The 563,466-nt window shown below is 36.9% G+C and overlaps 3 long non-coding RNA genes across 10 annotated transcripts; 2 read left to right on the top strand and 1 right to left on the bottom strand.

The window, feature by feature from the left end:
* The first annotated feature begins 8,929 nt into the window (after window positions 1–8,929).
* Window positions 8,930–387,599, top strand: LOC147572493 (uncharacterized). 8 transcript variants are annotated; one of them, XR_015246110.1, is made up of 11 exons: window positions 8,930–14,458; window positions 15,309–15,346; window positions 20,895–20,936; window positions 47,053–47,248; window positions 113,027–113,114; window positions 162,881–163,008; window positions 181,207–181,363; window positions 212,876–212,974; window positions 274,885–275,130; window positions 374,694–374,845; window positions 385,164–387,599. It is a non-coding gene; the product is annotated as an uncharacterized LOC147572493 (long non-coding RNA). The 8 variants fall into 8 exon arrangements; XR_015246107.1 differs by lacking the exon at window positions 20,895–20,936 and having other exon boundaries at window positions 385,164–385,226; window positions 385,865–387,599; XR_015246105.1 differs by lacking the exon at window positions 20,895–20,936.
* LOC147572494 (uncharacterized) lies at window positions 125,911–129,980 on the top strand. Its single transcript, XR_015246113.1, has 2 exons — window positions 125,911–127,243; window positions 129,876–129,980. It is a non-coding gene; the product is annotated as an uncharacterized LOC147572494 (long non-coding RNA).
* A 50,782-nt stretch (window positions 387,600–438,381) lies between the features above and the next one.
* Window positions 438,382–495,324, bottom strand: LOC112864833 (uncharacterized). Its single transcript, XR_015245844.1, has 5 exons — window positions 495,270–495,324; window positions 442,770–442,882; window positions 440,021–440,078; window positions 439,241–439,409; window positions 438,382–438,773 (listed from the first exon to the last, which is right to left on the bottom strand). It is a non-coding gene; the product is annotated as an uncharacterized LOC112864833 (long non-coding RNA).
* Between the last annotated feature and the right edge of the window lie 68,142 nt (window positions 495,325–563,466).

Raw genomic sequence — 563,466 nt, forward strand, 5'->3', positions numbered from 1 at the left:
TGAGCCGAAGTCAGACGCTTAACTGACTTAGCCACCCAGGAGCCCCAACCTTTGATGTTTTCTTGCTCAAAGGACTTTGAGAGAACTTTTCCATAACACTTAGTCATTGACCTTTTTACAATCCCTCCTCCCCTGGCTTCTAATCAGGCTTCTTGGGTAATTGGAATTATCCTTTTCTTGGAGTGAGGGCACACAGTATCAACTTATTTGTTGCTTAATATGGAGACTCAAATATGAACTTGCTTCTTTTGGTCCATATTTCTAGTGTGCCTTTGGCAGATTGGGTTGACTCAGGTTTGTCTTCTTCCTTTTGTCCTTCTTATCTGTTTCTTTCGTCTTAATTTCCTATTTTTCTCTCTCTATTCCCTGCTGTTTCCTTAATCTAATACCTTTTATCAGGTCTTCCATTATTTCCTTTCCCATTCCCTTAAATATTCCTAGACTTTCACCTGAATTTATGTGCTTGCCTTTATTCCCATTTTACTTACAAGCTCACACCTTCATAATCACGGCAGGTTTCGTAGGCATGAGACCTGTGCGGTTATATGGGTCCCACACTGAGAGGGCCTCATGCTTGGTGTAATGCTCTGCTGTTACCATCTTGAAATTTTTAATAAGCTTTGAACAAGGACCTCTGCCTGTTCTTTTTGTAATGGGCCCTACAAATTATATAGCTGTTGCTTATTATAGCAATTTTTTTTCCCTTTCTGGTTGGGTAAGTGGTTTTGTTTTAGTTCATCATATTTTTTTATTTATTGTCTTCCTGTGGTACATCATTTTGACTGCTATTTTAATATAGCCATATTTAGCTCTGTTTATTTCTCACATCCGTCAGGAACATTTAGCATTATATAAAAATAGTATATGGTCAACTTTTGATTGGCCACCCTGACTAAAGGAGAAGGGAATGAGAGAATCAATGAAGATTACAATTCATATAGGGAGTAATCATTTTGGAGAACATTGTGTGGTTTTTCACCTTTCAGGGCCGTACCTTTTAATTCATGTTTGCTCAGGTTAATTGTTTTGAACTCCCTGAATACATGGTAATTGGTGGTTGGGGAGCCTGCTGAGTGGCATAGGCTAGCTAACCTGAGGTTAAATATCTCCTAATAAAGGAAATTGATTGCTCTTGTATTTTTTTGTTTTTAGACAGGAAAAATGAATTGGTTTTTTTTTTTTACAAGTTTACTTGAAGGGGTTAGTAGGAAGTAAAGGATTTTTTAATAATATTCCAACACCTTTTTTGGTTTTGACAAACCAAAAGGCCAAGTCTTATCTTTTTACCTGGTGGCAGAATGACTCACTTTACTCTGTGATACTGTCTGCCCAGAAGCATTGAAATAGTAATGAAGTCTGACGTACCCCCAGGTTAGCCTAGCTGTTTAGATGTTACTTATCTTGGTTTGCTTGCCTTTTTTTTTTTAACTTTATTTATTTATTTTGAGAGAGAGAGAGAGCATGAGCAGGGGTGAGCAGAGAGAGAGAAAGAGAGAGAGAGAGAGAGAGAGAGAGAGAGAGAGAGAGAGAGAGAGAATTGGCACAGAGCCCAACATGGGGCTCAATCTCACAAACCATGAGATCTTGACCTGAGCCGAAATCAAGAGTCCGACACTTAACCAACTGAGCCACTCAGGCTTCATGTTTGTCTCTTTCTTTCTTTCTTTCTTTCTTTCTTTCTTTCTTCTTTCTTTCTTCTCAACACCCCTTCTCAAAATCCTTATTAGGTGCCAATCACTGTTTTTACCACTTTAAAAATGCAAACTCATTTAATCCTAGAAATTAGGTACTATTAACTATCCCCTTCCTATAGTTGGAGAAGCAGATGCACAAATTAAGTTATATAACTTTCCCAAAGACACAGTTATTATGCACTAATGTGAGAATTTGAACCCAGGCAATCCATCTAGGTCTCAGTGCCATGCTGCTGCATGACCTGTTTAATTTTATCCATTCAGACCCTGAGAGTTGGGAACCTGGGTGATTGATGAAATAAAATCTTATCGTAGTAAAGGACTTCCTAAAAGTCTCTTATTTCTTTAACTTTTCTTCAGATGGCAATATCTACTAACAAGTAAGTGAATGTGTAAAAAAACCCAGGCAGACCTAAATATTAAAAGTGCTTATGACTCTAAAGTAGATATGTCTGAGATGCCATTCTGGATCCTACTGAGATGAATACTTGACAGTATATTCCTGGGAACTAACATTACAGAGATGCTTCACTAACTGTCACAATCCCTTTTGGAAACTTGTGATCACAGCTGGTGACATTGCTGACATCTTTTATCTGTTGCCATACTTTTTCTTTTGGCTAGACATTACAGAGTGCAGAGTTAGATGGCCAATCAATGTGCTGCATCAGAATCGATAGATCTCAGTAAGCATTCCATTAGGCCCAGGAGCCTTTCCATTTCTCAGTCCTGTCTAGGTTTTGCACACTCTTTCGTGAAAAAAGAGAGTTTGGGGATTATTTTCTCTACCTGTAGCTTCTCATGGACAAATGCATCCCCTATTATTGTAGAAATCTAGTCAATAAAGCTGTCAGAATTTTAAAAATATTGACAGTAGAGCCAAGTTCAGTGTACTTAACCTCTGTAGTAAGTTCTGGGAGTGAAATATAAGAGAGGGAAATGATATTTATAGGAAAGTGCCTGAAGTTTAAAAATAAGTTAAAAATGTTAGATGATAGAAAAGAATCCCTGGCTTGAAGTTGGAGAGTTTGCATTTTGGCTTGGTTCTGTCACTAAGAATCCTGGGCAGTTAATGAAATCCCTGAAAAGTGAGAGGACTTAATCTGATATTTTTTTACTGTCCATAACAGCTCCAAATACTAAATTTTTGTGACTTCAAAGAATTTTATTCCCACAAATCCATTTCAATCCTAGGTGGATAGGCACCTATGGAATTTGTGTGAGAAATGGCATATGGCTATTGTTATTATGATCTCTATTCTTTCTTTTGTATGCACCTAAATATCTCTTCCTTCTACTTGCCTTCTCACAGTCGGCCCACCTCCCTGCTGATAGCAAGTCAGAACCCATATGATAGCTTTGCCTCTATTTCAGAACTTAAGAAAATTTTCTCTGACCTTTTTCTTTGGGCAGATGGGGCTAGAGTGGTTAGCTTTACCTTCTACACATCTTAATTTCTCTCTTAGAATCCTGGAAATCATGCCCACCTTCAATAACACTTTCAGGGGCGCCGGGGTGGTTCAGTCAGTTGAGTCTCCAACTCTTGGAGTTGGAGTTTTGTCTCAGGTCATGATCTCACAGTTTGTGGGTTCGAGCCCCGCATTTGGGATTCTATCTCCCTCTCTTTCTGCCCCACCCCTGCTCACTTTCTTTCTCTCTCAAGATAAATAAATAAACATTAAAAAAATTAACACTTTCATATGAGTTAGGTTAATGCTAGCAGCTGTAACAGATAAATGTCAAGCCTCAGGTGGCTTTACACAATTTGGGTATTCTTGACCAACTGGTGGCTTTCTTTCAAGTAGCTTCCTCTTATCCTGTGGCTCCACCATATTCCATACAGATCTTTCGGGATCAACATTACGCTGCAACAGGACAAAGGAAGGGGAAACATGGATTGTAATTAATGGGAAGTTTTTATTAATGTAACCAGGAAATAATGTCCATTGATTTTGTTCATATTCCATTGGCTATGTCCAATGTGTCTGGGAAATGTGGTCTATCTAGTTCTCTGCCCAGGAAGAAGAGGGAACTGGTTTGATATGCATCTGGTCCAGTGGTTCTCAAATTTTAGTATACATCACCTGGAAGGAGTGTAAAAACCAAGTCTGTTGGGCCCCGGTCCCCGAGTTTCTCATTCAGGTCTGGAATGGGCCTACGAATGTGCATTTCTAATAAGTTCCCAGGAGATGCTGATGCTGCTGATTCAGAGGCAATGCTTTGGAATCCACTGAAGTGATGTATGTTTGCTACACTTATTAACACATAAAATAAGGACTATATTTCTTGAGAACTTCCAATCTTTCTTGGAGGGAGAGGAGAGAAAGGTTAGTTGACCGAGAGCCAGAAACTTGGATTGTAACGAAGTGGGGCTCCGGAGTACAGGTGACCTGAATTCTGGTTTTGACTCTACTTAGCTGTGTGACCCTTGCAAGTAACTTCATCTTTCTTAACCTTAGTTTCCTGTGTATGAAATGGGAATATAATAATATCAATTCTGCTTAAAACAAGGCACTGTTGAAATCAACTGAGAGAAATAATGGGGTAAAACAATGATCTTAAAAGCGGACTTCTGAAATCGCCTTTGGGTAAGAATCGTCTCTTGTAAGGAAGATATCTTGACAATTTCCTCGGGGGTGGAAGTGCAAGGTCTGAAAGGAGAAAAAAAGAAGTAAAACTGCTCTGAAAGACAAATGGCTGGGAGTTTGGAACAAGTGAGCACCACAGAGAAGGGAGGGAACGAAGCAGAAGGGGCAGTGGTTTTCCCAAGCACCTTTTCGAACAGGGATAGCTACTGTTCAATTTTCAGTTGTTTGTGTTTCTGGCCGTAAAGCTTCTCTGTCTCCCTGAACTTTCAGGAAAATTGTAGCTGTTTTGTGGGTGGAAATCAGTGAAGAGAAGATGAGTTCTGTGTCTGGCTCGGTTCAGAGCAGAGACAAGAGGATGCCTAAGGTATAGGGGCAAGGCATGAAAGCCAAGAATGTGGAGGCAGGAGCTCCACGCTGGAGTCTGTGACGGACACCTAAGCCCCTGAAAACGTGGAAATGGCTCTACCTACAAAGTTTCATGAAGTTAGCATCTCAGACATTTGTGTAGGAAGCGCCTGGCACGAATGCTACAAATATATGATTAATTATTCTTGGACATGCCAAAGGACATCTCTGATGATGACATTTAGAGTGGTATTGCTTACATTTTCAAGTATCTTCTTATTCATTCATATATTATTTACATTATTATGCTCTTCATTATACTTTCATCGGGCTTTTAAATTTTAAGTTTAGGTATGGATGAATTTTCTAAAAACTACAAAATTACCCAAATAGAAAAGATCAAATTTCAAGGTTAGGAAGTTCTTCTAATAATAATTTATGGCCCAAGTACAATGTGATGAAGTAAGGTATCGTGCATGTAGGTATCAACCTTGAGACTACTTTTGCCGAGTGTTGGATCAAAAATGGGGAAAAGCATTTCTAGCTTTAGTTAGAATTGCTCTTAGAATGTATTAATTATTATTTCTAAAAAATGGTATATTGTACGGGCACCTGGGTGACTCAGTTGGTTCAGAGTAGGACTTCTGCTCGGGTCACGGTCTCACAGCTCATGAGTTCCAGCCCCGCGTCGGGCTCTGTGCTGACAGCTCGGAGCCTGGAGCCTGCTTCGGATTCTGTGTCTCCCTCACTCTTTCTGCCTCTCCCCCGCTCACACTCTGTCTTATCTGTCTGTCTCTCTCAAAAATAAATAAACATTAAAAAATTTTAAAATAAAAGAATGGTGCATTGTATATATTTCTCAGTGTAATGGCTTAATTTGGAGAGCTTCCATCTCATGTAAGATTTTTCATTTCCTTCTGAAATTATAAGAGCCTCTCCCTTAGTTTCTAAGACCATTATAACACCCATAATGGTATATTTTATGAAAGGGTGTATATTTTGCATTTTCACCTTTGAGAGTTATTTTTCCCCAAGCTTCTCCTTTTTGGAGTGTTTGCAAAGCTCTGCAAATGACAAGCGCATCCACAATGCAAAGAATAATCTTTCTGTTGGGCTGTTCCTGGGGTAGTGATTAGCAGTATCTTCACTGAATATTTAGCTTCTTCAAAATTGCTTATCTGTGCTGGGGATCAGTGAAGGATCTGGGTGAGCTGTCACTACTTTACATAATTAAGTTTTTCTCACTGAAAAAAGAAAGTAACAAAATATGGAGTGAAAGAAGCCTAAGGTTGGGCTTTTAAAACATTTTCCCTTTATGTTTGTTCCCCATTTAAAATAACCTGAAACAAAAGCAAAATAGTTGAGACTGAGGAGGAATTTTATGCAGATCAGTGAGGCTGACAGCTCACATTTTCTTGCAAAACCCTCAAGAATTTTCCTACGCAGACCCCTCTGCAGTCAGTGATAAACAGTAAATGCCATAAAGAAGACTATTTCCCATTGTTCAGTACTGACTGGTTTGGTGTGTGGGTGAGGGGAAGGACCGGGTAGAGGGACTTCCCTTGCAGGGAAGCTGAAGTCAGACAGAGACAGCAACTCAAATGTACTGAAATGATAGATAATTCAAGCTTCTCATATCACTTTAAATTAATACAAAATCATAGCACAGGACTTCTGCTTAATCTCATTTTTACTATGCAGAAAATAAGTGCCAGAATTAGAATGAAATATACTCTTAATGCTTAGATGGGATGTCCAGTCACTGAGAATGTGTGGATAAACACTGATTTTGCTTGCTTAGCTGTGCATAATCCCTATTTGCCTCTCATTGGAGTGGGCTAGTGGGCCCAATGGGATCCCCTCCCCGGTATTTATTGAGCTCACTAATGTCTGGGGGGTGTCTTTCTCTGGTTACTGTAATAGGGAAAATTGCATTTGCTTATCTATCACAAATGAAAATCATCTGGGGAATAGAAAGAGTATTTTCAATTCTGCTGCCATTATTTCAGAAGCAATCAAATGCAGAGGGATGAAAGTCAAACACAGAGAAAAACACTGATAGATTGGGCAATCTGCATGGCTCTCTGGGATCATCATTATTTCAGTGTTCAAGAGGAAAATGCACATTTGAAAGATGGTAAATTCCATCATATGCAATCAATCATTCATCTCCTATAGCAAAAATAATTGTGGAGGAGATAATAGTTCAGAATTTAACTATGGAGCCACCCCTGCTTCTTTGTTTGTTTGCTTGTTTGTTTCAAAAGATACCAAATGTTCTCTAACATTATGTGGACATCCCTGTCCCATTAGAATACGGCTCCTAGATGATTTTCAAATATTGGTATTCAGTCCCAATCACCTGCGAATGATGAGGTCAAAGTAAATCCCGCAGCCACAAAGAGCAAGATGCTTGACATTGCCTTTCTTCTAGGACATTTTGCCCTCTTATTCCAGACTTTAAAAATAGGTTATCTGTCTGCATTTTGTGCATTTTTTCTACCTTTATAATCTGAAGGTGATTTTATTAATACAGTAAATCTTGGTTGACTGATACTTTAGGAAGATGCTTTTTCTGGGTAAACTAAAAGCCTGACATGGCTCTTCCTGATGTTCTTAAATATTTTATTAGCAATGTCTCTCCACCCCCTTCCTATTCATAGTCTCCTTCAGTTTAATGATATAAAGCAGGTGGTAGGGTTGTCAAAACTAGGTTTCCATTAGAAACAATCTCTGAGAATGTGGTGTGTTTTCTTCCTTATTTTTCTCATTATCAGGTGTCTCAGACTCAAAAGGCTTATATGGCAGTTTAGTGAAATATACATCCTGCTTGAAACCAATGTTCTGAGAGTTTTCAAGGCATGAAAATCAGATATCATAGATTTTACATTTTTTTTTTAACCATTCAGAATGTGGATTCTGGGTTTCTTTTTCTTCCCAATACTAACAAAAAGCCCAATTTGCAACACCACCTCCCTCTCTTCCCCTTCTGGTACTGGATGGAACAGCATAAGTAAGGAAAGAACTTTGTTGTGATGTTGAGGCAAATTTACCCATCAGTCTTGATGTTTGGAGAAAAGCTATTTAGTTACTGACAACTTTTTAAATTATTGGTGAGTCAGAAATGTTATCATTCTTAACTTTCGTTGTAACCCTTTATCCCAAATAAATTGAGGTGGGATATTCAAATTATTATTTAGTAGAGGAAACTAGAAATAGCTTTTCCTGCTTTTAGCTTTTTTTGCAGGAGAGAATTAAAGAAAAGAAGGAGAAAGAAAGGTAGGAAGGTATAATGGGGATATGATACTTCAGGATCCCCTGCCTTGGAATGGGACAGAGAGTTAATAGGAGTGAGGAGAGGGCTACTCACTGCTTTATCTAAGGTGACCTGAAAGTTCGCATTCCCCCTCTTTCAAACCTTTTATTGACTGTAATTATGTACAGAAAAGGGCACATGTTGTTTAAGTATGTAGCCGGATGCATTTTCACAAATGATCACACCACGTAATCAACACCCAGAAAAAAAAAAACAGACTTAACAGCTCCAGAACCACTCCTCATATATTCTTCCGGTTACCACCCCTCACTCCCAAGGGTAACTACCACTCTAACTTCTAACAGCACAGGTTTGCTTTGCTTGATTTTGGTTATTTAATATAAACGGAATAATACCCCATGTACTCTTTAGTCTGGCTTCTTTTACTCAGTATTGTGTCTGTGAGATTCATCCACGTTGTTGCACGGAGCTTTAGCTCACTCATTCACCTGCTACCTTTTAACTATCTTAATTTGATACTATACTTGTGAATAGCCATTTTCTCAGAGAGAGGAGTGTGGTTAAGAGCACGGAATCTGAAACAAGGATGTTTGTGATAAAAACCCAGTTCTTCTATTTATTAGACATATCATCTCAGGTAAGTTACTCAAGCATTTATTACCTTAATACCTTTACTTGTAAAATGGGGATAATAATACTATCTTCCTTATGGGGTGAGTCCTTAATGAGGTAGATATTAACTTGCAGTAAAATATTTACAGTATTTATGAGAGTGCCTAGCAAAAGGAGACAGCATTTGTAGGTCTAGGCTATGGCTAGTTCTCCAAGTCACACTTCATTTTCCTCCTTCTTTGTTGCTTCAATTCTCCACGCACAGAGTGGGGGAATAACATACGCTAACTGACCAAAAGTAGAAAAGAAGTGACTTTGATAGAAATAAAAGACGTTCTTGATATCATTTACCCTTTGATCCCACTCCATAATTTTTAAATTTGTTTTTTTTTAAGTTTATTTATATTGAGAGAGAGAGACAAAGAGAAAGGGAGAAAGAAAATCCCAAGCAGGCTCTGCACTCTCAGTGTGGAGCCCAACACAGGGCTTGAACTCACGAACTGTGAGATCATGACCTGAGCTGAAATCAAGAGTCAGATACTTAACCGACTGAGCCACCCAGGTGCCTCTCCATTAATTTTAGACCTAAGTACCTACATTTAGTTTTCAAAGGTTTATTGTTTAATTAAAAACTCTAATTACTCACTGGAAATCTAATAAATAATAACATTGAGTGTACAGTGATGAAAATTTAATTTGCTACAAAAACTTTTCTAATAAAATGATAGAGAGGTATTAGCTATAAGAAACTTCATAATGTTATGCTTTAATTTACTTCTCTGGCCCATTACTTACAGTTAGCATGAATAACCTAATACTGCCTTTGCAGTATTTGTGATTTGGAGTCTTTTATGGGAGGGTGGTGGTGGGGAAAAGGTGGTACCACAATCTGAATGATTGGAAGTAACAAAAAAATTTTCCATCTTCATTTCTCTACCCTACTTACCTTCCTCTCCTTCTGTTTCCACTTCCTTATGCCCACATCCAGGAAGAGCTGGGAACAATGGTGCAGTATCATTTAGTGTAAAAAAATACATTAATAAATGCTAAATTATTTATTTCTTCTTCTTTTCTCTCTCTCCGTATTTCCTCTACTAGTATCAGACTCAGGAGAGAGAGTCTCATGGACTTGAAAAAGTGTGAAGGCAACTGTAATGCTTTTTCTAAGAAAGACTTTAGAATGTGTATAGATATTTTATTATTTAAATTGGACATCAAATTTCCTCAGTATATTGCTTGTGTTTTGTTATTCCTAGCAACTTGGGTCTATAAAAAAACGATGTTCTAAATGCCATCAGGTATTCCATTTTCCTAAGAAAGTAGTTCAAGAAAGTTCAGACAAAAATTACATTGTTCTGTTTATTGCCTGAATCTAAAAATTCTTTGTATTTCCCACTTTGTTGATATATAGTGTGTGAACCCAGAATTTCTAGAAGATATAGGACACAGATATTATAAAGTTTTAAGGGTAACTATCTTACAGAAAAAATCTTGACCTGGTTCTAAAATCTGAAATTACAGTGTTTCAATATTATAGTTTACCTTGAAATACAAATCACTGAGCATTTTGGTCACAGTAAATAAGTAACTACGTTGGTCTCATGAACTCCTCCTCATGTCATGAGGTAGTAAGTGTGTCTATAGACACATGTGATGCTAGTAAGCTTCGTTTTGAGTAAGTTTATCTATATTGAACAAATTTTCAATATTTCAATAAGTTTCCTGGAAATCAACCCAAGGGTGGGGGGGGGGGAATAAAAATACAAATTAACTGTGTCATGTAATTGTATAGAATTCCCATGATCCTAGGGTCCCCTTTAGTATTTAAAAATGAAATTTGATCAGTGATATTAGAAGCATGCTTTGGGGTCATATATTTTTGTTTTTGCTTCACACACTTATACCATTATCCATTCCTTTCAAAGTTTCTCCTCAGCTAATGTTTATGTGTATCTGTTTGGGTGGACAAAACAATGTACGGCCTTTCCCACACTAGTGGATTAGCCCTAAGGGAATATCACTGGAGCTATTCCAGAGAAGTTAGGGTGGGGTGACCCTGATGTTCCTGGGATGGTCCAATTTGGGCACTGAAAGTCCCATGTCCTGGGAAACCTCTTGGTCTGGGAAAACTGGGATGGTTGGTTACTCTGAGATCTTCTTACCCTCCAACATCTCTACCACTAGCCTGTCACAGAGTCTGAAATGGATCCTTTAGACTGAGTGCTGTGTTTTCAGCAATCTCATGTTAAAATGCAAATATACCAAGATAACTGATTAATATTGGTTTTCATCATTTATTTTTTACCGAGTATATGTTTATCAGCCACATGGCTTCCACTTCAGAGAGTAGAGAGCTGAACCAGGCAGAAGAGTAATTATTCATAGTGGGGAGAAAAGGAAAAGAACAACCATTTGTTAAGGACCTACTGCATGTTGAGGAGTTTGGTGGGCTCTCAATGGAAACAGAAACAAGGCAATAGCCTCTAAAGTGGATGCGATATTGGGTTGGAGAATGGGAAAGATGAAGAGCGAATCCTCCAAAAGAAGAAAGTCATTACTTGCCTGAGTGAAGATACACCTGTGGTTGAACATAGATCTGCTCATGGGCTCTGCATCTTTCTGACAATATAACTGGCACACAAAGTTTTAACCTCCAACACTGAAATCCTCATCACTAAAAGTGGGATATGATACTTTCCTAATAAGATTCTGTGTTTTGTGAAAATTAAATGATACAAGGCGTGTAAAATACTTAGGGTAATGCCTACTACCTAAAAAAGCAGTATATAAATAGAAAGTGTTACTTCTGTTGCTCAGGGACACCCTGCTCAAAAAGCTGTGGCTTCTGAGTTGGTGACATTCATGGCCACTTTCAAGAGCGTATCATTCCTTTGTCTCTTTGACATCTAGGCTATTTGATGCCTTTGCTGGAAACTGCTGGATTTATTGTTCCATATGTGTGGTATGGGTATACAAACAGGAAAAAAAAAAAAAAACCCGCACAGCAAAAAGCAATTGGATTTGTTTATAAAGTCATAATCACAGGAGCATTGTTTCTCTTCTGTGCCTCATTCTGGGTCCTATTATATTAAATTTCTCTCAGGCATCAATTCATTGCCTTCAATTTTTATGGGTTTTAAGTCATATAGAAGGTGCTATATAAATGCAAAATAATAAACAAGGAGAACAATTTTGGGCATTTCCATGTGTACACTATCAAAAGTACTGCAAAAAAATTCTTCATTTTCCTCCACAAAGCTCTGCCTGAACATTATTTATGGTAGTAGCAAAATAGTCAACATGGAATGAGAATTCGTCCAGCTAAAACATCTGAGTTATTCTAGGTGAACCAATGGCCTAAACTGTCATTACATTTCATGAGAAGCATTCCAGTGATAGAGTCATACAAAATTGAAATTGTAATGAAATGTAACTTTCCATGTATTCATGGATTTAAAAGGAAAAAAAAGAATACCATTTCCTCCAATGGGTGTCAATTTAAAGTACAGTTTCCTATTTTTTTTATTTAGGTACCTACTAAAGAGAGTACAATATCTGTGACAATATGAGAACTTTCTTAATCTACTTTTATTCCCTAAATAAGTATAGATGTGAACACTTGAAATTCATCTTTAAAGTCTTGATATAAATGTAAAGAGCAGAAAATCACACATTGTCAAATATGTGAGGTATAGCAAAGCATAGTCAGTATGATCCCCTCATGTTACAAGTGAGAAATTTGCTTTGAGTCTGCATACACAGATGACACATCTAATTTTTTAATTTCAATTCTTTTTCCATTACATTTTTTTAAAGGAAAAATCTCAGCAAACTGTATTGTAATAGGTTCTAAGGAGAGAGGGGGGAATGGAGAAGTGCCTTCCAAAATGCTAAAAAGGTCCAATAGTTCTGATAATTTTAAAATGCTGGTAAAATATAGATATAATCAATATTATCAGGATGACCATAAAGAGGTTGAGCAAAGTAACTTTTGGAATAGATTCCAAACTGCCTAACAATGACCTTCTATTCAACCCTGGCAAAAATTCTAAGGAAATGATGTATTACATTATTTACCTGGTAAACTATGGGGATACTGATTTTTTTTTCCCCTAGAAAACAAAGCAGTAAAAGCAATGATTAATTAAGCCTCATTTATTTCTGTTTACTCACCTTAGTTAGTTTAGAGTTTCTCAAAATGAGGTCTCTAGACCACCAGCATCAAAATCAGTGTAGTGCTTGTTAAAAATGCAGGTTCCTGGGCCATTCTTCAAACCTAGTGGATTGTAGTATCTGAGGGATGGGGCTTGAGAATCAGCCTGTTAGTAACTTCCCTGGATGATTTTGAAGTGCAATAATACTTTAGAGCTATATCTAAGTATTACTCTTTTATGCTTGATTAATGGTTTGATAAAGTAAAAGACGATCTAATGCATTACTTAGGGTTAGTGCTATTTGAAAAGGTGGCTGTACTAAGTGTTCTTTGCAGGGGATTTTTGGTTCTATTGTTATATGGAATAAATATTTCATTTTATGTGGCAGCATCTGAAAAGCCTACCAAAGAAATTTCTTGGAACACAAAGGTTGAGTCTATAAAGTGTGGCACTGTTGAGGTAGTTCTTTTGCATAAATCACCGGGATTTGAATAATGGACATCATGTCTGCTAGAATTTTGTAGAATCAATAGGCTTACTCAGAGATGGAAAAATGATGCCATCAAGCAGGAATTGGCAAATTTATTCTGTAAAAGGCCAGATAAATATTTTAGACTTTATGGGTCATACTATCTCTGTTGCAACTACACAACTCCTTTGCTGTAGTATGAACACAGTTATAGATTTACATAAATGAATGAACATGACTATGTTCCAATAAAACTTTATTTACAAAAGTTTTATTCACTGTCTGCATTTGGCCTGTGGACCATACTGTGCTGATCCCTATCAGAGAACATTTAATGTGTAATTCAATCAATACTTATTTATTAAAATTTTTAAAAAATGTTTATATATTTTACAGAGAGAGAGACTGAGCATGAGCAGGGGAGGGGCAGAGAGAGAAGGAGATACAGAATCCAAAGCAGGCTCCAGGCTCTAGGCTCTGAGCTGTCAGCACAGAGCCTGATGTGGGGCTCAAACTCACGAACTGTGAGATCATGACCTGAGCCAAAGTTGGACACTCAACCGACTGAGCCACCCAGACACCCCTAATTCAATCAATATTTAAATTAAGAAAGCACAAAGCACAAATATTGAATAAATTTTGATAATCTGTATTTATATGAGAATGTTGATAAAATAGGTAAAATGAAAAATATGGATATGGCATTTCTTTTGCTTTCTGTCCTTATTTGTGATCCATTGTCCTTTTAATGGGTAATAAAACAATTTGATAGGTTCTAGATATAGCCACAGATTGACCTATCATCAAGAGGTGAAGTCTGTTTCCACAATTCTTTAAATTTGACCTGTGATTTGCTCTGTCCCATAGAATGCAGCAGAAGTGATATTTTTCCAGTTCTAACCCTAGGCCTTGAGAAGTCGTGAAGCTTCCATTCTCATTCTAGAAATGATGACGGAGAGTGAAAATCCATGTGGATGGGGCGCCCAGCTGCCTCTGCCTTCCCAGCCATCTCAGTTGAGGCCCACACCTGCGAGTGAACCCAGCTGAGAACACAGTAAACACAGCCCAAATTACCAAGTCACAGAACAGTGAGTTGAATCATTGTTCCTGTTTTAAGCTGCTACCTTTCAGTATGTTTTATTAAGCAGCAGTAGATAACAGATACAAATAGGAGCAAGATCATGAGCTGAGCGTGAAAGATGGAGGTTGTGTTTGAAGGTTAAAGAGAAGCCCGAAATGGAGAGGGTTTGAGATGGTGTATCTATGTATCCTGGGGAAATATAGTAGGGCTGCTGGAGAGCATGAGGACTTCATCTGAGGTGAGTGAACTCAAAGTAAGGTCTATTAGAATGGTTATGTGGTTTTTTTTTGTTTGTTTTTTGTTTTTGTTTTTGTTTTTTTTTGCAGTAATAGTCCAGCTGTGCTGGTTCAGGCAGCAAGTGGAGAGTTGGATTTAATTGTGTGTGTATGTGCGGTGTGTGTGATGTTTGAACAGGTGAGCATGATGAAAAGAGAGAGGAAGGTGAGATATGGGTTTATGCAAGGGGGTGATACCAATAATAAACTGGGTACAGAGGAAAATAGGATATAGTGACTGTGAGGCACCTTAAAAGAATCGCTGGATTATTGGACACTTTGGAGTGGTAGCAAAGAACTGTTGGAAGAGTTCTAGAGGTAATGAGCTGGAAGGATAGCAGCTGGTTTCCAGGGAGTATCTAGTTTAAATTAAAACTATGGGAGGTGGGGATGGTGGTTTTTCAATGAGCCAATTTGGTCCAGCTGAACCACCTTACCTTCTGGCGTGTTTGTATTTAGGGGGAGGGTGGGATCAAGGTAACAGTCATCTTGTTTTTATGCTCAAAAACAAGGTGCGTGCTTTGTAGCTCATGTACATTGTTGCCTGTTTGCTGGGTTATCTCATTGCTTTGGGCAGCAGCTAGACTGCCACCACAATACCCCCTGGATTCTCCTTCAGCTTCTCCATCCCTTGGGTCAGGTATGTGTCTCACTCCTTCATGGAGGGCCTCAGTATCTCCAGCAGCAAGGTGCCCAGCTTAAGGTTGGAAGTGGTGAGAGACTGAAATGGCTTCCCATCTGTCCTTGTGGGTTCTAATTTGTTTTCTCTCCATTTTTATATTCTTCCTTTTTAACTGCCTGCCCTGTGGACAGTTCTAGCATTGGACATGAAGATAACAGCCTTACTGAAGGTGAGTAACCAGCTCCCATTTCTGTTCTATTTGTTAAATTTTTAGTGGTTCTGTTTCTCTGGTTGATATAGACAGCTTACGGTTTCAGTTTTTGGTATTGCTAAGTTCTCAGGTATGAACACCTGAGTGGATGGGTAAGACAAAGTAGACAACAGGATCCTTGAAAGAGAGGTCCCGCAACTGAAATGAGCTTTGTGGATATTGAACTCTCTACGAATTAGGACCAAAATAGTATTGGAAAGAATGGTATGGAGCCCAGAAGCCAAAATCCTCGAGGACTGAGCAAGCCTCCCTGAGACTGTTTATAGCTGCTGTAAGGAGGTAAAATAGTTGGTGCCATCTGATGGCATAAATGCTCAAGGTGAGAGGGCAAGCACTATGTCACTGATGTAGACTACACACAACCCAGTGTTGGAGGAAACTTACAGTGAAAAAGGAAGAGTAAACATGTTGCCAAGTCCTGCCCCTCTTTTCTGTGAAGTCCCTTTCTCAGCAGATTTAGCCCTTCTCTGTTCAGGTTGTACTGAGACTTTAATTATTCGCCTGGAGGGGAATTTGGGATTTACTCCCAGGGTAAGGTGAATCTAGATAATAGAAAGTGAAGCAGGAGAAGTATTAGGTAATCTTGAGACCAGCTGAATCCAATGAGAGGTGTATGCGGGCATCTTGCTTCAAGAGGGTAGGGGACTATCTATCTTAACTTTCCAGTTCCCTGTTCGTTAGTCAAGCCCTCTGCACTGTCCTGTGTTTCCCAGTTCCTTACAGGTGCTAATCCTGAGAGCAGTCCCTAGGAAACCTGCATGCACATGTGTTTCTTAGAGAAACTGACTAATTATCCCCTTTTTGAGATACTCCCTTCTCTTTGCTGCTGGGATACCATTCTCTTAAGTCTTGGCCTGCCACACTAGCTGCTCTTAAAATTATTTTCAATTTTTTTTTTCCTGGTCTCTCTGGCTTTTAAACATTAGATCTTTTTTTTCCCCCTGCACTTACGTGAAGTGATCTCATCCTGACTCACAGTTTTAAATACTTTTATTTATATATATATATATATATACACACACACACACACACACACACACACACATACATACATACATACACACGGGACTGAAAGAACTTGGATTGCTATGTCAAGGCTAGGAGTCCACTTTGGAGGTTAACCATCATGAATTTAAAATGAGACCAGTTGGCAAGATTATGTATTTTTTTCCCCTAGCCATATGATCAGTTGTCTGATCATACATAGGCATTCATTCACTTATGTATTCATTCAATAAGTACTTGTCTAGTTTCTTCTTTGTGTCAGGCATTTATCTAGGAAGAAACAACCGAGACCAAAATAGGTTAAAACCCCTGGCTTTGTGTAATTTATTTCTGGCACACAAGTTCCAGTCCTCAAAAGTCCTTATTGACTAGTGGGTGATACACTAAAATTCCTTGAGTCTTAGTTTTTGAAACTGTTGATTGGAGAGAATAATCATCATCTTCCAGGTGTGCTGGGAAGATTAAATAAGATAAGAAAGTGCTTAGAATCTTGTTCTACACATAGTAGTTCAACAAGTGTTGATCCCTTTTAAGCAATACCTTGGCTCATACCTTGTTACAGTTTTAGAAAGATTTAGTTGCCTCTTACAACTCTGAATTGGGATTTCAAATGTCCTTAACCCATGATATTTATTTCACCGTAATAATAAAAAAGATGAGTTCATTCTATCAGTAAATATTTAATGAGCCCTTACTTTGTGCTGGGCACACAGTAACAGTGCAATTTTTTATTCTCCATTTCTTGCTGCAGGTGGATTGACTAGTAAAGATGCGTTCTACCCTAGAGCATGTTAAAAGAACACCATTCTCGACATTTGATGATTCTTTTTCCTGTAACTGCCCTTGAATAGCCAGTTATGTTGAAAGAGGTTTCTTTTCCTGAACTCTCTGGAATTTACACAATCTGTACTTCAAATCTTAGCGTATCCTAATCTTCTCCCATCCAGAGCCTAAGATCTTAAAATTAGTATCACTCTCTTTTGAGGTAAAATTTAAAATAACATACAGGTTCACTGTGGTTTCAAATTTCTGGGGTTATTTTCAACTAGTTTTTTGTAATACTAGTTGGTAAACAAACCTAAACTGCTTTTGGGTTAATCCCTTCTCTCCTTTTATTTTTGCTTTTACTTCCTCCTCCTCCTTGCTGCTTTTTGGGGATTTTCCATAGGTCCTTCTCTGTTGTTTTGCATTCCATCCGTTCCTGCCTCCCCAGTGCTGTTTTTCCCTCTTTCCACAAATCTGCTTTTCTACTAAATTTGTTTCCCAATCCCATCTGTTTTCCAGTCAGCTTTCTGTCTTCGACTCTGGGTATCCAGCTCATTCTTGCTCATGTTCTTTACCTGCCCCATGGCCTACTCTCCTTTTCTTTTCTCTGGTCACCCTTCCTCTCTGTCCCTCTTTCAATTACTGCTTTTAATTAGGGCTACTGTATTGCAGAGGGATAGGAAAGTATGAAACATGGACACGAAGGAGCCTTGGCTTTTTAAGCTTTAAAGCTTTACTCTTTTATTTATCTTTGTCCTTTGGATCTGAAGAGTCTGCTTCTACTTCTAGTTTCCATGGGTGTGAATATCCACCTTCTGCTCCCGTTGCTCTGTGGAAAGGATCTGAGCTAAAGTCTCCAAAGACTTCTTTATTGCCAGAGGTAAAGGTCATTCCTCCTGAAGATCATGCCACATTTTCAATAGTTCTTCTAGCATCCTCTTAATCTCTGTGCTGTCCTCTTTTTTACCTTGTTTCTTCCTACCTTGACTCAAACTGTAATTTGAATACTGACAACACCCTTGAGCTATAGGTCAGGATTTCCATATTTATTAACATTTCTGTTTGAAACAGTATGATTTCCTTTTGGTTTAGACCTAATTGCTTCTATAGGTTACTCTTTAGGCTTTGTGTTAATTAGTGAGTACATAATGCATGTGGCTGAAATCTCTAGGACATTTTGCTGGTTTTTGTTTTTGTTTTTTTGGTGACTTTTATGTTGAGTTTGTAACTTATCTCACAGCAAAATGCATGGCAGTGTTAGCTTTAAGGACAGGGCTGGGGCCAGTGTGTAAGCAGAGAAGGAACTGAACTAATGATTCTCTATTGCTTTTTCTTTTCTAATAATCTGGATCCACTCTTTTTTTTTTCTCCAGGAGATGAGAAAAGAAGGAAAAGGAAAAAAGAAATAGAAAGATGGATAGGCAGGCGGCTGTAGGAGTTTTTCAATTGTTCAGATGAAGGGGGTAAATAGATTATAAATAGCTAGTCCACATTTTCCTTCCCAATGTGCTACCTCAGTCCCTTAAAAGGATTCTTTTAGTGCTGACCCCTTCTAAGGGCATGTTGGCCCAGAAACCACCACCTTTCATGGAAAAAACATGGTCTCTACAAGTGAGATTAGGGACCAAAATTTAGAGTTTACTAGCTACATAGATAAAAAATAGACTTTAAAATGTCTAATTGCCTAATCATTTGCTGTTAGATAATTGGAAACAGATACTATAGCTCCAAGGTGGTCCTGTATCTTCCTTATAAAAGTCAGATGAGACCTGCATCATAGGAGTACCTAGAAAGCAGGTGTATGATCCAGATGAGAAGGGGCTGTGTAGAGATTTTTGTCAGCAAAGTATAAATTTATGACAGCTGATGGGAGATTGTTGATTCTTAAGTAGATTCGAACTGCAGAATTTAAATACTGATAGTTTTGACTACTCAACAATAGAAACCAACATTTAACCAAAGCAATGAAGCAGGGAAGAGGTTAAAAAAAATCATTAGCTTTCGTTTGGTCCTGGGTTGGCAAACTTCTTTCCAGTGGGGTAAGCCAGATAGTAAATATTTAAGGCTTTGCAGATCATGTGGTTTCTGTCACAACTACTTAAACAATATGCACATTTGTAGAGTTCTTAGAACATTGTAAATTTCAGATTTTATTATGAGTATTCTGGTGGCAGCTAATACAGGCAAGTTACTCGGTTTAAAAATGAAAAGCCTTCCTAGGGCATTTCTTTTTTTTTTTTATTTATTTTTTTATTTATTTATTTTTGGGACAGAGAGAGACAGAGCATGAACGGGGGAGGGGCAGAGAGAGAGGGAGACACAGAATCGGAAACAGGCTCCAGGCTCTGAGCCATCTGCCCAGAGCCCGACGCGGGGCTCGAACTCAGGGACCGCGAGATCGTGACCTGGCTGAAGTCGGACGCTTAACCGACTGCGCCACCCAGGCGCCCCCCCTAGGGCATTTCTTTACACATACATTTTTAAAATATGTTGGAAGCTACCTAAATGAATGGGCTGCTTTCTTCAAATTTGGGATTTCCTTGGTAGAGCCATATGGAATAGAATGTGCTCCAAAGAACTTTCTGAATAAATGATTCCTTTTCCTATACCTATCAGAATGTTCCTCTGTAATTGGCTATGTTACTTCAGTATTGAAGGCCAAATAAGGAGATTGTACTGTTTCATTTTCATACGAACAATATGGATCATGGTTTTTCATGGTGTCCAGCTGTTCCGGGGGGCATTTTCTGGTGACTTTTAAAAAGTATACTTGAGTGTTTAACTCCCATGCTTAAAAAATTTTAGGAATAACCTAAAAATGTGATTCACAGATCATGACCCTTAGAATTCTAATCAGGGGCGCCTCGGTGGCTCAGTTGGTTAAATGTCTGATTTCAGCTCAGGTCATGATCTCATGGTTCCACTGCTTGAGCCCCATGTCAGGCTCTATGCTGACAGCTCAGAGCCTGTAACCTACTTCAGATTCTGTGTCTCCCTCTCTCCCTCTCTCCCTCTCCTCTCCCTCTCCTCTCCCTCTCCTCTCCCTCTCCTCTCCCTCTCCTCTCCCTCTCCTCTCCCTCTCCTCTCCCTCTCCTCTCCCTCTCCTCTCCCTCTCCTCTCCCTCTCCTCTCCCTCTCTCCCTCTCTCCCTCTCTCCCTCTCTCCCTCTCTCCCTCTCTCCCTCTCTCCCTCTCTCCCTCTCTCCCTCTCTCCCTCTCTCCCTCTCTCCCTCTCTCCCTCTCTCCCTCTCTCCCTCTCTCCCTCTCTCCCTCCCTGCTCCACCCTCATTTCTGTCTCTCACTGTCTAAAAAAAATAAACAGTAAAAAATTAAAGAATTGTAATCAAATTTATTTACCATATGTAGAGTCATTGGTTAAATAGGGAAAATAAGATTTTTAATCTAAATGAATTTGTCACGGACTCTGCTTTCTAGTGCAGAACGATGCGCAGGACTATAAGGGCTACTGTTCTATATGCTAACTAAGATGCAAATTAAAAAAAAAAAAACCATGATTTCTCTTAAAATAAGTGCTACTGTTGGCTAAGGGGAAGGAAACAAATTCAAAATTTTCTAGGACCTACTCAAAAGGTATTATTTTAAAGATTCTATCTGTGTCTACCTATCTAAATTCTTACTACTGTGTCATATTATACTGGAAAGAAAGTTAAAATGTGTAGTAAAGTTTAACATGGTGCTAATTCCATTTTTCATGTGCTGTTTTCCCCCCAGGGAAAGTCTACCATTTTATGATGAGTCTTCAAAGACATCCAAACACAGGTACAGTAAAATCACTTCTTACCCCTCCAGCCCCCAGCTAGCCACTACTCCCTCTTCCAACCTGGACTGAGGTCTGGGAATTGGGGCTGATCAGTGTTACAGTGATATCTATTTTACTGAATACTTTCAGTTCTTGAGCGTTGGCTATTTGTGTTTGCTTTTGTGCATGGGTATAAATGAAGGGGCAGTGAGGGTTGACCTAAGGGAAGGTATGAAGTACTTGGTGTGGCCTCAACTCTCTTTTTAGTTGCTTCCTTCAACTGTTCCTGGAGTGTTCGTCTACCCTCTCCCCTCCCCCACAAAGTCTTGAATTGAAGGACTAATTCTCCTTACCATTGGAGAATGGTAAGGTTTCAAGCTGCTGTTGGAGCAAATTCTGGAAGGGTGTCCTTTCTTAGGCTCTAAATAAATGTGGTCACTTGAGTTGATGTTAATATTGTTTATCAACATGACAGGCAGGAACGTGGTCTTGTCTTCAGAGTGGCGTGAAAAGCCCAACCTGTTTTAAGAGTATAGATTTATTAGCTCTTTGACTTTTTTGAGTTGTAATATAGTTTTTTGATCATTAGAATTTGTGATATATTCTCATTCAACATACCTCAATGATCACAGGTGAATTATAATAATTACACACAACCTCCTTGATTTAGACTTAGTCTCCTAAATAGAAAAAGTTAGGTCTCAATTGATTCAAATGAGGAAATGGTAATAATGAGTTTTAGAAAACCATAATGAAGCATCTGCAAAACACTTAGTACAAATAATGGGCTAAATAATAATGTATCTTAACAGTGCTAGGTATAAATTATAAAAAGATTTGGCCAAAAAAAAAAAACCCCACAATGTTTTATAGTTTTGTTATCTTAATGGAAACCACTTATAGCAAATGACTACAATTTGCATTTTGGTCCCAATGCTATAAAGTGACTTATCAAGAAGTAAGAATGCATTATTTCTCTTAAATTCAGTTTCTGTATTTGTGTTGTAAGCAGCCCACAAACTTTCAAGCAACAAACGTGCAAGTTGAAGAGAAATCATTTTTTTTTTTCCTGTAGAAAATCTAAATAATGAACTCTCAAAAATGCAGATATGCCTGCACTCACAAACTTTGCTCCTTTCCCTATGCAGTTTCTCTTCTTCATGGGGCCTAATGATGAAAACTGAAAGAGAACCAGATCTTTTTTAGAATATTAAATGCCAAGGCACATCAACAAATATTAAATAATAAATGCCTAAATGATATTGTACTAGACAGCATTCCATGAGGGAAAAATGATAGGTCAAGCATAGTGCTTGTCCTAAAATAGGTACAGAAGTAAATAACAATACAAGTTAATATAACTTCTAGCTAAAGGCAACAGAGAAGAAATGTCCTTGGGCAATTATAATTTATAATTAATACCCAGTTGAAATCTACAGATAATTTCTTACCAGAATTAAGTCTTGTGGATGGGTTATTCAGATTTGAATTTCTAGATGTGAGAACCTTATATCCTTGCATTATGTGGAGATACCAGAAGACGAGGTTCGTATTTTTCTGTAAAACAGGCTTCTCTGTTCTGCTGTGTGGCTGAATGACGCTTCTTTTGTCTTGGTAGATGCAGGACATTGGCTTTATTCCTTTAAGACTTCTCATGTTATTTATTTGATGTCAAGGTATTGCAGGAATGCCCACCCTACCCCCAGCATTTTATTGCCACTGTGAGCCCCTTGGGCAGGATCAGCACTATTTCCCCAGGGTGCTGTTGTCTTCTGCGGATGCTGGCCTGTGCCCCGCCTGCCATCCCTGGAGGGGCAGCAGGGACCCTCATAGAGGCAGACAGGCCTCCCAGGGGTCAGAGATGGGCAGTTGGCAGCCCGTCCCATCCCCAGAGGGCCCGCAATGAAGTGGGACCAGGTAGCAGAGGGAGGGCAGGGCTGCATCGTAGTGAGCCCGCAGTGGTCTTGGACGTGCGCGAGCACGTCAATGCTGCGGCTGCGCAGGGTGAGCGTCAGCCACGTGACCGGAATGCAGTCATAGCCCTAGCTCAGCATCCCCGACCAGGAAGGCCCAGAGGTGGAACATGCGCAGAGGGATGCTCACCAGGTACTGGTAGAAGACCTCAGAGGCCATGAGCACCCCAGTCATGCCACGCATTCGCTGCCGCCTTGGAGCCTGGGCTTGGGAGGTGTCTGATGTGCTTAGTAGCGCTAGTGTGCACGGGGACAGTGCATTTCTGCCAGATGCAGGTGATAGGCTGGGAGTCCCACCGTTCCTGCGGCTGGAACTCCTTGTTGATAGTCTGAGCTCAGCCTTGGCCTTCTGGAAGGCGTAGAGAAGAGTCACGGTGAGCCAGATGAGGCGGTCGGGGATTGCCAGCTTCAGGAGACGCTCTGTGATGGGTGAGTAGTCCATATTCTTGAAGGGCTTCATGGAGGGGGAAATGGGCTTTTGTGTCTATTGGGTGGAAGCAGGGCCTGATTTGTCTTCGGAAGAGGATACCTGGCTTGCCCCTGGTCCACGTGGCCTGGGTGGGACAGATCTGCCTGCAACTCCAGGCCTAAGTCCATTCAACCTCGATCTTTTGGCAGTATCGGGAAAAAGTGTGCTCTTTCTGCTGGGCTTGCTGAACTGGTGATCTGTGAGCTTGCAGTTGTCATTAATCTCATTCTCACCTTGTTGGGAAGGTCCACTTAATTGTAGTGGACACCAGCGGAGAGGTGGGAGACGTGTTTCCCAGCATATGGACCTCTAGACTGACCCGCTCTTGTACTTGTTAAGTAAATAGTGAACAAATTTCTTTTAAAATAATCTGGTGTTTAGGGATAGGGTTTCTGTCACTTGCAATTTATCCATTTTAGAGCTCTTTCTTTAAAGGTTTAAGGTGGAAATTATGCTCTTACTCGATGAATTATTTTGATGCCCTGTGGGAGACAGACATAATCTTAAATCCTAGAATTTATGTGAGTTCAGTGTGAAATTTTAGATAAGCTGAACACCATTTTAGAAATTTTTTCAAACACTTATATATGGAGTAATTGTGAATAGATGTGTTTTGTACTTCCTACTCAGAAGTGGAAATTTTGTTCAAAACTCCTCACACACTGTAATTCAATCTACTTCTATTGGTGAGAAGTATACAAAACTTATTCTAATAAGCTTATAATTTCTAGTTACACATTTCAAATCCTCTTTCTCACCCACCTCATTATATATAAACTATTGTGAGAAAATAATTTTCTCAAGCTTAGCATAGATACTTTAGTATTTCTCTCTCTATATTATGCTGATGTGAATATAAGCACATTAATCCTTTCAAAAGATATTTAAATTATCTAAACTTGCCTGAAAAGGAACATTTTTCAGGATATGTTTCAATGTCAAAAATAAGTTCGGTATCTTATTTAACAATAGGCATCAACAATGTAACATATTTTTTAGTAAAGAAAGGGAAATACAGTGACTTTAAAATACCTTCATCTGTCGAGCATTTAACGGAGGTTTGATGACTGAATGTTTTATATAGGATTCTACTGTTGATTTATCTTTGAATTTTCTCAAATGAAAAATCTAACTTCAGAAATGTGACTCTGGTCATCCTGGTTAAGTGGCAAAATGGTTCTGGTAAGCCATTCTGGTAAGGGAGGTAGGGGACAGAGGTTTTTAGGGTCAGGCATTGGATTTTTCTAATTACCGTAATACAGCCTGTGGTGGTGAATTGGAGGCGGGGTGAGAGGAGACAAAGGGTGAATGAAGTGGAGGCAGCAAAGCTGACTGAGCATTTGAGTACACCGTGTGAGTGCTTATGAACCCATATTGGATTTGGAAACTTTGTTCAAGTGTGCAAGCTTTTACTTGGAAGCCCTGTTTTTATAGAGATGGGAGGGTCACCTGGGTGTCCCAGTCGGTTGAGTGCCTGACTCTTGCTTTCTGCTCAGGTGATGATCCCAGGGTTGTGGGATTGGCCTGTGTGCTAAGGGTGGAGCCTGATTTTCTCTCTCTCCTCTGCCTCTCTCCTGTCCCTCTCTAAAGTGAAGTTTAAAAATGGAAGAATCAGGAGCCTCTAGATTGTTTCCACAGGTGACTTCTAAGAGAAGCTAGGAGCTGGAGCAGCTTGGTTTAATCTTCTGGTGGGAGGCCTTCTAGGGAGACATGCTGTTGAAACCATCTTGCCTTGGAAGCTGACCTGCTTAGTGTGGTCTAAAGGCTTGCAACCTATTTAGATGGTTAAATTACAAATTAGCAAAGAACGAATTAAGTAGATAAGGATACATAATTGTAACCTGGAAGAGATCCCCAGAATGTATTTAAGGTTTTTTTTTTTTTTTAAGGCATAGGTCTGTTCACTTTTTCTAAACAGACAATTTTAATGGTCAGTTACTCCATTGTTGACTTGGTAATGTTAAAGAACTGTAGTGACTATCAAATAAGTTCATCTTCCTTATATATAGTGCATATTTACTGCACATAGGTAAAATAACTTTGTAAATAATCATAAACAAGAATTTTGGCTCACATTTTTTTTTTTCAACTTTTTTTTTTTTTTTTTAATTTATTTTTGGGACAGAGAGAGACAGAGCATGAACAGGGGAGGGGCAGAGAGAGAGGGAGACACAGAATCGGAAACAGGCTCCAGGCTCCGAGCCATCAGCCCAGAGCCCGACGCGGGGCTCGAACTCACGGACCGCGAGATCGTGACCTGGCTGAAGTCGGACGCTTAACCGACTGCGCCACCCAGGCGCCCCTGGCTCACATTTTTTTAAGCTGCGTCTGTAAATGAAATATTCTTCTCAACTGGCATAAATGGTCCTTTTCAGAAAACAGCAGTCTTCAGGAATGTTACAGGGTGTGGATCCAAGTTTGTGAAAATGACTTCCAATCTAAAAGTGTTATAAGCCCTTCCTTTATATGGACATTTGGATTATTTTCATGCCTTTCAGATCATTGGCTGAGTTGTGTCATAATGGCAAGAATCTTATCAGAGCAGTGGCTTAGATAGCTCAGGATAGAAGGAACAATGCATTGCGTGGCTTAAAAAAATCACATGGAGACATTCAGTGTATTCAATATTTCTTAAGGTTTTAGCATTTCAGCACCTGTTGTGCACTGATTCATATTCTGACAGTCATATTAGGACCTACATCTTTTTTTTTTCCTGCTTAAAGCCTAAGAAATGGTAGTTACATAGCAAAATTGGAAAGCTAAAATTTTCCGCTAAATTGGCAACACTATTGGTTAGATGTGGGATGTAGTGCTCAATATTTACTCTCTGAGGTAGAATTAAGATGATATTGCCAATTTATTTTAATGTCTGTCCTATTTGTGATGAAGCATATATAACTTAGTATTTGGAAAGTGAAATACCATGTGCCTGATGCATAACAAATTCTAAGTTCTTGGCTCTAGCTGATAGCTCCATAATGATGTTAAAATGTGCTTATCTGAAGGTATTGTTAACAAGTCTAGGGATAGCTATCAGGTACTGGCATTCTCCTTGGAAAACAAATTTGTGGAGCATTTTAGTCCGTGCTGAATGCTGACTCATTTCTGTCTTCTCCCTGACCGGTTGTGGAGGAGCTCAGTAGGGCAGCCAAGTGATCTGCTTTCTAATGGACAGAGCTGAATCGACACTGCAGGAAAACATTTTTAGCGTTGCATGAATGAAAATCTGCCATGAGGTCAGTACACGTCCTTACAGGAAAGATTTCCTGATGCGATCATGCAAATTCAAACTCCTCAGGCATGTCCTCGGTTAGGAACCATATACAGATTTCAGGCCTGAGCTGTCACAAGGGTTACTGTAGGGAAGAAGTACGGGTAGTGAGCATCTCAGAAAAATGGTTTTGAAACAAAAGCCGATTTCTGTAGTACCTCAAGGGGACTATCTAAGAAGATATGACAAGCTTTTCTGTCTTAGGTAGTGGTAAATGAGCTGTACTCCCTATAATGTCTTCCCAGAATGTGTATATATTTTAACTTCCCCTGTGTGTGTGCACACATGTGTGTGCATGTCTGAGGATTTGGGGAGATTTTTTTTTTTTTCTTTGTGTAAATACAACCTGACTTCTGAGGAGCTGGGTCTTTTATGTATTACAGATGTGCTGCAGGGCATACCCATTATTCAGGAGAAATTTGCTTCCGATACAGCCATAAAAGTTAAATGAATTGCAGTATCTGCCTGAGATGAGGGGTCTTTTGGGGGCCCTTACTTCTCATGAATCCTGAGTTACAGAGCTAGGATCTAGGTTGAGCCTTTTTTTCTGTCCTCCAAATTTGCCCTAATTTCTAGGTCTATGTTGTTTTTGTAGTATACAGTGATGCATAGTAAACTTGGAATTCTTAGGGTTGAAAAAGAGGAAAATAGAGATTTAGAGTAAATACGAATAAGAGCTTTGGGTGATAGGGTAGAGCAGTTCGAAGGGAGGAGAGGTCTGGAGATTAGACACAGTGTGGAGACAGTGGGGCTCCAGAGAAACATGACCGACAATCGGGTGGCATCCAAGTGGTGGGATTTAAGAGGCCTCGCTGGGATAGGAGTGTCAGCAAGAAGTGACCTGGGGCCCAGCAATAGTTGGCATGACAAGAACAGGGTAAGGACTAGTAAAACCCATTTTACCAATTTTCTGTCTGGCCTGAGAAGTGACTTCATCTCTGGAGTCTCTGTTTAGTATGAAATGGTTTTATTTTTCATCCACAGCCCCTGTTTCTATTCAACTGTGTTCCCTTATAAGGGCATCTTGGGATGGTCTGCTTCCCAGTTGTTTTTAGTCTAGTTCTGCCGTTTAGAGCTGGACTTTTTCTTGAGTAGAGAGTACTGCTTAAGAATATAGACTTCTGAGAGCTAGACACTTTTTTTTTTTTTTTTTTTTTTTTTTTTTTTGGCTCATAGCTGTGTGTAAACTAAATCTCTACCCTATTGCATAAGGACACTAATTTCCACCTCCTAAAACTTGAGGATGAAATTAGAACCTGTAAGGCACTTAAGAGTTCCTGGCATATAAATGCTACATGTGCTTGAGACCATTAGTATTGCTATTATAGGATTCAAATCTCCCCGACCCCGTTGCCCCCACTGGCTGGGGGATCTAGGGTGGGGAGGCAATTTGATCTGCTTTTTCTCCAACTTTAGCAGCTAGGAGTTGAGAACAGGTAGTGCCTGGTTAAGAACATAGTAAGAACGTAGGTTACCACTCTCACTTGTAGTTGTCATAGTGTGTGTGTCTGGTGAGGGAGGTATGTAGCATTGTCCTGCTACTGGTGACCGGTGGGCATCCTCCTTTATTAAACTTTTAAGTACAGTTGACAAATAATAGTTTCAGATGTACAATATAGTGATTTGACAACTGCACATGTTACCAAGTGCTCATGTTAAGTGTAAAAGTTAAGTTGCCACAGTTAGTACAGTATTGACTATATTCCCTATGGTGTGCTTGTCATCGTTGTGACTTGTAACTAGAAGTTTGTTACTCCTAATCTCTTGCACCTATTTTTGTTATCTCCCTTATCCCCCTTCCCTGTGGCAACCACCAATTTGTTTGCAGTGTTTGTCTTTTTTTAAATTTTACATTCCATATATAAGTGAAGTTATGTGGTATTTGTCTTGGTCTTACTGATTTCACTTAGTGTAATATCCTCAGGGTCCATCCATGTTGTGAATAATGGCAGGATTTTATTTATTTTTTTTAATGGCTGAGTAATAGCCACTTGTGTATATATGCCACATCTTTGTCCATTTGTCTATCGATGGACACTGAGGGTGCTTCCATATCTTGGCTATTGCAAATAATGCTACAGTAAATGTAGGGATGCGTGTATCTTTTCAGATTAGTGTCTTTGGTGTTTGGATAAATATACAGAAGTAGAATTGCTGGATTGTATGGTATTTCTGGTTTGAACTTTTTGAGGAAACTATGCTTTTTTTTCCATAATGGATATGCCAGTTCACAGTCCCCCAACAGTGCACAGGGGTTCAGTGGGCATCCTTCTCAAGCATCTTGCCTAACTCCTTCCCACCAACTGTAAGTCTTAGTGTTTGGAATCTTAAAAATACAACCTTTAGAAAATCTGTCTCAAAAGTTCGAGTCTTCTGTTTTAGACTATGAAGACCACTTCAACTGGAAATAGTCAGAGCAGCTCCCATACAGTGCCACTCATGCATGCTGAAGATGTTGGCCTAGGTTTGTTTTTAAAAGGATGATGTCTTTCTTTTAAGCAGAGGACTGCTTCTGAGGGATGGTTAGAAGGTGGGGCAAGGTAACCTCATAATCTCTGGCCAGACAGGACATTACTTAAATTAGCAGGAAAGCAGGTGAGAGAATTCTTGTGAGAAGATCTCCAAAGAACTCTGTGTTCCATGAGAGAATATCTACTTGAAATACCATCTGAGCCCCAAAGCTGCTTCCAGATCATGGTGGTACCAGACGAGAGCCATCATGGACCCTCAAGTTTCCTATCTCCTCCTCCCTTCATGCTAATGTTAGAGAGGCAGAAACATACAGTTGGTTCTGAATTGTGGAGAAGCAGCCCAAGCCTTGGGAATGGAGGCCCTAATTCATCCGTGCCTTTGCCGTTGTTGGCTTCTGGCTCAAAGTGGGCAGAGCCAGGCACGTTTGGGAAGAAGCTGATCTTTAAATGAAGTTGGCGGTTTTGATGATTACATGAGACTGGAAAATGCAAATACTGACCTGCGAATATCCCCTGGGTCAGGTGGAACTTCTCTGTTGCTCAGGAGTAATCCAGATAGTTTTGGGTTTTACCTGAGATTTCATTCAGCGTTAGGGGGAAGTGAGCAGTTGTAGGAAAGGCTATGCTGGTTTCTATATGGTGGCCCCCTTCCGTGTTCTGTGTGTTCACCATGATGGTTACATGCCCCTAATTTTTAAGAATGGTGAAGATGTCGCTGATGTTTTTATTGCTGATAGTTGCAGTGAATCTTAAACATGAGTTTATGAGTGGGATGATTGGCATGTAATTAAAAAGATGCAACTAAACTAATTCATTGATAACTCTTTGGTTGATAAGAGGCAGTAAGAGCAAGAATACCTTTTTAGACTTTTGAGGTTTTTCTGAGCAGCTGACATAGTTCTTGGTTTTCGTTAAGCATTTCTTTACCATTTTTGGTCCTTTCTGTGCTAGCCCTGGTATTTGAGGGAAACTCTTAGGTTCCCTGGCCAGCAGGGTTCTGTTTTCTGCCAATGAGAAGCATTCTCAAGAGATTTGTAAGACAGAAGACAAACCCATTGTGCTGGCAGTTGCAGCTGATGTGTGCTTCGGCAGATGTTTACATTTAAAATTTCTTCTTCTAATAGGCTGTCTTGCTGGTGTTAGATCCAGGTTTTGTGGAGCTTATACAATTTTAGCAATCTTTAAGAAGACCACAAAAGTATTGGTTAAAAATTACTTAGAAAATAGAATGTTGTAACTAACTTGGAGTCAAAATAAAAAACAAGACACAACAGTGCTTATTTGAAATAGGTAAAAGGAATCCCAACAAATGTCTATGGCTAGGTATGAAATTCTTGATTCATACTTTAATGCTTCAGGAATCTGTGTGACTTATCCCACTGTCTTCTAAAGTTGAATATTTCTGTGGAAAAGGCTGGCTAGGCTGATTTGGTTGTCCTTCTAGGTCACTTGGGCAATGTTTGCTTGGCTGCTCAAATGAGTCTTTGAAGTACACAAACTTCACTAGACTATTCCTGGGATTTGCTGTTCTGGGTTAATTTTCTTTGGAACATGAAGTACTCTTTCAGTATAGCTTCGTTTTTTTTTCACTTGAAGACTTTATTTTTTGCTAGGTCTCTAGGTGTTCTTTATTGTTCATTTCCCCCACTTGGGTAGCAAGTTATACATACACTGTTCCTCAATAACTGGAATTTTATTTCTAAATTACTTTAAAATCTTGGATTTTATTCTCTCTCACTTTGTATGTCTTTCTGGATTTTCAACTGTTTGTTCTCTGTGATTCTTCTAATTTTGGTTTTCAATCATGGTCTCACTCCCCTGCCCCCTCAATGTTTTTTAAACTCTGCTAGTCCTGTTTTATCTCTTCATATTTTTCCTCCATTTCTACTCTGAGATCTTTCATCTCTGCATTGTGCTCTTGTTTCATAGAAGTAATTACTTTTCTGAGTTTTAAAAACTCACGGTAGAAGGTTTGGTGACAATTTATTTGCTTCATGGTGAAAGGTTTCCAGTGAGGGTTATTTCTTGTTTTTCTTCCTTCCAGTACCTTCCAATAGATCCTGTCCTTCCTTCCTTCCTTCCTTCCTTCCTTCCTTCCTTCCTTCCTTCCTTCCTTCCTTCCTTCCTTCCCTCCCTCCCTCCCTCCCTCCCTCCCTCACTTTTGAGAGACTGTGAGACAGAGTGTGAGTGGCGGTGGGGTAGAAAGAGAAGGAAACAGAATCTGAAGCAGGCTCCAGGCTCTGAGCAAGTGGTCAGCACAGGGCTCAACGTGGGGCTCTAACCCATGAGTTGTGAGATAATGACCTGAGCTGAAGTTGGATGCGCAACCAACTGAGCCACCCAGGTGCCCCCTGTTTTGCTTTCTTTGATTGCTCATCTTTTGAAACAGGCATTTCCTGGATCAGATGTCGAAGGATGATTAAGTTGGGGATGGGTAAAGATGAAATTTCTTACCTAGCATTTGTGAGTTTGCTCTAAGATGAAATATCTTCCCTAGCACTTACTGAGTTTGCTTTGACTTAACTTGTCCTAATCAAAGTAAATAGGCAGTTACCGAACTTTCTCACTTTCCAAAGTTTCTTTTTTCTCCTCTGGTGGCCACTGAGTTTTGCAGATAAAGCCCATCTAAGGGGCTTCGTTGTCTGCTGACAGCCATATCCAGTCCAGTGAACCTGCTGGTACTTACTCATACACCCTCCTCTTCCTTTGCAAAACAAACAAAAAACCAACAAAAACAAAAACAGATTTTGCACCTCAATGTATATACCTTAGCTTCAGGAGGCAGATGGTGATGGCTAGCTTGAGCTCTTTCTCTGCTCTCCATTTCACTTTCTTAAACACTGCTTTACTTGATCACCACTGCTGATGGCAGTCCTTCTGTACAGATTTAAAATTTTGGGTTTTTCTGTGCTCTAGTTACACTGAGCATCAAGTTCATGGTTTTTCTTTTCTCCTTTATTGAAGTGTTACTCAAAGTACAGTTCTCAGACCGTGTGCATTTTAATTACTTGGAATGCTTATTAAAAATTCAGATTCCTAGTGTCCTTTCCAAGTCCTGCTAAATCAGAGCCTCTGAGGCTGGCTTCCTAGATTCAAAATCTTTACCCGTTATAACTTTTATATACATAGAAATTGACAACCACTCTTGTGGTGAGTGAATCAATACTTAGTTTTAAGGAGTTACTTTTATCCATCTGATAGGATATAAAGTTTTGTGAACTATAATACATTTCATAGTATAATTTCTACACTGTTGTCTTGATATTGCTCTCTACTATATATAACAGAGGTTCATGTGATTGTTTATTTTACAAGTCTGTAAAACTCTGCAGGATTCCAATGGGGGTGTCAGCTATATACCATGTAAACTTTTATCTTGCTTATTATCTGCAATTAAAGTTTTCTTATGGTCTTAATCCCTGGTGGGTGATGACTTCAAATATAAATATTGGCAGCTGTTAGAGCTATATAACATATTCAGGTCTCTTGAGCACCCATTAAAGAACTTGTAGGACTTACTTGATGCCTATAGAAGTCTTAATTCTCCTTAATTCTCCTTGGATGGCCAGCTTACTGGAGCTATGAAGATGGAGAATCCTTTATTGAGAGTGAAGGGGAGTCTGTAAGTTGCCTTTTACCTCCTTCTGTCCACCATTTCAAACATGACTGTAAGAACTGGGAATTTCAGAAGTAGAGAAGGTGACATTTTGGGTTTCAGATGCCTTGATTTTTGTCAGTTTTTTGTGATTTGATGAAATGAAAAGAAATTTGCCATCTTGGAACATAGGTACTTCTTCAGAGATGCGGTAGATGCCCTACATATATTTTAAAGTAATTTTTAGCTCTTGGGCCAAATTGAACCTCATTAGTGGGGTTACTAGTAAATAATGTGCAGACATTTTTCTTTAAAGATATTTTAATTTTCTTTCTGGATCTGATGGGTAGAGGGTTTTCTCCTCAGGGTGTTATTCCTGTGGATGAATATTGATCGGAATATTAACTCAAAAACCATATAGGGGTCTTTGGAAGGGTGTGGATTAGGTTAAAATCTTAGATACCGGACTCAGTGTTACCCAGGCTGTAGCATAATAAAAAGCTCTTAATTAAAAAAAGGTCTTCCTCCAAATGGTTGTCAGTTTATTTCCTTTTCCTATTGGGACTCACTGTCTCGACTCTTGGTGAATGTAGTCTGTGTGCTGCAGAGTTTCTGGCTTAGCCAAAGTTTTTGGTAACTGGGGAAGGGAACAGGGCAGGACCAAACCTTGCAGATGGAGCAATTTCCCCTAAAGCATATTTTTAAGTGACACTGTGTTGAAGGTAAATGCTGCTGCCCATTGCCAGCCACTCTTGAGTAGAGCAGTGCAACCCTGACTTACAGATAATGTTTAAGTTAAAACAGAATTTTAGATGGAAAGATTCGGGACAACCATGCCTTGGGCCAAGAAAAGCAATAACTTGAGCAACAGATGGTTCTTTTGCTGATGGCAGTCAGGGTTAGCATTCAAAGAGTAGTTGTTATTGGATTTGTTCTCTTATGCACAAATCACAAAAGGTGAGTAAAATAATGGTGCTCATATTTACAACCCAGCAATGTCCCAGGCACTAAATCAGCTTTTTGTGTTTCACCATTTACCATCATAGTTGCAACAACCATTTGATATTACCATTCAGATTTCAGTCATGTCAAAACAGACTCAGAGGAGTTAAGTTGCCAAAGGCCACTTAGGTTGTGAGTGGCAGAGCTGTAACTGGAATTCAGGCAGGACAGGAGACGAGGACGCTTTGCACAAACTACATTGTGCATTTGGACAAATTTGAATGGATCAAAATACACTGAACTCTTTGCAGCTTTCTGCATATTGGTCATCTTTGTTTTTCTTTGACAAGAATCCTAATAGAAGCTATGTAATCCATACATGTACGTTTGTAGGAAATCATGTTTAGTAGAGTTCTTACTGTGTGGATAGTAGAAGGATTCTGTCTTAGGATTCAGAAAGACTTGGGAACTGTGCCCTTGGGCAAGTTACCTAACAAACTTCAGTTTTCTGTTCTGTAAAATGGAGGCAATAATAGCAACCTCTTAATACTTTTGGGATGGATTAGAAATAGTATATGTGAAGTGACTAGTATGGTGACTAGAGTTAAGATGCAGTAAGAGTTAAAGTGGAGTGAGGTATTGATATATGTTGAGGATACATTTGTTGAACACTTGGCTGCCGTGCTCATTATGGACAATGATGGTTGAGCTTAATAATCTGTATTGATCCCTGTGATCACACTGTAAATATTCCCAAGCAAATCAGTTGGGTATGGTAACAGTTCAAGTATTCTTGTAAGTCAGTCATGATTTTAATAGAACAATTTAGATGGCTGAAGATACTTAGATTTTATAAGAATTCAGGTAACTTTATAATAATTAAACTTGGTCAGTTTCATGAAGAAATTAGTTTCATTAAATTTTTTTGAACATTTCAAGTAGGCATAAAAGTCACTTTAATATAAAGAACAACACCTACTCATCAACCAGATCTATCTGGTCAAGATTTTACATTTTATGTACTTTTTTTTTTTTTAATATTTGAAGTATGTTAAGGAAAATTCCAGACATGTTATTCACTCCTAGGTCTTTAAAAATGAATCTAAGGACATTTAATTACATACCATGAGGATATTCTAACAAATTGTATACCTAACAAAGCTAGCAATAACTCCTTGGTAATGCTGAATACCCAGTCCATAACCAAATTGTTACAGTGGTCCCAAAGGTGAGGGAAATAATGGCTTCACTTAAATTCCATGAGTTTCATTTAGTTAAATCCCAGAAGTCTTCTTATTGATCTAGAGTAGACCCTTTTAGACCCTCCTTTCATGACATTGATTTGTATAGAAAGTGGGTCCATTGTCTTGCAGAATGTTCCACAGTCTGGATTTGTCTCTACTTCCTTGTTTAACTTTTTCCTGTTTGTTACAAGTGTAAGTTAGCTGTAGACTAGGGACTTGATTATACCTATGTTCATTTTGTGGCCAAGAATATTCAAACATGTTACGGAGTGTTTCACAAAGAGGCTACGATGTCTTGGTTGGTCTGTTTTTAGTGGTGCCGAAATGGAGTAATTCCAGGTGCTGACAGCCTTCTGTTGATGGGGACTGTCTGATAATTTATTAGGGGTTACAAGGTGGTATATTCCTATCATTCCTTTTTAAAAAAAATTATTGAGATATAATTGACATATAAACTGCACACATCTAAAGTGTACAATTTGAAAAGTTTGACCTAGGTATATCCATGAAGCCATCACAAGCGAGAAAATGAACCTAATCCTCACCCTTTGGTTTCCTTGTGCCTTTCTATACTCCTTCCTTTGGTCCCTCTCTGTTCTGCCCTCATTCCCAGATAAGCACTGATCTACTTGCTTTCACTATAGATTAATTTTTACCTTCCCTGGTTTTTTCTAATGCCCGTCCTCATGAAGTGAAAGAATACTTGTTTGCAAATAATAATCTTAAAAGTTTTTTGTAAATCAACATAATTCTAAAAGTTAATAAAATTTTCCACTTTGTTACATGTGAAAAACACATTGAGCTTCCTGTTAACTGGGTAATGTGTGACTGACGTAGCCATCAGTGGAAGAATTAAATGGTTCCAGAGCTTCCCAGAACTTCTTCATTAACATTTCCTCAAGTTATTTGACTAACATTTCTTTTCTCCCATACAACATTTACAGATCCACAGGATCTGAAAGATAATAACAGGACAGGGATTTATTCATTTCCCTTTATTGCGTTAACTACCCAGGCTTGGCTGCTTACATTACAATAAAATATACAGGATAATTGCTGGCATCCACACAAAGCATTTTTCCTCTTTATTGAACCTGTAAGCAGAGTAAATTGTTCTTTCCATTCCAGTTCTCAGATTTCAATTCATTCTTAACTACCTAATGAAGAGCAGAGTATAATGTGTCTTCTTTCTTCTTTATTTGGCAAGCAGTTGAACTGTGGAGAGTAAAGCTACCTGATTCAGTAGGACCAGTGACTTTCAGGCAGCTCATGTAGATTGGTGTCTGTCTTTCCAGGGTGGCGCACTTGGTGAAAGGCAAATAAAATGCTACGAATACTGGAAAAGATGTGACAGTGAAGTAGGAAACAACTTCAAAATGAGTGCAACATGAATATGACCCCTTAGTTGTATAACTTTCCCCAAACTCTGCTTCTAGACCAAAGCAATTAGAATAGCCAATGAAAAACCTGTGGGTACATCAGTGAATTCTTTCCAACCCTCAGCATGTGTGGCTCAACTACCAACAGCTGTGAGACCTGCACAGGCTAAATCGCCGCAGTGAACAGCAAGAAGTGAAAAGGCAACAGTGCTAACATACTTGTGTGCTTTGTGTGATTAGATAGATCATACAGGGACTATCTAGCTCTGGTAATGCTTTGTTTTGTTTTTGTCTTGGTCTATTTTGTTAATATCATTTATCAACTTCCTTTTGGTGTTTATCTAGTACATCCTTCATTCTTAGATTTTTAACATTTTACGTGTCTGTTTTAGAGATGATATATGAATAAAGCATATGACTAGACTCAGGGCCGCTACTTGGTGTGATCCCATGTGGGCACACTGGACATGACCAAAGTTCTGATTTGTTGGCAAATGCATTTCGACTAGTCAGTGCCTATACCACACCAATTATTATTAAATAGTTGCATTATCATTTATAGCTGGATTCCATTTTTAATGCAATGATAATCTTTGTCCTTCAACTAGAGTGCTAAATCCATTTATATTCATTGTGGTTAAATAGGATTTCATTTTATACCACCTTATGTGGTTTCTGTATCTTTCTCCTCTCTGCTTTTTCTTTATTTTTGCCCAATTGAATTAGTCTCCTTAATCTCATTCCATGTTCTTGCTGTGAACTTTAAGGAACTTCGATTTTGTGTCTATCTTAAAGGGGCTTTCTTAATTATCTTAGCATGCATATTTAGTCTAAGTTACCATTTTTGAATCCAGGACTCTCAGATCACCCTCTACCAACATGACACTTATTTCCCACAATATTGTACTTGTATCTTGACCCACTGCCCCCAGATTAAAACACTAGCGATAGTACTATCTATATAGCCAGTAGTAGTTTCTCTAGCCTCCCATATTTCCGACTTCATCGGCTTACTTTTTCTTACACTTTAAATGTTCGGTCTGGAATCCTATTCCTTCTTTACTTGGAAGATTTTTTTTTTTTTCTTGCCAACCACTTTCAAGATCTTTTTTCTGTAGTGCTCTTCAGTTTTACTGTTGTGTATCTAGAAACTGATCTTTTTAACTCTTCCGGCACTTATTGTTAATATGAGCATTTGTATTAAGAGTCTTAGAAAACTGAGGCAACATCTTCATATATTGACTCTTTTCCATTGTATTTACTTTCTTAAACTCCGGTTAAGTGAAATTATTCATCTGCCTCTTAATCACTTTTGTATTATCTTTGAGTTACTTTTTGTATAATCTCTTCAGATTTTGTTTTTCTAGTTTACTGTTTTCTCTTCATCGTGTTTAATCTTTTTGATACATCCACTGAGTTCTAAATTACATCTAGAGTTCCTATTTTTGTTCTTTAAAAATATGCTTGGATATACTTTATGGCCTCTTAATCCTTTTTCATATCTACAGGATTCTTTTGTACATAACATATTACGTATGATCTTATAATCAGATTTTTTTTCTGAACTGATGTTGCTGAAAATTGTGTCTTGTAGACTTTGATTTCTGGTGTTTCATTTCTTTTAATGTTTGCTTTTGAAAGAGAGCGATGGAGTGTGAGCAGGGGAGGGGCAGAGAGCGAGAGGGAGACCCAGAATGTGAAGCAGGCTGTCAGCACAGAGCTGGTTGCGGGGCTTGAGCTCACAAACCGTGAGATCATGACCTGAGCCAGAGTTGGACGTTTAACTGAGCCACCCAGGTACCCCACTTCATTTTTTGACTTTGGTCTGTAAGCTGCTTGTTTTTCTCAGATGTTTGCTAGAGTAATGGTTAGAGCCATGAGGTGATGTCCAGTGCTCCAGAGAGGATGTGCATTTGCTACCGCCAGTCAGCTGTAGCTGCTACATACTTAGGACCACTTTCAACTAAGCTCCCGTATTTTTGGGCTACACAGTTACAGTGAATTCAAGTTGCACGCCATTGTGAACACCAATAAAACTCAAAGGAGGCTTTTCCTCGATGAAACTGCAGATTTTATTTTGAATGCCTTGCAGTAGACTGGATAATAACGTATACTCCAAAATGTCCTTGTCCTCATCCCTGGGACCTATGAATGATACCTTATGTGGCAGAAGGGGATTAGCAGATGTAAACCTGTTAAGGATATTGAGATGAGGGGCGCCTGAGTAGCCCAGTCGGTTAAGTGTCTTACTTTGGCTCAGCTCATCATCTCCCAGTTTATGGGTTCGAGCCCCGCGTTGGGCTCTGTGCTGACAGTTCAGAGCCTGGAGCCTGTTTTGGATTCTGTGTCTCCCTCTCTCTCTGCCCCTCCCCTGCTTGTGCTCTGTCTCAAAAATGAATAACCATTAACAAAAAATTTAAAAAGGATATTGAGATGAAAAGATTATCCTAGATTATTAAGATGGGTCCAATGTAAACACAAAGCTATCTATACGAGAGACACAGGAGGAATCAGAGCTAGAAAGCTAGAATGGTGCTAGAAATAAGAGATTGGGGTGATGTGAGAAAGGGACCAGAAGCCAGGAAATATGGTAAGTGTCTAGAAGTTGGAAAAGATAAGGAAGCTTGTTCTTCTCCCTTGAAACCTTCAGAAGGAACTCAGCCGTGGCAACACCTTGACTTTACATTTGAGACCTCCACACTTTTAAAATAATCAACTTGTCTCATAAGCAACTAAGTGTGTTGGTATCTTGTTACAGCAGTAATAGAAAACAAGTTATACCTCTTGTCATTAATTTTTGTGACCTTGCAATGAGGGATGAGTGACCTTTTGGTATTCAACTTTTCCAGATAGTCTTTAAAGTTCCTCACTCTGGGTGAGCCCCAGGCTTGGATTTCCCTTGTGGTGTCCTGTGCAGCCATCAGCAGGAAGTTGTAGGGTCCAGAGCTTAGCAGAACCTTTATGGTAGAAAGTGGCTTTGATACTCACTTCCTAGTTACATTTTATTTTTGGTAACTGAGGATTTGTACCCCTTTCTGCCCACTCAGCAATGCTTTTTGCAAAATGTGTTTTAAATATTTTATCCAGCCTTTTAGCTGTTGCAATTAGGTGGGTTTTTCAGGGTATGTAGTCTGTCAGAATGCCAGAAATAGAAATTTAGGGAGACTTTTATAATTACTTTAAAAAATCATTCCCACCCCCACCCCCCACTTGCCCTTAAGGCAGGATACCCACGATTCATTTGAGATCTTCCTCCCTGGCCCTCTGGAGCCTGGAATTTATAAAGTCAGAATTTCTCAGTGAGCCTCTATCTAGGAAGAGTGAGAACCTAAAAACTAATGACTTATATCATGGGCTCGTTAGAGACTGTTTTTCTCAACAATTCATTATCTGCTACTCGCAAAATATTTCCTGGGATGGAAGAATTTGGCAGCCACATTGCACTTGAGTAAATGATTATTGAGACTGACCCTGTTTATTCACATGTATCATGGTTATTTGGAGGGTAGTTTTGAAAAGCTTCTGGTTTCTTTTTTATCTTTTAAATGCAAAAGAGTCTGCAGTAGGGACCTGAATTGCACCTGCTGTTTTACCTCGCAGCTTTTCTTTTTCATTGTGTGTGTTCTCTGCTAATTTATATAGGACTCTTCTATGTCTAAATCTGTGGGGGGGGGGGGGGTGGGGGGTGGGAAAGAAACCTTGGAAATCCTCTAAGGAGATGTGAGGCAGGGATGGGGATGAGGGGCAGCAAATAAATCAGGTAGATTGTTTTTCTAATCTCACCTTGAATCATCTCCATTAGTAAGGAGAACTTGGTTTCTTTTCATATTTAACTTCTCTTAAAGCCAAGCATAACACTACTGAGAGTTAGGTTTCAAACGTTTGTTTTTCTTTTTTTCCCATAATAGTATCAGTTTGGTAATGGTTTTTAATAAGGTCACTGTGGTTGAGTCACAGATAATGTTTTTTTTTTTTAAATGCATTATAAGAACGTCAAGACAGGCCACTAAAATACTTGAGAAATGGAAGATGAAACCTATTAATACTTAGAGTGCAAATGTTCCCATTTTTAAAATTTTTTTTTTTTTCCAACGTTTATTTATTTTTGGGACAGAGAGAGACAGAGCATGAACGGGGGAGGGGCAGAGAGAGAGGGAGACACAGAATCGGAAACAGGCTCCAGGCTCTGAGCCATCAGCCCAGAGCCTGACGCGGGGCTCGAACTCACGGACCGCGAGATCGTGACCTGGCTGAAGTCGGACGCTTAACTGACTGCGCCACCCAGGCGCCCCCCCATTTTTTAATACAAATGGCAAAAGCCAGATGTGCGGTGGTATTAGATTGCACAGAGTTTAGTGACCTAAATTAGGAACATGGAGACCATAGAAATGAATATACTCAGATGATCTTGGTGAACTCTAAGGGAATTTCTCTGGGAATTTAGGTGATTAGAAGACCTGTTAAAATGTGTATATATCAGTGAAATTTGGAGTAAATTCGAGGTTCTAGCTTATGCTTCATAATCGTGGGGGATAGTCACTACATTTTCAACTTACTGTATATTGAAGTATTTTGAAGAAAAAATCATTGCTGTAGCACCTATGTATACCTCTTTAAAACACTGTGATTAATGACTTTTAATCTTGTTCCGCGTTGAATATAAACAATTACATAAAAATTTTGGTTTTCAAAGGCATAAGTTAGGATTTAAGCTCACTGAGTGAGAACCCTTAATGGAAGAAATTAGTTGTCTGTATTTTCTATTCATACTTTGTTTTTAGGTTTATTTCTCAAGTAGCTCTATTCCTAGTATTTCACAATGCTGAACACAATACTCCTAGTTTTTTATTGCTGGTTAAAAAAAAGTCTCAGTTGTCATGTTGTTCAGGTTTTGAGGCAATCACAACTGAAGGCAATAGTCAGGAAAAGGCTTCAGATAATTTGTGTAATGATTTTACTATTTTTTGTATTCCCTCCTTACTACCGTTTAAATTTTATTTATTTCTGAGCTGGTTTTGTGCACTGAACCAAATATATTTTTCTGGAGCTGGTGCAGCTAATTCTGAACTACAGTTCAGATGTAAGATGAATTACAGTTGAATTGTTCCTTCTGACCTGCATTACTACTTGGTGAATTTCAGCTAATGGTAACTTTCTGAAGATAGTGCTGATTCCCACCCTCACTATCTCAGTGAATCCGAGTAACTGAGAAAGAGAGCACCTTAACCAAACTTGCCTTACCTAGTCTTTTGGCTTACCCAGGGTTTGTTTTTCCATAGGGCACTGTTTGATGCCCTTAGATGCTGACCCCTTAAAATTAGTGCAGTGTAACAGTATATTTACTTTTCATAACCATGCTTTCATATTTAACAAGAGTCAGTTTTAAGTGAAATTCCTGAATTTCTAGGCTAAAGAGAGACAGGTTATTTTTTTAAAGAGAAAAACCTATGACTTACAGAGGAAATACAATTGTTCTAGCATTGGGCTTTGCTTTCTTATCTACAACGTGGGGAAAAAAAACACCTACAGACTGTTGAAAGGAGAGGCCTGGAATTCAAGAATCTTACATACTCCTAAGGTAGCACGGATCTAAAGGGTAAATGAATGTGACCTTTTTGCACATACAGGGATTTAGAAGTACCACGAATCCTAAAGAAAATACATGGGGTTGTAATTTAATCAAATGATGATTCAGAAGAACTTTCAAGATAGAGGAAGAGAGGAAAGCATTGTGAATGAGGACTCTGGCTAAACATATGATTGAATCTAAATTGGGCATTTGAAATAGAGGTGTTAACATGAGAATTCTTGAAATATCTAAGCTTATACTCTAAGGGAAAGAGTATAAGATTCTAGTTAAAAAAAAAAAACCCAAAACTCTGCTGAACTATCAGCACAGAGCCTGTTGCAGGACTCTAACTCCCAAACTGTGAGATCATTACCTGAGCTGAAGTCGGACTCTTAACCAACTGAGCCACCCAGGCACCCCATCACTAAATATTTTTAAAGCACTATATAGTTTGAGACATTGAGGCAGACAAGTTCACTGTTTCATGGTATATAAATCCTAGTAGGAAACAGGCCTATTGACAGGGAAATTAGAAAAATTGAGTATTAAGTACTCTGAAGGAGATAAATCAGGGTAATCATAAAGTTTTTGAGAATTGTGGGTAGCTGCTTTTAGAAAGGAATAGTTAGGGAGCGCTTCTTTAAAGGCAGTGACTTCTGATCTGAGACTTGAATGACCAGGAGGAAAGAGAACATGCTGGGAAAAGGACCATTTGGTTCTGATGCCCTTATCTTCCAACTATAAACTTCATACCTGTCTTGATCTTGATGGTTGCTGTAACCTGTGGGTAGCTAGGTTTAGTTATGACTTGGACTCTCAGAGTACTTGTGCAGAATTCTTTCCAATGGACCAAACTTATTCTTGGAGTTGTAAAGCTATTGCATATGGGGAGCTTGGAATTTCATGGTTTCCCTGATCTTAAGAGGTCAGGAAGGATTATGGGGTGGGCTGTCTTTCTTGCCTCTTGAGACTGGAGTGTAGGAGACCAAAGAGCATGAAAGACTCTTCGCAGAGGACTGAGCCTGCTTTTATACCTCAGGTCCAACGGGGGATTCTTTCACCCCCTTCTGCTTGCAGGTTTTCTGTTTTCTAGGATACTTAAAAAAACAAAACAAAACAAACTTGTCAGCGAGCCGCTGGAGAAAAAATTATCTAAGGGAGACTCAGAAGCCAGAGACATAAGTGGAACAGTCACATGGTTGGTGTTCATAGTTGTTGAAGGACATGATTAAAACTTGAATTAAACACTTCAGATTCAAATACAGTGGGGACAAACACTTTTTGGATCTAAAGCCATAATTTTTCCATCTATATCATTTAGTTACACCTCTAATAAACTGGAAGGTAAATTTCAGGAAACACATCAAAGCCCAGAGGAAAAATAAAGTGAGCTTTTCCATGAGGAGTTGTAACCTGGATTAGCAGTTCTAGGGGATAAAAATAAAAGAGGCAATAATTAAATAAGGGACTAAAACTTTCACAGACAGAACAGATATCTTAGAACCAGACTGAGATATAACTTCTCATACCTAATACCGGAAGTCAGAAAAGCATAGAATAAGGTTTACAAATGACAAAGTAGGGGGCTTTATCAACAAGTTTAGACTCAGCCAAGGAATCCTTCACCTGTTAAGGAAAAAGAAAGCTACGGGGAACTGTGGAAGGTGTTAGAGTGTTTGTGTCAATCAGGACTGTCTTGTCTAAACTGTGCTACCAATCTCCAGATCTCCCAGGCTTAAGACAAAAGCTTATTTCATATTCTTGCTATACATCTTGCATGGGTTAGTATTAGTCTCTGCCTAGGGACTCAGGCTAATGGAGGATCTGTTTTAATGCATGCTTTCATGATCACTGTAGTAATAGGAAAGGAGTGATCCTGAAAGAAACCTATTACTTCCTGTTACATCTCAGTGGTCAAAGCCAGTCATGTGGCCATGAGTCACTTCTGAGGGAACATAATTCTATGATGTGTCTGGGAGGAAGAAAATCTGAATATTTTTGAAAAAGCATTAATGGCTACCACCATAATCACCCATGTATTGTCTGAGGCAAATAAGAGTTGAATCAAATGTATCCATAGACCTCAAGTTGAAGAAAAAGATGATGAAAGTCAGCAGTGCATGTTAGGTGTCTGCTTACGTGTGTGCACATGCATGTAGTTTTGTTTGTAAGTTAAATGTAAATGGATGATGAAAACCATAATTGCTTAAAAAATTACTGAGATTAAAGAGGCATTCTAGTGGAAATTTTAATAAGCACAAACTACCTCTGCAAAAACCTAGTGTGTGGCAGTGAGGGCAGGAAATAAAGAATTTCAAAGCACGTAGGAGAAAATGAGGGAAAGAAAGGAGTCATTTTATTAAAGTAGGGAAGGGAGGATGGGAAAAATGGACCTTGTGTGGGCACAGTGTATACACTGCATAATGGAGGAAAGAGTTGATGTTTTGTTTCAAGTAATTATGGACTTCTATGTATTTGATGGATGCAGAGTAAATAGTCACCAAAATAAAGTCAAGATTTCTACTGAAAAGGAAAAGGCTAGAATTATCAGCAGTCTGATCAAACCAGAAAAAAAAAAAAAAATGAAGGGAAGGAAAAAATGAAATTATACTAAAAATAAACCTAAAATGGAAGCATAAAACATTTCACATGTGACAATACATGTGAATGGATCAAATTTTCCTGTGAGCTATGGTTGTAAGAGCTCAAAACTGTGCTATTTACAATCCACTCCCCCACCCCCATTCGTAGTTTAATACTAAATAGGGAAAGCGTGCCAGGCGTTTTCAAACCAAAAGACACTGATAATGCTAATAATAAGTGTAAAACCTACGATTAAAAGCATTAAAAACTGACATTATAAAATGACAAAAGGCAAAATGTAGAATGAAGTTTTTATTTATACGACATTGGTAGAAATATAAGGCAAATTCTTAAAGTCCATAAATTGTGAGGAGGAAAAAGCCAGAGGGGAGAGGAAGCTGGCGATAATGCAGATACTGCTCCAGGGGTAGCTGCTGATTCTGGATTGTTCATAAATTACATGTATGACAAGAAGAAAATTGGAGGTTCATACAAGATAGGAGTACATCAAGATACAGGTGGAATCCACAAAAGGTGACATCAGTTAACTAGGAATGAAAAATATCTGACCCACAGAGGGAAATAGTAAAGGGATTACTTTTTTTCTTCTCTCAGCTTTGGTTCTGAATGAAAAAAAGTCACTTCTGCAGATTCCTAACTAAAAGCCAGCCCTTGCAAGAGTATGGGGTCAAAGTTTACTCTGTTGCTTAAAAAAGTCTGAACCTGGAAGCTTAGCTTAAAGTGGGGCTGGGTTGTAATAAGTTAGAAATGAAGCATCTTAGTTTCTATACTACCTGGAGGTTGATAGATTATTCTGCCACAGATTTTTTTTTTTTATATAGATACTCTGAAAGGAAACATAAAGACCCTGGATCAGAAAAAAGATCACTCACAAAGCATCTTAGCACTGGTTTCCTAAGCCATGATTTCCACAGGGGGACATGATAATAGCCTGATACTGCCCTGCAACACTGGAGAACCTCAATCAGGAGACTAGAAGCTTATGTAGGATGGCTGGCACATCGGCCCATTCTTTTCTAGGTAGGGAGAGAGGGAGGGGTTAGAGGGATAGGGGGACCTTTACTCTTAAATGTAAGCAAATGGCTCTGGAGGAGATAAATCTCTAGATGTTTCTGGAACAATACAGTATCTGTAGGTTGCAAGACATGTTTGCTATTCTGTTATCCTTCAATAAAGTGTACCAGTGTTGCATCAGAAAGCCCAGACCCTGCAGAAATGTGGGAATACTCATGGAAAATTTTCTTGAAATGAACTGGTTATGCTCTGATGTGTATAGGAAAAACAAAACATTTCTTGAAGAATGCACTTCAAACCCAAACCTCAGGAATATTCAGTGATGATTTTCCAAATAAGATGAACTTGTAGTCAATTATGGAAGTATAAAGGAGATACAAACTGTCACCAATTAGCCCCAACAACAAACTATGAATGACAACCACAAAGTTTGCAGATAATAGAATTCATATACATGCAGTATAAACTGTGAATGTCTAACGTTTAAAGAAACAAAATAGATTTAAGATCAAAGAATAAGAAGCTATCAAAAAATGACCAGATGGAAAGATAGCCATGTAGAGTTTATAGAGAAACTTCAATAATGGAAATGAAAATTTTACTGGATAGTTTAAACAGAAGTTTAGACATAATTGAAAGATTTAATCACAAATAGAATTGCCAGCAGAGAGACAAAGCGATGGGAAACCTAACTTCTACAAAAGAGGAGTTAGTGTGTTAACAAATGCAGAAGGAACAAATGAGAACAGGAGCAACTAAATATTAGACAAACTAATGACATTTTTCTAGAATTGCTGAAAGATACCTTTTCTGAGACTCACAAGTGGGTAAGGAAGTAGATATGTAAAACTAGACATTGTGCAGAAAAACTACAGAGCAGCCACAGGGAGAAATAAGGGGCTTGGCTTGGCTTGGCTTTGCTGTTGCAGAGTACAAAAATAGCTTCAAAGGGAAGAGGAAAAAAAGATAAATCGGTAAGCAAACCACTTTCCAGGAGCAAGGGCAAAATATTTTAAATAAAATTGGATGTCTGTACCAATTTTTGGCATATCTAACACTTGTACTTCAGAAAGAAACATAATTACTGCAGAAGGAAGCATCAGGAACACAAAAAGGAATGCCTAGGAAAGAAATCTGTAACTAAATGGTAAATATAAACAAACACTGTATAAGGTAAACATGCTTGATTTTGTGAGTATTAACAACTAGAATTAGAATATGGACAGAAATAACCTATTGGGTAAAGAGGTAGACCAGAGCTAAAAGTTAAAACATTTAAAGGTTGGCATACCATGTAAGAAAATGGATAAAAAATGAGTCTAAATTCGTAAAAAGTTACCTGTGGTTACTGAATTATTTTAGGGCAACTCTGAGAGAACAGAAACGTAATAAAAATTAATAGAAAAATGAATTGAAAGGCAGAACTCAAGCTAAAAGATGACAGGAAATGCAAAAAAAAAAAAAAACCACAGCAAAAGAACATCGAATAAAAAGCATGATGTTAGAAATCCATTTTTAGTAATAACCATATGTATAATTCCTTATTTGAAGGAGAAAAGTTGGACTAGATTTAACATTTTTTTTAATGTTTGTTTATTTTTGAAGGAAAGAGCATGAGTAGGGGAAGAGCAGAGAGAGGGAGACACAGAATCCGAAGCAGGCTCCGGGCTCTGATCTGTCAGCACAGAATCCAATGCGGGGCTCGAACTTACAAACTTGTGAGATCATGACCTGAGCTGAAGTCAAGACACTTAGCCGACTGAACCACTCAGGCGGGCCTGATGTTGGGCTAGATTTGAAAGTAACTCCAGTAGAGCTCTTGTTGACAAAGCTGAAACGTTGGGGTACACAAAGGTTTGAAGTAAAAGGAATGGAGAAAGATAGTAATTAAAGCTGCTGTAGTTACTCAAATATAACAATACAGCCTTTAAAATATCATTAGAGATACAGGAACATATTTCATATTGATGAAGGATTAAAATTCATAGAAGATCTAACTCTAAATGTGTCTACAGTTAATAGCTTTAAGATATGAAAAGCAAAAATTGACAGCACAAAGAAAATGATTTTGACCATGATAGTGGGAGACTCTAATAAAACCATTTCAGTAATTGTTAAGCAGATGGTCTATCAGGATATAAAATGTTGGAACAATGCAATTAACAATATTGATCTGGTAGATGTATATGGAGCACTGCACAAAACAATTGAATACATATACTCAAACACACAGGAAACACATAAAATGACCTTTTAGGAGGCCTTGTGCCATCAATATATTTCAAATGATTGAGACTACAGAGACCGCAGTCTCTGACCACGATGTAATTAATTTAAAATGGCTAACATAAAGATAACTAAAAACTTCCATGGCAGAGAATGCTTAGTATTTCCCCTGTATCCAGTCCCCCTTCTTAGTCTGTGAATGGAACTCACTGAGCCAGGAACATGGTGGTTCTGCCTGCCTTGCAACTGGGTCTGGAGATTGCTTTCAGGTTGAGGTGCTTGGTGCAACTTTGTGGGGACCTGATTTAGAAAGGAAATGGGTTTAAGAAAATTCTTCTCTGTCCATGCTGGAATGTAGATGGAGGTTAGTGAGCAATTTTCCTTTGCAAAAATGGCAGCACCCTAGGGGCTGGGATAGCACAATGGACAGACTCCTCCAGCAGAGCAGTCCCTACAGGCTGGCTTACCCACCTACCTCTGAAAGGAGAATCAACTTTTTTTTTTTTTTTTTTTTTTTTTATATTTAGGTTATGGTATAGCAGCTTAGTTTATGTCATAATTCAAGTTGGCACATATATGGAAACTAAACCACATTTCTAAACAATTCATAAACTGGAGAAATTCTAATGGAAACTAGACTATACATAGAAGTAAAAAGTCAGGAAGAAAATAGGTATACTTTCCTGTGTGTGTGGGATGCCACTAAACCAGTCTTTAAAGTCTTTATAGTCTTCAGTGCCTGTCCAATAGAAAAGAGAGGCTGAAACGGAATAAATCCTCCTCCTCAGATCACCTCAGTTGTCTCAGTCTGACACATTGTGCTGCACATGGCACTATGTGGATACCCTTTTCATGTTGCTGGGACTGGCTTTTTTTTTTTTTTTTTTTTGAGCTGCCTTGGATGTTTTCCTTGCTCAGCTTCACCTTATGACTTTGGCACTTGATTGTTTACAATGGGAAGGGAAGGGGAAGGAAGGAACAGGAGAAGGAAGAGCAGTGAACCCAACTCTGTCTTCCTTCATCTCCCCCCCCCCACCCCCCCGGGCCAAATAAACTCTTAGCAAAATCTGACAAAGAATCTAGAAAATAGAAAAAACTGCAGGCTAGCCCCTCAAACACAGATGCAAGATACCTAAATGAAATATTAGAACTTGAACCAAAATGCTATTTTAACAGGATAGATAAATAGATCATGACCAAGTTGTGTTTATTTTAGGAATTCAATATTCACTTAGTATTAGAAAATGAAGTCTGTGTAATGCATCATGTTTATAGAATAAATGACAAAAATCATATAATCCCAATGGATACAGGAATAGCATTTGTCATAGTTAAAAGTTGTCAGAGTAAAAAGTTAAACTAAGAAGTGAGCTAACTTACCCTATGACCCAGGAATTACCAATTGCACTACTAGGTATTTATCCAAAGGATACAAGAATGCTGATTCTAAGGGGCACACGCACCCCAGTGTTGATAGCAGCACTATTGACAATAGCCGAAGTATGGAAAGAGCCCCAAATGTCCATCGACGGATGATTGGATAAAGAAGGTGTGGTGTATATACACACAATGGAATATTACTTGGTGATCAAAAGAATGAAATCTAGCCATTTGCAACAATGTGGATGGAACTGGAGGATATTATCCTAAGCAAAATAAGTCAGAGGAAGACCAATATCATGATTTCACTCCTACATGGAATTAAAAAAAACAAACAAATGAACATAGGGAAAGGGAAGCAAAAATAAGATAAATACAGAGAGGGAGACAAACCATAAGAGACTCTTAAATACAGATAACAAATTAAGGGTTGCTGGTAGGGTGTTAGGTGTGGGGCTAAATGGGTGATAGCCATTAAGGAGGGCACTTGTGATGAACACTGGGTGTTATGTATAAGTGATTAATCACTAAATTCTATTCCTGAAATCATTATTACACTGTATGTTAACAACTTGGATTTAATTACAAAAAAATGAACTACCTTAATCTAATAAGACTACAAAAATTCTATAGTGGACCAAACACACGAAAAGATGTTCAACATTACTAATCATCAGGAAGATGCAAACAAAAATCAGAATGAGATCACCTCACATCTGTCATAATGGCTAAAATCAAAACCACAGGAAGTAATAGGTATTGGCAAGGATGTGGAGAAAAAGGAATTCTTATACATTGCTGGTGGGAAGGCAAGCTGGGGCAGCTACTGTGTAAAACAGTATGGAAGTTGCTCAAGTTAGAATTCCTATATTATCCAGTAACTTCACTATGATCTGGTAATTTCACTATAGGGTATTTACCTAAAGAAACACTTATTGAAAAATATACATGCGTTCCTATGTTTATTGCCAAGATTTTTTATTTACAATGGCCAATATAGGGAAGAAATGCCAGTGTCCATCAGATGAGTAGATGAAGGTGTGGTATATATACAACGGAATATTACTCAGCCATTAAAAGGATGAAATCTTGCCATTTGCTACAACATGGATGTATCTAGAGGGTATAAATGCTAAGTGAAATAAGTCAGAGAAAGACAAATATACGATTTCACTTCCATGGAATAGAAGAACCAAAGAACAAATGAACAAAGAACAAAAACTACTCTGAAATAGAACAAACTGGTGGTTGGCAGAGATGAGGTGGATGGGGGAAAGGGTGAAACAGGTGAAGGGGATTAAGAGTACACTTCTTGTGAGAAACAGGGAGTAATGTATAGAACTGTGGAATCATCTTAGTTTCAGGTATGCAGTGTAATACTGTATGTTAATTATAACTGAATGAAGAAATTTAATAGACATGATTAGCTGGAAGAGCAATGTCAAATACGTTTTCTCTGAAACCAAGCATGAGACGAGAATGTCTCTTGTCACCATTTGTGTGCATCATCATATGGGAAGTCCTAATCAGTGACCTAAATAAGAGAAGTCAGAAAAGTAGGCAGGAGCCAGGATATATTTTCTAAGTATCTGATTTTTAATGTCTTTAAACATATTTATACCACTTAATTTTTGTGTGTGTAAGATCTCACAAATCCTTTAGAGGAATAAGGTAGATGGAGGAAATTAAAGATGGCTATAAGTTCTTTGTTTTTACTCTGAAGAGTCCACTTCTTCTACCCTGGAATCTGGGCTGGCCTTAGTGACTTCCTTGACCAGAATATGATAGAAGTGACAGACCGGGACTTTTGAGCCTGGGTCATAAGAAACATTGCCAGTTTGGCTTGTGCCTCCTGGACCGCTGTCTCTGGAAGCCCCAGCCACAGCATAAAAGTCCTTCTGTTGAAGGCCCCTGAGACCTTCAGTACTGGAGAGGACACGGAAGTACTCAGGTTAATGGTCCAAACTGAGCCAAGTCTAATTATCTGTGTCAAGGTGTCAGACATGAGAGTGAAGCCATCTTAGACTGTCTTGATCAGCCCCATCACCCTGCTGAATTCTGTTGAATAACTTTTGTTGGTTTCCCATGGAACCAACTGCTGATCTGAGCTTTACCTGAATTCTGCACCCGCAGGACAATGAGATAAAAGATTAAGTCACTAATTTCTGTAATAATTCATTTCACAACAAAAGATAACCAGAATGTAGGTGTAACAAATAGTGCAAAAAAATATAGCTTCTAAATAGATACATGGACACTTTCTCTTTAAATTTTATTGTGCCTTTTCTCTTAGTTCTTTGTGAATTCCTATATATTTTTTTAAATTCACGTTTACTCAGCTGTACTGAATTTTATTGTATCAGTGTGGCAGACTTAAAATAATTCTTCCAGAATGATGGTGTGTTTCTATTTAAATATTTCCCAGGAAAAGGTTTCAACCTAGAGTTTAATAAGTGTTCCTTGATTAAACTCATTCATTGTTCATTTCTTGAGATGCTAGGTTAGACTGAACAGAAAGACGACATAAGCATGATAATGATTTCTTACGTTAGAAATGATTTAAATTAGTTCATCTGTAGGATCCACTAAGGCTGTGCTTGTTAAGATAAATGGGTCTCTAATTATGTGTTTAGTATCCTAGACAGTGTGCATTGACCTCTCTGTCAGATAATTTAGCTGAGTATGTTGTTCAGACATTTCCCTTAAAATACGGAGTATCCAAGAAGTAAAGCATGATAGATTTTGAAGCTTGGTAAGATAAACAATGTTTATTTAATTTATTCTTTAAAATATTCAGATTAGCTGAAACATGAAAAATGACTTTCTATGACAGTGCTGGGACTTATCAGATGGAAATACTCAAAGTTCTTGGAATCAAGTCCAGTTTGATTATAATTATAGATCTCTTTGGACGGAAGGCTCCTTTAGAGGTTTTGTATATACAGCCTGGTATAGCAAAAATAGTCCAAGTCTGGGGGTCCAGCTGCCTTGGGCTTTAGTCTTTCTCTTCTCCATGTTATTTGGCTTTCCCCACCTTCCCTGGTTTTAGTTTTGTCATCTATCAAATGAAGAGGGTTAGGTTAGCATCAAAAAAAAAAAAAAAAAAAAAAAAGTTGGGAGACCTGGAAGGAAGCTGAGGAGCCATCTAGTTTAACTTCATTTTACAGGTAAGGAAATAGAGTGCACTGTCTCTTGTAATAGAAACATCTTAACTTTTTTATTAAAAATTGTAAAAATGGTGGACCTATAATATCACTCTACCAAAAAACTTATCAAAAATAAGATTATGCCTACAAATGTATGTGTACATTAAAACAGTAAAGAGCCTTCATGTTTATAATCTAAATATTAGAACTAATGAGGGTGCTTGGGTGGCTCAGTTGGTTAACCATCCGAGTTTGGCTCAGGTCATGATCTCAGAGTGTCGGGGTCTGTGCTGACAGCTTAGAGCCTGGAGCCTGCTTTGGATTCTGTGTCTCCCCCTCTATTTTTTTCCCTTTCTCCCACTTGTACTCTGTCTCTCAAAAATATTTAAAAAAATACTAGAACTAATCAGGATAGTCTTGGTATATATTTAATCAGTTTCTTAGCTGAATCTCTTTTAGAAATTATACCATTTGTCTATTTAAACAATTTCCCCTAAATTGTCGTATTTTTAGTTTTGTCATAAAATTGAGTTGCATTTTAAAGATAATAGATTTTATAGATCGTCGATACCTTCAGTTGTCCCTTCTATAGATCTTACTTTGAGTTGGGTGGCTTCTCTCCATAGGTGTTGGGTAACCTGGGAATAAATACTGCTAACTGAAGATATTCTCAATTAGATTTTTATAGTAATATGTGATTACTTTAGCCCAAATATTTTTACTAGTAAGGTCTTTTTGCCTTCAAAATATTTACATATTTATATATATTTTTTCCTTATAGATATTTTCACAAGGTATATAGTTCTTTTAAAAATTTAGCTCTATATGATTAAAAAGTTGTTCCAAATTTAAATACTGTAGAATTTAAAATATAATAGCTTTCTGTAGGTGCAGATATCAAAATTTGAAAATTAAAATTAGTATGTTCATTGAAAGATTCCTCCTATAGTGTGAGATAATTTGAAGCACAATTTCTAAATTTCTAAGTTAAACCTTGCTCTCTATTTGAGCTCTTATTTTTTTTCAGCCCTTCATTAATTTCATAGGGCCAATCTAAATTCTTACTGTAAGATTTGTTTTTGATAATGAAAATTAACTAAAAGCTTCAAAAGCTGAAATTTCTTGATGCTCCATTTACTAGTACTTTGATTAAATATTTGCAACTGATTTAAAGAAAATCTAACTGAAAATTTAGATGACTGGGAAAAAAGTCACTGTTGGATATATCATTTAATGTACAAATTAGTTCTCTAGTGGTATAATCATTACTAAAATCTGGTTGATGATGGTCAGCAAAAGAGAGAAAGCATGTACTGCCCTGAACTATATTTTTGTATTTAACATAGGTGATACTAAAAACATTTTGAGTTTCAGTATGTCTACCTTCAGAGTCAGCCAACTTTTTCTGTAAAGAGCCAGATACAGTGTCTTAGACCCAGTGGGCCATATGGTTTCTGTTGCAATTATTCAGCTTTGTCACCGTAGCAGGACAGCAGCCATAGACCACAGTAACCAAACAGGTGTGGTTGCATGTATTAGTTTCCTAGGACTGCTCTAACAAGGTACCACAGACTGACTAGCTTAAACCAACAAATTTGTTCCCTCACATTCTTGGAGGCTGTATGTCCTAAATCAAGATGCTGGCAATGTTGGTTCCTTCTGTAGTTTCTGAGGGAGAATCTGTTCTGTCTCCTAGCTTCTGGTGGTTGGCAATATTTGGCATTCCTTGACTTGTGGTAGCATAACTACTCCAATCTCTCTCTATCATATGGTGTTGTCCCTGTGTGTCTACCTTGGTATCTCTGGGACTGTGTTCAAATTTCCTTCTTAGAAAGAGACCAGTTATTTGTTTAGGGCTCACTCTAGTCCATTGTGACCTTATTTTTGACTTGATCTGCAAAGATCTCTTTTCTAAATAAGTCCACATTCATAGGTGCTTTTGGATTAAGATTTGAACATCTGTTATTTTGGGGAGGGGGCACACAATTCAATCAACTACACTCCGGTAAACTTTTATTTACAAAATTAGATGAAAGTACAGTTTTGGCTTGTAGCCCGTAGTTAGCCTTGCTCTAACTGAACTTTAAATATAGTAAAGTAGTTTAAATTTTCACATCTATGGATTTTATCCTGGTTGGTAGACTAGTTATAAATGATCTATACATTATAGCTAGTTTCAGGTATATTTCTGTTCATAAGTTTCTCAATTTAGTAATGTTTATTATAACGTGTTTCCACTAAAATTTGTTTTCACATTATCATGGCAAAAAATACTTGCGCATGTATTCACCAACTTTTAAGTGAATTTCAATAGCATTCATAATTTCAAATGTTTTATCTTTTATGGAATGAATCACTAAAAGATTTTCTTACATTGTTTGAATTGGATAAAGAACTTGAACCATGAGTAGAGTCAATTTTTTAATTTGTAAATTTTTTTTTAAGGTTTGTTTTTCAGAGATAGAGTGTGAGCGGGGTGGTGGCAGGGGGGGGGGGGGTGGGGGTGGAGAGGGAGACACAGAATCCAAAACAGGCTCCAGGCTCTGAGCTGTCAGCACAGAGCCCGACATGGGGCTGAACTCATGGACGGTGAGATCATGACCTGAGCTGAAGTTGGACACTTAACCGACTGAGCCACCCAGGTGCCCCATGATTTTTAATATTTTGTATTAGGGTGGTATATTTGTACCAACTGATATAACAGTATTGATAACTGTCATGAACTGTAGCATATGGTTTACATTAAGGTTCACTTTTTGGGTTGTATGATTCTTTGGGTTTTGACCTCTACATAGCGACATGTATTCACCATTGCTGTCTCTTCCAGGATAGTTTCATCATCCTAAAAATCTCTGGTTCTTAGTCTTTTCCTTCCTTCCCGCTGTTTACTGATTTTAAAAAACCATCTAATGATCTTGATGTAAGACTGGCATCATTCAGTGGTTCACATTATTCTTCTAGTGGAACTAAAACATGAGTAGCTACTGTTTCAGTGTTATTTTTGCACAAGAAAACTTGGAATTGAAAATAAGGAAAATTTATATTAAAAGAATAGCATTTGACCTAAATGAAAAATCATGCTTCTCAGAATGATATCTAAACTCCTCTTGTGTAGCTGAATGTGTCAAGTTATAACCTCTGGTCACAGCTTTATTGAAATAGTTATTAACTTTTGAAGTTGACACTGGTTCTTCACATTTGTCTTCTGAGTTTTCTAAGGTTGGTATTATTATAGCCCTTGTGGGGGACAGTAAATGCTGATATTTCATGTATATTACTCCTGATAACTAGTCTTAACAAATGGAAATTTAATAGTAAACTGGTATTAACCATGTAGTTTTTAAAAAATAATTGAGGCTGAAAAGATTAACTGAAGAAAAGCTACCAAACAAAAGAAGTAGTCCTACATTTATACCACACAGTAAATAATAAAACCACATAGCAAGAGCATATTCAGGTTGCATTTTTTGTTTATATTTCATTTCAATTCTAGTATAGTTAACACACAGTGTTATATTAGTTCAAGGTATACATTATATTGATTGAACAATTCCCTATATTACCCAGTGCTCATCACAAGTGCCCTCCTTAGTCCCCATCACCTTTTCCCACCATCCCTCCACCTGTCTCCCCTCTGGTAACCATCACATTCTCTATAGTTGATAGTATGTTTTTTTAGCTTTTTTTCCCTTGTTTGCCTGTTAAATTCCAAATATGAGTGAAATCATACAGTATTTTTCTTTCTCTGACTTATTTTGCTTAGATCTAGATCCATCCGTGTTGCAAGTGGCAGGATTTCATTCTTATGGCTGAATAATACTCCATTGGGTATATATACCACATTTCTTTATCCGTTCATCAATCAAAGGACACTGGGGCTGCTTCCATAATTTGGTTATTGTAAGTAAAGCTGCTATAAATATGGAGGTGCTTGAGCTAGTGTATTTGTGTTTTTTTGGGTAAAAAACCAGTAGTGTGACTGCTGAATTGTTGGGATAATTTTTAGCTTTTTGAGGAGACTCCCCACTGTTTTCTACAGTGGCTGTACCAATTTGCATTCTCATCAACAGGGCATGAGGGTTCCTATTTTTCCATATCCTCACCAACACTTGTTTCTTGGTTTTGATTTTAGCTATTCTGACAGGCGTAGGGTGATAGCTCCTTATAGTTTTGATTTGTATTTCTCTGATGATTGATGTTGAGCATCCTTTCATTGTCTGTTGGCCATCTGCGTGTAGTGTTTGGAGAACTGTCTTTCTTCCCACTTTTAGCTTATTTGGTTTTTGGGTTTTGTTTGGGTGTTCAGTTTTAGGAGTTCTTTATATATTTTTATCCTAACCTTTTATTGGCCAGGTCATTTGAATATACCTTCTTCCATTCAGTAGGTTGCCTTTTAGTTTTGTTTCCTTTGTTGTGCAGATGCTGCTTATTTTAATGTAGTCCTAATAGTTTATTTTTGCTTTTATTTCCCTTGGCACAGGAGACCTATTTTAGAAGTATGTTGCTATGATCAATGTCAAAAATTACTGCCTGTGCTCTCCTCTAGTATTTTTATAGCTTTAAGGTCTCAAATTTAGGTCTTTTATCTATTTTGAATTTATTTTTGTGCATGGTGTAAGAAAGTGGTCCAATTTCATTCTTTTGCTTGTTGCTGTCTAGTTTTCCCAACACCATTTATTGAAGAGACGGTCTTTTTCTCATTGCATGTTCTTTATTTGTCAAAGATTAATTGACCTTAAAGTTAATAGGTTTATATCTGGGTTTTCTAGTCTGTTCGATTGATGTATGTGTTGGTTTTTGTGCCAGTACCATACTGTCTTGATGATTACAACTTCAAGCCTGGATTGTGATCCCTCCAGCTTTGCTTTCCTTTAAGATTGCTTTGGCAATTGGTATCTTTTGTGGTTCATACACATCTTAGGATTGTTCTAGTTTTGTGAAAAATGGTATTGGTATTTTGGTAGGGATTGCACTGAAGCTGTAGACTGCTTTGGGCAATATAGATATTTTCACAACATTCTTCCAAGGCATGAGCCTGAAATGTTTTTCCATTGGTGTCATCTTCAATTTTGTTCATCAGTATTCCATAGTTTTTAGAGTGTGGGTCTTTAACCTCTTCAGTTAGGTTTATTTCTAGGTATCTTATTATTTTTGGTGCAATTGTAGTTGGATTATTTTCTTAATTTCTCTTCTGCTTCAGGATGCATTTTTTTACACTCTGTACTGGATTGCTTAGTCTCTATTTCTCATATGCTTGTTAATGCATTTCTGGCCTGTTGGTAGCTGCCTGATTTCCTGCAAAATAAACATGGTCTGTGGTGTGGGCCACATCTCACCTGGGTAGTACAAGTGGCTAGCAGGAGCAGCAGCATCAAATACTTCTCCCTCCTACCACTAGAGGAAGGTGGCTGTTCCTGGCTTCTCTTGGCTGTTCACATATTTTTTTTTTATATTATTAATATTGGCAAGGGCCTTGCTTGCAGACCTTGAAATGGAAAAGTTAGTTATGATGCATCTAAAAGGAGTCAAGAGAGGCAGCTGGGTGTCTCAGTCGGTTAAGTGTCCAACTCTTGATCTTAGCTCAGGTCTTGATCTCAGAGTTGTGAGTTCAAGCCCTGCATTGGGCCTCTGTGCTGGGTGTAGAGCTTAAAAAAGAAAAGCCAAGAAAAGGGTTGGGTTACCTCTGTTTATCTTTCAGATTTTATGAAACTGCATGTTACTGTGTGAACACTGTTGTGCATCTCACACACTGTCAGACAAGACCACGGTAGGAATGGCATGTACAAAGTACAGTTTGCCAAACCCTTTGAGAAAAGCTTATTTTAATGCAACTATTAATATTTCACTTAAAAATCCTAAATAAAGTCTAAGCTTCCAGTATGGAGAACAGCAGGCATAAACTGGGGGTACCTGGGATGTATGACCATCCTTAGTATAATTTCATGCAGTAAAGATAGACTTTGAGAATCTTAAGTCTAGCAGAGGTCATTTATTTCTGTAAAAGTGTACTTTTGGGCTTCATTTATATATGTTATCTCCTTTGATATTTAATTTTCCCTGAATTAATTTGCTTAAAAAATTTCCCTACTTTGTCCCTCCTTTGGAACATGTTTAGCTTGAAGCAGGTTAAAGAAAACTGCTTTCTTCTGAAGAATACTGCATACTTCATTCCCTGGAGGAATTTATTTTATTTTTATTTTTTATGCTTATTTTATTTTGAAAGAGCATGAGAAGGGGAGGGGCAGAGAGAGAGGGAGACAGAGAATCTGAAGCAGGCTCCAGGCTCTGAGCTGCCAGCACAAAGTCCAACACGGGGCTTGAACCCAAGAACTGTGAGATGATGACCTAACCCAAAGTTGGCGCTCAACCAACTGAGCCACCCAGGTGCCCCTTTCTATTTATTTATTTATTTTTAATTTTTTTATGCATTCCCTGGAGGGATTTAAAAGATGTCTTCCTGAGCTAGTGGCTCTCAAACCCTGGTTTGTATAAGAATCACCTACTGTGCTTATTAAAACTGTAAATTCCTGGACTTTACTGGTGGTAGAAATTAAAAGTTGAATTACATTTGGGGCATTTTAAAGCTATTGACTTCTTGGTTACCTACTCCTTTTTTTTGTTTTTTATTTTTATGATTTTCAAATGCATTTCTTCCATGCAACAAATAGTATTTGTATCAAGTAGTATTTAGGCATACCTGATAAATAGGTAATGTCCCTCAAAAAGGCAGGGGTCTCAGAATAAAAATAAGTAGTAAGTGGTTAGTGTGTTACCAAGAAGAAATCTAGTAAGGGGGAAGTGGTACATATTTTGAGTTTATTTTAAAATTTGTTTCAGGCACCTGAATGTGATTAAGAGAAGGATATATAGACACCATAAAAAATAGTAATAGGCAGAGAGAATATATTAAATGTGTACAATGCTAACCTTTCTGATCTTTTAAATGCATATTTCAGATAATCAGAAATTTTCTTTTTTCGGAGCTCACTAAACTTTGCCTGAGTACAATGATTTTTCAGTTTCTTAGGAGTTTGTTCTTCAGAAAAGATTTCACTAAACTTTTTTATAGCAATCACATAATGATAGCAAACCTAGCTGGCTAACATATCAGTGATTCAGTAAAATTGAAAAACTTAAGTAACTGAGGATACTCCATTGATTAAAAAATCACTTATTTTCATCAGTCTTTACTTTTTTTTTTTTTACCATTTCTATTTTTAATTTTTATTCATTTTTGTTCCTTTTTTAAATATAAATTTTAGTTACCATACAGTGTAATACTGCTTTCAGGAGCAGAATTCAGTGATTCATCACTTATATATGGCACTCAGTGCTCATCACCAGTGCCCTCCTTAGTACCTGTCACCTATCTAGCTCATCCCCCACCTACCTCTCCAGCAACCCATAGTTCTGTATAGTTAAGCCTCTTGTGGTTTGTTTCCCTCTCTTCTCCCCCTCCCCACCTTCCCATATGTTCATCTGTTTTGTTTCTTAAATTCTATATGTGAGTGAAATCATATGGTATTTGTCTTGCTCTGATTTATTTCACTTAGCATGAAACATTCTAGTTCTATCCATGTCATTGCAAATGGCAATATTTTATTCTTTTGATGGGTGAGTAATATTCCATTGTATACATATATCACATCTTCTTTATCCATTCATCACTTGATGGACGTTTGGGCTCTCTCCATAGTTTGGCTATTGTTGTTAATGCTGCTATAAACATTGGGGTGCATGTATCCCTTCAATCTGTATTTTTGTATTCTTTGGGTAAAAACCTAATAATGCAATTGCTGGATCGTGAGGTAGTTCTATTTTTAGTTTCTTGAGGAACCTCCATACTGTTCTCCAGAATGGTTGCACTAGTTTGCATTCTTACCAACAGTGAAAGAGGGTTCCCCTTTCTCTGCATCCTCACCAACACCTGTTGTTTCTTGTGCTGTTAATTTTAGATATTCTGACAGGTGTGAGGTGGCATCTCATCATGGCTTTGATTTGTATTTCTCTGACAGTGAGGTTGGGCATCTTTTTATGTGTGAGTTAGCCATCTGGATGTCTTCTTTGGAAAACTGTGTGCATGTCTTCTGCCCATTTCTTAACTGGATTATTATTATTTGCTGTTGAGTTTGATAAGTTCTTCATAGGTTTTGGATACTAACCCTTTATCTGATAGGTCATTTGCAAATATTTTCTCCAATTCTGTAGGCTGCCTTTTAGTTTTGTTGATTGTTTCCTTCACTGTGCAGAAGCTTTTTATCTTTATGAAGTCCTAGTGTTTGGAGACCTATCTAGTTAGAAGTTGATATGGCCAAGATCAGAGAGGTTGCTGCCTGTGGGATCTCCTCTAGGATTTTGATGGTTTCCTATCTCACATTCAGGTTATTCATCCATTTTGAATTTATTTTTGTGTATGGTATAAGAAAGTGGTCCAGTTTCATTCTTCTGCATATCACAATCCAGTTTCCCCAACACCACTGGTTGAAGAGACTTTTTTCCATTGGATATTCTTTCCTGCTTTGTCAAAGACAGGTTGACCATATAGTTGTGGATCCATTTCTGGGCTTTTTATTCTGTTCCATTGATCTATGTGTTAGTTTTTGTCCCAGTTTAATACTGTCTTGATGACTATAGCTTTGTAATATAGCTGGAAATGCAGAATCATGATGCCTCCAGTTTTGATTTCTTTTTTTGTTTTTCAGGATTGCTTTGGGTATTCAAGATCTTTTGTGATTCCATACAAATTTTAGGATTGTTTGTTCAAGCTCTGTGAAAAATGCTGGTGGTAAATTAATAGGGATTGCATAATGAGTAGATTGCTTTGGGTAGTATGGGTATTTTAATGTTTATTTTTCTTTATAATGAGCCTGGAATGCTTTTCCATTTCTTTGTGTCCTCTTTAATTTCTTTTATAATTGTTTTATACTTTTCAGAGTATAGATCTTTTACCTCTTCAGTTAGGTTTATTCCTAGGTATGTTATGATTTTTGGTGCAATTGCAAATGGGACTGATTCCTTGATTTCTTTTTCTGCTGCTTTGTTACTGATGTATAGAAATGGAACAGATTTCTGCACATTGATTTTGTATCCTGTGACTTTGTCGGATTCATATGTTCTATCAATTTTTTGGTGGTCTTTTGGGTTTTCTACATAGAGTATCATGTCTGCTAATAGTGAAAGTTGTATTTCTTCCTTGCTGATTTGGATGCCTTTCATTTCTTTTTGTTGTCTTATTGCTAAGGCTAAGACTTCCAGTACTGTGTTAAATACTAATGGTGAAAGTGGATGTCCTTCTTGTTCCTGACAGTAGGGGAAAGGCTGTTTTTCCCTGTTGAGGATATTAGCTGTGGGTCTTTCATATATGGCTTTTATGATGTTGAGGTATGTTCCATCTATCCCTACTTTTTATCAAGAATGGATGCTATATTTTGCCAAGTGCTTTTTCTGCATCTGTTGACAGGATCCTGTAGTTCATACCCTGTCTTTTATTAATGTGGTATATTATGGTGATTGATTTATGAGTATTGAACCAGCCCTGCAGCACAGGAATAAATCCCATTTGATCATGGTGAATAATTCGTTTAATGTACTGTTGAATTCGATTTGCTAATACCTTGTTGAGAATTTTTGCAGCCATATTCATTAGGGATATTGGCCTGTAATTCCCCTTTTTAATGGGGGCTTTGTCTGTTTTGAGTATCGAGGTAATGCTGGCTTCATAGAGTGAGTTTGGAAGTTTTCCTTCTACTTCTTTCTTTCTTCTTCTTCTCCTTTTTTTTTTTTTTTTTTTTTTTTTTTTTTTTTTTTTTTGGAACAGTTTGAGAAAAAATAGGTATTAACTCTTTTTTAAATGTCTGGTAGAATTCCCCTGGGAAGCCATCTAGCCCAGGACTCTTGTTGATTTTTGAGATTTTTGATGATTGATTCAATTTCTTTTCTGCTTATGGGTCTGTTCAAATACTCTATTTCTTCCTGTTTCAATTTTGGTAGTTCATCAGTTTCTAGAAATTTATCCATTTCTTCCACATTGCCCTGTTTGGCATATAATTTTTCATAGTATTCTCTTGCAGTTGTTCATACTTACATGGTGGTGTTTATGGTATCTCATCTTTCATTTGTGATTTTTGTCTATTTGGGTCCTTTTTCTTTTTGATAAGTCTGGCTAGGTGTTCATCAGTTTTGTTAATTCCTTCAAAGAACCAGCTCCTGGTTTTGTTGATGTGTTCTATTTTTTGTTTGTTTCTATATCATTTATTCTTCTCTAATCTTTATTTCCCTTCTTCTGCTGGATTTAGGCTTTATTTGCTGTTATCTTTAGCTCCTCTAGGTGTAAGGTTAGGTTGTGTATTCAGGACCTTTCTTGTTTCTTGAGATAGGCCTGAATTGCAACGTACTTCCCTCTTAGGACTGTCTTTGTTATATACCAAAGGTTATGGACCGTTGTGTATTCATTATCATTTGCTTGCATGCTTTTTTTCTTTAACTGTTTAGATTTCCTGGTGAATCCATTTATTCTTTAGTAGGATGTTCTTTAACCTCCATGTATTTTAGGGCTTTCCAAATTTTTTCTTATTTATTTAGTTTTTCAAATTTTTTCTTATGGTTGACTTCAAATTTCATTGCATTGTGATTTGAAAATATGCATGGTATGATCTTGATCTTTGTGTTCTTGTTGAGAACTGATTTGTGAGCCAATATGTGATCTGTTCTGGAGAATGTTCCATATGCACTCAAAATGTTAGGATGAAATGTTCTTTAGGATGAAATGTTTTGAATGTATCTATTAAGTCCATTCGGGTCCAGTGTGTCATTCAAAGCCATTGTTTCCTTGTTGATTTTCTGCTTAGATGCACTATCCATTGTTGTAAATGGAGTGTTATTTATTATTTTCTGAGAGTTTGTTATTAATTTATATATTTGGATTCTTCCAAATATATAATTACAGTTGTTGGGTGCTTGTAAATACTTAGAATTGTTAGATCTTGTTGGATAGACCGCTTGATGATATAATGCCCTTCTTCATTTCTTGTTACAGCCTTTGTTTCAAAATCTCTGATTCTCAGATGGATTTGCTATAGTGGTGATGTGCCTGGAGGGCACAGTGGGGCAGGGCTTGGTGTAATGGCTCCATTGTCCAGTTGTTGGCACTATTTAGCTCACAGGGGCAATCGGTATTGGTGGGTTAATGGTGAAAATGACTTCACTTCGCTCTCTAGTCTCCAGAGTGGGAAGTTCATGTCCTCAAAGATGTGCAATCAGTCACCTCTCCTGTGTGCCCTGCGTCTGTCAGCTCCCCTCTTTCCCCTGTCTGTGTTTTAGCTGTCCACCTACCAGGTGGCGCCTCTCTTCAGTTTTCTCAGGCGTGGCTGTGTTTCAAAACCTCACACTTCTGAGACCCCTGCAGTTAGGACCGCAGTGATCTTCTGGGGAAGGATCTCCCCATACTGTGGCCAGGGCCAGCTTGTCCCAGGAAATGGTTGTGCCACTGTGCAGTGGCAGTGGCTCAGAGTTTGTGGTAAATTGCAATACACAGCGGGTACCAGGGTTTGCTGCCCTCAGCAGACGTCTTTGTACCTGTATGGGTGAACATTGTGGCTTGATGGTGTCCACTGGGGTCTTTTGTCCCCAGAGAGGCTGTATCACCCCTGCCAAATGTCCTCCAAGCAGGGGAACCACTTCTCCCCATTTGACCCAGGAGAGCCTCATGAAGTCCTCCCTACTCCTGGGGCTCTTCCCTGCTTCCTTGTCGGAGCACCACCAGGGGCTGACCTCTGAAAACTTCAGGCCCTGTGCTCTTCTGTTCATTTAAAAAAAAAAATGGTGCTATTGAAACCCTCACTTTCCCCCACTGTCAGTGTTTTGAGGGAGCAGTTTCCTTGTGCAGTCCCTTGTGTGTATTTTCACTTTGTCTCTACCTGCTTTCAAAGAGCTGTGCTTTCTTGTGCAAACCCAATGCACTGCTCTCCTCTCTTGCTCTGTCTCCTGTCCATGAAAATGGCTTCCTCTCCACTGTGGCTCTTCTCTCCCCTGATTCACCTATCCGCACCACATACCTGTTGCGTTCTCTCCCTCAAATTTGGTAGATTGTTCTCTTAATCCTCTGATCAATTTCTTAGGTATTCAAAATGGTTTGCTTTCTAGCTGTGTTTGAGGGACAGCATAAGCCCACAGTCCTCTTACTACTCTGGCATTTTAACTCCTCTAAAATAGATACCATTTTACTTCTAGTAAAGTGTAAATTGGAAATGGTCTGTGCCATTATTTAACATGCAATATAATACTGTAAAATTATCCACTTTAGGAACCACTTCTCATTGCAGTTTCTCTTTTGGAAAATCAAAGTCCTATTTTTTTGTTTTTCCATGTCACTTTTCCCTCGAACATAGTCTGATGGCACAGCTCATGAAAACACCATGAATTAGTTAACTGTACCATGGTAATGAAGCAAAGACTTGTTGTGTAGTTTACTTGTGACTGCCAGCCTAGACAATGCATGCCACTTTACCATATAAGCAACCTCCGTTGAAAGCATGGAGGGAGTAGGACAAATTCATGGTCACTCCTGAAATAGCTTCAATTTTATCTTTCTGTTGAATCAGCAGCTTTGATCACTTTTGATAAAGGTAAAATAACTTTCATCCTACAGATTTAGTTTTTACTTGGTATTTTTAAGCTCCTAAAACATATTAGTGGGACTTGAGAACGAGATGCCAGAATAAAAACTGCAAGTAATAGGGTTGAGAGCAGTACATGCCAACAGTTCCTTGAAAGATCCTAATTAAGTGGTATCTATTGGATGCAGCAGGGACTTGGGGATGTATTGACCAGATACATCAGTGGCCTAGTTGAGACTAATTTGGAGATCACTTTTGGAAAAGCGCTAAGGCAGCCAGCCTCTTTCTAAGTGAGATTCTTTCTACCACTTGGTGTACTCAGTACAGGCAGATCTGCATAGGAAGTGGAAAAGTGTTTCTAGCAGTGAAGGTTTTCAGAGTAGAGAACTGAATGGACCCAAAGAGTAAATAGGAATTGTATTTTCCCAGTCAGAGCATTGACTCAAGACCTGTGGGTGCCATTTGGTCCTGTCCTTAGGTCAACCAGTGTAGACTGTCACAAAGGAAGCACAGTTATCTGTGCACATCTTTTCTCTTGCACTAGAGGTGTGGTAGGATATTACTTTCCCTGTGGTTACTTCTAGTCATCCCATGGCACTTCTTCCATTAGCACGTCTTGATTATAATTTCTGCATGGCTTCAGAGGAAGACCTCTACTTTGGAAAGCAGGGAAAAGGCTCCATAGCCCCAAATCTGGACTCTAGAGGGACCTACAGGATAGAAAAACTAAATTAGTACCAGAGCTTCATGCTGCTGGGACAAAGTAAATATTTTTCTGTTTGGGGTATGGAGACGAGAACAGGACATGAAGCGAGGAGCCCTTAAACTTTAGTGGCTCTTAAAAAAATGACCTTATGCTCTGTAACTTAATAAGAGGAAGTGACGGAACCCTAGAAGGTTTGCAGAGTTCCCAAAGCAATGGGGACTTAAGCTCCTGTGCCCCAAGAGAGCTCAGGGAGGTATAAAGAACCAGTTCCATAGTGCCCAGCATCAGTTGGGGGCAGAAGAGGGATCACCCATGACTGAGACTTACATGGAAGAAGCAAAGAGAGTCCCCAGACCTGGAGAAGTCTTGGGGACCAAGACCAAAACAAGAATGTCTCAGACTCTCCAGAACAAAACTTTGATGTCCCTCAACAAAGACTTGGAATTAAATAGAAGCTAGGTGAAAATGTTATAGTTGCGGGAAAACAATGAATTGAGGTTAAGTGAGGGGGGCTCAGTGTAGAAATGAGTGAGTCATTGGTCACCTGAGATTGTGGATTGAGATTTGTTTCCGCTATAGCTGTTTAATTTCCTCATGGCAAAAAAGTCTTTCCCATATCCATCTTCATACCATCTAGGATATTTTCACCTACTTAATAGGTTTTTATTTAGCACTTGCTAAGCGCTAAGGAAATTGGAATTCGTTCTTGCCCTCAAGGAACTCCCTGTTAGACTGCAGGCTCTGTAAGGCATACACATGGGCAAATAACTGCAATACAGTGTGATAGGCACCATAATATCTGCTCAAGGAGTAAAGGTGGCAATAAAAGGTGGTGATTTACTCTGTGGGTGGAAGAGAAGTCAGGGAATACTTCAGAGAAGGTAGCTTTAGGAATCCTTTAAGGATGGGGGTGCCTGGGTGTCTCAGTCAGTTGAGTGTCCAACTTCAGCTTGGGTCATGATCTCACCGTTCATGAGTTCGAGCCCCACGTCAGGCTCTGTGCTGACAGCTCAGAGCCTGGAGCCTGCTTCAGATTCTGCGTCCCCCTCTCTCTCCACCCCACCCCTGCTTGTGCTGTCTCTCTGTCTTTCAAAAATGAATAAACATAAAAAAAAAATTAAAAAAAAAAAAAAAAGAATCCTTTAAGGATGAATAGGAACTTGCCAAATAGTTGAATAGAGAAAAGGTTTTTCAGGAATAAGAAACCTTGAAAAAGGTGCAGAGTAATGAATTCTTTTTTTTTAAATCTTTTTTCCTGAACAGAACGGAAGCAAAAATTACTGTTCTAAGCATAATGAGTTTACTTCCTATTTGACCTTATGCTGTGGGATGGTGGTGAGACCCCAAGGAAATAATGTTTGTAAAACTCATCAGAAATGCCACAAAGTACAAAGCTGTGGTATTATTTATTTAACAAAACCTTAATAAATTTCAGTAGTGTCATTTGTCCTCTAGATTTTTTTGTCCTTTAGATTTTTGTGCTTTGTCACCTTCTTATCCCTCTGTTTTTTTAAATGCCACCTTTGCAATCTAAAATTTTCCTAGTTATTCTGCCACTGAAATGAAATTGTCCTGTCATTTACAAAATGTTTAATAGTGTTCAAGATTGATGGAGAAAAAGTTTTTGATTTCTATGCTAATAGTTGGTAAACAGATACACATTCTCTTAGTTTTTAAATAGGTTTTGGAGAATTTCAAATGGCAGATAATTACATTGTGTGCCCATTTTAATGCTGGAACATTGGACCAGTCAACATTTACTTTGAACATTAGAATAAATCTGTAATGGCAAAGTCAATAGCAGTTCTTCCCAAAACAAAAGACCTAAGTGTGTGCCTAGTAATAGCACTTGTAGAAAAATGAGTATTAATGCATTATTTAAATAAGAATTTAGGGGCCCCGGGTGGCTCAGTTGGTTAAACGTCAGACTCTTGATCTTGGCTTGGGTCGTGAGTTCGAGCCCCACATAGGGCTCTGTGCTGCCAGCACAGAGCTTACTTGGGATTCTGTCTGTCTTGCTTGAGTGCTTTCTCCCTCTCTGCCCTTCCTGCGTATTCTCTCTCAAAATAAACTTAAAAAAAAAAAAAAAAGAGGAATTTAGTCTGTGTTTTAAAACTAAAACCGTTGAAAGACTCCTTTCTTTGGCACATCATCTTATTTGTTTCCTAGAAGACTTAAAAATGCCTGTTTCCTATTATACCCTGTTTTTGCTTCTCTTTCATCAAATTTGTCTGAGTTGCTAAAACTAAAATTAACATGGAAGAGGGCATAAAAGACAAATACTCAAGGTAGACATGGGCAATAAACCAATAGCTCACTTTGAGGAAGGATTTGACTTTCTCTTGCTTTTTATTAGATTTTCACAAATAGAACTCAAGCTTAGCACTTAGAACTTGGAAAGCCAGGAATTTGAAGATCTCCATGAATAAGGATAAAAACATAAGGAACTGCCCATGAGAATTTAGGAACACCTAGAATGACTTACACAATCCCAAGTTTGGTAGCAAATATATTTTTATACAGTCCCCCCCAAAAGTCAAATATTTGTAGATGTACTAGAAATACTGAATCAAAACCGTTTGGCTGAATACAGACTTTAACATATAACATTTCTAATTTTATGAGAAACCTTTAAAATATGCTAGATTCTTACTGGTAGATGTATAGCTCTTTGGATACTTTGAGTATTGGGCTTTTTAAAGTCGTGAATCGAAGCTTTTCTTACTACTGGGAAACAGTTTAGCATATCATTAGGAAGGAAGGTAGACTTTGCTTATTTACCCACTCATGCTTTCAACCTGTCAACATTCAGTGCTGAACATACAGGTTTCATGCAAGGTTTTATTGTAAGTCCTTACCAGTGGCAGTAATGAGAAGCATGGGGTCTGGAGACAGATTGATAGATGTTGTAGTTCCAGCTCTACTATTTAGCATCTGTGTGACCTTGTATGTGGTATTAATGTTTACCTTTTTCTTTGTAAAATGGAGAGAGTAATACTACCTACCTACTTTATATGGTTGTAAACATGGAATGATACCACTTGTATTCAAGAAGCCAGAGTTTGAATTTCACTTAATCTTTGTCAATTTTTTCATTAGTAACATGGGCTAATACACTTGTGTTATGAATTTCACTGTATTATAAAGATAAAAGGTACAATATATTAATTCACTTTGTAAACCCTGCTGCCCTGGAATGAGAGGCTCTACTGCCTCATATTCATGGTCTAGATAACTATACTATCATATAGACCTGAGATGTGGAAGATGATCCATAGATTTTTTGTGTGTGTGACTCATCAATGAATAGGGTTTTTCCCAGAAGCTTATTGCCAGATGAAATAAGCATTTAAAGGGTTAGCCCAGTGTTGGATTCTTGGTAAAACATTCAGTATATGGGAGTTGTTGCTGTATTATGGCTATTGTGTGATGTAAATGTAAAATAACAGTAATGTAGTCAAGAATTTTTTTCATCTTAAAAAGGCTCCAAATATGCAACAACATATGGAAGCATTTTAGTTTTAGAATTGGAGAGCACATTGTGCCCCTTTAGCATTATCACATCCTGCCTTATATTTTTCTTGGGTGCCTGTGACATTCTCCTCCCCTTCCCCAGCCTCAGGTTTTAGGCTTCTATATTCTGAATGTTTGGGGGGCTTAATATGTCTGTCTGAAGTCCCTACATTTTTCCCCAGGAAGCTTGGTTAAGATTTAGTACTTCCCTCTAAATAAGGCTTGGCCTTCAGTAAGAGCCAAAGCACTCAATTTTTCTAGAGAAGTTTACAGTCAGTGCTATGTGGAAAAAGACATAGGGCCTAGGACTGAGTTTTAGAAAATTTCCTCAGTAAATCTGAGGTGTGAAGCAGAGTCATCAGCAAATATTCAGAGAAATAATAGATTAGAGAAACAACGTAGTTTATCTAAATTAAAGATCAATGTTTGAGAAAGGGGAAGTAAAAAATAGTATATGAAACAGCTGGCATTTGGGTTTAGTTTGGGAAAAGTGGCTAACATTAGAAAGCCTCCTTGTGAAGGGGATAGTGGAAGCTTCAGGTGCAGGGGTTAAAAGTGTGACGAGGTGGATGCTGCATGGTTAGATCCAAGGCGGAAAGTAGTTTCACTGAGAAAAAGAATGAAACAGACCAATAGCTGAAAAAAATAGAAGGCCCGAATGAAGATGATCTTTCAGTGTGTCGTCCATTTGTATTTAATGATCGTTTAAATTTTCAAGAGTGAAACCAGACATTTTAATTCTGCAATTACTTAACTATGTTTGCTGGCAGTTTGTTTGCCAGCACACTGTTAATTATAGTTTTCATTGGTGAAAGTGGTTGTTAATATAGTTAATGAGTAACCTGTTAGAGGTAAATGGAGCTTATTGGCCTTTGCCTTTGGATGCGACCATCAAACAAGTCATTAACTATTGCCAGTGACTAATTTCTTAGAAATCACTACTTGTTTCACAGCATCAGAAGGGATGCTCCCTGGATCTTCAGTGAGTAAACAGTACACAAAACAGGTTACTAAATAGAATGGGATTATACCTGTGAGTCTACAATGCAGAATGAGATTTTGGAGGAGCACTTCGATCCATTGACAGGTTGATGCGAACCCATCAGTAGGTCACAGATTTTTGTAGTAGTTAGTGCTGTCATTCATAAAGCAAAGACTGCCTTAGAGCCAGTATGGACAGAAAGCAACTTGAGACTGCTGAGTGGTGGCGTTATCTACTGTTTACCCGAGAAGAGGTGAAAGAATCTTCTCAAACACAGTGTTGTGCTATGCTGAATTTTTATAACTCAAAAATACAGCTGTGGCTGTCCCAAGAGCACCTCTTATTTTTGAGGCAATGGCAATAAAAGAGAAGCACCATATGATGCGTCAGGTTAAGGGTTGTTTTGATAGTTTCTGGGGATGATTTGAGTGTTTTCTTCCTTAATTTTTTTGCCTTAAAAGAACCCAATAGTTCCAACAGTCTAGGTTTTTCAGGTATTTAGGGAACTCTAAGGCATAACAGGGGGTCCTCAAAGTCTTTTCCATCAGGCTGATGGAAATTGACATCAGGCACTTCCTCCTGATCATACTGCACATCTCAGTAAAACACTGTTGTGTTTTGCTTTTGTCTGGGATTTTGTTAATCTGTGTTAATCAGGGCTCTACTGGTTAAACTTGCTATTAAGTGAAGATCCATTTATTTATATTTTAACATATTCACAATGAAGTGTTTTACAGCATGGGGTAAGAAGTTAACAAAAATACACTGAATGAAAAAGTTGGGGGCTATTGCCAGAATTTCTCTACTAATGTCATGGCTTCTTACTTATGCTGGAAATTGGGGATTTTTCTTCACCCAAACAGCTTGATGCATGGAACTGTTTAAATTGCCTGGTCATCTCTATTGACACAGGATGGGGCTTGAGGAACCAGTCTTTTCCAGGCCAGCTGCCCCTCCCAGTTTTACCTGCAGCCTTGCCGCGTGAGTTTGTGCTGAAGCTGCTAGGGGAGAAAAGGTTTCCTTAGGGAGACGCACTTTAGACAGTGTGAATAATTGGGGTTTTATTTACTGCGGAGGAATAAACACATGCTGGCATTTTTATTACTGTTCTGGGACTTGTATGCATCATTTTCCATGATTGCTGTTGCCCAGCCGGGTTGCTACTTGGGCAATCTGGCAGAGAGAAAATGTTATCTCGTTGCAGATTCTCTTTTTAATTATCAGGGATTTGGAATTCCAATCCAAGAGATTAAAGTTGAGCAAATAAATTTTAAAAATGCATCACACAAATAAAACCTCCAAAAGTCGGTTCCTAGTTTTATTTTTAAGAGTTTTCAAAATCCAGATCACTTCAAGGTCATTTCTATAAGGCAACAATGATAATCTTTGATCATGGGAAAAATCTGTGGGCTTGATCTGATTTTTCCTCTTTTTTCCTAAGGTTATTAAGATGAAAATGTTAATGTGTTTTTGGATTCTAATTATCATTGAAACCAGAGAAATTTGGGGACATGAATGCCCACTAGCACTTTTATCCATGGGCCATGGGTATTAAATTTTTTCATATCTTGCTAATTATCAGAGGTAAAAATGCATACTACATTTGTTGAAAAGACCATGTACTGCATGTCTTTAAAAAGTACAGCACTTTATTAACCCTTACAGATTTTTCACGATTTTTGCCATATGAAATGGCAGAAAATTGAAGTGGAAATGATATAATTATGAGTTATGTGCTGCTTATAATAGCTCTAGGTCACATTTTCTTCATGCAGATTAAAATACAGAAGTTCACTGGTAAACACTGAGTTTTAAAATTAGAACCTTTCATGTTTCTGTGGACAGTTCCTCTTCTATTAATTAAAAATAGACATTTCCTAGAATCTTGCTTCTTTCTGAAGCTTAATACCTCTCCAGGTGTATACGTATCAGTAGTAATCAAATATTTTTGGGTAAATGGAAAGATTAAAAGCATCATGAGATCCTACAGTTGGGGTTAAAATACTTGTATTCTATCCCTTGATTTTATTTATCAATTGTGTGAGTTTAGTGATGTCTTAGAACTGCTCAGAGCTTCAGTTTCCCCATATATAAAATGAATGGATTGGACTAAATAGTATCCAGGATTGTTTCCAGAGCTACCTCTCTGTGATTGTATTTTTTGGTTGTTAACAGTCGTTCACTGGAAGCCTGGGCTGTTGTTTTGTGAGGAATGGTTAAGCGTGTGCCACCAGAACCAGACTGCCTGGGTTTGAATCCTGCCCCTGCCACATAGTAGCTACTTATACGGGAGCAAGTTAATCTATTTGTCAGTTTCTTTACTTGAGCAAAACCGAGACAGTGATAGGATGTACCTCACAGATTTGTCAAAGGATTAAGTGAGTCAGTTTATGCAAAGACTTAAAACAATGCCTGGTACGTAGTCACACTTCATATCACTGTCGCGATGATAAAGTGTAAATCAACTTTTAAGTACTTGATCCAGAAACCATACTAGGTGTTTCAGATAAAAAGGCATTTAATGAAGAAGTGTTTGAATAAGGTTCAGGACGGGAGCACCGGCTCAAGCCTTCCTGACTAGCTGCAATCCAGAGATCAGGAGACTGCTGCCATGCTGTTGTCACCACTGAGGCCACGTCTGCACGTGAGATGTTGAGTTTGGATGACTCTGTGGCCTTGCTTTTAGCAGAAGCAGTAGCAGGAGAAGGATCTCTGACTCACTTAGGCGTTCAAAATTTCATATGAGCATGTCACATTGGTGGAGTTTAATCTGTATCCAGAACTCTGGCTACAGAAGTGTCTGGGGAATGTAGCCTTTCTTTTCGGCCCCTGCTGTATACGAATACTGTAGTAGGCAGCGATGAGCGCTGGGTGTCTGTCAGCTCTATCTTGCTCCAGCGCTAACGACCTCAGTTTCTTATCAGAGGCCCCCGATTGCTATTTTTAAGAATGAATTCTCTCCAAGATCTATTATATCCTTAATCCTGAGTCTAACTGTATGAGCTGTGTTAGTATTCTTATCCTCCATTTAGAGAAGAAAACAGGCCTAAAGCTGTTCAGTAACTTGCCCGAGCTAAAATGGTAGAACCTAGGCGATCTGACTCTAGATCCTGGGCCTGTCTACTGCGTTGTATGTTTTATGGTTGTACCTTCACATTCTCCAAGGACTGAAGGAATGAGCCCCATTCAGTTCAGCTTTACATATCACACCAGATAACTTGAAAACTAGAAATGCTTTTAGTGAAAATGTTTGACATTCTTGAGGGTTTTAAACAAGATGTCCGCAAACCTTACTGCTGAATAAGATGGTTCTGGGCAGGCACAGGGGGAACGAACACTGCATTAAAAAGGATCTAAATAATATACATGTCTAGTACTGTAGGTCAATTAAACCCTTTTGATCATGTCCCAAATAAGCAAAGGCTGGTTGTGGAAGATGTGCTGCTAACAACTGACAAATGACATCTCACTGTGGGGCATTCTAGTACATTTCTTCCTATGAAACAGATGCATCTTTTGGGTTTTCCCAATGTTCTAACATAATTCTGTTTCCTAGAATTCCAGAAGAGATTATAATTTAATATTCTACTTATGAAAAAAATTGAACATGGCTTCTTAGATACATTGTCAGATGTTTCTTCGTTAGAGTGCATACTATGTTTTAGGTACTGTTCTATGAGTTGGCAATGCATTTAATGAAAAAATGCCAGGTTCTAATGATAGCCTGTTCTATGAGGAAGACAAGAGATCTGTAAATAAGTGAACAAACAGCATGCTTTAAAGATTTTAAAACTAAGAGGAAAAAAAAATTGGGATTGACAACCTCAAACATCATTTGAGGTTGGTGCTGGAAGGCTTCTCTGGGAATTGATGTTTGAATGGAGAGCAGAGTGACAAGACGAGTGGGAAAGAGTGATAAAATCAGGGGAAGAAAAGAAAATACAGAGGCCAGATATGGGGATGACCTTGGTGTGTTTGAAGGCAAAGTAGTTGACTGTGGACAGAGGGTAGTGAGTAAGCAGGGGGAATGGTATGGATTAAAGTTAGTGAGTTAGGCTCTGATCATATAGGACCTTGTGAGTGAAGTAACACATTTTGATTTGACTCTACTTGAATCGGAAACTGTATTAGATTGTAATGGGGGGAATGGTATAACCCAATTTTTGCTTTATAAAGATCATTTGGCTATAGTGTGGAGAATGGCCCTTTGGAAGGCAAGCGTGAAAACCAAACTCACCAGGAGGCTGTTAGTTTAACTGAGGAATGATGTCTTGAATTAAAATTGAAGCAGTGGAGATGGCAAGAATTGGCCCCACTGTGGGGTTAGTTTTAGTGGAACTGACATGATGTTCTGGTAGATGGGTTTGGGGTATGAGGGGGGAAAAAGGAATTAAGGATGACTGCTGGGTTTTAGCTTGAGCCACAGGGTGGATAATGGTGTCATTTACTTAGATGGGAAAGACCATGGAAAGAGACTTTTGGGGAGAAAATCAAGAATTTTCTTTTAGATACAATAGTGGGGAGTGTTGTTACATGTTCAAGTGGAGATAGGGAGTAGTTGCATATTGGAGTCTGGATCTTCGGGGAACGATTGAGGCTAAATATTTGGACCTGGAGATCATAAAAATATGGGTGCTTTTTGAAGCTACGAGATGGCATAAGATGGTCTAGGAAGACTAATAAGAGAAAGATAAGAGGGCCAAGAAGAAAATGTTATATAATTTGGCAGGGGAGGAGTTAGCAAAGAAAACTGGGAAGTAGAAACCAGTTGACTAGGAGGAAATGTGGAAATATTTAGTGACACAAATGCATAGAGAATACAGGGATAACAGAATCAACCAGTTGTGTCCAATGCTGCAGAACACCTAATAAGAGGACAATTGACCTACAGAATTAACAAAAGGAAAACAGATCATTATTTACCTTCCTTAAAAAGAATGGTTTTCAAATAATGGTGAGGGCAGAAGCTCAGTTGGAGTAAGTTGTATAGACAGTGGGAAATTATTTTTTCCTTCTGTGACATGGTGATATTCTACCCCCACATGTGTGGAGAAATACAAGTAGGAGTTCCTTAAGGAGGCCAGAAAACGTGTGGCTCCAGCTTTTGACTCCCAGGCATGGTTTGAGGCTACTCCTGCATGATCTTCTTGTGTTTTGAAATAAGACTGGGCATTAGAATTTCTACCAGCAAACCTATTGTTAAATACAGAAGAGTGGTGAAACAACCTCATTCTACTATCTTATACTATGTTTAAGCTGATTTGGTTAATAGAAAACCATACTATTTTTAGCATAATTGAGCATTATATCATGGGCAAGTTCAGGAGAGAGTAAGTAGACAGTGAATGCCCTGGTTTATAGGTAGCTGATGGAAAATTTGACTAATTTACAAAAATGAAGTTCTTTCTTCAAATATCAAGCAGTTCATTGAATTGTGTTGGCATTCCTGGACACTAATGCACATAATGAGAGAATATACTCCATTATACATGACATCTGGACTGGGAACAAAGACAGAATGTCAGCAGATATAGTAAAGGTTATGATAATGGTTACAGCCAATCTGGCTGACAATGCTGTGTGTTCTTTTGACTGCCTGTGGGTGAGCAAGACAATCCTTTGAAACCAAATAAACACATTAACACAAGACTAGCGATCTTTTGAGACAATGCCAACTTATAAATGTCCTGTGTGGACTCCTCTCCAGGGTTGTGAATTTAGGGAAGGTATATTTTGGGATGTGTCACTAAATTCACTGAAATGTAGGACTTTCTTCTTCCCTATGGAGAGAAGTTGGAAATGTTGTTTAAGGGTTAGTAGCTTATGCCAAGATGTGGATGTTGACGTCCTAGTTGTTTCCTGACTCCCCTTCTGTGAGCATATGTTCAGCTTGGCTTCTCTGCGTTGTCTGGAGGAGGCTTCCAGACTGATTCTGGGCAGAGCTAGGCACTTGCTGAAGAGCACCTGATCCCACTTCATTTCTCTGTATCCTGGCTTACTGCCCCAGTCACCAGTGGGAAGCTGGCAACTTGAGTTTGGCCCTTTCTGTAAAGAGAGGTACCACAGTTACTGACCGTATGAGATTGTGTTTGTGGATTACAAAAGAAGGCATTTTGACTTGGTTTGCTAATATTTGGGAAATAGATGCCCTAAATGTTCCGTCATCAAAATGATCACTGGATGACAATTAAAGATGACATAATGCATGGAAAAACATTGTGTCAGCTCTAAGGCACATGCTACACAATTAGTTGTTATAAATATTAGTGTCTTGAAGGATAAGGATATTTACTGTATTCATAATACAGTTACTAACAGATACAAAGGAGCTAACTGATAGTAATCCAATAATAGTAGGGGACTTAAACAGCTCACAGCAATGGACAAATCATCCAGTCCCACAAAATCAACAAGGAAACAGTGGCTTTAAATGACACACTGAACCAGATGGATTTAATAGATATACTCAGAACATTCCATCCTAAAACAGAATACACGTTCTTTTCAAGTGTACATGCAACATTCTCCACAACAGAGGAGCTATTTGGCCACAAGACAAGTCCCAACAAATTCATAAAGATCAAGGTCATACCATGCATCTTTTCTGATGACCATGCTATGAAACTAGAAATCAACCACAAGAAAATACCTGGAAAGAGCACAAATACATGGATGTTAAATAACATGCCAATGAACAATAAATGGGCCAACCAAGAAATCAAAGAAATTGAAAATTGCATGGAGAAAAAGTGAAAAAGCTAACACAACGGTTCCATGTCTTTGGGATGCAGCAAAAGTGGTTTTAAGAGGTAAGTTTATAGCAATACAGGTTTAGTTCAAGAACCAAGAAAAATCTCAACCTAACCTTAAACCTAGAGGGGCTGGAAAAAGAACAAATAAAACACTAAATCAACAGAAGGAAGGCAATAATAAAGAATTAGAGCAGAAATAAATGGTCCAGAAACTAAAAAAAAAAACCCCAAAAAACAATATAACAGATCAAAGAAGGCAGTTGGTTCTTTGAAAATATCAACAAAATAGATAACCCTCTAGCCAGACTCACCTCCCTCCCTAAAAAAAAGAAAATCATGAATAAGAGGAGAGATAACACCGACACCACAGAAATACAAAGGATAATGTGAAAAATTATCTGTCAAATTCAGCAACCTAGAAAAAAGGGACAAATTCTTAGAAACAACCTACCAAAGTGGAAGCAGGAAGAAATAGAAAACTCGAACAGGCTGATTACCCGCAGTGAAATTGAATCAGTAATCAAAACTCCCATCAAACAAAAGCCCAGGACTAGACAGCTTCACAAGTGAATTCTACCAAACACTTAAAGAAGAGTCAATATCTATTCCTCTTAAACTATTCCAAAAAAAGACACCTTTGAGGTCTCTACGAGGCCAGAATGATTCTGATTTCAAAACTAAATAAGGACACTACAAAAAAAGAGAACTACAGGCCAATATCCCTGAACACAGATGTGAAAATCCTTAACAAAATATTAGCAAACCCAACAATTATATTAAAAAAAATCATCCACCATGATCAAGTAAGACTTATTGCCAGTACGCAAGGGTGGTTCAATACTCACAAATCAATCAACATGATATGTCAAATTAACAAGAAAGGATAAAAATGATATCTTTTCAATAGATGCAGAAAAAGCCTTTGACAAAGTACAACATCGATCATGATTAAAAACTCTTAACGGCGGTGCCTGGGTGGTTCAGTTAAGCATTCTACTCCTGATTTTGCCCTTTCATGAAATCTTTCATGATTTCATGGTTGTGAGATGAGCCCTGAGTTGGGCTCTGCCCTGTGTGTGTAGCCTGCTTAAGATTCTCTCTCCCTCTCGCCCTCACCTGCTACCCTCCTCCCTCCCTCTCTCCCTCTCTCTCTCTCTCTCTCTGTCTCTCAAAAAACAAAAACCCTCAACAGAGTAGGTTCAGAGGGAACATACCTCAACATAAAGTCCTTATATGAAAATGCACAGATAACATGATACTCAGTGGAGAAAAACTGAGAGCTTTTTCCCTTAGGTCAGGGCCAAGACCAAGATGTCCACTCTTACACTTTTATTCAACATAGTGCTGGAAGTCCTAGCCACAGCAATCAGATAAGAGAAAAGAATAAAATATTGGTAAGGAAGAAATAAAACTTTGACTATTTGCAGATGATCTGATATTACATATAGAAAACCTTAAAAATTCTGTCAAAAAACTACTAGAACTGCTAAATGAATATAGTAAGTTTGCAGGATACGAAATCAATGTACAGAAATCTATTGCATTTCTATGTGCTCATGAAACAGCAGAAAGAGCAATTAAGTAAACCGTTCCATTTACAATTGCACCAAAAATAAAATGCTAGGAATAAGTGTAACCAAAGAGGTGAAAGATATGTGCTCTGAAAACTATAAAACACAGATGAAAGAAATTGAGGATGACACAAACAAATGGAAAGACATTCCATGCTCATGGATTGGAAGAACAAATATCGTTCAACTGTCTGTCTTACCCAAAGCAATCTACACATTTAACCTACACAGACAGATTGTAGCATTCTACAATCCCTATTAAAATACAACCAGGATTTTTCACAGAGTTACAACAATCCTAAAGTTTATATGGAATCACAGAAATCACCAGTAGCCAAAGCAATCTTGAAAAAGAAGAGCAAAACTGGAGGTTTCAGAATTTCATACTTCAATTTCTATTACAAAGCTGCAGTAATCAAAGTACTATGGTACTGGCACAAAAACAGACACCTAGATCAATGGAACAGAATAGAAAGCACAGAAATAAAGATTAATTGACCATGTAATTGTGTTTAACAAAGGAAGCAAGATAAGCAATGGGAAAAATCTTTCCAACAAATGGTGTTTGGAAAACTGGAACATTTTCTTAAACTATACACAAGTACAATCAAAATGGATTGAGGACTTAAATGTGAGGCCTGAAACTATAAAGATCCTAGGAAACAGCACAGGCAGTAATTTCTCTGACATCTGTCATAGCAACATCCTTTTAGATGAGTCTCCTGAGACCAGGTAAACAAAAGTAAAAATAAACGATTAGGACTGCATCAAAATAAAGTTTCTGCATAGCAAAGGAAGAAACCAACAAAACTAAGAGACAACCTACAGAATGGGAGAAGAATGAGATACTGATAAAGGGTTAGTATCCAAAATAGATAAAGAACTTACACAATTCAACACCAAAAACCCATTCCAAATAATCCAGTTAAATGGGCAGAAGACATGAACAGACATTTTTTTCAAAGAAGACATACACATGGCCAACAGACACATGAAATGATGCTCAACATCACTCATTAGGGAAGTGTAAATCAAAACCACAATGCAATATCACTGTATAATTGTCAGAATGGCTAAAATAAAAAAAAAACACAAGTATTGGTGAAGATGTGGAAAAAAAATCCCTCTTGCACTGTTGGTGGGAATGCAAACTGGTACAGCCAATGTGGAAGACAATATAGAGGCTTCTCAAAATGTTCATAGAGCTGTGTTATTAGCCAGTGATTGTACTAATGACTATTTATCCAAAGAATATGAAATCAGTAATTTGAAGGGATACATGCACCCCTACGTTTACTGCAGCATTATTTACAATAACCAAACTGTGGTAGCACCCTAAGTGTACACTGAAAAATGTATGAAGATGTGGCATATACATATATATGTATATATATATGAATATTATTTGACCATAAAAAAGAAATTTGCAACAACATGGATGGATACAGAGAATATAATGCTAAGTGAAATAATCCAGTTGGAGAAAGACAAATATGACTTCACTTGTGGGAAATTTAAGAAACAAATGAGAAAAGGAAAAAGACAAACCAAAAAAGACTCTTAACTATAGAGAACAGAAGATCACCATTGTGGAGGTGGGTTGAGAAGGATGGGTGAACCAAGTGAAGGGGGTTAAGAGTACACTTACCTTGATGAGTACTGAGTAATCTATGGACTTGTTGAATCACTATATTGTATCCCTAAAATTAATACAACACTATATATTAACTATACAGGAATTAAGAATATATATATGTAATTTTTTCAGTGTAGAAAAAGGATTAAAATTACTCAAATGTTTCAAGTCTAGGAAGGCAATGTGAATGTTGGATCAGTTATAGCACTTAGGAGTAGTTGGCCCTGTAGAAAACTAGGGATTGCACACTTACTGATGGATGGTCAGTTAGGGTAGAGGAACAACATTAATAAAGACTCTTGCCCTGTGAAGAGACCGAGATAGAGCCTGCTAACTGCCAGCCAGTGACATAATATCCTAGAGCAATGGAATTTTCCAGGTGGAAGGAACCTTTGAAATTATGTTACTCATTTCACCAATAAAAAAAAATGGAAGTCAGGTGTCTCTTGACCTTTCCTAAAATCACACAGGTACTAAGAGGTAGAGTTGGGACTAGAACTCAAATGCCAGGTGTCTTTGGTGATAAGTAGTCAGGCATGTAGGCTGAGGAAGCCAAAGACCTGGGGGAGGGGGGGTTGCTAAGCAGGCACCATTACTTAAACTGCGGTTAAAAAAAAAAGTGTGGTATAATACATGTTTTTTTTTTCTTTCTTGGAAGGTTATGATCATTCATTAAGACACATTCATTTTTTTAAGACGTGACCATAAAGTTTTTTGAACCAACAATTTCTGGTATTAAATAATGTCACAGGAGGTTGTATTCATGGTATTTATAACTTGTAAAAATCAGTAGAATGTGTAGAGAATAGGGAGAATTTACACATGAAGGAGACTGAGTATATAGACAGTACAGCTATTTACTAACACTGAATTTTCATTTACAAAGAAATATACCAAATGAATTATTTGTAGCCATACAGCATAGACATTCCAAGTTACAGGGAAAATATGAGCAATTTTTAGACAATATAGTTTAAGCAGGAATGTTACTTTAAAAATTTTTTTTTTTTCAACGTTTATTTATTTTTTTTGGGACAGAGCGAGACAGAGCATGAACGGGGGAGGGGCAGAGAGAGAGGGAGACACAGAATCGGAAACAGGCTCCAGGCTCTGAGCCATCAGCCCAGAGCCTGACGCGGGGCTCGAACTCACGGACCGCGAGATCGTGACCTGGCTGAAGTCGGACGCTTAACCGACTGCGCCACCCAGGCGCCCCAATTAAAAAACTAGAACATTCAGGGGCACCTGGGTGGCTCAGTCGATTAAATGTCCAACTCTTGGTTTCAGCTTCGGTCATGATCTCACGGTTTGTGGGATTGAGCCCTGTGTCAGGCTCTGTGATGACAATGTGGAACCTGCTTGGGATTCTCTCTCTCTCCCTCTTCTCCTCCCCAGCTCATGCATATGTGTGCTGGCTTGCTCTCTCAAAATAAATAAACCTAAAAAAATATGTCTTTAGAAATAAATTTTTAAAGAAAGAGAACATTCAGATTGCTGTTCAGTGTCAATTGGTAAAAATCACTTTGGAAAATAGTTTTGCATTTCTTAAAAATATTGAGTACCCAGCCTAAGATGCAGCACTACAGCTTGGTGAAATTTACACATATTTATCTGGAGACCCTTCTATCAATGTTTAATAGCAACGTTATCCTTAGGAACAAAAGTGCAGACAAGCCAAATGTGCATCGAACTTTATAGTAAGTAAATTGTGTGATATTTATACAGTAGAGTAATACATAGTGTGAGAGCAGATGAACTTACTGCTCTGTATGTCAGTGAGGATGAAGCAAGTAAGCTGCAGAAAAAATATATATAAAATCATCTTTATAAAATTGAAAAACAGTCAAAACTTGTCGATAAAGTCATGGGAATTTAAACTATTAAGGAAAAATATGGCAGTGATTAACATACAAAGGAAAATGACTATGGGGAAAGGAAGGAGGTAGAGGCAATTGGGTAAATGAACACAAAGGGTTTAAAATTATTGATGCTATTCTATTTTAAGATAGTGGTGGGTTCAGTGTTCTTGATGTTGTGTATAAGTGATGAACCACTAAATTCTACACCTGAAACTAATATTACTGTAAACTAATTTAAAGAACAACTTGAAAGTCTTAAAAATTAAAGTGTTTGTCTCTCATGTAAATTTTACATGTAAAGTTAAGTGTAAAAACTAATACAATTGAGGGGCATCTGACTTTTGATTTTGGTTGGGGTCATGATCTCACAGTTCATGGGTTTGAGCCCTGCATTGGGCTCCATGCTGACGTTGTGGAGCCTGTTGGGCTTCTCTGTCTCCCACTCTCTAACTCTGCCCTACTCCCACACTCTGTTTCTCTCTCAAAATAAAGCAACAAACTTAAAAAAAAAATAGAGGATTAAACATTAAAACAAAGAAACATTTGATAATATTTGAGTAATTATTGGATGATTTTTTTGCTTTCCTTTTTGAAAGATAGCTGTGTATTCTATAACAAGAATTATGTATGTATATATTTATTAAAAATTTTCATTGTGATAAAAAATGCGAAGTTTAGTTTCTAAGTATATAATTCAGTAGTGTTAAGCATGTTTAAATTGTTGTGCAACCAGTTTCCAGCATGTTTTCATAGTATAAAACTACCTGTTAAACAGCATATACCCATTCCCCCCCGCCCCAACCCCCCAGCCTCCTGGAGCCACCATTCTACATTCTGCTTCTCTGAATTCGACTACCCTAGGTACCTCATACAAATGGAATCCTATGTTCTTGGTTGTTTTGTGATGGGCTTATTTCACTTAGCAAGACAGCCTCAAGGTTTATCCATGTTGTATCATTTGTCAGAATTTCCTTCATTTTTAAGGCTAAATAATATTCCCTTGTATGTGCATACCATATTTTTGTTCATTTTTGGACACTTGGGTTGCTTCCACCTTTTGGCTACTATGAACTTGTCTCTTTGAGATTTTGCTTTCAGTTTTTTTTTTTTTTGTTGGATATATATACCCAGAAGTAGAATTGCTACATTGTAGGGTAATTCCACTTTTAATTTTTGTGGGGCTGCCATATTGTTTTTCACAGCAGCTGTGATATTGTACATTCCTGCCAACTGTGCTCAGAGGTTCCAATCACTCTACATCCTTGCCAACTTATTTTTTTTTCGTAGTCATTCTAATGGGTATGAGGTGGTAGGTATCTTGTTGTGGTTTGATTTACATTTCCCTAATGATTACTGATGTTATATTTCTTTTCATGTCCTTATTGGCTGTTTGTATATCATCTTTGGAGAAATGTCCATTCAACTCCTTGGCTGTTTGTTTTAGTTATTTGTGATGTTAAGTTATAGGCGTATCTTAAATTCTGTATATTAACTGCTTATCAGATACAAAATTTGCAAATATTTTCTACCATTCTATACGTTGTCTATTTACTCTGTTGCTTTTGTCATGTGATGGAGAGTTGTTACTTTTGATGTAGTCCCACCTGATTCTTCTTTATTTTGTTGCCTGTGCTTTTGATATCACATCCAGGAAGTTCTTGTTCAATTCCATGTCATAAAACTTTTCCCCTGAGGGTTTTTTTTTTTTGTTGTTAAGGAGGTTTATAGTTTGAGGTCTTATGTTTAAGTATTTGATCCATTTGAGTTTGTGTGTATAGTGCAACATAAGGGTCCAACTTCATTCTTTTGCCTGGAAATACCCAGTTTTCTCAAGATCGTTTGTTGAAGAGACTGCCCTTTCCCTACTGACTGGTCATAGTACTTGTTTCAAAACTCATTTGGAGGTTAAAATTTATCTTTTGTCAATTACTTTGAAGATTTTATTGAGCTATTTTTGAGTTTCCACTTTAGTTTTTAAGGAGTTGGCTTTCAATATCATTTTTTTATTATTTGTTTTTGGTTGCTTTGAAGACCTTTTTATTCTCTCAAGTTCACCATAACAAGTCCAGGTGTGATTTCTTTGTTGACCTGGCTTGAGATTTTGCGGGATACCTAAACCTAAGGATGGGTGTCTTTCATTAGTTCCCCATCAGTATTTCTTCAGTTAGGCTTCATTTCTTTTTAGAATCTTCTTCTGGAAATCTGAATAGATCTGTATTATATCTTGAGACTGAACTTCATGTTGCCTAGCTCCTTAGACCTCTGTATTTTTCCTCCTTTTGTCTCTTGGTGTTACCTTCTGCATTTAGTTTTGAGCTCTTCCAGTTCATTAACTGTCTTCTATTCTGTGTCACGTAAGTTATTTTAACCCATCTACTGAATTTCTAATATTAGATTTTTCATTTCTGCTTAGAGCTTTTCTACTCTACCAAATCATGTTTTTGATGGTTTTATCATATTTTTAATGCCTTTGTAAAATTGATTATTTATATTTTATATTGTCTGATAATTTAAACACCTGCAGTGTTTTTGGGCCTGATTAGTTGTTTGTTGTAGGAGTTGCACTCATATAAGACTGTTTCCTGTTGTGAGTTTCCACTTTGATTGTGAGTTTGTGATGGCTGAGTCTTTTATCTCTGGGAATTGTCTGAGGCCTGGGTTAGAGGTAATTTCTCCAGAGAGGATTTGTGTGTGCCTCTTTGAAGTATCTAGAGGCACCACAATTTGGGCTAGTTTAACCTAATTTTCTATTTGAGGTTTTTCAGACCATAAAAATGATGTAAATTCTAATCCTGCATCCGTTATGAAGTTAGCCTTATTAGTTTTCAGGTGAGACCTCTTCTCTCTGTCCATGGCGTATGCTTGGTCAGGCAATTTTCTAAGTCGTCTTTCTTTGTGGGTACTTTTATTTGTATAGTTCACCCCATTTTGGGGGGGGTACAAGCCTTTTGAACAATTGTGATCTGACTTGTCATCTTTTGGGTACTTTTAGTTTTCTCTTTTTCTTTTCTTTTTTTCCAGTTTCATGTTGAGTAAATTAAAAGCAAGTGATCTACAGATGGTTTTGGAGAGCCATTGGCTTCAGCACTTGGTTTTCCTTTTGCATTTATTCTCATTTTTGGCCTCTGAAGACTTTCCCATTTTTCTTTCCAGATCAGATGAATATAAAAAGATACTTTAAAATATATCCTATTAAAGGTGTTCAGTTGAAGGAGATCTAGTCCGTTATAATGCTGGATATAGAATTCTTACTTGGCTTAATATTTAAAATTCATACAAGTGTATGTTTCTATTATAATTAGAATCATAGATAATTTAACATGACAAATTTATTCAGGTAGAATAGATTGCATCCCCGTGTTCATTTTTGATTAAATGGGTAATTTAAAAAAAAGTTTGATGCAATTTAAAAAAACATTTTTTTAAGTTTATTTATTTTGAGAGAGTGCTTGCAAGCAGGAGAGGGGCAGAGAGAAGGAGAGAGAGCAAGCGGCTCTGTACTGTCAGCACAGAGCCAGATATAGGGCTTGATCTCACAAACTCTGAGATCATGACCTGAGCCAAAATCAAGATCCTCAACCAACTGAGCCACCCAGGTGCCCCTGGAATGTTTTCTTTGTCTTTTGTTTTTGTTTTTGTTTTTGTTTGTTTTTGTTTGTTTTGCATTCATATTAGTTGCTGTAATAGATGAACACTGAAAGCTCAGTGTGTTAAAAATAGCTGAAATTTATTTAAGTAAATTTCCTTGTTGGTAGTGGAAAGAGGGTGGTAATTTGATGGAGAATTCAGAGACCTAGGCTGACAGAATCATTGACAGTTTTAGTTCATAATTTTCAGGTGGCAGAGTGGGAGAATTACCCTGGAAGTTTTTTTTGTTTTTTTTTTTTTTTTCCTCCTGGCCAGGAGTGGAAGCTGTGTACATCATCCCTGCGGATAGCCTGTTGCCTGCAGCTCAGTTACAAGGCTCATCCTAGGGGAGCTGGAAATGTAGCTCTTGAGTACATGTGAACCTTGAATAGGAGCCTGAATCTTTGGTAGACAGTCTGTCTCTGCTACAGTCCTCTTCTCTGGCTACCAAGTACCTGTATGCACACTTCTCCTCACACACTTCTTCCCCTTGTCCAAAAGAGAAAACCCAAAATCTGTTTGTCATGCATCCAGCTCAAACTTTGGGACCCGTTTGGGACATGTAGTCTTCTCTGTCAGGTCCACTTGACTTCCTGTGGTCTGGGAGCCTATGCAGCAAAAGATAAGTTGGTGTTTCTGGGAGTTCTTTAGATGTGCAAGGCCTTACACGAATCTCCTGAATTGGTCTGTCTGTCGTACTGTGCCTAGTCTGACCTCTCCTATTTCCCCATAGTTGTCTGTAACCTCTTCTTTCACGTTAAAAAAAAAAAAAAAAAAAAAGGACTTTTACCCTACTCACTTTTGCTGTCCACCCTTTTGGTGCTAGGAATATTCAGCACTTTCTTTGAAGTAAGTTAAACATTGATTTCTTCCATATCGTGGGGTCCCTCAGCAGGGTGGCTTGCATCCCTGAAGTGTTTGTATTTGGTGGGACAACTTTTTTCTGCTTCAATCTCTTTTATTTACCTGAATGCACACCTCCTGTGAGTATGGTTGAGTCAGGATGGGTTCCAGTTCCAGCCACTACTCTGTGCTTGAAGTTGCATTTCCCTCTGCCTCTGGCCATGTTGCCGTCTTTGGCTTATGATTCCAGAGTTGTTACTTACCGAGATCCTTTCCCATGTGGCTCATCTCTTTTAAAGCTCCCAGCCCTTGCCACATACGTCAAATGGATCAGAAACTTACTTGTGGACATGCTTAAAATCTTGCCTCTCCATGGTCCCTCACGTGCTACCCCATGCAAAGCAGGGTGACAAAAACAGAACCAAACACCCAGTTCCTTTTGGGAAGAGAGATTACCTAGTCTCCTATGCAGAATATCTCAGTCTTGGCTTTTACCCAGATAGGATTAACTGAATATTTATTCATTGCTTCACTATATTTTATGTTGGTGATAGGGGATATTTATTAGAATTATGCCTATTAAGCTAAAATGTCCCAAGTGAATATCTGGAGTGCTGAGAAAGAAGGAAAATGAGAATGGTGTTTGGGGGGAAAAAAACTATCAAATCAGTTAATTTTTCCCTGTACATAGAATATTGTCTTTCTGTGTTGTAACCAAAAACAGGCATATAGCATGTGGCGCAGATAGACCAGCAGCTGTGATATTTGCCTGGGAGCATAACTTTGAAGTGAAAGTAGCACTGTTGTAGAGAAGATGAAAAATTTGGCCCCACATGGAAACAGACCTTAACTTAGGAAAATAAAAACCAGATCATTTAGGATTTAAAGATTGCATTGTGTTCTGTTTGCTGCCCCTTGTGCTGAAGAGTCTCCTGGATAAGTTTATAAACTTCAGCCCCTCTTGGGCCTTTGTAAGGTCAGAAGCATGTTGAGCATTTTAGGAATGCCACCTGGAGCTTTTGTATTCCAGGACATGTCTGCAGGAAAAGAGCCTGTCTCAGTGATTACTTGCTTTTATTTTTGGAACCACCTCTTTTCCTGTCGTCTCTCTCCTCTTCCATAATACTATAAAGATGGCAGATAGGCAAGACGCAGAACTGAGTTTGCGGGAGAAAAAAGGCTAATCTTTACTCCGCCTAAGGGAATTGCTAAGCAATCAGAAGTTAGCTAATGAGCACAAATAGACCATCTATTCTTGAAGATGCGATGAAGAAAAACACCTAAAATAAACTCTGGAGGAGGAGGAGAGAAATATAAGATTCACACGTCCCCATGCTCTTCATTTCCAAAATGTTGAGGGAAAAGTGAGGGATTACTTGAAAAATTAGAGTTTGAATAAATTATTTTGATGAAAGGAGGCAGTTGATTAAATGAAATAGGTCAAAATACTGAATAGTTCAGAAAGACAAGAGGATGTGCTTTGTATGAATGTCCCAATATCTGGAACTTAAAAAACTGTTGGAGATGCCATTTTAAAACTTCTAAAGAAAATGGTTACGAGAGAAAAATCTTAAATGCTAAGCCAAAAAACTAAAATTCAGACACCTGATGACAATCGGTGTTAAGTGGTTTGGAAGAAGATAAATCAAGGTTAACAATTGATAAATTTGAAGTGAAACCTTTAAACCTTTGAAAATCTATCAGTATTTGGGGTATTATTGCATTGATAGCAGCCATTTATCTAAATCTTGAAAGAAATGTTGTTACAGACTCTTTCTCACCTTTCCAGATCACTTAAGGGGAAGAACTCCTGCTGGCTGCCTAGCTCCTAGGGTCTCCTCCATTCTGAAAAATTGGGAAAGATGATCAGTGACATAGGAAAGTACAGGGAGCAGAGGAGGCCGGATGCATTGACACCCATGATGTGGGAGCAGGGAACCAGAACCCTGTAGGGCAGGAGAGTAGCAGTCCTGTAGAAAGGAGAGGAAAAGAGCATTTTACAAGTGTGACTATGAGTTTAAAATTGGAATCTCTTTCAGGTACTTTGAGGTGCTTAAGTAAGTATTGGGATCCATTTTTGCATTTACTTCTGGCTGTTTCTTTAAGCAGAGTGGCTCTTGAGCTCCATGGAATTCTCCCCGTGTTTAGGTTAGAATTAAGTACTAATCCCTATGATGGACTTCAGTAATGAGGATCTTTGACAGCAGTGCCATGACTTTTGTAAGAATTCATCATTAAAACACAAGTACTCGGAATGTCTAATGATAACTTCAAAATGTCTTTTTTTCTGATTCTCCTGGCCATAAACGTGGTTAAGTGAGGTTAAGCGAATTGGCTTTTGTAATGATTTGTTGGACAGTGAATAGAGTGTAGGAGATGATTGTTTTTGCATATTTTTCAGTACCTTAGTACACTTGTGTGATGAATTCTGTAGCCTGTTGGGGTATTGAAGACACATGGATTGAGTGAAGTTGGGAATATGACTATTAAAATTCTGTTAAAGTATTTTCTGGTTTCTGAAGGCCTCTACGATCTGTATTTCTTAGGCACTGAAAATTATGCTACTTGAGCAATTCTTTGGGAATGTCTGGGCATCAGTCCAGGCACCTGCAGGGCTGGCTTATGCAAAACAGAGAAACGCAGGCAGTTTCTCTTTGGCGCTTTTCAGTTTGGTGTCCCTGGTTTCATGCTGTGCCTCAACCATCAAGGAGTATCCTGCCATTTTTATGTTGTCTTTCGTGCCCATTAGGGGTGAGTGAATGTGACCCTGTAGGTAGAAGTTTTTTGGATAGGACAACTTGAAAGATTAGGAAGTTTTTCATAAGAAACGTCGTTCATTCTTTCACCTGTCTATTCGTTTCTTCATTCAATTCCTGTATAATGACCAGGCAGTAATGAGTGCCCACTTCGCACATCCCAGGAACTTTGCTAGGCACTTCACGTGTATCGTAAGCTCATGTAACTTTGACAACAACTGAGACAGGAACTGTATTTCTCATCTCCCGGGTGAGTTAACAGGTGGGCATAGTACACAGCTTTCCCAAGGCTCCTCGGTTAAGCGGTTGACCCAGGGCTGGACAGACCATCTGACTCCAGGGCTGCCTGTTTCTCTGTACTTGGTATTTCTCAGTGTGATGCCAGGAGAAGCAAAATTTCCTCCAAAGGTGTAACTGAACTCACTTCTATTATGAGTGCCTGTCTTATATTTGACACACTATTCCAAAGTCACTTTTTGGGGTGGGGGACCAGGAGTCAGGAAAAGATTAACTATGTCACCAGTGACCCCTTAATGGTAAAGGTAGAGAAGTTTGCTTTGGAGGGTGCTTTATGCAGGACTGAAAGACTTGACATAATCCTTGCTTTTTTATCTGCTTCTCAGTTTTTCTAAAATAATTATTAGTGACACCGGATGAAAGTTCAATGTTCAGAGTTGTCTTATACAAATATGTTAAAATACCTAGTTTTAAATTCTCGTAAATATTCTGAAATCAATATTTCTCAGATGTTTATGAAACAAATTATTTAAAAAGGTGCAGTTAGATCAAAGTCTGAGTGAAGGTTCAAATGCACTAGGGTATATTTCAGTGTTGAACCTTCTGCCTCATTTTCCAGAAAAAAAAACATACAGAAGTGTTTAGAAGACTTTTTATGAAACTCTTTGACTTGACAATCTTACCCAAGAAAGACATTGGCATGATGCACTTGGCAGACAGCAGTGTCTCTCAGCCCTGGCTATGTATTTTAGTCATTTGAAGAATTAAAAAAAAAAAACCCAAAAAACTATTAACCCATCCACTAAGTTTCTGATTTAGTTGGTCTTGGGTAGAGCCCTCACATGACAAATTTTTACAAACACTGCATGGGATACTAATATGTTGAATACTACTGGATTAGGGTTAAAATGATTTCATTTCTCTGTCACCTTTCACGTCTTTCTGCCCTTAGAACTATACATTAGTTAATGAAAACTTATTTTAAAAAAGAATTCAGGAAATAAACACCCAATAGAGATGACTTACAAATGATCAATAATCCTATGCTTTGTTCATTTCTAATGTTCAAGGAATAGCTAAACGGCGTTAGAATAAAAATCAAATTACAGCACAGCTGTGTTAATTATGAAAACAGATTTAAGCTTTAGTCTTTCTCATTTGAGTACCTTATTTTGAGTAGGCTTTTGTGTTTTCTCCATTACCCTCCCTATTTCTCTCTCCCATTCATTTCCCCTCCATTTAACATGTTACTGGTATACAGAAGCTAGACGTGGCTGTGGCTTCCTCAAGGTCTTTCACAGGTGCCAAGAGACATACTTTGCATTTCTTATCTGCAGTAAGGCACAGTGTGAGGAATAAGGAAGATTTAAAACAAACTTTCCTGATACGTACCTTCACTTTTGGATTTAATCTGTGCCTGAAGATATTTTGACCTAAATTACTAAATATATTAGAGTTTCAGAAAAGGCAGCTACTCAGGTTCATTCTTAGCAAGTACAAATTGAACTCCATGGAATATGGAACAGGAGAAATTATTTACAATCTACTCAGTTGCCAACCCTTCCTTTGGGCTGAAAAATACATACATTTGTATTCCTGTTATATTCTATTGTGCTCTTGTATCTTTCACCATCCCTTAGGACAAGGAGAGAGTTGGAAGGAAAGAAAGAGATGCTTGGTAAGCTCCTCCGTTCCAGGCAGAATGAATAATGGGGATAGAATGCATGTTTAGCTCAACCGCCCTCCTTAAGTGGCACATAAATAAATCGTATACAATAATGGATTTTTATGGTGCAATTATTTTTATTTGGAAGTGTAGTTACATGGATATACAGTATCTAAAAACACAGCGTATTTCCCTTTTTTCCAGTAAACAATATTATCACTTACAGAAAAGCAACTAGACTCAGAATGATTATTGTGTAGAGGCTGAGAATATGATTTGAAACAACAGTTTTTGTCAGTAAGAACTGTCAAAAAAAAATTTTAGTGATTAGTTATATCATGAACTTTTCCATCTGAACGACCAAGAAAATTAGTAATTTGTCCTGAAAAATATCAGAATCCTTGAAAAAATTTCAGCCTTGTTTTTAATAGCGTCTTCAAAATGAAACTGATATGCATGGAGGTATTACTTGTCCTTTTTAATGTTTAATAATGAACAATAATGTTCAATAATTGATCTATTTCATAATAGCCTTTGGTATTGAAGGATTTCATAATTGGTGTCGCATAACACTGGACTATCATGTTTCTATAAGTGGTTATGATACTCTACAGCTAATGTTTACTGTTAAAATGACAGTTGGAAGTCTCAAAGATCATGAACCAGTGCATTGGATTTTTAATTTTGAGTGGAATCGATAATAAACTGGTTACTGTTTTGGTAGAAGAGTTTGCTTTTGGAAGTGATATTTTCAACCTGGTTTGAAAATTGCTGTCAAAGCCATTATTCTTCACCTAATGAGAGGCTTTCCTGGAGTCTTAATGAACCTAGCCATTTTCCAGTGCAGTGTTCAATACTGACTTGTGGACCGTGCTGTTCCAGACCTGAGTTGAAATTCATCAATGTCTGTCTTGTTGGTAAAATCATTAGGAAGCAATGCATTATTGAAGAGTTTTTCCCACACACAGGGCTTGGAATTACTATTGATAACAAGTGTTGCTAATGTTTTCCTGCAAAATAGCCGTAGTGAAAAGTCATGGATCTAAAGCTTGAAGCAGTTTTGAGAGTGTGGGGTGGAATGTGTAACTACTTGTGGTGGGAGTGAAGTCTGAGCGATAGCTCCTTTGCCCGTTTCCGGGCATCACATAGGAGTTGGACCAGGAAACATACCATTTCCAGATAAGATATTATAATATTGAATTTCTTTTTCACAAAAGAACTTGGTAGTGTTAAAGGCTTTTCATTTAGATGCACTATTCTCCTGTCTTTACTGAAGACAACCAGGTCCAGAGGTCAGTGGATAAATAGAGCCCTTCAGTTGTTGAGCTTGATGTCTGTTGATTTTATGAGCACCTGGTAAAGAAAAGCAACATAGCTATAAAAAAGTACAGCTTCAGATATTATGTTGTGTTTTCCTAAGATACAAAATTACTCTTTGTGCTGTCTCTGGCTTTTATACATTTGCCCTGATCTTTTCAAAGCTGCTGTTTTGGCAATCAACATTTTCATGGTTGTAGATTTAAGATTTTTATATTTTCATGTGGGATTCTACTGTGATGGTGAAGGATTTTATTCAGTTGATTGGCTGTATTCAGCACTGATATATTTACTATTTAATTGGCTTTAACCATACCCCAAACACACGTACCCTGAAAATGATGGAGTTAGCTGACCCAGGAGCAGTGCACACAAAACAGACATTTAAATAAAGCCTTTGCTTATTAATTACTAAATTCCCTCTGAGTAAATTGGGACCTCATTTATAATTAGCAGGCGTTGTAACAACCTAAATGTTTGCTTGGAGGAGTCTAATGGAAGAACGTATTGAGTTCCTATAGCACATCAGGAGTTGCAATTAGAAAGCTAGAGGTATGGTGAAATAAGCAACTGGCCCAGTGGCAGTTTGCAGAAGGCTCGACTTTTTTATGGCTTAGATGTTTTCACACTCCTTTTTCAAAAGTAGAATTTTAAGTAACTGATGTTATTTATTTATTATTATCATTATTATTTAGCATTTCTATATGTCAGATTCTATCTAGCACTTTACATATATAAACTAATTTGATTTGGACAATAACCTTAGGAGGGTAGGTAACTAGGATTTACCCTCTTTTTTTTTTTTTTTTTTTTAAGAGACAGTGAGTGCAAGTTGGGGGAGTGGGGAGGAGAGAGAGATAATATGATTCTCAAGCAGGCCCCACACTCATTGCGGAGCCCAACTTGGGAGCCCAACTCGATGACCTGAACCAAAATCAAGGGTTGGAGGCTAAACTGACTGAGCCACCCACGTGCCCCTAACATTACTCTCTTTTAAAGAAAGAGGATTGTTGTGTTTTGTTTTTATATAAATTGCTTTTATGCAGAGTGGGAAGTGGGGCACCATGGGGCAAGATTTTATCCATGTCTACGATTAGGTTCCAGATATATTTGAGGGGGAGTAAGGAACTGGGCAGGATTTGAAACCTGGCAATTGGGCCACAGAGTCCTCACCCTTAACTTTATACATTATAGTGTTACTCTAGGGTTCTAGGTTTGGGAGAGGCCTGAGAAATTCAATGTAAATACAGAAACTGGTATGTGAACCTGCAATTGAAACAAAAAACGAAATAACTATAGTTTCTGGCAAAACAGACTAGAATTCAGGTCTCCTGATGCTTAATGTATGGGTGGGACAGGCTGGGGACGCAGCTCTCCACTGTGCCTCGTGTGTGGCTGCATCTAAGTGAAGCCTGTTGATGTGGAAGGTAAGACCTTGGTACCATGCCTGCCTCTGCCACTGCCCGGTTTGGTGAGCTAGGTCGGTGTAGCCTCTCTGGGACTTGATTCCCTCTTCCTTGAACAAAAAGTTAACCAAAATGATCTCTTAGCTCCCTTTATATTTTATTTTTAGGACTTTAATTTTTTACAGCATTTTTAGGTTCACAGCAAAATTGAAAGGAAGGTAAAGAAATTTACCATATGCCCCAGTGCCATACATGTATCTCTAAGCTTTTACACTTCTAAAACTCCATGATACAAATGAATTTTTCTAAAATTTTTTGGACCTTTTTCCTTAAGTTCTAATCTGTAATGAGATGACCATTTATGTAGAAGAGGACATTAAAGTTTTCTACTGGTGGGTAATTTTGATAAATGGAGTCCATGTAGGGTAGAAATGAAGACTGTAAAAATCTTTTCCTCAGCTGATGTACAGTATCAAAGTCTAGTGTAACAAAGGAAAACTACAAATCCTAAATAGAAAATGCATTGATTTTAAACCTACCCTTTTAGAATGAGATTTCAACATAAATTACCTTAAAATATTAGTACAACATAGCAGATGCCTTATGTTAACATACAGAAACCCTTTCCCCTTATCCTGCTTTAATTTTTTTCTTCATAGCCCCTCTCAGTACCTGAGAATATATTACATTCTTGTGTATATACTTGTTCCTAGTCTGTACCCCGCTGGAGTGAGTTCTGTGATGACGACTTGCTTTGCTCATGTGGTAGGCATGTCATGAAGACCATAAGCCCACATGCTTTTTTGGTAAAGGGCCAGATGATAGTTTCGTCTCCATAGGTCATACGGTCTCTGCTGCAACTACGTGGCTCTGATGTAGTGTGAGAGCAGATTCAGAGAATGCTTAAGTATGTGTTCCAACAAAGGTTTGTTTACACAGGCAGGTGGTGGGCTGGATTTGGCCATCAGGTCCTAGATAGCTAACCCCTGATCCTAAAGCAGGTCTGCCCTATGATAGAAGTTCAGTAGCTATTCATTGATTAAATTAATAAAACAGTAGCCATGTTATAAACATTTCAAGAATTTTAATGCTTCTCCGTGGATCTTTATACCCTTCTGAGCTACAGCTCCCGCCCTGGAAGGCCTATTCCTCCTTGACACATTATTTTCTACAAGACTTCGTTTATGTAACATTTGGCTTTGTGGACACCTGCTAAGGTTGGATCAGCTTCCTATTTGCCTTCAATAAGTGTCCTTTCTCTTGTTTTCCTGTCCTATCTTAAAGCCTGTCTTTTTATGAACAGTCTCTTATTGATTTCTTTTCTCTGACATTTCCACCTTCTCAGCTTGTACTGTTGCCCCAAGAATCATGTTCCTGGCTTACGTGATTTCTTGAGCGTAGAATTTTGAACTTGGAAACTATCGTATATACCTCCGTGATTCAAATAAATTTAGAGAAAGAATTCTTCATGGTTCTGATTTAGGCTTTATTTTGCTCTTAAAAGGGTTGTTAAAGTTGCACTTTCTTGTTGGGGAAGTGGGAAGGAAAAAGAAAGATAGTTTACAATTGATAGGTACTTTAGGAAACTTTAAATTTTTTTAAGTTAAAAAATTAGGCAAAGAATGAAAGAGATAGAAATGCAAGAATTTTCCATACTGCTTTTTATTCTAGATTTTTGGGTTCTTTATAGACTTTAGTTGACCAGAAACTTAAAATTGAGTTGTTATAGATACTGGATCTGTGAGGTTTTTTTTTCCACCTACTTAGAAGTTAATGTTAGTCTGTTACTATTTCCTTGATGCTGGCAGGAAATAGAATACTACCAGGTCAGAGGGCTTGATTGCTTGTGATACAGCAAGCAACAGGATCAACAGCATATTTTTTGTTTTAATTTATTTTTATTTTGAGACAGACAGAGACAGCATGAGCGGGGGAGGGAGAGAGGGAGAGGGAAAGAGAGAATCCCAAGCAGGCCCTGCACCGCCAGCACAGAGCTTGATGCGGGGCTGGAACCCACAAACCCGTGAGATCATGACCTGAGCCAAAACCGAGAGTCAGATGCTTAACCAGCTGAGCCACCCAGGTGCACCAATCCGCAGCATATTTGTAGCAGATCACCTTGACCCTAGGTCCTATGGAAGTGACATAATATCGATCAGCCATATGCTAAGCACACAGTGGGTTTGCATTGTGGCTGAGGAACACTGGGGAATCCACTACTTCTAATATCAAACAGTAAACAAAACCTTTGTTCGATGGAGGTAATTTCATTTGTTAAGGTTATTCATGGTGGACACAATGCTGAAAATTGGACTGGAAAAGAGGGATCAGTGCCTTGGATTCTTGGTACATCCAGCATGACATGTAGGAGAACCACAGGCTTATTTTACATAACAGTAGGGGAATTATTCAAAGCCAGAAGTTCCAGGAGTCCGATTTGGAGCAGCACAAGCTACTGGTCAATTCCTAGACAAGAAATAAAGATAAGTAAAGACAGGTCTGTCAGATGATGGAGCATCTTAGGGGGTCCTGTGGGCTTCACCGAACCCCAGATGGTTATTCTTAGAGATGATCTCCACCAGAGAGTGAATATTGGCATATTCCATCTGATTATCTCTTTTCTCTTAGACCCCAAAGTTTAAAACCTACATACCCAGTTAAAAATAGATCATGTCTGACTACATAGGGATTTACATAGAAAGTGAATATTGGAAATTTCATAGTGTAGGTGCTCTACTATTCTTAATTCCATGGCTATTTAGTCTTGCAATCCTGAAACTTGTACCAAAGTTTCCTATTAAAACACTTGGTTCTTTCATTTTTTTGGAATGTTGTCAATTTGAAACTCTCCTAAAACTCTGGCTCTGAGGTGAAAGGAGTCTGAAACACTGGTAAATTATTACAGAGTTTGGATGTAATGCCTTTAAACCTAACGACTGCAGAAATTGGTGTGGAGCTTGTAAACCGGATTTTCTTAGTATTGTTAATACTATCGTATATCATTTGCCATTGCTCAGTCTGAATTCAACCTGGTTTACTAGACGAAAAATGAAGGAAAGCTGTTTGTATTTTTGATTCTTCCTCTGATATTATAATATGGGCATAAAGACATAAGAAAGGTAATGAAAATCTCACATTTCTTTTTTTAATAAAGAGGACCAAAGCAACTGACATAAGAGTTAAGGTAAAAATATTTGGAAATGTACACATGAAAGAATGGCTGGGCAACAGTTCTTTTGGACAGGAGCATTTTAATGGAATCATTTTTCATGTTGGTTGAATAGAAATGGTAAAAAGTATGGATTTTGAAATGCTAAGTATACATCAAAAGGAAAACTGTATTTGGTTATTTAAATTTAAAATTTTGATGATTACTAGGCACGAGTCTTCTCTCACACTACTAAGCAGTGTTCAGATATCCTTTTCTGTGTTCTCCGCATACTCACAATAGATTTATAGAGTTGGTCTGATAGAATACACTGGGTTCCATTTCATACTGGCCACACCAGTCTTTTGTAATTTTAACAGACGTTATTGGACCCCCTGCAACATGGAATGCATTTTTTTCTGTTAAGAGTTTATGAACAAGAGTGAGAATATACATGCATGTAATAGAAGATGAATACAAAGCATATTCAGATAATAGAGAGCTATAGGAATACTTAAGTCCAGGAAGTTGATTGATGTGATCCATTGCATTAAGGATGCATATAAGGAGAAATATTGTCTTGGTCAAAACACTTGATAAAGACTAATACTGTGCAGCGAAGGACTTTTTAAACCTCCAAGTCACCACCTGTAAGGCACACGGTGATTAATTTGATACCCACATTAAGATTTTTTTTTTTCTTTCACAAAGGTTACCGCATACCTTATTTCTGTTACTTGCCTATTAATTGTGCAACTGCAAAGCCTAATATTAAGAAGCAGTTACCATCTGGAGTATAACCCCTGCATGTTGACAAGAGAAGGAAGTCCAAAAGGTATAGACAGAAGTTACAAAAGAGGGGAAACCAAAGGGCTAGTTGGCATGTAAGGATGCTCAATTTCAAGTAATCGAAGAAATGAGTATTTAAGCAACAAATATCCCTTTTTTAGGGGTCATCAAACTTTTTCTTATAGATTCAGGTAATATTTTAAGCTTGGCAGGCCTTCCTAGATTTGTCAAAATTACTTAGCTCTGTCATCATAGTATGGAAGAACTGTAAATAATACGTAAATGAACAGGCATGACTGTGTTCCAATAAAACTTTACAAAAACAGGTGGCTTACCCACAGGCCATAGTTGGCAACCCTTTTCACTGCCAACCATTAGAAGGATAGACCCTGTCACGTTTTTCAGGGATGCGGAGATAATGAAATAATCACACAGTATTGGTAGGAATACAGATTGATGTGGCAACCAGGTATTACCTGTCTTAATATTACCTTCTATTAACTACTGTGTCTCACTAAATACCCTACAACTGAGTCTTTTGCTTTTGGGTAAATATTCCAGACATTTTTTCAAAAGTCCATAGGCGGCATCTTTGAGACTGGTGAGGACCAACAACAGTCAATTTTATGGGGGGGGGGCGGTGGATGGCTAAAATGTGGTAGATACACTTTATGGAGAACCAGGTGGATGCTCTATAGTGGACTAGATGAACAGATAGCTACATGCATAGAGTTAAAAACAGTAGTGCATGGGGGCGCCTGGGTGGCGCGGTCGGCTAAGCGTCCGACTTCAGCCAGGTCACGATCTCGCGGTCCGTGAGTTCGAGCCCTGCGTCAGGCTCTGGGCTGATGGCTCAGAGCCTGGAGCCTGTTTCCGATTCTGTGTCTCCCTCTCTCTCTGCCCCTCCCCCGTTCATGCTCTGTCTCTCTCTGTCCCAAAAAAATAAATAAACGTTGAAAAAAGAATTATAAAAAACAAAACAAAACAAAACAGTAGTGCATGAAAGGTAAAAACAGAAGGGAATACAAAGCAGAACTGCATTTATGTAAATTAAAATCTCTGTACACTGCGTGAAAACTTGGAATTTCCAGATCGTGAACAAACAAAAGTGCAGGTCTTTACACACTGGAATGCTTCCTATGTAGCAGGAGAGTGGGGAAAAGGGAATCAAAGGGAACTAACAAAACAAAGGTCTTGTTTTGGACCCATGGTGATAGGGTGCCATGAACTCAGGAAAGCAATAAATTCAGCTCTGCAGTGGAGAGAAATGGGATTGGAAAACGGTTGAAGGAGGCAATCTAAGCAGGATGAGCCGATTTGAACCTACGATAGTTTACCATCAGAAAGGCTGGCTTAACCCTAATATGAACAGTTTAGCTCCCTCAGCAGCTCCTCCTGCTGAAGGGCAAGGCCAGCGTTTCTTCTCCAGGATCTTCCCTATCTGAATTGATGCTACTGGAAACCTTCCCTGGCTCTGGTTCTGTTTCATGCCCCCAAACCCTGCCCTTAGCAACTGGCTCCTTCTGGTTAGTTCAAGGGCCTTTGTTTTAGGACCTGCCTTTGGTGCTTTGCTTGTGGCACCTTTGCGGTTGACATTTGTCATTACCTACAATACTGTTTAGTTCCTGCTCATTCTGTTCCAGAGCTGCAGGTCAGCGATAGTCACTCCCATCCCAGCTGGTGCCTCTAACTAGAGGCACCCGTGAGAGGAGATGTAGGAGATTCCAGGTTTAAGTAGCAAAAAGCACATCTCCTTGTATTAATTAATGGAGGCTGCAGATAAATGTCCTTTGGCTTCTCCAGGCCAATCCATAAGAGGTGACTTTTCTAAAATAAATGGATGAAATAAATGCAGGCCATAAGATCAGAGATCCTTAGAAATTTTACTTGAAAGTTTGAACTTTTAATATAGATACACTATACTTCCAATTTTTCACTTAGAGAAGTTTATGTATATAAAATTCAGTGTTTCAGAGTATGAAAGGCCTCATCCTTGCCAATCCACATACTTTCTATTTCAGAGTCCCTAAATAACATTTCTTTATATATAGAACAGGGGAAAATGACTGCTTCCTAATCTTTTTGGAGTTATTAAGAGTAGAACAGAAAATAGTATTTCTGAAATGCTTTAAGTATTACCCTATTTGAAGCAGATGAGATTTGGGACTTTCTTCACATACCTGCTTGGATAATTGTATATCCTATCGCAAGACAGCCTATATTTGATGGTAAAAATTTACAAAGATAAAATGGATGCTACTTTATTAAATGTAGGATCTTCATTTTTATAAAAGGGCTTAGCATAATATATTTTTAAAATATTTTGTCTTAAGAGAATCTGATTTTAAGAGTGAATCTGTTGAGTTTCCCACATATATGTATTTTAAAAATGAAGTAGCTAGTTTTTCAAATGCAACTTAAACATAGTACACTTTGTACGTACCTACAAATCCTTCCTCATCTTTTTTTTTAACATTTATTTATTTTTGAGACAGAGAGAGACAGAGCATGAATGGGGGAGGGGCAGAGAGAGAGGGAGACACAGAATCGGAAGCAGGCTCCAGGCTCTGAGCCCTCAGCCCAGAGCCTGACGCGGGGCTCAAACTCGCGGACCGCGAGATCGTGACCTGAGCCGAAGTCAGACGCTCAACCGACTGAGCCACCCAGGCGCCCCTCATCTTTTAAGAGTATTTTTCTCAAGTTTGCTCCCTGTGGGAATGACTCACCACTGAGTAACTTCAGCTTACATTCCGATTTCCTGTTGGTTATAATAATACAAAGGGCCTGTTCAGTAACAAAACCAAAAAACCAAACAAACAAAAAAAAAAACCCATAAAAAGATGACTTTTTCATAATCTTCAATGGTTTAGCCCTAGCTTTTCTAATTTTGTTCAGCCACTGGAGTCATAACCATATTTCATTCTCCCAGGTTCCAACCATAAATGCCTTCATTGCACTAATGTCCATTAGTGTCACCACTCATCTGGACCACCTGGTGGTAGGTGGTTGCACAATGGAATTTATGTACATCTGTCTTGGTCGCACAAACCTCTGTTGAACAATCTTGTTCTGGCCTTGGTACTGTGATCAGCAAGTTTCCTCTCTTAATGATAATCCATTTTCAATGTCCGCGCTTTGAGTGCTTCACTTTTTGTGGATCTGCTTTGCAGGTATCCCTCCTTCATTACTACTAGATTTTTCTCAGCCTCCTGATTGTGTCGGCATTGGCTTTTTGGCGAGTGTGAGGAAAAGTTTGATTTGTCCTGATGGAATGGCTGGGTATGGATTGCTTTTTATTTTTTTCTTTTTCTTAGAAAAGTAATCATCTTTCTTCCTTGTGACAAAAGCGATCTGACCGTCTACAATTGTCAACTTATTCAAACTGTGTAAAATGTATGAAAGGATGAAAAATCATGGGTTGTGTTGGGGGAACTGTTCTGGCTTTGAATCCAGTGTATTTCCATGAGGTTAAAGAAAAAACACTTTGCAATTTTGATTGGAAGGGACTGCACTTGTCACCTGGGTCTTTAGAAGAATATGTTTTATGAAAATGAGTAAACATATCTTGAGTAGTATAAACTGGCTTGACTCTAGTAAATCAAGCAAAAATACTGACTCTTGGATTTTTTTTTTTATTTCATTCTTTCAGAAACCTAGTCTCTAGATTTAAAGGGATTCATGATTGTTTCAAAGGGGGGTCTGGGCTAGTAAAGGTCTCTTGGGCAGCTGGAATGTGAAGCCTCTGAGTAGGTAATGTGAATCAGCGAGAGGTTTTTCCTTTCAGTTTCAGTGCTGTGGGTCGAAAAAAGCCTTGCTTACATGAATGCAAGGGGAGTAAGAAATTGGTTCTGAACCCTATTTTAGTCAAAAACTTCAGGACAAGAGCTGTTAACTTGTTTCGTTGCCGTGTTAAATAAGAATGAAGCACAATACGAGGTAAGGACCTTGAAGGCACTTCAATGTTTGTTGACAGGATACCAGAGAACTTTGCTACTGCTAGGAAGTAGAGCCAGACCACAGCTGCTTACTTTGGGTGGCTGGCATCTCTTGATGGGGCTGCAGTATCAGCTGTTACAATAGCAGCTGTCGGGCCTCACGTAGCTTCTAAGTTTAGCAGGATCGCACGTGAAACTTCTGCTATAACTCGGATATGCAGAAAAATGTAGTCCTTGGTTTTATGTATAAACAATCTGATTTAAACCTTAGTGTGATCTGGTAGGAATTCCTTTTGGGTATTACCCACTCTTTCTTGGATATGAATGCTCATTCTGGGGGCTGCTGGGCAGCTCAGTCAGTTGTCATGATCTCACAGTTTGTGTGTTAGAGCCCCGCATCGGGCTTTGTGCTGACAGCTCAGAGCCTGGAGCGTACTTCAGATTCTGTGTGTGTCTCTGTCTCTGCCCATCCCCCACTGGTGCTCTGTCTCTGTCTGCCTCTCAAAAATAAAGAAATGTAATAAGAAAAAATAACAAAAAATGCTCATTCTGTGAGTTTCAGTAGAGATATATGAGGGAAGGGGATATGGCTATGCAGTATCACACTGGGGCAGAAGAATTGGAGCCCATGGGGAAAATGTCTTTGCTTTCTTCTGGTATCTGGGGCAATATTACTTACCTCCTTGGGCTCTTTTCCTTGCAGCCACTTGTAGATGAAATCTGACCCTGATGTAACCATCAGTGTGGTCTCTTTCAGATTAATTTGTTAGGTACAGGTCTCTGACTGTTTGCATGTCCTGCAGCCCACTGGTCTTGCCTTTTTCTAATCCAGTCCAGACTGTGCAGGGGGCTGTTTTGCTTGGCTACTCTTCCTCAATTCAGAATCCAGTACATAGAGAGAAGGCATTGGAGGAAGTGGTCCTCAGTGCTTCTGCTTGTATGACCACATAGGCCCCCACTGTGCTTGCTGCCATGTACCCTACTCGAGGTTAGGGAGGGGCTGCTCTGCCTGCCATGTTCCCCACCTTCCATTGTTGCGAGTTCTGACTGCTTATTTTACTTGCCTCCCTTCTGTTTCTGTATTCTCTGCCTCCTAACTCTCAGGGACAGAATTAGCGACCGACTATCCTGATTGAGCTTGGAACTGAGGGGTTTCCCTGGACATAGGATTTTCAGTATTAAAACCTGGAAAGTCCCAGACCAATTGGGATGAATTGGTCACTCTTCTTCTCAACTCCAATCTATTGAATGATTCTTAGTAGTAAACAGAGATGTTTTCTGTGCAGGTAGAACTCTATGCTCTAAATTCTTTCTACCTTGTTAATGATATTCTGATGAGGGAGCTAAAGGAATATAGCAAATCTTCAAGATTCGCTTCAAAATCCTATTTATAAAAGTTCAAAGCCATATACATAGTCTCACTCTTGTAGAACTCTGTTGCCATCCCAGAAGGATATCTGGAGCCAACTACAGCAAAGATGACACATTTGGAAAAATTAAGGAAAGAAGCATGAAAACTAACATTATATGAAAAATCTCCTTTCAGGATTACAATAAGCCTGTCCACAAACTAACTGAAGCACTGGATTTCAAAGTGAATTCTTCTGATAGCAAAGTTTCAGCAGAGCCCTTTCATAATTTGTTTTTTTTCTTTTTTTAAGTTTGTTTATTTTGAGAGTACATGCAGGTGAGTGGGGGAGGGGCAGAGAGAGCATCCCAAGCAGGATCTGAGTTGTCAGCACATGGGGCTCAATCTCACAAACTGTGCAGTCATGACCTGAGTGAAATCAAGAACTGGGTGCTTGACTGAACCACCCAGGAGCCCCTGATTTGGCTTTGACTAAGCAATATGTGCATATATATGTAGGTATTTTACATGTATATGTACATGTATGTATTTATATATAAATAGAAGGCTTTATTAAAATTCAACATGACTACAGAAAGAGGCTAGAGAGGAAGGGGAGAATTGAAATTCAGACAGTTCCAGAGGACAGTCTGCATTCTCATGATTTGGTATTGCAAAGATAAATTATCTCTGAGTTAAGTGGGCAATATGAATGCTGCAAATATTACCCATAAGGCCATCTGCTGGATGAGGGCACTCCAGCGGCAAGAAGCTTACATGGTAGACCACTTCTGGTGAAGATTGAGGAGGGAGATATAGGACCATCCTTGGGTGATCTGTGGAATTATACAGAAAAGCTATGTCTGTGGAATTACACACAAAAAGACCCTCTAGTGTTCCTAAATAAATAAGTTCCTAAAAAACAATTTTAACATACACCCTCCGAATAGTGTGTTTCTTAAAATAATACCAACTGGCACAAAGGAGGTTTTCCAGTGTAATACATTTCTTGATTGGTATTTTATATAAATTCTCTTGCCAGAGGTTGTAAACAAATCTGTCATCTCATTTATAACTCTTTACATTTTAAATTACTGCATGTGAACAGAGACCATCTCTCTCCTTATTTTTTAATCTCCAGTGCCTGGCGTGTTTATTGGTGCATGGGTCATAGTCAGTAAATACTTTTTGAATGACTATTGACGTCATTTGTAACCTGTAAGAATATTTTTCTATCATGCATACAAAGCAAAAATCTGAAACAAATGGAGAATGAAGTGTGTAATTGTTCCTTGAAGAAATATTTCCATTTCATTGTCTTTGTTATCCCCGGTCTGTAGAAGAGTTTACATCATGAGCAAGGTTTCAATATATACTTGCTGTATTAGTGAAACAAATATATCCATGGATTACAAATATTTGTAGTTATCTGTGGTAGATAGAATAATTGTCCCCTAAAGATGCCTACCTCCTAAAACCTGGAACCTGAGGACATGTTACCTTTACCTGGCAAGAGGAAATTGAAGTAGCAAATGGAATTAAGGTTGTATGCTAATCAGCTGACCTTAAAATAGGAAGATGTGCCTGGATTATCCAGATGGCTCCAGTATAATCAGAAGTGTCCTTAAATGTGAAAGAGGGAAACAGAAGAGTCCATCTCAGAGCGATGTGATGTGAGAAAGTAAGAAGAAAGCTGTTGCTAATTTGAAGTTGGAAAGGGGCCACAAGCAATGGAATGTGGGTAGCCTGTAGAATCTGGAAAAGACCAGGATATTGACTCTTCCCTGAAGCCTCCAGAAGGACTGCAGACCTGTGGACACCTTGATTTTAACTAAGACCCATTTTGGACTTCTGACATTCAGAATTATAACATAATGAACATGTGTTTTCAGCCACAAAGTTTGTAGTAATTTGTTACAGCAGCAATGGGAAAGTAATATATGATCAAGCAGTAAATTTATCATTGTTTTCATTGTTGTTGTAATATTTTAAGGTAGAACTAAAACACTCCTATTAGTAAAATGCCATTTTTATATTGTATTTCACATTAGATTTCATATAAGAAAGGGGTCCTTTTTTAAGGTTAAAAGTACAATTTTTATATAAACAAGGCTCAATAGAACTAGCTGATGAAGATTTTAAGACTGTTTTCTCTTTACTAGTCAACTTGGGTATTCTTAAAATAACTTTATAAAATGTTTCTCTTGTTAAGAGATTAACTACCAGAATAATGTTCATTGTTAAATATATTGTCAAACAAAAAGATGCTCTCAAACTATAAAACCTTTCTTGTCCACATATACCATTAATATATTTGTGTATACCCATCTAGTTTTGTGAAATGTTTATTGTAACTGTTTCTTCCAAATTGTAATTATAGTATGATTTTTACCTGATACCAAACACTTCATAAATATTTTTCATATTATTAAACATATTCTCTCTAACACACTTTTTTAAATGTTTATTTTGAGAGAGAACGAACAAGAGGGGGAGGGGATGACGGAGGGAGAGAGAGAATCCCAATCTCATGAACTGTGAGATCATGGCCTGAGCCGAAACCGGGAGTTGAACACTTAATCAACTGAGCCACCCAGGCAACCCTCTATAATATACTTTTTTCTGACATTTAAAAAATTATTTGCGCCTGGGTGGCTAAGTCGGTTAAGTGTCAGACTTTGGCTTATGTCATGATCTTGTGGCTCTTGAGTTCAAGCCCCGTTATGGGCTCTGTGCTGACACCTCAGAGCCTTGGATGTAGCTGCTTCAGATTCTGTCTGTCTGTCTGTCTCTCTCTCTGCTTTTTCCCTGCTTTCCCTCCCTCCCTCCCTCCCTCCCTCCCTCCCTCCCTCCCTCCCTCTCTCTCAAATATTAAAAAAAAAAAGTTATTCCTAGTATAGGTGTACAGTATAGTGACTCAAGAATGTGGTATAGAACTAAAAAATTCTATACATTATTCATTGCTCATGATGATCAATGTACTCTTAATTCCCCCACATATTTCACCCGTTCTCTGCCTACCTTCCCTCTGGTAACCACCAGTTCTCTATATTTTAAGAGTCTGTCTTTTTTACTTCCTTTGTTACTTAAATTCCATGTGTGAGTGAAATTATATGGTATTTGTCTTTCTCTGACTGGATTATTTTGCTTAGCATTAACACTCTAGATCCATCCATGTTGTTGTAAATGGCAAGATTTCATTCTTTTTTATGGCTGAAGAATAATCCATTATATGTATACATGCCACTTCTTTATGTCCTTCATTTATCCATGGACACTTGGCTGCTTTCATAGTTTGCCTATTGTAAATAATGCTGTAGTAAACATAGGGGTGCATGTATCCTTTTGAATTAGTGATTTTGTGTTCTTTGGATAAATACTGTAGTGCAATTACTGGATCATAGGGTACTTGTATTTTCAGTTTTTTGAGGAACCTCCATACTGTCTTCTGCAGTGGTTGCACCAGTTTGCATTCCCACCAGAAATGCACGAGGGTTCCTTTTTCTCCATATTTTCACCAATACTTGTTTCCTGAGTTTTTGATTTTAGCCATTTGATATGAGGTGATAACTAATTGTGGTTTTCATTTTCATTTCCTTTATAAATGATTTTGAGCACCATTTCATGTATCTGTTGGCCATCTGTATGTCTTTGGAGAAATGTCTGTTCTTTCTTTAGCCCATTTTTAAATTAGATTATTTGTTTTTTGGATGTTGAGTTGTAACTGTTCTTTATGTATTTTGGATACTAACCCTTCATTGGATATGTCATTTGCAAACATCTTCTCCCGTTCAGTAAGTTGCCTTTTAGTTTTGTTGATTGTTTCCTTTGCTGAGCAGAATATTTTTTGGGTGTAGTCCTAATAGTTCATTTTTGCTTTTCTTTCCCTTGCCTCGGGAGACATACTAGAAAGATGTTGCTACAAGCAGTGTCAGAGAAATTACTTCCTATGCTCTCTTATAGGTTTTTATGGTTTTGGGTCTCATTTTTGGGTCTTTATTCTACTTTGAGTTTATTTTTGTGTATTGTGTAAGTGTATTGTGTATTGGTCTGGTTTCATTCTTTCACATGTTGCTGTCTAGTTTTCCCAATACCATTTGTTGAAGAGCCTGTCTTTTTTTCCATTGCCTGTTCTTTTCTCTTGTCAAAGATTGACCATATAATTTTTGGTTTCTTTCTGGCTTTCCATTCTATTCTCTTGATCTGTGTGTCTGCTTTTGTGTCAATACCATATTTTTTTGATGACTGCAGCTTTGTAATATAACTTGAAGTCCGGAATGGTGGTGCCTCCAGTTTTGTTTTTGTTTTTCAAGATTTCTTTGGCTATTGGTGTCTTTTGTGGTTGCATACAATTTTTAGGATTGTTCTAATTCTGTAAAAAATTATTTTGGTATTTTGATAGGGATTGCATGCAGTGCATAGATTGCTTTGGGAAGTGTAGGCAAAGACATTTTGACAATATTTGTTCTTCCAACCCATGAGTGTGGAGTGTCTTTCCATTTCTTTGTGTCCTTTTCAATTTCTTTCATCAGTGTTTTGTAGTTTTGAGAGTATATGTCTTTCACCTCTTTGGTTAAGTTTATTCCTAGGTATTTTATTATTTTTAGTGCAGTGATAAATGGGATTGTTTACTTAATTTGTCTTTATGCTTCATTATTAGTGAATAGAAATACAATGGATTTCTGCACATGGATTTTGTATCCTACAACTGTACTGAATCCATTTATAAGCTCTAGTAGTTTTTTGGTGACGTATTCTGAGTTTTCTGTATATACTGTCATGTCATCTGCAAGTAGTGAAGATTTTACTCTCTTCTGATTGCTTTTGTTAAGATTTCCAGTTCTGTGTTGAATAAAAGTGCTGAGAGTGGACATCCTTGTCTTGGTCCTGATCTTAGGTGGAAAGCGCTGGTTTCCCCACTGAGTATGTTAGCTGGGGTTTTCATGTAAAGCCTTCACTATGTTGAGGTATGTTCCCTCTGTACCTACAGTGTTGAGGGTTTTTATCGTGAATGGATGTTGTATTTTGTCAAATGCTTTTGTTGCATCTATTGAAATGATCATGCAGTTTTTATCCTTTCTCATGTTGATGTGATGTATCACATTGATCAATTTGCAAATATTGAACTACCTTTGCATCCCAGAAATAAATCCCACTTGATGGTTTTGGATGGTTTAAAAATTTTTTTTGTTAATGTTTATTTTTGAAGGAAAGAGAGACAGAACGTGAGTGGGGGAGGGGCAGAGAGGGAGGGAGACACAGAATCTGAAGCAGACTCCAGGCTCTAAGCTGCCAGCACAGAGCCCGACGTGGGGCCCAAACTCACAAACTGCGAAATCATGACCTGAGCCGGCGTTGTGATCCCTGTGGTATTAGCGAACCAGTATAGGGCTTCCTTAGCCTTGAGTGTAGTCATTATAGGCATTTGACAGAGATGCGGGAGCCCTAAACTGTAGGGTGCTTTTCCTTTGTTGTCCCTGAGAAGCTTTGTCGGTGGGAGGAGCCTGAAGTGAGACTAGCCATCTGCCCCCAGTCTACTGCTGGGGCTGCAGTCTGAATCCTGCCTGTGTTTAATCTCCTCTTACCAGCACAGGAGTCATTTGGAGTTAGGCTAGCCCCTGTGGGTGCTGCTTGCACACTGCCAGACTTGCGGCCCTGGTTTGAATGGGCTCTGGCCAAGAGTGTATTAGAAAGCAGGACACGTGGTACTTATGAGGTTTGCACACCAGCAGAGAGGTTGTGCTTCTGAATCAGCCCAGGTGTGCAATTTTAACAAGGCAGGTCTTTCACAGGTGGGGGCCTGCTACCCCTAGGACTGAGGCCTCACAAAGTGTACCTGTTGGGAGTTGGAGCGTTGGGAAGGTTTGTTTTGGTCTTAGTAGGAGGGTACCTTCGGTACCAGGACTGAAGAAAGCCTGACTTAGAAAGGGCAGATCTGCCGAAGCCTAGCACTAGGGAGGGGTTTGGTGTAAGACAGGGAGGGTCAGCCCTGTGCTGGTTTCCATAGGTGGCCTTGTGTTTATGTGGTGGGCTGGGGGAAGGAGATGGCACCTGCCAGCCTCTTTGTTCTTGGGGAGTCTCCCAGCAATCTCTGTCCCTCTGAAATGAGTAAACTATTCTTCCTCCTTATGCCAGGTGTTTCTCAAACTGGGGCTTCTGTGTTGTATCTTTGAGAGCTGTTTCTTGTGCTATCTGTTTGAGGGCCTGGACTGAGCTGCTTCTTGACTACCTGGCTCTTCCAGAGCTGAGCCTGCTGTTACTTAAAGTTCCAGTTTTTAAGTCCCACTGGTTGTAAGAACTCAAGAAATTCAGCCCCTTTGGTTTTCAAAGCAAATGATACGGGGAGTCGTCTTTCCTGTGTGGGCTCACTGGCGTGAGACTGTTTCTCTTTCTTCCTCGGGTTCCTGTGGATAGACCCGTGGGGTCCATTTAGCTCCTCACCATGTCTCTGCCTGTCTTACCCTCTTCATGTGGCCTCTTCTCTACATTTAATTGTAGAGTTTGTTCTGACAGTCTTCCAGTAATTTTCTTGGTTATTTATACTGATGTGAGCATTAGCTAGTTGTACCCATGGGCACAAGGTAAGATTAGGGTCCTCCTACTTGGCCATCTTCCCAGCCTTCTGTAAATATTAATAAGGTTTTATCTTTGCTTTTTTTTCTTTTGTGAATTGTCCATTTTGTGTTCGGATAGTTGGCAACTTATTAATTTATTTTAGCTCTTTACATACCAAGTGTGTTAACATTATTTCATATTTTGTCAGTATGTTTTGCCTCTCAACTTTGATTTTTTTTTTTTATTTTTTATTTTTTGGGAAATGAAGCTTTGTACTCTTATATAGCCAAATCTATCAATCTTGTTTTTAAAGATTCTTCCTTGGTAATCTTAAGTAGAAAGAAACTGCTTATCCAATATATGGTAAATGTTTGCCAAATTTTATTTAGTATTTTGTTTTTATTTTTATTTTAGTTTATTTTTTAAAATATTATTTTGAGAGAGAGTGTGTTTGTGAGTGGAAGAGGGGCAGAGGGAGAGGGAGAGGGAGGGAGGGGAGGGGAGAGAGAGAATCCCAAGCAGGCTCTGTATTGTCAGCACAGAGCCCGACTTGGGGCTCAATCCCATGAACTGTGAGATCCTGACCTGAGCCAAGATCAAGAGTCGGATGCTTAACCATCCAGGCACCCCAATTTTTATTTTGTTGGTAAATCAAATGTTTGTATACATTCTTAACTGAAGATGTAGATGTAGTTTTTTTCCCCATCTAATTAAATAAGTGTGAATTTATTAATTTATATATTCAGATTTACAATGCTAGTTTCATATCACAATGTCCTATGATTTCTTTTATATACCAGGATCTTATTCTTATTAGGCTCTTTATTTCATTTGTTTGTCCCTTAGGCTAGTATTTTTATCCTACTCCTAAACAGTATTTTGAAAAGTTTTATAGACCCTTGAAAAGAAGTATACTCAGTGCTTATAGGGCTCAAAATTAGACCTCTTAAAGATAAGTGTCTATTAAGTCATCCTTATTAGTTATCGTTTTCTAATTCTCTGCATCCTTATTTTTTCTGACCCCGTGGTCTTTGCCTGAGGATGGCTTGTCCATGCTTCTGTCCGCTTTTTAAAAGCATTTGCTTTATGTAGTTCACTGTTAGGGTGTCTGATAAGTAGCCATTCAGGCCAAATCATTTTTATAGATTGCATTTGTATTAATATAAAACAACCCTCTTTATGACAGAAGATAGCTTTGCCTTGAATTTGACTCTTTCTGATATAGGTATGGTCATACATTTTATTGTTCCACCTAATATATCTTTGACTTTCCTCTTGCTTTTCATTTTCTGTGTATTTTTGTCTTCAGTTGCTGCTTGTGAGTGATATTGTTGTTTACACATTTTTTTTAAATGGCCTAATTTTTGTGTGTGTATGTTGTCTTCTCTATTTTATGTTCTTAAAATAATAATATGGCACCTTTTCTGGCCTTTTGTTAGACTGTACTTGCTTACCAGCCAGTGAGACTATAAGTCAGTAGCATAATCTACAGTCCTAGCAAATAAGAACTCTCCCATATACGTTAGGTCACAGTATTTCCTGGGCAGAAACGTTATTTCTGAGCCTTTTAGTTAAAAAGCTAGACCTATGACAACCCGTATCTCTACCTCGAGAGCAGTTTTATGTTTACGGTCCTTAGTCCTATGCCACTGTCAGAGGCATCCAACGAGTGCGTCTCTACTGGATTGGGGTGCAGTCTTCACTTTCCTCCTTACTGTCTTTTTCTGATACTTAACAATTTAGTACAGAGGAAGCTACAGTTTGCAGTGTGCATTTCGACCCCTTTCCTCCTGTGTGGGGTCTTGGTACATTACAAACACTTCATCTCAGGATGCATCAACCATGGTTAGCACCTAATACTTCCTGACTTACTGATTTCTCAAGGGTAAAGTTATGAATTTTAAGTGAAGTGAAAAATAATGCCTTAGAGCCCCTTTCTCTGGTTGTCTGAAAAATCTGTATACATGGGTACAAAGATGCAGTACCAAGCCTAGGTGTTGGCTTTGAGTGTGTACTTGGAATAACGTCTTTATGCTGTAGAGCATGCATTGGAGTTAGCTACTGACAATTTCCTTTATAGCTTTCCAGATTTCATAATTAGATAATCTTGGGGGGTATTTCAACAACAGGTGTGCTTTCACTCATTCCTAAAACAATTATTTAGTGTATTAAACCACACTTTTTCTGAATCTTTAAATGTATTTTACTAAATAATTCCTCACCAAGCCTCATTGAAAACTGGCACTTGGCCCTTCTCACGTTACCACTATACCTAATGATTAGAAGAGTGGTCTCCCCATATTTTCTTCTCTCCCTAGTGAAGCTTGCCTTGTTTACAGCTGCCAAGTTAATGTTCTTCTAAAATTCTTGTGGCTTTTACTCCGTGCATCCACCCCAGTTTGGCATGGAAGGCTGCCATCATTTGATTTCAGCCTTTTCCTATGATGCTTTTCTGTTGTACCAGATTGTACTACTATCTGTGCTGTGACATTCCTGTTTTCTACTCCCATGTCTTCACGCCTTGTTCTCTAGCTGGAATGTAGTTCTTTTTCTGTTGCTGCCAGCTGTAAAAATGCCTTTCTGGTCTTCTCTGCTGATCTTAGCAGAACCTACAGAACCTGATTTCTCGGTTGCACACAGACCATTTTCAACTTTGCTGTTCTATAGCACTCTGTTCTTGTGTGATTCTTGCCTTTGTGTATCTTGTGTTATTACTTGTTTACTCCGCTGTTTTCATCCAACATCTCTATTCCCTCTCTATTCCCTAACTGCCTGGTACCATTTTATAAGTAATTTGTTAGGTTGAAATTGGGACATTTGAAAAGTTTGACCAACTGTGACCATTAATTGCTGTGTGGTTTCAATAGTTACTTAGCCCCTGTGTGCTTCTGTGTGATGCCATAAAACATGGAAGTGAAAATGGAGCTCACCTGTCTACTCTTCAAGGGTATGATTTTTGCTCTTTGACAGTTTTTCATCAAAATGTTAACATGAATTCTCCCCCTTCTACTCCATTAGCTACTGTCTGGTAACCTTTCTACATCCTAGGGTGGATTTTCTTTTTGTTCCATTTTCCTTTTGTGCCCTGAATGAGCATCATTGCAGCATAAGAGCTTGTAAATCTCTTTTGGGATTTTGATCCAGTAAAGCTTATGGACCTTCTAAGATCTTATTTTAGACGTGGAAGAAATGAATGGTCTAGTCACTAAATTTGAACTTTTTATGTGAAAAGTCAAAGAATTTGTATAAGTACTAACATTAGAAATCCTTTTTCCCCGATTCCAGGTATGTGGAAACACTGTAGTGGAGATTTTACAAAAAGTCCTCTCCAGGGCCTGGGGGATGAGCTGATACTCTGGGGTTGCCTGTTTCCATCCCCATAGCACACGACAAACTGTTCTCCACGTTTTAGTGCTTGAATCACTTCACGTTTTTCTCCTTCACATTCCCTTCACTCATCCTCTGAGGAGACCCTTTATTCAGATTTTTTCTTCCTTTTTTCGAAACTTCTGCATGCTATTTATATTTTCCCCTAGTGCCCACGTTATTTTTCGTTTTTCTTTTTAGGTGCAGCCGAAGACTGTTCGCAGAATTTCAGAAGTTCTCAGTTCCAATGTTCTCATTAAAGAAAAAATGATAGAGCAAGTGCTTTGATGTATAAATCTTGCTGTTTTCTCTTTGGTACCCTCCCATCCTTTCTATGGGTTTTAGAGCCTACTTTCGCGTTAAGATTTGAGTGTTGGCTATGTGTGTATTATTTTATCAAAATTCAAACTGATACCTATTTAATCCCTAAATGGTGGATCTATAGTAATAAACAATACATGTTAATAATTATTTTCATTGTTTTGTTAGTGATGGCTGCTCAACATCAATGTGCATCACTTTAGAAGATTTGATAAATTAGATGGTTTCTAATTAGGTAGCCTCTCCTCAGTGGATTGATTCTCTCTGATGGGAAGTGAAGATAGAGAACAGCAATGTTTGTTGTGGCAGGTATTTTAAGTGCTTCCTACATGTTATCTTAGTTCATGCCAGATGACATTTTTCAGATAAGAACATGGAAGCAAAGTGGTTGGGATATTCTTTTTATAACTGCTTGGAGAGAGTTGGATACAATATAAAAGGGGGAATCTACAGGAGACTGTATTGTATCAAATCTTTTTCTCAAGTTTATATACCTATAGTGGTAGGCCAGACATAATTATTTTAGGAAGTCCTTGACATTGCTTCCAAATTGTCTTTTTTGCTTTGTTCATCACTATTGCCTAATAAATGGAGGTCAGGAAAGTGAAACTCCATTCCCTTGACGTCTCAAATCATTCTTCTTTGGTCTAGTGGTTGCTTTTCTGTTGATGTAAACATACGAAAGTTGAGAAATCTAGACCACAGCCTGTCTTCTTTCAGACTGAGTCTTTTGGTTTAGTGTGTTCTCAGTGTGGAGACAACTCACATTAAAATCCTCCAGGGGTGGTTCTTCCTTGGGGATGGAGAGGGAAGATGGCGGCGTAGGAGGACGCTGGGCTCACCGCGCGTCCTGCTGATCACTTAGATTCCACCTACACCTGCCTAAATAACCCAGAAAACCGCCAGAGGATTAGCAGAACGGAGTCGCCGGAGCCAAGCGCAGACGAGAGGCCCACGGAAGAGGGTAGGAAGGGCGGCGAGGCGGTGCGCGCTCCACGGACTGGCGGGAGGGATCCGGGGCAGAGGGGCAGCTCGCCGGCCAAGCAGAGCCCCCGAGTCTGGCTTGCAAAAAGCGGAGGGGCCTGACGGACTGTGTTCCGACAGCAAGCGCGACTTAGCGTCTGGGAGGTCATAAGTTAACAGCTCTGCTCAGAAAGTGGGAAGGCTGGAGGACAAAGGGAAGGAGAGCTGCTGAGCCCCCTGACGACAGAGCTCAGTTTGGTGGGGAACAAAGGCGCTCGCCAGCGCCATCTCCCCCGCCCATCCCCCAGCCAAAATCCCAAAGAGAACCAGTTCCTGCCAGGGAACTTGCTCGCTCCGCGCAAACACCCAACTCTGCGCTTCTGCGGAGCCAAACCTCTGGCAGCGGATCTGACTCCCTCCTGCTGCCACAGGGCCCCTCCTGAAGTGGATCACCTAAGGAGAAGCAAGCTAAGCCTGCCCCTCCTGCCCCCGTGCACCTTGCCTACCCACCCCAGCTAAGACGCCAGATCCCCAGCATCACAAGCCTGGCAGTCTGCAAGTAGCCCAGACAGGCCACCCCACCCCACAGTGAATCCCGCCCCTAGGAGAGGGGAAGAGAAGGCACACACCAGTCTGACTGTGAACACAGCGGTGGGCTGGGGGCAGACATCAGGTCTGACTGCGGCTCCGCCCACCAACTCCAGTTATACACCACAGCATAGGGGAAGTGCCCTGCAGGTCCTCACCACGCCAGGGACTATCCAAAATGACCAAGCGGAAGAATCCCCCTCAGAAGAATCTCCAGGAAATAACAACAGCTAATGAGCTGATCAAAAAGGATTTAAATAATATAACAGAAAGTGAATTTAGAATAATAGTCATAAAATTAATCGCTGGGCTTGAAAACAGTATAGCTGACAGCAGAGAATCTCTTGCTACAGAGATCAAGGGACTAAGGAACAGTCACGAGGAGCTGAAAAACGCTTTAAATGAAATGCATAACAAAATGGAAACCACCACGGCTCGGATTGAAGAGGCAGAGGAGAGAATAGGTGAACTAGAAGATACAGTTATGGAAAAAGAGGAAGCTGAGAAAAAGAGAGATAAAAAAATCCAGGAGTATGAGGGGAAAATTAGAGAACTAAGTGATACACTAAAAAGAAATAATATACGCATAATTGGTATCTCAGAGGAGGAAGAGAGAGGGAAAGGTGCTGAAGGGGTACTTGAAGAAATAATAGCTGAGAACTTCCCTGAAGTGGGGAAGGAAAAAGGCATTGAAATCCAAGAGGCACAGAGAACTCCCTTCAGACGTAACTTGAATCGATCTTCTGCACGACATATCATAGTGAAACTGGCAAAATACAAGGATAAAGAGAAAATTCTGAAAGCAGCAAGGGGTAAACGTGCCCTCACATATAAAGGGAGACCTATAAGACTCGTGACTGATCTCTCTTTTGAAACTTGGCAGGCCAGAAAGAATTGGCACGAGATTTTCAGTGTGCTAGACAGAAAAAATATGCAGCCGAGAATCCTTTATCCAGCAAGTCTGTCATTTAGAATAGAAGGAGAGATAAAGGTCTTCCCAAACAAACAAAAACTGAAGGAATTTGTCACCACTAAACCACCCTACAAGAGATCCTAAGGGGGACCCTGTGAGACAAAGTACCAGAGACATCACTACAAGCATAAAACATATGGACATCACAATGACTCTAAACCCATATCTTTCTATAATAACACTGAATGTAAATGGATTAAATGCGCCAACCAAAAGACATAGGGTATCAGAATGGATAAAAAAACAAGACCCATCTATTTGCTGTCTACAAGAGACTCATTTTAGACCTGAGGACACCTTTAGATTGAGAGTGAGGGGATGGAGAACTATTTATCATGCTACTGGAAGCCAAAAGAAAGCTGGAGTAGCCATACTTATATCAGACAAACTAGACTTTAAATTAAAGGCTGTAACAAGAGATGAAGAAGGACATTATATAATAGTGACAGGGTCTATCCATCAGGAAGAGCTAACAATTATAAATGTCTATGCGCCGAATACCCGAGCGCCCAAATATATAAAACAATTACTCATAAACATAAGCAACCTTATTGAGAAGAATGTGGTAATTGCAGGGGACTTTAACACCCCACTTACAGAAATGGATAGATCAACTAGACACACGGTCAATAAAGAAACAAGGGCCCTGAATGAGACATTGGATCAGATGGACTTGACAGATATATTTAGAACTCTGCATCCCAAAGCAACAGAATATACTTTCTTCTCGAGTGCACATGGAACATTCTCCAAGATAGATCATATACTGGGTCACAAAACAGCCCTTCATAAGTTTACAAGAATTGAAATCATACCATGCATACTTTCAGACCACAATGCTATGAAGCTTGAAATCAACCACAGAAAAAAGTCTGGAAAACCTCCAAAAGCATGGAGGTTAAAGAACACCCTACTAACGAATGAGTGGGTCAACCAGGCAATTAGAGAAGAAATTAAAAAATATATGGAAACAAACGAAAATGAAAATACAACAATCCAAACGCTTTGGGACGCAGCGAAGGCAGTCCTGAGAGGAAAATACATTGCAATCCAGGCCTATCTCCAGAAACAAGAAAAATCCCAAATACAAAATCTAACAGCACACCTAAAGGAAATAGAAGCAGAATAGCAAAGGCAGCCTAAACCCAGCAGAAGAAGAGAAATAATAAAGATCAGAGCAGAAATAAACAATATAGAATCTAAAAAAACTGTAGAGCAGATCAACGAAACCAAGAGTTGGTTTTTTGAAAAAATAAACAAAATTGACAAACCTCTAGCCAGGCTTCTCAAAAAGAAAAGGGAGATGACCCAAATAGATAAAATCATGCATGAAAATGGAATGATTACAACCAATCCCTCAGAGATACAAACAATTATCAGGGAATACTATGAAAAATTATATGCCAACAAATTGGACAACCTGGAAGAAATGGACAAATTCCTGAACACCCACACTCTTCCAAAACTCAATCAGGAGGAAATAGAAAGCTTGAACAGACCCATAACCAGCGAAGAAATTGAATCGGTTATCAAAAATCTCCCAACAAATAAGAGTCCAGGACCAGATGGCTTCCCAGGGGAGTTCTACCAGACGTTTAAAGCAGAGATAATACCTATCCTTCTCAAGCTATTCCAAGAAATAGAAAGGGAAGGAAAACTTCCAGACTCATTCTATGAAGCCAGTATTACTTTGATTCCTAAACCAGACAGAGACCCAGTAAAAAAAGAGAACTACAGGCCAATATCCCTGATGAATATGGATGCCAAAATTCTCAGTAAGATACTAGCAAATCGAATTCAACGGCATATAAAAAGAATTATTCACCATGATCAAGTGGGATTCATTCCTGGGATGCAGGGCTGGTTCAACATTCGCAAATCAATCAACGTGATACATCACATTAACAAAAAAAAAGAGAAGAACCATATGATCCTGTCAATCGATGCAGAAAAGGCCTTTGACAAAATCCAGCACCCTTTCTTAATAAAAACCCTTGAGAAAGTCGGGATAGAAGGAACATACTTAAAGATCATAAAAGCCATTTATGAAAAGCCCACAGCTAACATCATCCTCAACGGGGAAAAACTGAGAGCTTTTTCCCTGAGATCAGGAACACGACAGGGATGCCCACTCTCACCGCTGTTGTTTAACATAGTGCTGGAAGTTCTAGCATCAGCAATCAGACAACAAAAGGAAATCAAAGGCATCAAAATTGGCAAAGATGAAGTCAAGCTTTCGCATTTGCAGATGACATGATATTATACATGGAAAATCCGATAGACTCCACCAAAAGTCTGCTAGAACTGATACATGAATTCAGCAAAGTTGCAGGATACAAAATCAATGTACAGAAATCAGTTGCATTCTTAGACACTAACAACGAAGCAACAGAAAGACAAATAAAGAAACTGATCCCATTCACAGTTGCACCAAGAAGCATAAAATACCTAGGAATCAATCTAACCAAAGATGTAAAGGATCTGTATGCTGAAAACTATAGAAAGCTTATGAAGGTAATTGAAGAAGATTTAAAGAAATGGAAAGACATTCCCTGCTCATGGATTGGAAGAATAAATATTGTCAAAATGTCAATACTACCCAAAGCTATCTACACATTCAATGCAATCCCAATCAAAATTGCACCAGCATTCTTCTTGAAACTAGAACAAGCAATCCCAAAATTCATATGGAACCACAAAAGGCCCCGAATAGCCAAAGTAATTTTGAAGAAGAAGACCAAAGCAGGAGGCATCACAATCCCAGACTTTAGCCTCTACTACAAAGCTGTCATCATCAAGACAGCATGGTATTGGCACAAAAACAGACACATAGACCAATGGAATAGAATAGAAACCCCAGAACTAGACCCACAAACGTATGGCCAACTCATCTTTGACAAAGCAGGAAAGAACATCCAATGGAAAAAAGACAGTCTCTTTAACAAATGGTGCTGGGAGAACTGGACAGCAACATGCAGAAGGTTGAAACTAGACCACTTTCTCACACCATTCACAAAAATAAACTCAAAATGGATAAAGGACCTGAATGTGAGACAGGAAACCATCAAAACCTTAGAGGAGAAAGCAGGAAAAGACCTCTCTGACCTCAGCCGTAGCAATCTCTTCCTCGACACATCCCCAAAGGCAAGGGAATTAAAAGCAAAAGTGAATTCCTGGGACCTTATGAAGATAAAAAGCTTCTGCACAGCAAAGGAAACAACCAACAAAACTAAAAGGCAACCAACGGAATGGGAAAAGATATTTGCAAATGACATATCGGACAAAGGGCTAGTATCCAAAATCTATAAAGAGCTCACCAAACTCCACACCCGAAAAGCAAATAACCCAGTGAAGAAATGGGCAGAAAACATGAATAGACACTTCTCTAAAGAAGACATCCGGATGGCCAACAGGCACATGAAAAGATGTTCAGCGTCGCTCCTTATCAGGGAAATACAAATCAAAACCACACTCAGGTATCACCTCACGCCAGTCAGAGTGGCCAAAATGAACAAATCAGGAGACTATAGATGCTGGAGAGGATGTGGAGAAACAGGAACCCTCTTGCACTGTTGGTGGGAATGCAAATTGGTGCAGCCGCTCTGGAAAGCAGTGTGGAGGTTCCTCAGAAAATTAAAAATAGACCTACCCTATGACCCAGCAATAGCACTGCTAGGAATTTATCCAAGGGACACAGGAGTACTGATGCCTAGGGGCACTTGTACCCCAATGTTCATAGGAGCACTCTCAACAATAGCCAAATTATGAAAAGAGCCTAAATGTCCATCAACTGATGAATGGATAAAGAAATTGTGGTTTATATACACAATGGAATACTACGTGGCAATGAGAAAAAATGAAATATGGCCTTTTGTAGCAACGTGGATGGAACTGGAGAGTGTGATGCTAAGTGAAATAAGCCATACAGAGAAAGACAGATACCATATGGTTTCACTCTTATGTGGATCCTGAGAAACTTAACAGGAACCCAGGGGGGAGGGGAAGGAAAAAAAAAAAAAGAGGTTAGAGTGGGAGAGAGCCAAAGCATAAGAGACTGTTGAGAACTGAGAACAAACTAAGGGTTGATGGGGGGTGGGAGGGAGGAGAGGGTGGGTGATGGGTACTGAGGAGGGCACCTTTTGGGATGAGCACTGGGTGTTGTATGGAAACCAATTTGACAATAAATTTCATATATAAATAAAAAAAAAAATAAAATCCTCCAGGGGTGTTTTATCTGTATTCCTGGATGGCCCCTGATTTGTACTGGGCTGGAGTCTTGGTGGTCATTGGTGAAGAGTCTCTTAAAATGAATAAGCAGATGTTAAAGCACAAAGAACACAGGTTTAGAAAGTTCCATCATCTCTTTTGCTCTATAATTAAGGGTGAAAGAAAAATTCAGTCTAGATATTCCTTGAAATGGTGATAGGACTGTATCAGCTTCTATAGATGGAAAATTAGCTTCTGTTCTTCACTGTTGACCTTGAAAGGGAAGGGAGATGAGAACTAGTATTAAATGAATGACTTTCTTGCCAGCCCCAGGGGCAGTGGGCTCTGTGATAATCGTCTTGAAGCAGGGATCTGAGTCAGGTAAGTCTGAGTCTGTCCTAGTCTGACCTATTCTTTGCCTGACCTTAGTTTTGGGATGCTACAAAGCATCAAGAAGCTGGGGTTGCAGATAATCCTAATTTTGGTTCATTACCTGGCAGGTAGGAGAGAGGGTGGTAGTGTGGTGGTGGGAGAAACAAATACACAGATATTTCTCCTCCCTTCTTATCTCCTGATAGTAAGTTACTGTTTCTAGGAATGTGTGTTTTTTCAGTACTTCCAAAATTTTTTGTGTAATATCATTAAAAATATTTTAGCTAATGTCCTCTTTTCATTTCTATTTTTTATTTGTACCTTTTTCTGGAAGATTCTATGGTCTTGATTTGAGTGCTTAACTCATTAATTCAGCCTTTTATGGGATATAAACAGTAAGGATTTTTAAAATTTCCTTGAGCTCTGTTTTAGCTGCATCCCCCAAATTTTGATATGTAGAATTTTGTGATTCTGTTTTAAATTGTTTTCTAAATATCTTTCTTAGTTAAGTTGGGCTTCCCTAAGAAAATACTACAGACTGGTGATTTAACTGAAATTTTGTCCTGGTTCTGGAGGCTGGAAGTCTGAGATAAGGGTGTCAGCGTGGTTGATTTCTGATGAGGGCTGCCTTCCTGCTGTATTATGTTATTTTTTTTTAGGTATATGTATGTTTAGAATTGTATCTTCCTGATTGTATGAGCAATTATAATTATACATGCATTTTGGCATTTAGTAATGCTTTTTTTAAGTATATTTGCTATTCACTTAGATACATGAGCTAATTTGGTTTACATATCTAGTCTTTTTCCATTCTAACAGTTTATTGGTCCTTCACTTTCCAATTTTTTGTCTCTTTTTTTTTACCATGTTTCAATTACTTTTTTCTTTCCATTTCTTCCCAGTGGTATTTATTTATAACTTCTATTCCTATTCTTAAAATCTGTACCCGAGAAATCAGTACACTTAATTATTTAAAGTCAGACTTAAATCAGTATGTCTTATTTCCCTATAAAGGGCCTTTAATTCAGATCTCTTTGCTCCTGATGTATATCCTGTGTTGGTCTATGTTATTTCTATTTTGTTTTCCTTTTAACCCCACTCATCAGGCATTGCTACTGTTGTTACTCAGACGATATTGTTATGTAGGTTTATCCACACATCACTTCCTTTTTCTTCATTCCTTATTATATTTCAGACCCCGTGTCTAAGGTTTATGTTCCATGCCCCCATCCTTCCTGTGATGGATGTCTTAGAGTCTCTTGGTACAGAACTTTATCAGGGTGATGTTCTGAAATACACCACCTTCATCCTCTGTGGCCTCCTTGTTTCTTGATAAGATTTTGTTTTCTTGGGTAAACTGAAAACACATGTATTTTCTTTTTGCTAGTTTCTCAAATTTTTTAAAATGTGGTTTCCTTAAATGAGTAATAGAGGAGTTGACATTGAGCTACAGAAAAACTTTGGCATTAAACAGTTCTCAATCTAAAAGTATTTCACTGTTACCTTTTTCCACCTTAATTTCCTGACAGCATTTTGCTTATGACCTAATTACAAAATCTACTCCTAGGTAATGTCTTGAAGTGGTTCGATAACCTGTCCTAGCATGTCAGAAAATATTAAGTAATTTCAAAACATGGAGGTTTAAAAAAATTGAGAAAGAAGCTATTTTGGCTTCTTAATACCTATGAGAGAAGCTTTTAAAATGCTTTGGATGTGTCTTTGTGCAAAAGTCCTGTTAAAAATGATGAAATAATGGCTAGACCAAAGTCAGTAAGAGCTAACCACAAATGATGAACAGAAATAACTGCTTTTAATTGAGGTGGCATAGCTAAATTGGCATTTTTGTACTCATTTATATTCTTCAGACGTTTGACAGAGTACTACGGCCAACTGTAGGCCTTTTGGGCAGATATGATGCTTACTTTTACCAGGGTTGTACACTGGATTACTATCTCCGCAGATATTCCAACAGGGATGATACTCACCTAGTTTGCCTTTTTCACCACCAGAATTGTGCAGTTTTGTTGTTAGTTGTGGTCTTCTGTCTAAATAGAGCAGCAGTATGAAGAACAGTAACTTTGTAACTGTAAAGATAACAAGATGTGACTTGAGAATGTTACATCCTATATCATACACTACATACTTCACTGAGTCATAGACACACCCACACGTGCATGCACACATGAAATTGGCAAACTTGAAATGATGTCCAACATGTTTCTGGTGTTAAATTTTAACATCTCTTCACCAGAGAATTGGTGTTACTTTTGGCAACTATGTCTCAGGGAGCTGTCTTCATTCTCGTCCATTTCACATTCTCTCTGCTCTTCCTTCTATATTAGCTTCTGCTGTAGTTCGCAGGGTGGCTTTTTAATACCAGATATTTCTTAATTCTCCACGTGGTTGGCTGAAACCAAATTATTAGACAATAGTGTCCTTCCTTTGTTTCTGAGGCGGTGCTCTGCTGAAGGGTGGCTCTGTTTTCCCCAGGTGGCTTCCCTCTTTCTGGGGGGTGACGGTGGTAGATTCTCCTTGAGTGCTTTTACCCCCTGGTTAGTTGCTACGACATAAACCTAAGAGTCCTCCTCTTGCCTCCTACGACCAAGTAGGTGATTATATCTTTCTAATTTTAGATTCCCAAATGCTTGTTAACTTATCCACTCTTATTTGTTCTATCATTGTTCTTAGTGCTGTGGTTCCCAGAACCCCGGATACAAGGGAATTATTTTAGAGTGAGCTATTCAAAATGCAGTTCTGACCTTCTCATTCCCTGGCTTACTGTTAGAACACCTCTTGAGAAGGACCTATTAAAAAGCAGAAACTCACCATGACTCAGCCCCTGCTTTATTTCTCTAGTGTTTTCTGTTTTTCCTGTTTTTCCTGTCTTGACCAACCTTTGCATTTTATGCTGTAGTGCTTCTAAAATGGTTTTCACCATCTATCAGGCTGCCTTTAATCATGCAATGTTTTCTGTTGGGAATGTCCTTTCTGCCCTTTTTCATCTAATTCCTATTCATCTCTGTAGTCTCAGTTTCTGTATCTTCATCCCTATGAAACCTCCACCTGGAGGCTCCAGACTTCACACTGAGTTAAGTAGCCCTGTGTGTTCCAGGAGCACGTGGGATTGTATGCATAATGTTGAAATGATAGACTTACAGGTCTTTCCCTCCCTCCACACAACATGCTTTTCTGGCATGAGGAGTCTCTCTTATTCACTTGTGTATATCCAGACTTTCGCATAGTATGTGCATTAAAAATAGCTAAATATATAATTTCTTACATAGATCTAAGTTGAATCTTATAAAAGACTCCCAATATCATCCAATAGGATCTTCAAATTTATTCACAGGATAACTTCAAAAGATGAAAATTTGCTCCCACTGAGGATATTAAATAGAATATGCTGTACGTTTTGAAGGCAATGTGAAAGGGCAATTTTCAAGAATTTTGAATATGGCTTGCGTTGTTAAAATAAACCTCGTATCTCCCCCAGATGACCAATTTCAAGAAGTAAACAGCCATTTAGATGTGTGTTTGTTAAAAAACCTAACAATTTTATGTTTTATCGTTCATCTTTTTTTATAGTTGTACCAACACTTGAGTCTAAGGAAGTGTGATTTGGCAATGTAAGGCTCCAGTGGAATGAGGCCAAACAGGGAGGAAAGGGTAACTTAAATTATTTAAAGATCTGTGAATTATGATCATAATAAAAACCATGAGTTTCCCTGAGGTTGTCATCAGAGTCCATCATCCATTCTGTGCCTTGTCTTTTGTTCTGTCTTAAATCCTTTCCTTCTGCGTTGTGTCTTTGGTTGTGTCTTAATGTCTTTTTTCCCCCTGTTGGGGTGTGTGAGTGTGTGTGTGTGTGTGTGTGTGTGTGTGTGTGTGTGTGTGTGTGACTTTATCTCCTGCATTTGAGCAGGTGTGACATCCCCTACACCATTTAGGAAGACAGGGTTGTGTTTAAGAGGACAGGCACAGCTGAAGCATGTTATTAAGTGAAGACTAAAAACTAGTAAGAATGTAAATCATCCAACAAATTGTTCATCATTAATTCTTGATGCCAGTTTGAGGTAGGAGAATAAAAATCTTTACCTCCTACCAAGTGCACTGTGAAAATTCTCAAATTTATTTTGATAGATCTATGTTGCAGTAAATCACACAGGACCACAACTCTTATAAATTAAACAAAAGCGTTACTGAGGCTGGACTTAACAATAATAGGAGATACACTTAGTTTTCTTTTATGTTTTACGGTAGTACATAAATTTGCTGGTAAGAGACCTGGTTCTCAGTTATCTAAAGAAAGGAAACAGAAGATATCTGGCCAAAGTAAAGTTCTAAAAAAAAACCTATTTTCACGGACTTCTAGATAAATCCTTGCTTGTATGAGAAGATTCTGGTTGCTTCCTGAAGATTTGTAGGTTTCCAGTGACATTCTACAGCTGAGGGTTTAGTGGGGGGACTGTTCCATTAAGGCATAACTTTCCTGAGGTAAAACGATGCACACTGAGTTGAGAAGATACGGGAGTATGTGTGGGGTGTGTGTGTATGTGATTTTCTGTCCCTTTCTAAGGGGACCGATGAACTTGCTGAGGCTATTGCAGTATGACACTAAGTGATTGGAATTGGGGGGTGGGGTGGAATCAGTTAACTGGTTATTTTCTATAGCCCAAACAGTTCTTTTTTTTTTTTGTTTGTTTTACCTGAACCTGGATCTAGTTGCACTGATTAGACTTGTTAATGGAAGTTCTTGTACAAAACACCCATTGTATATCATGGAGAGTATAGAATCACAAGAACGGTATGGAGTATAGTAGTATAGAGTATAGAGTATAGTATAGAGTAGTATAGAGTATAGTAGGGAGTATAGAAACCAAGAACTCATGGGTTTCCTTAGTGTAAAGACAGATCACTGGGTGGACTTTGGGAGGATAGAACCTCTCACTGACTTTAAGCCTGCTGGAGAAGTGCTGGTGCCTCAGTTTTCTTAAACACATCATTGATTGGATTTTCAGAGGACTTTTAATCTGTGTGGTGTTCAGTTCAGAGTCTTTAATGAGAACTCGTCTCATATGAGAAATCTAAAATGGAGACAGACTAACTGGATCACAAATTTTATCCTGCAGTGAAAGGAAAGCTCATGTACATAAAGGGAAAGCCTATCTTTTTTTGGTCTCCGTTGTTGTTGCCTGGCAGAGAGGAGTGGAAGAGGTCGTGTAGCAGTCAATGAACAAAATCATCTGTTATTTAAAAATTTTTTTCAATCTTTATTTTTGAGAGAGTGAGCGAGTGTGAGCAGAGGAGGGGTAGAGAGAGAGGTAGACACAGAATCTGAAGCAGGCTCCAGGCTCAGAGCTGTCAGCACGGAGCCTGATGTGGGGTTCGAACCCACAAACCGCAAGATCATGATCTGAGCTGAAGTTGGACGCTTAACTGACAGAGCCAAACAGGCGCCCCAATCATCTGTTATTTTAAATGTAGGAGGATTATGAGACAAATTGTGCCTTACATGAATGGCTTCCCCACGCCCCCCCACCCCCACCCCTGCACTGTAATTAGTATCTGGGTGTTTGACCCACATTTCTTGAGTTTATTTTGGGGTTTGAATACAACAGCAGTGCAAACCTGCAACCATAGTGTAGTGCCCAGAGACCAAATTTTGTGTGGAAATAATGCACAACAGGGAAATAAAGCTGAGTGAGTGGGATGAAATCCTCTTTTCAGAAAAGTAATCTTTAACTTATTAAAGTTTTTAAACTCCTAAGTTTTTGATGAGCTTGTTTTAAAATCTGTGGGGGGAAAATTAACAGCCTAAAATGCTGACAGCATTAAAAAAACAGCAAGAAACACTTGATTCCTCAAAGACTCCTTCCCTCACCCCTCAAATAGTTTGATTTTCCTATTTATCTTCTTTGTATTTTGATAAAAAAGAAGAGAACCCTTTGAGAGGACAATTTTGAGGTCTTAATCCATACTTCTTTCCAGTTTATCTTTTACATTCAAAATAAACACCTTTAAAAGAATCCTTTTTGGTACTAGAGAGCTAAATGCTAAGCTTAGGTATCAGCAGCTAATTAGCTTCACATCTAGGGGGGATTGTCAATGAACTCCATCTCCTGAATATTTATTGAAGGATTTGTGAAGAATAAGCTATTTTCAGAAAACTGGAGCCTATTGCCAGTCAGTTGAATGGGAGGAGACATGTACACGGCCCATCACAAACCTGACTTAGAGATTTAAACAATAAAATTCAATCTCTGCATCGTAGTGAGAGCACGCCATCTCTGTCTCATGTTGAATGTTGTTCATTTCAACATCTTACCTGACTTCTCTTTTTGAAGAAATTGGACAACATGCTCTGGAAATCCTGTGCCAGTTCTGGTGTTCTTGAATCACACTATGGCTTTTGTCACCTTCTTTGCTGTTGTTCTGTGCCATCTTGGGCTAGGAAAGTGTGCCATTGTGTCTTAGGGAACCCTCAAAATGGGTGAACTGCTACACATAATCTGTAATTTTGGTGTGGTGGGACTGTGTGGTCTGTTACGGACCTTGTTAATGCCTAGAGTTTCTATACTGCCCTCCACCTCTACCCCTGCCTTTGCCAAGGCCACTGCTGGTATCTTCATAGCCTCCTGCACACTTCCTGCTGCTGCTTTGCCAACAAAATTGCCACCTGTTCCAGCACAACCAGTTGCACCAAGGCTGTCATAGCGTCTGATGCCAGCTGCCTTCAGTAGTGATGTTGCCAATGCTGTTCTGTCCTCAGAGGGGCCTCTCACCTTTTTTCATTTTAGCAGAAAGACCCAAGTCAAAATCACCATGAAAACCAACCTAGAACATACTTGTTCCCTGGGGACTCACGTAGCTCTAGTAGCGGACTTTGTATTTTCCTGATCTGGGAGCTGAGAATTCAGAGGATCTTGACATCTTAGATTTTGCATAATCCTCTTAGTGGGCCATGTCCTGCTTCCTCACCAGTCTGAGGAAAATTGGTGAGTACGGAGAAGAGATACCCAGAGGCACAACCTTACCATCAATTGAATTCGATTAATCCCGAGTAAGCTCGAGATTCAAGTTTACTGGTGAGGAAAACAGAGTCCTTGATATTCCTCCTGCTGGTTAGGGTGCAGGAAGAGAAGCACAAAAATAGGTAACATCAGTGTGTCCAGCAGGGGATCAGGGACTACATGCTCGAGCAAAACCAGGAATTCCTGGGGATTGTTTTTTTGGGAGATAAGTGGGAAAATTTTAAACTCAAGCCCAAGTTTCTAACTTACAGAATTGATGGAGATCCCAACAGTAGTAGAAAACCAGAAAGAGGAGTAAGTTAAGAGAATGTGCATTTAAACCTGCTAATTTTTTGTTTTCCATGGGATATAAGGATAAATATATCTGGGAGGAATCAGGAAATTCTTGGGGAGGCTAGGTTACATATACATCTTTGGGGAAAAAATAGAAGTGATAGAATGGGCAAGACTCTCAATTTAGGAAGGATAAGGTGATAAAATATGAGGAGAGAAAGAGGGACTTAGATTTATATGGAAGAAGGATGAAACCATGGGTAGAAAAATAAGAATGACAGAGGTAAAGTTGAGATAGTAATTCCATGGAAATGATTGGGGGAAGAGTGTTTTAGGAAGAAAGGAATGATCAGATCATGTGTAGACATCAAGAATAATAGCTGGTATGAAAACTGTTATTTGATAATTAATGTCACATTTCTTAGAGTTAGTTCATTAGAGTGCTGATAACCAAACCTCTATTACAGTGAAGAGCCAAGTTGATAATAAGGCAAACAGAGTGCACCCACACGTATTATGCAAGGTTTTAAAAATGTTTTATGGGATTTTTTTTTTCTCGAGTGTGTTAAGGTTATAATCACACAATTGTGCAAAGATGCAGGGAGAAAAATGTTGACTGCAGCGTTGTTGACAATAGTGGACAATTGGACAAGTGGTTAAAAAACAATTAGTTTAACCAATACAATACCAGAGATTTGGTTAAATACTCTATACCGTCAAATAAAATAGAACCATTTTAATGGTGATGATGATTTTCTTTAATTCACATGGAAAATACTTGTCAGTGAGACCTACGTTTACAGTTTATGATCAATGTTTATTAAAGATATTATGTGTTGGTGAATACCTTTAAATGTTGGTTATTCCTGGGTGGTGAGATAATACAGTTTTCTCTTTAACTTTCTATTTTGTAATTTTTAAGTAACAATCGTTACTATTATAATAAAAACATGTGAATGGATGTGAGACAATAGCCCAAAGAGAGATCAGTGACTAAATGAATTCAAGATGGAGAGGATTTGGGGCTTGGGAAATTGGGCACAGATCTAGTCAAGAAGAAAAAGGAAATGTGAGGGAGAAACACAAAGATGAAGAGGAATAACTTGATGAAGCAAGATTCTGAAAAAATGTGCAGAGGGCAGGGCTCAGGTTGGATTTAATTCCAGAAAGGAGGAAAATTTCTTCCAAAGTTCAAGGAAAAAGAGATCAGCTGACTAAAAATGTGGAAACATTTTTATTTTGACATGGACAGATGAAAAATTGAGGTAGCACACGTGAGATGGACTGTCTAAAATTTTTAAGATGAAGTTCTGAGCTAACGGTAAGAGGATATGGAGACTTGAAAGAAATCAAGATCCTTTGGGATGCAGAATCACCATAGAGAAGCAGTGACGGAGGAAAAATATGTGTATGGCTGCCATTGGACACCTGAATTTGCAGTATAAAATTTTAATGCCTTTAGGTGTTAATAGAGTTAAAGCCAGTCTTCTCTGTGTCAGCTTTAGAGTCCAGAAAAGTGAAGGACTACTTCTGCGCTAATCACAAGTGATACTGAGCTGCTATTGATGCAAACACTGTTTGGGAATAAAAAAAAAATACGTTGACAAAGCTAGATGAAAGCATAGACACTCTTAATCAAGTACAGAAACTGTGTCATCACAGAATAAATTTTTTAAGAACATAGACATATCATTCCTGATAGTAGGTATTTTATTAGGCTACTAAGTTCTTGGGATCTTCTGCAGCTTTTACAACCAAACTTGCTTGGCTGGGTTTTCTAGTTTTGCTTCCCACATATTTGCAATGTTTCATTAGCTTGAATTGGGGGGTGGCTTTGTCTCTTGACTTTGGAAGAATTGGTAGGAAGGGGTTTCTCCTGCCTCCCTTAATGGGATTCAGGTTAGGAACGTCACTCAAGGGCATTTTCAATATTTTTGAATTCTGTGGGGAAAATTAACCTGGTTTAAATATATCGATAGGCAGTTAATCAGCTGTTGGCACACACTTTCATTTCCTGTCAGTTTATAACACACAGACTTTTCTTAGAAGAAGTGCTGCATTGTAGAAGAGCTAAGACTGATAGTCTGAAGTCCATTCTGTGTTGTAAATGGAAAGGGGGCAGAGCAGGAAGCATAAAGATTAAAGGGAAATGGAATGACTTTTTTCATCCTGTCAAATGACTGTTTATATTGGGCAATACTGCAAGCTTGTAGGTTCAGCTTGGAAGTTCTTCAAATCAGAGAAGCCATTTAATACATAATAGAGAACTGTACCGGCAAGTCATTTATAAAAATGAAAACATTTCCTATCTGCTTTTTCACAGAACACGTTTCTCACTTCTGAGACATGGCTGTTTTTTGCTCAGATCAAGGAAATACGAACTACTGGAGCTCCATGTTCAATAAATTAAAGACGTTAGAAGTGTCTATTTAGTTTGTTTTGATATATACATTTGGTTGTAAACATTCAATTAAACATGCATTTATTTGTATCTGACAATCATTGACCCCTGATTACATATTCAGTTGGTGAGATTATACACTAAATTGAAAAGTCTTATAGGTTTAAATCATAAAGACTTCTAGATCCTGCTCCTGGCAACCGTCTTGGGCTGAAAGGACAAAATAAGTTTTTACACACAGTGCTCCTTTATTTTAATCGAATCCATTACTAAAGGTGTTAGAATAACAGTTCTTGTTTTAAGTTTGATCATTTGATACCCAGGGTAAATTGACTTTCTCAAGGTCAACAATGAGTTTGAGTAACTAGAATAAGCATTTCCTTTCTGGATGGCAGCTTGGTCTGTTGTGACGTCTTCTGATACTTTGTGCTAACTCTGCATTTTTTAGGACTTGGGCTCGTCTGAGGGTAACAGTGAAAGAAAAAGGAACAGGAGGCAATCAGGTGCTGTTACATGTAAGGATGTTAAGACTGGGGTTGAGAGAGGGCATAGCTTCAGTGTCTGCTTAAGTTAGTTTCTCTGAAGTTCACTTTTTTTTCTATCTGTAAAACAGGGTACCACAATAACTTCCTGTTAAGATTTTGTCATTTCATTTACCTTTCCTTTTCCCTCACCCCTTCGTACATGCACATATACATATAAGTCTTTCTAAGAAGTTATTAGGAGAAATAGTTTGCATAACTGTAGAACAGCTGCTATTAAATGGTGAGGTCTTTGGTTGAGTGCCATATTAAAGCACTGAGTGAATTCAATTTTTTCTTAACGTCAAGACCACCAGAAGACTATTCCCCCCTCCCTTTGGTGGTGACTTACACAGTAGCATTGTAAATGCAAGCTCTGTGGTAGGCAAATTGATTCTGAAAATACAATTCTTTTACTAAATGTTCTTCCAGCTTGTTTTATAAATTTACTTAGTTGGAATAGGAAAACAACTTTTTTTGTCGTTGATTTACAATGATTTCTTCGATCTCTGCGTTTATGCTTGAGAGATACTTTTTTTTTTTCCTTAGCGAAAGGGCGTCAAATATTTTTTAATCAACAGATTCATTCATTCATTCAATATAAGTATAATACCTCTTCTTTCAGGCACGTGTTAAACATTCAGATTTAGGATTTCAACGGCAAGGCAGTTGTGTAAACATGAAATGACTGTGCCCCCGTAGTCATAGCCATAATGAACCTATGAAAGGGCTGTTTAAACTAAAGAGTATATTGAATGACTCAGTCTGAGGAGTTTGAGAAGGATTCATGGATGAGTTGACATTTGGCTGAATTAAAGAATGAGCAAAATTTAGTCAGGAGTGGTGGGAATAATTTTTGAAAGAGTATAGTTTTAAAAAGCACAATATATTCAGTAATGCCAAATAATTTTTTTGTGATGTGTAGGGTAAAATGAGATTACTGAAATGGATGAGAGTAGTAGGGCTATGGGTATAAATTACACTTAGTGAAAATTTTAAATTAAGTAGCAACTTATAAGGTACCATATAATTAGGTTTAGTTTCTTGGTTCCCCTGAAAACAGTAGACTTAAGTGTTTCTGGACTTTGATCTAGGACCTGACAAAAATAAAGATCTATTGACGATCGAATAGTATGTGTGTTTTATTTTGATTGGCCTTAGTTGGCAAATTTGGGGTGGGGGGTGTACCTGTAAAGATTTATTAATTCATTGGGTGTATTTGGTACTCTAACTTAATTATATAGATCAGGACACTAGGATGGGACTCTAGGCTCTGCCACTTACTGTGTGACCAAGACTAGTCATTCAACTTCTCTGAGGGCTTACTTCTCTGAGTAAGCAAGCAAAACCAATAACGTTTTGCTTGCTCTTGAAGTGTTCTTTACTTGAATCCATCCAGTGGATCGCATGGGCTGGTGAGAGCTAATGATGGCCATCTCTCTTCAGCTTCATGTTTAGTGATGTGCTAGTGGTAGCTTGAAATTGGACACAGTGGGAATATTTACATTACAGAAATGATTAAACGCTATACCTCAGATACACCTCATTTATAAATGGAAAGCTGGTTTATATTCATACTACTCGTCCATTTTTGCATTGTCTGGCCTACAAATCAACGTTTAACTCTTACAATACAAGAAGACAAAAGAAAATGGACTCAAATTCTTTACTCTGTTTATGGCAGTGTTGTAACCTACAAGTGCCGATTTGGATCTAACTTGAATTTTTCTTTACATGCCATTGATTTTTCAAAAAACAGTTCTAAGGTAAAGGTTTTCTTCTCTCATATGAAGGGATTTGTGTGTGCCTGTGCTGTTTAAACCAGGGATTATTCATTTGCATGCAAGAGAAATTCACTGCATCTTGCTTAAATGAAAGAGATATTTTTTTGTTTAAAAAAAGGTAAACCACGAAAATCAAGAATATATGTGTTCCAAAACAGGGATGTGGGATGTAGTGATGCAGGTACAAATGATACTTGTAGGTTTAATTTATACCACATCCTTGGAACTGGGAAGCTGTTCTTCCCACCTTGCTTCTTCCCCCCACCCCACCAAAGGATAGGTTTTCTAGTCTGCTTTTCTATTGATATCTGTACCATTCTTTTGTATTTCCTTGTTTGTTGGCTTTCTGTACTTACTCATCAGAAGAGATATGACCCAAAATACTATTTCATTCTTCAATATTCATGTCTCTACCATAAGTAACCACTCTGTGTCTTAAGTAGGTTTAAATGCTTAAAATTTTTTTTAGTGTTTATTTTTGAGAGAGAGTGTGAGCAGGGGAGGGGCAGAGAGAGAGGGAGACACAGAATCTGAAGCAGACTCCAGGCTCAGAGCTGTCAGCACAGAGCCTGATGCGGGGCTCAAACTCACAGACCATGAGATCATGACCCAGGCTGAAGTCGGACCCTTAACCAATGGAGCCACCCAGGTGCCCCATAAATTGAGAGAGAATGGACTCAGTGCAGCTTGTGGCTATGACCTCCTTGTGCCACAGTCCCACACCTGGTTCGCTGTGTCATGGCCACAAGAACGGGGGTCCTGAAATACTCCTATATCTAAGCTCTCTTGGCAAGTCCTGTAGGTGGGGGCTGATTCTGGAGTAGGGGCAATGGCTTAGGCAGATACCCCCAAACTTGTTTAGTAAAATTTTAGCTAAATGATACGTTCTCGTATCCTAATTTGATTAGGATCTGAAATCCTAATTTCTCTTCTGAGAGTACACTAATAGATGAATGTGTTACATTTATTTCTATATTTAGCAACCCATCCAAATAGGAAAAGTAACTGATAATGCTTTGCATTCTTCCCAACATATCAAATTATTATGATTTACTTGATTGTCATCACACATCGGAAATGTTTTCCTTCATTGTTTTCAAAGTGCTTTTTATATTCTAGAATTAAAAAGTGACCTAATTAACTGAAAAACTATATAATCAGCTTTTTAAAAATCCATAAAGGGAAACATAAGCATAGTAACCCAAGAAATAATGAAGTATAAATTAATAATACAGAGCAGTGGGAAACATACCTAATAAATAGTATTAGTTCAAAAATAGAAATTTCATGTTTCCTGTACTAGCACATAATTTTTCAAATAATATTTCTTTCTTGCTGATAGAGATCTAGTTTGGATTTATTTCTCTGCTGAAATAAATGTGAAAAACTGCCAAAATGCTCTGAAGTTTTTCACCTTGGTTTTCATCACTGAGACTGTAAAAATATCATTTTCTTTTCCTAAAGGAGCTTTTGAGGCAAAGCACCACAATATGGCCATTTTTAGAAGACCACATTTCAGAAGGTTGGCCAGAGAAGGTTGGTGACCTGAGGCAAATATTTCAATACATAGCTTTCTTTCAAATTATATTTATATGGATCTCATCATTGTTTTACTTCAGACTAAGTGGCTTTTTAATCATTGGGTTTTTAAAATAAAGAAAAAACACAAACACTTCAAAGTGTTGAAAATGGTGGTGTTTCTGGAGAAGGGAGGTCTTGAAGACAGCCAGCTGCTGGTGCGCCAGGGGCCAGGCTCAGTAGCAGAGAGCATGAGTGTGCGGCTTGTAGAATCTCAGAAATGTGGAGGTGGCCCAGAGGCAAAGCAAGCGTCTGGCACAGGCTTATGCTCTTCCGTGGTTTGGTTCCGTGTTGTGTTACCTCTAATCTCACGCTTCCTGTCATCTTTAAAAGTTACTCCATTCCATTAGGAGCAGATGAGTTTGCGTATGCAAGAGTGTCCTCCCTTCCCTCTGCAGGGAAACACAAAGTGATTGAGATGGCATTTGACTTGCATGCTTTCCTACTGAGAGAGAAGGTTTTTGAGCATGGCATTTAGAGAGAGAGGAGGACAAAGTAGGATAAGCTATGCCAGAAAGAGCGGTGAAGCAGATCTAATATTTCTCCAAGGGAATGTTTTCGTGTATTTTCCAGAGGTGGAGTTTAGCTTGGGTGACACAGGCGGTGGCCTCGAGTGCTTGGCTCTCTCCTCCTGCTGTCTTGCAGGGAATGCTGTGTTCCAGGTGCTGAAGGAGAGGCTCTTCCTCTGGCTGGGGGGCTGGTGGGGGGAGAGGGGAGCGTTGTGTACCCAGTGGCTGCTGATGGGAGCAGATAGGAGTTTGAGCCCAAGAGACATTTCTTTTCATATTTGTTTCTTGTTACCAGCTTTAAGGAAGTTACAGATCTATATATAAAAATCTTTGCTGAAAGCCCAGAATTGCTACCTCTGTGAGCAAACCGTGAAAGTGGGGCTTGAGTGTTAGGGGGGAGGAAAGAGAAAGATGCTCAGAATTAAAGTTTTCCTTCTCTCTCTCTCTCTCTCTCTCTCTCTCTCTCTCTCTCTCTCTCTTTTTGCTTTTTCAGGAAAGGGAATGAATTAGAAGTGGCTTTCAATTTTTCTTCCATCAGAAGTACTGAAAACATTAAAAACCCCTTAGAAACTGGACAGTAATTTTTATTTCTCCATCTCAAGTTACGTGCACAATACACAGGACATGTGGCGATTAACAAGGCACACATGGTGGAGGAACTTAGAATCTATCAGAAACATGGGCTTAAAGCCATAGTGTAAGTGAAGATTACAGGATGAGGTGTTGGGAGGAGGAGAGGATGCAGCCACAGCATTTAGTGGGTGGTCCTTTGCCTCCTGTAGAGTCCAAGAAAGCCTCTCTGAGTAAGTGGTATTGCAGCTGAGGGGGGGGGGGGCGGATGTTAGGTGAAAGGAGAGTGTTGGGTCAGAGGGAGCCATGTGTGAAATTTGGGAGCAAGGCGATGTGGTGCACTCAGAATCTTTGGCATTTAGCCCATTAAGGAAATAGCAGGAGAGGTGACAGAAGCTGACTGAGGTCCCATTAAGAGGTTTGGATTTTATCCCAGGGACAATGGGGAGCTTCTGAAGGGATTTAATCAGGGGTACATGATAACTGAATTTTTTAGAATATCATTCTGTTTACTGTATGGGGAATGCCTGGAATGAGTCGGAGAGGCTTTACAGTGGCTGAGAGTGCAAAAAACAGGGGTCTGTGGCTGTGATGGAAGTGAGGAGGCAGACAGATTATAGAGAGGTATTTATAGGCATAATTCACAAGATTCGGTGCAAAAGATGGGGAAGAGGGAGGCTTCTTCCAAATTTGCTGGCTGGCCCCAAACTTGCTGAGAGCAAATGATGTGGGTTGCCGTCTTTTTCTTGGTATTGCCTCTGTCTGGAATGCTTAGAACATTTTATACATTTCTTTATTTTTATTATAGAAATGAACGACTAATGGCCTAGGGTTCTTTGGGACTTCCCATGTCCTCATATCTCATCTGTATCATTCCCACTGGTGGGCCTGTTTAGAGATAAGACTTCTCTAGTCCTGCTTCCTTCAGTAACTCGCTCAAGTTCATTTAATGGGTCAGTGCTGGAGCTGGGACTGAAGCTCAGATCTCCTTGATTGCAAAGGTTTGCCTTTGTAAGCACAAAAAACGTACTCAGAGCCCATTACATGACACAATCCCTGACAGGTATCTGTATTCATCATCTCATCTGGCCCTCTTAGTCGCCTTATGAGGTGGATATTGCTGTGTTCCCCAATTTACAGATAAGGCAAAATTGGCTCCAAGAATGGAAAATTATTGCCCATGTTTCTATAGGATAAGGAGATGAATTGTGCTTTCCAGACTCCATAACTGAGTCTTTTAACAGTTATCTATTTAGTCAATTGTAAAGTGCCCAATGAAGAAAGTCCTGTTTTATATCCAGTTAGAGCTGTGGTTCTTCTCATTTCAACATCTATATAATCTAGCACAGTGCATCTTAAACATAGAGAAGAACATACGGGTGGGATTTTGTCCACAGGGCTCTTATGTGCATGTTCGAGTACGTAAGAGTGTTTATTCTAGGGGCAGCTGAGTGGAATTTTAAAGTTTCCTTTTAGAGGACAATCTCTCTTCATTTTGTACTTAGGGAAATCTCTTGATAACCTCTATGTACTGATGACATTGAGTAAGTATTTAGAAGGAATCTGCTGATAAAACCAAATTGAGATACTCGAAGTAAACGTGAGTATATTTAGCTCACGGGGTAATGAAACATTTCATGGGAACTGTAATTCTGTGGCTATGACTTGCTTGAGCCTAGTGAGCTCTGTTGTTTGAGAGTGAATTGCTTGCATCACAACTGTTGGCGGTACCCATGTGCTTCTCCAGGCTACGTGCCTGATGCTCCTCAGGAACTCTGACAGAGCTGGGGAGCTTGGGCTCTGATCCTGCTCATGGTCCCAGGGTCCTCCCTCAAAATCTAGCTTCTACAATGGGAGAGCGATGAGAGAGGAAACAAGTTTATGCAGAATATAGTTTCTCCTTGTGCTATAGCCTCCTTCTCTAATTTACTCACCTATTCTCTTTATCTTACCACCACCTTTTTGAATTTTTATGAGATGATCGCCTTAGCCTGTGGTTCTGGCAAAGAGACCTACAGTTGCCAGCAAATAACTTTGCAAGGTCCATTCATCCTTCCTGCTGGACAAGAGTGGTTTACTAAATGGCACCTTAGTGTCTAATTTTCCTAAATACCTAGTTTACAGCAAGAGAGATCAGGAGCAGAAATTTTCACCTGATCCTGTCCTGTACTCCACTTCAACTTCATGGTCGGTGAATATTGTCGTGTTCTGTTGTTGCCAATGAAGGAAGATGTTGATGCAGATCGCTAACATCACAAGAAAAACCGTGCAGTTGAATTAGTTTATAGATGCACACTGCCATCAGGAATCATGGCAGAGATGTGTGAAAGGATTAAAAACTGTGGCCCTGACCCAGCAGAGTGATGGGGAGGGTCTTGAAGGATCGGTGGTCAGAGTTTTATGGGGAGTGACTTTATAGGAGAATTTTTTTCTCTGCCTGCATTTTGCTCCCCACGACATCATGGGAAGATAGATGCCATCCTTATGTACTGTAGACATTAATGGGGAAATGACCTATTACTCTTTGACAAAAATGCTCTTGTGGTGATCTAATCTGATGATGGTATCATGTTAAAGTTTTGATTTTTGAGCTACTGGTAACCAAACTGCAGGGTTTCTTGCCTCTGTAACTAAAATAGTTTGCAAAAAGATAACGGGTTGCAATTGCTTGAAAAATGGGGCACGGGAAGAAGTGAAGTATATCCTAGGCAGTCAATTTTTGTATGACTTTTGGTTAGTTTCTAGAATTCCAAGAGCAATTTATATAATAGAAAGAACTCACTCATGTGTCGTTTTGGCATAGGTTTTGACCACAACATGATTTGAAAAAACAGACCATGAGCTGGGCCTAACCTAAACTACAAATTCTTTTGTAAAAACACATTCTCAATTTCTCAATGTCTCAATCTCTCTCTCTCTCTCTCTCTCTCTCCATCCCCCCCACCCCCACCCCCTTTCCACTCATAATACTCCCAGTACGTCTCTACACACTGTTAATTTGGCTACAAACTAAAAACATACACTAAAGCAGATTAAAAACTTACCTTGCTATTACATTCAGATGATTGCTTTTATTTCTGAATCTTATCACAGGTTCTATTTCTTTACAGGGTTTTTTCTTACTCCATTGGATGCTTTTTTTAAAGTCTTTCATGTCAGTCTGTAGCTCCCTCTGTCTTATCTGTAGGTCTGTCACGAGAATCTTCCCTTAAGTTTCTTTCCATTCTGTCACATACCCTGACTGTGCTATATCTGGCACATACACAGGCACCCGTGTGTGCACAATAGTAGCTGCTGCTATTAGAGGCTCTGGTGATAGAATGTGCTATGTCGACATAGGACGATCATGACTAAACCAGTATTCTTTGGCCCTTCTTCCCCTGGTCCTCATTCTATTTTCTCTTACTCTTGGGTTAGGGAAGCAGATTATCAACCCCTTAGTGAGCCCATAGGGAATGCCAGATATGAACTAGGAATGTCTCCACTGCCTCCTTCATCTTAGCACAAATGAAGGGGGATGTAGGATGAATACTTGAAAGGAAAGAACATTTAAATGTCAATATATTTTCCATCTCCTTTTAATTATCCCCCTCCTTTCTCCTTCTCCATCTGTCTTTAACACATAAACAGGCATGCTCATTTAAAGTGTTATTTCAATCTAGAGGTACTTTTTAGGAATATGGAAAATTGCTGAAGGAAGAGAAAAACATTAGCAAACCCACATTCTGATTAACGTTGCAAATGATACGAGTTGCTCTTCTTTTGAAAGTGGAAGTGACAATCTCAAGTGTGAACCAGAGTTAGTTGCTCATATGATCCTCTTACTTCCTTCTCTTTTAGGGAGAGAATATCAGAAGAAAAAAGGGGAAAATTATGAAAGTAAATATAGTAGCATGCAAAATCTACACCTGCCAGATATTCAAATCTTAACGTTTCATCAACTTAATAACTTCTGCATCTTAAAGGAAGCAGCAGAACTTAGTCTGAATGTGTGTAGAGTGTTAGCCCAACTTTATAAATCTAAGAAAATACTCTTCAGGGGCGCCTGGCTGGCTCAGTAGGTAGAGCACGCGACTCTTGATCTACGAGTTGTGAGTCTGAGTCCCATGTCAGTTGTGGAGCCTAGTTATAAACAAAAAACAACAAAACTTCTCATACATATATATAATAGTTTTTCACTCTTTGAAGTTATTAACTAATATTAAGAATTTTTAAATGCTATAAAAACAGGCTTGTTTTATTATTGGTATCTACAGCCTAACACAATATGTGTACATTTGGAAAAAAAAAAAAAAAGAAACCAGGAGGCATATTATAATACATTGATATATATTGTTTCTTGTAGAAGAGTTCCATATATAATGGGATATTTTCAAAGGTTGCTTTTAATTCTCATTGGAAACTTTTTTTCCTTGAATTATCAACACACTTTGCAAATTTTAGTTGGGACTTAAATCTGGGAAAGAAATGCTCTTTTTCAAGTATTGTGGGAATCAATTTCTGAGGCACATGATAATTATGATTTGTTACATATTAGTGCTCAACAAGAGTTTACTTTGACAGAATGAATTTAGCCAAAATCTTGAGTACCATCATCAACAGAGATACCTTCCCTCCCGCAAGTAAAATGTTGATTTGTATATTGCTATTTTGCTGAGCCTTCTGAATACGGGGATTAGATATACACTAGGAAGGGAAACCGAATTTCCTAATTGCCCTGAATGTGCAATAAGCATCAAGTACAGGGAGAAAAAACATGAATCAAGCATTAAGCCATTAAACTGTACCTAATAGGCATTTATTCAATGGGCCTTATGAATGCGAGTTGTGCCCCATTTAAAATCTAACTGAAATGATTGCACATTTCATTAGTGGAGATAATTACCAATTTGTTCCTTCCCAAAAAATCATGTATGTATGAAAAACACTGTTAGAAGGTAAACAGTATTACCTTCAGAATAGAGAGTGAAGATAGCCTATTTAAATGGGGTGAGTAGAGGAGCAGATTTTTTTTCCTTTTTCTTTTTAGAATGGAGATCAGAAAAATAATTTCCAATTTTATTTCAGAACTCAGTGTATAGTGATTCATTCTTTATCACTTTCCATTGTGTTCAATATCCATTTCTTAATATTGACAACAAAACTTATACTTAAATGTCAAAAGACTTATAAATATGAACTTACAGTATCTTCTTTTACACAGATATATTCTGTCTTCCATCCCTAAATAACTGGTTGGGTAATGAGGAGAAAGACCTGTGTTCTTATTCAAGTTCTGTAACTAACGAGCTATGTGACTTAGACAAATAACTGAACCCTTTCAGGGTCAATCGCTTTTTCTGTAAATTAAGAGTACTGAAATAGATGCTTTCTAGACTCTTGCATAGAAATATCATTCTGTTGTAAAACACTAATTCTGAGCTCCTGCATGATCAGATATATTCATTGCCTGGTACTTTCTTGTGTGAATGGCTTTATATTGATTTCCAAAATAGATGACCTGTTAATTTTTTTTTTATAATTGGGGGTTCGCCTTAATTTGCATTTGGCCTTTTTGACGGCTTAAGGTGATTATTTCCTTGCCCCCCAAATAATGAACTGATATTTATCGAATTCCTTTTACATGCCAGGCGTAGTACTGTGTTTCAAGGTACAATGCTGAGCAATACTGTGAACCTTCCCTCCTACTGCTCACACTCTAGGAAAGAGAGAGGTGTTAATGAAGTGTAACCCCATCATTAACCCCTATGGTGGCTGGAAATCCTGCCTATTTAGTCCATCAACAGAAACCAGCAAAGCCAAAAATATACAACAAATAATTTTAAAAATCCCACAAAACCTTTTTTGCAAATAATCAGAAATGCCCTCAGAGTCCAGGAAATGGTGCATATATTTCCATGTTCTTGGCTTTTTTGCCTGGTGCTTAAGCAAGAAGTGGAGTTTTTGCTTCAACTAAGTCCCAAGTCCCCTTTCCTGCCTTTCTGTCTCAAATCTGTAAGAAAAAAGTACTATTCTGTTTGGCATCCTCAATTGTGTGTGTGTGTGTGTGTGTGTGTGTGTGTGTGTGTGTGTGTGTGTGTGTATATGGTTTCCATAAAAACAACTGAGACTTGTCAGTATGAGTGACTTCTATAACACATATTTTTGTGTTTTTATTAAAGACAATATTCTCTCTGGGGGTAGCTAATAGGGACATTTCAGAGGTGCTTGAGGGTGAGGGAGGGGAGCTTTTGAGGTCATTGGAATAACCCTAATAATAAATGTATAATAACAACTTAAAATATTAAATACTCTGAAATTCTTTTTTTTTTTTTTTGAAAACTTTCAGAGAAGACTTTCTGGAAGAAGAGACCTAAATAATTGGGGAATTGGAAACTGATAAGGCATGTAAAAGAAAAGAAGTTGGGGGAGCAGGGTGGGGGGTGGAGAGACAGACGTATATTCCTGGGATTTCGAAGGAAATCTTGGTAATTTTGATGTAATAAAAATATGTACTGGAGCAGATGAATTTACTATTCTAAAAACTTCTTTGTCGGTTCCACATACATAGAGATGGGTGGGAGAATATGCACAAGGAAGGATATACATGACTCCACTACTGCCTTGTGTGTAATAATCCTAAATCTGAAGCTATTACCAGAAAGTCAAAAGGATTAACAGTAAAGGAAAAGGCCAGTGTCCTTTTTGGTTATGGAAGCTTCGGTTTTAAAACTGTGCTTTTTGCATTTAAAGTATCTTTAAGTTCTAACTGAATATTGTACGTTCACAGATATTAAAAATACTTTTAGTATTACCCAATTAAAACTAATGTGTAGGAAATTATGAATTCTAATAGCAAATTTCACCCTTTTTTCCTGGTCCTGTGTTAGCTTATTTTCTATCTCTAAATCCATTTTCACATTTTGCATCCTTGGGGCACATGGAGAATGTTTAATTTATATTTGGATTCTTATGTTCTACCCAATTCTATTTTTTATAGCTCAATTTCTATGATCCCAAATGTTTACTTTTACAATTTTACATTTGAGACTACCATATGAATTAAGACCCCTGTATGAGGTTAAAAAACCTGTTCCCCACCATGATTTTTTTTTTTTTTACTAATTGCCTTAAAATTTTTTAAGCCACATTTGATTGCATTTTTAAGTATTTTGTATCTATAATCAATAGCTGATGCAATCAATGAACAGTGCTTAATTATGCTAGTTTCTTTAGTAGTGCATTTATTCCTGTGTTTCTGTAACTTCTGGGATCAGACCTTTCACATGAAACAGTGTGATCGAGCCACTTTCTGGGCATAAGGTGGTGATATGGAAGAGGTTCTTTGAGAACATAGGAAGACCTACCTTTTAAAATATGTTGGTGAGAGTTAGATTCTGAAAACACCTGCACATTATTATTAAAAAGTCTTCTGGAAGAGATGAATTTGGAGCAGTACGTGGCCCAGCTAGAGCCTAGAAACAAGAAAGACTTGGGAAAACTTTAGTAAAAGTAATAAAATGGGAAAAAAAAATTAAAGTGGCAAATTCAATGACTTAATATAGTTCAGTTCTTGTGATGATTTTCTTCTAAAGCATTTCATCAAGATTGAAGAAGTAGAATTAAGTGTTTACATGCTTGGATAAATTATTTAATAAAAAAATAAGGCCTTAACAGTCTTTAATCTTATATATTATCTTGAGAAACTAAGTAGTGGCAAATCCTTAATTTGTATTTTCAAATTTTGTACTGAAGGAAACTGAAACCTGGAAATACTGTGCCTTCCATAAAATCAAAAAAGAATAATTTTGGAATTCAGAAAAATTACAGAATCAATATCCCAGACCAATTTCTAAAGTTGAAGTTGGTCTTTCTACGTTAAAAACCCAAGGTACGAGGTGAAATACTTTGCGAAACATGCTAATAACTGGCAAACCAGATAGAAGAATTAAATTGTTTACATGTCAAATGCTTGTGGAATCTAATGCTTCTCAAGTTGTTTCACCTCCTGGGAACGGTGCAGGCGGACCCCTCATAAATAGGGAGGCATGACCTAACTGCTAGTGTCCTTTACCTAGGATAGTATCTGGTGTATAGAAAGTATTCAGTAAATATCTGTGTTGAATAAATCAAAGTACCATCTAGGTTCTATCTCATTCCTTCTCTTGCCTGCTTTTAAAACTGTGCATGCTTTGAGTGAGAATTCCAAAGTGATTTGAGGTATTTGTCAAATGGCACCCACCTAGATTTTCTGTTTCAGAGCATTTTATGGCTTTTCTAAATGAAAATAACTAAGTGGGAGGTATAAAATACTATTAGCTGAAGTATAATGGAGTGCTTTTAATGGAGACACTGTACTAAATACTGGGACTGGTCGTATGTGGGAGGAACTCGAAGTTCTCAACCTCTTGGACCTCCAGGAATATGGACAATGAATGCACACTAATAGTGAAATGATTATTATGACAGAAGTGTTTTGCAAGCCAATGATGGGAAGGTTTGAATGTGTTACTTAGAAATCTCTTGTTCTTCCCTTTAGATATTATTACCTAATGGAAGTAGTTTTCAAACATTTTTTTAAGTCGCCCATTTTTTAAAAATTATTTTGACAACCTATATGCTCCTCCTTCCTTTATAAGTTTACATGTTAACTTTTCCATTATAAATGTAAATAGTTGCAAAGGATGAAATTTTCAGTGTACTGTCAGGAGAGACATTTAAAAATATTGCATCACTCCTTTGTATATCCAGTGTTACCTAAATGCACAGATACTTTGATTTCCATCTTGAGCCATTAAAAAAAGAAGCAAACAAGAATTTCTTTAAAAATCAGACATATTTTTCCCTTTTTCTACTTTGAGTTCATAAACTTTGTAATATTTATGTCCTGTAGTATGTCTTAAAAGTCTTTTATCACCTCAAATTTAATTAGAACATTCCTTTGACTTAATTGATAAAAATTTAAACTGAAGTTATGGTTGCAATTGTCATTAGTACACAATTGATCAAAAGAACACAAATTTAGAGGATTCATTAAATAAATAAAAAAAAAACCTTAAATGCATGGTTTACTGAAATGAACGAATGTAGTATGTTCAATTAGCTCATAAATCTTTAGTTGAACATTAGTTATTATTAGATGCGGGGGAGCTCAGAAGCAACTTTAATTCTGGTTTTCATTTTTAAGGGTATGAGTCCTAAGGAACCATGGAAACAGAAGTTTGTCTATAGCAGTGGCACTCACTGCTGTGGCACTTTTTCAAGTTAAATGACCATGTGATATTTATTTTGGACATATATCAGCAAAACATGTTTATCAGCCAACAGCACTGCTTGGGATTGGATCCTCTAATTGTATTCAAAGCAAAACAGTTGGACATACCTGACTTGTAGGAAGATATTACCTGTTATTAAAGCTATTCATTTTCTTCATAATCAACATCAAAATTTTAATATTTCCTCTTGGTGGGTGCCTCAGAAACTTGTTACACACTAGAATGATGTTATTCCTTTCTTTTGTAAAATAGAAAAAGAGACTGTGAAAAAGGAAATAAGAAGGTCCAGTGTGAATGATGCTTTTTATTTCAGGGGGTGTGTGGGCAAATCAGTTTTAGAAAAGAGTACACACAGTTTAGGCAGGCTTGAAAGTTGATTTCCTTAAAACTGACCATTTCCCCCTACTACTTGGAAAGTCCACATGTGCCCCCAGGGCATTTGTACCCCATTTTAAAGGCAACTGCATTAAGGTATCAAGAAAAAGGATAACTGAATTCTATTACAGACAACTAGTAATAAAATATCAGGTATTGGCTCAGTCTTTTATTTGTATCACCAATCCATTATATTTAATGTTAGAACTTGAAGTATCAGGCATATTTCATTTCTTTATGAATGCCCCCTTGTGCCTTTTATAAGAAGCAAAATATTTTCAATGGATCAATAGAATACATGGCAAATATAATACATATCCAAAGGCATTATAGTTATAAATTCAATAAATGTGCAGTGAACACACTGGGATCATTTTGTGGCTCTAAATTAAACAGCTCCATTTATAAGATGAAGACTGCTATAAAATTGTATTTCCTATAGGAAAAGAATTATAAGATTCTATGAGTTCAGATATGAAAGCTGGAATAAAATGGAATATGCTTTTACCTCTTGAGAGGTCTCATGGATATTGCAACGTCTTACAGAGAAAAGGAAACATCTTTAGATGCTAAAAGCATTTCATATTGAAGGAATAGTGATTAAATGCAATTAATCTATACTAGTATCTCTAATAATGGTCTAGTATTCTACCTTCCTATAAAGAAGAGGATCAGAAATGAATTTAATCCTCAGTAAATTTATATATGGGCTTAACACAGTTCTTAGTACTTATCTTTGAATATACATGTGTTCATTTATCTGAGCCTCAGTTTTCTCATCTGTCAAACGCAACAGATGATTTCTAACCTCCCTAGTAGCTTGACCTATATCAGTCTATGATATTATGGAAATTTATACTTCAAATAGTAATGAAAGAGATTTGTGGCTGATTTTTTATGTCTCTGGATTCGGAATCCAAACTCCTCACTATAGTCCACTATAGAAAAAATCCAAGTGAGACCAAAGCTTTTTCTTGGATTTACTAAATATTTGGTGACAGCTACCTTCATCTCTGTTTATAGTTTGGTGTAATTTATGAGTATGACCAAAAGCTTCATAATTACTTTGTCTTCAATGCAAATAAAAATCTATCCATAATGCTAGGATTTGATATGAAGTGGGAGTAGATAATTAAATTTAGTTCAGGGGAGTTTGTGTGTGTGTGAGTGTGTGTCTCATGAAAAATATGAGTTGTGTGTCAGTCTGGGCATGTCTCAACGTGATATTTCAAAAGGGCTCTTACATTAAGGCTTTGAGGAGCTTCCCCATTTTAAGGAACAAACAGTTATATATATGTTCTTTAAGGCACCATTTTCAAGGGAAGGGGAAGTTTTCAATGTACAGATATCTTTCTGAGATTGTCTACTATCTCAGTCCTGTGGATTCATAACAGAGGCCACTGAACAGGATCTTGAAATAAAAACATTAGTAAAACCTAAATGGACTGTTTCATTGGAAGCACTTTTCATCATTTTGGTGGAAGACATTGGAACCCTAGAAGAAGGCATCTATGGTTTTCGCCTTCCTCTTCATGGCCTTCCTCTTCATGACCTTCTTTTAAAAAACTTTTACTGTTTATTTGTTTTTGAGAGAGATGGAGAGAGATGGAGAGAGGGAGCATGAGCCAGGGATGGGCAGAGAGGGGGAGACACAGAATCTGAAGCAGGCTTCAGGTTCTAAACTGTCAGCACAGCTGACACACACAACCCAACATGGGGTTTGAACCCATAAAACCAGGAGATCATGACCTGAGCCGAGGTCAGATGCTTAACCACCTGATCCACCAAGGCATTCCTCTTCATGACCTTCTTGATGACCTGTCAACATTGTGGTGAAATCATCACGTTTAAGGTGATCTTCAAGTGAGAATGGTCACTTTTGACATGGCCTTTGCAGCAGCCCTCATGGTAGATAACTGTGCTTTCCTTTCTTATCAGAGATTAGCTAGAAACCCACTCAGACCCATGTCAGATTTGCGATAGGAACTCCCAGAGAGCTTAGAGAAGACTTTTGAGAGGACTGCATCTTTCACAGACTGTCAAACTAAAGAGATACTGTTTTCTATTGATGTTTTTCTGATTCAGGTGATTGTCCTTCTCCTGGCATGGCCCAAACTGCTATAAAATTGTTGTTTAGCAAACTGAGGGTTGATGGGGGGTGGGGGGGGTGGGTGATGGATATTGAAGAGAGCACCTTTTGGGATGACTACTGGGTGTTGTATGGAAACCAATTGGACAATAAACCTCATATATTGAAAAAAAATAAAATTGTTGTTTAGGGTACACTTGTGTAGTGATAGAAAGCTATAAAAATAGAGCCAAAGGTTACAAGTTTTCTTTATGTAGGTGAAGGATACAACTTAATGCACAGAAGTAGCACCATTCTTAGCTGATGGCAAGCTTTATTACTTTCAACCCCACCCCCCCCCAAGTAGATACTGGATCCTGTTGGGGTCTCAAGGAAGCCCTTTGTGTCCTCTCCTTAAGGATACTAAATCCTCTTTACCCCTCCCAATTTCTTGGAGATTTTGGCCATGTACCTGATTGACTTCCAGCTGCAAGGAACTTGTAAGAGTCCAGGCTTTTCCCTGAGTGCCTCTTGAGGGATTCAGATGTCATTTTCCTAATATGACTTTGCTTAGCAGGTGGTGGTGTCAAACGTACTAGAGATATATTCTCAAAAGACTGATTTTCTCATTTCTGTAGAAATCTATGTTCCTAGCATTTGATTTTCTGGGAGGTATTAATACACAGTGAACGCTTGAACAACATGGCAGCTCAGGGCACTACTACCCTGCACAGCTAAAAATCCACGTATGGGGTGCCTAGGTGGCTCAGTCAATAGAGCATGCAACTCTTGATCTTGGGGTCATGAGTTCAAGCCCCACATTGGGGTGTGGAGCTTACTGAAAAAGATCCACATATAACTTTGGATTTCCCAAGAATTGAATAGCTTGTTGATCAGAAGGCTTACCTATAATATCAACAGTCAGTTAACACGCATTTTGCGTGTTACATGGATTATATGTTGTATTCCTACAATAAAGTTAAGCTAGAAAAAAAGTATTAAGAAAATCATGAAGAGAAAATAACACTTGCAGTATTATACTGTATTTATATACTTAAAAAAAACCCTGTGTGTTCAAACCTGTGTTGTCACCTTTACAAAGTTGGGGGATTGCAGGACAGAAAATAGAATGTAACAAAAACAATCTAATTATTACAAATGTATGAAACAATTTTACTGAAGTGTGTGAGGGGAAAAAAAGCGTGGACCTAAGTAACTCTAGCCTGTAAGACAGAGGCAAAAGGAACTGTACGTAAGCACTGTATGCTGGTTGATAAAGTTGTCTCTGGTGGGTGTGTAGGTGAGCTATTCTTATACTGGTATACATGTGTAGGGGAGTTGGATAGTTGAATCAATGTATGGCAGACCATGGGATCTGGTTTTCTTGCTGTTGTAGTGGAAGGTTACAGATAAAGACAGGAGGATGAAATGGTCTATGTGTTAACGGATAGGAGTTGGAAAATTAGTATGCACCTGTGTTTTAACATATGTACATGTAGTTACATGTAGATACATTTATAGATACATGTATTTGGGATAGTGTGCATATATGTCCTTGTTTTGACAATTAAGAGAGCCTGGAAACAATGACATTTCAGTGGCAACCAGCACACTTAGTGTTCAGATCTTGGTTTTTAATACCATTTTCTAGTAAGTGGAACCAGGGTTCCTGGGAAGAATGTCTAATTCTAAGACTGGGATAAGCAGTCTAAGTAAGATGAACCTGAAGCATCTTTTAGTGCCAGGATGGTAAGGAAGTTCCCTGGAAAACCCCACAGTGATGAGAGTATGTGAAAGTACACAGGGGATAGTTGAAAGAGCTCCCAGTGGCCAAAGCTGGAACAACTTAGCCATCAAAATAAAGTATTATTGGAGAAGAATCCAAAGTACAAAATAAATACCCATGAGTCCACATTGATATATAAAAATAAATAAATGGAGGAGAAGGGACAAGGCAGAATTCCAAATAATTTATGTAGACAATCTACCTTCAAGGAGGTGGCATATAACTTCCAACTCAAACGTGGGCTGAACAAATTAACCTTTGTGAAGAATACAGTATGCAAAGGAGGGAAAAAGGAGTAACTTTGTAGTGGAGAACCCTAACATCACTACCTCATCTAGATGATCAAGATTAATGTTAAATCGCGTGATAGCATTTACCCTTGATATATAAGAATGGCACTGCTCTGTGGTCTTCTTCCCCAGAACTATAATTTTGGTCGAATTATGTGAAAGACATTCGACAAACCTCAGTAAATGAACATACTGAAAAATATCTGATCACTAGTACCCTAAACCTTTAAAGTCCTCAAAAATAAGGGAAGTCTGAGACACTGTTACAGCCATAAGAAGCCTAAGGAGACACAGTTTCTAAATGTATTATGCTATCCTAGATAGGGTCCTGGAACAGAAGAAGTTAAGGACAAAAGCAAGGAAATTTGAATAAAGTATGAACTTTAGTTAATAATGTATCACTATTGTGTGTCAATTTTGACAAATATGCTGTACTAATATGTTAATAACACAAGGTAGGTGGGGGATATAGGAGACTCCTGTATTTTTGTAATTTGGGAGGAAGTCTAAAACTATTTTAAAAAAAGTTTATTAGGCTAAAAATCACCTGCATTATTCAATGTTCTTTGGAAATACAAGCTTTATTTGTATTAAAACTTATCAGCCATATTTATCACAAGTGTTCTTTAAAATATTTTTAAAAATGTTTATTTTTGAGAGACAGAGCATGAGCAGGGGAGGGGCAGAGAGAGGGAGACAGAGAATCTGAAGCAGGTTCCAGGCTCTGAGCTGTCAGCACAGAGCCCGACATGGGGCTCAAACTCATGCGAAATCATGACCTGAGCCGAAGTCCAGTGCTTAACCCACTGAGCCACCCAGGCACCCCTATGACAAGTACTAAGTTAACCAAATATCTGCAAGTGGGTTAGAGGAAGGTTGCCACTGTATCAAAACATGGTGTTCCACCCCCTCCCCCCACCCCCCATCCAGGTAGAGGGAGCATATAAATTTAGTAGAAGCACATTTGTGTTACAAATAAGTGCTGTGCTGTTAATCTCCTTAAGGATAATAGAGTTGATAGGCATGTTCAATAGAGTGTACGGATGCCTATTGTCTGGGTGTCACCATGTTAATTTGTAGGAGGTCTAGCGTATAGCGGGTGCAAGAGAAACAGAGATTCAAGATTTCAGGAAATGACTTCGAATGCCTATTGTAACTAGCTTTGCTCTCTCACTGGTTCTGACAGAGCTTTCTGGAGGAAACTTCAAGGATTAGGTAAAGTGAGTGGCTTTGTTCTTCACCCAGAGCAGATTCCCTTTCATTTGTTTTATTATTTAAACTATTTGCTCTTCCTTTTGCTCTGGTATTCTCATTTTTCTCCTTTTACAATTGCCCCACAGTTCTTAAATATTCCCTTGTTTCTTTCTTTGTTCTCCTTGCATTTCAGTTTTGGAAACTTCTATTTATATAACTTCAGACTCACTGTTTTTTTTCCCCCCCTTGGCCATGCCCAGTCTGTTAATGAGACCAGGGAAGCCATTCTTCACTTTTGTTAGTATTTTTGAGTTCTACCATTCTATTAAAGTTTCTTCCCTCTCTGTGCTTACATTACCTGTCTGTTGTTAGATGTCTGCTTTTTCCATTAGAGCTTTTAACATCTCCATCGGTTATGATTCCAAGCTCTCAGCCATATGTGAGTCAGGTTTTGATACTTCGTTTTTCCAGAGTGTGTTTTTTGCCTTATTTCTTGTTAGAGAGCAGGCAATGAGGGTTGGGTAAAAGCAACTCATATACATACTCTTCTAGTGTGAGGTTTAGGTTTATCTGGTTAGGAATTAGGCTGTTTGCTGTGGCTACGGTGTCAAAGGCTCAAATTTGAGTTAGAGTCTTTGTTTTTGTCTTCACTGCTGTCTTTGAATTTTTCTAAAGACTTTTTATTTATTTTTTTTTATTTTATTTTTTTTTAACGTTTATTTATTTTTTTGGGGACAGAGAGAGACAGAGCATGAACAGGGGAGGGGCAGAGAGAGAGGGAGACACAGAATCGGAAACAGGCTCCAGGCTCTGAGCCATCAGCCCAGAGCCCGACGCGGGGCTCGAACTCACAGACCGCGAGATCGTGACCTGGCTGAAGTCGGACGCTTAACCGACTGCGCCACCCAGGCGCCCCTAAAGGCTTTTTAAATAGGGTCTGGGGCTGGTTCTTTTAGCTTTAATCTCTGTGATCGCATCTGAGCCCTTCGTGATGAGTAAGGGGGGAGAGGAACCATTTTATATGATTAGGTCTCAGTCTTTCAGTGACCTTGAGTTCTGTCTTTCCCTTTGCCTACATGTAAGGCTACTGTGGGCTTAAGATGAATATTGTCTTGATCCCATGTGGAAGGCTAGAGGGAGCTGGAATTGGAAATTTTCCTTCCCCAAGGTTGGTTAGACTCTGGCAAGAAGTAGGCATTGTTAAGGAGAACAGAGCTCTGGGTGTATTTCAAAATGGTAATTTTCCTTCCTCAGACCAGAGCAGGAAGGGAATTTTTCTGTAGTTTTCAGTGAGAACCTCAGGAAAGTGTGGGGACTCCCCAAACTAGGCCTCCTCAGAATGTTTAACTCTCAAACTAAGCCACACTGAGCCTCCAAGAACCAGTGCTTCAAACATAGTTCAAAGTGTCCCCATGGATATTGGCTCCAGCTCTGGGCTTCTGCCTCTGGGCTTCTGTTGCCAGTAAGCTGTGATTCTCTGTATATGCCTGTGGTTTCAGTTTTGGGGCAGCACTTTGCCCTGTGACCTTAATTCTCTGGTAGATCTAAGAAAAGCTGTTCATTTTCAAGGTGGTTTGTTTTTTTCCCCTTCCCCCCCCTTTTTTTCTTGTGAGGATGGAAGTGACATTTTCCAAGTTTCTTTGCATTTGGGCCACCAACTGGAAGAATCATTTGTATTAGATATTCAGGGATTTTTTGGGAGTTTGCTTCTGGTACAATTTTGCTTAAAATTGAAGATGTCAGTGCTAAAATTTAATGCATGAAGAATCTCTCTGAAACTTTGTGCTAGGTCTATCCTAGTCTTGATCCAGTGGGTGTGGTCTGTCTTTATGGTGGCAGCTGTAATTTTGGTGAGCAGTGAAGGAACTCTGTCTTAGGTCATTTACCAGAGATAAATCTTTGGCTTTAAATAGGTTTTAAATATTAAATGTGAATGCCTATGTATGTAGTGGCAATACCTGAACAACAGCTAAAGTAATTATCATGTTATCAAGAAAGCAAACTTGAAATTGTTTAGTATATGTAGCAGTAAAATTAATACAACAGCAGTTGTCAGATAATTTGAGCAGTGAATTTATAGGAGTAATTTTAATTTACATCCAGCATTGCAGGAAATTCTTAGCAATTTATATTTGATTAGGCTTAGGAAATAACATGGACCACATCCTCTGGAATTTTTTGTAGTAGCAAAAATGAGCAATTAAAACCCAAAAGAAAGGGCTAAGAATTTGATGCAGTATATTTGTCTTGTGAGAGTTAAACCCAGTGAATTACTTGGTAATAATTTAAAAATACAATGATAAAATTTTTACTTGTCTGTTATATAATTGTAGCAAATTAATTTGTCCTTGATGAGGGAATTATGAGGTTTTGTGCCTTAGACGTCCCTGTGTCTCCCAAGTCAGTGACGCAGATGTCTCTTTTTCAGATGTTTTTCTATTCAGGACACAATTACTTCTGTCTTGAAATAGGAATTATCTTTTAATGAACTCCATTTAAATTTCTTTTCCCTACTTTTGTGTTCATCTCCTTGAATAACAATCTCAGAAAATATTAACTTGTATTATTTCACAGTTGCATCCCCAACACTATCTTAATGTAATCTCGCCATATTTATTCTGCTATTTATTGGTTTGCACTCTTCTTCCTCAAGTCCTCATATGCAAGTGTAATGAAAAAGCTCTGTTTACTCTCTTTTTCAGATCATTAATGAATGTTAAGAACTGGCTCAACACCAATCCCTGGGCACTACAGTTGATAGGATCCTTATTGTGACAGACTGGTATTTTTCATTCATGCCTCATTGTTTGCGTTCCTCTTGACAGTTTGCAGTCTGTTCAGGAGCCGTCCTATCAAACTCAGTTTGAATGGATTTTTAAAGCTTTGGGAAGTACTGTATCAAATGTTTTATCGAAATCTAACACCAAGGGTATCTATTTTGTAGCCCGTAGTCATTAATTAAAAAAACATTAACCAATCACATCAATCTAGACTAACATCTAGAATCACATCCTTATGGACTAACGTTTCCTGTTCCTTTCTGACTGTTGGTAGGAGGGGACAGATACATCATTTTAGTGTTCTGTTTATTGCAGATAGTCCATAAAGTAAGATGGTTTGTGTGAAACCTTCCAGGTGATTAGTTACAGAAAAGTTACTGTAAATGAATGAGAGAATCCCTAAAAATCCTCTGTCCTTTGCTTAGCTGTATACCCTCATTAACTTGCCCCCTGCCCAGCAACCACACTGACCAAATTTTTAATAAACAATTTAGATCAGGGTTTATTTAGCACATTACATCCTAAATCTATCCATGCCTATTCATGTGCATGTGGTCAATGGCTGCTTTCTTCCTATGATTGCAGAATTGCATGGTTTTGTGCCAGGTACCCTATACCCCCAAAGCCTAAAATACTTATCATCTGTCTTATTACAGAAAAAAAATGTGGATTCTTGATTTAGATTATGATTAATAGTAATGATAATGCTTATTATAAATTGCCGCCAGTAAGAGAAAATTGTGGATAACAGTAGATCTGGGATGTGTAATTGGAGAACAGACTGCCTAGGCTGCTGTGAAGTGTATCCTTTCATGGGATAGTATTTCTGAGGTCATATAGCGCTACTGAACCATAGAATCTATGATAGCGAATAGATTCAGATTTACTAACATTGTCGAATTCTGGAACTAATCCAAAGTCCAACTCCTGAAACGGCACAAATAGAATGTCATGGCTATCAGATGAAGTGGTACATATAATACATGTCACAGGAAATGGAAGACGTAGGTGTAGGTGGACATCCAAGTATATACATACGCCAGATAAACTCTCATACCTTCAGTCTCCCATCCATCCATCCATCCATCCATCCATCCATCCGTATGTATGTACGTATGTAAGTACATACATAAACTCTCATACATTCAGTCATTTGAAAAACATTTAATTGTCTGTTAGATTCTAGCCACTGGAGCCTAACAGACAGGAAAAATCTTAAGCAGACTACATGCTCAGCGTGGAGTGTGATGTAGCCCCGATATCATGATTGTGAGATCATGACCTGAGCCGAAATGAAGAGTTGGACGCTGATGCTTAACTGTCTGAGCTACCCAGGCACCCCTGTACTGTTTTATACAAGATGATCATAAAGAATCTTGAAGGAGAGAGCAAGCCAAACAGGTGTATTTGTGAAGAGCATTGGAGTTAGAGGTAAAAGAAAGTGTGAATGTCCTGAGGTAGTGGTGGGTTTGACATGTTGGGTGACCAGTAGGAGGACTGTGAGATCTAAGGAATGAATAAAGGAGATGGTGGCCAGTAACAAAGTTTCATTGGCTACTGTAAAACTCTGGAATTTTCTCTGAGAAGGAAACCATGAGAAGGTTTTTTTTTTTTTTTTTTAATTTTTTTTTCAACGTTTATTTATTTTTGGGACAGAGAGAGACAGAGCATGAACAGGGGAGGGGCAGAGAGAGAGGGAGACACAGAATCGGAAACAGGCTCCAGGCTCCGAGCCATCAGCCCAGAGCCCGATGCGGGGCTCGAACTCACGGACCGCGAGATCGTGACCTGGCTGAAGTCGGACGCTTAACCGACTGCGCCACCCAGGCGCCCCGAGAAGGTTTTAAGTTGAGAGATGACCCTATCTGACTTGAGTTTTATTAGGACTGTGGCTGCTGTGTGGAGAATGACCACAGGGCCTATTGGGGAAGTGGAAAACCACTTAGGAGATAATTACAATAGTTTGGTTCCTTTTACTCCCTGCTACCAAATGGTGATTTGGTGGCAAGCTGCAAAGGTGGAGGTGGGGAGTGAGCATTCTGAAAGTATTTTCAAGATAATATCCTCTAGACTTTCTGATAGATTTGATGTAGAATATGACAGACGAGTCATGGATCTTGCCAGAGTTTTTGCTCTGAATACTGGATGAAGGAAGTGCCATTTACTGGGGGTGGAAGAGACTGTGGGAGGAGGCAGGGTGAGGGGCAGAATCAAAAACTTATTTTTTTTTTTTTACTCTGACACATAAATTTTGACCAATAAAGCTTCCCTGTTTTTGTCAGTGAGGTAGCACAGTAGACAGATTCACCTGGGATTGAACAATGTTATCAACCATTTGCAAGATCTAAATCATAGAGTCAGGATATCGTGACTCATTATGGGAATTATTAAGTATTTTTATAAGGGGCAAAGATAAGACCATCTTTAAAAAGTGAAAATACATGAACATTAGTAACCATCTGTCAAAATGTAGCTTTTTTTTGGGAGACTGTATTATTATGGAAGTCTTTGTATCCCAAAAGATTGCTTTTTTGTGTGTTAGCATTTCAGGTGAAACTTACACACTTACACAATTACACAATTCAGTGTAATAATGCTTATATTTTTGGTGAGTGCATTTGGCTATTTTTAAACATTGATAATTGGCAGAGTGGTGGATTCAAGTCTGCTTTAGACTCTTTCCTCCTAGAATCTGCAGTCAAGAAGGAAAGTGTGGAGGAGACTTGACTTCTGGTGAGTTCCTCTTCTTCCTTCAAAGTAAGACTCTCTCTTCTTGGCTCCCTTAGGTTAAAAGGGTCCAAAGAACATACATACAAGTTTTTGTTATATGTCCCTCATTCCCAGATATTACTTTTATAGATTAGAACCAAGATTGCTCATATGCACTTTATTATTATTTTTAATAGCTTATTAAGGTATAATTTATATACAAAAATTACAGTATTTAATGTATATAATTTGAGTTTGGACAAACACCCATGATGCCATCATCACAGTGAAGGTAATAGACATAAGTAACACCACCCAAAATTTCCTTGTGTTCTTTTTGTTGTTGTTGTAGAAACACTTAACATAATATCTGCCCTCTTACCAAATCTTTAAATGCACAATATTGTTAACTATAGGCTGTATGTTCAATACAGCAAATCTCTAGAACATATTTATGTAACATAACAAACTTTATTGAAGGTTAATTTTTGACCTTGAAGTCCCTGGATACACTTGAATGTAAATAAAGCATAAGAAGACTAAAGGCCTTGATTAAAAAACAAACAAACAAAAAAACCCAAAAAAAACACACCACTCAGTCTTGTTTTAATGAAACAGTAGTATATTTCCATTTTGGAAAATAAAGAACTGTTTTTAGGAAAGACACATCAACTTGTATATACTGTCTTTGAACCAGACAAAACTCAGTTGGGGGCTGCCTGAGCAGCACACAGAAACAATGACTCTGAGTCAAGGCTCTCAGGTCATTGTCAGCTCTGCTGCTAACTCGCTTTGTCATGTTTGGCAAGTCACTTCCCCTCTCTGAACTTTAGTTTGCTCATCATTGGCTCAGGGAATAATTGGGTTTTAATAAGTAGTCAAATTATATGACCCCTAATATTCTCTCCATTTCTAGAGTACTGTCATTTCATAAATAGCGCTTTGACACAGGACAAAACTGTACTGTCCCATGCATCCCTAAGTCTCAATATAAGTGGCTGTTCTGCAAGAATTCCCCAGGAGAAATGGTTTTATACAAGGAAAAACCTAATTCAAAACTGGCATAACCACCTTACACTGATGACAAATCAAAAGTGTTATATATGTATGCATAAGGCACCTGTATAGATAATGATTTCTCAGGAAGACTTTTGTTTGTTTTTTGATTATCATTTATTTATCTTTTTTGTAAATTACAGGTCATAGAAAATCCACTTCCTCTGTCTTAATATACTCTCTTAATAGGTATTTAACTTTGAAATTTGTAAACTTTCTGTGTGAAAGATAGTGAACAGAGTTTCTGGGCAATTTAATAATTGGTTTATGGAGAATAATGCTGTGTTTATTGTCTAAATTTAGAAATAAGAATACAGATTCAGTATGAAGAGGTTTGGACTGAGTCTGGCTATAAGTAAAGCCAGTGTGCATAAATAAGAGGGCATGGCATGATTACCCCCCTGCAAATACTTTGTACCCGCCTCCCCACTTGGATGATTTTTCATATATGTTGGTGACATTACAGAAATAGGGCATTGCCTTGAGAAAGACTCCGTTGAATCATACTTGGATTTCCAGAGAGTTGAAGAGCTAGGTTGTTTTGGATGTTGGCTGTGTTCTAGACTTTTATCCGCTGCATATTAACATGGATGGGTTTGGGAAGTTAGCTTTTACCTTGTATACTTTGTAGAGAGGAAAAAAAGGATGAGATTTGAGAGGAGTACTAATGGATTATATGGGGTGGTGGAAGAGGAATGTAATGGTGCGTGCACCTGAGGAGGTCAGGATCCATTGATCAGATGCTCATATAAGTTGTACTAAAAATGGAGAGGGATTGAGAAGCATGTATGTGTACATGTTGAGAACTTTGCTTACTTTACAGCTTTGACTACTACATTCCTGACATTGCAGTTCCCCTAAACTATTAATTTATTCATTCTCCTTAAGAAAATGAGAGTACTCACTTTTTTTTAAAGCAGGTTTTGTTTGACATGGGAAAATATATCAAGTGAAATTGACACTGAGAAAAACATTTTCTGATTTTTAAAGGAATTTAGAAAGAGAAATATTACTATACTTAATACTATAAAAGGGCTAATTCTGACTGAATTAGTTTATAATTTTTATACAGTAAAAATACCAAAAGAGTTTTTGAAGGGAAGTAACCAAGCTAATTAAATTGTTCATATGGAAAATGAAGTATGGGATGGGACATATTCACACAGGGATTAATGCAATATTAGAATGATGTACAGTGAGGTACTTGCAATACACTGATGAGTCTGAGCGGCCTAGTGCTTGGTTGGATGTGTGAGCCCTGGAGATAGATTGCCTCGATCTGTGTCCTGCCTTTGCCATTCATTACTGGCTGTGGGATCTTGGGGAAATTATTTAGTATTTCTGGGTTTTGTCTTACTTGTTTAATCTAACTATTAAAATAGTGTTTATCTCATAGAATTGATTTAGAAATTAAATGAGTTAACACATACAAAGTGTTTAAAGCAATGTGAATTAGCAGCAGCATTACCACCTTCATCAGCACCCCACTAATTGGAATAGAAGAGAAAGTCCAGATATAGACCTAAATATATAGGAGAACTGGCATGTAATATGGGTCTATTGAATCAATAAGGGAAGTGATATATTATAATGGTGTTAAGAAAATTGACCAGCTATCAGGGAAACAAATTGTAGAAACTCCCTCCTTAAAAGAAAAATAACTAATAGGCCAATCATTTGAATAAATAAAAAATGAAGACCTAGTTTCTTACAAAGTGAAATGTACGCTTACATATGACTAAGAAATTCAAATTCTATGTATTTTCCAAAGATACATAAAAAGACACTTCCACACAAGGACCTGTACACATATATTCATAGCTTTATCCACCATAGCCCAAGTAGGAAACAATACAAATGTCCAACAACAGGTGAATGGATGAACTAGTTATGATCTATCCACGCCATGAAATACTACTCAGCACTAAAGAGAATGAACTACGAAACGTATAATACAGACGAATCTTGAAAACACTATGCTAAATGAAATAAGCCACTGTAAAGACTATATACTGTATGAGTCCATTTATAGGAAAATCTAGAAAAGGCAAAGTAGAGTGAGTGAAAGTAGATCTGTTGTTGGGAGCCAGGAACGGAGGGGGGAGACTGAATGCAGAAAAGGCACTTCTGGGGATAATAGAAATATTTTACGTATTGGTTGTGGTGGTTATATGCTTGCAAGCATTTGTCAAAATTCATCCAAGTGGAAACTTAAAATGGGCGAATTATATGTAAATTACTCTGCCATCAAACTGATTATGTTCAAATTAAGCCCTTAAAGATAATGGCAATTTTAAAACATGTCTCCAACATTGCTATACACTCCTCCTATCAAAAGGTGGAATCTGTATTCTTCCCCTTGAATCTGGGCTCTTACTGACTGGTACAGTATGACCTAAACCCTGGAGCTTGCATTTTTTCTCTTTTGAGATGCTAATGTTTTGGAACTCAGCCTCTGACCTAAGAGGAAGTACAAGTCACATGGAAAGGTCTCAGTCAACAGGTAGAACCAACTGTATGATAACATGAGTGAAGAGACTTTTGAGAGGACTCAAGTTCAAGGCATTGTCTGATTGGAATCATAGAAGAGGTCCTAGGTGAGAACTATCCCATGAGGTAAATCTCTAGAGTCACGAGAGACAAGAATGACAGTTGTTGCAATCCCTATCAAAATAACACCAGCATTTTTGGGGGCGCCTGGGTGGCGCAGTCGGTTAAGCGTCCGACTTCAGCCAGGTCACGATCTCGCGCTCCGTGAGTTCGAGCCCCGCGTCAGGCTCTGGGCTGATGGCTCAGAGCCTGGAGCCTGTTTCCGATTCTGTGTCTCCCTCTCTCTCTGCCCCTCCCCCGTTCATGCTCTGTCTCTCTCTGTCCCAAAAATAAATAAACGTTGAAAAAAAAAAATTAAAAAAAAAAATAACACCAGCATTTTTCACAGAGCTAGGACAATCAATCCTATAATTTGTGGATCCAGAAAAGACCTCGAATAGTCAAACCAATCTTGAAAAAGAAAACCAAAGCAGGAGTCATCACAGTCCTGAACTTCAAGCTGCTTGCAAAGCTATAGCAATCAAGACAGTATGGTACTGGCACAGGAATAGACCCATAGGTCGAAGGAAGAATAGAGGACCCAGAAATGGACCCACAAATGTATGGCCAACAAATCTTTGACAAAGCAGGAAAGAATATCCAATGGAATAAAGACAGCCTCTTTAGCAAATGGTGCTGGGAAAACTGTACAGCAACATGCAGAAAAATGAACCTGGACCACTTTTTTACACCATACACAAAAATAAGCTCAAAATGGATGAAAGACCTAAATGTAAGACAGGAAACCATCAAAATCCTTGAGGAGAAAGCAGGCAAAAACCTCTCTGACCTCGGCTGCAGCAACTTCTCACTCAACATGTCTCCAAAGGCAAGGGAAACAAAAGCAAAAATGAACTATTGGGACCTCATCAAAATAGAAAGCTTCTGTACAGCAAAGGAAACAATCAGCAAAACTAAAAGGCAAAGGGAGAAGATATTTGCAAATGGCATATCAGATAAAGGGCTAGTATCCAAAATCTATAAAGAACTTATCAAACTCAACACCCAAAAAACAAATAATCCAGTGAAGAAATGGGCAAAGGCCATGAATAGATACTTTTCCAAAGAAGGGATCCAGATGGCCAACAGGCACATGAAAAAATGCTCCACATCACTCATCAGCCGGGAAATACAAATCAAAACCACCATGAGATACCACCTCACACCTGTCAGAATGGCTAACATTAACAACTCAGACAACAACAGATAATTGATGAGGATGTGGAGAAAAAGGATCTCTTTTGTACTGCTGGTGGGAATACAAACTGGTATAGCCACTCTGGAAAACAGTATGGAGATTCCTCAAAAATTAAAATTGGAACTGCCCTATGACCCAGAAATTGCATTACTAGGTATCTATCCAAGGGATACAGGTGTCCTGTTTTGAAGGGGCACATGCACCCCAATGTTTATAGCAATGCTATCAACAATAGCCAAAGTATGGAAAAGAGCCCAAATGTCCATCGATGGATGAATGGATAAAGAAGGTGTGTGTGTATGTGTGTGTGTGTGCGTGTGCGCATATATATACACACACGTGCTTGCACGCACACACACATGTTGGCCTGGTGTATACACACACACACACACACACACACACACACACACACACACACACTGGAATATTACTTGGCAATCAAAAAGAATGAAATCTTGCCATTTGCAATTATATGGATGGAACTACAGGGAATTATGCTAAGTGAAATTAGAGAAAGACAAATATATGACTCCACTCCTATGAAGACTTTAAGATATGAAACCAATGAACTTAAGGGAAACAAATAATATAAAAACAGGGAGGGGGACAAAACAAAAGAGACTCTTAAAAATATAGAGAACATACAGAGGGTTGCTGGAGGGGTAGTGGGAGGGGAAGGATGGGCTAAATGGGTAAGAGGCTTTAAGGAATCTACCCCTGAAATTGTTGCACGATATGCTAACTAACTTGCATGTAAATTAAAAAATAAACTGAAAAAAATTAAAGAATGACATTTGTTTTAAGAAGCTATGTTTTGGGGTCATATATTATGCAGCATCAAGTAACTAGAACAGAAAATCTGCAAGAAAACAGGATATTAACATTTATAAATGGGAGAAGTTTTTCTGTGCATGGTACAAAATGTATAAGCTGTCAGAAAAATAAATACATTAATAAAAACTAAATTATTCTACAGTAAAGAAAGTATCAAAATTAAAGGACAAAGTGGGAAAATGTTTGTCACACATACAGTGTAGTGGTACTTGTTTTACTGTATCGTGAATATTTACAGATCAAGAAAAACTAGCAACACTAGAAAACAGACATAGAACATAGGTGAAAAATGAAAAGATAAATCAAGCTTACAGCAAAGATGGTCATACTCACACTAGGAGAAATACAAGTCAGTGTTGCAGCACAGTACCATTTTATGTGTAAAATTGGTGGAGATAACAAAGATTATCCAAATTATTAGGGTACTTAAATAAGTTCTTCAGTGTATTTCTGATGAGTGTGTAAATCAGCTCAACCTCTTTGGAGGGCAATTTAATCCTATCATAATTTAAAATGCAGAGTCATTTTGTGTTAGGTAAATAATAGTGGTTTCACTAAATAAATCTTTATTTTTAATTGGTGTCAGGATTTGCTCGGAGATTTTGTGCCAGGTAGTGTCAGTCCTTCAGGGATCTAGGCTCCCTCCATGTAGATTCTTTGTAGTATTGTGGGACTTGAAGGCTTTCACTGGATTGTCTGAACCTGGCTGCTAGAAGATGGACTTGAGAGAGAGAGAGTGTGTGTGTGTGTGTGTGTGTGTGTGTGTGTGTGTGTGTGTGTGTGAAGGACTGTGGAGGAGAGTTTGTCTAGGCCTGGCAATGGCATATGTTTGTGTGTGTGAGTGTATGTATGTGTGCGTGCTTATATTGGTTAAATGGTCTTGGTATGATACTGGTAGTTAGGGTGGTATAGAAAGATTCACTGAAAATGATCAATTAAACTTGGGAAGTGAACTTATTTTCGTTACAACATTACACAAAGCTTTTTATTTTTTTCAGCCAACTCTGTCAGACCTTCTCTCTGGATTCCTTCTACATTATCAAGGCAATTTTTAAAAGGTGTCCTTAGTGTCAGAAATCTGCTTCAACTATTTCTGTAATTTGGAAGCTGTGCATTTTTAAATAAAAAAGGAACAGTAAGATATTACTTTCATTTGTGTTAGAAGAAATGAGAAGGAAAAAAATCACAAATAATTTAAGAATATGTATTAATATTTCAGGCCAACATCTTTTATGGAATAGAAACTACTTGTACATTTCTGGTACTTCATGTTTCTCAATATGCATGGAAAAGATACATTGAGATGTATTTGCATAATTGATTTTTTGATCATTGTTAGTAAAACATATTTTGATATCCGTCTTCTAAAAATCCTCTTTTATAATAAGAGACTCAATAGGCATACATTGAGTTTTTTGTATTTATTTGAATCAAAAGCTAAAATTGGTAGCATGACAGGTTTGAAAAAATTACATCTTCCCAATTATATTAAAAAAGGCAATCAGGAAAAGTAGATCTGAAGCATCCTTAGTCAAACATAATTAGGTGCAGTGGTGTAAAATACTTCTTGCTGTTCTCTTTCGTAATACCTGTGTTCTAGTTAAACAGACTTTCACCTAGCTCCACACTGCCACATATGCTCATCTTTGTGACTCTGAATTTGAATGTTCTTCCTCACATTTTGTACCAGAAAAATAGAACTTACAACCCAGTGGTCAACTGTTAAACTAAATAGAAGAGGATTTTACTAATAACATCTTATAAAATGTCAAAACATATACTATTATTTTTCTCTTGCTCATACAGAACTTCTGTTTGTCATTTTCCTTTAGATCTTGTGGCTCCTTCCCTCATAGTTCCACCCTGACCCCATGGAATGCTGGATTATTCTCTTCACCCTCTTGGTCTGCCATTGGCATCCCAGATTGTCTTCAGTCAGATCACATGGGTTATAATTAAGGTATGCAACTTGACAAAAAAATTTTCTTTTACCTTTGAAATATTAATGATAAACCAGCTCTACACATTACATAAAACCAGAAAATAGCGATTCCTAATTAAGATAGTTAATAATTATGCAGTCTTCTGTACCAGGATAAGAGTGTAGTGAGTTGTCACGTACCAAGGGGAGAATCAGAATTGAGGAAATCGAGAAATTAAGGTAAGAAATCATAAATAGAAAAGATTGTAAGGATGGGCAGAGCAAGGTGTAAACTTTAGTCTGTTCATAAGGTTAGCACAACTGAGAAGCCAGCAGAGTAATAGGACCATGAAGGGTGATGATATAATTTTTTGCCAAACCAGGACGTTATTGAGTGAAAGGGGATGCTGTTGATAAGCGTGCCACAATTATAGGCCTAAATTAAGACATTCTGAGGCAAACCAGCTCCCGATGAACATATGGTCACCATAAATTAGGTTGATGCTGAAAAAACTAGACAACAGCAAGAATCCATTTTACCTTAAGCCTAAGATCATGGGAAATATTTCAGAGCAAAGTGGGGAAGAGAAACAAGAAAGCAAGTGTAGCCAGTTTTAAGCATTATTAGGGCAGTGTCATGTGTACCCAGAGTTCCGTCTCTCAGAAGAACTTCGTGAAATGGAACACAACATATATCTCAGAAATAATCTACCTATTAGATGAAGGAATTGGATATTTACACACTGATTCTTGAGTCTCTGAGGACAGCTCCTGGTAGTCAATTCTTCCAGGTCATGGAGGTTCTGAGAAATAAAAAGCCTGCAGGCACAGACAAGCCAGATGTCTAGGAGAGGATTATGGGTGCAAGGGTCCCACGTCAGCTACATATTTTATGCTCTAAAATTAAGTGCCCATGGTGGCTAGTTTCAGTTTGGGAAAAATAACATACTCTAGATAAAATGGTAACTTTTTTTTTTTTTTTTGGTTTATTTTGAGAGAGAGTATGAGTGGGGGAGAGAGAGAAAAAGAGGGAGAAAGAATCTCAAGCAGGTTCCACACTGTTAGCACACAGCCCACCATGGAGCTCATACTTTAGAACCATGAAATCATGACCTGAGCCTAAACAAAGAGTCGGACACTTAACCAACTGAACCACTGGGTGCCCTTGAAATGATAGTTTCTAATCATTTCTGATTGATCTGTATCTGTGGGAGGAAATTGTGTTAAATGGTGCTTGTTCTGTAGTATTACTCCAGAAATCAGTCCCCGTTTGAGGAGAGCTTCAAGTGGACTGGTAAACATTTGAAAATATTGCAAAGGAGTTTTAAATTGACATCTCCTAATTTCATCACTAAATGTCAGGCAGTTTTCTCAGGTGATTCTTTAGAGTTTTGAAAGCAGTTGTACACTATTTTTAGTTAGAATCAATGGTTAGGGATTGTATTGGAAGAAAACATGCCAACTGTCTTAAAATTCTCAGACTTTGAAGGTACCACATGAGAGGTGGTTTGGGAAACTATTCTAGAGCATATCCAAACTGATAATTTAATTCTGAGGCTACTGTGATGATGATATGTATATGCATATATACATGTTCAAACCCATCAACTTGTATCCATTAAATACTTGCAGTTTTTTATATAGGCATACTTTGGAGATCTTGCAGGTTCAAGACTACCACAGTAAAGCGAATATTGCAGTAAAGCAAGTCAAATGAATTTTTTGGTTTCTTAGTGCATATAGGTTACATTTATACTATACTGTAATCAATATTGTGTGCAACAGCATTATGTCTAAAAAAATGTACATATCTTAATTAAAAAGTTCTTCATTGCTAAAAGATCCTAAACATATTTGAGCTTTCAGTGAGTTGTTGTCTTTTTGCTTGTGGGAGGGTCTTGCCCCAATGTTGATGACTGCTGACTTAGTGTGGTGGGTGGTTGCTAAAGGTTGGAGTAGCCATGACAATTTTTTAAAATATGAAAAAAGAAGTTTGCCATGTCAATTGACTCTTGGTTTCATGAGTAATTTCTCAGCAGTGATGATGTTTGATAACACTTTACCTCCAGTAGAACTTCTTTGGATACTGGAATCATCCTACAACCTGCTGTGCTTTAGCAACTAAATTTATATAGTCTTCTAAATCCTTTGTTGTCATTTCAAGAATCTTCGCATCATCTTCACCAGAAGTAGAGTCCGTCTTAAGAAACCACTCTCTTTGCCCATGTGTTAGAAGCAACTCCACCTCCATGAAAGTTGACTATGAGATTGCAGGAGTTCAGTGTCCTCTTCAGGCTTCACTTTGGGTTCTAGTTCTCTTGCCATTTCTACCACACCTGCACTTATTTCTCCACTGATGTCTTGAACCCCTCCAAGTCATTCATGAATGTTAGAATCCACTTTTCCCAAACTCCTGTTAATGTTATTTTGGCCTCTTCCTGTAAATCATGACTGTTCTTTTTTTTTTTTTTTTTTTAACGTTTATTTATTTTTGAGACAGAGAGAAACGGAGCGTGAACAGGGGAGGGGCAGAGAGAGAGGGAGACACAGAATCTGAAACAGGTTCCAGGCTCTGAGCTGTCAGGACAGAGCCCGACGCGGGGCTTGAACTCACAGACTGCGAGATCATGACCTGAGCTGAAGTTGGCCGCCCAACCAACTGAGCCACCCAGGCGCCCCGAATCATGACTGTTCTTAATGACATCTAGAATGGTGAATCCTTTCCAGAAGGTTTCAATTTACTTTGCTTAGATCCATCAGAGGAATCACTATATATGGCAGCTGTCACCTTACAAAGTGTATTTCTTAAATAATATTTGTAAGTTGAAATTTCTCCTTGATCCATGGGCTGCAGAATGGATGTTGTATCAGCAGGCATGAAAACAATATTAATCTTGTCCATCTCTATTAGAGAACTCTTGGGTAACCAGGTATGTTGTTAACAAGAAGTAATATTCTGATAGGAATCTTTTTTTTTCCTGAGTAGTAGGTCTCAACAATGGGCGTAAAATATTCAGTAAACTGTGTTGTAAACAGTTGTGCAATCACCTAGGTTCTGTTTTTCTATGTAAAGAGCACAGGCAGAGTAAATTCGGCATAATTCTGAAGGGTCCTAGAATGTTTAGAATGGTAAATGAGTAGTGCTTCAAGTTAAGGTCACCAGCTGCATTAGCCATTAACGAGAGAGCCAGCCTGTCTTTTGAAACTATGAGGCCAGGCATTGACTTCTCTTCTCCAGCTAGAAAAGTCCTAGATGGCATCTTCTTCTAATGGAAGACAGCTTGGTCTACATTGATAATCTGTTCTTCAGTGTAACCACCTACCTTAATTAGCTAGATCTTCTTGATAACTTGTTCTAGCTTCTATGTTAGCACTTCCTGCTCTGCCTTGCACTTTTATGTGATAGAGGTGGCTGCTTCAATCTAATGACCCAACCCCTGCTAGCTTCAAACTTTTTTTGCAGCTTCCTCATCTCAGCCTTTATAGAATTAAAGGGAGTTAGTAGTTTGCTCTGGATTAGGCTTTGGCTTAAGGGAATGTTGTGGCTGGCTTGATCTTCTTTCCAGACCTTGAAAACTTTTTGCATATCAGCAGTAGGTGTTTCACTTTCTTATTTGTGTGTTCAATGGAGTAGCACTTCTAATTTTCTTCAAGAACTTTTCCTTTGTGTTCACAACTTGGTTAACTGTTTGGCACAAGAGGCTGAGCTTTCAGCCTACCTGGGCTTTTGACATGCCTTCCTCACTAAGCTTTATCATTTCTAGCTTTTAATTTAATATGTGAGACCAGTGACTCTTCCTTCCACTTGAACACTTAGAGGTTATTATGGGTAATTAATTGGCCTTATTTCAATATTGTTGTATGTTAGGGAGTACAGACAGCTGAAGGAGAGGGAGAGACACTGTGGAAAGGCCTGTCCGTGGAGCAATTAGAACACATACAACATGCATCAGTTAAGTTAGCTGTCTCACGTGGGTGTGGTTTGTGGCTCCTCACAACGATTAAAGTAGTAACACAAAGATGACTGATCACAGATCACCATAACAAACCTAATAATAATGAAATTGTGAGGGGCGCCTGGGTGGCGCAGTCAGTTAAGCGTCCGACTTCAGCCAGGTCACGATCTCGCGGTCCGTGAGTTCGAGCCCCGCGTCGGGCTCTGGGCTGATGGCTCAGAGCCTGGAGCCTGTTTCCGATTCTGTGTCTCCCTCTCTCTCTGCCCCTCCCCCGTTCATGCTCTGTCTCTCTCTGTCCCAAAAATAAATAAAAAAACGTTTGGAAAAAAAAAAAAATTAAAAAAAAAAAAATAATGAAATTGTGAAATGCTGAGAGACTGACCAAAATGTGACAGAGAGACACCAAGCGAGCAAGTGCCTTTGCAAAATGGTGCTGATGGACTTGCTCAACACAGGGTTGCCACAAACCTTAGGTTTCCAAAAAACATGCAGATCTGTGAAGTGTGAAGCAAAGCACAATAAAATAAGGTATTCTTACCTATCAGTTACACCTCAATGACATAGTAAACAAATGGAAATAGTTTGGCAGTTGTATTTACTGTAGAAATAGATTTTGAGCAGAATTTTTTAGATGGCCATCTCTAGTATGATATTTAATGTTAAAATTTTCTAGACTATTTTTCTAGTAAAATTACTAAATTAAAATATTCCATTGAGTACAATAAGTAAGGCGAGAAATTTTGTTCTTCGGCTATTTTTTTAAGCTTTTATATTTGGAAAGAGAGAGAATCCCAAGCAGGCTCTGTGCTGTCACTGTGGAGCCTGACACGGGGCTCGAGGTCACAAACCATGAGATCATGACCAGAGCCGAAATTAAGATTCATGCCCCTGGTTTTCTTTTTTTAAAACCTATATCTTTAGTGCCAGGACAGTGGCTTGGGCCTTAGGATGAAGGACAGCTTTGGTCAGGGGGGCCTGGGGTCAGGGACCTACCCTGGTACAGTGAGAATATGAATTAGGGGAAGACCTTGTTGCTGGAACAGAGAATCCAGACTTGCAAATAGAGCCTGATATTTAAAGAATATGGAGAAGGTTATATGGAAAATGTAACTGTACAGATAAAAGTCAGTACCAGACACCTGCGGCGAAGGTAGAATATCTAACATGTGGAGAACCAGATCTGTTGTTCACAGTTGGTATGACTCTAAGCCTTAGCTAGAATTCACTTTGTCTCTTGGACAGGGCATAGAGTTGAGAATAAATGATAAGAGCAACTCAAAGTCTAGTTGTGAAGAAAGCGATTCTTTGGAGCTAGGAAGAAGATAGCATCCCAGGGAGCCATTCCTGGAAACTGATTTTGGGCTCAGTAATTTGGCAGAGACCTAATGGCCAGGATTGGGACGCTTGGAAATGTCAGGAAAGAGCAGCAAGATGAGTTGATGTCGAGTCATCTGAGACCTCTTAGTACCTGGAGCCTGAGGGTAGAGCTAAGTCTGCCTCTGTGCATTAAATGTTCCAGCTGAGTCTAGAAGAGAAATACAACAGCAGGGGACGAGACACATCAGTATAGTTTTAGAATAATGGCTTAAAACAGTGTTTCCCAAGGATGTTTCATGGATCACTATTTTTAAGACATTGTTTCTGCAGTGAGAGCTTCATTCCTGCAAGTGCTACTAGTCTTTTCCCCTTCATGAAGAAACACACTACACATTCACATGTTAAAAACTGAGAATTCCAGTAGTAAAGAAAGGTTTTTTTTCCATCCAACACCCATTGCATGGAGCCAGACTGCTGTGTAATAAGTGTTGAGAGTGGCTGGATTAGATAACTCTCAGCAGCAGTAGTCACTGAAGGCTAGAAGTAACTTTGTAAAACTTTGTGAAAGGGGTAGAAACACTCCATCAATTGCATCTTGAAGAAACTGCGATTTGGGAAGAGTCTACTGAGGAAAACAGAATTTGGTTCAAAATAGCTTTTGACTGTATTGTTAAGAAAAGACAGAGGCTGTCAAGACAAAAAGGGCCTAGGGCATCCTTGCTTTATTCTTTTGTTAAGAGAAGTCAGGAAACAGAAGATACCAGGTTGATTGCATTGGTGTGGCTGTAACTAGGAGATGAATAGGAGTGGAAGAAGGCATATGTGTGAGGTGCTTCTGTTTCAACATTTACAGTCATAAGCCTGAACACCTGAAGGAAACAGTAACCAAAACGGAGCCTGTGTTGCAGGTGACGATGGGGACAGTTGGAGGCTCAGATCGGAGGAGATGCTCTGTTAGTGGCATTTATAAGACAGTAATAATGCCTTTAAAATTGGATATCACAGGGGCACCTGGGTGGCTCAGTAGGTTAACCATTGGACTTCGGCTCAGGTCACGATCCTGCAGTCCGTGGGTTCAAGCCCTGCTTCTGAGCTGTCAGCTCAGAGCCTGGAACCTGCTTCAGGTTGTGTCTCCCTCTCTCCGTCCCTCCCCCACTTGTGCTGTTTCTCTCTCTCTCTCTTTCAAAACTAAACAAACACTAAAAAAATTGGATATTACATATTGAACTAATAGGTCTCTAGCAAGAGCCTAATGTTAAATTTATAGGCTGTTGCTATTAAAATATTGTGATCAATGTTTTCCAGAAACATACAACTGAAAGAATTGTTTCTGATTCATGGGATCATTGGTGTACCATGTGAGACATAAACTGTGTTCATTTTGACTGAAGGTTCATTCTGCTTCAATTTATCTGACTTTCATCAAAAATAAGATAGACACCTTCAAATTTTTATAGTTGATCAAGAAACCACCACAGATGTATACTTTCTATATTAGGAAGATACTTATATTTGTGACATCTCCGTCTTTGTATATTTATTTGCAAACTGAATGATGATAAAATTTAGAAGAAGACTGTTTGTACTTATATTCCATAATGATTTTGCCTTATTTATGTAAATATTGTCAGTACATTAATACAGTATTTATATCTTTGCCTGATTTTCATAAAGGCGTTTGTGAGTATACATGTGGAACATGTGTGTGTGTGGAATATGTGTGTTATATGCTGTGTGTATCAATCAGAGGTTAAGGTGTGTATGTATGTATTTTACCAGGGAATTTATAGATTTTTATAATGTTAAACTAGAAAAGAAGCATCTGATTCACCCAATTGGAGGCTCTTCTTCTTTTTTTTTCCCCCAATGAGGAGCACTACATTGGCACACATATTTAAAATTAGATTAACCATTAAATGAACTCAGAAGCTGCTCCTTTATGCAGTATTGTTTCGGAAATCTTAATGGGAGAAAATAGTTGACTTTTGTGCTAGTTTCTGAGCTGTAATTTAAGGAAACTATTCCATAACTCAGAAGTCATCTTTGCTTTAAATATACTTTCAAAATGTATTAAAATGAGTATCTCAAAATCTTAGGACTAAATGCTTCCAAGGTTTTCAGCATTCATAATGTCTTTTATATGCTTCCATTCTTTATGTCCTTCCATTTTTCATTGTAAATAGACAAACTAGACCATGCTACTACTGTAGAATAAGATGAAGGGATCTTGGAACCATAAAATATCTTTACGAATTTTAAAGCTTTCACCAAATGTTAATTAACTGAACCTCCGACCAGCCCTGTGAGTAGTCACAGTAAGTATATCATAATACCCATTTTATGGGGAGTGAAATTGAATGAACAATTGGAAGAAAACAGATCTAGTACGTGGCTTCTTTGGCTGTGTGTATTTTCACAAATACAAGGAATACAACTGTACTTATGTACTGCACTGAATTCCAAGTTTGTACCTTTTGCATAAATTAAAATGCTTTTATAACTTATGTTCAAAAATTTACATTTTATTAAATTTTGGTGGAGCTCATATTCATAAAACAATAAGCGTTATAATGTAGAAATTATAAAGCAACAGTCAGTTTCTGCTTTCAGAGAGTTTAGTCTGAGGGCACAGGATGAAGGTAGTTTTGACTAACATTGAGAAGATGCAACAAGTAAAACACAGGGCAGAAGATGGATTGCAGTGAGGTAGGAAATGTATTCACCAGGCGGTCAGAATAGCAGATAAAATAAATAGATGTCCTGTGAACGACACAGGTTTGAACTGTATGGGTTCACTTATACATAGACTTTTTTTTTCTAAATATAATACAGGACTATAAATGTATTTTCTCTTAGGATTTTCTTAACATTGCCTTTGCTCTACCTTACTTTATTCTAAGAATACCATATATAATACATACATCACACAAAGTATGTTAATACTGTTAGCAGTATGTGTTATAGTCAACGGTAGACTATTAGAAAAAGATTTTGGGGAGTCAGAAGTTGTACATGAATTTTATTTTCAACGTTTATTTATTTTTGGGACAGAGAGAGACAGAGCATGAACGGGGAAGGGGCAGAGAGAGAGGGAGACACAGAATCGGAAACAGGCTCCAGGCTCTGAGCCATCAGCCCAGAGCCTGACGCGGGGCTTGAACTCACGGACCGCGAGATTGTGACCTGGCTGAAGTCAGACGCTTAACCGACTGCGCCACCCAGGCGCCCCCAGAAGTCGTACATGAATTTTAAACTGCACATGGGGAGAGGTTGGCATCCCTAACCCCCTTGTTCAAAGGTCAAGTGTACTTCTTAGGAAATTGGGCAGACGGGAGGTTTGGATGTTAGATGTGGCAGTCTTTGAAGGTGGTTAGATGTGAGTAGCAAAGTGTTAGGAAAGAGGAAATCAGAGTCAGGGGATATAACAAGGTTGGTTTAAAGGAAAAAGAGCTAGATGGAGAGCAAAAGGTGCTCCTGATGAGGGAGGAGAAGGAGGGGGAAGAGAGTCAAAGGTTAAGGAAGAAGCAAGAGTGGGGTGGGGTAGGGAGAGAGATACCTACTATCATGTGGTTTAAATTTTTGGAGAGAGGGTTTTATTTTATTTAATTTTTTTTTTTTTTAATTTGGAGAGAGGATTTTAGAATTTTTTCATTTGTGTTGTGTTATATAATTTCCTCCTCATTCCTGCTTCAAGAAAGATCACTTCCCTCACCTTTGTTGTTGGGTTAGAGGGGGGTCTGTTGATGTTTTTGATGGCTCTGACACCGTTCCTGCTGAGACGGGCTTTTCGTGAGTTCAATTGTGAACACTTTATGAATGTGTTAACTAAGAAAGCCCAGGAAGCTTGCTTGTGAAGTTTCAGGCTGGAAATTAGATTTTTCTCAAGCCTCTAAAGTCTCCCCAAATTTTAAACAATGCAAGACTTCTGAAATGGGCGGGGAAGAGGCTGAAAGTCATACTTCAGTAGTTGAGGTTTTTTTTATTACCCTGGGAAGGGGATTACAGCTGTTCAAGTCAATTAAGCAAACATTAGAACACCTGATGGAAGTCTCCGTAGGAAATGAGACAGACTTGTGGAAAGTATAATATAGGCAGAATAGGACCGGGGAGGAGAGTTCTAGTTAGAATACCTCCCTGAAATGTAATGGAGGAAGGAAGTCTCAGAGTTGGAAAAATTCCAGAAATTTAGTGAGAGTCTCCAGTGTGTCCCATCACTGTGATTTTATGCCCACAAAGACATAGAGAGCTATCATTATGTGCCAGAATGCCTGCGTATAAAACAACATAGTTATTGAGAATTGGGTGAGGGATAAGCATGGAATTGAAAATGCAGACGTGATTACAGTGTGACGGGGTCATTAATAGAGGGCAAGATAGTCATGTTTCTTTTCCCTACTTTAGGATTCCAGGGACTCAGCTTTGAGCTTGGGTTGTGTCAGTGGCTATTGATTGGATGTAGGAAAGGAGATGGAGGAAGAGAGAGAGAACCCAAAGGTAACTCTGATATTTTTTTGAGCATTACAAATAAGGATAATAGTGTCACCATTTAGAAAACATGGAAGAGAGGTATAGGAACAGTTTTGCTGAGGAATTGTGATTTTGATATTGAACAGATTGCTTTTGAAATTCTGGTTGGCCTTCAAAGAAGAACTTTCTAGCAAGTAGAATTTGGAAATCACTAAAATGGTTCAACCTAGAAACCTTGTAAGTGAGATACTTGGAGCTAGCTATCAGATAAAATCAATAGGGAAGGGACTGAAAGATCCAAATGGAGCAGACCTATCACAAGAATCTTGGGAGGAGCTGCCTCATGGCCAGGCCGAGAAAGAGCTGCCACTGAGAAGAGTTGTTTAGAGGTAAGAGGAAAGTCAGGTGAGGTCAGTGGCCAATAAAGAAAATAAATATTGAGGAATGTGAGACAGGTAGATGTAACACCTACCCTCTCTCCAAGCGAAGTAACTCAAAGGAAGTCTATTTTGTTCCTGTACTCAGCTTGAAGTCAAGAATCTTTTGGAGATAGGGTCTGCTCCTTCAGGTCAAGATGTTACTCCTTGTAGTCTAGCCACCCGCGAACTCATAACCAAGTTGTCTCATTTCCTCACCCTCATCCAGTGGTGGAGCAGGGACAGGATAACCATATTGAAAACTCCCATTTGAGGAAAACAATGAGAGATATATAGCATTCATTTGTCCATTGCGATGATGAAATTCTGCCAGGCAGGCATCATGAAGTTCCTCTCCCTGGCTGAGGTAAAGAATCCAATTAGATCATGATTCTTCTTTTTGGAGTTGGAAAGTTTAGGGAGGAGGAAGTAAAATAGTCATTATTCACAGGAGAGACAGTTGTGTGTGTAGAAAGTTTGAAAGAATCTGCAAAGTGGTATAATTAACAGATGGATTTAGCAAAATTGTTAGAAATGAGATTATACATAAAAGTATATTTCTGTATACCAGCAAAAAACCAATTACAGCTGGAAAGATTTTTAAAAAAAAATTGCATTCAATAACATAACTCAAATACTTAGACCTAAAACTAATGAAAACACAACATTCATGAGTGAAATTAAAGACTTAAGCAAATGGAGGGAAATACTATGTTTATAGATTAGAAGACTATTGTGAATTTGTCAATCCTTCAGAAATTGATGTATAGATTTAATGCAATTATAAAAATCCCTTCAGGAGGTGTGTGTGTGTGTGTGTGTGTGTGTGTGTGTGTGTGTGTGTGTGTAAACACTGGCAAGCTTATTCTATAATTTTATGAAAATTCAAAGTACAGGAATAGACAAGTATTTAAAAGAAGAATAAAGTTAAATCAAGTCATTACAAAATCTTTTGTAATCAGGATAATACAATTTTATAAAGATATATAAACCAACGGAACAGAATAGAAAGCCTAAAAGATAACCATGTACATGGACTTGATTTAGGAAAAAAGCAGCACTGATGTGTGGTAAAAGAAAGAATGATCTTTTCAATGAATGGTGCTAGATGTAATTATCCATATGAAACAACATTGTGAGGTATATTAACATGGTCATGTCTTGTAATAGTTGTTTGTACTCTGTACTGTTGAAGATGTCACCATACGAATAGATCTGAAGTGATTTATCCATTTCACTCTTAACGGGCATTTGGGTCATTTTCAGTTTAAACAGTGCTACTATAAACACAATCCTACTTATCAGGAGTATACACTTGTGAAGAAAACTGGCTCATACAGCATGCAAATATTGGGCTGTGAGAGGATGCAAGTTTTCTAACGTGATCATGGCAATTTACAAAAGCACAGGAGTATTTGTCCACATCTTCGCTAACACTTGATGTGTTATTTTTTTTTTTGTTGAACGTGTAGTACTATAACATTGTAGTTTTAATCTGTGTTTTCCTGAAGACTAAGGAAGTAGTGTGCCTTGTCATATGTTTATTGACTGTGTGGTTATCCTCTTTTGTAAAGTGCTTAAAGATTTTTCCCCATGTTTCTCTTGAGTTTACATTTTCTTAGTGATTTCTGGGAGAATTTTATATATTCTGGATAAGAATTCTTTGTCTGTTATATGTATTACAAATATCTCCTCCTACTTTTCTCCCCACTCCCTTAAAAGTGTCCTTTGCTAACAAGAAATTTTTAAAATTTTAACATAGTCCAATTTTTTAACTTTTACTTTATAGGTTGTTGGGGTGTTTTTTGCTTTCTATTTAAGAAATCTTTTCCAATGAAAAAGTCATAAAGATAACCTGATGTCCTCCTTTTATTATACATTTCACCTATAGATCTACAGTCTGTAACTGGTTTTCATGGTTGTGTGTACCTCACAATGTAATATTGAGGGAAATAAGCCAAGTACAAAAAAGTAAATGTTACATACCTTTGAATTAAAAACAAAAATAGGCCAAGTTGATAGTGTTAGGTTTGGGATACTGGTTACTCTTGAGAGAAAGAGGGACTGAGCAGGAGGCACCTGGAAGACTCAATTGGTTAAACATCCTACTCTTTTTTTTTTTTTTTAATTTTTTTTTTTTCAACGTTTATTTATTTTTTTGGGACAGAGAGAGACAGAGCATGAACGGGGGAGGGGCAGAGAGAGAGGGAGACACAGAATCGGAAACAGGCTCCAGGCTCTGAGCCATCAGCCCAGCGCCTGACGCGGGGCTCGAACTCACGGACCACGAGATCGTGACCTGGCTGAAGTCGGACGCTTAACCGACCGTGCCACCCAGGCGCCCCTGAGCATCCTACTCTTGATTTTGGCTCAGGTCATGATCCCACGGTTTGTGGAATTGAGCCCCTGTTGGGCTTTCCGCTGACAACATGGAGCCTGCTTGGGATACATTCATCCTTCCTCCCTCCCTCTGTCTCTCTGTCTGTCTGTCTCTCTCTCTCTCTCAAAATATTAAAAGAGGGACTAAGCAGGAATACAGAAGAGAAGCTGGAGGGATTGAGGTTGCAAGGTCTGGTTCTGCTGGATTGCTTGGGATACTAGTTACTGTTGATCTGTGTTCTGATTACTTACTTGGGTTTGATTTGTGAAAATCCATTGATCTCTATACTTATAGGTAACTTTATGTTTTCTTCAAAAAAGTTATTATGTGATTTCCCACAAGTTAAATGTAGCAGATGGAGAAAAGTTCACATAGGAAAACAAAAATAGCCTGATTAGCTTTTTAAAATACTAGTAGGAAACATGAATTCATATCCATGCATTCACTGCATACTAAAATTGAACAAATGTGATTGTTTTCTCTCTGACTGTGGGGATGTTTAATAACATTTATATGTAAATAATTGGACACAAAAGTGGGAGGGGAGAGGGGAAGAAGATGTCTCTGCTATGGAAGGACACAGCACGAAGGTGGCCATCCACGAGTCAGGAAGAACACTTTTACCAGAACTGGACCATTACTGGCACCCTGATCTCAGACGTCTGGCCTCCTTCTTCTGTGAGAAATACATTTCTGTTGTTTAAACCACCCAGTCTATAGGATTGTGTTATGGCAGCCTGAACTGACTAGGACACATTTTTTTTATTTTTTTTTATTTTATTTTTGGGACAGAGAGAAACAGAGCATGAACGGGGGAAGGGCAGAGAGAGAGGGAGATACAGCATCGGAAACAGGCTCCAAGCTCCGAGCCATCAGCCCAGAGCCTGACGCGGGGCTCGAACTCACGGACCGCGAGATCGTGACCTGGCTGAAGTCGGACGCTTAACCGACTGTGCCACCCAGGCGCCCCACTAGGACACATTTTATTAAAAGATTTAATGGACACACTAGTTGGTGAATTGGTTAGATATGAGAGGTTAAAATGTGAATTAAAATTTCCTGTGGGCGGTGAGTGGAGTCAATTGAAAATTTGCCTCAAATTTAAAACCTGTAAGTGGCAGCGTTGATTCAATTCACTACCTCCTTGAGGACATAGTTGTGCCGCTCATTAGATGCTGCCAAGTTACCATAAAGCCATATTTACTGAGGTTACTTGTAATAATCCTGTGATATTATTGGTGTCTAATTTACTTATTCATCTTCAGGACCTATGGGATTCCTGGGTTTATGCCTAGGAACTCAGTCTGTGTAGGTCCTTGGCTGTCCTCAGTGTAGCAAAGGAGGTACTTGTGGCAATTCATTTGGAGGGGGTATCACTAAGTGCCCTAGGTGCTTGCATTCAGAATGCATCAGGATGGTTTGCCAACTTCCATCTATATCATTGTGTCTCCTTGAGGCCATTTGTGCTTTCCAAAGCCGTAGGAGACTTTGTGCACAAGGCTCCTTCCTCAGATCAGACAAAAATGGCTTGGCAAGTAATGAAAAGGATTAGCTTACTTCTTTAATAAAACTCTAGTGGTGGTGAACAAGTACTTTAACAGTGCTGTTCCTTAATAGTTACATTAGGTATTTCTCTCTTAAAAATGTTCAGAATCTTAACCATAAACTGTTCTCTAGAGATGCAAATTGTCTGGGGTGTTCAACTGCCAATTGGGTTTGAAGCTGTTTGCAGCTGCAAGGGAGCATTAAGACAGAATAAATCTGATCATCTCTGCTTCTACTGAGGATTGGCCAGGATGCTGTGGTACCAGCATGTCTTCTAGGGAGCAGATAACGCAGTGTAAGTCTAGAGATCTATTTTTGTCTGCTGACCTCCAGCGTTCTCAGCTCTCCTGTTACTTTACTAGAAGGGTTGGGAATCAGCCATCGTGACTTAACACCCAGGGACTGAGTCAAGCTTATTACTCTTTTATTAGGCTTTTCACTGAAGAGAGGAAGTAAAACATTTTCAGAAGAAAACATTATTTTGTTGGGATCCCATTAATATCTAATGATGATTGGACACTGTGTGCATCAGGCACTGTTTTAAATCATAGGTAAATTATCCTCTAAATCCTAAATGTTGGTTGGTATTATTTCATCTTCACAGACGAGAGGTTGAAATGGAGGGGTTAGGAGCTGGCTGTGTGGTATAGCTAGTAAGTGGCAGACGTGGGATTTCCATGTAGGAAATCTGTCTCCCCACATGATCCATGTCATGGGTGCTGCCTTTGGATGGTGCCATGGTCCTCTAATCCTCTATAACAGAGCTTTGATTTTTTTTCCCCCATGCATTTCCTCTTATACATTTTATTTTATTTTATTTTATTTTATTTTATTTTTTTATTTTATTTTTTTAATTTTTTTTTTCAACGTTTATTTATTTTTGGGACAGAGAGAGACAGAGCATGAATGGGGGAGAGGGCAGAGAGAGAGGGAGACACAGAATCGGAAACAGGCTCCAGGCTCTGACCCATCAGCCCAGCGCCTGACGCCTGACGCGGGGCTCGAACTCACGGACTGTGAGATCGTGACCTGGCTGAAGTCGGACGCTTAACCGACTGCGCCACCCAGGCGCCCCTCCTCTTATACATTTTAGAGGAAGCTTACTTTATCCCCACCCTTGAGAGTGGTGAGTACTTCTGGGCTCAAGCCAGTCATCATTGGCCCCATTTTCCTTGCTAGCAATGGTTTAAAGCACTGGTCAATAAAACAGGAGGGTTACCTTGCTCTAGAGTTCCTACAGAAGGGTTTTGCAGTGGTGAGAAGTGCCCATTCTTCTTTTGAATTTAATCGTGTCTGCATTTTTAGATTAAAATTACCATGGTATACTTGGTTTATTAGGGGAAGTTGCCTGAGGATCAAAGCTAACCCACTAAGCAAGGCAGAATGGGAATCTGAGTACCTGGTTGGATGACATCATTAAGCTACTGAATTAACCAGTCATGGAGTTACCCTGCTTCTGGTTTCTTTGTTGTTTGAAGTAATAAAATCCCTTTTTATTTAAATCACTTAGAGTTGTAGTTCATTTGTTAAGTAAAGCCTTCTGGTTCAGTATTCCAGTACTATTTTTTAAGGTGTCAGCTTGGAGCTCTGCTTCCCCATCTGTATCTCTTTACAAATTATGGATAAGATTAATAACATAGTAATAATAATGTTTATTGAACTCCTTTTAAGCACAGAACTCTGCTAACTGCTTTTCATGTTTCAATTTAATAGGCTTGCAAAAGCCTGGATATGTGTCTGGCATCTAGTTGATGGGGAATGTAGTTTTCTCTCCTTTCTTACCCACTCATTAATGCATTTGGTGCCATGGAGAGAAAAAACGTGTGAAATGCCCTTGTTTTTGAGAGTTAATGTAGGTAGAAGGGAGCTGGTTTGGGAGTCTATTTACAAGAAATCACATTATTTTTAGAAAAAATAATTAACTATAATATAACAAGCTAATTTGAGGAGGATTGGGAAATAAGGTTGGGAAATAGGGGACTCAATAATGGAAGGTCTTGAAAACTGGGCAGAGTAGGTAGGACGTGACACATTACAAACTAGGGTCTATTGGAAGTTTTTGACGCAGAATGGGAAATAATATGAAAAAGTAAGGAAGATAAGTCATTGTGAAGAGAAAGACTGAAGTTACATAAGTTGATCAGGAAGCTATTGCAATGAAATCTGGGTAGAAAGTGGTAAAGTCTGGATTATATTTCACTCAAGTCCCATTAATTCAGATCTCAGAAAGCCTCAATTTAAAAGATGAATTTTATATTTTAGTGCAAGGCCTATTGATGTTCACAATAATTAGCTGAGAGAATTCAGGATACTTGAATGATTTCTGGATCATAGGGATAGATGAATTAATGTTCAGTCCTGCTTTGAAATTATTAAAATTAAAAAAAGTCTCTCTCTCTCTCTCTCTCTCTCTCTCTCTCTCTATATATATATATATATATATATATATATATATAAATTAACCCATTTAGTCTTTATAACAGCTATTAACTAGATTATTAAAACAGGAGTGCTTTCTTCCCTATTGTGGACAAATGAGTAATTTCAGTATATTTAGAGATTAAGTGGTGTCTGTTTACTAATTTTAGAAAATCTAGTGGTAACTTAAAAGAATATTTTCAGGCTTTTGTTAAGTAAAGATTTTTTTAGTGGATCTGTATATTCTGTATCAGAGAAGAAAACAGGCCCATATATTTCAGATGACATTTTTTTCTGGTTAGTGGGAAGTAGAATTGTGAAGAGAAAGTACCCAGAAAAAAAGCTATCTGTGTCAGATAACAACCGAGTGGTTTAAAAGAACAAGCCCTAGCAAATCATAGACTGAAACAACAGAAAAGAAACAAGAAAGAGATAATGACGTGCCGCAGAACAGAAGAGGCAAAGACCAAGGCTGGGCAACTCATTACAAGTACAGACATAAAACCTCGAATGAATACAAGGTCAAAAACAGAATTGTCACTTAGGACCTCAATTTCAGGAAACAAATCATATGTGGCCTAGACGTTGTCATGAAAGGTTATTTCTTGCCCTCTAATCAGATTTTTTTATTGTATTTTTGATTGATTGTCTAGGATGTACAAAACAACAATAGGAAACCAGGCAAAATTACTGGTCACATATTTAAATGGGAGTCTGAGCATTTTGAAACATGGGTAACCAGAAGATAAAGATTTATAAAAACATCAAGTTCCCTGCCACATGCCATTGCAACCAGAGTTTTAAAAATTATGCAGTACAAAAAAATTCACATATTAATAGAAAACCAGGCATGTTTTTTTTTTTTTATTATGTCTTTTCTAAGGAAATTTTAAATTATATCCAGCTCTTTTGGTGCCCGGATTTTTAGAGTGAACCCTTCAAATTGCCAAAATGAATGTTGAGGTTAGTGACAATTTCCATAACATTTTATTTTATTTTATTTTATTTTGGAAGTGTCCCAAAGTTTAGGTGGCTTTGCATGACATTCACATGTTAAGCATTGTTTGAGTATAATATCAACCAACTAAACTCTAGTTCATTGTGTAAATATTTATTATGAGCCCTTTGCATGTGACATGCAGGATGGATATTGCCATGTCCTTTTGGAGTTTTCAGGGAGGAGACATTGTTGACAAAGCCATAGAGACATTAGCTAGGCATAGATGTTGTGGGTGGTGGGGGACATTGATGTTTAAGACAAAACCCACTGGTGAGTAGAAATTGTCAGGTGACCAGGAAGAGAGTCCCTGGGTAGATGAAACTCTCTGTGTAAGAGAGAAGAGAAAGCACAGGCTTTCCCAGAAGCATAAACCTAATTTAGGAAGAGGTTTTCAGGTGAAGAGATAAATGGGTAAAGATGGAGCTGAATAAGTAAGAATTGCTCTTCTTCCACTTGGTAAGAAGATGGTAAACGTCCTCCACCAATACGGGTACTTTAAGGATATTTGACACGATGGGCCAGCAAAAAGAGCCAGAGTGAATTTCTTTTTTGTTTTTCATTAGACTAATTACCTGATTTCCTTTAGGCAGGTCTTGATTTCTGCTAATCCGTGGGCCCAGAAGACAGAGCTTTTCTCTACTCTAGTAGCTACTTCCATAGTATATTTCCTTTTTCTAGCAAATTGAGAAGCCTCATGCCAAGACTCAATTTCTAATAAGAAATTTATTGTTCTCTAAGGAAAACACTTGGGGGAGAGAAGCATTATATTAAAAAGAATGGATATACTTTCTCATTTTGAAACATACTCATGAGCCTCAAGAGGCAAAGCAGAAATTCCCCAGAAGAGAACTGCTGAAGTGAGGAGGAATGAAGACTGGGCTCTTTCTCTGAGCAGGTAACCTCATTAATGTGCTGTCTGTGGAATGGAGTGAAGGTTGACATTTTGTTTTAAATACTTTCCTTCCAAGGGGTTTCATTTTATTATATGGTTCATTTAGGGCTTCCCAGCTTCGCCTAGAGAGATCCTGAAGGACAGTTATATCTTCTGGAGTCAGAGTGAGCCAGTCATCATAACTATACAAATACAGTTACATCTCATAGGCTCTAGTGTTGAAAACATTTTCAGTTCTAGGATAGTGACTTGAGTTTGGCATGTACCTTGTGCCAGATGGAATTTGGTAATTGGGAAGATAGTATTGGTTTTGAATCAACAGCAACAAACTTGGTCTGTAAATCTGGTTTTAGGTACTTACCTATGTGCTAAAAAAATAAAATACACAGTATAGAGTTGAAAGCTTTAAAAGACCTCAATCTGAGTTCTAGTTGTATGGGTCATGAGCTACATGATCTTGTAAAAATGTATCTGAGTTTCCAATTCCTTAATTCTAAAATGGGGATAATTTAGAAAATTGCTACTTATTATAGCACTTACTATGTGCTTACTTCTATTTTAAGTGCTTTATAAATATTAACTTGTGTGATTGTTGTAACAAAGCTGTGAGTAGAGACTATTTCAACTGCTCTGACGTTGGTAATACCACTGCAAGGATTTAGTGAGGATGGAGTAAGAAATAAGTGTTTCTACTCATCCTTCATTTATTGCTTAACCAAAAGTGTACAACCAGTTGATGTGAGAGGGCTTACCAGGAATGTGAGCTATTGTTTCCTGAGATAGCTTGCTGATTTGTATCCTGGCCTGCTGCTTCCTCCTCATGAGATGAGAAATACATTTCTGGACTAGACCCTGGCCTGAGAATCTAGCTTATTAGCTCTTGAATGAACAAGATTTTAAGGTAGGAAGGAAATGGCTTTACTTATACACAGGGTTCTGAAGAGAGAGATTAGTGTCATTCTGGATGGTATCATGATAGCATGTGGATGTATTAGATTTGAGTTGTTGCCTGAATATGTAGTCGACGTTCTCCCTTGATCTGGCAATCCCTTCTTTGGGTGGCCTACTAACTTAAGTAGAATGTGTAAAGAAGATGAAAAGTAATTTATGGTAGCTCACATACAAATAAAAGATCAGTTCCTTAAAACAGATAGGAAAATCAAAAGAAAACATGAAGAGGTCTTTAGATTTATGCATTGAGTTAGCCAGAATAGGCTCCCCCTGAGAAAAAAATTTTAAAATTTCAGTGACCCAACACAACAAAAACTTAGTTCTCACTCCCACGGTGGTTTGGCATGACCTTTTCAGGCAGCTCTTCTCCAAACAGTAACTCAGAGATTGGTTCCTTCCATCTTGTGGCCCTGTACTCGGCTAGGTCCTTGGACGAAAGAGAATGGAGGGTTTTATGTGGGGAGTGTTTTTTTTAGGCCATACCTACCAATGACTCACATTGTTCAGCTTATGTTTCATTCACCAGAACCTGGTCAACATGAGACATGTAACAGAGATTGGGAAATGTAACCAAGCTGTGTCAAGGAGGAAAAGAGAAATGGTTGGGGGGGGGGGGGGCAACTAGTTAGTCTTTCCTAGGAAACTAAGCTAAATAAGCAAGGAACAAAGGTTTGCTTTAACTTCTCTGGTAGATTGTAGTTTTGTCCCAATGGTTTATTTGATGCTTGCCTCTGAGAGATTACACATTATCCCTTATTCCATATAACTTGCAGTGTCCCCTACTGTAGAAGGCATATATTTTTTTTCTCTCCATTGAAATCAAACTTGGCTATGGTACTTGTTTGGCCAGTGAGATGCAAATTATATTACCTTCTGGCAGAAGCTTAATGAACCATTGTGTGTTTGGCTCTTTGCTGTTTCTCTGTACCATAAAAACAACAACATGTCTCACACATATTTGATAGCCTGTCCATCAGTCTGTGTTCTGGAATGAGAATACCTCTAGAGCAGAGCCAAACAGCTGAGTAGAGTTGACAGGAGTTGGAGTGGCTATGGACAGCCCACAGTTGCCATCATGTTGGGCTGTGGTAGGGTCAGTGTTCGTCATTAAAAGTCATTGACATTTAGGAGTTGTTACCTCAGCAAAGCTGACTAAAAGTCTTCATCAGGCACATGTGTAATTCCATTTTAGGGAAGATCAAAAGTTGGTGCCGAGTGTATAAGTCAGATATGTAAACAGAAGTTCTTTCTTTCTTTTTTTTTTTTTTTTTTTTTAGAGCTGACTCTAATAATTGACAGTAATTTGTACTGTATGATTTGAGGTGTATATAAGGCCTTCCACTTTCCAAATATGAAATCAAGTAGTCATGTTGTTTTCTGTCTGCTTTTTTAAATGTGTAACTGAAATAAAACTTCCAGCAATAAGATCACTAAGGAGTTAGAAAAACAACATATTGCTTTTATGTTCAAATGGTCACTCAAAATGAGTATACGTTATTGGGGAAAGTGAGAGAAGGTTTTGAAAGGGGAGTGAGTAGAGACAGTTTTCCATTAACTTACTAGCACATACTAAAAATTGATGTAAAATTTGACACCTTGTGATAGTGAAGAGAAAATTTTGAGCAAGTGGAACACAAAATAGTTATATTTCTTTTTCTTTTTTTTTTAAATTTTGGAGAGAGAAAGTGTGAGCCAGGGAGAAGAGCAGAGGGAGATAGAGAATCTCAAGGAAGCTCTGTGCTGACTATGGCTCAGTGTGGGGCTTGATTCTACAACCCTGGGATCATGACCTGGGCTGAAATCAAGAGTTCGATGCTCAACCAACTGAGCCACCAAAAAGTCCATAAAATGGTTCTATTTTAATTTCAGGTGAAGATTAGGAATTATTGAGGGACTGGTGAAGCTAGGTAGAGCTGTGAGGATCACTGAGCAGCAGGAATGATACAAGGACAGTAGGTGAAGGGCAGTGAGTAAGTCAAAAGACTGTGTGGGGTATCAGAGGAGCACTTTATCCATAGTTAATCCTATTCACTCTTGTTGAAAGATAAAACAAATAGTTTGACTTATACAGTGGTAAAACTTGTATAAAAATTCAGTAAATTCATTGGCTGTTGGTTATATAAAGGAAATCATTACTAGAGATGATTTGGTCACTGTTACTAAACTTAAAATGATAGGTTACATGCTAGAATACAAACTGATGTTTTACTAGCACATTTGCTATTAGAATGATAGTGTAGTTACAAGTTTGGGCTTGGACTTAGATGGGGCATGCGGTTTTGCTGAGCAGTAGGTTATCTTAAAGGCAACACCTTTGTTTTGAATGGGATAGGGTTTTGATGTTGGTTTGGCATTAGGTTGGACTCTTTGTGGTGAAAGAGGTAGGATTCTTGCAGTGGTTGCAAAGAACAGAAAATTCACCTTGAACTGGCTTAAACAATAAAGGAAAATTGTTGGTCCTTTCACTGTAATCCCTGGAGCCAAGTCAGGTTTCAGACATGGTTTAATATTAGGCTTTGGCTCAGGTTTTTCTGATTGTCTCAGCTCTGTCTTTTGTCATGTGTCTGCTTTAATCTCAGACTGATATCCCTCATGCTTGCATTGTGACTGCCAGCAATAATCAGGGCTACATGCTTTGCCTTGCACATTCAGGAGGAGAAAGGTGATTGCTCCCTATACTTAGTATCAAGATTCTTGGATTTGACCCTGCTTGTTTCAACCTGAACTTGCCTCTGTGTCCAGGGGAAACCCATATTTTTCCATCAGCTTTCGCTCATTTCTGAAGCAACCACTGTGATTAAATGAATGAGATTGTATTCCTTGACTTCTATCATCCAAACTACATGGTTCCCACACACTGAGGACCTCCTTTTCCTTAAAAAAATCGTAGGTAGAGGGCATGGGGAGATGGGTCTTGGGCAAACAACAGATCATTGTCCTGTGTGATGACATGGGCTCTGTCACTGACTAAAACTTTCAGGCTGATTGAGGGAAATAGAACAGCTCAAGGCTTTCATGTTAAATGGATATGCTTTTTGGCCTCATTTTTTCACATATTAGTATGTGAAGTTGGATAACTTTTATGGTTCCTATTGAACCTCAGTTTTTCTATTTATAAAAAAGAAATCTGTATTTCCTTGACTCCTGGACTTCAGTGCTTTTTGAATGCACCCTGACTAATGGATGGTGGACAAAAATAGACACTGTATTAAGTCTACTTAACAATTGTAAGATGCATCTCAATTTCAGAAAATGCAAAATATCTTGTAACAAAGATGAATCTCAGATCTGGGGGTATATTAATGATAATTCTTGACATCGAGGTTTGTTGTTAAAAAATTACAGAATATGGGGCATCTGGGTGGCTCAGTTGGTTAACCTTCAGACTCTTGATTCCAGCTCAGGTCATGATCTCATGGTTTGTGAGTTAGAGTCCCGCATCGGACTATGTGCTGACTGTGCGGAGCCTGCTTGCGATTCTCTTTCCCTTTCTCTCTGTCCTTCCTCCTCTCTCCCTCTCAAGATAAATAAACAAAAAAAAAAATACTAAAAAATTACAGAGTAACATTATGAAGGCAAAATACTAATTCATCATTATCTTGAACTTGGTTAATTGTTTTGGTGGAAGTTTATCTTGGTTTTAGTCTTAAATTTTCTCAAATTAGACTTAAATCTTTGGGTAAACACTTCTGTGTTTTTGCTAAAATGAACAACATGGATTAGACAGTCTCTTCTGTCTCTTGCCTCAATTTTTTATAGCCGTGGACGCTGGCATTGACCCACATTCCTAGAACTAATGTGAAATTTAAGCAGCCTCTGAGAATTCAGGGGCAAATGGTTGAGTGACTGGGTGAATGGCCTTTTCCTTCTAACTTATGCTTAGTGTTGGCCCACAGACCTGTGAAAGCCAAATCACCCCTGTCCGGGTTTGCAGTATTGCTGGCATCAGGCAGCTCACCTTTTAACAAACCAACGTGGAAAACTTCCGGCGCATCTGCCGCTCTAATTTATACGTTAGAGGATAGGGCTGACTGGAAAGGCCATGGAAATGACTAAATTTATTCCCATTTGTTCAATTACAGTGTCTCTTTCAGAAAAGTAGATTTGTTGTTGAAGATTTTGAGTATTCGCCCTCTTTTCTGGAAGAGGCATATGTTGGCCATAAAACTAGCAAGATGAAAGTAGTTAACACTTTGAAAACATCCATAAATTAGCATCTAAACAGTTTTTCTCAAGGAATAGAAGTTGAAAATGCTGTGTATCAGAGACTGCTCTGAGGAGTTTGTTTTTCTGTTCATCGCCATCTTTGCTCATCCCATTCTGCTTGAGATGGATGACTGTCTTCCTGCTAAAATTGAGATAGCTCTTGCTATTTCTCCATTTTCTACCTTCCTTCCTTCCTTCCATTCCCCTCTTTATAATGAGCCCTGTTCTCCAACCATGTAAACTTGCAGTAAGTTAGGTACTTTTGGAAATAGAATTAATGCTTTCAGACCCGCAGTCTCCCAGCAAGTGTAAAAAAGCAGCAGTTTGTCAAGAATGATGTCTGATACAACTTCATAAATGACCCACATAACTTCTGAAGAGTTAATTCTTCTGGGAAGAAAGAGGGGAAACCAAATCTTTGCCCAAAATGACTGTATCAGACCAGTGCTTGCCATTTTTCACAAGTTAATGCATTTCATAAGAATACTATAAGATAAGTGGAATTGTCCCTGATTCTGTGTGAAGAAATGTAGTTTCAGATGGGGTAATTAAATTCATGGTCAACAAGTCAAAAATTATAAATATGCATATTTGGCTACAAAGCTGATTATCTTTCTTTGTTAATGCACTGTGATAATCTGGATTTTTAATTTTATGAAACCTTGTTGATCATTGTAGCAACACTTATAAATATTGATTCTGTGTCAAGCATTATGCCATTATTACTTTTACAGCATTTTATTGACTTCTATAATAAACCCTTCATATTACTGTATTTATTTTGGAGGTGGAGAAGCAGGGCTGTCAAGGATTGCATTTTGTATTAACCAGTGTCTCCATATTGTAGCCAGAGGTTTGTTTTTTTTTTTTGTTTTTTTTGTTTTTTTAAACTAAATGAAAATCTGATCATGTCACTCTCCTGGATAAAACCTTTCAGTGGCTACCTCTTCCTACTGGGCATTGTGTCTTCTGATCCGGATGAGTCTCCAACCCCATCTGGCTTCTCTTTTCCCCTGTTCTCTGCACGGCAGCTATCCTTGTCTTAATGGGAGCTCCCTCTGCCAAGAAGGTTCCTGTCCTCATCACTTGGTTCACCATTTTACCAGGTTAACTCATATTCACTCTTCAGCTCTCATAACACTGTTAGAGAATCTTTTAGATCCAACATGGGATTAGGATCATCTACCTCTATAACATTATTCACATTATATAACAGTATCTTTATTTTTGTGACTTTTTTTTTTGGATTATTGTAAAATCCATGAAGACCAGGTCTTGAAATTCAATGATTGTACTCCATTTGAGCAACATGTCCCAACTGAGAGGATGGAAAGGTTCTTTGGGGAAACTGTAGAACTTGATGTTAAAACATTGGCTGTTCACATTAAAGCCTGAAACCAGGTGTAAGAAAGAAATACATTGGAAGAAGAATATATTGGTGGAATGAGACTAGAGAAGGGCCTGTAAATTAATGGTAAAGGGGGGAGAGTTTGGCTATTAAGTAAGAGAGTTAGATGTTGGTATAGGTTGCTCTACATTCACCTCCAAACCTCTGGGAGAAGATGATTGATCTCTTCAGGTCATGGGGATTGAGAAAAGAGGAGAGTATTAGAGCTTACATTATGCCATGGTTACCTAGGAAACCGTAAGTATGGTAGAAAAGACTTCTACCACTCTAGGTGGAAAGAGCAGGATAGAGATGACTATATGGAGTAGCTAGGCAGATGGGACTGAAGGCAGCTTTAGAATACCCTAGTAGGGGACAAAGAACACTTAAATATTATTTCATGTGCCTAGGGAGGCATGGATATGATGCTTAGAGCTGGTGGTCTGAGGAAGGTTCACAGGCATGACACAAGGATACAGGCATAGATGGAAGCATGGGTTGGGTAAGTGGAGCCCAGGTGGTGGACAGACCATCCTCTGTGGATTCTTGCACAGGAGAATGCAGGCACCTGAATGGTAGATGTGGATATGAGTACAACTGTGACAGTGTGATTGAACATACCATGATGGAATGATCATACATCTCAGTGATGAAAGGCCAGGATAGATCAAAACTAAGAAGTGGGTATACCACACTGACCCCATACCAGCCCTCCTCCCTCCCATCCACACCCCTTTCCCCCCAGGAAGAGCAGGAGAAGGACGACCTCAAGCTTACTGAGTTTAAACTTCAGGTAATGAAACAGCCAGATTTATCTGGATGTGACTAGAGAAAGTTTCCTTCTCTCTGGGGAAATGAAAAGTCAGGAAGAAATTAAGTTCAGTTATAGGAAAGAAAAATATAATTTTGCCCACCCGAGTTTGTAGTTTGTGAGCAATTGTACCTCCTGAAACTCTGTTGTATTTTTTCTTTTTCAAACATATTTTACAATAATCAAATGGCCACACATTTTAGGCTGTGCAAAATCAACATGGCTAAAACATGCTCTGCCCTTCTTGAAATCCCGAAGGAAATGTCCTTTGCTTCCCAGAATCAGTTAATCCTGTGGTGGTGATTGTCTTCTTCCATTATACCAATAAGACAATGGGTACTGCATAATTCATGTGAAGCAAGTTATTTAGCCCCCAAAAGTAAATTGCTCACAGTAAAGTAGAAACAGTGCTTTTTATTATTTTTCCATATAACCTGGTATTATTGCATTGAAGATAAACTGCCTCAAATTCCAATTTACCAAACCAGAATACTCTAATAAAAGCAAGATCTGTCAGTTGGCCAGATTTAGCCTTTTCATTACTTTGAATCACTGGCAAATACAAAATTTTCTAATATAGTAATATTTTCATTTCACATTCTGTTCTGAACTGTGACTGGGGAAAAGTACAAGACCTCTAGATCTAATTTTGCCATTTGGAATGTTGTCCATTTTGTTGTTTATCAGGTTTTTTTTTTTTTTTTTTTTTTGTTTCCTCAAAACATGAATGACCTTTTAAGAGCACAGTCTGTATTTTTGATATTTTGTTGAATGTTCTCTGAATATTTCTCTATTTCAAAGGATATTTTCTGATGTTGTTTGTCAAAATAGGCATGGTATTTTTCATGCCAGAAAAGAATTGATTTTATTTCATTTAATTACTTACCAATTTTAAATAATCACGTATTATTAAAAGAAAATAGTTTTCTTTATTTTCCTCTTCTTAATTTCATTTGGTATTTGAGAGTGACTTAGGATTCTCTTGCCTGTTCTACTTTGGAGGGGAGAGAGAGAGGAGTTATATAAAGTGGTTTTAATAAACATTAAAGTACGATAGGGTAAATTTCCCCCTCTAACTAGCAATGAGGAAACACTGTAATATAGCATTAATAAATAATAAAGGACCTTTAAGTTCAAAAATTAAATGTTTCTTAAGCAATGCTACCTTTGAGCCTGAGTTACTTGCCTTAAGAGTCTCAGTTGGTCAAGTTAAACGTATAATTTCCAAATACTGATTGTCCAGATGCACTGCCAGATCACACGTGTTGGCTCTTCAAGATCAATCTGGATTTTTATTTCATGCAAATGACTGAAGAGACCTAATGCAGTGAATTAAAAATTACTTACTGGGGCGCCTGGGTGGCTCAGTCGGTTGTGTCCGACTTCTGCTCAGGTCATGATCTTGTGGTTCACGAGTTTGAGTCCCGCATCGGGCTCTGTGCTGACAGCTCCGAGCCTGCAGCCTGCTTCCGATTCTGTGTCTCCCTCTATCTCTGACCCTCCCCCCATTCATGCTCTGTCTCTCTCTGTCTCAAAAATAAATAAATGTTAAAAAAAAATTAAAAAAAAAATAAAAAAACCAAAAATTACTTACTGTTAAGTTGTGCCCGGTTTTGGCCTCTGATGAAAGAGAGCCATAGGCAAGCTCAACTGAGATCAACTAGATGTTTTGCTGTTGTTGTTGTTGTTGTTGTTGTTGTTGTTGTCGTCGTGGTTTTACTTTTAATTTTTTCACTGTAGTTGATAGACCATGTTTATTTTCTGTTTAAAAGTGCTGATTCAGGGTGCCTCGGTGGCTCGGCTGGCTAAGTGATGACTGGATTTTGGCTCAGTCATGATCTCACGGTTCATGGGATCGAGCGCCATGTCGGGCCTGCGCTTACAGCGCAGAGCCTGCTTGGGATCCTCTCTGTCTCCCTCTGTCTCTGCCCCTCCCCCACCGGTACGCACATGCCTTCTCTCTCTCAAAGTAAATAAGTAAAACATTTAAAAGGGCTTGATTGAAGCAATTAGGCTAATTCTAACATTTCTCATTTAATTTAATGATGGCTACATTATTAAGATGTATCTTATAAGTAATTCAAGGTGTAAGGGAGTAGCATCTTAGGTGGGACTATATAGTATATATAGTTAGTTAATCCTTAAAAATCCTTTATATCCCAAATTTATATCAGTCCAGACATCTTTCTTGTATTCCAATGTCCTATGACCATTGCCTGCATGTCCACCTAGAAATATAATAGACATATCCATCATAATATTGTATATTTCAAACCAAATCCTTAATCTCCCTCTCCCCAAGTCTCTACCTGAGCCTTCTAAACTCAATGGTGGCAATTCCTTTTTTATTTTAAGTTGCTCATATCGGAAAGCTGGAGTCATCCTTGGGTTTTGTCTTTTTCTCATACTTCATATACTTAGTCAAAATATCTTGGTGGCTTAATCTTCAAAATAAGTTTAGAATCTAACCTGTCTTTATCACCTCTACTGTTACCACCCTGGTAGCATCCTTTCTCACCAGAGTTATTGCAACATTCTATTGTTTTCCTGGTGCCACTCCTCCATCCCTTCAGTCTGTTCTCAACATTGTAGTTGGAGTTACCTTTCTTTTAAATTTCTTTAAATGTTTGTTTAGGAGAGAGAGCATGCTCAAGTGAGCACACAAGCGGGGGAGGGGCAAAGACAGAGGGAGACACAGAGTTTGAAGCAGGCTTCAGGCTCTGAGCTGTCAGCACAGAGCCGCACATGGAGCTTGAACCCACGAAACCCGACATCATGACTTGAGCTGAGGTCAGATGCTTAACTGACTGAGCTACCCAGTTGCCCCTAGAGTTATCTTTTTAAAACAAGTTCCATCATTTCATTCCTCTATCCAAGTCTCCAGTGCCTCCTTGATTCACTTGAAACAGCTTACAGTGGATTATAAGACCCTACATGACTCAGAAGATGAGAGGGGGAAAAGGAGTATACCATCATTGACATGAGATCTTGAGGACTATGGGATGTGAGTTGGACAGGGAGGGATGCAGAGGAGAGTCAGATTTCAGCTAGGACAAGTTGAGAGAAACTGTACACCTGCCATGGAATAGCAAGTAATGTCAGTGTGAAGGAGCATGCAAATCAAGGCCTACCTCTGAAAGAAGGTGCTGTTTTACTACTCAAATTAGAAAGTTTAATTAAATTTGAGTTTAATTATGGAAGAATTCATAGTTTATGCTGGCATGTTGAGTATAGATCATATAGTAAATCAGAGGATTAAAATTCTTTGGAGGTGATAACTTTATTCTCCCTTGAGTTCAAAGAGACCATGACCTTTCACTCTATAACAGTCTTCTATTCAGGTTGCAGAAGATAACTTTAGGGGCTTTATGAAGCCTATTTAATTTCTGTCCCTTTTATTATCCACATACTAAACTGAATCACCATTCAGGACACATATCTGCATTAAACAAAATCACTATACAACCTCAGTACTTTGGAAAATGCCACCTTATTGGTTGATGTAATTAATCAAAGGGATATTTTTGTATTAAGACTCTTGAGGGAAAACATTCCAAAAATTAAAAATATATAGGGACGCCTCAGTGGCTCAGTCGGTTAAGCATCCTACTTCGGCTCAGGTCATGATCTTACGGTTCGTGAGTTCAAGCCCTGTGTTGGGCTCTGTGTTGACAGCTTGGAGCCTGGAGCCTGCTTTGGATTCTCTCTCTCTCTCCCTCCCTCCCTCCCTTCCTCCACTGTGCATGTGCACTGTCTCTCTTTCTCTTAAAAATAAACATTAAAAAATTAAAAAACCTATCTAGCTATAAGTAGGGTAAATATATTACACTTAACATTGGCAGTAGTACATTGGTATTTGGGAAGAATAGTCTTTTTCCATATTCTAATGCTTTTGTGCATTAAGGAAAAAATTATTTTTTTGTTTCCTCATCAGAAACCTGTTTTGTATGGAAACTAATCAATCCATGAATTTTCCATAAAGCATGGCACCAAGTTATTTAAAATTTGAGTCCATAAAATGTGCACTGGCCACAGAAAATTTTACATTAAAATCAGTGAAATGTTTCAATTAATAACGAGTTAATTTACTTTACACATAGTTTATATATGCCAGTAAATCAAAAATTTATTTAATATCTGTAGTCTCAATGGCTAATCTGAATAACTATGTAGGAAAAGTTGCAATATTTGTTTCATATAACTGTTGAGTACTACTGTTTGTGGTGAACAACTTAAGGTGGTTTTAGAATACTGAAATGTATTAATCTCCAAACCTTTTACTTTGAAAAGATCTGGTGTCAACTATTTAGAACTAAGTTATATATGCAGGCATTCGTTAAGCCTAGATTTCCAGTTTTATAAACATATTTCAGAAAGGAAAAGAGTATTTTTAGAGTACTTTTCCTGCTATGAAAAATAGTCCAAACAGATAAAGTAATGGGTGAATAATGAAAAGCTCTGGAATGAATTTCCTAAAAGCGGAAATTGACAACAAAATAATTGGATCAATGAGTATAAGCATCCTGGTTAAAAAAAAACATTACAATAGAGCATATACTTTAAGTGTTGGGTAACGATACTGAGATGGTTATAATGAAACCATTTTATATATATATATATAATGACTGTCAGGCTGTGTCATTATTATCAGATGCTGGGTATAAACTAGGTTAGCTGGCATTAGAGGTGCAGTATATGAAACTACTGGATCACATTGTGACTAAATTAGAATATTGGTCTTTTTTTTTTTTTTTCTTAATGTCTTACTTATTTTTGAGAGAGTGCTAGTGGGGGAGAGGCGCAGAGAGACTAGGACAGAGGATCCAAAGCAGGTCCTGAGCTGACAGCAGTGATCTTGATGCAGGGCTAGAGCTCACGAACTGGGAGATCGTGACCTGAGCCAAAGTCAGATGCTCAGCCAACTGAGACACCCAGGCGCCCTGGAACCTTGGCCCTCTTAACATAATCTAATTATAAATAATTTCATAATCAGCCAAATGTTATTGCAAGTTATCCCCCAAATAGTATGTTTCTGTGTTTGGGATTATAGCATATAGAGAGCTGGTGGTGAATTATAGTACTAATTGACCTAAGTGAAATCAATTTAGCTTTTTAATTGTGGACTGTAAAACACATGCAGAACCCCCTCCTCTAGTCTTGTAAAAGCATCACTAATTAATGTGATGCTCAATTTTTTAACATACCTCGTGTCTCACTTCCCAGCCTACTTACAATTAGGTGGGGTTATTTCACTCATTTTGGACATTAGCCTATAGATGGAAGTGGTGCCAAATCAGAGAAGATTAGTATCCAAACCATCCGGCCTCTCTTTGGCACAGGTGGGAGGAAGCTGTGTAATCCAGGTGGTGTAATTACAGCTTCCTGGAATCTGTGTCTGCCTGGGTCCCAGGTCATGCAACCTCTTCTTCTCTTTGGGTATTAGGGTCCATCCTAAGGTGAACACCATTTATAATAATAAGTGCTGGTAAATTTTAACTAGTAAAAACACACATATTCATAACTACTTTGCAAACTCCTCACCAGTCCATAGGGGATTGTTTATGCAAAGGCATGGAGTCATGAAGTGGCATGAGTCGGAGGGGAATTTCTCCTACATTTGGATTGGCCATAGCACATACACTGTGAAGAAAGGAGAAGTAGAAGTTGAGGTCATAGGGGTAACTGCAGATCCTGCCACACTTAAAGCTTTTGCTTCTGTCATGTAATGTTTGCAGTGGGGGGCTCACTGAGAGGAATTAACATGAGTTATAGGTTTCCTGGTTGGATTCTTTATGCTTATATTTGTAGTAAAGTCAAGGGAACCTACATCATCCGAGCTCTTACATAATGTTAACCAGGTGGGTAAGAACCTGAAAATATTAAGCCCTCATTTATTAGTCATGATCATGGTCCATAAGTACTATTCAGCCAACTTTCTACATGACCCCTGACTCCCAAGTACAATAGCTAATGATCTGCGTAGGCCATAAGGTTGAATTTTCACACAAGTCAAGTATTCCTTTAAGAGCAGTAATTCTCAACCTGGATTAGACAGGAGAAGTGCCCAGGGGCTGTAAAACATCCTGACTACCTAAGCCACACCCGAGGCTAATGAAATCAGAATCTCTAGGAGAGGACCCAGACATCTGTATTTTGTAAAGTTAACAGATAAAAAGTGGTCGATTTCCACTGTAGTAATAATTTCCTACTGGTTTTTGGGTATGTAACATGTTGTTATTTCTAATGACTGTTTTCTTGTATGATTTAACTGCCTTTTTATTAGTGTTACTTGAAAAGAAGAAATGTAGTACCTCTGGGGAAATCTTAGAAATTCTGGATCTCCTTAATGTTGCAAGAGCTGGATTAGAATTTTCCCAGGTTTTGATCCATTAATTTATTTCCTCAAGGCCTTAGCTAGACAAGGAAAGTGTCATGTGGGAGCTGACATTCAGATAAAATCACTACATGTGTTTGTTGAAGGTAATTATTGAAGCAAACACAGTTGACATTATTCCAGTGTACCAGGTGCGGGATATATGTGTGTACAAATGTGTGTGTCTTGGGAACAGCAATACATCTTTGGTGTATTAAAAAGTTTGTAAAGAAAAATACTTGATATTTACATACCGAAAGAAGAATTTTCTTAAAGCTTTTGCTTCTTTACGAAGTCCTTGTGGTGCCTGGATATTGTGGGCACAAATAAATTCCATCCTTTGCTCTTAAATAAATTCACATACCAGGTATACATACGAACACCTATTTATAGCTCTGTAGCATGTCGGACTGTGCATATGCTAATAATTTTCTGAAGTAATCAGCTCTGTGAGCTATTGACCTGGGATATGTTCTTATTTGTAAACATTCCCTAAACGGGGAACACTTTCAGCGATTAAGTGATAGACTTTGCAGACAGACTGGTTGGTTTTGAATCCCAGCCAATACCATCCACTAATTTTATGATTTGGGGAAATTTACTAAATATCCTCATGTCTTGATTTCTTTATCCATAAAGTTGGGGATAATTGTAGTGGCATTTATTTCTTAGTACTGTTGTGAGGCATGAATGAGAGGGCCTGGCACACAGATAATGCCAAAAAATATGTGTTGTTATTCTGAAACAATTAGAAGTACAGGATGAGATGGCATGTTCCTAATATACATAACTTCCAGTTAAAAACCATTAAGTGAGGAAACCACATATAGAAAAAGAGGATACATAGGTTATATCTGTGCTAAGAATGCATTTGTTTTATGCACACATTGATCCTGAGGCTTCATGCAGTTTTGTTTCTTCTCATGGTTTTCACACTATTAGAAATCCTACCAAATGTTCTCTGTTGGATCCCCGAAACTGCTTCTCTGCCTGCTCGATCAGTTTCTGGATTGCTGCATTGGTGTAGCTATGGTTGTTTCCAGTTGAGAATCCATGGCATAGTCCGTTGACCCGGGTCGTGTTACTTATTTTTCTGTTACTGCAGTTACATGTCTGTTCATCCCTACTAAGACTGTAGGGAGGTTAGAGGGTATATATTAATTTCACAGAGGAACCTGTTCCTTTCTCCCTGGTCTCTGTGAAATGGGGTCTTGATTGTGGATTCCTGCAGATTTATCTACATAGGTAATTGATGGAAAGGAAAGGAGTCCACCATATGTCTGCTTTCTCCTGCCTTTTACTAAAAGTTTACCACTTTTAAAATTGACATGCCTCATTCTTTTATGAACCTACTGGTGACTAAGTGTACAGAGAGAGAGGATGCCTTTAAAAGAGACCTTTAGATACACAAATATCACAATTCAGTGAAATGAACCTCCAAGGAAAGTGGGGACACCACGGCAATTGAAGAAATCTGGGGCTAAGAGATAGAAGGCACTGATATCAAGCTGGTCTAATATCCAGCTGACTAATATCCTGGTCACCTACTAAGACCCTAACACTTTAGGTAGAAAGACCATTGTGCTGCAATATTATGTTCACATTTTTAAAAGCCTCTAAGTCAATGAGCAGAACTTTAAAATTAGTGTTTTCTGGAATTATTAAAAAATATATCTGTAAGGACTTAAACTAATAATAGAAAAGCCACAGTGTGCCAGAGGGGCAGAGTCTGTAAAACAATCCAACTAGGACACTAGGTTTGAAATTTTTTTTTCTTCTAATCATAACCATTTAATGTGCCATCAGCTGTAAAAAGTCATCTACTAATCTGGTCATTTGATACTAAGAATTAGGGTAATGTTGGCAGCTTTAGCAGAATTATAAATAGGCCACATATCTGCTAATGGTTATTTTATATCAGCATTGCATTTATAATTTTAGTCAATTAGAGCTCTTTTGTTACTTGCTCACAGAAAGTAAAAGGAACATATCAAATAGATTAATTATGGCTAAGTCAAGGTTGTTTCATTTAAACTCCATGAGAATTTCTTCTGATACAGAAGTTATACAGCAAGTTGAGACAGCCTCTCAGTGTGATGCTTTAGCAACAGTCATCCTAGTAAAGAGAAATCATAGTTGATTTTAACTGGAAAATTCTGTCATTTAAAACTTGTTTTAATACTCTGGTTAAAAAAAAAGAATGTCAAATGGGGGCATGAAAAAGATGCTAATGTCATGGTATCTAAAAGCTGATATTTTAATTTAGCTTGTATCCTCTGTATCTTATAATCAATTTCCATGAACATTCTCACAAGGATAGAGTTCTCAGATTACTCTTCATCTTATCATATGATTATTAATCACGTTTTAAACACCGCATAAATCCCAGCGTGGAAAATGGTTGCGTGTTATCAGTTGCATGTGGAGGCCTGAAGAGCTGCAGAATGGTTCAAGATCTCTGCCATTTTGTTGCTGCCACCTGTGTTTGCTTTTCTTTACATTTAATTACTGTCAGCAAATAGAAAGGGACTGTGAAACAAGTAATACATCACTGGGAAACAATTCTCCGTGGGCGTCTCACATTTCTTCATGCCTCGTGAGTCACTGACATCCTTTGTTCTGGACTATCTTTTCATATTTCTGTAGTCAGCAGCCTTAGGAGATGCATATAGTGTCTCCTCCTGGTGCAAAGGATAGGCGTTCTCAGTGTCCGTTATGAATGGTTCACTAACGTCAGTGCTGTGAATACAACCCACTGGGTGAACACATGTCACCTGAGCCCCTTTGTATTTCTCTGTTGGAATTGGAACTTGGGGAAATAGCGCAAATGCTGACATTCTGGCTACTGCTATTGCAGTGATAAGCTGTCTCTTGTCTTTGACCCAGGCATCTTCTATCCTACCAGCAACCATGGAACTATGACAGGCTAACTCCGTAGCTTTAACGTAGAATAAAATCTCAGACCTTTCACAATTCCTGATGATTCCAAAACCCTCTTCTTAGATCTTCTAATATTACTCAGTTGATACTATTTTAGGTCTCTCTTTCATATTCCTTAATATAGGATTTGGGATTAGCCAGCTGTCCCCACTGAACCTAATTTACTCATCTGCAAAATGTAGATAATTATACCTATCTTTTGGCCTATTTAGAGAATTAAATAATATATGTAAGAAAAGTGTATAAATCAGTAGAGTGCTTTTAGTAATTCCCGTTATTCATTCTGTGGCTCACATTGTTTTTGTATAGTGATCACTGACGTGTTAAAATATTTTATTATAATCTGTCATCAGGAGACTCTAAAGCATCCTTGTGAAGTTAGAAATTTGGGGCAGAAATTTTTTTCTTTTGGTTTCAGTTAGAAAATGGACCCAGAGAAATGTTAAATCCTTCCATAGTTCCATAGGCTTTAGGACTCCGGTCTCTTAGGAAATGGTCACAATTAATGCTTGGAAATCCATGGATGTTTTTGTCCATGAATCATAATTTCCAAAATATTTTTATAAAGCAGATCATTGAATTGTAGTTGTTGAAAATTTTCTTTTAAAAAACCCAAAAATTCTAAACAAAAAATTAACATGCCTGGACAGCTTATAGGAATGTCTTCTTTTCAACATCTGTACAAAGTACTGTTCAAAATATCTGTAAATATTGAAAAAAGGCACACTGAGCTAATGGATGTATATTACAGTCCATATCTAGAGTCAAATGTAGACCAAAATCCAGTTAATTAATGTGCCTTGTTGAGTTTTACCTTACCTAACCTAGCTCTACCTTAATGTTGTATATTTTCAAAAGTTGAGGGATGGGTGATGGAAGATGGGACAGTGGGTCCTGTGACAAATCAAATATCTAGGACCCTAACTTAAGTGACTTACACCAAGGACTCATTTCTCATGAATCCATCAATGCTAGACTTATTTTATATAAGCAGTTCACGACCATGGATATCCTGTTAAGAACATTCAATAGATAAGATCCTTCCTCATAGCTAATATCATTCCGGTATTTGCTTCAAGGTCCAGTTATCCTCTTGACAAAGAGATTAGATGAGATCATCTGCTTTCTTTGCTCTTCCCCAGGGACTTCTGATAGTAAGCACAGTGAATTGATATTAAACCAGGTGCATTAACTCTTTTCTCCCCAACTACTAAAAGAAAAATGAGAATCACTTTTGGACAACTGAAGTGTTATTTTTAAGATTAATCCTAATGTTTTTGCTACGATAGAGCATTTTACCATAGAAATAACCCTGCAAGATTGGGGTATTGCTTAATGTTTACAAATGAGGAAATTGAAGGTCAGTGAACATCTTTATTTTACTTGTTTTACAAGGTTACACATGTATGAGTGTCACAATAAAGATTTGAATCCAGATTTCTCTTAAGTACATTCCATGTATCAAACTGATTGTTCTCAAACCTCAGACCCAACTACATGTTACCTATGTACTGCGAATTTGATTTTCTGTGGTCAGTGCCGGGGGCGGGGGGGATTTCCCCAGGGCCTTACTGAAAACCTTCAGCTAGTTTGGGGAGAGCAGGTGCTAAACCTCTAAAATTCACTACATAGACCCTTCTTTGGTTGACACTGAAATGTACTGAAAGTGAGTCTACCATTAAAGAAATATGTTAAATTCTACACACCTTATTTCAATACTTTTACTCACTTGAACTAAAATGGAAGTTATCAAAATGTAGAACTTTAAAATCCTTAGGATCAAGAGGATGGAGAAGAGAACGACTTGGGAGTACTTAGAGAATAATAGAACTCCACTAGTGTATTGTGACCGTAATCTAAATTCAGGTAGCAGACAGATTCCGAGTGATTCTCTTAGGGTCCAAGTGCCTTCGTTGGGTGGATGTTAAGGGCCCCTTTGTCCTCAAGAATGCCTCTATACTTACCATTTTCCCCTTTTCTCTCATCGAAGCACAACCCCCCCCACCCACCCACTTTTACAAGTTTTGTATTATGTGTTGAACACTTTTAGCTGTTTCCTACATTTCTCATTTTTGCAACGACACAAAAGTCATGAGCCGGCCTGTCCTCTCTTTTCTTCGTCCTTTTTTGAGGGTAGCAAAATAGTTTAGACTTTAAGAAGGAAGTTTGTAGGTATAGTTAGTATGTATATTTGTGTGCACGGGGGGGGGGGGGGGGGTGGGGTGGTGGGGTGGGGTGGTGGCAGGTGAAGGATAAATATCAGTTTACAAATTTTGAAACTCTGTGTTCTCATTGTTCAAGTATTTGAAGATACAATTTGAAGGTTCTCAGAAACGCATACTTACTTCACCAGTGAGTTGAAAGTGGTCCTACCTAGCATGCTAGGAATTCATTATTTTGGCTTTTTTTAAAACCATTTATGAAATACATTATGTTTACAAACATAACATTTATACATTTAAGTAGTTACTTCATATTACATTTCCCGTACATTAGATATAATAACGATGACTGCATTTAAGTATTTAAAATACATGTTATTTCTTGTTATACTATAGCCTATTGAACACTCATTAGTACAAAGCAAATAGAATTAATAAGATAGCAGAAATTGGACCTTCTAAAACCAAGAGTTATGTTTTTGTCATACTGTTTTTTATTGATTGTCCAATGGTAAGTCCCCACAAATCATTTATAGGATGATTCAGGCTTTGATTGTAGTTATTCAAGGGATAAAATAACCTTTTGAGTCATTCATTTTTTTTTCTTAAATCATCTGGAAAACCACACATAGAAAAGTAACATGAATTTTATTGTAGGCAGATATTTTATTATTGAGAATTTATAAGAGAGCCCTGGCCTGGTGGCCTTGAGTCCTAATTCCTACCACATCTTTCATAGGTACATTGGTGGGTACCTTTGGGTAAATCATTTAAAAAACTTAATGTTTTTGACTATGAAATGTGTCCCTTTCTCTAAAATGCTTATTTCACTGGGTCACGTGGAGGTATAAATGAGGCAATGCCTAGAATATGGTTTCCCAGCCCTTCCAATGGCTGCGTCCTTTTCACCCTTCATATCGCAATTAAAAGGGTCCCTTCTGAGTAAGGCTGACCCCATCTATGCTCTGCCACCCTACATCCTGCCTTCCCTCCTCAGTCATCGGTTCTCATTTTCTGTCACATCACACTGTTTATATCCTTCATAGCACTTATTACTACCTGCAATCAGCTTGCTTACGTATTTATTTATGAGTTTGTTTGCTGTCTGCTCCCATAGAATGTACATTTCAAAAGGTTAGGGAACTTTGTTTCCTTCGGTATTCCCTAAGATGGTACCTAATACAATGTGTGACCAACAGTAGTAATTCACCAAACATGTAGAGGCAGAAAATGGGCATAAAAAAGGAATGAAGTGTACAGAACATGCAGATTGGCTGCGTACTTTGATTTTATATTAAAAAGCAACTTTGTGTGTGTGTGTGTGTGTGTGTGTGTGTGTGTATTTTAGAACCATTATTTCTCTATAGGCTTTATGGGTGTCATTTTTTTGTTTTTGTTTGTTTTGTTTTGTTTTGTTTTGTTTTTTACTCTTCTTAACAAAGACCTGTGGAAATTACTGGCTGGTGAATGATGGTGAAGATGCAATAAGCCTAGCTGTTAGAACAAGAGCCAAGTTTGCTTTTGGACAGGAAATAATGTAGAAATGACTCTGATTTGACCAGGCCCTGAGCTTGATAAGGAAATCATCTAATTACTAATGGGATTGAATAAGAGCAGATGAGGAGATAAAGCCTTGGTCAAAAAGACTTCATCCCTCGGATTGTAATGGGACACTTTAAATATCTAGTTGTACCTGATGTGACTGAAACCACTTAAAGGTGGTTTTTTATGGAGATCAGCTATTTTTGTGAAAGCTCAAGTTTACCTGAAGAAAATTTGCTGTTAATGTTTATTCAACATAACCACATGGGGAATATCATTTTGATGGGAGAGATAATCCTCAACCACTTAACCATCTAAAAATAGGAAAACCTCAATTCCTGGATCAAATGTGCATACATTAAGGAAGGACAGAGGAGGGGTGCCTGGGTGGCCCATCCAGTTAAGCGTTTGGCCTCAGCTCAGGTCATGATCTTGCTGTTGATGGGTTCGAGCCCTGTGTCGGGCCCTGTGCTGACAGCTCAGAGTCTGGAGCCTGCTTCAGATTCTGTGTCTCCCTCTTTCTGCTCCTCCCCTGCTCATGCTCTCTTTCTATCTCTCAAAAGTAAGTAAATGTTAAAATTTTTTGAAAAAGGGACAGGGGAAAATGATCTTTTTGCTTTGGTGTAAAAGACTGGATGGTTGAATGGTTGCCCCAGTAAGGCAGTAGAGCCTTGTGTTAATAGTGTCAGGTCTGGGATCACAGTAACCATATCCCAGTCATGGCCAATTATTAACTCAACGATCTTATTCTATGTACTTCAATTTCCTTATCCATAAATTGAAGGCAATGATGACAAAAGTCTTGTAGGGTTGTTTTGAGGATTAAGTGGAACACAAACACACACACACGTGTGTGTCTGTATAAACTGTATATTATGCATTCATATAAATGTGTGTATGTATATGTGTGTGTGTATGAACTGTGTATATATAGCGAGAGTAAGAGCAGTATGTGATACATGGTAGGCACTTTAGAATGGTTAGCCGTTATTATAATCTTGCTCTCTTATCAGTCACCCTAAAAGGGAAATAAAGATCTGACTGCTTCTGTGGTGGCTCTATGGTTTTGCAGCAGGGTTCTTTGAAGTATAATGTTTCTGCTATTCTCTCAGAGCTCTGGAGGAGTAAGAATTATCATAGGCCTTTGATATGGTAGTGAATAAATCAAGTGAAGAGAGACACAATTCTGGAATCACAGGGAAAGGGAGCAGGGGTTGCTGGAGTTGCACTGTGAGGCTATAGCTTTCCATGGCAATTATTAAATATTACTAGTTTTCTGTGCTTCTTCAGAGGAAAGCTAGTGTTTTTGAAATGTATTCTTTTCACTAAAAAGACTCATGTTAAAAAAAAAACTTATCTTTTGGGAGCATTAGTGTGAACAGAATATGAGAAAACTAATTTATGTCTCTCAGTTCTTAAAGAGTTCTGTTTTTATTGGAGATAGAGCTTAATATTTTTTACTTCAAAAATTAGCAGTATAATTTTTATATAAGTAATTTGAAATAGCTTAGGTTTGTTAACCACTATAAAACCCAGAAGAGGAAGTGTGCATTGTTGGCTTAAATCACAAAACATGGTGATTTACATCAACCAGTTCTGCAAGCCATCATTCGTGTACTCTGTGGGAGGTGTGAAGCCTAAGACCAAAAAAGAAAGTGTTCGTATTGGAAAAAATTAATAACAAAATAAAGATTTGGTGGAGAATATTGTAAAAACAGAGATCTCATAAACTTAAAGGTTAATTCACATGTTTATTAAGTCTTGATTAATTTCCAATCATGCATCAGGTTCTCTCCTGTGGTGGAGAAACAAGAATGAACAGACACGATACCTGCCCCTAAGGGGACTCAGATTGTGGATAGAGGGGAGAGGGAAAAACTGGGCAATATAAAAGCACCATATAATATTTTTGAGGAATTTGCATTATTTCTCATTATTGTAGTCCTTGTGGACTACCCAAGAGTTGGCCGTATGATCCCTAGACAAATAAATATTTCCTGGGATCTTGTTTGCCAAAGTTGTTTTCAACAATACCTGCAGCTCTGTATTTTGCTTTAAAATTATTTATCTGTCCTTTTTATGTGGGGCTTTGTTTTTCTCTAGCATCTTGGGTTACTACTGGGCTTGTGCTTGCAGAGAATACATGCCCATATTCTGGTCCAGAATGCTCTAAGCTGTCTGGAGACTGCCTGTGTTGACACTGGTTGGGAGTTCTTGCTCTCCAGCCAGAACTTGTTTATTTCAGTGAAGCCTCTAATAGATTTTGCTTTAGATCAGCTGCAAACCACAAAGTGTTTTCTGAAGTTGATGCATCTGGTGGGATCCCATTGATGTAACCAAACTTATTGATAAGTACATTTTCTTCTCAAATTATTTGACTTGTTATATTCACCAAATACAGATTAGTTAGCTCTGTTGGTCTTAAATTTTTTTTTTCTGTTCTCTTCAATTAAGTATTTTTAAATGTCCCTATTATATACAGCCTTGTTATTCTTGACTCCACAAGTTTAAGTGTTAAAAATTTCTTATTTTTTTTCAAAAATTTTAAATCCTTGCCCTTTTATCTTTTCAGAATAATTTTAGAACATTTTGTCAATTTAAAAAATGTCTATTGGAGTTGTGTTAAATTTACAAACTGTTATGAAAATTAATGCATTTTAGCAGTATGTATTCAAGCTCTTGGAAGTCCTTTGGATCTCTCAACAAAGGTTTGTGGTTCTCTTTAAATAGGGCTTCCCCTAAACAGGGCTCCGAAGGTCCTGTGAACAAACTGGAAAATTATTGGAATTATCAAGTCTTTGAACTTGGTGGGTCCACCTTACCATTTCAGCTGACTAATAATAATATAATAAAATCAGATTTTGGGAAAATAGCTTCTTACTTTGGAAAGGATCTTATCTGACCCTCTCATTTATTATAAAATAGATACTCTTATAATCCCCACTTTTACATATTTTCTCTGCCCATGATGCTGTTTTACCCTCATTGATGTATTTTTAAATCCTGTATATCCTTCAGAGTCAGTTAAAAGTTATCTCTTCCCCAGAGCATTTTTTTCTCCAGTTTTATTGAGCTCTAAATGACATACAGAATTGTATTTAAGATGTACACCATCATAATTTGATGTATGTGTATAGTGCAACATGATTGCCATGGTAAGTTTAGTTAACTCAGAGCTTTTTTTGATCTTCCCAACTGAAAGAGGTACTCTTTTCTCCCAAATGCCTTTATCTGTGTGGCTCCTAGGGAATGTATAATTTGCATTTTATTATGTCCAAGTCTCTGGATCACTATAGCATCCAGCCTAGGACTTGTTACATAGAGGACACGCGAGTGGCCATTTTGTTAGTGGTCACCTAGGTGCCTGGCTGCCCAGCTGTACGGCTTTAAGGCTGGAGAAGATGTCGTGCAGGCTGGCTTTTTGTGGGGCTAACGCCCAAATATACACCCCCACACCACCGAGCTGCAGCATTCGCTCACTAACGAAACCCACGTTTTAGGCATAGGATATGCATATCTGTTACCAATTTTATGTCATGTTGTGTGTCACAACCTCATGTAAAAACAAAACAAAACAAAACTTGATAATACTGAGTCCTTTCCTGAGAGGATATTAGAATTGTCATAGATGTAAAATAATCATTACTTCTGATCTCCAGTACCTCTTACTTTTCCTTTTTTTTCTTGCTACTGTGCTAGATCTCATATTTTTATAATAGTGCTTTGTGAAATCCAGATCTGTTTATATATAGAGACATTTTCTTTTTTCACTTTAAGAGGATTAAAAGAGATCTGGGATTCCAGTGTGTTTCATTAAAAAGGTGGCAATATGGGGCACCTGGGTGGCGCAGTCGGTTAAGCGTCCGACTTCAGCCAGGTCACGATCTTGCGGTCCGTGAGTTCGAGCCCCGTGTCAGGCTCTGGGCTGATGGCTCGGAGCCTGGAGCCTGTTTCCGATTCTGTGTCTCCCTCTCTCTCTGCCCCTCCCCCGTTCATGCTCTGTCTCTCTCTGTCCCCAAAAAAATAAATAAACCTTGAAAAAAAAATTAAAAAAAAAAAGGTGGCAATAAAAAGTTTTCTGTCTAGTATATCCAAGATCTTGAACACAAAACAAAGGGCGCATACACATCTGTTCATGGACATATATACAGACTTCTAAGTCCTATGACTTACCTTTCAAATGGAGATTTGGATGGAGTGAACAGATAGGTATGATACAAAGCTGCTTGTTATAGTAAATCGTACCAATGGCTTAGGGTTTTTATTTGTCAGAATGAAATATTTTGAATACTTGAAGACAGGTACAACCATAATCAAGCATTGAAATATTTATTGTATTAGCGTTCCCAGCTTCCGTGAAACTTGCAAAGAAAGGAATATTTCCCATTTGTAAGAAAGTATAAAGGGAAATTCACTGCAGTTTGCATTTCTAAGCATAGCAAACTAACAAAAATAAACAGAGTCCTGACCTGGGGATGACGGGGTTGGGGGGGGAATCCATGTTGCTATTTCATGTCCTAATTTATTTTTTATTCTACTGTAACCCTCGATCAACACCAGTTTCTTTCCTCTCCAAACAAAAAGAGGTCAACATAAACATGCCTGTCAAGGATCTGACAGAACAGATTTATTGTGCAAGTTAGATTTGTTGGCGCGTTCTCTCCTTACATTTTGCCTCAGGTGCTGGATATATTTTTTTCTTTCTTGAAATATATATATTTTTCTCTCCTGAAAGAATGCAAACATAAAACACATAGGTTATTCCAAGAACTTCAAGATACGGTATTCTAGCTAAAAAAAATTATTAGAATATTCTTTGCTGCTAGGAGAGATACAGTGATAATGAAAAATATATGTGAAAAGTAAGACCTCTGAGAGCTTAATGGGTATCTTTAAAAACTAGAACTTTTGCATATTCCTTACATGAAAAAAGTCACCTGAAAATTGAAGCATTTTTATATACAGGTCAAGAGAAAATACCACCGATCCTCCCTTTTTTATCTTTTAAAAAATTTATCACCTAGATGATTCAGGTTAATTATTTTTTCTGACCTTAATCTTCCAGGAAACGACTTTAATTATCTAGTTAACCTTCCATGTGTAACAACGGTTAAGTAAGGCACCCGACAAGAAGAATATATATATTTTTGAAGTATAAATTCAGTTAACTTGTTTATTGACATCATGTGATTAAAAATACAAAGATGAATGATTTCTCAATTAAATTTGAATTAACTCAGACCTTTTGCTGAAATTAGATCATAGATATCCGATGATCAGGAGACTACGTGAAAAGCGATCAAGCATATCCTGGTTCAGAACCGTCCCTTTACCTCAGGGCTGCTGTAACAATGTACCAGTGCACCACGAATGTGGTGCCTTAAAACAACAAATAAATTCTCGCTTTATTCCTGAGGCTAGTTGTCTGAAATCCAGGTGTTAGCAGGGCCATGTTCCTCCTGAGGCTGGCGAGAACCCTTCCTTGGCTCTCCTCCTTAGCTTCTGGTGTCGGCTGTCAATTCTTAGTATTCCTTGGCTTTACAGCTGTGTTACTCCAGCCTCTGTCATTCTCATGGTGGTGTCCTTACACATGTCTTCACGTGGCTGTTTGCTTATAAGGACACTAACCCTAATGTAGTGATAGTGATTATATCCGCAACAATCCCATCTCCAAACAAGATCACATTCTGAGGTCCTGGACATCAGAACTGCCACATAGCCTTTTGGGAGACACAATTCAACACATAGCAAGTGTCCGTTTGTATTATCAGGATGTGTGTTCTGCCCACTACTGATGGATTCAACAAAAACCTCCACAGAGACGTACCTAATAAACATTTTCACGTCACAGTAGTTAGTACCCACCTCCTGATGGTTTTGCCACTGCCAATTACTCCTGCCAACTTGAAATTCTCCCCACCCTTGACTGCTTGGGGAGTGTTCCTGCTATGTAGAACTGGTAATTCTCGAAATGAGCAGAAATGCTAGGCTGTCAAAATGACTAATTATCTTGTACCACTATAGTTATGTCAAAGCTTATCTGATGAAACAGACCTGTATCACTTTTTACTTCCCTTTTTTTGGTATTCTGTAGCCTTATCGGTATTCCACAGGGTCCTGTTACTTTTCTCTTTGAGTATACTTTCCCCAATGGCCTCACCCATCTGTATACCTTCAACTACCACTTGTGTATGCCAATAATCGGCTCATTCATATGTCCAACAACCTATATCTCAGCTGCCTACTGGAGACTTCCATATGAAAGTACCTCAGGAACCTTAAGTTTCTCATCTCAAACTGAACATGTATTTCCCGCAGAGGTTTAGATATCGTTCCAGAATGTTCTTTTTACCTTGCCTATATTCAGTTGATCATTAAATCTCATTATTCAACTTTTTAAACAACTCTTCTCTGAACCTTCCTGACCATCCCAGTTATTGCCCAAGTTCAAATTTATGTCTTTATTGGACTGCGGCCTTTTCTGTAAGTGCTTGTATTTGCAGACGTATCCTGCTTTAATCCTCGCTGCATGGTACCTTAGGGTAATTTTAAAACGTGTTTCAGAGCACCTCTATTTCTTAAAACTCATCATCATCATACTTTAATGATGCATCTTTAGCTTTTTAATTCAGGTCTGAAACCCATGTGTACCCCTCTGGCTGGGTCTCCTGCATTGCTGCAACTGTGCTGACCTATGGGCTATTCCTTGGTCACAGTGTGCCCTTGCATGGCCTTCTACCTATGATTCTGAAATTTGCTCTGCTAGGAATAAACTCCCACTGTGTTTCATCCTGCTGCCATCAGCCCTTTAAAATTCTTTTTAAGTGGCATCTTCTTAAGGAAATCTTCATAACTGAAAGAGACCCCCAGGCTATGTTACAGTTGAACATTGTTTTGGAGATCTGGATTACGTGAATTTAACTTAATTTTTGATTTTTATTAATCAGTCTAATGATTTGAATTCTCCGTCTGGCCATTGCACAATTAATTGGAAAGATTAGTTGCACTCTTAGAGTTCTACTGTCCCACTATTACTGTTTAGTTACTTTGAAACCAAAGCACATGTGGAGGTGGATTAAAGCAGTACTAGGATTAAGCTAGATTGATGGCTCTTCAGCCAGCATTTCCACTCAGCAGCTATTAAAGCTATTTGGCCTCAAAAATTATTATTTACTTTGAGACAGTTTCATTTCAAATGGAAAAGTAATGTACTGAATGGTAAACAGTGGGGTTGATGTCGGCTGTCTCAGAACTGAACTGAAAATCACCTAATCAATCACAAATTTTGGCTGTCATAATGACTGAATTACCTGGGTGAACTATAGTATGATGAAAAAGAACCTAGTTATATGGACTGTCTGACCTCTGTGTCATCAATTGTACAACAGTCTGATTGATTACTCTGTGACTGGCCTAAACTATCTGGAAAATGATCAATTTTCTGTCATGTTTAATCCTGTCCATATTATAATGGAGGCTATAGCTGAAACTGCATTATATTCCATCCTCTATCACCGGTGAGCAAGGTCACTGTAATTGGTGACACATGAAGCCCTTTCTCATCATGTGAATAGGGAAATTCAGATTTAAACAGTGCCTTAAAAGATGAATCATTTAATTTAATCAGAGTATCTGCAGCTAAGTGGTAGTGCTTCTCTCAAGTAGTACTTGAAAAACCTGGTCCTATCATTTGTGCATCTGCATTGCTGACTTTTATCGTGATTTTGAAAATATCAGATGTTTTGCCACCTGCGTAAGTTTGACTTTTTCTTCTATTCCTGTGTTCTAGGGGATAAGTGTTAATTTTTGAAAAAATAAACTTGCTACAACTAGACAGTGATAAGAATTGTGTAGTACATGATTTGCCAGCTACACAGTCTCTAAGTAGTCATTGGTCTACTGATAATGGACAGTGACTATAACTATTTGTAATAAAGTCTTAGTCTTTTTATTTCTCTAAGTGTGTACTTGCATACTTTTTTAAACAGTGGGAGCCCACACATGGGACACACGCTAAGAAAAAGGCTAATATGTAAGTGCTATAGTTGCCAGAAACTAAAACTAATTTACTCTTATGGATTGTGGACGCAGTGTTGGGATTCACTGAAATTTAATTTGCATAATCCTTAAGTAAGGATTTCTTGCAGTGTTAAAATTAGCAATTCCTTTCAAAAACTGTGGTTGGCATGTATAATGATTAAGGCATACTACTGTTTTATCTGCCACAATATTCAGTTTGCTGTTCCAGCCATCAATTGTACTATCAGAGTACTTTAAGAGAGATCTTGTAGCAGTAGAATTAAGAATAATTATGGGACACCTGAGTGGCTCAGTCAGTTAAGTGTCTGACTTTGGCTCAGGTCATGATTTTGAGGTTTGTGGGTTTGAGCCCTGCGTCAGGCTCTGTGCTAATAGCTTGAAGCCTGGAGCCTGCTTCAGATTCTGTGTCTCCCTCTCTCTCTGCCCCTCCCCTGTTTTCTCTCCCTCTTGCTCTCTTTCTCTCTCAGAAATAAACATTAAAAAAAACTTCAAGAATAATTATAATTATCCTAGATAAAAAAATACAGCCTACAGAGTAGTTTTTCTTTAAAAATTTTTTTTTAACATTTATTTTTGAGAGGGAGAGAGAGAGAACATGAGCATGGGAGGGGCAGAGAGAGAGGGAGTCACGGAATCCAAAACAGGCTCCAGGCTCTGAGCTGTCAGCCCAGAGCCCGAGGTGGGGCTTGAATCCAAGACTGTGAGATCATGACCCGAGCCGAAGTCGGATGCTCAACTGACTGAGCCACCCAGGCACCCCTACAATTACTCATTTTAAAAATTTAGCACATATAGAAACCAAAAGTTGTAGTGTACGCCAAGTAATGGGATATTGTCAAAATAAAGCTAACTTGAATTACAAGAATTAAAGAGGCATTTCTGAAAAATTATGAAACAATTTGAAATCACTTAAATTTTAGGATTTGAGGAACTTCTTGGTTTATTTCAAAATTTTGGCCCTTGATGACTACATTTCAAGGTAATGTCAATAACACATTAGAACCCAATTGTGCGCGTGTGTGTGTGTTTATCTCAACACTGGTTACTCCTTCTTAAGGATTCTGATTGCTTGGGTTAACTATCATGTCTTTAAATTATTAATTTTGTAGTTTTAATTTTAGCTTATCTATTTGGAAACACATGAATGTGGGAATACATTTAGGATATATATTAACAAAACAAACGAAAGCCCTGACAGATAAACTTTCTTGCTTTAAATTACTTTAATGATTCAGCATGTTATCTTTGATGCATATCCAAGAACAATTCATGTACATGTGCATCAAAAAATTCGAGTAAAAATGAGCATAGCTTCATTTTTCATGTAAGCTCTAATTTGAACGTGACTCCAATGTTCTTCAAAAATAGATCAGTACATTGTGAGACGTTGATACAATGGAATACTCTACACAGTGGGGTACTCTACACAATGAAAATGGGCAAGTTAAAGCTAGAAGCAACAATGCACACATAAACTTATGAAATAAAGGAGTCTGGCGAAAATAATACTGCATACTTCAATTTATAGAAAATTCCAACTGTAGTAAGTATTAGAATTCATGATAAAGGTCCCTCTGGGAGGAGGGAAAGGGGTAATGATTGGGAGGGTACACAAAGAAGACTCATGGAGGGCATTGTTTCTTGATCTGGAGGGTTATGTGGATTTATTTATCTGGTGATATTTCCTGGGTGATTTATAAACTTTTCTGTAACTATATTCAACAAAACAGTTCTTAAAATTAGTTTTCAAGGTTAATAAAAAAAAACCCTAATCTGAAAATTAAAAACAAGTTCAGGATTTTTTGATTATTTAAAAAATTTTTGATTTCAGTATAGTTGTGTACAATGTTATATTAGTTTCAGGTGTACAACATAATGATTCAGTACTTCTGTGTGACTCAGTGCTCATCATAAGTGTACTCTTAATCCCCTTCACCTGTTTCACCCATCCCCCTGCCCACCTGCCTTCTGGTAACCATCAGCTCTCCATAGTTAAGAGTCTGTGTTTTGGTTTGTCTTTTTCTTTTTGTTCGTTTGTTTTGTTCCTTTAAAAAAAATTTTTTTTAATTGAGAGAGAGCATGTGTGTGCTTGGGTGGGGGAGCAGAGAGGAGGGAGAAAGAATTCCAAGTAGGCTCTGTGCTGTGAGCTCAGAGCCCACCATGGGGCTCTATCTCACGAAACATGAGATAATGACCTGAGCTAAAATCGAGTTGGACCCTTAACCAACTGAGCCACCCAGGCACCCCTTATTTGTTTTGTTTCTCAAGTTACACATATTAATTAAATTATATTTGTCTTCCATTGACGTATATCACTGAACATTATGCCCTCTAGATCCATCTTTGTTGCTGCAGATGGCAAGATTTCATTCTTTTTCATGGAATACACTGCTACTTTATCCATTCATCTGTTGATGGACACTTGGGTTGCTTCCACAATTTGGTTATTACACATAATGTTGCAATAAACACAGAAGTGCATATATCTTTCTGAATTAGTGTTTTTATATTCTTTGGGTAGATACTCTGTAGTGCGATTCCTGGATCACATAGTAGTTCTACTTTTAATATTTTGAGGAACCTCTAAACTGTCTTCCACAGTGGCTGCCTTAGTTTGCATTTCCAATATTGCAAGAGGGTTCCTTTTTCTCCACATCGTCACCAACACTTGTTCCTTGTGGTTTGGGTTTTAGCCACTTTGACATGTGTGAGGTTGATATCTTACTGTGCTGTTGATTTATTTGCATTTTCCTGATGATGAGTGATGTTGAGCATCTTTTCACGTGTCTGTTGGTAATCTGGATGTCGTCTTTGGAGAAACATCTGTTCATATCCTCTACCTGTTTTAATTAGATCGTGCACGTGTGTGTGTGTGTGTGTGTGTGTGTGTGTGTGTGTGTGCGTATTGTCTGTGTGTTGAGTTGTAGAAGTTCTTTATATATTTTGGATACCAACCCTTTGTCAGATACATCATTTGCAAATATTTTTTCCTATTCATCAGGTTGTCTTTTAGTTTTGCTGGTTGTTTTCCTTCATTGTGCAGAAGCTTTTTCTTTTGATACAGTCCCATAGTTGACTTTTGCTTTCGTTTTCCTTGCCTCAGGTGACCTGTCTAGAAAAATATAGCTGTGGCTGGTGACAGAGAAATTTTACTGCCTGTGCTCTCTACTAGGATTTTTATGGTTTCAGGTCTCACAAATAGGTATTTAATCCTTTTTGAATTTATTTTTGTCTATAGTGAAAAAAAATTGTCCAGTTTAATTCTTTTGCATGCAGCTTTCCAGGTTTCCCACACCACTTGTTGAAGAGACTTTTTCCTTTATATATTCTTGTCTCTTTTATAAAAGATTAACTGACCATATAATAGTGGGTTTATTTCTGGGCACTCTGTTTTGTTCCATTGATGTATATATCTATTTTTGTGTTGGTACCATACTGTTTTGATTACTGAATCTTTGTCATGTATCTTGATATCTAGGATGTGATACCTCCAGTTTTGTTCTTTTTCAAGTTTGCTTTGGCTTAGTGGGGTCTTTTGTGGTTTCATAGAAAATTTAATATTATTCTAGTTCTGTCAAAAATGTTCTTTGTTTTGAGAGTGATTGCATTAAATCTGTAGATTGTTTTCTGTAGTATGGACATTTTAATGATATTTGTTATTCCCAAATATTCCTATGAGCATGGAATATCTTTCCATTTGTGTGTGCGATCTTTTGTCAGTGTTTTATAGTTATCAGAGTATAGGACTTAGATATGCTTGGTTAAGTTTATTTCTAGATATTTGATTATTTTTGGTGTAATTGTAAATGGGATTGTTTTCTTAATTTCTCTTTCTGCTACTTCTTTATTAGTCTCTAGAAATGCAGTATATTTCTGTGCATTGATTTTGTGTCCTACAGTGTTACTGGATTGATTTATAAGCTCTAGCAGGTGGTGTTTTTTTTTTTTTTTTTTTTTTTTTTTTTTTTTTTTTTTTTTTTGATGGACTCTAAGGTTTTCTATATAGAGTATAATTTCACCTGCTAATAGTGAAAGTTGTACTTCTTCCTGATTTGGATGCCCTTTCTTTTTGTTGTCTGATGGCTGTCTAGGACTTACAATACTATGTTGAATAAAAGTGGTGAGAGTGGACATCCTGGTCTTGTTTTTGATCTTAAGAGAAAAGCTCTCTGTTTTTCCCCATTGAGTATGTTAGCTGTGAGTTTTTCATATATGACCTTTATTATGTTGAGGTATGTTCTCTCTAAACCTATCTTGTTGAGGGTCTGTATTATAAATGGGTATTGTAGTGTGTCAGATGCTTTTTCTGCATCTGCTGAAATCATCATATGGTTCTTATTTTTTCTCTTGTTGATATGATGTATCACATTGATTTGTGAATATTGAACCACTTTTGCCTCTCAGGAATAAATCTCACTTGATTGTGGTGAATGATTTTTTAAATGTTTTGTTGGATTGGTTTGCTAGTAATTTTGGTGGGGAGGATTTTTATATCTGTATTCATCAGCAACAAGGGCCTATAAGCTCTCTTTTTTCTTTTTTTGTGGTGCCTTTAACTAGTTTTGGTTTCCGGGTAATGCTGGCCTCATATAATGAAATTAGAACCTTTTGTTCTGTTACTTTTTGGAATAGTTTGAGAAGAATAGGTATTAACTCTTATTTAAATGCTTGGTAAAATTGACTTGTGAAGCTCTGTGCTCCTGGACTTTGGTTTCGAAGAAGTTTTTAGATTACTGACTCAATTTCATTGCTCGTATTCAGTTAAAATTTTCTATTTCTTCCTGATTCACTGTTGGGAGGTTATGTTTCTAGGAATTTATCCAATCTTCTAGGTTGTCCAATTTGCTGGCATATATTTTTTCATAATATTCTTTTATAATCCTTTGAATTTTTGTGGTGTCATTTATTTCTCCTCTTTTATTTGTGATTTTGTTTGAGTTCTCTTGCATGTGCATGCTTTTTTTTGTTTTTGTTTTTTGTTTTTTGTTTTGTTTTTGGTTGTCAGTGAGTCTGGCTAAAGATTTATCAATTTTGTTAATTTTTTCAAAGAACCAGCTCCTGGTTTCATTGATCTGTTCTGTTTTTTAGTTTCTATTTTGCTTATTTCTCTTATAATCTTTATTATTTCCCTTCTACTGGTTTGAGATTTTGTTTTTCCAACTCCTTTATGTGTAAGATTAGTTTGCTTATTTGAGATTTTTTTTTTTCTTCTTGAAGTAAGCCTGTATTGCTATAAATTTACCTCTTAGAATAGCTTTTGCTGCACCCCAGAGATTTTGGACCTTTGTGTTTTCATTTTCATTTGTTTCCATGTATTTTTTGATATCCTCTTTGATTTCATGGTTGACCCATTGTTTGGCAGCATGTTATTTAACGTCCATGTGTTTGTGTTCTTTCCAGAGAACACGTATTTGTGTTTTTCTTGTGGTTAATTTCTGTTTTTGTAGTGTTATGGTTGGAAAAGATGCAGTGTTATGGTTGGAAAAGGACTTCGGTCTTTTTGAATTTGTTGAGACTTGTTTAGTGGCCTAATATGTGATCTGTTTTGGAGAATGTCCTGTGTATGCCTGAAAATGTGAATTCTGCTGTTTTAGGATAGAATGTTCTGAATATATCTGTTAGGTCTATGTAGTCCCAGTGTGTCATTCAAAGCTACTGTTTGCTTACTGATTTTTTATGTCGATGATTGATCCATTGGTATAAGTGGAGTGTTAAAGTCCTGTACTATTACTGTATGCCTATTAGTTCTTTCCTTTATATTATTCGCTGCTTTATGTATGTATAAAATAATTAGAAGTTGCATGTATAAATAATTAGAATTGTTATGTCTTCTTGTTGGATTGTTCTCTTTATGATTATAAAATGTCCTCCTTGTCTCTTGTTACAGTCTTTGTTTTAATGTCTATTTTGTCCAAAATAAATATTGCTATCCCAGCTTTCATTTGACATCTGTTGACCCAATAAATGCTTTTCCATCCCTTCACTTTGAATCTGTATGTGTCTTTAAGTCTGAATTGAGTGTCTTGTTAGGTATCTTATAGATGTCACCCATCTTATATAGGGGTAATTTTTGTTATCCATTCTGTCACCCTATGTCTTTTGGAGCATTTAGTCCATTTACATTTGAAGTAATTATTGATAGGTATATACTTATTGCCATTTTGTTGTTTATGGTTGTTTTTGTAGTTGTGCTCTGTTCCTTTTTTGCTCTCTTTCACAATTTGTTTTCTTTAGTGATATACTTGAAATCCTTTTTCTTCTTTTGCTGTCTTTTAATGGTTTTTGATTTGTGGTTGCCGTTAGGCTTATATATAAAACATCTTAGGCATATAGCAATCTATATTAAGCTGATGGTTGCTTAGATGTGAACCATCTGTATTCTTTGTGAACCTTTCTGTATTCTTCTCCCCCCACCCCTCACATTTTAGGTATAAGGTGTCATACTTTTTATCCTTTTATTTTGTGAATATCTTGACTGATTTTTATGGATATATTTAATATTACTGATTTTGTGTTTTCTACTTCTCTTATTCCTACTTATGGTGTTTCCTTTTCTATTCAGAGAGTCCCCTTTAATATTTCTTGTAGGACTAGTTTAGTGGTGATGAAGTCCTTTAACTTTTGTTCAGGGAATTCTTTATCTCTCCTTCTATTCTGAATGATAGCCTTGCTGGATAGGGTATTCTTGGTTGGAGGTTTTTTTTTCCTTTCAACCTTTTGAATATATTATGTTGTTCCTTTCTGGCCTGTGGTTTCTGCTGAAGATCTGCTGATAGCCGTATGGGGTTTCCCCTGTATGTATTTGTTTTCTCTTGCTGCTTTAAAATTCTTTGTCACCACTTTTTGCCATTTAATATCTGTGTGTCTTGGTTGAACTTCCTTGGGGGTTCTCTATGCCTACTGGATCTGAATATCTGTGTCCTTCTCCAAATTTGGGAAGTTGGCAGTTATTTTTTAAAATAAACTTTCTATTACCTTTTCTCTCTCTTCTTCTAAGATAATGCATGTGTTATTATGTGTGATGGTGTTCCTGAGTTCTCTTAGTCTATTTTTACTTTTTATTCTTTTTCTCTCTGGTTTAGCTTCATTGCTTTCCATTGCTCTCTCCTCCAGGTTGCTGGTCTGTTCTGCTTCCTCTACTTTATTATCTATTCCATTTAGTGTATTTTTAATTTACTCCTTGAGTTTTTCATCTCTGATTCTTCTTGGTTATCAGTCTCTTTGTTGAGGGTCTCACTGAGGTCCTCCACTCTTGTCTCAAGTCCAGTGAGTATCTTTATGACCATTATTTTAAATTCTCTATCAGTCATATTACTTATCTTTATATACCCCACAGAAGAACATGGATGTAGGCATGCTGTTGGCAAGTTAGGTGGAGATGTTGCACTATGCTGGTTCCCACAGGTATTGGTGTATCTAGGCTGGGGGTGGGGGAGTGAAATGGTACCTGCCAGATCTTTTGTTATTGGGGAAGTCTCCCAAAGATACGTGTACCTCCAGCATGTGTTCTGAGAGTAGTGAATAAATCTTCCTGTATACCCTAGGCATTTTTCCAACTGCTGCTTTTATATCATATCTCAATGGGGCTCTTTGTTGTACTGTCTCTTGAAGGGTGGGGATTCCACCCTTTTGGCTCTCCCAGAGCTGATTTTTTAATTTCCAAGTGTTAGGCCACACTGATGGTTAGGCCCCTCTGGTTTTCAAAGCCATGTGTTAGGGGGAATTTACCTTTCCCATATCAATCTTTCATTTTTGTGGTCCCCAGCATGGGGTTCTGGTCCTCCCCTCTCTCCATGTCAACCATGCCTTTCTCCAGTGGAGAGTCTTGCAAGTCAATTTGACTTTTGACCTGTCTCCACCCTTTCTGTGTTCTTTAGGTACACTTTTCTCTACATTTAGCTACGGAACATTTGTTGTGCCAGTCTTTGGGTAGTTTTCTGGGTTATTTACACCCATGTGGGTGTTACCTTATTGTGTCTGTGGAATGAGTGAGCTTAGGATCCTCCTACTCAGCCACCTTCCCCCAACATGTCAAAAACCACAGTATTTTTAACAAGCCATTCAGTACATTAGTTTTAAATTGGTTACTATTTTGTTATTAACTGTGGTCACCATGCTGTACATACTATCCCTATGACTTATTTTATAACTGGAAGCTTCTACCTTTGGACTTCCTTCATTCATTTCCTGTTTATTATAATAAAGATGCTGAAGAGAACTATTAATGTGGCTTTTAAAAGGAATTCATCTGATATGATTTGTTTCTATTTCACAGACTATAATATTTTAGAGATGGAAGCTTATTATCATAAACTCCTTATTTTATACCTGCAAACACTGAGGGTATGGCATCATTAAGAGACTTGTTCTAGTTTCATTCACTGCTATAACTTTGGTACTTAATATGATCTCTGCTACAAAATTGATTCTCAATATTTGTTAGATGAATTATTGTAAGTAAGCTTTTCATTGACAAAAGTATGGTAGTGAAAGATATGATTCTATTTCTCATGTTTCTTCTACCCAAGCTGTTCTTTGCTTGGCCTTGACTGTAAGTCTCAAAAGTTATTTTTTAATAGCTTTGTGAAAAGAGAAATAAAAAATTGTTTCTTATCATAGAAAGGTAATAAAACACCTCTTAAATAACTATGCCCAAATATTAATAAACTCCACATTTATGGAAACATTTTTATTTTAAAGTTTTGTGAATATGTATATACTTACAGGAAATCTTAATAGAATAGGGTTGTGAAATAACTTCAACAGGCATAGATTTTGGTGGTAAAAATCTTCCTTTATTTCAGTCTAAATTACACATGTTTTGACAACAGATGGTCCTTCTTTTTGAATGTTGGAATGCTTTCCAGTTATACCAATTCAATTACTTTTAAGGGTATCTTTAAGGGCTTACGGTAGTCTACCCATGCTAAGGTCCTATAGAATTGTATGCAATACAGTCACCTTTTGCGTAAGTGTTCACAGTGTTAAGCAATCAGAGATTGGAGAACCTATTTAGAGAATTGCCAGAGATGAAGCTGGCATGGGTAAAGAAAACAATTATTAGCTGCCAATATTGTGGGTATATGAAATCAGGCAAAACTCAAAGGAGGAAGAGAGGCAAAAATCAGAAGAGAGAAAATTTGGTTTTCTGAGAAGTTTCCTGATGGAGGAGGGAGAAATTAGGGTCTCCATTAAACAAACAAACAAACAAACAAACAAACAAACAAGAATGTTGCTGTGATATTTGGAAGGCCTACGATGGGTTTTTGACCTGAGAGTAGAAGGTTCTATCTGGGAATCATACAGGGGTGAGTGTCTTTAGTAAGTCACATTAACAGGCTAAGAAAGACTGATAGTGTTTTGACTTTTCCTTTGAAAAACTTATTCCTGGGTGACAAGACTTGGTGTTCAATATCTACTAAATAAAAACATTTCCCCGACTTCCTACCACTTTCACACATTCAAGGACTAATTTATATATATTTCACAAAAATTCCAAAATGTTTTGAAAAAACACAGTGATTTAAGATTCTAATATTTTCAGTTATAGCCTAATCAAGTCTTTTGAGCATTATCTTTAGAAAAGAACTTGGTCAGCTTAAGTCTTTGTTTCTCTCTCTCTCTCTCTCTTTTTTACAAAAGTTTTAGCATTCTGGAGCTCTTATTTAATAATGCGGTGGTATTATTATAATTCTTTGTTAGCCAAATTAGGCGTTTTTCTTTCAATAGAAGTTTATTGAAGTTTAAATAAACTAGATACTTTTCTAGGTACTCTATAAATATGTAAAGCCTTTAGTATTATGCAGTGGTAGGCTTTGTTGATTTTCCTGGGTAATTCAATCTTTAAATCGAACCTTTGAAGTATATAGAATCCTTAAAAGTACTTAAAAATTCATTTGTGTCTGCAGTTGTTTGAAATCTGTACTGCTGCAGGATAAAATATTTCCACTGAAGATTTCTCAAAGAGCTAGCTGCAGTCTGTTATTGAATATTTGGTTTGTGGAAATTTGGGGGGAACAATATGGGATCTTTTTTCAGAGCAATATTAATTGATTCATTATTTATTTCACAAGTATTTATTGAGTATTTGTGATGTCTGGTGCATTATGTTATGCATTGCATTTGCAAAGGTTAAGACATTCTTATCTTGACTCACTAGAAGTTTACATGCTGATTTACAGTTTGATAAAGACCCTTCAAAACTGGAAACTAATGATGTCTTGCATTCGGCCCATAAAAACACTGAGAAATTGTCAATTCCATAGTGACAACCGTTGGGTATTATATTCCTTGTTCCAGGAGATGTTAAGTTCCATAAAACTGTGTGCATGTATGTACCTATGTGTGTCTGTGAATGACAGGGAGTAGGTGAAGCTGAGGGTGTTTGTTTAATAATGAAAAGGCTAATAATGAAGAAGGTTCTTTTTCATTAAAAAAAAAAAAGTGCGGTTATATTTTATGCAAAATACAGTCTCACAGCAGTGATGTGTTGGAGCTGGCTTGTACCCACTCCTGAAAGGAGACTTGAACCAGCTGGTAGGAGACGATTGTTAAATTTTCAAGAATTTTGTGAGGTGATTGTTAAACACAGCTGTTTATTAAAAACTAACAATAAGTCTATAATTAAGTAAATTATACGAAAATCAAATTAATGTTAGATACCCATCATGTCCTGATTTTACCACATTTCATTCTCTATGTTCTTGAGTTCGATTACATGTATTGTACCTGTATGGAGGAGAAACTGTAATACAGTGTGCTACGGGGCAGCTCTTCCCAGCTCTGCATTCGGTGACATTAGGGTGATAGCTTGAAATTGGCTGTGGGAGTATTTACCCTTCAAAAATAGGCAAACACTACAAATCAAGTCCCCCACTTCAAACTGCAAAAGGCAATTGTTAAACATTTGCTGATATACCACTGACTCACATGAGAGGCTCACCACTCTTTTTTGTTTCAAAGGGTAGAATCACAGCCTCATTAACATTTATTTTCTCTTAGTCCAAATTTGTCATTTCTCACCTTGTAGGACTTAAGTGAAACAGATGGCAAATCTTTGAACTAATTAATCACTGTTCTCAGAGTTGCATTTTGTGTTTAAGGGAGCTGATGTAGGACACAGAGGAAACGAAGGCTTCCCAAGTCAAGCTACAAACAGAATTTACTTTGTTTAAAGTCATGGCAGTGTAGAAAAGCAAATAAACAGAATTAAAATGGGCATAAAGAAACTTATTTAGTGTCCTGTCAGTAGTGAAGCTTCTTGTAAAGACATGGATTAAATGAATATTCATCCCAGATTAATAATCATTCAGTAATTATCTCTGGTGCTTTGTCATTATGAGAACAAGCTAGCATTACTTCATCAATAACTGGGCATTTGGGGGGCAATTATGTATTTCTAACAATTCATTGAATATACAGGATATTGAGTCCAAAGTATATAAAAGCGTGTGTGCACACACACTACACACACACACATACGTAGATACATTTTTTGGTATATTACAGCTAAATATCATTATTTTCATTACTTTTTATATCTTACTAAGCTTATAATTATTAGTTCACATGTAAAGTTGTGGTTTTCTTACTGAGGAAACTGAGAAGGTCAAGTGATCTTAGAATTTTAACAAACCACATATAAAAAAATATGAAAAGGAAATAAAAGGATAATAAGAAAAAGCAGTTTTATGATAATTGGTGGAGAAAAATCTTTTACAGAATTAATATTTAGCTTTGTTCTGCAGAGAAAGTCCATTTATAAAACTTCTGTGTCTATGTAGATCCAGAGGTTAACCAAGTTTTTTCTGTAAAAGGCCATATAGTAAATATTTTAGGCTTTGCAGGCCATAGAATCTGTTACAGTGATTCAGCTTTGTGGCTGTTGTGGTGCTGGAGAGACAGTGTGTAATCAGAGACAGTATGTAAATGAACAATAGCGGCTGTGTTCCTGTAAACTATTAAGGGGTCAAGATTTGGCTCCTGGGGCTGTAGTTTGCCAGGACTTGATCTACAACAGCAGAGATTTGGTAAATCACCCCAGATGAATTTCTCAGAACAAATGTTCTCTTTTAGGACCTGAATTACTTGACTAGGGATTCTATTTTGATCACAATTTTGGGGGAATTATGGAATTTACCTTCATTTTTGTTGTCAAGATTGATGTGGCAGGGAAATAGGAGTGCACTCTCACCGTTTGTGGTGGACTGAGGTAGTTATCCAGATGTTTTACGCTCTAGAGTATTTCCTCAATTATCTGCGTGCAGTTTGTGAGACTGTTGTAGGAAATCTTAATCCCAATCTTCTAATGTGATTTTCACATTTAGAGGCACATGTTAAATTTGCTGGTCATAAGATCACCATGAAATCTTATGGATGGGAAATGTAAACCAAATCCTTGGTTTAAGGATTTATCTTTTTTAAATTTTTTTTTTCAACATTTATTTATTTTTGGGACAGAGAGAGACAGAGCATGAATGGGGGAGGGGCAGAGAGAGAGGGAGACACAGAATCGGAAACAGGCTCCAGGCTCTGAGCCATCAGCCCAGAGCCTGACGCGGGGCTCGAACTCACGGACCGCGAGATCGTGACCTGGCTGAAGTCGGACGCTCAACCGACTGCGCCACCCAGGCGCCCCAGGATTTATCTTTTTAAACAGGAGATTTCAAGAGTAAGATAAAAGTTTGGGAACTGAAATGAACATATTTCAATAATATAAGGACAAGACAATACTTTTCAGTGCTCCCTTTGTGAAACTGTCCTGAGAACAAGCAAATAGAACCTACCCACTGGCTCCTGGAGGATAAAATGTGAACCAATTAGTGTACGTATTGAGGCTGATGGTTACTTTTAACGTTTTCTGAGTATTTCTCTGGTGGTGTTTTGGATAAAATTAACATTTAGATTGGCAAACTGAGTAAAGCAGGTTGCCCTCCATTATGTCTGTGGGCCTCATCTAGTCAGTTTGAAGGCCTGAATAGAACAAAAAGACTGACCTTTCCCTGAGTGAGTCAGATTTGTTCCTGACTGATGGCCTTTGCACTGGGTCGTTGGCTTTTTTTCCTGCCTTTGGACTCAAACGAAACATCAGCTCTTCCTGTGTCTTGAGCCTACTGGTCTTCAGATTGGAGCTGTACCAGTGAGTCTCCTTGCTGTCAGGCTTTTGGTCTCAGACGGAACTAAACCATCAATTTTCCTGGGTCTCTAACTTGCTGGGACTCACCCTGCAGATCTTGGGACTTGCCAGCTTCTATAATTGGGTAATTCCCTTATAATAAATCTCTTTCTGTATATATTGGTTCTATTTTTCTGGAGAACCATGACCAATACATTAAGATAAGTTTGCTTATCAAGACTTTTTCAAGGTGGTTGCCACACTCCATCCAACAATCCAAACCATTCTGTCATAAACTCTGTACAATTCTACCCAGTTTTCTGCTTTGCAAGATTTAACCACAAATCACCTAGCCTGGTCTTTTAAGACTCAGTAAATATGGTTAACTTACTTTTCCTTTTGGACGCTACCACAAATGGATCACGGAGATTCTCTCTCTTAACATAGTAGGTATAATAATCATACTTTTGCTCAAAGCTGTTTTTTTCTGAAGGTCTTAAAGAGTTCACAGTTAGAATTTACTGGACATTGATTCAAATTAGGTACCCATTCATCATTCAACAAATATTTACCATGGACCAGGCCTGGTTTTTGGTTGCTGGGAGTGTGCTGGTCAGTAAGAGGAATGCAGGCCTCTTGTCCACGTCTAACAGAACTTAGATCTTGGGAAATTCTCTCTACTATGGAGACTTTAGTTGTGTAAACCCAGACTTATTTCTCACCTGATGCTGACTTTCTTTCCACTGGTAGTTGACAGTTTCTCTTGAACACCTTCTGTAGGAACTTGTAAGTAAAAAGAGATGTGCTCACACATAATAGCACCTGCTTGTCATATGTCAAGGATGTAGTAAAACTGCTTCTGAGTTCAGTTCTGTTAGGCCATTTTTCCCAATCCACTGTTGAGCTTTCTGTCCCTCCACCTTTACCATGTGTTTATGAAAAGGCAACTGGGATCTGCTTCACACATACACGGACCTATTGACTTGTGATTCTGAACAGACCCGCTGACTCGTATGTGGGCTGCAAGTCAGATATAAACTGCAACCCTTAGGTTTAGCCGGATGCTGCAGTGAAACTCACTTCTGCCTCCAGTGTGTCACAGTTCGTTGGCATTTCGTTTCTGTGAATGTACTCAAGATAACAAAATCTCCCATTAAATTGATGGATGATTTTTTTTTCTTTTAGGGTAAAGCAAAATAAGAATCAATCCTTCACTTTATTAAAAATAATCAAATTTCATAAAAGTTATGACTTAGAGAAAGGAAGGCTGACATTTATAATGATCCGAGTAACTGTTTTCATGCAAATGTCTTTTTTACATTCTGTTCACAAAAAGATCCTCAGCAGAGTAGATCTTGTCACTTACTTAGAGAAGAGTAAAGATTATGAAAAGTAGCAGGTGTTGGGGAGGAGAAAGCACTTCATTGACATACCTGCTGCATATATTAAAGAAAGGTAAGTTATTAAAATATGTGTAGCTGTGTTTGAAGTGAACTACAAATTGCTGAGAACCAATTTTTCAAAGCACCTACTGTCTTTACACTTGTGACTCCAAATCCACAGGTATGTAACTGGTCAAATGCAGCTAATTGTGCCTATATTTGGTCCTACAGCAAGGCAAGTGGCCCGCTATATACCTAATTAATTACACAAGGGAGTAATTATTTCAGTACACAATTTTTGTTGGGAGGCTCTTCCCCCGCCCCCCTCCTTTTTGGCACGTAACTGTTGGGATACCTCTTGAGGTAAGAGGAGTTCTTTCCAGCTAATATTTGGCCTTGCTTTTCAAACAGTTGTGCACAGAAGCTTAGCACACCTGTGCCAAAAATCAATGGAAGGCATTCCTTTGTTTTTTTTTTTTTTTTGCTTTTGTTTTTTTTTTTTTAAATACAGACTTTGCAGCTCAAACATAACCAAACATATCTGGCTTCATTCTCTCATAAAATGAGTGTAACTAATTAGAAAAGCAAAAACGTTACTTTTTATTACAAGACTGTGTTAATGCAGTTGCTTTAGTTTGCCATTATTCCTTAATAAGAGACAATAAAATCACCATAATGCATGGAAAACAACTATCCTCTCTGGGATAAAACTGGATTAATGACATATTTTGTGTTTATAGAAACAAACACAATTTAGCAGCCACTCCTCTCAGGAGATTTTTCTTAACCAGCAACCAGGTACTTATTTCAGACCTAAAAAGGAAAACATAGTTAATAATATTGAAAGGTTATTAGTGCAATAGGATACTTACCATCCTTGCACAGTAGAGAAAGCAGGTTCGTTTAAAAGAATCATAAAGAAAATTTGCATATTTATATGAATCATAGGACTGTTGGCTTTTTATCTCTCAAGGTTTAGAGTTATTTTTAATTATGAATTCCCTTGCCGATTAGGATCTAACAAGGAAGAAAGTAGTCATTTCTAAATTGAAAAGCTGAAGTATTCTTTGTTAACATAGTTTGAACAGTGAGATAAACTTTCAGATGGTGAGGTGGCATTTTCAGCTTAATTAATTTTGACTTAAAAGTCATAGATGAATAGATTGTCCCTTAACATGAGCCACACCTCCCAAATGCACAGTGAATATACATTATATACCTGATTGTATTGGGTAGTATTGCACTGAAAATGGATGGAGTAGACAATTTCACATATTTCTTTGTGTTCTTCTGCTCATACTTTTCTTTAAATGAACATGACTCCTTTTAATTGAAAGCAGATTTGGAAATTGAGGAGTAATGTTTAGCCAAGTATATTAGTTTTCTGTTGTTAGTGGCTTAAAACACTACAGATGTCTCACCTTATAGTTCTGGAAGTTGGAAGTCTGAAATGGAAGTCACTGGGCCCAAATCAAGGTTTTGACAGAATTGTATTCCTTCTGGAGGCTGAAGGGGAGAATTTGTTTCCTTGCCCTTTTTAGTTTTTAAGGATGCCAGCATTCCTTCACTCATGGCCTCTTCCTTTGTCTTTAGTACCAACATTTGCATTGCTCAGACGTCTGCCTTCTCTGTTACATCTCTGATTCTGATCCTCCTGCCTAGCTCGTGTAGGGATCCTGGTAGGATGATTATATTGGGTATACCTGGATAAATCAGGACAATCTTCCCACCTCAAGATCTCTAATTTGGCAAATTATTTTTTTTTTCTACATAGAGTAACATATTCAGAGGTTTTGGGGAATAGAACGTGCACATTTTTGGGTAGCCATTATTTGACCACCACCCTCACTCATTGCTTGACTTATTTAATTCCTGATTGATCGTTTTTTTTTTTTTTTTAAATTTTTTTTTAATGTTTTTTATTTATTTTTGAGACAGAGAGAGACAGAGCATGAACGGGGGAGGGGCAGAGAGAGAGGGAGACACAGAATCAGAAGCAGGCTCCAGGCTCTGAGCCATCAGCCCAGAGCCCGACGCGGGGCTCGAACTCATGGACTGCGAGATCGTGACCTGGCTGAAGTCGGTCGCTTAACCGACTGCGCCACCCAGGTGCCCCCTGATTGATCGTTTTATGCATTCACATTATTATTATTTTTTTCCCATTTCTTAGTGCTTTCTTTTGAATGTGACATTTCTCTTACATGGATTCTTAGTGGGTTTCTGGTGAATATATCTGCTTCTAGTGATAAGTAATACTGTGGTTCAGACAATTACCTACTTCTTCATTTTTATTATTCATTCGTGAAACTAAGATTTACTGCCTCTTGGTGAAAGATGCTGGGTAAAAATAAATCAGTAATGACTCACATCAGATTTTTTAGATATAAAATGGTCCTTTTTTTTTCCTTCTTTGAAATTATTAAAAATCACTTCCAAGAGACAGACTGTAGGGTGATGAACTGTTATTACTTACCCCTACTTAGTTAGATTTGTGAAGTTACTGTGGTTAAAGTGACAAATGATAGAGATCCTAAATAGGTGTTAAAACTTTATTTTCAAGAAACAGAATTTGCCATATACCTAAAACAAAACTGAACCTCATTTAGCTTCTGCAGTGTGTTGCCATTTCAGTACCATCGTTGACTTAGAATGGATTTTTAAAAAACTGAGGGGCGTCTGGGTGGCTCAGTTGGTTAACCATCCAACTTCAGCTCAGGTTCTGATCTCATGGTCTCTGGGTTTGAGCACCGCATCAGGCTCTGTGCTGACAGCTCAGAGCCTGGAGCCTGCTTCAGATTTTGTGTCTCTCTCTGCCCCTCCCCTGCATGCTCGCTCGCGCGCTTTCTCTCTCAAAAGTAAATAAACTTTAAAACAAAACTGGATTTTCATCCAATGGGAAATAAATCTGAGACTTTCTAACACCAATCACATCCAATGAAATGAAAAAAAGTTGCTACATGGAAAGAGGAAGGGACTATATTTTGTATATAACTCAGTACAAGACAGTTACTTTAATATCTCACAAGCTCTATTTTTCTATTTCCTATATATAGAAAATTATATAGATATTTTTTAAGAAGCTTTGTTATGCTATACAATGCGTAATGTTTTCTGAAGGACTTAGTGCATTTTGCAACGTTCTATGTATGTTGAATTTCGTAGAGAAACGTGTGAGAAATTTTAAATCTTAAAGGTGTACTGGTTTTGTAGGAATTCTTTGAGTTTCAATCAAATGTAAACCCATTGAAGCACCTTCTCGGATAAAACTGCCAAGCTCTGCACTTTGTGTTCCTTTCAGGCTGTAGCTTTGTCTTCCAGTAACTCCACTAAAAGCTTCCAGTTCAATGGATGAACTTCTTCTTTTACTTCACTAAGAAAAGGTCAAATTCTATTTCCCCCTCCAATCACCTCTCACCACTTACAAGTGCTGTGATGCAGGGTGAGTTATTGAAAATCCTATTTTACCTTGAGATGTGCAGTTAGTGCTTTCAAGGCTTCTAATCAGAGTTGGCACTTTCCTGTCCCTGCTGATTCTTTCACTGCTGAAATCACTTCCCCTTTATTCTAGTTGTTTAAAACAGCCTCAGAAAGACCTTTCCTCTGACTCTTCATGTATATTTACATGTTACTATCTGGACATATACTATAATGGCCTGATTTGAGGATTGCTGCTCTTTGGGAAAATGGTAAAAATGTAAAATAACTTACTAGAAAATAGCATAAAAGAACATAGTCAAAAATACACTCAGCACATAGTGAACTTGGAGGAAAAAAAGTAATTTTATAATATTTTTAAATAGTATCTACATGCAAGATTCTGAATTTACTTTTAAATTTATAAACCACATATATGAAAAGCATTATTAGATAGTATATACATAATATGTACTATGTGTGTGTAAGTAAATGTAGTGGTTACAAAGTGTATTTCAAAATAGCTTCATTTGGAGGATAGACCAAGAAGGGTGTGAAATGATGTTGAGTGAGATGGTGTTGATGACTCCATCATTAAAAAATTTTGATTAAGTTTTTTAAAGAGGATGATTGTGACCCTGACCATGTTAATTTATGAGTTTGCTCAGTTTAGCTTATGACATATTTAAAAAAAAAACCTTACTATTCAAAATAATTGGCATGTAATTCAGTATATTGCAGCCAGTTGGTAGTGATGCGTTGGCTTTGGCCATGATCATTGAGCAATCTCACGTTTTCTATACAGAGATAATCATGTTTTCAGCATAAAAAACCCCATAAGTTCTTATAAATGGGTTAAACTTTAGCATTAAGAATTTCACAGATGACAAAGAGCAAGATTTAAAGCAATAACATTTAGCTACAATTAACCCTACACATATGAAATTGTTCTTATTCTAAACCCGTTCATTTCTTCAGAGTTTATCAGAAAGCTCTTTGTATAATGTACTCACAATGCTTATTCTGGAATTGTGACTTGTATGGGCATTGGGAATAACTTTGTCTCTGCAGTGTTAACTGGGATGTTTCCACAGTTTCTGTCAAAGTTCAGGTTGAGCCTCCATTTCTGTTGTTTCCTTCTCACTTTTTCTAGTCTTCTAATAAGCACATTGCAGAAACACAACAAATGAATATATGAAAGTAAGACATACACAAAATTTGTTATTACATGTCCTCATGTAGACACTCTTTGGATGCCTGCCGGAGAGAAGTCCTTAAATGTCAAGAGTGGTAAGTAAATTGCCCCACTATCTCAATACTGAATTTATTACGACAGACGCGTCTAGTTGTGATTTATATAAACTTCACTGTGATAAGGCTCATACAAATGTATTACTCTTATTCTAATGTAATTTAATGGCAGTGATGTGATGTTATTTTACAGAGAAATTCTGGAACATGAAAATTCAAAGAGATACTAAAATCTGTTCTCTTGAAGTGTCATGAGCCCTGACTTCTGGTTTCCAGAGATGGGTTATTCAGTTGAAAACTGAGGTTAGATAATCAATTGTCAGGATATTGCATTAACAATGTAGACTTAGCAGGTATTTCATGGTGTCAAAGAAAGAGTGGAATTAAAATGTAAAACCTTTATTTCTAGTCTACCTCTGCCCCATTTTAGCTCAGGTAGTCGTGTGATTTGAAGTTTCATCATTTCTAAATCAAGGCATTATACTTAGTGATATCAAAATACAATTTTTGGATGATTCAGGTCTATATTATCACATACTTGGTGGTAACTAATAATAGCTACCCTGCTTTCAATTTTTCTTCCAGTTCATCCTACACACTGCTTTCAGAACAGGCATCACAAAAGATGTCGTCTGATGATTGCTTCTGAAATTGTTAGCTATTCCTTGATGACAATAGTTGACCCTTGAACAAGGCAGGGGTTCAGGTGCCAGCCTGCCTGATGCAGTTGGGAATTTGCATTTAACTTTAGAATCCCCTAAAAGTGAATTACTAATAGCCTACTGCTGACCGGGCCTTGCTGATAGTAGACCTTGTCAATTAACATGCATTTTGTATGCCATATGTCTTATATACTATATTCTTATAACACAGTAAGTTGTAGAAAATGTTAAGAAAATCATAAGAGAAAATATATTTACTGTACTGTATTGACTGAAAAGCTTTTGTGTATAAGTGGACCCATGCAGTTCAAACCTGTGTTGTTCAAGGTTTAACTATGGGAGAAACTCACCATAGACTCATCTTTGTCTGCCCCCCCCCCCACTTTTTTTTAATGTTTATTTATTTTTGAGAGAGACAGAGACAGAATGCAAGTGGGTTAGGGCAGAGAGAGAGGGAGGCACAGAATCTAAAGCAAGCTCCAGGCTCCAAGCTGTCAGCACAGAGCCTGACATGGGGCTCGAATTCAGGAGCTGTGAGATCATGACCTGAGCTGAAGTTGGATGCTCAACCGACTGAGACACCCAGGCACCCCAGCCCCCACCTTTTTTAAATAACTTTTGTTACTGAGTTCTCATAAGGTTTCTGCTTCAGCCAGTTTACTAAAAGGAAACCAAAACAAATGAGGAACCAACACACACAAAAAAGCTTTTCAGCTCTATACTCTGCATCAGAATGCCTTTTTTTGCCTATAGGAAAAATTTCTACATCTTTTCAGAATATGGACATTACTTGAGTGCATTACATTTTTGATCTGTATTTTCTTCACATTTTTTATGAAGACTTCTCTATTCTTAAATTTTAATCTGACACTTACTTTTTTACTCATTCATATTCTTATTCCTTTGATTCCCAAATAGAATATAGACTTTTTGAAGGGAAAATGCATATACTCCTTTGTATAATTCTTGGTAAATGAGAGTGCATAGTATAAAAAAAAGGCATTCACTCAATACTTGTCAAAAACAATCTATACTTTAGAACTCTTGTTTTCATAGAATTAAAAGAATGCATTTTCTGATGCAAAAAATAAGGTTGAATGAAATTCAAATAAAACTTTTTTTCTAGCAAGGTAATTTTAAATAAAATTATGTGGCTAGGAAAATGCTAATACAGATATACATATCAGACCCCAAGATTAATTGTTAAGTATTATTTTATTGGGTTCTTATTATTTGAGATGCTATCCATGAGATTCTTAATTTTTTGTGTAACAAGCCCTGTGTTTAACTTGGTGAAACCCAGCCAAGTGAAGCTTAGTCCTGTGGCTCTTGCTTTAAGGCCATTCAGCCCAGTTTCATTCAATGTAAACACAACTATTTATACAGAGGACTGTAATGTCTGCATATCCCAGAGCTGTCTTGAAAATACTGAAGGTATCTTCAAGGTACATGGCAGTAAGTTACATAGCAAAACTTCTTAAAATTATACCCTAAAATATGTTTCTTAGCAAAACTTCCTAAAATTAGTCTTTACATATGTGGATATTTTTATTCTCAAGGTGTCTTTTGGTGTTTTTATTCTCTGTCTCATCTTTTTTTCACTATTCCATTTTTGTGCACTATCTTAATCAGTATCATGAATTCCCTGGAGCAAATCAACACAATCTTACTGAGCAGCCTGGGGAGGGAGAAGGCTGTGAATATTATTTACACTTTAATATTTTTACCTATATCATATATTCTACCTTAGCCCTGTGTTAGAGGTACTATTTTCCTTCTGTTACAGATTGAGGAAAATGAAGGTTAGGGAGAATATATAACTTGTCCACAGGTACTATACCATTTAATATTGCTCATAACAAATCACCCCAGAACTTAATGGTGTAAAATAACTATCAGTCTCACAAATTCTGGGGGTTAGGAATTTGGTCAGGGCAGGGTGAGAATATGATATGTGAAGCCTCAGTGGGAACACTTGAATGCTGGGGATAATGGACATCTGGGCTATAATTGTTTGGAGACATTTTCATTCACATGTACGGTAGCTGATGTTTCTGTTGATTGGGCTCTCAGATCATGTGTTGACTGGAACACCTACACATAGCCGGCCTCTCCATGTGCTGTCTACATGCACTTCAAGGCATGGGGGCTGAGATCCAAGAAGAGTTGAAAAAAGCAAAACAGAAGTGTGGGCTATTTTTATGATCAAACCATGAAAGTTTCAAATGTTTCTTTTGTAGTACTCTGTTGGTTGAGATGATCACAGAGGTCTGCCCAGATTCAAGGGGAAAGGATATCTATCTACCTTACCACTTAATGGATAAATGTCAAGGTGCATTGTATGAAGAGCATGGGTGGGGTGAAAGTGTTCTAACTATCTTTGGAAAATAAAGTTGTTCAGAGTCCCATAGGTATAGTGAGTATCAGAGTAGGGATTCACACTGAGTTTTCCCTTTTTCCTTTTTTTTTTTTAAGGGCCAACTTTAGTTTTGTCTGTTTTTGGTACATGAATGCTCACGGTAGCTTTTTAAATATTTTATTTTCATCATGTTAAGTGTACTCCTTAATCCCTATTTCCTATTTCCTCAATCCTGGCACCTACCTCCCTTCTGGTAACTGTCGGTTTGTTTTCTATACTTGAGTTTGTTTCTTGGTTTATCTGTCTCTTTTCTTCCCTTTACTCATTTGTATTGTTTCTTAAATTCCATGTATGAGCGAAATTATATGGTATTTGTCTTTCTCTGACTCACTTCACTTAGCATTACACTTTGTAGCTCTATCATTGCAAATGACAAGATTTCATTATTTTTAAGACTGAATAATACTCCACTGAATATATATCACCCTTTCTTCATTCATCTATCAGTGGACACTTAGGCTGTTTCCATAATGTGGCTATTATAAATAATGCTACAATAAACATAGGGGTGCATATGTCCCTTTAAATTGGTGTTTTCATATTGTCTTAGTAAATAGCCAGTAGTGTGATTCTTGGACCATAGCATTGTTCTATTTTTAATTTTTTGAGAAATTGCCATCTGTTTTCCAGAGTTGCTGTACCAGTTTGCACTCCTACCAATAGTGCATGAGGATTCCTTTTTCTCCACATCCTTGCCAGCACTTGTTGTTTCTTGTGTTTTTGATTTTAGCATTCTGACAGGTGTGAGGTGATATATTTTGTGGTTTTGAGTTGCATTTCCCTGATGATGAGTGATGTTGAGCATTTTTTCCTGTGTCTGTTGGCCATCTGGATGTCGTCTTTGGAGACATTCATGTCTTCTGCCCATTTTTAATTGGATTATTTGATTTTGGGATATTGATTTGTATGATTTCTTCATATATTTTAGTCTTTATTTTTGAGGGAGAGAGAGACAGGCTGTGAGCAGGGGAGGGGCAGAGAGAGGGAGACACAGAATCTGAAGCAGGCTCCATGCTCTGAACTGTCACCACAGAGCCCGATGTGGTGCTTGAACCCATGAACTGTGAGATTACAACCTGAGCTGAAGTCAGACGCTCAACCCATTGAGCCAACCAGCCACTCCTATTTCTTCATATGTTTTAGACACTCTTTATCACCTATGTCGTTTCCAAATATCTTCTCCCATTCTATTGGTTGCCTTTTAGTTTTGTGGATTGTTTCATTCACTTTGTAGAAACTTACTTTAGTATAGTCCCAATAATTTAGTTTTGCTTTTATTTCCCTTCCTCAGGAGATGTATCTAGAAAACTGTTGCTTTGGCTAATGTCAGAGACATTCATACCTCTGTTCTCTACTAAGATTTTTATGGTTTCAGGTCTCACATTTGGGTTTTTAATACATTTTGGGTTTATCTTGGTGTATGGTGTAAGAAAGCTGTCCAGTTTCCTTCATGTGCATGTTGCTGTCCAGGCGTCTCAACATCATTTGTTGTAGAGACCATCTATTTCCGATTGCATATTTGTTTCTCCTTTGTTAAAGATTAATTCGTCATAAAATGGTATATTTATTTCTGGGTTTTCTGTTCTATTGACCTATGTGTTTGTTTTTCTGCCAGTACCATACTGTTTTAATACTACCGCTTTATAATACAACTTGAAGTCTGGAATTGTGATATTTCCAGTTTTGTTTTACTTTTTCAAGTTTGCTTTTGCTATTTCTAGGTTTTTTGTTTCCATACAAATTGTCGATTGTTTGTTATAATTCTGTGAAAAATGCTTTTGATATTTTGATAGAGAATGCTTTCGGAAGTACAGAAATTGTAACAATACTTGTTCTAATCCATGAGCGTGGAATGTCTTTCCATTTCTTTGCGTCCTCTTGAATTTCTTTCATCAGTGGTTTATAGTTTTCAGAGTACAAGTCCTTTACCTCTTTGGTTGAGTTTATTCCTGGATATTTTATTGTTTGTGGTGTCCAAATACCATTGATCTGGTGTTTCTTTTTTCTTTTTTTTTATAGCTTTTTTGTCATTTATTTACACTCTAATCCTTATTATTTCCTTCCTTCTTCTGGGTTTAGGTTTTGTTTGTTCTTTTTCTAGCTCCTTTAGACATAAAGTTAGGTATTGGAAATTTTTCTTGCTTCTTTAGGTAAGCCTGTATTGCTATAAACTTCCCTCTTGGAATTAATTTTGTTGCATCCCAAAGATTTTGAACCATTGTGTTATTATTTTTGTTTTAGTGTAATTCTTGATTTTTTCTTTGTTTTCTTGGTTGACCTATTAATTGTTTAGTAGCCTGTTATTTAACTTCAATGTATTTGTGCTCTTTCCAGATTTTTTTTTTTGTGGTTGATTTCTAGGTTCGTAGCATTGTGACCAGAAAAGATACATGGTATGACTTTGATACCTTTGAATATCTTGAGACTTGTGGCTTAATATGTGATTTTTTTCTGGAGAATGTTCCATGTGCACTTGAAAAAAATGTGTGTTAGACTGTTTTAGGGTGGAATGTTCTGAGTATGTCTGTTAAATCCATCAGGTCCAGTGTGTCATTCAAAGCCACTCTTTCCTTGAGGATTTTCTATTCAGATGACCTGTCCATTGATGTAACTGTGGTGTTAAAGTCCCCTGCTGTTACTGTATTACTATCAATTATTTCCCTTATGTTTGTTATTAACTGTTATACATATGTTGATATTCATGTTGAGTACATAAATATTTACATTTGTATCTTCTTGATAGCTCTTTTATTATAATATTCTTTTATGTCTCTTGTTACAGTTTTTGATTTTAGACTTTTAAAGTCTGTTTTGTACTGTGTTAGTATCACTACCCCAGCTTTCTTTTGACATCCATTTTTTTGATCCATGTTTTTCCATCCCCTCATTTTCAATCTGCATGTGCCTTTAGGTCTAAAATAAGTTTCTTATACAGTATGTAGGGGAGTCTTGCTTTTTTGAAATTTTATCAGTTCAGTCACACTGTGTCATTTGATTGGAGTGTTTAGTTCATTTAAATGAAAAGTAATTATTGGTAGGTATGTATTACCATTCTGTTACTTGTTTCGTGGTTGTTTCTATAGATTTTCTCTGATCCTTCTCTTGCTGTTTCTCATGTTTTGTTAGCTTTCTTTAGTGACCTACTTGGATTCCTTTCTCTTTATTCTTTGCATATCAATTAGTGTTTTTTTGATTTGTGGTTACTATTAGGTTTGTATATAACATCTTCTGCATTAGGTAGACTTTCTTAGGTTGATGGTTGCTTAAATTTAAACCCATTCTTTACTCCTCCACTTCCTGCATTTTAAGTATATGGTGTCATCTTGCATTCTTTTATGAACCCCTTGACTGAATTTTACAGAAATATTTATTTTCCCCTGCTTTTTGTTTTTAACTTTTCATACTGTCACTTATGGTCTTACTTTTTTTTTCCCCACTGAGAGTCCAGTTTAATATTTCTTGTAGGGCTTATGTAGTGGTCATGAACACCTATTGTTGTTTGAGAAACTCCTTTTCTCTTCTTGCATTCTGAATGATAGCCTTGCTGGATGGAGTATTCTTGACTGTATATTTTTCCCTTTCATGACTTTGAATATATCATTCCAGTCCCTTCTGGCCAGCAAAGTTTCCTTACAAAGTTTCCCTACTATGTAACTGTATTCTTTTGCTGCTTTAAAATTTTTTTTCCTTATCACTATTTTTTGCCCTTTTAACTACTATGTGTCTTGATGTGGACCTCTTTGGAATGAATTTTTAGGGAGTTCTCTCTGTTTCCTGGATCTGGATATCTTGTTTCCCCCCCCCCCCCAGATTAAGGAGGTTTTCAACTATAATTTCTTCAAATAAATTTTCTGCCCCCTTATCTCTCTCTTTGTCTGAGATCCCTATGATATAGATATTATTCCACTTGATGGAGTCACTTAGTTCCTGAAGACTGTTCTCAATTTGCATAATTTTCTTTCCTCTCTTTTGCTCAGCTTGGTTACTTTTTATCACTCTGTCTTCTAGGTCATTAATTTGTTCCTCTGCTTCATCTAGCCCGCTATTTATTCCATCAAGTGTATTTAAAAAATATTTTTTTAATGTTTGTTTATTTTTGAGAGAGAGAGACAGAGCGCAAGTAGGGGAGGGCCAGAGAGAGAGGGAGACACAGAATCTGAAGCAGGTTCCAGGCTCTGAGCTGTCAGCACAGAGCCTGATGTGGGGCTCACACTCACAAACTGAGAGACCATGACCTGAGCCGAAGTCACTTAACCGATTGAGCCCCCCAGGCACCCCAGCCATCAAGTGTATTTTTAATTTCATTTATTGTATTCTTGACCTGATTGGTTCTTTTTGTCTCTGTTAGGGTCTCAGTGATGTCCTCCACTCTTTTCTCCAGTCTAGTGTGTATGTTTATGATCATTAAGTTTTCCATCAGGTGTATTCTGTCTGTTCACTTTGGTCTCTTGCTGTGGTTTGGTTCTGTTCTTTGATTTAGCAGGTATTTCTCTATCTCCTCATCCTGCTGGACTTTGGGTGTGTATTTCTGTGTGTTTGGAAACTCAGCTACTTCTCTTGGACTTAATAATAGCCTTATGAAGAAGAGGTTCTGTTCTGTCCTGTGGTGCAGTGTCCCCTGTTCCTAGGGCCTGGCACTTCAGGGAGTGTCTCCTATGTGTTGTGCGTGCTCTGCTGTTGAGTCTTGTTGTCTTTTTGCTTCAGTCCAGTTGTCTGCAGAAGCTCTCTTTGACTCTCGTGGGCAGCAGATTATGTGGTGGTCTGCTTGCGAGACTTGCATCCCTGCCATTGCTGAAACTGAGGTCCTGCAAAATGCATGAGTCAGGCAATGTGGTGTCGACAGGGTTTGTGCTGATTTTCTGGGGGTAAGTGACTAGGAGGGGTGGGGCTTGGTGCAAGAAAGTTAGGTAAGGAGGGTCTGCGATGGGCTGGCCCACAGGTGGCAATTGTGTATATTGGGGAGGTGGGGAAGGGAAATGGTGCCTGACAGATCCTTTGTTCCTGGACTGGTCTCCCTGTTATCCCTGTCTCTGGGCCGTCCTCTGAGATGAGCAACTCATTCTTCTTCCTGTCTACCCCTGGCATTTTTCAGACTGCTCCTTCTGTGCTGTATCTACACCAGGTTGTTGTTGTGCTGTCTCTTCAAGGGTGGGGACTCAGCTTCTTCATGCCTTCTGGGCTCTCCCAGAGCTGAGCCCACTGAGCCCACTGATTTTTAAAATTCTAGACTTTAAGTCCTGCTGATATAGATAACTCATGAAATTCAGCCCCTCTCACTTTCAAAAGCAAATATTAACAGAGATTTGCCCACCCTGTTTGTGGGCTCCCTGATGTGAATGTCTTTTTTCTGCCCTTCTCTATGCCACTGGCTCCCTCCTCACCACTGGCAGCCAAGGTCTGTTTTGCTCTCAGACTGTGCCTTTGCTCTTCTACTTTGTGTGATGTGGCTTCTTCTCTCCCTTTAGTTTTGGAGTTTGTTATGCCAGTCTTCAGTTCATTTTTCTGGGTATCTATGATGATGTTGGGTTTTATCTGGTTGTGGCCATGGGCAAGGCAAGCTTAGGGTCCTCCTACCCTACCATCTCCCCAGATAACTAGAATAAAGTTTCTTCTAACTTTGATTTTCAGCTTTTTATTTTATTTTTTTAAATGTTTGTTGACTTATTTTGAGACAGTGTGTACACATGCATACACACATGAGCAAGGGAGGGGCAGAGAGAGAGGGAGAGAGAGAATCCCAGTGCAGAGTCCAATATGGGGCTTGATCTCATGGGTCATGAGATCGTGTCCTGAGCTGAAGTCAAGAGTCAGACACCTAACCAGCTGACCCTGAGCCACCCAGGTGCTCCTTCCAGCTTTTAAAATCATTGTTCTAAAATCCATTCTCCAGTGCTAATAGAAATTCTTTCATGATGTAGAGTTGTCCTTTTTACATTTTAGATATCAATAAATAATTCAAAACTCTAAGCATTATAAAAGAAAAATTTGTCAAAGAATTGTTTTAAAGTTACCATTGTTCAAGTAATAATGGGGAGGACTTTATTTCCTTTCAAAATCACATCTTTCTAAAGTGAGTGTGGGGGTTTGGCTTCCATTAAGTTACTCTGATATTTTTAAATGAAATGTCAGATATAATTTAGTGTTTGAAACATGAGGCAAACCTTACTAGAGTTGAAGTTCGGCAGCTTTGCTGTGTTTCTATTGCACTATCTATCCATAGGGATCAAATATTTAGTGCAGAGGCCTACTAGTAGATATCTGTGGATGCATGTATAGAGATTATTGATTAATAATAATAGCTAGTGTTTGTTGCGTGCTTATTATGTGTCATGTTTCTTTTATAGTTGATCATTTTGAGTGCCCTCAGAAACTATATAGGAAAGGTGCTATCATTTCTTTTTAAGAGATGGAGAACCTTAGAAATGTTTTGATAATTTGTCTAAGATCACGCAGCTGGGAGCATATGTAAAGTATTTTATCATGCTTCAATAATGTCTGAAATAGAAAACTGTCTCCTTCAGCCTTTGATTCCCTAAACTCCAAATATTACCAAGATGGCACTTTGATACGATCCCCCCTTGCACGGTCTGCCTTAAGGACCAAGGTTCTACAACACTGATGATAATACAATGTTCATGAACATCTCTATGAAGTCAGTCTGGTATAGCAAATGCTGGGCATATGCAGTTTTTCTTGTTAGTCATAAAAATCTATGAGTTACCATTATCTGCATTTCATAGATGAGGAGTGGCTTCAGAGCTAACATGGAATACAGGTTTTCACTTTTATTTCACTATAGGGAAGTGTGCCTTTAAGTATATCACATGTTCTTGCCTCTCAGTGCCTTTTCCTACAGTATACATATGATACACACTTTGTGAGAGGTGAGAATTAGATGGAAGGAATGATGAGAGTAATTGTTCCCTTTAACGATGCTATTTTGGACTTAAATTGTGCTAATACAAGATTGAAATACATATAGTTTATGCTGTATTCTGTGGTAATCTGACAGCTAACCTCTTACCTGTTATTTATTGCAGACTTTGGTAAATCATGAGAATTAACACAGGAATGAACTGAAGACCATCTTTTTTTTTTTTTTTTTTTTAATTTCGGAGAATAAATAGACTCAGTTGTGTAAGTGCCGCTCAGTGACTGGGTATAGAAATAGCCTACAGAATATAACTCCTAAAGTGTCAAAAAGGAGGTAAATTTTCTCCTTCTCTAGTCTAATGGGAAGCTACCCCTACATTCATTTTTAATTGGCAAGAATGTTTTTCTTCTCCCATATGTACTCTTTGTTCTAACATCTGTTTATGATGGTTTAATCATGGAAATCTTTACTTTGACTGTCAATGAGTTAGCAGATGGATGATTGGGAATTGTTTTCTGAACATTTTGACTATTGACAGGCTATCATCACACTTTGGCCCGACAGCTTACCCCTTACATGTTACTTGATGATGATACTTTGGTTTTTGCAGTTCTGAGATTTCAACTCACGATATGCCCTGTGGTGCTGTCTGGAATGCTGCCAGCAGTGTTGGCTACCATATCCCAAGAAAGACGTGATAAGGGCTGAAGAAAGTCCTTGGTAAATAACCGAAAAGGGAAAGAGAGGATTCTTCACATAAGGAAATACTAAGACAATCAGAACTAAGTTGGGAAGTAAATGAGTTAAAAGCTATGATGAACAGGGGTGTATTGTTGAAGTATAGAACTGAACAGGTAATCGAATCCATAGTAAAAGATGTTGCATTAGAAGGAGGTACTTTTAGAAGTTATTATTTTTTTTTTTTTTAAAAACAGACGTTTTCAATTTGAGGTTTCTGCTTCAAGTAAACACAGATATAGACTGAAAATTTAAAAACGTGAAAAATTTTAAAGTGAAAAGAAAGAATATTCATAAGAACTGAAGTCAGTTGCATTTTGGGCATATTTCTAACTTGTAGAGGTTGACAGCATGGTGGAGAACCATTGTGTTGTGTCACAAATCGTTTCTTGGTGACAGTCAGTGATGGAAGAAATCTGGGCATGTTGGTCCAGGTTTACATTGCTTCTTTGCTCACCTGCCTTGTCTTTTCCTTTGTTCTTCTCTATGTGGGAACATTTATAGATTATCTGGAGCATTACATGTTGTCTTTTAGTAGTTGCAGTAGAGGCATGCATGAGAGCTTTTTATTGACCCAAAGACGAGTATTAAGAAAAACCTCATGGAAGTTATAGGCTAGCTCTATTGCCAAAATAACTCAATCCATATTTAATCTATGTCTGGACAGATACCTGCACCTAAATCTACTTCTTTATCTGTGCCTGTATTTTTTTAAATTTTTTTATTTTTATTTAAAAATTTTTTTCCTTAATATTTTTATTTATTTTTGAGACAGAGACAGAGCATGAGCAGGGGAGGGGCAGAGAGAGAGGGAGACACAAAATCCGAAGCAGGCTCCAGGCTCTGAGCTGTCAGCACAGAGCCCAAGGTGGGGCTCGAACTCACAGACTGTGAGAACATGACCTGAGCCAAAGTCAGACGCTTAACCGACTGAGCCACCCAGGCGCTTCATGTGCCTATAATTTTTTAACGGTATTGTTATGTCACTTAATTCTTTGGCTTATGAAATCAGTCTTGTTACTTTATGCTAAGATATTGTTATGTTCTGATTTTTTTTTTTTTTTTTGCATTCTTCTTTCTACTGACTGTGGCTCACTGAATACCTAGAGTATATGTGTGCGTCAAGGGATTGCGGTTTTGGGACGTTTGATATAAGAAGCTGCTGAATGTGCCAGCAAGGAGCTAATGATTCAGCAGAAGAGTCATGAATGATGCAGCTAAGCTTGCCAGTTACTGTGCTTTACTTTTCCTGTTGACCTTGAGTAAGTTCAGAGTCCTGAATAGGCAATTTAGCACTTACCTGCTGAGTTTCAAGTGCCCACCTTGTTATGACCTCATGCGATACGGTAAATTTGTCAGTCTCTGCACTAGTTTGGCATTTAAGGAAAATCAAACTATAATCTTGAGGAATGGAAAAGATAGTAGAACCGTGGAACATATTTCAGACTTGAATACATAGAAACGATGCTGATCTGATCTCATGGGAAGCCCAATTTCATAGACAACACAAATAATACATCTGTGGAACAAAACAAACACTGAATAAAAATAAGTTCTAGCGATTTAGTCAAAACATTCTTGGTGAGTGTCAGGGAAGACAGTCACATGTTGACAATTGAGGATGAAAGCTGGGACACAGTGGAAAATTATGCTCAAATCTTATGACAGGATATTACATTTGCTCCACTTGCTCCTTATGTCTGAGACATAATTGAATGTTCTTTAATATGTCTTTCTTCCCCCAAGCAAGTATGCCCTGACCCAGTTACAGAACATTTGTGGCAATTTTAGATGAAGGGTTGAGGGATAGGGTCATGAGTCTGAGATAGTAACAGAAAATTTAATTTGCTTTGTAGATCTCCATGCCTGTTTGAAGGCTTCTGGCATAGTATTGATACAGTTTTGCTTGGCCTGAGTCTTTATTTTAGCTTAAAAAATAATATTTATTAAGATAACAAGTTCTCTGAGTTGATCTTTGGTGAAGGATTTTATCTGAAAATAAAGGTTAATTCAGTTTTACTTAATTTGTAAAGTGCTCAGGAATAAACTATAGTTGTATGTTGCATCTGTTGTCCAATTTTGTGCAAGTAAACGGATGTTCGGTTGTGACTTTGTATGAGATCCCTTGGAGGAGGGGCTTTGGAGGATGAGGTAAGCCATTTAACCCTCTCTGAACACCGTAACATTTGTCTCTCATTTGTTTTTGTAATTAAAATTATTTGGAGACATTAGTATCCATCTTTAATCTCCAAATAGCTAGAGGTACATAAAATTGTAACATGACCTAGGATACGGCCTGCAAATTGCTTTGGCTTGGGAGAAATTAAACTACACATACATGCTTACTGAAATTCACACCCCAGCCTGAGTGAGAAGAGATCTTCTGCATTGCGCAGAACAGTGAAAACAAATACTCAAATTGGTCGGGGGAAGAAGTTTACTGAAGTTACTTGTTTTTAGGGAGGCACAGTAGTGCAGGGTAGTGTTTCTCAGACTGTAATTCTCACCTGGGAAATTTGGGGATTTTGTTAACATGCAAATTCCGATTCAGTAGGTCTGAGATGGTACCTGAGTCTCTATTCCTAACAAGTTCCCAGGTGGGGACAGTGCTCTTGGTCTGAGTATTCTATGTGAAGTAGGAAGGGATGAAAGGGGGCATAGCCTACACAGATCCTACGGTTAAATCCTAGTTCCATTTATTGACTGATTTGCCTTAGGCGCTCAGCCTCTTTGAGCTCCAAATTGCTTACCTATAAAATTGAACCCGTAGGAAAATTGTAAGTATATAACAGATAAAGTAGATAAAGGTTTTTTTCTTATTTATTTATTTATTTATTTATTTATTTATTTATTTTGTATTACCAGCATGGACCGTATCAGTGACTATTAAGTATAAAGGCTACTGAAATTAAATAAAATTTCATAGGTAATTTTTATCATTTACTGTTTTTAGTGGGATGGGATCATTTTTAGACTGGAATCTGTTAAATTATTCCAGATATAGAAAAAAATAGAAATAAGTATGAAGTAAGTTGAATGGAAACAACAGAAAGAGAATAATCAAGGATTCATCTAGAGCAGTTCTCAAAGTGTGGTTCTGCGAGCAGCCCAAGCCTTACCTGGGAACTTGTAAGAAATACAAATTCTCAGACCTGCCTCAGACTTACGGCCCTGTCACCCATGATCCAATAGTTTCTCCTGGCAATTTTGTTTTTAAAGATTTTTGTTTTGTTTTTGTTTTTTAAATTTTAAGTAAGCTCTGTGACCTAAATGGGGCTTGAACTCATGACCCTGCGAGCAAGAGTCACATGCTGTACTGACTAAGCCAGCCAGACCCTCTCCCTATATGTGAGAACCCTGATGAAGAGGAAGAAACTGTGTATCTGGGAGGGTTCTGTGATGATGGATTTAGTAAACCATGTGTGGCTCTGAGCTCCAAAGTGACCCCATTCCGTTTTCTGAGTCCAGATCCTGTGTCAGTGAATGGTTTGGCTCACAAAGTACTAAATGTGCATTACTAATGAAATAGGAAGATATTAAATAATCAGGAGCCCAGGTGAGGGGTACTAATGAGGATGGATACATGGCAGAGAATTTAAAAAAAAGAGGAAAAACGTGTGGAGTCTAGGGGTCAAGAAAAGCTGATTTAAAGAGAATCAGGTCAGTAACATGCATCAAAAATATTTAAATCCAAAATAAACAGGCACAATATACTTATTCTTTTGTATTTCTTCTAGATGGTAATGAGGTAGAAATTGTTACACTGGCAAATGAAAGGTTTAAGGAAACTATCACAATTTTCAAACTATATTAGAGTATGGAGAATGATTCAAACTAAAATATACATAAATCTGGGAGTCTTCACTGCACCCAGAGAAAAAAATAATGCTTTAAAAATTTTAGATGAATACAGTATCTGAAAGATTCAACTATTGATGCACCTGTAAATTCTAGTCTGTGATGTCTGCATTTTAACATCTTTCTTGAAATCTGAGTTTGTATCTCACTGCTTTCACTAAGGCACCTACTTGTATCTGTCTGTCTCCACCCACAAAGCCTGACAGTGTAAAGAAACATTTCTTAAAATAGAAAAAGAAAACCAGCTACATGGAAGATGATGTGTAACGTCTCTTGGTTTCCTAACAATGTTTTGCATTCCAGCAAGGTCTAAGAAGTCAGTGACTATTACTGTATACAGGCAATGCTTTGAGATAAACTATGTCACCAGACATTTTAAAGTTTCATACTTGGTTTGTTACTGGGTCAGGGGAGAAAAAAAGAGAAGGGAAAGGGAGGGAGAGAAGAAAAAAGGGAGAGCAGTGTGTACACTGTTTATCTACATTCACTGAGAGTTAGAAAATGGTACTGGGTGTATCTTAATTAAACGGGCTCTGGACCAGCATGCTGTTTGTGACCCTTTGTGAATGAGCCGAGTGGACTGTTTGTTCAATCCATAGAGATAAGGCTCAGGCCTGTCTTGTGCAGGGCCTGCTCAACCCTGCTGGCCTATTTCTAATCACTGAAAATAAGAAAACCTTGATGGGGCACTGACAGTGGTGGTGATGCCCTAGAGAATGGAGCGAGGATTAGGCGTTATGCCTTCAGCTGCATCTTCTCTGTGGTCTGTTCCGTCTTTTTCCTTGGTGATACGTTTTCATTTTTCTAAAGGAAAAGAGGGAAGGATGGAGGAACAGAGACCTCATTGTTGAATCTCTCTATCTGTAAAATCCCCACTGTGTCTTGCCCTAAGGATGAAGGGTATTTTTCTGGCCTGATGAAAGGGAGTCCTTTCTTTCTTGGCCAACATGAATGAGAATTTCCCTCTTTTTAGTGGAGTAGAGATGCTTATGATGAGCATGAGTGAGGCTTTTGTGGGGGTGGGTGTCTCCAATCTTGTTTTTTTATATGGTAGAAAAACAAGTCCAGTTTAACTCACATACTTTTGATTTGTCTCACTGCATCAGTTATGTTTATTCTATACACTTTGAGACATTGAGGTCAGGATTTGATGTCTTTATTTTTATCCTTGTATCTTTATTTCAGGTATATTGACTAGCTCTCAATATTGGTTGAATAAGTAAATCACTAAATCAGTGTTTCTTAAATTGACATTGTAGTCAGATGTCTCTATTTTTAATAGCAATTGTAATGAACTTTGAGAAACCAAAAGTCACATGATTTGGAGTAGGAATGAGTATTATGTGTACTGAACGAATGTGGATTAAACTAGATTTCATCTATTATATTACCAATGAAGAAACAAAAGGGGTTGACTGAGTTTCTCATGGTCTTGTGTTTAGTCACAGAACTAGTATTACAATACATTTTTGAAATACTGTTATTATAGAAAATTTTAAACATTTGCAAAACTAGAGGAGATAATACAATAAATCTCATGTTTCCATTAGCATCCTCAAGCATTTTCCATTCATAGCCAGTATTTTATTAGCACCTATCCCAGCCTCCACTGTGCCCAGCTTATTTTTATGCAAATCCCAGAAATCATATAATTCCATCTGTAAACATTTCAACACTTAACTGTAAATAACAGAGACAAAATGTCCATAGTAACATTATCACACCTTAGTAATTCCTTCATAATATTTAATGTCCAGTCAGTGTTCACATTTCCTTGTTTGTCTTAAACATTTTTTATACTTCATTTATTTGGCTGGGATTCAAATAAAGTCTATACGGTATGATTTGTTGTATCTCTTAAGTATTTTTAATGTATAGGTTCTTCCCTCCTCCTTTCTTCCCTTCTCTCTCTTTTATCCATTTTATGAAGCTAGGCCATTTGTCCTGTTTTCCCAAGTCCAGATTTTGCTGGTTGCTTATAATATAGTTTTCTAACATAAAAATTGTCATTTAGACCTATTTTTTTTTAAAAAAACTTTTGGATAAAAGAGACACATATATTAGATGTTTTCATATATATGCTTTTTAAAGTTTGAAAATTTGTACCATCATATTTGTGTTTGAACATAATTAGAAGAAACTTCAAAAAAATCTTAAGGAAGTTTTACCACAGGATTCCTTAAATGACCTTATTAATTTTCTAAAGTGTTTGTTTCTCTTCTGTCTCTTTGATACTTGGATTAAAACCAACTTTTAATTAATGCAGGAAAAATACAAATCAGAACTATGACAGGAACTTTCATAATGCTTAAGTGTTTCTTTACTGATTAGAGCAAATCCAAAGAAGTTATATTAATTTTTGTAATTATTCAGTTTTCCATTAACCATTCAGAATATGAACCAAATGGATGCAAAAAAGCCCAGTTACTGGAGATCTTATGTAATAAAACCCTCAATAATATTACTAGCTGATGATATTTCTGGGAATAGTAACATCATTATTTGACCTCTCCAGTTTATATAACCCACAAAGCTTCAGGTTTTATCTCTGTAGCCTTGTGAGAATGCTTCTAGAAGTTTATTATGGTAAATTGGAGTCAACTCATGAATTTTCGCTTTACTACATAAAAACAAAGGGACTTAATACATGAATTAAAGGAATGTGGAATGTAAACTACAGGTCACACATAACTAGAAATAGTTGTTCCATTTTACTGACATCTGAACAGTTGGTGCTACATTTAATACTTCTTTGAAAACAAGGTTATCTCTCTCATTAGAGATTTCTTTTATCTTTTGCACCTTTGCTGACCTGACTTTCCTTTGGGCATTTTAATTTCTGCAGCTGTGAAAACACTAGCATCTTAAACAGAGCTGCTAGAAAGCTGTGGGAGAAGCTCACATTGATTTCTTTTCCTTAGAAACACTTGAGAGGGAAGGCTGGGTGAAGGGGTGTATGAGGACTCTCTGAACTATATTTTCAATTTTTCTTTATTCCAAAAGAACAAAAACATTTGAAGGTCTTAAGATTTACTAATTTCACTATATATTGCTAAAATCTCATTAAAATAGGAAATACATAGTCACTCATATTTTCTTCAGCCTGCACTTTAACATTTTAAAAATAAAATCAGATGGGTGATGGGGTGGCTCAGCTGGTTAAGTATCTGATTCTTGATTTCAGGTCAGATCATGATCTCATAGTTCCTGGGATCAAGCACTGCGTCCTGGCTCTGTGTTGACAGGGTGGAGCCTGCTCGGTAATTCTCTCCCCGCCTCCCTCTCTCTCTCTCTCTCTCTCCCCCTCTCTCCCTCTCTCTCCCTCTCCCCTCCCCCCCCGCCCCCCACGCTTGGGCTCTCTCTCAAATAAGAAAATCAGAATAGTTTAAAGGCTTATACTTGGTGTTTTAACGGAACAAAAGTAGCTGTTTTATTTCCAGGTTTAACTGGAGTGGTTTACCATGTACTACATTTTTTTTCCCCAAAAGAATGTCTTTAATGGCCATCTTATATTTACACAAGAATTTAGATTGCAAAGATTCAGTTATAAGATATGTTACTTATAAAAAGGATGAAAAATTAAATTCTGTGATTCCAACAATTGTTACATCGTGATGAAAGAATTAGCTAGAATGCTTGGAAATGAATTCTAAGTACTGAAGGGCTCTAGATGGCCGAGCATTTATACTTTGAGTATCAAAACTTTAAACATTTTTATATAAGTTTTGAATTTGTTATATTCCTTTCTGAAATTCAGTCCTTATCTGATGATTCTGGGTCCTGAGTCTTTTCCTGTCTTCAGCATTAAACTTCCCAATTCCATCTTCTATAAGACTTCCAGAGATAGCTTACTAAATAGAAAACAGTTTGTACTTCCTTCAGTAGTTTTCTTCAGCTTTCAGGATTAAAGTCCCAACTCCATCCACCATGTAGCAGATAAGATTTTCAGGTCCTTGTAGACCTCTCTCTTTGTATTTCTTTTTCAGGCCTCATTCTGCCCTAGGTTCTAGAAATACAGATCTAGTTTTCACTTTTCTCTGCCACATAGTGTCATGCTGCTTGGAATGCCCTCCCCTACTCTTGGTTGGGTGAAATCTTAATCATATTTTATTTACATTTTATTTTTTTTTAATTTTTTTTAACGTTTATTTATTTTTGAGACAGAGAGAGACAAAGCATGAACGGGGGAGGGTCAGAGAGAGGGAGACACAGAATCTGAAACAGGCTCCAGGCTCTGAGCTGCCAGCACAGAGCCCGACGCGGGGCTTGAACTCACGGACGGCGAGATCATGACCTGAGCCGAAGTCGGCGGCTTAACCGACTGAGCCAACCAGGCGCCCCTTAATCATATTTTAAATATAAAAGGTGTAAACACTTAAAGTTCTCTTCTTCCCTGTCTCCTCTCTTGCAGGTTACCACAGGGGCTCATGATCACTGTCCTTTTGCCTGTGGTCTTGTGTAGTTTGCCATCCTTGTGAGATGGTAAATATATATATATATATATATATATATATATATATATATATATATGAAGAAAACGTTTGTTTGTTTGGGTTTTTTTGGGGGGAGGGGACAAAAAGGCAGTACAGAGAATTCTGGATTAAGATTCCTCTGTTACAAAACGCAGATGAAGGGTAGCAAGACAAAAAGGCAAGGCTAGTCCCAGGCACCCTTTGGTCTGCTCTTCACGATGCAGGACTGAGTCGAAGAGGGCCATCTTGGGACTTTATATACTGCAGAGCGCTCACTAACTGGGGACCATTTGCCATTGTTTTTCCAGCGCCTAGCATGGTATCCAACACATAAGAACCAATCAATAAATAGTGGGGGTCATTACATGAGTAATTATGACATCATAATTATTGGACTTCACTGAATATAGGATTATATTGTGCTACCTCAAATACTATGCTTTTTTACCCATTGAGTTTTTATGTTACAGTTCTGTACATTCCTTCTTAGAGTCATTTGTCACCTCTTGATCCTTCAGTGCATCTGTCTGTGGTAGCTATATATTTACTTGTTTTTTCTTAAGTAGATTGCGTGCCCAGTGTGTTGCCTGAGATCAACAGTTGGATGCTTAACTCAGATGCCCCTGCTGTATCTTTTTCTGATTTGATGATTTTCATATACTTTTTGTTTTTTTTTTAAGTCAGAATATTCTATTTGTGGTGGAAATATTTTCTTCTAACAAATTCTATTAAAAAGCTGATTAATTAAATGCTATGACTTTAATTCTATAATATGATTGGTTTGATAGGTCTTCCTTCAATTCTTATCTCCATCAAATCAGGCATTGTTTTTATATTATTCTTACAAAAGTTTCTGTTACTTTTCTGGAACAAGTGAACTATCATGTTGTATAAGCATGAGCTTATGAAATAAATTTAACTAGTCCATTTCAATATTAAAGGCAAACAAAGCCAAAAAAAACTTAAAATTCAAAAGTAAAAAAAAAAAAAATCAACACTAACCTCAAAATCTGTTTATCATAAGATTGTTATCTTATGTGATTAGAATATTTTTTACAATAAGAGTTGGAATGGTATTTATTTCTGGAGTTCATGATGACTGGTTTTCTAACAGAAGCCATGTGAATGTGAATATTTTTCTCCTGGTTTATAGGTAAGAAAACTAGTACCTGGGAACTAAGTATTTGTACTGAACTCCACTTCTGACCATTGTTAGTGGTAATGCTATTCCTTTTCACTCCCCAAGGCAACCATCTTTTCATTCCCCTCCCCTCCATAGCCTGTTTTTTTGTTTTTTGTTTTTTGGTGTTTTTTGTTTTTGTTTTTTTAATAAACATAGGTTGACAGGCTTTATCTCAAAGTAGACTTAGGTACCACTTGTCTTAGAGGCCCTTCTTGTACTCTTGTTGGAACTGTGGGCCTTCAGTTCAGCTTCTCAGACAGTTTTCTTGTTAAATGTTCTCAGCAGAGCGTCCTGGATTGATGAAGTGAAATGCATTTTGGTCAGGCAACGTGAGCAGAAGGAGTGTGGGGGGAGTGCTGTATAAATTTATTTTACTCAGCCTTGAAGAAATGTGAAGTGTTAATTCCCTGCTTCAAGTAAAGTACACCAAGTGTATATGCAGTGTTCCTGAGAGCTTCTTAATGAACTGAAAAACAAACAATTAGAGGTGGGAAGAAATATATTTCATCAACCCCCTGAGCAGCAATGATTTGCCTCAGCTTGTCATACATACTTGATTCTGATTAAAATAAGGCAAATGAACTAGTTTAACCTTTCTGGATAAAGAAATTGCATTTGTTTTTAATAAAGTCTCAAATCCCATATAATATGTATTGTGTAGGTTGATTGTCAACGTGCAGGCTAGCAGGGTACATGAGACAATTAAGCCGAGGGATGTATTTTAGTGGCCATGATTAGATTCAGAATTAATTGTTTTTAAATGACCCAGATGGCAAAGGTGACAAGATTGGATGTGATATGCTTGGCTAAGGAGGCCTTCAAAACTTGTAATTACAGTAAACTCCTCCACAAATTGCCCCACTCCTTTTCAACATTTCTTGTAGTTGGGTTAATGAAAGTCATGTTGGTTGCTGATACTTTAAAAAAGAAGAAGAAGAAGAAAAAAAACCAGGTTTTTTTTGGGGGGGGGGTGTGGAGAGGGGAAGCAGAGGCAGTACAGAGAATTCTGGATTAAGATTCCTCTGTTACAAAACACAGATGAAGGGTAGCAAGACAAAAAGGCAAGGCTAGTCCCAGGCACCCTTTGGTCTGCTCTTCACGATGCAGGACTGAGTCGAAGAGGCCCAGCTTGGGACTTTATATACTGCAGAGCGCCTATTAACAAGCTAGCTTCCCAGCTTGTGAAGTCAGCTGACATCTACTGGGAACAGCAAGATTTTTGAGAAATGATCTGCATACTTTTGACTAAAACCCTGTTCTTAACTAATGATAGAGATGATGTTATAGTTGGTATGATGATTTATATTTTACTTAAAAATTTTTTTTTGTGATACAACTGACATAATATTAGTTTCAGGTGTACAACATGATTCAATATTTGTGTATATCGCAAAATGATCACTGCAGTAAGTCTAACATCTGTCACCATACATAGGTTGCAACATTTTTTGTGTGTGATGAGAACTTTTAAGATTGAATCTTGGCAACTTTCAAATACACAGTATTAACAGTTGTCACCATACTGTACATTATGTCTTCATGATTTATAATGGGAAGTTGAAAGCTTTTATCCTCCTTCAGTCATTTTGCCCACCTCCTACCCCTGACAACCACCAGTCTGTTCTCTGTATCTGTGCGTTTGTGCTGTGTTTTTTTTAGAAATTCCACGTATGAGATCATAATTTGTCTTTTTCTGTCAGACTTAGTTGACTTAGTGGGACACCCTCGAGGCCCATCCATATTGTTGTAAATGGCAAGATTTAACTCTTTATGGCTGAATAATTCGTCGTGTATGTATGCTGCATTTTACTTATTCATCCATTGATGGACACTTGGGTTGCTTCTCTGTCTTGGCTATTGTAAACAATGCTGCTGTGAACATAGGGTGTGTGTATTTTTTGAGTTAGTGTTGTTGCTTTTGGATAAAACCCCAGAAGTGTTGATGTTTTATAGAGTAAGTTCAGTGTATAATCTCATGTGATGTTCATGAAAACTTTGAGTGAAGTGAGTATCCTGACTTTATTGGTGAGGTTTACAGAGTTACTTGCACTGTGGTTAATTGCTGAGTAACTAGAACATGAAACTAGATTTCCTAAACTAGATTTCAAATCCAGAGCTATTCTACCATTTTCCTGCCTTGATTATTACCGGAAGGTCATAGTGGAATTCTTGGTAGAGAGCATCTTGCAGTTCTCAGACATTATTTCCTGTTACAAAATCTGTTTTTGGTTCTCTCAACTTGCTACAGTGTGTGACCTTTTCTCTTTATGGGAATAGATTGACACATATCCTGCGTTTTAAACCCTTATAAAATGCAGTACAGAAATAGAATAGGACGCTTTTTATCTTACATATTTTATACATGATGTAATGGGGCCTTTTATGCCACCCTCTAATTTCATGCTAGGATTCTTTTGTGTGTGAAATCCAGTAATTCCCTATTCTTTGGGAAATTCTGGTTATAAAAATCTTGGTTTCTGGTTACAGAATTTTGGCACAGATAGTAACTCAGTGGAATGGAATAGGGTCTAGGAACAGGCTCCTGTCAGTATTCATTTATGTGAAGGGGGCATTTCAATTCAGTGGACAGAAGATCTTTCAGTAACTAGTATTGTGATACAGTGGTTTATGTGGAGAAGTAAAACTGGATCTCAGTCTTTAAAACAAGGGAGAGTTTTCCTTTTTACCTCTTCTGTCTTGACCTAGGTCATATTTATACTGCGTTTTTGTCTTTTATAGTAAAAATAATATATTTTTAACAATGGCCTCGTAATTTACTTTTTTGTTATGTTAATACCAGTTTACTTGTTCTTACCATGAAAAACGAATAATTGTTCTAATGCATCATGCTTTGCTCTACATAAACCTTGAATATGTATTTTTGAATGTGAACTTTTAAGTTGTTAACAAAATACCTTAAAAATGCAGAACTGCCAAGCAGGTAATTTTTAAATAGGAAAGACCTATATATTGACATTAAAAAGTATTATGTATTGGCAAAATAATTCCAGAGGAGCCCACATTAATTGACATATTAAAAACTATACCAAGTCCAAAAATACAAAAAAAAAAAAATAGGTGCAAGGCAACCACTCACAGGGTTCCCTGTATTTTTTCACAAAACACGACCATTCTTGCAAGTGCTTGCTCCCTGTTTGTCTTCTGGACTGAGTTATTAGCTCAATGAAAAGGGGCCTTCAGAGTGGGTTCTCCGTAAGATAACCTAATTCAAATTGTAGACAGACATAAATAAGAGACACATACACATTCCCACTCAAGCCAAACTATTACTTACACCCTCATGTGCACGTAACTGTCTCACACAGAGATAAACCATTTTGAGATGGGATCACTTGGCTGGAATCATTTTCAGAGGCTGGACACAGCCTAGTTCCACACCCCTCTCCTAGAAAGACTTTCAGGGAGTCCCTAGCTATCCACCTCCCAGTGTCCCTCTCTAGGAGCGACCTGGTGAGGTTTCATCACACCCTCTTCATCTCAGTCTAACCTGCTCACAGAATGCTCTGAGAGGCTTTTACCAGTGCCAGTGCCCAGGCCCCACCCAACACCCTTGGCCTCAGTCTCTAGTAATGGGGCCTCGAAATCAGGATGTTTGCAGCTTCTGGGAAATTGCCTGGGGAGAACAGGTGGAGGCCCACTATCCTAGGAGACTTCTCAGGGCAAGGGCTTACTGGGCCCCAACTTAGAGGTCACTCGAGAAGGGGGGCACGTGCTGGGGGAGCAGCAGACTTCTCCCAGGCATCATGACCTGGAACCACTTCCTAGTGTCATCAGTTAGGCCTTGGGATGAGAAGAGGATTGTGAATGAATGTTCATGGTAAAATTTCTACTGGACACCGCTTCCTGGTCCATAGAAAACCTTTTCATACTGCTAGTGATAGTTTGCTCGGCTGTTGTTACGAAGCACCACACACTGGGCAGCTTAAACAGGTCTAGCTTGTCTCATGGTTCTGGAAGCGAGCAGTCTAAGGTCAGTGTGTGAGCAGGGTTGGTTCCTTCTAAGGCTGCAAAGGAGAATCTGTTCCAGCCTCCTCTCCTAGCTGCTGGGGGTTTTCTGGCAAATTTGGCATTCCTCGGCATATAGAAGCATCATCCAGTTTCTGCTTTCACGTTCACGTGGTGTCCTCCCAGGTCACCAGTTTGTTGTAATAGGATGTAACTGAGAAACAGCCGATGGAAGGAGACACAGAGCGAGGTATGAGGAAACGGCGTGGAGCTTCCACGTTCCACACCCCTCCACAGGTATACTAACCCTGAAGGAAGTTCCCAAGGGGGTACTTACAAGAGGTAGTTTTAATTCCCCGATTTCCTTATGAGGCTTCTTGAGAGCTTTTGATTTTACTTTAAATCTTTTATAAAACACCGCATTCTCTAATGATGCAATTCCTGCAACTTTCACTACAGGCAAAGATGATTTCGGTTCACCAATTTGATTTATGGTTTCCTTATCTGAGCTGAGCTTCTTACAGCCATGACTCAGTTGTCAACATGGCACAGGTTCCACCTCATTAAAATCTGGATGCCACTGGCGGCACATCAGAAACACTATGTACCTTTATCAAATAATTTGAAATGAACCTCTGTAATTGAGGTTGTTATATGATCTCGGACCACAGGAATCCAAAATGGAAGGCATGAGATATTTGTCTTTTCTGGTAATACAGTTAGGTGTGGTGCTTTACAATACCTCTAATTAATCCTGTAGGTAAACAGATACAGTTTTCTCTGGTGTGAGATACATATACATTACCTAAAAGAGTGTTTTACATTCTAAAGAATGCCTAGTAAGTATTAAAAGAACATTTAGAATACAAAGTGGGCTAGTAGGTTGTTGTAGGATTCTGACAGCCACCCAGTTTTCATTAAGTGGGCGTTTATGTTGCTTCATTTAACTTCTTAACATTTACATTTACTTTTCCCTAATATTTCTTTGATCTAACCTGCCACCTCAGTATGTCTTTTCAGTTACACAGGAGAGAAAGGAATAAACATGAGGCTGTGCAATCTTAACCTGTTTTTGTAAGACCTCTGGATGGTATGGACTTTTAGTGGAGAGTACTAAGAAAAGGCAAATGGTTCAGAGATTGAGGATAAGGTCAGGTCTGCATCTACAAGTAGATGTCATCTTCATATGGACTTACCTTTCAGAAAATAGCAGATCTACCTCCAAAATTCTTTGTGTGTGTGTGTGTATACATACACACATTGAAATATATATGCAAAAATAAATATATGTATAAATGTGCGTATATATGTGTATGTATATATGTATATGTGTGTGTGCATGTGTATATGTGTGTATGTATGTATATGTATGTGTGTATATATATGTATATATGTGTATGTATGTGTGTGTGTGTGTGTGTATATATATATATATATGACTTCATTTATTTAGAACATTTTATGGTTCACAGCAAAATAGAGATTTTCCCTGCTCCCACAATGTATTTCCTCCCCCATTATTAGCATCCCTTGAAGTAAACATTTGTTACAATTAATGAACCTACATTGACACAATACAGTCACCTACACAATACAGTTCACAATATAGTTCACTCTTCCTGTTGTACATTCTGTGGATTGGAACAAATGTATAATGACATGTATCCATCATTATGGTGTCAGTATTTTCACTGCCCTAAAAATCCTCTGTGTTGCCTCTGTTTATCATAGCCACCAACCCTTGGCAACTGCTGATGTTTTTACTGTCTGTATAGTAATTGCCTTTTCCAGCATGTCATATAGTTGGAATCCTACAGTATGTAGGCTTTTCAGATTGGCTTTTTCATGTAATAATATGCGTTTAAAATTTCTCCCTGTGTGTTCATGGTTTAATGGCCTTTAAAAAATTTTTTTTAATGTTTATTTATTCTTGAGAGAGAGACATACAGACTGCAAGCGAGGGAGGGGTAGAGAGAGAGGGAGACGCAGAACCTGAAGCAGGCTCCAGGCTGTCAGCACAGAGCCCGACACTGGGCTCGAACTCAGGAGCCGCGAGATCATGACCTGAGCCACCTGGGCGCCCCTTGAAGGCCTTTTTTAAAAAGCACTGAATAGGGGCGCCTGTGTGGCTCAGTCAGTTAAGTGGCCGACTTTGGCTCAGGTCATGATCTCGCCGTCCATGGGTTCAAGCCCCGCGTTGGGCTCTGTGCTGACTGCTCAGAGCCTGGAGCCTGTTTCAGATTCTGTGTCTCCCTCTCTCTGACCCTCCCCCATTCATGCTCTGTCTCTCCCTGTCTCAAAAATAAATAAACGTCAAAAAAAAATAAAATAAACACTAAATACTCTGTCATCTGGATGTATCTCAGTTGATTTATCCATTTTATCAAGTCAGCTACATCTTGGTTGCTTCCAGCTGTTATAAATAGCTGCTCTAAACACGTGTGCATGTTTTTGCGTGGGCATAGTTTTCAGTTCTTTTGGATGAATATCAAGGATCACGATTGCTGGATCACTTGGTGAGAGTATATTTAGTTTTGTAAGAAACTGCCAAACTGTTTCCCAGAGTGGCTGTACTATTTTGGATTCTCACCAGCAAAGCATGAGCATTCCTGTTGCTCCATATCCTTGCTAGCAGTTGGTGGTGTTAGTGCTCTGGATTTTGGTCCTTCTAATAGGTGTGCAGTGATTGCTTATTGTTTTAATTTGCATCTTCCTTATGACATAGGTGGATCTTTTCAGTGCTTATTTGTCATCTGTATTTCTCTTTTAGGATCTTAAGGTCTTGGCCCATTTTTAATTAGGTTGTTTGTTTTCTTATTGTTGTAAGCATTCTTTTTATAGCTTGGATAACATTCTTTTATCAGACAGGTCTTTTGTATCTTCTCCCACTTTGTGTCTTGTCTTCTCTCTCGACATTGTTTTTCACAGGGCAGAATTTTTAAGTTTTAAGTAAGTCCACCTTGTTCAATTATTTCTTTCATGGATTATGCTTTTGGTGTTAGGACTAAAAATCATTGCTATACTCAAGGTTATTTAGGTTTTGTTGTATGTTTTAGGAGTTGTAGTTTTACATTTTACATTTACATCTGTAATCCATTTTGGTTAATTATTGTGAAGGGCATGAGGTTTGTGTCTAGATTTCTTTTTTTTCTGCGTATGGATATCCATTTCTCTAGATAGTTTTTTAATTAAAAGTTATATGTTAATTTCTGAAAAATAAAAAAAAAAGTCTTATCTAAATCTCAGTATCTGGTAAAATCATCTATTTAAACCTGCAGTATCTAGGAATAATGCAGTTGTATACAATAATGAATAGTCTGTGTCTTGTGCAATAACACACAGCACCTATGAGGGTGAATGTAAAACTAAACTTTCTAGGTTAACAGCTCTAATATTGGTGAAGACTTGTTACTCTATAAATAATCTTAAACATACAAATTTTATCCCCACAAGAATACACTATGTTTTGTGTTTTTTCTTTCTTAGAATACCCAAGTTGAAATGATTACTTTATTTCCATAAGATTCAAGATCAATTAAGTGGATAGCATTAAATTAATACAATTGTTTTGATGTTTATTTTTGAGAGGGAGGGATGGACAGCATGAGTGGGGGAGGGGTAGAGAGAGACTGAGACAGGGTCTGGACCAGGCTCCAGGCTCTGAGCTGTCAGCACGGAGCCCAGCGTAGGTCTCCCAACTCACCAGCTGTGAGATTGTGACCTGAGCCAAAGTTGGACGCTCAACTGACTGAGCCACCCAGGTGCTCCAATATATTATAAATTATGTAAACATTGTTTGTAACCAGAACGCTGCCTAACATAGATATGTAGTTACTAATTTTTGTTGAATAAATCAATACATCCTTATATTTGTGGTTGATGACCCATAAGTAAGTCAATAAATAATTAAATACTCCACATTTTTACTGCTAAGTACTAGATACAGTTAGGATACAAAAATGAAGTTTGACCTTTGTTTCAGGTTCATAGCAAAATCAAATAGACATGAAAAGTTTCAACAAGGAATAATTTTTTTATATTGGCAAGTATAAATAGATGAATTATACATTCCTTACATTTTCCTGATATCCATAATTAAATTACTTGTGATTCCTATTGATGTATATATGAATGGTTCATTCAGGTGAGCTCTTTGACCCTACTAATTATAATTCTAGACTATATATACACATGAAAGAACATTATTACATGCAAATAAGTGAGAAAATAATACTTAAATCTAGACATTCTAAAGTTTGGGTTGATCATTGAGGATTGGATGGTTGGGGAAACCATAGATCAACTAAGTCTTAGATGGAGATTATGCACCTTTTAGGAGGAGAACCGAAGCAGGCTGGGGGATTCGATCTTCTTTTCTACTCTTTTAACCTAAATCTCAAACCTGGAGGTGACTATTTCAGTGTAAGAGAAGATCAGTTACTCATATGGCAAAAAGAAGAAATTAAGAATGAAGGAACATGTGCCCAATTGTTTATGGAATCACCTGTGCCAGTTTTTGTTGTTGTTGTTGATTAGGGATTGTCTTAGTCTGTGCTGGTGGATATAACAAAGTACCATAGACCAGGTGGTTTATAAACATTAGAAACTTCTCACAGTTCTGGGGCTGTCAGCCTGGCATCAGGATGCCAAATGGATGAGTTCTGGTGAGGGCCTCCTTCCAGGTTGCAGTCCGCCAACTTCTTTTTGTATTCTCCCATGGTGGATAGAAAGTGAGCTTGCTCTCTGGCTTCTTCTATAAGGTCACTAATCCCATTCATTAGGGCTCCACTCTTACATTCTAATTATTTCCTAAAGTTCTTATCTTCTAATACCATCACACTGGGGATTATGTTTCAACATATGAATTTTAGGGGAGGAAAACATTCAACATTTAGCAGGGATGATGGGGAGGAAGTGGTTCTCAAGGCAGTTACATCTTGGATCCAGGGCTAGGACACATATCTGTAGTATCCAAAGAGAGCCAGTTCAAGCCAAATGTGATGACTAATAATTCCACATAGTGACTCATGTATTTAAAATGTTTTAAAACCTGCTCAACCCAAACAGTACTTTTTTTTTCTTTCTTCTTTTTTTTAAAGATTTTATTTATATAATCTCTACTCCCAGTGTGGGGCTCAAACTTATAGCCCCAAGATCAAGAGTCACATATTCTTCTGACTGACTCAGCCAGGCACCCTATTCTCCTTAGAGATAGAATTTTGCATGGAGGACAGAGTATCGCAGAGGAGATAAAATGGTTGGAGAGAAGAACCATGAGTTTCCCTTTGATCTGTAGTCTTCAATCAGATTTTTCTTTCCCAACACACAAGAACTGTATGATACAAGACCGTTAGTAAAAATGGATCTTGGTGGCAGTTATTTTTAATAGGGTAAAGGAAAGAAAGCATTCTCTCTCTCCCTCTGAGGGGGTGGGGGGAGTATGTAGTTTGAAGAATCCCTTCTTGCCCCAGGGATTCTGATGGACCATGCCTTTTAATTCAATAGGAATCTTGCCTTAATTTCATCCATAGTGAAACAGCGTAGGGAGAGTGGTGAACATGGTAAGAAATAAAATATAATTGTTATGGTCATCTTGGTTGTGCTGGGTACTAAAGCTGAGAGGAATGATAACTTGAGATGGAGGAAAACCAACTAAAATGGAAAGATAAATATGTCCTATTCTTTTTTTTTTTTTTTAATTTTTTTTTTTTAATTTTTAAAAAATTTTTTTTTTTCAACGTTTATTTATTTTTGGGACAGAGAGAGACAGAGCATGAACGGGGGAGGGGCAGAGAGAGAGGGAGACACAGAATCGGGAACAGGCTCCAGGCTCTGAGCCATCAGCCCAGAGCCCGACGCGGGTCTCGAACTCCCGGACCGCGAGATCGTGACCTGGCTGAAGCCGGACGCTCAACCGACTGCGCCACCCAGGCGCCCCAAATATGTCCTATTCTTAAGTACAATAATGAACTGTGCAAGGTATGTTGGCATTTGTGAGTAATCAAGGTATGGATCACTGAATAAGTCCGTGTGATTTCTATCATGTCTGACAAATCAATCAAGTGAATTCTACGAGAAACCAGACAGTTCTGTGACATCTGGATAAAGACTTCTAGATTTATTCTGTGGTACCATTGAATTCTTTAAAATATTCTCAAAAATTCTTACTTAAATTATATTTGTTTTGATCATTAAAATATTTTATAAGGACATTTTCCTCTTTTAAAATTAGGGAAGTGTCAGTTAAAATCACATAAGTATATTTAACTGGAATTCAATAGTTTCTGCAAGTTCTTGTTCTGCAATGAAGTGGTAATAGCAGATACTGCAGAACTGCCCCAGGGATAAGTTTGTAAAAATAGGAAATTTCCTGTGCTCATTTGGATTTACCCAGTGTTGTAGAATCAAATCATTGTGAAATATCAGACATTCCCTGAATGATTTCATCTTACTATATGAGAATCCTTACCAGATCATCAACCAATTCTTGGCTAATGTTATTTCTTTAGTGACTTTTGAACAGGGAAGTGGAGTGAAGTTGTGTGTGTGTGTGCATTTATGGACCTGAAAAGACTGGTCTTTGGGAAAAACAGAGTGATGTTGAAACTAGAGCTTTCCATATAGACAAATGCCAACATTTTAGAAATAACACAACTTACCATGGAGACTGTTTTTAAAGTCTGCATCATGTAAGCCTCTATTCATGTTAATTGATTAGTAATTAAAATGTAGAAAACTTTCTTTTGTAGTTTATTTTGCTTTTTAATCAATTCAGAGTATACTCTGGTAACTGGCACTTTTGTGTCCTTATAGTACAATGTTTACTTGATATTTCAAAGGTACCATAAAAATCGGGTCTTCTGTGTCATCAAAGAAGCATATAAAACTCTTAAAACTAGTTATATGAAACATGCTTTATTAACTTTTTTTTTTTATTTTGAAAATGATAAGACATTTAACTGGAATTCTTTATTTCTCAACCATCTCCTACAATTTACTGTGCTGATTTTATTTACTATACTTGTATATTATTAGTTCTATGTTAGTCCAAAATTATATTGTTCTTGTACATTACTAGCAAAATGTGCAAGGTTTTTCTTATTGAATAGAGGCTAATAAAACCAGCAGAGATCTTATAAGGAATTGAAAAAATAATTATAAAACACTAAAAACTGTTACATTGCACGATTCCAGAAGTATTTATATATGTAACTAAAAGGGATATAGATATATAATATTTCTATGGTGATTTCTGTGTCCAATTGGATATCTCTATATCCTTTTGTCATCTCAGGAACAAGGTATAATTATAATCACATACCATTGATATTGAAGATTAGTAACCCATAGAAAAAGAAATCTTGTTTAAATGCATTCTGTAAGAGAACTGTTAAGATACCCCTCACCAACTCCATAGTACTTACTAATACTTGGTTAGCAAAAATCAGATGTGGTTTATTTGGCAATATCTGGGGAATTTATATATTTATGTATAATTTTAATTTAGAAGATGGAGTGCACGAGCGGGAGAGGGGCAGAGGGGCAGATGGAAAGAGAGAGAGAATCTTAAGCAGGCTCCATGTTCAGCATGAAGCCCGACGTGGAGCTTGATCTCACAATCCTGGGATCATGACCTGAGCCAAAATCCAGAGTCAGATGCTCAACTGACTGAGCCACCCAGGCACCACTGGGGGAATTTTTTTTTTTTAATGCTTCAGGAAAGTAATTTAAGGATTAGTATAAAGTACATGGATTTACAACATAGAATGAAAACTGTAGGCATTTTCTCATAAAATTAAGCATAATTATACACAAGTATATGTAAACCATATTCAGTGAGGTTTTGTTTTTCTCTGTTACAGGTTAAGATATGTTTTGGAAATAGGTAGCCCTCAAATCACAATTGCTCGATATACCAAAGTTGTCTTTCTGTCTGACAGAGGTTGGCCTTTTCTCTGCACCTTATTATCTCCACTCCAGCACCAGACTGACTGAATGGTTCTCTCTGGGAAAATGCTGGTCTGAAGGCAGAGGGGGAAAAAACGGTAAACCATGGACTTAAGGCTTATGGTTTGGTTCAGAAGTAACACACCTCTCTTCTGCAACCATTTCCTCTCTGATGTTTGAGTTCAGCAGCATGGCAATGAATAATCTTATCCCCAGTGGGGTAAGCATACAAGAGAGCAGCAAATATTTAACAATATTCAACAATAATGTATTTTAATATAGTCTTATAAACTTCTAGTTACTCCTCATTAAGGAGCTGATAAAAATCATTAGACCAGGTGTGGTTAAATGTGATTCAGTTCAATATTAATTCATGATTTCATTCTGAGAATCCAGTGCTTTTACTGCCAAACCATTCCTTAATGGATTTCTAAAAATCATTTTTTCTTATTATAGAAAACTCTAGTATGCTGTATCTGTAGCTGCTTCAAGTTATTTTATTCATCAGTTTCTTAATACACACTCTTAAATATTCACGAGCATGGTAGAGTTCCTACCCCTCCGAAGCTCACAGTTGGGGAAATAATTACATTCCATTTTGTGATCATAAAATCAGAGTATGTGTAAGATATTCTGGTGAATATCATTTCAAAAATTGTGAAATGTGCTTTATGCAGTTTTTCTCATTTAATACAACAGTGCTGCTATGTAGATGTCATTACTTTTTTAATAATTACAGATGATGAAATCGGCTTGAGGTGGTTAAGTGACATGCCCAAGGTAAGATAGCCATGCTTAACCCAAAGCAGGTCATGTGCTCTAGAGCCTAAACTCTTTGACCACACTATACGGTCAGCCCCTATTTTTCTTTCTCTGGCAGTGTGTTTTCAGTTTGTGTGATCCTGAGGTTACTTACTTTGTGTTCTGCATCTGGGTTATTGGCCATATTGATGGCTGTTTTCTACCACTTTTGATAGGGTAAGTACCTATCCTATTGGCTTTGAGCTCAAAACTGAAATGGACATCCATTGGGCAAGATATGAGAAGTACTTGACCTTCTGCACATCTTTATTGAACTTTCCCTGTGGTAGCAGTTTAGGAGTCTTCTATCAAAATTTAGTCACTTCAAAATGGATCAATTTGTGTTTAGTGTACTTATTCTAAAATGAAAAAAATTTAGAACTTTATGATGAAAACAGATTTAAATACATATAATAGTTTTAGATACTCTCATTTGAAATTACTAAGCCTCAGCTGAGTGGAAAATAGATTTGTCCAAAATATTTCTATTGTTGAATAAAGTGCAATCTGTTGTACACTTTTCTGGTGCTCTGTGTGAAGCTTTCATGCTTTCAAAAGACTGATGAAAATTGTGAAAAACTCAAAATCTCGTTTATGAATTTTGAAGAATGAGGACCATAATAACTTCCTTAGTATATATTTTAAAAGATGAGGTAAATTGTTTCTCTGCAACTAAGGAGAATAAACTTAAGGATACTAGATGGAGTCATATAATACCTAAATATAAGAAAAATAGATATTTTTTTTACATTAGAGCTTCTTACCAAAAAGTTGAACACTTTTGGAGGTGGTGTTTTAAATCCTTGTAAAAATGTGTGTGGGAGAATCCAGATAACTATGTGCCTTTGCAAGTAGGAATTTTATTTAAATTCTAGTTAGTTAACAGATAGTGTACTATTAGTTTGAGCTGTACAATATAGTGATTCAGGACTTCTGTACATCAGCCAGTGCTCATCACAGCAAGTGTATTATTTAGTGTTCTCTGTAGTTAAGAGTCTGTTTCTTGGTTTGCCCCCTCTGTTCATATTTTTCTTAAATTCCACATATGAGTGAAATCATCTGATATTTGTCTTTCTCTGACTGACTTATTTCACTTAGCATAATACCCTAGCTACATCCATGCCATTGCAAATGGCAAGATTTCATTCTTTTTTAGGCTAATATTCCATTGTATATATATACTACCACTTTATTACCTATATATGAATGGATGCTTGGGCTTCTACTGTAATTTGGCTACTGTAAATGATGCTGCTGTCAACATAGGGGTGCATATATCCATTTGTATTAATGTTTTTCTATTCTTTGGGTAAATAGTATGACTCCTGGATGGTAGTAGGGAAGTTCTAGTTTTAACTTTTTGAGGCACCTCCATACTGTTTGCCACAGTGACTGCCCCAGTTTACATTCCCACCAATAGTGCAAGAGTTCCTTTATCTCCACACCCTACCAACACTTATTGTCTCTTGTGTTTTGGAATTTAGCCATTCTGACAGGTAGTAACTCGTAGTTTTGGTTTGCATTTCCCTGATGATGACTGATTCAGCATCTTTTCATATGTCTGTCAGCCATCTGTATGTCTTCTTTGGGAAGGGATCTATTCATGTGTTGCCATTTTTAATAGGATTTGTGTTTTTTGTGTTTTTTTTTTTTTTTGATGTTGTATCCGTTTTTTTAAGTATGTTTTTGATACTAACCCTTTATCGGCTATATCATTTGCAAATATCTTCTCTCATTCACTGGGTTGTCTTTGAGTATTGGTTGATTCCTTTGCTGTGCAGAATCTTTATTTTTATGTAGTCCCAATAGTTTACTTTAGCTTTTATTTCTGATGCTTCAGGAGACATATCTAGAAAAATGTTGCTATGGCCAATGTCAGAGAAATAACCACTTGTGCTCTCTTCTAGGATTCTGGTGGTCCTGTCTCACATTTGGGTCTTTAATCTATTTTGAGTTTATTTTTGTGTATGGTATAAGAAAGTGGTCCAGTTTCATTCTTTTGCATGTTGCTGTCCAGTTTTCCCAACATGATTTGTTGAAGAGGCTGTCTTTTTCCCATTGCATATTCTTGTTTCTTTTGTTGATTAATTGACCATATAATTATGGGTTCATTTCTGGGCTTTCTGTTCTGCTCTGTTGATCTATGTGTCTGTTTTTGTGCCAGCACCATAATGTTTTGATCAGTACAGTTTTGTAATATAACTTGAAGTCTAGAATTGTGGTGCCTCCAGCTTTGGTCTTCTTTTTCAAGGCTACTTTGGCTACTTGAGGTCTTCTGTAGTTCCATGTAAGTTTTAGGATGTTTGTTGTAATTCTGTGAAAAATGCTGCTGGTATTTTGATTAGGATTGCCTTAAGCCTGTAGATTATTTGGAGAGAGTAGACATTTTAACGATGTTTGTCCTTCCACCCTGTGTACATGGAATGTCTTTCCATTTCTTTGTGTCTTCTTGAGTTTCTTTCATCCGTGTTTATAGTTTTCAGAGTACAGGTCTTTCACCTCTTTGGTTAAGTTTATTCCTAGGTGTTATTGTTGGTGCAATTGTAAACAGGGCTGCTGTTTTTATAAAATTTCTCTTTGTACTGCTCCATTATTGTCAAGATCTAGTAGTTTTTTGGTAGTCTTTTGGGTTTTCTATATATAGTATCATGTCATCTGCAAATAGTGAGAATTTTACTTCTTCCTTGCCAATTTTGGATGCCTTTTACTTATTTTTGTCGTCTGATTGTTGTGGCTATGACTTCTAGTACTGTGTTGAATAAAAGTGGTGAGAATGAATGACATCCTTGTCTTATTCCTAGTCTTAGGGGGAAAGCTCTCAGTTTTTCCCATAGAGGATGATGTTAGCTATGGGTTTTTCATAAAAGGCCTTTGTTACTTGGAAGTATGTTCCCTCTACACCTACTTTGTTGAGGGTTTTTATCATGAATCGTTGTACTTTGTCAAGCGCTTTTCCTGCATTTGTTGAAATACAGTAAAACCTTGCTTTGTGAGTATAATTCGTTCCGGAAACATGCTTGTAATCCGAAGCACTTGCATATCAAAGTGAATTGCCCCATAAGAAATAATGGAACCTCAGATGATTTGTGCCACAACCCAAAAATATTCACACAAAAATGATTACAATACTATAGTACAAAATAATAAAGAAAATGCAAAATATAAAGAAAAAAATTAACCTGCACTTACCTTTGAAAACTTTCATGGCAGCTTTTCCACATCATCCAGAATACGTGGCTGTTGCTTTGATATTTTTGTGACTACTTGTGCTGCATTTAGCCCCCTTATTTTTTGTTTTTTCTTTATTGTGCAAGTTGTCAATGTCGACTTCTGATAAAATTTTGCAATTTTGGCCACTCATACCTCATTCATACTTCTCTATGATTTCTTTCTTAACTTCCACTGTAATCATCTCGTTTTTTTTTTTTTTTTTACTGCCTTTCTTTTCAACCTTTTTTCTGCCTGGGAGCCATTGTATATGCTCACACAGAAGTTGACTACAGTACAGTATTAATAAACTCTTGTCATATACTGTATTTAATGTAACTGGCAATAAGGCAGCAGAGGAAAGGGTCTATATCTGCAGGCAGCCTGACCTAGAATGAAGCAAAGCATTCCTAAGCTTCCTCTTGTGTGGAGAAACAAAGAACTGTCCATAGGTGCTTTGGAGTGACGGAATACATAGTGACACTTGTGGGCACCTTCCAACGTTCTGAAAAATCACTGATTTCTGCCAAACATCACAGTTTGACACTGAGCATTGGAGCATGACAGACAATCACCCACAATCCCACAGCGAGAGTGAGAGTGAGAGAGAGAGAGAAACCATTGGCTCAGTTGTGATCATGTGACATTCAGCCTCATGTACTACTCGTACTGCAAGACATTACTCATTTATCAAGTTAAAATTTATTAGAAATGTTTGCTCGTCTTGGAATACTCACAGAACAAGTTACTTGCAACCCAGGGTTTTACTGTATATCATATTTTTTTCCCTTTCTCTTATTGATAAGATGTATCACATTGACTTGCAATTATTCAGGCATCCTTGCATCCCAGCAATAAATCCAATTTGATCATGGTGAATGATTTTTTTTAATGTATTAGTGCATTTGGTTTGCTAATATTTTGTTAAGGATTTTGGCCTCTGTGTTCATCAGAGATATTGGCCTGCAGCTGTCTTTTTTTTTTATGGTGGGTTTTTTTTTTTTTTTTGTTCGTTTTTGTTTTTGTTTTGTTTTTTTGTTTGTTTTTAGTGTCGGGGTAAATGCTGGCCTCAGAGAATGCATTTGAAAGTTTTTTTTGTGTATTTTTCGAAATGTTTGAGAAGAATAGGTATTAAATTTTCTTTAAATATTTGGTAGAATTGACCTGTGAAGCTGTGTGGTCCTGGACTTGGGTTTCTAGGAAATTCCTAAATTACTGCCTCAATTTCATTGCTGGTAATTGGCCTGTTCAGATTTTCTTTCTTCTTCAGTTTTGGTAGGTTATATATTTCTAGAAGTGTATCCATGTTCCAGTTGTCCAATTTGTTAGCAGATAATTTTCCTTAATATTTTCTTAAAATTATTTGTGTTTCTGTGGTGTTGGTTGTTATTCCCTTCTTTAATTTGTGATTTTTAGTCCTTTTTTTTTTTGACTAGAGGCTTATAATTATTAAAAAAAAAACAGCTCCTGTTTCAAGAATGTTCTTTTTTATTTTTCTCCTATGTCATTTAATTTTGCTCTAAGCTTAATTATTTCCTTCCTTTTGCTGGTTTTGTGTTTTTTTTTTTCTTTTACTACCTCCTTTAGGCATAAGGTCACGGTTTTTTTTTTTTTGAATTTTTTTTCTTCAGGTGGGCCTATATTGTGTAAACTTCCCTCTTGGAATGGCTTTTGCTCCATCCCAAAGATTTTAGACTATTTTCATTTTCATTTGTCTCCACGTTATTATTATTATTTTGGATTTCTTCTTAGATTTCTTGGTTGACCAATTCGTTGTTTAGTAGCATGTTATTTAACCTCCATGTATTTCTGCTCTTTCCAGATCTTTTGTGGTTAATGTCTAGTCTCATAGTGATGTCAGAAAAGGTGCATGGTATAATAGGACTTTGATCATTTTGAATTTGTGGAGATCCTGAAATGGATCTGTTCCAGAGAATGTTCCCTGTACACTTGAAAATAATGTATATTATGTTATTTTAGGGTGGAATGCTTAGAATATGTCTGTTAAATCTAGCCCAGTGTGTCATTCAAAGCCACTGTTTCCTTGATGATTTTCTGGGTTTTTTTAACTTTAATTTTTAACATTTATTCATTTTTGAGAGAATGAGAGTGACAGAGTATGAGTGGGGGAGGGGCAAAGAGAGAGAGGGAGACACAGAATCTGAAGCAGGCTCCAGGCTCTGAGCTGTCAGCACAGAACCTGATGCAGGGCTCAAACTTACAGACCATGAGATCATGACCTGAGCTGAACTTGTATGCTTAAGCAACTGAGCCACCCAGGTGCCCTGATTTTCTCTTTTGATGATCTGTGGGTTTAAGTGAGTGTTAAGGTCCCCTACTATTACTGTATTTCTATCAGTTAGATCTTTTATGTTTGTTGTTAACTTTTGTATGTATTTGGGTGCTTCCATGCTGCATGTGTATATGTTTACAATTATTATATTTGTTGGATTTCTTCTTAATTATTGTAGAGTGTCCTTTGTGTCTTGTTAACAGTTCTTGTTTTATTTTTATTTATTTATTTTTTTTTTTTTTGAATTCTGACAGGACCGTATGACCTGCCAAGCTTTATTTTTTTTTTTCAACGTTTATTTATTTTGGGGACAGAGAGAGACAGAGCATGAACGGGGGAGGGGCAGAGAGAGAGGGAGACACAGAATCGGAAACAGGCTCCAGGCTCCGAGCCATCAGCCCAGAGCCCCAACAGTTCTTGTTTTAAAGCCTATTTTTTGATATTATTGTTGGTATCCTTTCTTTACATAACCATTTTCATGATAAATGTTTCTCCATATCCTCCCTTTCAATCTGTATGTGTCTTTCTTTAGGTCTCAAATGAATCTCTTGTGGCAGAATATAGATGGATCTTATGTTTTTGTTTTTTTTTTATCCATTTGGTCACCCTATGTCAGTTGAGCATTTAGTCCATTTATATTAAAGGTAGTGATAGATACATATTTATTGCCCTTTTGTTGTATGTTTTTTAGTTGTTTCTATAGACTTTCTCCAATTCTTTGTTTCTTTCATAGTTTGTTGGTTTTCTTTCATGATATAATTCAATTTCTTTCTCTTTACATATTTATTGGTGGGTTTTTGTTGTGATTATCATTAGGTTTGTATATACTATCTTCTGCATATACCAATCTATATGAAGTTGATGGTCACTTGACTTTAAACCCATTTTTTTTACTCTCTGCTTTCTGCCACCCTGATATTTTAGGTATATGGTGTCATATTTTACATCGTTTTATTTTGTGAATCCCTTCACTGACTTTTACAGATACATACATTTTTCTCGAAGTTTATTTTCAGAGAACGAGAGCAAGACAGTGAGCACAAGTCAGGTAGGGGAAGAGAGACAAGGAGAGAGAATCCAAAGTAGGCTCTGTGCTGTTAGCGCAGAGCCCAGTGCGGGGTTTGATTTCAGGAACAGTGAGAAACCAAGAGTTGGACGCTTACTGGACTGAGCCACCCAGGCACCCCCGGACAAGTATCTCTAAAATGTATGTGTGTGTGTATATATATATATATATATATATATATATATATATATATTATATCTCTATTATATCTCTAATAAATATATGTGTGTGTGTACACACAAACACACACACACACACACACTGCTTTTGTGTTTCCTATTTTTCTTACTCTTGATGAAGATCTTCCTTTGCACTCAGAGTCCCCTTTAATATTTATTGTAGGGCTTGTTTAGTGATCATGAATTCCTTTAGCTTTTATTTGAGAAACTCTTTCTCTCTCTTTCTATTGTGAATGATAGCCTTGCTGGATAGAGTATTTTTGGGTGCAGCTTTTTCCCTCTGCACTTTGGATATATCATGCTACTTCCTTTTGGCATGTGAAGTTTCTGCTGAAAAACCTGATAGCCTTATGAGGTTTCCCTCATATATAACTGTTTTCTTTGGTGTTTTTAAAATTGTCTCTTTATTACCACTTCTTGCCATTTTAATTATTATGTATCTTGGTGTTGATCTCTCTTGGTTGATTTTTTTGGGAGCTCTGTGTGCCTCCTGGTCTGGATATCTGTTTCCTTCTCCAGATGAGAAGAAGTTTCAGCTGTTATTTCTTCAAATATTCTGCCCCCTTTTTTCTCTCTCCTTCTTCCGAGATCCGTATATACAAATACTGTTGTGCTGGATGGAATTGCTGAGTTGCCTACGTTTATTCCTCATTTTGCATTATTTTTTTTCTCTCTTTTTCTCTGCTTGGTTACTTTCCATCACTGTTTTCCAGGTCATTAGCTAATTCCTCTGCTTATTCTATCTGCTATTTATTCCATGAAGTGTATTTTTAATTTTATTCATTGTGTTCATCTCTGATTGGCTCTTTTTCATCTCTGTGTTAAGGGTTTTCTCTGATGTCCTCTACTCTTTTCTCAAATCCAGTGATTACCTGTATTATCGTTAAGTTCTCCATCTGGCATATTAATTATTTCTGTTTGGCTTATGTCTCTTGCTGTGCTTTTGTCCTTTTCTTTCATTTGAGACCCATTCCTTTGAGGAATTTGTTTTCTTTCATTTGAGACCTATTCCTATGTTTTGAGACCTATTCCCCCAGTTTGTCTAAATCTGTGTCTGTCTCTGTATGTGGGGAAAGTCAGCTGTGTCTCCTGCCCTTGATAGCAATGGCCTTATGAAGAAGAAGTCCTGATGCGCACTGCAGTGCAGCGTCCCCCTGTTGAACAGAGCCCAGTTCTCCAGGGGTATCTCCTCTGTGTTGTGTCCTGGCTACTTTTCCCTTCAGTTTACTCATCTGTGGAGCCTCTCTTTGCCTGTTGTGGGCAATGTTTGATCTTCGGCCAGGGTTGGCAGGTAATTGTAACAAGGTCCACAAGGGTCTGCTTGTGAAATGAGACCTGCCACTGCGAACTCCCTGGGACTGGGGAGGCCTGTGTGGAACTGCAAAGTGTTCAACGTGGGTGGGGAGCACAGTTTTCCCAAGGTGCCCCTGGGGCTTTCATAGGGCTTGCTGATGCACCAGGACCAAGGCCTCACAAATTGCTTGGGTCGGGAGATGCAGAGTCGGCAGGGTTTGCACAGGTTCTGGGGGGAGATAAATCACAGCACTGGGAGTAAGGTAAAGTGACTGGAAAGGGTAGACCCACTGAAGCCTGGGGGTGTGGGGTGCGGTGTGAAGCTTGGTATAAGCAAGTTAGGGAGTGAGTGCTGTACTGGTTCCCACAGGTGTATTTATGCCTACCGTCTTCTCAGCCTCACTGCATAATTGGTTTTTAACAATCCCAGGACAGATACTTGGAACATTTAGAAATTAGGAAACAGATTTTTTTCCAATAAATGTATTTTTATAGTATAGGCTTACTGTTTGTGTTCTTTATATGAAATGCCAATATGAAGAGTCAAATGTAGATTTCGTGCTTAGTTTCCTCACTGAGACATCAGAACCTTCACACATTGAAATATTTTGAAGTAATTTTATTTTCCATGCAGTTGAGGCTTGGTGATTTAAGTGAGGGTATTTGAAACTATTGTATGTATTTAACTTTATTTTAATACACCCTAACATTTAAAATTCTTTTTTATTGTTGAGCATATTGAGCATAAATCGGTATTTTATTTGAATCTCAAAGATAGCATAAACATGCCACTTTGATTTGCTACGTTTTGAGATTGAATATTAGAATAGCCCTGTGTGGGTTGACTAGGTCTTGATACCAACTGTGGCTTTAAATCTTTCCAAGTGATTCTTTAATATAAACATTAATGAAGTATTCTTTGGTTGATTGATGCTGTCAGGTAAAAATTATCGGACATCATCAAATGGCAACCAGTTTTATCTAAATTATAAAGGTATTCCTTTGAATGGACCAAACTGCTTGGCTCATAATACATGTTCACATAAAGATTTATTGAATGAATGAGTGGATGAATGCATAAAATGACATAAACCTATTCTGTAGTAATACTTAAGCCATTTTTCTTCCTTGCCATTTTCAAGTCGTGTGTAGATAGCCATTTCCTTTAGATGATTGCTGCATTTTAAAAAAACATTTGTTTTGTTTTTTATTAAAAAAAGTATTGCTCTGTTATGTTCCTGTTTATATACCACAATACAAGGTGTGAGACTACTGTATAGTTTTCTAGTTTGTCTTTTATTTATTCACTAAGCCTGTATTTTCTATGTGTGATCCTTTTCTAGGAGGGGAAGATACATAAATAAGACATACTCTCGAGCGAGAGAAATAGAAATGTTCTCATTTAATTATGAAACGGTCTGTAACATACTCTGTAAAACATAGGCACAGTGTACTTTAGCGTACTAGAGTAAGGGTGACTTTATGGTAGAGGAAGTCAAAAGAAGGTGAGTAGTCATTCCCTGGGAACAATGGAAGACAAAGAAAAAATTCCGGGTCCAGAGGATTGAGTAAACACCAAGATTAGTAGGAAAGTGGGAGTGAAGGGAATGATAAAGAATCAACTTTAAGTTTGAAGGAAGGGATATGGACTTAAAAGACTGGAGGAGAATGAAAAAACCCAGACTCATGAGAGAATATTCCAGAAGAGAACTAAAAGACTAGTGTCTTTCTGTAACAAATGACCCAGAGTGTTGAGGAGACTTTGCCTTAGGCATAACCTAGGAGAATATGGTAAATATTCTGCAGGACACTGGATATCTTCTCTTCTTCAAGTTTTATTATTTTTCCGTTTCTGCTAACTGGTTACAAACTTCAATGGAAATTTAATCTTTTGATATAAATACATTCCAAAGAGTGCCCTCACTAGCCACTTCCTCTTTCCCATGTAGTTTGATGTTGTTTTCAGTCTTTGGATGAGTCCAAATTCTGGTATGCATCTAAGTTGACAGGAGTGTGAGAAGCCAGGGGTGGGTGTGTGGATGTGTTGGGAGAGGGGCTGTTTCTCAGGTTAATTTTGTTTCCCTTACGTTAGCTTCAGAGCCTTCCCACCATCAAAATCCCCTGGATGTCAATCTGTTCTTCTTTGAGTGTTTGTGAGCTTGGTCAAGATCAAGATCTTGTCCTTGATACATAATAAAATTTCAAGAATGCTACAAAGATTCTTGTTATATGAACAATTACATGGATGAACACATGAAAGAATAGTGTCTAATATTTTCCAGGCCCTGGAATATTATAGACTAGAATCTAGGTTTTCCCATTCCCAGCTCGCTTTTATTCTCACTCTGTTCCTCTTTCCTTTTACCTAACAATTATTTCTTGTGAAATTTTCTGCTTATTTATCTTTTAATAGGAGTGAAGCTAGGTATTCTTACATGCTTAAAAAGCATGTGTATTATCTTCTCTGTAAACTATTTATGTCCTTTATGCATTCTTCTTCTTCTTAGATTTTTTTTTTTTTAGTTTTTCTCATTTTAGGGCTCACTTTATATGTTAGGGAACTTAGCCCTTGGCCATAAATATTTTCCCAGTTTGTGGTTAGTGTTTTGATTTTTCTCTTGGTGTTTTGCTGTATGGAAGCTTTCATTCACTCTTCCGCAATGTATCAATCTCTTTTTTGTGGCTTTTTAGATTTTGAGGCATGATTATGTTGAATGTTGACTTCTCAAAAGAGTAGGAAAAAATCTGTTAATCAAGTATAGTTAAACTAATTAATTACTGCAATAAGGGGGAGAACACCAAGAGTTCTTCAAGTAAGATCTCAAAATGAGGAAATTAAGGAAGAGTATTTATAGGGTTTTAGAGTCTGGGTGAGTGAATTTAAGGCAGGTCTTAACAGGAGAGGAGTTATCTGAGATTGGGCAAAATATATGATAAAATTGGTTTGAATTGGGACTACTGAAATGAGAATGTTGACATGAGCTGTGGTAAACATCTGTTAATCTTGATAAGTAAGTTTATAATCTTAACTTTTAGCAGCTATTTCCTGGAGAAAGCAGCCAAGATATTTTTGTGTGGTCCTAATATTATTTAGTGCAGAAACCGTAAATTATATCCATTCCATATTCAAGACAAAGAAATGGAATTATGTTAGATTCGTTTCTCACTTATAAGGAAATTCACTCATTTTTAGCTTTCATTTTATAGTTTGTTTTTTGCCCTTAAGCCTTTGTTGATGTAATTTATTTTGGTATGGACTGTGTAAATTCAGACCTAGCTGGCCGCCTTTTCACAAAATGGCTACTTGGTTGTCTTAGTACTATTTACTGAATAATTTCCTGTTGCTCCAATGATTGGAGATTCCATCTTTATTATATACAAATAATCACACATATTTGCCTCCGATTCTGCACTGTTTCCTGTTTCATTGGTCTTTTTGCCTTTGTATCACTGTTAAACGATATGAATTGTGGAAACTGTGTACATTTTGAGATTTGGTAGTGGTCGTTCTTCATTGCACTTCCTTTTCAGACCTTTTCCTGGCCATTCGTATTTATTTTTCCACAGGAAATGTGGAATCAACTCTTTCTTCTAAGCTCTTTTTCTAAAATTTTCTGAGAAATTTTAGAAGAATATTTTCTAATAAAATAATTCATTTAGAAAAAAATGACTAATTTTTCATAAACTGGATTCTCTTCATCTAAGACCATGCATACCCATCAGTAGTGTTTTGATATTTTCTTTGTACAGTACTTGCATGATTCTTTAAAACTTGTAGCTGGACTGTCTTTTAACCTTGACGTTATAAGTGAGGGCTTTCTCTCTAGCTCCATCTAAGTATTCAAGTTCATGGTTGATTTCATTAATTAAAGCTATTAAGTTTTGTATGTCAATTATTTACCCTATTATTAAATTGTTTCATTGTATCATTTTTGAGCTTATTCTTTTTATTTTCAACATATATGGTTATGTCATCAGTAAATAGTGTTAGTTTTACATCTTCATTTCATATATACCTTTATTTTCTTAGCTAATTAAACTGGCTAGTTTCTTCAGTAATCTGTTAAATAACAGTGGTGGTAGTAGGCATTGGCTTGTTCTTGACTTCTGTGGAAATGCCTGTAGATTTTCCCCATTAAGCATAAACCTACCTTTTAGGCAGAACATCAGTGTTTCACAATGTTAAGGATCTTTGTATTCCTGTTTCAATGTCCAGTAACTTTACCAGGTCATGTCTTCAGGTAGAAAGTTTTACGTCCATTTCCTCTGCCATGTGTCCTTTTTAATAGTGCTGGATTCAAGCCTTCTTTCATGGGGCTATTTTTTTTCTTTTTGAGATATAATTGACACATTATATGAGTTTCAGGTGTTACAACATAATCATTTGGTGTATGTATATATTGTGAAATGATCACCTCAAAAGTCTAGTTAACATCTGTCACCACACATAGCATATTTTTTCTTTTGATGAAAACTTTTAACATCTACTCTAACAACTTCCAAAAATACAGTGCAGTATTATTGACTATAGTTAACTGGACTATTTTTTAATAGTAAATTATAATTTTTTCTGTGCCATACTTACGTGTTTTTTTGAGAATTCCCAACATGAATATGTTGAATCTGCTTTATGTATCTTTTACATATTGTCTTTATTTTCTCCTCCTTTCAATTATTTTTATTTCCTCATTTTTTTCAGTTATGATCATCTTATGCTTCCTGAAGTATTTATTATTTGTGTAAACTCTAGTTACTATTTTATTACTGTGAATTTGTTTTCTCCAAGTCTTTTCATGTCAGTTCAATTTTTTCTTCTGTTTTATTTATTGTCTTTATACTGAGTTCTAGCATGTGGGTTTTGCAGTCTCTGTTGATAGCAATTGCTTATTTTTTAATAGTAGAATTTATATTCATACATTTCATCTCTGTAGCACATTTTTTTCTCTTCGCTGTTTCTACACTGTAATAATTTTATTTTCTACATTTTTCTTAGAGTACCTTTGTGTTGAATCTGTACCATGTTATACTTCCCTTTCATAACTTTTTGAAAGAAGTTCCTTTGGTGATGGAGGCATAGTTTTCTAATCTTTACAACCCAAACCTCCCTCCTGCCCCAACCCAGATGGCAGACAAACTGATTCCCGCACACGTGGTTCTACCCTGTGTGTGTTTGTGTGTGATGCACGTCTTCTCTCGAGTGAACCAGGCACATTAAAGAGCACAGCTCCCATTCTCCAAGGTAAACCTCTCATTTTCAAAACCATGTTTTTGTTGTCACTTTTTCAAATTTTCCATCTGTGATCTAATCAACACTTTTGAGAGCCTCTTTACTCATGGATTCTGTCTTATCTGAGATGCGTTATGCTGCTCCTTCCTGGATTTTGAAGCCTGAAGCTTAAGTTTGCCCGAAGTTGATGTTTGTGGAACTCTGGAAATTTCCCTTGTAACTGTATGCAATTTCAGAAAAAAGAAAGTTTTTGAATTATGATGGCATTATGGTTAGGTCAGAAATCTGAATGACCTTTTAGTCAGGAGAGAAGGAGAGAAACAGCTAGAAAATTGAATACTTATTGGTAAAAGATGTGACCAATATAGTGTGGGTTAGGAAATATTACTCATAACTAGGTTAAAAGTTGCTCTGAAAATTTTTCATTTTTCACACTACTAGTATTTTTGCATATTGTATAAAATTGCCACTAATTCCTCCCATGTCTCTAGGTACACACCCTTAGGCCTAGTACTTTGAGGTGGAGTCTCTTTCTCCACTCCCATTAATCTTGGCTCATTTTGTAACTTGTTTTGGTCAGTAGATGAGAGCAGAAGTGATGGGAGTTTTTTGGTTTTTTTAATGTTTATTTTGAGAGAGAGAGAGAGAGCGCGTGCAAGAGCTCATGAGGAAGGAAGGGGCAGAGAGAGAATCCCAAGCAGGCTCCCTGCTGTCTTTGCAGAGCTCCATGTGGGACCGGATCTCACAACTGTGAGATCACGACCTGAGCTGATATCAAGAGTCAGATGCTCAAGAGACTGAGCCACCCAGAAGCTTCATGGAGTTCTAAGCTCAGATCTCAAAGACCTCTTGGCTTCTGCTCTTACTCTTAAGGAATCTTGTCAGCATCGTGTAGACAATAGGCTAACCTCTTTGAAGGTTTTCAAAGACTATGGGAGAGAGGCCCAACTTGACCACTAACTGCCAGACAAGTGTTTGAAGCCATTTTAGACCATTTGGTTGCAATTGCACTATCAGGTGATTACGACTATATGAATGACCCCAGGTGCAACCAGCAGGGTATTTGTGCAGTTGAGCATAACCCAAATTGCTGACCCACAGAACTGTGAACATGTAAGATGGTGGTGGTTTTTATCCTATAGATTTTGGGGTTTTCATTATAGAGTAATAGAAAACTGATGTAATAGTCTAGTATATTTACTAATTTACTATATCTATGGTATAAATTCTCATGATACAAATAGCTCATGTATTATTACTATTTTTAAATAATAGAATATACTACATTATAAAATATTGTTTAATGACATGTTGAAAACAAGCCCTTTGACAGTCCATAAAGTAAGATTTATTAATGTGTTCAGAATTGTTTTATCAAAGATTCAGCATTCCAAATTATTGTTCTCATTCTAGCCCTTGGAGCTGTGTGCCAATACATGTAAATGTGTTAAAATTTATCTAATAATTTATGTAATACATTTTATATGTGATTAAAATTACTTAAAGATTATGAAATAAATTTTATATTTATGAGTTGGGATACATTTATCGCTTTTGTCTTCAGAGGTTTTTCAGTCATTCCAGACAGCAAGGTCTTAAATAGATTTCTAGGTAGAATTTCTCTGAAGATGTGTAGTATCTGTGGTGAGTAAATAATCAAAGAATATTTTTAGTTCCAGGGAAAAGACCAGAAAGTTCTGAAAAAGAAAGCTACCCTTCTCTCTAACATATACTTTTCAAATAATAATTTGTTTTTAAATTAGGTTATTTTTTTTTGTTAAGATAAATTAGTTTTTAAAATGCCAAGTGTTTCATATATAATGTATACAAGATAAACTGCATTCATTTTTAGTATAGATTTTGATGAGTTTTGACGAGGGTATACACCATGCAATAATTATTTCAGTCAAAATCTAGAACATTTTAATCACCTTAAAAGTTCTACTTGTATAACTCCCTAGTTAGTACTCATCCCCAATCCTTAGCCTTAAGCAACCACTGTTCTATACTCTATTGCAATTGACTGATTATATTGCCTTTCTTAGTTTCATTTAAATGGAATCATATGGTCTTTACATTCTGTCTGAATTCTTCCACTTAGCATAATATATTAAGGATTCTTTCATGTTGTTTTATGTTTCAGTAGTTTGTTTCTTTTTATTACTAAGTGTATCTGTTGTATGGATATACCACAGGTTGTTTATCCATTTACCTGCTGATGGGTTTTTGAGTTGTCTCCAGTTTTTGACCATCAATAAAGCTTTTGTGAACATTTGTGTACAAGTCTGAATGGATATAGGTTTTAACTTTTATTTTTAAGGTAAATATCTAGGAATAAGAATGGATGGGTCAAAGGGTAAGTGCATATTTAACTTTATAAGACATTACCAAGTTGTTTTTCAAAGTAGTTTTACTGTTTTACATTGCTGTCAGCAATGTATGAATGCTTTGGTTGCTTTATGTCCTTCCATTTGATATTTTATGTTTATCCTTTCTAGTACATAACCATGTCTCATGGTTTAATTTGAAATTCTCTGGTTGATAGTTTAGAACACTTTTTTTTATTTTGGTCACTTAATCTTATTTTGCAAACTATCCAATGAAATATTTTGTTCTTTTTTTGCTTGGTGTTTGTATTAATGATTTGTGAGAGTTTGTTGATATTTTATGGTGCAAATTTTTTGATGTCTATAGAATATTTTTTCCCTCTCAGCGGCTTATCTTTTATTAGTATATAAAGAAGAACTGAAGTTTTAAATTTTGATAAAGTCTGGTTTATTAACATTTTTCTTTAATGGCCTATGCTTTTTGTGTCACATCTAAAATATCTTTGGTTATGCTCAAGGTTGAAAAATTTTTCTCTTATGTAATTTTCTTAATAGTTTTAACGTTTACATTTAGGCTTTTGATCCATTTTAAGATACTTTTTGTATATTACGTGTGGTAAAGGTCAAGATGCATTTATTTTTTCCATATGGTTATGCTTATGGCTCCACATAGTTATTTGTTCCATATGGCTATTAAAGCACTATTTGAAAGCTCTTTCTGCACTGAATAACTTTGTCCACTTGGTTGTAATTGAATATATATGTATGGATCTATTTGTGCAACCTTCATTAGAATAGGAATCTTTAAAAAAAGTATTTTTGGGGGGTGGGGAGAGAGCAAGTGAGCATGCATGTGAATGGGGGAAGTGGGGAGAGAGAGAGAGGAGAGAGAGAGATAATATTAATTGGGCTCTATGCGAGGCATATTAATCTAGAACATGACCTGAGCCAAAATCAAGAGTCAGATGCTAACCAACTGAGGCACCCAGGCACCCCTGAGAAAAGTGAATACCTTTAATACTGTTTTTATTTTACTTTTATCCTGATTACCTCTTAACACTTAATGATAACTTGGAGGCACTGAGGTTCCAACTAGCTAAGGGAATGGGAACTGGAAAGGAGGCATTGTAAAGACTAAAACTTCGTGGTGGGGCATCCTCAATAAGGAATGAAGATGTGAAACAACGTGAATGCATTGAAGACTGGCTGGTGGAAGGATACTCCATAACAAAGATTTGCCTAGAATTGATAGATTCTTAATAAATACGTATTTCAATTAAGCAATGAATGATAGGTGAATAAATGTGGGAAGTGGAGTGGCAAATTCTCTCTCCTTATAAATTACTGCTGCTTGTTCCTACCTTTTTTTAAGGCTTTCAACAGGTTTTATTCTAAGGCACATTTCACACAGCGTCAATAACTAGAATAAATTTAGATGCCATCTGCTAAAAGTTTCACATTTTACATATTAAAAAAACATTTCAGCCACTAGGGAGATACTGTTCAAGTGTTCAAGGCACACAGTGAATGGTAAGGTAGAATCTTGATCCAGATCTTTGAACTTATTGTGCAAGTTCTCAGTTCCTTCCACTACACTAAAAGTGTTGTTTCAAACACCACAAATGGCGCTTTAAAAAAAATAAATGACTCAACTTTGGTAGGCTAAAAGAACACCACAAATGGCGCTTTAAAAAAAATAAATGACTCAACTTTGGTAGGCTAAAAGAGGTTGGTTTTTTTTTGTTTTTGTTTTTGTTTTAAATCTCTAAAGGAAACCTCTCAGAAATGTCCAGGGAGTAAGCGTATTGCTAATTGTTAAATCTAATTCTTTGTTCCTTCCAGGATTGATTCTAAACAATGTTTAAAGACTTTATAGGACTGTACATTGATATCATGCCTAATTGTCCAGTGCCCAAATTAAGCAAGGGATACATACATAATCCCAAAGAATTAGACTCTTCTCTATATTTTAGCAGGGTTACTCCGAAGAAATCAAGTATCTATGGTAGTTATAGGAACACGAGAAATTGTGAACAGCTTCTTTCTATCTTTTGACTATATATCAACTGTTAGATTTACTGAAAAAGAGATCCCTGTCAAGAATGTGCAATTAGGGGCACCTGGGTGTCACAGTTTAGTGCCAGACTCTCGATTTCGGCTCAGTTTATGATCCCATGGTTTGTTGGATTGAGCCCCTTACCTGGCTCTGCACCAGGATTCTCTCTCCCTCTTTCTCTGCCCCATCCCTGTTCACGCTTGCTGTCTCTCTAAATAAATAAATAAATAAATAAATAAATAAACAAACAAACAAACAAACAAACATAAAAAAAGAACGTGGGACTACGGTTGCTTTCTGTAAGCTAAGTTATACAGTCAGTATATCATGTATCAAAATAGAGATACTCAACATTAGGTTAGGGAACACAATGGCTTTCACAGCCAAAGTTACTTTTGAGACTAAAATAATTTGAAGGCAGTGATCTGTTTAAAGGATGAATTTGTCATTCAGGAGAGGGGCTGGTCAGTAGTGGAAGGATGCCCAAAGACAATTGGTGACTCAGACACATGCAAAGAAGACTCAGTGGTGCTGAGAGAAGAGAATGTTCTTTTTTTTTTCCTTTCCATTTTTCTTTCTTTCTTTTTTTTTTTTTTTTTGATTAGAACATGTAAGTTAAACTCTCAGCAAGTTTCAATTATATAATACGTAATAAACTGTAGTTTCCATATTATACATTAAATCCTCAGACCCCATTCATATTATAAGAAAGTTTGTGTTCTCTTATATTAACCTTTCTTTCCCAACCCCCCAGCTTCTGGCAATCACTTTTTTACTCTGTCTAGGAGTTAGTTTTTTGTTTTGTTTTACTTTTTTTTTTTTATTCCCCATGTAAGTGATACCATGTGTTATGTGATACTGTATGGTACTTGTCTCTCTCCGACTTATTTCGCTTAGCATAATGCCTTTGAGGTTTATCTCTGTTGATGCAAATAACAGGACTTACTTCCTTTTTTAAGACTGAATAATGTTTTATTACATATATATTCCACATTTTCTTTATCCATTAGTCCTTTAATGGGCATTTACATTGTTTTTATACCTCAGCTATTGTGTATTAGGCTTCTATGAACATGAGACTACATATACCTTTTGGAGATGATGATTTCATTTCCTTTGGGTGCATACCTAGAAGTGAGATTGCTGTATCATATGGTAGTTATATTTTTAATTTCTGGAGGAACCTCCTTAACTCTCTTCCACAGTGGCTGTAACAGTTTACTTTCCTACACATGGTACATGAGGTCCCCTTTTCTACATATCCTGTCCAGCATTTGGTGTCTCTTGTCTTTGATAATAAATATTCTCACAGATATGAGGTGATATTTCATTGTGGTTTTGTTTTGCATTTCCTGATAAGTGATGTTGAATACCTTTTCGTGTACCTATTGACCATTTAGATGTTATCTTTAGAAAAATGTTTTAGATACTTTGCTCATCTTAAAATTAGTTGTTCTTTTTTAAGCATCTCTGTGTGTATATATGTGTTTTGCTACTGAGTTACATGAGTTCTTATATACTTGGGATATTAACTCCTTATTGGACATATTTTTGTAAGTATTTTCTATTTCATAGGTTGCCCTTTCATTTTGTTGATGGTTTCCTTTGCTGTGCAGAAGCTTTTCAATTTGCTACAATCCCAATTGTTTAGTTTTGCTTGCTTGCTTTATTTATTTATTGCCTTTGCTTTTGGTGTCAAAGTATTATTTAGTCAAGGAGTTTATCCCTAATATTTTCTTCTAGGAGTTATAGGATTTCAGGTCTTGTGTTCATGTCTTTAATCTATTTTGAGTTGATTTTTGTGTATGATATAAGATAGTGGTCCAGTTTTACTTTTGTGCATGTGGCTATCCATTTTTCCCAGCATCATTTATTGAAGAGACTATCCCTTCCCTACTCTTGGCTCCTTTGTTATAAATTAATTGATTATATATGTGTGAGTTTATTTCTAGGCCTTTTATTCACCTTGGTTGATGTGCATCTGTTTTATGCTCATGCCATATTGTTTTGATTACAGTAGCTTTTTAATATAGTTTGAAATCAGGAAATGTGATGCTTCCATCTTTGTCCTTTTTTTCCCCCCAAGTTTCTTTGGTTATTCAGGGTCTTTTGTTGTTTCATACACATTTTAGGATTGTTTGTTCTTTTTCTGTGAAAAAATACCCTGGGAATTTTGATGTGGATTGCATTGAGTCTCGGTATTAAAGACTTTAAACAATATTAAATCTTCCAGTCCATAAATAAGGAATATCTTTCTATTTATTTGTATCTTATTCAGTTTCATTTTCATTAATGTTTTACAATTTCTAGTGTATGAAACTTTTACCTCTGTGGTTAAACTTATTCCTCAGTATTCTTTCTTTTGATGCTCTTTTAAATGGGGTTATTTTTCTTAATTTCTCTTTCTCATATTTTGTTGTTGGTGTATGGAGATGCAACTGAGTTTTGTATGTTGATTTTGTATCCTACAGCTTTACTGAATTAATTTAACAGTTTTGTTCTTTTTTGGAAATCTTTAGGGCTTTCTATATATAATATCATAAAATCTGTGTATAGACAGTTTTACATCTTCCAAATGTGGATGCTTTTTATTTCCTGTCTGATTGCGCTAAGATTTGCAATAGTGTGTTGAATAAAAGTAGTGACAGTGGGTGTCCTTGTATTGTTCCTTGTTTTAGAGGAAAACTTTCAGCATTTCACCACTGAGTGTGAGGTTAGCTGTGGGCTTGTCATAGGTGTCCTTTATTATGTTGAAGTACATTCCTTTCATACCTAGTTTGTTAGTATTTTTGTTATAAAAGGATGTTGGATTTTCTTAAGTACTTTTTCTCCATCTTTTTAGATGATCATATGATTTTTTCTTTTTCATTTTGTTAATATGTGGTGTATCATGTCAATTCACTTGGAGATGTTGAACCACTCTTTTGTTCCTGGAATAAATCCCACTTTATCATGTTGTATGTATTGCATTGTTGAATGTGTTGTTCTAATGTATTGTTGAGTATGGTTTGCTAATATTTGGTTCATGATTTTTGCCTCTGTGTTCATCAGGGATATTCACCTCTAATTTCTTGTAGTGTCCTTGTCTGGCTTTGGTTTTAGGGTAATGCTGGCCTCATAAAGTGAGTTTGGAAGTGTTTCCTCCTCTTCTGTTGTTTTGGAACCATTTGAGAAGGAATTAACCAGTGAAGCTGTCTGGTCCTGGACTCTTTCTGTTGATAGGTTTTTGATTAGTGATTCAATCTCCTTGCTCATTATTGGCCTCTAGATTTTCTGCTTCTCCTGATTCAGCTTGGTAGGTTGTTAGGTTTCTAGGAACTTATCCATCTCTTCTAGGTTGTCCAATATGTTGTAACATAATTATTCATCATAGTCTCATGATTTTTGTATTCTGCATTATCAAGTATTATGTCCCTCTTTTTTTTTTTCTTAGTTTAGGTAAACGTTTCCCAGTTTTAATTATCTTTTCAAGAAACCAGCTGTTAGTTTCATTGATCTCTATTGTTTTTCTGATCTCTATTTCATTTATTTCCTTCAGCTAATTTTGGTCTTAGTTTGCTCTTTTTTTTCCCTAATTCTTTGATGTGTAAAGTTAGGTTTTTTCGTATGATATCTGTCTTATTTTTTAATGTAGGTGTTTTTTGCTATAAACTTCCCTCTTAGAACTGCTTTCCTGCATCCCGTAATTTTCTTTACACTTTTATCAGACAAATAGACTTTAAGCCAAAGACTATAACAAGGGACCAAGAAGGTCATTATGTAATGATAAAGGGGTCAGTTCATCAGGAAGATATAACATTTGTAAATATGCACCCAACATATATGAGCACCTAAATATATAAAGTAAATATTAACAAATCTGAAGGAAGAAATAGACAGCAATACAATAATAGCGAGAGATTTCAATACTCCACTTTCAACAATAGATAGATCATTGAGACAGAAAATCAATAAGGAAACATTGGATTTAAACTACACATTCAAGCCGAGAGACCTAACAGACCTATACAAAACATTCCATGTAACAGCAGCAGGGTACACATTTTACACACGGAATGTTCTCCAGGATAGATCATATGTTCTGCCACAAAACAAGTCTTAATAAATTTAGGAAGATTGATATCACTCCAAGCATCCTTCTGACCACATTTGTCTAAAAGTAGAGATTTATAATTAGAATAAAACTGGAAAATTCACAAATATGTGGAGATAAAATGGCATTCTCCAGAGTAACCAATGGGCCAAAGAAGAAATCAAAAGAGAAATTTAAAAAATACCATGAGATAAATGAAGATGGGGACACAACATACCAAAACTTTTGGGGAGAATGCTCTGATTTATAGGCATTGCATATATTATTTGGGTGTAGAGGGATGCTTTATGTTGCCTGATGCCATTTAAACATTTGATTTTTATGTCTCACTTACCTTCTTCTGATTTGTGGATATCAGGTAATCTTCAGTTTGTATATTGGTTTCTGAGATGTGCACTAAGGTTGAGAGTGTACTGGTCAGAGGGTATTCGTTTCTTGTTCTATGAGTCACTAATATTCTAAAAATTACTTAGTCAAGTGCCAATTTGATTTCATATCTCAACCTACAGTATATTTGGTAGAGAGTCTGCATCCATGAATCCGATAGGCAGCTGAGGAGATGAACAACTATGAGTCTGTAAGGGAGAAATAGGGGCATGCTTAACCAACTGAGCCACCCAAGTGTCGGGAGAAATAGGGACATGATAGAAAGAAACTTTACCTTGCAGGGGAATAATCATAGCATCATGTTGGATGTTATATAGTCAGCCCAGGGCGTTTGTCTGTGAAGAGACTCTGGAGACAGTAATATTTGGGATCCAGTTTTAAAATTTCCTTATCTGTGTTAAAGTTCACTTACATGATCTTCTGAATTTCAGTATAGCAACTTACATAGATAGGCATTGGAGAGAAGGGAACATCACTTGGTCCCCCTGTGTAGCAAAGCAGATTAAACTCAATTAGAGAAGAACTAGGAACTGGTAGGACTATAAGAAGAGGTTGAGAGACAAGCCTGGAGCTGCTGTGTACAGCAGCCCCAAATCATTAGGTAGAGATTTACCAAGTGACAACGCAAAAGGGCGAATGTCCTTTTATCCTCAATGAAATTGTTCAATGCAAAGAAGTATTGGATATATTGTTTTTGTTATTTTTATTTGGGCAACAATTGTCTTTTAGGAACTAAGTTGAATTGATAGTCACATAGAGTTATTTTAAAAATCTCGGCTACATTTATATTCTTTAAAAATATAGTTGCTTGCAAGAAAGACATGCTTATAAGGTTAAACTAGAAGCACAGATGACTTGTTTTTCTCAAGGGAGTCATTAGATGTGTGGGGAAAAAATATTAAATTTGTCAGCTGACATTGGTGATAGTCCTTTGTCACTACCCTGGATCAAATGGAGAGGTTTTAAACTTAGATTTTGGAACAAGAGAGACATAGCTATGAAAAATAATCTCATCATTTTCAACAGGATAATCTCTAGTGACTTTCAATAATGATGGAGTCCGACAAAGTATTTCCATTTAAACATACTTTTTGTGAGGTAATATGGTATAGAGACTCACTCTCATTCTCCTAAGCAGGATTCAAGTTTCTGGTGAGTATTTCCATGGGCTGAGTAAGGTTACATATTTTTAGTCAAATGAGGTATATTTTTGTTAGTTTTTAATTTTTTTTTAATGTTTATTTGAGAGAGAGAGAGAGAGAGAGCGCACAAGCGAGCATGAGTGAGGGAGACGCAGAGCGAGAGAGGGAGACACAGAATCCAAAGCAGGCTCCAGGCTCCAAGCTGTCAACACAGAGCTCAAGACAGGGCTTGAACACCTGAACTGCGAGATCACGGCCTGAGCCGAAGTTGGATGCTTACCTGACTGAGACACCCAGGTGTCCCATTAGTTTTTTTTTTTTTTTTTTTTTTTTTTTAATGTATGCCTCATTCTTTTTGCTCACTGTGGATGAAATCAGGCACTCTACTGTTCCCTTAATAATGTATAGACAGTACCATGTCATGGATTGTGAGAAGGTGTTTGGTAGATTAATGAAAGCATAAGCTTTAGCACTACTTTTGTGAAAATTAAATGTGGAATTCAATAGAGTGTGTCTAAACTGAACAGAGCATTAAATTAAATTTGTATTCCTTCATTTTGGTTTAAGAAAATAAAGGAATTATTGGTGGAGCATAGAATGTGGATTATTCATAGAGCTGGAGCAAATTATTAGTTTTAGATGGAAGACTTATTTCTACTTGAACGAATGCTTGGATATTTAATGTAAGCCATAATTTGTGAGCTTAAACATACAGCAAGAGAAAAAATACTTATGTTAAGGCTGAAAAGTTGGAAATTGTATTTTGTATTTGGAAGAGGGATAGATGCCCAAAGGCTGGAATTAGGAAAAACAGATTCTATATGGAAAATATAGATTAATGATTGAGGAAGAGACTTAAGGGGAAAACTATATCTCATAAAAAGAACAAAAACAAAGCCCTCCAATGCTGAGGGAGAAGCTGCTGGAGGATTTGTTGTGGACTGGCCTTTGTGCTACTAAACATTTAGAAAAGTGAACAAAATACAGGAAGCATCTGTTTGATATATAGAAAGCCAGTACATGATTTTGATCCAGAAGAGAAGGGAAACAAACATGGTGATCTCTACTCAGCATGGCTTTCTGAGCAATGGAAATGTCTGGACTGCAGTGTGGGGAGGTGTAGCCAAACAGACTCTGGCGTTCCTGCTGAATTGAGGACATAGAGACAGTAACTTTGGGAGGTCATAGCAGGTGGAATTTGTGGGGCAGAGTTTAGAATATTGTGATTTACGTAGAGTGCTCCAAAAGTCAGCCAAGTGGACCTGGCAAGTGTTTGTGTAGGAGGAGGTTCCACAATGCCAAGCAATGAACAGTTGTGAGGAAGCCATAACTTCTACATGCCTGGGATATATCTGCATTCCTACCAGAGCCAAGAGATCTCTTTAAATATCACAGACATTTGAGAAATAAACTATAAAGGTCTCACACCTTAGTAGTATGTCTCAACTTGCTAGAGAGTAAAGCTTACCCTAGAACCAACCACACTAACACAGCTTAAAAAAAACAAGCCTTGTAAAGATTAAACTATTTTTGCAAGAAACTTAGTGTCAGGAACTCTGAATTTGAGTGAAATTTTGCCCTGCTTGTGTGTTAACCTTTTAGCTTGCCATACTTTCATGGAGGCTGTCAGGAGACACAAGACTACTGGATTTGAGACAAAGAACAGTATATTATTTGAAGCAGTAATAGTAACTAGAGTATAAGTATTTTGTGTTGGTTTCCCGAGTCTCAGCTCCCACAGGCAATGCAGAGAATTATCAGTGATGGTGGTACAGGAGAGGAATCCAGATCCTAAGGAATCCGAACCATTTATAATGGGAAATAAGTGTGCCTTTCCTTTGCTTCAGAGGTAGACATTATCTCTATCATAGTGGACAGTGAGGATCCCTGCCATTTTCTCCAGAGGAGACCACTTCCCTATCTTCCAAGGTTGGTTGCTATTAAAATATCATTGAAAAGATAGTACAAAACAAGGGACAATTCATGCTTGTTCACAATATGTGCAGAAATGTGAAAGACCTATGGAATATTGTGTCCCAACAATATTCAGCATCATTGCAGTATCATTTTGTCTTGTAAATTTTCACATGAGTAAGCCACTCTGTTTGCCACTTTGATTTATGTAGCTGTCAGCATCTTGGACCAAATTCAGTCTGTTTATCTCATGGAACATTTAATTATTACCAGTAGGACTTCAAACAACAGAACGTGGCCAGCCTGCAGTTTTGACCTCAGTCATGCCTCCATCCAGCTTAAACAAGTTCTCATAAATCATTAAAATCTACTTTATTTTTTTTAAGTGTTTTTAATTTTGAGAGAGAGAGAGAGAGAGAGAGCAAACAGTGGAGGGGCAGAATGAGGCGGGCGTGTGGGGGGGGGGCAGTGGATCTGAAGCAGGCTCTGTGCTGACAGCTGAGAGCCTGATGTAAAGCTTGAACTCACAAACTGTGAGATCATAACCTGAGCTGAATTCAGATGCTTAACCAACTGAGCCACCCAGGTGCCCCTAGAATCTACTTTAGCCTGTAGCTCAAAGTAGATACCAAAAGGTATAATGGAAAATATTTGGAATTGAATGATAATGGAAACAAAATATAAAAAAGCTTAAAATATTAAAACAGTTTTTGGACAGATTTATAGCTTTAAATGCTTATATTAGAAGATAATTGAGATATAAAATCTGTGATTTAACCACGTATTTTAAAAAATTGGAAGGACAAATTAAACTCAAAATATGTAGAATAAGGGGGAAAAAGGATATCAATAAAAGAGAAAATAATAGACAAAAAGCAAAAAACTAAAAGCTGTTTCTTGAAAAGATAATTAAAATTGGTAAATCTATAGCCAAACTGATAAAGAAAAAGGGGGAAGAAACAAATGAACAGCAGGGACGAAAGAAGGGATAGTCCTATAGATGATAGAGAAATTAAGTGGATAATGAGTATTATAAGCAATTATATTGCCATTAAAATAGGTGAAATGGACAGACTCTTGAAACAGAAAAATAACCAAGCTGACACAGGAAGAAATAGAAAATCTTAACAGAAATTCATTTTCTCACAATTCTGGAGTCTAGAAGTGTGAGATCAAAGTGTAGTCAGGTTTAATTTCTTCTGAAGCCATTTTCCTTGGCTTGTAGATGGGTGTCTTCTTCCTCTCTGTCTTCAGATGGTCTTTCCTCTGTGTGTATCTGCCCTAACTTCCCCTTGATATAAGGATGCCAGTCATATTAGATGGAGTCTAATGATCTTTTTTTATGTTTATTTATTTTAATGTTTATTGTTTAAAATATAATTTATTGTCAAATTGGCTTACATAGAACACCCAGTGCTCATCCCAACAAGTGCCCTCCTCAATGCCCATCTCTCATTTTCCCTCTCTGCCACCCCCCAGTCCACCCTCAGTTTGTTCTCTGTATTTAAAAGTCACTTAATGGTTTGCCTCCCTCCCTCCCTCTCTGTTAACTATTTTTTTCCCCTTCCCTTCCCCCATGGTCTTCTGTTAAGTTTCTCAAGATCCACATATGAGTGAAAACATACAATACCTGTCCTTCTCTGACTGACTTATTTCACTCAGCATAATACCTTCCAGTTCCATCCACATTGCTGCAAATGGCATTATTTCATTCTTTCTCATTGCCAAGTAGTATTCCATTGTTTTTATATATAATGATGTCTTTTTAATTACCTTTTTAAAGGCCCTATTTGCAAACACTGTCACATTTTGAGATACTGGTAGTTAGAGCTTCAACACAAATTTTGCAGAGATACAGTCTAGCTCATAACACCTATATATTAAATTTGTAAATAAAAATGTTCCCGCAAAAAGTCTAGATCATGATGGTTTCACACATGAGATATATCACACATTAGTGAAATAATACCAAGCCTACACAAACATTTTGGGCGAAAATACAGGAAGAGAGAAAGCATCCCACCTTGTTTTATGAGGTCTTCATAATCCTAATACAAAGACTTACAAGAAAGAGTAGATACAAATATTCTTTAAATAATGACAAATTGAATCCGGCAGTATATAAACATAATACACTATGACCAAGTGGAGTTTATTTCAGTAATGAAAGGTTGGTTATACATTTTAAAATCAATGTAATTCATCTGAAAAAATGTTTTATTTATTTATTTTGAGGGAGGGATGTAGAAAGAGGGAGGGAGAGAGAAAATCCCAAGCAGGCTCCCTTCCACCATGCAGAGCCCATGCAGTGCTTGGTCTCATGAATGATGAGATCATGAAGGGAGCTGAAACCAAGAGTCTGGTGCTTAACTGTTTGAGCCACCTAGGCACCCCATGTAATTCACTTTATTAAGAACAAAAAGAAAAACAAAACAATCATAGTAATCTTTGTAGATAAACATTTAGGCACTAATTCATGATTTAAAAAAAATTTTTAAACTCAGAATAGAAGGAAACTTCTTCATACTAATAGACATAATCTACAGTCATCCTAAACCAGTATCATACTTAATGGTGAAAATTTTAATTCTTTTCCTTCAGGTACAAAAATGTTCACATTCACTCCTATGTAGTATTACACAGGAGGTTCTTGCCAGTGTAATAAGGCGAAGAATGACATAAAGGCTCATAGATCTTATTTTTAAAATTTTTTAAGTTTATTATTTTGAGAGAGTGCAAGTGGGGGAGGGGCAGAGAGAAAGAGGAGGGGACAGAGGATTTGAGGCAGCCTCCATGCTGACAGCAAAGAGCCCTATGTGGGGCTTGAACTCACCAAGAGATCATGACCTGAGCTAAAGTCAGACGTTTAACTGACTGAGCCACCCAGGTGCCCCAAGGGACATAGATTTTAAAGTTTTAATTTAGAGAGGGAGAGCGCAGTAAGAGAGGGGCAGGGAGGGAGGGAGGGACAGAATCCCAAGCAGGCTCTGCACTGTCACTATGGAGCCCAGTGCAGGACTCAAACTCATGAACCTGTGAGATCATGACCTGAGCCAAAATCAAGAGTTGAATGCTTAACTGACTGAGCTATCCAGATGACCCTGGCCAAACAGGCTTTATTTTTATTTATTTTTTTAGTGTGTGTTTATTTTGAGAGAAATTTAGCAGAGGAAGGAGAGGGAGAGGGGGGGAGAGAGAGAGAGAGAGAGAGAGAGAGAGAGAGAGAGAGAGAGAGAATCCCAAGCAGGCTCCATGCTGTCAACGTAGAGTCCTGCGAGGGGCTTGAACTCACCAACTGTGAGATCATGACCTGAGCTGAAACCAAGAGTTGGATACTTAACGGACTGAGCCACCCAGGAACCGCCATACAGATTTTAAACGAGGAGGTAAAACTGTATTTGCAGGCAATATGATCATGTACATAGAAAAATCTATGTCATCTATAAAAAGGCTATTATCACAAGTAAGTGAATTTTGTAACAAGATTGAAAGATTTTAGGTCCATAGAAAAAAAATCAGTTCTGTTTCTATATGCTAACTAAATATTGGTTTGATTTTCTAGCAATATTCTGTTGCTAGTAATCAAACATGGAAGTTTAAAAAAACAGTAATTTTATGAAATACATATGAATAAATTTAGCAACATCTATAGATGGCATTTATATTGGTAACTATAAAATATTGCCAAGAGAAATTAACATGGACCTAAATGGAAAAATAAGCAATATTCATGACTAAGAGTCAGTATTGTTTAAATATTGATTGCACTAAAATATTGATTTGAATAAAATTTTTTTAATGTTTATTTATTATTGAGAGACAGACACAGAGTGTGAGCAGAGGAGGGGTAGAGAAAGGGGGAGACACAGAATCTGAAGTAGGCTCTAGGCTCTGAGCTGTCAGCACAGAGCCTGATGTGGGGCTCGAACTCACAAACTGCGAGATCATCGCCTGAGCCGAAGTTGGTCGCTTAACCAACTGAGCCACCCAGGCGCCCCAAAATACTGATTTGTATAATCAATATAATCTTTATAGACTTTAATTTTGTTGAAATTGATAAGTCAATTCTAAAATCCAAAAAAATTAAAAGGATCTTTATGTAGTTGCTAAAATAATTTTGGAAAAAAAATTGAAGATTTATACTACATGATTTTAAGACCTATAAAGCTCCATTAATAAAATGTATTTTTGGCACAAAGGTATATATGTATCCCAATAAAACATAATAGAGTCCAGAAATACACATGTGTCATTTGAGATATTACAAAACTCTTAATACAATTAGGATTGTCTTTACTACAAATGGTACTTGAACAACTGGATATCTTAGCAATAAATAAACCTTGAATTTACCACATACTATATACAAAACTGAACTATAAATTTTAATATGAAAGCTAAACTTAAACAATTCTTGGGAAGAAAACCAAGAAGACCTTTTTCATAAACTTGGAATAGGCAACATTTTTCTAGGTAGGAGAGCAAAATCAAAACCGTAAGAAAATTGCTGAGAATGTGGAGCAAATGGAACTCTCAGACATTACAGGTGAGAATGTACAATGGCATACTTTGCAATTCTACATTCATTAAAAGGAGTTAAACCAAATGTCTACACAGATACATGTTTCTGAAAAGCAATCTAAATATTTAAAACTTCAAAAACTCGACACAGCCTAAATGCTCATAAGTAAATAGCTAAATATATTCTGGTGTGTCTGTATTAATGGAATGCTACTTAGTAGTAAAAGCAGATGAACTGTAGATCCATACAATGACTTGGATGAGCCTCAGAACCGTTGTGCTAATATAGGAAGCCAGATCAAAAGATCACATCTTGTGTGATTTACATGAAATTCTGAGAGGGAAAATCATCTATGGTGATAATATGCAGATTAGTGTTTGCTTGGAGCATTAGGGATATGATTATAATGGCAAAGGAGCCCTAGAGGACTTTTTGGGGGTAGTAGAATTGTTCTTTGTTGTGATAGTAGTTATACAGATATCTATATACACACATGTGGTCTAAAACATTCTGTACTTAAAATTGGTGCATTTTAATTGGGTATAAATTATGTCTCAAGAAAGTTGATTTTCAAAATCTAAAACTGTGATGTTAGGAAAACAATTGGTTTCCCTTGAATTATTCAAATTTTTATAGGTAGAATTGAACTTTTTCACTCATTTAATTTAGAGTTGGCCAAGATTTTCTTTGCTTAAGGAAATGTGAGCATATGTCATTTCTCCTTGGAGGATTAAAACACATTCCATGCCTCCCCATACTCTTTTCCTTCTCATATCATACCCAGTAATATTTGTAATAGTGGTTTCTTTATTAGCCTAGATTTCTGAGAGACTCAGATGAGCTGAGGCTTCTTGTTCATGCAGGATGGATATATATAGTCAAACTGTGGTTTTAAATTACCAAGATTTTGTTTTTATTTCTGTTTTGTGTTTATTTTTGTTTTAGATTAAAAATAACCTACTTGGATGGACACGACCATCTTTTTCTTTCTTAGATATGCCTGGCCTAATCATAGTCTTACTGTGTATATGAGCCCATAATTTCTTTTAGCGAGTATAAACTATTTGCATAGCTTTGGCCTTGATTTCTATTCTTCGATGTGCCTTGTTGGTGTCTTTGTTTCATGCCAATGCCCCGTAATTTTTAGATTTATTGTGGATGGTCAAGGAGATATGAGAGAAAATGTTCGAGTTAGCCAAATATATCTTCATAATCATCAGGTCCTTCTGATGGTCAGCTGAGGTAAAGTCATAAATTTATATAAACCAATTAAATTCTTAGCATCAAATATGAATTCTTATAGTGGAAAATTTCATAATATTTTATAAGTGGATATAGTCACATAATATTTTGGCTACTTAGAAATTGTTTTGGGATATTTTTTTTTTTTAAAAATTAGGTTTCCTGAGATAGAATTTTTATACAGTAAAATCCATTCTCTTTTTAAAAAGTTTTTAAATTCCAGTTAACATACAACATAATATCAGTCTCAGGTGTACAATATAGTGATTCAACAAAAATCCACTATGTTTAGGTTTATGGTTTTCACAAAAGATACAGTCCTTTAGCAACCACCACAATCAAGATACGGATTATTTCCATTTCCCCCCAAATTTTCCTTGTGTCCTTTGTCATCAGTGTCCTCTCTTCACTTCTAACCCCTGGAAACCTATGTTATGATTTCTGTCCCCATAGCCTTGCATTTTCAAGGATGTCTCATATAGAGTCTTACAACGTTATGGCTGTTTGTGTTTGACTTCTTTTACTTTGATACTTTTGATTCGTATGCTTATTATGTGAATTGTTAGTACTGTCGTTTTTTTATTCCAGAATATTGTTCTGTTGTATGAATATAGCACTGTTTATCCTTTCTGTAAGTGACGGACAGAAGTTTTAAGATTGTCTAAGATTTTAAGAAACATTTATCTTTTAATTATTCACAGATCATTGTTTGCAATGATGTCAGATCCAGAATTAGGAAAATGCAGTAGATTCAAGATGGATAGGTATTTGATGTAAGAAAATTTGAAGTATTTACAACAGAATGATAAAAATTCTAGTCTGTAATTCCAGAGACCATTACTGAGTTTTTAACTGTTAAATTGCAATAAAACACTGGTTAAGAGGATGGATTCCCAAGTCATATTTCTTCAGTTGACATTCCAGTTCTGTCACTTACTCATCACTGAGCCTTATTTTGGTTGATTAAACTTCTCTTTCCTTCATGCCTAAAATAGAATGTCTCTATTCATAGTGTGGTCTTACCAGCATCAGAGTGGTGCTATGGTATATTAAATGAATTAACACTTAGAGCAATGCTTACTATTAGCTATTATTTTTCTTCTTTTATATTCATGCAAATACACATTTCAAATCAGCACCTTTCTTCTCAAGCCTGCTTCCTCAGCACTTTGCACAGTTTCTTGAAGCCAGTTTTCGCCAGCAGTCAGCTGATCAGTAAAGAGCAGTCTCAGTCACTGCAGATATGTTTGCCTGTAGAATACTACTGATCCAGTTCTATCTGGATGGACACAGAGGTAGTTTATATGCTTTAACAATACCAATGTTTTGGGGCGTCTGGGTGGCTCAGTTGGTTGAGCGTCCGACTTCGGCTTAGGGCATGATCTCGCAGTTCCTGAGTTCGAGCCCCGCGTCGGGCTCGGTGCTGACAGCTCAGAGCCTGGAGCTTTCTTCAGATTCTGTGTCTCCTTCTCTGTCTGCCCCTTCCCTGCTCATGCTCTGTCTTTCTCTCTCTCTTAAAAATGAATAAACGTTAAAAATTTTTTAAAAAATACCAATGTTTTATATACTCTAAATTAGAGACTAAATTTTATATACTCTAAATACACTAATTTACTAGATATTCCTTATACACAGAAAATAGTTTCAAATCTAATGACATGTAAATCTGTTGTTCAGGCTATTTTAAAAGTTAGCAAGTTTTGGGTAAGGTTGTTCACCGGAGAGCACTGTTACTTTCTTTATGAGATATGGGGGCAAAAAACCAGGAATGATAGAGTTTTACTGTATTAACTTTGGCTCAGTCTTGATTCTGGGGGCGAGGAGAGTGTTCTGGGCTAAGTTCAGTTGGCTCCACGTAAACTCTTGACAATCAGTGTTTGTATAGAACTTGAACTGTAATAGCTACCGGACAGCCAGGCTGTGCCTGTGGTGTCTTAATTAGTTGGTGATTCCCTGTGACATAAAAGAGGAATATTTTCTTTCTTTACCTCAAAAACATTTTACCTTAGTAAGTCAGTACTATTTTGTTTTAAATAAATTAAACACTGTTGTAGTGAACAGAAAGGGATGGATTCTCTTTTACCTGCCAACATCAAGGAAGAGCCTTAGAATTATGACTGAGGCTCAAATAAAAGCAAATCTGGAAAAACACTCAGCTGTATTCAGTGAACTAGGCTTCTTGAAAACTAGAGAAAAAGATTTATTTCTAGCTCCAAGGGCTTCCCTAAAAACCCATTTAAAAACTGGTTAATGAATAAGGTTCTTGTGAAAGTTCACCTCTAAGACATCTGATCATTCTAATAAGATTCAATTTCTTTTTTTTTTTTTTTTTTAGTCAAAGAAACTGATAGGAAATAGAGATGCTTTGCATATCATTACAACGAAGACATCCAGGCTTTTTTAAAGATTACAAAGACATGTAATGAAACCTATAATTGCCTTATAAAATTGTCTTTGTGGCTCACTTCAGAGATTGCTTTATCATTAAAAGAGGACCACAGTTCTTTTAGTGTTACAGCAATAAAGCCATTTCTTCTAATTCCCAGCATGAAGTGGTCATTTTTTTTCTTTCAAAACTATCAACTGGGCTTAAATTTTGGTTGTTAGGGCCAGAACGAACTTATTCTTATGTTTCTGAAAAGAAATATAAAATCTTTGTCAAAGATTTCTTTGTTTCAGAAGCGAGTGAATGGTTCTTCCTTCTTTTGAGAGCCAACACATTAATGCACATTGTATCCTGTGTGTTTGATTTTCTCTGTTGTCATTTTTGTTTGAAATAAAGGATCACACAACCTGAGTCCAGAAAAGGCCTCATGATTGAGTTGGGGTACCAGTGGTTGGGTTATAAGTGGCAAGACTTTTAATCCTGGTGAAGTGAGAATTGGACTTATGTGGAAGAAAGTAGACAGTCTCAAGGGACTCAGTTATAACTTTTAAAATATTAGAATTAGGTATGTAACATTGAAAATTTTTTAAAATAAAAAATTCTACATTTCGAATGATCAAAAACTCTTGAGCATCCCAAACTGTCTTGGCATATAGTTACCTTTTGAGGATTAATTGTCCAGGTCTAAGGATTAACATGTACTGAAAATTCTTATGTTAAAAACCTAAAACTAAATTATTCTAGAACTGTTTTATATTGCACCATTATTAATACTGCTTTCTACTTTATTATTTTTGAATATAAACCTATAGAATTTGTGTTAAGTGTCTACAAAAAAATAATCACTTGTGTTTTAACTATTCACACATCCAGGCCTGTGGCACTTTTCTCTTTTGGCTGCTGTAAGGCTCCTGTATCTTTGCTAGGGCTAGACCTTGGAGAAGAGGCTCTTTGCCTTGGTCAAGTCTTGGAAAATAAGGTGATGATTCCACAACTTGATTAGCCACTTGATTATTCCAAAACTTCGCTACTTATTTTATAAGTCAAGGAAATAATATCAAACATGATCAATAAAACCTGTAAAAATCCCTTCATTATAATGTAATTAATAGAAATATCTGGTGTAATAATCATTAAGCTGTTATTGGTTTATTTCAAGTTGAGTGTCATTAATTTGTCTCAAATAATTCTAAATTTATTGCTAGTTAATGCCTTCTGTCTGCCTTCCTGAAGACAACTCTGTAAGGAGCATTGGCAGTGTATTCTGAATTCTCATTGGCACTCTTCTCCAAGCCTTTTACTAAATAAAAACAAAAATTAATGTTTGTTTATTTTTGAGAGAGACAGTGCGAGCAGGGGAGGGGCAGAGAGAAAGGGAGACACAGAATCTGAAGCAGGCCCCAGGCTTTGAGCTGTCAGCGCAGAGCCCAATGCGGGGCTGGAACTCACAAACTGTGAGATCCTGATCTGAGCCATAATCAGATGCTTGACCTACTGAGCCATCCAGGTGCCCCTTCTTTTACTAAATTCAATTCAACTTTCTAAGATTCAATTTAGAATAAAAGTAGATGCTTTCTAGAGATAGGGAAGTTACTCAAAGAAGCAAATTTTATTTTAATCACTATAACTATTCTTAATAAGCATGTTCCATAGGGTAATAATAATAATAATAATAATAATAATAATAATAATAATGCTAATACAGTAAGAACAGTAATGCCAACTGACATGAGTTCCATAAGCATCTCTCTCCAACTTCTCTGTTGTACCAAAACTACACAGAAACTGCTTTGCACGGAAAACCCTCTCTTTGCAAAACGTGAGATTAAAGGTTTTTTTGGAATAAGCATCATTTATAACTGCTTTCACTATAGATCCGGTATGTTTCTGATGACTGAGACTTTGTTTAAAAATGAGAATGTATTAGTTTCCCAGGGCTGCCTTAACAATTATCACGTGGCCCTCTTCCTTGAGTGTCTCATTTCTGTGTCTGTGCTCGAATGTCCCACTCCTTTCTCTTAGAAAGACACGAGTCATTGGATTGGAGGCCCACCATGATCCATTATGACCCTAACTTAATGTGATTATATCTACAAAGATCCAGTTTTTAAATAAGGTTACATTGACAGGATAGGGGAAAGGACTTGCATATATACAATTCAATACACTATTGAGAAGATAGACAAGAATATTGTCAAAGAGTTGAGTGGAAGTGGAAGATATATTCCTTATGATGGACTGTACTTAAACATTTTGGTTCATTTTTAGACTAAAAATCTAAATGTCATTGACAATGGGTAGTTATATTATCAGTAATATTTTTGTTGATCTTTTCTAGATACAGATGGCTCAAACTAGAAGAAAACAAAAGTCATTCTTAATAAGATTTAAACTCTAAGAATGCAGCTAATTTGGGTGTGAGGAATTATGAGTTTTATACTTACAGTTAAAAGATTTTTTTTTTGTTTTATTTTTTTCTTAGTCTCTTAAATTGCCTTCCAAAAATAAGTGTTACTCTGGTGGTAAACAGCTGAGATTCCCAATTTACTCTAAGACATTAGTTTTTTTTCTTTTAATTTTAATTCCAGTATAGCTAACATGCAGTGTTACATTAGTTTCATGTGTACAACATAGTAATTTAATATTCCCATACATAGTGCTCATCACAAGTGCATCGTTAAGTGCACTTCTTAATCCCCATCGCTTATTTAACCCATCTCACCCACTCACCTCCCTTCTGGTAACCATCACATTGTCCTCTATAGTTGAGAGTCTGTTTCTTGGTTTGCCTTTCTCTTCCACCTTGCTCATTTGTTTTGTTCCTTAAATTCCACATATGAATAAAATCATACAGTTTTTGTCTATGACTGGCTTATTTTGCTTAGCATAATGCTCTCTAGCTCCATCCATGTCATTGCAAATGACAAGATTTTATTCTCTTTTATGTGAATAATACTCCATTGTACATATATAACCACTTCTTGATCCATTCATCTATGGATGGATGATTGGGCTGCTTCCATAATTTGGATTTTGTAGATAATGCTGCAAATAAACCTATGTTTTGGGGTAAATACCCAGTAGTACAATTCCTGGATGGTAGTAGGGTAGTTCTATTTTTAACTTTTTGAGGAACCTCCATACCGTCTTCCACAGTGGCTGCACCAGTTTGCTATTCCACCAACAGTACCAGAGGGTTCCTTTTTCTCACATTCTCACAACAGTTGTTTCTTGTTTAGCCATTCTGACAGGTGCAAGGTGATAACTCATTGTCATTTTGATCTTAATTTCCCTGATATTGAGTGATATTAAACATCTTTTCATGTTTCTGTTAGCCATTTGTATGTTGTCTTTGGAGAAAGGTCTGTTCATGTCTTCTGCCCATTTTTTTTAATGGGCTTATTTGTTTTTTGGATATTGAGTTGTATCAGTTGTATACATTTTGAATACTAACTCTTTATCAGATTGGTCATTTGCAAATATTCAGTAGGTCGTCTTTTAGTTTTATTGTTTCCTTCACTGTGCAGAAACTTTTTATTTTGATGTAGTCCACATAGTTTATTTTTGCTTTTATTTCCTTTGTCTTAGGAAACATAGCTAGAAAAATATTGTACAGCCAGTGTTAGAGAAATTACTGCCTCTGCTGTATCCTATGATTTTTATATCTTTATACATTTTGAGTTTTTTTTTTTTTTGTATAAGGTGTAAAAAAGTGGTCGAATTTCATTCTTTTGCATGTTGTTTTCCATCTTTCCCAGCACCATTTGTCAAAGAGACTCTTTTTCTCATTGCATATTCTTGCTCCTTTCTTTAAGATTAATTGGCCAAATAATTGTGGGTTTATTTCTGGGTTTTCTATTTTGTTCTATTGATCTATTTGTCTGTTTTTGTACCAGTACCATACTGTTTTCATTACTGCAGCTTTGTAATATAACTTGAAGTCTGAAGTTGTGATGCCTCCAGCTTTAGTTTTCTTTTTCAAGGTTATTTGGCTATGTGAGGTCTTTTGTCGTTCTATATAAATTTTAGGATTGTTTGTTGTAATTGTGTGAAAAATGCTGTTGGTATTTTAATTGGGATTGCATTAAGTCTGTAGATTACTTTGATTAGTATATACATTTTAACAATGTTCTTCCATGAACATGAAATATCTTTCCATTTCTTTGTGTCATCTTGAATTTATTTTATCAGTGTTTTGTAGTTTTCAGAGTGCAGGTCTGTCACCCCTTTAGTTAGGTTTATTCCCAGGTATCTTACTATTTATGGTGCAGTTATAAATGGAATTATTAATTTCTCTTTCTACTGATTGATTATTGGTGTATAGAAATATAACAGATTTCTGTACATTGAGTTTTGAATCCTGCAACTTTTCTGAATTTATTAGTTCTAGTAGGTTTTGGGTAGAGTCTTTCAGGTTTTCTATATATGGTATCATGTCATCTGCACATAGTGAACGTTTTACTTCTTCCTTACCAATTTGGATGCCTTTTATTTCTTTTGTTGTCTGATTGCTGTGGATAGGATTTCCAGTACTATATTTAATAAAAGTGGTGAGAATGGACATCATTATCTTGTTCCTGACCTTAGGGGGAAAGCTCTCAATTTTTCCCAAGTGACTGTGATGGTCACTGTGGATTTTTCATATATGACCTTTACTGTGTTGAAGTATGTTCCCTCTAAACCTAGTCTGTTGAGGGCTTTTGTCATGAATGAGTGTTGTATTTTGTCAAATACTTTTTCGGTGTCTATTGAAATGATCGTATGGTTTTTATCCTTTCTCTTACTGATGTGATCTATCATGTTGATTGATTCACAAATATTGTGCCATGTGTAGGAATAAATCCCACTTGATCATGTGAGTGATTTTTAAAAAATGTATTGTTGGTTTTGATTTGCTGGTATTTTGTTGAGGATTTTTGCATATGTGTTTATGAGAGATATTGGCCTTAACTTCTCTTTTTTTGTGGTATTTTTATGTGGTTTTAGTATCAGGGTGATACTGGCTTCAGATTTAATTTGGAAGTTTTACTTTCATTTTTGTGGAATAGTTTGAGAATAATATGTATTAACTCTTCATTAAATGTTTGTTAGAATTCATCTGTGAAGCTCTCTGGTCTGAATTTTGTTTGTTGGAAGTTAACTGATTACCGATTTAGTCTCCGTCCTGTAATTGGTCTGCTCTAATTTTCTATTCTTGCTTTAGTTCTGGTAGGTCATATGTTTATAGGAATTTATCAGTTTCTCATATGCTGTGTAATTTGTTGGCATATAGATTTTCCTAATATTCTTTTATAATTGTATTTATGTGCTGTTGGTTGTTATTTTCCCTCATTTGTGATTTTGCTTGAGTCCTCTTTGTGTGTGTGTGTGTCTCTCTCTCTCTCTCGATCAGTCTGGCTAGAGGTTTATCAATTTTGTTGATATTATAAAATTTTCTATATCATTTATTTCTGCTCTACTCTTCATTATTTCTTTTCTTCTGCTGGCTTTGGGTTTTGTTTGTTCTTTTTTTTTTCTTTGATGTCAGGTTAGTCTGAGATTTTTTCTTCTTGATTTTGGACTGTATTGCTGTATAAACTTTCTTCTTGGAGCCACTTTTGCTGCATCCCACAGGATTTCGGCCATTGTGCTTTCATTTTTGTTTCCCTGTACTTTTTGAACTTGTCTTTGATTTCCTGGTTGACCTATTTATTGTTCAGTAGCATGTTATTTAACTTCCAGGTGTTTGTGCTCTTTTCAGGTTTTCTCTTCTGGTTGATTTCTAGTTTCATAGCATTGCAATCAGAAAATATGCATGGTATGACTTAGCTCTTTTTGAATTGGTTGAGACTTGTGTGGCTGAATATGTGATCTGTTCTGGAGAATGTTCCAAGTACACTTGAAAAGAATGTGTTTTCTTCTGTTTTAGGTGGGATGACCTGAATGTATCAGTTAAATTCATCTGTCATTCAGAGTCATCCTTGTTGACTTTCTATTTGGATGATTTGTCCATTGGTTCAACTGGGTGTTAAATTCCCCTACTATTGTTGCATTACTATTGATTAATTTATGTTTGTTATTAACTGTTGTATGTATTTGGGCGCTTTCATATTGGGTGTATAAATATTTACAATTATTATATCTTCTTGTTTGATTCTTCCCTTTATCATTATATAATGTTCTTCTTTGACTCTTGTTACAGACTTTGTTTTAAAATCTATTTTGTCCAGTATAAGTATCACTACTCCAGCTTTCTTTTCACATCCATTTGCACTGTAAATCTGCAGGTATCTTTGTGTCTGAGATAAGCCTCTTATAGGAAGCATATGGATGGATCTTGTTTTTGTATCTATTCTGTCACCCTGTGCCTTTTGATTAGAGTATTTAGTCCATTTACATTCCAAATAATTATTGATAGATATATATGCATTGCTATTTTGTTACTTGTTTTATGGTTGTTTTTGTAGTTTTTCTCTGATCGTTTCTTTCATGGTTTGCTGGTTTTTCTCAGTGGTGTATTTGCATTCCTCCCTCTGTTTTTTCTTTGCATATCTATTAGTGGATTTTGATTTGTGGTTACCCTTGGGTTTATATATAACATCTGCATATAGCAGTTTATATTAAGTTGATAGTTGCTTATAATTGTAACCCATTATTTATTCCATTCCCTTCCATGTTTTAGAGGTATGGTATTTACTTATTCCATTCCCTTCCATGTTTTAGGAGTATGTCATATTGTGACAGTTACTGCAAAAGCGATCTAGATCAGATTTCTTTTTTAGGGTCCTGGTGTACAAATTACCTTTATCATATGATAACAATCTGGTGGTATTATGTCAATTCAGGAATTGTTTAACACATAGCTAGACAAAGTGTCTAATTGTTATTTGCAATTAGGGTTAAAAATAAAAAGTAAAAATGATAGCTCAGTATTTTAGGGAGCATCATTATAAAAGTAATTTATGGAAAATAGTGACACATCAGGTCATCTCTTTCAGATACTTTTATTTTCTCTCCAAAAAGACTCTCTTGGAAGGTTTAGTAGGAAGTAGCACTGTTTTATAAGGTAGGTATTCTATGAATGCTTTATAGATATATTTTCATTTATTTCTATAACTGAGTTAGACATTTGGTTGTTCTTTTCAAATTTCTCAAGCTAAAATTAATCTCTAAGTAGTGATCTCTATATTATACATTAGTGCAAACAATGTTTTGTTTTCCGTAAGATTAACTCTGCGGGTGATTCCTAAGTTTAACATTGAAGAAAGTTATCCTAACTTCAAGTTCTAGTTTCCTCAGTTCTCATACAGTGATAGTATCTCTATTCTTGAATTTAAATGGCAAATAAATAGTAACTAAATAAATTTAGTTCATAGCAAGTTTTGTAAGGATCATTATGTTCTGATTTTAGGTGACCAGCTCTACTTTGTTTCTCACCTCTATCCTATGTATAACTTCTATCTGGCTATTCTTAAATATTCATTTTATTGGTAGAAACCATTGATTTTTCAAAATATTATTGTCATTATTGTCATTGGTCTGAAGCATGCCTCCACATAGCGCTTCTCATCTTTCCATAATCATTTTCATATTCTCTTATGAGAGTAATCACTTCATTCAGACATTATTTACTCCTTCTGCTTGATCTGTATTAAGTGTATGTGCTCTCATGATTAAAGTGATCATTTAAATTGTTATCTTAACTGAGACTCTCTGAGAGTCAAAGGAAGTGCTAATTGGAGGGAGCACTGAAAAATGAGCATAAATGAATTTTTCTAGGTAAACTGGGAGGTATGGTCATGCTATAGTGTTTTTGTTTTGGGATAGCATAATACGTATTTTTATATTTTCCACTATTCTGCTAGCTTTCTGTGGGTGGTGATTATGTATTTTAATTTTGGGCCCCATTACCTGCATCTTATAAATGCTTATTGAAATGAAGTAAAAATGAAATGTATGAATATATAAGTAAGAAAAAGAAGGGGCTAGGATAGAATCTAACGTTATTTTATTTTTTATTTTTTTATTTAAAAAAAATTTTTTAACGTTTATTTATTATCGAGAGACAGAGAGAGACAGAGAGCATGAGCAGGGGAGGGGCAGAAAGAGGAGGAGACACAGAATCTGAAGCAGGCTCCAGGCTCTGAGCTATCAGCACAGAGCCCGATGCGGGGCTCAAACTCACAAACAGCGAGATCATGACCTGAGTTGAAGTCCGATGCTTAACCGCCTGAGCCACCCCAGCGCCCCTCTAACGTTCTTTTAACTTATACAGGAACTTAACTGTCATGCAGGAACTTAACACTCATATTTCCTGTCACAGGTAGCAAAATTGCCTTCATTCCCCAGCTCTTGCCCTTCTGGGTTCACCCTCACCAGGTGAGGTGTTGTTCAGGCTGCTTCTGGCTGCTTCAGAATATATAAGGTGAGTAGAGATGCTGATGTAGGCTTAGTCCAGCAAGAGTTTTTATATTTATTCATTCATTCTTTTAACAGACAACTTTGGTTTGAGACTCTCCATAGACCTGGGAAAACTTTCTTAGCATTGGACTGCAATCAGATTCTTCCCTACCCAGTTTTCCTTCACAGGCGTCAGATCTCTGTCATAGTCTGATGGCACTCTCTCCCCAACCCTTTTTTTCTTTTTTGGCATTTCCCCCAATGAAGTGTTTGCAAATTATTGTAGGTTGAATAATAACTCCTGAAGATGTCTATGTCCTTGGTCCTGGAACCTATGAATAGGTTGTTTGACATGGCAAAGAGACTTTGAACATGTGATTAAATTAAGAATTTGGGGCTGGGGGATTGTCCTGAATGGCTAGCTGGATCCACACATTTATAAGTGTCTTTGTAAGAGGAAAGCAGAAGGTTCGGAGAGAAAAAGGCAGTATGCCAACAGAAGCTGAATGAAAGATGTGATGATGGCAGCAGGGTTAGAGTCCTGTAGCCAGGAGCCAAGGAATTCCAGCAGCCTGAAGAAACCGAAAAAGGCAAAGAATGGATTCTCCCATGGAACATGCAGAAGGACCACAGCCTTTTTTATTTTAGCCAGAAAGATCTGTTTCAGACTTCTGACCTGCAGAATCATAGGATAATAAATCTGTGTTGTTGTGGCTCCTAAATTTGTGGTAATCTGTTAGAGCAGCAATAGGAGACTGACACACACATCTAGTTCTGTTTTTTTTTTTTTTTATTTATATATGAAATTTATTGTCAAATTGGTTTCCATACAACACCCAGTGCTCATCCCAAAAGGTGCCCTCCTCAGTACCCATCACCCACCCTCTCCTCCCTCCCACCCCCCATCAACCCTTAGTTTGTTCTCAGTTCTCAACAGTCTCTTATGCTTTGGCTCTCTCCCACTCTAACCTCTTTTTTTTTTTTTTTTTGTTCCCCTCCCCCATGGGTTTCTCTTAAGTTTCTCAGGATCCACATAAGAGTGAAACCATATGGTATCTGTCTTTCTCTGTATGGCTTATTTCACTTAGCAACACACTCTCCAGTTCCATCCACGTTGCTACAAAAGGCCATATTTCATTTTTTCTCATTGCCACGTAGTACTCCATTGTGTATATAAACCACAATTTCTTTATCCATTCATCAGTTGATGGACATTTAGGCTCTTTCCATAATTTGGCTATTGTTGAGAGTGCTGCTATGAACATTGGGGTACAAGTGCCCCTATGCATCAGTACTCCTGTGTCCCTTGGATAAATTCCTAGCAGTGCTATTGCTGGGTCATAGGGTAGGTCTATTTTTAATTTTCTGAGGAACCTCCACACTGCTTTCCAGAGCGGCTGCACCAATTTGCATTCCCACCAACAGTGCAAGAGGGTTCCCGTTTCTCCACATCCTCTCCAGCATCTATAGTCTCCTGATTTGTTCATTTTGGCCACTCTGACTGGCGTGAGGTGATATCTGAGTGTGGTTTTGATTTGCATTTCCCTGATAAGGAGCGACGCTGAACATCTTTTCATGTGCCTGTTGGCCATCCGGATGTCTTCTTTAGAGAAGTGTCCATTCATGTTTTCTGCCCATTTCTTCACTGGGTTATTTGCTTTTCGGGTGTGGAGTTTGGTGAGCTCTTTATAGATTTTGGATACTAGCCCTTTGTCCGATATGTCATTTGCAAATATCTTTTCCCATTCCGTTGGTTGCCTTTTAGTTTTGTTGGTTGTTTCCTTTGCTGTGCAGAAGCTTTTTATCTTCATAAGGTCCCAGGAATTCACTTTTGCTTTTAATTCCCTTGCCTTTGGGGATGTGTCGAGGAAGAGATTGCTACGGCTGAGGTCAGAGAGGTCTTTTCCTGCTTTCTCCTCTAAGGTTTTGATGGTTTCCTGTCTCACATTCAGGTCCTTTATCCATTTTGAGTTTATTTTTGTGAATGGTGTGAGAAAGTGGTCTAGTTTCAACCTTCTGCATGTTGCTGTCCAGTTCTGCCAGCACCATTTGTTAAAGAGACTGTCTTTTTTCCATTGGATGTTCTTTCCTGCTTTGTCAAAGATGAGTTGGCCATACGTTTGTGGGTCTAGTTCTGGGGTTTCTATTCTATTCCATTGGTCTATGTGTCTGTTTTTGTGCCAATACCATGCTGTCTTGATGATGACAGCTTTGTAGTAGAGGCTAAAGTCTGGGATTGTGATGCCTCCTGCTTTGGTCTTCTTCTTCAAAATTACTTTGGCTATTCGGGGCCTTTTGTGGTTCCATATGAATTTTAGGATTACTTGTTCTAGTTTCGAGAAGAATGCTGGTGCCATTTTGATTGGGATTGCATTGAATGTGTAGATAGCTTTGGGTAGTATTGACATTTTGATAATATTTATTCTTCCAATCCATGAGCAGGGAATGTCTTTCCATTTCTTTAAATCTTCTTCAATTACCTTCATAAGCTTTCTATACTTTTCAGCATACAGATCCTTTACATCTTTGGTTAGATTGATTCCTAGGTATTTTATGCTTCTTGGTGTAATTGTGAATGGGATCCGTTTCTTTATTTGTCTTTCTGTTGCTTCATTGTTAGTGTATAAGAATGCAACTGATTTCTGTACATTGATTTTGTATGCTGCAACTTTGCTGAATTCATGTATCAGTTCTAGCAGACTTTTGGTGGAGTCTATTGGATTTTCCATGTATAATATCATGTCATCTGCAAAGAGCGAAAGCTTGACTTCATCTTTGCCAATTTTGACGCCTTTGATTTCCTTTTGTTGTCTGATTGCTGATGCTAGAACTTCCAGCACTATGTTAAACAACAGCGGTGAGAGTGGGCATCCCTGTCGTGTTCCTGATCTAAGGGAAAAAGCTCTCAGTTTTTCCCCGTTGAGGATGATGTTAGCTGTGGGCTTTTCATAAATGGCTTTTATGATCTTTAAGTATGTTCCTTCTATCCCGACTTTCTCAAGGGTTTTTATTAAGAAAGGGTGCTGGATTTTGTCAAAGGCCTTTTCTGCATCGATTGACAGGATCATATGGTTCTTCTCTTTTTTTTTGTTAATGTGATGTATCACGTTGATTGATTTGCGAATGTTGAACCAGCCCTGCATCCCAGGAATGAATCCCACTTGATCATGGTGAATAATTCTTTTTATATGCCGTTGAAATCGATTTGCTAGTATCTTATTGAGAATTTTTGCATCCATATTCATCAGGGATATTGGCCTGTAGTTCTCTTTTTTTACTGGGTCTCTGTCTGGTTTAGGAATCAAAGTAATACTGGCTTCATAGAATGAGTCTGGAAGTTTTCCTTCCCTTTCTATTTCTTGGAATAGCTTGAGAAGGATAGGTATTATCTCTGCTTTAAACGTCTGGTAGAACTCCCCTGGGAAGCCATCTGGTCCTGGACTCTTATTTGTTGGGAGATTTTTGATAACCGATTCAATTTCTTCGCTGGTGATGGGTCTGTTCAAGCTTTCTATTTCCTCCTGATTGAGTTTTGGAAGAGTGTGGGTGTTCAGGAATTTGTCCATTTCTTCCAGGTTGTCCAATTTGTTGGCATATAATTTTTCATAGTATTCCCTGATAATTGTTTGTATCTCTGAGGGATTGGTTGTAATCATTCCATTTTCATTCATGATTTTATCTATTTGGGTCATCTCCCTTTTCTTTTTGAGAAGCCTGGCTAGAGGTTTGTCAATTTTGTTTATTTTTTCAAAAAACCAACTCTTGGTTTCGTTGATCTGCTCTACAGTTTTTTTAGATTCTATATTGTTTATTTCTGCTCTGATCTTTATGATTTCTCTTCTTCTGCTGGGTTTAGGCTGCCTTTGCTGTTCTGCTTCTATTTCCTTTAGGTGTGCTGTTAGATTTTGTATTTGGGATTTTTCTTGTTTCTTGAGATAGGCCTGGATTGCAATGTATTTTCCTCTCAGGACTGCCTTCGCTGCGTCCCAAAGCGTTTGGATTGTTGTATTTTCATTTTCGTTTGTTTCCATATATTTTTTAATTTCTTCTCTAATTGCCTGGTTCACCCACTCATTCGTGAGTAGGGTGTTCTTTAACCTCCATGCTTTTGGAGGTTTTCCAGACTTTTTTCTATGGTTGATTTCAAGCTTCATAGCATTGTGGTCTGAAAGTATGCATGGTATGATTTCAATTCTTGTAAACTTATGAAGGGCTGTTTTGTGACCCAGTATGTGATCTATCTTGGAGAATGTTCCATGTGCACTCGAGAAGAAAGTATATTCTGTTGCTTTGGGATGCAGAGTTCTAAATATATCTGTCAAGTCCATCTGATCCAATGTCTCATTCAGGGCCCTTGTTTCTTTATTGACCGTGTGTCTAGATGATCTATCCATTTCTGTAAGTGGGGTGTTAAAGTCCCCTGCAATTACCACATTCTTATCAATAAGGTTGCTTATGTTTATGAGTAATTGTTTTATATATTTGGGCGCTCCGGTATTCGGCGCATAGACATTTATAATTGTTAGCTCTTCCTGATGGATAGACCCTGTCACTATTATATAATGTCCTTCTTCATCTCTTGTTACAGCCTTTAATTTAAAGTCTGGTTTGTCTGATATAAGTATGGCTACTCCAGCTTTCTTTTGGCTTCCAGTAGCATGATAAATAGTTCTCCATCCCCTCACTCTCAATCTAAAGGTGTCCTCAGGTCTAAAATGAGTCTCTTGTAGACAGCAAATAGATGGGTCTTGTTTTTTTATCCATTCTGATACCCTATGTCTTTTGGTTGGCGCATTTAATCCATTTACATTCAGTGTTATTATAGAAAGATATGGGTTTAGAGTCATTGTGATGTCTGTATGTTTTATGCTTGTAGTGATGTCTCTGGTACTTTGTCTCACAGGGTCCCCCTTAGGATCTCTTGTAGGGCTGGTTTAGTGGTGACAAATTCCTTCAGTTTTTGTTTGTTTGGGAAGACCTTTATCTCTCCTTCTATTCTAAATGACAGACTTGCTGGATAAAGGATTCTCGGCTGCATATTTTTTCTGTCTAGCACACTGAAAATCTCGTGCCAATTCTTTCTGGCCTGCCAAGTTTCAAAAGAGAGATCAGTCACGAGTCTTATAGGTCTCCCTTTATATGTGAGGGCACGTTTACCCCTTGCTGCTTTCAGAATTTTCTCTTTATCCTTGTATTTTACCAGTTTCACTATGATATGTCGTGCAGAAGATCGATTCAAGTTACGTCTGAAGGGAGTTCTCTGTGCCTCTTGGATTTCAATGCCTTTTTCCTTCCCCACTTCAGGGAAGTTCTCAGCTATTATTTCTTCAAGTACCCCTTCAGCACCTTTCCCTCTCTCTTCCTCCTCTGGGATACCAATTATGCGTATATTATTTCTTTTTAGTGTATCACTTAGTTCTCTAATTTTCCCCTCATATTCCTGGATTTTTTTATCCCTCTTTTTCTCAGCTTCCTCTTTTTCCATAACTTTATCTTCTAGTTCACCTATTCTCTCCTCTGCCTCTTTAATCCGAGCCGTGGTGGTTTCCATTTTGTTATGCATTTCGTTTAAAGCGTTTTTCAGCTCCTCGTGACTGTTCCTTAGTCCCTTGATCTCTGTAGCAAGAGATTCTCTGCTGTCAGCTATACTGTTTTCAAGCCCAGCGATTAATTTTATGACTATTATTCTAAATTCATTTTCTGTTATATTATTTAAATCCTTTTTGATCAGCTCATTAGCTGTTGTTATTTCCTGGAGATTCTTCTGAGGGGAATTCTTCCGCTTGGTCATTTTGGATAGTCCCTGGCATGGTGAGGACCTGCAGGGCACTTCCCCTGTGCTGTGGTGTATAACTGGAGTTGGTGGGCGGAGCCGCAGTCAGACCTGATGTCTGCTCCCAGCCCACCGCTGGGGCCACAGTCAGACTGGTGCGTGCCTTCTCTTCCCCTCTCCTAGGGGCGGGATTCACTGTGGGGTGGGGTGGTCTGTCTGGGCTACTTGCACACTGCCAGGCTTGTGATGCTGGGGATCTGGCGTCTTAGCTGGGGTGGGTAGGCAAGGTGCACAGGGGCAGGAGGGGCAGGCTTAACTTGCTTCTCCTTAGGTGATCCACTTCAGGAGGGGCCCTGTGGCAGCAGGAGGGAGTCAGATCCGCTGCCGGAGGTTTGGCTCCGCAGAAGCGCAGAGTTGGGTGTTTGCGCGGAGCGAGCAAGTTCCCTGGCAGGAACTGGTTCTCTTTGGGATTTTGGCTGGGGGATGGGCGGGGAAGATGGCGCTGGCGAGCACCTTTGTTCCCCACCAAACTGAGCTCTGTCGTCAGGGGGCTCAGCAGCTCTCCTTCCCTTTGTCCTCCAGCCTTCCCGCTTTCTGAGCAGAGCTGTTAACTTATGACCTCCCAGACGCTAAGTCGCGCTTGCTGTCGGAACACAGTCCGTCAGGCCCCTCCGCTTTTTGCAAGCCAGACTCGGGGGCTCTGCTTGGCCAGCAAGCCGCCCCTCCGCCCCGGCTCCCTCCCGCCAGTCCGTGGAGGGCGCACCGCCTCGCCGCCCTTCCTACCCTCTTCCGTGGGCCTCTCGTCTGCGCTTGGCTCCGGGGACTCCGTTCTGCTAATCCTCTGGCGGTTTTCTGGGTTATTTAGGCAGGTGTAGGTGGAATCTAAGTGATCAGCAGGACGCACGGTGAGCCCAGTGTCCTCCTACGCCGCCATCTTCCGCTCTCCCTAGTTCTGTTTTGACGTTTTCTCAGAGAAGCTAAACTAAGAAAACTAGGAGTGTTTAATGTTTCAGTATCAGATGAAAAAATACATATAAATGGTGATTTAAGAGATTATTCACAAAATAATTTCATTGTTTTGTCACTTTTGAAAGTCTTTAATTTTTAAATAAATAAAAGTTCCCTGATGGAATAAAGTTCCAAAAGGAAGATACTCTCTAACTTCAAATGGCAGGCAGCTTAAATCATTTAGAAATATTATATGTAATATCTAATGTTGAGGAAAGATGTTTCAGATACATATACATTGATAAAATATTAAGAAATCATTCTGAATAATGGATGATGCGAGTTAGAGGGAGAAAACAATAGTCTAAATCTTAGTCATGGAATATATTGTAAGGTTTTGTCTGTATTTATTAGACTGAAAAGCCTAAGTGAGTTCTATGAAAGCTTTTATTGTTTTGAAATGTAGAGGGACAAAGAGAATATCAGACAGTGCCTGCCGAGCATTTAGCCTACATGCCTGCAGCGTGCACAGTGCAGCATTGAGCCTATCCTACAATGCTGTTATTGTTCAAGTTCATGCTTTTACTCTATTTGAGAACTCATGCAATATTGAAAACATTGTATTCTCACAACAATCTTTGTTATTAGCCAAATCTAAGATAAGTAAGTCTGGTGGTTTTTCAAGTTTCCTTAGAGACTTAAGAATCAAACTTCCCATTAAATCTAAAGAAAAGGCTGTAAAACATGTTTTCTTCATAGCTTTCTTCTTTATTTGAACTTGGCATATCTTAGCTTGTTATCTGCTCTGCTTAGATTGCATGTATTCTGTTACTTTCTGTGGAGTGTCCCTATTACTCTGATAGTCTGAATTGAATTAACTAATCATTAATGGCTCATATTGTCTGAGAAATTGGAATTTAAATGGATGGGAATTAATAAGAATGGTCTTTGAAAAGAAGAAACAAATCCAGGAAAACTAAGATTCACTGTTATAGTCAGGCCTTTTGTGAAGTCTTTCAGTTAGGTTTCCCATAAAACATAACACTAATGAAGCCAAGTTCAATTTTCCAAATAGCATTTTGACATCCCTATAATTTCCTATTGGCTGATCACAGTTTAAATGTGTGAATGGTACAATGGACAGATTGATTCAGATCCCTCCTATTATATATTAATCAGCTCATTAATTTATTTGCTGATTTAGTATTCACAGTTGTAAAACATAGTTTCTTTGAGAATTTGTTTCCAAAACATTAAAGTAGGTACAGATAAAGAGAACCTCTGCCTACAACTATTTCACAACTGAGTTAGAGTTGGACAGGTAAGTTAATAAAGTGTGACAACCATGGCATAGAAAGAACTGTGATAGCATTATGGGCAGGTAAAAACACAAAGGGAGGGTGCCAAAATTTGGCCCATCAGGTGAGTTATAAAAATCTTAGTGGGAGTAGTGCCTCAGCAGAGCAGTAGGTGATAGTGAGTGAGTCAGGTAGAGAAAGGAGGAGGGGGAGTTTGTCCATATAGTGAAAACAGAATATATAAGGTGAAAAAAATCATGCTGCATTTGGGAAAGTAGTTCAGCATTGCTATTGCTGTGGTAAGGATGCTTCTAAGGTGGTGGCAAGAAATGAAAATGAAGTGGTAGGCAAAAATTAAATCCTCTTTCTGTAAACTTCTTGCCACAGAAAATCTCTCTAAATACCTATTATTACCTCTAAAATTTTTTTTCTCATCTCCTGATTTTATTTGCTTTTTCATTTTATAGAAGTCAATTTAGTTCAGATTCAGTTCTTGTTTCCTGGCTTCTCCCTTGGGGGACACGTTCTGAAACTTTTATTTTCTTTGAGTTGTGGATTGTGAGTTCTGATTTGTTTCATTCTCCAGTGCACAATGCTGGCACTCCCCACGTCTGTATTTTCTCAGATCTGAGACATCTGCCTGGATGCCTGTTATGAAAAAGAAGTTACACAGTAGAGGAAAGTCTGAGAAGCTGGGTATGCCATGTTTGAGTTTCCTAGAGAATGTGGTTGGGATGAGATTTAAATTTTAGAAAGGTCTTCCTGGTAATGATATTTGGCAGTCAGACGTGACAGAACCAGAGTAGAGGAAAACAGAGTAATTAGGAGGTCACAGAAAAAAAATGAATCAAGAAATAACAGTAGGAAAAGTAAGAAAAGGGTGGATTTTAAGGTGGAAGTTATAAAATTGCTTACAAATTAAATTTGTGATATTTTCTAGTTTGGATATCACAGCGGATGCTGATATTACCTAAGGTAGAAAACACAGATAGAAAAAGCAGGTTAGGGAAGAAAGAGCATGGCTTCCTTTTGTTGATGAGCTGAATTTGAACTGCTGGAGATAACTTCACTGGAATTGACTGTATAGTTGTGTAATTCATGAAGTCAGTTCTCAAGTTGTAACATGGATTGGAATGTCATCAGTCAAAAGGTAACCTTTGACATAAGTAAAACCCAGAAAGTTAAGAACTAACATAAAAGAATTGCTGTGAACTAAGCATGTGTTAACTCATTAAATTATCACAGTTCTGTGAGGTAGGCTCTATTTCATCATCTCTGTTTTATCATTGAAAAAACCCAAAAAACCCAGAGAAGATAATTGTCCAAAATGTAAGTAACTAGGGAGGAGCTGACGTTCAAATTTAGCCTTTCTAGATCCAGGTTGCCTTTTCCTGACTATTACACTACTCTGGGGGTTACACAGAACAAACAAGAAGCATTTGAATACCAGGTCTCTGAAGAAACACCAATCTATATGAGTTGATAGAGATAGAAGAAACCATAAAGGAACTTGAGAAAGAATGGGAAATAGAGGGGAACAAGGATAAATTGCTTTATAGAAACAAATGGAAGAGAGTGCTACAAGAAGGATGGAGTTGTCAATGGTATCAAATACTGGAGGAGAGCAAGGAAGTTGAGGCTGAAAAGCATAGCCTTTAGGAATGCGTAGGTGGCTTGGTCTGTTGAGTATCCACTCTTGACTTCAGCTTGGGTCATGATCTCACAATGGAGGTCATGATCAAACCCTGTGTTGGGCTCTGTGCTCGGGCATGGAGCCTTTTTGATAATCTCTCTCTCTGTCTCTTTCTGCCCACCCTCTGCTTGTGTGCATGCCCTCTCTCTCAAAATCAATCAATCGATAAAATAAGATGGCTTTTAATACTGTTCTTGGACAGATCAGAGTCTTTGTAAGGATAAAAAAACTTATGTAAATACATAGAAAACAGTGAATCTCCAAATGTATTTTTATTGTTATAGGTGAGGTATTATACTATGAGACCATTCCTAAACACTCAAGTTTTTCTTCTTCTGGGTGCTAGAATTGCACTTCTCTGCTATCTTTGAATACAGGTGAAGCCATGTGATTTTCTTTGGATCGTGAAATACAGTTGAAATGATTCCTGTCTCTTCAACATTTAAATATTTTTGTATGTTTCACCATGTTTTCTTTTTCTGCCTTGGCAAGCCTAGAGGCAAGCCTTCTGCCTCTGTCAAGGCAAGAGTTGCCTTGGCAACTCTTGGCAAGGCTAGAGTTGCCCCTGTTAGCTTGGGCTTCGAGTAGTTTCCCACCCCAAGTCATCTGTATTGGTCATGTAATGTGAGGTGTATGTGTTAAGTCACTGTCACCTAGCCCATCATGATGTATCAGTGGATCATTGGCATCTTCACTTCATGGGTATTTTGTTTTAATTCTAAAAGTCATACTAGCCCTGTATAGGAGAATATATCAGAGAATAAGATTATATGATTTATTATTTAATTCTTGGGAATTAAATTCAAAAATGTTTGACTAATAAAAACATCCAAGGAATTAATTTAAAATAATTTAATAATGAAATAGACAAACTTCTAAGTCAAGGGTTCTTTTTACACTAAGTTTATAAAATCTGTATATGGAATATCATGTTTATGGAGCATCACATATTTAGAATAAGCCATGGTAGCAAAAACTTTTTTTTTTTTTTTTTTTTTCAACGTTTATTTATTTTTGCGACAGAGAGAGACAGAGCATGAACGGGGGAGGGGCAGAGAGAGAGGAAGACACAGAATCGGAAACAGGCTCCAGGCTCTGAGCCATCAGCCCAGCGCCTGACGCGGGGCTCGAACTCGCGGACGGCAAGATCGTGACCTGGCTGAAGTCGGACGCTTAACCGACTGCGCCACCCAGGCGCCCGGTAGCAAAAACTTTTATAAAGCTGAATTTATAACTTTAAAAATTTGTAGTGAGTTTATAATAAGTTAAAAATCCATTCCATTGTAATTTGGATATCTATTGATTGATATGTAAAAACTTTACTATAATTCCTACAATTATATGAAATTATACCAAATAGATAAAATACTAAAAATGCTTCTGTTTCTTCCTTTGGATTTACATAGAGCTTTTAAATTTATAAAATACTTTTAGGGTACATGATTTTAGTTTATCAACCAACACATGAAATATTTTATAAGTTTTTTTAAATGAGGAAACTTAGAAAGCCACATGTTTTATTTAAAGAGATTTATAATGATTTGTATTTCAAATCAATATTTTCTGTGAAAAAATTGCTACCTTTAGATACATGAACACATTCTAGCATATTATAATAGAATATTATCATCATGAGGGAAAAGGCCAGCAAATGTCCTGGTTGTTGTAATGGAATAGGTGGTATTTATAATTGACAAACTCAGGCAGAAAGAACTGTAAAATATATATAAGAAATACTAAAAAGGTGATGACATTAAGTGCCAGAAATGTAAATGACATGCAGGCCTGTTTTTTAGTTAATTTTCTACTCTTTGTCTCTCTTCTCCCAACTGTGTGTTCTAGAATTTAATTTAAATGAACATCAGATATACAGCTTAAGGAGCATGAATATGTAATTTTATCAGTTGCTGTTTTGTCTTTTTTCCCTTGTATATCATGTGATCTTGATTTTTCTGGATTCACATTTCTTTGAGAAGTCTGACATTTTTCTGCTATACAGATGTGAAAAACAGAGAGTTGGCAGTTATGAACCATCTGGTGGTAGTAGTAATCCAGGGGGCTGGTTGTGTGGCTGACCTTGAATGAGGAATATTGGAGAAGGGTAAGTGCAATGAATGAAATTTCCTTAAATAGAACCTCTTGATTAATTAAAGGTAAAGTTAAAATTAAGATTTGAACAACCCTATGGACAGGGAAGAATACCTTCGGTCTGTAGATAAACTGATGATAAAACATGTATCTATGCAGGGCCCTCATATCCTTGGGAGGCCAGATTGTTGGGCAGGCAGTGGGTACCACAGGGTAGTAGGGAGAAGGAATAATCGCGAATGAGAATAGATGCAGGTTTATAGTAGAGGGCCCTGTGGTCCTTAAGACACTGAGATTATTCTCACAAATTTGTTCTCAGGAAGATACATGCTGAAGGATCCAAGAGTCCAGTGATTACTGCTTCATTAGAGTGAGGGAATTCTTGGCAGTTAGAGACCGTATCTTATGCATGTATGTATTTCCAATTCTTGGTACCTAAAGAAGGAAAATAAATGTCTGCTGACTTGACTTTTGTAACATATCTGCTTCAATACAGCGGTAACAATAATGCCAAAGAAATGGAGGAAAAATGAAAGTTTTACTAACATTTATTGTTACCTAGGCTTGTCATATTCAAAGCTAACAAAGCAAAAATAACAGGATATCTAGTTAAATTGGAATTTCAAATAAACTTGAAATAATTTTTTAGTGTAGATCTTTCTCAGGTATTGCCTCCACGTTTTATTTAGTGATATCAGACTTCTCAATACTACTTTGTCCCCATGTATATGTTTGAATTTCCTGTTTTTTCTCTAAACCTTTTTTTTTTTGATGTTTTTATTTATTTTTGAGAGAGAGAGTGAGAGCAAGAGAGCAAGAGACAGAGCATCAGTGGGGAAGGGGCAGAGAGAGAGGGAGACAGAATCTGAAGTAGGCTCCAGGATCTGAGCTGTCAGCACCAAGCCTGATGTGGGGCTCGAACTCACAAACTGTGAGATAATGACCCGAGCCAGAATCAAGAGTTGGACACTTACCCGATTGAGTCACACAGGCACCCCTCTAAACATTTCTTAATTAAAACTGATGAATGGATTATAGCCATAAATTTAGGTTTTATTTGATGCACAAAAACTCCATTGAAATTTTATTATATCTTTTCTCTGTAATAGTATCAAGTATAGTAATATTTTAGGGCTGTGCCCATAGAAAATGATAAAATCTACATTTTTGAGAACAACGTAAATTGACATCTTATTGCAGTTTTCATGGAATCAGACTGTGAATCCACTGAATACAAATAGCAATATCAAAATAACATGAATCATATCTCACATTATCCTATTCAAGCTGACAAAGCAAAGAGATTTATAGCCGTAGCTCCCATTCCTTTATTTAGACATTTATTCATCTTTTTTTCAAATGTAAGTACCTACTCATTATTTTTATCGTTTATCTTCAAAGCTGAAACAGGTAGGACCACTTTTTCTTGCACTTAGCACACATAGGATCTTCTGAATAGAACTTAGAAACATGTATTCATTACAGATTTTATTATTTCTCTAGTTTCTTCCTGTAGGGTGAATTGGTTTATGAAGATTTAGGCTACAAGAATCATGGTTTATGTAGATCCTTATTCATAATTTTGGAAATTTAATTATTAGAAGGCATTCTGAATGTATGTCATTGATAATGATGAAGTAAATAAAAAACTGATTGCCTTAATAAACATCTAACTCAGACCATTTCTTAGCCTTTTATGTCTTGACCTATTCCAAGACTAGTTATTTTCCTTAACATGTGTATGTAGATATAAGTGAACAAAGCACGTGTGATGTGGTCCTTAATTTTAGGCTTTTTACCTGTGATATTATAAGACAGCTCATGTGTGCTTACTGTTTATAAAAGTTTTTAATCATTTATTTAATAAGTTTTTATATTTTAAACTCTCCTTTAATATTTTCATCACAGTGTAACGACTTGTGCTTTTGACTGGTAGCTAGATCTTACTGCTCCCTGTTTTAAGAACATTGGGCTGCAAGTAATAGTATAACAAAATGAACAGTGCCCTACATGATTAAAAATAACATCTGATTATTCCTTAGAATAGCAGTCTAGAAGTAAGTGCTTCTAGTGTTCATTCAACAGCTCCATGACAACTTGATTCATTGCTGTCATCAAAGTACTGGCCATGTGTTCATGGGTCTGTTGTTTCATGGTTACAAGTTAGCTTTTGCATCTCTTAACGTCCTGTCTTCCCATTATCAAGCCCAAAAGCCTGCAGCTGTAGAGTCAGAATGACTAAAGAACTGTCTTTTATGTTTTAATCCGGGAATCAAAACTAAATGTTTCCCAAATATTCTCCAGATATCCCAGCTTCTGCCCAGAATAGATTCAAGAGACCATGCTTAGCTTTCCCAATTTTGAGAGGCCCTCCACCTGTTTTATAGGCTGCATTAGATTGTCTTAAGTTCCATTACTGAAGTTTAACTGTTAGTTGCATCTTCATAAACTTTGGAAAAATGGGATTGTGATGGAAACGTTGCTTTCTAAGTGTTAATAAATGTTTCTGTAGTTCCTGTATTCCTGTGTGTGTTGTTTTAATTTTGAATGAAGTGGAGAAGGTGATAATGTTGTCATGAGTTGAACTTGATTTAGACGTGTCTGTATTATACCACTACATCAAGCCAAATCCTACAATTTCAGTGGCCTGATATTTTATGCTTATGTGCACTCAATAATTCTGATGCAATTCTAGCACATTAGAATCAAATTATCTAGAAAATATTCTTTGTACTAGTCAGTTCACAGTGTAACTTTTTGCTGACTACACTCTAAACGGTGATTGGTTAAACTCCATGGGTCTTTTGAAAGTGACTTGGATAATGACAAGGTAAAAACTTTGACTGTTTACAAGATACTAAAAAGTTTGAGACGCCTAGCTTCGAGAAGAACAGACTCATGCAGATATGAGAAGTTTCTTTTGACACTACAGGTTTGCCAGGTGGAAGGAGAATGGGCCTAGTTTAAGCGGTTCCTGACTGTGTGCGCAAGTATCAGGGAAACAGAAGATGGTGACGGCCGTTAGGGGTTTCCAAGCACTGATTCAGGAACCATCTGTAAGTGATATTTTAGAGGACACTCATGCACCAGATAGCAACTAGGAAATCTCTAAAATCTTTTCAGATCCTGAACTTTTAAATCTTTTAATTCTGTGATTTAGATTATGTGATACAGTCTCGAGCTCTTCAGAAAAGTGGGCATGGCCTTATCAGGATAGCAGACATTGTTAATGGAAGTCTCCTGAACTCACAGTTGCACATCATTGCTGACATCTAGCCCCGTCCAAGCCTCAGTTCTGCATAGCACAAACATGACTTTATCATCCTGCCAGTGTTTATTACACTCCGGAAAGCTTACACACTCCAGTGAAGTTTACATGGGACTGATGGATGAAACCAGATGCCAGTTTATTCATTAACAATGAGAAATAAACCAACTAAATGGAATATATTTATATTTTTATTTATATTCAGTTATTCTGGTCAACACACATGCTTGTATGCACATTGTATTGGAAACCGTATTAAAATCAGATGATTGGAGAGCATGGGATCCGAACAACCTGAGATAACCATAGGAATTTAATATTTTATAGTATCAGAATTGGATGCATCCTTCTCTATGCTAGGGATATAAATTGCCACGTGGCCATAGCGGGTCTTGTATTATTACCCTTTCCCTTTGTTTGCATTTCCTGGAACTTCCTATGTTTCTCATTCAGCTGTTCTTCTTGGCTTCCTGGAATAAGTGATTTTTTACTTGCCTTAGTGGTTAGGAATACAGGCTGTGTGGATTCTAATTCAGGTTCTCTCACACTTTCACACTTACTACTGAGGTTTCTTGGGCAAGTTGCTTGGCTTCACTACTGCTTTTGTCACATGTATAAAAAACATAAGAGCACCCATCTCTCAGTATTGTTGTAATGATTAGTGATAGAATATGTCTAAAAGAACTTTGAATAATGCCTGGCACCCGTTAAGTACTCACATATTAGTTGTTATTAACATTATTAGCATTACTAAAATTTTAGTCAAGTTATAGTGAAGTGATTCTGTTCTGAGTGACATTGGTTTTATTTAAGTTAATTTTCAAAAAGTATTTTTTTGTTGTTGACATTTTGTTTTAATTTCATATGATAAGGTTAATGGCTTTATTACAGTGTTCTTGGAGGGCACTTCACTATTTTCGGCCCACCCACACATATACCACAATGTCAAGCATGCAGGTAGTCAGAGGAAGTCCTTACTGTAATGCTATGATTAGTCAAGGGAAATTTCAAGATTAAATGAGTGTAAAATTTGACAGAATTGGGAGATACCAAACAAGACATAGAAAGTGCATCAAACATATTTTTAAAAAGGCATTTTAAGCATCAGAAAATATTTTATTTTATGCTACTGATTTTTTTGTCTAAATGATACATCTGAAAATATTTCACTGAGAAAATGAGGTCCTTTTGGTAATCAATTTTCATTTAGCTCAACTGAGTAAAATAAATTAAAAATCTGACTAAGAGTTTCTTTCAACAGATTTTTTAATGTCCTGATAAATGAGGTACTAACCTTGTCAATTTGTTTGCCTATTTGACCCTGTGAGTATGATGCTTCTAATGTGGGTGATATGACTATAGATATCTACTGTGCCATCTATATAATATGTATTATAAATTATTATAGTCTAGGTGGCTTAAGGCAACAGCGATCTGTCTTCTCACTGTTTAAGAGGCCAGAGATCTGAAATCAAGATGTCTGTCAAGCTGTTTTTTTCTGGAAGCTCTGAGGGAGAAACAATCTGATGCTTCTCTTTCAGCTTCTAGTGGCTCCTGGTAACTTCTAGCATTCTTTGTAGTTGTATCACTTATACATTTCAAAATTCACCTGAATTTTACCTGCTCTTACCTGAATCTTACCCTGCTCTGAATCTTACCCTGCTCTGAAGCCATGTTCACATTTGTTGGTATTTGTTATAGCAGCATTCCACTTCCTGGCATGAAAATTTTTATTAGTTTTCCAGGGTTGTCATTGCAAATGAGTACAAACAGTGACTTAAAACAACTGTTTTCTCTCACAGTTCAAGAGGCCAGTAGTCTGAAGTTAAGATGTCAGTCAAGTTGGTTGCTTCTGAAGGGTCAAAGGAAAAAACTGCCCCATGGCTCTCTTAGTTTATGGGATGGTGGTTGCCTGTAATCCTAGGTGTCCCTTGGCCTATAAATGAACTATTCCCATCTTTGCATTGTTTTATTCTCTCTGTTCCTTCTCTCTTGGGCCTCTATATCTTCTTTGCTTTTTATAAGGACACCAGTCATTGGATTTGGTACCCATCCCACATCCAGGATGGGTTCATCTCAAGTTTTCTTGATTCATTATACCACAAAGACCCTGTTTCCAAATATGGAAATGTATTTTTGTTTTTGTTGTAAGGTAGAAATCACATTCCATTAGCTTCCAGTGGTATAGATGGTGTCTGACTTAGAATGGTTCAACTTATGATTTAAAAAAAATTTAATATTTATTTATTTTTGAGGGAATGAGAGACAGAGCATGAGCAGGGCAGGGGCAGAGAGAGAGGGAGACACAGAATCTGAAGCAGGCTCCAGGCTCCAAGCTGTCAGCACAGAGCCAGATGCTGTGCTCAAACCCATGGACGATGCAATCACGACCTGAGCTAAAGTTGGATGCTCAATTGACTGAGACACACAGGTGCCCCTAAACTTATGATGTTTTGATTTTACAAGGGTGCAAGATGTTGCACATTCAGTAGTAACTATGTTTGGAATTTTGAATTTTTATCTATTTCCAGGCTAGTGATATGCTTTATAATACTCCCTGATGCTGGGCAGTGGCAGAGAGCTACAGCTCTCAGTCAGCATCAGGGTTACGGGAGTAAACAACCAATACTTTTTTTTTTTTTTAACATTTATTTATTTTTGAGACAGAGAGAGACAGAGCATGAACGGGGGGAGGGCCAGAGAGAGAGGGAGACACAGAATCTGAAGCAGGCTCCAGGCTCTGAGCTGTCAGCACAGAGCCTGATGCGGGGCTCGAACTCACGGACCGTGAGATCGTGACCTGAGCGAAGTCGGACGCTCAACCGACTGAGCCACCCAGGCGCCCCAACCAATACGTTTATAATCACCTGGTACCTTCACACCATTCTCATTTCCACTTTCAGTATGATATTCAACAATTACATGAGATAATAATTTATTATAAAATGGGATTTGTGTTAGATGATTTTGCCTACCTGTAGACTAATGCTGGGCTAAGCTATGGTATTTGGTAAGTTGGGTGTATTAAATGCATTTTTGATATAATGATTTTTTCAACTTATGATGGGTCTATTGGGACATAACCTCATCTTAAGTTGAAGAAGATTGGTACATAACTTTGGAGCACCCTCCCTAACCTACTACAGCTTCCATTGAACATGTGGGAAATAAGGAAAAGATGAGTGCTGATGAAGGTAGATGTATTGGTGGGAAGTTCGATTCTGAAAGTTTCTACGTTTTTTTGTGAAGTGATTTCATCAGCTATGTCTAAGAAACATGTAGAGTTCAGGGTAGTCAACATGGGCTTGGCATAGTTGGTATGGAAGATGGGAGAGAATGGACTAACAACATATATTAGCATTAACATTTGTGATCATAAATTTATATTTACTCCTAAGCACTTGAACTTGAGATTACATGGTATGGCTTTTAATGCCCTCCATGATCCTAACACAGATTACACCTTCAGGTTTGCTGTTTAGCCTTCAGCCCATAATACAGCATAGGAAGTTATTGCTGCTCTAGAAAATCTCCTATCAAAATTCATACCTGTAAGCCCTTGGTCATTTTTAGTTTGGCAGTCCTTGCTTTTTTATTGACAGTCTATCCAAAAGATCCCTCATGTGTAGTTATCTCAGATAGGCTGTTGTAAAATTATTTGTTCCATTTTATGTGTTTCCAGAGCATGACCCTTTTATGTTTAGCTTATTTAATTTTTATATCTGTTATAGTTGGTAGTCTACATGTCTGTCACACAAACTAGAATGTAAGATCAAATAAATGAAGGAATTGGTTACACTGAGTTTCGGATCTCCCTTGTATCTAGTACATGGCGTAGAATAGATATTTGATAAATGTTTTTAGGATTGAATTGGTGACAGCTTGATATTAGATTTACATTTTACAGTTCGTGTAGGAAGATAAACCTACTGACACAAACTGTTATGCTTCTTGGCTTTTCTAGTAAAGGAGATAGATTAATAATAGACTATGTCTTCTCTCTTGCCAGTAATTCTTTGATCATTCGGCAGGCCAGGTTTAACAGTACAAACCAAGAGCCTTGAAACAATGCAACAAACTGACTTAGATAATTTGTGGCTTATTATTTTAATAATCTTGCCAAGAGATTTAACTTGTTGCTAGCAGTAGGCTTCAAAGATGGGCCTTGTTTATTATTATCAGTACCTTGTTTATTATATTTTTTTATAAATAATATCTTAATAAAAAGCTGCATTTTTTTAGCCTAAGGTTGTATCCATACACTTGAAGTCTTTACTGAATGTTCACTCTCTACCCACTACTGTGCTGTATGTATGTCAAGGTGGGTACAGGTTTCAGTGGGAAGTGTAAATCCTGCCCTCGGGGGGCTCGTGCTCTTAAATATACAAGATGACAAAGCATGGGCTCAGAGGGTTTGTTTATATCTCTGCTAAATGGTAGTAAAGAGATTTGTTCGTGATGAAATAATAATCAGAAGAAAAAAAAAGGATTTCAGTCATCTTAATTAAAATGTGCCCTACATGTTGTTGTTTCTATAAAGGCAAGTTACCATTTTATTTGTATTGACCCAACTATCATTTGTTGTGACTCTTATGCCATATCCAGATTTTTTTAGTTTTCTGGAAAACTAAATATATCGGTAAAGACATTTACATTTCTTTAAAATAGAAAAATATGTTGTCTGTTTCGAATTCACAAAAAAAAGGGAAAATGCTCAATTAAATAAAACTTATGGAGAACTAAGGAAAAAAATATAAAAAACCCAGTTATTTTTATTATAGGTCAATTTAATCTAAGCCTTTAAAATAAATTTCAAACCATGTACAAACCTAAAATTTATCCCATAAATTGTGTGCAATTTAAAAATAGGGTGTTGTTTGGGGTGCCTAGGTGGCTTAGGCAGTTGAGTGACTTTGGCTTAGGTCATGATCTTGCGGCTTGTGGGTTTAAGCCCCGTGTCGGGCTCTGTGCTGACAGCTGGGAGCCTGGAGCCTGCTTCAGATTCTGTGTCTCCCTCTCTCTTTCTCTGCCCCTCCCTGCTCACACTCTGTCTCAAAAAATAAACAAACATTACAAAAAATAGGATGTTATTTGGGAAATAGATGCATCTGGATACAAATGTCTAACGGCCTACATATTAGGGCATGGAAGTTTACGAAAAGCATTTTTTGAGACTTACTAGGTGAAAAAAAGAAAAACAGTTTGAATAGTCTTTAATATATTTGATAGTATCTCCTTAAAAATAATAAGAGGCAATTTCTGTCTCAAAATTTGTTCATTAGCAAATGTCTACTCTGGGCCAGGCAAGTTCCTGGTCTTCAGTGGTAAAGGGCCCAATGAGTTCCCTGTCTCTCTCCTGAGAGCTTGCATTTTAGTGGCAGGAAATGGCATTTGTATATCGATTACAAAAATAGGCTCAGTAAAGCAAATAGTGTTATGTGATTGAGTATAATGAGGAGACCTAATCTGGTAGGATGGTCATTTAGCACTAAACCAAGAACTCAAGGTTGAGAAAGAGCCAGCCATGCAAAGAAACAGGGAAGAATAATTTTGTCCTGGAGTATCTCCCTTTGTTCCACATGTTATAGTTTATTATGTTAGATCTGGAAATGTCCATGCAAAAATGTATTTGTTTTTATTAGAAAATAGAAATCATATTTCATTATATACCTAAACTTTACTTGGTATGAACATAATTTTTTTCAAATGAATCATATGGTTAATAAGGTGAAAAATATGCATTTTAAAATGAAGTGTAATTTGTATTAAAATGAAGCTTGTAAAGTTCAATTGCCTATAATCTCACTAAGCCATTCTAAAATGTACTTTTATTGAGTTTCAATGTGTTGCAGCTTGACTGCGTGAAGAAGCACTTTCTCAGTGGCGAAAAAAAGCAAACCTTTTAAAAACACATCCAGAGAGATGCCTTATTTAATGCAATGACAACACACAGGAGGGGGAGGTTTGAATATGGAGAAAAATATTCATTAGGAAAAGGTTTACCCTTAATGATGCATTTTTTTCCGTATTGTATACTTCTGAATATAGCTTTGAGCCAGCATTGTACGTCATGATTTCTAGTTTCTATGTTACTCAGTCTTTATATCACAATAGAGTTCTTTTAAAATGTGAGAAAAAAATCATGGTCACTATGATGAGGTTTTTGAGAAAATATCTGCCCACTATTTCTCATTGAGAAATCTTATGATATATTTCTGCACAAAATAGTGAAATAAAGCCTGGGTAATTGATAATACCATTAGACAGGTGTAACTGATTGTATCACCTTACATCAAATTGATATTCATTGCGTTGATGTCTCCTTTGAGGGCTATTTAAAAAATTTGACAATTATTAGGGAAATAATTTTTTATTCTAGCACATCTTTGTTGAGTGCCTGCTATGTTCAAGGCACTTTTGTACAGTGTTTCAAATTAATACATAATCTTTTGTATCGTTTAATCCCCAGAACAAATGTGTGAGATGGGTAAACACTCACACTTCATACTTACTTTGCTAAGCCGCTAGATTCTGCTAATCTCCCCAAGCCTGTGTTTGTGCTACATCATTTTTTTAAATCAAGGATTTAAAAGAGAAATAGTGCTCTTTGAATTCTTTTTTTATTACTTCTAAAAACATACTTTTGAATTCTTCCTCCTTGATATTATTTGGATGCATTTTCCTACCCCTCAAGTAAATTTTTTTGTCTTTAAAATGTGGATGTTAATCTCTAACATACAGATTTTATTAAAGTTTATTATAAAGGATATATAAAACAATATATATAAAACAATTATTACAATGCCAGTAATAAGGAATAAATAATATATGCAAAACAGTGATTACAGTGTCTAACGTAATAGTTTGTAGTTTCTGTTTTCTGATGATAATGCTAATGGGATTAAAAACATAATGTGATGGCATCAGAAACTCTTCCCACTTATTCAGTGTTCCGGCACATTTGAAATCATTTTTGGATTTGCCTGTTTCTTGCTGTTACCACAGTCAAGTGCAGAATGCTATGTATTATTAGTGATAATGATAATGAACACTCTTTTTAGTTAGCTACCCAGGTGCTTTTAGCATACTAACCTGTACCATATAACCTCACTCCTAAACCGTGTCTTTGGGAAGTGATTCCAATCTCACTTCCTAGAGAAAAAGACCTCTAACGTCAGTGTTGAGTAATTCTGACTGAAATGCTTTTTCTCTGACAGTGGTCTTTGAAAATGAAATAAATAACCATGAGAATAGCTTATAAAATGAAGCAAGTACCTCTTGCCTCTGTGCGTATCTTCAATTGAACTCTAAATAACAAAAATATAAGATTCACAAACATTTTCAAAAGGTAGAAAGATACAAAAATTACTTACATTCAAGAACACTGCATATTAAAGCAATACTACTTCATCCAAATCCATAAAATAGTTTTAAAAATGTGTTAAAATAGCACTTACAAGATAGATGATTTTTTTTTTTTCTTGAAAGTAGATTAAAATATATGTTTGTTAACAGATGGGAGAAAATTAATGGATTGTGGGTACATGGTGATTTAAGAAGTACTGAAAGGCCAATCCAGAGATCCTGGAACTGTGCTGTCTATATTAGGCCACTCATACAGGTGGCTAATATCCACGTGTGACTATTTAGCCCTTGGGATGTGCTAGTGTAAATGGAAATGAGCTCTAAGTATGAAAAACACTGGATTTTTGAATATTTAATGTTAAAAAAAGAATACAGAACATCTAATTTGTTTTTTGTTGATTCCATGATGAAATAACATTTCAAATATATTGAGTTAAATATATTACTAAAATTGGCATCACCTGTTTCTTTTTGTTGTGGCTATTACAAAACTTAAAATAAATCTTGTGGCTTACATTAGGTTTCTGTTGGACAGTGCTCGTCTAGAGTGTAGTAATTGTATTTCCCACTAATGAGCTCTTTGTCATGACCTCAGTATCCTAAGTTTGTAGGTATAGTTGGGATCTGTAGCCCTCTCATTTTCTGAATGTTCCATGATTCAATTGTCAGTCTAGCTTCACACCCTTACAACTTAGAGAAGTCAGTACTTAGCTCATGTTTTACTCTTTTCTATTTGTTTTCTTGTCCTAGAATAGTTTGCCTATATGAAGAACATTTTTGTAAAGATCTTTTCCAATCTGGTGTATTTTTTTTAAGTTTTACTTATTTATGTTTAGAGAAAGAGCCAGGGAGAGGCAGAAAAAGTGAGAAAGAGAATCCCTAGCAGACTTCATGCTGTTAACACAGAGCCTAATGCAGGGCTTGATCTCACAAACCATGAGATCATGACCTGAGCCAAAATAAAGACTCAGATGCTTAACCTACTGAGCCACCCAAGCACCCTGGAAACTAATCTTTCATTAATGGCTCAAATACCAAATACAAAAGAGACTTAAAAAATAGTTTTTGGTAGTATTTGACTGTCACTGCATGTGGTGTGTGACATTAATCCTGTGGCATGAATAATATTAAGCAAGAAATTGTACCATTGGCATGGTACAACAATTCCAAATGCATAAATAATATTAATACCTTTTTCTTTATTAATCTATTCAAGTCGTCCTGTACCAACAGAAAAATATTCTGTTAAAATAGACCACATTGGAGGGGTGCCTGGGCAGCTCAGTCTATTAGGCATCCCATTCTTGATTTAGGCTCAGGTCATGATCTCATGGTTTGTGAGTTTGAGCCCTGCATTAGGCTCAGCATTGACAGTGTGGAGCCTGCTTGGGATTCTCTCTCTTTCCATCTCTGTCTGCCCCTCCTGCTCATGCACTCTGTCTCTCTGTCTCTCTCTTTATCTCAAAATAAATAAACTTTAAAAAATGACAAAGATTAATTTCTTTGAAGGCTATTGGAAAAAGTGTAATTGTCATGTGAAACAAAGGCATTCTTTTAGTTCTTAATAGATTTTAGTTAACAAAGATCTGTGATTAAGAAATTCATTGAATGTTTAGTAATATTTATGCAGTGGTGGGAAAACATCAACAGATTACATTACCTATGAAATTAAGAGACAGTTAATAGATTTCTTAAGTGGATAATAATAAAAAGAATATTGCATGGACTTAGCTCATGCCTGCATAATGTGAATTCCACTGCTTACTCAATGTCATTATTCGAAGGAAAAAGTCAACAAGATAAATTGAAACAATTAGATGAACTAAAGTATTTGGAAGAAAAATGTTTCCATTAAGTTCCCTTCTAACCCTACTTCTTTACTTGTTTCCTATTCTTTCACTTTTTAGTAAAAAATGAATGTGATCCCTCAAGCATCTGTTGATCATTGAAGATGTCAGCCCATGTAAACTGGAATCATATGGTTTAAACATAGTCTAATCGGGGCTTAAAAATGCCATCGTGTATGCATTCTCTCATCTTAGAAGAATAGCTTTATTAAGCTGCAAGGGATCAGATTAGATTGGGAGGAAGCAGACTCCGAGACAGAGTTCAGTGTGTCAGATGTTTATTAGGGAGTGCCCTTGGAGGCAAATCCCAAGAGGGAGAGGATGCAGAGTTTGACACAAGAAGAAGCTGAGCTGAAATGCCATCCTGACAACACTCTTAGTGGACTCTCTTGGAGCTAGGCTGAAATGGCTGGCCCTTTATATACCTGCATCAAATACTCATTGGGTATGAGCCACCCTAGAAGGGATATGACTTGGGTGAGGTGGTTCTGTTGCTGGGGACATCCCTAAGGTTCTGACAGTACTCTAAGTAGTTGGGGCAATCAATCCCTCCTAATCAATCTTTTGTGATTCCGAACAAAGTACCACAATCCTCCACAGAGAGCATTTATATAACTTACAACAAAGACTGTGGCACTTCATTCTTCATGATTCTTATTTTTTCATAGAATGAACATTATTGAGATCTCTGTATGTGCCAGGCTCTTTGCTAGTATTTCAGGATACAGAGAAAGTAGATGGAATCTCCAGATTTAGCATTCCAGCAACCCACTGACCTCTCTCTGGTGCTTACATACAGTTCTCTGACTCCACCAGAACTTTCAGTTGGTTGAACCCATTATCTTCTCATGATGCATCCTATCTGTCATGTCACTTTTTCTTCCTTATCTACATGTATTCTCAGGCCCATCACTGTAGTTACTTTCTTAATTCCTTAGTGTCTCTGTATGTACACAGCTGATAAACCCCAAATCTGGTTAAAGTAAGCATTTCAGAGCCTCACCTGAGCACTTAGATATGATTGGAGAAAGACCAACATGTACACACACTCCCACGCTGACTCTTGTTGCCTTGAATCCAGTGCCATGAACCTCACGTGAGCCCTCCATGCTTCCTGGTAATCCTTTTACACTGTATATCCCTAAGGAGTTCATTTTCCTTTTGATACAGATGACTAATTCCAGTGATATGCTGGTAAATGCTTTAAGATTAGCTTTCCGGGGGGAGGGGGGGAAGCCCCGATTTGTAACTTCTGCTGATTTCTGTGATGTGAGGTCACAGGCTGATTTCCAATTGCCACTATGACTTCCCTGAAGGTGGAGTTGGGAAGAGAGATGCATACTCAGCTGTCTTGAACTCAGAGAGCCAGCTCCAGTATCCACTGGGTGTGAATCATACTCTTTTTCTTTCTCCTGAAGCCTGAAACAATAGCCCCTCTGCTTTCAGATGATGACCTACCTTCTTTCTTTAGGTAATAGAAACACTTTTGAGAAAAGTCTGTATCCTTACACTCCCAAGTTTACAAACTTCTCTCCTCCTGCATCTTTCTATACACCCAGCTTCCCTCCCATTGGTATGATGGAACTGTCTTTCCTTGTGGCCAAAGCTAAACTCTTCATTTGTGCCTGGCTTCCACCCCCTTTTTCCTACTCCGTGATTGGCTCCTGCAGGATTCCCTTCACCTCTTCATCATCACTGCTTTCCTTTTTACTGGATTCTTCTAATCAGCATACATACACATTGTAATCTCCAGTTGAAAACTAGTCCTTAACCAACAGCTCCCTACAGCTGATTACCATTTTCCCCTCTCTCACAGAAGGAAAAAGAATTTACCCACTATCTCTGGTTTTTCTACTTTCAGTTTTTATTGACTCTAATGAGAGGTTTGCCCTCACTTCTCGAAATCACTCTTTTCAAGTTCACTAGTGACTAGCATATTGCCAGATTTGGTCCTTTTCTAACTCAGTGTTCCAGCATTGAACTTTGAATAGCTGGTCACTTCCCCCCTAACTAGACTACTGAAAGAGCTTTCCAACTGTTTTCTGCTTCCTCCAATGCCCTCTATACTGTCTGCTCCATAAAACAGAGTGTCATCTTAAGAACATAACAAGTCATGTTCTAAGAATATGAATGTTGAATGTAGTATGGTAAAGGCAGATATGGCAACAGGAGGAAAGAATGAAGCATGGAAGAAAAAAAGTTTAATATACTCCTGTGTTCCAGAAGGGCAGGATCACTGCCTCTGTGGGACTGGTGACGCCAACCCTAGTGTTGGTCAGGAGGCAGAAGGGTCAGGAACCAGGGGAGAACCTGGACCATGGACTTCATTGGGTTTTCCATGGGAAAGGCAAGGCAGGGCAGGGTAAACAGTTTAGATTTGGCTAATTTGAATAGTTTTGGTGAGCTCTCAGCTATAGGGGTGGTCTCTAGTTGTCCACTACCTGGCTCTGGATGAGTAAGGCAGGGTTTATTGCCTTGTAGGGCTTGTGGGTCAGATAGAGGAGGTATGCTCTGTACTGGTGAGTTTGCATATGAAAGGCATGGTCCCACCTAGACTCTTTGCTATCTCTAAGAATTGGCTAGCAATTTCTCCCAGCTGAATGGTTTTTTTTTTTTTTTTTTGATATATCAAAACATCATAATATACAGAAAGTAAAAAAAAAATACATGTAACACATTGAGACTCTGATGGTTTCCCATTTTAATTGGAATAAAATACAAATGCTTAACAGTGGACCAGAACCTTAATGATTTGGCTTCATCTCACAGCACACTTCACCTTGCTCACTCAGCTTTAGCCCAAGTGGCTGCCTTGCTGTCTTAAATTTCTGAAATGCTCTTCTGTCTTTAATTTTTTTTTTGACTTGGCATGTTTCCCTTTGCCTATTAAAACTATTGTTTACTGCAGTGTCTGCATGACTCACTCTCCCACTGCATTCAGGTCACTACTCATAAACTGTCCCCTTGGGCCTTCCTGACTAACTTGGCTAAGATTACATGTTCTCCCCCATCTTTCTTTGCACCATTACCTTTATTTCTTTTTTTTTTAAGTATTTATTTTTGAAAGAGAGGGTGAACGGGGTGGGGGGCAGAGAGAGGGACAGAGGATCTAAAACCGGCTCTGCGTTGGCAGCAGTGAGCCCAATGTGGGGCTCAAACTCACGAACCCTGAGATCATGACCTGAGTGGAAGTCAGACACTCAACCGATTGAGACACCCCGGCACCCCACATTACCTTTATTTCTTGATGGCATTTATTCCTTCTAACTTTATGTTGCAGATCAGCCTAAGGTTTTATGATATATATATATATATATATATAGTTCATCATAATTACTGAATAAAGTGGAAGAGAACTGTCAGTGAGAGGGGATGTTTTTGAGGGATAATTATAAAATCATGAAAGATGGTGTGGGCTGAAAGTTGAGGAGGTAGAAATCTACCTGGCAAGACCTCAGTTTTGGAATCTACAAACAACTGCTTAGGTGTGTTGCTGCCCTGTAAGAACTTGGACAAGGCTCTGTTTTAGAAGAAAAGGCAGGATGAAGAGAATTCCAAGAATCTCAGATGCTTGTGCTGTCTAGAAAAGGGGAGTTCCCAAATTTCTTGAAAAGAAATTCTTTCTAGAAAATTCTTTCTAGAAATTTCTTTCTAGAAAAGGAGGAGTTCCCTCCTCCAAAGGGAGGAGCAGTGGCTTTTCAGCCCCCGTTTCCATCAGCCTTCTTTTCACACTTTTCCTGGGTTATTTGCTTGAGCTAGGATGCTTGCAGCTATTTCTTCAGTCTACCTGGAAAGGCTCATACCTCTGCCTCTAAAGTGCATGTAATATTTGGGCCTTTTCTCATGTCTCTAGAATCCATGCAAGGCTTGGGTACATTTTGCATTTCAAGAATTCATCTTTTCTTACAACATAAAGGCTAATTGTCAAGACTTTGAAGCTCCAAATTGTGTTAAAGTTGGCTTTACCCATCTGGCAATCTTTTTCTTTTGGTTTTTAAGCACAAAAACAACTCTACTATTTCCAAAATAGAGTGAAAATGGAAGGACCCAGAATCTTCTCTAAGGCCTAATGGCCAAAAATACAGTTCAAAAGGTGACTCAAAGGCCATCAAGGAGGGACAGGGTTATATCTCTTGTTGAAAGTTGCATAATAAAAATTTAAGTCTTGGATATATATTTTAGGGGGAGAAAGTTAAGATGTGTCATATCTCTTATTTCCTCTGTGACTAAAGATGTCACGATTATTTATTAAGAGTGTGGGGGAGTAGTGAAAGAGTGGAAAAATTCTCAATCTCTCATACTTAAGAAAAATATCATAAAAGGTGATTACGGGAACATATAAGACTTCCCGGTCAATATTCATATTAAGGGGAAGTGAATGAAGTTTTGATAGTAGGTAACTGCCTTTTTTTTGTTGTTGTTGTTGTTATTTTCTCCAACATCATTCAACATTTTAGATTAGCGATGCTCTCCAGTTGGGGTTTAGTCAGGAGTATACGTGGCAGAAGTGAGTAGAAGAGAGGATGTTGACATATACAGGACTGATGTGGCTGATTATAGGTATAGGTTCAACAGGGAAGAGAATGTCTGACAGATGTGGAGAAAAGGAGGCATCTAAAACTTGATGAAAATGAGTGGCTGAGATGACCTTGACAAGACATTCTGGCAAGATGGTATGAGCCTCAAAGTAACAGATTTTAACTAAGTAGAGGTAAAATTATCTTGAAGCAGTAGTGTAAATACATAAGGTTTAGTAGAGTGAGTAGCTTCCATTGGAGAAGGCTGAGGGGAATTCCAGCTTTCAAATAGGCCCTGAGGAGATGGATGAGGGGAGGGGAGGATTGGTGACCACTAATTGAGGGGTTTCCAAGACACTGCCAAATGGTTTTATAAAGGGGGAAGCAATGATAATTTGAACCAGGTGGAAGACACTACTGAAGAATGTGGAACAAATTAGGTAACAGCAGGGGTGATCAAGAACAGTATTTGACATGGGGGTCCCAAAGAATTAATCTTCAGTCCTCTGGTTCTTGAGATAATGCAGGGAGTAGAGTTTGGGGAAAGGAAGAAAGGCTTTGCTCTCTTATAGGTCAGCTGCTGTCTCATAAGGTTGTTTCAGGAACTTAGGAGAGCAGGTAGGGAATGAGATTATTTGCTTCTCAACTTTTTCTGTCTCTTGTTGGAAACAGCCATAGTCTTTGGTAATATAGGTCTCTCTTTCAGGGTAGACTCATCCTGGCTCATCTGTTAAGGCACTGATACCAAGAAGGTCCATGTTTATGGTTGTGCATATTTCAGTTGGGTTTTTTAATTTTCACTGTGAATTGGAAACAGCAGAGTTGCTTCTCAGGATTTGTGTGTGTGTGTGTGTGTGTGTGTGTGTGTGTGTGTGTGTGTGTGTATTTTGATGCTAATGTAAATAGTATTGAATTATATAAGTGATAGAAATTGACCTTTCTGCCTCCCACCTTTGTACCTTTAATTTTAGGGACCTTGTACTTGGCAGCTGCTTTACGATAGGGTTTCAGAAATGCTGGAAGATTCCTTCTGTGTACCTGCCTCTTCTGCTACCTAACTCCCTCTAAACATTTAAATATACATCAGAGAGTAATTTATTCCTTCTTTAAATCCAAACTCACCATGCCAGACCCAGTATGTATAGCCTTATTGGATATTCACACTTTAATGACACCCTTGAATCCTTTCGTGAGACAAAATGTGACTTTTGAGCATACTGAGGAACATGGGATTGGGTGGGGAATACCATGAGTGCGGAAAACAGAAGATACAGATTATTAAAGATAAATTCAATTAGATAACAAAAAGTAATATAGTACTTAGTTTGTGCAAGGCTTTTTTCCCCGTAAATGTTCTACAGTATTAACATATTCAATCCTCATAATCACATGAGGTAGATACTATTATTATCATTCCCATATTACAGATGAGGAAAATGAAGCATAGAGCAATTAAGGAACTTATCCAAGACTGCACAGCTGAGTGGGCTGGAGTCTATCTTAGGCTAATTGAGAAGCGGCTGAGTATAATGGGTAGCTAACTCCATTCTCAGCATATTCACTCATTCTGATGGTTAATCAGTCTTGGGTTTTTAAGCAATTTATAAGGGATGATGCCGAGGACTATTTAAAAGAACCAATAGCATTTGCATAATTTAGAAGAGAATTGAAAGTGATAAAACTGTCAGTGCCCTCTCCCTCTCTGGTAGTGATTAGGCAAGGCAGGGAAACTCAATTACATCCAATCAAATCTCAGACTCAAACCGTAGTGTGGAGTTTTCTTTGGTAGCAGTGAAGGCAGGAATGTACACATTAGATCTTTGTATAAGAAATTGATGCGTTAAAATAAAAATGTAAGCAGCCTATTTTAAAGCCTGTGTTTTAATTACTTTTCTCATTATGTTTTAACACTGTATACTCCTAGATCCTGTACTGATAGTGTCTGTAGCCTTATGCTGAATGGCTTGAGAAGGTCCCACCTGGATTTAGTATTTATTTTTTTCAGATCATTTATAAAATAATCTAAATGGTGCCATTTAATCTATACAGAGAGTATTACATTTAGTCCCATTCTATAAGCTGATTTAATGATTAATATAATTTATCATATGATAAACATGCAATTTCATATCAATGAGAAGAGAAATTACTCAATAAATGGTACCGAGACAGTTGGTTAGCCTAAAGGAATTTGGGTAGGATCTCTAATTGCACACACCAAAACATGTTTTATATTCACCCACATTTTTCCAGATGGCATCATGGAACTTAGCATATAAAAAAAATGAAATTGGGCCTGGTCCCCAGGACTCAATGACATAGGTTATTCTGTCATATTTTTCTGATTCAGTATTGAAGCATGTGGTTCCTGATTTAGCCTTGCTAGTGCTCTAGATTTCAAGAAAACACACAAATGTGAGCTGGAAAGGTAGTGAGACCCAGAGCTGTAACACCTGGGGTCCCAGCAGACTCAGTAGGTGAGCTTGACTAAGGTAGCACTGAGGAAGGACCTGGAGAAAGGGCCCTTCATCAAGGGCCATCTTCCAGGGATGGGGCAGCAGCAAAACAGGTGTCAGTCCTGTCACATGCACTGCTCAGAGTTAACTCCCCCACCTCAGCCCCCTTCCTTTCCTTTTGTCATGAAGATTATTTCACAGGGTGATAGTGGATATATCAACTTCTCTTCAAGGGTAAATATCATCATTATTTAGTTCAGTGGCTAAATCATAAACTTTGATACATTTGGGTGCAAAACCTTAATTTTTCAGTCTCATCTGTAACTACCTTGTTATATTCAATTAATAACTTTCATTTGCTTACTAAATGTCAGATAATGTGATGCATTCATATACTTGATGCCTATTCTCATGAACGTCCTGCACAATGGCCATTGCTCCCTTTAAAAGTGGGGGCACTGAGGCTAAAAATTGCAGTATCTTGGCTAAAATCACATGTTTATAAACATCAGAGTGAGAATTTAAACCAAGGTAACTTTTACTTCAAAATCTATGCCTTTTCCACTTAATAAGATGCATTTCTCTTATTTAACTTGAGACTGTGATAAATTTTGGGTTTTCTTTTTTATATCAAGTTCTTGTAAAAGCTGTACTCAGCTTTAAGTAGGAATCATTAGTTTTTTTTTGTTGTTGTACAGTCAGAGAAATTGTACTGAAATTATAGCTAGGTTTATCTGAACAAATTACTTTGATTATTTACCTAACCTTATTGGTTAAATGGGAAAATAAATAGTAAACATTTAAGTCTGGTTGCAAGGAAACTTGATTTTATTTAGATTACTTAATAGAAAGTCAAGAGATCTACTCTTATGAAAAGTTTAAGAGAATGTTTGAAATTTTATTAGCATTAATCAGAAAAAAAGTATTCAAATACGACAATGTGCCAAAATCATGTATGTCCCATCTATAGTAAAAGATTTTCCCCCTGCATTATTAAATGACTTATTCTAAATGTTTGTGTGTCAGTTGTATGTGCCTTCCTTTGAAATGTGGGAGAGGTTTTTACTACAAGTATACCCATAATAGATTTGAAAAAGAGTTGTTTCAAATATGCTTTGATGTTTTATATTTTAAGTTTTAATTTTAATTCCAATTTAGTTAACATACAGTGTTAAAATTAGTCTCAGGTTTGCAAAACAGTGATTCAAAAATTCTACATGTTACTCAGTGCCCAGGAAGGTAAGTGTACTTTCAATCGCTTTCACCTATTTCACCCATCCCCCATCCATTTCCCCTCTTTTAGGCTTTAAAGTTAACTTTTTTTTTTTCAATATAACACTTTTTACTTGAAGCATACTTCAGAGTACATGGTTCTAAGGTGTATATATATATATACACACACACATATATATAACATTCCATCTAAGAAAATAGAATACATATTTTCTTCAAGTATGCATTTCTGCAGCCAAGAACACCAGAAAGGCCATCATTCAGAACAGAAGGAAAGATAGATTTTCCCAGACCAAAACCTAAAGGAGTTCATGACCACTAAACCAGCCCTTCAAGAAATATTAAAGGGGATTCTTTGAGTGCAAAGAAGAGATCAAAGGTGTCAAAACCAAGGAAGGATCAGAGAAAATCTCCAGAAACAATGACAAAGCAAATAATAAAATGACAATAAATACAGATCTATCAATAATTACTCTGAATGTGAATGGACTAAACGCACCAATCAAGACAGGGTGTCAAAGTGGATAGAAAAACAAGACCCATCTATGTGCCTACAAGAGACTCATTTTAGACTTAAAGACACCTGCAGATTGAAAGTGAGGGTGTGGAGAACCATTTAGATATCAAAAGAAAGATAAAGATAGATGACAAAAGAAACTTGGAGTATCAATACTTATATTGGACAAACTAGACTTTTTTGTTTGTATTGTTATTTTCCTGCTTGGCTATCAGGGTAGTACTGAACTCAAGGAATGATTTTGAATGTGTTCTCTCTATTCCATTACTTGTAAGATTTTCATAAAGATGGTCATTAATTATTATTATTTTAAATGTTTGTTATAATTCACCAATGAAACCTTGTGGTTTCAGGCTTTTCTGTGCTGGGAGATTTTTGATTCCTAATTCAACTTTCATTCTTGTTATTAGTCTAAGAAGATTTCCTATATCTTGGATTCAAGACCCATGATATAATCTTGGTAATTTGTACATGTTTTTTCCCTTGAAGTATCTGATTAGTATATAATTATTCATGGTAATTTGATGTTTTACATTAATTTTTTACATTTATTTTACAGTATATTCCTAATGAGAAATTTTAAAACATCTTTGACCTTTAAGACTGCTGAGTATAGCAAAATGAATGCTGTTGTATTTTAAATAGTGTTTAAAGGGTTGGAACAAAGTTATGTTTGTTACAGTTGAAAATACTCTAGTGTAATCTCTTTTGATTTATGGACCCAAAATTCCCTCGAGATTTTGTAAATCAAAGTAATGCTTGGAGTGTTCAGGTTTGCTTTTGGATTTCTGATTCAGATGGATTTGTAATGTCACAATTTGACAGCTGTTACTTTGTCCTATCACAGAAGATACTCTGATTTGTTATATACCTTTTTATGTGTCTACTCCAGTAAGTGGACAATTTCTATAATCTGTGAAGCAAGGGAAAATTAAAGCATGAAAAGAAGAAAAGAGGATATTGAAAAATTGTGTCCTAATACTATGACAACAGAATTTTGACCATGAAATGCCTACTTATAAATTATATTTCAGTGATCTTAAAATTTCACAACAAATCCCCAATACATCTTTAAGGAATTTTGGATAAGAAGACAGTTAATACTTTTCTCAGTGCAGATCCTGAGAAAGGCACTAACCTCTAATGAGTTCCCTATCATTTCACTGTAGCCCACTTCGATTTAAAGTAGAGATTAGGTGGAATTGTTGTTGTTGTCATTTTCTTCTTCTGTTTTATAGTCAGCATGCTTAGAGATCACTTAGCACATTTATAAATATGTTAAACCTGTTGAATGTGAAGAAGTATGTGTATGTGCTGTACTTGGGAAAATTCAAGAATTAGCTCTAACCAAAACAATAGCTACTTGGGTGTCTTCTTGAGACATGTTACCTTCAAAGAGAAGTAAATTCCATCAGTGAATTGGATAACATGCACAAGTATGGCATGTGGACCCCAGGTTGGAGATGGAATAACTCTTTTGACAGTCATAAGATTTAATTTCATTATGACTTTCCCAAACCTGTGAGATTTTTCTACTATAAGTAACACATGCACTTTTTGGCTTTTCGGAAACGTGTTCTAAGTTGTGTTGAAAGCCAAACATTGTTCTTAGTTTTCCTGTCATGTGGTGCTACTCCTTTCAGTGAAGTAACTTGTTGGACACGATGTACCCTCCTTCCCTTCCCACCTCATGGAAGTGGGAGATACAGAAGAGAGCTTTACCTTAACAGATGTAAACCACGAGTGGTTCCCAGTGAAGGTTAGTTTTATGGTCTTCTGCCCACAATATCTCTGCTATGCTAGGCTTGAAACTTCCTTATCGGGGCGCCTGGGTGGCGCAGTCGGTTAAGCGTCCGACTTCAGCCAGGTCACGATCTCGCGGTCCGTGAGTTCGAGCCCCGCGTCAGGCTCTGGGCTGATGGCTCAGAGCCTGGAGCCTGTTTCCGATTCTGTGTCTCCCTCTCTCTCTGTCCCTCCCCCGTTCATGCTCTGTCTCTCTCTGTCCCAAAAATAAATAAACGTTGAAAAAAAAAATTTAAAAAAAAAAAAAAAAAACAAAAAAAAACTTCCTTATCAGTTACCCCTGAAATTAAAGCTTTCAGAGGCTGTGTTCAACTTGTAAAGTTGAAACTTGTAAAGAGTATTACACTCAAAAGGGTAACATTACAACTACTCTGAATCATTAACACTTTATATGAAATTTGTCAGAGTAGCTGGTATAACTAACAAGGTCTTCGACAAATGAAGTGAGGAGTGAAATCTTGAATGGGAAAGGAGACTGTTGATACCCACAGTCTCCTAATTTTATAGTTTCCTCACCCCTTTTTAAACTAGTCTTCCACATTATTCTACACCCCATATTCTTTCTTACTCTTCTGTGAATGTCCCCCCAAACACCAGAAAATACATCAACTCCTTCATTGTCTGGCTCTTGGATTTTATTCAAAGTGGACATTTTCAATCTAATGTCTACCCTCTGCTACTTCATTTAGATTTCTCTAAACTTTTTGATAATGTCCCCAAAGTGTGTGTGTGTGTGTGTGTGCGCATGTGTATCATCTGGACATCTGGACATCTGGACACTTAGGCCCACTCAGCAATCCTCACTAATTTTGTGGCCAGCTTGCTCTGCTATTGCCTATGGAGAACACTGTGGCTTTCATTAGTTTTCTCATGGTCCCTATCCCAACTTCTATCAGTGCATGTTTTTGTACTTGATAAAGAACTTCTTCAATCACCTTAATTTACTTCAGCCTCCAAATGTATCTATATTTGCTTTCATTTTTATCTCTATTTACTTTTTAGGGAAAAGAGTCTTCTGCACAGCAACAGTCTCTTTACCTACATTTTAGTTCATGTGCCCATCTGTATCCTCAGAGATTTTTTTTTTTTTAATTTTTTTTTTCAACGTTTATTTATTTTTTTGGGACAGAGAGAGACAGAGCATGACTGGGGAGGGGCAGAGAGAGAGGGAGACACAGAATCGGAAACAGGCTCCAGGCTCTGAGCCATCAGCCCAGAGCCTGACGCGGGGCTCGAACTCACGGACCGCGAGATCGTGACCTGGCTGAAGTCAGACGCTTAACCGACTGCGCCACCCAGGCGCCCCTCCTCAGAGATTTTTTATGAATGATCTGCATTTTAAAAACTTGCCATCCAAATACCTCCCTTCTTCAAGCTGACCAGCTCTAGCCCTCAACCTATTGCTCTTTTTCCTTCACAATTAAGTACTTGAAGAGAGAGTCTATCTCATCATCTGTGTTTTTTAATATCCATTTCAATTACTGTAACTTGGCTTCTGCTTTTATTACCGCGTTAAAATTGCTCTTGAAGCGTCGATAGTGACTTGCTCAAAGCTACTTCTTGGCCCTTAGCCTACTTGACCTCCTCATAGTATTTGGCCTTATGGTCATTCTCTTCTTACTAAGATAAGTTTCACTTTATAAGCTACTTGTGACGCTTTGGTTAGTACTCCAACCAACCAGCCACTGAGGAACCTGGTAGAAATAGTCATTTCTTTTCTCCATAACCACTGTAATTCAATGGGATCCCAAGTACTACTGGTTATACTTGGGTACAAAATGTTTCTTATACATCTTTTGTTCATCACAAATATTACTTTCTTAGGTAAAAATATTACTTATCTTTTTTTTGGCTTACTAAAATATTCTAGTAACTATTCTTCTCTTTGAAAAGTAGGAAAGATCTGACTTAGTTGTATGATTCTCAAAATGCCCACTGATTTTTTTGAAAATGCCAACCTAACCATGGCATCTGATAAAACTAATATCATTTAAGCAGTAGTTCCCAAAGAATGGTCCAATGACTTTCTTTATGGTAGATACTGTTGATTGCCCCACAGCAATATTTTGCATTTCTATTATATCAGAATCTTGATATTATTCATTTATATTATTTCAGATATTGGGTGCCTATGTATTTCATGGTAGCCCATGTCTTTCCTTAGAAATAAGGGATGAGTATTGATTAGCAATAACAATAAATCCTTTGCCCTTGGTAGTGAATGGTTTAAAAGTGGATATATAATGACATTTTGGAGAGTGAAACATGAGGAAGTGTCTGCTGGCGGGGGTATCTCTGTGATAGTTTTCCTTGCTCACAAGAAGAGAGATACGTAGAAGACAAGATTTCTTTCATTGAGTATTGTTGTATGAAGGTAAAAAGCCTAAAGCTCTTGAACCCACCTCAGAACAGAGAGGTGGAGTGGCTGGCACACTATAACGTCCAAAGCAGAAAAACACAAGTAATCTGAATTTTTTTTTTTTCCCAACGTTTATTTATTTTTCGGACAGAGAGAGACAGAGCATGAACGGGCGAGGGGCAGAGAGAGAGGGAGACACAGAATCGGAAACAGGCTCCAGGCTCTGAGCCATCAGCCCAGAGCCCGACGCGGGGCTCGAACTCACGGACCGCGAGATCGTGACCTGGCTGAAGTCGGACGCTTAACCGACTGCGCCACCCAGGCGCCCCTGAATTTTTATTGATATTATCAAGCTACTAATTTATTCAATAATGGAGCTATCCTATCTTGAGACTACATAATACATATATAATACATCTTTTTAAGCTGCTACTTGCAAAGTTTTCTGTTGCCTGTAGCCTTAAGCATCCTAAATGATACAATTAATATCAATTATCTGAATGCTTGTTAAAATTGTTTACCCCATGGTGTTTCTGATTCAGTAAGTTCGGGGAATAGGTTCAGCAATCTATATATGTAACAGTTTCCACAGGAAATTTTGATTAGCATCCAGGTTTGCAAACCACTATTGGAAAAACTTTTACATTTTTTGTGTGGTTAATACCTTCTAAGATATGATCCTGGCCTGCCTTTCTCACTGAATTCTTCACTACTCTGTGAAATGTCATGTGTCTTCAGGTTATGTTGAGCTGCTTGAAATTCATCCTTTTTCCTGGAATGTGACTTTCCTTTTCTCTCATTTGGGCACATATCACACATTTTTAAAGTCTCAGTTCCTTGGTGGTTTCTTTCCTATTATACCGAAGTGTAGTAGGTAACTTTTTGTGTTGCTATTTAACTCAGTAACAATGTTTTATTATTGCCTGTATAACATCATAGCCTTACTATATTTACATACTATATTTGGTATTAGATTCAGAGTTCTTTGGGGGTAGGGGTAATGTTCTATTTAATTTAGCTTTCTTTTAGCTCTAGTAGATTAATTGTTAGATGGGTATTCATTAAAAGTTTGTGGAGTGGAAATAAATTGAAGAACAAACCAGAATCCCTTCTACATGTCAAGGAGTATATCAGGAAATGATGGTGACATGGGACCTTAGCAAATCCTGTCAGCAATGAAATGGCTGGAAGACACATTATCTTTGATTAATTTCTACTAATAAAAAAAAACAAATATTTTAGGTGAAACAAGATAAGCTTACTATGATTAATATACATATATATACACACACATATATGAGATCATTGTAGTAAAGATTTGGTTATTTAATTTTATTTTTGATTGCAGTTCACCACTCAGAACCTTCAGATAAATACTATAGTGTCGTCTATTTATAGTAGTATAGTGGACAGGTTATCCTGATCAACTTTTTTCCCCAAAACATCTAAAATGAAAGAAAAACTATAAAAAAATACATTGTTAAATGTATCAGTGGGCTGCCAAGAATTTAAGAAATAGGCAGAATCCAAGAAAATATTAAGCCAATTAGGGAATGTAGAGTGGCAAGCAGAGCATTGATCCAGGTTTAGCCTTGAAGGCATTTAACAAATCTGGTGAAATCGAACTTCACTCTTCATGACTTTCAGGGCTTACAGAATAATGGAGAAAATCAAGTGTCCACTCAAGGACAAAAGTCTAAGAAGAGACTTTTTGTAATAGGCAGAATAGTGACTGCACTGAAAGATATCCATGTCCTATTTCATGGGATCCCTAAAGATGTTATATGGCAAAGGGTAATTAAGGTTGTTAATTAGCTGATCTTAAGGTGGACTCAGTGTAATCAAAAATGCCCTTCAAAGTGGAAGAGGGAGGCAGATGAGTCAGTACTGAAGTAATGCAGACTTGACCAACCAATGCCGGCTTTCAGGTGGAGGAAGAAGGACAGGAACTGAAGAATCTGGACAACTGGAAAGGATAGGGAAATTCATTTTACCGTAGAGGTTCCAAAAAGAAACCTGGCATTTGTGACACCTTGATTCTAGCTAGATGAGATCCATTTCAGACTTTAGAACTACCAAACTGTATGATAATAAATTTGTATTGTTTTAAGTCCTTACATTTGCACTAATTTGTTACAGTTGCCATAGGAAACTGATATACCCTTCTTGACCCCAACCCCAATTAGAGTTTGAATGTAAAGCATCTCTTCAAAGTAAGAGTGAACTGGAATTACCACAGCCCACTTAATGTTGGCAGTCAATGAATGAGAATAATTATCTTCCCATTTAGTTGGTATCCAGCTTCCCCATCTTCAGTGATGAATTTGTGCTACCTGGGTAGCTGGCCCTAAAATCTTGAAACCAAAAAGTTAATTTTAATTGGATATGGTATTGCCTGTCAGAAGCAGAGATATGTATCCTCTCAGAGAGAAACTCCCTTTAAATTAAATCTCAGCTCGCAGGGAGCTTCCACAAGGACTACAGTACAAACTGATGTCACAGCTGAGAGCACCATTACTTATAAATAGACTTGAAATTGAGGTAGCAATGTCTTTAGCCAATTCAACGTAAACGTTTATATTGAATGTACAGTATTCACCAATACATAATTTTTGTACTTGCCAAGTAATTCTTACATCTATTATTTCTTTGTACTTTTTGGGCCACTTTGCTGTTATTTCTACCCTTTCAAAAATGGCGGGCAGTACAAAGGGAAGAGGTAAAAAAAAAAAAAAAGCTATTATGATGCTTAATTGCATCAGATATTGAATTTATTGACCAAAGTGAGTATTTTGAATTCATACATTTGTTGATGCTATCTATGCCGTTTCATTTTTTCCTATTATGTGTGAAATTGGACTATTAAAAATTTTGTGCTGATTATCACTTTTGATACATTCTTAGGGCCATTGATACAGTTAAAAAGAAAAAATACATAAACATAGCACATGTAAGTAGTTCAAGATAAATATGATTTATACAGTTTGGCTTTCATACTAATTTGCAGGGATGAGGATAAATTGTCATACAGAGGATGATAAAGTATACATTCAGAGTGTACTTTCGGCTAGCTAAATAGAATTTTAGTGGATTGTATCTCATATCGATCAAAATCTCTTTGCATGATATTGTCGCATCTTTAAAATTGTCCCTCACTTAATTAAAAATAATTGTAAGCTACTTGTAAGATAGCACAGAAAAGATTAGTTGTTGTTGATGGTCTTCCAACTTACCATGCATTGCACAGGGCACTCACAGAGCATCACACATTCCCTGACCACCCTTCCTCCCAGAATCTAAAATGAATTAGATGTTTTGCCTGTACTCCCATAGCTTCTTCTGAGCTATCCCTGCATACCTTTCCTAAAGCATTGCAATTACCCACTTATTTGTCTCTGTAGCTAAACTGTGGGCTGCTCAGTGACAGGAGGTATTTATCTTTGAACTCCCTAGGGCTTTGTCATTTAACTGTTATATCAAATGACTTCTTAATATTTCAGTCAGGTTTATTTACCAAAGATTATCCTGAGAATTACAATCCAGTAAAAATTTAATTTGGAAAAAAGTATAAGTTACTGAGTGAAAGCGAGTTCCTATGTAAAAAAAAAAAAAAAATGGAGAATTCAGTTATTTCTGAAGACTGGTTAAAATGTCTCACATTTCTTGCTGCAGTCCTGGATGTTCAGTAGCAGATTTGTTTGAAGGTTGAAGCCACCCTGAAGCTCAAGATAAAGAGATGATGTGGGAAAACCCAGGACATTGAGAGGAAAAAGAGGAAAATGCTTCCTGACTGCTGTACTGTTATGAAATACCCCTCTTTATCTGTGCACTATCTCATATTGAAGTTCATTTTGTGTGTTATTTACAGAGCCATACTGTATTTCTTATGAACAGTCCTTGTGTGGTTTTTCTGATATTTTCATCTTGGTCCTTAGATTTAAGTGTGTCTCATCAATAGCATATAATTGTAACAGCAATCTAATAATCTGCATATTTTAATTGGAGTGTTTAGTCAGTTTACATTTAATATGATTGAACTTTAAATCCATTCTCAGTTTTCTGTTTGTGTCACTTATTCTCAGTTTCTTTGCACCTTTTTTCTCCCTTCCTTTGGATTAATTGGAAATGTATTCCACTTTATCCTTCTTTGGATCTTTTGCTATTCATCTTATCTTTGTATTCTTAGTTATTATGCAGGAAATTAAGTATTTACCACAGTCCATTTTGAGTTAATACTTTTCTACTTCATAATATAGAAACTTCACTGCACTACCATTCTTGTTCTTGGAGCTATTTCTGGATAGTCTACTCTTGCATATGTTGTACATTCCACAATAATATTATTATATTTGTTTAACACAGTATTTTTCTAAAGTTATATTGTATATTTACTCATTTATTATCCTTTTCTGATTGTCTTTATTTTTGTCATCTGAACTCTCCTCTTGTATAATTTCTCCTTGAAAGAAGAATATTCATTAGAATTTTTAACATTTTTCTTTTCTGGAAGCAAATTATTTCAACTTCTATTTGTCAAAAGTTTCTTCAACTGCTCTCGTATCTCAAGGATATTTTCACTGGGTATAGAATTCAAGATGAACATATTCTTTCAGCATTTTAAAGTTGTGAATTTCTTGTCTTTTAGCTTTTATCCTTGTCACTTTGAACATAGTGTGACCCACTCTTAAATGCCTTTATTTTTGGTTTTTAAATTATGATATGCCTATGGGTGGTTTTCTGCTTTGTCCTGCAAAGGGCTCACTGTGCTTATTGAGCATATGGGTTGATGAATTTCTTTAAGTTTGGAAAATTGGAAAAATCATGACCATAGTTAAAAAAAAAACTTTCCTCATGCTCTTTCTCCTCAAAATCTGGGCTTCATTTAAAAATATGTCTTATTCCATAGGTCTCTGAGGCTCTGTTTTGTTTTTCCTGTGCTTCCATTTGAATAATTTCTATTAGCCTCTCCTTGCATTCACTACTCTTTTCTTCCACTCCATCTAATCTGTTGGAAGCCCATGCAATGATTTTCTTTATTCAAATATGCATTTTTGAATACTGTTTTTTAGCTAGTTTTTGAATTTTCTAGTTTTATAATTTATGGAATTCTCATCTTTTTAATACATTTTGAAAAATATTCTCTTTCTCTTATCTCTCTCTCTCTCTCTCTATATATATATATATACACACACACACATATATGCGTATATCTACATATGTGTAGACTCACATACACACAAATTGCCGATAAATGCTAAATCCATCATCTGAGTCTGGGTCATTGTTGGATCTGCTTCTGTTAACAGGTTTTTCTACAAAAAAACCACAATAACAACAGCAAAACAACAACAACAAAACCCACCCAAACAAAAAACCAAACCAAGTTTTTTCTCTTGATTATAGGTTATGTTTTTCTATTCCTTCACTGGTATAAATTTTTATTGTGTGCTGTTGATTGCATCTAAAAGAACATAGACTCAGGCAAATATTTCCTTTCAGAAATAAATTCTCCTTCCCTTTGTCAGGTAACTAGAGTGGAGGGTTTTTGTTGTCGTTGTCATTGTTTTGGGGTGTGTGTGTGTGTGTGTGTGTGTTTTAATCTAAAGCATTGAACTGAGTTTGGGTTGGATTAGTGACTGTCAGTTCACCTCAGGTTGTAAATGTCTTAGGGGAGAGATAAGGCTGCTTCTACTTTTATGATTAAATTGTAAAATGATCTTGTGTCCAAACCTTCTCTTGGTATCCAGTAATGTCACTTATTCTACAAATGTTCTTTGAGGTAAAATGAATGGACAGGAAGGACAAACTCTGTATTTGGGATTCCTTCAGATTCCTATCCTCCATAGCAGCAAATGAATGACAATTAAAATTCCAGTAGTTCCTCCTTTTACCAGCAAACTTTTTCTCCTCAAAGAAGACTAAATCCTTGTCAGTGTGCCCTCGAAATTTGCTAATACTCCATGCTTGAAAGCCTTCTTTTAATGGAGAACTCCTCCACCTCTGGAATTCTTTGCACCCACAGTTCTTTAGTGGCTTTAAAGAAATATATTTTATATTATCCTGTGTTTTCTTCAGAATTAAGACAGAAACAGTATTTTCTTGTGAACTATATCCTAGCTAAAAGCAGAACTCTCAATGTAATATTTAAAAAATTAGGCTAAATTGGAAAGAACATGGACATTTCTATTAGGTCAATAAACTTTAATGATCACTGGCTCTGTACCAAGATTCAGGGATCTAGATTTTTCTAGATTCCAGGAATGTATCAATGAGCAAAATACATAATTGTTGATGCTCTAACATATGACCCACACATTCTGGTGTGGATCAACAAAATGTTGATTATTGAAATAGCCTCTTAAATAGTATATTTAAATTGGCCCTATTCGGGAAGAACTATTTTCTTTCTAGAACTTTCAGTGGATCTGTAATATTCTTTTACTTGCTATTTTTTTCCTATGCTGATTGTGTAATACTGGAATTAACTATATTCTGATCAAAATTCCTAAGCTATAAATTCTCCTAATGTAACTCACAAGTAACATATATGAAGATAGGCTAAGCTGCCCTGGTTATAGTGGATTTGGGGGAACTAAGAACTCACCTGCTTAGCTTCCCTTTTCTGCCCTCCAGTTTTTCCTGCCACAAGGCTGCCTCTGAAGTAGCTCCAAGGTTTCTCTCTGTTACCAAAAATCTGGAGAGCCCAATTTGAAAATCATTTAAGTAGATCATCCATGCAGGTAAGGGATTTTTGTGTTTCCTGCTTTATGACCATTTTCTTCAAATTTCTGAGACAGATTAAATGCTTAGATAAAGTTAATGGTTGGTTTGAAATTAACTGCTGATATATATGTATATATATTGAGTACACAGAGTTAGTTAATAGTTCTTTGGGGTTTTCTTCAAGCTCTACTTCATTGAATTATAGAATCTCAGGAGTTGGAAATAGCCTTAGAGATAATTTAGCATAACCTCCTGCTCAATGAAAGTCTCCTTTCTACAATATCCCTGACAGATGGTCATTTAGATTTTGCTTGAGCACTTCCTGTCATTGGAGTTCATTACTTTCTGAGATGATTTCATCTTGAATTGCTTTAATTATTAGTAATATCTTCCTTATGCTGAGCCCAAAATGCATCATGGTGATTGCCAATAATTGATAAAATTATTCTCCCCATTTTATTAATCTGTTCCCCCCACCTGACCTGATGTATATATCTTTCTTCTTGATATACCTATATTCCTTCATGTGCTTTCTACTATTGAAACATTTGTTTCTTTATTCGCATTGCAAAAGTATGAAGAATGCATTGGATTCAAAAAATGTATATGAGTAGGTACTCTACTGGAAGGGCCCTCCCACAAGAATGTTTCTTAGCAGCCCAGGACCCAGCAGTTAAGATACCCAGGACCTGTGAGAGGTTGCTAAATGAGGTGTTTTTTTGTTTTTTGTTTTTTGTTTTTTTTTTTGCTGGGTTTCCTTTTAGACCTGTCTTATGATTTTCATTTTTCTTTTCTTCCTTTGTGTGTGTGTGTGTGTGTGTGTGTGTGTGTGTGTGTGTGTGTGTGTGGAAGGGGGGAGAACCTACTATATACAATAGTTAAATAAGTTATTCACTAAATAATTAGTATTTGCATAAGTTGTCAACTACCCATGTTAATCTTATTCATGTTTTTAACGGGGAGGATGGTAAAGGGGGACATGGAAAATATCATGCCAAATTTCCAGTTGTGCTTACTGTATTGTAAATAGGGAAAATTAATTCTCTGAATCCTCAAAAAAATTTTCTTTATGCGTATATAGCCTTTTTAAATTGAATATAGTTGGCATACAATGTTACTTTCATTTTAGGCATACAACATAGTAATTTTTTTTTTATTGAAGTATAGTTGGCACATAGTGTTAGTTTTAGGCATATAACCTTCTGCTGTACTCACCAAAAGTTTAGCTACCATGTCACCATACAGCACTAATGCAATGCTATTCACTATATTTCCTATGCCATACTTTATATATGCTTACATAGACTTTTAAAGATTAACGTAGTATCCAAAGTTTAGATAGTTATTTCTGTTAATGGTAGCTAAAGATAGAAAATGCCATAGAAAATTCAGACACCTGACTGTATTTTATTATTTCCTCATGTTGAGTGTCCTCATTCACTTCTAACTATCTGAAGTCTACACCTACGAATCTGTGCAAGCCCTAATATTTCCTTAATGCTTTACCCAAATATTGTAATTTCCAATGAGTTTATCCTTCCAAACTCCCATGTTTGTAGTCTTAAATATTTATTGAGTAACTAATGGTTTTCCAGGCTTTGTGTCATATACTACAAATAGGGTGATAAAAATATAGTCTTTTAAAAATATTTTTTAACGTCTTACTTATTATTGTGAGACAGAGACAGACCATGAGTATGGGAGGAGCAGAGAGAAGGGGAGACACAGAATCTGAAGCAGGCTCCAGGCTCTGAGCTGTCAGCACAGAGCCTGATGCGGGGCTCAAACTCACAAGCTGTGAGATCATGACCTGAGCTGAAGTCAGATAATTAACCCACTGAGCCATCCAGGCACCCCAATAAAAATAAAGTCTTTAAACAGCTTACATTCAGAGGGGTACACTCAGAATGCAGTCAAACAGTACCTAACAGTGTGGAAAGTGCTATGGTAGAAATAAGCATAGAACTATTTGTGAAGAGACAAAGAACACTTAACTTTCTCTGTTTTTGGCAGATAAGGAGTGACATAGGAAGAAGTCTCGCATCCTGAAGGGCAAGTGGGGGTTTTCTCATTGTATTGTAACCATTTATTTATGTATCTATTTTAATAGGTTATTGCTAGAGCTTAGAAAAGTGGTAGTAAATAGAGTCCCTGCCCCCCAGTGAATATAATTTGTATATTATCATTTTATCTTTGGAAGTTTTCAAGCTATTAAGCATTGGATATGACCTTGAAAGGATAACCTTCAAAGTCCCTTCCAAAAATAAACAGCTATAATTTTATATTCTGTATTAAACTAGAATTATATATTAATCTTGTATTTGATTTACATTATTCTACTCAGAAATTTTTATAAGTTATACTGAAGGACTGTTATTTGGTCTAGTTTGTCCTTCTGCCAAAGTTCAGTTTTTACATCTTAAATGGTTTACACTTTATGACCATAACCATTTTTCCTTTTCTTGTTGATGTTTATACTTCTCAAGTATTTGTAACAGGTGCTCTTAATCTTTAGCTGTCTTTCACTCAAGCCATACATATTTAAGGATTAATCTAATATATAAATCACTCATTCTTCACAAAGTCATTTTTGCTGTGCCTCTCTGAAATTCCTCCAGATCTTTTCTAGCTTCCCGGTTTTGAGGTGCCCAGTTGAATGCATTTCAGCTCATTTGCACATAACATGCATTTTGCATATTGCTTCTTTCCCTGTGGTTGCTTGGTTTGGTAATATTTGATCCTATACTGCAGAAAGGGTTATGTAGCTTCCCAGTCAATACCCACAGATAGACTGGCATTTCTATGACGGATGGTCCCAAACGAACTTAGATTGAACCCTAGAATAATATTATAAAACCAAGTAATATCCAGTGTAAGAAAGTTAAAAATTTATGACGGGTAGCTAACTCATGCATAATGAACCATTATACAGAAATGCTTCGTATTGTATTCACCAGAGCTCTCAAGCGAGCTTTTTTGAAATCAAACTATATTTCCACAAATATTTGTTGTGCTCATTGGACCAAATAAAAAGCGCAAGTTAGGCTTAAACATCTTTTTCTCCCATAGCATGACCTCTACTCAGGGATGCCCCATCAAACATCAGATTTAAAATTTAAAACATGTTTGCCAACATTGAAAATTCCCCAAAGCTCAGATTAATTATCAAACACTCCTGCAAGCTCAGCAGCAAAGGCACCCTGAGCTCCACAGACCTTATTTTGTACAAAATTGGCATGTTTTTGAACTTTGTGACTCTCTGTAGACTTCTTATTCACAGCATTCAGGCTACTTTATGAAAAGTTCATTTTGCAATAATTAAATGTTAGTCCTGGTCTATAATCAACACACTTTAAGGAAGAATTGGAAATTATCAAGCAAATTTGACCAATATAAATGAATAGTGTAATTAATTTCTTTCTGCAAAAGGGAATCTAATTCATAATTAGACTTATTCATTCACTTGGCCTCATAATGTCTACTAATTCTCAAACATTTTTTGCTTTTTAAAACTTTAGATGGGTATCCATCACTAAGGGTATGATGATGGTTAAGACTTGGTTCTAGTACTCATGAAGCTCATATTTGTGCAGCACGTTGCAGGTGTTAGATGCCAGAATAGAGGTTTTTCACGTTGCTAAGTGGACATTAAGGAAGGACACGACATTTCCTGAAGAGCAGGACAGGTCAGAGAACACTTAACGGAGCGGTCAAGATTGGAGCTGAAGTTGAAGAATAATAGTAGGACTAGGAGTTTAGAGAAGGGACCATGGAAAAGGAAGAGAAATGGGGAGAAAAAGGAAATATCAAATAACAAGTGCCCAGTGGTCTGAGAAATGTTGGGGAAAGTCACCGAATGTAGCTAACTTGGTGTGGTTAAAGTTGAAGGCTTATACTGGAAAATGCTGTGTTGAGGGTAGAAAATGAACAGGAGTCAGATAACGTAAGACTTTTAATTTTACGCAAAGATTGAAATTTTTATTTGATATATATTACAGTCAGTGAATATCATATTTTTAAAGCATAATTATCTCTTGGGCAGATGGTACTCAGGTCTCCCAGTGAGCTACCTACCTTTATTCCCCTTCCTTCTACCCACTCTGCCTTCGAGGCTGCTTACTCTCTCTTTTCCCTCCTAGCTTCTCCTCCTTCACCCCGACCCTCCTTCCTCTGCTCCCTTCTATACTTTCTTTACTCCTGCTTTCTTGCTTGCCCTTCTCCTTCTCCTTTTCCTCCTCCCAATATTTTTTCCTGCCTTAATAGGTTAATTTATATTTCTTTGATTTTTTCTATAAAATTTGATATTTAAAAGTACTTTAAACATTTAGCATTATGCCAACATACCTTCTGAAATTATTTGACAATTTCAGGTATTTTTGATCTATTACTTGTAAACACTAGTTATTTAGGTGTTGTGAAATGTGAGTGCTTCCACCTGTAACTAAAACAGAATGGAAAGCAAGTCAACCATCCAAACTAGTCATTTGAAAATTTGAGAATACTGAAATAAGAATTAAATATTCTCTTATTAAAGTGTTATTTTTTCCCCCTGACTTCAGTAAAGGGCTTAAAAAGGTGTCAAACAGAAACAGACTACATGACTTTTATATTTTTCTGCTTACTTTAGTTTCAACTGCTTATTTTGATGACCAATATTGTTTTTTCAGGGTTCTTTGAGATTCACACATTTAAATGTACTACTGATGCATTAAATATTTTATAGGCTTTCAAGAACTGCACTTGAAAATAATTATATTTCTGTTTTGTACAAAGTTTTCACAGATTTTGTATATATTTTGGATAGATGATTATTCCAATAAAAGGTTAAAGAGAAAGGATAGAGTGATTTCTGTTCACATTAAGTCAATATGGGTTTAAAGACTGTGTCAGGCACTCTGAGGGTTTAATGTGAAGTTTGGAAAGGAAAATTTCAAGGTTGGAAAAGGTGAATATTATGGCAAGGAAACTAAGATGTTGTTTTTAAAGATTGTGTGAATTTCAATTCTTAATTTAAGAATTTATTTAATGCTGTCCTCTTATTCATCCTGATGTCAGATTTTATATGTAAAAATGCCATTATGTTTTTATTATTCAACATTTGTTTATATGGCTCCTCTCTTCCAATTATTATTTCTGAGTCTTAAAGGAGGTTCCTTGGCAAGTTTGATCCCAGATACTTGATTTCTAAAGCCTGTAATGAAGTTGCCTGTTAATGAGACAACAGTGCCTGATAGGAACTGGATAATGTCTAAATATTGATTGTGATGTCTGTCACAGCTTTTGAAGTACTTCTCTTTAATTCAGTTTAAAGAAATAAGGAATTAGAAACTGGGAAATAAAGAGTACCTTGAGTTTTTTAAACATAATTCATATTTATGTGTAATATTAAAAATGAGAGCTTACAAATAGTAGAGTTCTAATAATGAAGTTGAATTGTAAAGACATTGCCATTACACCTGTAATATATGTGCATTTGAGTGTTCTAAATTTTTTATAATAAGATTTTTTTTGGTGATGTCAGCAAGGTGGTAGAATAGGAGTTGCCACTGTTATCCCACCACAGACATTGATTTTGTCAACCACTTACAGATGAGAATACAGTTGTGGGAGTCTAGGAGTCTAGTGGAGAAGTCATAGCACATTGTTGGGGTAAAACCCCAAGAAAGACACCTTGAAGAGTCTGAGAATAGTTTTACTTCTCCTGCGTCACTCCTCTCTCAAGGCAACTCAGCTCAAGACCCTCTTGGCCCACGATTCTCCCTCAGAGGAAATTGAAAGGATAGAGAATGTGAGTGCCTGTCTTCTCCAGATGTGCAGAACAGTCACCAAAAGGCCCACTTCTTCTGGCCCCACTGAGAATACAGAGATGATCAGCACAGCCAAGAGGTTGGGAGAGGCTGGGAGCATAGCAGCCAGGAATTTGGGAACTCATTAGAAGACAATGGAAGTATTACGGTCTCCATCAAGAAGGCTGCCCATGAACTATTTGGGATACCTTTCCTGTGGAATTCCCAACTGGCCTATGGGCACCCCATTTCTCCACATGATTCATCAAGTCCTACCTCGTGGCTGACTCTGCATGCACCCCCACAGATGGTGAGAGCAAATCTTTGCAGATGGATTGTGAGCATGTGCAAAAAGCATGTTCAACTTTGCAGGCTTGGGAGAAAACACAAAAACTTGAGCTCCCTAGAGAACTGCCCTAGGGAAAACAAATAGAAGGCTCTCAATACTTGGCCTGGCTTTGCAGGATCGGGAGGGGGCATGCAATCTTAAAGATTTTCCTGAAAGACGTAAGGAGAGGTGTGGAGCATGCACATTCACTGAAAAGGTCTGAGAAAGCCTCAGAGTCCCTAATTGGGCTGACTGGTGAAGCTAATCAGTAAAGACTGGAGGAGGTAACTCCTTCTTCAAATGCAAAGACAGCAATGCAAAACTTCACTTAACACTGAAAATCAAGAAAACATGATCCCACCAAAGGAACACAATTTTCCAGCAACTAACCCTAAAGAAAGGGATATCTATGCCCAACAAGGATTTAAAAATAATTATCTTGAGGAAGACAGAGATCTGTGAGAGAACATAGTTATATCGTTTTCCAGATTTTGTTGAGTTGTCTATGAATAAAATGAGAAGTTATTAAAAAATTCTGGAACTGAAGAACACAATGAATGTATATAACAACATAAAAACATGTAGAAGTGTAAAAGTAACTGGTTAAGGTAAAGTACATACACTTGAAACACTAATACTGTAGTGTTGGTATATAAATCACCTGTAACTGTAGTTTAAGGTTAAAAGACCAAAGTCTTAAAAATAACTGCAGTTACAATAATTGTTAGTGGATATACAATATAAAAAGATGCAAATTTTGATATCAAAATATAAAATGCGGGGGGGTGAAAGGGTAGAGTTTTTGTATGTGACCAAAATTATCAACTTAAACTATTATAACTACAAAATGTGTTAGGTAGGCCCCCTGGTAACCCCAAAGCAAAATCTATAGTAATTAACCTGAAACCTAAAGAGAAAGAAAGAAGCATACCACTAAAGAAAAATCATCAATCACAAAGCATGAGAGGAAGAAAGAAATACTAAACAGTTAGAAAACAATGGTGGTATAAGTCGTTAACAATAAACAAGTACATTTTCTGAGTATAATGACGTGAAAGTAGCTACCAGTAACAGGAAGAAATCTAAAAATTCACAAATCCGTGGAAATTAAATAATACATACCTGAATAGTCAATGAGTCAAAAAAGATCAATGGTTCAAAGAAGAAATCAGTGAAATAGAAAAAAATCTTGGAACAAATGAAAATGGAAACAGCACATTGAAACATAGGGAGCGGAGAAAAGCAGTTCTAAGGGGGGAGGTTTATAGCTGTAAAGGCCTACATTAAACTAAGAGAAAGATCTCAACATAATTCTATACCTCAAGGAATGAGAAAAGAATAAGCCTAGCCAAAGTAACGTGAAGGAAAAAAAAAAAGATCAGAGCAGAAATAAATGGAATAGAGATCAGAAAAACAACACAAAAGATCAGTGAAACTAAGGGTTTTTTAAAAAGATAAATAAAATTGACAAACTTTTAGCTAGACTAACCAAGAAATAAAAGGAGGTTCAATAAATACAATTGTAAATGAAAAAAGAGACATTATCCTGATAGCAAAAACATACAATATATCATAAAAGACTATTGTGAACAATTCTTGTCAACACATTGGATAGCCTAGAAGAAATGGATAAATTATTAGAAACATAAAACCTACCAAGACTGAATCATGAAGAAATAAAAAACCTGGACAGACAAATAACAAGTAGAGAGATTGGATTGATAATCAAATATCTCCCAACAAAGAAAAGTCCAGGGCCAGATAGCATCACTGGTGAATACTATCACCAGTATTTGGTGAAAACTAGTGAATACTATTTTTAAATTCAAAAATTTAAAAGAAGACTTAATATCGATCTTTTTCAGTGTCTTCCAAAAAACTGAAGAGGAAGAATCACTTCCACAATCATTTTACAAGACCAGCATTACCCTGATTACCAAAGCCAGGTAAGACTACTACAAGAAAAAACAATTACAGGCCAATATCGTTGGTGAACATAGATTTAAAAAAAATCGTCAACAAAATACTACCAACCAAATTCAACAGTACATTGAAAGGATAATACAACATGATTAGGTGGGACTTATCCCTGGATTACAAGGATGGCTAAACATATGCAAATCAATAAAAGTGATATACCACATTAACTGGTTGAAAGATAAAAATATTATTTCAATAGATGCCAAAATATCATCGCCAGAATCTAACATCCTTTCATGATAAAAAACAAAAGAAATTATATATAGAAGGAATGTTCCTCAACATGGTAAAGGCCATGGAGAACAGACCTCATAGTCAATGCTGAAAAGCAGAAAGTTCTTTTATTTTATTTTTTTAACGTTTATTTTTTTTTTTTTTAAATTTTTTTCAACGTTTTTTATTTATTTTTGGGACACAGAGAGACAGAGCATGAACGGGGGAGGGGCAGAGAGAGAGGGAGACACAGAATCGGAAACAGGCTCCAGGCTCCAAGCCATCAGCCCAGAGCCTGACGTGGGGCTCGAACTCACGGACCGCGAGATCGTGACCTGGCTGAAGTCGGATGCTTAACCGACTGCGCCACCCAGGCGCCCCACGTTTATTTATTTTTGAGACAGACAGAGACAGAGCTTGAATGGGGGAAGGTCAGAGAGAGAGGGAGACACAGAATCTGAAACAGGCTCCGGGCTCTGAGCTATCAGCACAGAGCCCAACGTGGGGCTCGAACCCACGGACCGCGAGATCATGACCTGAGCCGAAGTCAGACCCTTAACCAACTGAGCCACCCAGGCGCCCCCAGAAAGTTCTTTTAAAGTTGGTAATAAGACAGGGTTGCTCACTCTTGTCACTTATACTGAACTTATTACTGGAAATCCTAGCCATAGCAGTTAGGCAAGAGAAATAAATAAAAGGCATGGAAATCAGAAAAGGAGAAGTAAAACTGTTTTGTTTGTAGATAATATGACCTTATATGTAGAAATTCCTAAAGACTGTGTAAACAAACAACAAAAAAACCAACTAATGAATAAATTCAGTAAAGTTTCATGATATAAATTAACACATAAGATCAGTTGTGTTTCTGTACACTAATAATGAACTATCTGATAAAGACATTAAGAAAACAAATAGTATATTTAGGAATAAATTTAACCAGGAGGTGATAGATATATACAATAAAAAACTATAAAACACTGATGAAAAAATGTAGAAAATGCAGATAAATGGAAAGATATGTCCTGTTCATGGGCTGGAAGAAGTAACAATAAACTGTCCATCCTGCTCAAAGCAATCTGTAGATTCAGTGCAATCCCTAACAAAATTCTGAGAAAGTTGGGAAAAACATGGATAGAGCGAGATTACACACACAGAAGAGAAGGCAGTGTGACAATGGATGCAGAGATTTGAGTGTGTTGGTCACAACCAAAGAATTAGAGGTGGAAGAGTCAAGGAACCTATTCTTCCCTACAGCTACCTATGGGATTGTGGCCCCGTCAGCCCTCCAGAGAATAGGTGGTTCTTGATTTTGGATCAATGAAACTGATGTTGAACTTTTTGCCTCCAGACTTTGAGAGAATAAATTTCTGTTAAGCCAAAAACATTTTTTTCTTTTAAGAATTGGGTGTTGAGTGAATAGAAGAAAGTTGTACCAGCATAGATGTTTTGATGTCTGATTAAATTAACTAGCCAATTTCTGTTAGTGATTATGAGTTCTACCCTCAAATTTCTAGATTCATGTAATTTATAATGGTTTATTGGCCTAAGTGAATTAAAGTGCATTGTTACACTGATACCAAAAGCTCCATTTCATCAAAGACATCACTAAAAAGTAAAAAGGATAAGTCATATAATAGGCTCATACTCCAAAATTATTAAGAAATAGAATTCATTAAGTAAAAGATACTCTTGGGTGCCTGCGTGGCTCAGTAGGTTGAACGTCCGACTTCTGCTCAGGTCACGATATCATGGCTTGTGAGTTCAAGCCCTGCGTTGGGCCCTGTGCTGACAGCTCAGAGCCTGGAACCTGCTTCTGATTCTGTGTCTCCTTCTCTCTCTGCCCCTCCCCCTCCCCCACTTGTGCTCTGTCTCTGTCTCTCAAAAATAAATAAATGTAAAAACAAAAATTAAAAAAAAGAAAAAGTCACTCTGATACTGACACACAAATTAGTACTAGGTTATGGGTGTTGTGACAACAGAATTAAAATATAGGTTTTTAGCTTACCAGAAGGCATGATCGATGTTTTCTCATGTTATTCAGTGGCAAGTCATATGGCAAAATAGTTATTTCTAGAAATATTGGCAGCAGGTCATGTATGAAATTCATTTCTGGCTTTGGGGAGAAGGTGAAAGAATAATAGTTTCTGTTCATCTTGTTTGCTGTTGGATTTAACATAGGTCATAGAGATGAAATTAGAATCCGCCAGTGTATAAGCAAGGATGAAAAGGAATACAGAACATTTAGCATTGGGGCTTGAAAAAGGCAACTGTTTTTTCACCAAATAGTAAGGGAGTATGAGAACCACTTGAGAAAACTTTGAGTGACCTTCTCCTATTAAAGCTCACCCTTTTTTCAAAGACCAAATTAAGAATATGATTTCAACACCTATTGTTAATTATCTTCATTGTATTATTGTGCCTTAGGCAAATGAACTTGAACTTGAGCATTAAGACAGTGGGGCCAAATAAAAGTTCTTAATTAGATAAAATAATTTAAGGGCAAAAACTTAAGGTTTTGGTTCTACTGATGGCCAGAAATTCAAAGTGCCTCTCCGTTAATTTCAGAGAGAAACATAAACAAGAGACCAAAGAAATTTAGTATATCTATACAAAAGAAAAACAGAATTCTGAGTGTGATTATAGGCGTATGAAGAAGATTGGTATTATCTAGATGTGAAGCTCATTAAATGTCTGGAAGAGTTGTACTTCCCAAAAGAACTAGGAGTCTGTGACTCAGGCTTCCAGTGATGCTTGGACCACTAAATATTTCCTACACAATAAAACATTCCCCCCCCCCCCCCCCCCCCCGCCCGACTGCTATTCAGGTAAGCCTGTTGCAGATGCTTAGGGCGTATAAGCAAGTGAAGTGCAAGTTGGTAACCAGTGATTCTGAAAATTTTCAAAACAGTTGTGGAATTGGATAATCAAATAAGAGATATAAAGTATATGGCTATTTTAAGGCATAAGAACTAGACTAGAAATCTGTAATGTTGGGTATTCTGGTTGGCTCAGTTGGTAGAGCGTGCGACTCTTGTCTCTGGGTTGTGAGTTCGAGCCCCATGATGGGTATAGATATTACTTAAAAACAAAATCTTAAAAAAAAAAAACTATGATGTTGCCTTTATGCCCCCAATATGTAGTGTATTCTTGGCCAAGAAATCTTATCTCTCTTGTGAAAATTTATGTAATAATATAACAATTAACCATTTCACAATTTTGTCTTGAGAATAAGATGAAAGGGAACAAACATCTTTGAAAATGTTACAGTAATATAAAGAAAAACTTAGTCACCCAGGAAGTTAGGACTGTAGTATCTATGAAACTGATACATCATGTAGCTCTTTATCACCTAATTTGTTTAGCTCATTAGAATAGCTGGCTACCTTGTTTTGATCTTGTAAGATATGTGTATCTGATTATTTTACAATTTAGTCACCAAAAATTTAAACAAAAAGCACATCATTTTTTTCTTTTTGGATAGCTTACAGGTGGGATTTTTTTTTAACACCTAAGGTAGATAAGAAAACAAGCAACCATTGTCTTTCCAGATTTTTAAAAATTTTAATTGTGGCAGGTCAAATAAGTAATTAAGAATAAAAGTGAAATTTTAAAAGTTAGAGGATTTGAAGATTAGAATCGAAAGGAAGCCTAGTAGAAATCTTGTTTAGGGGCACCTGGGTGGCTCAGTCAGTTAAGCATCTGACTTTTGATCTCAGCTCAGGTCTCAATCCTCAGAGTGGTGAGTTCAAGCCCTGCTTTGGGCTTTGATCTGGGTGTGCAGTCTCCTTAAAAAAATATATATTGTCATTTAAAGTGAATTTACATTCTGGGCACAGCAAATTGTAAATTTTTTAAACCACAGACTAAGTGAAGCGTAAGATGTGAATGTGTATATTTCCCCTAGTGCTTCATGAATGTTTTCTAGGGCTCTCATAGGTCAAAACCACTCTAAGCAGTGCTGTGTCAATTAAAACTGTCTACAAATTGAAGTGCATTTTGGCATTCGTTCAATTGCTCTGAATAATATGGGATGCTGGAAAGGGTCAGCTGTCTTCAGTAGTCTGAACTAGGGACCAATTTTCCCAGTTCGGTTTATTATTCAAAATAGAGGCTCTAGCTGTCTTGATAAATTTAAAACAACAACTAAAATTTGTTTCTTGCACATGCCATATGCATGTGTGATGAATTGGCCTGGGGGGTTCTGCTTCATTTCATCATAGTGTTCACTCTGGAATCCAGAATAATGTATCAATCTGAACATTGGCAGTAACTATAGTTGAGGGAGAAAAGAAATTGTCAAAACATGCACTGGCTATTACAGTGTCTGCTAGGAAGTGACACGGAGTCTTTTCCACCCTCCCTTCTTTGACAGCCGGTGCTTAGTTTGACAGCAACTTACACAGCCATGACTGAGGTACACAGCACAAAAAGCTTAAGCCTCCTACGGGTAGGAGAACCAATGGAGCATAATAGTCCAATACCTTGGGCTTTTTATCTTACATACTTAACACTTATATTCCAAATGACTACTTCTGCAAATAGAATCTTTTTATTTAAGCATAAACACCTAAGACTGTTTTACCCAAGTCCTCAACTTAGCATTTAGCAAATTGTTGTCCTGAGTACTCTTAAAAAAAGAAAAAGAAAAAGAAAAATGAACAGCATTCCAACAATCTGTGGACCGAAATAAAGTTTTGTTTCTAAATAATTTTTATGCTTTCTATTCATTCTTATGGATAATTGATAGTTCACATGGGGTACCAATGAGGTGATTCGAAAATGTTACATGTGGCAAGGGGACCATCTCCTCTCTGCCAGAAATTGGTGCCATTAATAGTGCTCACCTATCAACACTCATGCTATCTTGGCAAAGACTGGAATCCCTAAAGCGTTGGCTGGCAGGCAATGCCACTTTGGGATAGATCAAAATTATCATTAGAGAGCTACTGTGTGAAAGCTGAAAATAGGGACTCAGGATGTCAGTGTGAAAATAAGTACGGGTTTTGTTAAGTCCAACATCTGAGAATCAAAGACAATTTTTATACATTTTTCCTATTTAAAATGTTCTTAATTTTATATAATTACTACAGATTGAACTTTGTGTCAATAGAAAATGACCTCTTTAAAGTTAATATTTAAAAAACTTAATGGTTTTAGTCTTGAATCTTACTTTAATATTATATTCATAACCTGCTTTCTTTGTGTTTTGGGGCATACTGCTGTCTGTCAGTGTCATTTACTTTTTTTTTAAGTTTTATTTTAATTCCAGTTAACGTACGTGCTATATTTACTTTCAGGTTTACAATATAGTAATTTAATACTTCCATACATCACCCTGTGTTTGTCACGACAAGTGCATTCCTTAATCCTCATCCTCTATTTTACCCATCCCTCCAACCACCTCCCCTGTAGTAACCATCAGTTCTCTAGAGTTAAGAATCTGTTCTTGGTTTGCCTTTCTCTTTTTTTCCCCCTTGCTCATTTGTTTTGTTTACTTTGATCAGGAAAGACATGACACATGTTCAGTTAGATTTAAGAAATTTTATGTTTATTTTTAATGCTTATTCATTTTGAGAGCAAGAGAACACACATGAACGTGAGCATGAGTGAGGAAGGTGAAGAGAGAGAGAAGGAAAGAGAGAGAATCCCAAGTAGGTACCACTCTCAGTGTGGAGCCTGACACTGGACTCAATCTCATGACTGAGATCATGACCTGAGCTGAAATTAAGAGTTCAGTGCTTAACCAACTGAGCCCTCCAGGAGCCCCAGGAATTTTATATTTCTAATGCTACTTTAAACTATATTGATGTTTATCATTTTGTCCCTAAAAGTGAATTGCTGGAATGAGGGGAAAATTTTATTTATTTTGGCTGATTTTTTAAAATCCAGCTCGTAATTTAAGCATCACGTTAATTCCAAAAATTTCTTTCTCTATGTTTAATTTTTCTACATGATCTATTATATCATTTCTTAGAAATATTTTTTCTCTGCCAATCTTTAAATTCCTTTTTTTGGTTTGTTTTTTCCACTTAATTGCCTAGGACATCTCATCCATCCATTCAACAAATATTTATTGAACATCTATTATTTGTAACAAACTGTTCTAGGTACTTGGCATATATCTCCGAGAAAAGGGATATGGTAAAATATTCCTTCCCTCTTAGAGTTTAGAACTGAGGCAACAATAAACATAAAACATAGCACATACTAGATCATGGAGCACATTAGAAGGTAAAAATGATATGGAAAAAAGGGGACATAATACAGGTCAGGAAGAGTGCCTGGAATTGGAAGAGAAGAGGGCAGAGAGAACAGGTTGTATTTTTTTTTTTATTATTTTTTTTTTTAAATTTTTTTTTCAACGTTTTTTATTTAATTTTGGGACAGAGAGAGAGACAGAGCATGAACGGGGGAGGGGCAGAGAGAGAGGGAGACACAGAATCGGAAACAGGCTCCAGGCTCTGCGCCATCCGCCCAGAGCCCGACGCGGGGCTCGAACCCACGGACCGCGAGATCGTGACCTGGCTGAAGTCGGACGCTTAACCGACTGCGCCACCCAGGCGCCCCCAGGTTGTATTTTTAAATAAAGTGGCAAAGTGAAGCCTCACTAAGAAGGTGGCAACCAGTCAGGCAAATGCTTGAAGGCCTTAAGGTATCAACCATACAAATTCCAGGAGGAAGAGCACTGCAAGCAGGGAACAGCCAGTGCGAAGTCCAGCTGGAGCCAAGTCACCAGAATAAAAGGATAGTGCATACTAAAAACACCGAGGGGAAACAGTAGGCACACAGATCATGGGAGGCTTGGTGGGCCATTGTAAGCTTTGAACTTGAAGGGAATGGAGAGTCATTAGGTGATTTGAACAGAAAAGTGAGTAAATTTATGAGAAGGTATCTCTTTAAGGTCACTTTATATCTTTTGAATTATTTTCTATTAAGACATGATAAACTTATTCATAAAATTATTATTTATATAAGTTTGGCTTTTGATGGTGCTCTCTTCTTTAAAGTAGAGAATATTAGGCAGAAGTATTCTTGGTAAGTCAAAATAAATCAATTTATATTAAGGTCTCAGGAGATTTTTTTTTTTCCTTTCAAAATGCTTTGTTGCTTTATATTGCAAAATATATATATATGAATATATATATGATATATATGTAGAGACTAAATAATAGTAAAAAGAAATATACCCACATCCAACACAATATATTATTTAGATTTGCCACTTTCGTGAACCCATACTATATTTATTCTTTTATAAGTGGCTTGCTAACAACTATATTGTTGATATTTATCTCTAGTTATCCATATAGCCCTACTTTCATTCTTTATTTCTCTCTTTTTAAAATTAGGATACATTTGAATTTCAAATGTTAAAAGTTATCTCTGGGTGAGGATTAAAGGTGATTGTTTATTTTCTTGCTTTAATACCACCTTTAACATTTTAATAATGTACCATGTTAAATAGAAATTATTAATAGAAATGATGATGTGCAGTTAAATAGTTTTTTATACATGATCTATAATGTCACTTATTTTGTCATTCTCCTTTTGGAGTTTGAGCACCCTAAAGATATCTGACAGTAATACATGTAATTGTTACATGTTTTGGTTGCTCAGGATGCCTTTTAATGACTAAAACCCTTTTTTTAGTTAGAATCTTTTTAACAGCTTTACTAGGTATCCATGACATATAAAAATTATAAATATTTAAGGTGTACAACTTGATGTTTTGATATATGTATGCATTGTGAAAAGATCACTACAATCAAACTAATTAGCATATCACCTTTACACAATTACCATTTTGTGTGCATATGTCAAGAAAACTTAAGATCACCTTTATAAATTTCAAGGAAAAACTAAATCTATCCTCATCATGTTGTATATGACATCTCTATAACCTGTTTAGCTTGCATAACTGAAAAATTTTAACCTGTGACTAGCCCGTGTCAATCACCATCCTACTCTGCTTCTATGGATTTAGCTATTTTACATTCTGCAAAGTGAGATCATGCAGTATTTCTGTGTCTTGCTTATGTCACTTAGCATAATGTTCTCCAGTTCCATCCATGTTCTCACAAATGGCAGGATTTCTTTTTTTTAAACATGAATAGTACTGTATTGGATATACACGTTTCCCCTGTTATCCAAAAGTAGAGTGTCCCTATGAAACCTTTCATAAGCCACGGTGGCATAAAGTATAGAAACAAGTAACATTAATTACATGGAAAAATACTTGAGCATTGCCAGACCCAGCAAGTAACCTCCTGTAGGCAAATGCTATTTTCACTTTTTGCCTTTTAGCATAAAAGTGAAAATCATTTTCAGATTTGTTAGTGAAAACAGGTATTAATACAGGTCTTCTGTAAAAGTAAAGTGATGTGACACAAACCTTTGAGTAGCAGGGGATACATAAACATACACATGTATATGTATACATATGCATATCTCACATTTTATTCATTTGTTGATGGACACTTTGGTCATTTCCATAACTTGGCTATTGTGAATAAAACTGCAATGATCGTGAGGGTGCAGGTATCTCTTTAAGATACTGATTTTAATTATTTTGGGTATACACCAAGATGTGGAGTTGCTGGATCATATGGTAGTTTGAGTTTTAATGTTTTGAGGAACTTCCTTACTGTTTTCCATAATGGCTGTAGCAATTTACATCACCACTGTACAAGGGGTCCCTTTTCTCCACATCCTTGTCAATGTTTGTTAATGTTTGTTAACTTTTTTCTTTTTGATAATAGCCATGCTGACTGGTACGAGGCGATCTCTCAGTGTGGCTTTGATTTGCATTTCCCTGATGAATAGAGATGTTGAGCAGTACATAACATTTTTAGATTGTCTTCTTTCACTTAGTAATATGTATTTAAGTTTCCTTCATGTCTTTCCATGGCTCGATAGCTCATTTCCTTTTAGCTCTGAATAATATTATATTGTCTATATGTCTCACAGTTTGTTTATCCCTTCATCTATAGACAGACATCTTGTTTGCTTCTAAATTTTGTCAATTATGAATAAAACTATAAACATCCATGTGCTGGTTTTTGTGTGGACATAAGTTTAAGTTTTCAACTCTTTTGGGGAAGTACAAAGGAGCATGATTGCTGGATGGTATAGTGAGAGTGTGTTTAGAGAACCAGACAGTGGTTACAGCTGGGGCCATTTGCACCTGCACTGGAACTCAGTCCCAAGGTTCTTGCGATGGTGCTTGCTGGGGCATTTTCGGCCCAGAGAGGGGATTAGTTCCAGCTCAGGCAGCTGAAATCTCTAAAGGCAAAAATGATGGCACACTTGGTGGTGAAAGCTTTAGGGAGAATCTCCAGTAGATGTGATGGCTGCTGATTCTTTGGTGGTGAAAGATGCTGGGTTCCTTTGCAAGCAGGTAGCTGGTGTCCACAGCTGTGAACACTAGTGTCCTTGGTTGTAAAAGTCATAGGCATCTGTGGTGGCTATGTTTCAAGCCCACATGGGGAAGGCTTCTGAGGTCTTCTGCAGATCAGGGTAGTGTGGCCTGTGGTGTCATTTGCTATGTAGTTAATACTAATAGCCTTGCCCTTCTTTGTTTTTAGGTGTCTGAGCCACGCTGAACTTCCCAGTGATCTGGACAGGGTGAAGCTGCCGCAGGTCCTTCAGGCAGCACCCGGAAAGCTGAGGGGGTCTGATGCCCATCTTGGTTTCCTTTTCCTCTCCTAGGAGAACTTGTGGGTGGAGACCCACTTGGCACTGATCTGTGCTGGCCTAGGGGATAGAATGATATAGGTGAAATGACATTTCTCTTTCTACCCTTTTCTTGTTGTGGTTCTCCCCCGCCCCCCTACTATGTTTCTATACCTTCTTGAGTAGACTCCAGAACTCCTCTAGAGATGTTTTTGTTCATGGATGGTTGTCCAGCTGTTGTGTTTTGTGGAGTGATGAGGCTAAGATCTCTGATGCTGCCATCTTGCTGACATCAACTGCTATAACTTTTTTCATTTATTCATTTTCACCGCTATGGAGTGAATCAAATGCTAGCATTGGATTATAAATACAATTATCCATTCCACCATGACAGACATCTTGCCTTATGTATTTATTAACTTTTGCTTTTCTGGACAGTACAGCTATAAATATTCTCTTGCCTGTCTTCTGGTGCTCATACACAAAATTTTTGTGAGGGGATTCTTCTGTTATATTAGCTTTGGAACAATTCTGTGGTTGCAGCCATTTGACAGCTCAACTGGGTCTAGAGGGCCCAAGATGATCTCACTTGATCTGTTTGACAGTTGATGTTGGCTGTTAGTTAAGACAAATCAGTTGTCCTCAAACGTAATAAAATAACAATGATTTACTGTTTCCTGTGATTTTTGTGGTTGGCAACATGTTCAGGTTTTTTGTTTTTCTAGCTTGGGAGAACTTATGAGGTTGGAGTCATCTGACAGCTTGAGTGGGTCCGGAGGATCCATGAAGGCCTCACAATCTGTTTGGCAGTTGGAGCAGATTGTTGGCTGGAACAGTGTGTATCTTCTCTAGGTGTAGCACTTTATCCCTCAGTAAACTGGATTAGGAGTTTTTGTGCCGTTGTGGTCTTGAAGTTCCAAGTAAGTGAGGGCAGAGTGCAAAAAGACTATAATTACCTAAGCTCTGCAGCACCCCCAACCTCGCTTTCAGCGAGGTTGTTGGTCAAAGCAAGACTCAAATCTAGTCCAGTTTCAAGGGGTGGGGAAATAGACTTCTGTTGATGGAAGGAGTTGGCAGCCCATTGTGGAGATGTTTTCAGTCTGCCTACCATAGCTGGAAAGGATTTTTGCTTTAAAGTCTAGTTTGTCTGATAGTACATCTGCTTTATATGTATAAAAAATGGTCAAAATTTTCCTGGTTTTGTTTTGGCCATTAAATTTTAATCTTTCCTTTTCCTTCTGCTTTAAAAATATTTGTGTTTAAACTTTCCTTTGTTATATTTTAAAAAATAATTTGTATTTTTTAAACACTGTCCTGTGAACTAGTTTCAGTGTTGGAACATTAATTCTCATGTGATGTACTGTATCTCTGTTGCTTGGATTCACTGGTACTTGATTGTACAGAATTTCAGGACAAATGTCAATTTTGTTCTCAGATTTAGCCAACATCCTTGCTGACAGAAAGCACAGAAAAATATAGGTAAGCCTCGTCTTTGGTCGTATTACAGAATTTTTCTTTATGTAGGAAATAGTACAACTAGAATTTGGTTTGATATTGATTGCCAGTTTTTTATTTCCAGAAAACCTGTCATGCTTTTTAATACTATCAATAGTCTCTTCAATAGAAAATACTATCCTCTATAGAAATTTCTGAACCTCTGAAAGTTAATTTTATTTAATTATACTGTATTAGTAAACATCAAATTTTCTCAGACTAAAAGTTTTTAATAACATAAAATACCTTCATGTAAAAAGTAATTTTCTCTGATTTTTTTAAAATAATTTTACCAGAAATGCATCTTTAATATTTGACAAATTAAATTTTTTTTAATGTTTATTTTTGAGAGAGAGAGGGTGTGAGCGAGAGAGAGACAGGGTGCAAGCAGGGGAGGAGCAGAGAGAAAGGGAGACACCGAATCCAAAGCAGGCTCCAGGCTCTGAGCTGTCAGCCCAGAGCCTGATGCGGGGCTCGAACTCACGAACAGTGAGATCATGACCTGAGCCGAAGTCAACGCTCAACCAACTGACCCACCCAGGTGCCCCAATATTTGACAAATTTAAAATAATGTCTTAATTTTTGAGGTTGAATATATTTTTGCCCCTGTTTCCTGCTATATTTTACATGTTGGCAGGCAGTTTTAGCAACTATTTTCTTAAGTATTTATAAGATATTGGGCAACATGTTATTTTTGCGATCCCCAAACAATTTTTAAATGTTTTTTGTCTTAATTTTCTTAAATTAAACATATCTTCCTTAATTTATAAACAATGAGTACACTAAAGTAAACAATTGTGGTTGCAAAGCCAGATTTGTGAGCACAAGAACTATGACAAAGTTGTTTTAGTTAGCAGGGAAATTAACTGTGTAACAATTGTGCCATACACACTAACAAAATGCCTGGGAAAAGAGCAGCACTGGAGATTATGAATCAGTATTTTCTCTTGAAAACAATTGCCTCAAAAATTTTTTTTTCTCAAAATAATTTGAGTATATTCTTCTGTTAGCTGTTAGTAATAACATCTGTGATGTCTTACTAATTTGTGGACCTGAGATCACATCTCATGGACGACTGGCTAAAATAAAATCAACACTGTTTTCTGAGGACGTAGTTGGGGTGGATTAGCAAATTTGTGGTTTTACTTTGCATAAGGCACAGCAGAGTAATGGGAATTTATCATTTTTGGAGAAGTTCTGCATTAGTAGTCACGGGCAAACTGAGATCAAGTGTTCCTCCTGAACACGTAATACGTATCAAAGCCAAACCTCTGGCCTTGGCCTTCTCTAAGAGAGAATAAGGGATCTAGGTAGTCCAGACTTCCCAGTGTCAGCCAGAGGGCTCCTTATGTGGCTCCACCCCTTTTCTGCTTTCTGACCAGGTATTTCAAGCATCATCAGTCAGCCTCTGGCTGACCATTAAGCAGCAGTGGGAAGGTAAAGAGACCCCTGCCCATGCAATTGAGAGTTAACAGTATTCACACACCTCTATTATTCTGTTAGGCTCACAAATAGTCTTAAAATGATGCTCTAGTAAACTCCACCCCAACTAGCTTCAAAAAAAACATACAAGAGCCAACTTCATTATCAGCAAACTACAGGCTTTGCCTGAGTCTCTGGAGCAGGTGACAATTTGATTTTTAAGTAGCTTACTGATACTTTGCATTGATGTAGCACCATTCAAATGAAATCTCAGAGTGCTCTACAAAACATTAATTAATGACAGCTCATAATATCCCACGGAGGATGGTACATTTTGCAGCTACCCTTTTTAGAGATGAAGTTTCCAGGGGTTAAGAGACTTGAAAGAAGTCACACTTCAAAAGCAGTTGTGAAGCTATGAACTGAGTTCAGAATTTGAAACTATTAATTTCTAGCACTATCAACTAGGGCTCATTTCTTCTTCTTGTGTGTTAATAACCAAAATGATCATCATGTTGTTTTTGAGGTTCTTATTTAAAGCAAAATTAGCATAATTCAGAAAGTAAAGGGGTCAGTGCTTCAGAAAGGCCTTCTAAATAGGTGTGATAATGGCTATAACTTGCTACTTGAGGCAGAAATAAAGTTTAAAATTTACTGTAAAAGACACTAAATTATTTGATGATAGTGCATTCTTGGGAAAATGTAAGGTTAAATTTGGCAATTTGGCATTGAATATCGATTTAAAAGTTCAAAACTAACATTTAAAGATACCTAGTTGTAACCAGACTCTAAAGAGCATGTACTGTATGGTGGTTAAGGGCACAAACTTTGAGAACTAAATGGAGTTGATCACACCTTTGGGTGCTGCCATTTAATTGCTGGGGCACAATTAGTCACTTGAGATGATTACTGAATCCTGCTGAACTTCCGTTTCCTCGTCTGCAAAAATAGAGACAGGATCTAGTTAAAACATGCATAACAGGGGCACCTGGATGGCTCAGTCGGTTGAATGTCTGACTTCAGCTCAGTCATGATCTCATGGTTTGTGGGTTCCAGCCCCTTGTTAGCTTTCTGCTGTCAGTGCAGAGCCTACTTGCAGGGAGACCCTCTCTCCCCTTCTCTCTCTGCCCCTCCCCTGCTCACACACACTTTCTCAAAAATAAATAAATGTTAAAAAAATGCATAGCACACACAGATGTATGAAGAAGAATGCCAGGTTCTCGTCACAAATATATTCCATTTCTCTGGTGACTCTGGAAAAGTAAACTTGAGTTTTCTTCCTGTCTACACCTAATTTTTAAAAATATGTAATCATGTAAATGTATAAAATGTAAAATTTACCAAGAGTATAAATTGAAAAATTCCCTACTTCTTTTGGTTGTTCCCATACCATCTAGATAGCTTCCAAGAGGAACCTCAAAATTTCTTAAGTATATTTCCAAATACAGCTACAAATTTACAAACGTACTTTATGTACTTGCTTCTGCAACCAAAATTGTTAAATCTAATATATATTGTCCTAAAGATGGTTCTCACCTCATGTTATGTATTAGATATTTCACGGTAGTATGTTTAGAGCTATTCTTTTTAATAGCTGTATATTATTTCTTTTTAGTGAATAAATCATTAACCAGTAGCACACTGAGGGGCAGTAAAGTTCCTCCCCACCTCATTCTTTCCTTTCATGACTAATGGAATGAATATCCTTGTGCATATTTCATGTTGTATGTATGTCAGTATATATATAACAGGATAAGTAACTATAGCAAAATTACTATGTCAGCATGTGTATTTTTGACAGATATTACTGAATTGTGTTATACAGATAGTGTCAAATTTGACAGTTCCACCTGTTTCTCCTTACCCTGCCAATATTGTGCACCATCACATTTCTGTTTTGGCTTTCCAATCTTACAGGTATAAATGTATTTCATTAATTATCATGCAGAATAAAAACACATTAAGATTAGGGGACATGTAGGTAAACAACAGTATTACCAAGAACAAAAGGTATAACTTCTTTTGATGCTTGACTTTGACTATTTTGTGTATAATCCTTAATAACTTATGTATACCACATGCCCAATATCATCACATGCATCTGGAGCCATGTTGGTTTATATTATTTAGTAAACATAATTCTCAAAAACACCATCTAAGTACCATCAGTTTTGGAGCTCCTGGGTGGGTTGGTTGGTTGGTTAAGTGTTGACTTTAGCTCAGGTCATGATCTCCCGGTCTGTGAGTTCAAGCCCCACATTGGGCTCTGTGCTGACAGCTAAGAGCCTGGAACCTGCGTTAGGTTCTGTGTCTCCTCTCTCTGCTCCTTCCTGCTCAAGCTCTCTCTTTCTCTGTCTTTCAAGAATAAACAAACATTAAAAAAATAAAATAAATACCATCAATTTTATGTTAAGTTTTACATGGTGTTTCTATAATATCAGACCACTTAATCATTCCTTGGCTATTAAAATGTTCTTAATTTCATTTAGAGAAAATTAAACACTAATTTAAAGTATATTAATTGGGAGTTATATTTGAGGCACTTGGTGCAAAGTTTTGAATACTATATTGAATTGTTGCAGGAATGAAAGTTTGGTTCTCGTGAGTCGCGTTCATTTGTATGTGGCTATCAGCTGAAAAGCATGTTAATTTTTACTTGGTGAAAATGCAGTTGGAGCACTGTGTGTATGTGTGTGTGTGTGTGTGTGTGTGTGTCTACGTACTTGTGTAGAGTGAACACTGTTTACATTATTCTTGGCTTCTTGAAATAGCAAAAAAATATGTTCACCAGTGTCATCTTCGTTTTCATGAGACAGCATTTTCATTTAACATTGGTATTCTACTAACAGATTGGAATTGACATTCATGAAATTGATGTTTATTTTACATGCATGCGAGCTGAAGGTTTTAAGCAATTATTACTATAATTCTTTGACCTCAATTATGCAGATAGTTCATACATAGTATTTTTTATAGCCTGGATAAGCTCTGTAATTGAATTACTCCCCTACTTCATTTTCTTTTTTTTTTAAATAGAGTGCTCAAATTTTCCTGTTTTTATTCTGTTATTGGTAAAAGAAGTTTAATAGCACACAGAGGTGGGGGTGTCTGTGCAGATGGATTGGTGGCAAAGCTCACCTGTGCAAGCACGAGCTTTCTCTGATTCATTTAAACTTTGAAATACTTGTAATAGTTCATATTATCTCCTTGTTTTAGATATGTTTCTGCTCACATCATGGCATAAAATTGATGCTCCAGTATAATGTGCCATTTTTTGGTGTGACTTTTCAGATCCTTGCCATATATAAGCCCACATCGTGAGAAGGGTGTTAGTGGCATAAATGGACAGTTCACCGGATCATTTAACTGATTTAGTCAAAGCCTTTTTAGGTATAGAGCTAACACTTCTTTTTTCTATTTACTAAATCATTAAATAAAATGATTTGATTTAAAAAATAGATTTGAGCCTGAGTGGCTCAGTTTGGAGCCATGTTGGTTTATATTATTTAGTAAACTTACTTCTCAAAAACACCATCTAAATACCATCAATTTTGGGGCTCCTGGGTTGGTTAGTTCGTTGGTTAAGTGGTCTAGTGATCCATGAATTCGAGCCTCGCACTGGGCTCTGTGCTGACAGCTCAGAGACTGGAACCTGCTTCAGATTCTGTGTCTCCCTCTCTCTCTCTTCCCCTCCCCTGCTCAAGCTCTGTCTCTCACTGTCTCTCAAAAATAAACAAACATTAAAAAAATAAGTGCCGTCAATTTTATGTTAAGTTTTACATGGCATTTATATAATATCAGATTAATATTTATGTGATATCAGAAGCATCTGGCTTCAGCCCAGGTCACGATCTTGTGGTTTGTGAGTCCGAGCCCCATATTGGGCTCTCTGCTGTCAGCACAGAGTCTGCTTTGGATCCTCTATCCCCCTTCTCTCTGCCCCTCCCCTGATCATGCATGTGTGTTCCATCTCTCAAAAAAATTTAAAAACCAGTATGACATTCAGACTGTTCAGTTATGCTCTGGGTCAAATTCTGCATATTTAGATGAAGAACAAAAACAAAATTTCTGTAGGTATTTGCTTTAAACTAGTGTACCCTACACTAGAATTTGACCATAATTTATTGTGTGATAACATGTGCTTGCTCTTCCCAGGCTGTATACTTCTTTGTCTAATAGGGGGTTTATCCCATAACGGAAGTAGACACTCCTTGAAGATCAAAAGTGCTTGACTGAATTTTGAGGTACCAACGCCTGAGTTGCTAAAGAAAATGGTGGAAGCAGCTATGGAGAGAAGAATCCCATTTTCTTGTGTGGTTCTGGGTCAGTGGTTAATTTGACAGGGGTAGGGGGTAGGAAGGCTGTGCATTGCACTTAAACTATGGTAGCCCCCCCTTATCCGTGGCTGCACTTCCCATGGTCTCAGTTGTCTGCAGACAGTTGCTGTCTGGAAGCAGATGGTCTTCCTTCTGAGGTATCATCAAAAGGTCACTGGTAGCCTAACACTATGTCACAGTGCTAACGCCATTCACCTCACTTCATCTCATCATGTAGGCAGTCACATCACAAGAGTGAATACAGTGAGGTGTTTTGAGAGACCACATTCATATACCTTATTACAGCACATTTTTATAATGGTTTTATTGGTAGTTGTTAATCTCTTACTGTGCTTAATTTATGAACTAAACTATATCATAAATATGTATAGGAAAAATCAGAGGATATATAGGGTTTGGTACTATCTGCAGTTTCAGGCATCCACTGGGGGTGTTGGAACACACCCCCTGCACTTAAGGGGGACTACTCTGCTCTACTGTTGTCTCCACAATCTTCAGACTCCTCATACAGTTTACTGGTTATTTTGGCAAAAAATACTGGATACACAAATTCCAGAGAATCCATGACCTTGGACAATGGACATAACTGCAGTAGCCAGTTGAAAGTAACTAGAGTGAACCCCCAGGCAGTTTGAACACCTGTAACATCTCTGGAAATAAGTAGCACTACCTAAATTAAATTACTGTGAACTTTTAAAAAATTTTGGTTCTTGGGTTTGTATCTTGAGAGATTCTGATTTAATTAGTCTGGGTGGGCAGAGTGTTATATGTGGGCCAGTATGTGTGCACACACACGTGTATATATGTACATATATATCCTAAGGGATTCTAACAATTCTCACAATAGCTTTTGAGATTTCGTTTTGTTTCCATTGTTTAGTGTCTCTCAGACTTTAAGATACATTAAAATCACCTGGAGCGCTTGTTAAAACACAGCACGATGGTCCTGCCCCTAGATTCTGATTCAGGAGGTCTGCGGGAGGACCTGGGAATTTGTATTTTTAACAAGTTTCCAGGTGATGCTGATGCTGTACGTTAGGGACCACACTTTGAGAACTATAGGTATGGAAGATCAAAGAAGCTCATAGGCTTGAAGGGAAATAATGACCTTTCCAAGTTCACACAACAGTTAAAAGAACTGGGATTTGAACCTGCCATTCTGATTTTAAGTCCACTGATTTTTTTTTTTTTTTTAACTAGACTAGTGTGTTACACTTTACAAATTACTTTTGCATCTATTATCTCAAATCATGCTTGAAAAAATAGGGCTGGCAGGGGCTGTTAATGTGTAATCGTGAAGAAATTTGAGCTCAGGTACCTGAAGTGATTTCCACATGACTACATAGCCAGTAAATAAAAGAGAGTAGAAATTAATCACGATACCTGTCTTTAAATGTTTTTACATTATTCCAAGTTATAATCAGCCAAAATGAAATTGTCTCATACTTTAGGTAAAAGATTTTTATAATACACAGGTATTTTGTATTAACTAAATTCTGATTTGGTGATGTGACATAGTATTGGAACCATGTATATCACTAACATTTGCAATAGTATTTAGTAATAAATATGTTTGTCTTAATTTCAGGTTCTGTATTAGAATAAGTTATGTAAAATCATCATATATTCTGGAAATATGTTTCTTTGGAAGATTTCCAGCTTCTAAAATATCTGTGATGAGCTGATTTGGAAATATAAAGATTTCCTAATTTATTTTAAAACCTATGGATTCTGTTTTTGAAATGCCAATATGTAGGCACATATTGTTTCTTTTCTAGCTTCTGTATAGTTTTTTCTAAACAAAGTATGCATATCCTATAGAAGAGATGCTTAAAGAACGTCATTTTAGGAGCTAAATTTTTGTTTACTGGGTATGTTTCACTTTTTCCCTGGATTTGGCAGAACTAATAGAAGTGTTATTTCTTTGAAAGACTGTTTCATTGCTATGCCTGCCTGAGGCCTCATCTTTCTACATGCACTTGAAAATGCACATTTGTCCTTTTCTAGGGATTCTATCTCTTTGCCAACATCTGCAGAACATTTCCGTGAAAAATATCCCATGGTTATTCAGACTTCTTCATCTGTATAGAAACTTCCAGGTGCTCAGCCAGACTGACTGACAGCTGCTTCTTAAACATCATGAAAAGTGAGTCACATTAGTGTGTATTTTCTCACATGCACACTTGCACAATTATGGATCCAGAGAGGTATTTACATTTTGATGACCCAGAAAGAATAATTCTGCCAATAAATTTTGAGCTAGCTATGTAGTTTATACAAACCTATTTTAATACTCACAATGTAAATGAATAGGCAATACCTTGCCCAAAATAAAGCATGACAAAATAGTAACACACTCGACAAGAAAACAAACACACAGAATAAGGCCTGCAAAGTCTAAGCACAGGCTTTTGAGAAGAAGGTAGCAAATGCTCTAAAAATAAAGAAACAAAAATATATTTAATTTGAACTACACAGGGATCATTTTTTAATATTGGATAGTTGTTATTTTCAACGACAAAGACCTAAATTTTCTTTAAGGTCTCACTGTACTTCTAATATTCAGTTCTATCTGGAGCTTATTTTTTTCCACCATTAACATCTTAGAGCCTGACAATACTGAAGAATAATATTCCATATTTATGATCAGATACCAAGGTGGGAAAACCATGGCTTACCTGGTGTAATGGTGGGCTAGCTCCCCAATGGAGCCATCCTTTCAGATGAGTAGGGTTGCATCTCACCTGAACACCCCTCACTCCCTGACAGCTGTGTCCTAGAGGCTTGTTCTTTCAAATTAAAGTGAGGTTTTTTTCTTACCCATACCAGTTTTTCCACTTCTATTTTTTTTATGACATGTAGGCACCTTTTCCCTCCTGATTTTATGTAGTTACCTTGTCTTCTCCATAGATTGTTATCTTTTTAAGTGCGAGACTCCATTTTACATTCTTTGCACTGTGTCAAGTATAGGGGATGCTGGGCACATGATAAACAGCCAACAGGTGGGTGATACTACATTCCATTTTATTACTATGGTCTGAAAAAGTACTGTGGCTTGGAAGGGAGATCACTAATAGAGTCTGGTTTCTGTGGCAATCTGGTTTAAATGTCTACATATTTTCAGTAATGTCTGAGACACAATTTTAAGGTGAGATTGCTCAATCTTTGCACCAGGCAACCATTATCTGTAGTAGCTAGAGTACTTTTGTTTCAATTATTCTTTCATGAAGGAAACAAGATTAATAGTTAGGAAAGTGTCCTGCAAAATGTTTTAAACTTACAAAAATATTCTATTTAAAATTGACTGGTTTCATAGGTAGTCATTGATGGGAGTGTTCATTTGAAATAAGATTTTTAGAAATCTCTTACTTTAACCAGAGTTAGGAACTTAACCAGAGTCCCCCAAATGAAATTACTAATGATCCTATCAACAAATTATCCTAATTGACCACTCAGTTGTGGCAGCTGAGAATTTAAAGATAAAAGTATTTGAGGACAATATATTGGATTTTGTAAAATTATTAAAATTGGCAGATTCTGTGGTGTTCTTCCTAAGTTGTCCTTTTAGGGGAAATTGCATTTAATTTGCTATCATTATTATTTGAGACCACTTTCTCTGTAAAGCCCTTGAAGCTACGTTCTTTGTTTACTTCATTCTCTCTTCTTTCCCTCCCTCCTTAGATCCTCCATCCCTGGCCTGAACAATACAAGGTTCTGAATAATCTGTCATACCTACAATGAGGTGCTAGAGTGAGAAAAGCGAAGTATGACCCTAACTTTTGTAACGATAAGATGGACTGGCTCCCTAGAGATAACTGGAAATTACCTGATTTCTTCCTTCCATCCATTCATTCTTCCTTTCCTTCCTTTCTTCTATTTTTCCTTCCATCCATCCATTCTTTTAAAAAATTATTCTGGGGGCACCTGGGTGGCTCTGTCAGTTAAGTGTCCAACTTCAGATCATGATCTCATGGGTTGTGGGTTCAAGCCCCACTTTGGGCTCTGTGTTGAAAGCTCAGAGCTTGGAGCCTGCTTCAGATTCTGTGTCTCCCCCTCTCTGTCTGCTCCTCCCCTGCTCACGTTCTGTCTCTCTCAAAAATAAATAAACAAAAAATTATTCTGATCTTCTGTCATGAAAAGAAATTGTCTCTTTACTAATGTTGAGCTCTTGAATTAATAAAACAAAATTTTTGATTTTTCAGTTTTCTTTGGAGTCATTTTAAGGGATGGGAGAACACAGTTACTACTAAAAATGATCTACTTAATTAGTTTGGCATGAGGGATGCTGGGATTCAGGGCATATCACCCCAAAGTATGCCATTTTGGCATATTGATTATTTTGAATTAAAGTTTAACTTAAGAAACAGCCAGTGCCAGAAGAACACTCTTGACCCTCTTTTGTCCTGCTGAAAGCAGGAAATAAATCTCCTATGGGAAAGGTACCCTTTCTCATAGCAGGAGGTCAAGAAGACATCCTTATCACCAGAGATGGGGAATTCCGGACCAAGCAGGCCACATAAACAAAGCCTGTCACTTCACTAATAAACTACCCAAACGCAGACTTTTTCGTCTTAACAATTCTTCAACAAATTTATCATTTCTTTGTCTTAAAAGTATAAAAACTGCTAACTTTGGTCACTTCTTTGTTCCCTATTTTTAGGAGCTCCTGTGTGTATGAAATTACATTTTTCTCCTGTCAATTGGCTTTATGTCAGTTTAATTATTAGACCAGTTAAACAATCTAGAAGGGATGAAGGAAGGTTTTCCTCCCCTGCAGGAAATTAGCCAAACTGTTTCTGGGAAGAGTTCAGTTCTCTGCCCAGGATTCGTCTCATTCTGTTGTCTCAAAGTGTGGTTCCCTGGTTCTCAGGTTATCATCACCTGAGAACTTGTGAGACATACAATTTCTGGGGCCCTGAACCAGAGCTAATGATTCAGGAAATTCGGAGACAGGGCCCAGGAATCTGTTCTCACAAGTCTCAGGTGGTGCTAAATGCATGCTCAAGGTTTAGAACCTGGTATTTTCTTCTTGGTAGGAAAAAAAAGGACCTGGAAGGCCCTATTCTTAGATGTCTACCATGTTGTCAATATCACACAAAAAAATAGGAAAATATGGTGAAAATGCAGTTAGCATGGCTGATCACAGAGTAAAACTAAATAATGCAATTTTGTCAGTTCAGATTAGGTTCTTCTGTTTTGTTCCATCAGATACTTAGGGGTGATTCTACTTATCCCTTAACAAGACTAAACTGTTACTGTATTAATTGCAGTCTGATGGAAGTCAGCATTTATTAAAGTGCACAAAATAATATTTAAATAATTCATACTTCTGTAAGTTATATTTCGATTCCAGTATGGAAAATTTGAGAAGAGGTGAGACATGGCAGGAATTTTTCTAATCCTTAGGTAATTGTTGCTACAGAGGGAATGTATACAAGTGTTTCCAAATTGTGTGGAAATATGAATGCAATCTTACCCCCCCCCCCCAGTAAATTTCCGTAGTCATTTTTTTTAAATTCTTTCTGTCATGGAATGCTATTTTATTTGAGGACATGTATTATGTATAGCCAAGCATTAAGGCTTTCAGAAATTGTTGATTCTAACAAACAAACTTCAAAGTTCTTAACATATGGTTGTTGTTGATTGAATTTATCTAGCACAACAAGAACTAAGATAAGATTTCATTCAACAAAGAACACTATGAAGTATTGCTTTATGGAAATCCATTAGCTGGAACTCTAAAGTTTGAAGTAACATGAGAAATGCAAATAACAACAATATAATTAAACTGTCAAATGTGATAGAGAAATTTATGTGAAAATGCATGTAGCCCCAGTTTTCTTTACTTTCTCCCCCCTGCTTTTAAGGCAACATCAAAACAGTTACTTCTGAGAATATTTATAACCTGTCAAGAGAAAAGACTAGAGACTATGTGGCTATGAATCCCTGAGGGAAAATGTTAGTTTCAAAGCACCATTGATGTAAATATTGCCTCTTTTCTATTTTGTGGAATGGGTTGTTATGCTGATAAATTTGTGTTAAAAACATAATTATCTAAAAGCCACTGGCATAAAAACACCAGTGCATTTTTGTAATAGAATTATAGATATGGGATCTTCTGTAATATAGGAGACATAGTCTTAATACAATGAATTTTTTATGTGAAGAAAAAATAGCACAATGGCAACACAAAGATGTTTAAGAGAAAGTTTGGTATGGTTGTTGGGAGATACTATTAAAAGAAAAAGACATTCTTGCAGAGAAATGTTATTATTTCTGCTAAGCTATGCAAAAGGTGGAACATGTCTAAATTTTCACTCTCATACCAACACTTACATTCTTACACTCACTCACACACACACACACACACACACACACACACACACACACACACACAAATCCCAGCTCCCGAAACATTTCCTCTCTTCCTCTCCTTGGTTTTCATTTGGTTTTATTTATACACTGAGATTATTTTATATATTATGTAGTAAAATATCTCTGCTAACAAATCAACTACAATAAAAATAACCAGGTTACATCATTCATAACTTAACTAATAGAATAGGAAATATTAATGTTCTAAAAGAGGTACTGACTCCTAATTCATGGGAATTAAATATTGTTTGTCCAAGGAAAGAGTTTAGAGTCAAAGATGAAGGGAGCAGTTAGAATAACAGTAGACATAGGAGAAAAGAGAGGTGTATATCTATGACTATGTTTTCATTTTATTTTTTTATTTTATTTTTTGAGAGAGAGAGCATGCATGTGAGAGAGACAGAGAGAGAGAGAATCTTAAGCAGGCTTCACCCTCAGTGTGGAGTCTGATGTGGGACTCCATCTCAGGAACCTGAGCCCAAATCAAGAGTCAGGTGCTCAGCTGACCGAGCCACTCAGGTGTCCCATGTTTTTCATTTTAAAATAGAAAATTATTTTACAGACCTAAGAGAAAGTTTCATTTTAGCAAATTGTCAACTGTTTTTTATTGAATAAATACATTTGTAATTTTAATTTGTTTAATAATAAAACTCTAATAGTCATTTTCATAAGGCCATTGTGAAGAATAAATAAATGAGATATATATATATAGCATATGTTATGATTGCAAATGATATATGAAAGTACACATAGAAACATAGAAACTCTAAGCTTTAGAAGAAAACATTTCTCAGGATTTTTAGGTATGCAAAGTTCCCCTGATATAATGGTATGTCAGAAGTCTAGTAGATGGGCTTTAGTTTCGCATCTATTACATGTCAAAGGCATTGACCTAGATTGCATATATTCATTGATTCTATTTAGGTGATCAGTGATGCTGCACATTTTCCTGAGGTAATGTACGAGTATTTTTCAGAACTAGAACTGATAATGTTAAAAATAAAGGAAAAAAAAAAGATTTCATTATGCCATTATGATTAAAAAAAAAAAAGTAGACCAAAAAAACCCCATAACAAACAAACACCCCCCCCCCCCGCCACACACACACACATGCATAATCTCCTGAAGTCAGGCCTATTTATCTTATCTAAACTCAGGAGTCCCCTTCACCTCCCTTATTTCCATTATACTCACTTCCATTTTATTTCTCTCATGTTCCAACTCCATTCCATCATAATCTTGCCTTAAAAACCACACTGAAACCAAGTGGGTTATTACAACATGCTTGTCCATAAGTGATTTTGTGAAAGTAATTTATTGTGACTCCAACTAGGATATCGTTTATTTATTTCTCCTAGGACATTTGTCAGCAGTTGTCTCTTATTTCTCTGGGAGAAAGTGTCCCTGGACCCTCTTTTATTACAAAGGAGAATAAGAATCTTCGTTTCCCAGGTTTCTCACCAGTTTCACGTTGGCTTTATTCTAATCAATGTGTTGTTGCTGGTTGTGTGAGGACTGGAGTGAGAATAAAGGTTCAGGATCTGAATAGGTCCATCAGCCAGCTGAATAGTTCATGTCCTGCCAGTTCACTCATAGAGCTTACAGATACATGGTTTCTCCTCTCTACATTAGGAAGTAAGGGGAAGCTATATCCTCTGAATGAAGTGGGCAGTCTTTTAATAACTCTTTCTAATATTTATGTGGTGTATGTATTTCTGTGGCTGAGAGCTTTAATATCTGAATTACATTTTGGGCTTTTGTACTATTCTGGGTCTTCATCACTTGTTACACACATATTTTCAATTTCAATAGGAGAGATACAAAAATTCTTAAATGCTACTTTGAAGAAATCTGTTGATTTATATTTGTTTATTCTGAAAACTCTTTTGAAACTTAAATTTAAATATACTTATAAAATATATTGTTTTTCCCTTCAGAGTGATATAAAACAACAAGGTCCAGGTAATAAGCCTCTGGCAATTAATAATTAACTTTCACAGAGAGGTTTTATGAAATGTATTTTGGGTGATAACCCATCTCCAACTGCTACAATATTATTATGAGCCTAAAACTAGTAACACAGATGAAATGAAATCCACAAAGAAAATGACAGGATTTTTAGAACTTTTAGATACTGTATTTGACATTTTAGTGAGAAGTGCTAAGTTGACTTAAACAAGTCAATCCAATTTCTGTGCTCTGTTAATTGTGTTTGTCTTCTAAGTGAGTCAAGATCAATAGGATTACCATGTTCCTCTAATTCAAATCAAGATACTGACCTGCAAATAGATAATTCCATTATCCTCATGGGCATGGTTTTATTATTGGTGTCATTGGTACTTACTGAGTTTTCTTGGTACTTACTGTAATGTCGTGATAACCTGTATTCAACTCAGTCAGGGTTTACTAAATTCCTTCAACCATATGCACATGGATTGCATAAGAATACATGGGACTAAAGTCAGTGTTCTAGATCAATGTGAAAGAAAGGGTTACAAAAAGAACTCCAGGATTGTATCAGAGCTGTGCAGAATACCCACTACAGCAGACAAGATCAGATGGTAGTCCTTGTTTGGGGTTCATAAACAATTTTCAAAACAGCAGGCCATTGTTCTCAGCTCTTCGTTTTTTGCGGGTCTGTGAACTCTTCATCAGATGGGAAGTATGATGATTTTGCTCTTTCTGAAAATGTGAAAATCTTTTGACGATGATTTTTCTGGTAGTATAAGTGGTAAGGAAAAGAAATGAAGGAATTTAGTCAAGTTGTTTGCAAAATGTTATGAAAGGAGTCATTTAGGGATTGGTTTACTAGTTTATGGACCTTTAAGAGAATCCTTAGAAGGTTTTGTAAATATTACCAAACCAAGCTTGAGGAAGTATGGCAATAACCCATTAGGTAAATCATAATTCTATAAAAAAAGAGAACCATCTGTATTTCCATTCTGGAAGATCACTCTGATACTGGCATATCAGAATATGGACACTCTTTATGGCCAACAGCAGCAGCAGGATGTCTGGTCTTGGATTTTTCAGTTCCTACTTTCCTGTGGTTTGACATCCTCCACATCACCAACTACTCTGATCAAATTCAGAATTGTGCAAATGGTTGATGTACCCCTCTTTCACATTTCTCACTATCAAGTCTATTGTATTAATCATTAGTACTCTTTTTGCAGATATACTGGAATTTTATATTTTATATTACAGATTTGGAAATAGTAAATTTATGGTTTGCCCCCTTAATGAACACACGATTATTTTCATTTGTGTCATTTGATACTCCAAAGGAAATGTAGCTGACTGTAAGAAGGACACAGATTTCTTTTTTAAATTTTAAGGGTATATTAAATTTTTATGCATTTTAAATTCAGTTAATGCCCTAACTTCAAATTTTGAATATACTATTTTTTTTTTTCAGAAAGATATTTCTGGGGTCAAGTTTTCTAGGGCTTGCTGCTTTTGGTTACTTGACAACTTGTTTATTGTTTGTGTCATCTTAATATAGTTCTGTATTCTATGAAATTGGGATTGTGAAAGTACTGGGCCTACATTATTGTGAGGATTAATAAAATAAGTCCTGTGAAGTACATTTGCAAAATGTATTCAAAATGTTATTGAGAATTTAGCCTTTACTACCATTTGTTTTGCACTTCATACCTTTAGAAGTTTGCTCACGTGTATTTCTGACCTTCATAATAGCTTTATGAAGTGGGCAAGATTGAATATACCTATCCTAATTTGAGAGTGTAAGAACTGTTTAATTTTTTCATTTCTAGAGGATATGAATAATCTTATAAAAGTAGATTCAATAAAATGAGAGTCATAGCAACATTATGTGGTTTCCAAGGTCAGAAAATTAATTAGGGACAAACCTAGGGCAGGCTTCAGGTGCCTTGAGTTTCATTTCAACTTCTTACTTTCCCATTATTCTTTCCAAATAGATGTGTCTCAAAGGATGTAACTGTGCTTTCTCCTAAAACAAGAAAAGTTGTGTAACTGTAAATGAGTTAACAATTTTTTTTTCATGTTTGTTTATTTTTGAAAGAGAGAGCATGAGTCAGGGAGGGGCAGAGAGAGAGAGGAAGACACAGAATCTGAAGCAGGCTCCAGGCTCTGAGCTGTCAGCACAGAGCCTGACAAGGGGCTCAAACTCAAAAACTGTGAGATCGTGACCTGAGCTGAAGTCAGACGCCTGACTGACTGAGCTACCCAGGTGCCCCCACAGACTCCTCTTAATTTCTTTTTCTGATTGCAGGGCAGAGGTTTTCCTCCATCCTCTGGCAGTTCCCTCAATGTAACATGAAGCTCTGTAGATGTCTAATTAGAACAAGATTGGCAGCAGAGCTAAATTTTGTTCCCTGTTTTGCTGGCTACTCTTCCATTCAGAAGTCATGACACCTGGGATATATAAAATAGGAAATGTCAAAGATACAGACAAAACATGGCCCCAGTTCAAAATAAGCATCTCTAGGCAGAACGTCCCCCAAAAGTAAAGATGACAGCTGTGTGACAGAGGATTCCAGAAAAGATAGACTTTAAAGGACTTTAAGAATGTCCTAAAGGCAGTTCAAGACTTACAAGTATAAATAACAGGACATGTGGTTTATAGGCAGAAAACATTTTCATTTTCTTCTGGTCCATTTTAATTCATTTAACTGTGGCTAGTTCTTTTTCTGCCCTTGGGCATACCCAGTGCTTGTGTTTGGGGTGGTGGTGGTTGTGGTAGTTGGGGGTTCTCTTGCAGATAATCAACAACTCTCTGGTTATTCTATAAGAAAATTACCAGTTTAGCAATTATCATATATAGTTCAGTATAAAATAAAAATAAACTCCTTCTTCATTTAGAGTTTAAGTTTTTTCTTCTCCCAACTGTTGGAGGTTAGGAAGCTGTGGAGGGGAAAGAAAACATTGTAGACTTCCTATGCATGTTCCCATCTAGCATTTCTACTGCTCTGTCCCAGTGCATTAGGTTACTTGAGATTTCTCCAGGATTCCAAATGACAAAAGGAAAGGGATATAGGAGTCAAGGAGTGGTCTCCATTAACTTGAATTCATGTGTTACTGGTTTTCCCTAGGTATGGCAGTATTGATTCTATTTCTTCTGCTTCCTTCCACCCCCCCAAAATAAAAACACCTCTGCTGGAGGTATCATGTCTTCAGTTACTTTGGATAAGTTTCTCTGTCTCGTATCCTAAGATACATCTCTTAGCCAGGGAACATGTGGTAGAACTCTTCCAGTTTCTTTCTTCAGAGGTATGTTACTTCAAGCCATCCCTCTTGAGTGTGATGTAAAATGTCTGGAGGCTAGCTGGTTTTCTGCCTTTCTGGCTTTTATTTTGTCATGGCCTGTATGAGAAACATGTACTTTTTGCTCCTACAAGTTAGGGAGGAATAAAGATTCCTTTTCATTGCTTCATCATGAGAAAAACTGGTTTGTGGGTATCAGCCATTTTTTTTAGTCTCTTTTATAAGTCTTTTCCTTTGTTTTATCTCAGCAATATTAAATAAATAGAAGGAAAGTTTATTTGCCATGCATATATTTGGAAGGACTAATGGTTTGTGTATTAGGAAAGAATATAGAAGTGCTTTCTAGTATGCAACTTTTCATTATTAGGTTTATCTGAAGAACAAAGTTCTCACTGTAGAAGACAGCCAGGAATTTTATGGTGCCCTTCACATTTATATCATTCCTTATGTTACAGACTTTCAGTTCCAAAGAATAGAATGTGCCAACTGTCTTGCATGGAGCATTCCCAGTAGTATTGTCTGTGTCACTCATGTCACTGCTCACAGGAAGGAAAGGTTATTCTGTCAATGAGACCTGGTGCCTCGCATGCTCCAGATGTTAAGCATGTTATGCTTTAAAGCGTGTCTACCAGGCTTCCTAGGAGACTAAATTTGGGTATATGAGATGGTATGCAGGGCAGGAAAAGAATATTCAACAGATATCATTTAAGTAAACCCTAGAAATTTTAAATTTTGCCTTCCAGAAATATTCTCTTAAGTAAAATCACAAATTTAAAGAGTTTGTGCTTTGAGTGAAAAGATTATAAGTCTAATCATGAAGTTTGACTTTCTCCTTTTCAGTGAACACCAATAAAGTGGAAAATTAGCCTGGGAGAAGATGTATAGCATTCCCAGTAACAAATTTATGGACATCTGTAGGTAGGTCTGGGTTTAAATTCTGGTTCAAACATATACACACCAAGTAACATACTTAAGCTATTTGAGCCTTCTCTATCTTGTTTATAGGGTAAGTGGAATAAAATTAATTCTTTAGATTGTGGTTAAAATGAAGTAAGACAAATTCTTGGAATATTATAAGTATTTAATAAATGGTAGTTACCATCATCATTATCATTTAAATGTTCATCAGAGAATAAGATTCTGAATTGTGTCTGTTACCTATTCTTCCTATCTATCTTCTCTGATATTGAAGATAAATAATACTCAACTCGAAAGGTACAAATATTTAGAGGATAGAGGTCAAGCAGTAGTTGTGTAATCTCAGGCAGTAAGCTCAGAGACACTTGAATACTGACCAGTAGTTTAAATAATTGTTAATTTGGGGGGCGGGAGAATCACAACAGAAGGAATATTTACATTAGGAGCTATGAGGACTTAAAAGCCATATATGTAGCAAGTAAATTGACATTTCAGAATTTAAAAAAATTCCTTCCTGAACTGGTGTCAATTTTTATGTCAGGAGACCTCACTCCTCACTCATTTCCTTATGCTTTAGAAATTTTAGAGACCAGAAGTAAACTGGTCATTAACTACATTCCTGTTCTGTTGATTTCCAGTCCCCAAGAGTAAATTCAGTAAAATGAAGACAAATGTAAGATTTCAATGACAATTAACCATATTTTGGGGCTAATTTTGATTAGATTTCATAAATACTTCTTCCATCGCACAAAGATTTTTGAGCTCAGGTAACGTAATTTTCAGAAAAATTTCTTTCTCGTAAAGTAATAGTTGTAGTCTAGATGTTGAAAGCAAAAACAAAAGCATGGTCTCTTTGTAAAGTATGTTTTGTGGTACATTGGCCTCTTTAACCAAACACACACATAGTTCGTAATCACCATTGAGTAACACTATTTGGTGAAACAGAATTAATTTTCTGAGGACTTAATAATAATTCATTAGGAGAACAAAAGTAAAAATTAACGATCCCAATCCTAGATGTGAAGAACTTGTACTTTACCTTTTTAGAACTGTTTGTGAATTCTGTATAGAAGAAACTTGAACTGTTTGGCTATAATTAGCTTTTGATTATTAAAAAAATTGAGTAGAATTGCTTCCTCAAACATATTTCTTTAATATGGGAAAGAACACACAGATGTGCTGTGATTACACTGAAAACATATGAATTCATTTGTCCGGTTTATTTTAGGAAATGTTTTGAGGATTATTGCCCAAAGGGTAAAACCCAAGCAGTTGAAACCTTTAGAACATGAATGACTTTTTGAAAACATTTTTACACTATCTAGAGGGAATGATGCCCAGAAATAATATCGTGAAAGATTTAATATATAAGACATTCCATGATGGATTCTATTCTCGGAATGACTCTCAGGTTGACCAATGACATAAAAAGGCTGGATTATGGATGGGTTGTTTAGAAAACACCGCTTGATTGTTTCATGGGTAAATCTTTCTACTTTGAATACAAGCCGTTTATTGTGCTTAAATTGTACCTCAATAAAGTCAAGAGAGAGTAAATCACTACCAAGTGTGAGATAAAAAAGATTGGGGATCATATGAAAAGAGGAGAAAGCTGCTTCCCCTTCCACAACACAGAATATGGTATGACTGAGTTTCAGGTTGGAAGAGGAGGAGAAGGAATTGGGAAGAGAATTTTTGGAAAAAAGTAAGCTAACTGCTTTTCCTGCCTCCAGTTGTCTTTGAGGTGGAGGGCAGGGAATAGAAGAGAGGAAATAGAAAAAGGTTATATATGTCGGAGAGCTGAAGGAGGTATCAACATCCTGGGATTTTGCTGCGTGAAGACAGAAGCCTTGTAGACCTGTCCAGCAGCTCTAATGTGAGAGAAAGAGCTAACAGGATAGAAGCACAAGGTTCCTATGAAGCTTCCCTTGGGCCTGAGAATGGTATGGAATAGACATGAATGTTTTTGCCTGTCCAGGTAATGAGGAGGTTGGCAGAAGCAAGGGAGTGGATAAATCAGACGTGCTATTCACGTGTAAGCAGAGCTGAAACATTAAAGTAATGGTTATTTTGAGGGGTGGGAAGGTAGGACAATAGAAGTGATTGCCATTTATCAGTCTGCCCTAGATACCAGAATAGTCTACAAATGTTGGCAGCCAGGAGTTTCATAAAGGAACAGCTACAGACCACATAAGCCTCACAGGCTTACACCTCCATCATGCCTCATGGTCAGTAAGCCTCACCTCCTAACTTTGAGAAGAAAGATGAGAATCCGTTAAAATGGGGAATGTTGAAATTTGGATTTCTAAAATCTTAAATGGGCTTTTTATGTAAAAAAAAAACAACAACAACACTTAAATTTTCATTACTGATCTGAATTCCACGTTGAGAGACGAAGACAGAATTATTCCTAAATTCTGTGGACAATTATAATTGAAAATATTTTTGATCTCAGAAAGAATTGGAGAATATATACAGTGGAAAAAAAAACAAAAAGGAAACAAAATACACAAGCTAGAATAATCCCTACTGGTATAGATTCTAAAACAGCTCTTTTGTTCATTACATCTGTATTAAGCTATATATCTTAACTGTTAAAATCTATAGCAATAGTCTGTCTTTCCTTGCTATGTTTATAGTCCCAGTTATGTGAAACTATATTTGAAACCAAATCTTATATCTTAATTTGTTTGTAATAAGGAAATAAAATGAAAGAAGAACATATATTTCCTTTTTTTTTTTTTACAAAAAATACCATTAAAATTAGGAAGGAAATGAGCAAATGTAGTAAATAGATTTACTTAGTAAATATATCATTCATATCTCAAAATTCCATTGAATTAATGCCAAATATTTTGAAAGTAATATTTTGATCACAAATCTTGTTTTTAATTTTTGCATTTATATGTATTTGCAAAGCTACATAGATTCATATATATGGCCCTCAGTATACCAATGCATGAAGATAAATTAATTTTTTAAAGTCTAGGTTATGATGTATTTAAGGTTTGCCTAATATGCTTGGCTAATTTTCATCAATATTCTTTGAGATCTTAATCTTTTAATAAAGTCAAAATATATATACTAATACAATGAAGTTAACACAATCCTTTAATAAATCTATACAAGCGTTTGAATTCTATGGTAATCTTTTTTTTTAAATCAAAGATGATTAGTTAGCTATTTATGTATCCTTTTATGCTAAAGTTTTCTTCACATGACTCTGGATTAGTTCCCTTAAGATTCACAGCTCCTATGTTTTGCTGTTACTCAGTTTATGAAGCTTTAAAGCAGCTTAGTATTCTCCTAAATCATTCTGTCACTTGGGATCCATCCCTAATTTCTCACATTTATCCATTAATGTGCAGCCTTTCTAGTATAATAAGTCCTTGGGAAATTCACACTGAAATATTTCCTTTCCTGTATTTCTCTGTATAATACAACAGTTTTCTGAAATTTGCCATTTAAATAGTAGCTAAATTAAAGTCCAGAGCTGTTGTCATGTTGGTGATGACTAAAGAAACTCAGATACTTCTATCCAGAATTCTTCTTTCCTGTGTCCTATGAATAAAAAATTAGTGAATTCAATGTATCTTTCTAACTTCGGGTTTGTTTGCAAAATTTAAGTTTATGAAATGAAAATATGTCCCTAAAGGCACGTTATCAGTGTTAATGCTTTTCCCAGACATTTTGTTCCTTCTTATGACTGAGAACCTACCTTGATTGTCACTATCAGCCATTTAAATATCATTACAGATCTTTTCCATCTACATTATTCTTTTTCTCCATGGTATCCAAATACATTTTTCTAATAGCAGGAATACATGTCCCTATGGCTAAAATGGGACCCAACATCTACTGAAAATTCCTTACAAGTATAAAGAAACACAGGCTGGAGAGTTGTTTGTTATGAAAGGAGATCAGAGAAGTAGAGCAGGAAAGGCTTGGTCTTGTATGGATGGTATCATATTCTAATGTCATGCTCAAGAAATCTAGTTTTGATTTTAAGTCTCCTCAGCCTAGAACATCAGGTACCTCTCTGCTTTCATTGGGGTATGTTAAGGGCAGGTGTTTTGGTCATTTTTGTGCTTGGCTTATAATAGGTGTTCCATAAATGTTGACTGAAGACTAGGCAGACTTTTGACTGTGGGGACACAGAGTGATTACTGAAAGGTCGGGATCTAGGAATGGTATGACAGCTTGTTCACCTCCAGTGGAAAAAGATTTGAGTCACTTAAGGAGAAGTACTTGATCATTTTGCTTGAGGTCAGTGCTGGTTGTAGAAATGAACAGTAAAATGAGAGCATTGTAGGAGAGTGTTTGTACTTGGCTAGACCATTAGAGTGTGGTATTTCACCCACAACCTACGGCCTTAGTAAGTAACGACCGTAATCCTCAATTCACAAACAAGAAAATGAAAGGATGAGGCTTGGCCACATGGGTTCATTCTTCATCCATTGTGTGGTGCTTTCCTGTGTGGATGTCCACTCACTGAGTGTAAGGAGCCCTCTCCATCTTTCACGTGGGCAAGATCTTCCACAGCACCAATACCAGTAATGTAATTACTTAGAGTTGTACACTGCCTGCTGTTTACAAAGCCTTTTCACATACCTTTCACGCACAATATCTTACATTATATAACAACTCTGAGAGGTTCCCACTACAGGCAATTATTACCATATTGAATATGACAAAAATTGCTTTGCGAAATATTAAGAGACTTGACCAAGTATATATGGTGATAATAGAAGGCATTCTACTCAAATGAATCTTCTAGCTGTAAATCCAGTGCTCTTTCCAGAATACCAAGATAATTTCAGTAATTAAAGAGTAACTATTAATCGTAGACTGGGTGTTAAGTGTTCTCATTTTGAAAATAATCTCCTATGATAATCATATACATGAATCCTGACTTTTGCTTGATTTTCTTTCCTGCCTTTCCTTCTCCTTCCTCAGATATATTATCTTATGTGGCTCAGTAGCTTGGCTAATGCCTATTAATAGGAAGCTAATATTAGAATATTCATTGAACTATTTCTTTGTTTAAATGAAGATTTGTACTTTTCTGCAATCAAATAGCATCTTCTGTGCCTACTCAGCTGGCAAGTTGTACAAAAGTATAAACACTATACTTTTAAGATCTAAGCTAATTGACAGGAATGAGTGACTATAATTCACTTGAGAACTCTTAGGAAAAAATGATTAGAGATGACACAAAACATGTGTAGGGTCCTGTTTGTAGTTGTTTCCAATGTACAGCTATTAACCTTAAGTGCATTGGTTGGTACCTAGCATATTACTGAAATAGGGGAAAAATGAAATAAAATCAGAAAAGATTAAAAGTGAAATACTCATTACTCGTGTTTAATTGAGAGACTATTATGTTCCAGGCTGTAGTGCTCAGATAATCATTTAAGCTTTATGTTATATTTCAAGTGTATTAATTTATTTTGAGATATAGAGAGAACCAGCAGGGAAGGGGCAGAAAGAGGGGAGGGGACAGAGGATCCAAAGCAGGCTCTGTGCTAAGAGCAGAGAGCCTGATGTGGGGCTCGGACTCATGAACTGTGAGATCATGCTGAGTCAAAGTTGGACACTCAATCAACAGGCACCCTTAAGCTTTATATTTTTTTTTAAACACAGATACTTTTCCTATGTATCTATCAATCAGTCATTTTAGAGAGAGTGCGCAAGTGAGGGAGAGGAGCAGAGAGAGAGAGAATCTTAAGCAGGCTCCATGATCAGCACAGAGACCGATAGAGGGCTTGATCCCATGACCCTGGGATCATGACCTGAGCTGAAATCAAGAGTTGGACGCTCTCTGACTGAGCCACCCAGGCATCCCTAAAACACAGATACTTTAATATTTTACAAATAGTGAAGCTGAATCCAATTGAAGTTGTATGCTGTTCTCGGGTCCTTCTAGATGGTGTTGAAGCTGTTATCCAACCTAGGGTTTCTGATTTGCAATACTACTTTGTTTTCCTATATCATATTTTATTATATTATGGGATGATGCAATTGACTTTTTCTGTTATTTACCCAACAAATTGTCCCCCTTTTTTTTGTTATTCACCCAACAATTTGGGACACTGTATGAATTTGCATTGTTTCTCTTTCACCCTCTCCTTGAATATAAACTCTTACCTAATCATTTTGTGTGTGAGAGTTAATATGCCCGAGTAAGGAAAGGTTTACTTTCCTTTGTACTTTTTGCCATGAACTGCTCTGAATTATTTCATAAGACTGCATTCTTATAAAACTAAATTATAGTGAATGAGGAAAACAAATTTATTTTGTCTCTTCGCAGAAGAGTATACAGTAAATACCAATGAAATTACTAGACCTGTCAACTGGCTGCTGAGTAAATATGTGAGATATTCAGGCCATTTTCTCTCTGAAAGTAGCGTTTCTCAATGATTTATGCTTAAGTATATCACTAATAAGAACTGCCAAATAAAAACACCTGAAAATATTCAAAGCTAAAATAAAGTCACTGAAGCTTCACAATTAATGTAGTCATGGCTGGATACATTTAAAATAGAGAGCATGCACACATTTTATTGTTTTGCTTGGGGTGATGCCAGGATACAGGATACTGCCTGAGCTCTGTACCACTGAAATAGAGGTTTCTGGGAGAAAGACACATTTCACACCTGAGTGGATGTTTGCAAATTGAAATTGGTGCTTCTTTCTGTCAGAGAATTGTGGTCCTGAAGGTTGACCCTTGTCAGAAATGTCCCCTAGATGATTTCATGTCTTGATTTTGAGTTCAGCTTCCTACAGAGATTTGAAGGCTGTATTTGCATCAAGCTATTCATTTTCTTAATTTTATTTTTTAATATTTAGCACAATTCTGAAGCCAATAACATGGAGCTTTTTATTATTATTATCATTATTATTATTATTATTATTATTATTATTAACTAAGGAAAAAAACGCTTGTACCTGAAGCTGATCAGCAAGTGAAAGCCTTTCCATTAGATTCGTAGCTTGAAGAATTTTAGTATTTCTCCTCTGTCCTTTAGGAAATATCTGTAACAAACTCACACTTAATAGCACTTTGCATAGCTAAACACTGACATTACCACAGAAGCTAACGTTAAATTTGAAACAATAAGTTGCTTGTTCTTTTTTTTTTTCTTCTTTTTTTTTTTCATTATGCTAAGTGTACTCTTAACCCCCATCACCTATTTCACCCATCCTGCGACCCACTTCTCCTCTGGTAACCCTCAGTTTGTTCTCTGTAATTAAGAGTCTGTTGCTTGGTTTGCCCCACCCTCTCTCTCATTTCCCCTTTGCTCATCTGTTTTGTTTTTTGAATTCCACACACAAGTGAAATCATATTGTATTTGTCTTTGACTTATTTTGCTTAGCATTATACTCTCTAGCTCTATGTTGTTGCAGATGCCAAGATTTCATTCTTCTTTATGGCTGAGTAATACTCCATTGTGTGTGTATGTGTGTGTGTGTGTGTGTGTGTGTGTGTGTGTGCGCACGCGTGTGAGTATGTATATATGGACATATGTCACTTCTTCTTTATCCATTCATCTATTGATGGATACTTGGACTGCTTCCATAGATTGGCTATTGTAAATAATGCTGCAGTGAACAGGCGTGCATATATCCCTTTTAGTGCTCATGTGTTTTTTTGAGTAAATACCCAGTAGTGCAATTCCTGGATAATAGGGTAATTTTATTTTTAATTTTGTGAAGAATGTGCATATTGTTTTCCACAGTGGCTGCACCAGTTTGCATTCCAGTCAGCTGTGCAAGAAGGTTCCTTTTTCTCCACAACCTCACCAATAGTTGTTGTTTCTTGTGTTTTTGATTTTAGCCATTCTGACAGATAGGAGATGTTATCTCATTGTGGTTTTGGTTTGCATTTCCCTGATGATGAGTTGTTGTGTATCTTCTCATGTCTCTGTTAGCCATCTGGATGTCTTCTTTGGAGGAATGTCTTTTCATTCCTTCTGCTCACTTATAATTAGATTATTTGGTTTTTGGGTGTTGAGTTGTATAAGTTCTTTATATATTTTGGATAATAACTCATTATTAGATATGTCGTTCCATAGGTTGCCTTTTAGTTTTGTTGATTGTTTCCTTTGCTGTGGAGAAGCTCTTTATTTTGATGTAGTCCCAATAATTTATTTTGCTTTTATTTCCTTTCCCTCAGGAGAGATAACTAGAAAAGTGTTGTTATGGCTGGTGTCAGAGACATAATTGCTTGTGCTCCTTTCTAGGATTTTTATGGCTTCAGCGCTCACATATAGGTGTTTAATCCATTTTGATTTTGTTTTTGTGTATGGTGTGAGAAAGTGGTCCAGTTTCTTTCTTTTTCCCATTGCATATTCTTTCCTCCTTTGTCAAAGATTAATTGACCATATAATGGTGGATTTATTTATGGGTTTTGTGTTCTATTCATCTATGTGTCTATTTTTTATGCCAGTACCATAGAGTTTAATGTATACCACTTTATAATATAACTTGAAATATGGAATTGTGATAACTCCATTTTTTTTTTCAGGATTGTTTTGGCTATTTGAGATCTTTCGTAGTTCTATACAAATTTTATGATTGTTCTAATTCTGTTAAAAATGTTGTTGGTGTTTTCACAGGGATTGCATTAAATCTGTGTATCACGTTGGGCAGTATAGACATTTTAACAATATTTGTTTTTCTCATCTATGAACACGGGATGTCTTTTCATTTCTTTGCATCATCTTCAATTTTTTTTATCAATATTTTATAGTTTTCAGAGTACAGGTCTTTCACCTCTTTGGTTAAATTTATTCTAAACATTTTTTTTTGTTTATTTTTGGTGTGATTATAAAAGGGATTGTTTTCTTAAATTCACTTTCTGCTGCATCATTTTTAGTATATAGGAATGCAGTGGATTTCTAGACATTGATTTTGTATCCTGGGATTGTTACTGAATTTTTAACTAGTTCTACTAGTGTTTTTGGGTTTTCCATATATATGGCATCATGTCATCTAAAAATAGTGAGAATTTTACTTCTCAATTTGGATGCCTTCTAATTCTTTATGTTGTCTAAATTATGTGGCTAGGACTTTCAGAACTATGCTGAATAAAAGTGGTGAGAGGTGGATATCTTTGTCTTATCCCAAGACTTAGGGGAAAAGCTCTTAGTTTTTCATGATTGAGGATGATGTTGGTTGTGGGTTTTTTATATTAGACCTTTATTCTGTTAAGATATGTTCCCTCTAGACTTACTTTGGAGAGCATCTATATCATGAATGGGTATTGTACTTTGTCAGATGCTTTTCTGCATGTATTGAGATGATCATACTTTTTTTTTATTTGTTCGCTTACTGATGTGACGTATCACATTGATTTGTGCATATTGAACCACCTTTGCCTCTGGGAATAAATCCCACTTGATTGTGGTGTATGGATTTTTTTAAATGTATTATTGGATTCAGTTTGCTAATATTTTTGTTGACGATTTTTGTATCTATATTCGTAAGAGATACTGGCCTGTGGCTCTCTTTTTTTCTGGTGTCTTTATCTGGTTTTGGTATCAGGGTGATACTGTCTTCATAGAATGAATTTGGAAATTTTCCTTCCTCTTTTAGTTTTTGGACTAATTTGAGAAAAATAGAATTGTTGTTAAGTTTTTGGTAGAATTTACACGTGAAGCCATATGGTCCTAGACTCTTGTTTTTTGGGAGCTTTTTTGATTACCAATTCAAGTTCATTGCTGATTATTGGTCTGTTCAAATTTTCTATTTTTTCCTGCTTTAGTTTGGCTAGGTGATATGTTTCTAGGAATTAATCCATTTTTTTCTAGTTGTCTAATTTGTTGGCATATAGGTTTTCATAATATTCTGTTACAATTGTTTGTATTTCTGTGGTGTTGTTACTACTTCTCTTTCATTACTGATTTTGTTTATTTGGGTCCTTTCTCTCTCTATTTTTGTAAATGAGACTTGCTAGAGATTTATCAATTTTATTGATGTTTTCAAAGAAGCAGCTCCTGAATTCATTGATCAGTCTTATGTTTTTGTTTTTTGTTTGAGTTTCTATATCACTTATTTCTGTTCTAATCTTTATTATTTCCCTCCTTTTGCTGGGCTTGTGTTTTGTTTGTTCTGTGTCTAGCTCCTTTAGATGTAGGGTTGGCTTATTTAAGACTTTTCTTGCCTCTTGAGGGAGGCCTAGATTGCTGTAAACTTCCCTCTTTGACCCACTCTTGCTGCATTCCATGGGTTTTGGACCATTGTGTTTTCATATTCATTTGTCTCCATATGATTTAAAAAAATTATTTATTTATTTATTTATTTATTTATTTATTTATTTATTTAGAGTGTGCATGCATGCACATGAAGCATCTTGTCAGTGCAGAGCCTGATACAGGGCTTGAACTCATGAATCACAAGATCATTATGTGAGGCAAAGTCAGGAGTCAGATGCTTAACTGACTAAGCCACCCAGGCACCTCTGTTTCCGTATAATTTTTGATTTTTTCTTTGTTTTCTTGGTTGACCCATTCATTGTTTAATAGCATGTTATTTAACCTTCATGTATTTGTGGTTTTTCCAGATTTTTTCTTTTGGTTCATTTCTAGTTTCATTGTGTTGTAGTCAGAAAAGATGCATGGTAAGACTTCGTGGTTTTTGTTTGTTTGTTTGTTTTTTACATTTGTTGAGACTTGTTTTGTGGCCTAGTATGTGATGTATGCTAGAGAATGTTACATGTGCACTTGAAAAGTCTATGTATTCTGCTGTTGTAGGATGGAATGTTCTGAATAAGTCTGTTAAATCCATCAGGTCCAATGTATTATTCAAAGACATTTTCTGTTTGGAAAATCATTCCACTTTCTGTTTGGATGATCTGTCCATTAATTTAACTGGGGTGTTAATGTCATCTACTGTTAGTGTATTACTGTGGATTGTTATTAACTGTTTTAGATATTTGGGCACTTTCATGTTGGGTGCATAAATATTTACAGTTTTTGTATCTTCTTGTTGGATGTCCCCTTTATCTTTATATAGTGTCCTTTTTGTCTCTTGTTATAATCTTTGTTTTAAAGTCTATTTAGTATGATCTAATTATTGCTAGGCTGGCTTTTTTTTTTTTTTTTTGACATTCAGTTTCATGATAAATGTTTTTTCATCCCTTCATTTTCAGTCTGCATGTGTCTTTAGTTAAAATGAGTCTCATAGGCAGCATATAGATGGGTCTTGCTTCTTTATACATTTGTCACCTTGTGTCTTTTGATTGGGACACTGAGTCTATTTAAATTTTTGGTAATTATTGATGAATATTTACTTATTGCCATTTTGTTATGAGTTTTTTGGTTGTTTCTATAGCTTTTCTCTGATCTTTTCTCTCTTTCATGATTTGTTGACTTTCTTTAATGATATAGTTGGGTTTCTTTCTCTTTATTCTTTGCATATGTATTACTGTTTTTGTTCTATTACTGGTTTTTGATTTGTGATTATTATTAAGTTTGTATAGAACATCATCTGTATGTAGCAATCTATATTACATTGATGGTTGCTTAAGTTTAAAACTTAATCTATATTACATTGATGGTTGCTTAAGTTCTTTACTTCCCTCCCCACCCCTCCCCCCACGTTTTAGGTATATAGTATTATATTTATATCCTTTTTATTTTATGAGAACTTTGACTGATTTTTCCAGAAATATTATTTTCACTGTCTTTGTGTTTTTTTTTATTTTTCATATTGCCACTTAAGGTTTTTCCTTTCCACTGAAAGGGTCCCCTTTAATATTTCTTGTATGGCTGGTTTAGCGATCATAAACCTTTTTAGTTTTTTTGTTTGTTTTTTGTTTTTTTGGGTTTTTTTCTTTGTCTGAGAAACTCTTTATCTCTCTCTCTATTCTGAATGATAACCTTACTGGATAGAGTACTCTTGGCTATAGATTTTCCCTTTCAAGCTCTTTGAATATATCATGCCACTCTCTTCTGTCCTGCAAAGTTTCTGCTAAAAAATCCTCTGATAGCCTGATGGGGTTTCTCTTATATGTAACTGTCCTCTTTTGTGACTTAAAATTTTTTTTATTGCCACTTTTTGCCATTTTAATTACTATGTGTCTTGGTGCAGAACTCCTTGGGTTGAATTTTTGAGGCACTCTCTGGTGTCTCATTGATCTTCCCTGCATTACGGGGAAGCTTTCAGCTCTTATTTCTGCAAATAAACTTTCTACCTTATGTCTCTCTTCCTCTGTGGTCTCTTTAATGTGGATGTTATTACATTTGATGGAGTCACTGAGTTTCCTAAAACTATTCTCAATTTGCATAATTTTCTTTTATCTCCTTTACTCATCTTGGTTACTTTCCATCACTCTGTGTTCTAAGTTGCTGATTGATTCCTCTTCTTTATCTAGCCTGCTATTTTTTTCATCAAATGTATTTTTAATTTCTTTTATTGTGTTCCTGATCCATGATTGGTTCCTTTTTATCTCTTTGTTAAGGGTCTCACTGATGTATGTCTTCTCGTCTTTTCTCAAATCCACTGGCTTTATGATCATTACTTCAAATTCCCTGTCAGGCGTATAACTTGTATCTATTTCACTTTGGTCTCTTGCTGTGGTTTGGTCCTGTTCTTTCATTTGGGAGATGTTTCTCTGTTTCCTCATTTTGTCTGCTGTCATGTATGTGTTTCTGTGAGTTAGAAAAGTCAGCTGCTTCTCTTGCTCTTCACACTAATAGCCTTAAGAAGAAGAGGTCCTGTGGTGCCCTGCATTGCAGTGTTGCCGGTTCCCTAGGGCCTGGCTCTTGAGGGAGTGTCTCCTATGTGGTGAGTGTGCTCTGCCGTTGAGTCTTGGCTTCTTTTTCCTTCAGTCCACTTGTCTGCAAAGGCTTTCTCTGCCGATTGTGGGCAGTGTTTGGTTCCCAGCAGGGGTAAGGTATGTTTTAATAATGTGTGTTTGCAAAACAAGATCTGTTTCTGATCCCCTGGAACTAAGGCCCCCCAAACCCCGCCCAAAATATGAGATGTGGTGTTGGCAGAGCCACTCGATTTGCTGAGGGGTCCACAGTGGCCAGACTGAGGAGAGTGTGACTGGGAAAGGCAGATCTGCTGAAGCTAGGAGACAACAAGGGCAGTGGTGGCTTGGGGCCAGCAAGTGGTAAGGGGCAAGGAGTATTGGCGTCAGACTGGTTGCCACAGCTGGCCATTGTTTGGGGGGGAGGGGAGGGAAATGTCACCTGACAGCACATTTGTTCCTTGTCTCTCATGATCCCTGTCTTTCTGATCCACGGTCCTAGATGAAGAAACCACTGTCCCTCTGGTCTGCCCCTATTTTCCAAACTGCTAGTTATAAGGTGCATCTGCATGGGCCATTTGTCATGTTGTCTCTTTTTTTTTTTTAATTTTTTTTTTACATTTATTTATTTTTGAGAGACAGCATGAGCAGGGGAGGGGCAGAGAGAGAGGGAGACAAAGAATCAGAAGTAGCCTCCAGGCTCCGAGCTGTCAGCACACAGCCCGACGCGGGGCTCGAACCCACAAACTGTGAGATCCTGACCTGAGCTGAAGTCAGATGCTCAACCGACTGAGCCACCCAGGCGCTCCTGTCATGTTGTCTCTTAAGTGCAAGGATTCTGCTTCCTAAAACCCCCTGGGCACTCCCAGAGCTGAGCCCGCCAATTTTTAAAATTCCAGCTTTAAGTCCAGCTAGTTTTAAGAACTCACAAAATTCAGCCCCTCAGAGGCAAATATTATGGGGATTTGTCCTCTTTTTGTGGGCTTCCTGGTGTGAAAGTCTGTTTTCCTCCCTTCTCCACACTGCTACCTCCCTCCCCACCATGGACAGCCATGGACCACGTCTTCACCCTTCCTATCTCCTTCCATGTGGCTTCTTCCCTACTTTAAGTTGTGGGGTTTGTTCTGCCAGTGTTCAGGTTGTTTTCTGGTTATTTACACTTATGTGAGTGTTACCTAGTTTGATCGTGGGACCAGGAGAGCTCACCGTCCTTCTACTCTGCCATCTTCCAAACTGATCATTCTTATTCAGGTATTTTTAAACATTAAAAGTATCTTGAGCTTGGAATCTAAGCTTTATTTTAATAGGAAGAGTGATTGGATAACAATAAACATTTGTAATTAGGGCCTCAGAACTAGTTTAAATGAAAATGAAAAGAATTCTGGGCTCTGATCTTCACCTTCATAATTCTATCTGAGGCCAGAAGGTTATTTTCTTGGGATTTCTTTCTGGCAGTGGAAGGGGCAAATGAAGAAACGACCCAAGGAGAAAAGACTCTATGTTAATTACTGAGACCTTTTGGAGGCCTGCTCACTTACTGAAAAATCATAGTGCCAAGGACTTCATGGTCTGGCTTTTACCCCAAATGTCTAATGAAGTAATAGTATGTAGAAATTAAATGTCTCATTATTTTGTGGCAAAAAATACCCTCCCTCTCACTGTTTTTGTACATTCCCAGATATTTTAAACTTCAGAGGCTTGAACTCCAGTTCTCCCACGATCCTTTTTGTCTCTATCTCAAATCTCTGTGAGGAACCAATATCCATGTGTTAGCTCTTTTCCCCTTTCCCTTATGATGATTTGAAGTAACTTAGTAACTAGTCGAATAAAGATAATTATGTGATAATGTATTATTATATCAGATAACATTTTGAGTTTAATAGTAATTCTTATTGTGTAGTTCTAACAACAATCAGTTGTTTGGGAGAAATTCAGGCTGTAGGTTCTCTCCTTGCCTCATAAATACATTGCAAGTAAATGAGGATTTTGTGTAAGCAGTCTTGCATTTAAAAAATCTCAACATAGGGGTGTCTGGGTGGCTCAGTCACTTAAGTGTCTGACTCTTGACTTCGGCTCATGAGTCATGATCTCACGGTTCGTGAATTTGAGCCCAACATCAGGCTCTGTGCTGACAGTGAGGATCCTGCTTGGGATTCATTCTCATTCTCTCTCTCTCTCTCTCCCCCTCCCTGCTTCCTCTCTATCTCTGTCTCAAAATAAATAATAAATAAACTCAAATATTAACATATCAGGTGTGTTAATATTTTTTAAATGCAAGACCACTTACACATAATCCTCGTTATTAATAAACATAAGTAATAGCACAGTATGGGGGCAAGTTTGAAACTAAACAAAACTGTGTCTCAACAACCCTTTCCTTCCTTTTAGGTAACTGCTCCTAACCATGTTCACTTTAGACTACTCAGTCCTCTTCTATAATCTACAAGCTTGATGTTTTCCCCTGGTCAAACAAACCCAGTCATTCTGGACTGCCCCATGTAGACCTTGTTTTATCCTCAGCCAACCTACTTCCCTCAAGTTTATGGTTTGCTTGTTGCCATATTCCAAGGCAATAAAAAAAAGAGGTATGGAACAGTCAGAGCATGTCATGATGTTATGCAATCAGATCCATGCAGGTCAAGGCTGGAAAGCAAGGCTTGGTGAAATTTCATTACTGGTAGGAAATGGTTATTATAGAACTGATAATTATGACTGTAAGAGGCATACTGAAGTTCAGGTCATTCAGTACCACTTGGATTGCTAAAAGTCAAAGGGTATGCAAGCAGACACATTCATAGGAATAAAGTATTTTCTGTACCATTATAGTTCCCTGTGATTGTATCCTTTATAACACTTGGCTACACTTCAGTGTAATTACTGGATACTTGTCTGTCTCGAAGCTTCAAGAGACCATGAATTCTTTGAGTTCATGGATTGTGCCTTTGGTCTTTGTATTCCTGGTGATTATCACATATTCTTGTCATGTAAATACATGCATGTTCAGTGGTTACAGATGCATTATTATTTTTTAAAGTGCTGGAAAAATTCTTTTATTCTGGACTCTTCAGAACCATTCCTTGGTTTTCTATTTGAAGACTTAATGTCAGTAAGTCTCAAATGTTCATAGTGTATATATTATCAATCATACTATGTGTGTGTTGAGGCTGAGGATGTCTGGGGAAAAGAGATACAAATTCACATTTTTTAGTAGTTCAAACCAGAAGAAGAAACAAGAAATTTTCCTAGAGCATGGATTCCCTGTTCATTCCTTATTCTTATTGTTAGGTTATAACAATAGTTTAGTTAATTTATTAAATACCTTTCTACTTAAAAAATAGTTAAAATGCAGGGCGCCTGGGTGGCTCAGTTGGTTAAGCATCCAACTGTTGATCTCAGCTCTGGTCTTAATCTCTTGAGTTCAAGCCCTGCATTGGGCTCTGCACTGGGTGTGAAGCCTACTTAAATAAAAAATAAAAAAATAATAATAAAATGAAATAAAATAGTTAAAATGCAGAATTGGAAGCAGGGTGAGTGATTATGGTCTGCTGGAATTGGATTCAAGAGTAAAATATTGATCTACCAGCAACCCCTGTAAATTTCCCTATTAGTTTTCATCCTGAATGGCTCAGTTGCTTTCTGGGTAACAGTCTCATTTCGCTTGAAACCAGAGAGCACGCATGTCTTTTAAAGTAAGCATTTTACAGGGGCGCCTGGGTGGCGCAGTCGGTTGAGCGTCCGACTTCAGCCAGGTCACGATCTCGCGGTCCGTGAGTTCGAGCCCCGCGTCAGGCTCTGGGCTGATGGCTCAGAGCCTGGAGCCTGTTTCCGATTCTGTGTCTCCCTCTCTCTGCCCCTCCCCCGTTCATGCTCTGTCTCTCTCTGCCCCCAAAATAAATAAACGTTAAAGTAAGCATTTTACTAATTTGAAGAAACTTTTCTAAGTTTAACATTGAGATAATTTCTTTTTTATATTTTCTATTTCTAGTAAATAAATAAATAAATAAATAAATAAATAAATAAATGTGCCTAAAGTTCAATGACCATAAGGGACCATAAGGGAATTAATGAGCTCTTTCATATCTTCTTATCTCATGTTAGTATTGGCTTCCCGTAGTCAAAGACTTACTTTTATACAATTTGAAAGAATTATTCTTGGAGATTATAGTTCTGGAGAAAGGAAATGAGGGTCTGTTTTTAAAAGTTTTTTGTAATAAAAAGGTTCTAGTAGGGTCAGTACTTCTTACACTGCACGGTTTTGTCTCCACTTTGCCTCTTACCTTTTTTTTTTGTTTTAAGTTTATTTATTTTAAGAGATAGAGACACAGAGAGAGAGAGAGAGAGAGAGAGAGAGAGAGAGAGAGAGAGAGAGAATGAAAGCATGCTAGCTGGGGAGGGACAGAGAGAGAGGGAGAGAATTCCAAGCAAGCTCTGCACTGTCAGTGTAGATGACATGGGTCTTGAACTCAGGAACTTTGAGATCTTGACGTGAGCTGAAAGCAAGTCAGACACTTAACTGACTGAGCCACCCAGGTGCCTGGCTTTTTGTACTTTTCTATAGGGAAAACCATATCATCGTAGGCATGGTGAAGAAAAGGAACCAATAAGTAATGATAAAGGCAACTTCTAAATATTCAAGAAATTGAGTGAGGAGGACAACAGGCAAAATGTTAAATCATTCAAATTCTTTCATAACCTTGAATTCTAATTTTTAAAAAAATATTATAAAATTGGATTTATTTGTCCTACTTACATGAAATTAATAAAATTTTACACAAAGATTATAATTTAAGGATGTGAATGAATATTTTCTAACGTGTCTTTTGGAGGTGCAATCTTGAAGACATTTATATGTTATTTATATAAAAGCGATATAAGAAACATGTTTTTGAAGTACTGTTAGGAACTAAATTCATAGCTAATGTGTTTTGGTTAGTGATATACCTTTCTAGCAAATTTAAAATCTTCAGTGCCTGAATTGTTCTCATAAACATACAGATATATTTTCATATGCTTTTTAAACCCACTGGGGATTTAAGCAGCAAAGAGCATTCATGGCCTCTGAAAACATACTGTGTTTAATTGAAATATAAAGTGCTACATTCATAGTCAACTCTACAGTTTTGCCAAAAATGAAGAATGATTAAAGTCAAAGAACATTTTAAATGAGACTATAAATCTGGCTTTATCAGGAAAGACAAAAACTTCAGACCTGTGTGTCAGGGAAAAACACAAGGGAAACATTCTACTTTTTAAAAAAAGTCTAAGTGTCACTTTAAAAATCACTGAATATCAGATTTTTCCAGGAGATGTAATAGATATTTCATCTAACTGTATTGGGTATTAGAGCCAAGAACGAATTGAAAGTTTTATTCAACTTGCTGCAACATGTTGGTGCCCTGGGAGACTTTGCTACTTAGAAGAGGGCCCATTAAAATATGTCTGGACAGAAAGCAAAAGAGGAAGGCAGAGTTAACTAAAAATCCATTTCTCCTGATTTTGGAATTCAGAAGCTGCTTTTTTTCTCTCCTTTTCTTCTTCTTCCTTCTCCATTTCTCTTTAACTTTTTCTTTTTTTAATGAGTTCGTTACGTTCACTACAAATACTCTAGATTTGATGGCTTGTTAAAATTATACTACCTTACAAGAAGATCCTTTTATATCTTTGCAAAATTGATGGTTCATTATGTCAGCAAATTGTGTCTCTCTCAATGGAAAAATACTATCACGTGGTAAGATCTGAGTTCATAAAATAATTATTTTTTCTTTTATTGCTCACTCTTTTTTTACTCACTGATGATCTTGCTGTAAACATTTCCCATTTAGAATCAAAACTTTCCATCTTTAAAAAATAAATGTGTTGGGAGAACTTAAGTGATTTGTACTTTTAAAAAAACTTTGCTCTTTTTAAAATGTTACATAAAGCATGAGTTATTAAACACCTTGCTTAATTACATTGATAATTTACTCTCTTGCAATGTTCCTGGTTGTATCTGTATGCCTTTTATATGCACATAAATATAACATGTCTGTGATTACAATCAGTTACTGTTAAGTATACCTGAGCATCTGACTCGTGATTTCAGCTTAGGTCATGATCCCAGGGTCGTGGGATTGAGCCCCACATCTGGCTCTGCACTGAGTGTGGAGCCTGCTTAAGATTCTCTTTTTCCCCTCTGCCGCTCTCCCCCACTTGCACTCTTGTGCGTTCTCTGTCTTTCTCTCCTCCACTATCTCTCCCTCCCTCCCTCCCTCAAGTAAAAAATATATATGTTTGTGTGTTTTTTTTTATATTCAGTACTTTTAGTAAATAGTAAGTATTGAAGATACTTTTGCATGCACACACACACACACCCCTTTGGTTTTGCTGATATTTTCTCTGTCTTTTATGCTCTATGCTCATGTGAAGTTTTTCACTTTTAGTTACTACATACTGCTCTCCTTTAGGTTGTAAGCTTATCAAGGGCAAGGATCTTGTGTTACTCCCATGTTATCACCAATGCCTACCAGTGTATCTGGCACAGAGTAAGAGGTAAATAAATGCCAAAGAAAGCGTGGATTTACACTCCAGTGTAGACTGAGTATATCAGATCCTGTGTGTAAATTTGCTTATAGCACACGTTGAGAAGGAAGTGAGCAAAGAGATTCAGTCACATACTGGAAAACCTGATCTTCTGGCACATGATAGCTGTAACATCCTTTTGTCCCAAGGCAGCTTTGGTGAATTTCTGTTACCCAGTCCCAGATCCCATAGGTCCTGAACCGCGGGGGTGGAGTGGTGGTGCTTTATAGAACAGTTCTGTATTGTGCTTGCACATTAGGGTAGCCAGCATTTCTAGCTGGTTGTATGCAAGTCAAATTGTCTGACCCCTTAGAGAGTCCTCAAGCTATTTAATATATTTCCATGAGCTCTTTTCTATTTAATTAGGCTCATTTAGATTCTGCTGTTTGAAAATATCAACAGTAGTCAATAATCTTTAGGAATGCAATAATGTGATTACAGCACATCTCTATGCACTCTATGAGTTATTTTTCTTTTCATTGGAAAATGTGGAAGATGATAGAAGTATGTGTGAATAAATGTGTCTGATTTATCTTTTTCATAAATTCTATATCAAACAAGTTTTAGTTCAGGAGTACATACATGTTATTTTGATGTGCACTCAATATATTTTAATCACAGAATGTAAATAGTAATGCCTTATATTGTGCTGCATTTTCAGCATTTATCAAGTGCTTTCATATGTTACTTCATTTGAAAATGATAAAAACCGTAAAAAGACTAGGTATTGCCTATGATTTCCATGCTAATCAGAGGAAACTTCAGGCCTACACAGAAGTGTCTTATTTTTTTTTTTTTTTCAACGTTTATTTATTTTTGGGACAGAGAGAGACAGAGCATGAATGGGGGAGGGGCAGAGAGAGAGGGAGACACAGAATGGGAAACAGGCTCCAGGCTCTGAGCCATCAGCCCAGAGCCCAACGCGGGGCTCGAACCCACGGACTGCGAGATCGTGACCTGGCTGAAGTCGGACGCTTAACCGACTGTGCCACCCAGGCGCCCCAGAAGTGTCTTATTCTTAATTCATGCTCTGTCTAGAGGTTATTCTCTGCATGCTTACTTCGACTATAGCTGACCTGAAGCATGTGGACAACCATATGGCATTAGCATCTACTCTTGTCTCTACTTTTTTTTTTTAAGTTTATTTATTTATTTTTGAGAGAGAGAGAGAGAGAGAGAGAGACAGAGAATCTCAAGCAGGCTGTCCACCGTCAGCACAGGCCCGAGGCAGGGCTCAATCCCACTAACCGTGAAATCATGACCTGAGCTGAAATCAAGAGTCAAACGCTTAACCCATGGAGCCCCCCAGGCGCCCCTGTTTCTACTTATGTGTAAAGGTCAGAAATATTGAGTCTGAGTATTTTCAGCTTGAATGATGGGGAGCCTCTATAAAAGGTTTAAATTATTAACCAGTTGTGTCAAGTCATTATCTGTAATAGGTGGAGGCTGTAGATGCACTGGACACTCAAACCTATATGGTTTTCAGTATATTGCTTAAAAACTAAACATATATACTCTAATTATTTTCATTTAGACCATCTTATTTTATTGCATTTGAAGGATGAATTTTAAATCTTGTCTGTTCATAAAGTTTCAAACAACTCTAAATTCATTTCCCACTAACAGCATCATTAAGAAAAGTGATATGACATAAAACCTCCATTAATAAGATTGGGTCGGGGCGCCTGGGTGGCGCAGTCGGTTGAGCGTCCGACTTCAGCCAGGTCACGATCTCGCGGTCCGTGAGTTCGAGCCCCGCGTCAGGCTCTGGGCTGATGGCTCGGAGCCTGGAGCCTGTTTCCCATTCTGTGTCTCCCTCTCTCTCTGCCCCTCCCCCGTTCATGCTCTGTCTCTCTCTGTCCCAAGAAATAAATAAAAACGTTGAAAAAAAAATTAAAAAAAAAAATAAGATTGGGTCATCTTTGCTACAAAAATCATGAAAATAAGATACAAGTGTGGTGATAGAATTCTGTGCTTCTCTGGGTATTATGCTATTACATGATAAATCTGAAAGAGCTTTTCTTAAATTATAAGTGCTAATTTTGTTTAAAAAAATTTTTTTTAACATTTATTTATTTTTGAGACAGAGAGAAAGAGCATGAACAGGGGAGGGTCAGAGAAAGAGGGAGACACAGAATCTGAAACAGGCTCCAGGCTCTGAGCTGTCAGCCCAGAGCCCAACGCGGGGCTTGAACCCACGGACCGCGAGATCATGACCTGAGCCGAAGTCGGACGCTTAACCCACTGAGCCACCCAGGCGCCCCTAAGTGCTAATTTTGTAAAGACGTTTCTATAATTTATGAAAATACCATGTAAACAAATGAAAATACAGAAAATAGTATTTGTGGGCAGATGTTAGGTTGTAGTAAAACTTAGTGATCATGTGCATATTATTCATAAAGTCAGAAGGCATTTTTATGACTAGTTCAGATGATATTTGGAAAACATACCAGTGATTGCTCTTTATTTCTCAAGATTTTACAATTAAACTTTCAGCTTAGATCTGAGTGATGTTTTTTTCCAGAAACAATACATTTGGCGATGCTGAAGTCCTATATATATTTCTAAATCATGCTTCTGAATAATTGCTTTCCCAGTTTAGTGAGGGACATTCAGAAACACATTAATATTCTCATGTCACTAACATGGGAATGATGCATTGTCATGGTAATTTCACAAATGATGCCCCGGAGTGTTCAAAGCTAATGCCATCCAGACAGTAATTAATTACATCCAAGAGAATGTGAAATATTTCACTTGATTTTAAAGTATTTCTTAAAAATATAATTACTTCTGGGAAACTATATGGAAAAATATTCCATTTATTTCAAAAGGCCTGAAGTCAGACACCCTGAATTGGCATAATGTTAAATGATTTTGAAGAAAATCTGCAAACATTGGCGGTGGGGTGTAGGTGGGGGGGGGGGGGGGGGAGGGACGTTGTTATTGTTGATGTGAGTTTAATCTTTTACAGAGACTTGTTGAAACTTTTAATGGATAACATAAGAATTCTTATGTTTATACTTGGTAATGTACCACATAGGTGACTTAGGAAGCATGGATTCTGGTTCAAATACTCTTATCATTTGGATATTTCAGAGCATTGAGCAGAAGGTTGATGGTCCACTGATAATTTTTGAAATGTTTTATTTTATCCCACTTGGAGAGAACTGAATATAAGGGCTCATATCCTACAACAGAAATCAAAGCTCTCTAACTAGACTGAGAGAAGTGTTTCAGACACTGCTCCGACTATATCAGGCACTCTCTTGTAATCTTTTATCCCTCTGTATTAGTGGAATATACTCTTGGTTCAGCTGATTCTTTTAGAGAACAGCAATACCCACACAAACAAAATAATGTTCACTGTCTCACAACATGACTAGCATGCATATAGGATATTCTGGCACAGGGATGGTAATGTTTATGGTGTAATTGCTTACTCTGTTAGTAATGCAGAAACACATCCGAGGAGTGTGTGTGTGGGTTATCTTGTAGGTAGATGAATTGGAGATAGAATACTAGTCATGTTTTCAGCATCCTCATCAACACTAAACTTCCGTGTTCACCCCCTCTCCCCTCATTCTGTTGCACACCTAAGAGACGTCAACAGTTCTTAAATGATTCACTGATTTTTTAAAAATTAGTCATTAGGATGTATTTAGTTCCTTTGGTTAAAACCTTTGTGTTTTCCTCATTAAGGTAGCTATAGTTGGTAAAAAGTAACATTTTTTTTTCTACTAGGCATTTTTTACTTACACTTTCATAAGGGTATCACATATGTAAGTGATGATGTGATGCAGGAGGCCATTGTTTCTGCAGTGGGGACAAATGTTACTGGAACTATCAGTATGAAAGATTTGGGGATGAGAAATTTTTAAAAAATGAGGAAGAAACATTGTGGTTGACAAAGAAATAGTTCACAAGTCTGCCTAGAGCTATCTAGGAGGGAACAACATCTGGGAACTCACTATAGAGTAAATGAGAACATCTCTCCTGACTCATCTATTTCAAACAATATTTAGACTCAAATTGCTTAATAAAACAAGATTAGAAGAGCTGTAAATAATTGTAAAAAAGAAGAAATAGAAAGGGAAATGTGTAGGAAAATAAGCAAATTAAATGGATTATATTTTAAAATCTCATTAGCTTATTTGTTGGCAATCAGAGGAAGTTATAAAAGCACATAAAATAGAATTAAGGTGAAAAATATAAGACAGTGATACAAGGAAACTTTTCCAAATAAGTAGTCAGGTATTGTATTCAATTCTTGTTGCTGCTTATACTACTCGAATATCTTCTCAAAATTTAAGGAGCCAATGGAGAAGGAATACATAATCAATATAATTAAGAACTTTTGACTCCTCAAGGCATTTTAAGAAAGACTTCTGACTCATTGATACATTCTAAAAAGAATCTGAACTGCAGCCTTTGCTTCTGTTTTTATACTAACTTTTAATGAATTCATTGTAAATCCTTAAGGATGCTGAGACCCAATTACATTTGTCAAAGGAAACTGCTAGCCGAATAATTCATTGCTCTTAATCTATGCTTTTTCTTTCTCAACTTCTAAATCCTTTCTAACCTTTATACATATTCTTTCTGATTTCATTAACTTTTAACTGTCCTGTTATTTTTAGGTGCTTCTGTAATTGCCTCTCTGAGATCTTTGTGTGTAGAGAACATGTGTTCAGAGATTAATGTTCAATGTGTGCTTAAGTTTTAGCATGTATGATTAATTATTGCAGAATTAGGACTATTGAAAACAGTATGTTAGGGGCGCCTGGGTGGCGCAGTCGGTTAAGCGTCCGACTTCAGCCAGGTCACGATCTCGCGGTCCGTGAGTTCGAGCCCCGCGTCGGGCTCTGGGCTGACGGCTCAGAGCCTGGAGCCTGTTTCCGATTCTGTGTCTCCCTCTCTCTCTGCCCCTCCCCCGTTCATGCTCTGTCTCTCTCTGTCCCAAAAATGAATAAACGTTGAAAAAAAAAAATTTAAAAAAAAAAAAGAAAACAGTATGTTAGTGGATTTAATTCTCTCTTGATCATACAAAGTGATTAGTCTTATGAGAGACCAAAATGAAACCATCTGAACTGATGGACAGGTGAACAGATACGCTGTAAGATGTCAGAGAATCCAAGTATCTTTAAAAGTGACAAGACCTATCGTTATTTAGAATTTCTTAACCCTCTTTTGAGCCATTGAAGTCTACCGTGATTTTTTTTTTTTATTAAAAAAATTTTTTTTTCAACGTTTATTTATTTTTGGGACAGAGAGAGACAGAGCATGAACGGGGGAGGAGCAGAGAGAGAGGGAGACACAGAATCGGAAACAGGCTCCAGGCTCTGAGCCATCAGCCCAGAGCCTGATGCGGGGCTCGAACTCACGGACCGCGAGATCGTGACCTGGCTGAAGTCGGACGCTCAACCGACTGCGCCACCCAGGCGCCCCTACCGTGATTTTTTAAATGATTACTTATGCTATTTCTTGTTCGGGTACTCATTTAAAAATGAAAACAATGTATTTATGGAATACAGTAGTTGTGCTGCATCTCTGTTTCTTAGCTATTATGGAGAGATTTCTCTTTAAATTTTAATTCTAGATATAAAAGTATATTCCACCTGTTCTTAATATAGAAGAATATGTGGAAGTCATTTTTATGAAGGACTAATTACCTTCAAGAATGTAGTAAGTAGTTCAAGCAAGTAATGATACCAAATAAGCATTTCTACAACTTTTGCAAGTGTGATTAGCATTTGGTAAGAAAATACATATTTAAAGCTGACTGTGTCATCTTTTCTCAAGCCTTTTGCTGTGATTATTTTTAATGTCATTTGAAATTCACTTGGCTCGCTATTCTACTAGTTCAGGAACAAGTTTGAAAGTGTTTAATAAAGTTTCTTACTTTAGACCTGAGGAATATGTACTAATTAGATTTGTGTCTGGAAGAAAGCATAAAACGTTATGAAGCATCATAAAATAATTAGTGCATTTTTGTTATTTGGAAAGCAATATATTTTGAAATATTAGACATGAAAAAATAAAGGCACCCTCAAAAATGACCGTTTTTTTATGGCCAAACTGTGATTGCTTTTCGGAGAGCAGATTCATCTTGTTGTTAGGTTAGAAGTGTGAATTATTCTTCCCAAGTCAGTTTTTGTCTCAGAATGTTGCAAGTGGATGATTTCAAGTTTATATATAGCCCTGGGCTGAGAGTTATAGCCCAAGGATTTGAACTTAAATTTTAAGGAGACTTGACACTGATTTCTTTAAAGGTTTCATACTAATATCCATGAGACCAGGACTTATTATTAATTAAAGGATAATCACATTATTGGATTTCTGTATATATATGTGATTTATAAAACCTTTTGAGTATCAAAATGGACCTTAATCTAAAAGAAACAAATAAGTCCTCTTTTATCTTATGATACAAAAAATCTGATTGAAAATTTATTACATTACTTGTATCAGCTAGGCTCTGTGTCAAATATTAATACTAATTCAATCGACCAATATTTATCAAAAGCCTACCAGGTGGTTGTAGGCCTTCTGTCCACACTGAGAATACCACAGTAACCAAACTAGACAATGATTGCTAAACTTGTGATGCTTAAGTAAAAACAAAGCAACTAGAAATTAAGACAAATATTTTAAAGGAGATGAAAAGGTTGATGAGAGAAAATACAGGTTATAACAAAGTTTCCCGAGGAGATTATATTTAAACTGAGATGGAAGACAAGGGACAGGAGTGTGAAGATGAGCATTCACAAGGGCATCATGTACGAAAGGGCCATAAGGATCTGAAACGAGCTGGGATGATGAAAGGAAGTGACTGAAGAGTGGATTGGCCACAGATGGGATCTGAGAGGTGGGCAGGGGCCAGCTGCTACAGTGTTCAGACTTAACTGGTTATAGACCGTAACATACAGTTACCTCCTATATATCTCCCCTTAGTGATCCCATGGGCCCCTGAAGCTCAGAATGTCTCAGACTTAATTAAATATCATCATGCTCCTCATCCTTTGCTATTGTATCTGAAAATAAAATAATATTCAACCTGGAGTTCTCAGCCCAAGACATTCTTGGAAGTTTCTGTTGTACCCCATGCTGCTTTCCCTGTGTTGCTTCTTCAGCATCTCTGAACTCTGCCCTCTACCTACCCATCCTCTTCCACTATAGTCACTTGGAATGCAACAACGGTCTCTTAACTAGGTTTTGGTCCCCTCGTGATGGGCAGAATCAAACCCCCCAACTCAAACTTTGGTTTGACTGTGGAGACTGAACTACGAAATATGTGCCAAGAGGGTATGAGAAGGTTGTAACTCACATAATGAGGCTTTCTGAGGAGAGTGAGGCAGGTTCCCAAGTGCTACAAAAATGGCTTCAGAGAGCAGGGAAAGGAGACCTAATTTTATTGTTCTTAGAGGGGGTGGGGCTGGGGCCAGCGTTTCCATGCAGGAGTGCAGGCTTACTCACATGGTTTATACCTCTGCTGGCACCAGTTTGCCCAGATGTGAGTGAAAAGAGGAAGAGGGAAGAGAGAAAGGTGAGACCTGAAAGTTGTCAGCAAACATCAAAAATGAAGTCAAACACTAATTTACACTGATACTTGTGACTCAGTATTGTTTTCCTAAATTTATTCCCATGCTTCAGTCTTAAGTGACTGTTCTGAAATACAGATTATTTCATATTTCTTTACTGCTTATAACTCCGTTGCCAAATACAGAAGTCCCCGAGTTACTTAACGTGGCATTTGAGGGCCGCCAATATTGGAATTCTCAAGTTTTTTAAGCTCCCTCACTGTTCTCATCTTCACACTGCATTCTCCAGCCACACTAGGTGGGCTGAAGCATCATAACGTGCCTTGGTTTCACACTTCTGGATTTTTGTCTGTGCTGTTCGTGATACCTGACACATCTTCTCTGTTCTGGTCCCATATGCTGATGCTTTTCTAATTTTCGATTTCAGGTTTATTGAGGAATAATTTACATAAACTAAAACGTTTACTCTCTTACCTATACAGTTTAATGAAATCTGATGAATGTATGGAGTAATTACACAGTTACCTATGTCTCACCCACTATAAAATGTCCTCTCATGTCCCTTTTGTGGTCAAAGCACTCCTATATTCTCAGCCCTTACTGATCTGACTTGTGTCCCTGTAAGCTTTGCCTTTCCCACAATGTCTTATAAATGGAATTATCAGGTGGGTGGCACTTGGTTTCTAACACTTTCCACTCAGCACAATGCTTTTGAGATTTCCCACATATTTGAATGTATTCAGTAGTTCTCTTTATTGCTGAATAAGTATTATGGGATAGATATACTACTATGTGTTTATGCATTGACCAGTTGATGGATCTATGTATTATTTCCAGTTTAGGGCAATTAGAAATAAATTAGCTATAAACATTGCTATACAGGCCTTTCTGTGTGGATACAAATTTTCATTATACAGATAAATATGTTGGAATGGAATTGGACCTTCTATGTTTACTTTTATAAAAAATTGCAAAGCTTTTCCAAATGGTACCATTTTAAATTTCTACCAGCAGAGTATAGAATCTCCACTTGCTAAAATCCTTGATTGATACAGTTAATCTTTTTAAAAAACTTTCTAGGAGGCATATAGTGTATCTTGCATTTTCTTAATGACTAATGATGATGAGCATCTCCTCATCTCTTCATGTGCTTGTCACTCATGTATCTTCTTTGATAAAATATGTATTCAAATATTTTTGACCACTATTTTAATTGGATTGATGGTCTTATTATTGAATTGAGTTGTCAGAGCTTTTTTTATATTCTTAGGAAGATCCTTTTGCTCAGATGTATTTGCAAATATACATCCCCCCCCCCCCCCCCCCCCCCGCCTGCAGCAGACAACTTTTGTTTTACTGTTTGCTCAGCAGCAGTGGTTCTTTGCCTGGATCTGCTGCCTGCTCCACCAGCACCAGGAAGCTTTTGTTGAAACTCCTCCCCAGGAGGTAGTAGATTATTCTCTGGGACCACAGCCCATGGGTTTTCCTGCCTTTCCCCCAGTAGCTTACTGTTATGGCTTTGTATGCAAGAAGGATATAGTTTGGGGAGCTTTGTGTTTTTGTTCCAGGGAATGAGGAAGGCACTCTTAGGTCTTCTGCCTCTGGTATTTCTCATGAGCGTTAGTGAAACACTGGGAAAGAGCTGGTGAATAACTGTGGATACCTCCTTTATGTCTGGGCTCTTGAGAATTTTAAACTCTTACTCTATCCTAAACTTGGCCTTTATAGATTTGTTAATTAATCTTTCTTCCTTCTATGATACCCTGGTGGTTGCTTTTTTTCTTCCTGACCATGCCAGAAGTTTAAAAAGAATAAGTTCATATATGTTCTCTCACCTCTGGAGGCCTTGATTTCTTTCCAAATTCAGTTTCCAAGTTGCTTCGGCCTTGCCTTCTTGGTCTCAGAGAATAGATTTGTTTGATACTTCACAACACAGAAGTCTTGTTGGTGGCAGTGAGGTGAGCCAAGCAGATTTTGTTGCTCAGACAGTCTTATGGTTGTGGGTGGGCAGGGGCAGATCACGAGGGGGAACATGGGTTGTTTTGTCTGCATAGATATCTTGATGCATATTTTTATGTACTGCTAATAAAAGAGTGAGACTCTTTATGAGGTTCTTTGCATTATACTGAATCTCTGTTATTTTACTCAAGCAAATTCAGTATTAATTCTAAATGAAAAGTTTATTAAAAATTTATTCACAGTTCACTTGCTACTCATTTAAACTCCCAACAGCTGAAAGCTAAGAACAGTAAAATGCCTGCTGGAATGTTTTGCTCTGTTGATATCTCAGGAATTTAGTTGTTACTGTACTAACCAAATAAAATTACACTGAAAATTGAATTCCCATATTACATTCATATTGCATCATACATATTAAATTTATAGTTTGTAAATAGCATATATTTATAATTATAGCCACAAATTCATTAAAGTGATGTATTGGGTTACTTTCTCACTAAAGTCTGATAAAAATAAATGTATTCTAAATACCAAATCAAAAGTTTATTTAAAAAAATTCATCAAGGGGCGCCTGGGTGGCGCAGTCGGTTAAGCGTCCGACTTCAGCCAGGTCACGATCTCGCGGTCCGTGAGTTCGAGCCCCGCATCAGGCTCTGGGCTGATGGCTCAGAGCCTGGAGCCTGTTTCCGATTCTGTGTCTCCCTCTCTCTCTGCCCCTCCCCCGTTCATTCTCTGTCTCTCTCTGTCCCAAAAATAAATAAACGTTGAAAAAAAAATTTTTTTTTAAATTCATCAATAGGTTACTTCTACTCTTTTCCTGTGATGCAGAAGTTTGAATGTCTCAGATTTCTAAGAATTCAGTCAGTCGTTAAAATGTCTGATAATTTTGAATATGTTTCAAGGATTTCTTTTATAAGTTATCAACCTCATAGAAATTAGCCTCAAGTATATTTTGCTGCAGTCCACACAAATTTGTTCCTTGTTTAGCAAGATGTAAAGGCCAAATAGAATTTATCAACTTAGACGCAGGGAGTAATAGTTACTCCTATGTATTACTATGTAACTGTTAACCTGTTTGACCTGAAAGAGAATGGACATCCTAATTTGTTTCTGGGAAAAAACAAACAAACAAAAAACAAAAACAAAAAACAAACGAAAAAAAAACCCCAAAGCAGCTATATAGCACTCTAAACTTAAAAGGTGGATTATTTAGCACTATCATGGTATCTCCCTTGTCATTCCAACAACTCCCTTCTCCTTGTGGGTCCTTTCACCCTTTGTAGATGGAAAATGTGGGCAGCATTTGAGCCCTGGACAACTACAGTTTGATATCACAGGCCATTTTCCACCCATCCCAGTTCTCCTCCTCTTGACTTATGTTGGACTTTAGACTGAAATCTTTGTTTCTCCATGAACGCATTGGCAGGTGATTGAATATGGGCCAAGCCACATTTGTTGTGATAGACTTAATTCTTTACAGTGTCTCAAGTGTCTTCAGTTTTACTGAAAACTTGGGGGACGATTAACATAACCCAAAAGGGGAAGACTTTGTTTGGAGTGTATATTACATAAAAGTAGTTCAAGTGGAAAGCATGTTAGCCATTCATAGGTTGTATCGCTCATAGGCATCTGCTAGTGAAGGCTCATTTTTCCTCAAGTTTTCATCTTCACTTGATGCAGGAGAAAAACCCTATCCTCAGCTTTTGGCCTTGGGGTACAATCCATTTTACTTCCTCTTCTCAGCAACCAATTTTAAGTACTTGAAGGTCAGAATGGCTCAGTTCATCTTACTCTTTGGTAATGGAGTGCAGAGTAGGAAGAAGGATGTGGGAGGCTCTGTGAGGGAACACTGGCAATAGTCGGACAATCCCCAGTGAGGTATAACACTCCATGACCAAAAGAACATTCCAGGGTGGGGCTTTGTTATGCCAGGTTCAGTTCCCTTTAACATCTGTGATGCCACTACTGTGAAGTAGAGAGTAAACATTCTCCCCAGTTTAAGTGGAATCAATTTAATTGTACAAATATGCATACATACATTTCCAAAAGAAAACATTAATTGTCCATAAGTATACAATCTTCAGTAGGTTTTAGTTGGAATAACCAACACTGCTAATAGACCATGTAATTTGGGTAGCATGACAAACATCCTAATTCTGTTTTATTAGCTATTCAGTATACTGTCCCCCCCCCCCATCTTTGAGGTATAATTGACATATAACATTATGTAAGTTTAAAGTGTACAACATGATGATTTGATACACATATATATTGTGAAATGACTGTCACAATAAAGCACTGGGGCTCTTTACCTTATATATACCATTCTCTGGCCCAAATTAGTGCTGTATTTCACGTCTAGCTAAGAATTTGTCCTCTAAACCTACTCTAGCATTTAGAAATGGAGCACAGCAGGCCAGAAAACCAGAGAATGTTCTTCCCAGGTGGGATGTTGTGGTGTCTTTGTGTGGCCCGGGCAGTGAGAGGTCTGCCTGTTTGGAGGAGAAAGATCCTCACTTTAGCCATGAACTCAGGCACCCAGTAGGCTCCAGTGCAGAGTTGCAAAGACTTGAGGGGTTTTGTAAGTGGGGATAATGTGAGTGCAGGAGAAGATTACTGAAGAATCAGATTTGTGGCTTAAATCTAGCAATTTCTCTATGTTAGATTTCTGGTTGGGATCAACATTTTAGGGTAATAAATTCTTAGTAATGCAGGACTATTAATAAAACTAAGGAATTCTAAGCAAATATAAATGTATGGCTGATTATAAGCAGCTGCATTCTTCTCAATGAAAAAATACATTATAAAGAAATCATTTTATTACTTTTTTTTAATTTATGTTTTTTAAATGTAATATTCTTCTCTCTGTATTTATATTTATGGTTATCTTCTATTTATGGCAAATGCTACCAGTTTTCCCTTGGTGGTAGTGATATTTAATTTGTCTTAAAAATAAACTTGTTCAGGGGCGCCTGGGTGGCGCAGTCGGTTGAGCGTCCGACCTCAGCCAGGTCACGATCTCGCGGTCCGGGAGTTCGAGCCCCGCGTCGGGCTCTGGGCTGATGGCTCGGAGCCTGGAGCCTGTTTCCGATTCTGTGTCTCCCTCTCTCTCTGCCCCTCCCCCGTTCATGCTCTGTCTCTCTCTGTCCCAAAAATAAATAAAAAACGTTGAAAAAAAAATTAAAAAAAAAAATAAACTTGTTCAAATATACAAATGCTATTTAAGTAAAAATATTAATTGAATAATTTATGCCAATAAAGAGATGACAGAATCATGAAGGTTGTTTGAGAAACACATCAGTTTGAAAAACACTGGCTTTAGAGGGAGAAAGATTTAACTGGGAGGTAGTCTGAGTAGAATTCTAAGCACATTGCCTGGTTATGCAGGCCAGGTCATAAAGCTTCCCAGGCCTCTCTGAGTGTAAGACATGGGACCCATTTCAGAGCCATCAACCCCCTGAAGTCTCCACATGAGTCTGAAAAGTTCAACCATAACCACTTCTCTGTACCCTGGGTCACATTTCATTCCTAGCTAGGGTGTCCTAAAAACTTCCACATGGTGTTAGGAGGAAAAGTCATTGTATAAATTTTGCAGTTTAGAGGAGGAGTCAACTTTGAAACTAATAGCTTTAGTTTTAAGTTTCAGAATTCCAATTTTATGTCAACTGTTGGGGAACTTGGGCGAGATTCTCAAACTCCCTGTGTTTTTCTGTGATTCTTATGTATAAAATTAGAATAGTAACTCTAAAGGACGTTAAGAGCATTAAATGAATGTGTGTGTGTATTTGTATGAATATATATATATATATATATATATGTGAGAATATATAAGGACATATATACACATAATATTTATGTGTAATATTTATAATATATATTTCATTATGATATATATGATGTATATATGTGTATATGTGTATGTATATGTATAAACCATCTGACTTTGTGAATCTGAAGAACAATGGAGTTGTTCTTTTATTATCATTTTTGTGAAAATTCTGTTGAGATACAGCTTTGAGAAAGAAAGGATTTTTTTTCTTTTGATTAAGAAGAAGATCAAATGGAGTAATTATATGTTTCTTTCAATTTGGAAAGGATGGCTCCACCACCCTTAAGATTGAACATGACCAAGGAAAATGGAACATATGATCTGATAGGAATTCTTGAGAGAGAAGTAATATGTGAAGAGCTCATTGCCTTCTAGCTAGGTAGCTTCAGGGAAGGGATAAAGTAGCCATTTTGAGGCAAAGCAGGCAAAGAGATGCGTAAGACACAGCCCTAATCCAAAGTTCTTTGAATGGGGGATGGGAAGTGAGGACTGTTAGTAACTTGAAGGGAAATCTGAAAAAAAAAAAAAAAAAAAAAAAGGGGTTATGACTGCTCTCTGTAGAATTCTGGGAGATATGTGTCCTTTGTCAACTTGAGTGGTGTCCAGATAGGTAAGACCGAGATGGTTTTCCTGCTTTCCTGTGACAGCATGTGTTGGACGCAAGGTGCAGAATTTCTACATGGCCATTAAGCAGCTACAGAGTGGCTGGAATCTGGACAAGGAGGCGGCCTTGCTTGCCTGGGTTTGTGACTGGAAGTAAATGCTATGCGGTATGGACTCTCCCGGAGTGATCTTAACCCTTATTTAAAGCGGCATGCACTGTAGGACCATAATGCCTTACTGTTACTATTTGTGGAACTAGACAAGGACGATCTTTCAACAGGTCATTGAAATTCCAGAAAACACTCAGGAATTCAACACCTACTTTTTCCCACTGCTTGAGATTATATAGCGACCTTCTTCCCGTGCATTCAGATGCCATGTCTAAGCAGATGAGGGCGATTTAAAAAAATAAAAGACTGAACTGGCTGACTCACAGCATAGATTACTTAAGTGTGAAGGTGCTGGGATAATATTAATTGGGGAGCTGAAGTTTTTTTTTCTAATGGTAGAGAGTTGTGAGAAAAAGATGAGCAGTTATGGAAGACATGCTACATTTTCTTTGCACATCTGAATAATAGTGTCATTAACTTTTGACCACACCTCACATACCTCACAGTGATAGATTTATAATGATAAAATGTTAATTTCCTTTAGCCTGTACCATGCTTAAAGAAACAAATGAAGGTATTTTAATAAGCCAGTATGTTTATAGCACAGGTCATAAAGTCATTCCCCTTATATATTCTTATAGTATTGTTAAGTACAAAAGGATAAGATTTTGTGAAACAGAGAATGAAAATGAAATGAGTCTTAACAGTTCCTCTGTACATTTCAAATGCCAAGGGGCCCTCTGCACTGGCCAGCAGTCTTATCACCATGTTTCTGGGAAAAAGCTTAACTCCTTCCTGTGAAAATGAAGCCAAGATGACAGGAAGTCTCTGCAATAACATTTCACCCATTTAGAGAGAGCAGATCTGAAAATGAGGTATCCATGATACGAAACTGAGAAAAATCACATCCTGATGATATTTTTGAGCCAGTGATCAGGCTGTATTTAAAGCCAATCCTGTTGCTGGAGTTTTCGGTTAAGTGAAATAACATATTCCCATTATTGATAAGGTGCCTTAGGTCAGGTGTTCTGTCATTTTTATCTGAAGCAATCTGAATGATAACAGAAAACAATCACCTACAAAAAGTGGAGGGTCCACAATGGTGGTTGGTGGTTGGGGAAAATGCCACAACTGAGCTTGGAGAATATAGTCTCATGGCCCGTATTTCCCCAAATCATCCTCGTGGCAAGATGAAATCTTTTATGGGGTACCTCCAGGAAGGTAGCCTAGGGGTCTGGACATCAGTCTTGCCCCTTATCATCTCCTCTAGATTTATCCATCTTTTTAAGGCATATTGGAGTTTATAATTTTCAAAGAAGAAACGAATCACATTGGCTGAAATTTATGGAAATTAAGTAGCCTGAGTTTTATTCACTTGCGTTTTGCCAAAAAATAAAAGCATACATATCCCCATTCACACTTCAGTATTAATACTCATAAAAACGATCATTTTCCTTCTTAATTCCATTATTTTCAATCATTTTGTATTTTCTGTTCTTTCTAACCTGGCCTACAAAAAGCACTTAGCCGAGAGATTTATTCTGTATTTGTTTGAGAACATTTTGAGACTAGTTATAAGCAATCACTCTTGAAGGAAGTGGAGGGTGCAGCCATATGCTGAACGTTCCGTCTTTCCCCATTAAGGAAGGCAACAGAATGGCATTTCAGAGTCCTTCATTCTTTTCCCCATTTCAGAATTATGTGCTTCTACCCTGGGAGATTTAATGAGAATGCTAATTCAAGACAATGCTTCTAGTTAAGCAGCTGAAGACAAGAAAACAATATAAAACACTTAAGCTCTTTGTAAAGTCAACTTTTCCTTTGTTCTTACTCTATACTTTTTCCTTAGGCTAGTTGATGCATGCCTGTGGCTTTGCCAATCACTGAGAAGTGACTTATAAAATTATTTCTCCAGCCCACTGTTTCTCTTCTAAAACTGGTATGGCCAGCCACTAATTTTTTTCTCTCTCTTTTTAAATGTTTTAAAAGTAATCAAAACTCAGCATGTCAGAAATTGAACTTATTTCCATCTTCTTTCCATGATCATCTTCATTTATTTTTGTTAAACGGTTCAGGAAATTAAGGGTTATTTACTGCATTCTGATGTTTAATCCCTCGTAGGTCAGGTTTACCATGTATGTATCTCTCAAAATTGTTTGCTTCTGTCTGTCCTCACTGAAGCTAGTGATCTGTTTAAGATTTAATCATGCTACTTCCATCCCTGTACTCCACATACAGTATACTTAAAATATTCAGTGTTATGCCAATGTTACTAGGACATATGTCACTATCCTTAGAATTGCCTGAAAGTTACTTGATGGTCTAGACTAGCACTGCCTGATATGGTGGCCACTAGCCATATTGGTTTGAAATAGAACTGTTACGGAAACTGGTCTGGATCGTTCGGCAGAAGAACCAAGAGGCACTCGGAGATCTTGGAAGGCAGGAGGTTTATTTTACACCGGTGGGCTCAGAGGAGATCATTCTCCAGCGGTCTGAGCCCAGAGCATCAACAGAGGGGACAATTTACAGTCCCTTACTCCCACCTTCCTCAGTATTAGTAATTTTGCACCTGAGGCAAGCAGGGTGGGAAGAAGAACCCAGAAGGGAAATCTTCAGGCAGGGACTGAAAATTCCCTTATCAGTCCTGTTGGCCATCATATATCAGATTTTTCCCTATCAGAACTAGTCCAAATTGAGATATGCTGTAAATGTAAAATACTGAATTTCCAAGACTTTACATGAAAATATAAAGCATTATTAAATATACCACTAATATTTTTTATATTGATTATGTGTTAAAAAGGTAATATGTTAGAAATATTCATTTAGATATATTATTAAAATTTATTATATCTGATTCTTTTTTACCTTTAAAAAACTTTTTTTAATGTTTATTTTAGAGAGAGAGGGAAGGAGGGAGGGAGGGAGAGGGACATATAGAATCCGCGAAGCAGGCTCCAGGCTCTGAGCTGTCAGCACAGAGCCTGATGCGGGGCTCCAACTCACAAACTGAGAGATCATGACCTGACTCGAAGTCAGATGCTTAAATGGGCCACCCAGGTGCCCCTTTTTTTTACCTTTTTAATGTAGCTATGAGAAAATTTAAAACCACAAAAATTTCTGCCATGATAGTTTTGTTAGGCAGCCCTTGTCCAAACCAGAATCCTGCTTTTACATCTCTTCCCCAGTTTCACGTACTACTTTCAGTTCCTATAAAGTATAGTACTTGGCGTTTGCATGTATTATTTCTTCTATCTAGAGCACTTATTTTTCTCCATGTCTTTGCAATGATCTCTTCACCCTATGTCCCCCTAGAATTTAAGGTCTCAGTTAAATGATCACTTCAGAAAGATTCTTTAGATCTCTGAGGAGGTTAAATTCTTGCATTAAAATCTCTCATGGCACCAGAGATTGCTCTGTCATGATGTCATTCACAGTCAAAATTTTAAGAATTTCTGTATATTTTTTGTGTTTTTCCCACTGTCTTAGTCTGGGATGCCATAATAGAAATACCATAGACTGGGTGGCTTATAAACAACAGAAATTTATTTCTCACAGTTCAAGAGGCTGAGAAATGCAAGGTCAAAGTTCCAGCAAATTCTGTATCTGGTGAGGGCCCACAGCTGTCTTTTTGCTGTGTCCTCACATGGTAAATGGGGAAAAGGGTCTCTCTGAAGTCTCTATTATAAGGGCACTAATCTCATTCATGAGGAGGACCCTCACAACCTAATGACCTCCCAAAGGCCCCCACTCCAAATACCCTCACGTTGGGGATTTTCAGTACTTGAATTCTGGGAAGCGTAAACATAGTCTGTAGCATCTACTGAGTGGTGTTCTTTATAAGGGCATAGGCCATGTCTGTTTTTGCTTACCATTGTATGCTCAGCCTCGAAAGCAATACCTGTCACATGCTGAGAGATTAATAAATAGGAATGAAAACAAATGGATCAAACCGTAAATATGGAAATGTGGGAAGCCATCATAACTATATCTTCTAAAAGGATCTGGCCAGAGATAAAAATGGGGAAACTGAGAAACTTCTTATACTACTTTAGGTTACTGTACAGCAAATCATCACCTCACTCCCCCCTCTGTGGTCCTACTATACTTCTGGGATCCTTGACTTTGAGATCAGTCCCGTTACTTGCTTTGTTTAAAGGGAATTTAGGGAGACATTAGCATAAGTAGAAACTTGATTTGTGCATGCACAGGGAGCTAATCTTCACACTTCCATCAATAACATGTGGAAGACCTTCTCCTGGGTAGATACTGCCTTGTTAGCCTGGACCCAATTTTCAGTAAAACTCACAGCTTCGATCCAGTCTCAATCAGCTAACTCATGTGCAAGAATAAGTTGTTGTTTTAAGGCACTGAGTTTGGGGATTGTTATTTACACAGTAATATAATTATCACGGCTCTCATCTCAGGAGCCTAAATGTAACTTAAGCAAAAACAATATTTTGAATAATGGAGTAGTTGGGATATATCCCTGGATTTAATACTGACAAAGTTGGCCTTAATGTTCCCCCTCAGCTTGTCTAAACTTTAGGCAGGTTTCTTCCTGACTGTAGGTTCCTTACTTCCCTTTCCTTAGAGCATTTACTTTAGAAAGTTTTTGATTATAAATGCTTTCCCTGCTCCTTTGAGGAAGTACTAAAACCTAGGGGTATCTTTCACAGAGACCTGAGAACCATCCTTTTGAAATGTAATCATCAGGAAAGGTAAGGCCCCTATCTCCTAGTCTCTGTGAAAAGATAGGAATCTAACTGTCATAAGCACCAACTAGCAAACACAAATGACTTGGTCACATTGACTAACTTCCCCACAAATATTTTCCAGTACTTTTCTACTAGCTTACTCAACACTCAAAAACTTCCCTGCCTTTTTTCAACAGAGTTGGGTTCAGTCTCTCCCCAATTGCAATAGTCTTGAATAAAGTCATCTTTGCCTGTTTATTTCCACCTGATGCAATGTGCCTTTGGTAATACACATAGAATTGTTTTCTAGGGAAAAAGTTTAGTACAGGTCATGGTCATGAATAATTTAAAAGTAAGTTCTCATGCTTTACAGAGACTATTAGTTTTGTAATACATGTGATATCCATAATCTGACAAGTACTATCTTTCATGTAGTAATGAAACCAGCTAATAATAATACTGGTGGTAAAATCTATTGCAAATTTATATTAGGTATAATTTTAAGGACTTTATAATACCTGATTTTTATTTTTTATTTCTAGTATACTTTTTTAAAGTTTATTTTGAAGAATGAGTGGGAGAGGAGCAGAGGGTGAGCAAGCAAGAGAATCCCACATAGTCCCCGTGCTCATTGTGCAGAGCCTGACATGGGGCTCAAACTCCCAAACCATGAGATCATGACCTGAACCGAAATCAAGAGTTGGACGCTTAATTGACCCACCCTGGTACCCCTACAATGTCTGATTTTTAAAATTTTAATGTGAACACTCTTTTGGTATGGTTAGTATTATGGCCATATTATACACTGATAAGGCTTAGCAAGGTTAAATATATTCCTCAGGTCACAGTTTATGCATAAGGAATCTCAAATTTTATTTTTTTAAATTGGTTTCTATTTCCCTATACAAAATATCTTACTTTCAACAAGCAAGAAAGGCATGTGAAAAATCAAGAGAAAATACTGTTAAGAGGTAAAACAATTTACAGCCAGACCTAGATGTAACATAGATGATGGAATTAAACAGAAGTTAAAATAAGTATTATTTTTTTAAGTTTAGTTATTCATTTTGAGGGAAAGAGCATGTGTGTGTGTGTGTGTGTGTGTGTGTGTGTGTGTGTGTGTGTGAGAGACTGAGGGACAGAGAGAGGAGACAGAGAATCCCAAGCAGGCTCCACACTGCTGGTTCGAGCCAGATAAGAGGGCTCAAACTCACGAACTCTGCAACCATGATCTGAGCTGAAACCAAAAGGTGCTTAACCAACTGAGTCACCCAGATGCCCCAAAATAACTATTATTAATATATATACATTATTTAGTTAAAAAGTGGACAACACACATGATCAGCTGGGTAGGTTCATCATAGGAATAAGAAATTTAAGGTAATCTGAAAGAAAATGCTAGGATACCAGAAACACAGCAAGAGAGTGGAAGTGTGGCTTGAGAGGGGTTATTTGTAGACTTGAAACAGTCAAAGGTAGAATCAGTGAATTTATTTTTTTTTTTTTTAAATTTTTTTTTTTCAACGTTTTTTACTTTATTTTTGGGACAGAGAGAGACAGAGCATGAACAGGGGAGGGGCAGAGAGAGAGGGAGACACAGAATCAGAAGCAGGCTCCAGGCTCCGAGCCATCAGCCCAGAGCCTGACGCGGGGCTCGAACTCACGGACCGCGAGATCGTGACCTGGCTGAAGTCGGACGCTTAACCGACTGCGCCACCCAGGCGCCCCAAGAATCAGTGAATTTAAAAAGCAATCTGAAGAAATTTCCCAAATTGAAGTACAAAGTGAAGAAAAAAAAATAGAGCATTCAAGAGTTATGAGAGAATATCAAACAACCTAATATACATATATATTTCCAGAAACAAAACTGGCAGAACCAACGTTTGAAGTTATAATGGTCAATAAATTTCCACAATTGATAGCCACAAAACTGATCCAAGAAGCTCAGGAAACACCAAACTGAATAATACAAAAACATGAACAAACAACACATACACACCCTAGACATATAATATTCAAACTAATAAGACAAAAATCTTAAGGCAGCCAGAGGGAAAAGGACCATGACATAAAGAGGAGAGAAAAAAAAAGATACAAATTATAATATTTATTTGTCTTTTTTTGTCTGATTTATTTCACTTAGCATAATACCCTCAAGGACCATCCTTGCTGTTGAAAATGGCAGGATTCCTTTTTTGTTTTTAATGAATGAATAATGTTCCATCATGTGTGTATGTATGTGTGTGTGTGTGTGTGTGTGTATATATATATATATATATATATATATATATATATATATACCACCTTGTATTTTCCCATTGCTGGACACAGGTTACACCCATGTCTTGGCTGTGGTTAAGCCATGCCACAGCGAACATGGGAGCAAGGAAGTGCATCTATCTTCTTGTGTTAGTGTTTGATGATTTTCAACTTCTGTAGCATAGGAGGCCAGTGGTTGAAAAGGAGGAAAAAAGGGAGGATTCAAAAATTTGAGAAGGGAGGCAATATGAAATACACCTTGTGTTAATTATCTTACTGCCAAAATAATGTAGCTGAGATAAGTGTTTTCAATTCACATATCATAAGTGGAGGGACTGGTTTAGGGACATTAACATGCAGATACCCCATGTTTCATGAAACCTGAACTGTCCTACTCCAAATAAGTGTCAGTTTGTAAGTGTTCAATGGATACAGCATATTACCTGTAGCCCACATACTTCTTTTCTATTTGAGTACTTGTTTACAAGGAGGTTCCTTAGTTAAAAAGAAGAAAGCAAGATCATTCAGATGCTTTAAAAAAGAGTAATTTCTCCTGAAGAAGAGGCACAAAATCAAATGAAAGGAAATGGGAAAGTGCAAAAAGTAGAATTCAGAATGGCTGCTCTTTGTTTTGTTGACATTGATTGCTAAATTTCACTTGTTTTTTTTTTTGTTTTTTTTTTTTTGGAGAGGATAGTATTAATAACTTTTGAATATACCAGATAAAATCCAGTTGTTGATTTTTGGTTAGAAGGAAATTTAAACCTAAAAGGTACAAATAGCCACTAACACATTTTCTATAACCTGAGGTGTCATATGCAGATTTCCTTTTTTAATTTGATTTTTTTTCCCTCTAGCAAATAATTTTGCGGTGAGGTCATTTATTCAGATAACAAACTAGAACTAATAATTTTCACATGCCTAAATATTGGAGTTTCCTTCTGACTTGGAATTTCACTTTTTAAATGAAGTCACTCCCCTGCCCCATACATATCCTTTTTTTTTTTTTCTCCTTAGGAGGCTTGCCATGACGTGTTGTACAACTGTTCTCTTAAATTTTTCATCTTGTATGTACATATATTTTAGGTGTACATTTTATTTTATGTAGGTTATTTTCCTTTCATACATTAATTTTTTTGACGTATCCTTCAGAAGAAAGGAGGAAACAATAGAAAAATGAACCAATGATACAAATGGGCAGTTCATAGAGTGGAAAACCAAATCACTAACAGTGCTGAAAGGATACTTAAATTCATACTCACTTAAAAAAACCCCTGCAAATTAAAGTGTGAATGACCTATTACTTTCCATCTATCAGGTAGGTAAACATTATAAATCAGAACAACACTAAATGTCGGAAGAGATGTTGGATTGTAGGAATCCTCATGGTATCCTACTGGGGAGGTAGACTAGAAAAGTCATTCTGGAGAATTAACTGCCAGAACTGAGTGTAATAAATCAGGCATATACATACTTTGTGACCAACAGTCAGGCAGGCTCCTGGGTATATAGTCAAGGGAAACTCTCTCACAGGTCCATATAAGTAATTCACAGGAGGATTTCATTACAGCCTTTCCTTAGAAGCAGGAAGTTGTAGGCAATCCTGGTATCTGTCTCTGCTGTTGGTGATAATGCAGTGTCATAGGTACACATTTCTGAAGCACTTACTAGAAGCACACAAAATAACACAGATATAAAAAATAATCCTTTTGGAAGAAAGAATGGTCTGAGGCACGTATGCAAGTTAAATGCACGTATGCAATTTATGCAAGTTAAATATATACAAAAACAATACATAAAAACAATGTAATGTTTTATGAGGACATAGAATAATAAAAAAGAAAGGCACAAAAGGCTTTAGACTAGTTATATAAGTGGTGAAGGAATAAATGTGGGGAATTAGGACAAAAAGTAAAATAAATTCAGTGAGGGGAAGGGGTCTTCCTAGTATAGCCAGAGATTACAGTGTGTCACAAACAAAGAATAATTAATTAAACCTGTAAATTAGGTTGAACAAATGACAAACTAAAGTTAACTTCAGGGTATGGCCTTGCCTTCACACAAAAATAAGTGCATAAATATTTAATATTAAATCTTTTGTTATTAATTGAAAAGATGGATACTGGAGGATACACCATGGAAAATTAATGTAATAAAGCAAAGATTGGGAAGCATTCATTAATCAAAGAATTACAGGAGAAATGCTTGAGATCACCTGTGAGAATAAAAGATCTTATTAGTGGATTAAAAAGGATTAATGAAGAAACGAATAATTCTTGCAGAATATATTCTGAATTCTAAGAACATTGTAAGAATAAAGGAGCATATTACAATAGAAAATGGAATCATACCAGCTGTGAGCTTTTCTTCGGCAACATTGGAAACCAGAATATGGTTTTCAAACTTGATGACAGAATTGCAAAGAGAAAATGTGATAATCCTCAAACTCTCCAGAGAAGCAAATGTAAGACAATTTAGAAATGCAACTTGAGAATTTTTACACAGTATACCTTTGGTGGAAAATACTCAAAGAACTACTGCCATATGAAAATTGAAACAAAAATGAGGCAAAAAATTAGCGAATTTGCTAAATAAAACAAAGACCTGGTTAATGTTTAACTGACCAAATAAATGGGTAAATCATTGAAATTATGACCCAGAGAAGAAGAGGTAAAAAGTGGAGTCTATTAGTTGTGAAAGAAAAGGTGTTGTCACAGATGATATAAATAGGACAGTGTGCCCATTCTCCCTTGCTTCAGAATATGAGAAGGCACTAAGTAGATGGGATGATTCTCTCTGCCATAGAGTTTAGGAAAATTTAAAGATATGTGCAAACAAAAATGGTTTCCTTTTGGCGCTTTGCTGGGAGAGTGGCGTTTTGCCTGCTGCTGTACCGCTGCCCACAAGGACAGAACCCATAGTGTACCCTTCTCACCAGAATACTGCTGCTTACAATGCTCTGGAAGCTGAACCTAAAACCTGATGCAGACGAAATAACATCACGGTACACCGTAAAGAGTCCAGTGATTAGAGAGAGGAAGAAACAGTATTCACGATAGAGGAAGCCCTTAGCGAAGCAGTCCTCCTAAAAGGGATCTAGGAGTCAATACTAAAAATGAACTTAAAAAAGAAAACACACAGTCTTCCTAGAAGTAGCAAATATAATCTTCAGACTAATAATATCAGAAAAGTGACTGGTGAGGTCCTAATTAGTGGCCTTGAAAAATCCAGTACAAGGAGTGTGAATAGCATCAGTCACTAGGGAACTGCAAATTAAAACCACAGTGAGATACCACAGCACACTTACTGGAAAGGCGACATTAAAAAGACTGTACCAAGTGTCCATAGACATGTAGAGAAACTGGAACTTATTACACTGCTGGAGGGGATGTAAAATGGTACAGCCTTTGTGGAAAACAGCTTGGCAATTTCTTAAAAGTTAAGCACACACTTACCATACAGACAGTGGACAGGGCAACCCACTTGTTAAACACTCTGGTCAAAAGTCACATATATCATTTCTCACATTCTATTGGTGAGAGCTAATCTCAGGTCAGGCAGGTAAGCCACCTGAGGCATGGTATTTAAGGCTGCACATTTTCTCAGGTTTGCATAAGTCAGAGCTAACAAGACCCTGCGAGAGTAAGTGCATCCTTAAATTTTGCCTCACCCTAGTGCTGGCCCTGCACTGGGCCAAACCTGAGTGCAAGAGGGGCTGGGAAATGTAGCTCTGTCTAGGCAGCTCCCTCCCTGGGCAGTGCCTCACTCTGGAAAGCAGAGTGTAAGTTCTAGTGAATAACTTGCCTTCTCTGCCTTTCCCACCAGTTGGAGAGGTCTTGAAAGCAGGGCCTGTGATTACCTGTCTTATCCCCTGGGCCCAGGATAGTAATCACTGAAAGAAAAAAAAATGTATTTCCAGGGAAAAGAGAGAGGAACAAGGGTCAGGGGACACTTCTGCTGTGTCATGTCAACAAACTGAGACATATTAAAATTGTCCATGACAAAAACAATTATGTTACATGCACAAAACACTCTAAATTATTTCATTTGACTCTTACACAACTCCCAGTGGTAAGAAGAAGAAAACATGGTAGCATAATTTTATAACAGGAAGGTTGAGATCTCTTTCAGGCTAGACATTCTTGTGTCAGAATCCGGTTGTGAATTTACATTCCTTTGTCTGGCTTCGTATCTCTCCCTATAGTTATATAGGGAGTTGCAGTAATCACCTTTTACGTGCCATCTATAGTGAGAACTAGCGCAATTTGTGATTAAAATTTATCTTTCATACCTGGAAATGCAATTGTTAAATATTTAAAAAATGTTACTCTCTTTGTCATACCTTTATTATTATAAAATAAGTTTTCTATAATAGACATTTTTATTTTCATTACACTTAGGATTTCTCCATGTACTACATTGCTTCAGTTTTTCTCAAATATATAAAAAATACTGTTTTAATTTTCTCTTTTTGGTTATAATTTAGATAATTAGATATAACATTTACATAACAATTACATTAGTTCTATCATTTAAATAATCAGCTTCCTTTAGTGCTTTGTAGATGTAGAAACATATTTAAAAGATAAGTGGTAGGTTCCCTGGCATTGTGGTCGAATGTATTTCATCTGTTCTACATCAAAAATGATATGACAGCCTCAAGCCTGCTACATGCCAGCACATTCCTGTACCTCTGTTAGTGTTACCTTCTTTAACACAAAGGCTTTCATTTGTTTGAATTTTTAAGTCTGTTTTTCGCTTGGTTTAGAATAATAAGCATACTGGGAAAATGTGTATATGCATATATTATGAAAAATAAATAATGTACACCTAATTATTAAAAACACACCATCTAGATCATCTCTGCTTTGTGTTTACAGAGCTTTTCATACAAAATCTTTTACCAGTAATTTAAATCATTCTTCTAGTAACTTCTGTACACTGTGGGGAATTTAATTGTTATTGTCCTCTCTAGTAATTTATTCATCAGTGGGAGACATACTTCTAAGAATCTTGATTGAAAACCTGCTTATTTTCTTAGCTGGAATCTAGTAACTAAAATGTGTTTGTGGGGTATCTTAGGGAAAGACCAACAGGAGTGCCATTTCAGAAACCACTTGGTAAAGGAAGTAATTTCATGAACACTTAATTGTGGACTACCTGCTTCACCATATAAATAATTATTTATGATTGAACTACTGAAATGAGGCTAAGGAAAAAAATCTTGAATCTACACATTTGCTTTAAAACATATTTTGCTACTCGACATTTCACAGGGCTTTTTGCGTGATGTATTAGAACTGATATGTGTTTTTTTTTTTTTTAATTTTTTTTTTTCAACGTTTATTTATTTTGGGACAGAGAGAGACAGAGCATGAACGGGGGAGGGGCAGAGAGAGAGGGAGACACAGAATCGGAAACAGGCTCCAGGCTCTGAGCCATCAGCCCAGAGCCCGACGCGGGGCTCGAACTCACGGACCGCGAGATCGTGACCTGGCTGAAGTCGGACGCCCAACCGACTGCGCCACCCAGGCGCCCCAACTGATATGTGTTTTTATTGCATGCATGTGCACCTGTTTATGTGTATACACAAAGCTTATCAGATATGCATTACACACTGTATATATGTAGGAGAAAAGACATTTAGTCAGGTGCATATGTAAATATATGTACGGAGATATGCATATAAGAAGTTACAATCTAAATAACAATATACATACAACTGAATACATACATACTAAGAGTAACCTAGGATCCGTGGCAAACGTGTCAAATTTGTGGTATGGGCACAAGTTGTGCAAGAAGGAGCTTTGAGAAAGCAGAGTTCGCTTCAGGGGAAAGCAGCTTGGAGGGAGGTTGGATTAGGTCCGAAGGGATTCGCAGCACGTGGGAAATTAGAGAGAGGAAGAAGCAACGTGGTGGCCTCTGAGTGAATGCTGGGTGAGAATGCTGGGGCAGCCTCGGGCGCAGTGAGCGAAGCTGTGCGGACGGAGCAAGGGGTTTGCGTGTATCTTAGAGGTGGGCCGTGGACGTTCTGTGGTTGAATGTAGTATCATCCGAATCCAAAGGTCACAAAATTAGGTTGCCCTGCAAGCAACACTGTCCTCCCGTTCGTGGCTCTTTACACCATTGTGGTGACATAAAAGCCAGCTATGGATAGCAGCACCTACTCCACATTTTTCTTTGGAACACCGGTGTCCTTTGTTGTTAAGTGGTTTCTCCAGCTCTCCTGCCCTTCACTTTGCTCTTCGCGCTAGGTTTGGTGTTTCATTCCGGCCCTTGCCACTATCAGTGACTGATTCCAAATCCTTATCTGACTTACGTCTGCCTCCTGCACAGTCTAGGGAAGAGGAAATCTTGCTGGTCCTGGTCTCACAGATATTTCACTAACTGGTTCCACGGATGGGGGATCCATCATATCAGACCCACAAGTGATGGTCTCATGTGTCTATAACTATAAATAACCAAATGAGTGAGGAATTATGCAATTCCCGTTCAATATTTATTGAGCAAATAAAAGATGAAGTGTAGAAGAATCTTTGGCCATTTTTTAGTGCCAGCCCAGATGCATTTTCTGCCTCTCTTTCATTTTCCATTCTCTCATTTTCTGCTGCTCCACACTGTACTGCTGACAAGACTCCCTCCTTGCCGGAGCTCATGTTCCCTGCCTCCTCGCATCCGAAGCCCTTTCACAAATCATCACCTCTCTCCAAATAGCTTTCTCAATCTTATTTCCAAAAATATGTCACCAGCGTCTCCAAGAACTTACTGACTACTCCTCTTTCTTTCTGACAGTTTCTAAAAACCATTCCAAAAAAAGTTTGACTAACACTCCATTCATTCCAGCAAATACTTTTACAGAAGCTATGCCAAATTCCCACAGTGCCTTCCCCCTGCCCTTTCCCCGTCTGAAGTTTATCTGTTTATCCAGCTTCAGTCCTAGCTTGCATCTATCTTCATGGACCTGACCACCCCAGCCCGAAGTGATCCCTCCCTCTTCTGAACTCTTGTAAAATTTATTGTCTGAATAATTCATCTGGCAATGAATCATGTCTGCCTTATGACATCTCTTTTATAACTGTCTGGTGCTGTTATTTAAATATTTTGGTTTTTTTTTTTTTACTTCACATGGTTATGTGTTTTCTTTTCTAACAAAGCAGCACTTGTATATTGTATGTTTTCTACAGTTCCTAGCTAATAGCCTTGAAATGTAGGCATTTAGTAAATATCTATTGATTTTGGTTGATTTCTGTTTTATTAAAACTTAGTCAAAGTCATTCCCATCATTCCCCCACTCCCCCACCGCCCCATCATCGATTTTGGTTTTTATTTTACTTAAGGATTGTGGCTCATTAATCTGGTTGAATCTATCATTCTGCTTGAATCTATCCCGTCTACAAATGACACGATTTTGAAGAAAATCATATTAATGAACACAGGGTTGGAACATTAATAATGGTGAAGTTTCTCAGTGTAGTTGGGTCACATCAAAAGGTAAAGAGGTGAGATGATAGTTATGAGGTCATAGGATTAGTAGTTAAATGAAAATCCACTTGAGAAATATATAAGCAAAAAAGATACAACAGAAAATTTAAAAGTATCAGTGATTAGAAAATAGAGATTCTGGTGCGCCTCGGTGGCTCAGTCAGTTAAGCATCCAACTCTTGGTTTCAGCTCAGGTCATGATCTCAAGGTTTCATGAGTTCAAGCCCTGCGTTGGACTCTGCACTGGTAGCACAGAACCTGTTTCAGATTCTCTCTCTCTCTCTCTCTCTGTCTCTCTCTCTCTCTCTCTCTCTCTCTCTGCCCTCCTCCGACTCTTATTGTCTCTGTCTCTCTTGAAATAAGCAAAGAAACTTAATTAAAAAAAAAAGAAAGATTCTATTCAAAGTCACACAGCTGTTTAGTGAGTAGAGTTTTAGGCTTTTATGTTATGGATGAAGAACAAAATCAGGACCTGTCATTCTAATGTTTTTAAATATTAGAGAGGAGTCAGTCATAGAAGTGTTGCAGGCAAGGTATATATCGACACTGACTTAACATCACCGAGTGTGAGATTGGCACAAATGGAGAGAACAAGGGCACAGTTAGGTGGTTTCATAATAGGTGGTAAACTGTACCCAGAGTTCTTACTGATGGATCAGTGCCAGCCTGATGGAGTACTGTGGAGACTTTTTATAAGTCTCCTTTATAGTCTTTGTACCTGTTAACATTTATTTATTTATTTAGAACTGAAAGAATGTTCGTGATTACCTAGAAGCAAGGAGAGACTGAAAATAGGGGTCAAACAGTTGGTACTTGTGGTCTAATTTTACAGATAAAAATTATATATATGTATGTAACACAGACATAGTACATTCATTCTGGGAATCTCTCTCTCTCTCTCTCTCTCTCTCTATCTCAGTTCATCTAGTTCCCTAGTACAAGTTGCACAAAGGTTGGAGAACATCAGAATGGAGGGTATGATGGGGCTACTTAGAGAAAAGACATGGAGTTTTAGTTATTCAAGTTCAGTATGAACTGGACTATTGAGTTTTACACACTGCATTACAATTTTTTATTTTGCTTATTTTCATTTTAATTTGAATTTACTTATGGGAAATCCACTAGAATATTGGGAGGACTTAGAACTGGTCAAATGCAAGGTAAGGAAGGGAGTTTGTTTAAAAGGAGAGGACTTTGGAGGCCTGCACTAGCTGCTTTCAGATATTTGAAAAAAATGACAGAGAAGAGGGGTCCCATTCATGGTACTCCTGCTCTGGGGGACGGAGCAGTAATCAATGAATGGGAGTTATGAGGAGTTGAATTTGGTTAAATGTAAGACAAAGCTGACATGTGGAGCCCAAATCAGGTGAGGTGGCCAACGGAAGTTCTCACATTCACTGAGGAATATCATCTAGGGAATCTGTTTAACAAAACCTGTTTGGTTAAATGACTCTTCAAGTTCCTTCTACACCTGAGACTAATTCTAGGACTGTCCTGGTTTTCCAATTCCTCTTCGATGGTATCCTCTTTCAATTATGGCTCTTATTGTATGAAAACACAGAAAACCAGTCACATACCTAGTAGGGGTGCCCTTTTTATGTATTTTGGAGGCTACCTACAGATACTGTGAGAAATGTGTCTTCTTTGTGATTTTACTTTAAAATTGCTTCTATGTCTTTTCTAAAATACAGTTGTTTTTACTATTTATTTCAAAATATAAAGTGAGGCTAGGAGTAAGATGGTCTCTGTGAATTGTCTTCAGGAACATTTTCTTTTCAGCTTTTAAGGCCCTGGTCCCTTGTATACTCAGTGGCATCTGAACTTAATTTCAGAGACTGTTATTAAAACCTGGTCTCTCGAATGTTGGATGCCTCCTAACTGCTGCTAGGAGGTTAGGGCCTTATTACTTTACACTCACACTGTAGTTTTATAGTAATGGCTTGATTTCAGTTTTTCCTTCCTAAACTGACCTTTTTTATGATTACCTTACTGAATATAAATATTACTACAGAATGAACCACTCCAAAATGAGCGATTTACAGTGACAACCACTTTTTCTTGTGAGTCTCCCAGTTTGCAAGGTTCTTCTAGTGACTTGGGCTGGTCTGAGAAAGACTTACACTTGTGTGTTTGATCAGCATAGGGTCAGCTAGGTAGCTCTGTGGATCTTTGCTGGGCTCTGTATCATGTAGGGCATCTTTCCTGGACAACTGGACTGACTTGGCTCTGCTCGATGTGGCCTCCCATACCTCCATAGGCACACTTGGGTTTATTCTCATGCAGGTTTCTGGGTTCAAGGAAGAGTGAAAGAATGGAAATCTGCTTAAGGTTTAGCTCAACAAGCATGTGGTCACTTCCTTTGCACTTTACTGACTATAACAAGCCAAAAGGCAGGCCATATTCAATCACATTGCAAAAAGTATAGCAAAGGGGTGGAGAATTGGGAACATTTTTGCAAGCAATTCACCATATAGATCTCTTGAGAATACACCAGTTTTAAAGTAAAGAATTAAGAGACTGCCAAATCCCTAAGCTGACATAAATTCAAACTTTCCAGCCTGGAGCCAAGGACTTCTGCATTCCTGCCTAGCCTTCTCTAACAAGTCTCAACAGTAAGAACACTCTGCCTCTACAAATATCATGTGGCTTGGCAGGGAGAGAAGGAGCTATGGACTCAGAAAAACTGACTGTAAATTAGGAGTCATGTTAAATATTATAGCATATAATTTATAATTTGTACCCTAGAACTGTATCCTCTCTTTCCTTCTTCATTTTGTAGTTTTGCTGTATGTCTTGTTTACTAAATTGAAATGCACGGCAGGAAAGCTTCTAAGATGGCCCCAAAGGTTTCTGCCTGCCTAGGCATTCGTGACTTAGTGGAATCTTCTTCCCTTAAATTACTTGCTTCTGGCCAGTAGAACGCACCAGCATTGATGGATGCCACTTTCATGCTTAGGTTAGAAAACAGTTAGAAAATGATTGTTTGGCATCCATCTTGCAGATTCTCCATTGCCTTCTCAGCTTGTACACTTTGATATAGCAAGCTGATGTCCTCGAGAGGCTGAGGTGGCAAAAACTTCAGGGCGGCTTCTGGCCAGATGTCAGGAGGAAACTGAGACCCTCAATTCAACAGCCCATTGGGAACTGAATCTTTCCAATAACCATGTGAACTTGGAATCAAATCCTTCTCTAGCTGAGCCTTAGGTGACCATAGCCTAGCTGGTGACCCCTTGATTCAGAGATCCTGTAGCAGAAGGCCCAGCTTAACTGTGCTCCAATTCCTGACCCACAAAAACCGTGTGATAGTAAATATGTGTTTTAACCTACTGAGTTTTGGGATTCCTTATTGTGCAGCAAAGATAATTAATACAGGTTATAAGGGTATAAGTAGTTTTTATTAGAAAACTTCAATTTCATGAAAAGAAAGAGTCTGCTACTCAGCCTTTATGCTTTCAAGCATGTGGCCAAATTCTATTTCATAGAACTCTATTTCATAGGATTATTGTGAAAATTAAATAAGAAAGCAAATAGTCTGTACACTGTGTGAAGTTGTACAGTGCATTTCATCTGTCTTGCTTTCTCCTTTCTCTTTCTGGTGTTCTCTTTGCAATTTTCCCCTTAATGTTCCTCTTTTACATTCCGCATTCTTCAATATTTTTGAATGAATCAACCAAAGAAAGATATACAGGTAGAGAGTGGGGAAATTGAGTAAGTTATTCTTTTTTCCTGAAGTAATTTTATGAAGGATGACAAATGATTTGTCTTAACCTGGGCGCACCTGAAAGACCAGTGTGAAGCCATGGCTTCGTTGATTCTACTTTCTTAAGGAGTTTGAGCAGGAAAGTAGGGATGAGCAACAGAAGAGCCAGGTGAAGGTGTGTTCCTGAGCTGGGCTCCACTAAGTGAGACCCCCTACTTCTCAGTCCAAGAGGCTGGGGGCTGGTGGGGAGAAAGGAAGGGAGGGTTTATTTGTCAGCTTCTATCCCCACTGGTGTAGGTTTTACACTGTGGAGCGCTAACTCACCCCTTTCTTTGCACATCACCCGTGAGTACTGGAAATCCTGTGGTCTCTGAACTTAGGTACCAACAAAGAAGCCTCAGGGCTGGAGACAAAAGGTAAGAAGCTTGGGCCTAAGATCAGGCACTCTTAGACTGTCTAGTAGCTGCATGAAGGTAGTTAGAAAGCCCTGGCAGAAGAGAGATCTTCATCTGCAGGTTGGAACTGAAGATAGAAGAGCCGAGGGGGCCCAGAACATAACGATACACATGTGGATAGAGAGGTAAAGCATTGAGGAGGACAGTTTTCTGAACAGGATGCACTATAGACTATTTGTGTCTCCCCAAAACTTGTATGTTGAAACCTAGATCCCCAATATGATGGTATTTTGAGGTGGGGTCTTCAGGGGGTGATTAGGTCTTGAATTAGAGTAGTGCCCTGATACAAGAGACCCCTGATAGCCTTTTAGCTTATCTGCCATGTGAGGACATTATCAGAAGACTATGAAACAGGAAGCAGGCTCTACCAGAAATCAAATCTGCCAGATGCTTTCATCTTGGGCTTCTGGGCTCCAGAACTGTGAGAAATACATTTCTGGTGTTTATAAGCCACCCAGCCTATGGTATTTGTCATAGCAGCCTCAACACACTTAGGGAGGTTGTGAAGACAACCCAGTTGCAGGTAAGAGGTGGCAGGGATAATTTGTAGAAAAGACCATGGAGACAAAGATAGGATTTTGCTAGAGATCAGGTAACAAAGTGAAAAGTGAAACGCCAATCCCCATTAAGATTGGGGGCCAAGGAGATCAGAGGGATGACCATTACGTACTCTAAAAGACAGAGAAGCACTTTGTATGGGAGGAAAACATCTTGGGAGAGGAGGAAAATTTGACACAAATCTGGAAAATAATACAAAATTAAATATACATAGCCTTCTCAGCTAAAATTAATGAGGGACAAAACTACTTCTAATATCTGAAGGGTGTTAACAGGAAGAAGGGAGTATAATTACTTAGCACCATACCAGTAAACATAATTAGGAATAATGGTATGCAATTAAGAAAAGAAAAATTTAGTCACAACATCATGAAAGTTCCTCTGTGCTAGTGACATCTATTAAACTATGGCATCGTTTTCCAAAGCAATTGGGAGGAGTCCTGTTCCCTGAGGCACAAAGAATAAATGAAATTAGGCTGCAAAAAGAACACCTCATAGTGTCAAAAATAAAAACCAAAATAGATGCTATAGAAGCTTGACTAGGTCTGAATCACTGATTTGGTTTCTTTGACCTGGGGACTAGGAAATTAAAGTACCAGGGTTTCTTTTATTTTTTTATTTTTTTATTTTTTTGGAAGGGGGGAGGGGGGCGGGGCATGGAGCTCAATGTGGGGCTTGAACTCATACCCTGAGACCAAAACCTGAGCTGAGATCAAGAGTCAGATGCTTAACCAACTGAACCACTTAGGCACCCCAGTAGGGTTTCTTTTCTTATCTCATGTTGTTACTTGCTGCCCAGGACCTTTCTGTTTGTGTACCGCCGAAAACCAAAGCATTGGCCCAACAGTTGTCCATGAGGCTGTACCCATCTCTGTGCAGGACTTTGAGGTGTTTCCTGTGCTTCTGCGGTGAAAACTGGCAGTGGAAATAGTACTTTGAGGGCCATTAGACTCTTCAGTATTCTTTTCTTCCACCTGAAACATCTTGGTGAACTCCTTTTAAAAATGGATGGGGATTAAGTAGCGATCTGTTGCTGGATAAGAGAAGGGCAAATAAAGGTGACTGGTCTCAGCTTCAAGATTCCAAAGTGGTTACTGCAAAAGTGGCAGGAGAGTATAGGAAGGAGAGGCCTATTAGAGAGACTTCAGGTTGTTTAACGGGAAAGTAATGGCTGGGAGAAAAGGGTAAAGGGAATTGAATGGTAATTTTTTATAGTCTACTTTTAAAAATGCCAACGTTCCAATTTAGTCTTGATGCTTTAATAACTCATAAGACATTGAGGCTTTTGCAGGAAGTGTGCACATTGAGGGAGCTGCACTTGGCTGCAATGTATTTGCAAAATACAATGTATTGCAAAATATTCTCTGACTGATTAGTATGAAAATGGCCCTTCCTTCCCACTTTCCTTTGTGACGCTGACAAGAAAGTGACCTGATAGCTGCATGAATTATGTATTTGCAGAAGACAGAGCTGCTAGAAATGGAAGACAAGAATGCTTACTTTATACTGTTTTGTGCTTTTTCTGCAGTGGGTATCTGCGTAAATTGGCTGTGGTTAGTTTATGAAGGAGGCCATCTCTGTTTAATATCCAGGGCACAGAAATTTGTTCTTCACACCTGGATTTCCAGATAGTGTAGTATATTTCTGGAAAGCCAGCTGATCTGTGCCTCTTCAAAGGAGTAAAAAGCAATAAGAATTGGTTATGAGTTGGATAAAACTAGAAGGTGTATTTCCCACTCAGATGTCTTTCCCATCCAAAAAGTGATGGTGTTTAAGTTCTCCATTTTAAATTAAGTTATTTTGGTGAAGGCTTAATTGACTAGTGCACCCTTTATTAAATTTTTACTTTTTAAATTTATTTACCTTTGGGAGAGAGAGAGGGAGACAGAGCATGAGCAGGGGAGGAGCAGAGAGAGGGAGACACAGAATCCGAAGCAGGCTCCAAACTCTGAGCTCTCAGCATAGAGGCCGATGTGGGGCCTGAACCCACAGACTGTGAGATCACGACCTGAGCCAAAGTCGGATGCCCAACTGACTGACCTACCCAGGTGCGCCTAATTTTCCCATTTTAATATCTAAATATTTTGTGGCTAATAACAATGTTTGTCATATGGGATTCTTAGAAGGATTAAATTGAATGACTTAATATCCATAAAGTGCTAAGCATAGTGCTTGGTACATGGTAAGGATTCAATAAACACTGGATATACTTTATGATGAGGATTATGATTATGACTATGACTATAATTATTACATTACCTGTATGAAGTAACAACTTACAGTGCTTTAATGCAACAACCATCATTGACTTGTGACTTCTCTAGCAGATGGTAGGGCCCTACGGAACAGGAGACAGGTAGGAATATTTTTGTGAGGCTGTGAGAAGACCAATTTGGATAGCTCTAGATGCTGTTTCCTCCTTACTTTGCAAAGTTAGCCAAGAGTGGCTCAGTGGTATGTTAGCTCAACAAAAAGCCTAGGTCAATTCCAGCTATTGTGTTCCATGACTCTACCTTTTAAATAAGGCCATTTCCTATTGTTCCTTTGTAGTATAAATGTTTCCTGTCTCCCACCTTACCCCCAACCCCTACATCTGTTCCACTAAAAGTATAGACCATTACAGGTTTGGGATCTCTATCAACAGGATTGTTGGCCATGATGATTTCAGACCATATGTGCCCAGCCTAAGCTGTAAGACCATAAGAGTTTAGAGGATCACATATGTTCCACTCCTTCTCTGCCTGTGAGTTGTGCACCAGCAAATCGTGTATGTGTACCGCATGGCGTTAGTAGCATGGGTCTTGGACACTTTGCAGAGCAGGTTGGGTGGGCATTGCCTTCATGAAAAAAATATAAGCTCTTAGGTTTCTCAAGAGCATTGTACCCTGTTGAAAAAGAGTGGACAATAGAAAGGACATTATGAACTCAGCAGAAATTTCACAGCTTTACCTTGCCCTTGTTACAAGTATCATTAATACTCACATGATGACATTTTCCAAGGAAAATTGATGTATGAAATTTTAACTCTGTTTCTCTTTTTCTCTGATCTCCCTACCCTGATCAGTTTGTTTATTTCCATCCCGTCTAATTCAGTTGTCATCAAAGAGAACATTAAAAAGTTGGATTAATAATTAGTTCTTCTGATCAAATTGTTATTATAGTCATTTAAAATATTACACACAGAGGCATATATTATTATTATCTATTTCAAATTAGAAATCATCTACCACTAATTAGAAATGAATGACACTTTATTAAATAAGGGCTTAAATATAATGAAGTCATACTTGATAAGAAATAAGAAAATGCTAAAAGAGGCCCACAACCAAAAAAATGCTTAAATGGAAAAAAAAAAAAAGATCATTATGATCTCAGATACATTAAAGTGTGTTTGAGATAGACGGAAGAAATGCCTTTTTTCAAAAGTTCACTAAAACAGAAAATATAGAGAGAAATAAAACCACTCCCTTCTGACATTGAAGAATGCCCATCTCTTAACAGCAAGTATGAAAAATAAGTAGGTCATAAAGATGAGAATGTAAAATGGTATGATATTGGCTCCTTATCTTTAAATGAAATTCTAATTTGACTCTAGCACAAGGAAGGGGAATGAATATGGTATGTTTTCCCGTGTGAGCTGTCAGAATGATAAAACTGGATATGCTCTAAATCAGCTTTTCCATGGACAGCTGGTTCATCATCATTAGTATGTATATCCTTATTAATATCTAGGCCACTCAACTATATAAAAACTAGATTGCTGTTCTTTGAAATTTAGCACTACTCTAATCAACTGCAAGGGTCTGTATACAAATATGTTATAATGAACAAAGAAATATTGTTTGTTCTTGCTGGTTTCTTCTACAAAGGAAAAAATATTTTGCTACACCATTCAGCTTTGAAAATATTCTAAAAGCTTTTTTTTTTAATAGTATAGAATATATCTGTTTAAAGCCTCCATATCTGTGTATTCCTTATCCCCTTATCTTCATGAGGAGCTCAAATGCTGGTGAGTCAATGCTTTTTCAGCTGGCTAAAGTGGCCTGCCAAAGAGCAGAGGTCCTTTAAATTTCAAGTGAACTGGATTAAAATAATTGACTGTAAGGTTTGAGTTCCTACCTATGAGTTTAGTCATATTTTTATTGCCATTATTAGATTGTGTTTAAGTAAAAAAAAAATCATGTAAAATAGCTTAAATAATCAATTTCAACATTCACTACAAGTACAGAAATGGAAACAAAGACAATTAAATGAATTATTGAAGGATGCAGCACAGACCTAGGTCAAAATCCCAAGACCCTTCCCAGTATTATATTGGATTGAGGAATATGAAAATGTTTCCTGTTGGTTCTTGTCAGCATGCCCATATGATTTTCTCAGAGTTGGTATACAATTTCTTGTATCTGGACTCCAAGAATATACTGTGGCTTAGTCACAATAGAAAGTTTGCTTTCCTACCCACCTCCTTTCTTCCTTCCTTCTTTTATTTTTTTCTTAACTAAATGGTAGTTGAGTTCATTTGAATAGGCTATGCCTCATATGTCCATTCCTCTGATAAACTTTAAAATCAAAGGGATTTTTTTTTTAAATTTAAATGTTCTTTCAGCCTTATTTCCTATTCTTACGCTACAGAAACAATTTACTTTTCAGATTTTAAAGATCCTGAAATTTAGGACTCTGTTCTCTTTCACCTCTGCTGTCAAACCAGGAACTCTCTCTTGAGTTCACCTCTTTATTGTGTGACTTGAATATAAGGAGCAATGAGTGAATTAAACACCTAACATTCTAGCTCTTTCTACCTACCTCCCAAAGTAATTGTTCTGTAGGGGTGTTATCTCCTTCCATTGTTATATTTCAAAGATCGTATTCAGAGGTCTTTGAGAAAGATATTTTCTGAGTCATAACACTGGAAAGAGTCTGGGAGAAGACTTACATACATTTCAAAGGAGCAAGAAGAGAATTTACAGAGCTTCTAAGGTCAAGCTTCATCACCAGCTGAAAGAGAAAGAGCAGAGAGAATGATACATACAAGGTGTTTATTGGCCAGAATGGCACATATCACTTCTGCTCCCCATCTTCTCAAAATAGCTCCACCACATAGCTCTGTTATCTTCAAAGGCAGCTAGCCATTGTGGTCTTGCTCTGGTATGAAGGAAGAGAGAACATGGATTTTGGTGAATAGCTAGCAGTTTTTGCCACCCTTGAGTGTTTACCAGGTCCTATGCCAGATCAACAGCTAGATATATTAATTAAATACTGTGACAACAACCTGAGAATTAGGTATTTGTGTTCTCATTGTGTAAAGGAGTTCTAAAGTTTAGAGTAATTAGTCACTTGCTCAAGGTTGACTTGAATAATCAATAGCTGAGTCAAGATCCAAATTGTATCTTTATGACGAAACAGCCCATGATCTTCACCACTATGCTACATATACATGTAGAGATGCAGAGAGAAAAACAGAGAATGTGTGTGTGTCATGATATGTGGAGAGTGAAAGAGACAAACTTTTCCATTTAATTGTGCCTCGTAGTAGTTAGCTATATAGTACAATATGAATGGCATTAAGATTAATCCCATATATTCTGTTATAGATTTTTCTCAATCCCAACACAACTGTACCTCCCTAAATGCTTCCCAATCTCCCACCCCCATTCTCTCAGGGTATTGAGTCTCAGGTGACTCAAACTTTATTTGAATAGAACCATTTTAATGCCTTTTCATCTTAAAGTAATAAACCTTCAACAAATCAGGCATGTCCAAAACACAAAAGGAATATAATTTTTGGAGCATGAATCTCAAGCTTTCAATGATCGAAAGATGTTCATCACTGCAAAATAATGGAAGAGGGAATAGAAAAAGGACAGAAGGAAAAGAAAAAAGGAGGAACAATTTTAAAAGCTGGGTGGGGGGAAGGAATCCAGAAGGCAGAAGAGTAAAAAAAGAGAAAGAAAGTTATGGATCAGATGAAGAGAATACTAAAAAGGAAGAACTGGTCTTCAGTTTGGACTGTAGTATATATTTCCAGTAACTTAAAAAATTGAAAAAATAAATGCAATATTTTGAGGATTTAACTTTAAAAAAATTAATGTTTATTTTTGAGAGAGTGAGAATGAGCATGAGCAGGGGAGGAGCAGAGAGAGAGGGAGACACAGAATCCAAAGCAGGCTTCAGGCTCTGAGCTGTTAGCACAGAGCCTGACACAGGGCTCGAACTCATGAACCATGAGATCATGACCTGAGCCACAATCTGATGCTTAACAGACTGGGCTACCTAGGTGCCTCCGAGGATTTTTAAACTTTTTAAACAATGATGAAAATGGCATACTTTCTAATTTTTCCCTGTTGGACTTGACCTTGGGCATATTTTATGTAATAGACCAGAGTCTATGCAGTCAAAGTATATGAAGGACCTTTCTAAAATACACGTGGCGGTTATCTGCCATAGAGTAATGGTGTACTTTGTGACTTACGGTCCACTTTTTATTTCAAACCACAAGCATTGCTCAAGTTTTCTGTCTCTGGGACTGATTTTTTTATATGGCTCAGAAATAGTTGAGCTAAACTGCTAAGGATAAACATAAGAATAAGCTGTTGTTAATTTAAATCAGAGGATATAGCTATATATCTATATATCTGTCTATGTGCATATATATGCATACACACATTTTTGCAGTCATTTCTAATTCTGAATCTTTGTATAGAATATAGGTTTGCTTTTAGCAGTAATGTTAGTCTGCATTTACATGTTTTTTTTTTATTTTTTTTTCAACGTTTATTTATTTTTGGGACAGAGAGAGACAGAGCATGAACGGGGGAGGGGCAGAGAGAGAGGGAGACACAGAATCGGAAACAGGCTCCAGGCTCCGAGCCATCAGCCCAGAGCCTGACGCGGGGCTCGAACTCACGGACCGCGAGATCGTGACCTGGCTGAAGTCGGACGCTTAACCGACTGCGCCACCCAGGCGCCCCTGCATTTACATGTTTTAATGGCAATTTAAATATCCATAAAAACATGATATAGAATTGCCATGTTAAAATACTTCACAGAGAAATTATGTTTTGTAGATATGTGTGTATGTGCATTCATGCAAAAGTAATTATGTATTAAGCCCAGTTCTAGGTGATGAAGAAGCAGTGGAAGCCAGAACAGACATAGTTTTCATAGAACTTTTATGTTCACATATAATTATATGCCTGTGCTTTAAAAAATACACATTTATTTAAGAGAAAAATATTAAATTTGGTAGTTTATATGAATATGTTTTGTGCCTTATAAAAACTCTACTACAGTGAAAATAATAAGAAAACAAGAATGGTGTTAAGCAACAGGGATAAAAATAACAGGAAAGACAGCAAAGGAGTCTAAATCTCAATATTCTCCAAAAGAACGGAGAAGTAATATTTGACCAAAATAAAAACAGTATGCATTGTCTATGTCAGAGTTTGGACACATGGATCCTATGGGTGGGGGAACATGTTCCTGGACAGTTTTGAAGGATTCTGTGCTTAGACGTAACAAGTACTCCAGAAGGCACAGGGAGCAGCAGATAGGTGAGACTACTCAGAAGTCTGTAAACAAAAACCTTAGATTTCCAGTGCTCTCCCTTTTCCATGCAGCCAAGCATCTCCCCTCTCCCACTCCCCAGGAGGTGAGAGGAGCTTTATTTTTTGGAGAAATTGGAGCAGAGATATTCCCAGCTTATGGACACTGAACATGGTAGGGTTACCAGACAAAGAATCGCTTACAAACTCAGGTTCGGCTGCTCACTGATTGAAAGTAAATAATAAAAAGACAAGTGATGGTGGGAAAGGAAAACTGGCTTTATTCAGGAAGCCAGCAACCTGGGAAGATAGTGGACTAATGTTTCAAAGACCATCCTCCCCGTCCAGACGAAGTTAGAAAGTTCTAAAGAGAAGGCATGGGAAAAAGCGAGGGGAGGAGCACTACATGCAGGAGAAGCAGGTGTCCAGGCAGCCAATCGTATGTGGCATGACCCTGAATTGATTTGCTGGTGTCCGCCACAGCTGTTTTCAAATGTAGTCAGGCCCTATCTTCTGGGAAGGTTAGGTCCTTTACTCCTTCAGGCCATCGTCTGCAAATCTCAAAAAAGTAAGTTAGTTCTGCTGCAGATCAAGGGACTCAGGTCAACAAGCAAGGTGCATGAGCTTGAAGCAAGTGAACACTTAAAACTAGTTGGAATGCTGTTACAGTGCAAGGCAGGAATGAAACCAGCAGTGAAAATAGAAAGAAGTCCACAAGCAGGACTATGGGATCCGCAGCCTTCCCTGTTTTGCTTTTCAGAGAGAAAGTGGCCAAGCTATAACGTACTTCCTCCCTTCTCTAGTAGAGTAAATACTCCTTCTCTGTTGAATCTTAATTGCCTAGCAAATAGACCTATGGCATTTTTGGGTATCTTAGTTTTTCAGGGCTGTTCAGTATCTGGTTTGGGGGTAGGAGTCAGGATTAGGCTCTCCTACACTCGGCTATACTAATCTTTTAATGGAGACTAATCTTTTTAATGGGCTGGAAATTCTCTGGCATATCTTATGGATGTTACATTTTATAATTCTGTTTTCTGAACAGAGAGTGACATACAAAGGCATTGTGCATATGGGACTCCTGGGTGGCCCAGTCCGTTAAGCATCTGACTTTGGCTGAGATCATGATCTCGCTGTTTGTGAGATCAATCCCTGTGTCAGGCTCTGTGCTGTCATCTCAGGGCCTGGATCCTGCTTCTGATTCTGTGTCTCCCTGTCTCTTTGCCCCTCCCCTGCTCATGCTCAGTCTCTGTCTCTCTCTCAAAAATCAATAAACAAAAAAAATTTTTTTTAATTAAAAAAAAAGGCATTGTGCATAAAAAAAAAAAAGGATTCTGTATTGTTCCTCTAGTGTAATCTACCAATTAAACTAGAAGTTAACATTCAATTTTTATTCCAGGCATTTACCTTCAGAATTGGAGTAGAGAGACATCTCAAATAATTTTAAATGTGACTTGCCTCTGTATAAACTCTCCACATTTATCATGAACGTCTATGGAATAGAATGAAACTTAACATACAGCTGCCCCTGATTTCAAAGGGGAGGAGGTGAGCAGAGGAGAAGAGAACAGAAGATTAAAAAATTGGTGGAGTGCCTAAGTGCCTCAGTCAGTTGGGCCTCCCACTCTTGGTTTTAGCTCAGGTCATGTTCTCACGGTTTGGGAGTTTGAGCCCTGTGTAGGTCTCTCTGCTTACATTGTGGAGCCTGCTTGGGATTCTCTCTCTCCCTCTCTCTCTGCCGCTCTCCCGTTCATGTTCTTGCTCTCTAAACAAACAAACAGACAAACAAACACTTAAAAACATTTTTTGGTTACCTGACCAAATGTGGTTATGTGTTTTGTTTAAAGGGTTTTTTTTTCTTTTCTTTTCTGGATATGTAAATGTTTCTCTGAACTCTCTATTAATAAAATGCAAATGATGGATTTCTTTTCTCATTAGTTTCTTTTTTCTTTCTTCCCCCAAGGCATATGGTGTATTATTACTTAAAAATATTTTGTTAAAGCAAGAAGCAGTTTTCCAGAAAATTCCATAAAGGTTGCCGTTGGAAAAAACAAATAGGTTGCTTTCCAAAATCTTAGGAACAATTTTTCTCCCAACTAGTGCATTTTCCAGTTATGACAGAAAATGCCTAGTTTTTAAAGCTTAAATATTTAACCCTTAATTGTTTCCAACTTTGTTGAAAATCAAGGAGAGGGGCCACCCTTGTGTAATGTACTGCTGTATCTTAGTTTTAGCTTTTTGGACATTTTAATTGATGCCCATCTTATTCTCAGCTCCCAGAACCTTATCTAATGACAGATTTTCTGGTTCATTCCATTACCTTATCTGAGCACATCATATAATGTACCAGCTCTTTCAAAAGCCTCTTTTAATAAGACTCTTTGGCAAAAAAAAAAAAAAAAAAAAAAAAAAAAAATGTCATTCTGATGTAAACAAATTCTACACATGATGACTCAAATACAGTCATGAGATGGTATGTCCTGTTCTTTTTAATTTCATTTTTAAAAAAGCCCCAACCTAGCAGATGGTTAATAACAGAATCCTTAATTGTTCTGCAGAGAGACATGAAATAGAAGATATTACTTTGATCTATTAAAACTTCTGTTTCTGATCTCCGCTTTAAGTATAATCTTAGGCTCTTTTTCAAATGCTAGAATAGAACTTCTATTTGTAAGAGACTTTCATTTAGTACATTGCTATTATTTTATTAATTTCAAGCTTTGATAGGTAATGTTGAATAAAGCTAGGATATAATTATTTGACTTACTTTTTAATATTTTTTTCTTTCTAGGGCCTAGTTTTGTACATAATGCATATTTTTTTTCTCATATAACCTATTTTAATGGGTGATTTCTTAGTTTACATATTTATCTACATATCATTTTCAAGATTTTTCTGTTGTAATTGAGTTTTCTCTTGCTTTGTGTATATGGTTAAAATTGAAACACACTCTTCAGCCCTGACCCATTTTAAAAATTCTTCAAGAATCCTTTTAAATAATCTATATCATTAATCTTTCACCTAAATGTGATTTTTCGGAGGTCTCTGTGTTGAGCTAAGTTTAGGTGGATTTTTAAAGCATGATTCAAGGAAGTTACCTGACCTTGGGCCACCAGGGTGGTGGTATGCCTGGGAAACTGACTTTGATTTGTTAGGTAGCATGAATATCTAGAGCTATCACCAGTTTCTTGGTGAGCGGGAGGGATAAGATGAGTTATACAGCCAACAGGCCAAGGATAGTTAGGAGAAAAGAGGGAATAAAAACTTTGTGAGGATGGCGGGGGTGGGGGTTGCATCTCAAAGATCTCAAGCGGATCTTTACCTTGTTCAGATATATCACTACAGGGATGCATAACGGCACAAGTACCATTTATTTATAGGTAGGAACAACTTCAGTACTGCACTAAATATTATGAATTAATTGGAGACCTCCAGTAAGTAATGCATGGACATCAGTTTTTAATGCAAATAGAGGGGAAGGAAGAACTTATCTAGTATAAATATATTTGGAATATGTCAGCTGTCCATATTCACTTTGCTTTTACCTTGATATAAGAGGCACTCAGGAGACTTACTTTTACCCTTTATTAAAAAAATATTTTATTTATTTATTTATTTAGAGTGAGAGCGAGCACACACATGCTGTGGAGGGGCAGAGGGAGAGGGAAAGAGAGAATCCCGAGCAGGCTCTACGCCCAGCATGGGAACCCAATGCAGGGCTCTATCTCATGACCATAAGATCATGACCCAAGCTGAAATCAGGAGTCAGTCTTTCAACCAATGGAGGCACTCAAGAGCCCCTTACCTTTACCCTTTTTGATAACCATTTCCTCTTGTGTTTCCTTGCACATTTTCTTCCCTGCTCTCCTTCCTTTATGTTTTCAAGTATTAGAAAAATTGTATTTGACTTTTAGTAAACTACTTTTTATTTGGTTATTTCTGATGGTAAAATTAAGGAAAAAGTAAATAATGCTTAGAATTAATGGAGGAAAATAACAACAAACACTCTCTTTATTTCATGGAAATGTCATAAATTGACATATTTCCAGTTCTTGAATGTCTCAGAACCAAAGGTTTTTTTCCCCCCATGTTCATCTAGATCACTTACAGTTTCTGAAGTAGAATATAGTAGTGATTGATTTTATTTTATTTTATTTTATTTTATTTTATTTTATTTTATTTTACTTTATTTTATTTTTCTTCTTATTTTTTAGAGAGAGCAGGTGGGGGAAAGGGACAGAGTGGGAAGAGAGAGAGAAAGTAGAGAGTATCTTAAGCAGCTCCATGCTGAGCACGGAGCTCAATGTGGGGCTTGATCCCATGACCCTGGGATCATTACCTGAACTGAAATCAAGAGTCTGGATGCTCAACGGACTAAGCCACCCAGGCACTGTGATTCATTGTATTTTAAAATGAGCTTCTCTTCTCCCCTTCTCCGTATTCATCCCTGTTTGTAATATCTCGGTTACTGTTTCCTTAGGAGAATCATAGGAAGAACTTATCATTATTATAGGGCTCCATGATGCGCATTTACTTTCCTACAAATAAAATGGGCAGAACTTACTGTCATTATTTGGTTGCTGATGCACATTTGAGCTGATGCACAAAAAATAACTCAGGACTGGTGTGCTGTTACCTGAAGATCAGGTACTTACATAGGGTCAGGGAGGTGAAGTCAGTGAATTATTCAATTTTAAAATTCTTTTGGCAATAACATCCCTAGCATGCAATGGATGAAATGAGTGCTATTTGACACTTCTAGCATCTATCTCAAAATACAAAGAAAAAAACAAAACGTGAGGTGCTCTTAAATAGTTCTTTTGCCTATTCTCACTTGTCTAATTGTATAATTATAAACTCTTTTTTTTTTTTCTTTTCTTATCCAATGTCAGTGTTCCTTTAGGGAGGGGATACTTTGATCATTATATTTAATAACGCTTTTATATTTTCATTCTGTTTTTATATTTACTTGTGCAAACTTGGCTAATGCTTCTTTTCTGAGTGCATTAACAAGTAGGGTTTCTCATTAAAGGTTTAGGAACAGATATTGTAGCAGGGAAAATTTATGAAGGTCTTGAATGTCAGTGTGAGAGGCCAGATGGGCCGTTTATTACATTGTAATCATCCCAACGTGGGCATATGGATTCATGAATAAGTATTTCTAATTTTTAGAGAAAGTTAAGATGAAATCAGAGAGTGATAGTAGACTGTATTTCTGTGCCTCTGGCTCTTACTTGGTGTTTTTATTTCAGGTCCTAACATTGGGTGCACAAAATTCCCTTTCAAAGTCCTCCACCCCACATTATTGAGAGAAGCTCCTACTGGGAGTGTGTAAGCTTTTTTTTTTTTTTTTTAATTTTTTTTTTTTCAACGTTTATTTATTTTGGGGACAGAGAGAGACAGAGCATGAACGGGGGAGGGGCAGAGAGAGAGGGAGACACAGAATCGGAAACAGGCTCCAGGCTCCGAGCCATCAACCCAGAGCCCGACGCGGGGCTCGAACTCACGGACCGCAAGATCGTGACCTGGCTGAAGTCGGACGCTTAACCGACTGCGCCACCCAGGCGCCCCGGGAGTGTGTAAGCTTTAAACATACCCTGTCAGCTGCCATGCCTTGCCCTATTTGTTTGTTTGTTTGTTTTTCCTGAATCTTCAGCTGTAGCTCAGGTCCTCTTTGGAGACATCCAACAATGAAGATCTGTTGTTTCAGTAATTCTATGGATATCTTGAATTTATGGATACCATGTTTATTCTGTCCACCACCCACTCCTGTTTACTCTTCTTTTCTGGTTTGGAGTCCCATCATTTGTGATGATCATTATGTCTTATTACTACCACTTATTGCTGCTTTGCAAATATTCTCAAATATCTTTTCTCTTTTTTTCTTCTCTTCACTCAGCAGCCCTCCATGAGTCCAAACTTATACCTTCTCTATGCTTACATCCGTGTCACTAAATATTTTGGAAAAAACAAAACAGCACAAACACACAGCTCTGTTGATGTCATTAGAAATGCATAATCATCAACTTGAAACAAGACTAAATTTTCTGTAAACTCATGAAATTCCTATTCTTTCATAACTCATCGCACTCCTTATTCTATGTGTAATTTCACCTGATGCTCTTTTATTCATGGGGAAAATGGAACTTCTCATTTGTAAAGGCCGTCACCAAATTATTTATCGGTAAGCGACTGCACCCATCTTCTCCTGCAATCTTGAAGAAGAGCAAGTGTCCCTCTTCTCATCAAAGGACAGTGTATTCTCACTCGATTCCAGTCAGACCCCCTTCCTCCTTTTTTTTTTTTTAATTTTTTTTTTTAACGTTTTATATATTTTTGAGACAGAGAGACAGAGCATGAACAGGGGAGGGGCAGAGAGAGAGGGAGACACAGAATCAGAAGCAGGCTCCAGGCTCCGAGATGTCAGCACAGAGCCCGACGCGGGGCTCAAACTCACGGACTGCGAGATCGTGACCTGAGCTGAAGTCGGCCGCCCAACCGACTGAGCCACCCAGGCGCCCCCCCCCTCCTCCTTTTTAAGGACTTTTCTCTTCCAGTCATTTCCACTCTGCCCTGCATCATCTGTGTGTCCCTCTCAAATGAAAGATAATCCTCAGAGTCCATATATGCTCCAGAACACATCAATTTATTTTCTTTCATTCAGTCTTCACTCTTCATGAAAATGTTATTTGCATTTGCTGTCTCCATTTCCTCAAATGTCCTTATACCCTGTCTCCATCTAGTTTCATCTCAGAACCCTTTTCTGATCTTTCCCTGGTAGAGTCAGCTAGGACCCTATGTTGCCCAAATCAACAAATTACCACAAACTAAGTGGCTGAAATGACAGAAATCCATTCTCTTACAATTCTAAAGATAAGAAATCAAAAATGAGTCCTCATAGGACTGAAATCAAAGTGTCAGCAGTTCTGGTTCCTTCTAGAGGCTCTAGGGGAGAATCCGCTCCTAATGTTTTCTACCTTTAGAGACTGTTTCATTCTCTGATCATGGTCCCACGTCACTTTCCTTTTTCTTCCTTTCATTCATCATCACATTGTCTTCTGCTCTGACCCTGTGTCCTTTTGTGTCTTTCTTAGGATCATTGTGATTATCTTGGGCCCCTAGATTACCCTCTAGATAACCTAGGCTAAGGTTGTATTTCACGAACCTTAACTTAATCATATTTGCAAGGTTGTTTTTGCAGTATAAGCTTACATTCACAGGTTAACTGGATTAGTGCCTGACATATTTGGGGCATCATTATTCAGCCTACCACAGTGTTTTTATTTTTTTTTTAACATTTATTTATTTTTGAGAGCTAGAGACAGAGAGAGACAGAGAACAAGGAGGGGAAGGGCAGAGAGAGAGGGAGACACAGAATCCAAGCAGGCTCCAGGCTCCAAGCTGTCAGCATGGAGCCTGACGTGGGGCTCGAACTCATGAACCGCAAGATCATGACCTGAGCCAAAGTCATACGCTCAACTGACTGAGCAACCCAGGCACCCCCTACCACAGTGTTTTTGATAAGAGATATTTTCTTGTTAAGTGGTGATTCAGAAATTCAGGGGGTATTTCTTTTTCTGCCTCTGTCATCTTAAGCATGAATATCCCAAAGTTGCCATTTTTTCTTGCATCAAACAGGAAGGGGAAAGAGCATGGAAGCTTACAAATGGAAAGTGTTTAAGGTGAGGCCTAGAAGTGACCATTTTCATTCCCTCACATTCTACTGATTAGAAATATTTTATATATCCAAATATAACTGAAAAATCAGCAAAAAAAAAAAAAAAAAAGAAAAGAAAAAGAAAAGAAAAGAAAAGAAAAGAAGAGAAAAGAAAAGAAAAGAAAAGAAAAGAAAAGAAAAGAAAAGGTGGGGTGGGGGATATAGTCTAGCTGTGTGTCCAGAAAGAATAAGAAGCAGATTTGGGGCACCTGAGTGGCTCAGTCAGTTGAGCGTCTGACTTCAGCTCATGTCATGATCTCGCAGTCTGTGAGTTCGAGCCCCGCATCGGGCTCTGTGCTGACAGCTTGGAGCCTGGAGCCTGCTTCCGATTCTGTGTCTCCCTCTCTCTCTGCCCCTCCCCCGCTCATGCTCTCTCTCGCTCTCTCTCTCTCTCTCTCTCTCTCTGTCAAAAATAAATAAGCATTAAAAAAAAGATTTGTTAATCTGCTTGGAATCTCTGCTATATTATTTTAAATGATATATATTTTTTAATCTGAAATGAGAGTTTTTGATTTATACCATCCTTCTCTGCCCTCTGTCCACAAGTGAGCTTGTGGACTCACATCTATTTATTATTTTTTCTATTCCTTTTAACAATATGGTATTGTAGTTACCATAGCATGCAAAAATACTGATCACTTATTAGATATCGGAGACTATAGTAGAACACAACTATTGGTTTGGTCTTTATGTCTAAAGAATAATGTTGGTTTAGTGTCAAGATGGGATTAGAGAGAAGGAAGACCATATGCATGTCAATTAAGGAGTGTTTCAGTAATTCAGAGAAGGCATGATGGTATTTGGGACTAGAGGGATCGATGGAGGAAAATCAGAAGGATTTGAGGTAATACGGCAACATACTGTAGTGAATGTATGATCTGGGGGAGGGGGAGGAGGGGGAGATAGAGGAGGAGGAGAGGGAGGAGGTGGAGGAGGGGGAGGAGGAGGGGGAGGAGGAGGGAGAGGAGGGGGAGGAGGAGAGGAGGAGTCAGCACAGGTTCTCAAATTACTTATTTAAAGACCAGGTAAGCAGTGGCTACATCTGCTGAGAAACAAGAATGTGAGGATTTGGTGGAAAGAGGATGATGGATTTATTTGTGGATGCACCAAGAACAAGAGAACTGGAAAACATCCAGGTGGATATGCCCAAGAGTGTTGGACACGGGAATCTGGAGGTTAAGGGTAAAGGTCTGGCTTGTAGCTACACGCTTGTGAGGTGGAAGAAATGAAGGGAGTAGAGTCGGTTAAATGAACATGGAGAAGTATACAGAATGAGAAGAGAGGAAGGCTTGGGACAAAACTGAGGAATGGTAATAATGAAGAGCAGGACTTGTAAATTTTTTTTTCTGCATTGGGCTAGATGGTAAATGTTTTTACATTTTGCAGGTCATGTGGTCTCTGTTGTAACTACTTAATTCTGCCATTGTAGCATGAAAGCAGCCATAGAGCATATATTAACACATAAGCAAGGCTGTTTATTTATTTTAAATGAAACTTGTTTCATTACAAAAACAGGCTACGTTTAGCCCAAGGCCATAGTTATTAGCCATTGGTTGAGAAGATGGGAAAGAAACAAAAGAAGAAAGGGTGGTAAAGAAGAAAGGAAGGCCAACAGGACGTGATGTAACAGAATACCAGGGGAAAGAGTGCCTCAAGAAGGGGAGTGGTCTAGAATTTTAAATATAAAAACAGAAGGTGTAAGACTTTCAGATCAGTGTAACATTCTTTTCCTGGTAGTGAACTCTGATCACATGACATCCAAGAATAAATCTTTAACTTTTGGCTGTCCTTTATGCAAACTTGGAAACTTAATTCTCCCTGAACTTCTGTTTTGTAAAACTTGTTAATTCTATAGGTTATTTGATACATTTAAAAATTATTTTTGTTCAGCCTTAGAAATTCTTTTATATCATTTACATAAAAAATTCACAGTATCTATTTAGAGATACTTTGTATTTTAGCTTAAGAGTTAACACAGTATCTTTAGTTTGTCAGCTCCCAGCAGTTCTTGCAAATATGTAGAAAACAATACATTTTGCAAGATTTTAAGTTAGTATTTATTTATGACTTGTCTATGGGGAACCACATGGGCTGCCTGAGTACTCAGTCTGTTTGGAACATTACGTGAACAGTGTGTGACCAGGTCCCATCCACAGAGGTAAAACATTGCCAGCATTGCAGATATGTATGGTTCCTTCTCTAAGCATGCACAGTTACCATAGATGTCTTTTGTGAGGAAACATCATGGATAGAAAGATGTCTTTGGATGTCCCCTATATTAGTTTGAGCATTATGCTTCCTTTAGGACTTTAGGATTTGGGTATTTTCTCAGGTAGCATTGGTTTCTACTGTCTACCTATTGTTACTAATGTTTTGCTCTGAAAGTACACATCCTCATCTCATTTCTTTTACTTCTTTTATTTCTTTCCCTAATTAAAAATACTTACATGGCATAAATGATTAGTCTTTTAAAATCTATTATTTGATTCATCTAAAGACTATCAGGATTAAGTCTTCAAGTACTTTTCATAGAATCAGTGCATAGTATGTTTTCTGAGACTTTACATATCAGTGAGTTTAAGTCCAGTACCTTCACAGAAAAATGATGACTTCATTGAGTATGTTTTTTGCAATCTCTTCTCTTTGCCTGTTGAACATCATTCAATTATTGTTTTTTATTCATTTGGACGTAGTATAAGATGCCTAAGCCTAGTTTTCATTCCTTTGTAAATAGCCCATTTTTCCCTCTGTTTTTAAACCCTTGTAGAAATTTATTCTTTAAACATATATCTCAAAAAAAAATTGCCACCATACATTTTTATTTCAGCTCAGCGATATTTTTCTTGTATATTTATGGTTATTTTTGGAAAATTTTAAAATGCCTATTTTGTTCCATCATTTTAATCTTATCCATTGTGCTCTGCACAACTGATTGTATTTTCTGTGAGGAGATTCTAATTCTTTAAAACTTCCAATAGGCAGATTGAAATCTGATTTAAAATTGTAGTGTTTTCTCACTACACTTTCTCATTTCTTTGTGTTCTCAGCTTATTTTAGTTAGCTTTCCTTTTACCTCAGTTTATGTACCCGTCTGTCACTTTGCATTGCATATTTTATTTTCTGTGTCTTACAGTCCAACTTTTTATTTTATATTTTTATGATAACATATACAAATTATTTGGCTTTTTTCTTTCGTTTTTGGTATTAAACCTTTAAAAAGTTTTTTTCATGGATAGAGGATTGCCAACAATTTTTTTCATACTCCCCCTTTTGTTTTCTTTTTTAGTCACTCTTGAATGTATCCTCACTGTCAATTTGAGTGTAAGCACAATAGTATTTTTTCACATTTTAAACTAGATGTCAGGTTTGTGTGTAAGTCCCAGTTTCAGTTAGGGTTAAGATCAGGCTGATAAAGACCCCCAAATATGGTTGCTTAAATAAGATAGAAATTTAGTTCTTCTCCCAAAGTTGTCTGGAGGTTAGTGAGACTGATGGGGACTGTACCCAGCAAGACCATTCAAGAACCCACGTTCCTTCTGTCTGTTCATCTCAAATAACGTTTTCCTTACCTGTCAAGTCGAAGCTGTACAGCTACCTCACCGTGTTTCAGTCTGAGAGAAAGGGAAAGTGAGCAAGTGAGTGAAGGTCAGGTAATTTTCTTTTAAGCAAGTTACTCGTGCATCATCTCCACTGACATATCATTGTTGAGAACTTTATTATATCCCTATCATCAGCTGTAAGAGAAGTTAGATAATGTTGTCTGTAGCTTGATAAGTATATGCTCAATTCAGACCCTATTGTTATGGAATGAGGAGACATAGAATTGGATGGAAGATGGTGCCAGCCTTTCATGATTCTGCTCACAATTCTTGCTTTTCTTTTTATTCTATAAGTAGAAAGTTTTCCTAAATAATATGTATGAACTGCCATTCTACTTTTCTTGGAAGCACTAGAGTGTTTCCCTAAGCTCTATCTCTTTCTCACCTTATTGTTGACTTCACATCTCAGAATATAATGCCTTACTTTCTGTCTCCTTACACTGTGCCCTGTCTTATTGTAGTCCCTGAATGCTCATAAAAAGAAAAGGCTGATAGAATGAAATTGTCTTGAGCCCATAAAAAGAATCATTGAAAAAAGGACATCTGCTTCTGTGTATTGAATGACAGCAAGATGACTCTGTACGAAATAGCTGAAGATATTGTAGGTTAGATGGAAAAAAGTTAGCCTCCTTTCTACTAGAGATGAAACCACATTATTGGAGTCACTGGGGAAGATAAGGAACAGGATCAAAACTTTATAACTTCACATTCAGAAAGTGGAATGTTTTCTTACACCCTACCTGATCAGTCACTAAGCAATTATTTTTCTCAGTGTTTAGAGGGCATTTACTGCAATGGGGCCTTTCAGAGTTACACATTTTGTTCTTGCAACTGTTGTAGCTACAGTTAGTAGATAATTTACTTTCTTAGGAGGCAGTTTATAGAGACGAGATTGTCTTAACCTTATCTATCTCCATGGCAGAGAGGGCTATATATTTTGAAACAAAAAAAAAAAATCACAAAAAATTTGTGCATTTTTTTTTTAGGTTATATTACTACCACAAGGGCCTTGGGAGATACAAAGATACATAAGGGACAGCAATAAAGAGACTAATTTTGTTTTTCTTTATAAACATGCCAGTATATGTACAGTTACATAAAATAAATTTCATCTACAAAGTAATTTGCTATGGAGAATTTAGTACAGATAATTCCAATAATACTGTTATTTTTAAAAGAACATTTTAGAACTTTTTGGAATTGGGTTTTGCATAGGAAGCATATTTCTGTCCTCTAAAGATAACCCACCCTTCTTTATTTGTTGTTGTTGGTAGTGGGTTTAGTTTTGGTAAATTGCCAAAACCATTCTTTTCAATGTTATTAAATATGATATGCAAGCACGTTTACTAATACTATTTGTAGTTATATGTGAATTGACAACAATATGAAGAAATTGCCTTTACTTCATTGAATGCATGAAGGACAACCCCAATAATTGATGCTCCAGATTAGGAAAAAAAACATGATAAATAAATATGTCAATCCTTTTTATTTAGTTATTTAATTAAAGTTAATAAAATTCAAAGTTGTGCTTTTTTTAAGCTTGAAAATTATACAACAAAATTTATCTGGGTAAATAAATTGCCAAGTAATTTTTTGAAAAAAGAACAATGACTGGGAACTAATTTAATTACTATGAAATTTTATAAAAACATATAGTAGTAAGACATTTGATACAATTGTAGGTATACAATCTGATAGAACAGAATGAAGAATGTAGAAATAGAGACAAGCACATAAGAGAATTTATTATATGATGATTAGAATTAAATATTTTAGATTCTATTTCATACTATATACTATACTGTATACAAATAAATTCCTAAGAGGTCTACTTTTGAGCTCTTAATTATTTAAATTCTTCTTTTAAAATGTTGAGATGTTTGGGGCACCTGGGTAGCTCAGTTGGTTAAATGTCTGACTCTCGATCTTGGCTCAGGTCATGATCTCATGGTTTGTGAGATTGAGCCCCGCTTGTGGCTCTGTGCCTATGTTGTGGAACCTGCCTGAGATTCTGTCTCTGCCCCTCTCCTGCTTGCATTCTCTTCCTCTCTAAATAAATAAACAAACAAACAAACAAACTTCAAAAAATTTTGAAATGTTGAGATGTTTGTGTAGATGTAAAGGGTTTCCTATATTCCAAATTATGCTATATTATTCCAAGTTTTCTGTATTTTTATAGTTTTTAAAATGCTTATTTCTCTTTTGTGAATAGTGTAATAAAACTGTTAAAATAAAATCATAGAGTTGAAAGAAAACATAACATGGGAAATAGATGCAACATATATTTAGATAAAATGATATTCATGGGCTAAAATATATTTTATGAAGGAAAATAAATAAATTTAGGAAAATATATGTACCTGTAGCTTTTCACTATTTATTTATTGTTTATTCAATTTAAATTATTTCCTATTAACTCTGTATTCAAATTCTAGATTTCATTCTAATTTCTTTTTTTTTTTTTTACAAATGATTTAGAAGAAAATTAGATTGTGTTCCTTTTCCCATAATAAATAATCTGATGTCTGTATTAATTCTCCTTCTCTTACTAAAGTATAAAAAAAAATAGACCTTACAAATTTAAATGTACAATTTGCTGAGCTACTATGTGTTTGTACAGCCGTGACCATTACCACATTCATTTTATTTGGTATTTGGTATGAAGTATAAAATTCTTTTGTTTCCTTTTGACTATGGAAAGCCAGTTGTTCTCGGGCCTTTTTTTGAAAAAAAAAATTATTCTTTGATTTATTGTTGCAACTTTCTCAAAAATTGTCCATTTGTGTGCATGTGTGTTGGTCTATTTGTTTATCTGTATGCAAACACAACATTGTCTTTGCTTTTTAAAAAAAAATATTTTGGCTGTTCTTCAGATATTCTAGGTCCTTTGCATTTCCTTATCAATTTTAGTACTGGTTTTCCAGTTTCTACCAAATAAAAAAAATAATCTGCTTAGGTTTGGATTGTGATTACATTGAGTCAAGGAATCAACAAAGGAAAAATTGACACTGTAGCAATTTTGAGTCTTCTGACCTACAACAAAGGTCTGTCTCCCTCTTTCCTTAGGCCTTTAATTCCTCTCAGCAATGTTTTTAGTTGTTAATGTGGGGGGTTTCACACATTTTTTTCAGTTTTACTCCCATGGATTCCATGTTTCTCATGTTATGCAAATGATAGTTTTGTTTTTGTTTTTGTTTTTTTTTACGTGCAGCCCTATGCTTATTTTTTTCTTACGGTTTTACTGACATTCCATAGTTAACAGTGTAATATTAGTTTTGGGTGCACAGTGTAGTGATTCAGCATTCCCACACAGTAGAGCTCATCTTGACAAGTGTACCCCTTAATCCCTGTCACCTACTTAACACATCCCTCCCACCTACCTCCCCTCTGGTAACCATCAGTTTGTTCCCTATAGTTCAGAGTCTATTTCTTGGTTTGCCCCCCTCTCTTTTTTTCTCCTTGGCTCATTTGTTTTGTTTCTTAAATTCCATTTGCCTTTCTCTGACTGATTTATTTTGTTTAGCATAATTCTATCTTTAGCTCCACCCACGTTGTTGCAGATGACAAGATTTCATTCTTTTTAAAATGGCTGAGTAATATTCCCTTGTATATATATATACTGCATCTTCTTTAATGTTGATTTATTTTGAAAGAGAGAGAGAGTGCGAGTGAGCGCACAAGCAGGGGAGGAGCTGAGAGAGAGGGAGACATAGAGTCCAGAGCAGGTGCCAGGCTCTGAGCTGTCAGCACAGAGCCCTATGCGGCTCGAACTCAAGAACTAGGAGATCTGAACGGAAGTCAGACGCTTAACCAACTGAGCCACCCAGGCTCCCCTCTACCACATTTCTTTATCTATTCATCAGCTGATGGATACTTGGGTTGTTTCCATAATTTGGCTATTGTAGGTAATGCTGCTATAAACATTGGGTGTATGTATGCCTTTGAATTAGTACTTTTTATATTCTTTGAGTAAATACCTAGTAGTGCAGTTGCTTCTGCACAGCAAAAGAAACAATCAACAAAACTTTTTGCTTCATGTATTTTGAATTCTGTTGTTAGTGGGAAAAATTAGGATTATTAGGTTCTTTTGATGACATAATTTATCATTATGAAATGTCTGTTTTTTAACCCCTGTTAATTATTTTCTGAAATCTACACTGTTTAATAAAGCAACTACAGCATTTATTTCACTGTTATTAGCATGGTATATCTTTTTCTATCATTTTTACCTTTAAAATATTTATGCCTTTACATTTAATATGTGTTTTGTATAGGTCCTCCAGACTTCTATGCTTACTATTTGCATGCTATTTCTTTTTCCTCATTATTTATTTTTATCCTGTTTCTTTATATTTAGTTTCCTGTAAATGGCATGTAATTGGGTCATGTATCTATTCTGATAGTCTTTGCCTTTCAATTAGAGTATTTATGCTATTGATAATTTAATTATTAGTATGTTTGGATTGTAATCCATAATTTCATTATTTTCTCTATTTGTACCCTTTGCTTGTATTTCCCTCTCCCTCCTCCCCCTTCTTATTTTTTTAATTTATTTAAATACTTATAGAGTTTTATTTTACTTATGTATGGCTTTAAGCTATACCACTTTACTCTTTTTGTTTTTCAGTCCTTACCTGATCATTACTTTGACATTGTTTATAAATCTGGTAATCTTTATATAAACAGTAGAACAATCACTTTTTATTGATCCTTGATTAATGTTTTATTTAAATTGAACTGATTTAATAAGTAGTCTTATTCATAATCTTGAGTAATTAAATTGCCTATAACATTTAAAGTTGCATTACACATTAATGATTTCAGTTTTCTTTTTAAGTACTTCAAATGCCAAATAGGTTCTTACAAGGAAACTTTACCTAAGCGTTTAGGCAAGTCTTTTGAATTGAATAAATTAAACTTGGGACAGTAAATTCTAAGTTTTCTAATATCGTTTACAAAATTAGACCCATTGCCTTACCTCTTTCAATATCAAATAAGAAATATAAAGTCATTTCCATACCTTAAGTAAAAGTCACGAGTCTAATCTCTCAGATGCCCTAACATGCCGGATTTGTTTTAATTTTGCCACATTGTGCATAAATACACACATTTTGTTTATACTCTTACATGGAAATACTTGCATTATGGACTTGACATGCTTTTTCATCTTTATTTAAGTCTTTATTTTTTCAAAGTTGAAAGGTTACTGACTCAACTATTAGGGCTAATTTTATTGTCTCAGATTGAGGGTTAAAGATCTGGATTGGCATACGATTGTGTATCAAGCGTAGACTTTATGTGAGGGCACACGTATGGACACCACATGATTTCAGGATGACCCTACCTCACCAGAGAGGTATATTATATGATGACTCTTTTATTTTCTTAATAACTGCTCTGTAAATAGGTGAACTGTAATATATTTCTTTCCATCGAGATAGGTTTCTCAGTGTTTCCTGGTTACTATTTAAAGTTGCAAGGCTTGATTGGATTCAGTAGATCTCTTTAGGCTTTATTGAAATTTAATAGCATCATATTTTTGACATATTATTTTTTAATGACGTTCCATTTCAATTTTACATTTCTATTCTGTGTTCTTATAGCTGCATGACCTTGAGCAATTATTTAATTTCCCTCAATCTCATTTTCTTCATATGGAAAATGAAGATGGTAACAGAACAGGTTCGGAAAACTGCTGTGAGCATTAAATTAGGCAATACATGTAGAGTGCTTAGCTCAGTGGCTGACAGGTAATAAATAATATTAGCTAAAATTATTATTACAAAAATACTGCTACTGATCTTCATATTAAGGCAAGGACTTTGAGGTGTGTTTGTTTGTTTTTTAATGAAGGGACTAGATTTGTGATGATGTCAACCCCTACTGAGATCAGTAACATATTCATAGTGACTTTCTTGTTAAGGTTCATCATTTTTTGGACAGATTGCCCTGCCAACACCCTGCCGCACATGTGTTTTAGTACACATCAGTCACTGAATCTCTGTCCTCTGTGTATGTTTGTTTTTCCAGCTTACTACTAGATGTTTCTTGTACACAGATACAGCAAATATCGCCATATGTGCTTGTTTGGTTTGGCTTTTTGAAAGGATTTAACCAACACTGGCATAGCATCATTAATTAAAATAGTAAAAGAGTGTGATGTGATGTATAGTGTTTATTTGGTAGCACCAAAGAAACAGTCAAAGGGATTGAATTAGTGAAATGACAAGGATTGTTATATTATAGGGTAACTTTGTAAGAGGCCCCAAATTACAAATAAAAGAAACTGTGAAATCATATTTAGCTTTGGTGTTTTAGTCTTCATAATTTGAAGTAAATATTTGGTTAATTTTTTTTTAAATAATAGTTAATTCCTCATGTTAGCATAGTCTTCTCATTCATTAGAAACTTTAGTAATTCTCAAAACACTGCAAAATTTGTCCATGGATATATGTATGAGATGCCAAATGTTTAACTTGTTAGAGCTCACAGAATCGTGGACTTTGTCACTGGACAGGGCAGTTGATACCAAAAGCAAAAACTTCGTTTTCCATAAGAGCTAAGGGAAATAAGCTATGCAAACTAGCTTAAAAATGAAAATTCTACTACAAAGAAGTGTTCATAATTTAAAAACTTTTCCAGCACAGACTCTTATTAGTTCTATGGGAATCAGTAGGGTGGAATACTTGTAAAAGTTTTACCAATTTTTTTATCAGAATACTTCTTAAAATAAAATTATTATTAGCAAACTATAGCAGTTCAGAATATCAATGGAACTTTATATTTAGATAACTCAGTTCTTGTTTCTTGGCGTTTTAGGCTTCACTGGAGCAGAGAGGAGTGAAAGGATTTTCTACATTTATGCTGTGCGTTTTTCTGTCCTCAGGTTGCATTAGCTTATGCTTTAGAGTTCCACGTTTTTAGTTTTTTTTTAAGTTATTCTTTTAATATTCATTTAACATATTGAACTAATAATGTAGTCCTGAGAGTCTATACTTGACTAAAGACAATGGAATTAAGCTCACGGCTGAAATTTAATTTTATTCCAATCATTTTACAAACAAAGCAATAAAACTTTCAGGTCATTTAAAACTTTGCAATATATATAAAATATGCACTGTGTCATTTTAAGGTAGGATATTTATTTTGGAATTAAAATCTTAAATGCTTCTTTATCATTTATTATAGAAGCAGAGATAAAAGATAATGATACAGAATCCCTTTCCAGTTCTTTGATCACTGTTATTTTGCTATTTGTATACCTTTCTTTTATTTTTTTATTATGATTTTTTTAATGTTTATTTTTAAGAGACAGAGGCAGAGTGCGAGTGGGGGAGGGGCAGAGAGCGAGGGAGACCCAGAATTTGAAGCAGGCTCCAGGCTCTGAGCTGTCCGCACAGAACCTGACATGGGGCTGGAACCCACAAACTGTAAGATCATGACCTGAGCTGAAGTTGGACACTGAACCAACTGAGCCACCCAGGCATCCCCCTTTCTTTTATTTTTAATGTGCCTTTTATTCTCAGTATCTTTGAATACTTACCGATTTATAATGCTGTTTAAGCTTGGAGGGACATTTTTATTGTAAGTCAAATTAATTTTGGCTAAGTATTTAGTATGTTTTCCCAAGGATGCCTAATCAGTTTTCACTTAAAAAAAAAATCAACTAATAATTTACTCTCTAGAATCTATCATCCCCAGGCAGAGAATTTATTACTAGGGTTGCATTTCCACTGAAACAGTCATGCATTCACAAAGATTCATCAGTGCAAGTGATTGAAGGCAACAATGTCTTAATTGTTCTGGAAATATAATTTTTCTGCCAGGTGTTGTATGTAGCTGCTTTAAGGACTAGCCTTCTACCCCCCCATAGTAAAAACAGTAACCCAGTGGTTTTATGTTAATCTTGTGAAAACAAAATATTTTAACTTGTACTTTCTTCAGAAAATATATTTATATGCTACACTGATGAACATGTTGAGGACAAGCCATGCAAATTCTTAATTGAGATCCCATGTGTGAACTTTCATAAAGGTATGTATGATTTCCACATATTAATGCAATCCCTTATTCACATTGTAAATCCCATGTCAGTTCACCCCTTCCCCATCTCAAATACATATCATATGAAAACATACTGAAGGGTTTGTTTTGTTGTTTTCCTTTGTTTTGTTTTTAATCAAGCGAGGAAAAGGAAGAGCAATCACAATTTGGAGATACTGTACTATTTTCTGTATTGCAGCACACTTTTTTCTGTAGGCGTTTTGTATCTCATGGCATATAAATGTGCACGATTGACTTTATCTATAAAAGAAGAAATGTGAGATGTTAGAAAACAAAATTTTACAGCTTACACAATACTATGCTTCTTATGCTGGGTGAATATGTATTGACCTCAATTATATTGTATTATCGGTAGCTACTTTCAAAGTCGTATTTCAACATTTTCTGCCTTTATAACGATCTATTTTTTTTTTAATTTTTTTTTCAACGTTTTTAATTTATCTTTGGGACAGAGAGAGACAGAGCATGAACGGGGGAGGGGCAGAGAGAGAGGGAGACACAGAATCGGAAACAGGCTCCAGGCTCCGAGCCATCAGCCCAGAGCCTGACGCGGGGCTCGAACTCACGGACCGCGAGATCGTGACCTGGCTGAAGTCGGAGGCTTAACCGACTGCGCCACCCAGGCGCCCCCATAACGATCTATTTTATCTCGTACAGAGCTTCCTGACTGATCGCGTCCTAGCAAATTTCAGGTCCACTGTTTAGATTTACTTGTATTGCTTTGTTTTTCAAATCTGCAATTCAGTATGTCTTTTGAGATGCTTTAAGTAGCAAATAATCTTGACTCAAACTGGCCTAAAAGATAAGGAGATTTATTCTTTTTTATCATCAGTGGTACCCATGTTTTCTTCGTGTTCCCATCCTATTTGTTAACTTCATCTTCAGAAGGTTTTCAGGATAATACCCATTCCATTTCCAGGCTTCATATCTGGAAGCAACATCCCTAGGAAGATGGGGCTGAGGCTGTTCCCCCCCCCACCCCCGCCCCATGTCTTAGGAACAGTGGATACGTTCCCAAAAGTCTTGCCCAAACAGGCTTTCTCTCATGTCTAACTGACCAGCAACAATTCATAAGCTCATTTTTTAACTGATCACCATCCAGGGAAATGAGAGTCCTGTGATTGAGACTCATATTTAGAGAAACAATTTCTCAAATTCCTGTCACCCACTTCCAAGAAGCAGCAATTGCAACTTAATTCATGTATTAATTTGGGAAGAACTGTTGTTTTAATAATAATAGGTCTTCACATAATGGAAGATGATCCATTTCTCCACGATTTGGGTCCTGTTTTGCCATCGAACATAATTGTGTAGTGATTCCACATGAGTTTTGTTATTGCTTTTATTCTGTGACATTTTATAATTTTGCTGATTTTTGCTCTTTCCATCTTTTTGGTTAATGATAGCAAAAAGAAAATTATTTATTGTTGGATTCTAATTGTTCTGATATTTTTGGTTGAGTCTCTTGGGTTTCTAGTGATATAATCTCATCATTTCTCAAAAGAAAAAAAAAATGCTGCCCTCTACTTTTGTCTAGGATTTTGTAATTTAATTTCTTTGCCTTCTCTCATTGCATTAGTTAGAAAGTCCACATCATTGTTCAGCATCAGAAGGAATAATGACAGCCCTGCCTGTTTCCTTAATAAATGTGTATGAAAAGTAGACTTCGACCTTTGGTTTCTTCCTTAATACTAATTGGTATAGAAACTTTCTAGTCAGTCTTGTTTCAAGATTATTCAGGTATGGGTGTTAAATCAGATTCTTTCTAATGATTCTTCATAAAGTTAATTATTAAATATTTTAATAAAAGGAATTTTGTCAATGTTTTAATGATTAAATCATTTTTTCATTTGTGGAGTAAGTCCTAATTTGTCTATGCATTATTCTTTTAAATGCTGGTGGGTTTGTTGTTGTTGTTAATCATGCATTATAAATTTATCATCTTTTTATAAATAAAATTGCGATTTTATTTTCTATATCAGTTTGTGATAATAAATGGAAGCTAGCATTGCAAAATGAAGTAGGAGGCAGTCTGCTCTATACTGTGGTATATTTTCAAACCTAAGGAATTACTTCCCACTTGGAAATTAAGTATTATTAATCACCTTGCATTTATTAAATAATTTACAATAAAAAACAGTGGTCTTTTGCTGAAACTTTCAAATATTTTTATTTGTTTCTCTTAGTGTATCCGTTTGTACTCCTAAATATAATTTTATTCTTTTTTATTTACGGAGGTTAAATATTATCTGCTGGCATCTTCTATGGAAGATGAGGATTTAGTATGCTTTCACCATCACCCCCTACTTCTATTTCTGCTATAATCACAATATATACTGTATCATGTGGGGTTTTTTTCTGCTTATATTTATTTAGGAAATTTATAGGACCATGTAATGAAAGGCCTTACATATTTTTATAAGGAGGTAGATTGTGTTATATATGAAATATGGAGCAATTAGAATTTTTTGAGTAGAAGAATGGCATAATCTGATTTGATTTTTAAAAGATTATTTCTTTTACTGTGTACATGTATTTAAGGAAAGCAAAAATGGAAAAAAGGGGATCACATAGGAAGCTATTGCAGAGGACTAGATGAAAGCTGAAGGTGGTTTGAGTAGGGGAGTGGCACTGGAGATGATGAGAAGTGGACACATTGATGGTATGATATGAGCGTGGAACTGGTAAGATTTTAATGGATTGGATGTAGGGGCCGAAAGAGAGTCTTCAGTGATGACTTCTAGGGTTTTGGCTATACCAGCTGAATGGCAGTGCTATTTTCTGATATGAAGTAGACTTGGGAGGAATAGGTGGGAGGTGGATTGTGGATTATCCTGAATTCTGCTTTTGGGTATATTTGTTTTGAGATGACTGTAGTGAACTGTATTTAAGCAATTTTTATTTTATTCCATCTTCCTGATCATTCCTTCTAAGTTTCCCTTATGGAGTCTTTTCCCTTTTCCTTATGAGGTTTTATAGTTTTTTGCCTGTTTCTCCCTCTGCATCATACATACCAAATTTTACCTATTTCTTTGAATGTATCCTTTACCCCACCCCCATGTTTTGTGCTTTAAATATATGTAATTATAGGTAGCATATGTCTATATTTGTATCATGTGTAAGCATTTGTTGGTCCTCAAACAACATCCCCAGTCTTTGCAGAGAAAACACCTCCCTTGAAACATCATTATTGATCTTGCCTACTGAAAAACACCTGTGATGCCCTCAAAGCAAATACTTTAAAATAGTATTATGTGATCTCTCCAGATAGAGTTTTCTATTCTCCTTCTTATAAAAGTTTCTCCATTGTAGCACTGATTACAGGTGTGCTGTGATGCTATTAGTCCAATGTCCATCTTCTGTTTTTTAATGTTTATTTATTTTTGAGAGACACAGATACAGAGTGCAAGTGGGGAAGGGGCAGAGAGAGACACACACACAGAATCTGAAGAGGCTCCAGGCTCCAAGCTGTCAGCACAGAGCCTGGTGCAGGGCTCAAACTCACAAACCACGAGATCATGACCTGAGCTGAACACGGACGCTTTACTGACTGAGCCACCCTGGTGCCCCTCAAATATCCATCTTCTAAACATTGTGAGTTGCTTCGGAACAGTGATTATTTCTCATGCACTGATGGCACCTGTGTTAGGTCAGGCACACTTGTGGAGGAACATGGTGATATTAGTTGATCCTTACTTTATAGACCTAACAATTTGATATGGAGAAAACAACTAAATAGTATCAAATGGAGACATAAAACACAAAGGAAAACATACCACGTTAGATAAGTCAGGTAAGTTCTTGAGTGTTGGATGAGGTCATGGAGAGGATGTGACTGCTGATCAACCCGCGAGCTGTACCTGGGCATTCAGAGGCTCCCCGCCCCTCTCCTGTTCTTTGAATGTACATTCTGCCCACTGTTCCCACAACTGGACCCATTTTCATGGATGAAGTCTTGGGAGAGCAGTGTGTGGTTGAGACCATCTGGATTGAACCCAGCTAAGACCTCTATGTAAACATTTAAAATTGTGGCAGGCAGAGGTAGAAATTTATTCTCTTGTGGCTGCTGAAGACATGTGTCATAAGTTCCATTGCTCATTCAAAATGCCACTTGGGGGACACCTGGGTGGGGCAGTTGGTTAAGCGTCCGACTTCAGCCAGGTCACGATCTCGCGGTCCGTGAGTTCGAGCCCCGCGTCAGGCTCTGGGCTGATGGCTCAGAGCCTGGAGCCTGTTTCTGATTCTGTGTCTCCCTCTCTCTCTGCCCCTCCCCTGTTCATGCTCTGTCTCTCTCTGTCCCAAAAATAAATAAACGTTGAAAAAAAAAAACAAACAAAAAAACCAAAATGCCACTTGATGATGAATATTGAGGAATGACTAAATATTTTATTTAAAATAAGTTCAATTTTAATAATATAATTAATGATCAACATTTTATAAAATGTATTTGCATATAAAATTGCAAAATATCTATGTATGATTTTAATCTTTTAAATTTTATTGAGACTTGTTCTGTGGCCTAATATTTGACCTCTCTTGGAAAATGTTCCATATGCAGTGAGAAGAATGCATATTTTGGTGTTGTTGGGTGGAGTGTTCTGTATTTGTCTGTTCAGGTCCAGTTTACAGAGCTTTTCAGTTCCTTTCTTGTTGAACTTATTTCTGTCCATTTAAAGTGGGACATTGGGGTGCCTGGGTGGCTCATTTGGTTGAGTGACCAACTTTGGCTCAGGTCATGATCTCACGCTTCATGAGTTCAGGCCCCACTTTGGGCTCTGTGCTGACAGCTCGGAGCCTGGAGCCTGCTTCGGATCTTGTGTCTCCCTCTCTCTCTGCCCCTCTCCCGCTCGTACTCTGTCTCTCTCTCTCTCAAAAATAAATAAAGATTAATTTTTTTTTATTAAAGTGGGACATTGAAGTCTACAACTATTATTATAGAACTGTCATTTCTCTCTTTAGTTCTGTTTGTATTTGCTACTTATATTCTGGGACACTGTTTTGAGATTTAGTTTATAATTTCTTTTTTTTTTTTTTTTTTTTATTTATTTTTTGGGACAGAGAGAGACAGAGCATGAACGGGGGAGGGGCAGAGAGACAGAGGGAGACACAGACTCGGAAACAGGCTCCAGGCTCCGAGCCATCAGCCCAGAGCCCGACGCGGGGCTCGAACCCACGGACCGCGAGATCGTGACCTGGCTGAAGTCGGACGCTTAACCGACTGCGCCACCCAGGCGCCCCTAGTTTATAATTTCTTGATGGACCAACCCTTTCATGAAAATGTGATGTCATCTTTGTCTTTTAGACAATTTTTGACTTAAAGTATTTCATCTGATATTAGTATAACTATATAAGCTCTCCGTTGGTCACTATTTGCATGGGATATAATTTTACATCTTTTCACTTTTAATTATTTTGAAGTCAGACACTTAACCAACTGAGCCACCCTCTTGCTGCTTTTGAAACTATTTGTCTTCATATAGTTTGATTATATGTCTTGGTGTGGATATTTTTTATTTTATACCATTTGGAATTTTTTCGGCTTCTTGGGTCTATATATTCATATCTTTCATCCAATTTTGGAAGTTTTTTTTTTTTTTTCAACTTTTTATTTATTTATTTATTTATTTTTGGGACAGAGAGAGACAGAGCATGAACGGGGGAGGGGCAGAGAGAGAGGGAGACACAGAATCGGAAACAGGCTCCAGGCTCCGAGCCATCAGCCCAGAGCCCGATGCGGGGCTGGAACTCACTGACCGCGAGATCCTGACCCGGCTGAAGTCGGACGCTTAACCGACTGCGCCACCCAGGCGCCCCAATTTTGGAAGTTTTTAAAAAATTTTTTTTTAATGTTTATTTCTGAGACAGAGACAGTATGAGTGGGGGAGGGGCAGAGAGAGATGGAGACACAGAATCCAAAGCAGGCTTCAGGCTCTGAGCTGTCAGCACAGAGCCCAATGTGGGGCTCAAACTCACAAACCGTGAGATCATGACCTGAGCCGAAGTCGGTCACTCAACCAACTGAGCCACCCAGGCGCCCCTAACTTTGGAAGTTTTAAGCTATTTTCATCAGTTGTTTTTCTTCCTCCTTCAATGTTTAGCCAGACCATTTATAATTCTGCCTTAACCTTCATTTTTTTGCTTAACTGGAGACTAGAGTTTAGCCAGAAGTGGAACTTAAGGTCTTCTCAGATCTTTTCTGAGTATGTGCTGGCCCTTCTGGAATCCCTGGTGTAGGAGTTCTCTAAAAACTTTATTTCCTAGTGTATCTCCTTTCCTAGCTACTGTTTTCCTAGGCTTTCTGGGCTGCTGCTTGCCCCCTCAGTGTAGCTTGTATCAAGTGGCAAGTAGTATATGCCTTTCTTTGCTCAGCAAATGCCACAGAGAGATCTCTCCAGCCCCGAGAGAGTTTCCAAACGAGGTGCATTAAGTGCAAGCCCTTGAGCAGATTCATTGGGGAGCCACAGGACAGAGTCCAATGAGTAATCATAATTATTTGAAAATAAGCTCTGAGTTCTTATACTGATGCTCCAAGAGAACCAAGAAGCTTCACGAAGAAGAGATGCTGCCATCTGTATGGCCATCACTAAACTAGATGATGGAGAATGTTTAGGCAGGTAAACAAACAAAATCTAGCCGGTGCTCTTTTTATTAAGCACTCCTCTGATTGTTTTAAGATTCCTATTAGATTCCCAATGTTCTACAAAATTTCTTCTGACAGTTTTTGCCAGATCAGTCATTGTTTCAGTGGAGGAGGAGAACTTCAGTGCTCCTACACTTTCATTCTTAGTGACATCACCCTACTGACATTTTTTCACGAGCAGTATTATTTACATGAATGTTACTCATTTGTTTTTACTTAAATAATAGACACTTTCAAATGCTTAGAATGCATAGAATTTGGCCAACACCCTTGGATTCTCAAGGTATTTCCATGTATGGGCTTACCATATTAAGAGTCAAACGTAATCTATAGAGGGGGTTTCAAAAAAGGTTAAGCTCTGTACTCTTTGAAAACACTACTAAATACCATTAGGTAGATTTAAAAAAAAAAATCAAATCCACAAAGATAAAGGAAATTGAAGAGGAGAAAATAGCAACAAAATCTTGAACTGTGAAATTCTAAATTATATGTTGTAACTGACATAGATGACTGGAGAGCATGAAATAAAGCTAGCAATACAAAAACCCCAACATGTTTGCTCTTAAAACGCACCAGATACTCAGGAGTGATGGTGCTAAGGCTCTCTGAAAATGAGGGGTGAATGTGGGTATATAAACAGGAATATATCAATTGAATCTTTGTTTAGTAAGTTGCTAGACCACTAGTATTATACCTCTCATAGATGACACACACACCCCCACAACCATACCCACACCCATACAAATGCTGGCAAAAGACTCGAGGATTATTTTCTGGAGTAGCTGATTCAAGTTGAATTTGAGCCGGTGAACACCAGCTAGTGATACCATATATGAAAGAAAAACCTAATCGATTCTATGTACTGCAGAATGAATCACTTATTCCTCTTTCACTATTAGGTTTCCATAGTCGTGGTGGTTTCCAGGAAGGGAATTGATAGATTTTCCCTTGGGAAATTTAACTAGTCCCAAAGAAACAATATAAATATACTATTGTTCAGTGTTCCCCTCGTTGGATTGGCCCAGTAGGATCACTCTGTAGTAAATTCCAACAAATTAAAACCTCCTTTCTCTGCAACACAGAGCTTCCTTTAAGCTTTTCACCACTACCTTAAAATATGGGAAGACATGTGGGTCCCTAGATATCTGAGAAAGGTTTTAACATGAAAGACAAAGATGAAAACAGAGAAAAAAAGGTGGAAGGGATAGAGAAATAGAAGTTATTTCTTCTATACTCCTTGTTAAGACATATTGGTCATGTTTTATTTTTATTAATGCATTGGTGCACTCAGGATATTATTTTATGTTTGTAAAGACTTAGTTGGAAATATGTTATATATATATATATATATATATATATGTATATATTATATATATATATATATATATATATATATATGTATATATTATATATATACCATATGTCAGCTTTATCAAGTGTGTGTGTGTGTGTGTATATATATATATATATATATATATATATACACACATATCAGCTTTATCAAGTTTTGGTATTGAAATAATTCATTATAACTTCTCACCATTTGCTGAAATATTAGAAAATGTAATGCAATGATGGAAATGCTATATATATATATATATATATATATATATATATTTTTTTTTTTTTTTTTTTTTTTTTTTTTTTTTTTTTTACAAGCCTGACCTAATATAGTATTAAATGTATCCAGTCTTGGGCCCCTGGGCGGCTCAGTCAGTTAAGCATCTAACTCTTGATTTTGGCTTAGGTCATGATTTCATGGTTTGTGGGTTCAAGCCCCTGTGGGGCTATGCTCTGTGTCAGCAAGGAGCCCTCTTGGAATTCTCTTTCCCTCTCTGTCCCCCCCCCCATGGTCTCCCCCCCTCTCTCTTTCTCTCTCTCTGTCTCAAAATTAATAAATCTAAAAAATTAAAAAAAATCTATCCAGTCCTGGTCATTTTTGATGGATGTTAATGTGTGTGTGTGTGTGTGTGTGTGTGTGTGTGTGTGTGTGTGTGTGTATTGGGGATAAAGGGCTAGACACTGTGGGAAGACAGAATTTTCTTTAATGACCTTATTATTTCCTAAATTCAATCTGTTAGTACATTTGTACTTTTTCAGCTATTGTATTGAATTAGTTGATGCATTTAAGTTATTAAAATCAATTTAGTTTATTCATTTACAAATAAAAATTTATACAGAATTATTCATTTTATATGTTGCCTCTTATATACTGGTATTAAGTTATACCTTTTATTTGTAATTTTGTTTTTTTTTTTAATTTCACTGGGGTACCTGAGAGGCTCAGGCAGGTAAGCATCCGACTGTTGGTTTCAGCTAAGGTCATGATCTCATGTTTTGTGAGTCTGAGCCCTGCACTGGGCTCTGCACACACAGCATGGAGCCTGCTTGGGATTCTCTGTCTGCCTCTCTCCGTCTCTCTTTCTCTCTCAGATTAAATAAGTAAAATTTAAAACAAACACATTTTATTGATTATATTTTTAAGAGTTTATTTCTCCTTAATCTTAAGAATCTGCATACTATTTGAGAAGACATGGTATGAATGATGAAAATGAAAAAAAAATTTGCTCCATATGCTTTCCATGATTTTTGACATCTGAAATAAGTTTATTTAAAACGTTCTTTGAAGTATAGCTGCAGTTATTTTAAATGTGTGCTGAAATCCACTTTTCTTTGCAATGATTCTATAGTATTTGATACACTGATAACAGGGTGTTTACTCAGTTTTTACTTTCCCCATCAGTAAATTCAGCAATTGTTTATCATGTATAAAATCACAACAGAATAATACAGCAAAGTAAGGCTACATAGTTAAATGAAACCACATGAAGAATTTAGGTAGATGGAACACCATTGCCCAAGTTGGACTATCTCATTCTAGCCGTACTAATGCCTGTAATCCTGAGAAGTCTCTGTGATCTGTAGTAAACTTGGTTGGTTAGGTGTTCAGTTTGTTGTCTTTAAAACTTGCTAACTCAGTTCTGTATGCAGTTCACAGTCATTCAGGGTGAAAATAGTTTTCATTGCCACAAAGCATTTGCTACAGAAATCCAGTGCATGTGGTATATGGAATCAGTTTTCAGTTTCAAAAGCAGTTCCTCAGGTGAAAAATAAAACTTTATGGTTTAAGAGTTATATTTACCACAAGCTAATGGGATATTTTAGAATATATTCACAACTGTTTTATAAGAGCATGAACATTTTCAAATACTTTTCAGTGAGGAAAATTAAAATAATGTTGACAGTTCTTAGAGTACAATACTGTGATTCAGTAGAACACGGAGTACAGTGGCACTTCCTGCCTACACAGCTTATGATAGAAATGAGATATTCAGTTATTTTATTTTGAAAGAGAATGATTTGTTAAATTGAAAAAAGTTATTTTAATATTGGAGAATTAGTTAGGGTCTTATTACAATGATAGCTATAAAATATTAACAGATCCCAGTGTTGATATCATGTATGAATGGGATCTACTTGATTCCCTTAACAGATTACAACTAAGGAAGTTTTTTTAACAGATTTAGACCACCAACAGATTTAGTGCCTTTTCATTGGCAAGAGCAATGAATGACCTCTTAGTAGGCAGGTGTAGTCTTAATTGTTTATATCTCATATTCTAATGAGCCAAGGTGGATTATGGTAAAAGTAAGAGTGAGATTACACAATGAGGAAATGACGACTGAAATTTCGCGTTTATTCAGGAAATTGAGTCATTGTGTACTTGACCGTTTGTATATCTCTATAATTTTAGGTTAAATTCTTGTTCTCATTGACAAGTCTTTGCTTTATTCTGTCTCCTCTCCAGTCTTTATGAAGGTAGTGATACAATTTGGGGTATAATGCAGAAAATTTCACATTACATTCAAGTAATAGAAATTTTTTCTTCTTTCCTAAACAAAATCTTATACAAAATTTCAAATAGATGATAAAGGAGAACCCAAGTTACCCTCTGCTTGGCCTTACCCTTGTTTCCTTGAGCAGCCTTTCCTGAACTCTAGAAAAAGAATCAGTTGTCCCTAGCAGTCAAGAAAATAATGCATTTTGGTTTGTTTTAAAGCAGAGGCTTCCTCTGCAACTAATTGTAGCATTTAAATATACTTTTGGAAAGATATGTCTGATTTGACTTGCCACTCTTTATTTGATTCACGTAGATTGTGTGTTGGGGATCATACATTTTGGTGTAAATTGAAGAGTGGTACAACAACCAAATGGATTTAACACACTTAGAAGTATATGGTATCTCTTATATGATACCAACTGCTTAGTTGTTTGGGAATGTCTGCATTTGGGCACTATGAACAGAGAATTTGAATACCATTGCAGACTAAAGCTCCATCTCCACTATCAAGGACTTTTAGTTATGACAAATGGAAACACTTTGCTAGGTCAGACTGTTTAACAGTTGAAGATCTCATCACTTACAACTGTGTCATCGACATATTCCAGTGCATAGTGTGATGGTAATGTGCTCAAAATCTATCTGTCCTACGTAAACACAGGGAGTGAGTTTTAATTTTCATTACTAATTTTTACAATTTAAAAAGTTATATCTACCATTATTAGACAGCATATTTTAATTATTATGTGGTAAAACATTGTTAAAATAACATTATTGAAATAAATTTTTAGCAAGGAATCCAAATTAGAAGTAATAAATGAAATCATATCATTTCAAACTCTTGGATGACATTTTTAGTGAGATTTGTGATGGAATCGCAGGGTCATGTATTATGTCGTATTTGTTTTCTGTGTAGAAGTATGGAGAAGGTAGACAATGTTTAGTAAAGCAATAACTCTAGAATCAAAACCTTTGATGAATGGCATTTGAGATTTATTATATGTTCCCTTTTCCCCTTGACCCACATCCACCCATCCCCTACCATTTTTTTAAGGTGATCAAATTACTTATAGTGCAAAGAGAACAGCCTTGACTTGGCCTTTTCTTCTCCACGTGATTTTGTATCAAGACTGATGAGATGAATAGTTTCTTACAGTTCATTCTTAGTACTGCACATCCTCTGCTTGAATTGGTTTCATTAGTTATGCATCCAGCATTCAAGAGAAGATATCAAAATAACATGATGTTTGGTTTTAAAAACTCTTATTAACTCAGTGTTGAGTCCAGTTGAAACCGCTCATAAGGCCCTATGTATCATGTTGCCATAAGTTCATTGGTACTAACCAGGTCCTATTTAAAATGACACAAGTTACAGTGTACTATCTTCTTTAGCCTGCTAATTAAGATTCTGTGTTTGTGTACTCATTTCTTATATTTGATTCCAATATGTTTATTTGTATGTTCCAACACTACTTTTAATACAAGGAATTATCATTACAGTCTTGTGTGTATGTTTGGACGTGGTATGGTTTACACACTCTCCTTCAAGTATCAGTAGTTGAAAGTTTGGAAATGTTCTATGTAACACTCAATATATTGTTGGCTGGTTATCAATAGTGCTGATATTTTAGGATAGAAGCTTTGACTTATATTAACATGGTATTAACCTGGTGTAGGAAATACCCCTTTATCTTGAATTTGAATGGCTTTTAGATATATGCTATCATTAAAAATTTAGGTACGCTCATTAATTTAAAATATTTTAATACAGAATGTTTTTTGTTATTTAAGTTTCTCCTCCAAAATGGGCAGAGATATAAAAACTATAGAGGACATTTTTATTTTTATTTTTCATATGAAGGGGGTATATTGGAGTTTCTCCCTTGTTTATGGAGTTGTAACATTTGATTCTTTAAAACTAATTTATTAAGAAATACCTGACAGATGTTAGATCTGTAAGATTGGTAATACAGGATCTATTTTATCTTTTTGGCTTGTTTTTTGTTTTGTTGTTAGCCACATTGAGAGCTCACCACGCGTTCCAAGATCCTAATTTTGTCAAAATAAGTGTATTAAATCTGCTGCTAGAAAGCTCAGTGCAAGTGAATACTTGATTGAGTCTGTGGGGAACAGTTCCCTACTGAGCCTTTACAGGAGAACAAATGTTTAAAGAAGAATGGAAAGTAGAACAGACACAAAGTTAAAAGACAAATGTGCAGACTCCTGCTTTTAATGGTATTCAAGAGTTTAGCAAGCCATTAACTTTAGTGCTGTGCAATCGCTGAAAGGAAGGTTTAAAAATAAAAAGTGGTGGTTGTCTAGAGACTTAAGATGCTGAAGGATCCAGAGGGATCATTTGCTCTTGGAAAGGATCTCCAAGCATGGACAGTCAGAGTCCGTTGAAAAGAAATATGGAAATGCTAATTGATGCCCCTGGAAAAGCTGGTGACTATTGGGAGAGAATAAAGACAAGTAAATCGGCAAATCATTTTCAATATTGGAAAAGACACTTAGTAAATCTTTATAGTCTATCTGGAATGTTGTATTTAGTAAGGACGGTTACCTTTGTGCAAATAAATTATCAGCAGTTATTTAAAGTGTAAAATTTTCATTGTTGTTGGTGATTTGCTTATCAAGTATCAGGGAAAATGTCCCATAAAATACCGTATTTTATCCTGCCAAAGTACCAATCCCTGGTACAATTCCACATCATGTAGACTGGTTAATTTCAGTGCATTATTCTATTTTCCATTTTGTCGTTCATTCTTCATCTGTCTTGTAAATTTTAAAATCTCACAAAGAGCCAGACATCTTGTTTTTCGAAAATGAAATATCCAGTTTTAATTCTGGGGTTGCTATCAAATTGTCTGCTATCTGGCATGCCCTTAGTATTTTTAGTTTTAATTTTTTATTTTTTTAAGTTTATTTATTTTGAGAAAGAGAGAGAGAGAGAGAGAGTGCGTGAGTGGAGGAGGGGCAAGGAGAGAGAGGGATAAAGAGAGAATCCCAAGCAGGTTTTGCATAGTCAATGCAGAGCCTGATGTAGGATTTGAACTCATGAACTGTGAGTTCATGACCTGAGCCAAAGTTGGATACTTAAACGACTGAGCCACCCAGGTGCCACAGTATTTTTAATTTTTAAAAAATGGAAAAAAGGGATCTGGTTTTCATTTAAATCTACATCTGCTATTTATAAAGTGGAGGGAAAAATTATGCCTAGCCTTGATTAATTGGAGATAAAGATGATTTGTTATAAATCTTTGCCTGTGTTCTTCTTTGTGTGAAACTGATTTGGAGCCAAGTTACCAGCAGGTAGTAAATGCTCTTTACTGTTGTACTTATTCAGAGATAAGTCTTGAATTGGAGCCTCCTATGGAAAAGATACCATACGTGCGTCATGAAGAGAGATTGTGTTGAAGATGAAAACAGAAACTTGCATCCTACTGTGAAGGTGAATGTGCAGCCCAGAACAGAAAGGAAAAAAAAAAGATTTTTTTGACTTGATGCTTGCTAGGTGGCAGTTATTTTTGTATATACTAATCCACTTGATCCAAAGTTAAACACTCTAAAACACCAAGAAAAGACATGGTTGCGTAATTAACCTGAGTGTCTGGTTCTGGAGTTAGGCTACTGGAGTTAGAATCCTTACTCTGTCATATACTAGCTATGTGATGTTGGGCAGAGGACTTATTTTTATTTGCCTTCCTTATTTGTAAAATAATCGATAAGGCTTATAAGGGTTAAAAGAGTCGCTGTTTGTAGGCCTTCTGGAACAATGTGAACACACAAGTGCTGGATGAATGTTTGCTACTACTAATGAAGGATAAAGGTTGAATATCATGAAGCACTACCTTATACCTCATTATAATCTCTTAAGTTTATTTATTTATTTTGAGAGAGAGAGAGCAAGAGTTGGAAAAGGGCAGAGAGAAAGGAAGAGAGAGAAGCCTAAGCAGGTTTCCCACTGCCAGCACAGAGCCCCACACAGGGCTCGAACTCATGAAACCAGGAGATCATGACCTGATCTCCTGATCAAGAGTGGGATGCTTAACAGGCTGAGCCACCCAGGTGTCCCACACCTCATTATAGTCTTTTTTTTATAATGTTTGTTTATTTTTGAGAGAGAGAGACCGAGACAGAAACAGAGACAGAGTGTAAGCGGGGAGAAGCAGAGAGAGAAGGAGACACAGAATCCAAAGCAGGCTCCAGACTCCAAGCTGTCAGCACAGAGCCCAACGCGGGGCTTGAACCCACGAACTGTGAGATCCTGACCTGAGCTGAAGTCAGACACTTAACCGACTGAGCCAGTCAGGCGCCCCCCTCATTAGAGTCTTAAAAGATGTTATATAAGCATAATTTGAAAAGCAAATGTATCCAACTTAATAATGTTACCGTCAATATTATTAATAGTTAATATCACTATTAATAAAATATTTCCTTTAATAAAATATGATATTGTTTTCTGTATCACAAAATGACATGTTTGTTATTAATTGATTACATGTCATAGCAAGGTAATACAGGTCATGCTGATGATATACATAACAACTGACTAAAGTTTTAATTGCATTCTTACCTGATTTTTAGTTTGCTTCATAGTACATGGAGTTTTAAGACATTCAGGTGCCTGTAAAAGGGAACTGGGTGCCTTTGCCATTTCATTGTTTCCCAGGTATTTTGACTTTCCACATAAGGCCTGGGAATCTACATTATTATATGAGAAGAGTTTGCAAATGAGTTTCAGAAAGTCTTGAGGTAATACTGCTGCCTCTTGTAGACATTAACATACAACTAAGGATCTAACTGTCCAATAGATGCAAATTGTAAAGCCATAGCAAATACATGTATAAGAGTTTCTGTTCTATAAGTAGTTTCAACTTTATAAGAAATTATGGTATATTATTAAATGCCTTTGAATACCAGTGAATATTTAGTTTCTCTTTTGTTGACCTGCTCTCATATATCATATGAAAATATTTGTTTCCACACATTTCAGGTTTATATTCTTTTATTTGTCGGCAATCCTTTTGAACAATTTTTAAGCCCTATGTATTATTTCTAAAATAGGTCAAGAGTGACAGGTTCAAATTTTTGAAATATCTTTTGCTTTTGATGCTGAATAACTGCTGACATCCTCTTTTATAAAGGACTTTATTTTAAATATGGAAATTCATAGCTTTGTAGTAGATGAAAATGGAATCTTAATGTTTTATAAGCAACTTCTTTTTCCATTTATAATAGAATAGTAAATAGGCAATGAATTGTTATTAAATTTCTTCAGTTTGGCTGATACTTAGCACATGGGAACATTTATAACTTCTTTAATTATTCTATAATATTTTATGCATATAGATTAAGTTGTTAACTACATAAAAAGAGATAATAATTATTTTAATAACAATATTTTATGAGTTGATATTTTTTGACTATACAGCAAAATAAAAAAGGAACTGATTTAAAACCTTTAATGAAATATTATATCCGTATTTAATATTCTTTTGCTTGTGCACTAGTAATTACATTCATTAAAATTTTAATTTCGAGCAATATTGCCTAGATAAAATTAAGTAAACATCTCCTGTTAGTATCTGTTTATATACTGAACACCATTCCCTTTTAGCCTTTATTTCTTGCAATCTACATTCAATTATAATTATTTTTTCTTAATGTTTATCCACATATTGTAATAATGCTGCAAGTTCTGTGAAATCATATAGAGCTGCAAGAAGATGTGAAATATTTATTGTACATATAAAAATAAGCTTTATATATTCATCTACACTAAGTTTCAAATTGATAATAACTGTGTTCTTTAAAACATTTAAATTAATATTCCTTGAGGTATATAGCCCTTAAACAGGTAGCTGTTTTAAATAAAGGTTTATATAACATTTGCCAATTCATTCATTAGTTTTTCTATTATACAGATAATTCTTTTTTTTAAAGCTTATTTATTTTGAGAGAGAGAGTGAGTGAGAGAGAGCAAGCATGAGCAGGGGAGGAGCAGAGAGAGAGGGAGAGAGAGAGAATCCCAAGCAGTTTCTGCACTGTTAGTGCAGAGCCCGACACAAGGCTTGAACTCACTGAACCGTGAGGTTATGACTTGAGCTGAAACCAAGAGTGGGACATTTAACTGACTGAGCCACCCAGGCACCCCTATACAGATAATTCTTGATGTATAATTCTTGATATTGATATTGCATTCAGTAATTGCTGAATTAGCTCTTTTATCCATGAAATTGAGGTTGAGTGATGATCCCAAGGAAGCATGATTCATCTTTAAAAATGAATTTACCTTAATTTTTTTAGCCTATATAAAGAAGGAATAGAATATCTTAAAATTTCTTCCAGAATCTTTCCCATGTTGCCTTTGACAGCGACATCTTTATTATAGATTGTACATTCTGTGCTCTGATACGTGTAATGAAAGGAAGATAAACATACGATGAGAGAAAAAGAGATTTAGAGGATGGAACAAAAATAATCATAATGATCGTGGGATATCTCTTGTAGTGTTTTTTTTTAAAATCAGCTTAGTATGGAGGAAACACAATTTAAAAAAACCTAAAAGACTAGAGATTTACCTTCCCTGAACTTGCTCAGACAAGTCAGTTCATACTGACTGAATTTTTTCATTTTCTTTTTCATTTTTCATTTTACTTTTACTATCTAGATTATAATCAGGACCATCTTTTAGGAGATATTTGCATTTTGCTTTTATTTTCAGTGTGTTTATTATCAGTCAATACAGAAGTCTTCATCGTGTGGCAGTCTAAATGAAACGTGAAATCATTTTGCTTTTATGTTGCAATATCGGTAGTTTAGGTCAACTCTCCAAAGCTTAATCTTGTCTAATGTAAGAAATTAGAACTTGGAGATGAGAAATATATGTCTGTTTTTACTTTCATGTGATTCTGAATATCAATCAAAATGGACATTGTGATATATTTGTAGTTAGGCCATTCCAAAATTAACTAGGTAAATATGTTAGTCACGGATAATATAATCATAATGCAGAAATTAATGTAAATCATCTTTCAGGTAGGAGGATGGACTTTTTGTAAGTTAGAGAAATACAGGAGAAAAAAAATGGCAGGTCTTGCCATGCAAATAAAATGTCTTATTTTTTGTTCCTTTTTTTTCTCTATCAGGTCTATAATATATAAGCAGATAGTTTCAGAATATCCAAGGATCCAAAGATATAGTCACATCTATATCTTAGGTATTGTGGAAATGCTTGTAAGATTTTGAAAGCTCTCATTTTATGTCCACAGTTCAGGCAGTAGAGAGGGGGATATTACCACTGCCTTAGAAAGCAAGTGAACCCAGTGCGGGGGGAGGAATAGGTAAACAAAAATTGTCTTGCTACTTTAGCTCCTGTGAAAAAGGTGAAGACTGTATACAACTTTGAAATTTGAGTGGTCAGAAAAATAATGCTTTTAAATTCCATTTGCTCACTTAATACTTATTTTTTTATAATTATTTTCAGAGTGCCCTAATTATATTTTATGAGGAATAGGGATAAATTACAATGCCCATTATGAAACTATGGACAATTATTATTAGAAATTGTAAATATAGGTGACATTGGTTTTTAAAAATCTAGATTAGGCTGTGGTGAAAAAGAAAAGGAAGTGCTGCTATGAAATCATTGGTTGCATTATGGAAAAAAAAAACAGATGAGCTAAATGCAACTAAAAGATGACAGAGAAAGGCAGTTCCATGAGACGAAAATTATAATAGATCTTGTTTTTAATATATAATATTTGGCATGACAGGGCGTTGAGGTAAATACATAGAGAAGATTGTTCGATCATTGTACTCAGGAGAGACATATACCATTCAGTTATGTAGTAGGATATACCACATATCCTACATACGCATGAATGACAGAAATGGCCTATGCACATGAAATATATGTGGATGCATATATGTACATTCATGCAATTGTATGTAGGCACAAGTCTATGGATATATATATATATACACACACACACACATACATATATATATATATATATATATGCATTTATATGTCACGTGAATAGTGATAAAGCGAAGCTGCAAAGTTTGTGTTGTGATCTCTGAAAAACAAATGTAGATTAAGACGTAGAGTGCTGAAGACAGCCTTGAAGCATGCTCCTTTTCAAGGAGTATAATGGACAAGTGGAGTGGGAGAGGAGGTGAGTGATGATGTAGAAGGAACGTTGATGTAGTGTAGGAGTCCAGTCTCGTGGAAGCAAAATGAGGAGAAATTTTCAAAAAGGTAAATTTGTAAAGTAGGAAGTCAGTGGAGCCTTCCTCACCCTCATCGCTGGTAGAGGCATTCACTGAGAGTCAAATTACAGAGGATAAAGAAACAAGGACTGTGAGAAATTGGGATAGATGGTATACATCATCAATTAAAAAGTTTGCCAGTGAAAGAAGTGAGTGAAAAAGTACCTCAGTTTTTTGTATTTATATGATTTATGTTTCAGAGGAAATAATATAAACTTCTTGGTGTAACCATTAATCTGAAAGCTTCAGATAAATAACTGCACATTCAAAAATTAGGAGTATAGCCTGCCTAGCCTGTATTTGCCATGTACCTTCTTGTTAATATGGCTGGAGAGAGTCCACAGGAATCTCAAGGCTCAGGTTTCTCATATATGTTGTATTTTATTGCAGAACATTGATAAAAATTAATTCCACAGATGAAGTTTAACATTAAAACGAATTGCACTGTTAACAAGGAAATAACATTTGTTGCATGGAGTCTACAATTTTAGGAGTTCGTGCAGAAGTTAGGAGAAGAGGATATGGATAAAGGGAGATATTGTTAAGTTAGGGTAGGCATGACTCTATTATAGGTAAGGAAGAAAGAGTCCATGATGTGGAAAGGGTTACATCTTCAAGACCTAGATGGAATTTTAATTGATAATGTTCATAACGAAAGGAAGGAATGAGATCCACAGTGTAGGTTAAGAATTAAGACAACTTTCATTTCTGTTAATGCATGCTATTTGCTTTGGAAAAATATATCTGGAAAATTTAGAGAATAGGGAACCTAATGTGGGATCGAGACAGACATTCAGGTTGGATTTCTAGTGTTACATTAATCCAAAATACAATGGATGGTACAAAATTTTCTGTCATGCAAGTCTGTTGCTTTAAATCAGTTGTAATAAATTAGGCTGGGTGGTCTATACAGTGAATGCCTGTTTATAAGATATTAAAACATGGTTAGAGTTGGGTGGAATTTTTGAAACTTAAAATAAAAAAGAGATCAGGAATAATGATGTTTCTTTAGAAACAAGAATGAATGTAAATTACCTATTAATAAGTTTTATTTATGTATTTATGTAGAGATACATTTCTGAGAAACTTTTAATAATTGTTCACTTTCATATTAATGAAAGGGAGGCATGGCAAATACTGATAATGATGGAGAGTGGAGGTAATGGAGAAACTCCCTTTAATCATGCGTTTACATACCTCCTCCTCATCCAGCATCCAACGGGCTGATAAGCAGTAAAATGGATGGAGTTAAATTTTAGTAGTGTCTACTTTTGGAGATATTAATTGTAAATAATTAAAAATAGAGAACATTTGAGAAAAAAATTGAAAGTGACTTAGTAACCAGCAAGCTGAATATACTGTGCTAATCATGACTCCATTGCCTTTTTTTTTTATAAAGAAGTTATTAAATAGTTAATTTAAACTCAGTATTTGTTGACTAAACATGTATCTATCTCTGTATCTCTGTATCTGTTTATATATCTTTATAACTATACTAACATTTACTATTTATTTTATCCTAAAGTATTTTTTTTCCTCAACTGATTCTGTTTTTCCCCAATATAAACTTTTCTTCAGTTAATGTGAAATTGAGGCATTTCAACTGAAGGAGATACTTGACTTTTATAGTTATAACAGACTGGAAGGAACAGCTTAATTCAGCATATTGATTTTTGACTTAGATGGGCCCTTTTTTACATGTCCATTAACTTAAGTCCAATTTTGTAGAGGATTTACATTGGATTTTGTTTCCTCACCATGTGTCTTTCTAATAGAGGAACGTATTAATTTATCTTGTTGCTTTTTATTCTGCACATAACACAATTTATTTTTATTTTAAAACCTATTAGCTCGCATCCTAAAATTAGAACTCTTACTAGAGCCTGGAAGGATAATGTTCTGTTTATTTTATCACATTTTCAACTAGTCACAAAACTATCACTTGTATTGATTATTCTGTCAATTGTATGTCATTCAATGTTACTTGCTGCAAGTTTTTTACTGTTACTCCTACATTTTGATTATTAACACATCGAAATAAAAGTTCTACCAATGTTAGTATTAAATTTTTATTAAAAATATATCCTTTTGGGGATGCATGGGGGGCTCACTTGGTTGAGTGTCTGTCTTTTGATCTCAGCTCAGGTCATGATCCTGGGGTCATGGGATCGAGCACCATGTTGGGCTCCACACTGAGCATCCCTTTGCCCCTCTCCCCCTCTTGCACACACGCACTCTGTCTCTCAAAAAAGAAATTATTTTTAGGAGTAGATTTTATGACCTAAATTAAAAGGAAGTTTATGTTGAGCTTTGCTGTCTTATCTCCATTTCTGATACAAAATTAATTCACAAAAGAATTGGTGCGTTCACTCAGGGGAGAACAAAAAAACCATGAAATGCACCACACCCCTTAAATTTTTTCACAGTTGCAAAGTTCCCAAATTTGTGGGATATCTGTTCACTTTAATTTGTAATACACTTAGCAAATGTTACATGCCCCCACAGACAAAATATTTGGTGCAGAAATTTGGGCTCCTGGGAAAAAGGAATAAGTTTAAAAAGGGTAAAGGAAGTATCTATGACATATTCTAAGCTGATTCATGTGAGTTGGGTATGGAATGGATGTTAGGGTAATTCCTTAGAGTGTCTGTATTAAGTCTTTCTGAATTACCTCCAAGAGTCATTGCTTCTTCCTTAGGTTAAGCAGTTTCTTAGATGGGATGATTGGGTAGTTGGTTCATCTTTTTTCTGCTACATTTTACTTGAAAAGTTAATTCTTTTCTAAAAAAATGATCAGTTTCTTGTTGGAGTAGAGAGTTTGTCCAAGATGTTTATTCTAGATAATGATGATATAGAATATTGTTTCCTTTTGTGGCAAAAAGGACATCAATTTTAACAGTTGTACGGATTGCATGAGATACGGTTTTTTATATACTGTCTATAGTCAGTGTTGATATTTAATGTAAATGAATTTGTTCCACATTACAAGTAATTGTTTTTCTGTGAACTCCTTAGTTTCTTCTGTTTAACACTATATTTCTTTCTCTTCACAACTTCATTTCTTCAGCATCTTTGCTATTCCCCCTTTCTTGTGTCCCCTTGCCTTACAGAATAAGCCTACATTATATGCTTACACCATAAAGGTAGCACTTTAATGTACTTTTGGTGTTTCTATTCTAGTGATTTGTATATAAACTTTTAAAAATAATTATATAGGGGCGCCTGGGTGGCGCAGTCGGTTAAGCGTCCGACTTCAACCAGGTCACGATCTCACGGTCCGTGAGTTCGAGCCCCGCGTCGGGCTCAGGGCTGATGGCTCAGAGCCTGGAGCCTGTTTCCGATTCTGTGTCTCCCTCTCTCTCTGCCCCTCGCCCGTTCATGCTCTGTCTCTCTCTGTCCCAAAAATAAATAAACGTTGAAAAAAAAATTAAAAAAAAAATAAATAAAAAATAAAAATAATTATATAGATGGTACTGTTTATATAATTATGAATTATAATTTTAATTTAATATTGTGTTAAAATAATTTTTTAATATTAGTTATTCATGTAAATATTCCATAACTATCCTATCATGTACATAACAGCTGTCTTGTTAGTGGACATCATTTGAGTCTTATGTTTGATATTATAGTGCTGCAAAACACCTTTGTTCGTAAAACCTTATTCAACATGCTACTTATTGGTCTAAGATATATTCCTAGGAATATAAATCATTGGATAAAGAGCATGATAGACTTTGTAACCCTTAGTATATATGACCAGATTGTATTCTGGAATATTGGATTGATTTATACTTCCTCCACAGATACATGAAATCATCTTTTTATTCTACCTTTGCCAATAATCGTTTTCATTATTATCTTTTAACTTTTGAAAATATATGTATCTGGTAGGTTAGGAGCTTTATTCCAATTTTGGGGGGCAAAATCCTATGAGGATTAAAAGAGTTAATATTTGTAAGCACTGTGTTTTTAATAGTGATTTCATACAGTTGATGTTAAATAAGTTTTGAAAAAAATTAAATGTCATATTTATTTTATTTTTATAATCCCCAGTACTTAATTACTGAATAAATGCTCCTTGAAATCAATTGATCACAGGTTCAAGTTGTAGGTCTTTAGGCAGAAACTCTGATTTTCCTAGTGATAAATTGTGTTTCTATTTATTTTTTTTTAACGTTTATTTATTTTTGAGACAGAGAGAGACAGAGCATGAACAGGGGAGGGGCAGAGAGAGAGGGAGACACAGAATCGGAAGCAGGCTCCAGGCTCTGAGCCATCAGCCCAGAGCCCGACGTGGGGCTGGAATGCACCGACTGTGAGATCTTGACCTGAGCCGAAGTCGGAGGCTTAACCTACTGAGCCACCCAGGCGCCCCTGTGTTTCTATTTAAATGTCAATGGTCTACATTTTACTGCAAGGAGGATTGAACTAAAAAGAGATGGGGAGAATTTGAATTTTATATAATGTTTTGGAGGTAGAGCTGATATGACACGCTAATGACCAGAATACGGACTGTGATAGAAAGAAAGATATCAACATATCAAAGTATCATAGTATCATAGTCTTTTATACCAGGTACTTGAATATGATGCCATCTATTGAAAAGCAGGATTTGGAGGGCTAGCAGGTTTTGGGGATGAGGAAAAAAAATACGATTCTCTTTGGCAGTATCAACTGTGAAATAACGATCTGACTTCCAGGGTGGAGATAGTGAAGGCTGTTGTATACTGTGTACATAGAGTCTTGGACTTAATAGATAAGTTAAAGCATTAGAATCCGTGATAAAAAAATGACATGATCTTGGAAAAGAGAAGTAAATGTAGAAGAGCACTGAGTGAAGTTCTGAGCTGTCCACATTTATACATATAAGGCCAAATGGAGAAGATATAAGACTCTAGACTAAAGAATCATCAGTGATGTTTGGGGAATTGGTATTAAAAAAATTATACATGATTTTGCGATCACCTTCAAGAAGTTAACAGTATAAACTTGAGCTCATCTCCAAATCATAAATATTTTGAGAATATATAACATCTAAGATATGTAAATGGCCGCTAACTTGTGAACTAAATTCTTTCCTTTTCCTCCCTCATTAGTAGTCAATAATATAGTTTTCCAAATGGAGAAAGTTCTTAAAATGTATTCACATGAATTTTAATTAGTCATTTTCAGATGTCTTGAAAATTCTACATTTTGTGTTAATACAACATTGGTTTTCAGTGAGTTAAATTATGGCAATAATAATAATTTTTCCATACGAAAAAAACAATACCTATATCTAGAAAAAAGCAGTGGATGCTGCATGCTCCTTGCTTATTTTCCAGGCCATCACTTTTCATTTTTATAGCCTTTAGTGTTCTCATTCTTAGCTAAAATTGTGTCATGTCTATCAAGTGTAATTTCCATATCTTTAACTTCCCACTTCTGTAATCAGTCTCCTGTGAATTTTTCAATTTCAATTAAGGTCATTGTGGTCCGGATCACATCCAATTTACTACAAATGTCTCCTGCATCCTTTCCATGTAAATCTGACATGTTGAGTATGCCAGTTGCTTGCCATTTTAGGGAAAAGATCTTAAGCGTTGAAATGCCTTTTTCTTTTTGATTTACAAAAATTTCATGATGAATTCAAAATTATGAATGGTTTGGTTTATTCCGCTTATTTTTACACATTTTACTTCTTAATAATAATAGTGTCAGAGTTTCATAATAGAAAATATTTCAGGGTCTGTAGAGAAAACTAAATTTTAGTTATTTAAAAACAACTGTATTCCCTTTCATATTGTTGTAGGTATGAATCAATTCTTATAATTAAGGGTTGTGAATAGTAAGCCTCATTGGCGTAGACTCAGAATTAATAGAAGCATTGTATTATTTTTTCAAAGAGCCAAGGTGTAAGATATTCAATATTTTTGGAATGCTTTTTTCAAAATTGTGGTCATAAATGTAATTAAACCCGCCTAAATTAAGCAATCTTGTCTCTTTGCAAGGTTATTATGTCAAATAGGAAATCTCTTAAGTAAATTTGTTAAGGATTAGATACCTGGAGGGAATGTTTTAAACTGTTGAATTAGCTTACTCCCAGGAGCTAGAGGAAAGTCAAATGAGTAAGTGTCTTTTTATTTATAAATCAGAATCTCTAAACAGAATTTCATTTTTTTTTATTATCCTGTGGAATTTCTGATGTGGAGAGATTTTATAGACGTTTAAGAAACAACGCTAAGAGAAATCATAAGCACAAAACTTAACATGAGACTTTAAGATATTGATTCTATGTTAAGTACATACAATTTAATGGAAAACTAAACTACTAAGTAGGATTTTTTTATTCCCAGATAAAAAATTGTCAGATGTTATTTTGGGATTGTATTTTTTTAAGATTAATTTAAATGAGAATTAAGTGGATAATGTAGCATTTTTCAGAGGCAACATATTATTTAGGCATTTTAACCTAAATAGATCAATCTTGAAATCCATCTAGGCCATAATGAAGATAAAATGAAGAACTGTAATATTAAAGGAAGTATGTCACCTTTGCTCATTATTACATCTCTAGCACCCAACACAGAATCTAGCACATGGAAAATGTACAAAATATATTTGTCAAATAAGGAGAGAAGTGTGCATGTACACACTCACCCACACACACTTTAAATAATTATCGTCTCTCTACAAAGTTGTATCAGAGACCCTCAGTTGGCTTCAATATTATTTTCAGCAGAACTAGCCATACTCCTGGAAAGACTTTATACCCCATCCTTCCTTACTTACTAGCAATTCCAACTGTGATGCTACACACTGCCCAAGAGATAATTCCCAAGTGGAATTAGAATTCATTATCCATTAAAACAATAATCATCTCTAGCAGTATAATGCCATCTAATGCTGTTTCCCTTAATCATCTCAAAAAGTCGTAGTTTCCTAGGTCATTTCTCATCACCTGGACCTTTATCCTTAGATTCACACCCTACACTGACCTGATTTCAACCCATTTCCTATCCTCTCAAAACCTTTTATGAGCTCTCTAGGAACTCACATTTCCTTGTATTCTTAAGTTCTTCTTTGAACAATACCTTCCCTTATCATAAATTACTTGGACTAAGGTTTGTAGAGACTCCCCTTGTGTACCATTGCCACCCCAGGCCATTGTTACCACCCAGTCCCTAGCAAACCACAGCCCCTTTGATGTGTGCAACACTATAGTCCATCATCAACTACCATTTCACTGGGATTATCCTTAGCCCTTTCACTCACTATTTGTATTCCCTTATCCTCCTCTTTTCTTGTGTCCTTTTAAATGAGGACTTCAAACATTGCCAAATCCAAAATTCTGTCTGCAGTCTTCAATCTACTCTACCCTCAAAAATATCCAGTTGATCACTGTATCCTTCTTGAAACTCTTCACTTTGTTATGGGAGAACACACACTCCTGCTTTTCTCCTACCTCAGCAGTGGTTTCTTTCCTGATTTGAACGATATCTTCACCACTTTCTGCATTTTAAATATTATCATGTCTTATGACTTACAACTTGGACTTCATGTCACTTCTGTCCAAATCTATTCTGTAAGTCATCTAGCCCCAATCTATTATAATTTGAAGGCTAATGACTCCTCAATTTAATCTCAAGTCAGAGCTTTTTTCCTGAGATCAGCATTCATATATGTAGTTTTGAACTTGATATATTTTTTGGTTGTCTGTTATGTATCTCAAATTCAACAAATCCAAAAATAGTTTGTTGACACACTGTCCCTCACCACTCCCCAACATAGACATGTGCACCACCATTCACCGAATTGCTAAAGGAAAACACTTTAGTGACTGTCTTGAACACTTCTTTTTCTCATTCCTTAAATCTAATCCAGAAACTCTTACTCTTTCCTTAAAATATTTCCCCAATATTTCTGTGTTCCAGCACTTCCATAGCTCTTATGCTTTTCCATGCCATCCTCATTGTTTGGACTATTACAGAGGCCACTTTACTAGACTCACTGTTTCCATTCTCACACTAATTTATTTACCTTAGGATGGTCAGGATAATGCTTTTATTTATTTTTTTTTCAACGTTTATTTATTTTTGGGACAGAGAGAGACAGAGCATGAACAGGGGAGGGGAGAGAGAGAGAGGGAGACACAGAATCGGAAGCAGGCTCCAGGCTCTGAGCCATCAGCCCAGAGCCCGACGCAGGGCTCGAACTCACGGACCGCGAGATCGTGACCTGGCTGAAGTCGGACGCTTAACCGACTGCGCCACCCAGGCGCCCCAGGATAATGCTTTTAAAATATAAGTGGTTTATCACTTGCCATGACTTTTTATGATAAAAAATTATAATAGAGTTCTAAATCCTTATGATAGTTAGGAGGTCTTATGTAATCTAATTCTGGCTATGTCTTTTATCATGACCTTCAACTTCTTCACTAGCATGCATTGTTTACTTTGTGGTATCTCCCAACAAGCCAATCACACTTCCATATCGGGCTCTGGTGGCTGAAACTCTTACCCACAGATATCTTCATGACTCATTCTATCAGTTCTCATGCCTACATCCTTCTTCTGTGAACACTTGAACTAAAAATAGTAACAGCTATCACCACCCATAGCTCATTCACTTTTGGTGTTATAATCACTCTTCATGGACTTCACCTGATCTGTTCTTTGTTGCGACCCGTACACCAAGAACACTGTCCCAGATAAAGGAACTCGATATTTGTTACAATAATAAGTAAATGAAAAGTAAAATATTTTTCATATAACAAAGAGAAGAGTTTTTTCATAGGAATCACATGGTGAATTAGTTTTACACAATGTGATTTTTCTTCTGAAGCTAGTATTTAGCAGGTGTTGGTAGAAGGGGCTTGAAATAATTTAAACCATCTGCAGCGTATCTATTCAGTATGATATTTAGAAATCATTCGATGTGTAAAATATTTTAATTTTCAATTGATGGCCTTGTTTTAAAATGAAACAACATTTAAAAATAACTCTATGTGACTGTTCTGTAATGTATTATTGTTTTATCAAATCGTTTTGTCAAATGTGCATGGCCCACATCTCTTCGACTCTTCTGAAACCCAGATGGGTGTAAAACTATTTTGGCATGCTTCTGTATGTAGGGGGCTGCTCCAAAGGCTATGGACACCAGCTATTGTCTGAATGTTTTGTTCTATTTTTAAGACTACAAAGGTAAGAATAATTGTGTAAGTAAAACGGATTTACTGACCAGAAAGGAGATGGAATTACTGAAGAGAAATATTTCAGTCTTACCTAAATACCTGGAAAGAAACATCCACATTGTCACACGCAATAGGTTTTACAATTGGATCATGAATTCAACAGCCACATGGCACGTGGCATGTTTTTCACATTGAAAGAATTTATCTCCATCTATATAATGGCCTTTCCATGTTATGCAAGAATAACCACATGCCTTTTTGACCCAACAGGCAAACTATTTTAAAATGTCTTGTCTTTGGCTCATGTAGCTTTCTAAGATGCAAATGCAATGAGCTTCCTCACATTATTTGTTTACATTTTATAAGATATGATAATGTCTTGTAAAATAGTAATGGTTGATCCAGTGCAGTTATTGGAATATCAAGCAATTTCTTCTCTCTCTAACGAATGAAATGATATTTACACCCATATAAAAGAGTAGAACAGAAATAATGTGGATATTATTTTGGAATAAAACTAAGTTTACCTTTTTTGAACTAATGGATGTTTTATATTAGTCAAAATTTAGAACATGTGTTTTGGAAATTTTAGAAAAACATTTTATGTTAGACATTCTAAGACTTTTTTTTTTACTTGTAGTCTAGAAAGCTAGTTTAATAAGTGTATTATTGTATGTAAGTGATGAATCACTAAATTCTACTCCTGAAACCATTATTATACTATATGTTAACTAACTTGGATTTAAACTAAAAGAAAAAAGGAAGTGTGTTAGTATTCTGTCGCTTCCTTAACAATCACAAATCTAGTTTTTTTTTTTTTTTTTCAACGTTTATTTATTTTTTTTTTGGGACAGAGAGAGACAGAGCATGAACGGGGGAGGGGCAGAGAGAGAGGGAGACACAGAATCGGAAACAGGCTCCAGGCTCTGAGCCATCAGCCCAGAGCCCGACGCGGGGCTCGAACTCACGGACCGCGAGATTGTGACCTGGCTGAAGTCGGACGCTTAACCGACTGCGCCACCCAGGCGCCCCATAAATCTAGTTTCTTAAAACAACACCCATTAAGTATCTCATTGTTCTTCATATGGTCTCATGGGGCTAAATCGAAGATGTCCACAAGGCTGCTTTCCCTAGGAGAGGCTCTATTGAAAATTTTTCTTTAAAACTCATTCAGGTTGTCAGTTCAATCTAGTTCCTTGCAGTTCCGGTCTTTGAGGTTTCAGTTTCCTTGCTGGATGTCAGATAAAGGGCCAGTCTTTGCTTTCTGAGGTGAGCATTTCTACCTATGCTTACCATGACCTCCAAGAGGCCTCTTACTGGGCTTTGCACTTCAGCCCCTGCATCTCAGAGCCAGCAACTGTGTGTCTAGTTCCTCCCACGCTTTGAGTGTCCCATTTCTCCTTGAATCCTGTTTCTCTGCTTCTTCCACCACATCTCTCTAACTCCATCTGGAGAAAGTTCTCTGTTCCAAGGGCTCATTGTGAGTAGATTGGGCTCACCTGAATAAAACAAGATACTCTCCCTATTGTGAAAGCTGTCATCTACAAAAACTCTTCTCAAACTAGTGTTTGATTGAATAATTGGGGGTGGGAATTTTGGGGACAATCCTGCCTACCACACTGAGTGTATATTTCAAAACTAAAGTATATGTTTTCCAGGATTGTTAGATTTTAAAAGTAATACAATGAGAAAATGTATGGCACAGTCTGCTAAATTAAAAAAAGTGGGGGGGGGGCAGACATTCATCCTATTACTTGCTTTGTGATGATTTGGCATCTTGAATGACTAAACAATGCTAAGTCTATCGAATTCCATTGAAATTCTAATTTTTTTTGGAATGTTATATATTAACTTCATGAGAAAATTTTACTTTTTTCTTCTCTTTGGCCTTCTCTTTCCTCTCTATTTTCTCTTTCCTTCTCTATCTCCTTTTCTTCTCCTTTCTTCTCCCTCCACATTCTCTTTTTGTTATTTTTCTTCTCTTTCAATCAACTGCTATTTAAAATCACTTTTCTTCATAAAATGTGAATTCTCTAAACACATATTTTATGTGATTCTTACAAGCATTTTTTTTTTTTTTTTGTGAGTGTATGTGCATGCGTGAGATAGGAATATTTGGTATCATTGCTGACATCTTAGTAAAACAAAACAGAAAATAGAGTTTTAAATTATTTTACTGAGTCCTCATTTGTTGTATGTGACAGAGAAAGGTCTATAATATGTGCATCTGCTCCTACTGTGATGCTGTACCCCCTGTACTGCACCATGGTTTGGCTTCTAAATTTTTTTTTTTATAATTTTTTTTTTTCAACGTTTATTTATTTTTGGGACAGAGAGAGACAGAGCATGAACGGGGGAGGGGCAGAGAGAGAGAGGGAGACACAGAATCGGAAACAGGCTCCAGGCTCTGAGCTATCAGCCCAGAGCCCGAAGCGGGGCTCAAACTCACGGACCGCGAGATCGTGACCTGGCTGAAGTCGGACGCTTAACCGACTGCGCCACCCAGGCGCCCCTTAAATTTTTTTTTTTTTTCAACGTTTATTTATTTTTGAGACAGGGAGAGACAGAGCATGAATGGGGGAGGGTCAGAGAGAGAGGGAGACAGAGAGTCGGAAACAGGCTCCAGGCTCTGAGCCATCAGCCCAGAGCCCGACGCGGGGCTCGAACTCACGGACCGCGAGATCGTGACCTGGCTGAAGTCAGACGCTTAACCGACTGCGCCACCCAGGCGCCCCATGGTTTGGCTTCTAATGAGTAAAAATAAAAACATGTCAGTTATTTATGTTATTAAATACTTGGACGGTAAAACTTAGATTTATAAATATATCTAACAAAGGTCTAAAAAACTTAAAATCTAAATAGCAAGGTAAGACACCAGACATCATAGGTGAATATTGCATAGTTTAAAGCTAAATATAATAATACTAACTTTTAAATGCTATGGGAGTTCAGATAAAGTACAAGGGTTCTGTAGAAGATAGTGTGTGATCAAATTCATTAAGATGGGATAGAGCTGGGAGTGTTTGTGGAAAGCGATAGGAACTATAAATGAAGCAGATGTTGGGGAAGTGGAGAGAAATAGATTAGAAAGAAAATATAAGACCAGAGTATAAATTTCCAATCAAGTTAGATACTTGTAATGTCTTAAATCTCTTCTTGTCAGATAATTTTGCTTTCTTTTAATAAGTCCTCATGTTGACTAGTCAACTTTGAATATATGCCATCTCCGTATCATGTCTAATATAAAATTATTGTGCCATGAAATAGGTATAGGATGGTAGCATAAAAAAAAAAAAGTGTAGAGAAGGGCATGGTCACACTGTAAAGTGAACGAACGTTGAATATTGTCTGTATACCGTGTAGTGTTCAAATTTTAACTTATGATCTTAGTTACCAATTTTTACCAAGTATAGCCTACTATTACCCAAATCTGATGCAGAATTTTATCTTACTTGTTTGAATAATCCATGTAACAGAGAAATCATATTCAAGACAAAAACAACTTGAACTCTTGTGTGAAATCATATTCGAAAAAAAATAACAACTTGAACTCTGGTGTGGAGCATCCAACTCAAAAGAGAACTAAATTATATTATAAAAGGTAAAAGGAGACATGTATCTGAAACACTTTTAACTCTAAATATATCTTCTCTTCACAAAACACCATATTTCATCTAATTTGTCCATGTAATTTCTTTGTACCTTTTGATTGCATTTGGTGTTTTTCTCACTTTTGGCTGTATCACCCATAATGTTGTTATTATTTTTTGGATATAATTTACATTTAAAAATGCGTGATTTTATATTGCCAAACATATAGAATTATATCATACATGTACATTATACATATACATTCCTCAGCCCAATCAGCATATAGAACATGTTCACCAATGTACATTTTTGTCATGACCTTTTTAATTAATGACCTTTTTCCCTGTTTTCTATCACAATGCATTAGTTTTGCATTTTCTACAAAGTCATCTAAATGATATCTTATGTTGTGTGCTCCTTTGCATCTGACTTACTTTACTCACTGTAATGTTTTTGGGATTCATTCATGTTCTTTTGTGCATCATCACTTTGTTCCTTGTATTGGTAAGTAGTATTCCATTTTATGAAGATGGCAAAATTTGTTTATTCGTTCTCCTGCTGATAGAAGGTAAGCTCTAACCAGTTTTTGGCAATTAGGGATAAAGCTGTTTTTAGTATACTAATACAAGTTTTTTGTGGATATATATTTGAATTTCTTTGGGGCAAATACTTGGAAGCAATTGCTCAGTCATAGGGTATATATATGTTTAACTTTAGAATAAACTGTCAAATGATCTCACAAAATAGTTGTATCACTTTACACTCCCTCCAACAAGGTTCAGATGTCTAGTTGTTTCATAGTTTCACCAACACTTAGTTTTGTCAGTCTTTGAATGTTTATCCATTAGAGTGACAACGGTGATATTTCCTGGTAGTTTTAATTGGCAGTTTCTAATGATATGTTGAACATGTTGTGCCTAGGAATTTGTGTATCTTTCTAAGTGTTCATTCCAGTATTTTGGTCCATTTTTAATCAGATTGTCTACTTTATTATTGGATTGTAGGAATCATATATTTTAGATAGAAGTCCTTTGTCAGATATAGATATTTAAGCCCATTTATTCAAGTTTTAGCTTTGCACTTTCATTTTTTTCTTCCCCCAAGAATTAATGAAATTTTATTTGTTATTATTAGTTTTATTCAGATGGAATTGACAAAACTCTGTATAAATTTAAGGTGTACCACATAATGACTTGACATGCATATCTTGTAAGAGATATGATTGGTTAACATTCATCTCTTCCTATAGTTACAAATATTTTTCATTTTCTTAATATTTTTGGTGAGATGTCTTAAATTTTGAGTAAATAAATAATTTTGCAGAGCTAGACTTGTTCACAGTGGAAAAGTTAGTGATTTTTTCTGTACTAACCTAAGCTTCTTTGTGTAATTTTATAGTTTTAGCTTTTATGCTTAGATTTATGAAATATCAGAATTAATTTTTGAGTATTCTGTAAGTCAGAGGTCAATTTTTTTTCTTCATTCAGTTGGTCCAGTAAAATCTGTTGAAATAAATATGTTTTGCCTATTAAATTGCCTTGATGTTTTTATCATAAATTAATGGGCAAGATTATATTATTATATTTTTTCTGATAAGATTATGTGTCTATTTATGGATCTTATTCTGTTTTATTGATCTGCTTATCTATATTATACCATCACCACACTGTCCCGTTTCATATAGGTTTATAGCAATTCTTGAAATCAAGCATGTGATCTTCAAAGCAACCATATAATTTTAATTTTTATTCTTTTACTATACACCTACAATTTTTTCAAAGTTGAAATAACCTTACATTTATGGAAGAAACACCATTTTTTCATGATTTATGATACATTACTTTTTATATATGGCTGCATTTGATTTGCCAAAAGTCAATGAAAAATATTCACGTCTATACTCACGAAGGATGTGTGTGTGTGTGCGTGCGCATGCACGTGTGCATGCATGTATGTGGTGTCTTTGTCAGGTTTTGGCACACACTTATGTTAGCCCTATAAGATGTTTTAGGAAATCTTCCCCTTCAATTTTCTGAAAGAGTTCCATTAAGATTACAACTATTTCTTTATTACATGTTTGATAGAATTAATCAGTGAAACCATATGGGTCTGATGTTTTCTCTATTAAAGTTGTGGTTATAAATGCAGTTTCTTTTACAGAAATAAGTCCATTTATGTATTCGTTTCTTTTTATTTTTCAGTTTCTTTATTATCATTTTAACGATGGTGGGATTTTTCATTAAAGTATTTTCTCTTATTCCCGAATTGTTTACTGTGATTATTTCCTCTTTTCCTCATCAGAGTTGCTATGTATTTATGAATCCAAAATTCAAGTTTTCTCTTCATTGATTTTTTTTTTTTGGCTGTTGTTGATTTCCGATCAATATTATTTCCTTCCTTCTACTGACTTAAGCCTTAATTTGATCATCTCTTCCGACCTTTTTAATTTGATGTTTAGATTATTGAAATTATGTTTTTCTTTTCTGATATAGTCATTCTAAGAAAAAAAATCCCTTGAAGTGAAACATTAACTGTATCCCATATAGTTTTACATTGCAAAATCATTGTTATTTAGTTCAAAATATGTTCTAATTTCTCTTGTGATTTCTTCCTTGATCTATGGCTTACTTAGAAATGCTTATGTATTTTCAAATATTTGGGAATTTCAAGGTATCTGTTTATGATTTATCATTCTGTTAGTTGAGAAGTTATAGTAATACTTGGGAATTTATGTAATATTTTGTTGCCCAGCATATAGTCTTTCCTATTGAATATTCTCTGTGCCCTTAAAAATATTTAATGTTATGCAGTTTAGGAGTGTAGAGTTTTATATATGTCAGTTCAATCAAATTGGTTCATGGTGTTCAAATTTCCCATGTTCTTAATAGTTTTTTCCTGTGCATTGTCTCACTCACTTGGGGGGAAGGTATTAAATTTTCTAAATATATTCATGATTTTATTTCACCCTTTTGTTCTGTTTTTACTTTATCTGTCTTGAAACGCTGCTTATTAGATTCATGTAAAGTTAAAATTTCTATGTCTTCAGGGTGCTTGGGTGGCTCAGTTGGTTAAGCATCAACTCTTGGTTTCAGGTCAGGTCATGATCTCACTGTTCTTGGGATTGAGCCCCACATCAGGCTCCATGCTGACAATGCAGAGCCTGCTCTGGATTCTCTCTCTCTCTGCCCCTCCCCTGCTCACAGTATCTAAAAATAAACAAACTTTGGGGTGCTAGGGTGGCTCATTCGGTTGAGCGTCCGACTTTGGTTCAGGTCATGATCTTGCAGTTCGTGAGTTCAAGCCCTGGATCAGGCTCTGTGCTGACAGCTCAGAGCCTGGAGCCTGCTTCAGATTCTGTGTCTCTCTCCCTCTGCCCCTTCCCTGCTCAAGCTCTGTCTCTCTCTGTCTCTCAAAAATGAATAAACGTTAAAAAAATGTTTTTAAATAAACTTTATACACACACACACACATATATATATATATAAGATTTTTGTGTCTTCATGGATTGATCTTTTATCATTATAAAAATCTGTCTCATGTCTCTAATTCTTCTTATATAGATTTTTTACAACTAATCCACTTTTATTTCTTATGTTTAGTGTTTTCATTCTATATATTATTGTAAATTTTGTTTTATTTAATGTTTACATATGTACAGTGCATATTTTCTAATTGGTTTATTGTTGTATCTTGCTTTTCTATCCAGTCTGACAATCTTTGTTTTTTAATTGCGATGTTTAGTTCATTTATATTTAGTGTAATTATAGATATTTTGGGGTTTACATCTAGCATCTTGCTATTTGTTTCTTGTATTTCTTATTATTTTTGTTTTTATTTACTTTTCTCCTGTCTTATTTTGTTTTAATCAAAGTTATATTTTTTAGTGTTCAAATTCATATGCTATGGACTTTGTAGACTTATTATTTTAGTGGTTGTTGTTAGGAACTGCAGTATATATATATATTTTTTTTCAACGTTTATTTATTTTTGGGACAGAGAGAGACAGAGCATGAACGGGGGAGGGGCAGAGAGAGAGAGGGAGACACAGAATCTGAAACAGGCTCCAGGCTCTGAGCCATCAGCCCAGAGCCCGACGCGGGGCTCGAACTCACGGAGTGCGAGATCGTGACCTGGCTGAAGTCGGACGCTTAACCGACTGCGCCACCCAGGCGCCCCAGGAACTGCAGTATATATACACTCTTAAGTTATACTCTTCCAGAAATAGATTAAACAAACAAAACAAACACCTACCACTGATATTACAATAAAAACTTGAAAATTTTATCAGAATAAGATATGTAATTAGGTTATATAATCACAGTAGGGCTTTTTTTGATGATGACAAAATAGCTTTAATCATATTCTCAAGAAATATGAAACCTGATTAAAATTTTAAAAAAATATAGGGCACATGGGCGGCTCAGTTGCTTAAGTATCCAACTCTGGTTTAGGTCATGATCTCATGGTTGGTGGGTTCAAGTCTATGTGAACTCTGTGCTGACAGCCTGGAGCCTGGAACCTACTTTGGATTTTCTGTCTCTCTCTCTCCCTGCCCCTCTCCCACTCCTGCTCACTCATTATTTTATGATATTAGAGAATAGCCAATAGTCGATTCCAGAAAGAAGAAAAACTCATTAGGGTAAGCACTACATTTTATGCTACTTTTCCATGCAGGAAATTTGCTAGTTTTTCAATGATAAAGTTTGTATACATAATGACCTAAGCTATGTGGCAGGCCTCCTAGACTGGAGAATAAAAAGTAGAGTTTGGAGCTTCCAGGGAAGCCAGGATTGGAAGAACCTATTATAAAGAAAGCAGTTAGTAAATTAGAAATTATTGAAATTTAAAAAAAAAATTTTAATCAAATTCACTATTAAAAAAAGAAGCAAATCACAGTTTATGACTAAATTTGTAATACATATATCTGAAAAAAAGGTTTAATATTAAGAATATATGAAAAAAAAAAATTAAAAAAAAAAAAAAGGGGCGCCTGGGTGGCGCAGTCGGTTAAGCGTCCGACTTCAGCCAGGTCACGATCTCGCGGTCCGTGAGTTCGAGCCCCGCGTCGGGCTCTGGGCTGATGGCTCGGAGCCTGGAGCCTGTTTCCGATTCTGTGTCTCCCTCTCTCTCTGCCCCTCCCCCGTTCATGCTCTGTCTCTCTCTGTCCCAAAAATAAATAAACGTTGAAAAAAAAAAATTAAAAAAAAAAAAAAAAGAATATATGATTTACTCCCACAAACAAATAAGAAAAAGGAAGAGAATCAAATAGAAAAGTAATAGAGTGAATATCTCCTTACGAAAGATAATGCCAAATGTTCAGTGATGACTAGGAGAGATCTTTCAGGATGCTACAAATAACCAATGTCATGTGTTACTCTTGAGTAATCAGTATATACTTAAAAAATTACTAATCAATACAACCATGATTTGTGTCATTTTCTGAAGTTTTGTTAAATTTCAATAGAAATGCTATGAAAACATGAAGTATTTTCCAATTGCTTTGTCAGTGGAATGATCCTCATACCACAACCTTCAATTTTTTTTTTTTTTGTCTGCACAATCAGGTAATAATCTGTTGAATTGAATTTTTCTGTAGCATAATTCTGTTTTCTCTTTGATAACATTTGTGGACTCATTGCCTTTTCAGACTTCCATTGGTTCCAATTAACCATAACTATTTACTTTTTATTGTTTAAATTTTGAATATCAGCCATTAGTAGACTTCTCTCAGTTCTGACACATTTATTATTTATCATTAATTAACTCATAGCTAGATACTACTAAAACTGTTTTCACTTTATATCAACAAAAACAAAAATTTTCCTAGATATATCTTACGTTTTACTGCCACAAACATGAAACTAAGTACTGTCCACATGTTTAGAAGAGAATAGTGAGAAAGGGCACACATTAATACTTGTGTATGCATACTGGTATAGGTAGGCAAATATATGGGGAGTGCTGCCACTTTAGTCATGAAGCATAAAATTACATTTGGTTCTTAAAATGCCCTGAGTTCAGGTAGATTTTCCAGTCTTTTCTGAGCTCATTGTCTTTTCTTGTTATAATGTATTATTTTAATTTTCCCTGTCTGATTCAGCACCATATCATCTTCAGTCATACAAACAATGGGTTTAATTTTGGTTATAGCCAAAAATTAATTTTATTTATTTCTTCCTTTGAGGAGTACTTTTGAAGAATCCTCTAATTCTATAGTATAGAGATCCAAGTGAATTTCCAAGTGACTTTCAAAAAGTAAATGTTCAAAAAAACGAATTCCAGTCTGCTTTTATGGAACAACAGAAAATTCGCAGACATAAAATTTCTACTTTTGTAGATACAGTTCCATGCAGTTTGGAAGATAGCAGTGGAAGGGGGGGAAAAAAGAAAGAGAAGATTGTGATATTCTGTGGACATGTTGTGTTTAATTATTTATTTTCTTTGGAGGAACTATATTTAAAGATCTTTGACAAAAAGAGACCTATAGCTATGTAGTTTACTAATAATCATACTATTATCCCTAAAAAAGGCAAACATTCTCTACAGTATTATGGTTGATTTCTATGAAACTTTCAGATTAACAGATAATTTCTTCATTTATTTTCTTTCAATAATTCTGAAAGTCATCTTGCACGTAAGTAAAATCAATAGCACTTATCTAACTTTCTATTTACATTGCCTTAAAAATGCAGGAAATTTAGTTAATTGAGGATTACCCTTAAGATCATGAGCAACATTAAATCAATGCATTAGCATTTTAATATTCATCTATTTTGCAAAGTCTTTAAATTTACTTTGGGTAGATTTTTAAACGTGGAAATTTTATTGATTAAACATACTTTGAATACTTCCATAGGGGAGAGCTGATTCAAGAAGAAAAGTTACTTCTGATACTAAATTCCTGAATGCAGTTTTTAAAAATTTTTTTTTTCAACGTTTATTTATTTTTGGGACAGAGAGAGACAGAGCACGAATGGGGGAGGGGCAGAGAGAGAGGGAGACACAGAATCGGAAACAGGCTCCAGGCTCTGAGCCATCAGCCCAGAGCCCGACGCGGGGCTCGAACTCACGGACTGCAAGATCGTGACCTGGCTGAAGTCGGATGCTTAACCGACTGCGCCACCCAGGCGCCCCCTGAATGCAGTTTTTAAAAATCAAATTTATTTGTAGAAATCATAGGACTTCAAGTCTTAGTTCGTTTTCGCAGTTGTTGCATAGACTGCTACTTGCCTACCCAATATGGTTTTTTGTTTTCTTAAAACAAAACAGATCTCATTCTGAACAGTTATGAACCTACGTAAAAAGCAAACTTTCGCAGCATCCTTTACAACTAGGAATGATCAATGGAGAAGCAAGTGGAAGTTGTGCCTTAGAGCATCCTTAAATGGACTGGCTCACCTCAAATTTAGTTCAAATTTTCTATCTCCTTTGTTATCTGCATTCTACTTCTATAAATATATTAGTACATGGTTTCATTTGTGTATTTTTAAAAGCACTGTTTGTTGCTAAAGATGTTTGTTGCCATTGTTGTTGGAAATGTTGCATTATAGAATAAGAGAATTCTTAGAAATAAAAGAAGAAATCTGTAATTATCTGCATTTAATTGGCTTTTCTATATCCAAATCAAGAGAAACAGGAAAAAAAATCAGTCAATTAGTAGGAGAAAACTCACTGAATTAAAAAAGAAATCTGAGTATATTGAAAGATTTACCTCTACAAACAATAATTAATTGAAAATATGTGATGGAAAATCCCATCCATAAAATTTATTTTTTTTTAATTACGTGGGTTAGATCTTAGTAAGAAACACACACACACACAGACACACACACATAACTACACTTGCCTCTATTGCATTACAACTATGTTTTAGCAACTGTGCTGAAGATACCAAATGTAGAGACAAGTGGCTCAATTGATTTGAAGGGCATGGTGGGAAATCACAGGGAGACCAGATGTCACCAGAGGCTGTGCCATCCTTATGAAAAGATCACAACAGCTCTGTTGGGAAATGAGGGACAAATTGCTTAGTGGCCTAAATCTACTTCTCCCTTGACCCCAAATTGTTTATTACCTTGCAATGAAAATAAATAACAATACTAAATAGTCAGAGTTAAAATGTTCAGACTGTTTTGTGAATACTAGCATTTGAAGATTTCCAGGGAGTTTTGGAACAAGGAACCAGCACACAAGAAATCTGAGGAAATTAAGTTGTTATAGTTTGATAAGAATTTTTATATTCTATTTCCTTAGAAAATTAACATATACTTCTAGATTCAATTTGTCCTTACCAAAAAATCTCACCTGATAAGTCACAAGACATTTATTTTCTATATGTTATATACCTGCTGATTCTGACTTTTATAATAGGAGTTGTCACATACATTTTGTTTTAGTTATTTATAAATATTTACATACCATCACGGGATAGTAAAGTGTTCAGAACTGTAAACAATGCCCTCACAGAATCTAGGTTAGTGCCTTATACATAGTAAGTATTCATTATATTATGATGGAGAATACTGTTTATTTATTTTGCAAAATTTAAACAAGAGTCATATTATCACCATTATCAGTAGCAGTGATACCTTTCTATCAAAATATGTTGTTAATCTTCTGTGATTCTAAATGGTTATGCAAAGTTTTGCAAAAACAGACTCAAGAAAAAGGTAGAAAAGGTAGAAACTATTTGGGGAACTGTTTTTCTTTTATTAAATGATCTTATTGAAAAATGTGATTTGAAAATATAGATTATGGTTTTTTGACGAATGCATCAAATATTTAAAATAAGATGCTCATACGTGTAATATTTCCCAAATCATTTATGAACAATCAGGGAAAATTTTATGTAAAACTGTCCACTGTATTAAGTACTTATAATCTGAAAAATAAATGGAAGAATCTTATAAGAAGAAGGTAGATTTATTTGTCTAGAAGGAATTTTTATATCCAGAAGGGAAGATAAAGGAATCAGAGCCTTTCTTGGATAAAGGTGTTTTCGTCGTGTCTTTTGCTCTAGAGATGTTAGGCTGTATACCTGGCCTTCTGATAATTTTTATGAGAGTGGATGGAAATCACAAGCAGCAGCCATTTCTAAAGAAACATTTCTAAAGAAACATTTCTAAAGAGACATGGTTCTGTGCTGACAGCTCAGAGCCTGGAGCCTGCTCTGGATTCTGTGTCTTTGTCTCTCTCTGCCCCTCACTCACTCACACTCTATCTGTCTCCCTCAAAAATAAGTGAACATTAAAAAAAATTTAAAAATAAAGAAATGAGAGACATGAACATATTGCCCTCCCTTGAAAAGATTCAAGGTGGGGAAGAATATAAAACTTGTCTAAATTCTTAGGAGTTAGGAGGAATCTGTAACTGCCTTCATGACCTTAGAAATCTTGGCAAACTATTTTGTCTCATTTCACACATGGGAAATTTGAGATCCAATTAGAGTACCTTATCAAAGTTTAATATTGATAGGGGGCAGGCAGAGCCATGATTGATATAAACCTCAGTTCTCTGCCAATTCAGAGTACTTTGTGTTAAATGAAGTCCAGGGAATACTACTTCCACTGTTAATCAGAATTACACATGCTGAAGAAATATCACTCTCTTAAGTAGTTTACATAGCGTATTTCATTCGATTTTCAAAATAACCTTTGACTTGTATACTGATAGGCCATTATATAAATGATAAAGTTTCACTGCAAGAAATTTTAATTAAAATATTCCAAGGTCACAGAAGTATCAAGTGAAAAAGATGAGTTGCAGTCACAGAAAAAGTAAATAACTTATTTATTTATTAAGAGTTTAAAATTTAAGTGTATTTGAATTTAGAAATGTCAATATTACTTATTTAATTTCCAAATTTCTATTACCTATATAAATAATGAAAGAGGTTCTAAAAATTCGCTATTTTGGGACAGTACTGCATTGCACACATAACTTTATCAGTCATGTGAGGGCTGCAGGAATGGAAAGTTGTACTGAGTTAATTCTGTGGGAATACCATTTCTAAATTTAAACATTCTGTAGCTGACTGATTATAAGCAAGCAAGCCACAGAATGACATGGTCTCCCTCATCAAAAGAACCCAACAAGCTTCTGGCGTATGGAAGCATTTCTGCACTACAAGAAATAAAATATGCATTTCAAAATGCTAGTAATAAAATATATACTATAGGAAAAGGGCCCTTCCATCACTTTGTACAGTTACATTCTGATATAATGTATATACTCTGCAGGCAATCAGTTCAAGTTCAAATCTAGATGCACCATGCATGATCTGTGTGGTCTGAAGATTTCTATATAGTGTGGTTGTAAGGTTCAAATTAGATAGTATCTGTAAGGCAATTAGCTCATTGCCTGATAGCCAGTATTCAAAAGGGTTTAATTTCCATCTTTCTTTTTCTCCTCAAAGTCATTAAAATATTCCTCACGTATGTATATGGAAAGCCCATGCTGAAGAATATAAAGTCACTGTTTCTAGTTAATTTTCCTCTTTCTTTTTCTCCTCAAAGCCATTAAAAATTTTCCTCATGAATGTATATAGGAAAGCCCATGCTGAGGAATATAAAGTCGCTGTTTCTACTTTATTCCGCTATTTATGAGCAGTATTAACAACACAAAAAATGTAACCAGCAGTCAAACCTATCAGATTGGTACACATGTGAAAGATGTTTGACAATACCTCTTTGGTGGGTTATGAGGGAAGAGACACCTTCACAGAGTGTTGATGGGATGTAAACTGTAGACCTCTGTGGAGGGCAATTTGACACTTTCTAAAACATCTTAGAAATACGTATATTCTTGGACTCAGTGATTCTATTTTAGATCTAACAAGAATTGATATTAAAGCTTGCATGTCTATGAAGTAACATATACAAATTTATTCAATGCAGCAGTAGTTGAGTAGCATTTTGGAAATAACCAAAATAATACTCCGTAATAAAGAACAGTTGCCTTACCATCAGGACTTGGAGCCCGGAGCTTTAAAAATCAACGGACTCAGCACTATGCCAACCAGGCAAACAAGTTGATAGCTGGGTCACTATTCTTAAAGAGACAGCAGCCTGCACAGAGAGGCAACATAAAAATGGCAATTTACACAACACAAAGGCAAATGGGAGACACATCTGTTCATATGGATTTGAGCATATATTGGGGGACTTCTCCAAACATATGGAAGCAGACAGGTGCCATTTCCCTCCCCTGCATAAACACAGAGCCACCTGCAGGAGGTGGCATTGCACAGACACTTGCTACCTAACCTGCTATCAGTACACCATGCCCAAGAGTTCTTCCGAGGACTTGCCCCAAATCTGTTAGCCTGGCCTTGGTCTCAGGGCAAATTTTGTTAAAGCCATGTGCTTGCCCAACCTAGCCACTGGGTATAAGCACTGGAGAACAGGAGACACTTCACTGCAGGCCCCCAGGAGATCTTCATAAAGTCACTACATGCAAGAGCAGAAGACATAGCTGAATTTCTTAACAGACAGAAGAGACACAGACAAAATGAGAAGACAGAGAAATGTACTCCATATGAAAGATTAGGACAAAGTCACAGCTAGAGATCTAAGCAAAACATATATAAGTAACATATCTGATAGAGAATTTAAAACAATAATCAAAAGGGTAGTCAACGGACTTGGGAAAAGAATGACGTAAGATCCTTGACACAGAGGTAAGGAATAGCAGCATAGATAAAGCTCTCAGCAAATGAGAACCATGCTTGTTGGAATGAACAGCAAGATGGAAGAAGCAGAAAAATGAATTAGTGACTTCAAAAACAGAATAATGAAAAGTAATCAAGCTGAACAAAAGCAAGAAAAAATAATTGTGCAAAATGAGAATAGATTTGGGAACTCAGTGACGTTATCAAATGTAATAACATTATATTATGGGAGTCCCAGAAGAAGAGAAAAAAGGGCAGAAAATTATTTGAAGAAATAATACCTGAAAACTTTGCTAATTTGGGGAAGGAAACAGATATCCAGATCTAGGAAGTACAGAGAACACCCATCAAATCAACAAAAGCCGACCCATGCCAAGACAAATTGTAACTAAATTGGCAAAATACAGTGATAAAAAAATTAAAGAAGCAAGATAAAAGTAGTCAGCCACTTACAAGGGAACATCCCTAAGGTGAGCAGGAGTTTTTTCAACAGAAACTTTGCAAGCCGGAAGGGAGTGGCATGATGTATTCAAAGTGTTGAATGAGGAAAGTATGCAACAAAGAACAGTCTATCCAGCAAGACTATCATTCAGAAGAAGGAGAGAGAAAGAGTTCCCAGACAAAAACTAAAGGAATTCATGAGCACAAAACCAGGCTGCAAGAAATAATAAAGGGGACTCTGACTGGAATGGAGAGACCAAAAGTGGCAGTATAAAGGTAGTAAACACAAAAGCAGTAAAAATGAATATTTCTGTAAAAAATCAACTCACACAAAAATGATTTAAAATAAACTATATAAAATGTGGGGAGGAGAAGAGAAAATAATGGTTTCAAAGTTGAACGACCATCAACTTAATTTAGACTGCTATATGCAGAAGAGGTTATATGTAAACCTAGTGGTAACCATGTATCAAATATGCAAAGATGCACTAATAAATATGCACTAAGAAATATACAAAGAATAAAGAGAAATCCAAACATATAACTAAATAAAATCAGCAAATCATGAGAGACAAGGAAGGATCAAAGAAAATTTTCATTATGCAAATCTTTCTATCATGCAAATAGATGTGCAAAGAAAGCTAGAGTATCAATACTTATATTGGACAAAATAGACATTAAAACAAAAACTGTAACAAGAGAAAAAGGATTTTATATAATGAAGGGTACAATCCAACAAGATATAACAATTGTAAATATTTATGTAACCAACATGGAAGAATCCAAATACATAACAGAGTTAATAACAAACATAAAGGAACTAATCAATAGTAATACAATAATAGTAGGAGACTTTAACACCCCATTTGCATCAATAGATCATCAAAATAGAAAATCAAGGAAATGGGTTTGAAATGACATACAGATAGATTTAACAAATATATTCAGAAAATTCCATCTAAAGAAGCAGAAAACATTTTTTTTCAAGCACACAGAGAACATTCTTCAGAGTTAATCACATATTAACCCACAAAACAAGCCTCAACAAATTCAAGAAGATAAAGTAATACTTGCATCTTTTCTGACAACACTATGAAACTAGAAGTCAACCATACACACACACACACACACACACACACACACACACACACAATCTGGAAAGACAACACATACATGGAGGTTAAATAACATGCTTCAAAACAATTAATGAGTCAACCAGGGAATAAAAGAGTAAATAAAAAATACATAGAAACAAATGAAAAAAAAAATGGTCCAAAATCTTTGGGATGCAGCAAAAGTGGTTCTAAGTGGGAAAATATATAGCAATGCAAGCCTACATCAAAAACAAGAAAAATCTCCAATAAACAACCTAACTTTACACTTAAGGAGCTAGAAAAAGAACAACAAACAAAATCTAAAACCAGAGGAAGGAAGAAAATAACAAAAATTAAAGCAGAAAAAAATGACATAGAAACTGAAAAAAAAAAAACAACAACAATAGAATAGATCAATGAAACCAGGAGCTAGTTTGTTAGAGTATTATAAAATTATAATACTATAGTATAAATTATATACATATTATAATATATATTATATAAATATAAAAACTGTATTACAATAAGTTGGGCAATGTAAAAGGAATGGGTAAATTCCTTGAAACCTATAAATTATCTAAGTTAAAACAGGAAGTAATGGAAGATTTGAACAGACTGATAATCAGCAAAGAAATTCAATCAGTAATCAAAACTTCACAACAAATGTCCAAGGACCAGATAGCTACACAGGCAAATTCTACCAAACATTTAAAGAACAGTTAATACCTATTCTCAAACTATTCCAAAACTAAAAGAGGAAGGTGAAACTTCCAAATTCATTTTATAAGGCCACTATTATCCTGATACCAAAAATGGACAAAGACACCAATAAAATAGAGAACTACAGGCCAATACCCCTGTTGAACATAGATGTAGAAATGCTCAGTAAAGTATTAACAAACTGAGTTCAACAATACATTTAAAAAAGTATACACCATTTATCAATAGGGATTTATTTCTGAGTTGCATGAGTGGCTCAATTTTCATATATCAATCAACATGATATATTACATCAGTAAAGAAAGGATAAGAACCACATGATCATTTTAATAGACACAGAAAAAACGCTTGACAAAGTTCAACATCCATTCATCATAAAAACCTTCAACAAGGTCAGTTTAAAGGGAACATACCTTAACATAATAAAGCCCTTATATAAGAAACCCACAGTTAACTTCATCCCCAGTGGGGAAAACTGAGAGTTTTTCCCTAAATTCAGGAACAAGACAAGGATGTCATCCACTCTCACACTTTTATTCAACATATTACTGGAAGTTCTAGCCATAGCAATCAGACCAAAAAAAAAAAAAAAAATGACATCCAAATCGATAAGGAAGAAGAATAGCCTTCACTATTTGAAGATGATATGATACTATATATAGAAAACCTGAAGGATTCCACCAAAACAATTGCTAGAACTAATAAATTCAGTAAAGTTGAAGGATACAAAAGCATTGAACAGAAATTATCGCATTTCTGTACACCAATAGTGAAGCAGCAGAAAATTAAGAAAACACTCGTGCGGTATTTAAAAGACAAAACAAATGAGGAAAGGGGAAGAGAGACAAATGAAAAAACAGTCTGTTAGTTATAGAGTACAAACTGATGGTTACCAGAGGGGAGGATGTAGGGGAATGGGTGAAATAAGTGATAAGGATTAAGGAGTGCTCTTTTCATAATGAATACTGGGTGGTGAAATGAATTATTGAATCACTATATTGCACACCTGAAACCAATATAATAATATAATAGTGTATGTTAACCAACGAATTAAAATGAAAACTAATAAAAAGAATAGCTTCTCTCTCCCTGTCTCCATATATATATATATACACACACACACACACACACACACACACACACACACACACACATTCATACACATACATATATGTCTATATATATACACACATATATATATTTGTATATACATATTTATCGTAAGTAATAAGGGGTATATACACTTAGACCCATACGTATAAGTTCTTTGGAACCAGTAAGATATATATATATGGGGTGCACTAGGGAAAGGACCTGGAAAGCAGGGTGACTGTTTGTCACAAGGGCCCTTGGGGGAGTCATATCAAGAATTTGATTCCAAGAACCAAAGCATGTCCTTCACCACTTCATAATAAATATAAGGCAGAAATTGTATTTTGATAAACCTGAGTAAAAAAAAAATTAAAAACCAAACAAATCTCCAAAAGTTGTTCATGCCTTTTTTCTCTTGGAATACTGTTATGACTTCTATTGCTTAAAAGAAGATGACTGTTAGCTTAGATTTAGGATATCTGACTGTTGTAAATTCTGCTTTGTACAATACTTGTCACAACAATGGAAGGAGGAAATTAAGTATTTAATGAGGACCATTCTGTAACTAAAATTATGCTAAATATTTTTCACCCCTGTATTATTTAATTTTCACAACAATTATATTAGATGATATTTATTCTAATGAAGAGAAAATTGGGGGTGAAAGGATAATCTTTCATTATGACATGTAGAGTATAAAGGGTAAAGCAGGGATTTTTCTCTCTTTTTTTTTTTAAAGTTTGTTTATTTTGTGGAGGGGAGGGGTTGAGAGAAAGAGAGAGAGGAAGAATCCCAAGTAGACTCCTGGCAGTCAGCAGGAGGCTTGATCCCACAAACCATGAGATCATGATCTGAGCTGAAATCAAGAGTCAGACGCTTAACTCACCGAGCTGCCTAGGCACTCCCAGGGATTCTTTTAAGGCCTTGTTCCCTTCCACTCTTCATAAGATCCTTCAGTATTTTTTCTTAAAAGTTTACTCCAATATAAAAGTGTATAATGTTATTTAGATGTCTTCATTTAAAATTTATCATATTTTACCAAACAGGTAATTTTAGAGACCTACAATACAATATGTCGTCAACTAACAAGCACTAAAAATTCCAAACATACTTTTGTGGGAGTTGTTAGAAACTTGGAATAGTTTTTCCAGGGAGAATAATATTGTAACTCCTAATTAAGCCTTCTGGTCAGCCCATAAGCACTGATAATGTAGCTGGGCAAATACAGTCATAGAACCATAAAGCCTAATGACCCTTTAGATAATTGTTTAGGTAGACAGTATTTTTGCATATTCTAGTTGCAGTATCTGGGGACATGTCTTTATACCTCAAGTGTAGGTTTGGGAGCCCACCTCTCTCCCATCCCCATTATGTTAGGGAACAAAATTCCTGTTTAGCACAGCATTAATGTGATCAGAGATTGAGCTTCCACAGGTAAATGGAAGCCAAAGACAAAGGATTTCCTACCGATACTCATAATTTTAGGCATAATGTGTATTTCTAAAAATGTGTCTGTCAAAATCTATGATTATAAAAATGTTAATATATTCAAGAGTGTAAGAGCTAAAGATTTCTAATAAAAATATTCCAGAAGCAGTGGTCCCAACCTTCCTTCAGAAAGGGGTAGGATGACTGGTAGGTGAAGTGTTATAAGAAGGGGTCTGCTTGGGGTAATTGAATCTATTTTAGGAGCTTCTATTTTATTATTACCCAGAGGTTGGGTCAAGTAAAGCAATTTTATTATAGGTAACTGAGTTTTGCTATTTTCTACTAAAGGAACATATTGAGGCAATTAAATAGATATATAAAATAGCTGAGAAACAATTCAAAATGAAAAAAAAATTACGCTGAAGACTAGGGAAAACAGCCTTCTTGGTTGCCAAATAGTTTTAAGTGTTATAGAAGAAAGGGCATTGAAAGCATTTCCTTTATAATGAACAGCTGCTAGCTGAAATCAAACTTTGTGTGTACACAGAAAGCATTTGCCATGGTCCTTGTGGGTAGAATAATAGTCAAAATGATTCTAATAATTGAAATGAAGTAGGCTGTACAGTTCCCAACTGCCACAACAAAAACATTTTGGAAAATTGGATCACTCACACAAGCTAAAACATGTAGCAATTTGTTTTTATGGAAATTACATTTATAAGCTTGGTAATAAACTGAAAGCAAGGTCCTAGCCTAGACCTCTCTTCAAGATTTAACATATCCAAGTAAATTAACCTATTGAAAATTCTTCATTTGTTTAAATTGGTTCACTTAAGAAGTTGTAAAAGGCTTTATTAAAGAACATTCTGTAAGACTTAAGTTATTGGAGAGACTATATAATTCATTACCCTGTGGCCACATTTCCAAATATAGTTAGTTAAGAAGGGGCAGATCCTACCATCACAATGTAATATGTATAATTAGAGAAAAGGGATATGTCCATACATATATGGAAGTACTAGCTAAGTATTCATCTAGGCAACTAGAATTATGAAATTAATTTTACAATATATGTAGTTTTTATATGATTTTTTTATTCTGGATTTGTTGTTAAAAGGTATTTCTTTTTTTCCCTTTTTATTCTGATTGATCCTGTTACTACTTACTTGAAATCACAACTGAGGTTGTAAATAGTATTAATACTCAAAAATGATATATTTATTCATAAGACGTAGGGCATTATACTTGCTTGGCACAGATGATATTGTGATGAATAAGGCAGGTACAGTCCTCACTTCAGGGGCCTGTAGTTTAGTTCTGAAAATGATTGCAATTCTGTTATATAACTGAAAAATTTAGAGGGTTCAGGAAGGCCATATCAGGAACACCTACCTAATCAGGACAGCTTTTTTTTTAAGTTTATTTATTTTGAGAGAGCACACATGAGCAAGTGGGGGAGAGGCAGAGAGAGAGAGAAAAAAAGAGAGAGAGAGAGAGAGAGAGAGAGGGATTGAGAGAGGGAGAAAGAGAATCCCAAGCAGACTTCATGCTCAGCCTGCCATGGGGATTGACCTCTTGTACCCTGAGATGATTACAGCCGAAATCAGCAATCAGTCATTTAACTGACTAAGACACCCAGGCACCCCTTAAGACAATTTTTAGTGGTATTGGTCTTTAGGTAGTAAAATTAGCAGTGGCTATAAAAGAATATGAAATTTAAAAGCAAACAGAACAAACTCTTGGACAAGGAGTAAGAAGTCTTGAGTTCTCTTCCTACTCAGTTCATATTTGTGTTATTAAGATCATTACATTTAATCTCTCTTAGCCTCATTGTCCTATTTCTAGTACATGGTTTGGAATAGACGTCTGTTAATTGTCTAGTATAATTTATAATTATCCAATATTAGAATTTTAAGAATCAAAATCTTGTGAAAGGGAGAGGATGGAGGTTCATAGATGTCTTCTTCCATCATGTTGTTCAGTGCTAAATATATTTTGCATAAAAAAAGACTACACTCAGAACAAAACTTACCTAAAATAATAGATCACAACTTTTTTCTAGTCCAACATAAATAAAAGATAGAAATATTCTCAGAGTAATTGTGACCCACTTTTATTGTGATTCTTCCATTTCACTTCCCTAATCTTTAGAAAGGCGTTTTAGAAGTTGGTTTGAGAGGATATTTATAATTTGAAAAGACATTGTACACAACTCTTCTTCCTTTCTTCTCACTCTGATTTGAGAATTACTCTCTGGAAGTTGGATGTGCTGGGTATCTCCTTTGGCCACCCCAAATCCACTCTTACCCATCTTCTCCTGCTTGTTCTCTACCCTGCAAGACTGACCTCTGAGGACAGAATCAACTGGGCTTTCTACCCTGTGTTTCCCATGGGGCTTTGCCTATAGTCATTGAGAAAGAATCAGAGAACAGGGTGGTAAAGAGGTAGGGCACCATTTCCCCTAGCTTCATTCTTGCTGGGCTGGAGTTTGCCAGTGCCCCAGTCTTTCGTCTACCTGCAGGTTCCCTCAAGTGGCCGCTCTCCTATAGCTACAACCCTCTTTGGGTCTTGTACACATGCAGAGGACAGGTAATGAGAAGACACAAGAAGACGACCATCAGCAAGCTGAGGAAAGAGGCCCATAGCAGATCTCTCTTTCACTGCCCTCAGTTGGAACTAACTCTGCTTATACTTTGATCTGATTTCTGCCTTTCAGCCACTGTGAGAAAATAAATTTATTTTGTTTAAGCCATCCAGTCTGTGGTACTCAGTAAACTAATATAGATTCCTCTTCTCCTTGCCCCTTCAGATCTAGGAATGGTAACTGCTTTCTGTCACTGGTTCCCTTAATCTTGCATATGAATTTGTAATTATTATTTTCTTCATGCTTTCTTCAGTTATTCATTTACAGTGTGTCATTTCATCCTGCTAGTACCTTGCCTGAAATGTAAAAATGGATTCTGAAACATACGTTTCTATAGCACTTTTTCCTTAGTCCCATCTTTCAATATCTCTTTTTATTCTCTTTATCTTTCCCACTAAGGAAAAAAAATGGCTTTTAGGAAATTACATAAAGCATATGACTCATAGTAGGCATTGTCATCAACATAACGAATATTAACCAGTGACACAAATAACAAATAGTATTTCAGAATTCCAGTTAATCAGTGGGGGAAGATATTTTTGGATAATGCATCCTTCCACAACCTCCAGTTCTCTCAGTATTACTCATATATCTTTCTTGAGCCCAGAAGTACAATAAAGTCAACTCAAAAACAAATGAAAACAAATAACACAGGACTATAGAAAACAGATATATATAGGCTAAAATCATGCATTAATGGTTAAGAGCAGAGTGTTAAATAAAAATATTAAATATTCTGTGAGATTCTAACACTAGTTTTGAAGAGACAAAAAGATTTAAGTTGTAATTTAATGGAACTGCCATTTATAAACCCTTGACATGGATTGTCTTTGTTTTGAAATTGAGGAATGGATTCTGAAGCTGGATTATTAGGTTACGTGAAGGCAACAAAATAAAATAGACAAATGGTTGAAATGCATTTAGGCAATATGAACAAATTTGCTAGAAGAATAGTTCTTACCTTTTGATCAGACAAAAATAGCCCTTTATCTCCCCAAATAATAAGATGTGGAATTCTCCAAGGTTTATTTTTGAAAGATATTTATATCTTCAATATCTTATATATATATTTATATATCTTATATACAAATCTTATATATATATTTATATTTTGAAAGAAATAAAGGAGGTAAAATTCTATTATCTCTAAGGTCTTTCAGGGAAAAATAGTGTCTTTTTTAAAAAACTAATCTAACAGCATATTGTTAAAACTGAAGTTGAGATAGGCTAATAAATATATCATGGGGATATTGAACAGCCACAATACACAATATATTCATATTTGGATGTTCTTGGAGAATGTACGATGACCTAAGATTGCTTGAAGATTAAGTAGAAGGGTACAAAATATCTGAGTGTATTCATAATAAGAAAAAGTTTACTAAACCTTATTTTCTCAGAGAAAAGCTTTGTGATATGTATAACCTACAATTCTCTCTTCTTCTTTTCTAATTTTAATAAATCACATATTATTCAAAGCAAGAAGTCATAAATTTCTTATAATATTTCTTGGAATGATTTCTCATTCCATTCTGCTGCAGAGAATGAATATAGGGTGTGACCTAGTTAAATGTTCAATTTGAGTGAGTAAATTACATTTCACAAAAACTGATTACAAATTGTGAATAAAAGGAAAAATGACCACATAGAAATTGCAATGTCAAACTTGCTACCTAATTTTTAGATTTTGGAAAGTTAAACACATTTTCTGGATGATTTATATATTGAAATTTTTTATTATAGTTAAAATAAAAGCTTGTAATCTGTATGTTAGATTTTATTCCCCACAAAAGTAGACTTCTATGAATATCTGTAGTAAATAGGATTTTGCATACTAAAATTAATTTAGTTAAGTTTGAAGGAACATTTGTTAAAACATTGTATCAAACCTTTGCAGTGATATTTACTTAAGGTAGTATGAGGGCCTTCCTTGATTAACTTAAGGTTTTTCTCATTAAAGAGAAAAAAAAAAAACCTCTTGGGGAAATAAAAAAAGAATATTCTTTATAATACATTGTTAAACTTACAAAAGTAAGTTAAAAAACCCCAGGTGTTTATTACCTACCACTGTGAAAGCAAAAGACGAAACAGCAGAGCAGGGATCAGTATACATCTCCACTCCCATTAGGTGACTGAGCCTTTGGACAGCAGTACCGTAAGGGAAGACTGACTTTGAGACTTGCATTAGTCCAGAGAGTCTCTAAGTGGTCTAAAAATTTTACGGGGATGCAGCACACCTATTGCAAATTTTTCTGCATTGGAGAATCTTTCATTTAGACACTCAGTGTTCACACAGAATAAAATCAACATAACATAAGGACAAGAGCATGCAGACTATAATATAACCATGTATAAACTATTAAATTAAAAAGGAGAAATTAAACATTCTAGAATCAAAAGGATATCAAATTTATCTGGAGATATTTTAAAATGAAACAAATCAAACTCATAGAAATATAAAATATTGAAGTGTTGAACATGAAAATATAATGGTGAATTGAAAAGCAGATTAAATAATACGGCTAAAAATAAAATACTTTTACCACAATATGAATCAGAAAGAATTACTCCTCCCAAAAAAAGAAAGAATTACCCAGAATAAAGCTAAAAGAAATGAGATGTAAAATGTGGAAACGGATAAAGAGATATGTAAAAATTTAACAATTTTGACTTGCTATCTCTTATGAAAATTGAATCAAGAAAAAAAAAATCCAAACGGTTCCAATTAAGGGAATTAAATTTGTAAAAAAAATAAAAGATTTCCAGGGTGGGAGTGGGAATAAACTCCAGAATAAGATGATTTCATTAGTACATTCTAACAAACATTTAAGAAATAAATAAAAACCAATATTGCATAAAATCTTTTAGAAGGTAGAAGAAGGAATGTTTTTCAGACTATTTGATTAAGCTAGCATAACTTCTGTAACAAAATTAGACACATATGGTGGAAATTAAAAAATAATACAGATCAATATTCCTTATTCATATAGAATTAAATATCTTCAACAAAATCTTAGCAAGTAAAATTAAGCAATAGGAGGGGCGCCTAGGTGGTTCAGTTGGTTAAGCGTTTGACTTTGGCTCAGGTCATGATCTCACAGTCTGAGTTCGAGCCCTGGGCTGGAGCTGACAGCTCGGATCCTGGAGCCTGCTTCAGATTCTGTGTCTCCCTCTCTCTGACACTCCCTTTTTCATGCTTTGTCTCTCTCTGTCTCAAAATAAATAATAAACATTAAAAAAAACAAAATATTAAAAAATGCAGCAATAGGAATAAGAATAATACAACTTAATAAAATACTAGACTTTATTAGTGAATTTAGCAAGGACAATGACTAGAAGTCAATTTTAAAATAATGTTATTTCTATATATAGAAAAAATCAAATATAAATAATTAAAATATACCAGTAAAGTATTATAAACATCATAACTACTTTTTAAAAAAAATTATTTCTGAGAAAGAGAGAGAGAGAGCACAAGTGGGGTAGGGGCAGAGAGAGAAGGCACTAGAGGATCCGAAGAGGCCTCCACACTGACAGCGGCGATCCCAGGCTTGAATTCATGAACCATGAGATCATGACCTGAGCCAAAGTTAGATCTCAGCTAGCTGAGCCTACCCAGGTGCCCAACATCATAATTACTTTGAAATAAATTTGGTAATGAGGTCCAAGATCTTTATCCAAAATAGTACAAACAGCACAGAAAAGAAGCCTAAATAAATGGAGAAGTAAACCATGATTATTTATTTATTGTAAGACTCAATAATGTTAAGATTTCAGTCTTCTCCAAATTAACCTATAGATTCAATGCTATCTTCCTCCCTAAAAAATCTAGAAAACTTTTTTTTGTAGGATTCATTAAATATATTCTAAAATTCCTATGGAAATTCAAGATTTCCTCAATACCCCAAACTTGGAAACAAATAAGATTGTAGAACTTAGTAAAACCTCATATATAGCTGTACCATAAGTCTATACAAAACAATATATTATGGCATTTGCATGAAGATAGACAGATAAATAAAGTACAGAAATTGACCCACATTTAACATGTTTAAGTAAAAGGCCAATATCATTATTTTATCAGGGACGTGCAAATTAGGGGCATAATTAGATATCACTTCACATCCACTAGAATGGATAGAAGACTAATAATATCAAGTGTTGACAAAAATGTAGAGCTACTGAAACACTCATCTTGCTGTTGAGATTGTAAAGTGGTACAACCACTTTTGAAAATATGTTGACAATGTATTTATTAATTTAAATTTATACTTACCACATATTTCATTATAATATATGGAAGTATTTCAGAGCAATGAAAATGTATGTCCATAAAAGGACGTCTACACAATGTTTATAGCAACTTTATTCATAGCCCGGGAACTAGAAATGAACCACATGTGCATCAACAGGTGAATGTGGAAGCAAATCGTGGTATGTTTGCACGATGGAATACTAATTGGCAATAAATCAAATGAACATCTGATGACACAACAATGGCTGAGTAATGGACACCAGAACAATGTGTACCTATTGAATTATTTTATTTGTATAAAGTTTTCAAATAGGTAGGCTAATTTCTAGTAATAGCAACATATCAGTGGTTGCTTGGGGCATGGGTTTAGGGGAATTGACTATAAAGTAATAAGAATATTTTATATTGATAGAAATGTTCTATATTTATTAACCTAGTGGTTCCATGTTTGTATCCATTTATCAGAACTCATCAGACTGTCTACTTAAAATGTATGTTTTGTCTTGTATACTAATTAAAACTCAATATTTATTTATTTGATTAAATAAAAACAACCAACAACTAGTAAGGATGGCAAGTCTTTGAGGTGACCTGCTCAAAGGCAGAAGTCTTCACTAGGGTGTACCTATATCCTCAGTATATTTAGCCAAGTTGTAATTTGGGGGCCTTATTGTGTGGTCTATCCCAACAACTTTTGGAAGCCACGTGATCTTTCCATTACTGCTTCCTCACATGGGATATTAAGTAGGGGCATTTGGGCTCATGAGGCCCTTGAGACCAAAGAAGAGAGGCTGGGGGCGCCTGGGTGGCTCAGTGGGTTAAGTGTCTGACTTCATTCAGCTCAGGTCATGATCTCACAGTTCATGAGTTTGAGCCCCACATTGGGCTCTGTGCTGACAGCTCAGAGCCTGAAACCTGCTTCAGATTCTGTGTCTCCCTCTCTCTCTGCCCTCCCCTGCTCACTCTCTGTTGTTCTCTCTCTCAAAAATAAATAAACATTAAAAAAAATAGAAAAGAACAAAGAAGAAAGGCTGAATTTTCTGGGTAAACAACTGGAAGGCAACAAAAGACTGGTGATGATTTGCAGCTCTTCATAAGGCCCTGGCTGAGAGGTTATGGGAAGTCCAGGTCAATCACCACAGCACCTTTCAATGGCCTGACAGGAGTATCCTTTGGTACACCATGCATGTAAATGTCACCTCAGACAAAAAGGAACCAGAAACCTAACGGAAATAGGTCAGCCGAGGAATTGTCAGGGAAAACAGGAGTCTGAATTAGTCTCCCTTTTGTAGAGAAACTTCTGTCACCTCTGTCAGAGAAACATAAACAGAGCTCAAAACTCTTGAGAGAGTTTAATGAAAGATAATTCTCTGTGAAACTTAGAAAACATGGATCCTATCAAAATTGGGGACCATAAGTTTTTCTGTTGACAATATGTTGGATGGTAATAAATATTATCAGGAAAAACTGGGAAGGGGAAGGAAATAAAGATGTTCTACAAAGGAAGGAAAAATATAGCAAATTTTCAGTAGCAAAAGTTGAAACTAGGTAAAGTGGTAAATAGCTTTAAAATGCTCTGAAAAAGTAGTTGTCAACTAAAATTGTGTATTCAGCAAAAATATATTTGGAGAACAAGGAAAATTGTCTCAATAGACATTTTCAGTTAAGTAAAAACTGAGACCACCCATAGATCTTCACTAAAGGACTTTTTTTTTTTTTTTTAGCGCTTATTCATTTTTGAGAGACACAGAGTATGAGCCAGGAAGAGGCAGAGAGAGAGGGAGACACAGAATCTGAAGCAGTCTCCAGGCTCTGAGCTGTCAACACAGAGCCCAACACGGGGCTTGAACTCACAAACTGCGAGATCATGACCTGAGCCGAAGTCAGCAGTCAGACGCTCAACCTACTGAGCCACTCAGGTACCCCTTCACTAAAGGAATTTCTAAAGGAAATTCTTTTTTACTTTTTTACCTTAGTAAAAAAGAAAAAAAAAAAGAAAGAAGGGAAGGAGGGTGGGAGGAAGGGTGGAAAGGAAGGAAAGAAAGGAAGGGAGGAAGGAAGAGAGGATACCAGAAAATAGACCTGAAATGCTTGAAGGATTTTTTTAGTATAATGTTACATTAGTTTCAGGTATACAATACAGTGATTTAATAATTCTGTACATTATGCTATGCTCCACAACTATAACTACCACCTGTTACCATATGACACAATTATAATGTCATTGACTATATTACCTATGCTGTACCTCTTATTCCCATGACTTATTTATTCCATAACTGGAAGCCTGTGTTTTGCAATCCCTTTTACCCATTTTTTAAAATTAGAAATTGGTAATTATATGGTACACATAACATGTTAGTGGTAAAAAATATGTTCATAATGTTTAAATTGAGGGAGTTGAAAAGATCATGATCAGTGGTCAAATTTTGTTCGTAGTGTATTCTAAGATTTTTTTTTTCATTTTGGGAGAAGACTGAGATAGTGATTAAATTTTACTTTTGATAAATTAAGTTTGGAAGGTAAAATTTTAAGGGTAAATTTTAAGAAATAGGAATAGTATATAATTTCCCAAACTAGCAGAGTGAAAGAATGAAAAAAAAAAAAACAACCTAACAAGTAGAATAATTCTATATTCAAAAATATCCATTAGAAAAACAGAAAAAATGTGGTATCAAAAGCAAATAGTAAGATGGGACACAGAAGTTCATACATATCAGTAAGTAAAGTAAATATACTTAATTTCACATTTTAATAATAGAAAATTTCATATTAGAGTTTTGGACATTCTATATCCTGTTTGTGAGACCAGATAAAAATTCAGATCCAAAAGTACAAAGTAAAATGATGGAAAAAGTTATAGTAGACATTTTAAAGAAAACAGTGCTAGGCTAGTTGTAGAAATATCAACAATATGAAGAAATTTATAATTTAAGGCAAAATGCTATGTTAATGATAGAAAAGTGATAAAATGTTCAGTACTTCAAAAAAATTCAAAATTTGTATTCACATAATAAACATTAAATATATAAACTTACAGTATTGAATTGCATGGAGATATCATATTTCACTACTGAAATAGTAACCTTAATTACATAATTATTTACATGCAGTTGTAAATAAATAGATATATAAAATCTCATTCTTTACATTGTTCATCACAGTAGCAGATATCAACCTAATTATTTTGATCACTGATAAATGTAGTAGATCAAAAATTAAGATACAGTTTTATAAAACATAATAAACATTCATATTTAAATATGTATTTAATATATATGTACATAGTATAAATGTAAGTCCTATTCTTCTGAAATATATATAAAATGGATCATATATTATTAAGAAAGAATAACTCTCATCAAATTTTATAAAAGTTTATATCATACCACGTGCTCTTATTGAAGTTCAAATAAATAAAAAATCCTTTTGTTATTTTATTATTTTATTTTAAGAAATATACTCATCTAAATATCAAAAAATGCTAATAGAAATTACAGGTGAATTATTCATCAACAGTAATGAAGAAAACACATGTCAAACACAGGTGCACCCCAGAGCAAATAATCCGTCAAAGAGTATTTTTACTAATACAAGGGCAATTGTAGAAAAGAATAAAGGCTGAAGGTTACTAATCTTGTCATCCCCATTGAAAATGTACAAAAAGAATAATGTTATATTCAATAAGTAATAAGTGTTGATAATAAGAACAGAAAAATAAAATAATGGTAGAAGAAGTGAAACCCAAAATAAGGAGGAGGAAGAGGAAAAGATGAGTGGAAGAAAGGCAGCCAAGGAGGTAGGAGGGAACCAGAATAAACTGGAAGAGGTAGAGAAGGTGAAAAGGAAGTGGTGGGATTCAGGAGACAGACTGTATGCAGGGTACAGGTTAGGCAAAAAGAGAGAATACAGAAGTGTTACATGGGTACTTTAAAGGATTTATTCGTTTCTATTCATAAATTAGGAAGTAGGTATTATGATTCTTATCTTAATATTATGATACATACATTATTTGGTTATTTAATTACACAGTAAAATATATATTAAATGTAGGAAGGCTTCCAGTTCCTGCCACAACAGATCAATGAATATCTCCCATGGTAAACAGATATGAAGTGCAACGAAATATATGAAGAAATATGTTTTAGCCGTTGGGCAATAGGCCTCACAGTACTGGATCAGTGAGAGAAGGAAAACTTCACACTCTGCATATGTTATCTATTCATCTTGTGTTCCTACCTAAATGCACCAGGGGGATAGAGTCCAGAGAACAGTGACCCCACTGAGCAGAAGGAAAAAAAAAGAGAGAGAGAGAGAGAGAGAAAACTACAGAGAAAGAGCCCAGAAGTCTGCACAGGGCTCTTGATTTTTGGTTAACTATTAGGCTCTATATGTGCACAGAGAGACTTTTGTATATTTATTTACAAATACATATGTGTGAATAAAAACGACTTTAAAAAAGAAACACAAAAATATTTATTAAAAAATTTGTACAATATTGAACAACAATATGATACAATTAAAGTATACACAAATATTGAGTTATTGGAGGGAAGCATTCAGTATTTGCAGATATAATTCTTCACATTAATCCATAAACCTAACTCAATATTCATTAAAACTTTAGAGATACATTTAAAAATTTGACAAAAGGACTCTACATTTCATTCATAAGGGTAAATACATCCAAAAGTCAAGAACATTTTTGGATCAAAATAATGTTGGTGGCATTTGTACTATCACAGTATCAGAATTTATTATAGTTGCCATAATTAAAATGTTGTGGTATTGTACTCATAAATTGGTGAAATGCAGACTAGAAATGGAATCATGCGTGTATGAAAATTTAATATTTTAGTAGAGGGGATTTCAATACTGTGATGGAAGAACAGACTATTAAATGGCATTTAAATAATTCATTATGTATTGAAGAGAAGACACCTGTCTTATAATAAAACTCATGCTCTACAAATGTAGTGAACTGTTTATAATCCAGAGAAAATAATATGTAACGTGAAAAATTAAAATTATAGTGGAAAATACAAAACATTAAAGTATACAATACTTGACCCTACAATTTCAATCCTACAAATTTATCTTAAAGGAATATATATATATATATATATATATATATATATATGTATATGTATACATGTATATATATGTATATATATGAATATATATATGTATATGTACATATGATTTTTTATATATGACACCAAAAACACAAGCAACAAAAGCAAAAATCAAAAAGTGGGAATATATCAAACTAAAAAGCTCTACACAGCAAAAGAAACAATCAACAAAATAAAAAGTCAATCTACGAATGTGAAAAAAAATTTTTCAAACCATATATCGTTAAGTGGCTAATATCCAAAATGTATAAAGAACTCATACAACTCAGTAACAAAAGAAACAACATAATTAAAAAATGGGCAGAGGATACATAAAAATAAATTGAAAATGGATGAAAGACCTAAATGTGAGACAGGAAACCATCAAAATCCTACAGGAGAAAACAGGCTGCAACCTCTTTGACCTTGGCCACTGCAACTTCTTACTTGACATGTCTCTAAAGGCAAGGGAAATAAAAGCAAAAATGAACGATTGGGACCTCATCAAGATAAAAACCTTTTGCACAACAAAGGAAACAATCAGCAAAACTAAAAAGCAACCTGTGGAATGGGAGAAGATATTTGCAAATGATGGATCAGATAAAGAGTTAGTATCCAAAATCTATAAAGAACTTACCAAACTCAACACCCAAAAAAGAATCCAGTGAAGAAATGGGTAGAACACCTGAATAGACACTTTTCCAAAGAAGACATCCAGATGGCAAACATACACATGAAAAGATGCTCAACATCACTCATCATCAGGGAAGTACAAACCAAAACCATAATGAGATACCACCTCACACCCAGTCAGGGTAGCTAAAATTCACAACTCAGGAAACAACAGATGTTGGTGAGGATGTGGAGAAAGGGGAACTCCACTTGCACTGTTGGTGGGAATGCAAACTGTTGCAGCCACTCTGGAAAACAGGGTGGACTTTCCACAAAAAATTAAAAATGGAACTACCCTATGATGCAGCAGTTTCACTATGAGGAATTTATCCAGAGGATACAAAGATGCTGATTCAAAGGGACATATGCACCCTAATATTTATAGCAGTGCTATCAACAATAGCCAAATTATGGAAAGAGCCCAAAAGTCCAACTGATGAATGGTTTAAAAACATGTGGTATATATATATATATATATATATATATATATATATATATATATATATATATACACACACATACATGTACAATGGAATACTACTCAGTGATGAAAAAGAATGAAATCTTGCCATTTGCAACAACGTGGATGGAACTGGAAGTTATTTTGCTAACTGAAATAAGTCAGTCAGAGAAAGATAGATATCACATGATTACACTCATATGTGGAATTTGAGAAACTTAAATGGAAGATCATAGAGAAAGGGAAAGAAAAATAAGACAAAAACAGAGAGGGAGGCAAACCATAAGAGACTCTTAAATACAGACTGAGGGTTGATGGGCATTAAGGAAGGCACTTGTTGGGATGAGCACCGGGTGTTATATGTAAGTGATGATACACTGGATTCTACTCCTGAAGCCAAGACTGTATGTTAACTAACCTGAGAATAAAAATTAAAAAAAAAAAAATTGAGCAGAGGAATTGAATAGATTTTTTTTTTCTAGAGAAGACATTCATATGGCCCACTATCACTGCAATTATTTAATATTTTACTGTCCAATTTAGCCAATGCAGTTGAGCAAGACTAAGTAACTAGACTTATAAGAAAAAAATAAAGAAGACCTCAAATTTCTTTAGTTGCAAATTAGATGTCTGGATGTCCAGGAAATCAAAGAGTGTGGTAGAGTGAATTAATGATCCCTGTATACTCCCATGTCCTAATCACTGGAATAGCTCAGTGACCTTCCTGGCAAAGGGACTTTGCAGATGTGTTTAAGAATCTTCAGGTGGGAAGATAATCCTGGGTAATCTAGGTATGTCTAATATAATCACAAGGCTCCTTATTAGAGGGACATAGGAAGTATCAGAGTCAGATAGAAGGTGATATGACAGTGGGAGCAGAAGTACCAAGAGCAAGGGATTTGAAGATGCTCCACTGCTGGCTTGAATATAGAGGAATGAGGTTGTGAGCCAAAGAATGCAGGCAGCCTCTGTAAGCCAAAATAGGCAAGGAAACAGATTCTCCTCGAGAGCCTCCAGGAGGAACCGGTCCTGTCAACACCCAGATAGGGCTTCTCTAGTCCAGTAAAACCGATTTCAGACTCTCGGCCTTCAGAACTGTAAAGAAAGTGGATTTGTGTTATAGTAAGATACTAAGTTTATGGTAGTTTATTACAGCATCAATAGGAAACTAGTATAAAGGGAATCTATCAAGAAAATACAACAATATAATTTTTTAAGTAACAGGATATGGAACTAATCTCTGAAATAGGTAGTTATCACATACGCAAATTATATTCAGGTAGAAGTCATTTTTAAGAATAAAAGCGCTATTTTCCATAATAACACAAAAGAGAAAATACGTAGTAAATACTGTAAAAGCTGTGCAAAACTTCTATCATAAAATCTTTAAAACACTCCTGGAGAGTCCCAAAGTAGACCTGAATGAATCAAAGAGGAGAGACATCCCTTTATGAGTCAAGGTTGCGTGTATTGGTTCTTTGAAACACATTCTGATGATCTTATTAATTTTCTGTGCTTTCTGTAGTATCCTCTTAACTAGTATGGAAATCCATATATCTCTATTAGTGGCAACATAGAATGCCAACCTGGGACTGTCTTTCTGCTCCAATATCTCTTTGCTGCCAGATTCTCCATGTTTTAGCAGTTCAGGACACCTGAATGTCCACATCCATTGACTCAGGAAATTTAATACCAGAAATTATCATAATACCATGATTTGGAGTGGATGTAGGGGTATGAGTGTTATTGTGTTAGTTCTGCTGAAATGATACACCTCAACAAATTATGTAGAGTAGGGGTTTGTTCCCAAGGCTAATAAATCACTACACTTAGAATACATTACTTAATGCCTTTTGTTTTCAGGTGTGAACTCTAGTTATTAAGCTCAGGAAAGAGAAATACCACTTTTGCCTTAAACCATTATGAAAGACAGACACACACACACACACACACACACACACACACACACACACCCCTTAATAACAACTTATCTAAATTTTACATCTGGAAACTGAAGCTTGGATAAGATTATGTAAGTTTTCTAAGGTAAAATATTTATTGAATGACAGGATTAGAATTTACCTCAGGTCCAACAGGGGCATAAGCTCATGTTGCAACCCCAAACCACAATACTTCCATTTACTATGTTCTTCCCAAACAACATCTATATGAAATATTATTTTTTTCATATACCCTGCTGTTATACCTGGGTTTCAAATTCATATTTTCTCCCACTTCCATTGTGGTTTTATTCTTTTTCCATCTACTAGTTTACTTTTGTTATACTCTTACAACCACCTGCTCAAAAAGAGAGCGCAAAAGATCATGTATCAGAAATAGAGATGGAAAAAGATGGAGAGACAAAGAGCCCTCTTAAAAGTTTCAAGATTGGGAAACTTTAATTTTCGTGATTTCAAGAGATAAAATGGATGAAAATACCAGACATTACAAAAGAAATATAGAGGTAAATGCAGTATAAGAGAAAAGGTAGTATGAGATTACAGAGCCAAGAGAAGAAAGTTTAGGCAGGGTGAAGGTAGGTGATCGATGCTGTCAAAAGGAGCATCAATGTCAAACAGATGGAGACAAAAATATCTTCATAAGGACAATGTGAGGTATCTTTAGCCAGTAATATTATTTACACTATCTCTATTGATTGTAGAATACCTTCCAAGTCCACTTTCCAACTACCTTCCATATATTTAATGCACTTTTGTCAGTAAGATTTCCTGCAAAGTCATTTAAAGGCTTCTCTAGGCTGACCTTATCTTCAATTGTGTTTGTGATGGAGACACTAAAAGGAACGTGAAACTGGTTACAGTCTCATTACGGAGTGAAATTATCACCAATGACTGAGTTTTATGATGCCTAATATTCCAAAATATTCATATGATCCTTATGCTCATAATATTTTGTTGGCTATAGATACATCAAATCACAAAGAGCTAATCTGCTAATCTTTATAACTTGGTGAAGAAACGAATATATTTTGGAAGTTTTACTTCTTAAGATTATGTCTTATCCTCACGGGATTCTAACAGTATTTTGAAGAAGAAATGGAGAGAGACTGACCAATCCACACTCTTTGGGGTATCTGAAGGTCGTTATTTTATGGAAAGTGAAAGTACTACATTTTAGGTATTAACTCATGAGTGATATATGCTGACATTAAGGCTGTTGAGGTCTAAGTGATAAGACATGAGTATATGAGCTGCTGCGTTGGTTGAGAGGACAAGATATAAATTCAGGTTCACTAAAACTTGTTAGAGCAGCAAAAGTGCTGGCTTTAGTGAAAAACTCAATGGGATTTCTTTTAGATAAACTGATAAGCTGCCCTTTTTGTTGGTAGTAAGGCATATTCTTATTTGAACCAGATGCCACACTTTCTGCTGAGTATGTTCTAAGGTTTTGCCTAAGTTGCTGACCAAAAGAGAACAAATTGCAGAGAGATTTGAATTAGTAAAAAAAAAAAAAAAAAAAAAAAAGTAGTTTTGTTGTTGTTGTTGTTTTGTTTAGTAAAAATAAAATGTTAAGATATGGAATGATTTTACTTTAGGAAAAAATGCATTTCTTTTTTTAAACACCTTTATAGAGATATATTTCAGATATAAAATTCACTCATTTAAATTGTATAGTTCAGTCATTTTTGGTATACTCACAAAATTGAGCCACTATCCCCACTAAGTTCAGAATGTTTTAATGACATTGAAAAAAAAAAAAAACTGTGTCTGTTAGCAATCGTACCCTATTACTGACATTTCTTCCATTCATAGACAGTCACTAATCTACTTTCCTAGCTATAGATTTACTTATTCTCAACATTTCTTGTAAATGGAATCATGTAATATGTGGTCTTTAGTGGCCTGCTTTTTCACTTAGCATGTTTTTAAAGATTCTTCATGTTGTAGTGTATGTCAGCACTTCAATCCTTCCTTCCTTCATAAATTATTGTTTATAGAGATCTGATTGACATATAACATAGTAGTTTCAGATGTATAACATGACAGTTCAGTGTTTGTGTATATTGTAAAATGTTCACAACATTAAGTCTAGTTACCATCCATCATTCCTTTTATTGCTGAATAATATTCCATTGTATGGTATATCAACCGCATTTTGTTTATCCATCAGTTGATGGACATTTGGACTGCATCTACTTTTTGTACTATTATGAATAATGCTTCCATGAACAGTTGTAAAGTTGTATACAAGTTTTTTTTGAACATATGTTTTTATTTCTCTTGGATATATGACTAAGAGTGGAATGGCTGCGTTATGTGGTTACTCTATGTTTAACAATCTGAGTAACTGCCAGACTTTTTCAGTGTGGCTACATGAAAAGAAGGCACTTCTGATAGTTTAAAAATAATTCTGCAGTCTGCAAGATAAGTCAGCAGAGTGTAGTGGAAATTAAATGGAATGGGAAAAATCTGGATCTGGTCCCAGCTCTGCCACTAATTAGTTGTTTGACCTTAAGCAATTCATTTATATTCTGTAAACCCAGGTTTCTTCATTTGTAAAATAAGTGTGTTTCTTCAAACAAGCACAGCTCTTGAATATAATTATAGCTACTTTATTTTTTGTTTTTTATTGTTTCTTTAAATTTGCTCCGAGGCCTAATTTTTTCCTTGGCCCCGAATGAAAAATTTGACCAGGACCTGTGACATCTCTGACTATTATTAGGTATTATAAAGACTTATGGTCACTTTTGGTCACAAAACATGATCTCTATTCAGTAGTCAAATTGTCCATCTTTATATAATAGCCCCAAATCTGAATCTGATGTGAATTAGAGGCTTCTTCCAGTTTCAGTTTAAACAGGGAATGCTGTTGTTACTGACTCCTTGTGGGTTGGAGGGTGAAGGGGAGTATTAGGACAGGAGCGGGAAAGTCCTTTTTTGCTATGATCTATAGCTAATGATCTGGTTTGGGTCCTTTCTGAACTTGGCAGATGTTTAAAACTAACATTTTGTTCTGGTGATTTGCTGGCAGTCTTTGGCATTCTGTGGCTTGTAGATGCTTCACCCTGATCTCTGGCTGAGAGAATCTTCATCTTCACGTGACATTCACCCTGTGCCTGTATCTCTATGTCCCCATTTTTTAAAATCAGAACACCAGTTGTACTGGATTAGGACATTCGCTAATGACCTCATTTTAACTTGATTGCCTCTGTGAAGAGTCCCTGTCCCAATAAGAGTACATTCTGAGGTACTAGGGCTTAGGACTCCAACATACATTTTTTAGCAGGACACATTTAAACCCATACTAATTCCCCAATAGATGTCCCCTCCTTGTGATAGGATTATTCTTCTGTGCTGTTTGCCATGTGACTTCATAGTACTTCCCAACAGGCCCTTCATCCTGATGACTTTGGGCTTGGCCATAGTGCTGACTTTGACTATTGGCAGGGGCAGATTTGACCATGTCAAGAGTTCCAGATACGGGCTATACAGAGCAAGTGTGTTTCATCTCATCCCCTGGAGATCTGTCGGCCATGAGAACAGCACACCCTTCATATTACTTCTCTTCCAATTTAGATTTCTGAACCATAAGACACATGGATAGAAGAACTTCTGAGCTCATATTGTCCATCCAAGCTGCAGCTGTCATGTGACCAGAATGAGAACTATGTTTTGTTCTTATAAGCTATTAAGATTTTAGGGCTATTAGTTGCCACAGAAAAAATGTGATTTGTATAGACCTTTTATTTCTTTTTGGAAATACCTCATCCCTGGGATATCTCACCTGTACTTCACTGATTCAAGTGATGCATCTCTGGGTTGTTGTTGATTCCTTCCTCAGCCCCTGTTCACTGGTCATACCACTAGTCTCTATCCTAAGTCTATGCTAGGCAGTCATCTTTGATTGATAGTATTTAAGATCAACCTACACTGCCATCATTCTCTTTCTGGCCCATCTGTGTTATGGAAAATGCACACACATCCTTTGCCAGAACAAACTCTGGAAATGAAAGACATCCAAAACATTCAGTTCTTTTATGACTCACTCACTAGCCAGCCCACTTCTAGCCCTCTGGGTGTTTTAGGCAAGTAAGAGTCAGGCATCAGCCCTGTAGGTGTTTCTAGTCTTTAGGGAATGCGTAGTAAGTGCTCCAAGTTTTTTTTTTGTGTGTGTGTTGTTGAATGAGTCTGTGCAGATATGCATTTATGCAATGCAAATTTCCTTCAAGATAGTTTACTGTGAGCATCATAGATGGCTGGAAGCTCTAGCTATTCCCTCTTTCAGTCAGTAATGATGCTTGTATCAAGGCCCTACTTCCCACTCAGTGACTAAACACAGTGGGGGTACTAGTGCCACTCAAGGGAATTCCTATAATTAGGTTTGCTGGGTAAAAGATGGGACACCAATTAAATTTGAATATCAGATCAATTATTAGTAATTATTTACTATAGGTATTCATGCAATATTTGGGGAATAAATATACTAAAAAATATTTTTTGTTGGTCTGAAATGTAAGTTTAGCTGTAGGGAGCCTTGGTGGCTCAATCAGTTAAGTGTCTGACTCTTGATTGTGGCTTGGGTCACGGTCCTATGGTTCATGAGTTCGAGCACAGTGTCTGGCTCTGTGCTGACAGTGTGGAGCCTGCTTTAGATTCTCTCTCTCCCTCTCTGTGCCCTTCCCCACATCACAATAAAAAACAACAACAAAAACAACAACAACAACAACAAAACTTAGCTGTGTGTTCTGTATATTTATTTCTAAATCTACTTAGTAATGACAGTAGTTGCTTGAGCACACCTCACCATGGTGGCTGAAAATTACTTAAAATGCATAAACTCTTCCCATTCATTGTTTCTTTAACTCTCTCCTTTCATAAGTGTCAGACCTGAATCACAGTTTGAATGTTGCCCTGCCCATTCCTGCCTGTCTCCTTTTATCCTTGACAGACATCTCCCATAAAAGCTCTGGCATGTCTAATTTCATCTTGCACCTCTCAGACGACCTCAACTGACACAGCATTTGATGAAACTTGTATCTTCATCTCTGCTGAAAATTCTGTCCTGTGGATATTGAACTAGATGATTGCTAACATTCTTCCAGCTACATCTTATGTTTCTAAGTTTCTTCTTGGGTAGAGAGATCACAGTGTAAAAAAAAAAAAAACATTTCAACTCTACTGTATGAAAATGAAAGTGAGACTTTAAGTTGTTTAAGGCTGATTTCTTATTCCTCTAGTCTTCCTCTGAAATTCTATAGAAATTAGCTATAGTGGAATGCTGTAAATGGTAGACAAATGAAGTGAAGAATCAGGTCACCTTTCTTCCACATCACAAAAGCTAAAACCTACAGACCATGTTCTAGCTGGTGCTCTCCTGACTGTGAATGCTCAGGTGATAGAACTAAGGTACTGAGTTTCTGTTATGTTGAACAGCTGCAGTCTCTGGGCTTGAACTTCAGCCTGCTGATCAAACTAGAGGAGGAACTGGCTCCTCTTCAAACATATGACTGAAAAATCCCTTCTGTGCAAGGGGCAGGTTCCTCTCTTGGAATCTACATGCAGTCCTACTGAATACTAGTGCACTGGACATATTGGAAGTGGACGATGGGGGACAGACACACTTACTATTTTTTAAATTTCCATTGATTTTCTCCAGTAAAATATTTTCAGCAGGCTGAAAATGTGTTCTGTCTGGCCATTGTCTTTGTGTTATTGAAACTGGCAGTATGACCTGAGTATTTGTCTTAGCATCTGAAATAGGCTGCTAGAAACAAATCAAGGGACCAGAGTCAAAGTCCACCTCAGGAGTGGGAAAGGTTTACCTTAGTTGGTATGGTATTCTTGAGATGGTGTGACATTTCTATGGTGGTGTATAGTTCAGGAGATGGGAATCATGAGGAAGGGGCACTAAACCCCATGGGCCATGTGACCTCCATCATCTTTACCTCCTGATAAAGGAAACAACCTCAATGTAGAACAAGTGAGCCAACAGAGTTACCACATGGGCTTCCCTGCCAAATCATCATCATCATTGCAACAGTAACAACAGTCACTATTATTATTTTATGAAACAATTGGGATCCATATGCTATTGTCCCCAATCCCACCTAAATACTTTGACCATTTAGTACACAAGATATCAAGAATATTGGGGGAGGATATGAACAATCTGAGGGGTGGGGATGAAGAGACTCCAAAACTATGCCCCTTACATATCAGATTAGGATGTTAAAGCATCCTAATGTTGGTACAATGGAGTGACTTCTAAGGTCTAAGGAGTTTTCTCCTGGGACCCCATTATCAGGCAACACTATTACTGTCTCTCTCAGATCTCTTTTACCAAACAGTGCCTCCAGTTTCTTGCTGCTTGAGTGTTGGCTATAAATAGTTCACAGTTCTATTCTTCTGAGAATTGTCCTTGACCAGGGGGAATAAATCACCCAGAAATGCTGGAGAGGTAAATATCTCTTTCAGAGGAAGCTCATGGCCAGTTACTAATAGACACCGGCTATACAGGGTCACCTCCATTGCCTCAAGCAATTCTGTGTTGTTCATAGTGGTTATTCATGCTCCATAATGCCCCATTAGATGAGGCTAAAGTTAGACTTCAACTGAACGTACCTCTTTGACCAGCATCTTTCTCAGTTAGATCTGATTTCCCATTCCTATACTAGGTTCAGCTGAGAGCAGTCTCTCCATAAATCATTTGCTCAAGAATACTTGCCTCAGGCTTTGCTTCTAGAGAACCTGACCTAAGACGGAGAGGCTTATACTCTCACAGCAGATAAATGATGATATAGTGGAACAAGGCAGGTCAGCTGTTTCTCAATTCATACTGCTATTGGATCCCAGCCCCTCTTATCACCAGGATTGAAGTTGGTATTTCCCCACTCATAAAACTTAAACGTCTCCATTAATTCAAGAGTCAGGATTCCTCTCCAGAAATCTGATGTCTGATAAACTCTGCCAAATTTCTTTGTGCTGCTTTGGAAAGTAATAGGTAATGGGTTAACACATATCTGATACTGCTTCTGGGTCTATGATTTTCCCTTAATAAATACTGAACCAATAAGTCCAATGAGAATCATATGTGCACTTGTTTGATCAACAGAAAAATCTCTCCTTTAACCACCAAGAAAAGGATAAAAACTGGAAGGAAAATAATGTGGAACTTCCAGACACTTTGCTTCTTTAAGAGTAAATGGAAAGCTTTTGTGGAGCTTACATTTATGAATGAAAATTCTTTTTTTGTCATTTTTTTCATTCTGCATTATCAGTTTGTCACATGCTGCTTAGAAATAATATTCAGTGCTATTACTCTCAGTAAACAAGTGAGAAAATGAAGTGGAATTTAAATCATGATTTCCATCGAGTGGAAAACATGGGCCTAGTTTTAGAAGTATAAGTTTAGAGAGAGTAATCGTGACCTATAATTTTAGTTTGAGCTTCACTAATCTGTGGACTTCTGTGTGGTAGAGTTGCTTTAGTAAGCTTTGTCAAAGGACTGCTTGTCATGTGTATACCAAATAGAACCTAGCACATCTTAGGTTGTCATTGTGTACTGTTGATCTACCGGTGGGAAAGGAAAGAAGAGAAAGGAAAATGGAACACATTTTACAGACCCGAGAGTAGAGGTACAAGGTAATCATCTTGGAATAAGAAAGGGAAAAGCACCTCTACAGTTTGAAGAAAAATCTGAAGCTTAATGTACTTCAAGGTGTATTTCATTGCTATATTTGGTTATTGATGAGTGTGTAATCTCTTCTTATGATGTTATACTTGTCAGTAAAAGGAAGATGGCCTCTTAACAATATGAACCTTATGGAAGATGCATCTTTTCTCCTTCAAGTATACATTCTTGCTCAGCCATTTACTAGTGTGTAGGGAATTGACTACATTTCTTTGTGTCAGAAGTTGCCTCATCTGTAATATGGGGATAATAGTTTTTATCTTAAAGCATTATCCATATTGAATTCAATAATAAAACTACTGGCACATAGTATTGGATTGATAAGTTATACCTATTTTTATGTTTCCATTTGCTTTTTGTTTTCATTTACCTAAATTTTTGGCTTGGTTAAACAATTCAAAACCCACATGGCTGCTTCAAAATATTTTGATATAATAATGATGAATGTTTAATGTTTAATACTGCTTTTTATTTTTATCATGTTTTCAAATATTAAAAAATTAGTCATTTTTAGCACCTTAAATATTATATCTTAACCAGTAATTTTAACTCCTCTTTGTGTAGGAAAGAGAACTAACATTTTTTGAATAACTATTAGGAACTGATGCCAAAGTGACATGACTTTATTTCATAGCTTTCCAATTAAAAACATACCATATCTGTAGAAAATTTTGGCAAATACAAACAAATGTGAAGGAAAAATATGAGTTTCCCATAACTCCACCAGTCAATGCAACCATTTTTAGACTGTATATATACTTTTTAATTTTTAAAATTAACATCATCATGGGTGCCTGGGTGGCTCAGTCAGTTAAGCTTCCAACTTCAGCTAGGGTCATGATCTGATGGTTCAGTCCCTGAGTTCGAGCCCCACAATGAGCTCTGTGCTGACAGCACAGAGCCTGCTTCTGATCCTTTGTCTCCCTCTCTCTGCCTTGCTCATGCAATCTCTCTCTCAAAAATAAACATTTTTAAAAAATAAATATAATCTAATTATAAGACTAATTCATGTTCTATCTTGTTTACTGGTCTTTTTAAGGGTGTTTAAATTTACTTTGTAACTGCTGATTCATTTTTGGCTGGGTCTATCCACTGTAACTATCTCATATCTTAGATGCACTCATAAACAGAATGTAGCTGGGTTTGTTTTGTTACATAATGTTCTAACTGAAGAATTGCATCTGTTTGTACTGTTTGTAATTACTGGCATATTTGGGCCTAGTTTTGCTAAGGCGTGTTGTACTGTCCTTTTGACTTTCCATCCCTTCCTTTCTCCTACCTTCTCCCTTTTCTTACTCTTTTCTCTCTGTTCTCTTCTTTTGGATTGGGTTGGGTTTCTCTTTCATGTAATTTTTTTAACTACTAGTGTGAAAGTACACTTAGTTTTTGGTATTTTATTTCATTTTGTTTTATTTTTTAATGTTTATTTATTTATTTTTTTGAAGGGCAGAGAGAGAGGGAGAGAATGAAATCCCAAGCAGGCTCTCTGCTGATAGCACAGAGCCAGACGCAGGTCTCAAACTCACAAACTGTGAGATCATGACCTGAGCTGAAATCAAGAATTAGACACTTAACCAGTGGAGCTACCCAGGCACCCCAGTTTCTGGTATTTTAAATGTTACTCAAGTGATTTAAATGTGTATATCTTAGATAACACTATACAAATATTATCAGTAATTTTACTCCTTCATGAATAATTTTATTTACTAACTTTATTATATATGATATCATTTCTCAGAATGTTTTTTTATTCATCCTCCAAATTAAATATTATTTTTACTCTGTGATACAGCTGGCATTTTAAACATTCATATTTACCATTTCCTTTCTTGGTTATTCGTTCTTTCGTGACAGACCTTCTACTTGGAGTCACTTTTCTTCTCTACAAAATACATATATATTTTTATAAATAATTCCTTTAGGGTGGATCTAAGGTACTAAGTTCCTTCAGATATTATTTTTTTTGGCAGTGTCCTTATTTAGGTTTTATGTTTGAAAGACAGTTTTTCTCAGTGTAGAATTCGAGGTTGATAGTATATTTTGTTGGTTCATTGAAAATATTACTTGTGTTATGTACATATATATGTATATATGTATTTATAAGTTTTTATATAATGATTTTTTAGACATCATCCTGAATAAATAGAAGCTTTTTATTTGTAACTTTCCTAGTTTATTTTATTATTTTTAAATATAATAACTGTTTTACATTTATTTTCTATTCTATATCTGGTAATTCCAAGATCTGTAGTCCATAGTTTTGATTCCATAGACCACCCATTTACTGCTCTCCTCCTTATGGAATCTTGCACATGACAGTTCCATTCAACTACTTAATGTGAGATTGTGAATTCATGCTTCTTGGACTTTAATTTTGGGGAATTCTTTGAGTTTTGAGTTTAGAGTGAGTTCATTCAGCAAGAATATGGGTTTGCTTTTATTAGGCTCCTAGGGGCCAACGCCAACCCAAGACCAATTTCCAGAATATTTTCCTCAAGGTTTTACTGGTCACATAAGTAGGGTAAATTCTAGCCACCACCTTTTCTATTGGAGTTTCTTCTTAAAATTTCTCAGGGACACCATTATTTTATTATTCACTCTCCTTAGAGCCCAGGCTGCGAAAAGAATATTTTTGTATTCTTCCTTCTCAGAAGATGATAGGTAGATAGATAGATAGATAGATAGATAGATAGATAGATAGTTTTATCTTTATTTTTTATATCTTTATTTATCATCCTTTGGGTTTTGATCATTATTTCGGAAAAATTTCAGATTACTTTGGTTTTATACAGAAGTCTCTCATCAAATCTCCCAATATATGGTACTAAGGTTTTAACTCTTTTACAACCAACCCCATTTATGGCTTCATAAGACCAAGGATCTAGGACTGCTACAAATCTACTAAATTTTCTATTGCTGAAATCTATTGAAAAGGATGGATTGTTCCCATTTATCTTCATTTTCTTGTCCACATTTGTTCCTTGCCCTTCTTTACCCTTTGATTTTCTTTAGACAGAAGTAGGAACTACATCATCCAAGTTTTTTTTACATTGTTTCCTTCTTGGGTTCAGACAATGGATAGATTGGCAGTGGTTCAGAAGATTGGACAGCAGGATTCTTTCTTTTTGCTTATTTATTGCAGATCTGGGAATAATTTTTCATTCTACATTTAAAACACCTGATGGGTGGTCCTTCTTCCATGGCTCTAAACTGCTTGTAGTATTCTCTAACACCATCACCTTTTTTGCCTCTTCAGGCCCCAGGATGGAAATAGTGTGCCACTGTTGTCACTCTCTAGATTCTTCATTACCCTTTTTGTGCCCTAAGCAAGAATCACATCCCTAGATCAACAATCCACTTCATAGCCAATTTTGATTCCCTAAATCTTACCCAACTTTGGTAACTAGTATCTCCACTACATCCCCTACCTTCAAGTAGTTCATCTGTTTCCTGCTGGGATCCCTACTACTACAGTATTAATATTCCATTTGTGTTGCTGAGGGAAATGTGGTAGTTTGCATTATTTGGTAAGTTGGGATGTTTCCCAGAGATCCCTTCCCAGAATATATTTTCTAAGTATATTTATTTATTTTGAGAGGTAGGGTTAGAGAGAGAGAGAGATTGAATCCCAAGCAGGCTCGGCCTGTCAGTGCAGAGCCCCACGCTGGGCGTAATCTCAAACTGAGATAACAACATGAGCCAAAATCAAGAGTTGGATGCTTAACCAACTGAGCCACCCAGGTGCCCCTTCCCAGAATATTTTTAGGTTAGAGTTGGCCAAATAAAAACTTGGAAAGCATGAGGAGACATTACTCCTTACTGTCTACTGTGTCATGCTTTACTTTTTTTTCTGACTACTGACTCCTTTGACAAATTGTGGTTTCAGACCAACTGGGAGATGCTTTACCTCAATCTCACAGACTAGTTGCTACACAAAAGCAAAAACTTCCATTTTCACTGTGAAGATGCCTGGAATAAAAGACTGTAAGAAGAGAGAGACCCAGACATCACAGCCATTCCAACCATACCAGATGAGACCTCAGACTTGTGAGTGAGGCCACTAGGTACCCATCAGCCCCCATCAAGGCATCCAGATAACTGGAGCCTGGAGCCACATCAGTGATCCCAGGAAAGCCCAAACAAAGAAACATACAATCAAATCTCGCGAAAAATCAATGTTGTTATTTTAAGCCACTAAGTTTTGGGATTTTTAAAAAACTCTAGACCGTGGAAATCGGTATGTAAAAGTGATGTGTTATTGTAATAATATTAAAAAAAAACAAAAACAAAAATATGTGACATAGACTTTGGGACTTGGCTAAGGGAAGAATTTAGAAGGATGGCAAACAAACTACTACTGGAGACCAGAAAGGTCTTGAGAAAACCATCAGAGGCTGGAGAAAAGGCAGTCTTTGTTATTTAAGTGGCTGAAAAGTTGGCCAAAACGTTGCCTGATAATTTGGAAGATCGAAACTAGTATGAACTGTTGGATCTGACTAAGGAGGCTTCCAGGGAGGATGTTGAAATGCCAGCTGGCTTCCTTCAGTATCATATGATCAGATATAGGAAGAAAGAGATGATACAAAAATAGAACTATACATTCCAGAGAGAGTTGATGAAATAAGGACCAATATTTTTGGTGCTGGAAAATAAAATCTCATTTCTAGTCTCCCAGCCAGAAAAACATCATTAAAGTAAAATGAAACCTAGGGCCACAAATGAAATAAAGGTATGTTTATAAGACCTTCTGTTGATACTTACAGAAGATGTGAGGCAGTGTCAGGTAAACGCCATCAGCTAGGACAAGCATCCCCCAAATTGTTAAGTATTTTCAAGGGGGGCCTGAGTGGCTCAGTTGGTTAAGCATCTGAGTCTTGATTTCGGCTCCAGTTATGATTTCATGGTTCATGAGATCAAGCCCAGCATCGGGTTCTGTGCTGACAGCATGGAGCCTGGTTGGGATTTTTCCTCTTCCTCTCTGCCCCACCCCTGCTCATGCATTCTCTCTCAAAATAAATAAATAAACATGAAAAAAAAGTGTTTGTTGTCAAACAGCTTCTTATGTTCCCCAAATATAGTGAGGTTATCTTGGACCCTTGAGCCCCACATAAACTGTTAAATGTAATCCCGGTGATAGGAAGAATCCCAAGTGACCCCAGTAGAATAACGACCCACATTTCCAGCACTGCCCAATAGGTAGTGTGGTTTGTTATACAGTAATTAGTTACAAATACAAGCTACTCCTCATTATTTATAACTGGATGTGTGATTTTAATCCTAATTCAATAATCTTTTTTTGTTTATCTATGAAATGCTAAATAACAACAGCTTACATTGTTAGCCCACTATGGAAAAAATATGTAACACCTGAGCATCTTGTAGTTTCTTTTTAACATTGGCAGATGAAGTATACCTGGGGAGAATTTAGAATTACACGAAGAGATGTATTATTCCATGTAAAGGAGAGCTAGATTGAATTTAGCTGAAAGCTCTCTGTTGCTTTATTTCTATTAAATATTCTATTAAAGCTCTCTATTGTTTATCTTCATTTTACTACTTTATCCTTTCTTTTTAAATCCCCTCTTCAAAAAGTATGTGTGTTTAATAGTCTTTTAGAATAATAAAGCTAATCTGACCTCCAAACTCCATCTTAGAATTACAAAATCATCTTTCTCTTATACTTCAGGTTAGTCTCTCTTGTACATTCTTACTCTTCAAAGGACTTACAATGTTGGCATCAGTTATTTTTCCTCAGCATTGTAGTATGAACCCCAGTTCAGAGAGAGAGATTCGTAATCACTGCCAGATGCCAGGGACCTGGGATAAGTACATATACTACAGATGCTGCTCCAGATTTGGAAAAGGCATATTTTGACCCAAACAATATATTCATATACTCTACATGTAGTTACTAGAACCATCACCAAACAGCTGACCCTGTGTCACTGCTGGGTCTCTGATTCAGGCAAGTCGCACACCTTTTGTCCCACCTGAATTAAGGCCTCCTTGCCCTCTATGGGGTACCGTGCAATGCTGGCCATCCTTAGGGTCACACATGACTGGCAGGTCATCATCTTGGAAATATTCCCTGCTCAGTGCTGCCAGTCTCCATGTTATCTCTGCCAGCGCTCTGAAACTGAGGATTTCTGCTGAAGGCAGTCAGCCTGTTTCTTGTCATCCCTGCCCACAGCTGTGATGATGACATTCCTGGTTTAGCAGTGGTTTCTCATGGTGCAGAAGAGAAAAAACAGTGTTTTTTTTTTAACAGTGTTAGTTAGGAATTGTTGCCTTCTACCAAGCCATGCTATTTAGAATCTAAATATCAGAGTTAGTTGTTTACCTTCACTAACACAACTGTTATTTATGAAGCAGATTTGGAGTAAAAGGTAGATTAAGTCTAGAGAGATGTCCAGCCTTAGTAGGAATCTGTTTCCTGAACTTTCCCCTCTAATTAGCATTGAGCATGTACAGATTTCTTCGACCACATGATGAGTCTTGGGGACCCTTAGTATCTACTTCTTCTGCTAAACATAAGCTATGCCATTTCCACTTGGCATATATAATCAAAAACTATTGAAACTTAAAAGGGAAGAAATTAGACTCTTGTATTTGTTGTTGTTGTTCTCAGATGGTATGTTGGTCTATATGAAAATGTGTTCTTCCTAAGCAATACTTGTGTTTCACATCTAGGGAGAACAGAAATAATGTGGTCAGTGTGAAGGAAATAAAAAAAATGATAAAAAAAATTATTCCTGGTAGATAGGCTGTCAGGTATCAAAATTGATTCATTTTCTCACAAATACCGGGAGGGATAGAGCCCACTTTAAGTGTTTTATGCTTTTTATGGGCTTACGATTTTTCTATCTATATCTAAAATACAAGAGAAAGAGATTCTTCACGATTCTTTTGAAGGCAGAAGAGATGCTGTAAGGAATTCCTGTCATAAAACCTAGAGAGGACTGCTCTGTTTCTGAACTGTCAGTCTCACTTTTACTAAAACATTTTGGCAGTCATTTCCCTCAGCATTGTCAAATGTGTCATTGATAATAGTTTTGCATCATAAAGGGGAGGGGGGGATATTAAGAACTTAATTCTCAACACTTGTCAGTTAGTGGTGTCATTGAGAGTTTAACACAGGAGGTAGTCTGATTCCTCTGAACGTGTAACCCAAAGTCTTACAGAGTGATAGAGTATGTGATGGGGGCAAGGGAGTGGGTATTTATTCAGGGTCTATAATGTGTTTCGTGCTTCCATATTTCAAATTCTCCACAACCCTATGGGGACCAAATTAATTATCTTCCAGTTCCACAAGAATGAACTGAGGCCCAAATAGGTCAAGTAAAATCTGAAGGTCCCAAATCAATCAGTGTCTCCTGGGACCGGTGTTCAAATCCAGCTAACTCTAGAAGTAAGTGCTCTTCTCAATGAAGCATGTTGCTTAGTGCAAGTCTGGGGAATGTGTCAGATGGGGGGGCAGAGGTACGTCATCTCTCTTCAAAAAAACGTTAAGTAAATAACAAGTATGGTAATTAAGATTATCAGAAAATGGAGTGGTAGTTGAAATCCCTTAATGACAATATTATCATGTTATAAACTATTGCATACTATAATAGTTTGGACTGTTGTGGGTAGGACTGCCGCTGCCAGCAAGACTATCATTTTATCCCCAACAGAAAATTATTTTTAAAAATGTGATGTGTTTACTGTAAAGCCCCTGGGCATATGTACAAGAACACAGACAGCATTTACATATCTATTATCTATTAACTGACACTGCATTTGCCAGGCATTTGACACAATTAAGCAAATGCTTGACTGAACAGATGGGTCTTATAAGGATCCCTAAGGGCATGTCTGCATTAACTATGCCAAGGGGGGTTAATGCACCCATTTGGCATCTGCGTGCATTTTCCCATCAGCATATACACTACTGCTTTGCATGGTTGCAAATGGGTCCATTTTTGTCCCAGAGGACTAAGTGTAAATGAATTGAGCTATTTCCAGTTTGTTCCATTTTTGTGTTCTGTTTGAAATGTATCCCCAACAATAGCAGATTACACCCTGTGATTGTTTCTTGTATTCATTTACTTGAAAATGGCCTAATGTTTTTATTTGGTTTACTAGTGGTGTCAAGGAAATTGAACACTTTTCTAAGGCAAAGTACATAGCGTTTGAATCGTATATTTTTGGTTTGTGTAGTCTCTAATGCCAAGTTATAATAGCTAGAGGAGGAAAAAAAAAACACAACTCAGATCTTTATAGTAATAATAAAGAATCGAACATTACTATACCTGACAAAGGAAGTATTTGTCTTTCACTAAACTATTTCATGGCCTCTGAAATGAAAACACAACCCCGGACATTATACACTTAAATCAGTAATGTTAGTCTCCCTTTGTTATCTTTTGGATGTATATCCATCTCTCTGGGAAATGACCCTAACACATCAATTAAACTTTTTTTTTTTTTTTTTTTTAATTCTTGGCCGACTTTTCGTGGCCTTTTTCCAAAGCTCTCTTAAAAGGCCCACAGTGCAGGACTTGCTGTGTGATCAGTGGATGCTTCAGCATTTTGTATGTCACCCAGAGATTAAGCTATACCATGAATCAAAACAAAGATAGGATAAGTATTAAGGTTAATTATATATGAGGAAACATAGACTGTATTCTTTGAATTCTGCATTGGTCTATAGCTATAGCAGAAATGTTTGGGAAAATGGATTTTGTGTCATCCTTCATAGCTAATGGAGCTCAACATTAAAAGCCAAGCAGCCCTGAAACTATGTTGCACACTGGAGATCATTATGTAGGAGTATAAAATTAAACAAAACCCAAAAATGATGAAAAACTCAACATAATTTTAGCATTGTAAGACAGGCAAATATTTAAGAAATGAAATTAGCTAACAGTCTTGTCAAATCAAGCACTGGAAATGGAAATTAGGTTATTTTTACTGTTTTTCTCTTTAAAACGATTCCTTCAGCAGTGTTTTGTCAAAATATATATTTGACTAATTAAACGGGTGATAATCTCACACTGGGCAAATTCCTTGTAACATTTATTACACAGCCCATTGCTTTTGTTTTCTTTATTTACTGAAAAGAAAAGAAAGAAAAGAAAAAAATAATTTTTTCTTAGATCCAGGTATAGTGAAGTAACCATAAAATCTATTTCATTTAAAAAGTACATTCTGGGGGCACCTGGGTGGCTCAGTCGGTTAAGCGTCCGACTTCGGCTCAGGTCATGATCTCGCGGTCCATGAGTTCGAGCCCCGCATCAGGCTCTGTGCTGACGGCTCAGAGCCTGGAGCCTGTTTCCGATTCTGTGTCTCCCTCTCTCTCTGCCCCTCCCCTGTTCATGCTCTGTCTCTCTCCGTCTCAAAAATAAATAAACGTTAAAAAAAATTAAAAAAAAAAATAAAAAGTATATTCTGTTGTATGTAAGTTATGAATCACTAAATTCTACTCCTGAAACTAATATTACACTATATGTTAACTAACTGGAATTTAAATAAAAACTTGAAAAAAAGTACATTCAAAAAATTATAGTGTGTGTATTTTATTTATTTACTTACTTACCTATAGCTTTTTTCTTTGTTTTTAATTGAAGTATAGTTGGCATACAATATTGTATTAATTTCATATGTACAACATAGTGACTTGATAATTATGTGCCTTATGAAATGCTCACCCCTGTAGCTATAGCTACTCCCTGTCACCATATAAACTTACTACAATATTATTGACTGTATTCCCTATGGTATCCTTCCATCCCTGTGGCATATTTATAACTTGAAATTTGTACCTCTTTTTTTATTCAAGTATAATTAACATAGAGTGTTATATTACTTTCAGGTGTACAATGTAATGATTCAACAATTCTGTCCATTTCTCAGTGCTCATCAAGATAAGTGTACTCTTAATCTCCATTATCTATTTCACCCATCCCCTCACTCACCTCTTCTCTGGCAACCACCAATTTGTTCTCTGTATTTAAGAGTCTGTTTTTTGTTTGTTTGTATTTTTCTATTTTCTTTGTTTCTTGAATTCCACATATGAGTGAAATCGTATGGTGTTTGTCTTTCTCTGACTGTCTTATTGTACCTTCTAGAATCATCTGTGTTGTTGCAAATGACAAGATTCCATTCTTTTCTATGTCTGGGTAATATTTTAAATTTAAGAGTGTTACCTGCTGAAATAGGAACAGTATTTATCTGGGATTTTCATTTTTTTCTACTTATTGTCCACATTACAAGATATTTCCTAGTGTTTGAATATAGTAGGCTAGACTTTAGGAATTGTTGGTTCTAGAGTGAAAAGAGACCTCCAACTTTTTCTACTGTAGCACAATTAGTTGAATAATCTGCAGCTTCTACAGTTTGTGAGTCACTCAAATAACAGGTTATTGGTAAACTTAGAATTAACTTGACTATTTTAAAACAGAGCGCTCTTTTTTTTTTTTTTTTTTTTTTGGCCTAGTACAGTGCTACCCTGAGTCCTAGTTGAATTTGGATTTTATTTTCTTTTTTAAAAGTTTATTTATTTATTTTGAGAGAGAGAAAGAGTAGGGAGAGGCAGAGTGAGAGAGAGAGGATCCCAAGCAGTTTCTGCACTGTCAGCGTAGAGCCCAACATAGGGCTGCAACTCACAAACGTGAGATCATGACCTGAGCAAAACCAAGTCAGATGCTTAACTGAGTGAGCCACTCAGGTGGCCCTGGATTTCATTTTTTTAAATTAGTTAATACATACAGCATGATATAGGTAAGAAAAAGAAATAATGTGTTTATATGAGCACCTAACTTAACAGAACTTAAGCAATACATTTAAATATGACTTTATACTTCTCTCCATCATATGAACTACAGTGTAGTACAAGTCAAAGTATACATCATTTCTCTAGAGGTATCCAGTATTAATGTCATATATATCCATCTAAGCCTTTGTGTCTATGTTTGCATATTTAATTTTACAAAAGCAGTATCATACAGTAGATGCTATTTTGCGTTTTGCTTTTTTTACTTGACAATATATAATGGATATAATGTCTTGTCTGTATATTTATCTTAAAATTAAAAACCTATTCTTGTCTATATTTCTTTGTGCACTTATGCTAAGTACTTTTATGGGATGAACTCCTAGAAGGGACCTAATGCTGATATTACTACATTAGACTCTGCATCACAGAGTTAGTTGGCCTGGAACAGACATATGAACATCTCTTGAAGATTAAATAAAATCCATAGTGGCTTGGTTTACTCTGACAAAGGTAGTAAAAGTCGGACTGTCGTTCTGCCAATACAGTTATCTCAGTTCTAAGGTAGGCTTTATATTGAAATTTAAGACCTATTTAACAAAATACTGAAAATCAAACTAACATGTCTTAAAAATATCCCACTTGATCTCTGGATGCTAAGGCCAGAACTCTATGAAAATTAATCCACAGGGCTTTAGAAGCAAGTCCAAGGAGAGCTGTCAATGCAGATGCCTAGCACAGCCTGGCACTGGGCTCTGAAGACTGCCCAGAGAGCAGAGGTTTTCAGTTATCTGACCTGCCTCCTTCCCTGAAAATACATAAGTGTCAGTCATGGCCCTGGAGAAGACAGAGCATCCCAGAACTCAATCTAGCAAATCACACTCAATAGAATGCTGATTTGCCTTGCAGGACTTGGATGGAAAATTTGCATTTTCTCCTTTCTCTTATATTCTGTTTCTGTTTTCTAATTTACTCAATTACACACTTCTTATTTAATAAACCCTTGGCAGAGAAGTTACACTACACAAAAACATGCATTTCTCTCTCTTACTGGTTATATTATTATAAGCTAATAATATAATATTATTATAAGTTAATAATATAACATAGTACCAAACCAGAACTATATTTATCAACTTGTTTTCTTGTTCCACGGGTAACATGGACTGAAGCATGATCCTCAGCACCCAGTTACCCCTGCAGTATATCACCTGCAATGCTTTTAACTGGAGAAGCTCAACTATAGTTTATACTCTGTGTTTGAACTATCACAGAGAAACTAAGTGGCTTTTTTGGTCAAGGCAAAATATTTATTATGAGTCATCAGTATATACTGCATAGTAAGGCATTATTTGTCACAGATGGTCAGGCAGTGGTTATATGAGTATCTTGGGAGTACTGCCAGTAGGCTTAGACCAGCTTCTCAAAGAAATCCAGACACAGTCCTGTAAAGTTGAACTATGAGTAGTTTTGATGAGGGTTTGGGGTGATGGTGGGGGGTCTGGAGCTGAGGACCAAGAAGGAATTCTTAAACATGTCTTTCGTGCATAAAGGTGATTTTATTAAAGCAGGTACCGGGACCTTGGGCAGAAAGAACTGCACTGGAGTTGTGACAAATGGCTATTTTATACTATGGAGACAGAGAAGTAAAGTCAAAATGGAGGGCTGCAGAGGGACTTTGATATGCCAAGGAGGATTCAAGACCTCCTGAGATCTTGCTATTGTGAAGCTAAGGTTGTTTTCCCTCTAGTAAGGCATTAACATTAGGACAATAGGAGGTTCCTTGAGAAATGTTATCTCTGTATTTGCCTCAAATACTTGTCAATGAGCTCCAGGTTATGAGGAAATTTAATTTTACTCGTCATTTCCTTCTTGCCTTTGTTTTCATATCACTATTGAGGGGTGATGTTGGGGCTTCAGGAAAATGAGTCTATAGGGTTCTGGAGATGAGGCTATTGATAAGATTGCCTTTTTCTTGTAATTTACTAAGATATTTGTAAACTAATATATGTGTAAACCCATATCCTGTAGGACTGTGATCTCTATCACTTGGCCATTTGTTTCCTTTCCTTTCCTTTGTCCTTGGGTAGCCTGGTGCCTGAGGAATATCACATACATCCTACCTGGGGGTTGGTGGGGAGGGGGCTGCACTAACTTGCACTTTGTCCTCAGCTTGCCTCAAGCTCCTTCATCTGTTTCTTGGGTAATCGGCCACATAACTGCTTCCCTTCCTCCCCAGTCTGTCATCTACACACACACACACACACACACACACACACACACACACACACACTCAACACACACACATAGAAGGTAGTAGTTATTTAAGAGTTCATGGGAATCTTCTTGATTAACTTTTAGGGTAGTTACACCCTGAAACCTTCTTAAAAAAAATTCCAAAAAAGAAAAACAAACAAAACCCAAAAAATCCCAGTTCTTTGTTTTATTCTAATTCCAATAAATCTTTTGCTTTTTCTAAGACAAAATTTGGGGGTAATCACTGTATTATGGAAACTATGCTTAAATTTGTAATGGAAATGAATGTCCAATTAAAGGGAATTTGCAGTTTTATTTTCAAGTTTTGTTTTAGAGACATTTTATGGTTCTGCCCTGGTTAAATTCTAGTTGTATAAGAATTGCATAGAATGTCTCAGAATTGATGTGGTACAGAGGACAGCCATTGTATGCTAGATTTCTCTCCCATAAGAATTCTGAAGGATTTGTGTACTGAGACAAGGCAAAAATTTGGTCTTATGGAGCTTTTTGCACCTTGATCAAAGATATGTCTTGCCCCTTTATCACAAAGTGAGAAATTGTATAGTTTGAGAATATCATAAAATACCATAGCCATCTTATTTTTGTCATCTAGTCCTTAGTCTTTAGTTTTCAGAGTAATAATTTGACCTTAATATTTTACAAGCACGTAAGTAGCACATTACATAAAATGAAATGAGAAAATCAAATTGTTTCATTTGTTTGACTTTTCTTAGGTCAGCAGAATGAAATAGGATTATGGAGGCCTAAATAAAATCTACTTATTCTTAAGACTAACTCCTATCTTTCAGAAAGAATCTGTGCCACTGCAGTGACACATTCTCTCCATAGATGTTCTTTCTGCTTCCCCCCAAAAGTTTAAGCTAAAACTACTCAGTGAGAAATTTTGTCCAAATAAAATAGCAGGTGGATGGGTTAGAGCATTGCTAAAGGTAACATACAGAGATGTGATTTGTTCTCTTTCCAAAATATGATAATTTCTAATCTGTAGTTTTTTTTTTTTCTAGTCTTTAAAAAAATGTCTATACTTGAGCTTTGTGGAAAAATTGATACATTTGCTTTTAAAATAGTTGCTGTTTTTACCTCAGTACATGATATTTAAGAGACTACTAAGTTTAATGTGTTTTAATGTCGCTCCTCAAAAAGATGTGTGGTATTTTCTCCTAAGTGTTTAATATCTTTATTATTATCCTAAATGCCAAAATGAGATTTCTGGAACAGAATAGGTTACTGTTTACTTAGAGCAAATAATAAGTGCGTTAACTTCCTTTTGCCCAAATTCTTATCCCTGTGATGGTACAATGAGAACCAGATGTGATGCTCTACATAGTGGGGTCTACTGCATGTGAGGAACTCCAAACATGAACCCAGGCACTTACATAGGGAAGAGAAGCAGCTGTTCTCCCTCCACTTCTGAGTCTCCTGGGAGACAAGATGGGGAACTGGTTCTTCTCTTGGGGGAATGTAAACAAGTTTCTCCTGGAGGGAAATTAGACTAGTGTCTCCCAACTTCACAATGCACAGAATGTCTTCATGGCTCCAGGTCTTATCACCCTTCAAACATAAACATATACCTCATGGGAGGTAAATCTGGAGTTCCCACTATCTCTTCAGTCATAACTTAGTGTCCAGGCTTGTTTTTTTAGCCCAGATCCCAAGTTACAGTAAAATTTTCTTAGAAAGCTCTAGTTATGTAGAAATACACAAAAAATAATATTTTTTTCTAAAGCACCTTTTCTTTTGGAGAGTAACTTTCTGTGTCTGCGTGGCTAGCAAATTTGTGGAGCAGCTTTTAAAGTCTTTTTTTTTTTCTTTTACTTACATGATTAGGGCAGATCAGTTATCATTATAGACATGACTATCAAATGTGTGGAATAATTGCATAGTTAGCTAAAAATCAAGCATGTTGAAGAACAATGTCCATGGGGCACTGGTTGATGGCAAGGGCCATCAGGTTTTAGCACTTGGTCCCATTGGGTTTCAAGGCTTGGTCTCAGCATTTTTGTCATCCAAGTAGCAAATGGTTTCAGTCAGCACAGCCATCTTGAGAGTGATTGAAGGGAGGTAGAAGGAGAGCTAGGAGCACAGTCCTGGTGTGAAAGACCTTTTTGGATAATAGTAGTAGATGTCTTTAAGAGTTATCTACTGTCATTGCTGTCATTGTACATCATGGGTAAATGGGCAAGATGAAAATAGACATTAAATGCTGTGGGAACATTTATCCTATTGACATATGACCCACAGTGAGGTCAACTATTGACCAGAAGGTAAGTTCCATGAGTTTAAGGACTTCTTTTTTGTTTTCTAATTGCTGTATTCTCATCACCCACAGAATGAGTGAACAAGAGTAGGAGGAATTAGAAAAAGTGAGAAAAAATCTAGAATTAGTTGAAAGAGGTTAGTGTTTTGATATCACCTGATTTTGATTACTCTTGGTGCTTAACACTTTTGTCATTTCTTTCTTTATTAAAATTATATCCTTCCTTTGTTTCTTTTCACATATTTAAAAATAAATACTCATTCTATCTCTATAGACAGCTTCTTGCTTTAATGAATTGCAACTACTGAGCTCAGTTCTTAAATTTGTGCACTATTTTCTCCCTTTACCTCTTCCCTGGACTATGTCATCCCAATCCTCAGCTTTAACTACTCACTAAATACACACACTTTCTGAACTCTAGCTTTTACACAGATGTTTCTGCTAAGTTGTCCCTTGATTCTTTGTACTCAGTTTGCATAAAGCTGAATTATCATCTTTCCTGACAATATGCGTCATGTCCTATATTTCTCCCTTTTGTGACTAGAACCAATACCTTCCTTAGTACAGAAGCCTGAAACAAATTCCCCTCCTTTCTCTTTCTTCCATTAGAGTGTATTACTCAAATTCACTTATTCTCTACTTTTCATTGCCAGAGATACTTTCTTCTTTGGTCTGTATCAACCTTGTTTTATTTTCTAGTTTTCCTTGGTTCCCTTCTATCCTGTATACTTCTGCCAAAAGAATAATCTAAAAGATAAATATCACATATCTTATTAAATTTTTAATTAATAAATTTAATTAATAAAATTAGTTTTCAAGATATTTCTCAGATACTAATAGTCTGAACTCGTCTTTCTCGAAGGCAGATTTTACACTTTATCTCCTTACACATATTTTGTCTCTATCAGTAATTCCTTTATCCTTTTACTCAATAGTCAAATGTTCATTTTTTTTTTTCTCATTTAACAATCATTAAAGGAGGACCTATTATGACCCAAGGGATTTATCTGGGAGCTGGAGATATAGCAGAGAACAAAACAGTCGTAGTCTCTTTCTTCAAGGAATTTGCAGTACAGTAAGGAAGATTATAGATAAACAAGACAAATAATTACAAATGTAATAAATGATACACAGAAGAATTACAAACTACCTACAATAGAAATGCTTGACTATGAAGTAAGGAATGATATCCCTGTGGAAACAAAAAGTATTCTGAGGTATAAATAATGAGGAAGAGTATACTAGGTGTTCAGGGGGAAACATCCTATTAGGAAGGGTAAAAAGATGACAAAAAGACCCTGAATCAGGGAAAAATATGTATACCTGGAATGATTCAAAAGACCAAGTCCATAGAGGAGAGAACAAAGAGAATGTGGCAATGGTCCACCCATGCCATGCTATTCTGTATCTTCCTTTCTCTCCTTTGTTGGACATTTAATATTTCAAAACAGCTAAAGTGTCACCATCTCCTCTAAGAGCACTCAATTTGATTTTTGTTTGTTTGTTTGTTTGTTTGTTTGTTTTTAGTGCTCCAAAGTCACCCTGTAGACTTCCATTGTAAGCTTATTTTATATTTCTCCCTACTATGATGATGAACTCCTTGTTGGAAAGCACCATATGCATTTCTTCAGGCTCTGCACAGCCCTGGGCACATAGTGAAAAGTCCATGACTCTGTTTTATAATAGAATGAATAAATGAAACCTGAACAGAAAACTACAAGGAGGGGAGCATGGGCACTGTGGACACTTGATTGTGAAGTACTATACCTACTATTAAAAACATTCTTCTAACAGTTCCTCCTACATCTTGAAATGAGTGACAGGATATGTTGCAAAAACTAATTGGTATTAGAATCATACTTGCCCATAGTTTAAACAATGCATCAGGCTGTCAATCTCTTCGTCACATTTATAAACATTTAAGCTCCCCAAATGTTCAGAATCTCGGAAAATCAACTGGAACAGAAGCACAATTCTTTGTCCTTCAAGGAACTCTATAGCAACTAGAGAAACTCCTTTATATGGATCTGCAGGGATTATATTATTTCAAATATAGTTTTACTCAGAACCTTAGAGGGCAACTGTTGAGAAAGAAAGTGCCCTGCAAAGAAGAAACCTGTCTTCTATTCAGGTTGCTCCAGCTATCATTATTAACTTTGCAGGTAGATCTTATATATATCAAATCAAACAAACAAATGAACTTCATTTATTCAGAAATTACATTCTGTATCTCACACTGAGTTGCCCTACCTTTTGAACTCATTAATTTTAGAATTCCCTTAGCATTTATAGTGGCTTATTTCATATATTTTAATAAAATCCTATTGGTAGTCTGCATGCATTCTTTACATGAATTTCTTCTACATTAATAGGACTTTGATTTATATTTAGGGCTCACTGACCATTTGCTCTTTTTAAGCAGGGGTATGTATTGTAATCAATCATGGAACACTCTAAAAACATTTTATAAAAGCACTACAAGGTCCCAGCATAGCAGAAACTCAGGAATAAAACAAAAAACAGAAAACAAAAAATCCCACAACAAACATTCAATTTATACTGTCCAGACTTTACAAGTGAAATTTTAAGGTGTTATTTAAAGATGTATATTTCAATTGTAAGTGCATTTATCTCCTTTATACTATATGTGTGGTTTTTCAATATAAATAATCATGTACAAGAGAATTCTCTTAGACTTAAGAGTTTTGTTGAATGGCTTGCATCTCTAAGGACAATACCGACCATTAACAAAGTCTGCACAGCTACAGCCAATTCATACTACAAGTAAAAGTTTTATTGGGCACAATTTTGGAGTATCTGTGTCAGTAGGATCCAAGTGACTGGAATAGTGGTATGAATTCCCAGTTGCGAAGGGTAGGATTTTAATAGATTGTGGAGGCAGTACTTTTATATCACATGCATTGAATTTGATTCATTTCAAGTACTTAGAGTTACTTTTATTTTTTTCATATTTAAATATCTTAAATACATACATACATATATGTGTAAAATATATGCACAGACATACATATATCTTTTACAATTAACTAAAATTAGTCATTTTTCTAGACTAGTGAGGAATGCACAGATCTACCTATTCCCTTATACAAAACTTACTTTCATTTCTATTTTTATTTAAAAATGTTTTATTATTATTTACTTTTGAGAGAGAGAACAGGGAGGGGGGCAGAGAGAGAGGGGGACAGAGGATCCAAAGCAGGCTCTGAGCTGCCAGCAGTGAGCCTGATGTGGGGCTTGATCTCATGAATCCTGAGATCATGACCTGAGCTGACTTTGGATGCTAAACCAACTGAGCCACCCAGGCACCCCATTTCTACTTTTGTTTTTATTCCTGTTAATGGTAGATAACATTTATTGAGCATCTGGTGTACTCAATTACACTTCCCATTTACTATTAACATTAATTATTATGACAATTGTATGAGATAGATAATTCCATGCTCATTTATAAATGTATAAATTGGGATTTGAGATACATTTTGGCAAATGTCCCTAAGTTGTATAGTTATGTAGCAGGAAGTAGGCATAGGTTTTAGACATAGTTTTTCATCAACCACACAACCAGAAATCTTGCTACTCTTTATAATTGTTATTTTTTCTGTAGTAGGCACTTTTTCACATGTTACCTGAATTATTATCATTGGCATTTAAGATGAAGATTCTTATTTATTTATTTATTTATTTATTTATTTATTTATTTATAGATGAGAAAATTGAAGTTATGTCAGGTCAAGCAAATTTCTCACATAGATTCTAGGTGACATTGTTGGGATTCAGACTGGGTTTATCTAGTTATAAAGATTGGGCTCTTCCAGCTCTACCATACTCAGTAGATGGTTATCAAGTGTTTCCTGTATTTCTAGAAACACACTGATCACTAGGAAAATGTAGTACACTAGCTATACACATTTCTGTTTTATTGAAAGTAATCTAGTGGTTGTCACCATCTAAATAGATTGTCACTACTAAGTAGATCTTTTGATACTAATGCCCTAAATCATACGTAATTTGAATCTCAGGATGTCATTGCAGAATAAAGGAAAGGGGGGTTGTTGTTTATAAGGCATGAGAAGCTTTCTCTGATGAAGTTGAAATTAATAAAAATTCTGATGGATGTCTTTAGTCTATAGAAAGGAGGAAAGGTATGCCCATTTTGGGATTTTAAATATTTATAGAATAGCTAGCTAATTCGTGTAGTAAGGGAAGAGTGGCACACATTAACTACAGAGGAAAAACTGGAGACCAGTCATGCAGGGTGTTTGTAGGCTATTCTCACAATCTGAATTTTAGTTTAAGAGAAGTAGAAATGAATAAATATTCATGCTTGCACTTTAAAACTATCTGCCAAAAATTTGAAGAAAAGATTGGAGAAGGATAAAGTTAGTGATTGGAATTACAATGAGGCTAATGATTTATTCCAGAATTCCAGAAGAAAGAGAATGATTTCCTAAATTAGTATGGTAGCAGTAGAAATGACTATAAATGGATAGATTAAATTCCTTTCTTAATTCAAAAAACATTTGTAGAGGGGCGCCTGGGTGGCGCAGTCGGTTAAGCGTCCGACTTCAGCCAGGTCACGATCTCGCGGTCCGCGAGTTCGAGCCCCGTGTCAGGCTCTGGGCTGATGGCTCAGAGCCTGGAGCCTGCTTCCGATTCTGTGTCTCCCTCTCTCTCTGCCCCTCCCCCGTTCATGCTCTGTCTCTCTCTGTCCCAAAAATAAATAAACATTGAGAAAAAAAATGTAAAAAAAAAAAAAAAAAAAACATTTGTAGAGAGTCGACTATATACCAGACATTATTCTGGCTGCTTGGAATACAACAATAAATAGAAAGAGTCAATGGCCTTGTTTTTATGGCTTTTATTCTGGATTATTTAGGAGGCCATTAGTTTTATGCAGAGGGATGATAGGATGATATGTGACATGTATTTACCTGAGTTTTGTGCAAAGGGGTGATATGAGCAGATAGGTATTTAGTGGCACCATATCTTTTTTTAAAATTAATTTATTTATTTTGAGAGAGAAAGTGCACATGCATGCACAAGTGGAGGAGGTGCAGAGAGAGAGAGGGAGAGAGAGAATCCAAAGCAGGCTCCACACTATCAGCACAGAGTCCAACTCCGGGCTCCATCCCATGAACTGTGAGATCATGACCTGAGTTGAAATCAGGAGTTGGGCAATCAACTGACTGAGCCACCTAGACACCCCTAGAGGCATAATTTCCTAAATAAAATATACAACATTATAAAAGGTACACTTCAGGTAGGAAAACAATGAATTCTCTTAATTTGAAATTCCGGCATGATGTCCAAGAATATATTCACAGGAAGTACTTGATTTCATAGGTGAGAGCTTTTCAGAAGAGAGCTTTGGACTAGCAGTATCATTTAGGGGTGTGTTAACATTGGGCTATAATTAAAATCACTAGATAACTGTTGAGGGAATGTACCACACTGTGAAATAAGGATAAAGCCAAGACTGATTCCTAAAATGCCTATGTTTGAGGATCAGGTATATGAGGTAGAGCCAGCCAAAGTACATTCACTCTTGGTTTTGTGCATTCTGTGGGTTTGGACAAATGTATAATGACATGTATCCATCATATGACATCATACAGAGTGTTTGCACAGTTACAGAAATCATCTGTGCTCTGCCTGTTCATCCTTCTCTCTGTGCCAGAAACCACTAGTTTTTATTGTCTCCGTAGTTTTTTTTTTACCTTTTCCAGAATGTCATATATTTGGAATCATACAATGTGCAGTCTTTTCAGATAGGGTTCTTTCACTTAAGTAATACACACTTATGTTTCCTGAATGTCTTCTTATGGCTTGATAGCTCATTTCGTTTTAGCACGGAGTAATATTAACTTATCTGCATGTGCCACAGTTCATTGATCCATTCACCTAATGAAGGACATCTTGGTTGCTTCTAAATTTTGGCTATCATGGAAAAAGCTGCTATAAGCATTGTAAACAGATTGTTGGGTGGACATACATTTTCACCTCCTTTGGTTAAATACCAATGTGCATGATTGCTAATTCCATGGTAACAGTATGTTTAGTTTTATAAGAAACTGTCAAACTGTCTTTCAAAGTGGCTGTGCCATTTTGCATCCCCACCAGTAAAGGCTGAGAATTTCTGTTGCTCCACACCTTTGCCAGCATCGGTGTTGTCAGTGTTCTGGATTTTGGCCCTTCTTCTACGTGTGTAGTGCTATCTCATTGTTGTTTTCATTTGCCTTTCTCTAAAAATATATATTAATGAGTATCTTTTCATATGTGTATTTGCCATCTATGTATCTTTGGTGAGGTGTCTCTTAAGGTACTTGACTCATAAATAGGGTATTTGTTTTCTTAGTGTTGAGTTGTATGAGTTCTTTGTATATTTTGGATCAGAGTTCTTTAACAGATGTATCTTTTGCAAATATTTTCTCCCATTCTGTGGCATGTCTTCTAATTCTCTTGACACCATCTTTCACAGAGCACAAGTTTTTAATTTTAATGAAATCTGGTTTATCAATTATTTCTTTCAAGGATCATGCATTTGGTGTTGTATCTAAAAAAATCATTGCCATACCCAAAGTCATGTAGGTTTTTCCTTATATTCCAGAAGTTTTACAGTTTTAGTTTTGTATTTTATACTTAGATCGGTAATCCATTTTGAGTTAATTTTTATGTAGGATGCAATATCTGTGTCTATTTTCTTATTTTCTTGCTTTCTTTCTTTTCCTTCCTTCCTTCCTTCCTTCCTTCCTTCCTTCCTTCCTTCCTTCCTTCCTTCCATGTGGATGTACAGTGTTCATCATTTGATGAAAAGACTATCTTTTCTCCATTGTATTTCCTTTACTACTTTATCTAAGATCAGTTGACTATACTTATGTGGGTCTATTTCTGAGCTTTCCATTCTGTTCTATTGATCTATTTTCTTCTTTCACCAATACCATAGTGCCTTGAAGACAATAGCTTTATACTAAGTCTTGGAGTCAGGTGGTATTAGGCCTCCAACTTTGTTCTTCTCTTTTTGATATTATGTTGGCTATTTTGGATCTTTTGCCTCTCCATATAACCTTTAGAATTAGTTTTTCCATGTCTACAAAATAACTTGCTGGGATGGGAAGATTGCTTTTCAAATAGGTTGAATACTGTTTCATTAAATAATGACAGAAAATAATAGATTGTTTTATAAATATCTAGATGATTCATTATATTAACAAGGATAATTACATTTGAGTATTGGAGCTACAAGGCAGATCAACTTGTTAGGGAAATATAAAGGGGATGAGAAAGTGTGAAAGGAAAGTATAGACAACTCTCTGACATTGCGAAGAGTAAGTAGTCAGGGAGACATGAAATAGTTGCTAGACTATGTTGTGGGATCCAGGATCTAGATTGAGGTCTGTCAAAACTACAGTGTGCTTAGTATGCCACCTCTAAAGTACACAATAGAAAATAATTGAGTTTTCCTCTTAAAATCTAGGTAACTGACAGTCTTAAGTGACACACCGTGTAAAACAGGATCATTAGGTATATCTGTGTTTGAATCCTTGGTCTACCATGTGATCTTAGGAAGTTATCTGTTTTCTTTGAGCTTTGTTTCCCTTATTTGTAAATTGGGAAAAAGAATACTACTTTATGGGGTTTCTGAATGGGTTTATGTATTAGTATACTTAGAAGAATATCTGGCTTTTGGTAAATGCATAGTAAATGGTAGCTTTCATTTACTATACTGTAGTATGCCATCTTAAAGGAATATCACACATGTGCGATGCTATCTTGCCAATGACTTTACTATTACGACTAACCAGGACCCATCTCACCTTGCAGCTGTGGCTACTCCGTATTTACCTTTGGTTTGTGCACTTATCCTCGATGAAGTGCCCTGGATAGGGACTAGATTGGTTTTGTTTAATGTAGGATACAGAAAGTATGAAACATAAGTAGTTGAGATCATTTTTTTTTAACAGCTTTATTTAGATACACAGTTTCTATAGATTTGCCTATTCTAGACATATTGTATACATAGTGTATACCTAGAAATATACATATTCTTTCACTTAGAATAATGTTTTCAAGGATCATTCATGTAATAGTGTGCACTATATTTCATTCCTTTTCATTGCTAGAAAATATACCATTGTATGGATACACTACATATTTTATCCACTCATCAGTTGATGGACATTTGTATTGTTTCCACTTTTTGTCTTTAGGAATAAGCTACCATAACATTTGTGGAAAACTTTTTTTCAAAAACATATGTCTTTATTTACCTTGGATATATACCTAGGAATTGAATTGCTGGATCAATGATAATCCTTTATTTAACTGAGCAACTACTTGACTATTTTCCAAAGTGGCTGTACCATTTTAATTTCCAAAATCAATGCATGAGAGTTCCAGTTTCTCCATATCTTCACAAGCTCTTGTTATTATCAGTCATTTTTATTATAACCATCTTAATGAGTGTGAATTAGTATATTATTATTGTTTTGATTTGCATTTACTTGATGGCCAATGAATTGAGCATCTTTTCATATGCTCACTAGCCATTTGCATACCTTCTCTGGAGAAATGTCTATTCAGGTTTTTTGCCTATTTTTATTTATTTTTTATTATTTTTAAAGTGTTTTTTGTTTTATTTTTGAGAGACAGAGAGAGCATGAGTGGGAGAGGGACAGAGAGAGAGAAAGACACAGAATCTGAAGCAGGCTCCAGGCTCTGAGCTGTCAGCACAGAGCCCAACGTGGGGCTCAGACTGACAAATCATGAGATCATTGCCAGATCCCAACCTGGCACTCAACTGACAGAACCACCCATGCACCCCTTGTACCCATTTTTCAAAATTGAGATTTTTGTCTTTGTATTATTGAGTTGTATAAGTTCTTTATGTATTATGTTTGTATATTCTAGATGAAAATCCATTGTCAGATATGTGATTTGCAAAACTTCTCTCCCATTTTGTGCATGATCTTTTCATTTTCTTGATGGTATCTTTTCCTCTGATGATTTTTAAAAAGGATCTGTGAGTAGGACAGACAAGTAAAAGTTTATGGACTGCTCTTAAGCTGGTCCAGTGTAACTCAATGGTATTAACATTTTTTTCATGATGTGCATACAAATGAGGTTGCATTTATGAAATACACAGATTTAGTCAGGACTGGAATGATTGCAGTGCCTTTCTCCTTCCTCTGATTTCTCACAGTGGCTTTGTAGGGGTCACACATGGGTATTTTATAGGAGCTCTGGAGTAAGCCCTTTTATGCCCTTTATCCTTATTCTCCTCATAATTATGTACTGTCCAAAATTCTGTGGAGGGAGCACAGAACTTATCACCATCACTACTGCCAGTGTTCTCTATGAAAAATAGCTTCCCTACTTAGAGTGCTGTCTCCTAATTTCTTCTTTACTATTTAATGTAGAAAATGAGGAAAGTACCCTGGATATCTTGATCACTGTGTCAAGCTCGGTTTTGAGTAGAACTACAACTGCTACACTAAGTCAAATAGTGAAGGTGATTGAAGAAAAAAAATAGCAATATAACAAGGCATCCTATTCTAAACAAGAATATTACAAGAAATAACGATAGCCTTCATCTGAGGTTCCATCTCTTGCTCTGTTGGTCACAGTCTGAGAAACCAGATCATGAAAGTCATCACTAGTATGAATGTGCTCAGGAGAAAGCCCTGAAGTCAATCAAGAGATATCCGTTTTGGAGCACTTGGGTGGCTCAGTAAGTTAAGCTTTTGACCTCAGCTCAGGTCATGATCTCACAGTTTGTAGGTTTGAGCCCCACATTGGGCTCTATGCTGACAGCTTGGAGCCTAGAGCCTGCTTTGGATTCTGTGTCTCCCTCTCTTTCTCTGCCCCTCCCCAGCTTGTACTCCGTCTCTCTCTCTAAAAAATAAGTATAAACATTAACAAATTCATAAAAAGAGATAATCAGTTTGGGTTTGGCTTGCCACTGACTTGCTTTAGAAATGTATGGATGCTTGTAGGAGGTGGTTTACACGTGTGTCTCCATTTGTTCTTCTCTAAAGGAGTAAGAATGATCTGTCTAGAGGGCAGTGTTTATGTCTGGCACAATTAACTGGTAAGCCAAAGGTTTGGGCAATGAAATGACTTGTTTTTGAAGGTAGCCATAGCCTTCTCAGTATGGATTAATTTCTTTTGAGTTCTTAGCTCAGTATCTGAAAGGGAATATGCCCTTTATGCTTAATAGATGCTATTGATATTACTGTTACTAAGGTCTAGAATTATTGGAATGTGCTGTTTAAGTCATGATTTTTTCATTTTAAATTTTGGATTAATTAAACTTGTTCACAATGTGTCTCCAAATGAATTAATGTGAGTCCATTCTAAATCTTTAAAATACTTGGGGCGCCTGGGTGGCGCAGTCGGTTAAGCATCCGACTTCAAACAGGTCACGATCTCACGGTCCGTGAGTTCGAGCCCCGCGTCGGGCTCTGGGCTGATGGCTCAGAGCCTGGAGCCTGTTTCCGATTCTGTGTCTCCCTCTCTCTCTGCCCCTCGCCTGTTCATGCTCTGTCTCTCTCTGTCCCAAAAATAAATAAACGTTGAAAAAAAAAAATTTAAAATACTACCCACACATCAGGTTAGCAAAAATATAAATGCACTATAACCAGCAGCCATCAAACATCTATCACTTCTTGCCCTACCTCCTGCCTCGTTCCACTCAAATTTATTCTACTTCCTCTAAGTATGATCTCTTTGAAATAGAAATCTGATCATATAAGATTATAATAGCACCCAACTATATATACATAGTTTAGATAATAAAAGTTTATTCATATAATCTTAGGCTTAAATTTAGACTCATCAAGGAAAGTGCCTGTGTTATTTACATGTCCTAGTCAGGTTTACAATGGTATTATTTTGAAATGTCATAGAATTTTTGGATGATGAAATGAAAATTTGTTGACATTTGAATTAGTATTCCCTCTGCAAAGTTTAGGCTGCTTCTTCCAAGCAAAACTCTAGAGAGTTTTAAATATCAAAGAGTACTTAAGTTATAAGTTGTTTAGCTAAGAGTTAAGTATTTTAATATTAAATATGATTTGAATTAAAAGTAATTGATAAATTGTTGACACTTTTTAAAAAAATTAAATGTTTTTATTTATTTTTGAGAGAGAGAGAGAGAGAGAAAGAGACAGTGTGAGTGGGGGAGGAGAGAGAGAGAGAGGGAGACACAGAATCTGAATCAGGCTCCAGGCTCTGAGCTAACAGCACAAAGCCTGATGTGGGCTTGAACTCAGGAATTGCAGGATCATGACCTGAGCCAAAGTCAGATGCTTAACCAACTGAGCCATCCATTTGCCCTAAATTGTTGACACTTTTGAAACAAGACAACTCAAATATGAATGTAGCTTTCAAGGTCAGCAATGAATAGGCTAACTTGATTGTCATAATTCTGCATAAAAATGTCACACTCTGATATTTTGTGAAGGGTTTATTTTACTTGAGTTTGCACATTAACAAGTGTTACGCTAAGCAGTTCTAGATCTAATTGCATTCTTGACTCTTAGAGGAGATGTAGTCACAAATCAGACCACTGTAGTGTATATCACTTACTCTAACACAAGGCTGATTTGTTACAACAGAGCGGAACCAAAGCAGTAGGTGTCTGGGAGTCTTGAAGACTCTGCAGAAAGTCTCCAGGAAGTTTGAGAACAACCAAACAAAGCATACTGGTGAAAATATAGGCTCAACATTTTTCTGCCTTCTTACAAATTTGTCTTGTGAAGTTCATTACCCTTTGTTACTCATAAGTCCAGACATTTCCCTCTCTTCCACTTTCCAGAATGTTTACTTTCCAATTCCAAGGTAAACAATTTATAAATGAAATTGCAAGATATGTATGCACTCTTAGCACATGACTATGAGGTCAAAAGGAATCTCAGTGCTTACATGAGGACTCAGAGGTAACTGTGAGTTACTTCTTATGAAAGGGATAACAGAAAAGGATCAAATCTGGGTTTTTTTTTCTTTAAATTACTGAATCATAATTGTTCAAAACAAAAACTTTGATGTCAGCAGGAATAAAATTTAAATGTCTAATATTCTGGTAAAGAGCTAGAGCTTTCTCTTCATCCCATCTCTATGTCTATAACACAAGAAATACTTGTGTTTTGTTGATAACATGTTAATATTTTATAGAATCCTTGTGTGAGATATAAGTTTAGGGGTCCCTGGGTGACAGTCAGTTAAGCATCTGACTCTTGATTTCAGCCCCATTCATGATCTCATGGTCCTGAGATCGAGTGCCTCATTGGGCTCTGAACTGGGTGTGGAGCCTGCTTAAGAGCCTCTCACTCTCTTTCCCTCTGCACCTCCCCTCCCTTTGCGCGCGCGCACACACACACACACCCACACACACACACACACACACCCACATGCTATTTCTCTTGAAAAAAAAAAAAGAAAGAAAAAGAAGTTTAACTGAATCATCTAGGGAAAAGTCTACCCGTTTGTGCCAAAAGACTATTGTCAGAATTAAATTAAATATGATACAGAAAATACCTAACAGCATTTTTGCCTCAGTGAATATTTATAAATGAAATTGCAATGAAATACTGATTAGTAAGAAAGTTCTCTTAACCGGAAATCTTTCTCCCCTGTCTTCTTTATAAGAGAAACTACATTTCTGAATCTGAATTACAATTTTTTTTATTTACTATGTTATCTTTGGCATGATAACGTACACAAAGAGCTGTTTTGAG

The sequence above is a fragment of the Puma concolor genome, chromosome E4 (genome assembly GCF_028749965.1).
Source record: "Puma concolor isolate L17-30 chromosome E4, mPumCon1.1.hap2, whole genome shotgun sequence".
In the NCBI taxonomy this organism is placed as follows: Eukaryota; Metazoa; Chordata; class Mammalia; order Carnivora; family Felidae; genus Puma; species Puma concolor.